This window comes from Phoca vitulina, unplaced genomic scaffold (assembly GCF_004348235.1).
Source record: "Phoca vitulina isolate PV1807 unplaced genomic scaffold, GSC_HSeal_1.0 scaffold38, whole genome shotgun sequence".
Classification (NCBI taxonomy): domain Eukaryota; kingdom Metazoa; phylum Chordata; class Mammalia; order Carnivora; family Phocidae; genus Phoca; species Phoca vitulina.
The window spans coordinates 7639578-8216293 of record NW_022589741.1 but is presented as its reverse complement, the minus strand read 5'-3'; the positions used below and the strand labels follow the sequence as shown (position 1 = coordinate 8216293).

The 576716-nt window shown below is 42.7% G+C and overlaps 3 protein-coding genes across 6 annotated transcripts; 1 reads left to right on the top strand and 2 right to left on the bottom strand.

Annotated features, from left to right (window-relative positions):
* The first annotated feature begins 43866 nt into the window (after positions 1-43866).
* Positions 43867-66600, top strand: POU2AF1 (POU class 2 homeobox associating factor 1). Its single transcript, XM_032427755.1, has 5 exons — positions 43867-43952; positions 62306-62436; positions 62935-62977; positions 63059-63324; positions 66286-66600. Exons 1-5 carry the CDS (start codon positions 43937-43939, stop codon positions 66598-66600), a joined length of 771 nt encoding a protein of 256 aa, XP_032283646.1. The 5' UTR covers positions 43867-43936.
* Positions 66601-102763: 36163 nt separating this feature from the next.
* On the bottom strand, positions 102764-112562 carry COLCA2 (colorectal cancer associated 2). 2 transcript variants are annotated; one of them, XM_032427994.1, is made up of 5 exons: positions 112535-112562; positions 110569-110663; positions 106430-106484; positions 104808-105037; positions 102764-103392 (listed from the first exon to the last, which is right to left on the bottom strand). In XM_032427994.1, exons 1-5 carry the CDS (start codon positions 112539-112541, stop codon positions 103021-103023), a joined length of 759 nt encoding a protein of 252 aa, XP_032283885.1. In that variant the 5' UTR covers positions 112542-112562; the 3' UTR covers positions 102764-103020. The 2 variants fall into 2 exon arrangements, with proteins under 2 accessions (XP_032283885.1, XP_032283886.1); XM_032427995.1 differs by having other exon boundaries at positions 102775-103392; positions 104808-104986.
* Positions 112563-121786: 9224 nt separating this feature from the next.
* On the bottom strand, positions 121787-518454 carry CUNH11orf53 (chromosome unknown C11orf53 homolog). Of its 3 annotated transcripts, XM_032428142.1 has the most exons (14): positions 517518-518454; positions 476994-477080; positions 471036-471227; positions 429286-429541; positions 363511-363589; positions 358621-358690; positions 348191-348326; positions 249659-249738; positions 233392-233453; positions 222006-222125; positions 147064-147173; positions 126658-126700; positions 123805-124109; positions 121787-122570 (listed from the first exon to the last, which is right to left on the bottom strand). In XM_032428142.1, the coding sequence occupies exons 9-14, from the start codon at positions 233429-233431 to the stop codon at positions 122169-122171; spliced, it is 1020 nt and encodes a 339-aa protein (XP_032284033.1). In that variant the 5' UTR covers positions 233432-233453; positions 249659-249738; positions 348191-348326; positions 358621-358690; positions 363511-363589; positions 429286-429541; positions 471036-471227; positions 476994-477080; positions 517518-518454; the 3' UTR covers positions 121787-122168. The 3 variants fall into 3 exon arrangements, 1 of the variants encoding a protein (XP_032284033.1); XR_004302249.1 differs by lacking the exons at positions 121787-122570; positions 123805-124109; positions 126658-126700; ... (3 more) ...; positions 249659-249738; positions 471036-471227 and adding an exon at positions 313699-315363 and having other exon boundaries at positions 517518-518443; XR_004302250.1 differs by lacking the exons at positions 121787-122570; positions 123805-124109; positions 126658-126700; ... (3 more) ...; positions 249659-249738; positions 471036-471227 and adding an exon at positions 343943-345480 and having other exon boundaries at positions 517518-518443.
* Positions 518455-576716: the final 58262 nt, after the last annotated feature.

Sequence of the window (576716 nt, the reverse complement as noted above, 5' to 3'; positions counted from 1 at the left end):
GAATGAGATAGCTCTGTTGTTCAGGAGTTTACAGATAAGATGTGTACCCAGATAACTAAAATACCTGGAGGAATTTGTTAAGTGCTGGAAAAAAGGCCCCGAGAGAATGCTTGACTTCAGTTAGGAAGGGATCAGGGAAGGCTTCCGAGAGCCAAGCCCTTGGAGGTCTGGAGGCCAGGGCGGGCAAGGGGCGAGCGGCTGCACAAGCCAAGGGATTCACGCTGGAAAGCATAAGGCACAGACTGGCAATGTGCACGGAGATAACATCGTGTCCCTGGGGACTGGCCAAAGCAGCTTCTGCATACTGGGACCCATCCCTTTTTGTGCTAGAGTTCGGCCTAAACAAATTGGAGCCCTCAGTCTAACCCACAAACGTATGCAGGGAGTCCGGGATCCTGAGTCAGCATCTGTGGAACTGCAGAACTGCCTGGAGGGGGGGCCCCAGAGACTTCTATGTCCCACCTGCTGATGGCTCTGTGGATGCCCCGGCATCCTCCTCCTTTGCCTTTCCCCCCAAGTAGCATCTTCAGCTGCTTCTAGGTCCTCGATAGCACAGTGAGCGTGGACATGTCCGAGGCTCTCTTCCAGGTGGGCATAAAATGCTGCCCAGCTGGGGTCGGGGGTGATAGTCATCAGTTCCCTCCCCCTGAGAGGCTATGGGCCTGGTGGAGGTCCTGCAGGTCTGAGCTGAGCCTGAGGGTAGAGTGAGCTATGCCCTGGGCTCATGGTATAAGATGTGTTGCCAATGGAGATCGCCTAAGAACATGATCAAGGCTGAAAAGAAAACCCAGGAAGGCTGGGTGGCCAAGCCATCAATCGAAAACCTGGACAGCATGGTCAAAGCAGGTAAGAGACCACAGGATGAAAACTGGGCTGCCCAGCCTGCCTTTCTGCATTGCTGAGTGGTGGTAGGGATGCCAAGCATGGCTGCAGGAGCACGCCATCGGCGCTTTAACCTCATCGTGGGCAATGAGGACCCTCGGCCCCTTGCTAGCCTCTATGTGGTATTTCCAAAGAGAACGGCACCAGTCCTTGGTCGAGCACAGCTCCTGGGGTCAGATGGGAGCATGGAGATATGAGAATGAGAAATATTAGCTTTGCAAACAAAGATACCCATTCCTTTCCAGCACACTCCACTCTAGTCCCCATCAGAGGACCTGCTCCCAAGAGGCCTCTCAGGGGCAGTAAGAAGCTGAGGGTCACTGGGCCCTCCTGCTGAGGGGGGCTCTGAGCTCCGGAGGATGAGAGTTATCGTCTACCGTCCACAAAGTACAGTCCTTTCCTTTTGCCGGAAGTTTCTGTGAGCATGGGGTCCCTGGGTTCTGAGGGGGTGTAAAGGATGGGAGAATCCCTCTACCTCCCCCCGTAAAAAAGGAACCCAAACTCAAACCAAATTGCTCTTTGGAACTATGTGTCCTTTGCCCAATCAGAGGAGCAGATGTTTCTGTGAGGGTGGGGGAGATATTGGGGGGCTCTTGTCAGGAGCCAGGCAGGAAGCCTCCAGCCAGGCCCCAGATGATGGGGGAGTTGAAAGGAATTTTGTAAAGATATTGTCTGGACTTGGGTTGGATAAAAGACAGCGGCAGATGGGGCTGTTCACCTGCCGGGCTTTTGTTCTGCTCTGCTGCGACTGTTCTCCACACACAGTCCATGGGGTGGGGTGACGGTGGGGGGGCACGCTGCCTGCCATCTGCAGGAGGAATACAACAAACACCCACATGCCAGCCAACGGAAGCCCTCAGCAAAACAAACAGCACGAAGAGGGCGCCAGCCTGGAGTGTGGTGGGGCGGGCGGGCGAGCTGAGAGGGCACCTGCCAGGGGTGGGGTGGCCCCGGGGACTCTGCCGCGCTCTGTGCCCTGGGCCGGCTGCCTGGCAGTGCAGGGCTCGGGCAGCCAGGTGACAGCCTCTCCGTCATTCAGCGGCCAGGTTCGAAGAGCCAGGGGTTGCAAAGCCGGGGGTTGGATGCAGCCCATTCTACAGATTGCCAGTATGCATGGTCCGCCCTGGGGTTTGCAGCAGGAGATGCTGCTTTAAGCAGCTTGGGTTCAGGGCCTGGCTTTGCCACTCTGCCGAACACTTCTGAGCCTCTTGCTTTCCTATCTGTAAAATGGGGCGATGATAATGCCTAACTCAGAAAGTTGTTTGGAGGATGGAAATAATATCTGTGAAAAGAAACTTTGCAAACCGCAGAATATTGCACGGGTGCTGATTGTTATTAACAAGTTACTTGTGTGGCTGACCAACTGGATCAGAGGGGTTTGCTCCTGGCTTGGGACATGCAGAGCACATATACATCACGGGGGGAGACCTCCAGCCTGGGCAGGCGGCATCTGGGACGTCCCTCAGCTTACGGGGAAGAAGCCTGGACTTACACCTGGGTTCAGGGGCCTGGGCCAGTGAGGAAAGTGGGAACCAAGGTGGCATGAGGTGAGGGGTGGGGTGCAGAGTTAAATCTGATGGCTTGGTGACACCAAGTGTTGGGGTCTGGCCTTGGCAGGGGTTGAGACTGGATTATAGATCTTCCCCAACATCCCTGCTGTCCTGGGCATCGGCGTCCCTCCCCTTCCCCCATATCCACGCCTGAGCACAGTGAGTGGCAGCTGGGGCCAGTGTCCACAAACCTGTCGGGACAGGGCAGGCAGCTTGTTTGCTCTTCCCAGGGCCAAGCCTGGTGGGCTGGACCCAGAAGTATTATGTTACTTAGTCAAAGAATTCCTTTCCTTGCCTGCCTCCATTATAAAGGGGAAATAAACCCTGAGCTGTCTGCCCTTGTGGCCCCAAGCCAGGTCCTCAAGTGTCATTTCTGGGGAGCTGCTCTCCCCAGGGCAGGGTGCAGCCTCCAGGGAAATATGAGCCCTTCTTCCCCTTCCCACCGGGGTGGTGGTGGTGGTGGTGGGCCTTCTCCACCACCCTCGAGGAGGTCCTGTGTTCTCCAACATGACCCTTGAATGTTTTTCTCATTCTAGGTCTGAGCTCTTGAGAGCAGAGTAGGGCTTGGAGCTTTTCTTGTCCCAGTGGAGGCCGGGGCTGGGTGGCTGGGTTTCCGGCCCAGCACTGGGTTGGTGCTGGCGTCGGCGCTGGAACGTTCCAGCAACGAGAACAACCAAAGAGGTCTTTTGCCATCGCCTGTGGCCGGGTGCCCTCGTCTGTGCTGTGAGAACCTGAGATGGGTTTTGGAAACTCCAAGGCTTGTGCTGCTCTACTTCAGAGTTCTGGTCAGAACCAGGCAGGCCTGGAGGAACCCGCACCAGACTTTCTGAATTGCATCTCACTGGAGAGTCCCAGGACCAGGTGAGGTCTGAACTTTAGAGATCCGCCGGGTGAGGTCCTCTTATTCTGCCCCCAGAGTTGGAATGCCTGATGGAATGCTTTCCAGGGAATTCTCTGGAATAGTGTGATGTGCATCTTAGGACCATGTTATATCTGTGGCCCACTGCCAACAATAAATGTTGGTTTATGAATGAAGTCGAGGCACCCTCTCCTTCTTGTCTCCCCTCCTGGGCAGAGTCTTCCTGGCTTGGCCCAGCTGTGATGACAAGGGCTTCTAGAACTACTTCTTGGAGAGACAGTTACCTTGCTTGAGAAGCAGGGGCAATCAGATTCCATTTCTGAAGATTATGAAAGTTTAAGTTTCTAAATAGCGTGAAGCAGTATATCATTAAATTTGGCTAAGATATCTCCCTGCTTGCAAACATGTTCACATCTCTTCTACCTGGCGGAACAAAACTGTATTTGACTTGCTAGTTTCTCTCCTGTCTGTTATTTTCTTTGCATCTTACTTAAGTATTGGATTGCAGTGTGGATTGCCATGTGTTTGCTTAGCTTCCATAGCCCAGCTATGAGTGATCCTGACAGAGGAGCCATGATCTACATTCTTTCATGTCCCCCCACAACGAAATGTCTTACTCAAGCATTCTCCAAGACTGCCAGCACCTGGGGAGCCAGGATTTACCTGGGTGTTCACTGCCCTCCCTCTCCCTGCAGGAATAGTGCTTGGCACCAGTAATACTCAACGAATATTTGTTGAATGAATAGAACATCAGAGGAATGAATAGTAGGTGCTCATCAGTGCTCACTGGTTTGCTCTGAGCCACTTTGTCTTGCTGCGTCCCTCTGACTGATGCGGTGTTACATTTTCCTTCTTACCTCTCTGACAGAGTCTCCTTGAATCTAGCTCTGTGTTCCTTTTTGCTCAGTTCTCTGGCTTCTGCTCTGATCCCTCTATGTGTCCTCCACTGGGAATCCCAGCCACTCTTTGTGCTGATGGCTATGAAGTATGTGTCCTCAGCTCTAAGCTTTGCTAAGGTTTGCTCTTCCGTCTCCAGCTGACTGTGGGCTAATGAATGGAATCATGGAGTATTAGTGTTAGAAGGAAACTTGGCAGTCACCTGACCTAACCTTGGCACTCACCCTCACCTAACTCCCCATGATTCTTCTCTACTCCTGTCAAGAGGCAGCCCGTTTCATTGTTGGCCAGCCCTGGCGGCTGTCCTTCATCCCACTTCTTTCCCTTCATCTGTCATCTTGTCTAAATTGTTAGCTTCTGGATAGCAGGGGCCATATCGTGTGCAAATCAATTAACATTTGTTTATAAATCGTGTATATTTGATAATATGAAAAGTTTGAATATGTAACTTAGGTGAGAGGTGCTCTTTCCTAAATAGGTTTTGGGGGTTCTCCCCTCCCCTCTGTTTTTGGAATCAGAAAGCCGTGGGTTCAGATTCCAACTCTATCATTTAGCATCTGTGAACCTTTAGGAAAGTTATTTCTCGGAGTCTTGATTCCCTCCTCGATAAAGCAGTGATAGTAGCAGTCCCGACCTTGTAGGCTCAGTCCGTGGACTCATGAGATACTGTAAATTCAGTGCTTAGTGCAGGGACTGACGTGCATCAAGGGCTCTAAAAATGGGAGTTTTTGTTATTATGAGCAGGCTGACATTAATACTGAACTTGGGGCTCCATGCCAGCCACTAAGCAATATGTATGCAATTCTTGCCCCGTACTTCTCCATCCCCAGCTCACCTCTGAAGACTATACTGAAACTGTAGTCCTTTGCTCCCCGGGTGAAGGTACAAGGATCAGTTCTCCCTTCAGATAAGTCCATTGATTTCTGCTTCTGGATATGGAACGATTTCATGGCTGACATAGACGCTGTGGGAGCCCAGAGGAGAAGGAAGCTGGTCTGTAGGTGGGAGGCACTGGGCTGAGCTCCTTCTACTTCATGGTGCCCGCCCTCAGGGTTCTGGTGGGAAGGAAAGGCCAGTCTGTGTGCAATAAGTAGGAAACAATATCTGCTTCATAGGATGAAGGGCTACATCATGAGGGGCAGACTCAGCTGAGAGGTCCATTAATAAATATGGCGGTTAAGAGATTGGGTTCTGGAATCACAAAGACCAGGACTCTAATCTCGGTTCTGTGGGACCTGGAGTGAGTTACTTGACCTCTCTGGACCTCCTCCTCGTCTGGGTTTTCTGGGGAGGACTGAATGAGGGCGTGCACTGACCAGGGTTCAGCACCACACAGCACAGCTCCCTCAGTGGGATATTGTTACTATGTATTCTGCATTTGGGAGAAAAAGAGCGCACTTACGCTCAGAAGGGGTGAGATTTAGACAATTAGGGGGAGGGGAGAGTGCTCTGTAGATGGAAAACAAACAACAACAACACACAGTGATAAACAACACGTAACAAAAACTCACAAAACAACAATGGCCCAGAGCCAGGAAAGACTCATGTTTAAGGACAGTGGGATGTCCATCGGGACTGGAACAGAGAGTAATCGGGGAAGATCTGAGACAGTAAGTGGAACCAGCTGAAGGACACTTGAAGTTGGACAGTCGCTTGTTTGCATCCTCCATTGTGCCTCTCACGGCACTTGGTTCAGCAAATGCTTATCGTTTGCTACTGAAATCCTTGGTCTAAGCAGGTGGGCCTGTCTCTCACAGTAAACGCACTTTGTCGGCTTACTGCCTTCTGGAGTGCTTCCATTAAATTTCCTGGTTCAAAGCCCCATAAATGTCCCTTTTTCCTAATATCTTCACATTTGGTCAGTAAATTCAGGGGAACCTTATCTGTACTATTTATCATCGAAAAGCTATGAAGTATCTTTCTTCTCAGGCTTTATCTTCCAGACAGAGGTGTCTGCCTCATTTTGGAGTCAGAGAGCTGGACTCCACCAGTTACTGCCTGACCTGGAGCAAGTTACTCAGTCTCCGTGCTCTACTTCCTCACGTATAAACTTTCAGGAATGTGCCTGTTAGCAACCAGTATGCCTCTCGGTACCTGCTCGGCAGGGCTGGCTGGGCTGTGGGCATGTCTCCCTCCCGATGGAGGGCAGCTACCTCAAAAGTCTGCTCTTGTGAGTAATGGCTTAAAGGGTATGGAGTTTCTTTCTGGGTGATAAAAATGTTCTGGATTAAATGGGGCGATGACTGCACAACTTTGTGAACGTACTGGAAGTCATGTAATGGTACACTCTAACGTGGTTAAAATGGTGGATTTTATGTTATGTGACTTGTACCTCAATAAAAAGAAGTGGGTTGCCGTGAAGATGGGACGAATATGTGATGGGAAAAGTTGAGAACAGTGCTTGGGACATAGTGAGTGGTCTGATGCAGTGACTCTAATTTTGCTTAGTGATGCAGTGGTCTGTCACTGGACCTCCTCTTCCTTAGTCCCTTGCACTGTCCTCCTGGTTATCAGAGCCTGGCTGCCCCAGAGCTGCTTCTGTCTCTCAGGCTGGTGTCTCTCATATTGGCTCCTCGGGGAGCGGAGGGAATGTCTGCACTCTCCCTTCTCCCGGATCTCTCCAGACAGCTGATGGCTGGGGGCTAGGTGTAGCTGCATGGGCCAGAGTAGCCAGATCGCTGAGGGGAGTCAAAAGAAAAGCTATAATGTTAGATTTTGTGTTCAAGGGCTCTGGGCCCTTGAATTTAATTTTGCCTGACTATCCTCCCCAGGCCCCCCCTCTTGTCTGCTGCTCTCCCCCGTGTGGTGACTGTGGAGCCCAAGCGTGTGGTCCCCAGCTCCTTCTCCTTTGATTGGAGGTTCTGGAAAGTTCTGTAGATCAGCAGAGGCTGCGGAGGCTCACAGGACAGGCCTGCAGAGAAAAGCAGCAGGAAGCACATGGTAAGGTTTGAAGAAATCCTGAGGGCTGGTTTGGGGGAGAGATCTCTTTTTAGAATATACTCATAGGTGATGATGCAGGGATACTGGAGAAAGGTGGGGAGGTGTCCTTCACCTCCTTCCTCTTCCGTCTGCGTAATAGTCCTCGCCGGATGGCTGAGCCTGGAACACCAGTGTTTCCATTGTACACGGTGTCATTCATCCAAACCCAGGGTTTTCAGAACTGCCTAACCAGAACCTCTTCTCTTCTGATATCCCTGTCTTACCCACACACTCGTGGGGCCACTCATCCTGTGAGACCCCTCTCCCCACGGCGTCATCTGCACATGGGGCTGCCTGCCAGGGACCTGTCACAGAGCAGGAGGGGAGCACGTGGTGGACATGGGCTGCCTCCCTGCAGAGCTCGTGTGTCCTCAGCCTAATGCTGGGGGTGGGGGACACTAAAAGCACGTGCCTTGTGATGTGACATCTCTGTCACTGTCGCCAGTTTCCACTGAGCTGACTCGGGGAGGCTCAGGAAAGCGGGCTCAGCTGCCTGCTCTCAGGGCTCACATGTCTGACCCCATCCTCATGGGGTAGTCATAGCTTCTGGGTGGCATTGGTTTTGGGGTCCCCGAGCTGCCAGGGTCTCCCTTTGAGGGCTCCCCTCAGACACGGTTATCAAACATGTTTTTCATCTTTATTAATCTGCTTCTCTTCTCACGTTTCTCAGGGCACAGCTGCATTTCTTATCTGATGGGCTGGCTGCCAGCCCCATGGAACCTGACAGTTATAAAGGGTGGATTAGCTGCAAAAGAATATTTATTAGGAAAAAAATCCTTTTTATTCTTCTGTACTTTTCGTGGAATTAGCCATATATTGCCTGGGTGAGATAAGAGCAGCCCTTTGTGAGCCAGGAGCAGAGGTTGGGCACCTGGGGTATTGGCAATGCCAAGGTGAGTGGTGATGATCCTCCTTGCCCGCCATGGACCATCTTTCTATCTCAGCCTCTCTTGGAGGATCCTGCTCAATTTCACAGCTCAGAGAGGTCTATGATGTGGCTGGCTTTCTCCAGAAAGCGGATCATCTTTTTGTACATGGATCTCACTTTTCTTCTAAACTCCAGGGCTAGAGATGAGTAGAGGACTGACCATTTGGTAATTTTCTTTTTCAATTTTGTAGCTCCACTTGCTGGGGTTTGTTTAATGGCATTACGAGAGAATAGGGATGTTCCAATGGAAAAATGGAAGCAGCGGTGATTTTCCTTAGGCCTTGATGTAGAAACTCTGCCACTGAGGGAATTCTAGGTTTCCAAGGAAATCAACTCCTTTGCAGGAAATTGATTTTCATTCTGCTTTTGAGACTTTGGTGGCAGGATTGCAAATTGAAGATGTTTGCCTTTGGCTGCTGCAAGCCCAAGAAATGTCCTGATTGTGCCAGTTGGAGTCCTTGTGAGGTCCCAGGGGACATGCTCTGTTTGGGCACATGCATTCTGAGTAAACTCTGAGAGGATGTCAACTTTACCACCCCCACCTGGGAGCTGCTGGGCCAGACCTGCCTGGGTCTGCCTGCATCTGATGTAGTGTGAAACAGGGGAGGTAGGTAAGAAGCCCTGGGTGCTGGACAACAGGGTGACTTCTGATCTGGTCCTTCTGATGCCAGTAGTGGTCATCATCTGGAATTTGGGCCAGCCTGGGCTCCTGGGGTCATGGGAAAACCAGTGAATCAGGATCTCTAGACCAGGAGCTGGGGTCTCTGAGCATGGAGGAGAATCCCTGTCAGAAGAGAAACCACGATAAAGTATTAAGGCCCACAAGGGACATTGAAGATGGAGACCATTGTTCACCCATCACCACTAGAATTCAAATCTCCTTTGATATCACCACCACATATGTCACACATATTTCTAGTATATTCTCTATTGTGTGGTCTCCCAGAGGAGAGAAAGTGTTTTTCCAAAGAGCTTTGGTGACCTCGAGGGAGAAGAGGAGGTGCTAAGATCTTGAGGAGACATGACTGCTTGTGAGCCAGCCCTACCCCCTTCTTTTTTTACTATTTTTCATTTACCTGTCCTTCCCATTGGTCCTTCCCTTCATGGTTTCTTGGTTACTCTCATCTCTTTTTGCCTCGAACACCCCTTGCCTCATTGGTGGGCAGAACACAGGGCATAACTCACATCCACTCATCATTTCTTTCCCATCCCAACATTCTCTTGTTGACTCCCTGGTTTTGGATGATGGCACCACCATTCTCTACATCACCCGGGCTGTGCAGCCCAGGTGAGCTTGGTGCTTTTCCTGCCCCACCTTCTGTATCCAGTCAGTTCCCAAACTGAGTACGGTCTACCTGGGTAGTATCTCTTCCACTCATGCCTTTATTCTCCTTCCTACCTGTTGCCCTGGTGTTGATCATTATATCTTATCTAGGCTGGACTTTCAATTTTTTCCTCTTTCTTCTTAAATTTGCTTTATACTCTGGGGCTAGATTCATCTTCCAAAAGCCTCTGATCATAGACTTGTGGTGTTACAAACTGTCACTAACTCCCTAGTGCCCACCTGAAAATCTTCAAACTTTAGAAGGGCAACACTGGGGGTTATCTAGTCTCCTTTGCAGCCTTATCCTTGGAGGGACTGTAAGCTGTGAGGTCAGAGGCCTAGTGTGCTTTGTCTACTGGTGTATCCCTGTGCTCTGCACAGAGCCTCCAGATAGCACACAGGTCCTGGCCTGCAGCAAGACCTCAGCAACGCTTGTAAACTTCTTCCCTGCACACAAATGCTGCTGCTTACCAGGAATCCTTAGTGCTTGCAAGAATACCCTTCATTTTTCTCACCTTCATCATTACACATATGCTCCCTAGAATGAATGCCGTACAATCTCTGTTTGTTCTACTCCTACCCACTTTCCAAAGCCCAGCCCAAATCTTACCTCCTTCACGAAGCCCTCTATGATTCCCCAGAGACACGACCAACCCCTCTCTGAAATGCCATGGTGGTTCTTACTCTTCCGGGGCATGTGGCATAGTTTGCCTTTATTTGAGGACTTCTTATGTCTTTCTTGAGCTACTTGAGGACAAGGATCTTTTTTATTCGTCTTCTCAAGTACCTAATACAGTGTCTTCTGTATATACTTCTGGATATACTAAGTAAAATGTATTGAATTAACACAAGAATACGTATATCTTATCTGCAAGCCCATTTGATTAGTAACCACACAGTCTTACAGCTTTAATGATGATGAATGACTTTGAGGCCAATTAGCATTCATTTATGCTACCACCGCTGGGGGTTGATTAACTCGAATAAAGGTGAACAAATTAGCATTTGTTGTTTTACAGCAAAAATTACATCAAGGTGAATCCCATGCCAAGTTGTGAGGCACTGGGTTCCAGAAACTGGGGCTGTGGATGGGCGATGCTCTGAAGTTGCACCCATGAGGACCTCCAGTATTCCCTCAGCTGGCTGCGCTCCTGGATCCTTTCGAAGATGCACTTCCTAGTGGCAGTCAGGCAGCAAATGCCCATCAAGTCCGTGAGCCTGTGCTCATTCCCTCCACCTGCTTTGCTTCTCCAGTAAGCCTTTGTCTCACTAGTGTTGGTGGTTCTAGGTTGTGAAGATCTGGGGAGGGTCGCTCTGGTGAACTCAGTGCCCAGGGAGGGAGAGGAGCCCCTGCCTCAGAGGCTTGCTGGATCCCAATTTCCCTCCTCCTTAGGGTTCCCAGCTCACAGCCCCTCAGGAAAGTGACATCATGGGGGAGGAGCTGAGCTTTTATCCTGGTGCGTCACCTCAACTCTCCACGCCTCCAACTCTCCTGTCCAGGTGGCATCTGCTTTATGGGGAGGGGGTTGTGGAGGCATTGTGGAGGATTAAATGACATAATGAGTGTCCAGGTTCTCTAAGAACCAAGTGTGTTATACTCTCACTCATTTCATGGACATTGACAGTCCCTTAGAAGGGGTAGGCTTGGGTGGCAGTCAGCGTGGGCACTGAATGGAGTCTCCTGGCACACATAACTCTTTGAGGTTGGCACAGTTGAGGACCCTGGAACACATCCCATCAGTCTGGACCTGTGCTGGGTTAAGGGCCTGTCCTGGGTGTCATTTCAAGTTCTGCTTGAAGTTCTGTGTTGTCTGCGGAGCCTGGGAAGTGATACAAAGGGCTCTGCTTCTGCAGATCTACCAGATGAAGCCGCCATAATTTGGGAGTGGTGGATTGAGGGGGAGCTGGAAGATATTCCTGGAACCTAATTTCACAAAATGGTGACTGGGGGAGAGACATCCCACGAGCCTTCCTGGGCCGGTCCCCATGGTGAGCTGTCCGTAGGGGGAGCTCTGTCACTGTGGTGCTTTCTCCTCCTGCAACTGGGGGGAGGAGGGTCTGTCTAGGGGTCCGAGGAGGGGCTTGGGGAGTGGCCATGTGTACTACTCTTCTGTAGACATGTGCTGAAGAGTAACTAGGTCAAGAACTGTGGGCTGCAAGAGCCCCAGCTGGGAAAGAAGTGGAAATCTACTGTGTCTAGTGCCCAGGGGTTGGAAGGGTGCTTTGGGTTAAACACACAAAGAAAATGCACAAACATCCCAACTTAGAGTGTCCGAGTTAGTGAGGAAGAGATGGAGGGGTGGAGCTTCACTAAGACTGGGGCTGCCCCACATCTGCCTGCTAGAGGTGCCCTCGCTCCCTTGCACAGGGCTGCCCGTCGGACAGGCTGCAGGGGGCCCGACACAGTGTCTTGAGTTCCTGAGTGTGCGCCCTGTGTGGGTGCCTGTGTCTGTGCTTCCTGAGCAGCCCTCGCAGAGCTCCCGGGGCCTGGCCCTGGCCGCTCTGCTGCACCCAAAGGCAGGAAGGTTCTTTTTTTTTTTTTTAAGATTTTATTTATTTATTTGAGAGAGAGAGAATGAGAGACAGAGAGCACGAGAGGGAAGAGGGTCAGAGGGAGAAGCAGACGCCCCGCTGAGCAGGGAGCCCGATGTGGGACTCGATCCCGGGACTCCAGGATCATGACCTGGGCCGAAGGCTTAACCAACTGAGCCACCCAGGCGCCCTGGCAGGAAGGTTCTAAATGAGAATGTTTCCAAGTGGCAACAAGCCCTTGACTCAGGTTGGCTGTCTTCCTGTGCACCCAGCCCCCAGCCCCAGCCTCAGACTAGGAAGAGGTGAAGATAAGATAAGGTAGACATCCTTCCTTCCAGTGCCCGCCCCCCCCGCAGTGGCCGTGAGCATTTAGGGGGACAGATGTGTGTGTGCACGTGTGTGCCTAGGACGCGCCAAGTGGTGGGGGTGGGCAGTGTGGACGTCCAGCTCCTGCAGAAGGTCTGAAGCTCAGATGGGACTTACCTTTTCCCTCTTGCAGGATGCTACAGCCATTTCTCCATCTCTGTTCCACACTAGATGAAGTCCTGGGAAGCCCGAGGGTGGGATGGTAGGTCTGTCATCAGTCCTGCATGTGTGTGAGATGAGACTGTGTGGTGTGAATCCAGGCTTTGGGGCAGGAGGGGGCCTGGGCGGTGTCAGGGGCTGCCCTCGGGAACCGTTTCTCACAGGCAAATGGGGAGGAAGCCCAGCAGGAGTGAGGCAGTGTGGACTCGTCCAGAACCGCTCTACCCTTACTGGTGACTTCTGAGACAGTCTTTGAGCCTTGGACATTAAAATCGAGATTGAGATTGGGGTGCCAGGGATGATAGTGGCCTCAGAGGTGGGAGAGGGATTTGCTGGACTTTTTTCTGAAGGTCTCTGGGCTTGGAAGTATCTTCCCTGTATCCCTCCTCCATGCTTGGGGACAGTTTAGGGGGAGTCCTACCAGATGGAGGGATTAGAGATTCCCTTTGGGTGAGTGGACAAGGGGCCATGTTTGTGATGAAATTTACAGTGAACCACTGAGTTTCAGAGATGGAAAGAGGCCGACCCCCAGCAGCTTCTGCACTCTTTAAGTCCTGTGAGCTTGGCCTCAGTGGTACCATAAAAGAAAGTGGCCGTGACCTGCCACACCTCCCCACCTTTTGCAAGCCTCAGTGTGTAGCACCGCTGGAGAAGTCAGCCTCACTTTCTCTTTCCTGCAAGCCGAGTGGTCTGGAGCCATCTAATGTATGGCCCACGTGGGAGCCCACAGGAACGTCTTGCCCTTCTGCACACGCAAATGCAAACCTAAACTTTATCTTTGCAGATCAGTTGGCTAGCTCTACTCACTAGAAGCAGAGTAACCTCTTGAATTGTCCAGATTAGAGTTTTCGGATTGCGAGGGACCTAACACACTTCCAAGTCATTAGATGAGAGAGGAGGCCTAAGTGCTCTTTCCAACCTCAAGGCCTTTACATATGGTACTTTTTAAAATTTTCTTGGCATATTCTCCCCTACCCATATCCCATCCTTTTATCTAGGCAATTCCCATGCACTCTTCAAAGCCCAGCTGAGCTGTCACTTCTAAGGAAGCCTTCCCAGGCTGCCCAGCCTGGGTTCTGGCATCATCCTCAAAGCTCTTGGTGGCATTTGCCACAATTATAAATACTTTGAATTGTGTGACTGATTGTTTTCTTTTCCCTCTTGTAGAATGTAAGCTTCACGAGGCTAGTGCCTGAGAGTTTGTTTACCACCCATCACAGTGGCTGGCAGAAGTTGGATACTCAACAAAGAAGAGCTGAATGAGTGAATAAATGGGGTCACAGGTCGCCAGTGGAATCTCTCCCACCTCCTGGCAGACAGACTCCTATCTCAGATTGTGTGGACGCTGTTTTCTGTTCTTATCTATTGAAGGGGAGAACCGAAGGTGGGCTAAGTACTCCTACCTGCAGCTCCTGTGAGCTTTGAGGCTTAGTTCTTGTGAGATGATCTCTAGTCACATCCCCTCTTGTTTTATCTCCCCCAAAGTCTCTGCTAAGTTAGGGTCCACTCCCTACCATGCTCACTGCCTTCTTTCTCCCCATTCTTAGCTTCTGCGTGAAAAATGTGGCTTTCTCCAGGTGAACCCCAGAGTGCTACATGGCCCTGGGAAGGTTGTTGGCTGTTATCTCCTGATACAGCTCCAGAGCTAGAGCTTCTTAGCTTGGTCTACCCTGCCCTTGATGCAATTTCAGGATGAGATGGAGGAGCATGTCGTCTGGACCAGTCGATGGTTTTGGAAGACGTTTTAATACCTACTGAAGAAGTCCACATCTGGTTTTTGCAAGTCCTCTAGAACTTTGTACCTTGAGACCTGGCTCAGGGGTGGCTGGGAAGCCTGCCTGTAGACTTCCCTTCCTCCAGAGGACTGACTTTGGCTTACAGGCTGAGCTCTGAGAACCTCGAGGCCACGCTCGCTGTGTGTAGTGGGCATGCTCCAGCTCCAGTCCCGCCCTCACCCGCCTGTGCTGAATCAGCAACCCCCCCCCCCCAACCCCGGTATCTTGGCATTGTGCAGCCCAGCTAAGCCAAATCTGGTTACAATGAGTCCGTTCACCTGGAAGCTTGCATCCCGTACTCCTTTCCAATGTGACGTTTAGCCAACTGGCACCCAACAGTAAAGAACATCCCTGGGAACCGAGGCTGCTAAGGACTTAGGATCTGGCACAAGCCAACAGCAAGGGCCATGTTGAGGGGAAGGTCGTCCTGCTGCCAGGACTTTCTTTTTGCTCCATCTTGGTTCCTGTCCAGCAGCACATGGCTCTGGCTGGCAGTTAGCAATCCACTGCTGGTGCTTGTTGCTGGCTTGGCTCTCCTCCATCTAGCTGGAGTGTTTGGACCTTTTTTCCAGTTTTGCTTATGAGCTCGGGAAGTGAGCCAGTAGGTTTCTTTGCAAATTGTCTCTGTTGCTGTCATTTTCCATCCTAGTCACTAGGGGTGTCTGTCTCTTTATTTCCTCTACATTGACACTGCTCTTGCCCTTGACTCGAATACAGAAACTTGGGTAGCACCAATGGGGAGGGGAACGGCTGAGGGGGCACATATAAGAGGTGGGGGTGGCCAAATGTTTACATTTGGTCATCAGTGATAGACGAAGCCTTGAATGTCCAGGGTTGTAAGTCATCCAAGGAGGGAGGTAGTCACAGGCCTATTTCTTGGCCCCTGGATCGATTGGCTGTGGCCTTTGTCAGGAACTCTCTGGGACATCTGTGAGCATCAGTGTTGATGTCTGTTATGGGCTGAATTATCTTTCCCCCCCCCCCCAACTCATATGGTGAAGTCCTAATCACCAGGACCTCAGAATATGTCTGTATTAGGAAATCAAGACTTTAAAAAAGTAATTAAGGTAAACTGAGGTCATCTAGGTGAGTGCTAATCCATTAGGACTGGTGTCTGTATCAGAAGAGGAGATTAGGACACAGACAGGCGTGGAGAAAAGACCACGTGAAGACAAGGAGGAAAAGGTGGTCATCTGTAAGCCAAGAGAGTAGCCGTGAGAAGAAATCTTACCCATATCCTGGTCTGAGACTCCCAGCCTCCAATATTGTGGGAAAATGAACTTCTATTGTTTAAACCATCCAGTCTGTGGTACTTTGTTATGGCAGCCTGAGCAAACTAGTACAGCCTCCTCCAGCAATAACGGAGAAGGTTTGCAGAAGGGCTAAGGGAGCAGTAGATTGAGTAGACGATCCCATTTTGATGATTTCTCCTTGGACTCTCAAGATTGCTGGTCCCTCAGCCTTCTCCAGTTCCTTCTTCTTCAGGCAGCCACCCACCTCATCTTGTTTTGGTGGTTAGTCAAATGACTATCATCATTAGTGGCTAATAATTGAAGCATTTCTCTTCTTCTGTTATTTCTCCTTGTGATACGAACTGCAGAATCTGAGTGCCACCCAGCATGGCTGGTCCTGCCCTCTGGAAGCTCACGTTCTATGGGGAAGAAAGTCATGAAGACCATTTCAGTGCTGTGTGGCAGGTGCCACGAGAGTGGTCAGCAGAGGGATATGGGACCACAATGGAAGACAACCTGAGGTTGCCACGGGACGTAGCGGAAGGCTTGCTGGAGGTGATGGCAGAGCAGAAAGCCTGTTGCCCTCGGAAGGCAGAGACTTGGTCTCGCTCACCTTCCTTCACTCATGGAGTCCAGCCCAGTGCTTTGCACACAGTAAGTGCTCATCTAGTTCGTTGGGTGAATGACACTCTCAAAATCCTTCCAGCTTTACGACTCCATGATTCTGTGACCTCAGAGGCCCATGGCTGTCAGGTAGTGGAAGGTGCTACTGGCAAATAGCACGAAGATGAGCAGATATGGGGGTTTGTAGTATGCAAAATCATTTATGAGCAATTAAACTGGAAGTGGGGGAGGAGAGCATAATGAGCTTCCCTCCTTAGCATTTCTGGGCGCATCCTCAGGCGTAACAACAGGAACTCAGCCAGTGCACCTGCGCCACGTGTATGATCAGAGGCGACGTCTCACTCTCCACAAAGCAAAGGTTGGTCAAGCTCCTCACAGCTGTTTCCCGGAGAGAGGAAAGCCCCTAAGTTCCCAGGCAGTGTAAACTGACCGTGTGTTTATAAAATATGTGCCGCGGCCCAAGCACACGAAAACGCCTCCGACGCATGCACCGAGCAGGGAGTCAGGATGCTTGGGTGCAGGGCGGAGAGCGTGGGAAAGAGAAGGGAGGAATGCCAAATCCGCGTGGCTCTCCTTTGGAGAACACCCAAACGGATCTAAAACCGAAGTTGAAAAAATAACAAACATACAAGCCTTTTGAAAATAAATTGTGCCCAGACATCTTTTAAGGCTGAGTGGTTGACCCCTAGACAGCGCAGACCACCCAGCGACCCAAATGAGGGGCAGCTCCCACTCCCTTCCCGAGGGTTCCAAGAGCTTAGATTAAAACCCTTCCTGCCCCGCTTTGCAATATGGAACCCAAAGAGCCCACGGGTAAGAGGACCGGAGAGCGAGGAGGGCTGTCCCCCTACTCTCTGCAGACAGTGTGGTGCCTTCGGATGAGCTGTTTTGTTTCACGCCGAGCTGAGCTCACCTGGGAGATGACCTTGTGACAAGAATACCAGGCTGAGTCTAGATCAGCGAAGAGAGGACAGGAAGAGAAACAGAGGCAGCCATGCGAAGCAGTGACTGGCAGAAACCGAGGCAGAACGGCTGGTGAGCCTCATTTTTAACCCTCAGTCAGAGTCAGTAAAGCTCTGACGAGGGCAAGTCCTTGTCGTTTATCTCTCGGTCTGTAAAAAAGACTGGTTCACTCCCAGGGACCTAAGGCGGAGGAGTTGGAGTCGCCAAACTCTGTCCAAAATGTAGGCCCACCCTCCGGCTGCACGGCACCTGGGTCCCCTCAAGTTAAACCGCCGGACGGCAAACCGCGTGCACTCTGACCCCCTCAAGGGCTCATGGGAACTTGGGAAAGGCTGGGTCACTGGCTTCCCCAAAAGCCTACTCTGAGAGAGGTCCCTGCGGGCCCAGTGAGGCTGCTGATCTGGGGAAAAACAATCATAACGACGATAAAAATAATAAGGATGACTACTATTTCTTGAGCACTTTGTAGGCTCAGATAGATGTTGTGCGACGCATAGACGGTGTCTCATTTAGTCCTGTTAAGGATCATTATTAATCCCTTTCTACATTTGAGAAAATGAGACCCAGAGAAGTCAAATGGCTTTCTCAAGGTCACAAAGTACATGGTGGAGCCAGAATGCAAATCCAGGAGCTCTGAGCCCAAAGCCCTTAAGGGTCTTAAGGGTCACCCTGTCTTGCCCTGGGCAAATATGTTCTATGCCTTCTGGGGTTCCGGGCTGTGCCTGGAAGAGGGCGTGAATATTGAATTAGATCCAAGGCATGCTCTGGACTTACCTGAGGACCTGAAGGGTTCCTAATTATTCCATCCCATTGGCATGGTTGATGGCTTCTCAAATCTGCTCTTCTGACCTGACCTTGGGAAGCCATAGTCCTCTGAGGCCTGGGGTGTGTATGTATGGGAACCCCAAGTGAGGTGCACATGTTATCTGGGATTAAATGTAATAATATATCTAAGAAGAGTTCACAGGTCTTTCCATCCAGGATCCAGGAAAGGAACCAACGAAGACTCTGTAGACTCAGACTATACAACCCCATCCCCGCAACCAGGACCCACAATCAGTAATGCCCCAACTATCTCTCCCCACACGCTCTAAGCCCGTCTCTCTTAACACCTGGACATGCTACGTTGCCCAGAATGAAAAATATCCTGAAACTTAGCAACAAAGGAGCTGCCACTTTCCACTGCATTTTGAACCTTTGGGCCTCTGGCTCTTCTATATATCCTCCACCCCCACCCCTACCCTCAGCCCCCAGGACTGCCATATGCATCCCTTCCAGCTCTGCCATCAGGTGGACCTCATCCTGGAGGCCAAATTTTCTTCCTTGTTTAATGTGGATGTGTCTTGGGAGGCTGTTGGGCTGGCCATTCAGGCCATTTCTAAATCACATGGGACCTCAAGCCATACTCCCTTCCTTTTTGAACACCTGCTATTTTGAACACCAGGAGATACAAGGGAATCCCGGCTTCCCTCTCTCTCTCTCTCCCTCTCTCCCGACCTCTCACTCTCCCTCCTTCTTTCTCTCCCTCTCTGTCTTCCTCTCCCTTCCTTCCTCCACCTCCCACCTCTCTGTACCTTCCCTGGCCTGATCTCTGGGACCTAAAGTCAGGAGGGCATGATTCTTTTTAAAATAACGGAGAAATTTCTAATTCTTTTACCCTGGGCCTTTCAAGCTGTCTGTGCAGTGCTATCTTTTATGTTCACGTTCTCTGATTTCTCAGTAAACTTTAGCATCCTAGGGACTGGTGTTACCAGCTGCCAGCTTACAAAGTAAAGGGAGCCTGTAGAGGAATGGAGGTAGGGGAGAAGCCTGGAGGCAAGGAGTGATCAGAATGAGGCTTCTTTCCTCTCGGGCTGGTGGAACTTGCTGGTCGTCAGCAAACTAGTCACAAGGTTTTACTGAGGGGGGCTAATTCTGCATTGTGCTCTGGGCAACGCAGGGTGATACCACCTCTACGTCCAGAGGAGTCTGAGAGGAGTTAGTCCATATCTGGGGGCGTCTTGCAACTGGAATCCCATTTCGGAGCCAGCTGGCTCACGGGTTCATGCTCATGGCCCCGTATGCTTTTTAGCTGTTTCTCTGAGGCTACGTGAGTTTCCATTCTCCTGTCTTTCCAGAGCCGTCTGCTCCCCTCTTCCCATGCCCCCGGAAGAGTTGCTCACTGAGCTCTCCTTTAAGCACTCATATCCGCCCCCAACCCGTGGGGCTGGGGAACGTGGCAGCTTCTCTAGCAACCTCCAGTTTGAGTCTCCCCCCTGTGAGGTACTGAGTTGGCAGCCCATGCAAATCACTTTTGCCTGGAGACCTTCTGAGAAGAAAGGGAAGCTCAGAAGCACTGATCTTGCTCTGTGTTTTTCTTTGCTCCTGCTTTCAAGTGGCCCGGATCTCATTACAGATACAGAAATGGGGTGTGATTCTGGGGAGGCGTCTGAGAAATGGGAACTTGGCTTGTGTGTTGCTTTTGAGGGTCGCTGGGAGAGAACCACAAGCCTGCCCAGATCTTATCTCCTCAGGAAGGGGCAGGAAAACAACACAGCAGAGCAGTTGCCCAGATGAGAACCTCACCTAGCGTCTTCATACCACACGCCCACGTGTGGTGGGGCTGCCATTTCTCATGAAGGCAGAAGGGGATGGTGAAGTATAGCAGGGATTCCCTCGGCCCTGGGGGGGGGGGGCACAACTGGGCGAGGAAAGGACTGTCAGGGCTACTGTGGGGGCCAGTCCACGTAGTGATCAGGACTGGCCACCTCCACCCCATCTGCGGTCTCCACGGACCTGGGAGAGGCCGGGCTGCTTTCCTTCTCCAGAACAGGTCCCCTCCACCACCAGATGCTTATGAAATGCACAGTGTGCCTGCCTCGGGCTCTGGGGAATCCAATTAAATAGAAGACAGTCCTGGCCCATGTGGAACTTGATAAAACTTGAGTGGGGACGCCAACTACAAATAGAGGAAAAGTTAAATAATGCATAGCACACACACACACACACACACACACACGAGAACAGTTACAAGTGGTACGTGACTAATTGGCAAATGAAAGACACGTTTGCTCTCGGTTTGCTCCCACACTGACATTTCACTGAACGCAGAACAGAAGGATAGCACGGTGCGGCTGCTAGCCGAGCTGGGGGAGGGCGGGGGAGGGGCGCCCCGAGCGGGGCAGCTCGTCGCGGCTGGGGCCACCTCAGCACGTGCCCCGCTATAATGTCAGAAGGACTCATGTTCTGAAGTGGGTTCGGAGCCACCTGTGCTGTGCTCTCAGAAGGCCCTGGTTGGATCTTCCTACCAGACAGCGATCAGACCTGCTCACATCTGCTCGGCTTCTTTCCATCCCTGCCGCGGGAGCCTTACTTCACTGCTCCCTGGGACACCCTTTGGTTCGGGGTCTCGGGGTCTCTTCCTCTGGCTTTCAGGACGGTGCCCGCAGCGTTGCTGGCCATTGTCTCCGCCAGGCCACCCCCCTCCCAGGCTCTTCGGATGGACCCCCACAGAAGCACCTGTGCTCTGGAGGCAGGATGCCCCGGGCACAAACCCTGGTCCCACTGTGGGCTGCTGTCCCAGTCGCCTGCCCTCTCTGAGGATTGGTTTTCTCATCCAAAGTGCGGCAACTACTCTCCACTCGCGGGGTTTTAGGAGGATGATGGTAATAATGCTTGTGAAGGGGTTAGCATATTTTGAGCCCTCAAAAAGAGAGACTATTATGTTGTTTTATAACCACAGCTTTCTCTAACTTACCTTGTCAGATAGAATCACTTCCTCCTTGGTGTCACTACAGAATATTATCATAATAATATGTAGTTATTTTAATAACAGTATATATAATAATATGCTATATGTAGGCCATATGCTATATATATATATTATATACTTAAGGAGTATAACTATATAGTGTATGTTCTCTATTCTACATGTAGTATATACTATGTATATACTATAAGTTTCATAGTATATAGATATATAATATGATCATAATTATAGTAATATGATACCTAACTTTTATTAAATGCTTACTGTGTGCACACATTGTTCTATGAGCTTTGTGTGTATTAATTCACTGAATCCTGACAAAGTAGATGAGAAATTTTTGTAGGGGAGAAACTGAGGCACAGAGAAGTTAAGCAACTTGTCTAATGATATGAAGTTAGGAAGAGGAAGAGCAGGATTTGAAACGAGAGAGGCTGGCGTGGGTCGTAGAGTTTGCTATACATGCACTTTGCGTCCACCCCTGGGCTGTGGGTCTCATGGGGCACTGCCCGTGTCTGGGGCATTTTGTAACCTTCTTGCTCCAGGCTTGCAGTGGCCTTGGAATGCCCATTCAGGCAGATGCCATCAGCAAACAGGCCTTCGGTAGCTAATAGCTGGGAAGGGAAGACACTGGTTTCTTCGTGCCCAGGTGCCCACAGCCCTGGTCTCCTGCTCATTTCTAGCCCAACTAAACAGGCTCTCTCCAAGCCTGGCAGCAGATGGCAGATTTTTTTATCCCCCCAGGGAAAATGACTTAGAGTATACAAGGCACTCTGTGATGAGACAAAATGACCACCAAGCTCATTAGAATAAGAAAGCTGGGGGTTCATTTTGCAGTTAGGGACTGTATTAGAAAAGTCAGCAGAGGTGAGGTGCTGGGCACACGCATGGCTTTAATCATGGGGTGGTCCAACAGTAAAGAGCGATGATCCTTGGGACACTAGCCAAGGAGACAGCCTGTCGGGGAGACAGCCTATCCTGAGCCATCTGCCCAGGCTCTGCTCGGGGCACGACGGAGCCGTACTGTCATCCTAAGGTCATTATCTGTACCGTCATCAAGAGACAAGAATGGTGCAATGTAATGAGTTCAGATGGTTAACAAGCCACTGATGTCTTCTGATCTTAAATTTCCTCTTATCTACAGTGAGGATAGTAATAAAATCTGTCTCAGGGGTTTGTTGGGAGAAAGGGAAACATCGTGTATTGTGAAAAGTGGTGAAGATACCTTATATCTTCCAATGCTTTAATAATAATGATTATAAATGAAGATAATAGCAGTAATAACATCTAACCTACCTACAGCACTTGCTATGAAGCTCTCCTAAGTGCTTTATATATATTATATATATTTAATATATTAATATATTGTATATAAAATATAATATTTAATATATAATATATACTCTTTAATATATTATATATATTTAATCTATAATATATATTATGATATATTATATATATTTAATCTATAATATATATATTATGATATATTATATATATTTAATCCTCACAATAGTCTTATGAGACCACTAGGAGTATTATATCCATTTTACAGATGAAAAACTGAGGCACAGAGAAGTTAAGCAGTTGTCCCAAATCACACAGCTGGTAAGCAGCACAGCCAGCATCCGAACGCAGGTGATCTGGCTCCCAATCTGTGCTCTTAATGGCCATGTGGTTAATAGGACTGTGAGCATGCGCATCGGTAGAGCGCGCCTCCATCCATCACCTCAGGTATCGTCCTTGCTCCCTGAGTAGGGGAACTCTTCCGCACGGAAGAAATCGATCTATTCCTCACACTGAGCTGAGTCTACTTCTCGGAGAAGGGTCTTGAGTCTCCTCACAGCCCTGACCTGGGAAAGCTTGCCTGATGCTTGTGGGAAAATATCAAGAGGGTCATCTTGGTTCTTGTAGGAAGGCCAGATAATCTCTCTGAACTGTCTGGGTCCTCACTGTTCTGACACCTTGGTGTCTATCCGAGTCCCCGGGAGCCGCCCCTGGCAGCAGTGGAGATGCCTCAGCAAAGCAGGTCACAAAAATTCCTTAGACGCTGACATCACGCCCGCTCGACGCAGGGGCCAGGGGGCAGGACGCATACAAGAAATAGGATTAGTTAGAGTCTCCATTCACGAAAAGTTAGAAGTCAAGTTGGAAAGATCAGACAGACGAAAGAACAGATGAAGATGACAAGACAACACCGTTGGGTAACAGTGTGATAACACACAAAATTGTTCAGTCTTGCCAGCATAACTGTGGGAGGTGAATGGAACATGTCGCTAATTGTGTCCTCCTTCATGTCTTGTTTTGTTTTTTCTCTCAAAGTTCTAAGTTTTCTTAGGGACACTGTCCTCAGCATGGGTGACCTGTCTTCCTTTCCCAGAGAAGAAAAGGAAATTCCTTGCAAAGCACATTTTTCATGCAGCAACTCCCTCCATGTTCATCCAGATGTGTCTCTGTCCCTTCCTATGTGTTTCTTCGATAGAGCTGGAAGAGAAGGCAATTTGACTGTTGCCCCTGAGGAGTGACAGTTCTAGTGCTGTGAGCAGAGGAGACTCGAGGTCAAGGGGTCAATCCTGTCGATGGCTGCCCCCTACTCCTTTCTTTTTGTGCTCTTACCTCCAGGGACCTTGGAAGGCTTCCTACCCTGGAAACCTAGGGTGCTCCTGCCAGGCACCATCTTAAGTCTTTGGTGGGCTTCAGCCCACCATCACCAACAATATCATCACTATCACTGCCATCTTCATTGTCACCATCATCATCTTCATCTAACCAGTACCTCCCATGCCCCATTTCCTTAGGACCTTTCTCATCTACCGCCTGGCTAATCTGATAAATATCGTGTTCTCCCAGTGTGGCAATGGTTTAATTTGTTACCCCACTCAGATTATATCTCTGTGCAAGTTTTCAGAGGAAAGGGAGTAACTTGCTGGAAATCCGTGCTGACCATTTTAGTCCCTGCGGTGGGACAGCAAGGGCATTTGTTTTGGTTGGATGGTCTTTTGGATGTCCCTCAGATCACCTTCTCTGCAGCTGTTAGGTCTTTCTCAGAGATAAATTCTTCCACTGGGAAAGAGCCAAGATGTCCATCGACAGATGAATGGATAAAGAAGATGTGGTATATATATACAATGGAATATTATGCAGCCATCAAAAGGAATGAGATCTTGCCATTTGCAACGACATGGATGGAACTGGAGGGTGTTATGCTGAGCGAAATAAGTCAATCAGAGAGACATGTATCATATGACCTCACTGATATGAGGAATTCTTAATCTCAGGAAACAAACTGAGGGTTGCTGGAGTGGGGGGTGGGGTGGGAGGGATGCGGTGGCTGGGTGATAGACACTGAGGAGGGTATGTGCTGTGGTGAGCGCTGTGAATTTTGCAAGACTGTTGAATCACAGATCTGTACCTCTGAAACAAGTAATGCAATATATGTTAAGAAAAAAAAAAAGAAGAAGATAGCAGGAGGGGAAGAATGAAGGGGGGGAAGTCGGAGGGAGAGATGAACCGTGAGAGACGATGGACTCTGAAAAACAAACTGAGGGTTCTAGAGGGGAGGGGGGTGGGAGGATGGGTTAGCCTGGTGATGGGTATTAAAGAGGGCACGTTCATGGAGCACTGGGTGTTATGCACAAACAATGAATCATGGAACACTACATCTAAAAGTAATGATGTAATGTATGGTGATTAACATAACAATAAAAAAATAAAAAAAAGAATTGGGGGTAACAGGATGGGAACAAAGACTGACTGCAAATGGTCATGAGAGTTCTTTTGGGGGTGGTGAAAATGTTTGATTCTGGTGATGGTTTCACAACTCAAAGTTTATTAACAATCATTGAAGTATACCTTTAAAATGAGTAAAATTTATGGTAAAAAAAAATTTTTTTCCACTGAGTTCTTCCTGTTTTCCCACGAATAACAATGGCAACAGAGCAGGTAAAGGAGACCTTAGCCCACAAAAATCATTTTCCTTTTCCCCATTAATTATAGTGTCATGATAAAGAGAAGATCATTTCAATTTTAGTCTCTAATAATGGGAGTGCCTGGAGGAGAACAACAGAAATGTTTGAGGTTGGGATTCTGAAGCCTAAAAAGCAGAGTTAATTACCTTTGGCATCCCAGACAGATTTCTGTGTACACAACTGTGTTTCATCTTTGTAACCCGCGGCTCTACTTTGAGCGTTTCTGAGGTAGAGAAATTGCCTGTGTTGTGTCCAGAGTCATGCCCTGGTTAAGAGCTTGTACGGAGATGGACAGAAATACCACTCGGGGCCTCCAGCAGAGAAGCCCTCCTCTGGAGAGATGTTTCTGTGGCGATTCACAAGGGCAAAGGGACTCTTTTGGACATTTTTGCTTGGGGGGCTTTCCTGAGAAGTTCCACTCTGCAAAGGGGGGGTTCAGTTCCGTTGAATTTCTTCACTGAGTCAACACAGATTGCAATGTGGAAATGAGTGTGTAGAGACATTTCCGATGTGGGATTTCTTTTTTTCCCTTTGGATGAAAACACACTCAGACCTTTGTTCACAATGCAGATTCTGAAAAGCCATGGAAGGCAGAGCAGGAGGACATCCCATGTATGGCAGGGGAACACTTAGCACAAACACAGCACATGCCAACTTGCCTCAAGGCTGGGAGACCGAGGGCTTCTCTGCAGCAGCCCCTCTTCCTACACACTCACCCAAAAGGAACTGGAAGGTATCCCCTTGGCTTGCACATGAGGCTTGATTCATTCATCCACTGAACAAATATTTATTGAGCGTCAGCTAATGCCAAACCTATTCTAGGTGCGGGAATATAGCGGCAAACAAAAATAGGCAAAAATCCCTACTGATACAAATTTCACTTTTCCTCTGATTGGCTTAATATTGTTATTTTGCTCTCTTTGATTATATATATAAGCACCTGTATTTTTCATATACATATATGTATATCCTTAGATTTTATATGTGACTCTTAAATTTTTCAGATTTATATGAAATCCATAATAAAAATATAAATATATTTATATGTAAGTGAAAAATATTATAAATGCATCTTCTTAGATTGTATGCTCCAAAAGTCAAGGTTGGGCTTATCAAACTATCTTTGTACAGTCTAGAATATCATCATTCACTTACTTTTTCATTCATTCACTCAACACATACTTCGAGTGTCTGTTTTGAGTTAGGTGATGGTGATACTGTGATGAACAAGACAGAAAATCTCTCACACAAATTATAGTGTAATTTAGCAAATATGGAGGCAAAGATAGTGATGCCGTGGTTTTCTGATGTACAAATCTCAAATCTTACATCTGAAAAGATATACCTTATGTCCAAAGAATAATGCCATATTTATTGCCACTTGACACATTTTCAGCATTAATGACTTTGCCCACACCATGTATAGCCTTCTTTTTTTTTAGCTTTTTATTTTAAGACAATTTTAGTTTTATAGAAGGGTTGCAAAAATAAAATACAGAGAATTCCTGGATACCCTTCACTCAGCTTACCCTAATGTTAAGATCTTATATAACTGTGGTACATTTATCAAAATGAAGAAATGAACATTGGTATAATACTATTAACTAGATTACAGACTTTATTTAAGTTTCTCCAGTTTTTCCATTTTTTTTTTCTTTTTCAGGATCATTCCAGGATATCCCATTGCATTTAGTCATCAAATCTCAGGAAAGCTTGGGGACTCATTCATACTAGCATGTAAATGACTGATTCCACTACAAAGTATTAGTACTTTAGAAGGACCACTACTTTTCAATGGAGATAAATACATACATGGTTCTCAGCTTTGCTCATGCAACAGCATCACTGTGGCACATTTGCAATACAGAAGCCCAGGCCTCACTCAAACTCTGTAAAGTTAAAAAGTTCTGCAGATGATGCTCATGCACAACAGGGCTGAAACCATTCCTAGTTTAAGCAGAGGTTTTTCGTATCTGGTCCCTGGACCAGCATCATCAGCATCACTTAGGGACTTAGGAATGCAAATTTTGGGGCCTGAATCAGACCTCCTGAATCAGAAAATCTGGGGATGGGGCTCCCACACTCTTTGTTTTATTAAGTCTTCCAGGTGATTCTGACCCATGGTAAAGTTTGAGAACCACTGCTTTGAGCAAAAGGACTAAGGTCTAACTGGGATATTTGGATCAGGAGTGGGGAAAGATGGTTGGAGGGCACGGGTTCCCCCTGAGACCACGTTCCATAAATTGTTGTCTTGTCTGTGTACACATAAAACCATCTCATGTTCCCTGTCCATTGACTGAGGCTGTCTCAGATTTGCAGACCATCAGCAGTGTTGGAAGCTTTTCTCCAGGAGAAAGGACAGCTTTACTTAAAGTGGCAACAATATACTGGGTAAAGGTATTAACAGGTGGTATTTATGTCGGTGGTCATGACTCCCCCCTTCCTTCCTCTTGTGTCCTACAAGCGACAGACCACAAGTGAGGCTGGTGGACAGGGCAGAGGTAGAGAATAAGTTGTATTAGGGAAGGAAGTAATTTGATTTAGTAAGCTGAATTGGACTGAATTTGAGGTCCTGGAACTCTTTTGCACCCTAAGTTATTATTTCTTTAATTATAAATTTAATCTCAAAAACAGTGATCCCAAAGCCCTCACTTTGAAGGGTAATGTCTTCATGGCCTGCAGCATTGTATGTGGGGAAGATGTCCTAAACATTTGGCTGCAATGTGGGGACACTTTGATTATTCTGTTCAACTAGCACTATTCTTGGAGCTGGGGTGATGAACGATGAGCAGGAGGGTCACTGTCCCTAACCTCAAGATCTAGGTGGGGAAACAAGCAGGTGACCCCAATGAAGGGGAGACACAAGAAGGAGCTGAACATCTGGTACTTTCTCTGATCTGCTATCTGGGGCTCAGGTAAGTCCTCTCTGGGTCAATGAGGGTTGAACAGGAATCAGCCAGGTGAAGGGATGCAGGAGAGGGAAGAAAAGAGTGGGGAGAAGAACATTCTAGAAGGAGGAAGAACTTGTGTGAAGGCCTGGGGTTCAAAGGAGAGCCTGGTGTGGAAGTTTTAAGTAAACTGAATATGCAGGGCCCTGGAGAGCTTCGGGCATGGGATGGAAGATGAGGTTGGAGAGGCAGCAAGTCCGGATTCCCAAGGGCCTAGGAAGTCAGAGGAAGGATTTGGACTAAGGCCTAAAGGCAACTGGAAACCACGGAGGGGTTTAAAGCAGTGGAAGAAGATGATAGATTTGCATGAGAAATAAATCTCTTGGCTGCACTTTGGAAAGTGGATTTGCTGGGGGGAGCAGTGGTATTGGGAGACAGTTAGGAGCTATTTATTATATGGACTAAACTTGTGATTGTTTGCTTAGGAAAAATATGAAATGAACTAAGAAATACGAGATTAAAATGTATTTCCTCTTGTTTTCTTTCTCAGCCTGGGTTTTGTTCTTTGGATGAAACATCTATGGCAGCTACTTTCAGACTCCAGATGCATTTGACATAACGGAGGTCCTAGTCAGTGGCATGAGTAAGTCAACGGGTACTAATTGAACCCTAGCCTCTTGTGAATCACAATATAAAACACAGGGCTGGACACCATGTGGGCTCCCAGGAAGCCTTGGTCCTTGCCCACAAGAAACTAACAGTTGAATTATGGAAATAAAACCATTTAAATGTTCAATGAAAATTCAAGCTGTGTGTTATTAATTATCAAAAAGTGAGGATAGAATCATAAACACTCTAAAAGGAGTAATAGTAGAAGTAGTTTCATGGAAGATGTAGGTCTAGGGCTTTGAATAAGGCTTAGAAGGCTCTTGGGAGTGGGCAGATAGACAAGCTGAGGGAGGTGAGGGAATGGGGTGAGCAGTGGGCATTGTGGTTGGATGCACATTTGGGATTTCAATTTGTCTTGATTTTCAGGGAAAGTCGACTGGGCCTCAGACATAAAAGCACACCAGCTTTTGGCAGAGTATAAGGGAGTAGTAAATGTTCCCATCTCAAGTAGTGGTTACTTCTGGGCCACCCCTGTTGGAACTGCAGCAGGATCTGTAAAGGCATGTGGGGTTGACCAGGAACAGGCGTGGGGAGGGCGGAGTTGGGGGCCCGGCCCTGCTGTGGGGGAGTGCAGTGTGCCTTCCATATCTCAAACTGGCCACCCCAGAGACCAGTGCGCTCTGCTTTCCCGATCCTTACCTAGCGCCAAGATAGTTCAGAAGTTACCTGTCACAGAAGGAGACATTTCTAAAGTCACACCCACCGGGAACCCCAGCTCTTTGCCCCTTAGTGCTGAGACAATCTGCTCTCGTACTGAGTTCCGTTGTACCAAAGGGTCGATTTGGCTCTGAGTTGCCCTCAAGCCCCAGGTACGAGTTGCCACTTGAGGGCCACCCACCACCACCCTGGGCAGGAGGTAGGGAAGAGATGGAAAGGCAGAGGGCCTGGAACTGGCCCTGTAGCAGCAGAGGACCCAGCAGGCCAGACTGAGAGAGGACAGGGGGCCACTGGGAGACACCTGGGTGAAATGGGGGGCGGTGTAGGGAATGCGTCTCAAGGTCTGGCCAGAAGACATCAGTCTGCGAGGTGAGTCCCAGGGGGAGGGTCACGGGGCAGAACATTCCCAATCATGTGTGCTCTTTGGAGATGCTTTTGGGCTCCCTGACTGAGGGCCAGGGGAGCCAAAGGAGTGGGAGACCCCAAAGACAGCCTCTGGACCTCACTATGCTTAGAGTTAGTCCTCCTCTACCTGTTTCAATTTTGGAGATCTGCTTAATAATTGAGTTGAAAAAGAAAAGGATTCTGATGACAGAGATCAGTTGAAAATCTTTGTCCATTGACTGGCCTTTCCACAACATTCTATTTTGGTCCCTACTTCAAGGAATGTCCTCAAAATAGGGAAGGTACTTTGTTGAGCACCCTGACTCTGTGAGGTGCACGAGGGTGGAAGCGCTGAGCCCCAGAATCTACTCGGCGTGTACGGACCAGCCAAGGCTCTGCTGGGGTCGCCGGGGGGCAGGGATGGGAAACAAGAGCCAGAGAGCTGCCAGCCCGAAGAACAATGGGCCAGTGTGAGTGCTGCCCGGAGGGGCTCGGCAGAGGGGACAGTCCGCCGGGGCTGCGGAGGAGGCGTGTTTGTCCAGGCAGGAAGCCACGGGGGACCCTGAGCCAGCCTCCCCTGGCACATCTCCTGACCGCACCTTGAGCAAGCCTGCCCCAGCCCATCTGGCTGGGCAGATTCCTTACTTCCTGGTCCTGCTTGAGGACTGCCGCCGTGCCCGTCCCTGCCACTGCTCCAGGAAGGATTCCCCATTGTGTTCAGGTCGCTCGGCCTTCTCCTGCAGCCACCTCCTGGCCTCGCCATCTGGGAGGCGTTCCCTGAGCGGGGAAACTGAGATCTAAATGCAACAGCTTCTAAGAGGGAAGGGTGTTACGGGGACAGGACACCTCCTAGGCTCTCATCAACATCTGTGGAACGAATGATTTTATGAGTGTGCTGGGTGTCTCCCTCTGCATTAAGACTATTGGGCCAACACAGGTATAACTCTTCTTGGTGAGTGGGAGTAATTGTATCACAAGGAGACACCGTTCCTGGTGTCAGTCACGTGGGGAGGAGGCCTGCTTCTCGGACCAGGCCTGGGCTGGGCACGAGCATCTGAGGAGGGAGTCAGGGTGGGCCCACGTGGGGATAAATAGAAATGAGGCGGCCGTAGAGATGAGCCACACAATGGCATCCATTTGAACATCACGTATGGAAAAGGCAGGACCCGCGAGCCGTTGGAATGAGCTGGTTGTGGCGAATTCTGGAAGGTGGGCTTGGTTGGCTTGGCTCCTTTGCCAAGCCTGGTGTTCTCTGGGCTCCTTCCCACAGTAGTCTCTCTCTCGGGCGGTGCTTAGTAATATAAGGGCCGGCCTTCACTGGGCATCGACTATGGCCAGCACCGTGGTGCTCCTTTTCACGCGGTCTTTGATTTGATCCTCACAGTAGCCTGGTAAGGAATTATTATCTGTGTTTTACAGACAAGGAAATTGAGGCATAGAGTGTTAAGTGACCTGCTTAAGATTACAGTTTTAAGTGGCAGAACCAGAATTTGAACCGGGACCTATCTAATTCCAGGGATCAAATTCTTAACTGCTGTTTGTTGTGGAGTCCTCTGGACAGTATCAGCCTATCTTGACTGTGCTGAGTCAAGGGGGAGGGGGTGTTTGATTTAAGCTCCGGGGGAGGTTTTGAGGGATGGCAGAGCTCCTGGGAGGACAGAGTTGCAGTGTGAGGCAGGTCTTGGGGTGTGGGCCATGTCACTTGGTCCCTCACTCTCCCTCCCTCCGAGAGCATTTCCTTCCCATGCTGTACCTTAGACACTCTGTTCTTACGTTAGTATGGGAACCAACCCCCACAGATTCTTTCTGCAACCTCTGCCCAGTGGTTCCCCCAAAGATGGGCGTGACTCATGAGGAAATTCTCTTGGGGCTCAGGTGGTGCATCTGAAATTTAGAACTAAAGTAGATCTCCAAATACACAGTTCTCCGGATGGCCAGCATCCCGGGGACCCGCACTCCGCTAACGTCTGGTTTCAGCATGTACTTCTCACGGGGACTGAGAGCCAATGCTGCCTGGGGGCATTTGGAGGGCTGGACAGGGGCAGGTGTTCAAATGTTTGATGCCAGCTCTTTGCTCTGGCTGATCTAATCAGGCCACACTGGCATCCCATTCTCTGACAGGTGAGAGCAGAGGGCTATCTAGATTACATTATGTGACTCACCATCATTTATAAACTGATTCAGTAGCCTGGCTCCTCAACCCAGAGGAATAACAGGGAGCCCCCTGACCATGGCGGGCTTGGAGGAGGCTTCGGGGAGATCTATGTAGTATCAGCCCACAGTGATCTCTCTGTGCTTCTAGCGATCTTTGCACTCGTTAGTATGGATGTTTATGACTCCACGTGGCTGTATCGTGTCACCTGCCGTCACTCTGTTCCATGTCCTCATGCCCCCTGTGGTTCAGGCAGTACCGGTGGACCCCCTTGGGGCCTGGGCACAGCCCAGCCACAGTATTGGAATAGTCGCAGCCAACCCTTTTAGACGCTTACTATTTGCCAGGCACTTGCACTGTTTTGCACATATTAACTAATCTAATCCTTACAAAAATTTTAAAATCCGTGTGCCCAGAGAAGATAACTTGCCCAAGGTTGATGGATGTGTTGGCTCAAAACTCAAGACTCAACATCTTCAGGAGCACCAGTTTGAGTCTTTTGTGAGCCATTGTACCCCACAGGGAGCAGCCTGAATAAAGTTCCTGGTGCTTGGTGACTGCAGTTGGCCTTGATGGGCTGGGGAGGTTGCTCTTCAATGTCAGCGGCCACTGCTGTTGTCTACATGGTTGTCACACGCTCTGAAAAAGGATAAATGGCCAGGGATCAGCTCATCCATGAAACTCTGCGGAGCACATACTCTACAACTGGCATTGTGTCAAATCTTCTGGATACAAAAGAAACCCAAGATGATGCTTCCTTAAGGATCCTACTCTTCGTGTACCAGAAGAGGTGGTTTGCCATAGTTTTTGCATTCCAGAGCTTGGGGCCATCAATGTGTTGGGCCATCCACACTCAAGCTGAGGTGGCTCTGGGACTGCTTAGCAATCTGTCTGTAACTTGTTCTAGTGTCTGTGCACCTGCCTATGAAGGCCACCTCCCTGGTGCAAAATGGTCACCTTGTTGCAGAGATATAAGTGGTCTGAGTGGCATCTTCGGCTGAGCAAGTGGGACTGGCAGCCTTTGAAGAAAGAGGGAAGGCAAGGATACTTGGGTCTGATTAGACTTCTGGCTTCTAGGCTCAGCACCCATCCCCCGGTAAAACTCCTCTGGGCATCTGTGGCAGAGTGGAAAGCCCACTGGAGCCCTTGCCCCACCTCCTGCTAATTGGCTGAGTTTGGGTCTCCTTGAACTCAGTCTCTCCTTTGCCATTGGGAGGGCAGTGGTTGGTGCTCTGTTGACATTTGTTGAATTTGTTGAGTGTAGAATATCTGGATTTAATGTCATTGATGGTTTTTATCTGTATCCTTTAGCTGGGTTTTTTTAAAAAATGCTTTTCTGATGTGCATATTTCTGTGGAAATATGTTTATTTGGGGAGATGCTTTCTGACCCACTGTTTTCCTTGTTCTGGTGTGAGGATATTTGTGCTGGTTGTCTCTTCTGCACCCCACCTCCAACCCCCACCAGAATGCAAGTTCTGTGAAGTCAGGGACTTTCTTTGTTCACTACTATATCCTCAGTGCTAAATACAGCCTGGATAACAGTAGAATGACAGTCAACAAGTATTTGCTGAATGAATAGATAGGTGAATGATTGGTTGTTTGAAACTTAACTCTTTTGTGGGGAAGTGGTGTTACATGGTTGATAAGAGCTGCTCTCATCACAAGAAAAAATGTATAACTCTATGTGGGGGTGGATGTTCACGAGACAATGTACTGATCATTTTTGCAGTATATACTTATATCAAATCATTGTGTTGTACACCGGAAATTGATATGTCAATTATATCTCAAGTAAAAAAAATAAAGAAAAAAAAAAGAGCTGTGGAATCCAAGTGCCCAGGTGGGATCTCAGGCTCTTCTTAGGAGTTGTGTGTTTTAGCCAAGTTTCTTAACCTCATTCTGTCTGTCTTCTCATCTGTAAAATGAGGCTGATACTTCAAAGCATTGTTATAAGGATTAAATGAAATAATATGTGCGGAGTATTTAGAACAGTTCTTGGCATATAGTAAATGTCCAGAAATCTTGGCTATCATTGGTTCTACAACTGGGAAGTACATTTGATCTCTACCCTTCTCCCCTCACTTTGATTTTATTTATTGTTTCATGGTGTGACTGTGTTTATTTGTGGAATATATTAACTAAGGGAGATTTGTTTTTTTTTTAAATATACTCATGCCAATCAATTTATATTTATTGTGTGCCTGTTACATTTCTAACTCTGTTTGTATTTTTGTTTTCTGTATTTGCTCTCACAGGTAATGGCAGAGATATTGGGCTTGAGTCAAAGGCGTTCATATTAATTAAAATATTTCATATTAAAAATAATAACAATAATGGCCACCATTTAAAGACTTTTACTATGTGCTGGGCATTGTGCACTTTGGTGGCTAAATGATGGCCTGGACCAGGGGCAATGACGTGTAGGTGTTGACTGTCAGTGTCTGATTTTGTCTCTGGGTTCACTGAGCACACGCTTAGCTTACTTGGTTCACTAATCTCTCCCTGGTGGTACTGTGGCCACATGTACCTCGTACAGTTACTGCTTGATTGAATTAACAGCTCTGTCTTTGAAGGCAGATCTTTTTTTTTCCCCCTTGGACCTTTAAGATGTCTAAAATTTTGAGTTGTCTTTCTCTCTTTCTTATCCTTTTCCTCTTTCTCTTCTTTCTCCCCTTACATTTCTATCTCCTTTTCAACTTCATTCTTCATTCATTCATTCATTCATTCATTCAGGTTTCTCTCCCACCAGACTACAGCTGCCCGCCCGACAGCTCCCCCCATGACCGACAGTTGCCCAGGAGCATGGCATACATGCAAATAGACTTGTTGTGGCATGCTGCAGCCTCTTCCTTTTTGTAGTAACTAAACCTTTGATTCACAAGGAAACAGACCTTAGCTTTATTGTAGTTCCGATTTCCATAGTGTTTGGGCACAAATCATGAACTATACCTGGTAAAAATCCTGAGTCACCAGAGGGCTTGGTGTTGCAGGAAGAGGAACTGGAGGAGATTTTTTGGTTGTACTTTACAAGGAAAGATGATTGACAAGCATCATTGGACAAACTCCCTTCCCTTTACTCCTTTGAGCCATTAGCTCAGACATCCCTGATGTCTGTTGTCTGGGAGGGCTCTGGTCACTTGGGAGCCTTTCAACACTGCATAGAAAAACAGTAAGACTGGTCTGAGTCTTGGGCATACCGAGTGGGGGCTGGGTCACAGGGCCACCTGATCACTATTCCTTGGTGGGGGCCTAAAGGAAAGGGATTGTCTCCAGTTCCACAGCATTCATGGTGCCAAGCTCCTCTTTGTGCGTGGGAAACAATGGTTATGGGCTTCCCTAGACAAAGGATCTTCCACGCTACACTTGAGCTGGAGATTTTTGTTTTTCTTCTTAATCGGGGCTTTCTAGGGGCATTCCAATGAATAAGAGTTTGGAAGAGGACAGATAGGAAAAGAGATCCTGAGAAAAAAAGGAAGGACTTGTTTTTTTAAATTCTAATGATGAATGTGATTCATATTAACAGATTAAGAAAAACAGTGTGACTGTCTCAGTAGATGCAGGAAAAGGATAGGACAGAACACAACATCCTATCATCATGTACATCCTCACTATACCAGCACAGAAGGGAACTTCCATAATCTGGTAAATTGCATCTTTAATAAAGCCTACAGCTAAGAGCACACTTGATGGTAAAAGAGATCTAGAAGTTGACAAGGCTGTTTTCTCTCATCACACCCAAGTGGGAGATGCTTGGGTTTGGGCCCAGGAGGGTGAGGGGAGAAGGTGACTCATGAGATACTCTTGGAGTGCCTTGAGGTGCAGATGATCAAGGAGGTCACCAACCAGAAGAAACAGCCGCCCCAGGCAGGCACATGTGTGAAATCCAGCCAATGAAAAGCCTCCCTGGAATGGGGTCAGTCATGTGAGGTTGTGCCTGGACAGGGGAGTGAGGGCAGAGGCTCCTGGCGGGGGATCCTGAACCTCAGGAAGGACTAGTTTTTGATTGCCTAAGTTAGTGTTTCCTAAATCCCAAAGTAATGTCACTTGAATTCCTGATTTTTTTTTTTTTAATAAAAAAAATAGCCAATAGAATCATGGACCACTCCCTGACCTACTGAGTCAAGTTTTCTGAGGGCGGGGCCCAAGGATATTTCTCTATAATGATTATTCTGCATAATTTGGATGGAAACCACTCTTTAGGAATTCTTATTAGGACTTTTCATTAAACAAATCTGTTTTTTCATATCAGTGATAATTACTTGGGCACAGGGGCCGTGTCTTCCTCATATGGAATCCTTAATGTCTCGCATAATTCCCAGTATAGAGTTAGTGCTCAAAAAGCATTTGTAGAAGGATAATTGAAGCTGTTTCTCAAGGGTGGCCATCAACTGTGCAGGCTGTGGGGGAAGGTACTGTTGACAAGGAGGTGAAACTCTCAAATTAAACCTATTACTCAGTGTGTGGTGCCAAGTAATGGTAAAGCACGAAAAAAAAAAGGCCCTTTGCCTTGAAAGGACCACATGTGGGTAGAATAGCCTAGAGACTTTCTCTTTTGCAAAGACTGTTTTTTAAAGCTCCAGGGTAACAAGCAAATCAAAGATAATAACCACTAAGTTTTGTTGACTACCTTCTAGGATTATTTATGGCAATCTTGAGCCATAGCTAATAATTAAAGCCACCTGGTCCTTGGTTTTCTCATCTGCAAAATGGGGGCATGGACACTTGCCAGCTTCTTGTGTTGAAGAGACGTTGTCAGTATGACTGGGGGCCATCTGTTTAGTATCAGGGAGCATTCAGGAGAGCCATAAAAAGAGCCGGCCACCCTCTAGTTTGTCATGAACACCAGGCTGCTACCTACAATAAAGCCCTAGCTTCTGAATACTGGCGCCCATCCAGGCCACTTTGCCTTGGGTCTGTGCAGTCTCTATTTGATCAGAATGAATGTGATTTCCTTTTTAATTGTACCCAATCATAACATCTAATTATTTAAGGCATAATAAAGCTGGAAATCCCAACCATTAATGCTACTCCCAGATAAGAACCTGCCATGCACCTGTCAGCTCTATTTGTCAGCTGGGGTTCAGACAGATGCGGTCTGAATCCCACTGCTTCTTTGGCAGAGGTAGCAGAAACTGCTCTTATCTTGGAAAAGTACAAACTGTTGAAGCTTGAAGGGTCCCTAGTGTGCCTGAACGTTGAGAACAAAACCATGAAAGGGAATTCAGTTATGTAGTCTCTTGGTCAGAACAAAACAGTGAAAATTAGAGAACATAGAGGACTTTACGCTAGGCTATTGCATTTGATCATTGCAATAACAACAATTGTTATCCTTATTATGACTGTTACTATTATCTTGATTTGGAAGAGGAGGACACTGGAGCTAGGAGAGTTGAAACAACTTACCCAAGGCCACCCCGGTGACAGTGCAGCTAGATTCCACGCCAGGCTTTCTGACTCTAATTACATGATCTCTTCACCATGCTCTGCTGTCTTGCCCAGAGGCAAACTCTATGGAAGAATGAAATGATACTTGTTTGCAGGAGAAATGAGAAATGGGCTTAGCTGACTCGGTGTGTAAAGGAATTGCCCGTCGGCAGAAATGAAGTTTGATACTATACCCATGGATTACCCATTTCACTTGGGGGCTCATTCTTGTTTTAGCCGGACTTAGGCAATGTATCTTTCATGTATTTAAAATTTTGATATCATAGTATTTCTCTGAAATATGGTGATTCTTAACCTTGGAATTCTCATGAGCTCTACAGATTGTCTCCCAAGGAAAATGTATATATGCACATAGGACCCCTCCCCACTTTAAAATCATTGGGTTGCCCCTTCCTCTCCAACTCCACCCCTAAGGTCAGGAAATCTTTCTCTAGGTATGACCTTTCAAATTGGGCCACAGAAAATCTTCATAGTCTAGGGGTTGGTTAACCTGTAGGCCATCAATTTTTTCTATGCTCTAGTCTGTCCATATCTGCATTGATGATAAATCTTTCACTGGAAGGTCATATGGATTTTTCTGTCTACCCAACACCAAGTATCTGGCTATATGATGCTGACAATTTCTCTGTTTCGTTCATTGTTGTATCCCTGAAGCCTAGAACAGTTCTTGGTATAGTTACATGATGTAATCTGTATGTTTTATTTTTTGTGTTGAACATATGTTTTTTAAAAAAATTGGGTGCATAAATGTTTGGAAATTAACCATACATGTAATAGGAAAATTTTTTTGGGGGGGGTTGGGGAGGGGAAGAGGGAGAAAGAGAGAGAATCTTAAGGAGGCTCCATGCTCAGCATGGAGCCTGTCAGGGGCTCCACATGGGGCTCAATCTCAGGACCCTGAGATCATGAGCTGAGCAAAAATCAAGAGTCAGACAGTTAACTGACTGAGCCACCCAGGCGCCCCAGAGAGCTTGTTCTTAAAGAGAATTTATCTATAATTGCTCCATTATGTACATCATCCTAGATTATTTGGTATATAAATTTTACCAAGCTAAGAAAGTTCTCTTCTAGTCCTAATTCTGTAAGAGTTACTACTATTTTTTAAAAATTACAGTTAGATGCTGGACTTTATCAAGTGTTTAGACATTGAGTGGGGTAATTCCATAATTTTTCTCCTAGAGTTCATTAATGTGGTGAATTACATTGATAAAATTTCTAAGAATAAATCATCCTTGTATTCCTGGGATAAATCCTACTTTAACATGATGTGTTGTTGTATTATTATTACTATATCACCGTCATGTATCAGCAAACCAAAATTTTATTTGGGATTTTTGAATCTTTGTTGACAAATTAAATGGGTCTGTAGTCTTTTCTTGTGTTGACCTTATCTAGGTTCAAAATCAAGAATTACATGAGCCTTTTATTTTCGAACCACTTGCGACTTTTTATTTTTATTCTATCTGAGAGACAACATAGTGTTTTGTTTTTTTTTAGAATTTAAATTCAATCCAGGAATCTGTATCTTTTAATTGGTGAGTTTAATGTTTTTTATATATATTATAATTACTGTGCTATTAGAACTTATCCTGTTACCCTATTTCTACTTTCCATTCACTGTATTTTTTTTTAATACCCCCTTCCTGTTTTCCATAGAAAGATCCAGTTTTCTTCAGCTGGTTTAAAAACGTAACATTCTATATCTGTTCTTATAGTAAGAACAAAAGTGGCCATCACCCCTTACTTCTGATCCATACTTAGGTTTATATTTTCCCCTGTCGATTTCTTAACTTTGTCAATACCTATATTTTCCCTTTTGTAAAACAAAAACATTAGCACATTTTAATTTCTCTTTGATCTCCTCCAGGGCCACACATTACATGCCTCTGCAAAGTAAACAGAATATAAAGTGAATGGTGTCCCTTGCACTTGAGCAATCATGCTGATATTTTCTAGATATTTTGTTTTGGGTGGTTTGGGATGTATTTTCTCTTTCTTTTCAGCTTAAAGAAAATTCCTATCATAAACTTTACCCATGGGTCTGATCATCTTTTGCTCCTGTATTTCTTTGAATTCTCCCAGTTGCCCTTTTCATTTGCGTGCTTCCTCAAAGAGCAATTTTAATGTGAGGCCTTGTCTATCTGAGGATGTTTTTGTTATGCTACCATATTTAAATGACAGTTTGGCTGGATTTAAAATTATAGGTTCAATGCTCTTTTCGTTAATACTTTAAAAATATTTCTTCGTTGTTCGTTTGCATCTAGTTTTGCTGTTGAGAAGAATACTATTAATATGATTCCTGTTCCTCATCTGTTAATATACTTTTTTTTCTCCATAGGGTTTTAGATTTTCCTCTTTGTATGAGTTGTTTTTAAACTTCATTATAATGTGTCTAGGTGTTAGTTTTTCATCACCCCTAGAGTTTGACTGTCCGTTACTCTTTCCATCTTAGATCTTTCATAATTTCTTTTTAAATTTTAGGAATTTATCTTCATCATACTCAAGACAAGGACAAGACAAGAATAACCACAATCACCATTGCTGTTTATCATGGTACTCGCTAAACCTATAAGGAAAGGAATAAGAGATGTAAGGATTGGGGGCACCTGGGTGGCTCAGTTGGTTGAGTGTCTGCCTTTGGCTCAGGTCATGATCCCGGGGTCCTGGGATTGAGCCCGCATTGGGCTCCGCACTCGGCAGGAAGTCTGCTTCTCCCTCTCCCTCTGCTATTCCTCCTGCTTGTGCTCTCTCTCTCTCTCAAATAAATAAATAAATAAATAAAATATTTAATTAAAAAAAAAGAGATGTAAGGATTGGAAGGGAAAAGAGAAAACCGCTATTGTCAGCTGAAGAGATGATCATCTATCTAGAAAGATCATCATATTCAAGAGACAAACTGTTAGAACCAGTAAAAGAGTTTAGCCAGGTTGTTAGAAGTAAGATAAACTCACAAATTTTATTAGAATGTTTCAACAACATCAATAACCAACTCAAAAATACAATAGAAAGTAAGATGCCATTCACAATGTCAACAGGAACTATAAAGCAAATAAGAATAAACTTATCTAGGAATACACCAGACTTCCATGGAGAAAACTTTAAAATTATAATAATAAAGAATATGGAATATGATCTCAATAGATGGAGAGCTACCCCCCACTCAGCTGGGCCAAATTAATCTTATAATGATATCAGTCCTCCTTAAAGCAATCTATAAATTCAATGAAAAAACAATAAAAATTCCAGTTGAATTTTTTTGGAGGAACTTGATAAACTTGTTCTAAAATTTTAAGATGTGCTATAATAAATAATAGTGAAAACTTTCAAGTGTTGGTACAAGAACAGACAATGAGACCAATGAAATACAATGGAGTTTAAAGACAGGTCCATGTATATAAATTGGGTATTTCTATTTAAAAAAAAAGGACACCACAAATAAAGTTAACAGATGCCAGATTAGGAGAAGAAATTTATATTGAGTAAAACTGATAATATCTAGAATTTTACATGTAGAATATACAAAGAACTCCTAGTCCACAAGAAAATGACAGCAACCCCACTGCAGAAGTTGGCAAAAGAATAAAGAGTCATTTTAGAGAGGAGGAAATCCAGAAGGTTAACAAGCATATGAAGAGTATGTATTACTATGTATTAGTATTAGTAATGTAGAACAAAACCACAATGAGCTATCACTACATGTATTTGGTCAGCAAAAATTGGGAAGCTGGATGGTGCCAAGTTTGGTGGTGAAATGGAAATCTGTGAAGCTGGTGGGAGTCCTGGAGAGCAATTTGGTTGTATTTTGTCAGCTTAAATATATGCATACATAGTAATTCTACCTCTGGGCATATAACCCACAAAAGCATGCATAGCTGTGAAAGGATGCATCAAAATATTCATCGATGCTTTGATTGTGGAGGGAGAAGTTGGAGACAATCTGGTTAAGTAAAACACCGTGTTTGCATTCCAGGGGCTCCTTTGAAGACATCAGAAGAGACAGATGGAATGTCTACACAGCAGTGTGGATGGACCTTAAACATAGCGCTGAATGACAAACTCAGGAACAGTGTGAGCGCTTACAGTACAACACCACAGACATGAATAAAAAAAATCTGTGCATGCAAAACAGTACACATTTTGTAAGAACAGGTACAAATGTCTACAAATAAAAGGATTGACATCAACCAGATGAAAATACCTGCTTTGACTGGTATATGGTGGAGGTGAGTGGCGACAAGAGAAAGACTAGGCATGGAAGATGCAGGTAGGGAATGAATGAATGAATGGATGGATGAGTGAATGAGTGAATGAGTGAATAAGAGAGAGACCTGTTGGGGACCCATGATGATAAAGTGCCATGGCTGAAAAGGACGATGAAGGCCCAAATGGAAAGGGGAAAATAAGGCCTAGTCTGGATGATTGCACATAGTGAGTACAAGTAGATATACGTTGAATGAAGGAAGGAATGAAGTCTGTGGTAAATCCTTTTTGCAAAGCTAAGGATTCTTTTTTTTTTTTTTTTTAAAGATTTTATTTATTTGACAGAGAGAGAGAGAGACAGTGAGAGAGGGAACACAAGCAGGGGGAGTGGGAGAGGGAGAAGCAGGCTTCCCGCCGAGCAGGGAGCCCGATGCGGGGCTCAATCCCAGAACCCTGGGATCATGACCTGAGCTGAAGGCAGACGCTTAACGACTGAGCCACCCAGGTGCCCTGCAAAGCTAAGGATTCTTTTGCAATATGAATCAGTGCTCTTTACTGAATTATTTTAGGAGTTTTGATTTTGATATATGAAACTTAAAAAAAAAATGTGGGCACACCCAAATTTGAGACCTCTGGAGGCATTAAAAGAATTTTTTCTTTTCTTCGACTTCTTGAAGTATTGCATACACATGGACGCCTCCTCCCCTTTGGAACTATGCCATGCGGTTTGACTTTGGCTTCTCAGCCACAGAAAACGTCTTCCCAACAAATATTGGATATTTTGACCAAGTCTTGGTTCCCAAATCCCTGCTTATGTGTGGTCATTGATATCCAGAGTCTTTGCTGGAAGCACTGAGCTGGAATCTGGCTCCTGAGCTTTAAGGCTGTCAGAGGCCACAGGGCTTAGAGCTGGGCATGACGGGGGGCTTACCTACTGGCACATTTTTACCTGCTGTTGTGTAAGATCTGATTTGTCAGCACACCTCTAGATTTGTCATCTTCCTCCCTCCTTTCCAGAGGACAGAGAATTAGCCCAGATCTTCCATTGCTCTGTTCTAGGTTTTAAATATGACATTTGGCTTTCATTGACTTCAACGGAACAAATATCTGTCAGTGTGATTATTTAAAGCTCTGGCTCTAGTATGAGGAACTTGGGTCCCACAGCCAGCCTATCACCTCATAGCCCCGTGACACTGGGCCAATTAAATTTCCTGAGCATTTGTTTCTCCAGACCATATGGATAGAAGTCCCCTCACAGAGTTGTGGTAACTCAATCAGATAAGGTAGTGAAGGCTTAACATAGAGCTTGGTGCCTAGTAAGTTGTTGTTATTTTGATTGCTTCATGGAAATTATTACACTAGGCCTTGAGGAGAGCCCAAGATAAATAAGAAAATGTTCTTAATTTCATGGAACTTGGAGAAATAGGACAAAACTCAGAACAATGTGAGGCAGGACCAGTGAGGTCACATATCCTCCCAAGAACCCCGTGAGACATCCAGAGAACTGCTTCTTCATTTTATAAACAAGGAAACAGAGACCCAGAATTACGTGACTTGGTGAAGAGGACACAGCCAGTGAGAGGCACAGCCTCACTGGGGACCCACCCCTATGACTGAGCCAGGTTGGATGGATGTGCCTTGGTTTCCAGTGGACAGAGTTGTGTCAGATGGCTCTGAAGCTGGGGGGGGGGGTAGAGCCGCAAGGGGGCCTGCACTAGGGGGCTGTAGTCGGGGTCAAATGATTGGGTCACTGGGGCCTAAGCATGTGGATTCAGAAACACAGTGGCAGAAAGCTTCCAAATTGGGAGGGAGTCCACGGCCTAACCCCCATATGCTATGAGGTGGTGAACCTCAGTACTTTTCTTTTGAGAAGCTTTATGCTAGCAGGTGGGTGGGTACTAGGAAGGAGGCCCTGTTCATACTGTATCATTAAAGAGCATGGGTGTCTACTCCTCTCTTCCCTGAGTGAGTTGGCCTCTTTCTCCATGGGCATATGGACCATTGGAACCAGCGTCCTCCATATTTAAGCATGATTAAGCCTCGCCATTTTGGTAGTGGCTGGGGGGGCAAGGGAGGGGCTATTGTGTTTCAAAATGGAATAAACAGAAAAGCAGTATTAAAAGAATGAAGAGGTTGTTTAGTGAGGCTTGAAGAGACTACAGGTGTTTCCTCCTGTGTTGAGAACCGGTGACCCCCTGGGAATTGCATTTCCCGTTGAGCAGGGCCCATGGCGGACTGAGTCCTGCTGACATGCCCGTGGTTTAGAAGCCTCAATGGGCACCACAGCAGACCCAGAGGCGTCCAGGGGTCTTTTGGGCTCATCATGGGTGTGGAGGGGTCCGAGACTTGACACGCGTGCTCACACAGCTCACACCCACAGACGTGTTCACCCTCATCACACGCATCAGTCCGCGCTCCGGGGCCGCGTCTGGACGACCACGGCCTTCTGTGCTGTGCTGTCGTTCAGATCCAGCTGGCTGGCTCCGTGAGTCGAGCGGTCTGGAGCCGGGGGGCCTCCGAGGGCGCACACAGTGGGGTGACAGGCAGCCTTGCTGAAGAAAAAGTGCACCCGTGCCTGAGGTGGGAGGATGTGATGACGCGGTGGCCCCGCGCAGCGGGAACTCGGGCCTTTAAAAAGCTGAGGAAACATCCTCTGAGCAAGCGGTGGCTACACTGGAGGAAAGCACACCCAGGTCTCACATTCAAGAAGCCAAACTGTCTGCTTCAAAGAGAAAAGGCGACATCCTGTCACAGGCCATGCTCTGGCAAAAACGTAAGTGGTGCGACCGTGGCTGTCAGAGCCCTGTCGGCCCAGGTAGGCACCGGGAGCTCGCCTGGGAGCCCGGGACGGGTCGGAGAGGATGTGGTCGTGCTGGAGGCAACGGGCTCTGGGTGCCCAGCCGGGAGGGGAGCGCAGGGGTGAGGTGGGCGACGGAGCCCGCTGGAGAAACCAACCTGTCAGAGGTGATGCTAAGTTTCCAGGCTGGAGGGGAACGAACTAGTGTTCCAAGGTGGGACAGCTCATCGTGTCCCCGCTGTGCGGCATGAATCACCGGGGCGAGGAAAGGCCAGTTCATGATTCACACAATGAAAAGCCAAATGTGACATTGGTTTGGGGCCGAGAGGGGAAAGCCGTGGAGTCCTTTACATGACTGCCTTTAGTTTTCATAAACAGCTGCTCTTGAGCTTGTGGTTCCATTCCTCGGGCCTGTTTGTCTCTGCGTTGCTTAGGTTTCTGCCGAAGGCGTGATTTGTCTCTGTGAGTGCCCGGGACCCTGGGGCTTGGCTTTGTCAGGCAAGTCTTCGCTTGCTCCGCTGCCCTGCCCCTTGTCACGCTTCCCCGCGCGCCGTGGCGAGGCTCGTGTGCCGCGTGTCCCCGTGCAAGGGGGCAGCGCGTTTCTCTTTAACCTTCGTGTTTATCCCTGGGGTTGGATGGAACAACTGTGAACTTTATTTTCCATTATGTGGGATCAAACAGAGACTCATGTTATTAATAATTGAAATCATACAGAGAGTGTCTACAACATTCCTTTCTTGAAATAACAAAGTCAACTCAACTGCCTCATGGGAGTTGAACCTTTTTGGGGGCTCGGTTCTGGACTTCCTCAAGAAAGAAATATTACCAAAAAATTGGTCTGCCTTTTCAAAGGTGCCCAGGTCTTTAAAATGCCTTTTAATGAATTTATGTACACCCTGCCTCAAGCAAACTTAATATAAGAGGATCTAGATTTACAGAAAAAGATAAATTGGGGAGTGTTTGTTTATTTTACAAAAAGATATACTCTTGGAGGCCTTAAAGTTCAGAAAATATACTTCCACTGATTAAAACATAACTTATAGCCACTTTATCACCAACTCATTGTTTCCTTTATTTCTTGTGTAAATTCTCTGGAATTAAGCTTGTTAATATATAATTCGGAGGAGCGATTTCAAAATTTCTCCGATTGTGAAGTCTCATTGTTCGATACTGGCAAGATGCAATTTTTTTTTTTTTTTTAATAAAAAGAGATGAACTTTAATTTGGGCTTGAGAGCTATGGAATCCTTCCAAGATAACTAGAGATATGCTAATATGGCTGGTGCACATGGCTACCTGAAGGATAGAGGAATAGAACCCAGCCCCAGGGAGAGCTGTGTGGCTGAAGGCAGGTGGGCACTCCTGTCTTTTACTGGACGCTGCTGGGTGTCCATAAGCCCTCACACTTAGATTTGAATTGGTGGATTTTATGTGAGCTCTTGAGGAACTTTTGCCTTGGTTCCTACCTATTCAGAGCAAGTCATTTTCCTTTTTATTTTTAATTTTTAAAAAATCTTTAGGTTTCTCACGTGTAAAATGGGGTAAAAATAATACCCATTCCTCAGAGCTACCCTTACCTTGGTAAGCTGAGATGCCACCAAAAGGATGTTTGTTGCTTTGGTTTTGCTTCAAAGTCTGAGATACGGGTTGCTTTCTTGCCTTCATGAGCTACCATATTCCCCACTCTTGGTTATGCACTACATTCTTCCTTCCTTAATTCCTCTTAAGAGATGAGCAGTTTTTTTCAAAGGAGATGCTGCAGGCATGTTTCCTGCTCACACGCTGGACGTCAGTCGGGTCCAACGAACTCCATCCTTAGGGAGACCCCATTGTAAGCTTGTCTGTGGAATAACTGGGGTGAATGGTTCTACATGATCAGATGCACACAGTCAAAATTCTTTTTAATTGTCCTTTGGCACCTTAAAGGAAATTAGGAAAGGCCCTGGGCACTAGACCCATCCCCTTACCCAGGATCCAAATAAAACCCTTGTCCAGGGGCACTGAGGGGACCTAGGTGCCTATACATTGTGGGGAACTAGTAAAAACAGGGCAGCATTGTCAGCCCACTTAGAATCACCTGATGGGAGGGCAGAGTTTGAAATCAGACACCAAGAGTGCTGAAAAGGCACTTTCTTTTTTCAGAAAACACCCTCGGGCCATGATTTGAAATGACTGTACTCTCGCGTTCTGGAAAGGGTTAAGAAAACATCCACTTTGTAAATGCTGCCTCCTCCCTACCTGGCCCAGGATCCCTGTTTGTGGACCAAATGTGAACACTGACTTTGGTTCAGATCAGCTCAGACCTGCTAGCACACAGAAGTGGAAATCTGCGAGCCCCATGCATGGTTCTGAGCTTTGCTTGACTGGCCGGTTAGATAAAGAAATTACTCCACGGGCAGATTCTCCTTCTGGGTTCTGGGCTTGGTCCTGCAGGCCCCGCGTGGATGTGAATTCACAGCCACTCCAATGAGAGGCCCTTCCTTGTTCAGGCCAGCTGGTCACAGTGCAGTAGAAACAGCAGGAGTGATGGAGTGAGACAGGTCTGGGTTGGAAAGCTGGCTCTGCAGCTTAATAATTCAACCTTTGCAGATTCTGAAAAATCTGCGAAATGGGGGTTTTAATGCCTGCCTTCTGAGGTTTTAGTCGGAGTGAAAGTAGGGAATGTGGGTAGTGTCATCAAGTCTCTGGATAGTGGTGAGGGAGCACCTTCCATCCTGAGGCACGTCCCCTGGGCCCATCTGGAGGGATCAGGGTTCTGCTAAATTCCTTCCTGTTTATCCTTTTCCAAAGACTTTGATCAGAATAGTTAAAAAGGCATGATCAAAATATTCTTGAGTGGTAGGATCTTTCAAATGGTTTTCCAAGGGTCTAAATCAGCGGTCTGCAGACCGCGGTCTGAGTGCCAAATTGGCCCCATCACCAGTTTTTGCAAATAAAATTTTTTTGGAACATGGCCGGATCTCTTTGTTCACATATTGCCCGGGGCTGTTTTTGCTACAACGGAAGTGTTGAGTAGGGGCCATAGAGACTATATATATGGCCTACAAAGCCTAAAATATTTACTGTCTGGTCCGTTATAGAAAAAGCTCGCCGACCTCTGGGCTAAATGATTTGGGTCATACTTTACATGCTCATTTCCTTAGGTTTCTCTGCATCCTGGGGTCACACAATGCCAACACCAGTGGGAGATAAAATTTGCAGTCAATTGATTAAATGATTTGCATAAAGCCAAATTTGATTTGACTGACTTCTTCCTTAACAGCTATGGAACTATGTACAATAAACTCAACACCATTTGTTAGAAAATGAATGAATCACACAACTGCTTTTTATTGTTGTTATTTGTGTAAGGGAAAACAGGCTGACTGATTTTCTTTGAATTGGCTGCTTATCTTGATGTCCCGTAGACATGGCCCTGGAGTGCAGCGAGGCCCAATAGCAACAAGAAATAGTTACTGTTAAACTATTATGGCATGGATGTACCTTTGCTTCCAGACAGCTTCAATGAAGCAGAGGTTCCCAGACAAATAAATTAGGGTCTCAAAATTCTCATTAATGTAGAACTCTGGATTTACTCCAGGGTTCCACTAAATAGCCAATTTTTTGTAGGGAAGCCAAAAATTTGTTTAAACATAAGGAAAACCTGTAATAACCCTATACTGTTTAAAACCCCATCTCTTGCAGAAACTCAGGCAAATTTACACCAAGAAGTAATTTAGGTCTGTGGAGCACCTCTAACATTTCTATTGTGTGTTACAACCTTTGTCCACTTAATAAGCACCTTTACTTCTCACCAAGTTTATGTATTGATTCAGTGGTTCTTGTTGATAAGGACAAGTCGGATCTAAAGGACGACACAAATTCACAAGCACAGAAGGAAGTGAAATAAGGGACAAACATCACCAAGCACACAGATTAGTTGGTGAAAGAACAATAATTTTCAAGGTGAACACTTTACTTCCTTCTCCCTGTATTTACTAAAGAAAAATGCCAACTTTGTTTTTTCTCCATACCCAGAAAGTTCCCAAGTCAGAGGTTTGGAAATCTCTCTTCCAGTTCACATCTGCGAATCCATTCTGTTGTGAAGAATAAAAAAGAACCAAGGTTGTCTACACTTATTAGCTAAAAATCTGGACATTTAATTCACTTAGAAGTTCCATAAATTTTTGCTTTTAAACCTTCCCATTACAAAATAAAGGTAGTAGTTCTTTCCCCCCTCTGACTTCTTTCTAAAGAAGTTTATTTTCCTACCAACACAGATGTCCACCAATTTCTGACTTTGATCCAACCAAACCAAAGTTGGCTGATTGATTATCAACAGAAGTTTCACGGTTATGAAATACTTACCGATGTTCTAGTTTTCTCATTTTTGTAGAACAATTGCTTGATTAGAGTGGGCCTGCTGGGGGTGGAGAGGCCTTTTCTGGAATCTTCTTGTCCCAGTTGTGTGATGCTATGGACAAAGCATTGTTCTTGCAGGCGGGAAACATGGAGTTTACTTTCCAATGTACAGGTTATTAGGTGCAGGGCCTTAGGCAAGCCACCTAACCACTCTGGGTCTCAGCGTTCCAGCTGTAAAACCACGTAAAGGAATTGCCTTTACGTGGCTAAGAGGCAGGGAGATTGAACTTGACCCAAGTTCTTTTTCAGCTATAATTGCTGAGCTTTCACGAGGGCCCATACAAAATAAATCCATGTTTCAAACACAAGTGTTTAATCTAACAGAAGGCATTCCTCCATTTGCACAGAGCAATGCTTTCCAACCTGGGCGACAGGTTGGAATGCTCTGGGAAATTTAAAAAATACTGATGTCCAGGTCCCAACCCAGAGGTTCTCGTTAAAGTGCCCCGGGCATTAGATTTTCAAATCTTCCCAGGCAATTCGAATGTGCAGCCAAGTTGAGAACTACTGACCTAGAAGTTGCAGGGAAGGGCTTCTAATATACCCTTGGACATTTTCACCTGTGTGCCCAACCCATCCACGTCCCACCTCTGGGGCATGAGTACTTACCTGGCTCCCTGCAGCATACCAACTGATCTGTTGCATCAGTTTAATTGCATTCGGTTGCTTCTGAAGAGACCTGAAACAAGATGGATTTAAGTAAGACAGTGGTGTACATTCTCTCACACCAAAGTCGGCAGTAAGCCGAGCAGGACTGTCCACAGAGTCTGCAGGGCCAGCAACGGCTCCCGCTACTTTTGTCTTTCTGGTCGGCTGTCCATGGCATGTGGCTTCTGTCCTCCAAATTGTCTCATAGCTGCCACATTAGCTCCAGCCACCACATCTGTGTTTTGGACAAGGAAGAAGAAGAGAAAAGAAAGGCAACAAGATCATGCCTCCCTGCTGCCCTCACCACTATTGCTGACGTCTAACAGCCACTCCGATCTGCAAGGGAGGATTGTGTCATTGTTTAGCAGGCATATTGACGCCCCCCCATAACGTGGGGCTTGTGAGTAAGAAAGGAGAGGGCTAATGGGGGCTGCGGCAGCTGCCAGTCTTTGCCACACTTTGGATGGGTTCTCTCATTTAATCCTCATAGAAACTCCAGGAGGCAGGTTCTGTGTTTAGCTGCATTTCATAGATGGGAAGACTGAAGTTGAAGATTAGGCTAGTAAGTCAGCCTGAATATTGTCTTACAAAGCTGTCCCGTGTCTCCGCCGCGGGCCTTGGCTCACCCCCAGGGCGTGGGAGGGTGCTCTGGGTGAACGCACAGGCCTTCCACGTCAGGTAAAGGAGTGGAAACTCAATGGCAAAAATGAAGTGGCCAGCTGGCGGATTCCTGTGCCTACTTCACAAACTCAGTTTGATGCATGTTTCATCTTACTTACTGCAAGGAATAAGGTCTTTGCGTCTATACCTCCTCCACGGGGCTCTTTGCAGATTTTTCAGCTGTAGTGGGAGGGCTCGAAGGGGAGAGTGCGACCTAGAATCTTCCCCCCAAAACCAGCCCATCTGTTTTCAGGGCAGCACGAATAAAGAGCCCTGTGTGGCCGCCTGAGGTGGGACCCAAGGCTTCTGCCCCCCTGGCACTTCCTTCATTTTGAACTGTCTAGACTTTGGAAGAGTCAGGCTACCCCTTCGTGCACGTGTGCATGTGTGTGCACTTGGGTGGTGTGGTGTGGAAAGCAACATACAGAGAGTAGGGGTTTATTTGGAATTAGAGAGTGACGTCTCTGTTCTTTCTATGCCATTAGCGGCTTAAAGCTTCGCCTCTGGGGCAGGCAGATCTGAGTTTGAATCCTAGATTTATGCCTCCCTGGTCGCACGGTCCCCACAAGCCCTTCTGCCTCACTCTGCTGCCACCTCCTAAAGTGTATAACGGGACCAGAGTTCTGACTTCTTTGCTTCATGGGGCTGTGGTAGGTGTTTACTACTGTGCTTCGCATTAAGTCAACGCTCAATAATAAATATTAGTTACTATTCTTATTTTCCCGCTCTCTCTTACTCTACCTCTGAGAATAAAACTTATGCGGCTAATTATAGATGGTGATTTGTGTGGCCTCTGAGTTCTGCATTTCTCGTGAAACAGCAGGGCGCACATTTCCAGTCTTGTAACTTGTGGTGGGGTTAGTGATCAGGGCTAAGGCTGATGGCTAAGATGGCCATTCTGTGGCCAAACTTGGAACTTGAGCCACCATTTTCTACCACGCGTCATAAGGCAGCAGGCTCATAGTGACTGAAAAACTGTGTTTGTTTTCTTTTAATTCACAAGATTGAACTGAGGTGTTTATAATCTAGCTGTCAGGAGACTGACCCTTGAATTTTGCAAGAAATAGCACAAATGATACTGAAAACTGAAACAGCAATGTGCTGCCTTTCTTGGTTTTAATGGTTTCATTAGTGTCACTTTCTGGAAAGAGCAGGCAGCCAAAGAATTATAAACCAGAGTCATTCTCAGACCAGGTGTTGGGGCCAAAAAGGACTTGACCACACTTAAGAAAAGCTGAATTACTTTTTTAACCCTCTAGAAAGACTCATAAATTTAACTGGAAGATAGGAAGTGTATAGAGATTGTTATCACTTCCCAGGACTGCGAAATGCTGGGGACATAGAAAAGAGAGAAAAAAAAAAAAAAAGAGAGAGGAAAGAGAGTTGAAAGCAGGAGGAAGTTTTAATGCTGGATGAAGGCAACACTGATTCAGGAAAGGCATAGAAGGAAAATGAATCATCCCTTTGTTGTCCCATGCATGCGTGCATCCACCCAATAATGGAATTATTCTTAGTAGAGAAATCAAGCAGTGACATACATTATGTTCAGCAGGAGGGAGGGGAAGATGGAATCGGGGAAGGTATCCTGAAGCATACGGCACTGGATATAGATCCTCAAGAATAAATGTAATTAGACTTCTTGCTTAGATCTTGGGAGATGAAGAGGCATATTAGGACATAACATATGACCATTGGGAAGAAAATCCAGGCACGTCTAGGCTGGTGTTTACAACATTTTTTGACACAAATGTCTTTATTCAAACCAAACCTACTGTAGAACTCCAATAAAAAAATAAAAATGGAGCAGTTCTGGGTGGATATTGAAGTTCTGATTGCTCATTCACACCCAGACTCCCCTGCTTCCTTCCCTTTATTGGCAACTACAGTTGCCTCCACTCTATTCCAGGGTTTCTAGATTATAGCTTGGCAACTGTGACCTGGACCAATCCTCTACTCCTTCAGCCAGATCCCTGATACCTGGTCACAGGTCCTTGGTTTAAATGCTTCTAGGGTAAAGACCACACTCCTAGAGCCAAGTGAGTCACTGTGAAGCATGTTGTATTGGGCTCCATGAAGCTTTGAAGCTGTGAAGGTCATGTTTTCAGTCTATATCGGTATCTTGTGAACAAAGAAGGAGGTATGTTCTTCTAAGATTGACCTGGTGACTCCTTTCCCAGGCTTGCTATTCTAACAAATTCTTCAGGGTCCTTCACAAGGAAATGCCCCCACATCCTGAGACCATTGGTTAGTACACCAGAGACTTGGCAAAAAAAGCTCATCTTGATTGGCATTTATCTCTCACATCATGAATCAATTATGAGGGCTGACTTCACTCACATAGCCTATGTCCCAGGTCACCACAAGCCTTGGGGCTGGAGCACTTAGATCTGACCCCAAATGTATAGCTGGCGCTGGGTCTGAAGAGTCCTTCCTCCAAGGAATTGGTCTCAGGAAAAGTTGATTTCTTTAACAAGAATCTCTTTGGTATGGAAAATCCCAAACTAGATATTGCTTAAATCAAGGAACAAACAATTGTATTTCTTCTCCTCCAGCTGCCTAACCATAGGTTTTTCCTGTTCTTGATCAGACTGGCAATTCTAGATTCAGGCTCTGAGTCTTAATCTAATAAGAAAAGATATTCTGACTCCTCTGCTCAGTCTCCTCACTCTGGTGCTAACTTGCTACAGAATTTGGGTGGGCAACTTGGGGTGGCTCACCCCTAATATGGTCTTGTGCTCTTAGTGTAGTCCCTCTCTTTCCCCATTCTGATCCCGGCTGCTCTTGATAAAGCAAAGGCAATGCCCAATATGTCTGCTAGAATTCCGCCTTGCTCTAATAGACAATAAAACTTCCCTCCCTGACCGTCAAAGAGTCTTCCCATGTATATTGCCATGTTTCCATCCCATATGGGAAATGTGCTCCTAGGTTTCTAGGCCTTTGGAGAAGTACCATGACTATGGCCTCAGTTATGGCTCTGTCCCTGTCCTTTGGGAGATACATAAAAGTTCCTTTAGGGGCTACATCTGAGGTCAGGGACAAAGGCATGCCATCTTACTCTGTCTGCCCCTCAAAAATCTCTAAGGTGCTCCTTCCTGGAGTTGTCCTTTAAAAATTTAAATCTGCCACAAACCTACTCCTCTGCTGGCTTCTGAAGAAAGAAGTCCTTCTGCTCAGCTCATGATATCTTTATAAGAGATCAGTGCTAGGATTTTGAAGTCTCCTGTTCAAGCTTGTTCTGTTTGCAAGTGAGGTCTTTGACTAGTCTCTCTGCAGCATCATGGGCCCCCTCTCTCCTAAACATGGCTGTCCTACTGCTTGGGGACACCTGCCCAGGTACCTGAGGGATGACTTCTAAGACCACAATGAAGGCAGGTTGAGACAGGCCTTGCTGGCAGCAGAAGGCTCTGGGTGTGTTGAGGATAGAGACATTCAGTATCAGGATGTAGCAGGACAAGGGCAAGTTAGAATCACAACACCAGGGCTACCTACTTCTCTGATGAGTGATAGGCTGAGATCATAGGAGAAACAGCAGTTTGTTGAACACTTGTTATGTACTAGGTGCTTAACTGTGTTAATTTCATACAATCCTCATGATAATCCCATGAGCTGGATATCATTACTCTCATTTAGCAAATAGGGAAACTGAGGCCCATATATGTTAAGTGATTTGCCAACGGTCACATAGTGATAAGCTATGTAGTAGGCTTTCCAGACTAGATCTGCTTGAGTCCCAAACAACATCATACCACTTTTCAATGCCAAGGATTTTAGGGTTCCATTAGATGCTTCTTCCTTTCCCCGTTAAAATAAGTCCACCCTTAGATGGAGGTGGGTTCTTATTTCACTGAGAGCAGTTGTAGCCTGACTCAAAAGCTCCTACAAATATGAATCTCAGGAAGTTAGATATGAGACAGTATAGAACCTCTGGAGCCAGCCGATTTCCATCTTGGAATTGGAGTTCCTAGGGCTGGTCTTCCTCTAGTGGGCTAATCGGCCAAGATAGGATAGGACCAGCTGGTGAAACATCTTTGGGTCTCATCTAGGGTCCCTAGGCTGGGGATGAACCCTGAACATCCGGGACTACTTTGTATGTGTTGGGCAAGACTTACATTCATGGTGTGGGCTAGCCTCACCCCAGACCAGACTCCCTGCATCAGAGACAGGACAACAAAGCCTCTTGCACTCTCCTCTTTATGTAGCCCCTACAGACTGGGGACCCCTGCTTGCTGCTCATGGAAGTCCTACTGAATCAAGTGGAGGTGGAAACCAGCCCAACCAGCCAGGACACTTCATCCCTGAGGCAGATGCAGCTCTGTCACAGTTTGTGATTCTAGGTCTGCTGATACATTTATTTAATTAATGTCTACCCCATTTGATGAGATGGTGAGCTCCCTGATGGCAGGGACCTGGTTTACTCTGCTTAGCATGTATTTATTCAGGGCATGCTCTGTCAGGGCTGTCCTAGTCTTGTCCCCTACTCTGGGACTCATTGTATCTCAGATGGGAGCCCTTTCTGCTCTGGTGACCCCAGTTTCTGTAAGAGACAGGCAGATGCAGCTGGTTTCTCAGGTGGACCTATCCACTGTCATTTCAGTCGAAAATACCAAAAATAAAACTTTGCGGGGAATTGTTTAGGTCTCTCAGTTCTCGTCACTCATGTGAGCAGACTGCTGGTAACCTTCTCATGGACTTCTTTTTCCTCTCTTGGATGGGAAATTCTATTTCTTGGGGAAACTGGCCATCAAGGGAGACTGGATCAGGGTGGTCCAAGCCCAGACTCTGACATGAGGAATGAGGGTCAGAATGGGGCAAGGGACATTTAGTGACTGACCTCTGGGGTTACCCAGAGAAATAGTGGACTTGCCCAGGCAGGGGGCAGGCAGACGGTGAGGCAGAAATGGACTGAGCTTGGAATCAGAGGTCTTGGCTTTAGCTAATGACATATCTATTTACAAGTGTGGACTTGGGCAAGCCACTTATCATCTCTGGGCGTCATGTTCCTCATCAGTGGAAAGGAGGGTGAAGACCTCCCCTGCCTATTTCAGAAGCTGTGGTGAGGCCTCAGGGCTGTGTGAGTCACAGAAATTGTGCAAAGGTGAGCGTGGTGATTTCTGAGTTCCTGGGGGTTAAGGTCGTGACCAGGAAACAGAGGGACATTTGGCATGCATGCGTTCACCATGCCTGAGTCTTCACGAAGAAGTAGCAGAACACTGACACTGTCTCTGAGAGTAAAGAGAGGAATCCGAGAGCCTTGTGCACTCTGCTTGCTCTGCAGGAGCTTTGGAGGGAGGACGACACATGGTGTGGAATGCACTGAGAGCCCCCGGGGGAAGGTTGTCTCGGCAGCAGAGCCCATGAAGACCATCTGAAAGCTCTTGCACTAGTGGCCTTTTGGCTGACCTCACTCAGAGTCATGGAGTGGGACATCCAGAACTTTGGGGATAATCCCGGTAATCCTGAGGCTGTGAAGTGGGAACACCTCAGGCAGGAACTTGGTGGATGAGAGTGGGCTACAAGTAAACTGGCTCTCTACTTAAGCCTAACATAATCTGAGAGGAGTGTGTCATCACCCTGGGTGTCCATTCCAGACTGGCTGGGGCTTCCCTTAAACAGGGATCACTTGGCTCCTGGACCCCTTTGCTCTGGGGCTCTGTGGTTCTAAGATTGAACAAGTCTCTGTGGTCACCCCAGATGTACTTTAGGATCCTCCCCTGGCTCTTCTTTCTCAGGTTGTTCTCTCTAGGTCCTTTTGGCCCACCCAGGGCTGTGGCTATTCTCTATCCTTTCCCAGTGACCCCCTGGGATCATGGTAGATGACTTGATGGTCTTAATCAAATGATGATTGATCAAATGATGTTTGATCACCGAGTTCTGTGGGGCTGACGGGAATATGCTTCTTAGAATGGGGACAAAGAAGGGAAATGTCACTACTTTTCCCTTCCCTTCTGTGATCAGACCAGAGAGTCTGGGATCACCTGCCATCTTGGAGCTCTCCCAATGGAGATATCCCAGTCTACATACCAAGACGCCATGGCTGACTCCTTTTCGGCTGCCCCAGCAGCCTTACAAGCAACATCAGATTGTAATTCAGTTGAGGTTCCACTTTCTCATATCTTCTGAACACCTTTATTTTTTTTTTAAGATTTATTTATTTGAGAGAGAGAGAGCGAGCGAGAGCGAGCGAGCGTGTGCAGTTGTGCGCACACAAGTGGGGGGAGTGGCAGAGGGAGAGAATCTTCAAGCAGACTTCCCGCTGAGCACAGAGATGTCCAGGGCCTTGATCTCAGGACCCATGAAATCATGACCTGAGCCCAAACCAAGAGTCAGATGCTTAACTGACTGAGTCACGCAGGCCCCATTCTTCTGAACACATTTAAAGGCACTTTTTTGTCGATCTATCTTTTTCCACTCTGCCCTGGGTGTTATCCAGATTGCTAGAATATATGAGTGACGTGGTGATACTCGCTGGCTGCAGAGCCCTTTCAGTTCAAACACCAGTGAATGGAAAGCCCGCATTTACATGCATAAGAAATCTCTTTGTTGGCCTCCATTAAAAAAAAAAAAAAAAAAAGTAAACTGCAATCTAGTGTAAATTGGGCGGGAGAGCCTTTCTCTAGCGTGTCAAGTCCAATCTTTGGCCAAAGCCCAAGTTCTTTCTTCCTGTTTGGAAAAAAATCAGCCATTGTCCATGAATGGAAAGAACAAATTTGAAAACTTTGACTCAGATCTTTAGCAGAAGACGAACATTCACATTAGTGTTTCAATTAAGGATGTGGATAATCCTTTAGCCGATCTGAGCTAAACTTTCCCAGGCGCCCTCAACTACCTTGGGCTGAGAGCACAAACAAACTTCTTTACATTAAAGTCAAGCAGAGAAAGTCAATTATCATATGGTTTCACTTATTTGTGGAACATAAGGAATAGCATGGAGGACATTAGGAGAAGGAAGGGAAAAATGAAGGGGGGGAAATCAGAGGGGGAGACGAACCATGAGAGACTATGGGCTCCGAGAAACAAACTGAGGGTTTTAGAGGGGAGGGGGTGGGAGGAGGGGTTAGCCTGGTGATGGGTATTAAGGAGGGCACGTACTGCATGGAGCACTGGGTGTTATACGAAAACAATGAATCATGGATCACCACATCAAAAACTAATGATGTATGGTGACTAACATAACATAATAAAATAAAATTAAATTAAAAAAAATAAAGTGAAAAGTGTCAGCAACTTTTATGACTTTGTTTTCAGTTAGAAGCTAGGAAAGTTTGTTAGCCCTAGGCTTGAATTCCTATTGTTCAATTATTTGTTTTTGGTTTTGCTACAAGTAAAGAGAAAATTATTTGTTTTTCTCCTTAGAGTGGATTTTTTTTTTTAAAATAATACTGAAGTTTCAGCAGCAAAAGAGAATAATATTTACTGTGGTTACTTGGAGGGATCAATAGTGTGTCATGTATCCTTCTGGGCTAGGAAGGTTTTGTCTTTCAAAATGGCCTTGTGTGGCGGCAGGCTGGAGCTCAACCAGTCAATTATAAACAGAAAGCACTGTCAGTGAGCTAGATTGTCAAGATGGGTGGGATGGGTGCCTCTTCCTGGTTCCCTGATGAGAGAAATGTAGGCGTACCCTGAATCCCAACTAGCCTTTAGAGCAGCAATCCTAACCGGTGTTCAATTTACTGCTGAGCCCTGGTGGCTCATGGGAAATCTGCAACAGGACAGTGGCTGGGAGAAGAGTCTTCTTTCAAGAGGATCTTGGAGGCTGTTCTAGGTAACACCCATCTGAAGAGCTCTCTGAAAGCTGCCTGGAGAAGTTAAATGTGATAAATGCTTGGATGTTGCCTCCACGAGGAGCCATTAGGAGGGACCTACCTCCTTAGCCAAGTAGCTTCCTCACTGTGGTGTGAATGTGGTTTGCATGGGGTCATTAAATAAACAAGTGCTGACAATTTTGCATATGTGCTCGGTGATATTTATTATACCTTCTTCAAGGAACTGGAGGGCCATGTTTATTTAAATCAGTAGAATCCATACGTTCCCTCAGCTCGGTGCAAACACGCCCAAGCAGCTGGAGCACTGCCTGAAGTGACCAGTTGGCTTGGTCTGTCATGGTCTGTGCTCTCCAGAAGAACAACAGCTGTCGGACTCTTATTTTTGTGATGTGGAGCATGTCTGGGTGTGTGGCAGGGGGAACTGAAATGTCTTCTGCTGACTTTTTATACTTTCAGATTTTTTCGTCGCTCATTTTGGAAAAGGGAAGCCCTCACTGGGGCAAAATTTATAGGTTTTTCTGTAAATGAGTTTTTTGTGTTTTTTTTTCCCCCAAACTCCACTGGTGACTGACTTCCAGTGGTGGGAAGGTAACGGGGCTGAACTTCTCACCCTGCAAAAGGAGATTCCTAGTGAGGCTCATGTTTAGGTGAGAAGACTTTTCTCAGTGGCGGACACTTGGATGCTCCCAGGAGACTTAATGGGCCTTCAAACCTCGGGATACATGGTGAGGAAGCTTCAGGCTTTGAGGACATGCTACCCGGAGCTGCAGTTTGATGAGGGGGGCTGTTAAAATCTCTGGTCAACTCTACTCTGGGACACTGCACTTTCATCCTCTCTGCTTATGTATTATCATTTTGACCTTCTGTTTTATTTTCTTTGTCTCTTACTATTATTTTAAGAAATTATTTTAAGACTCAAAATTTTTCTTCTAAATATTCTAGTTTAGTTGTCTTAAAGCTAGCTCAGTTCGGGGATCCAGAAGCCCCAAGGCAAAGCAATCATGATTTCAGACCAAGTTCTTTTCTTATTCCAAATTTGTATCTGTGGGCTCGTTTCTCATGCTGGTGGCACTAGGGAGCAGTGTTTACTGTAGAATTAGAAACGTTTATTGTTGCTTCCCAAAGGTTGGGGTGAAAGGCGCCGACTGCAAGTTTTGGCTTTGCACACACACTTGGCCATCGGGCTCCTTTGGGAATTGTCCCGAGGCTTCTGATTCCAATGGGTCATGGCCACTTTGCAAAGACACTGTGGGAAGCACCCCCGCTCATGCCTGCACGCTTGTAGTCAGTTGCAGGATTCCCTGGCAGCTGGTTTGGACTCATAGCTGGGTAGGCAGGAGATCCTTGAGAGCTGGGGGAGTTTTGTGACTGCAAGAGGAAGAGGTGGGGACTTAGAAACTGCTCTCCTTATGGTCGTTGTGCTGGGCACACCTGTTGACACTGTGGGTTCGAAGGAAGTCCAGACTTCAGAGGCTGATACCCTCTGCTCACAGCACCTCCCCCAAGCCCGCTTTGTTCATTGATTTGAAAACAACAGGAGGCAGGAAGCCACCACTTGACAAGATCCTGGAAATGCCCAGCTGGCCCCTTTGCAGCCAAGTGTTCGATGTGTCCACTTCCTGGGAGGGAGTGGGCTCGGGAGTCCTGTGGGGCCTTCCCCAGAAGTGCACATGCAAACAGAGGGGGTTAGTCTCCTACCTATCTGAGCGGCTTGAGATGCCTACCTGTAGGAATGAGTCTTTCTTGTCCCCCGGCTGAATGAGGAGTGTGACCACAGTGCTCAGACCCCCAAATAACCCTGTCCCCTGAGTTTCTCCCCAGGGCATAATGCCTCAGGCTATACTCCGTGCCTCAGAATAGCTGGAAACCCATTTGCAGACACGCATAGCTTGAGTGATATGGGTGCGAACAAAGCCGATGTGGCTGTGGGTGACTGAGAATGAGTGAGCAGAGTGTGGGAGGGCAGGTGGCCTGTTCTCTGCCCCGGCAGGCCCCACCTGGGCTCTGGGGCCAATGCTGGGCATCGGTGATCATGAGGGGAAGTGGCACATGGAATCTGTGCAGGGGTGAGACACCCAGAAGGAGGGTTACAAGGAGGGATTAAGAAATAGCTGGAAGGATGGGATGTTTGTTCAGACTCTACAGGGGACCTGGTATCCGTCTTCAGAGGCTGGAAAGGGATACGGCTACTAACAAGAATAATAATATTAGCTCGCATTTATTTAATGCTTGCTCAGTGCAATCTCTGCGTTAAGCATGTACCCTTCCCGGCACGTACCTTTAGGATCCTCACTGGATAGATGAGAAGGCCGTAGATGGATTATGAATGGTGAGTTTCATCAGAAGGCAAATGCAAGGGAAAATGGTGCTTGTTACCATGTGGCCGGTCAAGTTGGAGGAAGAGCCTCCTGGCGTCGTAGCTCCCCAGAGGAAGGTGGAAGTGGGTGGGGGACGGGAAGGCAAAGACCACGTAGGTGGACGTGGCTTTGGGAGCATCCTGGGTGTTACTGCAGTGAATCCTCACAACCACTGTGGGAGACAAGAATCAGTGAGACCCAAGGCGTTAAAAAATCATCTGAGATCTTTCTACCAGTAAGCGACAGCCCCGATTTGAATACGGGTATTTTTGGCTCTCAAGTCCATTGTTAATGCTGCTTATAGGAATACCTGCTCACAGGCAGTCCTGGGCCACTGGCACCGGGCTGGATCTCTCTCTGCTCCACACTCGGGTTTTGGCCTCAATTTTACATGTTTTAACTGTTGCATTGCTGTCTCTCCCGCTACATGCAAGATGCATGGGGGCAGGGCCCACAGCTATGTTGTTCAGTAATGTGTTCTTAGTGCCCCGGGATATTTGAAAGAATGAATGAATATCAGTAGAGATCCCTTGTTATGACGGGGGAAATTAAAAAGAAGATAATAAACCTATTAGGACGTTAGAGGGAGATTCTTATATTAGATCAGGGATGAATTATCAGTGGTTCTAACCCCAGCAGAGCTTCAGAATCTGAAGGACTTTTAAAATATAGATTCCTAGGCCCACATCAACCCCCCAGAATCAGAACTCTGAAAGCCTGGGTATCTGCATTGTGCATCTCTTCCTGGTCAGTTCTGCTACATGGCCAGGTTAGGAAACCCCCTTGGATGCATCTGAGTCTGGGGTTCTCTGCATCATGTGTCCCTAGGATTCTGTACGCCCCCTTTCCCTCTTCCTATTGCCTCTGTCTGCCTGCTAGGCTTCCAGGCCAGGCTGTGCGTGTGCCTGGGGCATGGCTGGAGGTCTGGTGCTGGGTCAGGCATGGGTTCTTATCAGCTGGGTATTTACTGAGCAAAGTTCAGCCAGGGCAGCACTATGGTTCCGGGTTTAATAGATACCCAGGCTTTCAGGCTTTTGATTCAGAGCCCAGGTCCCTGGGGCCCTTTTTGGTGGATGATAATGGACTCACTGTGTGAGTCTCCAGGGCCAGTGGTACTCACTCTTCTTGGCTGACCCAGGCCTGCCCTCCAAAGACCCAGGGCCCTAGGCTGTGGGCCGTCTGGGTGGGCAGACTGTCACTGCCCAGCCATGACTGCTGCTGGCTTGCTCTCCCTGGTCAGGAAGTGCCCCGTTCCAGCTCAGTGCTTTGGTTTCCCAGCTTTGATGACAAAAGGCACAGGGAACCTTCTCTCCTGGGGGCCACAGAGAACCTGGGAATCATTCACTGCAGCCCATTCTAAAGGTCCGGGCACATTCTAAAGGGCAGCACGTTTCATATTATCATCCAACCACTTAATCAACAAAGACCTTCCTGAGCTTGCTATGGACATGCTACCTGGGAAAGTGTAGAGAAAGAAGGTATAATATCTCACCTTGACAAGTTCATGATCTAGTTAGGGGCATAAGAAATTTACAATCCTACCAAAGGATTACTAATTATTATATAGCAGATTGCAATTTTTTTTTTTTTAAAGATTTTATTTATTTATTTGAGAGAGAGAGAGAGCACAAGAGGGGGGAGCGGGAGAGGGAGAAGCAGACTCCCTGCCGAGCAGGGAGCCCGATGTGGGACTCGATCCAGGGACTCCAGGATCATGACCTGAGCCGAAGGCAGTCGCTTAACAAACTGAGCCACCCAGGCGCCCCAGCAGATTGCAATTTTATTAAATGTTTACTCTGTACCTGATTTTATACTAAGCACCTACTGTGCTTCTCATTTACTAGGCCAGCAACTCCTTATGACATTCTTTTGATAAGAAATTGCACAGAGAGGGTTAGTAACTTGCGCAGGATCACACAGCTAGAACGTGGCAGGGGCAGATGTCGAGGCCTGTGCCATCCGGACTCAGAGTGCTCTTATGACGGCCTCTACCGCCCCCTATGCTGAGCACTACACCCCTCAGCCTCCGAGGCTGGAGGAGGAAGCCGCTTCTGTGGGCAGCCGGGGGCGGCCAGGAGGGTTGCGCTAAGTCTTGAGCCAGGACAAGTCAGGAGGCTGAGAACTGTGAGCAGGCATCCTGACCATGGGAAATCTCAAGTAAAGAGGAGGACATGAGACATGCAAGGAACACGAAGAGAAGTCGGGGTTTATGTCCGGCCAGAGTTGGGGTGTAGGTAGCACTTAGTGTGCAAAGTGGTTGGAAAATGGGTTGAGCTAACACAGCCCAGGACTTCCCATTGTACATGAAGTTTGCAGGCCTTAATCGATGGGATGGAAGGGAGCCTTAGAAGGTTTGGGGCAGGAGGAGGGGCGATACCGGGGGAAACTGCCCAGGAAGTCTCGTGGGTCCTCCGTGTTCAGGCACAGCCGAGGGGAGCGGGCACCTGGGGTGGGGGCTTGGCCGGGAGGGAGATGAGCACCAGTGACATTGCTTTCCACAGCCACGGCTCCGGAACAAGCCCCGGCCCCACCGCGGCCGTACCAGGGTGTCCGCGTGAAGGAGCCAGTGAAGGAACTGCTCCGGAGGAAACGTGGCCACGCCAGCAGCGGGGCGGCTGTCACACCTACGGCGGTGAGGGGCCACCGCGGCCGGTGTGCGTGGATGCGTGCGCGTGCGGCGGGGCGTCCCACGGGCCGGGGGTGGGGGGTGCTTCCTTGCTCTACGGGATGCTCTCCGAGGCCATGAGGCCGGCACATCGCCGAGGCGTGGCTGCTGAAGAACGGACCCCGGGGGCAACGAGTCAGTGATGCCCGAGGTAGGATGAGGGGGATGGGCTGGCTGGCTCGGCCCGAGGGAGCAGATGACCCCCCCGTCCCGGCGTGAGCTGGGGGCCCCCCACCGGAAGAGGACCGTGCCGCTTCCCTAAGTGCGCAAGGTTCTTGCGGAGTGGAAATGCGAATCCCCCCATCGGGTGGGTGGTGAGGGTTGGGACCTGGCGTGGGTGTTTTGCTCTCATAAGGAAGACCCTCCCCTCTACTCTCCTGCCCTGGGGCCCTCGGGGCAAGTTCTCTGCAGAGGGCCCGTTGGAGATAGCTGAACGCTGATCCTGGTCTCCCCTTCTCCCTCTAGGTGGTGCTGCCCCATCAGCCCCTGGCGACCTACACCGCAGTGGGTAAGAGCTCCCACAGTCCCGGGGACACCCCTCGGGTCCCCCGTCGGGGTGGCACCTGCAGCAATTGCCTTCTTCCCACAGGTCCCTCCTGCCTTGACATGGAGGTCTCTGCTTCCACGGTGACAGAGGAGGGGGCCCTGTGTGCCGGCTGGCTCTCCCAGCCTGCCCCGGCCACCCTCCAACCCCTGGCCCCGTGGACACCCTACACGGAGTACGTGTCCCACGAAGCCGTCAGCTGCCCCTACTCAGCGGACATGTACGTGCAGCCAATGTGCCCGAGCTACACGGTGGTGGGGCCCTCCTCCGTGCTGACCTATGCCTCCCAGCCGCTCATCACTAACGTCGCGGTATGTCCAGCAGACGCGTGGCTGCACCAGCCCACGCCCAGGGCACCCTTTGGAATGCGGGCTGACTTCCTGACCCCTGATCGTTCCTGCTACCGGCTTGCAGGACAATGGAGTCGTCAAGCCCACCCTGTCCTGCAGGGAGGCCTGCTCTTATTCCCAGCGACCTAAAATAGCTTCCACAGAGAAGGCTTAGGGCCTCCCTCGTCATACCTCAGGCTCCTCAGGGTTGGGATGTTCTCCAGCCTCTCTGCCCTAAATCTCCCCTGCTGCCCCCAAAGAGGCAAGTCTTGGTTGCAAGTTTAAGTTTTCAGTGAATGGGGTGTCAGGTGAGGTCTGTGTGGGGTCTTGTACCAGAGTCAGTGTTTTCTTTCTATTCAGATACCTTGGGGGGTGATTGTTCACGTAACAATGGGATTTTCCAGATGATCTTAAGGCTAAGCAAGGGTGACACAACTTTCCAGAAAACTACCTTTCTTTTTTTAAAGATGTACTTATTTATTTTTAGAGAGAGAGAGAGAGAGAGCAAGCATGTGACTGGGGGAAGGGGAGAGGGAGAGAGTCCTCAAGCAGACTCCCCACTGAGCACGGAGCCCGATGTGGGGCTCGATCTCACGACCCTGAGATCATGACCTGAGCTGAAACCAAGAGTCAGACGCTCAACCGACTGAGCCACCCAGGTGCCCCACAGAAAACTACTGTTGATGAAGTCAGACCCACCTGGAGGGTGATGTTTTCAGTGCTGCCTCTAGCATCAGATTGCCTCGGTTCAAATCATTGTCCCTTCACTTAGGAGCTAGAAGACCTTGGCCTGAGTGACTTAATTTCTCTGAGCCCTGGTGTCCTCATCTGTGAACTGGGAATACTAACAAGAGGGCTGATGTCAGGATCAATTGGGATGATACATGTGGAGGACTTAGCATCGTCCTTGGCATGCAGAAAACACTCCATAAATGTTATTATGACTGATTAAAGTTGGCCAGCAACATTCGCCAGTGGCTGCCTCCAAGTGCCAGGCGGGAAAGGAAGGAAGAAAGCAAGAGAAATAGTTTTATGTGAGTGGTACCTGTTTGAGCAAAGGAATGGGAATCCCCCAGGTGTTCAGAGGAGAAGAGGTCTATGGGTATAGCCGTGTCCAGCTTCAGCTCAGGGAAGACTGTGGGAAGGGGAGCTGGGGCCTCATGAGTAGCTGCAGGGCCCACATTGATGCCGGAGCTTGCTTTGGTTCCCTGCCTCCCAACCATTTCTCTCAAGGGCTCAGCGTCATCCTGATGCACCTGCCTTTTCATCACCATCCAGGCAAGGGCCCCCAGAAGCCCTCCTACCCCATGCCCCTCCCCTGGCTACCCAGCGAACCAGTTGGGGGGCCTACATGATTGTGGATAGGAAGGAGTGAATTCAACACCTTTCCCAAGCAACTCATTTCCCTATCGGGGGCCTTGGGTGGGGGTGGGAGGTGGTAGATATAACTGTTCCCAGTCATTTCAATCCCAAGGATTTCTTTCATTATCTTTCATTAGCCCCACCTCCTACTTTGAAAGGCTCTGTGTATCAAACAAACTCTATTTATTAAGAAATAATTTATTTGTTTTGCCGCTTTGTAAATGAACTCATCAAAGCTGGTTTGAGCTACCAGTCGGCACTCCTGATGAGCAGGAGATAAGACATTTTGTAGCACTGGGTTGATGGAATTCCATCTCTGAGCCAACAAACCTGCCGTTGCAGGTGACCTGCACGGGTTTATGACTCAAAAAAGGAGGAGTTCCATGTGCATTTTTGAGGTACTGGAAATAGTAAGGCTTTGTTGGGAGGCTGGAAGGCCTCAGAGACCATTTCCAGCTCTAGCATTCTATAGGAAAACACCCTAGAGCCTTGCCCTTCAAACTACAGTCCCTGGACCAGCCACACTGGCATCACCAAGGACCTGAGTGGACATGCAGAGTCCCAGGCCCTCCCCCAGGCCTCCTGGACCAAAATCTGCATTGTCACAAGATTCCCAGGAAAGTGAAATAAGCTCGTCCCGAAATGATTCTAATGGTTTACTCTCAAAACAGTGGCAACCGGACAGGGATAGGATGGGGGAAGTCGGGGCAGTAGGGGAAGGTTTGGGTCTCGCTCATATAATTTCATGCAGAGTCCTTCCTCCTCCTCCCCTTGCTTCCTCAGCTGTAGAAGATAGTGAGGATCCAGGCCCTGCCTCTCGTGCAGGCTTGACCTCAGCTTTGTAGTGTGGTTGCTGCCCAGAGGAGAGGCATTGTGTGCAGGGCACCTGAGAAAATGGCCCTGGGATAGCCATGGGGGGCGCAGCTCAGAGGCGGAGGATGAGGACATGGAAGGTGCTGGAAGCCCTAAGGAAAGCCTTGTTTACTAATAGAGCGGTGCTTCCCAGTGCCCAGGTCTGGCCCAGAGCAGGAGGGAGGTGAGTGGAGCTATGTTGGCCCAGGTGGACCCCAGGATGTTAGAGCTGCTGTATGGAGCCAGGACAGTCTTTGTGTCTAGGCATGACAGTGGCCAGCTCGGGGATACAGCTGCTATGCCACGGGACAGGATTGTTTAGCATGCTGTATTTTCACTGATTTTTAATATGTACATTTCCCCCCACCCACATTTTAATATACCTGAAATTGGGATGGAATGTATATTCAATAAAATCTGGAAAAGCATCTCTAATAGGCTCAGCCCTATGGCATCTGTCCTATTTGTGACTCTCTACAGAAGAGAAAACGGATGCTTGGGGAGGTAGTGTGAGCAAGGACATGTAGCTAGTGAGGGATAAAGTCAGGGACCCAGCTGAAGTCCGTGTGGCTTCTCCCTTGGGGGAGACTCTGAGCAGGTGGAGACAGAGCCCCTGAGGGAGACAGCAGGAAAGGGGGATGGAGAGATCCCCACAAGGACAAGGACAGGCAAGGACAAGTGGGTCCCCCAAGGCTGCTAACCCTTGGTCCTGTGTCTTCCCCATCACAGACGAGAAGTGCGGCTGCGCCCACAGTGGGGCCCCAGCTGGAGGCCCCGGAGCACCAGGCGCCCCTCACCTACTTCCCATGGCCTCAGCCCCTGTCCACACTGCCCACTTCCACCCTGCAGTACCAGCCTCCGGCCCCAGCCCTGCCCGGGCCCCAGTTTGTCCAGCTGCCCATCTCCATCCCCGAGCCAGTCCTCCAGGACATGGAAGACCCCAGGAGAGCCATGAATTCCCTGACCATCGACAAGCTACTTTTGGAGGAAGAGGATGGTGACGCCTACGCACTCAACCACACGCTCTCCGTGGAAGGCTTTTAGGGTGTGCTCCCGCCTGAGAATCCTGTTCCCTGAAACTGGGATTTAAAACAGGATTTAAAACAGGGAACAGGATTCACATCTGTTTGGAGTAGCCATGTTACGACTACACTTTGCACCCCAAACTAGAGTGATAGACTTTCCCTCCTCCCTCCTACCCTCCCTCCCCTCCTTCCTTCCTTTTCCCTTCCTGCCTCCCTCCTTCCCTCCTTTCTATCCTTTCTCATTTCTTTTTCCATTTCTCTTCCTTTTGGAAAAGGAATTGTAGGGATCTTAGTGATGATATTGAAGCCAGTGTTGCAAGCCTAGGACCCCGGGGCTTTGATTTCTGCCTCGACCATTCACCGGAGTAGCAGTGTGGCTGAGCCATCTTCAGGCCTGTGATGCCGTGCCCCACCCTCTGTCATTTAGAGATGGATGCCATGTCCTGCCACACCTCCAAGGGCAGACCCAATGCCAGAGTCCTTGAGCTGTCAGTTCCCACAGTTGCTCCTTTGTTTGCTGTTCTCAGTGCTGGCCAGATTTAGTCTCAGGCAGCAGAGTCTCAAGGCCTGGGGCTCAGTGAGGCGGTGGGTGGTGGTGGGTGGTCCCGGGAGAAAAGAACATCAGAGTGGGTAGGGGCTGGGTCAAGGGACAGAGGAGGGAGGGGAACGAAGTGTGGGTATATGAGGGGGTGGGTAGGTTTGGGTTGGAAGAAGGTCGGGTTGAGAGAAGGAGGGGCTGAGGACCCATTTAGCTCCAGATTACTGGGTTATTAAGAAGGAGAATAAACTTAAGAAAAATATTGGTTTAATGGGTGGTTTTGCACTCTCCTTGAGGATACTTGCAAGGAAAGCTGGGCTCTTGTAATCAGGAGGATTAATCTGCCTGACTGCCTCCTCCCGTGGGCAGACCCTCGGCCGTGCTTGCTGGGTGAGGGGCCCAGACCCACCGAAGCCCAGGGGTGACGGTGTCCTCGCTGAGTGCTGCCTCACGTGCTTCTTGCGTGTCTTAAAAACCTCTGTAAGCCACCGTTATGTAGAGCCAAGGCCTCCTTCCTAAACACTGTCCTTCCTGGGGGCTTCTAGAGCCTCAGCCAGAAGAACCACTAGGTTTCATTTCGATTTTTATTGTTTTGCTGGGGAAACTTCAGATTTGCAGGTGCTTGGGCACAGCTGTTGCTGGGCTGCAGAGCTGCTGACGCGGCCGTGTGCTTTGAGAACGGGCTCGCCGGGCCGCTAGTACCGTGGTCAGCGTCAGGCAGGCACTTAGCTGGCGGAACCCATGTCCAAGGAATAAACTTTTCTCAGAAATCACAGCTTCATGGACACATTTTGTTTCCCATCTTAAATAAAAACTCTAGAAAGTTGCCTTTTATTGGATTTTTTTTCTGCTGCGGGATTATTTTAACCCACATTTCTCAGCATCTGCCTAAAATCCCAATACAAATACCTTGAATTGTTTTTATTCAGACTTAATATTTAGATTTCAAAGGTTAAAATTTTCAATACCAAATTTACATCTTTGTTGGTAGTGACGGTGAGTAGGCAAAGGAGAGGAGGTCTCAGGCCCGTTTGGTTTCCTAGAGAAAACACTATGCAAGATTTTTCAGCTTATTATTTGAGGGTTTGAGACAATGCAGAAGCAATCTCCATAAGGGGGTTTAAATTGGCAAAAACTAGCTTAGAAATAAAGTACTTGCTAATAAGTATTTGCTAAGATTTATACAGTCTTTTTTTTTCTCCTTATCTTGAGGTAAAAGGTCTTGGTTGTAATAGTCTCTCTAGATTTCTTCCTGGGTTTTCCTGCTAAGACGGAAACATTTTAATAAAGATTTACTCAGACTTTTCTTTGCTGGAGTGTTTTATTTCTTATCAAATTAATCCCCCTTAGCTTGCAGTCCCATGTCAGGCAGGGTGAGTGCAGGCAGGAGCTTGCAGGAGTCTTGTTGACTTTGCAACTTGATCTACTGCAAGGGAAGATGGAACGGGCCCCCCATGCCGGCTGTCCAGTTCCCAGGGCAGAACATGGGAGGCCAGGAGGCTGGGTCTCCAGGAGAGCAGGGATCTGAGGCAATGAAGGAAAACTTTTAACCCTATTGCCCTTGCTGTTATTCATGTTACACGGGTAAAGTCTCATGATGTTGGGTGTCCAGAGGTAAATTCAACCACTGGTGTTTCCATCTGTCAGAACCTATGGGCCTGGGACACGGTCCAGAGTGCTATGCCCAAAGGAAGCTGTCTCTCAGGGCCAGTCATCACAGTGAAACGGGAATTCAAGAAGCCCGCCGCAGGTCCCCTCCGACGTGAGTCCTTGGAGTGAGTAACAGTTTGGAAAGATCTCCTTTTCCTGTGATTTTCTGAGTTACTAACAACTTCTGAGTTCACTGCCTTCACTGTTCATCTCTACTGGGGTAACTTTTTTTTTAATAGTTCATTTTTTAAAATAAAAAAGATTTTATTTATTTGAGAGAGAGAGCGCACGTACAAGCTGGGGGTAGGGGCAGAGGGAGAAGCAGACTCCCGCTGAGTGAGGAGGCTGATGCGGGTCTCGATCCCAGGACCCTGGGATCATGACCTGAGCTGAAGGCAGATGCTTAACTGACTGAGCCACCCAGGTGCCCCAATAGTCTCATTTATTCTGCCATGTATCTTGTTTCCAGATTTAGGGGGACAATAGTACATCCAGCTATTTAGCTCACTTTAGATTATCACTATGGTTATCTTTTTTCTTATTCTATATGTAGATCATAATCCAGAAGAAAGATGTGAAAGAAAAGGTACTTGAGTTTTACCAAGGGGGAAGATCTTTTAAAAATGCATTTTGCATTTCTTACCAGCTTTCATGATAGAACTGTGAGCCACTTGATCTGCGATGTGGAAGATGTGGTTAGCTTGGTCTTGGTGGGTGCTCTGCCAGACTGTGATCCATGAAGCTGCCCATTTCTAGCCTGAAAGAGGCAACAAGGAGAAGATGAGTATGTGGTAAGACAAAGAAGCTGGGCATCTACCAAATAATAACATTGCCCAGAGGCTCAAATTCTGTGATTCTTCCTCTAAGTGGAAGTTGGAGACTTATTCTAAAGCTAAACACGAATTTCCTTCCTTTTTTTTTTTAACACGAATTTCTCGAAATCAGAAATCATAGATAACTTATTTTGTAGTAACTTCCTTTGTGAGTCAGATAGGAGGCACTCAATAGTTCCTCACTGAATTGAATTAATGACATTCTGGTAAAGGAATACGGATATGGATGATGCATAGTGAAGCCTCCTTTCTTAGACTCATAGACACATGATGCTTCTCAGATGCTTTTTTTCTCCTGAATGCTTGTATAGAAACTTCCAGAAGCTGGTGTTCTTAATCTATTTGTTAGTTCTTCCATGTACAACTATGGCTTCTGTGGAAGGGCTTTAAAATTTTTAAGTAAATTAATTTTATCAAGAGCACTCAACATACTTCTAAGTGTACCATACAGTATTGTTATCTGTAGGCACAATGTTATACATCAGATCTCTAGAACTTAGTCATCTTGCATAACTGAAATGTTACACCCACTGATTAACAACTTCCTTTGCCCCATCTGCCTAGCCCTTGGCAACCACCCTTCTATTCTTTGCTTCTAGGAATTTGACTATTTTAGGAAAAAAAACTCATATAAGTGGAATTGTGCAGTATTTATCCTTCTGTGACTGGTTCATTTCACTTAGCATAACGTCCTCAATGGAGAAAGAGAACGTGGCATATACATCGAGTGGATATTATTCAGCCTTAAAAAAGGCACTCCTACAATACATGAGAACATTGATGAAGGGGTTCATTCACTCATTCATTGAATCTGTGTTATTGAGTGGCAACTCTGGGCTAGGTAGGCATCATGAATTGTTATAGATTTCTACTTTGAAGTAGTTTTCGAGATCAGTGATCTCTTTTTGGTATGCGTGTCCATTCCACACATGTATATTTAGTTATTTATAAATTATATCTGAGTTACTCTATGAATATTCATTATAAAGTGGTCACAATAATAGAAATTTAAAAGATGAAGTAAGCATAAAATAGATAATACTTTAACTAATTATTTTCATTTATTAATGGTATAAAAGTTCTTTTAGCCTCATTAACTATATTTAGAAGGAGAAATATTATTGAATATGTCTAAATTGATTTTTTAAATCTTAGTGATACTCCAATTTGAATATCTGGGTCTAAGTCCAACTGACTTAAGTACTTTGTTTGAATGGACGTCGTAGCTGAAAAAGATACCATACAAAGATCCTGAGAGCTAAATAAAAATAGTGTATTGTTGGCTGTGCTAAATGAATTACAAAAATCATTTTGTAACTCCTTCCATTGGTTTAGCAGAGGTTTTATTTTTAAATCTGGCTAGTAAATTGCCATCTTAGCTGACATTAACTAGACTGACAAACTCATTGAAGATGTTGCCTTTTCATATTTTTAACACACTGAGTTAAAACCACTCAAAATCTGTATCTGGAAAATTCTTAAGCTCAAACATTCTGCTTCTACTTAAAAAAAAATATGAAGGTAAGAGAGTTTTCATAGGTGACACACATCTGTATTGTAATTGTTACCAACAATATCACATAATGATGGATATATTCCTAAATATCTAGTAAACTTCCACTTCCTAAATGTTTTCCCCATTGCACGAGCTTCCAAAAGCATCATTAAGATGTCATCTTTGCCTTGATGGGCCGATTAAATGCAAATTGTGTTTGTTACTTAAAAAAAATCTGCAGGTAGCATATTTTGGACAGTCAACTCATCAACCAAAAAAGAATAGCAAATTTAGTATGATTATATTTTTTAAAATATACATAATTCATTTTTCAGTTTGACAGTTCTTCAGAGTCTTTTGCCATGAGGTAATCAGTGACTCTCTTTGTGGTGCAAGCGTCTCATACCATTATGAAGATTGTATCATCGAGAGGTGCTGTGTCTATAAAGTTAATCACACAGATAATTATCCTGTACACCTTTACTATGTTGCAATAGGATGGAAGTGAATGAACTGAGCAAGGGCACCATCGTCACCCTTTCTCCCATACAGAGCTCCCTCTTGTCTCTGGGGATGCTCTCAGACCCATGGGTCACATAACCAAGTTTGGGTCCCGGCATTAGTCCATGCTGGGGTGACCATTCTCCATGATTGAGCACTGAAAATCAAGAGTTCCAGGAAATCTTCGGTCCAGGGCAAACTGGGCCATCTGGACCCCTACTCCACATTTTTAATACAAGTAGATTGTTTCTTTTTTCTTATAAATTAGTCATTTCTTTCTCTGCCCCGAAATAGATTGTCTCATATGATCCCTAAGATACATACACCCCACTTTGGAGCTTGGATGAAGGAATCTTGCTTGCTGGAGTTGTCCCTGAAAGTTCCCATGGGGACCGCTGGAGGGAAGCTGGCTCTGGCCCGAAGAAGCTTGCCACTCCTGTTCTAAGTCAGTACTTGTCTGGGAACATCAAAATGATGTTTCCCATTTGAGAGAAGGAGTGATAGTAGCATGGGACACATGGTCATTACACACTCCCTTCAAACTAAAATCAGATCCTCACAAAAGGTTTTCTTTATCCAACCTGGTCCTCCAGTGACACCTGTATTAACATGACTCTGTCAATTCATCTGGGAAAATCCTAAAAGGAAACACATTTTTCTTAAGGTCAGGGTACCAGCTTCTTTCACCCAATTCAGTTAGGCAAGAAACTACACCACAGTTCTCAGCCGAGTCTGCACTGTTAGAATCACCTGAGGGGGTTTAAAAATCCCTGCATCAGACCGAGACTCCAACCGAGACAGAATTGCTAGAAGTGGGAACCAGACATCAGGAGTTTTTAAAGCTCACCAGGTGATTCCAACATGCAGCCAAAGCTGAGACCCACTGCTCATCTACCTTTCCCCCTCCAGTGGTTTTGGGATTACTCTTGTGTCTGAATGCTGAAAAACAGATCTCAGATGATGCAACGTGTGTGTGACACATAGAATCAATGCTGTCCCATTTAATCGGAGTTGGGTTCCTACCAAACCAGGCAGTGTTATGGGTCGTACTGCAGAAGTTCTCCATTAGAGAGGGAAAGCCCAGAGGTCTTAGCAATCACTACAGCAGGACTCTCGAGTGGATAGAGTCCGTTGAGAGATACAGCTAAAGCCATTTTAAATGTCCATTATCTGACAGCCCGAGACTTTCTTTGACTATGTGTAGACCCCTAAGCAAATGCAAGAATGAAACATAAAGGAAAGAGCAGGGTGTTTGGAGCCTTCTCCGTCTCACCCATGTACTTTTAAACCTCAGGCATGGATTGATGTATTCAAATACGGAGCAGGGATCCTGGAGACAGGAGCTATGGTAGAATCCCACAGGTAAGCCACTGCTGGGCAGTGTGCGATGACGAACTTCAAGCCAAACCAAGCTGTGAAGAATGAACCATGCAGAACTGAAAAATCTGCTTATCTCAATGACGGTATAATTCAGCCATGACCAATGTCCTTATTTGCTGTCTTAGAATTCTCCCTACTTCAGTGAAGATGTTGGTGTCTGCAGTGACTCAGGAGGGCTCCAGAGAGGTTGTCCCTAACTTCTGATAAACGGGACTGGAGACCCTTGCTTCATCTGCCACGTGCAATAAATAACTTATGTGCTGGGTACTGTGCTACTTGTTGGGGAATTCAAAAAGTCAGGGCATAGCCCTTATTACAAGAAACTCAGGGTTATGGAGCAAATGGAAGGTTCTAATATAGTGAAATGAGTAGAGCGGTAAATATAAACCGAGGTGTGTTCTGTACCTCACATTTACTAATAAAGCTGTTACTACAATCTCATTTAATCTTCACAAAAAGCAAATAAGGAATGTACCATTTTAATTCCTGTTTACAGGGGGGAGAAACCCTTAAAGAGGTTAAGTAATTGGTCCAAGTTCACATGGTGACCTCAATTCATCAAGCAAGTATTTACTGTTTACCCTGTGCGTAAAGGTGGATGCAGATGAAGATATGGATGAAGATAACTGGGGGGTTGGAATGTCCCCACCTGGAGTGCCTCAGATTACAGTAACCCAGGGGTCTCTGTATTGGGAGAATCCATTCCAAAGGGAGCAGGGAGGGGTGGACACAAAAGTTTCAGACGTGTGCTTCAGTCAGCACTGAATCCAGAATGGATGTGCAGAGAGGTGGGTGGCATTTTAGGCCAGCCTGCTGGTTGCCTTGAGATCTCGAATCTCCATGGTTAGTGGTATTCCCCCTCAAAGTCATCTATGCTCTCTAGTAGCTTCACGGTGCTAATTATCTATGTGCTAATATCCAAACTCCGTGGCTTTTGCTACTAAATGAGGTAATACCATTTTGGACATGCGGTATATACACAATGTAAATAGATAAATGAATGGATGTATATTTACATAACTAAATATATTTCACGGATTACACAGATTGTAGCCAGAATTCTTACCTGTTTGTACTTCTGTGGTCTCTATGAGGCTTTGTCCTTCAACTGACCTATATCCAATGGGTGTGTCCACAGAGGCAGCAACATGGCGCGTGCAGAGGCTGTTTCTCAGGTGTCTTGATTTTCAAAGTTGCCGTTAAGATTCTGAGCCTCCCATGCCACCTGTGGGCCCGGATTTTGTTTTCTCTGTCAGTCAAGGGGAGTATCATTTGCCCATTTCTTAGGGTGAGGAATTCTGAGCATCAGTAGGTTGTGGCTGCAAAGCAGTCTACGCAAGCTTATGCTTAGGTGCTTTCCAAAATTGAAGGATGCGATGATGGTTGCTTTATGTTCATTATGCTTTTTTTTTTTTTTTTTTTTGGCATTCCTTTTGATATAGTATTCACCCATTCAACAAGTGCCTTAGTGAGTTCAGTTGTTACTCAAGTCTGACACAATCCGCCTGGAGATAGCTTGGATCCCACAGGTTAAGGGCTCACTCCCACAAGACTGCCCCCCACCACTTCAGATGCCAATAGAAAGTTCTGACCCACAGGCTCTAGATTGGAACTATTTTACTTAACAGCCAGTTGGAAGAGATGCAAAAGGCAAAGGGAGGGGTGCACCCCTCTTCCCAAACCTGCAAATGTTTACCAATCCAGAAGCTCTCTGAACCCCACCCTTTTTTAAAAAAAAAATTATTTATGGGGAGGGGAGGGAGAAGCAGGCTCCCACTGAGCAGGGAGACTGTTGTGGGGCTCAATCCCAGGACCCCAAGATCATGACCTGAGCCAAAGGCAAGTGCTTACCCAACCGAGTCACCCAGACACCCCCCAACCCTTTTGGCTTTTTATGGAGGCTCCTTACATAATCACTGATTGACTAAGTCATTGGTCCTGGTGATCAATTCAACTTCCAGCCTCTGTGCCCTCTCAGGAGGTTCCAGGCGCCAATCACAGGTTGGTTCCTCTGGCAACAAGCCCCTCCTCAGGTTACTAGGGGCTTTCCTAAATCATTTCATTAACGACACAAAAAACACCTTTATCCCTCTGTCACTTAGGAAATTCCAAGGGTCTGTGCTGGGAATGGGATGAAGACTAAATTTCTATTTCTTAAAATCACAGTATCGTATCGTAGTGAGTAACTACTATGTCCAGCCGTGGTACTGGGACCCTTTATAAATCAAGAATTCCTTGTCTTTCTTTTTTGTTTCCTGACATAGTTAACATAAATCAGAATATCTAAGGGGCTGAAATTAAATGTATTAAACACCTTGGGCAATTTCAACATAGAATTCAGTTCTTGCAAATTATTCATTAGAGTACCCTATCCTGTAGATTTGATTTAAAACTGCCTTTCAGAGGAAGGAAAGATGTGGTATGAAGTTTTTATGAAATAATTCGAAATACATATTTCCCTTTATTCTGAAGGGGATTCTCTTTTGTTTTTCCAAATATCTTGGACTTACATATCCACGTTTCCCCTTTTTAAACAGAAATCTACATGCCATCTTACTAAACGGAAAAGCATAATCCTTTCTGCACAAGCGGATAAAGAGTCCAAGGGCTTTGGGGTAAAGACGCATTAACGATGCCCAACTGCCACTGTAGACCTGTATTTCTGTCTTTCTGCCTAGGGAAGCAAGTCAGGATAAAGATTTTTTGAAGTTGCAGCATTTGGCCCTCTTGGCCCCGGGAACACTGACACTGGTCTGTGAACCTGAAGACAAGGAGGCAGACAGGAGATTCTCACGATGCTCAAGGGGCTTTTGAGCTTGCCTGCCAGCTCACTGTAGCGACTCAGCAACAACTCACAAGGACGAGTTCCGAGGCTCTGCATTGGCGCCTGTGTTCCACCGGCAAGTTCTGATTAGATGCACTTTTGAAACGGAGTAAGACACTCTTCCACACATCAAAAGCCATTGTTACCTCCTCTGAGGTAGTGATACATAGTGAAAAGAAGAACAGTTTAGAGCAGACAAAACTAGGTTTCAATGGGTATAATATATATAATAATATAATTAAAGTGCCCATTGTAACGTCTGACATTTCTATCATAAGCCTTCCATGAACGTTAGCTCCTCCTAAGTAGAAGGTGAGGAGATCTTGCATCTTACACTTAGCATTTAAAAACAGCTCACAGGTATCCTAGGAACGCTTCATAAACAAAATTTAAAGGCAAATTAGCTTTCTTGTAGCTGACATTAAAACAGAATCTCCTGGCTGCAAAGTAATTTACCTTGCTGTTTACAGCAGTCGCTTGTCACCAGTTTTAGGTCTGACATAAGAGTATCTTTCATATACTTAAATAATGTAGTTGTCATAACCCTTATCATCCTGGTGACCCCGGTTATTAAAATTAGAATGTACGCACAGACTTACCAAAAACGCAGTATATTCTTCTGGGAAAGTTCAATGCCATGACGCGGATTCATCAGAAGCCTGTGGGGCGAATAACCCACAAAGGGCTGGAAAACAGCAGTGACAGGCACGCCTATCCCTGAATTCCTCGGGGTTTGCCCTGAGGTTACCAGGGAGACTTCTGATATTTCACATCACTGTTACTTTTTTTTTTTTCCCTACACATCATTTTATCATGAATATTTTCAAACATGCACAAAATTTCAAAAAACTGTACAGCGAACACCCATACACTCACCACCTAGAGCTACCATGAACATCTGTCTCTAGTTTATCTTAAATGGATCTAATCCATCTATTTCTCCATTAATCTATTTTGTATTTAGATGCATTTCAAAGCGAGTTGTGGATATCAGTACACTCACCTCTAAGTACTTTAGGATGCATGTATTAAACTGATATTAGATTAGGGTTCTTGTTTTATCGCGAGGTCAAATTTACATGCAATGAAACATAAATTCAATGAGCGCCCCTGTATAACTTGAATCTCTATCAAGATACAAAACGTTACTATCGCTCCCAGATTCCCTCATGCCCCTCCTCCGTCTCTGCTGCCACCTCCGGGGAGGCAACCACCAATTATTTTTCGGCATAGATTAATGTTGCCTGTTGTAGAATTAACACGAATGGGATCATACAGTATACACTCCCTTGTGTAACTCTGTCACTCAGCAAGATGCTTTTATACTCATCCACATTGTTGCACATATGGATAGTTTGTTTCTTTGAATTGCTGAGTAGTATTCCATTGCAAGAACATACCACAATTTGTTCATCCATTTTCCTATTGATTGACACCTGGGCTGTTACCAGTTTCTGGTTATTATGAATACAGTTGCTAAAAACATTCTTGTACAAGTTGGTTTACTTTGTATATGTCTGTGTGTGTACACATATGCTTTTATTGATTTTGGGTAAGTACTTAGAATGAAATTACTGTATCATACAGTATATATATGTTTAGTTTCATAAGAAAGCTGCCAGATCTTTTTCCAAAGTGGTGTGCCATTTTATTCCACAACCTTGCTAATACTTGGTTTATTTCACTTTGGCCTTAATTTGCATTTCTTTAATGACTAATGATGTTAGACGCTGTCCGACACATGTTTATTGTTCATTTATCTTCCTTCGTGAAATGTCTGTTCAAATCTTTTGCCCAGTTTTAAAAAGGTAATTTGTCTTCTTATTGAGTTATAGGATGTTTATGTATTCTGAATACAATTCCTTTGCTTGATATATGTTTTGTGAATTATTTTCTCCAGGCTGCAGCTTCTGTATTCATTTTTCTAATACTCTCTTTTGATGAGAATAAGCTCTTAAATTTGATGCAGTATTTTCTTTTATGGGTATTTATTTTTGTGTCTTACCTAAGAAATCTTTGCCTTCCCCACCCAAGTTGTGAAGATATCCTATTTTCTTCTAGAAGCTTGGTAATTTTATGTTTTATATTGAAATCTAAGATCCATTTTTTTGGTGGGGTATGAGATAGGAGTCAAGGGTTCCCCCCCATGTACATTCCACTTCTAATACCATTTGTTGAAAAGCCTTTCCTTTCTCCATTGGATTTATCTGACGTTTTTGTTGAAATTAAATGAATACATAATTATGATTCTATTTCTGGACTTTCTTTTCTGATATATTGATACATTCATCTATTCTTAATTCATGTAGCTTTGTAGTGAAACTTGAAATCAAATATGTAAGTCCTCCAACTTTGTTCTCCTTTTTTCAAAATTGCTTTGAATATTTTTAGGTCCTTTACATTTCCATGTACATTTTAGAATCAGTTTGTCAATTCCTACAAAAAAACAAAAAAAGAAAGAAAGAAGACTGGTGAGATTATGATTGGGATTGCACTAAATTTGTAGATCAATTTGCAGATAATTGGCATCTTAAAACATTGCATATTCTAATCCATGCACATGGTATATCTCTCCATATATTTAAATCTCTTAAAATTTTTCTAAGTAAGGTTCTGTAGTTTTCAGTGTACAAGTCCTATATATGTTCTTAAAATTTATTCCTAAGTATTTCATGTTTTTTATGTTATCATAAAATAAATTATATTTTAAAATTTCATTCTGTAATTACTACTAGTATATACAAATACAATTAATATTTGTAGATCAACCTTATATCCTACAGTTTTGCTAAACTTATTTATTGGTTATAGTAGCTATTTTTTTTTATAGGTTTCTTAGGATCTTCTATATAGATATTCATGTCTGAACAGAGTTTTTACTTCTTTCTCTCTTTATTTTGCATTGGTTAGGACCTCAGTAAATGTTGAATAGAAGTGGTGAGAGGCAACATACTTACCTTATTCCCAATCTTAGAAACCATTCAGTATTTACCATTATGTATGATACTAGTTGTAGGTTTTTAATGGATGCCCTTTGATTGAGGAAAGATTGAGGAAAGATTGAAGAAATACCTTTTCATTTCTAATTTTCTGAGTTTAAAAAAATCACAACGGTGCTGAATTTGTCATATGACTTTTTTTGATCCATTGAAATAATCATCCAGTGTTTCTCCTTCATTCTGTCAATATGGTGAATTACATGGATAGGTTTCTTTGAAATTTAAATTAACCTTGTATCCTTGGAACAAATCTCACTAGACCACAATGTAACTTTTTTTTAGTAAAAGTTTTCATCTATATATATATTTTTAAAGATTTTATTTATTCATTTGACAGAGAGAGAGATAGTGAGAGCAGGGACACAAGCAGGGGGAGTGGGAGAGGGAGAAGCAGACTCCCCGCTGAGCAGGGATTCCGATGCGGGGCTCGATCCCAGGACCACGGGATCATAACCTAAGCAGAAGGCAGATGCCCAATGACTGAGCCATCCAGGCGCCCCAAGTTTTCATCTGTATTTATGAGGGCTATTGGCCTGTTATTTTCATGCACTGTGTTTATCAGGTTTTGATATCAAGTTATGCTAGCCTCACAACATGAATTGGGAAGTGTTTCCTTTCCATAATCTATTACAGTTTGTGTAAGATTGTTGTTCATTGTTTCCTGACATGTTTGATACAACTTACCAGTGAAATTACCTGGGCCTATAGCTTTCTTTGTGGGAATGTTTTTGATGACATATTTAATTATGGTTTCTCAACCCTGGCACTATTGACATTCTTGACTAGATAATTCTTCATTGTGGGAGGCTGTTTGATGCTTTGCAGGATGGTTAGGGCCAAACCTGCCATCTATCCATTAGATGCTAATAGCTCTCCCTCACCTAGTTGTGACACCAAAAATGTCTCTAGACATTGCCAAATATCCCCTAGGGAATAAAATCACTCCTTGGTTGAGGATTATATTTGATCTATATTTTAAAGATATATCCTAAGGTCATTGAGTTTTCTTTTAATCCTTTTTAAATATGTGTATTTAAATCTATAAATTTCCCTTTAACACTACCTTAGCTGTGTTTTGCAAATTTTTATATATTGCCTTTTCATTACAATTAAATTAGGGATATTTTCTAATTTTCCTTGTGATTACTTCTTTGACCCATCGGTATGTGGATATGTTTTGTTTGCTTTCCATGTATTTTGGCATTTTCCAGATATCATAATATTACTGGTTTGCAATTTAATCCTATTGTGAGAGAATATATTCTGTAAGACTGCAATCTTTTCAAATGTATTAAGACTTATTTTATGGACCACCATTTGGTCTTTCTTGGTGAACATACCATGTTCTCTTGGGAAAAAAAAATCAAATTCTGTAATTGTTGGATGTAGTATTCAATACATGTTAATTCAGTTAAGGTGGTTGATAGTATTGTTTAGGTCTTCTATGTATTTACTGGTTATTTTTGTCTAGTTATTCTATCAGTTGCTGAAAGAGGGGGTGTTGAAATCTCTATGACTGTGAGTTTATTTCTCTATTTAGTCCTGTTGGCTTTTGCTTTGTGTATTTTGAATTTCTGTTATTAGGCATGTACACATTTATGGTTGTCATGCCTTCTTTATAAATAGATTCTTTTATCATTATAAAATATCCCTCTTTGTCTCTGGTCATACTGTTTGTTTTGAAGTCTGCTTTATTTGATGTTAATATAGCCACTTCAGCCTCCTTGTGCTTACTGTTTGCTCAGTATTGCGGTTCCTTTGTAAGTAGAAATAATACTATAATATTTTATTTTTATACTGCATTATTTATGAACGGATTCAGCTTCTACGTTCTCCTTTGATCTCCATAGCAATCTTATGGGAAAATGATGCTGTTTTCTGCATTTTACCGAAATGAAACTGAGTCCACAGGAATTAAGTGACTTTCCCAAGAGCACAGTGTTTAGTGAGTAGAAACACAGCCTGGCTCCTGTCTTGCTCCAATGCCTGGCTCTTGACCACTATGATATGCTTTTCTTCATAGATGAAGTGGAAGGAGGATTGGAGGAATCCAGTGTGGCACGCCAAGCGATAGGTGAGGGCAAATGCAGGAAGCCTATATGGAGAAAGTCGTCCATTTTCTAACATCTAAAGATGTGGATGCTCACGGTACCTCTCCAAGGCTCCAGGTTGACTCTAAAGAAAAAGCTTTTGGTTATAAAGGCTGTGAGACGTTGTTACCATAGGGTGAATGGAATCATTAAGATCTCTGAGCCTCAGAGGGGGGTGGGCTTGTGAGCATCGCTGTCACATGATGCATTTGAGGAGCATCAGCTATGTGTTTCCATTTTGTTGTATGTAGTACAGTTTGGCCTGGAGATAGAGGGATGGATCAGATGCTCTCTGCTCGGCCACCTGCCCTAAGATTCCATGACTCCTTCTTACGGAAGCCATAAGAAAAGCTGAGGTCTCAAGCTGCCACTCACATGGGGGAGACTGACCTTCTCTGAAGGAGCCTTTCCTTGCTTCTCACCTGGCAGTCTAAGCCACAGGTGGCCAAGCTGTTGGTCCTCCTGGGGCTTGTCTGCTCCAGCTGGACTCAGGAGCTCAGCTATGCAAATACCAATTACGAGCTTGAATTTGTGCCAACCTCACTTTTTGCTTTGAAATCTCCAATGCCCACATGCCTGCCCGAAGGAAGTCTGTCTAGGAAATTTGGACAATTGTTTGGTTGTTGTTTGTCTTTTGGGGCAAGTGGTAAATTTTATAACTCATAGACATAAGCTTGTGATTTTATTAAATATTCCTAGCTTTACAGTGATTTCTGTAACAAAAAATGCACTTTGCCTTTGTTTGCCTCCCAGTCCACTTCACTTTGATCATTTGCTATTTTAAAATAAACTGTAGACCTTTCTGCTTCTGTGTCCTTGACATGCCCTTTCTCTCCTCTTAACTCGCCTCCAATGCCCAGTTCAAATACCCCCTTCTCTGAGAACCCCCCACCACCTCGTCAGTCAGAGTAAATGACTCTGAGCCCCAAGGGCCCATTGTAGGAATCCTCCCACCTTCGGTGAGCCCCAAGGATCCCCTGGAGGAAAAGCATTCCCCTTCAAGAGGTACGGGAAGGCAGAGTTTGGGCTTCAAAGCGGCAGCAGGGCAAACCCGCAAACCCACTGGATGAGTTGTGTGCCGGTCGCACCCGTCCTGAGTGGTTCCCCCTCTGCTTATCAGCTTGTCAAGTCCTGGGAAACTCTGCATTGATCAGTGGTGTCTGTTTTCAACCTGGAGCTGGATGGAAAGGGTTAAGCAGTTAGGCAAGTCCCCTGTGGCTGGGTCATTTCTGGAGAATCCTGGCACAAGTCATTTGCATAATGCAGACTTACCTCCTGGGTGATGCGGTGTGCTGCAATCCCAATGCAAACGATCTCCAGCTGTATTAACTTAGGGGGCTGATTGGACCACTGCTGAGAGCCCTTGTAGGAGATCGTTCTCGCCCTTTCCAGCCCCGGGGACGGTAAAGTACAGATGGAACTTCCTATGTCCGGGGTGGGAATGGTGCTGGTGGCGACTCTCACCTCCTCCTCACCACGTGGGGTTAGGGGTTGGTCAGGAGTTTGGGGCAGAGAGAGCTGGGAGGTTCTTCGGTCTAGCCCCATGACTCCTCCATTTGTGGGCTTCATCCTGGCCACACAGATGCTCAAGGTCATCTTCTCCCCTGGTCCCACAAGGCTTGTTGTTCATTAATAAACACTCACACAGTGCTTACTATGTTCTAGGCTCTGCTCTAAGTACTTCACGGGTATTAACTCATTTCATATGACAGTGACCGCCGCAGTCCTGCTCTGGAGTCTGTGGCTGGCTGAAGGCATGGCTATGAGGTCGGATGGATCTAGTTTCAAATCCTGATTCTATCACTTAGTAGCCATGTGACCAAGGGCAAGTTGCTTGGTGCCTCTCTGCCCTAGCTTCTCCATCTATAAAATGGGTTCTCAAAGGATTGCCGTGAAGATTAGATGAGATAATATAATGCACAGCACTTAGCCTAGGGCCTGGTGTCTTGAGTGATTGGTGGCACTGAGGAAGAATGAGAAAGGAAACCTGATCTCTCAGAGATCCCTCTCTATGGCCCATGGGATCGCCCAAACATTCTCCTCTGAACAGAAGACCATCTTCAGTGTTCTAGAGACATGCGTCCCCTCTCTCTCGCTGAACTCTGAACTCCGTCCTTAGGCGACCTGCTGCCTGTGGAGGGTGGAATGGAGTGTGGGACGGCAGTGAATCAGAGCTCCTACCAGAAGAGTCTCAGGATGCTGAGCGAACTGAAAACTCAGCCCTGTGCATTTGTGCTTCTGATCAGATTCACTTCTGGGCTGGGGCGTGGGGGTGCTTGAGGGGGAGAGAGAACCCTCCGGCTCACCCCTGCAGAGCAGAGCCCCTGCTTGGGGGAGTTACAAGAGCCCACCCTCCTTATCTGTAGGGAGCTCTGCCATCAGAAGCCTCCTTGTGAGGGAGAGCCTAATGATTTCTGTCAACAAGGAGACCTAGGGTGTGGGATCACCCCCTCCTCATCTCCTGGGGGAATCATCGTATTCTAATCTTGCCCCTTCAGCGGGCTGGGTAGGGGAGAGACAGGGGTCCTAAGCAGGGGCCTGGGATGTTCCCAGGGAAGACACGGCAAAGAGGCCCGGGTCCTGGATGGCACAGAATAGTCTGAAGGCCCTGACTTGGCAAGCTCAGACCAAGGATAACCTTTGCCCCCTCAAAACTTCACTTCACACCAGTCCTTTCCTTTGGGTCTGGCGCTCTTAGACTCCCTCAGACCCAGCAGGCCCCTGGCCCCTGGGTGGGGAGGGCCTGGATGGTCAGCAGCCTGAGGCACAGGGGACAGGGATCCTGCATGCCAGGCCCTTCACACCGCCCCCCCACCAAGGTCACCTGCCAGGAGAAAGTTAATGAGTGATTTATTAAGTCCCGCAGGTGACATTCCTGCTATTCACCTCCCAAACCCAGATGGCTGAAGGAGACTTTTATTTAGGGTTTAACAGTCAGAAAACTGATTTTGCCAAGGAGTATGCATTTGGATTTTATGTATTTTAGAGCAGTTTCTTTGCAGAGGTGGCTCATGAAAGCCTTCTTGGTATGTAGCATGGGAGGTAAATTCCACCCTGCGCAGCTCCTTGGGGACCAGGTCTCCACCGAATCAAGATAAGGCAGGTAGCACTATTACCAATATTTAATCAGGGCACACAGGATTCAGCTCTGTAAAGCAACACTAAGGACCTGTGTTTGTAAACTCTGGCTAAGTGCCAAGGAGAGTCCCTCCCTCACTTTAAGGGCAAGATTACGGAGTTGTTTTACCCAAAGTCAGTCATTGCAATTCAGATGGAGATGTGCTGTGTAGCAACCCCCTTCGCCGGAGGACTCCATCCTTAACAGTCTGTGTCTGTGCTGGGCTGGGCTGGACAGAGCTTGGGGCTCTAGCCCTTCCTTTCTGTGAAAGGTCCCTCCCATCCTCCTAATTGGACCTCCCCCCCCACCCCACCCCCTGCCCCCACCATTATTATCCTGGTCTGCTCTGTCCACCTTCCCTGCTCAGCCAGCCTCTGGGCAGGGTCAACTGAGTGGCCTTACAGGAAGCATTTCTCCTCCTTTCTATCTCCAAATGACTTATTCTAGGGATTTGGGTCTCCCTGGGGGGACCTCCTGCCCTGAGAGCTGAGGGGCTCAGCCATGCCAGGGATGGGACTGTTGATGAGTCCTGGGTCCCAGGACCTGCTTCCATAAACATCCTCTGATCTCAGCAGATGAAAGCTATCAGTCCCGTTCTCCATCCAACTCCCCTATTGGCTATCACTTGCCCTTCTGTGTCTTCACTCCTGGGGCGTGTGTGTGTGTATGTGTGTGTGTGTGTGTGTGTGTGTGTATTGGGGAGGGGGGTTGCGGCATGAGCTCTCCAGAGCTCCCTGATAGAAATCCTGCAATTGTGTTGGGATATCCTCGACTCCCCAACAGATCTCTGCCAGCTCCGTGGCATAAGTCACAATTCCTCACAGTCTTTAGGAACAACACGAGCTGCCGATACTGATTGATCACGTATGTTCTAGGCACAAAGTGCTCTTTCCTCACTACATCTTCTGAGCTAAGTGCTATTATCAACTTCATTTTATAGATGAGGCTAACGAGACACAGAGAGGTTAAGTCAACTTATTTAAGGTCACACAGCTATTTAGTGGCCAAGTCAGCATGGAGGCCAAGATCTGTCTGAGTCTACACTGCATCCTTTAACACCAAATGCTACTGTTCCTCTAATGTAAATAAATAAAACAACTGTATTTGCAATTTACTATAATTACATAAGTAGCTCACGAATACATAATTCTTGTGAACAAATGAAAACTGCTCAGATGAGGCTGGAATCCCATTCGATCAACATCCCCTACATTTTGTCACTTTCCCCCACTCAAGTGGTAATTATTCTCAGTTTGGCTCATAAAATTTCAGGACTTTTCCTATCTCACATTCACATAAGTATGTGCACAGAAATCACCAGCATTGCTGAGTACTTGTCAATACATGGAATTGTGCTCATAACCATCATTTTGGAAACTCCTTCACTTCACAATGTCTTGACCCTCTGTCCAGGTAAGAATAGCGGATTCATTCATTCCTGTCTGCCACTGCCTAGAATTTCCTATTATGGGTACACAGCTTTGTTGTCTGGTTTCTGTGTTGTTTGCTTGTCATTCCACAGTTGGTGAACGTTTAAGTCGTTATCGAATTTCCATCATTGTGATGTTTTTACCAACGTCATTGGACATGGCTCCTTGTGTGCTTTTGTCGAGTATTTTTCTACAGCAGACGAAGTAGAACTGCTGGGTGCCAGAGCATGCAAATTTAAAACTTTAGATACTGACAAATGATTCTCCAAAGTGGTTGCACCAATAAATAACTTTTTAACAATCATTATGCATCTGCTGGGGTCAAGTACCCTCTCTCCAGGAGGACAGTGCAAGAGAAAATGGGCTTTAGTGGCAAGAGAGCACCCACGGGCAGCAGGCGGTGAGTGGTCTGTGCTGTGGCTTCGCAGCCTGATAGCTGGGCAGAGAACAGCCCCTCTGAGTCTCAGTGTTCACATCTGCAAAATGGAGACAACAATCTCACTAGCTCAGAGGGCTGTTGTGAGGATTAATTGAGATGATATATGAAAAGCGCATAGCATATGGCCATGTACATATGAAGAACCAATGACAATGATCATTAGCTACATGGGAAGGAAATGATGACCAGAGGCACTCAGAGCTCTCTTTCCTGGAAAATCTTAAAGCATAGCGAGCTCACACCCGGACTGGACCCAGACGCCATCTCCTGGAAGCAGAAGACTGGATGATAGGGTATGAACGACCAGCCAATTCCAGAGCAGAGCTATAAGTCGCAAGCCATGACCTCAACCTTGACAGGCCAGCCGAGGAGAGGTGGAAGGCCATATAGCATGGACATTCATCATCTTTTTACGCAAACTACACATTTACAAGAAATGCTCTTGTGCTTTCGAGCTGTCAACTTTTTGCCTTTGAAATATCTTGACTTTTTAACCCTAACTTCTTTCACATTTTGTATGGCAAATGTGCAGGATTCTAGGCCATCGAGGGAATGCCAATAAAGTAGTAATGTTTTCATTTGACGGGTTTCATTTTCCTATCAGCACGGCACAGTCTTGGCTCTGATCTTCACTTGATATGAATAACTTTGAGAGAACAGTGGGAACGCTTTAAGTCCTTTGTAAAAATTGGATGACAAAAATGTCTATAAGAAAAGCTAGTGCTTATGGAGCACTTAAAATGTGCCAGACGTGGTGCTTATTACTCACCTTATGTGTTATTGGCTTATTACCTAATTTAATGCTCACAATAAGTAGAAGTAGGTGGTGGTCCCTGGAAGCAAATCTGGGTTGAAATCCACTAGCAGTGTAGCCTTGGGAAAGTGACCTAGTGTCTCTGACTCAGGAGGTTTTGTTGAGAAGGGTAATGGACTGATATACAAGACTCCAGAAACAGCCCATGGGATCTCGGTGTGAGAGCCTGTCCCCCGCAACCATGATGCCCCCACCAGGTACCACCCTGGTGGTTGGGCTGAAAGCCAGGGAGATAAAGGCCTTTGTGACAACCTAGGTGAATATAACCATGAGAGCAATAACTGACCCCAAGTGTTAGGGCCAGGCCAGCTCTCCTGAGGAGTGGCCTCTTGAGCTTGGTAGCTGGTACCGTGTTGGTGGTCCTCAGCTTGAGAGGAAGCAGAAGGGCTCATACATTCCAGAGGGAGGCGGGGTGGGCGCAGGATTTATTTTAAGGAATTGACTCACGTGATGAAGGGAGCTGGCAAATCCAAAATCTGCAGCATGGGCCAGCAGGCTGAAGACCAGGGAAGGGCTGATGAGAGTGGAAACTGAGGCACAGAGGGGGGAAGTAACTTGCACAAGGGCAAGTGGCAATGAGAAGAGGAGCCAAAATTTGGACCCAAGCAAACTTTTCTTCAGAACCTATGCCCCTAACTGCTATCGTCTGTGGCCTTGGAACGACGAGGCTATTACTGTATCTGTTCCCCTGTTGAATTTTTGAGAGTTTAAGAAAAGGTCTGTAATGTGCACAGTGCCTGGCAAAGAAGAGATACTCAATAGTTGCTAATTCTGTTCTCTTTGTTCTCTTCTGTCATTAAAAATGAGGCACGTGGCCACAGACAGCCTGGTTGCTATTACCATTTGACCCCGATCCCTGTGTACCCAGGATTGGATTTTGAGCCAGAGGGGCACATGCTGTGTGTGTGTTCGTGAAGTCGGGTGGCTGGTGGCCGTGGGGGTGCTGGGCTGGCCCCCTGCATGCCTCTGTGTTGCCAAGCCAGACTGGGACCAAGCCCTGGACAGGCCAGGAGCCTGGAGAGAGATAACAGGGCTTGGGGGCTGACCTGGAAAGCCCAGGACCCGGCAGCCAGCGGGCAGATAGGGGCCGGGTGGCTCTGGGGGCCTTTCTGGGCCTGCCCTTTGTCCTGGACTATGGCCTTGGCATGCCCCCAGCCCCTGTCTCTGCTGCCAGATCCCAAGCGCTGTCGTGAGGATGAGGAACCAGTCAGACAATGATCCCTGAGGCCACCTCACCTGACCTTCTGCCCCAGTTGTCGTTCCAACTGACTTGCAACCCAGGAGGACGCAATCGAGCTGCCAGGCTGGGGTATGTGCAGATGATGCTCCCACTCCCGTCTGCAGGCTGCTCGCGCCGGCCCCTGTGCGGTAAGTGACCAAGGGCGAGGGGGTGAGCTCTGGGGCCAGCAGCCCTGAGTGCAAATCCTGACTCCATTTACTAACTTCGTGACGCTGGTCAAATCACTTCTTTAAGACTCAGTTTCTTCATCTATAAAACAGGGGTAATATTACAGGCCTCTGAGCTGCTGATTGGTTCAGTTAAATGTGCTCCTATATGTCAAAGGTCTTGATCTAGAATAGGAGCTCTTTTCCTCTTGTCTCTCCTTGGAATCACTCCTTGTTTAATGAAGACGTTGGTCCTGCGGCTACCTTCTCTGACAATCTGCCATCTTCCTTGAGCCCACAGGCATTGAGGAAGGTGCAGAGCCCCTTCGGCTGGCCCCGTCCTTGGAGCTTGGGCAGAGAGTGACTGACAAAGCCAGGCCAGGGTCGCCGTCCAGCACTCTGGAGAGGGGAGGCCAGACTTGGCTGAGACCCAGACAGTGGTGACAGTCCCCCTGCAAGGAAAGCACCCCAAACCCGTTGGGGTGGTTGAATTCTTGTGTATTTCAGTTCTATCTCCTGGGAACATGTCCTGGCTGGCTTTGATTGATTTATTTTGGCTTTCAAGTTAGAGCACACGAATTTCTGAATTTCAAAGCCCTCTAGCCAATATGCAAATGGTTTTAACTTGAGGTGTAACCAGCAGGTGGAATTAAACCCCAAAGCCAGCAGTTCCTTGGCAGTTCCCGCCATAAAGCTGATCACTAAAATGCAAGATTATTTTTTCCCGTAGAAATCGTTTGGGTCTCTTCCATCCTCTGGTCCTTTTAGGCTGTTAGGTCCTTTTAGGTGTTAAAGAGGAAAACAAAGAGAAAATTCTAAGTAGAAGGATATTTCCCCCCCTGCTTTTGGATATGACACATTGTTTTCTGTGCGTGGGTTTAGCACGAGTGGGGTTGGGGGCTGTTGTTTGGATGACAGTTGGGTCAATCTTGGATCTGAGAAGATGCCAGGCAACTCTGGGGCTCCCCCCAGAACTCATTTTGGTCTTTCCTTTGGTCTATTTTTCCTTTCATTCCTAGTGGGCTTTTTTGTGGGACACTCTGGCCCAACAGAATAGGCCCTAAGTAATTTTAATTAAGATAATGGTTAAGAGCATGAGCTTTAGAGTTGGACAGATGTAGATTCACATCCTGATTCTTCCCTCTTCCTGTCCTTGTGACCCTGGGCACTTCATTTAAACATCCCTAACCTACAGGTAACTCGGTTACCTGTAGAATGGAAATACGAAGAGCACCTGTTTCCTTTTGCCTGGATGAAATTCCCATCCCACAGTACAGCACACCGTACTTACAGACTCTCTCACAGAGTGGTTAATCCCCTGTTCGATGTGTTACCGACAAACAGCAGTGCCAACCCACCAGCAACCTTGGTGGGTCAGAGGGTGGGCGCAGACATAAGAGAAAGGTTGGTCTTGGTGGTCTTTTGTTTTGTTTTTTGTTTTTTGTTTTTGGCTCTCAGGCGATCTGGGAGAGACGAGACTACCCGTGATTAGAGAAAGATGACAGATCCCAGCCAGTGTGTGGAGGAATGGTAAGGTGATGAGAGGAATGGAAAGGCAGGGAAGAAAGGTCCCCGGGAGGAGTAGAAAGTGCCTCTCGTTTACTGAGAACTTACTACGTGCCAGAGCCCTGGGAAGTGAACGTGTTTACTCCTGTTTTATTCACGGAAGGGCACGGAGGCTCAGAGGCAAGAAATGACCCGTCCAAGGGCATACGGCCAGCAGTGGCTGGTTGGCATTGGGGTCTGTACCGTGGGGAGCGGGCTTGAGCTGACCTCAAAGGAGGCATAGGCTTCAGAGAGGCGGAGGCTTGGTTCGCTGCCTCCTGGGCTGTGGAATGGTGCCTCACTAGCAAGCCTTAAGAGTGCTGCCTAGGGCCCCGGGAGGCCCCCTTGGGACCCACCGCTGGGCTTGTCATGCCTGGCAGGCTGTGGGCCTCAGCGCCGACCAGTCCTGGCAGGTGGAGATCACAGATGACTTTTGCCTTGCCACAGCCCAGCGGTGAAACCTGACACGTGCCCTGGGCGCACAAGGTGCCAGGCATTTGCCTTCTTATCAGGCTGGGCACATTCCACGGCCAAGTGGCCACCTGGGTTGCCTCGATCAGGGTAGATCCACTTGGAGCTGTGTACACATTTGCATCGCTGCCCATCCTTTGAGTTTTGCATTTTTGAGAATTTGGCCTGGCTGCAGGGGGGTGTGGGGCATGCTTGGGCTGATGCCCTGGTGGCTGCTTGCTCTTTAGCACTGACCAGGCTTAGGGCATCCTGGGACAAGCCTGGTCGTGGTGTAAGGGGATCTGGATTTGAATCCTGCCCATCTTTCTTGGTTGTATGTCTTTGGGCAGCTCACATCAACTCTCTAGGACTCCTCTTCCTTACCATAAAATGGGAATGATAAAAGTTATTCACCTTTAGTTTCACTTTGAGAATCAAATATTATGGAGCCTGACCTAGCTTGCAGGGCATTCCATAAAATTAATAATCACCATTTTCAATGGTCTCAGCTGCTTCTGGAATAGTGGGAGTTCTGAGCTCTAGAATAGGGCTCAAAGAGGAGTGCGCAGGGATGAGTACAAGAGTGTGTTGGGGGGCTTGATGTTACCCGTCTTGTTCACACTTGGAGGAACCCCAGCTCCAAATCCACAGCTGCCTGAGGGGATGTGTGCCGAGTTTGGACAATCGCGTGGAAATCCTGTGCTTCACCAGATTGCTCAGACAGGCTGTGTGATTGTGACTCAGCTTTGCTCCTGAGAGATCACCGCTGGGCTGACATGGGGCTTGAGTGGGGGGGGGGGGGGACGCTTAGCTCACACCTAAGACCCAGCTGGGAACCGTAGCAACCATCAAGTGCGGGTGCCAGCAGGTGAGTCTTGCCCGTCCCATCCAGGGCTTAGTGGAGAGAGAACACGGTATGTGTCGGACACCGTGCATTTAACTGCAGCTTGCCACCGTGTGATCTTGGGCAAGTTCCTTCCCCTCTCTCTGACCCTTGCTCACGCTACGAGGCCTGTGTCCCTTGACCCCTCCTTTCCCCTTGGCATTTACAAGAGCCCTGTTAGGTTGGCATTATTACAATTACTATTATGGTGAGCAAACAAGCTCAGACCTCTTAAGGGACTCGCCCGAGATCACTTCTACGAAACCCAGAGTGAGAACGAGGTGTCACACTGGGATCGAGCCTCCCGTGTTGCAAACCTCAGCCAGGACCCCTGGGACCCTCGCGAAGACGTTCTGGGCCAGTGGAGACCCTGAGCCCGTCCTTTGGCTTCCTAATCACTGTGTTTTTCCAAACTGAATTCCTGTTCTCTGGTGATACCAGCTAGATATTTGCATAATATATCTCTGAGAACAATCTCAGGCCAAAACTCTGACATTTTATGAGAAGTTGACTAATTACATGAGGCACCATTGGTCTGCTGCCATGGAGCAGAGAGGGTAGATTGATGATTTCAGATGGTTGTAAAAATTCTCTGGACAGTTATTGCCAAAAAAGCTCTCAATGGACTGCATGGTGTTTTTATGGAGACATTTTTTGGGAGGGTGGGTCTGGCTTGAGGGAGAGTCTCTAAAGAATAGTCTTCATTGGCCTGGGGTTTTGATTTTGATCAGTTCAGCCTGAAATCAACTTTATTCTCCAACACCCCGGTTGACCAGCTGGTAGCCCCAAAGCCCTAATCAGGTGCACACAGCACAGGGTGGGTGGGAGAGGGGAGGGTAGTGCTGGTGCATTGGTGGTTCTCCTCTGAGTTTCAGAAAGTGGACTGACCCCTTCAACATGGTAGTCCAGTGGATCATACAAGAATTTTTATTTTTCTCCAGCAACTGTAGGAAAAATTGTGGCTTCCATAGATGCAACCTTAGCACTGTTTTCTCCCCTTGGCCTTGCACTTGTCCTCAGAAGCACGTGGAAGCTGATGCGATGAGGTAAGTCAGAGAGCAAGAAGGGCTGCCTAGTGGACTGCACTGGGCCAAGAGGGGCAGATTTCTGCAGTTAGGCCTCATGGAGGTCCAAGACCTCAGCTTAATCTTCCCTTGCCCAGCTGCCAGCCCGGAGAGCCACGTGCAGTCCCCGCACCCCTCTGCAAAAGGACGTCGGGGAGAGAGAGAGAGAGAGGCAGGGAACGGTGACATGAGTCAGGCCCAGAGCTGGAGTCACAGTGGTTTGACATGAGTCAGGCCCAGAGCTGGAGACACAGTGGAGACATCCAACAGGGGCTCGGGAGCTGGCTGACTCTACGTCCCAACCCTCCACCCCCGAGAGGGGGTGCCATCCCCCTGAGCTTCACAGGCTGAAGTAGAAGGAATAGAGGACAAAAAGAATTTCTCAAAGCCTTCCTTTAAGGAAAGGTAGCCCATCAGAAGGTACAAAGTTCCAGTTATAAAAGAAATAAGTCCTGGGGCTGCCATGCACAGCATGGCGACTCTGGTTAATAATGCGCCAGCGCATATTGGGAAAGTTGCCAAGAGAGTAAGTAGCTCTTAAAAGTTCTCACCCCAAGAAAAAAATTTTTTGGTAACTCTGTGTGCTGTGGATATTAACTAGACTTAGTGTGGTGATCGTTTTGCAATGTATACAAACATTGAATCATTGCCTTGTACACCTGAAACGAATATGTTATACATCACTTGTACCTCAATAAAAAAAGAAATGCAGCAGCTCAGTCCCCACCTCAAACCTATTTAATCAACAATCAGTTTTAACAAGATTCCCCCTCAGGTGATTCATATGCTCATTAAAATTTAAGAAAAACAAAAAAAAAGAAAAAGAAAGAAAAATGTAAAGGTAACCCAGTCTGCCCTTCCCAGTGCAAGCTGCCAAAACACATCAAATCCGTTTGAGTGCACCGCGGTCTCCCCAACCCACGGTGTCAGGGTCCCCTACTGCACGGCCCCTCTTCCTTGCTCAGGCGGTGGCCAGCTGGTTCCTTTCCCTGGAGGAGTCAGGGTGCACCCTGCAGTGGACGCTCCAGCATCCCCATGTCCGTTCTTTCTGTTCAGTCCGTATTTGGGACCCGTTCTTGGAATAGACTCCTTACTTTTTTTCTTCTTTCCCACCCTTCCCTCATCCTCTTTCTCTTTCTCTCTCTCCTTTCCTTCCTTCAACTTTCTCTGCCTCCTCGATTTCCTTTTTTTCTAGCTTCTCTGTCCCCAACTTTCCCCCTTTCTAGACATTGATTGTGGCCCCATCCCTGACAGTCTTGCCTCCTTAACAAAACTGTGAGCGCCCCAAGGCTAGGGACCATGTCCCAGACTTGCACCCCACCTGGCATATGCAGAGACTTTCTAGAAGTATGTGTCAGCCTCCTTCTCAGTGAGGCCGTGTCCTTTCTGGCCTGTGAGGGTGCTGCAGAGACCAAGGCAGGGGCACCCCTTCCCACCACCCCCCTTCCTGGGCTGCCCTCCGAGGCGGTGGCTCTAGCTGCCACTGGGACACTTTCCATAGCTGATGGTTGCTTGTCTCTGCCCTGGATGGCTTGTCCTGTCTTCTACAGCCCGGTGCTCTATCCACAGCTGCTTCTCTCCACTGCATCCTCTTCCAGAAGCAAACGAGCGAGTCTAGAGCTCCCCTTGACTGCATTTCTTTATTTCCAGGATGGCAGCAAGAATTCTTCGTGGCTGCCGGAAAAACTAAACGAGTTGAGCCTTAAGTTTCTGACTCAGCCTGTCTGAAAAAATAACACAAACAAACAACATAAAAAATGAATTTGCTGAGCTCTATCCATAAGATATTATTCCACACAAACATCTATCATTAGCAACATGTTCAGGGCAAAATCTTGGCTTTTCGTCAGTATGGACTGTGACCACAATGCAAGAGATGCATGAGGGCGAGGGCTCAAGAAGTCTCCACAAAAGAGCTTCATTGAAGCCTCAAGGCTAAAGAGCTCATGCCAGTGGTGCCCTTGGCACGAGCCAGGCACCGGGCTAGCTGTTCTGTGCGCATCCTCCCTGAGTCCTCAAACAACTGTAGGAGGCAGGCAAGCGTTCTTGTTATGCCCATTTCACACAGGAGAAGACTGAGGCTTAAGAAAGGGTAAGTAGTTTGGCGAAGCTTACGTGCCTCGGGGTTCAAGCCTGAGATGACTCTGGTGGGTGATCCCATGCTCTTAGCCCCTTTATTATACTACCTCTGAAAGGAAAAACATAGCGTCAAAGTTTAGAAAGTTTTCCGGAAATTGGGCCCCGCAGTGAGGCAATCCAGCTTGGAATGCACTCTCAGACACATAAATCATCACAAGAGGACTATGAGGTCTGCCTTCATTTTGTGTGTGTGCGTCCCTTAGCCCGGCCCTGTTCCCTTCTGCACATTATTACGGCAGTTTGTGTAGCGGCCACCGGGCAAACGAGCACCTGGGTCCCTTGCCATTCAGAGTGTGGTCAAGAATCCAGAAGGACCAGCATCACCCGGGAGCTCGTTAGAGATGTGGGCGCCCACGCCCCACCCCAGACCTGCCCGATCAGAGCCGCCACTCTAATGACAGCCCTGGGCGACTCTTGCGCACGTGGCGGGGGGACAAGTGCCCAGTCTTGGCTGGTGTGGCCTGAGTAGCTGGATTTTTCTCAAGAGCAGAGAGCAAAAATAACTGACTCACAATTCAGTCCATCCCCTTTTCTATAGGAACGTAACTTTTTATTATTAAAAAATATTTAATCAGTAATGATAGAACTGATAACGAGGACTCACTGGTAAGAACCGGCCAGTTAAAAACACCTCCTTCAAATAGTGAAGTTTAGCTGAAACCAAATACCTGGGCACACTCCAAGTACCTCATCCACTGGGCATCCCCTGTTTCCAGTCTTAGATTTCAGTCACTTCCCTGGAAAGGTCCTTGAGAAGAGCTCAAGAAGCACTTAGCCACCTGCAGGCACTCATTACGGGAAAGAACAAAGACAGCTAGCTCTTATTAAATACTTCTCCTTGAGTCTGTGGCATTTGTATTTCTATTATTTTTTTTGTTTGTTTGGCACTTCCATTATTGCATCTCTTCTGATTTATTTTATAGAAGAGAATTTCACACAGCATCGTGAGGTTTTGTTGACAGGGCCCGTGTCTTAATCGCCTTTCCGCCCGTAGAGAGCCTGGGGCAGCGTCTTACACACAGTAGCGGCACAATAAATGTCTTTGGAATGTGGAAGAGCAACTCCAGGCTCTTCCCAAGAATGCTTCCTAAAGGATTTTTCTTTAGGACATTGAAAATAACAGCTCCATGGCACCATTTGAAACACAGCTATACCGGAGCAGTTTCCCCGTAGAGGCCACGGTAATCTGATCAAAGTCTCTGAGTTGCTCTTCCGTGCTGCACGTTTCCCATTCAGCATTTTGTTGTCAGAGTCAATGATATCCTCATCCTACTGATGGACAATGCTGAACATTGATGAAGAGGGGTCAGCAGTGTGAACTCCCCACTCGGGAGAATCCTGCTCTAGAAGCATCTAGGACCTTCCCTAAGGGGACGAGGACATAAGTTATGGGATTAGACAGATTATGTTTGAATTATGGTCTTCTCACTTACTGACTTGGGCATTTGACTCAAACTCTGGATTTCAGTTTTCTTGTCTATAAATGGAATAACAATACCCAACGGACTGTTGGTTGATGATGGGGGCCAAATGTCAGGTAGGTGGTCTGGCAGACACAAAATAACTGGGGAGCTCCATCCATAGTGGTGACCCACTGATGTCAGAAGAAACATGATTTGTTCCTAAAGTGCAGAGAAAACATAAAAACCAGATGGGCAAGGAAGTCTTTCCCAAAGGATTGAATATGACCCTTCTTAGACATCCGTGCCCTTGATGATGCTCTCAGAATCCCCATTCCCTCCAAGACAGGATGGCCCTGTGTCAGTGTCTTGGAGGATTTGGAAAGGTCTTGGAGGATCCGGTCATGCCATGTCACCAGACTTCCTGGGATGATGCCTGGTGTGACCTCCTTGTGATCAAGAAAAATAACATTCCACCAGTTGTCCCCAGGACAAAAACCAGTTTTGAAGAGGTTTTCTGAATGAATAGGTTTTACTCCAGTGATTTGTGTGCTTTGGTCACTAAACTGTAGCCCAGAGAGGTTAAGGTCCTTGTCCAACATTACAGAGCAAATAAGGGGTGGTACCAGGAATCAAACCCAGGTCAGTCTGGCTCCAGGGCTCTGAAGTCTGGGCTGTACTGCTTTGTGCGGAGACATTGGGGTCAATGTCTGGGAAGCTGGACTCCTACTCCTCTCCTTTGGGCTGCAGGAAGGGGATGCACCTTTCCCCCCACGGTGGAATGGGAGGGAAGACTGAGGCTCAGGCTCCACGTGGCTGACCAGATCGGAAGGTTCAGTTACGTCCTCCGCAGATGGCCTCCTCCAGCACATCATGGACTGGCCGAGAGACAGGCTACTCATGGATAGTCTGGCTCTTCAAACCCAGCTCCGAGGGGCAGTTTCTGGGACCGAGAAGCAGTCCCAGGGGCTCTCAGAGGAGAGCCGGGGTCCAGAGCTCCAGGGTTGACATCTGCCACGCCCATTGCTGGAGACCCTCCAACCCTCCGACCCCTGCGGCTGCCCTGGGCCCGGACTCCAGTTCAAGTGCAAATGGAGTCCTGGCTGTGTTTGTCTGTTTCAGGGAAAGGGTGGTGTGCGGAAAGATTTACTGAGATGAGAAGGTGCTCAGGCTGAGAGGGCCCCACACCAGGGGCACGGGGGCTGTCTTCCATGCCCCCCCTGAATGTGCTGCACTGGACATGGAGAGCAGTTTGAGGCTCACCGAGTGGGAGCGGGCTGTGGGTGAAGGAGGAAACATCTCTGTGCCTTACTCAGGCCAAAAAGCATGTAAAATGAAGACACCAAGCGCCGCAGAAAGTAGGCAAGCTGTCTTACCCGCCCGGCTCAGCGCCTCAAGTGGAGATGAGAAGAGAGGGAGAGCAGGCGGGAGGTGATTTTAAGTCTGGCTGTGTGTTCCCAAACATGCAAAGTCCCTTTGCAGCATGAAGAAAGCAGAAGGAACCACACAGAGAGAAAGTCAAAGAATTTCCACGTGATGCCAGTCCTGTGATCCCTCCAGGTCAGAATCCGTAAATAATAATAATGAACATGGGGAGATGTTTACTATTGTCCAAGACCCACGCTTTTGAGGAATTTTAAAACAATTGTCTTTCAATAAGCTGATGAGGTTGGAAGAGCTACCAAAGGTTGTGTGTTGTGTTTGTCCCTTAAAGTGACCTCAAAAATGAGGCACATGCCCCTTTATCCCTTGCTCCAACCCTTAAACGATCAGCTCTTTTTCAGTAGCACATTGTTGACTTGTAACAAGCATATGTACAGTAAAGATCTTTGGACTGAGAAAGTTCACTGCCTTCCCTGCTGAAAGATGGCGGTGTCCTTGGACAAGACACTTTGCTACTCTGGGCTCAATTTCCTCGTCTGTAGGAATGTGGGTTTGATTGGACAAAACCACTGGTTTTCAACCCTGGCTATGCATTAAGATCTTCTGGGGTGGGGGAGTTTAAAAATATACTAATGCTTATTCATAGACACCTCCACACACTAACAATACATAAATGCATGCCTGTAAAAAAAAATGAGATCCATCATCTGGTTAGCTTTGTACTAATGTCACCTTCCTGATTTTGATATTATACCATAGTTATTTGAGATGTCAGTCACCACTGAGGGAAGCTGGATAAAGGCTAGGCACTATTTTTGTAATTTCCTGTAATTTCAAAATAAAGAGTTAAAAAAAATCCTAATGCCCAGATCACCCCAGAGATTGTGATTCATTGGTGTGGGACTTGGACGTCAGCATTTTTCCAGCCTCCTCAGGTGACTGTAATGTGCCGCCAGGGTTGAGAATGACGGAACTAGGTGATCTCCGGGTCCCTTTCCAGCCCTAGAATATTATCAGCCAAAATAATCTCGACCCCTATTGAAACTATTTAAATGTTCAACTTGTAGGAGTGATTTTTTTTTAAGTGTATTACTTGCTATGTAAAAAGTATCTTTTATTTGTCCTAAAGTTACCCCTTATTTGAGGGACCCGAGATCTTGCCTTTTTTACTTTCAAGCATCGCTCTCCTCTGGCTGTGTCTTGGAGTGGCTGCGTCGCTCCTGATGCCCTTCCCGGGATCCCTGCCCTGGGTGGGGCCCACCATCACTGGCTGAAGACCACTTCGGTTTGCCCTGGACCACACGTCCCTTCAAACGGGTGCCACCAGCACTGCTCAGTTCTTGGCAGAGAAGGGCAAATGCTTCCCTCTAAAGTGCCTTCACTTTATTCTCCGTACTTCCGCCCAAAGCTCTATGGGGAACCAGATGTTTCCGAACAGCTGGGGTTACCCATAGAATTATAATGTGGTAGGGGGAATATTCAACAATGCAGAATGGGACTGTGCTCTCACAGTCTGAAAGAAAAGGGCCCCCAAATTGGACCTCTCACAGGGAGCCCAGTTGAGGATGCTCCCCAATTCTTAGTCCTCCAATGGGTCCTCCTTTCAGAGAATGCCTCCTTCTTTGTACAACCATGGTGAAATTCTAGCTCCCCTTTAGGGTGACTATCACATTCCCACAAACTGATCTCTCCTTTGGATTCATCGCTCCCCCTCATCAGGGCAATGTGAGGACTTGGGTAACCACAGGAATGCTCTGCTTGAAATCTGCCTTATTCAACCTAGAATTGCACAGTAGGGGGGGGGAGGTGGTGGCTTCAGAGCGGGGACACTCCAGGTCCCGTCCTGACAGGTTAAGGGCAGATGTCTCCTCTTTCCTCCCGATTATCCAGATGACAATGAATGGTGCTTTCTCTCTCTCTCTCTCTCTCACACACACACACGTTTCCACATTTCCCAAGAACCAACAGCATGTTCTCTAGCCATGATAAGCAAGAAAAACTATTTTCTGAGTGGATGCTGATTCCCGCCCTCAACGAGTTTGATGCTTTATTATTACGCAGAGCTGTGCCCTCAGATTTTTTCATCCTCCAGCCCTTACATCTTGCCCAGAGACAAGAAATGGGGCCATTTAAGCTACCTTTTAAAGCACAAATTCACATGGCTCTGAATGGCCCACTCTCTGGCCACAGTACAGTCCAGCTCCCAAGACCTAGAGCCACCACGCAGACCAATCTCACGTAGGCAGGTCATCTCCACACCTTCATCTGTAAGAGGCAGGGAGACAGTCTAAAAGTTAATTACTTTTCTGAGCAGCCCTGCCAGGGGTTGTGCTGTGGGTTACTTAGGGTTTGAGGATTTGGAAATGATGGTTAGTCCACATTTATTTTAAACTATATTATTCACAATTTTCATTGGCTTTGATTCTAGACTGAATAATGATTTTTTAAAAGATTTTATTTATTTATTTGAGAGAGAGAGAGCACAAGCCAGGGGAGAGGCAGAGGGAGAAGCAGGCTCCCTGCTGAGCAGGGAGCCCGACATGGGACTCGATCCCAGGACCCTGAGATCATGACGCTTAACCAACTGATCCACCCAGGCGTTCCTGAATAATGATTTTTAACAAACGTTTTCTATCAAAAGGTAGCACCCCCTTCCCTCCCTCTTTACCCCCCACCCAGGTCCATCGCAGGTCCTTGCTCCCTGATGTCCACTGCGGCTCAGGCCAGCAGCCAGGCTGTCACCACTCTGGGCCACTGCCTGAGGTCATCATTTCCAGATGTTTACTACCTTCAACTTTGTCTCATTTCTCAGGCTCTAAGGGTTGACCTCCTAATTTAAATTTCCCAAGAATTTGAAAAATTAGTCCATGTCCATCGTAACTGAAGTTCTTCCAGTTTTAAATTTTGAAATCACATCTCCTTTTACCCTTTGACTGCATTTCGAAGGTACTGAATCAGTCGTGCACATAGTAAGTGCTTAATTAATATTTTGTTTTTTGGGGATGCCTGGGTGGCTCAGTTGGTTGAGTGTCTGCCTTGGACTTGGGTCATGATCCCAGGGTCCTGGGACTGAGCCCCGCATCAGGCTCCCTGCTCAGCGGGGAGCCTGCTTCTCCCTCTGCCTCTGCCTGTCGCTCCCCCTGCTTGTGCTCTCTCTCTGACAAATAAATACATAAAATTTAAAAAAATATTTTGTTTTATTAATCCAGTGGTTCTGAATAACAAAATTATTCATTCATTGAAACTCCCATTTATAATTTTATTAAATGCCTCTGAGGTATGAGGAGATGAGTACAGATGTGCATGCACAAGATCCAATTCCAAATAGATAATTCCTCCGGTATAATGCATGGGAAGTATACTAACGGCCGTGGGACGTTCAAACCACCTGAGCTGGAGAACTCAACCTGGTCACAGGGTGTGTGACCTTGGGTAGGTTATTCCAGCTCTCCAAGCTGCACTTTCATTGTTGATAAAAAAAAAAAAACCAACAAGGACAGTAATAGCATCTCTCTTGTGTTGTTGTTTGAGGATTAAATGAGATAAATGCCCGCAGCCCTGGGCCATGGGAAGAGCTTAGTCCATATAAGCTGTTATTGCACTGCTAGATCCTAGAGTGGAACGATTCAGACGTGGAATATGTGAGTGCTTTTCCCGTGCAGACAGAGGAACTTCTCTCTCAGAATCAACTTAGGTCCAATTAAAAAATGCAGGTGCCTGGCTCCTAGGGCAGACTTACTGAATCATGCTTTCTGACAGAGAGGCACGGGCGTCTGGATTTCCTGCAGCTTCCCGGCTGTATGCTGATGAGAGGCCCTCCGGCTTGTCCCAGTGCTGCGGGCAGATGTTCTCTCCGGGGCTGTAGGGCTCCCGAGCTGCTCTGTGTGAGCTGCAGCACTTGAGACACCAGGTGCGCAGTGTTCATTCACTTCCTCATGTGCCGGGCCACCTGTCGGCCCCAATATCTGGAAAGCTCTTAAAACATCGTGAGCTCTGTTAGCCCATGTGTCACATTCTTTTTTTGAATCTTTTTCCAAACCAGATTTAGGCAAACACTAAGGGACATACGAAGCAAGAACAAAAGGCAAGGAGCAAGCGCTCTGTTAGAATGCAAGAGATCTGATTAGGAAGGCAGAGGATAGAAATGGAGAATGAAAAAAAGAAAGAAAGAAAGAAGAATGGCAACAGGAAAAGGATATTTTTGTGTCAACCCCTGGTCATCTCTGGGTTATCTGCTCTTTGCCCCGTGGGGACAGCCGGGGTGGGGTCGGGCGCATGGCATGCAGGGGCTTCCGTCTGGCCGAACAGGTATTTGTCGGCGACAGGTCAGTTTCAATTCAGTTGGAAACTATTAAAAATTTAGTTTTATTGGCATCTCAGAAAGGCAGTGATTGTTCTATTTCCCTGGCACCGCTATCCCATGAGGCAGGTTGCAACTTGTTCTGTTTGCCCAGCCTTAGTGGAGTCCCCAGGGAGGTGACAATTAGGCATGTCATTTTGAAAGCCTATCTGCTTCCTGATAGAACAAGGCCCACTGAGGTGGGTGGTTTGTCAGCTTCTCTCCCTCGGTCCCCAGAGTGGGGACCTCAGCTCTTGTGCTTGGCACCTTCATATCTGTGGGCAGTCGGCCCTTCTGGGGAGCTCTGACTAGCTGTGTGGGGGACACACCCGTATTTGTAGGAGGAAGTTGGAGTTTAATGGGGGATGATTTCACAGGTTCCAGAGCAGTCTTCCACAGATGATGGCCCAAACTTTTCACCACCAGGGAGTGAGTACAAAGCACAGCTCTGGTGTTCTTCAGACCCAAGCCCGGGTACTTACTGATTGGGTAACATCAGGCAGGTGACTTGACTTCTCTGAGTCTCAGACTCCTGATTTTGTCATCAACATTGTTGTGGAGATTGAGTGAGAGGAGAGAGGAGTGAGAAAACCTGAAGGCAATTCTGGCGCACGGGGAGGGCTCGGAAAATGGTAGCCGTGGCCAGGAACAATGGTACCAGTATTACCATTGTGCAGAACCTTGGGACATGGAAAATGCCCCCCGGGCTGCGGGACTCAGTGCAGGGATTAGGTCCTGTGTTTTAATGCCCTCGGCAAACAGGGTTGAACAGTATAGTCTGGCATAGGTAGCTTAAGTTAACTCCTCTTCCCCTGAAGGATGGTTGGGCTTGTTCAAATAGATTAATCAGAGGCAGTAAACTCTGAAATTCAGTCATAAACAACATGGTCAATTGTCTCAACCAATCTGTAAAAAACGAGTGATGCAAATGCATGTTTAAGGACTGACCGCAGAAATTCGGAAATCTAAGGTAACAACGAATTCCAAACCTTGTGGTCCATCAACAGCATGGCGGCTCTCAAGAGAAAAAAAGATCAAGTATTTGCCCAGAAGGTTTACAAAGCAACACTTTGGACATGAAAAAGAACGATCTATGGGTTAATATTGCTGTAGGCAAGATGTGCCTTTTGGTCATACTAACATTTCGTTGACTAATGTTAGATATGAGAAGCTAATGATTCATAAATGTCTTTCTCTGAGGTGGCTCCAAGATGTACATCCTCATTTGGAGGTGAGGCTGCCCCTCCTTTTCAGCCATCAGCGCTGTGTCTACCCTCCATCCCTATGGGAGCCAAGGCATCTTGCCAAATTAAAATAATTTAAAATTCATGGATAAATGAGATTAAACTATTGAAAAGTAATTGGTGATCTCCAGAATTAATTGGTGTTATTCAAAGCAACTGGAAACTATCATCAGAAAATTAAAAAAAAAATAAGCCAACGTTTAATAATACAAAATTTATTAGTTAAAAAAATTAGAATTTGTTCGTTACATAGAAAAGTAAAACAACTGAACATTCCCTACGACAATTTTAACTGTGACCATACAAAGTAGGAGTGGCACAATGACCAGGTCTGAGGACTTCATATCAATGCCTAAGCGAGCATCAGAACATCGGAAATGTGACACGGGAACCGGGCTTTGTGATGTTTTAACAGCCTGCATATTTCGAGTTGTCATTTGGTGTGGCCGAAAGACAGAGATATTCACGCCGTGTTCCAAATTAATGTAATTGCCATTAACTATAGCAGATGTCCCAGTGTGTTCCCCTCTTAGAGAACTCGCCGGCCGCGGCGGCTGAGGGGGCAAAGTTCACGTAGTCTGGGCCGGGGTAGGAGAAATACTCCGCTGCTCGGAGGGTGTCCAAGTGTTCTTCCTCACACGACGCACAGTAGCAGACTGAGGTGCTGGCTGAGGAGAAGCAGTCGTACTGGGGGTACGAGGGCAAGTGCGAGTAGGAGTAGTCTTCTGAGGGGTAGCCACAGTTTCTGGTGTCCAGAGAAGGGGGAGAATTGTAATTCTCCGGAGCACATGAAGGTAGCTGAGCCAGCGAGTAACTGTAGTCTAAGGAACCCGACAGAGTGGAGGAATCCGAAGGCGATCCTGGGGTCTAGAGAAAACCGAGGAACAAAGAGCTTGATCATTTAGACAGGATTAAAAAAGCTGAGTAGAGAGGATTTATTAACTCAGAGTAAGAACATTGGGGGGGAGGGAAATACAACACAACAGAACACCCAGCCCAACCCAGGTCTGCAGAAGTAATTTTATTAGCTGATTGCATGATTTCAGGACACCTTATTCTATATTTGCCTTTTTCTTCCCCAACAATAAATCGCCTTGCTTCACTGGCTTCCTTTGTTATAACCATATTTTAGAGGATGCTTTGTTCTTAAACCACAAAATCCCATTGTTCTTCAAGTCACCTGCACGTCAGATCTTGCTGCGGCCACAACATGAGCCGCAGGTGGCACGGTGGATGTTCCTCCACACCTTGACCGTGGAGAACAAAGTGAACCATACGCAGGTACAACTGGGGTCTTCAGTGACCGGTGTCTGGGAGACTCCAAGACGTGCAACTGCTCTTACAGTCACTGAAGTCTTGTCCCCAGAGGAGAAAGGTACCTTCTGCTTTCTTTAAGCAGGCCTACAATTATTACTGAGAAAGCCTTCTTTGGAAGCCAGAAGGGAGCTTGATAACTGGGGTCCGGTGTGCATATTCTGTGGAGTGAATTTCCTATACTCTGAAAATTTAGTCTGATACCTACACGGACTTTTTGACAAACCAAAAGAAAAAAGTATGTACATTAAAAAAAAACCACACACACACAACTTACTTTTTACAGTTTAAAAAACTATATGAGTATCTAAAAAACATCGCAAACAACTGGTGTCTACTAATGGAAATCTTACTCCATTTTAAATGATACCATATTTGCAAACATGTGAGGGTCATGTGAGGGTCATCAAGAATAGAGAATCCAAATTCTCTGAAGTACGAGGGCTTCTTCTTTACCAGCCTCCTCAGACCCAAATGAGTTCTTGTGCCTACACCAGACCCAAACAACCGGTTAGTGGGGCCAGTTCAGGGCCAAAATGAAACAAAAACCCCTTATCGGAATGACAGTTTGGTACTGTGTAGACGCAGCCTAATGCCATTTTCCAGAACTCAAAAATCCAAGGACCACTGTTTAAATCAATCATTTTCAATTCATAACTGTCTTCATTCCAGTTTAAAAACATTAAATGAATATTGCCGGGAAACCTCTTTTTATTGCCACACAGCGCTTTACTTGGGCGTAGCTGCCTTGGGAAATCATAATCACGTGTGTACCCAAAGGTTTGCCCCCCACATGTGGTTACTCTGACCCCCACTGAGTTTTAAATGGCTCTCTGCTGTTTCCTGGATGACTTCCTGGTTGATAGTGTGTGTGTGATTTCTCAGGAGATGATGCAAACCCTCTTACAAAGCATTACTACCCCAGAGTAGGCAACAATCAGGTTTTGTAAAGAACTGAGATAAATTACCAGGCTCTGGTTAAAGCAGAAAGGGGCAGCTTGGAAGCTGTCAGGGAAATAGTGTGGAGTGCTCTGCATGGAATTGAGCGAAGGGTCCAGGTGTGTCTCTGTCTGAAGGTAGGAATCAAAGATCTGGTCGAGGCAGCTTGTATTTTCTTCACAAGAAACACAACTGGAAAATTCTCGGCCTTGAAAATAATTGGACATGGAAGAAACCTGTTCAGACTCAAAATACAGCCCTAGAAGAGAAAGGGAAAAAGACAGACTTCTTGTTTGTTTGTTTAAAAATTGCACTTATGACTTTGAATAGAATTCTGTATTCTGAATATTTTACCATGTCTAGGGGAAAAGGGGGGGTTTAAGAAGTTCTAGAAAAGTAAACAGGCAGGCAATTTGGGTGTTTTTCGTTGCCCTAGTGAATTCGAGTCCCAGTGGATCGAATCTGGTTAATAATGTGGAAAGTGGCTGTAAATATGGCCAGGGCACAAATAAAAGAATGACAATTCAAACCTGTGTCCAACTATCACACTCAAATAATGGCTCAAGGCTCTACTTTCTTGGACTATAAGGCATCAACATCCCATCTGCGGTTCAAGTAAACCTCGCCTCTCAGAAGTAACGTACAACACTATGTGAAGCTTTAGGAAAACTTCTAAGGCCGTGGGAAACAAGTCTCTTGATTTAGGCTTATTGCTTTCCTAAACTTTTCATGCTCACTCAGTAACTTAAATTTTGAGGAGCAATACAAAGAGCAACACAAATGATAAAAATAGAAACCAAGAATGTAAAGTGCATCAGTGGTACTTGCTATAAATTACAAAAAGCAAAAATGTTTCCTTAGGAAACATGTTCACATGCTAACGGAATTAAAATAAGTTGTTAGCTACCAACCAAGCATAATTCTGAAAACACGACTCCTCTTCTGTTTTATTATTAATAGGCTCAATTTCTGACTGCTAGCCTTAAATGCTCAAAGAAGACAGGTTTAGAGTGTATCTATCAGAGGACAATAGAACACTGGATTTTTTGAAGTCTCAAGGCTCCTTAAGGTTAAATGAAAGAGCTACCATAAGCACAGGTTCCCTTGTATGTGAGCTCCGGAAACACCTAGCTGCTGGCTGGCACAGGTAGTAAGTTATTCGAACTGGGCTGAGAAAACTTGCAGTTGCTTGAGTGGCTCCCCGGGGAGAGAGAGAGGAAGGGGAGGGAAGCCCCTGTCGGTGGCTAGACATTAAATCAACAATAGCAAAGGCATTATTCGAGAACCCGAGGGTGTCCTGTAGTCCATCTAACAGTACATTAAAAAGGAGAGCAAGTTTCTGAAAGCAATTCTGATCTGTTAGCCAAGTTTGGTGACTTGGCGATGAGGAATCGGAACAAATGTGAAGAACCAACTCTCGGGACAGAATAGGAAGCAGCAAACAGACGTCTCAGAAAAGAAGGACAAAAATGTGCCCTTGTTACCTTGCTGGGCTTGCATCTGGAGTCACTATGCCTGGTTCACTTTCTGATTGGTTGGATTCCAATGAAATGGTGGTGTCTATCTTAACCCCCGAATCAAGCACTGAGAGACTTTCGAGGTGGCCCTTTGAAAGAGGTTTTGAGGGAACGGTGACGCTGGTTGTACTAACCTGTGGAAGATGGTGGGACTGGGTCTGAAAGGTGGACGCCGTTGTCCCCAGGCAGCTGCCAAAGCAAGAACACGACCACAGAGCTCATGAACTCAAAGTGCTTCCCGGGGAAAGCGAAGCCATTTTCACATGAACTTTGGTGCCTTCTGCTCTAAGGTAAGCCAGATTCTTTCTTCTAAAAACAGGTGGCTGTCGTTACATACACCCAATGTTCTATTTTATTTAGATTCAGTTTTTATGTTTGCTTGGGTTTTTTTTTCCCCCAATATCAGATTTTCCCACTTAAATTTTAAATTTAAATTTAGATAAAAAATGAATGTAAACGATTTGTATATTACAGAGAAATGGAATAGTTTGAGAATACCCAGTAAACAGCTTTTCTATTAAACAATTTAATTGAAAATTAATAAGAGCTAAATTTATTTAATCCCAACCCTCTGTGACTTAGTCTATCATTTTCTTCAAAATTTTGATATTCTCTCTGGATGCTTAGCCTTAGGAATTTGTTCTCCCAAAAGGACACAGTTCCTAACTTTGCTAATCCTGGGTGGCTGAAAATAGTTACATGAATAGTTACATGAAATAGTTACGTGAAATATTACAACAGAAAATATCTTCTTAAAACTGCAGTCAGTGAGCTGAAGCCTCTCTACATTCTAGGTAATACTCGGAAGTAGTTCGACTCTGTGTGAGTTGCTTTTTTCACTACTGTGTCTGAATACCTGAGATTTAGGGAAATTTATGAGATTATCCCTTTGAACTATTTAAAGTAAAGCAGCCTGTATCTTCCAATTGAACTGATAATTGTACTGAGTAATTTCGGATTTTTTTTTAAGGTTTCAGATGGTGCCTTTAAAGTTTAAAGGGACCAGCACTGCTCTGTGATCCATGCCAGGAAGCCAAGCTCGCCACACCTCTCTCTTGGATCACAGCCTATACTTCACTCCCATACAGCACACTGTTGCGGGGGGGGGGGGGGGGGGGAGGGGGGGGGGGGGGGGGGGGGCTTCCCTGTCAACCGCTGCTGAAATAGGCCATGGTGCTAAGTCTGAAAATGATCCATGCCGTAATGTCATGAACCAGGAAGCTAGAATCCTTCACCAGCTCTTTATGCAAATATTTGGCTGCAGCTTGAGCTGAAGGACTTGGAAGGAGTGGGTTTTTAAAAAATCTGCTTCATGGCAGAGCTCCCATTAACCCCACTGCTCCCCGGGGAATGGTCTATTTGTCTGCCTACCCACATTATCTCCCTCAGGTATGTTTACAGTCTCCTGCTCAATATTATCTCTCTAGTCATGGGTTCACTTTCTACTTCGCTCCAAGAATACAAAGAAAGGCACCTTTCTCTTAGGTTTCAAAAGGGCACAAAAATCCACAATCTACAATTTATAAAAGCACATCAAGGCTGTTTAAAAAAAAATTAATGGTTAAAAAGGGTAAAGTATATCTTTTCATAAATATGAACTCAAGTTTCCCTTTCTCCTAAAGGTAAAAGAATTGTGTGTGTGTGTGTGTGTGTGTGTGTGTGTGTGTGTAGGGTTGTTTGCAAACTGATCTGGCTGAAATAAGTTTTTTTGATCAAATTTAAAAATCTGGCATGCACACATTCCTCCTGGTGCTGTCACCTGCCATTTGCCTCCATCTAACTTCCACTCATGATTGCCTTCTTAAGATTTCAAATGGGGGGTACTACTCTATATAACAAATTAAGATAAATACCTTCCTGCTTTGTATATTTGATAGAATTAACTCTCTCCTTGCCTTGAGGCTTCCCAGAGGCGTCCTTTGACCATTCAGCGAATTGGAGATCATCTCCGCTAAACCAAAGGGTCTCTACCAAGAAGCAGGCATACACTGTCCCCTGACAGCCGCCATCCTTGCCTGCTAAGTACACCCTCACGGCTTTCCAAGAATTCCAGATCCTTCCGATGGTTCTGAGTGAGGGGCTTTACATCTGGCTCTCATGATTAAATCATCTGTGTGTTACTTCTCTGTGCCTGTGAAGGCTCGGGCTGATATAATCTTCCAGGAAGCCAAGAAGAGCAGGCTTTGTTTGCTCTTGCATGTCCCTGCAAGGTGTTGGTTCAGAAGTACTGCTTTACTATTTCTTGGGGGTGTTGGTGGTGGGGGGGTTAGAATTCAGAAAAATTTAGATAAATCACATAGCTCCAGCAAACGGATACTGGTCAGATACACAAGTGAAATGTTTTACCCTTTGCTTTCATCCCCGCAGTTAGCTAACTGGAACAGTGGCCAAATCAACCTGTAAGAGGCCAACAGCCATAAAATCATCATGCCCAAATGGGACTTCTCCAGGTGCACTGAAGCAGAATTCTACCATGTACCAAAGCTCCTTAATGAAAGATTATACTTTGTTGGGAACATCCTGCTGATTTTTTTTTTTCCATCAGAGGCATTTCCCAGTTCCCTTGTTCCTGGTTTTATTAATTTTGTAACCATCTCTGAACTGAAAGAATTGACAGTTGAGATTACCAGACTTCTGCTCAGCACAGCTGGATCTGCAGAAGGATGAATTTAGGGAGCCAATAGGTGGGAATGTTCTTGTTGTTGTTGTTGTTGTTTTTTACATGAAGAGTAAGAAGACCTTGGCCCTGTTTTTAGCTCTGCCTTTAGTAACTGTAAGACTTTGAACTTCTGCTGGAATAGAAGCATGCAGATCCTGATCTATTTACCTCACTTGGTTGTTATAAGAACTAAATGAAATAATGAGTGTGTAAAAGTGCTGTCTTTTAACCACTGTACAAACCCTCTGCAAATGGAAGGAAGCTTTACGTGTTAGCTAACATTCTGTACATGGAGGTACGAACTTCTCCCATGAATGTAAAATTTGTGCTGTACGGGCTGAATCACAGCAAGCTTACACCTGAACTTGAAACTCTGAGCAAAGGGAGCCAGTGGATGTTACTGGGTAGCTGGCTTTCAGTTCTTGGTTGTAATTTTATTTCAGTTGTTTTTCACAAATAATGATAATGACAGCTATCATTTATTGAGCACTTGCTAAATGGAAAGCACTCTTCTAAGTGCTTTATATGCCATAACTCATTTAACCCCCATAAAATCCTACTGTCTCCAGCTTAAAGATGCGGACACAGGGGATGAGCCCGAGTAGTTGCTCCAGGATCTGCACGTACCACAGAGGAGCTCAGATCTGAACCCAGTCCACTGGTTCTAGAACCTGTGCTCATCTCTCCTACAACATTTGCCTCTTCCCACAAAGGCCCATTTCAGGAAGTCGTGCATTGCACACCAACAGCACCAAGCTCAAAAACCATGTGGGGAGGATGCCAATAAGCTGGAGACAGGACCAATCCTAACACTGGCAATATGGGCTCATCTGTCATAGCCCACATCCGCACAAGCAACCCACAAGCAATTGTACGATCAAGGGCTTTCAGCAATGAAATTACCCTCTGTGGGAGGAGAACCCCACCTAGTTTATTTGGTTCTGCTGCTGCCCTGAACACTCTTGGCAGTCCTATCTGCTTTAGAAAGTACAGAAAGTGGCAGGGTACCCTTATGACTGCCCACATCACCTCCTGATAACTGGGAACTGCTTAAGGCTTCATATGAAGGAGGTGGTTCTACACCCTGAGCTCTCTCTTCTGCAGTCACATGGCCCATTTCTGCTGGGAACTTTCTATGCCTGGTGATTGGCAGATAAATGACCTCAGAGGCTGGGTTTCATAAGAATGAGAAGCAGGGGGCATTTCCACAGAGATTCTCTCCTTGAAGGGCTCGCTAAAATGAAATGAGTTTCTGGGAGAGATTTTCTTTGCTCATGTGAGGACACATACACTGTCTTCTTACAGGAATAACAACCTGCTTACCTGCTGGTTGCTCCTCTCCCTGCACCAGGCCAACAAGCCCTTTATACTCAACTATGATCAGTGAGGGACGAGCTCCCCCTAAATCCTGAGCCCCACCCAAGCTCTAGCTGTCCTTTGTGGCTTCCTGTGGTGAGCTGGGAAGACGCGGGGCACAAAAGTTATAAAGACAGCTGAGGATGGCCAGGTCTGGGGACGGTGACTGAGCTTGGCGTGGCCTCCTACACCTTTCCAGGCGCAGGGTTAAATGAGGCTGAAGGCAAGGCGGGGAGTAAGGGAAGGGGTGATGCTTACGGTTCCCCGTGAGGCTGCCTGGTGTGCTCTTCTCTGCTGAAGCAGCTCCTTCACTGTTATCTTCACCCGGACACCTTGATACACCTTCGGTTTCTCTGGGGAAAGGCAATCGAGTCAGTGGTCAAGTGGGAAGTTTGGATGTCAGACTGGGATGTGGGGGGTCCTCATTATAGGCTATGAGGCTGGAGGCCAGGTTTCTAAGTTTGAAGAATGCAAAGAGGAACCCCAAATTTCTCCAACTTGAAAGGATGAGGAGAAGCTGGGCAGGTTTCAGGGCCCTAGTGGGAACAGAACCTATGGAAATCCGTGGGGCCACCCATCCCAGGCTGGGCCCTATCCCTAGACCAATAGCACGCAGGTTTTTCCGCTCAGGAATGTGGAGAGCAGCCTAAGGAAACTCACCACCTTGGCTAAATTAGGGGAACCTCGGGCTCTGGGCCCAGCCTTCCGCCTGGGAGAGGGTATTATGGGCCTGGGAGGGGCCCAGGGCCAAAGCAGGGGTGCCTTCTCTGATCTGGAGCAGCTGACTTAGGCCACCCCACCGTGATGCTCCCACCCGTGTGGAAGCTCTGAGTCCTTATCTTCTCCAGCAGGCCAAGCTCAGCTTCTGGGGAGGCTCTAACCTCTACGTGCCCTTGGTCTGGACTTCAGCCCCGGGACAAGCGGCGGGCAGGGGTGGGGGTGGGGGTTGGAGAGCTCTGTCCTCCGGCCGCTGAGGGACTTGCTAGACCGACCACAGGAAAGGGACCAGGCCCAGGGCACCCCCTCCCTCCCGAATTTTTCTTCTGCCCTGTCTCCCTCGCCCCCTTTCTCCGCCTTTCCCGCTCTCCATCTTTCCCTCCTCCCTCCTTCGGGCCCCGCTCCTGCTCTCCCTTCTTCTCGTCGCTCCCCACCCCTTCCCTTTCTGGTGCAGGCGTCTCTCGGCGGCTCACGGAGCCTCGGGCCACGCCGAGCGGGGCTCCCGGGGACCGTGCAGCCGGCGGGGAAGCCGCCCTCGGGGCTGGCGGGGCCCGGCCGGACTGCCCGGCTCGCGGGGAGGCCGAGCGGCGCCCAGGGTCGGCGGGGAGGGAGTCCGGGCGCGCCGGGAGCGGGGCGGCCGCGGCCCCGGGCCGGCCGGGCGGAGCCGCAGCGAGTAGGTGAGACTTTGCGGGCTGTTGGGCCACGCGGGGCCCGGCCGGGCGGGCGAGCTTTCGCGATCGGGGGTGGCCCTGACCTCGACCCCGGAGTGAGCGGCGCGGCGATCGCGTGGGGAGGGGCCGGGCCCCGGGGCTCGGGGCGGCCGCGCGGACGGCCGGGCGCCTGGCGACAGTGCGGGGCCGCCAGCGCCGCGCCTGGTCACTGCGGAGACCGCAGCCGGACCGCAGGGAGCCCGCGCGCCGGGTCCGGGGAGCTAGGGGTCTCCCCGGAACGGAGGCTGCGCGGTGCGCCGCCCAGACCCAGGGAAGCCCGCGCCTGGCCCGCAAGGCCTGGGCTCGGCGCTCTCGCGGCGGGCCGGTCTCGCCCACCCGCGCTCCCCGAGCGGCTCGCAGCTCCGTGGGCCGCGGGTGCAGCCCCGGGGCCGCAGAGGGGCTGCCGCCGCCCAGCCCTGTGCGGCCGGCGGCGCGCGCGGCTCGGGTCCCGCTCACCGCGAGCCTCTAGCTCCCCCCGCCGCCGCTTCTGGGCGCGCAGAGTCCGCGCCGCCAAGTCCCAGGGTGACCGCCGTGGCCGAGCGGAAGCGCGGGTGGGGGATCGGGGTACGCGGACGTCCACAGCGGCCAAGCCGGCCTCTGGGCCTCTGCCCTGGGGAGCAGGCGCCGAGTGGGGAGCGGCCACAGGGTGGCCCGTGCCCTCGCGGGATCCCCGGCTCAGACTTGCATGCCCTGACTTTGTGCCTCTCTGTTCTCTGCAGGCAAAGCCGTGGAAAAACGCCCGGATCGCAAGGCCCCTGGCTCGCGTGACCCGACCCCAGGAGAAGCCGCCCAGTTACCCGACATGGTGGTCAGCAGCCGCTGGGGCGCTGGCTGGATGCTGCAGCTCCAGGGACTCGGCGCCTCACAGGCCTCCTGTGCAGGAGAGAAGCAGAGATGCAACATTTTTAAAGTTTCACAAAGCATCCAGCTGCACCCAGCTTCCTGGAGTAGGAGACAAACAGAATTAATGTTTTATACCTTCGGGTATAGGTTTGAGTTTTTTCCCCCTCATGCCAAGTATTTAAAACCTCTAGAAACCCATGATTTGACAATCAATGATTGCGCGATACTTTCAATTTGAATATTCAAAGGCTTAACAAAATGGACTATCTTCTGCAGAAATCCTGCACACAGGTACCCCACAGACAGTCCAGAGAAACAGGGAGTGAGACCCCTCTGGGTGCTGGGCCTTGCTTTTATTGTATTTTTAAACATTTTGCCCACCTGTCCACAGACAGAGCAGGAGTCCTCGAAGATGCTCTGTATTTCTGCCTCAAAAGCAGCTCGGGGAGCCCCGAGGGACTTAGGGGACCCTTCATGACCACCTGAGCCAGGCTGGCCCACCAGACTGATTCCTGTATCCCTAGTCTCCATTCTGAGGGAAAATCTCAGGTTTTGGGGAGTGAGCATGGCAGCCAGCGGGTATGACCTAGCAGGGAGTCCCTCTGGCCGCAGGTTGCAGGCCGCAGGCCCGGCGGAGGCCTCAGCTCTTTGCCTCATCTCCTTCTGGCCCCGCCTGGCCACCAGCGGCTTCCTCGCCTTTGGTCGGCTCTCCGTCTGGGCCCCAGACGCTGTGGTTTCAAGACAGAATGCCTGCCCATTAAGACCCTTTGCTCCTCCACCAGGAGCCGGGGGTGTGTGTGGGGCCTCACCCCCAAGATTTTCTGAGGCTGGAGTCTCTTGTGCTGTGAAGTCCCTCTCCTCTCCTCTTTCTCTGTCTTGAGCCATCCCTGCCCCTTTTACTGCAGGAGTATGTGTTGAGAAATGATGATTAGCTTGGTTCCTGCTTATTTTAGCTTAAAGGACACGGATTTGTGTTCAGGCCTTCACACTTTGCGGGAGAGGTGGGGAATTCTTGACGCCAGGCTGCTAGGCTGCTGCAAGCTGAGCCCCTCCCAGACGATAGAACTGTGCTGGGTTATGTTCTCCACGCACTTGCCGGGCCTCTTCCGTGTGATTTGGAAGCTCAGGGAAACAGGAGTGCTCCCGAGAGGAAGTGAGAGCCGGGCCAGATCCCCTTCTAGCCCCTGAGGGAAGAGGGTGGCCCCAGAAGACAGAGAAGCGGGATGGGGTTCCCTTTGCGAATAAGCCAAGACATTCCCAGGATGCCAGGCCAGGCAATGGTTACGGGCCTCTGTTCCCTGAGTTCTCTGAAATGCCAAGAGTGGAGCTGAGCCCCATAGGCCACCAGAAAAATAATCTGAATTCCCTTGAGTGGGTCCACTGCAGGGTAGGACATACCCAGATGGGGGCATGGGGGTCTCCGAGGTGACAAGACACCAGAGTCTGGGATGGGGAGGAGCTGCTTGGCAGGGCATCTGGGCTGGGAGCAGTTGAGATGGCACCTGGCCCTGGAGGGCAGGGCGGGGTGTGTTTGTCTCTAGCCTAGCTGGAATCTGTCAGCCTCTGCAGTCTCCTTCCACAGAGGCCTCTGAGCCTGTGTCCTGAGTTTCCCCGATGGGCATCAGGCCTGAGGACCAGGCTCGTGAGGAGGGGAAGGGCAGTGGGACTTCACAGAGCCCCTGTTCCCTCTCTCCCTGCCCTGCCCCATCTGGGCACTGCTCCTTCTGACGGAATGGTGAACAAAACTGTGGATGTAGGGAGGGTCTCTTGTCCTCAAAGCTTCGTCCGGTACTTCTTTTCTCTTTTGTCTTCCTCCTTTTGGTTTTCCACTTCTTTTTTGTTTGCTTTTAAAATCTTTCTTTTGGACTTTCTATTTACTTTTTTCCAAGTTCGTTCCTTCCTTCCCTTCTTTCTTTCTTCTTTCTTTCTTTCTTTCTTTCTTTCTTTCTTTCTTTCTTTCTTTCTTCTTTCTTTCTTTTTCTTTCTCTCACTTCCTGTCACTGCCTTCTTCCATTTCTTGCCTGCATTGCTGTCTTTCTCCTTGGCCCCCTGAGTGTGTCAGTTTCCCTCTCTTCTGGGGTGCTTTCTCATTTTTTCAGGCTTCCTCTCCTTGCTAATCTCTTCTTTTGCTGGGAGATGGACAGCGGTGCTAGGAGGCCACTGAGTTCCCTTGGCAACATCACTGAAGCTGAGGCTGATGTTTGGCTACACGGTATTTGCAGAAGGCAGGCGGAGGTTGGGGACTGTGAGAGATGAGGTCCTTGGAAGTCCCACGGTCTGTAGAGACAGCAAAGAACTCTGTCCCTTCCTTGAGAAGCCTCTGCCTGAACCATGGCAGCAGTTCTGGGGGCTTCTGTGTTGCCCCTGTTGTTGAGATGGATGTTCCAGTGCTGTCACTGGCCCGAACTTCAGAAAACTGGATTTCCTCAGGCCTCAGACCCATTTTGGGAAACTGAGAGAAGTCTCCCAGTTTTTACCCCAATATGAAGAAGTTTGGGTTCCTATAATTTGTTTCTATAATTGCAAAACCCCAGCACAGATATTTAAGGTACAATAATCATGCTTGTGGGTGCAAAGGAGAGTCCTTTCTAAAAAGTCCCGTGAATCTTTCCTACATATCTGCACATGTCGTGAGGCCTAGAGCATCCAGGTCTACCCCGAGACCCCATAGAGTTGGATGGTCCTCATGGGAGACTTTTTTCTAAAAGGTGTCATTTATTGAGTGTTTATTGGATATCAGGCACTGTATTGTATGGCCTCCCCGTTTCACAGATGAGGCTCAGAGAGGTAAGCAACATGCCCAACATTCTTAAGCACATAAATGGCAGGATTGGGTCTCAAACTTTGGTAAATCTGATGCAAAAGCTCTTGCTCTTAACTATCAATGTTGTCTTCCTGATCCTTTATAACAGAGGCTTTCAAACTTCTCTGACTTCAACCCACAATAATAAATCCATTTTACATGTTCACAGACTATGTAACAACATTTACATGTTTATTTAACAAATTTCTCATGAAGCAAAATACACCTATGTATATGAGGCATTCTGACATTTCCTCTCCTATCTTTTCCATCTCATTCTATTTGAAAAATGTATGCTGGTTGGGAGTCATGAAGACAATTTGCTGACCCACGAATGAGTTGTGACCAGCACTGGAAAAATTCTGTCTGTGAGACAGGCGAACACACGTGTCAACGCTGTGCATGTGAAAGTATTTTGATGTGCTGTTTGTATTCCTGTCAGGGTGTGTGAGGAGACCAAGGCAGGGCAGCATACTGACTTGAAAGTATTCTGTAAAGACTGGGGACACCAGAACCCCAAAGGGGAGACCGGCTGGAGGAGAAGGTGGGCTGCTCACTAAGTTAATTACAGTTTGTGCTTCTCAGACTAGGGACTCTTCCCTCTCGCTGGGGGCATTGTCCCCTCCAGGGTGTCTGCCCTGAAATCCTGATAATCATTCTGGAGGTTTAATAAAAGACTGGAAAAAAAAAAATGTTGTGAGCTTTCAACAGGCTTTAACAGGCTCACTTGCTTAAAAATACAGCACAGGATCCTGATGTTTGGACGTTGAAAGGGACCTTTGAGGTGTTGAGAGAGACTTAGAGTCTTTTCCCAACATTCCTGCTGGTGGTCAGCCAGCCTCTGTCTCCCTCCACCACTTGGCTGAGCTCCTGGCCCATGGGAACATGCGTGGAGGAAATGGGAGCTCTGTCTTTATAAGGGAGCCCGTTCCACCGTTTAAATATAATGATCATCGATTGAGCCAAAATCCAATGAGATGTTAATTGTGCACCAACTATGTATCGGCATGATATCAAGCACCAGGAACACAAAGATAAATAAATCCTGGTTTTTGCCATCAGCTGCATGTTAAATTACAGAGGGAGTGGGATACCTGTTCTCCCACTTCTATTCCACTGTTTCTCCACTATGGGTTTGTCTGGTTCATTCGCTGATTCATTCTTTTAACAGCATATACTGATCACCTACTCTGGCCAGGCCCAGTGCTGAGCCCAAAGAAGCCATGCCCAGCCCTGCCCCCTGCCCCAAGCCTTTTCTTTTTGAAGCTTATTATCTGTAGTTCCTCTAATTTTTCACATATTACAGTTTTTCAGGTCTCTGAGCCACTGAGCTCAGAAACCCTCTAGTTCGTCACTGACCTTCTTTGAGTCCCTGAGCACTCAGAATAATGGGAATAGAATACATTTATTTTGAAAGTTTTAAATGGAATATTTAACTGAATTTTTTTGGCAGGCTTTCATATGCAAACGACACTGAAGAGCATTATATTTTTCCCCCAAAGTAGGAGATTTCATGAATATGAAAAGAGTTTCGGTATAAGGAAAAAAGGGGAGTTTATTCCCTCCAAATTTGACTACAGCTCTAAAATTCTCTTTATTAATGCAAAGTTCCTTTGTCATTTTGACTTTGGGACACTGTTACCAAACCTTGTGGGAAATATCAAGTTCCAAAAACCTGGCAGAAACCAGTCCTTCCTGGGCCCAGAGTGAATGTTTGGTCCATATGAAAATGATCAGGAAAACTCACAGATGGAGATTGTTTAATGATTTGTGGTAACTCAGTCTCTTCCCATTAAACATACCCAAAGTTTTAACTTTTTCTCAAGAGGCTTCTGTAGGGAATAAGCATTTTATAATTTATCATTTAAGTAAGGAAAATATTGTCAGATGCTGCTTGAGAAGTTTACCTTTTACTTAAAACATTTTTATTATGCAATATTTGAGATGTACAAAAACATATAAAGATGACTGTGATAAAAGCCTATGAATATATTACCAAGGTTAAGAAAGAAAAAAAATTGAGTGATCTTTCATTTATGACTAAATTCATTTACTAAGCATTAAACTTTTGGATTATTCCACTCAAGATATTTCGTTAGGTAGAAGGTCCGTAGGGGTATTTATCAGTTTTCCTAATGCAAAAGAGCTAATTCTTAAATATTATTTGTTTTGTCCACATTTTCTTCCCTTTCGAACTTGTAAAGATTTTTTACTGTCCTCCTCTTTTGGCCTATAATATACTAACAATGAGAGTGCATATTGCAAACCCACACATCTTATTTATCAGAGGCTAAGAGTAGAGGACATTTCTATATCAAAGATCAAAGATAACATGGTGTCACAATATTAGAAGATTTTCTTATTATTTATTTAGCCTGATCTTTAGGGATTCTAGTTCCATATCTATTTATCATATTTGTTTTAATCACACCAGAGATAACACCCAGCTTTGAATAACTTTTATTTATGAGATTTCCTAGCAACATATTATAGTACATGTAGATACTAAACGAATATATGAACATTTTTCTGTGCTACATCAAAGTTCGGTAGCATTCCTTCTTAGAGACATTTAAAAATACTAAGCCAATCATCTTAAATATATTACCACTACTACTATCAAAATTTGCAGAGACTATGGCTAATGTGAAATACTAAACATGGTAGGGTTTTCTTACACATCAGTCTCAGAGAGATGTTGGCCCTAGAGTCAGGGTCTAAAGAGTTAATCATTTTTTGTGGCATAGTTTTAGTTCAATTTAACAAAGATTTTACTGAGCACCTATAACATGCTGGGCACTAAGCCAGATGCTGGAGACACATGTCTGAGCCATTCGTGAGTCCTCGCTTGATGAGTTTGGTCAGAGACTCACTCTTTAGCTAGAGTGGATGATTTCGCATTTAGGCTCTCTAGGGTCAGTCCTTATTGAATATGGTCTGTAAAGGAACAGTGTAATGTTTTGAAAAGAAAGGAAACTTGAGACAGAACCCAAAGATAGAACCTAAAGAAAGTATGATTTTGGCATGTGGTTGGTAGAATCACTATAATGTTAAGGTGATTTAAACCTTGGATCTATCAATAGTCATTTCAGCTTTTTATGTGTTACTGATGTTTTATTTCTTGTGAATGTATTATTGAGATTTACATATTTAAAAAAGGAGCACAAAGATACGAGTAATACTTATTTTTTAAAGATTTTATTTATTTTTACTAGAGAGAGAGAGAGAGAGAAGTCGGGATGGGAGAGATTGTGAGAGCACAAGGACAAGTGGGGGGAGGGGCAGAGGGAGAAGCAAACTCCCCTCTGAGCACGGAGCCTGACGCGGGGCTCGATCCCAGCACCCTGGAATCATGACCTGAGCTGAAGGCAGACGCTTAACTGAGCCACCCAGGTGCTCAACTAGTAATACATATATATATGTCTATGTGTGTGGGTACATCTCTATGTATGTACATGTATATTTTCTATTGGGATTTGGAATTCTTTTCCCTTTGTGGAATTTCTTGTAGAGAATTCTAGTACTTTAGAGTACTAGAGTATTTCCTCCCCTACCACAACAGTACCATTATATTCTATTATTAACCGAGGTGTAGCAAGTCACACTGCTCATTTAAGAGCATTTATAAAACAAACGAGGTAAAGATGTGGTTTTCTTTCATTCTTTGGGATTTGCATAACATTACAAGAGAGCACAAACACTCTCAACTACATGCTGTTAATGTCTGTTTCCAGTGATTTCAGGGAGGATTGTGTATACTGCAGTTTTCGCAGGGGCAAATTCACTTTCTGGTTCTTCTTGACATTATTATCTAGCCAGCCCTCTTGGGTAACTTGAACTTGCCATCATCGTCTCTGCTTACCTTCAACCTTAAAGGACCTAAAGGAGATAGTGTTTTGAACCTGAGTTCTCTAATTTTTCCTGCTTTCCCCAGGAAAGTTATGAGCTTGGGTACAGCAGGTTTAAGGAAGGAAAGGGAGAGGAGGATGCACATTTTTTTTTTCGGATGCTGGCATTATGCATTATTATGACCAGATGCATTAAGTCCCCAGCATGCAGAGGGACAGAGAGCATACTTGAGTGGGAGAGAAATAGATATTTTTCCATGTCATAATTTTGTAGCTTGGTTTCACTTTGTGACAAAGTATTGGCAATTCCCAGAACAATAAACCTGAACCAAATTGAAATATATGTAATAATATAGAAACACATTATCAAGCTAACTAGAATTCCTAAAAATCATCCCTAGCACTTGGAATTACTAACACCACTCCCCATGCCTCTGTCCCCTTTAGACCAGGTAGCTGAAATGGATACTAGATGCAGTGCGGGCCCGTGTACGTCTCCTTTCTTGTAAATCACTTTTGTGAAGCACAGTGAAAGGGCTTGGATGCTTTAAGAAGAATGTGGATTGCACTGCAATCCCTGCATTTACCTCTGTTCTGAGGTCTGGTTGTTGAGCTCTCCTTACCTAAGAGCCAGTGTGTCCTTAGGTTGTGAGAAGATGAACATAACCCGTGAGAAGATAAGCGCAAACTAAGGGAAATGAGCATGTCTAACATTTAGCATTATAACCAAACAGAAGTTAAAGCTATGTGGACACATATTGATGGTCTACACACCAGTATTGTGCTATATGCTACTTTGTAACAATGGTCAACAGCAGATGGCTGGAATTATTATGAAATGTATACAACCAATTTAGAAAAATGGCTTTTGGGACCCAGATCTCTTCTTTCGGATGCAGGGACCGGGATGCCGGATGGCTCTGCCGAAGATCCCAGGACCGGGACTGAGGTCTCACGTCTCACTGGACTTAAGAAAGAGCTGTTTTCTTGCCCACAGTGGAAGTTGCTCCTTTCTAGTGAAGAGCTAATATGGAGCGAAGTAAAGATCAGGCTGTGACAAGGTGTGGTGAGAGGGAGGAAGTAGGGGCAGGGGACCCGGGAGAGGGCAGCCTAGCATCTGGGGACCATCAGTTTATCTCCACTGGAGAATGCTCTCCCAGGAGGCTCCATATCCAAGCATTTCTGTGGGCATTCCATAAATTGGGAGTGTATTTGCTTCACCAGAAAATATCCATGAAAGCACACTCAAGGAGAAGTATCCATTAGTCACTTCTAAGTACGAATTAATGTCCTTATTTGATCTTTCTAGACTCCTACCTAGCTGAGGTAGAGCATGGGACACTGTAACAGAGGATGTGATGGAAACTGTATTGAGTGGCTTTAGACAACCAGGTGGAAAATGAGAGCAATGGGCCCCCAGGAGATGGAAGGAAAAGGCATTGGGTCAAAAGGGAACAGAGGAGTCAGGAAAATGTAATATGGGAACATAGAAAGGAAAGTGGCAGGAAAATAGTAGAAGGAGTGGGGTGGGACCTGTGGGCCTCGACTCGTGCTCTGCAAAGCCAAGGTGTGTGTGAGGCTTTTATGACGGGCTTGGCCTGGAGCCAGGCCCACTTCTTGGTGGGAGTTACTTTGTGAACTCAACTGGCAAAGGAAATCTACGCGGGATCAAACTTACATGAGACAGAGAGAGGCTTCAGATGTCAGTTTCTTTATACATGGTAAGAGCTGTATGTTTCAGACCAATGAGCCACCAGCAAGGTCTTCCTTCAAATGGGATGTGTTGTGTGTCATGGTGGTTGCATGACACCTGGCCATGTGTCCTTCTCCAAACCCCTGTACTTCTTGGTGTTTTGTGGTCTGTTGTTTCTTGCCAACAGCCCAGTTCTGCTCTCCGCATTTTCCTTATTTATTCTTATTTGATTATAGAACACCCATTTTACTAATCCACTCTGATGACTGTAGGTTTTTCCATCAGAGAAACAATGTCTGGTTTGATTAAGGCTACCATGGATCAAAGAAAGTTTTGGGCCCATATCGGTTTTTGGATTAGACTCATTTCTGGACATCCGAGACTTTAGGGCAGAGTCAAAGCTATGTATTTATGAAGCCACAGTCTCCTGACCTCATCCTATTTTAAAGACATAGAGCATTTATATGTGGTGCTACATTTGTTACGGGGCTATATTTGAAATGGTTTACAAGTCACTAAGGAGAGAAACGTATATAATACTTTCCCCCTTTAAAAAAAATTTTTAAAAAAGATTATTTATTTATTTAGAAAGGGGGGAGGGGCTGAGGAAGAGGGAGAGAGAGAATCCCAAGCAGATTCCGCGCTGAGCATGGAGCCTGACGTGGGGCTTGATTCCACAACCCCAGATCATGACCTGAGCCAAAATCAAGTTGGATGCTCAAATGACTGAGCCACCCCGGCGCCCCAATACTTTCCTCTTTAAAAATCACATGGTATAAAATGAGTTTTGCTTTATGTGCCCTAATCTATATTATATCCTATGCTTTTTCTCTTATTACAGAACACAGTTCATAACTAAGAAAAACTGAACAGGAAAATCAGTATATTTCATGATCTGCACAAACTTTTTTAATGTAATTTAAGAAAAATATGAGCACTAAAAATATTTCAAAGATAACAGAAATTCAGAAATGTAATGCGTTACTAAAGTTCCAACAACACATGAGTCTCTAGTGTCTCACTAGAATATAGTCCCTGATATCCTGAATTAACATCCCGTGTATTTCAGTGGGGTTGTGGGAGGGAGGATTACAAGTAAATGCCATGGTCCATTTACAAAGGGTGGCGCGATGGCATATTCTGAAAATCCAGGTCCGAATGAGCTGGAAACACCCTGAAAACAATCTGTCAAATACCGAACCCAGCTCCAAGAAAAGCACGGCAGGAGTCCTGTGGTGCGCCCCTCAGTAAGCTCTGCGGCATTCATATGACCCCCACGCCATGCTCCCGTCTTCTTTGGTCCATGAAGAAGGGTCCTGAAGGCCAGCGGTGTCTGCCCCCTCATCTGGGGAGAGGGGCACCACCTTGTGTGGTAGGTCGTTGGACATCGTCATGAAAGGGGTGAAGGGATAGGGGGGTGGCGTGGGGTACCCCGGCACATGGTACAGATCCTCCAGCGCATGCAGTGAGTAGGACTGAGCCCCAGCCAGGGGGCCCCCCCAGCTCGAGCTCCTGTGCGGGGCGGTGCTCCCTGACTCCGGCTGGGAGAGGCAACCTGCGCTGGGTGGCGGGGTCTGCAGGGTGTCGGTGGGCACGGGGTCGGCCTGGCTGAGACCGTCGGGCGCCGTCTGCTCCCACGAGTCCCTCTGAGGAGAATGGAAAGGTGACCGGGGTTAGTCATCAGGGGATACTCTAATGCGGACAGATGTCCTCAGCAGCGCTGGCTGCCAGCGGACACGGCTTCCAGAGTGGGCTCGGGGCCCTCCCTCTGCTGTGGCTCCTCACCAGGCACCTGTCCCCTCTGGTGTGTGACACCGGCAGTGAGAGTTAAGTTCCTTTCTAACTCTAGCGTTCCATTCCCTAGATAGATTACAATCCCTTTCTCTAGAAAACAACACTAAATGAGTAAAATGAGGGAACAACAGAATGAACATTTGTATAGCATTTTACCACTTCCAACGTACCATGTCTTGCATTCCTTCTGAGCTTCACAATACACGGGGTCCTAAAATGCCCTGTCCACACTGGGGACGTCCGCTCCGGCTACTCCTGAGAGAAGCAGGTCTCTAAACTACATGATGGGCTTCTCCCCTCCGTGAGCCAAGAGGTAGGAGCTCTCAGAGGCTTGGAGCTGGAAAGATTTGGGTTCAGTCCCTGGCTGCGCCACTTACTACCTTCCTGACGCTGAGTACCTCACTTTGTTCATCTGTAAAATGGGGCTTTAACAAGTATATCCCGAGTTGTTGCAAGTGTTAAATGACCAAAGGCACACAGAAGTTCCTGGCTGGAGTAGTTTCTCCATAATGTTAATTCCCACCCCCCTCTACCCCCCCATAGTCGAAAGTCCCATCTTTAGAGATTCATTCCTTTGTATTTGAAGGCTTTACAGTTTTCTCTAAGATGGGTGTTGTATTCTTCAGATCCTTATGAACTCACCTCTTTGTTAGGATCGAGGGAGAGCAAGATTCTATAGGGTAGAAATATTGTGGGGAGGGGCGTTGTGGGGACTGGGAGGGAAGAAGGCCTGATGTGCCTGCTCTGGCAGATGACAGCCTAGTCTGTGGGTGTGGGACCTCAGTGCTCTTTCCTTGGGTGCGGGAGGCACGATCTGGCAGAATCAGCAGAGTACTAGCAAAATGGACACAGACCCTGCCGTATAGTCGTCCCCTCACAAGCCCCTGGACAGACCCTCTCGCGGTCGGAGTCGGCGCGGATCTTTGAGGGAGGCCGCTCGGAGCGTGTCCTGGCGCAGCAGCCGCAGGGGTGCGCAGGGCGAGCCCGATCTGGCTTCCACCCGGTTGCCGGGTGCACGCACTGGCCAGATGCGCGCGCGCCCAGACTTCACCTTGCTCCCTAACCGTGAACCACCTGCATACTCACAAGCACGAAGTGCGTCGTGGGGTCCCCAGGGAAAGGTGGCGGCAGGAGCGGCGGCAGGGGTGAGGCGCTGAACAGAGAGCCGGTGCTGGGGGTCAGGCCCGGGGGCCGGTGGTCTCCGTAGGGCTCCGGGAAGTAGGAATCCAGGAGGCCCGGGTGGCTCTGCCCTGCGGGGGCCTCGCAGGCAAAGGGCTTGGCCGCGGGGCCCGAGGCGCAGACGTCGCTTGCGACCTGTTTAGTGTTGTGGAAGTCTGCGTCTGAGAGGAGCGATCTTCTGACCCCATAGTAACCTGTCATTACTGGTGAACCTGTTGCCGAAGGGAAAAGAAATGGGCAAAACTGTCCCCATGTATCTGTGGCAGCCGAGACTCTCCACGTGGGGAACGGTCTTTCTAACGCAGGCCGGATACCAAGGCAAATATTTAAATAGAGATAGGTCTTGAAAAGCGTTAAATATTGCTGCATTGCCTCTTTTAACTGGTCCAGCCCAAATAACTAATATGTTTAACCTCCACTCTGCCTTTGGAGATGAGTTCATTTGAGATGGTGCAGTAACTCTTCTCATTCACTCACTCAACATACGTTATGCACTTTCTGTGTTCCAGTTACTGCCCTAGGAAAAGTTTGGGCGCAAAGAGAAAAGAAAAGAAATCCCTCGCCCATTTACATTCTATCAAATGAAGTGTCTTTTTCCCAGTGTCTGAGCTCTGTCTCCATGTACATAGGACGGCGAACAGCAGGCCGTTTCTGGGCATGGTATCTGAGGTTCAGTATCTCTAGCCCCAGGGATACTATAATCCCACCCCAGATCAGAGGCAGGTTGCATGCTTCTCCTACTTCTTTGTATACGGACCTTCTAACGTATGTCTCATACCTAGTAGGCATCAAGAAGTGGCTCGCTTGCTCTGGGATCATAGAGCTACTGTGCCACCAAGTCAGAGGACTACCCAAAAAAAAAAAAAGAAAAAAAAAAAATGTTTTCTGGCTTTCTCATGTTATTTGCTGCCCTCTTGTGTCCATGTGGAGTCCCTGACTCAGTTCACCCGGGCCCTGGGAGAGTTTGGGAAGAGAATACCTCGTACAGAAAGGTTCCTTGGTGAAAACAGGGGAAAAAGGTGAAGCTAAGAAGAGTCTCATTTATGGCAAGGCCAGTGAAATTGTCCCATAAGGAAAGAGAGGTGTTTGCTGCAGCCTTTCAGATCCAGTAGCTCAGCTGTAGCAGGAAACACATTATCATTTAGAACATGTTGAGGGACATAGACTCAAGCTCCGTAAAATGGATGGTTTCATTATTCCAGCTGGTGGTGGATGTGGTCTAATTAGCTAAGACCTACACCCTGAGGTCACAAAAAGGCTGAGCTGGGAGGAGGATGCAGGTGCTTGTCGTTCTTACCTTCCCCCAACCAGAGTGGACCACTTGCGGACTCTGTCCCAATCCACTCTGCTTACTTGTCCACAGGGACAGAAGACCATTCTCTTTTGTTATTATGACACAGTCACACATTACTCCACCTACACGGCACTTTGGCCCTTGCCACATGGTGGGGCACTTTATATTAAGCTCACTACTCCCTCACCTGAGTTAAAATCCTGTTTCTAATCCACCTGCCAAGTCCATGGGGCAGAGCTTATGTCTTATACATTTGCTGTAAATCCAGTAGTATAATACTGTGTTCAACAATTACATGTAAATTTATTCATTCATTCAGAGGAAATCAGAACTCCCTGTAGAAACTTACAGCAAATTCTACTCACTCTACTTTCATCTTAAATTCTATAGCCCCAAACTTCTAATCTGCTCATGAATTTGAAAGCTGCGGTTAGGGGTTTCATCATAAGCATACTTCCATAGAAGAAAAAAATGTGTGCAAGTGAAAATTAATATCAATAGATACAATTCTGTTTCATGCCATGAGTTTATATCCACGGGAGTCATTAAGGCTGAGAAGAGAATGAGGAATAGGGAAACGAGGCTTCCAGGATCTCACATCTTTGCTTCCCATTTCCAAGTAAAAACAACCACCAAGGAAAAAAACCTGTGCTCTTATGCATATATTTTTCTCCTTAAAAAGGGGAAGAATAACTTGAGATAGTAAGAAAAGCTGCAAAAATGTCCTTCTATAGAAGGGAGCAGATGTAACCAGATTCCAGTGATGGTAAACATGATGGGAAAACACAATGAGATGTTCAGATATGTGAAATTTCTTATTGCTCTCATTCCTCTTCTTACCTAGCTCTGAAGCTTACTAAAATTATTGAGAAAGCCTAAGCCACTTCTGAGTTTGGGATCTGAAAGGAGTGTCTGTGTGTGTGTGTGTGCGCACACGTGCGTGAGCATGTGCATGCTGATGGGAGTCCGAAACCCTATTACTAAGAATGAGAATGCCTCTTTCCCATCTCCGCAGGAGGATTTAATGAGACATATGTATTGAAATGAAGACCAGATGCTTATCAAAGTGCCTGACCTATAGAGAGCACCCAGTAAATGGTAGTTCCTCCATCTGCCCACCGGTCTCTCTCCTTCTGTTTTAAAGCAGGTGCATAATCTAACAGATAACGGTGCCAGAATTTTAGACATTTTAAAATTGTATCAAAGGCCTGATTGCTATTGTTTCTGCTCAGTGAGCTTCTCCTTGGCAAGGGATGGAAAGGCTGCCTTCAAGACAGAATGAACTCTGAGGTCAGGAATGACTGAATTAGGTGTGCCTTCACTGATTTTATATTTTAAAAATACCTAGATTGAAAAAGTAAAATTTCCAAAGTGCTGTAAGGCAGTTATAAAAGAATGGAAGCCCCAGTGTCTGACGTGAATGCAAAAGGGAATTCATCAACTGCTCGTTGAACTCAAGTACTCACCTGGCATCTGAGCAAATGGAGACTGGGGGTTGCTGACACCGCTCTGGAAGGCAAAGATAGTGCAATGTTTTCTTTAGTTGCAAGTTTGAATTAAAAAAAAAAAGATTAGGGATACATTTTACAAGCTTTATTTTCTGATACTAAGAAACATTATTTGGGGGTTAAACTAGGAGGGCAACCAAGATTAAGAATTCAAATATCAGGGGGTGCCTGATACTCAGTCGGTTGAGCATCCAACTCTTGATTTCCACTCAGGTCATGATCTCAGGCACTCAGCAGGGGCGGGTGGGGGGGCGGCCTGCTGGAGATTCTCCCTCTCTGTCTGCCCCTCCCCCTGCTCGCATACTCGATCTCTCTCTCTTTCAAATAAAGAAATCTTAAAAAAAAAAAAAAATCAAGTATCAGAGAACCAAGTTTTATGAGAGATGAGAGAAACCAAAGTTAGATTCTGGTAAACATGCCAAAAAGCACAGGCTAGATGAAATGGAATAATCTGTCTTCTGTTTTTTATTGCTTGCGGTAATATCAAATATAGATCCAAGTGATTTATATACATACAGGACCTTTGAAGATATTACTGGTTACATTAAGATGAGGTCATACTGAATTGGGGTGGACTCTAAATCCAACATGACTAGTGTCCTTCTAAGAAGAGGAGAGAGACACACAGAGACACAGACACAGAGGGGAGAAGGCTATGTGAAGACAGAGGCAGAAGTTTGAGTGATAGGACCTCAGGTTAAGAACCAGCAACCACCGGCAGCTGGAAGAGGCAGGGAGGTATGCTCCCCTAGAGGCTTCGGAGGGAGCCGGCCCTGCTGACACCTTGATTTTGGACTTCTAGTCTCCAGACCGTGAGACAATGCATTTCCGTCACTTTAAGCGCCCCGCCCCCCATTTGTGGCACTTTGTTACTGTAGCCCTAGGAAACTAATATATTACTGATGATGAAGCAGACGATGCAGTGTAGTGTGAGAAGTGACGTGGTTGGGGAAAGACCGAGTGAGGGGGGCACCTAAGCTGGTATTAGGGATGGGGTGGGGAACACATCCTTGTTGCCGAAGCTGACCTCTGGAGGAAGGGTATCCAGGTGTGCTGAGTCCTAAAATGTACAATTGCAAATTCTGGCTCCACGCTGCCCAGGAACAAAGTTATTTAGGAAAAAATAGCTGTTGCAAAAGTTAAGAGTCCTGAACATCTAGTTCTTTGGATCTGAGCTCCTGTCCTTCGCAGCGCTATAGATTCTCAAAAGTTGGAAGAGATCTTATAGAGAGCCTCGCACAACCACCCACTCAGTGCCAAAATCCTGCCCACATTATTAACACTGGGTGCAGTTAGCCTTGGGGCTGCAGAACCCAATGCCCTCTCAGAAAGCCCATTTCTTCTCTGGGCACTTCTGACTGTCACAAAGCAGGCAGAAAAGCATCACTTTCTTCTTTCTCATCTTTTTGGTCCATACACAATAGGGTTTAATCCTTTTTCCATATATGGCCCTTCAAATATTTCAAGAGAACCCATTATTTCCCCAGCTGTCTTCATCAGTTTGGGCTGCTATGCCAGATACCATAGACTGGGTGGTTTAAACAAGAAACATTTCTCCCGGTGCTGGAGGCAGAAGGGTGCCCGTGACGTTGGGGTCTTGGGGACCCTCTGCCTGCTTTGCTGGCTTCTCTCTTTGTCTTCATGTAGCAGAAAGAGAGATCATCTCTCTCATGTGTCTCTCCTACGAGGGCACTAATCTCATTCACAAAGGCTCTACCCTCACAACCTAATTAGCTCCCAAACACCAAATACCAAATACCATCCTGCTGGGGCTAAGGGCTTTAACGTATGAGTTCTGAGGGGACACAAACATGCAGTTCATAGCACCAGACTGGCACTTAATCTTCTCCAGGCAAAATGTCCTACAACCATGGGGCACCTGGGTGGCGCAGTCGGTTAAGCATCCAACTCTTGATCTCAGCTCAGGTATTGATCTCAAGGTTGTGAGTTTAAGCTCCACGCTGGGCTCCATGCTGGATGTGGAACCTACTTTAAAAAAAAATCGGGGCGCCTGGGAGGCTCAGTGGGTTAAGCGTCTGTCTTCGGCTCAGGTCATGATCCCAGGGTCCTGGGATCGAGCCCTGCATCGGGCTCCCTGCTCAGTGGGGAGTCTGCCTCTCCCTATCCTGCTCCCCCTGCTTGTGTTCCCTCTCTCGCTGTCTCTCTCTGTCAAATAAATAAATAAAATCTTAAAAAAAAATAAATAAATAAATAAAAATCCTCCAACCACTCAGAACGAGCACAAATGCTTTGAGTGAAGACTCTGGAACTAGAGCATATGTGTTTGAATCCCAGCTCTGCCTCTTGGGCACATGAGATTAAATGATCTCCTGTATGCCGAGCGCTCTGAATAGTTCCTGCCATAGAGCAAGCAGGACATAAGTGTTAGCTCTAATCACTCAGATGCATCTTTATGCCCCTTCAAATCTATGGCATATTCCTCTAACCCTGTTCTGATTTATGTGTCTTGTTGTTTAAGAAGTTAACACTTGTAAGTGGCAGAAGGGAAGGCTGGGCAGGCAGGCTCAGAAGTGGGTGTAGATCAGGGTGCCCTACATCTTATATGGGAAGGAAAGGAGGCGATGGTTAAATACAAAGCACCTGGGTTGGGTCACATTTCCCCATGTTGCCAGGGCCCATCTTCCCCAGCTCTGTCTGGCTGGGTGCCTACACCCTCTGGCTTCTGCCTGGGCGACCTTCCGTGTGTAGGCACGGTGTGTGAATGCTGCCGGGGGGGGGGGGGGCGTCCTGTTGTTCTTCTCCCCCCTGCTCTCCCTGCTGTGGCTGAGGCTGGGCCGGCCGGAGGCTTCCGTGAGATGCTGGCACACGCCCCACCCCGTGGACAGAAGTATCAGCACCCTAGGCTCCCCTCGGCGCCCGCCAGCCGCACCTCTGTCGGCTGGAATGGCTCTGCTTCCGCTGCTCCCCCAGGCCGGGAGAAAGCTCAGTCCAGGCTGACCCGGTCCCTACAGCTTCCGGCATCTCTGCCGTGAAGGCTCTCCTCTCGTTCTCCTCTACCACCAGCAGTCCCTGGATGGAATCTTCTTATGAATCCTGCTTCTTCTGCCCAGGCTTCCTTATCACTGCGGGACAGCCAGCGCTTACACCTGCCCCCACCCAGCTCTACCGCCCGAAGACCCCACAGTGGTTTCACGATTGCAAGTCTAGTTGATTTTATCCACTGTTTGATGAAAAGAAGCCTCTCGTGTTCATTTCTCCTACACAGTGTTGCCTTCTACCTGCCGTGGAAATTGCAACTCTGGTTTCATTGTTTATGGTTACCCATAACATTTTACCTTGCATATTTAACAAAGACTACAAACAGTATCTGAAAACTCCCACTGACAAAATCCTTAGAACTCTCACTACACCTCTCCTAATCTACATGAGTATGCTATTCTCTTGTATTTTAGCTTGTTCCTTTCTATTACATCTTCCCAAATTAGACATCATAATTGTCATCATCTTATTAAGTAAATCTGTATTAGATTTACTTATATGTTCACCATTTTCTTTGCTTACTCTGCTTCGAGACTTTTTTTTTTAGATTCATTTTCCATCTTCTTAAAGTAATCCTTCAGAAAATTCCTTTCCTGTAGGTGATGTTGGCGGTAAAAATGTTTGTTTTCATTTATCTGAAAATATCATGTCTTTTTCTCTTGTACTTGAAAGATAATATTTTTAGGTTCACAATTGTAACCTTATAGTTATTCCTCTCTCAGCACTTCAAAGATACCACCTCACTGTCTTTCGGCTTCCCTGATTGCTGTTGACCTTGCAGTTATACTTTGGACAATTTTTCTTTCCTTTCTGACCGCTTTTTAAAAAATTTATTATGGAAGTATAGTTGACACACAATGTTATTATTAGTTTCAGATGTACAACATGGTGATTTGTCAATTCTATACATTACTCAGTGCTCAACCGTGGTTAAGTGTAGTCACCATCTGTCACCATACAACGTTACTACAATATTATTGACTATGTTTCCTGCACTGTACTTTTTCATCCCTATGACATTTATTTTGTAACTGGAAGTTTGTACCTCTTAATCCCCTTCACCCATTTTACCCATCCTCCCCATGGCAACCACCAGTTTGTTCTCTGTATTTAAGAGTCTATTTGTTACTCACTTAGCATTATACCCTCTAGGTCCCTCCATGTTGTTGCAAACGGCAAGATTTTAGTCTCTTTTATGGCTGAGTAATAGTCCACTGTGTGTGTATATGCATATATATATATACACACTACATCTTCTTTATCCATTCCTCTATTGAAGGACACTTGGGCTGCTTTCATGAGTTGGCTATTGCAAATAATGCTGCCATAAACAGAGGAGTGCATATATGTCTTTGACCTAGTGTTTTTGTATTCTTTGGGTAAATACCCAGTCATGGAATTACTGGATCATAGCGTAGGTCTATTTTTAATTCTTTGAGGAACCTCCATACTGTCTTCCACAGTGGCTGCACCAGGTTGCATTCTTCCCACCAATGGTGCATGAGGGTTCCTTTCTCTCCACATCCTTGCCAACACTTGTTGTTTCTTGTGTTTTTCATTGTAGCCATTCTGACAGGTGTGAGGTGGTATCTCATTGTGGTTTTGATTTACATTTCTCTGATGATGAATGATGTTGAGCATCTTTTCATGTATCTATTGGGCATCGGTATATCTTCTTTGGAAAAAAGTATTCAGTTCTTCTGCCCATTTTTTAAATCTCTGCTTTTTATTTTTTTAAAAGATTTTATTTATTTATTTGACAGAGAGAGAGCACAAGCAAGGGAAGCAGCAGGCAGAGGGAGAGGGAGAAGCAGGCTCCCTGCTCAGCAGGTAGCCAGATGCAGGGCTCGATCCCAGGACCCTGGGACCATGACTTGAGCTGAAGGCAGACGCCTAACTGACTGAGCCACCTAGGTGCCCCTAAATCTCTGCTTTTTAATATACTCCCTTTGTCTTCAAGTTTCTTCAAATTAACCTCATTCTACCTCTGGAAAAGTTTCAACTGTCCTCTCTTTAAAATATTGCCTTGTCTGTATCATCCCTATTCTCTCCTTCTGGGACTCTGTTTAGATGTATGTTAAACCTTTCATTCTCTATACCCCAAACCTCCCATTATTTTTCTCTATATCCATGATTCTCTGTTCTGTATTTTGCTATAAATTGCTATAGACTTCTTCAGATCTACATCCAGTCCACTAATTCTTTCTTCAACTGTAGTTAATTTGTTGTTTTACTAATACACTGCATTTTATAAGTTATCAATGAATACATATTTTTTTATTTCTATAAATTCCATATGATTTTTAAAAAATCTGCTTGGGGGGCGCCTGGGTGGCTCAGTCGTTAAGCATCTGCCTTCGGCTCAGGTCATGATCCCAGGGTCCTGGGATTGAGCCCCGCATCGGGCTCCCTGCTCGGCGGGAAGCTTGCTTTTCCCTCTCCCACTCCCCCTGCTTGTGTTCCCTCTCTCACTGTCTCTCTCTCTGTCAAATAAATAAAATCTTTAAAAAAAAAATCTGCTTGGTAATTTTTGATAGTCTCTAGTTGACTGTTTTCTATTTATTGAGTTACCGTATATTTTGTATTTGGTAATTCTAATATCTAAAAGTTCTAGGAATTTAAATTTATTGTTTATTGTTTATGCAGACTCTCACTCATAGTGGTTTGCTTCCTTATGCATTTGGTGATCTTCAGTTAAAGCTTATATCTGGTTAACCTTAATCTGTAAAATCTGGGGTCCTAATTTGAGACTGCTTTCCTCCAGAAGATTTATGTTTATATTTCTAGGGAGCCAGCTCCCTTCCAGGTTCCCCAGGTTAATCCTGGAGTCCCAAGGTCAGCTTCCCAAACTTGGCAACCATTCAAGGACCAGTTCATGCATAAAGCTGATTTGGACACCTGTTCTCAGGAGAACTTGCCTTTTGGTGTGATCGCCTCATCATTCAATGGCTTAATTTCTGATCAAACTTTTCCCCAGCCTCCCAAGCCAACACTCCTCCTCCCACGTCCCCCCACTTTGGAGATTTCCCTTACTTCCTGCCAGGTCAACATCTTATTAAAAGGTGTTTTATGCAGGACCCCAGTTTTGTTGTGGGTGAGATCACCCCACCTCCAGACCATCTAGTCTGACCAAAACAATTGAATAGCTAAATATTGCAACTAGATGTAGATACCTTTCTATTTTTGCACAGCATAAAAGATTTTATTTTCCCATAATTTTAAAATTCTCTCAGAGATTTAAATTATAATAGAAGTAATTCATAAACCCATACCTGTCATTTCATAAGCAAAGTGTTAACCACACACCCAAATGTGTTATACGTATTATCTCATTTAACCACAATCCCCAAAGATAGGTGATATTATTCTCATCTTAATGATGAGGGACTGAAGAAGAGAGAAATAACCCACGTTACTTAGTAGGTGGAACCAGTAGTGATGGTGGTGGGTGGGATCTAAAAAGGACCTGTGGAATTTCAGAGCCCATTTCTTAACTAAAGCACCATGCTGCCTCCCCAGCATTCTAATAGCTCAAAAATAAAAAGAGGAAAATATCATACGAAGTTTAAAATTTTTTTTAGTATCCAAGAGACGTAGGGACATCCAGAGAGGGCATGTAATTATCCAAAGGTCACAAAGAAGACTTAGTGAGATTGATACTTTCCTGTCTGACGCATATATATATATATATATATATATATATATATATATATATATATACTTAGTCCTTCAGTGGATATACTATTTTGGGGGGGAGTCAGCTTTATTAAGGTACAATTTTCATATAATAAAATTCCCACATTTTAAACATACAATTTGATAACTTTTGACAAATTTTGACAAACTCCTGTGACCCACTACTATAGTCATGACATAACACATTTCCATCAAATTAATTATTTTATAGCTCTAATGAGTGCTGCCCTCTCTATGGTGGCCTGGGAAATATTTAGGGGGGTAAACATAAAAGGCAGTGATAAGCGCCATGTCAGTTTGCCTCTCACAGAACATAGAATTGAGTTCTGAAGGACTGGGGAGGACTTCACTGGACAGATTTCAGAGCTGGTGCTTATTCTTCCATCTCACTCTCAAATTTTATAGGTTAAGAAAGAACAGCCTAAAATATGAGTCTTCAGCATGTCACTAGTTGTCGTTGCACATACGAAGGGAAAACTCACATTCCTTTCTTCCTTGTTCAAAATATTGTGTTCCCACAGTTGCCTCTTATCATATGAACCCTCCAGGAATAGTACTGAAATTGATATTGAAGAGCCCATAACTTTTGACCAAGCAAGATGGTATATAATTTTTATTTTGCATACTGCAAACAACAGGATCTTGCAATGCCAGGTAGCCAAATTCAGAGGTTTATATTTGAATGAAATTTGCCGGTCTGCAACTTCCTGTAGCTAACATCGCAGCCTCACAGCTGCCCCAAAAGCCCCTCCATGAAAATGAGTTAATTTGAACTAATGGGTCACCGAGGTAGTAAAGTGATAAGATTAGGAGTTTCACCTTGAGTACATTTATCATCATTTTTATGACCCTATAATATTTTAGGTGCCAACCTAGTTAAGGAAATATATTGAAATGTACTAAGGAACAGATCTCCGACTAGCGTAAGATTTTTCACACTGGTATATAATTTATTTTTAAATTCTAATGACATAGTTTAGAAAGCATCTGTTTAATTTTTGCTACTAATGCTAAAATAATAATAATCATAGCCCCTTATGAATAGCTGGGCTCCCTTTTAAAGGAATTCATAGCACTTTATATATTTAATATCTCATTGTCGTCACACCTATGGTTGAGACGGGTCAAGCTGGTGATACTATACGGAACATTCTAAAACCATGCTTGTTGGTTTGTTTTAGATTTATATATTTATTTATTTATTTGAGAGAGAGAGAGAGAGAGAGAGAATGAGCAGGAGGGAGAGAAAGAAAGAATCTGAAGCAGACTCCACGCTGAGTGCAGAGCCTGATGCAGGGCTGGATCCCATGAATGCGAGATCATGACCTGAGCCAAAACCAAGAGGCAGATGCTTAACCAACTGAGCCACCCAGGCACTCCTAAACCCATGTTTTAAGATCTGAATTTAGACCCACCATAAGTCATATGATTTTCTTCCAACTTTGAAATGAATGTAAAGTTAATGCTGGATGTAACACAGTGAGTCTTTAAATGGTTATCCATGTCAGGCTGGAATACCTTCTTCTTCCAGAAGAAAATGGGCATAGAGAATCAGATGCCTTTGTTAATGTTAAAGCATGTAGCAGAAACAGGGGCATTCTGAGGGGTGTGAAATCTTATACGTGAATGAACTATGCCAAACCCATTCTAATTTTATTCGTTTTGTAGTTTAAGGCAGGTTTTGATTTATGGGCCACTTATCTGAGCTACATAGCAATTTAACCATAAATAAGAAAAATAGTCCATGATGAATAGGAACTATAGTTGGAAGCATCTATCTACCTTGTGTCAGGTGCTTTATATGAGGTTATCTTATTATAAACTAGATACTATCATCTCAGGTTTACCTGAGGAAACCCAGCATCAGAGAAGTTAAGTAATGTGCCCAAGATTGCCCATCTAGTAAATTCCAGAACTAGATTTAAACCCAGAGTCTCTGATTCCCAAATTTCTGCTCCATCAAGCTCTCAATGACGTAACAAGCAAGTTCTCTGCACCTACCCTTCCATCAAACCAGACATTTCCTGGGCACCTCTGATGCACGAGGCACGGTGCTGAGTATTGCAAGTGTGAGACAAAATGCCACTCCAGAGCTCAGATTGGGATCCACTTAGGGAGACAAGCCATTTGTGGTAGATTAACTATGACCATAGTTGCTTTGCAGCCTCTCTCACCAAGAAGTGGAGTCTGTCCCTCTACCCCTTGTGTCTAGGATTGTTTTGTAACTTGCTCTAACAGAATGTAACACAAATGATTCATGTGTACTTCAGAGTCTAGGCCTCAGAAGATTTGCAGCATTCACCTTCCTCTGCTTGAAATACTGCCTTATGATCTTTTAGGGAAGTCAGTCTCAACTCCTGGAGGATGAGTGTGGAAGTGAATTCCAATGCTCCTGATGGCCAGTACCAACTGCCAGACATGTGAAGGAGGCCATCTTGGACTCCCAGCATGGATGAACTCCAGCTAAGGGCAACTGCATGACTGAGCCCCAGGGAAACCAGCAGAGGAACATCTAGCCGGCCCACAGAATTGTGGGGTCCGATGGGCTTAGAAGTTATCACCTTCTAAGGTCAGGGTGGGTTCCGTTGCAACAAGTAACCGATGCAGACATACCCAGGAGAAAGTCACTCATGATGCAGAGCTCATGGATTCCAGTGCAGGCTAGATCATATAATGTGGAGGTGGGGTGGAGGTGAGCTGTTGCCTGGGGGTAAGGCGACTGAACACGTTATATAGTGGGAGATGTTGGAGTCCATGCACCTAGTTTCCAAGTGCATGGCCCATGCTCTACACACTCTGGAAGTCAGACAAGGGGGAATCTGAGGTACAGAGGATTTGAAATGGACACTGAAGGATGAGGGATGCAGACAGGAGAAAGGAGGCTCCCAGGTGCCAGGAATTTTGCGAGCCAAGCACAGAAGTGGGAAAGCACAGCTCGTCTTCAAGAAATAATAAGCAAGTTTGTCAGGAGCAAGAGTTTCACTTAGTTGATTACATAAAAATGTACTGCGTGCCTACTATGCATCAGGACTGTGGTGGTTTCCAGAAATAAAAAGAGGAATAAGCATGGGTTCTGTTCTTGGGGAGCACACAGATTTATAGGGAAGACAGCTGCATAACTGTATAAACAGGGGTAAGAGGGCTGGCATTTCATGAATACTTACTTCATGTCAGATTTCATGTCAGGCACTTTGCGTATATCAGTGTGTGTTTCATGATTTTTATTAAGGATGCATATTTATGTGCTTTATTTACTCTGCACTGTGCTAAATGACTGACGTGCATTATCATCACATCCTCACTATTAACTAATGAAATAGATTGTTGTAAGTTATTATCTCCAGACTATAGATTGGGAAACTAATGAGACAGTATAAAGGACTTGTCCAAGTTCGCAAAGCTAGTAATTGACAGAGCCTGATTTAGAGCAGGTAGGGGGTGGGGGTGAGTTGCTGCCTTCTTGGGGGAAGGTGGCTGAACACACTATATTGTGGGAGAGATCTGAGTCTGGTTTTGAAGGATGAGAGGAAATCAGGAAGCAGATAGGAGACTGGGCCATCATATTTGAGGAGAAAAGCAAAAGCTCGAATGTGCAGCCGACATGTCCCCGACATGGAAATGTGTGCAGGAAGAGTGCAGACAGAAGGCTGAAGAGAAGCTGGAGGAGGGTGTAGGAGCCAAGTTATAAAGGGTTTTTATGAGCCATGCTGAGGAGCTTGGACTTTGCCCGGTACCAGGCAATGGGCTTTTAGAAGCTCCTTAGCCACGTGGACATAGTGGTATTGGCATTCCAGCAAATTTAACCTGGTGCTGAAAATGGTGGGTCAGGAATGGATGATGGGTGAGTCTATGGGCTATTGCAACTGAACAGAAATCCAGCGATGAGGGGGTCCGATGGGCTCTCATAGGGGCGGAATGTCAGGAGGGCAGCAGGTAACATTTATATCAAACTGGATGTGGCTTTTAGAGCCTGCCAAGGGCTGATACTCGCCATGTGAGTGCTGCTGAGGGCTGCTGACCACCTGTCCAGTTGTACTAATTCCCGGGTCTCTTTCTGTCTTTTCTTCTTTATCACCAACTTCCCCGCTGATGCCTGCGTGTAAAGAGGGGGCTAGCACGTCTCCCTCAGACTGCATTATTTACAAAGAAAAACCCCCTACATTCTTAAATGATTTAATAGTATAATGTACAGGTCAATAAACATTTGTGAGGAAGGAATATTGACACATATGTCCTTAAAAACATTTGCCTTTTGTCTACAAAGCCCTAGATCACAGAGGATTTATCTCACAAAGAAATTGCTCATCTGGTTCTGTGCACTTTGTTGTTGTTATCCCCAGCCTCCGGCAAAGTAGGTACTATGCAATTGATATAAAACGGAGACATAAAAGGGTTAACAGTTTGCTTACAGCCTTCAAATGTATAGAGGTAAAACTGAAGACTTAAAGTCTTGTTTAGATTCTCTCTTGGGGGAAGGGGATTTACCACGAGAACATTAATTTATGCATGTTTGTAATAGTGCGTGTAAATATTGAACATAGATTTTGATGTTCATTGACTTGTTAGTACAACAACGTAATTTCTTTTTAATAAAATGTCATAGCAAAATTCTGGAAGATTGTATATGGAACTCAGTGTCCTGACCCTGGGGACGTAGGACAAGGGGATGAGTAAGCAGGAGAGGTCAGCAGACTTCTACTTTTTACTCTATACCTTTTATTCTGTTTGAAATGTTACCATGCATTCTTTTGTAATTAAAACAGCTCCTTAATAAAAGTTACAAAAACAGAATTTAGGTCATATCTTTATGGTAAATCTCAAAAAAAACCAAAAACAAACTATGATTCCAAGTGTCTTACATTTCTGGTGTACGAACTATTTTATGTCCTTTGGAAAGCTAACAGTTACAGAATTCCACCTTGCTGACAGTTTCTTGACATTCTACCTTTACAACTCTCCTGCTTGGCACAAAATGATGTCCAGGCTGTCTCTGCGAGAAAGTGATTTCTGTTGCCTAAGCTACAAAATGAAACACATTTCTTTTTACCCCTGGTGTGCCTTTGGAATGCTGTTTGTATTTATGTAGCTAAGTAAGAACAACAGGAGCCACCAGGCTGCTCGGTGATAAGTGGTCCTGTACACTGGGGCCCGGACAGAATATGCAGAAGTTCGGCCCGGCCACATGCACTCGCCATGGCTGTTTCGCTGCAGAGCCTGATGATTTTTGCAAGCTGCGGGAAAAATTCACCACCAGGAAATATTTTAGATTTTATGATATTAAAAAAAAATACAGAACCACTAGAACAGCTGAAAAAATAAGTTGCTTGCCAAAGGTTCGCCTTTATTATTATTATTATTAAAAAATTTCTGCAATTGTGAAAGAGCAGGTGGTTGGGTGGGGAATGTGGAAAGCCCTGGAAATGTGGTTCAGTTCTATAAACAAGGCAGGAGAGGGGGCTAATTAAAGTCAGACAATGGGCTATTTTGAAAGGCATAGATAAAGCGCTCATTCAAATGAATGCCAAGGACATAATACGTACCTCTGTATTCAAACATGGGCATCTTGAGTGGACAAGGCATTGCCTGCTCAGAAATTTTTTTTTTTAATTCTTTCTGGGCTCATAAAGGGGGCTAGCTGGCATCCTTAACAAGGAATATACAAAGCGCTGCAATATAAGAAGGAGCAAAAGGTGTGGGGGAGACATTCCTGGGTAGACACTGATTACCTTGAAAACATTACAAATAAGTAGGATCCTTCTGCTGGCAATTCAGAAAAAAGGTAACAAGGGCAAGTGAGATGTACTTATTAAAGAAAAATAATAGTTTTCCTAAGAGGTTTAGCAATCAAACACAAGAGGAACAGGTACTTCTAAAAAATAAGAAAAAATAAAACACTAGCAAAGCAGGAAGACACACACTGGGTCATCCGATGACCATTTGCTATGTCCAGGCAACCAGGAAAATCTTACTAAAGCCAAATCACATTGTAGGATGGGTTCAGTTTAGGAGAGTTGACATAAAAAGTAATTTTTATAGTAAATTTTAAGAAATCAGAGAAGAGCATGGGTATTTCTTGTAATAGTTGTACAGATATTTTTGCACTCGTATGTCTTCAGAGTTTGGGACCACTGCCCAAATCTTATCCTTCTTCTAACCATGGATTCAGTTTAACCTACAAGTGCTCTGTTCTTCGATTTGACAAGATAGTCACGGCTGCAATGGCTGGGATTTCTTCCCTGAAAAAGGAAGGTATGGCCGACTCCCTAAATTTAAAGCATGGATAATCAGTTCGCTCAAGAGCCTTCCTTCTTTTAGCCTCTTCATTATTGTAGCACCACCATTAGAATACCAAAGAGAAGTAACACAACCTATAAACTGTCCAACTTTCAGCAGGTTTTGGGGGGTATATCTTGATTAAATTTGGATCTTGGTATCAGTAAAGGCTTCCATCTGTCTTTAGCATGGAACGCTAAAAATTGGCTTAGTGTCTAGGAAATGAGATCATTGATGGTCCACCTCTCTTCATCTTTTCCCAACCTTTCATAAGAAGTTAAGAGCATAAGGAAGTTACTCTCCCTTTCCTTAGTGGCTGTTATATTTATCAGGAATATGCATATGAGTCTTTAGTGTGTGAAATTATGAGAGAATGCTGGACACTGTGGAGACTGGGAGAGCATCTAAGAGGTGGATCACCAGAGATAGCAGATCAACTGAGCTGGTAAACTCTGCTTTTTCCTGGGCTCAGGGATCTGTCTCTTCCAGCCCTCAAAAGGGAGCCAATATCATCTCTGCCTTCTCAAGTAGAAGAAGTGACATTCTACATCCATTCCCAGGAATGAGCCATGGGATACCAGTTTCTCAGGCAGTTAGATAATATTAAAAAAAGAAACCACACTTCATCAAAAGGCATAGCAGGAGAGTAAGTTATGGGCAAGAGGAAATGGTCAGCGAGAAGTGGGTTGGGTGAGGTAGGCCCCAGAGATCTCCGGGAGAGCAGCAGGTAGGTGACTTCACCTAACTGCAAGGTCAGTGTGGTATGCTATGACTCTGGTTCAGGAAATGTTTTCCTCTTTTTATAGAGAGGCCAGGTGCCATGGTGATCCCAAGAGATCAGGGGTCCAGGAGTGGTGGGGAATGACAGAGAGGAATGACTGTCTGGAAGCAAGTTCTAGGACAGAGCTAGAGATAGGTTCTAGAAGGACATCAAGAACTTTTCGTGTCTAGTTCTTTTGAGGATGTCTGGGTATCATAGAAACAGAGGGTGCTGGTTCTAATTGAGACAGGGTGTGGCATCATCTAAACAATCTATGGAATCACTGCAGGGATAGGTGGGTTGAGAGGGAGCAAAAGTCATGACCGGGACCCAACATCATGCCTGGAATCTGAAGGGTGACAAGAGGCCTGAGTGGAGGCCCTGAGACAAAGTGGTTATTCCAAAGCTAGTCCTTCCTTGGACCAGAGATGTAAATTAAGAAGGCAAAACAAAGGCGATCCAACAAACCCGGGTCAAATCTACACTCCAATGCTTTCTACCTGGTATTTATTTTCCTCATTGGAAAAATAGATATGAGTGCCACCCTATCAAGTCTGTTGTGCTTCTTGTTGATATATGGCATATATTGTAAAGTATATAAGTGAAAATATTTGTAAGTCCCTATTTCAGAGCCTAGCAGTAAACAGGGTTACTTAATTATTAATTAAGTTATTAATTAATTAATAATATCATTATTATTACTTAATAATAACGATAACTGTTATTATTAAGAATTCTTATCTACCCCAGAGAGAACTGAGGTGACAGGAGGAGACCCAGGCTTCACAGTCACCTCCACGGTACCACCCGTACCAATCTTTGACTAGACATTAAAGTTAGTGTCAGAATATTTGCACTCCACATAATTGGTCTTGTGCTTTATGTGATTTTTTTGTTCCCCATTCCCCTCACAACTGCAATCTGCAAAGTTCTACTTGAACGAGAAGAAAGGCGATTTATCTTTATCAGAACAGAGAGGGGTTCAGCTTGGCCTTGGAACTTGGGGATAGTGTTGTCAGTGGGTGGGACATGTTCTGAGGTCAGGAAAACCTATCAAGCCAAATTGAATATTGAGATGGGAAGAACCTGACCCTCTACTTCTCGTCACAAGGACACTGAGGCCCAGTGAGAAAAAAGGAGTTGCCTGTGATCTCTGAGAGCCAGAAGGAGGGGTTGAAACAGACTGAGGAAGGAGCCTTTTTCTTTTGGTGTAGAAGAGATGTCTTGGATGTGTTTTTCAAAGCTTCAGAGAAATCAAAGAAATCTTGAGATGCTGTAATATACAGTTGCCAATTGCCTACTTTCTTAAACACTTCACGAGAAATCCAAATGCAAATCGCAGATATGGACACCACCACGTTTACACTCGGTGGTAACTGAAGTGTGCATGTGATTGGTACTGCAAAACAGCAGCTGGATATGTAACTAAACAAACCTCTAACTAGCAGTCTTGATAGAAAGGCAGACAGTTATTAAGGATGGAGCTAGGTAATACACATCTGTCTCACAGAGTTTCGCCATCTCTCAATAAAGATCAAACACTTTCAATTACTCTAAGCCATAAATGCGCTATATGGCACCCATTTACCTTCTGTTGCTCCAAATTTTTCCATCAATATATACTATTGTCATACTTCTTTCTGTGTTTACAATGTTTTCCTTCCAGAAATAATTAGGAAATACTATTAACCAAGACACCCAGCTGACAATATGGCTTTATCTTATGTGTTCTTGGCATGGAGATTTCAGCAGCTAATTTAAATGTAAGGATTTAGGAAAATACAGAAAGAGAAAATAATTGTAAGTCATTATGACTTGGAAAGCAAACAATCGAGGTTGATGTAAAAGAATCATGACAACGGAAACAGCTAACTTTTGTTCTGTACGTGTATATAATATTTATAATTCAAGACTGATATAATCTAAATATATTTCCCACTTGGGCTGTCTCGCCTTAACATTTTCTTCAGTTCAGGCCTTCCAAAACAACCTAGAAATCTTCATGTATTTTCCTTCATGCTTATGTAGAATATTAATCTAAATTAAGTTTCCTGTCTATTTCCTTATTGTTCCTCACTTACAGCATTTTGATGAATGGGCAACATAATAAACCAATAAAAGAAACCGAACAGCAGACCCCGATCCCAGGCTCATTGTTATCTCCTCCACACTGCCCTGTAAGCCCCCATTCTGCTGATAATTTTTACTCCAGACTGATCTCCGTTTCCTACTTTGTAAGTTAAATTTTTTCCCCTCAGGGCAGCTGTTGTGTACTCAGTGATTTTAAACGAATCTTTATGATAGCTTAAGAAAAACTTGATTAGAAAGCTCAAGAGCCTGCAAATCGTTCACTCAGTTTCAAAGCAAAATGAAAAATTGTGGCTATTAGCCTTACTGCTTCCTCTTGTTATCCTTTTTTGTTCTATACTATAGATAACTGAGAGTTCACTGAATTTTGTTGTTATTAGACTTTTTCAATGATTTGCTTCTATGAAACTCAACTGAAATCGTGTAATTGAAAAAAACACAAAAACCTACATCAAAAGTCTAATTATATATATTTTTTGGTACTAGATGTGGGTGAATGGCTCATAGTTTAAATATTCTGATAGAAGATTGAGTAGTGTAGTAAAGAATAACACAGAAAAAACTGAGAAAGAAAGAGAAAAACCATTATTTAAAACCAGATGTCCACAGTAATAGTGGGAAACCACAGGCTCGTGGCTAGGATGTATAGAAGTGGTTTTAAGTCCAGTATTTGGTGAAAATCTCTTTGGTGAAAATCTCTTTCAATTCCTACTGCAAAGATGTGAAAAACATCTCATGGTATCAAAAACAGATGTTCTTGAAGGAAACTGTGGTAAAGATGGATTAACACAGCCTGTGTAAACTTATCAAAGTGCTGTCACAAAGAGTAGAGCACCAATTTGGGCATCAGTGGATACTTCCTAAAGGCTACTTATCCAGAGGGACGTATTTTCATCATGTATGTGTATTAGCTTCCTAGGTCTGCTGTAACAAATTGCCACAACCTGGGTGGCTAAAAAAACTGAAATATCTATCTGTATGGTTCTGGGAGCCAGAAGCCCAAATCCACGTGCTGGCAGGGCTGTGCTCCCTGTGGGACTCTAGGGGAGCATCTACCCTTTGCGTCTCTCAGCCTTCAGTGGCTGCCCACATTCCTTGGCTTGTGTCTGTGTGACTCCAACCTCTGCCTCCTGACCGCCCTGCCTCTTACTGTTTCGTGTGTCTTCTCCTCTGTGTGTGTGTGTGTGTGTGTCTTTCTCAAATCCTCTCTCATGAGGATGCGTGTAATTGCATTCAGGGTAATGCAGGGCAGTATCTACTTGGATAATCTAGAGTAGGTGCCTCTTCTGAAGATCCTTAGCTGAATCACCTATTTTGCCACAGAAAGGAACATTCACAGGTTCCGAGGTGTTGATGTGGGATCTTTGGGGGGGTCCCTCTCTTGGCCTAGCACACTCTATATGACAGAACTGTATGGTAGTGTCTCCAATCTCCTCGAGCTGGCCTCTCATTGGTTATTAGCCACGCTGTCTGTAGGAAAGTTTGAACATGCCTAAGGATGGGTTCCCCATCTGAACTTATTCGAGACATTCAACTCACTGCTGCCTGGAGCACCGGCATGAGAAAGAGAAGGTAGGTTCAGTATTATCCCTGCAATTAGAACCCCAGGTGCCCACCAGCAACGTGATTCTCCATGATTCCTGCTCATCAGGTTGGCCTTGCAACAGGGACAGAAATAGGATTATAGTGTCTTTCTTGAGATATACGGATCTTCTAGAATAGTGGTTAACAGGTGGACAGTAAAATCAATTTATGGAGATACCTTAAGCCCAAATAACCATATTTTGGGAAAATATGCATTTAATGACCTAAATTTAACAGGGCATTGGAGTAGGATGAGAGTAAGACACTAGTGTTGAGATACTAGATAATATATGTGAACCCGTAGACAAGGCTAAGTTCATGCTGCCCATGCGCTTGATGCCTGAGAAGAACAACCATAGTCAGGGCGGGTTTGTACCTTTCTTATCCTAGAAGTTCTTTCCATGTGATATATTTTCCTGTGTTTTGATTTTCTTTGTTTGCATGTGCTATGGTCTGAATGTCTGAATCCTTCCAAAATCCATGTTGAAATCCTAATGTCCAATATGATGTTATTAAGACGTGGGGCCTTTGGGAGGTGAGTAGGTCATGAGGGTGGAGCCCTCACGAGTGCTATTAGTGCCCTTATAAAAGAGCCCCCCAGAGAGCTCCTTAGGCCCTTCCTCCAAGTGAGGGTACAATCAGAAGTCAGCAGTCTGCAACCCAGAAGAGGGTCCTCACCAGCATCTGGCCATGCTGGCCCCCAGAACTTGGACTTCCAGCTTCCAGAGCTGTGAGAGATAAATGCTTGCTGCTTATAAGCCACCCAGTCTGTGGTATTTCGTTATAGCAGCCCAAATGGACTAAGACAGCATGAATCAGAGATCATTCTACCCCAATCCACATAGGTCTGTCTCCTTTAAAGGAATATTGAATTGGGAGCCAGAAGACCTACCACCTGCTAACTGTGCAACCTGAAAACCATCACTTCCTGCCTCTTCTTCTTCTCAACCTTTCCATCTGTAAAATGGGAAACCATGTAAATATCAGTTTCACAGGATTAGTGTGTCCATCCAATGAGACTACACAGGAAATGCACTTTAAACTGTCTTTATGTAAATAGGATTGTGGTCTTCATATCACACGGCTGTGCGGCCTGCTCCTTTGTCTTTAGTCTAGAGCTTGGTTATGCAGCCTTGTATTTTTTAAATGTAGAAATCTTTTTCTTTTCCACCAGGTTATTTGGTGTTTAATGGCACAGATTATATATTTTGTGTTTCTTGTCTCCACTTTCACTCTAACACTGTCAATGTCACTGGGCCAACAGTAATAGCTCAACTGTGATCTGGGTAGAGATGAGAACATTGGCCGTGTGAGCCTTGAACCCCTGCTCTTTGCTCTACGGTCAAGTTCTCAAACTCTGATGTGCAAAGGAATCACCCAAGGAGCAGGTTAAAAATGACCATTCCCTGGCTCCAGTTCAAAATCTCTACGTTAATAGATACGGGACAGAGACCAGGAAACTGCACTTTAAAATAAAATCAAACAATATGGCTTATTATGAATTACGTTTATATTGTTACATCTCTGAAAGAGTGAAACATCAAAAAATAATGAAAACAGATTATGTGATAGTCACAGATCTTAAGCAAAAAATGTTAGGTAATTTTTTGAAGAAGAATACAGTTACATCCACCATTTGGAAATACTATGCTTTCTTGTCTTTTTCTGTAATTCTGTGTGGCATTGTGCCTTCTCATTGTATGTAGGTATTGATGACGATGCCAAGGGGTGAGTTAGAGCCTCACTCACACTGGGCAGATATAGTCGCTGTTCCTTGACTATGTCTTTACTCTGTGATTCCTGCCTTCCCCATTGACAGTATGACTGGAACGTCCATTAGCTCTCACAATTCTGGCTGTAGCTGTGGCCAATCCACATTACTTCCACAAAGCCGTGGTTCATTTGGAATAGACTCTGAATTCCCTCTCTCAGGCGCCTGGGTGGCTCAGTCGGTTAAGCATATGCCTTGGGCTCAGGTCATGATCTCAAGGTCCTGGGATCGAGTCCCGCGTGGGGCTCCCTGCTCAGCGGGGAGTCTGCTTCTCCTTCTCCCTCTGCCCCTCCCCCTCCCTGCTCCTTCTCGCTCTCAAATAAATAAATAAAATCTTAAAAAAATAAAATTGAATCCCCCTTCTCCCCATCTCTCCTCCTTTCTCTCCCTCAAGAGACTAAATTGGTATGGATATTTGTAACACACACCCCCATGACTCTGAGCGGACACTGAGAAACACTGCACTAGGAACAGATAAGGAGCCAATTACTCTGATTTTATTTTTATCATCTAAGCTCCATTTGTTGAACTAGAAGAGAAGAGGTGCTTTAAAATAAAGGAAGACAGAAGATGTGCAATAAAAGTTCTTGGATGGGAGGAAATAGAATCTGGAGTTGGTTCACTTGAAACATGTCCCAGCAGTTTGATTGAGGAGCGGTGTTGAACGCTGAGCCCACGTTCTGAACAGCGCACCCCCACCCCCTGGCCAAGAACAATTGCCCGGGGTGCGCCAGCCCCGGTAAAGTGCTGTACACGCTTCCCACATTTGCTCTTGTGTCCTGCACCCAGCAATGCACGAGGGACGCCTGACATTCATGTCGCTACATGTTACCAATAGACTAAGCGATCACAAACCCATCTTGGTAGCCAACTGCTACTCTCACTCTAGACTCGCTTTTGGAGATCTGGGTGCAAGGACTGAAACATTTTAAGCACAGGGTGGAGCTATTTATGAAGACACGGAGGGCAGACAGAAGACATCGCCAACTGGGGTGTTTCAGTACGATTTCGCTTGCTACAGAGAGGCGTTTTCTAAGCCATCTCTACGAGATTTAGAATAACATGTCGATGACCATTAACATCAGACCCGAGAAGTGAGACCTGGTGTCTAGAGAAGGGAGAGAGGAATAACTAACCTTAAAAGGGGATTTAGGCTCGCAAAGGCTTCAGAATGAATTAAATCGAGACTTACATTAAATCTTGAGTTACTTGTCTGCCTGGACCGTTTTTCTGCCAGTAGGTCTTTGACCGTGTGCTTGACTCGCACGCCTTGATACACGCGTCTGCCGTGGTCTCCTGGGACTTAAGCAAATGGAAGCAAGGATCAAAGGTGGATGGAGTGACAGGTTAACCTCCCTGGGGGATGGATTCAAGGGCTGGTCATTGTGATGCTGTTTGCTCAATAGAATGACAGGCTTCTTGAATTTGAAGTGGCTTCAATAGAAGTCACTTAGTCTCTTTCTTTGATAGAAATTCATCCAAGCTCTGCTTACGTGGAAAAAAAAAACACCCCACTATCCCACCTTCGACACAACAGCTCTTCAGAATGTTGTCTTTTTTGTACCCTCAAGGTTTATTCCAGGAAGCTTACAATTTATGCTTCAGTCGCAAGATCAGGAATCGGATGCACCTTGGAATAATGCTTCTTACTACCTGATGCAAAAGTTAGATTTGCATGATTCAGTTTGCAGAGTGACAGCATTACTGCCATATCATATTCCTACCTGATGTGGGTGAGCTGGTCAACCGGACTGCTTTAAGATTATGTTCCTAAGAAGAAAGCCATCTGTTTCTGTTTACTGCACAATTATATTAAGCAGTTTTTATTATTGAAAATACAGTCTTTCAACATGGAGAGTTGCTGCTTTGAAACTAGGCCAAGGATAAGGGAAGAGTCTAATGAATGTTTCCCATTCATTTAACAAATATTTATTGAGCACTTACCAAACCTATTGGTATGCTTGATAATTTACCTGTATTATTTCATTTGATCCATTTTACGAATGAAGAGACTGAGGTCCGGGGCTAACTAAATTATTTGCCAAAGTCTCGTAGCTGCCAATAAGCAATGGAACTGGGATCCAGACTTAGGTTAGATCGTAGCTCTAACAACAGGGAACATTTGCTATTTTGACCGTGAGGAAATTAGAGATAACAGACTATAGAGAAAAATGTTTCCCCAAGGTTCTGAAATTGGCAACACTGCTCCTCGGGATAGTGAGCTCCTTGTCACAGAGGATGGTCAAGCAACGACAGGAGAAACTTCTGTTTGGACAATTACAGAAGCATTCGAGCACTGAATCGTAGCTGAACTGCAGGAACTAGAAGATATTTTCTACCTCTGAAATCACTGTTCTGTAATAGGTTGGGATGGTTTCAATTCATTTTAACTGAGCTGTTGCTGGCTTGCTTACTAGCGATTTCAGCTGGTACAGAATTCAGCATCGGTGTGCATGGCAGAAGGTACTCACACATTTATGTGTGGGCATATCACTAAAAAAGTTCTCTGATCTGGTGAAATTTGTGGATAGTCTGGGATATATTTGACTTCTGAGTCAAATCTCATTACAAAGAGAATAAAAGGCAGGAAGAAAGGAAAGAAGCACAACCCAAACTGGAGGCCGAGGGGCACATCTGATGGAGGAGGCTGCTGGCCCAGTGGGCAGTGCCCACGTGACCATGTGTCCTCTGCTCACGGATGGGGGACTATCACAACCTCCTAGCCCCAGCTTCTTTGTCCCTAAAATCTCGCTGCAGCGTTTTCTTTTTATTTAAAAATTTTTTTTATTGTTATGTTAATCCCCATACATCACATCATTAGTTTTAGATATAGTGTTCCATGATTCATTGTTTGTGCATAACACCCAGTGCTCCATGCAGAACGTGCCCTCCTCAATACCCATCACCAGGCTAACCCATCCTCCCAACCCCCTCCCCTCTAGAACCCTCAGTTTGTTTTTCAGAGTCCATTGTCTCTCATGGTTCTTCTCCCCCTCCGATTTCCCCCCCTTCATTCTTCCCCTCCTGCTACATTCTTCTTCTTCTTTTTTTCTTTCTTAACATATATTCGCTGCAGCGTTTTCTAAGACGGGCATGTGAAAATACGCCAAACCAGCAAGTTTATACAAAATGCCTAGACAAAATGAAGGAGGGGAAAAAAAAAAATCTAGGTTCCAAGGCAATGTATTATTTAGTTCAAATAAAACCACACAGAAACCTGATTTCAGCAAAATAAGATTATTTGAATGGTCCTTTGGGTCTAAGTTGGACAGGATCTAATTTTGGTCTATATATTTTCTAACTAAAGAGGCTTGAAGTACTTCTTTCAAATTAGCCTCCAGTTTAAAGCTTGAGGACTTTAACCTTGAGGACTTTCCAAAGGAATCTAGGTGCTGCTTCTAGAATATATGTGATACTTTCATTTTTGGAAAAGCCTAAGGCCACATTTACTCATCAATGATATATCGAAGTATTTTCTATGTGCCAGGCACCGTGTCAGAACTGGGGATACGAAAGAATTTGCTATCTAGTGGGAGGAGAGAGAAACTTAGAAGATAATTTTAATGCAAAGGTGCTAAGTGCAACAACAAAATTATGCCTAGGATATTCTGAAAAACACAGTGTCAATTCCTTGTGAGGGTGGGGAGGGACTGGGGAGGGTAGAGGGGAACCCAAGCTGGAGGCAGGGTAAAGTGGGCAAGAACATTCCAGGCGTCGAACACCTCAGGGGCAAAGTCCTGGAGGCAGGAACAGATCCAGGTGTGTGAGGGAGGAAGTAAAGCTGGAAGAGGAAACGAATAAGCTCAGTCATGAAGTTTCTGGTGGGCAACAGAGTTTGGACTTCATCCTGTGGGCAATGAGTCATTGGAAGCTTTTAAGCAAGGCAGCAGTATGGTTAGATTTGCATTTTAGACTTTTCTGGCAGCTGTGTAGGGGTGGATTTAAGAATCACAAAGCCACAGGGAGATCAGTCAGGAGGGTTCTAGAAGAAGTCAAGCAAGAGATAATAGGCTCGTTTTTGTTTTTGTTTTGTTTGTTTTTTAGAGAGGGAGGGAAGGGAGATGAGGGAGAAGGAGAGAGAGAATCTTAAGCAGACTCCACGCTGAGCGCAGAGCCCAACTTGGGACTCAATCTCATGACCCTGAGATCATGACCTGAGCTGAAATCAAGAGTCAGACGCTTAATCGACTGACCAACTGAACCCCCCCGCCAAGAGATAATGGGTTCTGAGTAGTGGCAGATAGGTGGGCAAGGAGCAGACATTTGAAAATTATTTCCGGGTGGGAGGGAAAGAAGAGGGAAGATTCAAGGGTGATTCGCGAGTTTTCCCCATGGGATCGGTCTGGGTACTTAAGTTCTGGAGCCATCATGATGTGGCGGTAATGAAACCAGGAAAGAGGATGGAATTCCCTGGGGGAGTGTTCGAAAGGTAGAGTCACGTGATGGCACACTTAAGAACAATACTGTGTGTCCGGCACACTGGGATAAGCAGGCCAGGTTGCTACCACAGCCCCAGAGGATCGATATCTTGGGAACTCCTATAATGCCGACTCCTGACACACTGGTTGGGGAAGCTCTGGAGTAAAGATGGAAGTTACAGATGAAAGCCTGGGGGAACATCCAGATTTGAAGTGTTGTCAGAGGAGGAAGAGAGAAATGAAGAAGATAACATAGAAGAAATAGTTGGAGAAGAACCAGGAAAAACCAGCGGAATAAGGCATCTACAGAATTCAGGGGAAGAGATTTCAAGAAAGAAGGGAAAAGTATGAAAGGCAGGAGAGAATGGTCCAGGAAGATAAGGACAGGAGAGCATTCATTCACTGCTTTCCATCCAGTGGGTGATGTCAACCTTAGCAAGAGAAGCTCTGGAAGTGTAGCTAGAAGCCAGATCATAATGTCAAGGGCCAAGACAGGGATGGACATTTCTTCTTGATGTTTGAATGAGAAAAGGAAGCAGGTGTTGGATGATAATTGGAGAGAGCTACAGGGTCAAGGAGAGGTTTGCTTATATTTTTATATCTCTATATTTATGGATCGCAGAGATTTGAGGGTATTTGAACAGGTCAGAGGAAGGGATTAAAGATTTAGGAAAAGGGAGAGATTGATGGAAGGAGGCTGAAGAGGAAGCAAGAAATTGCGGGCAAGGGCATAAGTTGGCTCTCAATCCCTGAGACTGGGATAAAGAAGGACTGGAGAGTGGTGGTGGCCAGGTGGCCTGGTCCATGGCTGAGATAGCTGTTGTGTGCCGGGAAGCAGCCTGGAGGAGGAGAGTGACTCAAGCACTAACAGAACAAGACAGGGGGCAAAGCCAGAGAGACAGGTCAAAGTGAGAAGGCACCCCAGTGATCCTCACTGTGTGATCCCTGGACCAGCAGCATCGGCATTGCTAGGAACTTGCTAGACGTGCAGAGTCTCACGCCCTACTCCAGATGTACTGAATCAGAATCTTTAGGGCTGGGGCTAGCAAGCCATGGTTTAATAAGCCCTCCAGGTGATTCTAATGTTTTCTAAAGTTCGAGAACTTCAGGTATACATAACAGGGAGGACTTTATAGGGTTCCTGTTCAGGTGGGGGCCAACTCTAACCTGGGTATTCCTGGCTGAGAGAAAAGGGGAACATCTGGTGATTGATGGTGGGCATGGATGCAGGTCTGAGAAAGAGAAAGGGCTGGGAACTGAAGAGGTCCAGGCTGGATCCCTTGTCTGTCTGCAGTCAGTCTTGGCTTCACTTTTTCCTGCAGGGCTTTTGGGTTGATGATTTCAATCTGATTCATCAATTTGTGCTTTATGTGTATGCCAAAAAGCCTAGAAGAAATATACCTATTTTAAATAAGTTTAACAAATAACCACATGGTAATTAATAGAGGGATAAAGTTCATGAGATGGCAAATAACCAGATCAAAACTTCTGAAGTTTTGTCATAAACAATCAGTTTTATGTACCAGTTGGCACCGACTTGGTACAAAGTATGGGCCAAATGCCATAGGGGATGCAAAATAAGTTGAGAACATATAGCAGATGTCCTCAAAGAGATCCTATTTTAGGGAAAGAAATGAGATATTCGCATGTGAAAGGGGAGGGGAGGCGAAGAGCACACTTTGGGTGGTCGGTGACAGTTTTGTGGGAAGGGACGGGATTCAGGTTGGACTCAGAGGATGTGGATGGGTTGGGAGCAGGAACAAAGGTCTTGCAGGCATCAGGCATGGTGTGAACAAACACAGGTGGGGGGAGCAAGGCACATGCTGAAAGGGAAGGAACTAGCGTAATGGGAGTTAATGGGCTTAAATGTCATCTCCATGTACATGAATTTCAAATAGATATCCTATAGCCCGGACTTTAGACTTGGATATTCATCTTCACTCTGATGTCCAGGAGACATCGCAAACTCCACAGGTCCAAACCCGAACTCCATTCTCCCTCTGCATTTGCTTTATCTGGAAACGTCCCTTTTCTCAGTTGGTGGCATCTCTACCTTTCTAGGTGCTCAGTCCCAAAGCTTTAGGCATCATCCTGCGTTCTTCTCTTTTTGTCCTGCTTCGCAAACTGTCCTTTAGGAATTCGTGATGGGGCTACCTACAAAATAGATCCAGAAGCTGCTGACTTTCCTCCCCCTCCGCTGCTAGAATTTGGGCTCAATCTCGGGTCATCTGTCATGTAGATTACTGCAACAGCCTTCAGTACCCTTCACCCTAGACCTGGTCTGTTATCAGCCCAGGAGTCAGACAAGAAAGCACAATTGTGTCACTTCTCCTCTCAGAACAATACAATGGCTCCCCATTTCACTCAGAGTAAAACCAAAGTCCCTAGAATGGCTCTATGGAACCTTGTTCCATGATCCCGTTGATCTCATCTCCTAATACTCTCCCCTTGCTCACTGTACTCCCGCCAGTCTCTGAATGCACCAAGCACACTGCTTCTGCCTTAGGACCTTTGCATTGGCTGTCCACTCCATCTGGATTATTCTTCTCCCAGTTATCCACATGGCTAGATGCCCTTGTCCCCTTCATGTCTTGGCTCAAATGTCATCTTTTCAATGAGAACATATTTAAAGTCGCATCTTTCCCATAAAACATTCCTAGTCCCCTTCACCCCATTTTACTTTTTCTTTCTACGTAGTATGTGTCACTTTATAATGACCTATATAATTTCCTTATTTATTAAGTTTATTGCTTGCTGTCTGTCTGCTCCTTGCTAAAACATAGGCTCTATGAGTGTAGGGATATTTGCTTGTTTTTACTCATTGAAACATCTCATGTGTCCATGCCTGGAATGGTACCTGGCAGATAGTAGGTTTTCGTAATTATTTGTCGAAAGCATCCTTTTGCGGGGGCAGTTGAGAATAGTGGACATGCTGAAGGTCTTGAAAACCAGAGTGTAAAAAATTATGATTTATGTTGTACGTGATGGAAACCACTAAACCTTTTGAACAGGAGAGTATTGTGACTTTGTCATTTTGAGGGAAGATTTAGAATACCGTTTTGGAAGATTAATCTGAGGATGGAGCCCTAGAATGGGTTGGGGATGAGGAAGCGGGGAGAATGGGATAAGGTAAAACAGAGGCTAACCAGAAAGAGTGGAAATGAGGAGGAAAGCACAGATTTAAGAGAACTTCCAAAAGAAAACACACACACACACACACACGTTCACATACATACACACAATAAAAATGACCACCACGATTAAGGAAAAAAAAAAAAAACAAGAAGACAGGGAAGAGAGTCAGTTTTCATGGGGAGATAAGAATTCAGTTTTGAACATGTGGACTTTGAGGTTGTAGGGACATTATCAGACTCAAATAGCCTGCAGACAAGATGGGGGCTCTGACCAGCACTTCTAAGAAACACCTTTAAAACTATGGTAATTAGAACTACAAAAATAAAGTTCTCTAAGGAAGACTTTGTAGCAATAGAAGAGTAGACATCCAAGCATGGAGCCTTGGAAGCCACTACAGTTCTGATGCCCAGGGGAAGGCAGGGGACAGGGAAGGTGGGAGCGGGAACGAGAGGTCAGAAATGTAAAGTACCAGAGTGTTAGCATCAAGGACATGCAAACAAGACAGAGCAGAGCAAAAGGAATAATCAGTGTTGTCAAGAATCTGGCACCCGTGGGACGCCTAAGTGACTCAGTTGGTTTAGCGTCTGCCTTCAGCTTAGGTCATGATCCCAGGGTCCTGGGATTGAGCCCCGCATCGGGCTCCCTGCTCAGCAGAGAGCCCGCTTCTCCCTCTGCCCCTCCCCCACTCTGCTCATTCTCTCTCTCTCTCTCTCTCTCTCTCTCTCTCTCTCTCGCTGTTGCTCTATCTCAAATAAATAAATAAAATCTTAGGGAAAAAAAAAGACATGCTTGATAAATACTTGTGGAGTAAATAAAATGTCTTACAGGAAAATGAAGGCACAGAAAGACCATAGGGTTTGGAAAGGTAGAGATACTCAGAATGTGGGAGACAGCATTTTCCTAAGAGGGGTGGATGAAATCTTTGCTCTAGGGCTTCATGGGGGTGTGGGTGGTAGGTAGAGGGGGACACAGGGGCACGAACCCTGCTCTGAAGCAGTGCTACAAAAAAGCAAATACTTACATTTGACACAGCACAAAAAACGAATTCAAATACGTTTTAATTAAGCAATGGAACCCGGTACAATTTCTTTAAACTATCACCTGGAGTATTCTTTGTGTTTCGAGAATTCTGAAAGTTCTTTAATCTGTCCTTTTTAGAGAGGAGTTAAAAATTCTACCAGTATTCCTTTTCCCAAACATTTCTTTCCCCATGTGCGCTGTGTCTATTTAAAGAATCCACACCTGCATAAAACCAGGAGATGCTTAAGAGTTCTTATTCAAATACTCTAGATATGAACTTGCATTCAGATCAGTTGTTGAGAAAACAAAGACCTGTGTTTCTGGAGAGAAAGCACAAGCAAATTTATTAAGAAGAATCAACTTATCCTTTAGAATTTGGAAAAAAATTTTGTACGGCTGTATTATGATTATGTACACTCAGCAAACTGTCTCAGTCATGTCCTCTCCTTACTGCTGTTTATTTTGATAAATAATCTGGACTATAGTATGCTTAATAGTGCTGTTGCTTTATTGTTTTTGAAAATTAAACATTTTTCTCCACCAAAACAAACGCATACATTCTGAAATAGAATATTTAAAATGCAGGCGATTCGTAAAATGTTTTTAGCTATTAAATATCAATACATTTATGGTGTTTATTTAAAGCACTTTCTTATTTTACTATTTTTGATGACACTCTCTGGAATACATTTCCTTGTGTTCTCTAAGCAGGCACTTGCTATCTAAGGTAAGGGAATGGAGAGAGCTTGAAATAAAAAAAGAATAGAACGGAAAACCATCCCATAACTTTAGGAAAGAGCAATTCATATCTTGAGTCACATCATTTGACAGTGGAAAAATTAAGATAATAGATGATGTCTCTCTGAATTGTAGTCCCTCCTGGTATGGATTGGCACATTCCCACTCAAGACAGATTAGAAGAAAAATCCTGAACGATGGATTATTGATGGACAGTGTCCATGTCTGTTCCATGTCTCCGCCTATCAGGGAAGGGCCAAGAATGAGGTCCCGGACGGTCCGGTATCAATACGGTGTGCTGGCTCACCCTCTGGCTCACATGCCCCTCTCTGGCCCACTAACAAGCTCAGCCTGCCTTGCTGAGGATGAGAAGGGGAGGCAGATACCCACGTAGGAATACAAAGTCCTAGCTCTACACCCACTAGAGGCTTGGTGTTTGTGGTTCCATTGCTGATCTGCGGGGCAGATGTCATATTAGTTTCACTATGGGAAACCTCCAGGAGAATACAAGGAAAGGCAAGTTCCATGATTAATAATAAAACGTGCAAATATTAATTACTCAGCAGAAAATAACATATACTATTTATGAAAGTTTCAACTGGAAAGAGAGACTGAACTTTTTTTAAGTGAGGCCAACTTAGTTAAGGTGTTAGGATTCTGCAGGAGTCTAGTTTGCCCACATTGCAGGCACCCACGGCCCCCTCCCCAGGGCTACCCTCCTCCTGCCTGAAGTCTCACAGCTAGATGCAAACCTCAGCACTTCTGTCAATTACCCGTTCCAGGCTGCAGTTCACAGATGCTCTTATGTGATGGCTCTATCATCTTATTTTTTGAGATCAGACTTAGAAGAGTTGGAACATTTTAAAAAATATTAATTTTTCTTTCAAGGTACTTTACAAGGCATTTTTGAAATATTCGGTCATTATTTATTAACACTGAAAATTCTAATTTTTTTCATCTCAGATTTTTTCCTGAATGGGTGGGTTTTACTCTAGGTTGACACTAAAATCTGTATCCTCCGAGCGAACAAATTGGGAAAGATCTGTAGACAGTTTGAATTCATGAAATGACAGCTCAGGCTCTTCCCTATCACATGCACGTGGCATGTCCTTTATTCTTAGACTTAGAACCTAAAACAAGATGCATGAATAAAAGATACTTCAAGTTCTATATAAAAGTGGATTCTTCTGCACATTCCTTATAATTGAGAGCTTACCAGAAGTTGTTCCATTTAACACAACATTTCGCTATCATGGGAAAGAATGCTGCAATACCTAAGTCTCCGTTTTATAAAAATAACGTTCAGTAGAGTTGATCTTTCAAAATAAGTACCTGCCTAAACTCTAGGCAGCAAAGGTAAACCTAACAATTAGTGCAATTCAATGCAACTAGAATTATGAAAATGTTACCAAGAGTTCTAAATTGTTGGTCTCTGGTCTGTGTTTTTATAGTTTTATATGTTCTAGCCAGAGTTTAGGAGTATTTCTTCTTGTCCTTTGCTTCACGTTATGACTTTGCGACGTCAAAAGTAAGCGTTAGGACTATTAAAGTTTTTTTTTTAAAGATTGTAATAATTGACATTGACTCACCACTTTCCATTCTGGATGGTTCTGGTGAATTTCCTTCTTAGCAGCGATGCTGGATATCTGGTGAATATTTCCTTGATAAGGGATCCCAGTCTCTGGCAAGCTAAGCCTGATCCTGATGGGAAAGGCTTCTGTATATGGTAGTGATGCTTCTGAGATGACTTGCTTTAGATTTGATTACATGCAAATCCTTTGGTGTCTGTTTCTCTACAATTTGCATCCCCAATGTAGATTATATATAAGGTACTTTTTTCCTCCCCAAGAAGATTTTTATTTAATAACAATGAGTTTCCTTTAGGAACAGACTCCCTTAAAAGTTTATTATGGAAACAAGGAACCCATTATTTGTTTTGTGAATAGCAGTGGCATTTTCTATTTCTTTAATTTAGAGCTAGGTTTTAAAAAATAGTGCATATGAAAAAGCTCCTATGTCCTGGTAGGAAATATAGGTTCTGTGCCTGTAATACGCAGACCGTGGGTAGATAATTTTTAAAAACAAGGCATCTTTCAGATATAGATAGAATTCTAGGAAGAAAAAATCAAAATGAATACAAATGAATACATTTTAATACAATTGGATAGCCTTCTTAGTATATATAAAACATAAATATATGATCTAAACCAGAGGCTGCTCAACCTGGGGGTACCTCAGAATTAGCAGTGGACCTGGTCAAAATACCTATGCCCGGCCCCATCCAATTCTAATTCAGAAGCTTCTGAAATACTGGGGGGCCTGGGTGTCTCAGTCAGTTGAGCATCTGACTCTTGGTTTCAGCTCAGGGCATGATCTCAGGATCGTGAGATTGAGCCCCACGTCAGGCTCTGCGCTGGGCAAGGAGCCTACTTACGATTCTCCCTCTCATAAGATGAAATCAGAGAGGAAGACAAACCATAGCAGACTTTTAACCATAGGAAAGAAACTAAGGGTTGATGGAGGGGAGGAGGTGGGGTGATGGGGTAATTGGGTGATGGACATTAAGGAGGACACTTGATGGAATGAGCACTGGATGTTATATGCAACTGATGAATCACTGAATTCTACCTCAGAAACTAATACACTATATATTAGTTAAATTGATTTCAAATAAAAGATTCTCCCTTTCCTTCTCCCTCTGCCCCTCCCCCCTCTAAAAATAATAAAAAAATAAAACAAACTTACTATTTTTTTTTAAACAGTCTTTTTTGAGGAATATTCAGTGTCAGGAACTCCTTTAGAGAAAAAAACAAAAACAAAAACCAAAAACCCTAAACAGCCAAATTTTAGGTACTTTCTGACATTTCCCTTATTCATCTTCAAGGACCCACAATTGCCGCTTAACCTAATTTTGGTTCCGTCTCCTAGTCCTGAATAGAGTTAGTTTGGTCTGGATTGGTACGGGACTTGGAATTTCAGGGCTCGAAATAGGTATGGTCTGGTAGTCCTCCACCCTGGCTCTGTGTCACATGCTCTTACCGCATTTCAGATCAGTGGGATCTGGACGTCCCCAGGGGTCCAGAATACTGACTCAGGAGGTCTGCAAAGTCTAAACCAATTTCAGAAACTATTAACTTTTTTTGCCTTTTACTCTCTCATCCTCTCGTAAATGTACGGAAGAGTTTTCTAGAGGCTACGTGACATGTGATACACGAATGGAAGAGCAGATGCAAGAGAGTCTAGCTGTTTTCTGAGAAGCCAGACATTCAGGAGAGATTTGCCAAATCATAAAATAGTGCCACTCTTCTCAATAAATTGTTTGTTTGGGAAGCATAGTTATTTTTAATTAAAAGGTTTTTTTTTTTTTTACATCAATATGTAATGGTCCATTATTGTTATTTTAAATGAATAGTAAATATCTTTTCTTAATTCTTAGTTTTAATTTCCAATGTAAAATATATATATGTGGATATAAGTCATATTTTAAAAAAGCAGGGTCCTCAATATTAGGGTCCTCAATAATTTATAAGAGAGTAAAAGGGTTCCGAGACCACATGGTTTGAGACCTGATCCTCTGGAAGAACATCTGTGGTATAAATGAGTTTCTAGAGTGTTCTAATGCACAGATTTGAAAACTTTGTATCTGCACTTCTCTTATGGAGAGAATACACCTCTTATGGTCTCCACATTTCTAAAAGAAAACCAAAAAGGCAAAATTTGTCTCAATTTCCCAGTTTCCAGCACCTGTTTCCTTCACCCCTTTCAGTGAATGAGACAAAAAGCCATAGCTACACTGATCCTATAACCCTGTGATTTGTATTCTTTTTCAAGCAGGGGTCATCCCAATTATTCTTTCTTACTCCTCTAACTGAATAGCTCTATTGTAAAATAAAATAAACATTCTTAAGTGAAGTTTACTATTTCTGCAATAAATTCCCCAAGCATGTTGATTCTTGTCCACATTGCACTGGAAGATTTTAGACCTTTCGAGTAGGATGGAACCATTTTAAAACATGGATACGACACGCATTGCTGATAGAACCCAACCTGCTTAGCACAGCGTTGGAGGCTCCCTATGATCTGCGCCCGTCCTACCTTTCATTATGTCTATCACTTCTTCCCTCCACACAGTCTCTATCCCAGCGTACTGTGGGGTTCTGGGCCACCTGCCTCAGAATCACCTGCAATGCTTAGGAAATGTAGTCTCTCCTAGATTTGCTGAGTTGGAATATCTGATGATCGTGCTGGGCAATTTGCATGTTAAGCGAGCTCCACGCCCCCAAGGGTACCTTTACCAAGATGGATTTAACGGCCCCTTTCATGGTGCTTCTCGCTTGAATCTCTCTAATGGCATTGATTTCATGCTGCTTTCCATGCCGGTCAGTGGTTTGCATATTCGTCCTTGATCCCCGACCAGGTTGTCTTTCTCTTCTTCTCAATATCCCCACGGCACTCGGCTGTGTATACGGTGAGTGGTCGCTACAGTAGGGCACTGCTCTAGGGGGTCGCCGGCCACGCAGAACCCGGTTGTAGAATCCATCAGAAACAAGTTTCTGGGTACAAGCAGCAAGACAGAAGAGATAAAGCGTATCAGAGGAGATCCCGTTACTCTGGTAAAGAAATGCCACCACGAGTATACCTTTCTCTCTCCACGAGTTGAACTCACCACTGGAGTTTGTAACCATTTCCCTGTAGGCTGGTCCTGTACCCAAAACTCAAAGACATATGATTTTCTATCACTAGAAAATCTTATTATCTTTTCTATCATTAGAAAATCTTATATCTATCTAAGTGAAGTTAATGTAGAAATGTCCAGAATCCTGCAGAGGCATTTCGGATATTAGATGTCACTGGAAAAGCTGGAATGCATTCATTTGCAACAGATACTTGCTTCTGCTTTAAAATACCCTTTATTTGGTAGGCTTGCTGTATTTGCATACAACTCCAGAATTGTTTACATAGAATTAAATACACTTTTAAAAAAGATCCCAGAAAGGTTGTTTTCTTATCCCAAGGAAAAGAGTGTTTGCAGATTTGAGTGGATGGTTGTTGCTCGAAGGGTGTGGCGGTAAGTTTTGTCTGTGTTTGCTTCAGTTGCTGGTGGGTTCAGAAACATGGCACGACAGAGACAGGTTGTTGGGTCAAAGGGAGGTCTGATGATGGTCTGGGGCAGCCTGTTAAGAGGGTGAAACAAGGGTATGTTTTGGTAGAATAAACACAAATCCACATAGCACAGGCACCATTAGTATTTGTCTCCTTTATCTTGTATCAGGAACACCCCTCCGATATTCCAACCACAATGTTTCTGTATCAGCTTTTTGATTCACTCCAGGGCTGGGCACCTGCTGTGTGGTTGGGTAGCTCCTGACAACTTGGCAGGGACTTCACTGATAAACTTGCTATAAGGTAGTTATGGTGGGTAAGGGTGTACATGGCAGGTGCGAGGGACCCTGGAGCAGGCATGCCAAAATGGGGACCAAGGCACCCTCTGTTTCCCCCCACCTTGCCTTTATTCCAGGACTTTCCTATTTTTCTGGCCTATCCTTGAGGGATGGTTGAAGGGAGCAGGTGATTCAGTGGCTGAGCTCCCTTGGAATAAGGCATAGGGGCCCAGGGGCTCCTTTATTACAGGGGTGCATGAGCAGAGGGGGAGGCTTCTACTGGAGACTGAGGAGATACATGCAGCAACACACGCCTCTTACATGGAGAAACGAATGGGCACCGTGACACAACACGGAATACATGTTTGGTCTCCGCGCTGGGTTCTTGGCACAGAGCTCCTCAAACCTTTGTAATTTCCTGAAGGACAGGGGTGCTAGGAGCATTTTGCTTTTTCTGATATTGGTGTTTGACTCCGGTTCCTGGCCCAGAGCTCCTAAATCCCTTGGAATTTCCTGGATGACAGGAACATCTTTTGCTCTATCAAGGTGACGCTTCGTCACCTGCGTGGCCTCAGGATGGGGGCTGGTCACCAGGAAGACCAAGCCATGTTGAGAAGCTTGCAACTTCCAGCTCCGCACTCCATCCTCTGGGGAGGGGAGAGGGACCAGAGGCTGAGTTAATATCGATCTTGCCTACGTAATGAAGTCTCCATGAAAACCCCTAAATTATGTGGTCCAGAAAGCTGAAGGGTTGGTGAACACATTGAGATGCCTGGAAGGCAACCTCAGTTGCCTCATTTGTAATAAATCAAGAATAGCAAGTAAACTGTTTCCCTGGGTTCTATGAACCTTCTAGCAAATTATCGAATCCAAGGAGGGGTCATGGGAATTCCTGATGGATAGCCTGCCAGTCAGAAGTACAGGTGAGAGGGCGCCTGGGTGGCTCAGTTGGTTAAGCGACTGCCTTCGGCTCAGGTCATGATCCTGGAGTCCTGGGATCGAGTCCCACATTGGGCTCCCTGCTCAGCAGGGAGTCTGCTTCTCCCTCTGACCCTCCTCCCTCTCATGCTCTCTGTCTCTCATTCTCTCTCTCGCAAATAAATAAAAAAATCTTAAAAAAAAAATTAAAAAAAAAAGTACAGGTGAGAGCCTATGGCTTGTAATTGGCATCTGAAGTGGGGAGGCAGTCTGATGGGACTGAGCCCTCAGCCTGCGGGCTCTGCGCTAACTCCGGATAGTCAGTGTCAGCACGGAGTTAAATTGTAGGACGCCCAGTGGCATCTGCTGCGAATTGGAGAATTGCTTGGTGGGTGAAAACCCACACATTTGGTGTCACGAGTGTTGTGAGTAGAGAAAGGAGAAGCATTTCTTTCTTTTAGGCATGAACAAGCACCTGCCCAGTGGGACCAGGGGGCTTCTCACATGCAGACAGACGTTCCTTTTCTGCCCACACCTGGCCAGGTGTCTGCTGCTGTGGCCTGAACACCCCTTTCTGGGTTCTGCTTCGTGAGGGGGTCGTAGTGCTCCTGATGAAGACTGAGCAGAGAGGAGGGGCCTTGGCCATCGTAGTTTACTGAGTAAGGGTGCAGATGGCTCGAAGTAGACCTGACGTACAGAGGAGGACAGGGAAGGTGCCAGATACGGCCACTCTAAGCCAGCTGGATTGTCTTTTAGGGAGATCAGCCTGGGGTGTGTAACGAGGGGACCTGGCCACTCATCATCCAATCCTTCTACACATGGCCAGTTTCATGGCCGTAGCTTTTCCTTCAAATCTGAAAATAACTGTTTTGCAAATACTCTGGCCGTGGGCATATGGAAGCTCGGTGGTGGATGATAGACCGTTTCCACTGGAGGGACACGGAACAGGCAGCTTGTATTCCTCAGTTCGCATGGAAGAAAATGCAGGCCTGGGCCTGCTGGGTCAGAGAAAAGTGATTCAGTCGATCCTGGCGTTTTGCTGGAGGCACGCTGGAGCATGAGGGGTCTGGAGGCCGCACCCCAGGGGGGCTACTTTGGCAGCAGGACAGGCTTCCGGGGGAGGCTGAGCCACAGTCACAGGAGAGGGTGAATGAGATGGTCTGAGAGGCCTTCGGGCATGCAGTTATGTTGTTTCTCAGGCTGTGCCATCCTGTGCCATCCACTGGACCGTCGGGAAGCATGAGGTTGCTGGAAGTATCTCTTCGGGGCGGGGGAGGGGGATGGGTTTATTTGCTGAGCAGTGCACGGGGTCGGAAGAGGGTTCGTGGACTCTGAGCCTTACAGTGAAAGAAATCAGTCAGTTCCCTGAGCCATTCCAGAATCCATTAGAGGGGGTTTTAGGGATGGGGGAAAAAGCTGAGCGAGCTGGTATATTGGTGCTGAAGGTGAATTCCTACCCGTGGGAAGGTAGGTGAGCCCACTTGGGGATTCTTGCTTCCTTGTGCCTGAGCACACTCGCAGGACGAGCTGGGGGACCTGATAAACCGCCGTAACAAACAGCTTCTCATCAGGTACAGCCTGGTCTGCAATGATGAGAAGGTCTTTGCATTTATTTGGACCAAGTGTCAATCTTCCTGAAGCTGAGCACCAGTGACTGTAAGACACACCATGATTTTGTGTGTCACTGACACTGCGTTCAACCAGTGGTCAAATCTTGTCAGTCCCGCCTCCTTTGTGGGTTCCCTTCACGATCCTTCTCTGTACCTTTAGCCTGCTCCAGCCCGTGTTTTCTCCTCCCTGGCTGTTTTGCCTCCCCCCTCACTCCACCTATCTCAACCAACCTCAGAGCTATGATCATTCATCCCCCAACCTCAAGTCCCAAAAGATACCGGATAGCCCACCAAATGCAGGACAGGTTCCTCATCTGGTCCTCTGCAGGGGGCTCTGCCCTCCCCCTTGGAATCTTGTTGGGCTCAGACATTAAACTCTTTTTTTTTTTTTTTTAATGGTAGTTCTCAAGTTTTTTTTTTTTTTTTAAAGATTTTATTTATTTATTTGACAGAGAGAGACACAGTGAGAGAGGGAACACAAGCAGGGGCAGAGGGAGAGGGAGAAGCAGGCTTCCCGCTGAGCAGGGAGCCCGATGCGGGGCTTGATCCCAGGACCCCTGGGCCATGACCTGAGCCGAAGGCAGATGCTTAACGGCTGAGCCATCCAGGCATCCCTCAGACCCTAAACTCTTATGCTCACTGCTTCCTGGTTTTCCCACATTTCATTACTTTCAAGCTTTGTCTCCCCCTGTTCTCTCCCCTGGTAACATTTTGTTCTCCTCTTATCTCTTGAAATTTTGTGTCTTTCAAATCTCATCTCCTGTATGACTTCTTCAGTGAAGGCTTTCCCGTTGCCCTGATTGGAAGGTGATTCCTCCCTCCTTTTATCCCTACAGACTCTATTGTGCTTGTTTCTCTTTTCTGAACATACTTCTTCATTGACTTGCTTCATCTCCTCATTAGATCACGAGTTCCGAGAAGGCTCAGATGGTGACTCCTACAGAATGTAACCCAGCACCTTTTAAATAGCAAGTGCTCAAATATTTATTGAATATATGAGAATCCTCGAAAATGTGGGGAAGAAATAAATTAGAAGAGTCCTCAAATGACTGTGTGCGGCGAACGGCTTGCTATCTTTCTGAACTGTAGCATAAAGGAGAAGGGAACTTGATTTTTAAGCCACTGGAATTCAAGGTCTTTTCTACAGCAGTTTAGCCTCTCACACAAATCCAGGGGGGAACATACACAAGTCGGTGACGCCACTGACCTCTACAGAGCAAGGTTCTTCCATTCGCTGATCTCAGGGCATGCAAACCAGCTCTGTATGACAGACAGATGACAGTCTCGGGGTGACTCCTCTGGTTGGAACGAGTTCAGGGAGCTCTTCAGCGGTCTCAGCCTTTGCAGTAGGGAGAGACGGCGGTCTGGCAGCCATGGGAAGGATCAGATGGAGATTGGAGAGGCTCTCGACGGGACAACCCTGACCAGTAAGGCCACATGACCACTGTTGAGACTAAGCCCTGAGCTCAGTGCGGAACAAGAGGTGAAGAAGCCACACTTCACCCAAAGATAGAACCAACATGGAAAAACGAAAATAAAGGTGAGCCAAAATAGACGAGAGAGAACGGAGTCCGGGGAGCCTGGAGCTTCAGGAACTCGAGCAGAGAGACTAACAGGAAGGTGAAGGGGTGGACGGATGCCAGTCCAGCTGTGCCGAAGGGCAAGAACTCTTGAGGCTCAAATAGGGGAAATATCCTCTGCCTTGGTCTGAGTCCTGGGCTTGCAGGGGCTGGGGTGCCTGAGAGTAGGTATATATAATAAAGCCCAGGGACTGAAAAGAACATTTGGTGGCTCATTCTGAGAAAATGTACCAGAACCTTGGTTCCTGCAGAGTCAAGAGTCTATTACACCAAGCACAATGCTAACCTAAACGGACTCGGGACCAATCTGCGTAGATGGACCATCGCTGAACCTGGCATTGACGGACACTGCATTCGGCTGCTTCCTGAAGCTACTTTGGTCTGTGCAGACCTCTCCTGTCTGATCCTTTGCTTGCTTGGAATTTCTCCATGCCCCTGGGTTTCTAGAGGTAGGGTTGGGGAGCCCAGTCAGCAGCCTGGTTTCCTGGGCCTGGGCCCTACCACTCTGCATCGATTTCACCAGTGAACAGCCTCGTCTGTACCAGGCACCAAAGCACGAACCTTGCCCAGCGTTCTAGAAGCTGTACTTACACCCCGTTCCCTCAGACTGGACCTCCTAGCTGTCCCTTCTTTCCTGCAGCTCTCCGTCATCACGTGCCTGATCTAGACTACAGCTCTGCGTTGTCTGACCTGCCAAGCCCTCTCCTGCAGGAGCGTCGGGGCCGCCACGCTCCCGCTTGATCTGGTCTCCTTGGACTGCTCCTTAACCTGTGCGAAATAAGGGACAAGGGATGGACACCCACTAACAACTCCTGAAACAGCAAGGAAGGAGGGATCCCCCCTGCAATAGTGCCCTCTGCTCCCCCGCCCTTGACTCAGAGGTTTCTGCATAAACTCAGCAGAAACTGTTCTTTGAGAAGAAAGAACTTTCTCTTGCCCATTTCCCCTTCTTTGCCGGCTCCTTCATCGTCACTAACTTCTCTATTGAGTCTCCCCCAGATGCTGAATACAGCCCACAGTTATCCAGGGGGGCCCACAGTCCTGGGGAGAGATCTTAGGAGACACAGTTTTCCAGTTTGTTGGACAGTAAGTGGCTGGAGTCTGGGGTCCAGGTCTCCTGGATTCTAGCTCTTGCTTTGTTCCCAATATGCTGGGTAAACCCTTACACAGGCTGGCATAAAAAAACGCCTTTTAATGATGTGTGGCTATGGGCTACAGGGAAGGCAGAAAGTCTTTGAGTGGGGGCAGTTTTTGCTTTCCAGTTCCCTTTTCCTGCCTCAGACAGATCACCATTGCCCTCTTTGCCTGGGGTTCTCCAGGGACAGCCTTTGGGGGTATTTTCAGTTTACGCCACTAGGTGGTGCCTCAACCCTATCAGTCACTTACCAAAGGGCTGGCCGTGACAGCTAGGTTTGTAAGCGAGGATTTTTGGGGGTGGATGGGTGGGGAACTGCAGTGAGATGGAAGGAATGTTACTCTTTTCTTCCTGAAAACCCTGGAAGTCAACCTAAATATTCCTTCCATGACTGCCTGTGAAGAAGGAGGCCATTTCCCCAACTTCTCGGTCTTTTCCTCTGACTCATTCCACCTGCCCTTTGTTGCTAATTGGAGTAGGAAATAGCACGTTCAGGAGGAGCCTTTTTCTTTGGGTGGTCCTGGGGTGGGAACTCTTTTCTTGTTCATGAGAAACTGCAAAGCCAAGTGGTTAAGAGCACTTACTGGATTATTGGATCAGATTTAAACCTGACTCCACTTATAAACTGTGTAAACATGGGCAAGTCACATAACTTCTCCCCGCCTCAGTTTGCTCATCTATAAAATGGGGATAAAGAAAGTGACCTGCCTAAGGATTGTTACACTGTGGCAGGTAGCTTTTACTTATTAACACTGTCCAGGTTAGATACTAGATCAAACCAAGCAAACTTTAGTTTTTGGTAGGTTCAATCTGCCATCTTGCTGGCTCTGGTGAGAGAATATCTTTTCTAGTCTTCTCTCTGAGCGGGAGCTTTGGTATGCCCTCCTGCCCGCAGGACAGGGAGAGCCCTACGTCCGACCACGGGGTTTATAGAAGACAGTGAGCCTCTCCTCTGGTCTTGAGCTTCTTCTGCTTGTCCATACTCTTGGAGGCAGAGCATCCAGACCATACGCCCCTGCTCCAACTTAAGGCTGGTCCCCCTACCCGTCAGCCAGCCCTGGGCACTTCTCTCTGTAACTGTCATGTATCTAGGTTGATATTTTTTCTTTACATTTTTGGGTCCTTTGCTAGATATAAAGCTTTTGAAGTCAGTTTGGTTTGAAAACATTTATTCAGTGGCTCTTTCGGCCAGATACTGGTTAGTATGCTTCGTATCTGTGGGGGCACTGCTCCTGGAGTGTGTATCTTCCAGCAGCCTGGGCGGAGGAACCAGCGCTCTGCTCCTGGGGAACAGTAGGGAATGCAAAGTTCATCCTCAGTGCATTGGGTGACTGTGGGGCTGCGGAGCTGGGAAGGGAGAGAGCAGCCCTCCCACACGCTAGCCCTTTCTTTTCTATATCGGGCTGGAAAATAAAACCCACATCTCTTCAGGGGTCTACTCTGAAAATCACAGAGGCAATATCCTCTGTTGATAACAATTCTCCTTCCCTCAGACTTAGCTGAATTGTCTGTGTTCTATGTTCTTCAGATTTGTCCTCCAATTGGTGGCTTATCAACTGAATGTGGGGGTGAAGTGGGGACTGGAGGATGAGGGGAGACCGAACTCTTCATGGGCTCAGGAATTTCGAGCATGGCCTCCCTCAGTTATCAAGGAGGCACCAGAGGGTCCTGAAGCCTTAAGGGTCTCTTCCCTGTCACCAAGCAGCTGTTTGGCCTCTTCAGCTGGGCAAACAGTCCTTCCTTACTGACTGGCTCACAAGACAATGAACTTTTTGGATAGGAGAGGATTTCTGTGCCCACACGAAAAAGACACACTGTCCCTCTCATCCCTGACAGACAGATTTGTGCCTTGGATTCTGTGGTGAAAATATTGTCTTTATTTTTTATTTTTTAAAAGCTTGTGCATTTTTCTGTGGAAGCCTGCTGAAGGCTGTTGAGTGATCTTTTTGCTGATACTCCCAAATGGGAGCTGGAGCCCACAGCTGAAAACCACAGGTGAGAATCATCTGCCATTGTGGAGAGAGCCACCTACTCGTGGAGGCTGGAAGCCACTTCCTCTAGGCTTATTAGCAAGTAATGAATAGTCCCTCTACCACCAGCCACTTGCCCCCCACCCCCCGCACCCCCACATCTATACAAAATAACTAAGGAGTGAAGAAGGAGGAGAGAAAAGAAGCCATAGCTGTGCAGTATTTGTGTTGAGAAGTCATTTCCTCTCTGTCCCCTGGGCAAGGGAGGAATGAGTTAGATGCCACTCCCCTCCTCAAGCCAGTGACAGGGAAGCTCCAAGGAAATTACCTGTAGCAGCTGGAGAAGGGGAGGTGGGCATCCTGGTCTCCAAGGGGGTGACTTGCTGATGTGCACTGGCCGGTCCCATCTGATCTCACCCGAACAGAGGAAAGAGGACTGGGAGATGGAGGGGTTGAGACGTATGGCCATGGTGAGGACACGAGTGTCTCCCGTGGGCCTGGAGAACACCCTGGAAGGTAGGTGGGCTTGCATCACTTAAAAGAGCTGCCCCTGAGAGGGGTCCATGGTGCCGTGGCAGTCTTTGGTCCTCTGCAGGTGCAAGCTGTGGGTGGCAGGGGTGGGGTGGGGGAAAGAAGGGGAGGGGTGCGAGAGGCGGAGCCAGGGTTGGGTCTGCTGAGTCAGAGAAGCCAGAGATCCCACAGGCTGTTTGAAGAGCAGGTGTTTGAACACCAACCACATGGGGGGTGTCTACAGCTGGTTAATATCACCCTGAGAAAAGGAGCAGCCCTTGAGGAGAGGAACCACAGAGAGCAGTTAAAGGAGAGACCCCTCTCTCTGCCTCCTTCCTGCCAGCATGCTGGAGAGACCAAGCCTTGAAGGCGGCTCAGCGCTTCCCAGGCCCTCGCCCTCTCTCAGCTCCTCGGGTCTCAGGTTAAAACCATGCTGATGGGAGGAGACATCATATGCAAATCCAGTTTGAGGTTAGAGTTTCAACTGGACTGAGTTTTAATAATAGAAAAATAACCAGAAAAGTTTTGAAATCTGCCTAGCATGTCACTAAGGAATGCAAAGGGCAGATTTGACTGAGGTTGCTTGAAGGTAGTAATTAGAGAAAAATAAAACTATGTCATGCTCATACACCACTGAGATGAGACAAAGTAATTTACTAATTACAAGCTGTTTACAAATGATTTGTCCTAAAAGAGATATAGGCATCTCTAAAAGAACTATAAACTATAAAGTATAAATTGGAGAAGGCTTTATTAGTGGGAAATGACAGAAGTTCCTGTTGTAAGACACAAATGTTTCCTAACAACAATATCTTAATCGAAAGCAAATTATAAAAGGCCACTTGGTTGGGGAGGGGAAGACAGCCCCCAGGTCTTAATAGATTTCCACACACCTTGAGGTAAGTGTTGAGGGTTAAGATTAAGGATTATTGATTGTGTGTCAACTGTACTACAATTTTTAAAAAAGGATTATTGGCCTAAACTTCTCTTGCTAGCCTTCTTAGAGTAGGCTCAGAGTCCACCCAGCATTCTAAAACTCATGTCAATTAAACATTCCTCAGAGCAGGCTTACATTATCAGAACATCTCGAGCTATTCTAGAATCTACATCCATTTGTATTGATTCAGTCCAAATACTCAGTGTCTAGGAGCTTCAATTCATTCTTTTAGGATGAAAAATGCACCTACCTGGTGTTGGTCACCACTTTTGCCTGGACACTAGGCACACCTTCTCTCAGCCTATGAGACTTTCCTTGCCTGGTCACTGGCCATCGATTGTGACCTAAGTTCTGCTCGACTAAGATTCCCCTTCTCATCGCCCCTGACCATGACCTCAACTGAGCCTAACTTATTAAAATCTCTTGTTTGGCCAAGATCTTTGCTCTGCCTATTAAGCTCTGCTGTCCGCGTTGGTGAAACATTTTCAAACTGTGTCACTTTTTGTTTTAAAACAATTTTGCTGTTGAAGAACACAACATGGGAGGTAAATAAGGACAGCACACTTTGCAAAGAGGAAAGGATACTAGTCAGAAAACATTTATGGCAGGGCTATCTCTCACAGTATTAAATCTGTGTTTTCTGACCTAAGTTCAGTGTATCTTTCTCCCTCTGCTCTTCACTGGTGCCCTGGGGGCTGTCTTCCCCTCCCCAGCCCACAAAGAAGCAGAAACAAAGACTTAAAGGAGCCTCTGGCCTAATTCAGCAAGAGGAGACTCCCCTGCATGCTTATATTTAGCTAGAGTTTCCACCCCCAAAGGCGAAGTAAGCCTGGAAGCAGGGGAAAGGGAAGGGGAGGTGGAGGGACTAAGCAGAGTAGAGTGTTAGAAGTGTCTGAAGTGGGGAGGGGAAGAAACCCAGACTCGGTGAGCATTAGGGATGGAGCGAGTGATTGGTCCTTGTCACCCATGAATCCACCCACTGCTTATTCACAACCTGTGGTCCTACAGTCCTGGATCCTTGCAAGCCTTCCAACAGAAGGTGAAGAATTTGGGACACCTTGTGAGAGAAGGGGCTATAAAGGGAAAACTTCATCCTCCACAGAGGAGGAACTATTTAGAACCCGCTGGATCTCCCTTTAACCCAAGGAAACCATGGCCATGGTCCCATTGTTACATACTTCAGGATGAGCTGAGCTGGTTTGCTAGCTCGTGGGTAAAAATGATGTGTTTTAGCTGAGTTTTAAGTTCTGCGTCTGCTAACTCTAGAGGAGCTAAACTCTCAATTAAAAATGTTAATTTTACAGATAATATTTTACCTGGGTCTTATGATAGTTATTTGGATGCTCACTTTGCCCTGAATGAGACATTGGTCATCCCACTGACCTTCAGCGTTGCCTGCCCGAACGGGGTCTTTCTGTATTAGCTGTATTAGCTAATGCCGGCTTTCAAGTCATCAACCTGTGACTTGGCTGGAAACTCAGAAATTCAAGTTCTGGCTTCAAATTATGTGTTCCAGTGACAGACTCAGGCTTGACTGCTTTTGCAGAATTAAGTATACACAGATACATCACCGACAAGTCAGCTACCAGTATTTATCGGGTCAATTTTGGGATAGAAAGGACATTTCTTCATGCGAGAATGTGTTTATATATGTATATACGTTACAAAGTAGTAGAAGACATGATTACAGCCCTTGAGGAGCTTTTACAGTTGACCCTTGAACAACACAGGGTTAGAGGCATTGATCCCTGCTCAGTAGAGAATTTGGTGTAACTTCTGACTCCCCCCAAATTTAACCACTAATCACCTACTGTGGACCGGAAGCCTTACCTATAACATAAACATTTAATTAACACATATTTTGTTATATGTATTACATACATTTTTACAATAAGTGAAGCTACAGAAAAGAAAATGTTAAGAAAATCATAAGGAAAATAGATTTATAATACCGTACCGTAAAAAATCTGCGTGTTAAGTGGATACTTGTAGTTCAAACTTGGGTTGCTCAAGGGTCAGCTGTAATCTGGCTAACGTAACATATAAAGTTAGTAGGTCTATGTTTAGAATTATCTTATGGATAAATATTTCTTGGCCCCTGAATAAGTGCATATATAAATTTATAGCAGGACATTAACACCGAAGTTTCAACTAAGGCATTAAGATACAAAATATGCTGTTTACCAAAATGAGATGTGAGAAAAAAATATATAACTGGAGTCATGCAGAATGTAGCCTTTTCAGACCGGCTTCTTTCACTTAGCAATATGCATTTAAGATTCATCCATGTCTTTTTGTGTCTTGATAGCTCATTTCTTCTTATCATTGAATAATATTCCATTGTATGGATGTTGCAAAGTTTGTTTGGTTACTTGGTTACTTCCAGTTTGTGACAATTATAAATAAAGCTGCTACAGACATTTGTGTGCAGATCTTTGTGTACACGTAAATTTCTCAAATCAGTTGGGTAAATACCTGAGTGTATGAAAAAAACTATATTTAACTTTCTAAGAAACTGCCAAACTGTCTTCCCATGTGACTGTACAATTTTGCATTCTCACCAATAATGAATGAATGTTGTTATTGTTCTGCATCCTTGCCAGCAATTGGTATTGTCAGTTTTTGGGATTTTAGCCATTTTAATAGATGTATGGTTTTATCTCATCATTTTAATTTGCAATTTCCTAATAACAAAGAGTGTTGAACATCTTCTTATATGCCTATTTGCTCTCCATATGCCTTCTTTGGTGAGGTGTCTGCTCAGATATTTTGCCCATTTTTTACTTGGATTGTTTGTTTTCTTATTGTTGAGTTTTAAGAATTTTTTTTCCTATTTTGAACACAAGTTCTTTATTGCATAGTGTTTTGCAGAGATTGTTTTCCACAATCTGTGGCTTCTCTTTTCATTCTCTTAAAAGCATCTTTTGCAGAGCAAAAGTTTTTAGGTTTAGTAAATTCCAACTTATCATCAATTTCTTCCTTTGTGGATTTTTGCTTTGGATGTAGTATTTAAAAATTCGTTGCCAAACTCAGGGTCATCTAGATTTTCTACTATGTTTTCTTCCAGAAATCCCCTGTTTTGCATTTTACATTTAGGTCTATTCTTGAGTCAATTTTTGTAAAAGATATAAGGTCTGTGTGTGTGTGCGCACATGTGAGTTGGTGTGTGTGAGCATGAGTGTGTGTGAGTGTTTGTACATCTAATTGTACCAGTGCCATTTGTTGAAAAAACTCTTCTTTTTCCATTGAACTGCTGCTTGTATTTCAAAGATCAGTTGACTGCATTTGTTTGGGTCTATTTCTGGATTTGCTGTTCTGTTCTGCTCTGTATGTTCCTGTTCTTTCACTAGCCCCATGCTGTTTTGATTATTGTAACTTTTTGTTTTTTAGGTAGAATCCACAGTACCTGTTCTTAGTAGGGACTACATGAGTATAAGGTACATGTGTAAGAGTGGAGATTGAAATATTGGTTAATGTCCTGACCTGGACTCTTAATTTTTGAAATTTGACTGTATTTTCTGCAGTGTCTATTACCTTAGAATGAACAGAAAACTCAGGAGACCTGCTGAGTTTTTATTTAGTGCGGGGGCAAAGCTTCATTCACTGAATAGTTTCAAAGGGCATTGGGGAGACAAAAATAAAGCTGAGTTTCAGTGAAATCCCACTCAATGGGCCTATTCAACCCGTGTGTTTAACACATAACTACGTTAGAACTCATACAGCATTTGGTTATTTCATGCACTCAGGTTAGCATGGGTCAAATCATGCACCCTCAAACTTGTAACTATATCCAACAAGTAAATACTTGAAATGTATCATCAAGTGTAAAAAAAATTATAAATGTTAATTCTATTTTCTGGTGCCACATTTAGGAAGGAATTACGTTGTATTTCCGTTTCTTAATATTTTATAGATATAAGCCAAATACAATGTGAGTAATTCCAAATAACGTCTCTGTTTTGTTTTCTTTAAAAGTATACACTTTAGGTTTCCTTATTAACATTACAGTCTATTAATTACCAGCCATTCCTCAGGGCTTACAATTTTCCCAAACTGTGGGTCTAACACCACATCCATTATGTCAAGTACTTTTTAAGGTGTTTTCTATCTCTTATCTCACTTTAATATCAGAGACAAAATGATAATGTGCACCCTCTGGGGCACTGCACTTCGAGGGTCTCATCGTTGGTACTCTTGGGAGATGCTTACGCAGTCTCCGTGGCTGCCTCGAATCCCCTTGTCCAGGGCCAACAGTGTCAGCCGAGAAGAATTGACCGACAACATGAAATAGTTCAGCAATTATTAAGCACTTGCTTAGTAACCTGATTATTTTACATTTTTTCCATGTTTGCATTTCAAAAAAGAAAGATATTGTTGGAATTCACCTCTTTGTGGAATAAACCAGTTTATCTGAGAATGACTAGTTAACCTGGATCAGGGGTTGGTTAACTTTTTCTCTAACTATTTCAGGCTTTCTGGGCCAGACAGTCTGTCTCAACTACTCAACTGTGTCACTATGGCATGAAAGCAGTCATAGGATCTATAAACTAGTGAAGGGAGTTCTAATAAAACTTTATTTATAAAACTGCCAGCATTTGGCCGGCAAGCTGTCCTTCGCTGACCTCTGGCTTGGAGAGTAGCATGTCTACTTCAAACTTTGTTTGTAGGTAAGTGGAATTAAGTAAATGCTAGTAGGCAACTTATAACATCTAGCATGGAGTAGTAATTACAACGGATGCTTTCGCTATGGGTCTGTCAGGAGTCCTTTTAGAAAACATCCCAGGTTACCAGAATTTTATCTGAAAATTTTTAAGAATAAGAAAGAACTAGTATCAAATGCCATCTTGTGTGTTCAGGGACGGAATCAAAACAAAGGCAAATTCCAGAATGGTGCTAATGAGCCACTGGCTTGGGTTCGTCTGTCTGGGAAAGTGGCCCCGTGCTTAGCAATGCCTCGCCGTCCCAGGAGCCTCCAGTGACCTGCTTATCTGGGGCGTCGCAGAGGAGCGAGAAACAGACACACATGCACCCAGCCTTACACGCTTCCCTCAGAGGAAAGACTCTACCCCATCAGGAATGGCATCTTTGTTCTTATTTTAGAACAAATTACCTAATTTCTTAGTCCCAGATGGATGACAATCAGCAAATTAGGAAGGGGGGATAAGAAGCCATTGCTGGAGGCTGACAATCTTCGAGTAAAGGAGGGCATGAGCTTAAAACAGACACGACAACTCAAACCCGCAGCCTAGTAGTCTTTTACCACTGGGATAAACCGTCCTTACACACAGATTACTGCTATTGATTTTGGCAACGATAATTATGAAATATGGATAAGATCAGTCAGGAGCATTGTGGGAATAAAGGGGTATTGATACCTGTGTGTTTGTGAATAGCTGTGACTCAAGCTCAGGGAAGCTGACTGAAGTAATGGTTTCGATGCATATGAAGAAGAGCAATTTTCTGGAGAAAACAGTAACCAATTGTTGAACATCCCCAAGGACCGCTACCACATATATTTCTGGGTGACAAAGGTGGACAAGGGGCCTCTGGGATTATACGACAAAATGGGATTAGGAGCCTAACTGATTTTGACCCCAGGTCAACATGAAAACCTTAAGCATATTCTGTCCACTGTCTTAAGAAAGGGGAGAAAAAACATCCACATGTGTAACAGCTTTCTAAAAGTGATTTCAATCCAAGTGGTTAAAATTATTAATAAAAAAAAGTCTTGGCACTTAAAGGCGTAAAATTATTTGAAACACTTCATTTCACAATGATGTTGAATAAATAAAGCATTGCTCTCCTTAAGTAAGGCCAGGTGTAGAAACAAATTACTTTTTTTTTTTTTTTTTGCTGAACCCTTTTGGAGATTTGTACTTGCATAAGATTGTTTCCATATAGTAAGTACAAAGTGTGGTGGGGGTCTGACTGCTATTTGGTAATTGTGATCAATATTAAATACCCAAGAATAAGTGATTCCTCACGTGAATTAATTTCATGCAAATTTTAAGCTTAGATGTCTAGCACCAATACAATTAACTGAATAACGGCCAAACATCTTTCTTTCTTCCTCTGTGGAAAGCATTTATATTGCTGAGAGATTATTTGAAACTCTTAAGTCATCTAAGGTTTCCAACCTTGTTGCCAAGAGGAATTGACTGAACATTTCTTTTCGTTTTAAACAATTTGCTTGTTACTCAGGTTAAACTGTTTCATGTTTCTCTCCTCCTTTTTAATATAACAAATAAAATATAATAGATATAGATGAAGATCCACTTGTATGCTTCTCCAGCCAAACTATCCTGTTTCTTACCCCAGAGATAACCTCCATCCAAATTTGTGTGTTGATTGTTTTGTATGTGTATTTTAATTGCTATGTACTATTCCAGTGTATGAATACGCCAAGTTAATCCTCCATCCATCTGTTGATGGCATTTGGGTTGTCATACTGGTATAAACAATAATGAAGTCAACTTTGCAATGTTTGTTTCCATGCACATGTATCTAGAAGCACTATTTCTGGGTTTGTTTCTCTCCAACCTGGCTTTTATTACAAAATGACTCTCTACTACACCAATGTACTGTCTCCTCAGTCTGTGAGGATTCTCATGTATCCACATCTTCAACACACCCCATAGTATCAGGCTCATAATGTCATAAACGTTGCCAATCCCACAGTGTTGAAACTGATGGGTTTTGTTTGCATTTGCTTGACTATTAGTCACATTGAACAGCTTGCCATATATTCTTGCCTCCTTCATGTGTTAAAGCCCATATGAGGCAACAGAGAATGATAATGAGTTGGGGGGCGGGGTGGCAAAGGTTTCCATGGCTAGGAGTCGAAGTTTTCAAAAAATGAGGGAAGTGATTACAAGTTGAGGAGATGTCAGCAGTGAGGAGAGGGAAAAGGTGTCAAGAACCTCTCAGGATCAAGATTATGGGAACAGTGGTTTGAGAGGGGGCACTGGGGACCCAAAGACTCCTACCAGAAGAATGTGGGGCTACTTTCAGAGGGCTAAGAGGGCAGGGGGCCAGAGAGCTTCAATAGGACACAGCCAGGTTTTCTTTTAAGGCAAGAAAAGAAGTAGAAGACACAGGGGAGTTTGCTGATTGATGACTGAAGGACCTGGCTGAAGGATTTGGGTAGAATTAGTCATAGAGGGAACAGGATGGAGATGAGATTTGGGGGATAATGGGTGTGAGGCATGGCAGGATTAGCCCTGACATTCTTTTAGCGGAGGGTAGAAGCCTGTATGGTGGGATGGTCCTCCCCTGATGGTAGGACAGCTCCTGGGGAGGGTGACTAGGCTTGTTGCTCTTACTCACGTGTGGGCCCCGAGAACTTACCATGGTGCCTTTGAGCCAACACTTCCTATGCTTCCTGTCTGCTGAGAGACCCAGTGATCCGCACCCAGAGCCTACAGCCAGAGCACTTGATAATCTCTGCTTCTACAGTAGGGTTCACAAAAGGAGTTCGGAATTTAGAAATAAAATTCACTAAGGAGCTCCCCCAAAAGGGATTTTAAAAATATTTCTGTTTTAGCTGTATAAATATGAGTTATTTTGTTTTCAGTTCAGCCTTTATCAGAAACTTCACAAGAAAATATTTTTATTATTTAAACATGGCTTTCCACTGGGATTACATTCTATGCAAACATCGGTTCTGAGTGACTCAGAGATTGTTTGTCTTCGAATACTGCATAAAAGGGAGTGTGTTTACTTTATGCACATTTATCTACAATTGAAGGGCTATATTTGGGGAACATTTGTTATTAGGAGTACTCGATGTTTATAAAAAAATCAAATTTTATACATTTTACCAAAATTTGGTGCTAGTGAAAAAAAGTAAGGTTTCTGCTGTTGTATTGTGTCAAATTTGTAACAGCAAAGCAATTACAGGCATTTCAAAAATAGCCAAATCATAAACCTTCTAAATCAATATAGTACTCGTAATTTCTTGGTAATTAGTGGAGACTTCCAATTTGCCAAGAGTCAGCAGTGACTTTAGACAAGGAGTTAAGGCTGGAACCCATTTGGCCCAGTGCCCCACATCACATCAGGTGATGGGAAGGCACATCCCGCACCCACATTTTGCCTGTCACCACGTGGCCTCTCGTCTTGAGTGTCTGCTGCCTTTGCCCAGACTGAGTAACACATTTCTTGTAACTGCATCTATTTAAATACTTAAATGTGTATTTAAATATTTATTTAAATATTCAAAGGTTTGGTTTAATAAAAACTATTGTAAGAAATTAGAGAACCATCCTTTGAGAACAGTAGGGTCTTGGTCTAATTAATCTTCAGTTCTACCCTTTAATTTTCCTAAATTTCTACCATGAAATTGTTTTTTCATTTACAATGTTTCAAAGAAATGACATTTTTCCACTGGAGTAAGCATGCATCTAGCTCACACTTTTGGGTCAAGTTGGTCAGTATGCAAGGCCTAGAGACTGAGCCAGAGACAAAGTGGCATGCTTTCTGAAGGCTCTAATTGCTAACACTCATTCATTCAACAAACATTCAGTAGATGCCAACTCTATGCCAGCACTGGAGAAATGCTGGGTACACAGCAGGGAATACAACTCTCACGAATGCCTGCTTTCAAGCATAAGTTCTGTACCGAAATGCATCTGTGCAGAGAACCTGCTTCCTGGTCTTCCCCCTGTGCCCTAGTGCTTCCAGCTGTCTTCTCTGGTCAAAGTCTGAGACCAACGAGCAAGAAATACTTCCACTTTATTTACCTTGAGAGGCCTGGCACCAACAGAATGTCAATCCTTGAAGCACCCTTGTGAGCACCTCAAGAGGAAATCCCAGTTTCAGTTAGAGAGAGGAGTAATGGTTTCTTAGGGCTGCCACAACAAAATACAGTTGACCTTGAACAACATGGGGGGAGGGGCACTGACCCCCCCCATGCAGTCGAAAATATGTGGGTAACTCTTGACCTTCCCCATAACTTAACTACTAATAGCCTACTGTTGACCAGAAGACTTACTGATAACACAAACAGTAGATTAACACATACTTTACTGTTATATGTATTATATACTGTATTCTTACAATAAAGTAAGCTAAAGAAAATGTTATTAAGAAAACCATAAAGAAGAGAAAATACATTTATAGTACTATCTTTTAGTTACTGAAAATTATCCATGTATAAGTGGGTCCACGCAGATGAAACATGTGTTGCTCAAGGGTCAAGTGTACTATGAACACAGTGGCTTAAAACAACAGAAATTTACTCCCTCTAGGTTCTGGAGGCAAGAAGTCTGAAATGAAGGTGTCAGCAAGATCATGATCCCCCTGAAGGCTCCAGAAGAATCCTCCTGGCCTCTTTTAGCTTCTGGTGGTTGTGGGCAATCCTTGGCATTCCCAGGCTCATGGCACCATAACTCTAGTCTCTGCCTCCAACTTCATATGGCTTTCTCTGTGTATCCTCTGTGTCTTCAAACCTCTCTCTCCTTATAAGGGCCACCCTAATCCAGTATGACCTCATCTTAATATAATTATATTTGCAGAGACCCTATTTCCAAATAAGGTCAGACTACAACATATCTTTTGGGAGAACACAGTTCAACCCACAAAGAAGGGAATGGAAGAGACATTGTAAAATGGTGCTGACGGAAGAGATGAGCTTGTTTATAGTAGGGTGAGGGCTTCACAGAATTAAGCAGAAAGGATTAAGCACAGGATCTGTGAGGGATGACTAGTCAGAAGGCAGGAAGTGAGGAGGGACTGTTGTAGCGGCGAGATGCCCATAAAGCAGGGCTTGCAAACTTGGATAGTTGGAGGAAAGGTCAGCTACTGTCAGGGAGGAAGGCAGCCTAGATGGGCAGTAAAATGAATGGACTGGACAGCATGCGCTCATTTTGAAGGAGCCTCACTGTGCTGCTCCAGCTGGCTGTCATCACAAGAGACTGGGAAGCAGTGTTGCCAAATTGTCCCATTTTCTAAAAAAAACAAAAAACAAAACAGTATACCAAGATTATGTGGCATCTCCTGAATTTTAAATGATGGCAGCTACTTGACAAATGTTAATGCATTGTATAGACTACAAGTCCCTATGCAGTCTGGATTGATACCACGATGGTCAAGGATCATGTGACAGGGGTGGGGTGGGGGCAGGACTTAGGGGACAGGCAGGCAGGACAAAAATGTAACAGGCAGCTCTGGGTTCTCGTGGGCATGCTGCCTCTCTCCCTGATTCCATGGTAAACTGATTGCAGAGGCTCAGCCCTGGGCAGTAAGGATCACGTGCTGGCTTCTGCTGAGTAGGCTGCTGGAATTAGCTGCCTTCTCTGCTGGAGACAGTTATGGCCCCGGCCTTCCAAAACCTTACCGGTCATTTGAGTGGACATCACTATTGTCCCCAAGATGGAAGGTTTACTGTGTAAACTACCTGTGTAGCCAGAGCCTTTAAGATTGAGAGGATGGAGATCCACAGAAGAGGTGGCAACAGGGTACTCCCGCATAGAGACAAGGTGGGATGGCGCGTGCCCGGGACTGAGGAGGACACAGTGACTACCAGATGTCCAGACATAACAGCAAGGTCTCTGGCTGCTCCAGGTTCACCCACTTCCTCGCGCTGTGTCCCAAGAGGCTAACCTCCTTGGATTGCATCAGCTAAGCTCCCTTGTCCTTTGGCATCTGGTCAAGTTCAGTCAGCGAGAGTACCAGTAATGCGTAACAGAAAATGGAGATTGAAGGAAAAGAAGATAAAAGTATTTATTCCCAGGGGCGCCTGCGTGGCTCAGTCCATTAAGCGTCTGCCTTCGGCTCAGGTCATGATCCCAGGGTCCTGGGATCGAGTCCCTGTATTGGGCTCCCCGCTCAGCAGGGATCCTGCTTCTCCCTCTATCTGCTGCTCTCCCTGCTTGTGCTCTCTTTCTCTGACAAATAAATGAATAAAATCTTTTTAAAAAAGGTATTTATTCCCCTAAGAGCCCTCATTGCTGGGCTGTGGGTTGGCAGTGGCTCGACCAGAGGTCAAGACTGCTGTTGCCCTGGGCAGCCCTCGTCTTCAGCTGTAGGTCTCACTGAATTTCTGGAAAAGCTTGTTCTCCTTGCCTGGTCAGGCCTAGGGGTGGTGGCAGCTCTCTGCTATTGCTGGTTCCAAGGTGCTTGGCCAATCCTGGTGTCCTTGACCCTGTGACCTCCTCTGGGATAGTTCCTTCATTAAAGTCTCCTCAATTATCCTGTCTGAGTGTGCCATCTGCTTCCTGCTGGGAAAGCAGATAAATAAAAAAGCAGCACACACAGAGACATGTATATATATTACATATATGTCATATATCTCTATCTCTCTCTCTCTATCACATTCTTTGACCTTAAGATGTCTTTCATTAGGTTTAATGGTTAGCATTGTAAGAATAACAAAAACCTCTAAAGAGCTCCAAAGTAGAAGGTTCCCCAACTGATTCTTTTTGCCATCAACCGAAGTAACAGGGGATCCTCCTAGAATTCTACTCCCTTGATCTGTGCCTTTACATTTCACTTCTCCAGCAGTGTGCTGGCCCCCGGGGGTCTTCAGTGCTATAGCTCATTCACACTCAACCACTTAGAATGCAAAAACTAACTCTTAAGATGATCCAGGATAAAAGGATATAAAGGTACGAAGTGTAAAGATCTGTAATCAGATCTTTAACGGTGCCTGTGGTTTTAAATCTGATTCACCTTTAGTATGTTCACCAGATGAAAACTGGATTATTGTCTTCACTGTTTTCATGTCTGAATAATCAAAGCCTTGGCCCCAAGTTTACCCTGGTTCCAAATCAAAGCTGTGGTCGCCGCCGCCCTCTGAGCAGTCAGAGACCTCTGCTTCCATGAAATCCTTCCTGGTCACAGAGCACTGGATGAGCTGCTCTTACCTTGGTAGCAGGACAGCTCTGAGAGCCTTCTTGGTTCTCCCTGTCTGCCCCTCTCCATCTTTCTCTCACTCTCTTTTGATTTTTTATTTCTCGGCTTTCTGATTTCTATTTCTCTAGAGCTCAAAATTTTCTCTTCAAATCACAATTTCTTTTCTCCCCTCTTTCTTGCAGCTTCTAAAAATGGTTTTCCTTCCATTTTCTTTTTTAAAATCTTATTTTAATTCCAATATAGCTAACATACAGTGTTAAATTAGTTCCAGGTGTACAATATGGTGATTCAACAATTCTGTGCATTACTCAGCGCTCAGTGTACTCTTCATCCTCATCACCTATTTCACCCCTCCCTCACCCACCTCCTTTGGTCACCATCAGTTTGTTCTCTATAGTTAAGAGTCTGTTTCTTTGTTTGTCTCTCTTTTTTCTTTTGTTTGTTTGTTTCTTAAATTCCATATATGGGTGAAATCATATGGCATTGGTCTTTCTCTGACTGACTTATTTCGCTTAGCATTATACTCTAGCTCCATCCATGTTGTTGCAAATGGGAAGATTTCATTCTTTTTTATGGCTGAATAATATTCCACTATATATACACACACCCCCCCCCTACATCTTCTTTATCCATTCATCTGTCAATGAACACTTGGGCTGCTTCCATAATTTGGCTATTGTAAATAATGCTGCAATAAACATAGCGGTGGCATATCTTTTCCAAGTAGTGTTTTCATATTCTTTGTCTATACCACCCAAAGCAATCTACAGATTTAATGCAATCCCTATCAAAATATCAATAGCACTTTTCACAGAACAAGAACAATCCTAAAACTTGTATGGATTCACAAAAGACCCTGAATAGCCAAAGCAATCTTGAAAAAGAAAAACAAAACTTGAGATATCACAATTCCAGATTTCAAGTTATACCACAAAGCTGTAGTAATCAAAACAGTGTGTTACTGGAAAAAAATAGACACATAGATAATGGAACAGAAAAGAAAGCCTGGAAATAAACCCATCCTTATATGGTCAATTAATCTTCGACAATGGAGGCAAGAATATACCATGGGGAAAAGATAGTCTCTTCAACAAATGGTGGAAAAACTGGATAGCTACCTGCAAAAGAATGAAACTGGACCACTTTCTTACACCATACACAAAAATAAACTCAAAATGGATTAAGGGCCTAAATGTGAGACATGAAACCATAAAGATCCTAGAAGAGAGCACAGGCATTAATTTCTTTGACATTGGCTGTAATAACATTTTTTTTCTAGATATGTCTCTGGAGGCACAGGAAACAAAAGCAAAAATAAACTATCAGGACCACATCAAAATAAAAAGCTTCTGCACAGCAAAGGAAACTATTAACAAAACTAAAAGGCAACCTACTAAATGGGAGAAGATATTTGCAAAGGACATATCTGATAAAGGGTTAGTATCCAAAATGTATAAAGAATTTATACAACTCAACACCAAAACCCTCCCAATAATTCAACTAAAAAATGGGCAGAATACTTGAATAGACATTTTTCCAAAGAAGACCACCAGATGGCCAACAGACACATGAAAAAGATGCTCAACATCACTCATCATCAGGAAAATGCAAATCAAAACCACAATGAGATACCACCTCACACCTGTCAGAATGACTAATATCAAAAACACAAGAAACAAGTGTTGGTGAGGATGTGGAGAAAAAGGAACCCTCTTGCACTGTTGGTGGGAATGCAAACTGGTATAGCCACTGTGGAAATCAGTATGAAGATTCCTTAAAAAATTAAAAATAGAACTATGATATGGTCCAGTAATCACACTACTGGTATTTACCCAAAGAATATGAAAACACTAATTCAAAAGAATAGATGCATCCTTATGTTTTCCTTCCACTTTCAACACAGCCCTTGTTGGGACCAACCTCCAAACTAGTGGACTGTACCCAGCATGACCAGGGACTATGTCGGCATTCCTTAGTGCAAACACTGGCATATAAATGGGCAGACATGCAATCCAGATTGCATTCCCATTGCTTTGGCCTCAGCTGGATTGGTCTCTATTAAATTATACAAGGAAACTGGATGCTGTGAAAGGGAATTGTGCTGGCCTGTAACTAAAGTGTGATGTGATTTCCATAAAGTCAATTGTCTCCTCTGGGTCTCAGTTTCCTTATCTGTATAATGGAAGGAACCAGAGAAGTATTTTTAGCAGTGTGCACTCTTGTCAAACAAAATGTTATATGTAAAATAGGTCTATATATTTTTACGTTCACATTTATAATATTTACACATTATAAAGTCAGTCAATGTCAATGACATTAAAAGACAATTTAAATCGGTGGAGAATGGATGAGGGATGCAAGCTCAGATGAGCCTCATTTCTAGCAAATGTAAATCCAGGATTGCAGAACCTGCCCAGCACTCTCCACAGAGTCCTAGTGTTCTGAGAACACAGTTTGATGGCCCCTGGGCTGGGAGATCTCCGAGACCTCACTGCCCAGAGTGTGACATGGATAGGAACATCAGCTTCACCTGGGAACTTGTTAGAAATGCAGAATTTTGGCCTCACTCCAGACCTACTGAGTTAGAATCTGCACCTCAACAAGATCCTCAAGTGATTTATTTGCCCATTAAAATTTGAGAACTAATTTGGAACACTTTCTCAAACTTGGCTGCATGTTGGAATCAACCATGCTTCTCAAGCCTTTAGTCTTCTAAAAACTTATGAGGTCTTTTCCAGCTCTGAAGTCCCATGATTTTAACATCTAGCCTCATGAATTGGGGGTGGAATATGATATTTTTTGTTAAATACACAACTAGTTTGATCATTTAGTCCTGAACAGTTTGGGTTTTTAATTTTTTTTTTTAAGTCAGAGGTTGACAAGTAAACTAGATAGTCAAGGAAGTCTATGTTTTAGAAATGTGTGAACCACCTTTATTAGCTTTATTCTTAATCTAGGTAATTTCTAGGACACGTTAAAAAATGACATCTTGAGGCCATGAAAAGATGCTCAACATCACTCATCGTCAGGGGAGTGCAAACCAAAACTACAATGAGATATATCACATCACACCTGTCAGAATGGCTAGCATACAAAAGGCAAGAAACAACAAATGTTGGTGAGGATGTGGAGGAAAGGGAACCCCCATATAGGCTGTTGGTGGGAATGTAAATCAGTGCAGCCACTGTGGAAAACAGCCATAAAAAAGAATGAAATCTTGCCATTTGCAACAAGGATGGACCTAGAGGGTATTATGCTACGTAAAATAAGTCAGAAGGAGAAAGATAAATACCATATGATTTCACTTATATGTGGAATCTAAAAAAGAAAATAAATGAAGGAACAAAACAGAAACAGATTCATAGATACAGGGAACAAACTGGTTGGGGTGGGGGGGGATGGGCAAAATAGGGGAAGGGGATTAAGAGTTACAAAGTTCCAGGTATAAAATAAATAAGTCACAGAGAGGTAAAGTACAGCATAGGGAATTTAGTCAATAACTTCTGCAATAACTTTGTATGGTGACATATGGTAACCACACTTATGGTGGTGAGCATTTCATAATACACATTAATATCGAATCACCACATTGTACACCTGAAACTAATAGAATACTGTATGTATTCAAATAAAACAACAAAACTCATTCAACTGTACACTTGATTCATGCATTGCACTATATGTAAATCATATGTCAGTAAAAAGGTTATCTAAAAATAATGACATCTTGGTAACTTTACAGAATGTACCAAGGAGAAACATCCTCAGTATAAAAGTGTTTTTCCAAAAGTGTTTTCCCTGGTGGGGTGAGGGGATAACCCTGAGTAAGCACATCTTAGACTTCTTGCTTTTGTTTTTATTCTCATTAGGTATCTCAAAGCAGCTATCAGAACTCAACGTACTTTATTTCCACATATACTTCCCCTAACAGTGATGCCTCTTGGAGGAGGTCACAAGGTGGTGATGAGCTGGGATGTGTACATATTTCATTGCACCTGTGAGAGCTGGTCTCTTCTGTCAATCAGGGGAAGCATCTGCAATGGGCAGTCTTTTTGACATCTGAAAAGTTCTTGCTCTTTTTTATGTCCTTATAATTTCTGCCATAAACTCTACTGCAATACAGAGGCAGCCTATGAATTTCATAACATTGAAAGCCCCACTTCCCCACATTCTTTCCATTTGTAGAGATTGTATGTATAAAAAAGCTGAGCAGGAAGTGTGATGACTGATGAAAACAGCTATTTTTGCCTAAGCCAGAAAGCTCTTGCCAGTAGGATGGCTGTTGGCAAGAAAAATGCACTTTTCTCTAGGGATGTCGCTGACACAGTTGGTATAAGCTGTGGGACATCTTAGGAGGCAGCGCAGAGACTCCACCCGAATAAAAGGAACCAAGGTCTACCTATCAGGTTCAAGGCTACTGGACAGTAGACTTTCCAATCGTGAATCTTTCGATCTTGAATATCAAATGGGTGAATAAAATATAAGGATCCAACTACAAAATGGAGGCTACCACATTCGATAGAATGAGAAATGCAGCGACTGGCCTTTCATTTGAAAGAAACTTTGTCTTGCTGTTTGTGACATCAGATCTGTCTTTATTATGATGTTCCAAACACACTGTCCTTCACTGAGGAGGGAGTCAATTCCCAACTGCTTGTTGGATTACAAGCTGGTCATGATCTTGTATAAACCAAGGCCAGAAGGTTAAAAAAAAAAAGTATAACTACCTTAAGAAACCCAAAACACTGTGTGTGAAAGCAAATCAAATGAAATTGACATTAATGTTTTGGTGATACCATGGAATGTTTGTCAGTATGAATTTAGAAAAAGCCCCAACTATCAGTAAACTTTCTTCTACTCACCTGAGAACATTTGCATATTCAAGAACTAGTGTGTTAAAATTTCTGATTTTTTTTCTTCTCAGAATTGTACTCAGTACCCAAATCCTGGGTGTTTCCTTTTGCTGGGTGAACGAGATCCACAGAGCTACAGTCTAAGGGGCTGTATTTATATTTACAAAAATAATTAGGCTAAGATCAGAGGGAAAACGTGGGTCCTTTCTACTCCTCAGGGGCTGAATGCAGAGCCCCTTGTCTCCATAGGAAGAGTGGGATACAAAGCTTGCCCAGGAAGGCTTGAGGCACTCCAAGGGTTGAAACAGCTGGAGCCGTTTGTCCATCAAAGGAAAGTGTAACCAAAACATAAGGGAAGAGGTATTTTTCAAGATGGGGGATGACTCTAGCTGAGAATGACCACTCATCTTCAGTTTAAACTTCTATGGATTCCTGTTGAGGGGCAGACTTTTGAATAATAAGATAACTGATCTAAACCATCTGTCTTAAAAACACTGCTCGTCTGAAGAGACTACATTATGCTCTATTAGGGAGGTTGAAGCTGTACCCAAAGCCAGATTCATGGCTGGTTACAAATCTATCTGAAAGCTTTAGGATTCCCCCAAGACACCCTATTTTCAGAGGAGTTGCCTAAAATGAGCACACTATATAATATTAGGAATAACAATCATTTATTGAGTGTTTACTATGTGCCAGGTACAACATTTATGATGTTCTCTCTCTTTTTATTTGATGTTCTCTCTTTTTATGCATTGTCCAATTCTTTCTTCCTTTTTATTAGAGAGAGGGAGGAGGAGCGGGAGAGGGAGAGAGTCTTAAGCAGGCTCCACGCTCCACGCAGAGCCCGACGCAGGCTCCATCTCACAACTCTGAGATCATGACCTGAGCCTAAGTCAAGAGTCTGACGCTTAACCCACTGAGCCACCCAGGCGCCCCAGCATTGTCCATTTCTTTATCTCTCTAATGAAAACCTGAGCTACCAATTACACTTCCCTCTACCTCTCTCTTGGCATCCACACGGACTTTACTTCTGATCAAATCTTAGCTCCTTGACATCAGAGCCTATATCCAGGGCACTGCCCTTGGAATACTAAGGCAGGTAATACAGATAAATCCTTTGTGCCTCACAGAACTTAGAGTCTGTCCCGCAGCACTCAGCTCCTCATGTGGCTCAAGTTTGCTGAGTGGAGGAGTATATATTTATACAGATGACACACATTTGCTCAGATAACAGCAACCTGATGCTGAGTTGATGAAGACAGTTATATTCATAGTATATTTGAACCACAGTCCTCACCACAAAAATCACTTGCTCCTCACGTCACAGTCCATGAGGGGAGACTCACAGTTTTATCGGAGATGTTTTTGAGTTCATGGTGTATCATTGCCACTCCACTGACTGACTTTCTAGTCCCCGTGGTCAACACTGCCTGTCTCACGTGATTTTACTCTCACTGATTTTGGTGTTCTAGATGTTGTCTCCTCCAGTTATTGCCATCATGATGTAAAGAATAAGTCCCCTGTCTGTTGATGTTCGGAGCACTGTTCCTGGAGCCATGCACACAAATTCATTATTCGTCCCTAGGCTGTTGAGCTCTTGTATTTGACTTGCTCGTGGTGTATTCCACCCCACTTCTCGCTGTTAGATGTGTACCTTTGTTTCATACTAAAAATGGACAATCTTCTTGCTGTGGTGTTCCAATTCCCCTCCTTTCAGCGTGAGTTCATCTAGTATACCACCCACATTTTTTTTTTTTTTTTGTTAGAGGTAGTCATTATTCCTCCTATTTAGAATTTTTGACTCTGAGGACCTGATGTTAGCACCAATCCATCTAATTATCCTGAGCTCACTGGACTCCTTCCTGGGCTGAGATCTGCCTGGCATCACAGTGGAGCTTTTGCTCTGTGACATTCTCTACACATACACACACACACACACACACAAATTCTAAGTCTCTAATTATCAAATGTCATCTGTAATAAGCTAATGTTGAAATCAACTCAAACGAGTCCAAACACCCCCCACCCCCCCCCCTTCAAGAAACAAAAACTTTTGAAAATCACTATCTGAGGTACCAATTTTCTCATGTAATTTCCAAATCCAATGGGCATTTTTTTTCCCCCAGTCCTTGTTCTACTTGTTTTACTTGACTGGTAGCATTTCACACTTCCGACCAGTTCCTTCCTGAACTCGTTCATCTTTTAGCTTTTGAGCTACTACTCTCTCCTGGTTGTCTTCCAACCATTCCGGTATTCCCTCCCAGTATCCACATTTTTTGTGCATTTCTTAAATGCTGGTCTTCCTTAGGGTTCCATATTTGACTATCTTTTTTTCTTATGCTATATACCCTATTTGATTAGTGTATTGGGTTAATCTCATTACTCCCAGGGCTTCAAACTTCCATCTTTATGCCAGTATCTATATTGGTATATTAATTTGTATCTCCAGATCTTTCTCTTGAGTGCCAGACCTGAACTTCAAAGTTCCTAGTAGACATGTTCACTTAGATGCCTGTGAGCATCTAAAACTGAACTTGTTTTCATGTCATTTATCTTTCTCCTATATTGCTTACTTTAGTTAAAGGATGTCATCTCTATTCTAGTTGCTCAAGCCAGAAGCCAGAAGTTTTAGAGTCATCTTAGACTTACTCCTCCCTCTCATCACCTTCAAAATCTCAAAATTCAAATACTGTTGAGTGTATCCAACTTCTCACGACTGGTCCCTCTTCTCTATCCTCGAAGCCGCTTCTTGCCATTTCTCAAAGGTGGTTCCGAAAATTGCCTTTCATCTGTCCTCTATATATGTGGTCACTTTTGTTCTTATCCCTCTTCTCTGCTCCAATCAGAGTTCTATTTCTCAGATGCGGATCTGATGATGACTCCATCCTGCTTAACATTCTTCCATGCCTCCTTACTGACAATCAGACAAAGGTTGAACCTCTTGACCTGATCCACTAAGACCCTTCCCCATCTCCAGCTCTTCATGCCATCCCTCCCACACAGGCTATGCCCCAGTCATGCCAAAACTGCTTCTGCTTCCTGAATAGTCCCTTCTTGCACATGAGATCATGTCTTCAAATTTCCCTAAAAACTGTGTGGACTGAAGTGTAACCCAAGATGATAGGTGTGGTCATTAGCAGAGTGGAACCTTGTGAGTATGCCAGCCTAGCAAAAGGGAGGATAAGCTAGAGCAGGTTGTGTAGCTTGGGCGTGAACCTTGAACATGCTTACTCCTTGTAGAAGCAGAGATAGTCTTTTCTAGGAGAGAGGGGAGTCCCTAGGATGATGAAGATGTGAAGTAGTTTTTGGGGAGTCAGAAGCAGAGAAGACCAAGTTCTTGAGAAAAAAGGCAGATAATCTGTGACTCTGGGGCTTACATGAGGCAGGGGCCAGCTTATAAAATCTTGAAAGTGAGAGCAGCCCTGAGATGATGCCCCCCTAGGGGCTAAGAGATCCTTACAGCAGAGCTTAATACCAGAAAATCTTATGTTCAATTCTGGGTTTACTGAGCCAGGATTTTGCCAATAAACAGAACAGTTTCAACCTGAAATTGAGGGGTGGATCTGGGATTCAGTCAAAGAAGAAACTATTTTCTGACAAATAAGGGGTATGACTAATAATAATAACACTTAGAATTTTTGAGTATTTATTCAGTACTAAGCATGGTTCTAAGGGTTTTATTATCTACTCATTTTATCTTTACAAAACATGAAATAGGAACTATTGGTAGCCCCTCTTTATGGATGAGAAAATTGAGGCACAGAAAAGTTAAAACAATTGCCTAAAGTCACAGCCCTATGTGGTAGAGTCAGGATTAGAACCTAGAACTCTGCCCCTGAGCCTCTTCTCTTAAGCATCTTGGACCAGGATGCATGAATGAAACCAGGAGGAAGCACTGGGAGCAATGAAAGAACCCATGACACAGAGAGGATTTGTGACTGCTCACTTATAATTTTCACACACACACATGCACGCATGTATGCTTTTGCACACACATACGCATATACACATGCTCATGCACACACCTGTATGCACACATGCATGCTCATGCACACACATGCACACACACCTAGGCACATACCGTTCATGCACACACATGCATGCACACACATGCGCATGTACACATGTATGCACAATTCACACACACGTGTGCACATATACACGCTCATATACACACCTATGCACATACATGCTCATGTGCCAACATGTATGCATACACACACTCGTGTGCAAACATGCAGGTACACACATGCGCATGTACATACATGTGCACACACATGCCCATGCACACACATGTATGCACACATGCATGCTCATGCACACACACGCACACACACCTAGGCACATACCCGTTCATGCGCACACATGTATGCACACACATGCTCATGTACACATGTACGCACAATTCATACACACGTGCGCACATATACATACCTATGCACATACATGCTCATGTGCCAACATGTATGCATACACACACTCGTGTGCAAACATGCAGGTACACACATGCGCATGTACATACATATGCACACACATGCTCATGCACAAACATGTATGCACACATGCGTGCTCCTGTACACACACTCATGGGCACACATGTGTGCACACATGCATGTTCCTGTACACACACACACACACACACACACAGATGGTAAAGGGCACACCAGGATATTGCCTTTGAAGAAACCCTCTCATTTCCAGCAACAACATCCTGATGTTACCCTGGCAAGCCAAAATAGGAACAATGTGTCATCACAGTTGTTTTTATATTTTTTCTCATCTATAGATTTTTTTTAGCTTAAAGCTAAATATAGATTAAAAATGAGATTTCTGAAACGTAATTTTAGCCATAGCTATTTATGATACACTTTCAGATCATTAAAAGCTATCTTTAAAATACAAAACGAATGGAAGAATCTGGTAGATAATTTGGTCTGATGATGTACAGGGTCACATTAAAGACAGTCCAGAGGCTCTTCAGTCTGAACTAGAGAATAATACGACTTTTATTTATTGCCCCCTGAGGTGATCTGGAGCTCCCGATCTCATACTATTTCAATAGCAACAGTGTGAGAAGTTGGGACATCTGGGGTCTGGCTTCTGGTCTTGTCTGTGGTCACAACTTGTTTAAGGATGACACTTGGAGAGGTACTAACCCATGTACACCCATGTGGGGATTGTTCGGTACTATGACTTCTGTGTCCTTCCAAAATTCATATGTTGAAAGCTACCCTCCAGTGTGATTGTATTAGGGGATGGGGCCTTTGGGAGGTGATTAGGTGATTAGAGTGGAGTGCTCCTGAATGGGATTAGTGAGCTTAGAAAAGAGACCCCAGAGAGGTCCGTCAACTCCATGTGAGGATACAGGGGGCAGATGGCCATCTATGAACCAGGCAGTGGGCCCTCACCAGACACTGAATCTGCCGGCGCCTTGGTCTTGGATTTCTCAGCTTCCAGAACTGTGAGAAATAATTGTGTATTGTTTAAGCTGCCCAGTCTATAATATTCCTGTTACTGCAGGCTGAACAGACTAAGACAACTGCCAAAAATCAGAGTGCCATGTGGGTCAGCTTAAGCATGTGTGAACATCACTGAAAAGATACAGGAGTAGCTCCCTGAACCGAGGGTAACAAGTACAGCCAGCCTCCCCCCACCCCTGCTTATGGGCGGTGGGCTCTCACGTCTCAGCCTACATCACTGTTCTCTGTTTTTGCAAAATGGCTCTGTCTTCTTTGCATATATGTAACCTGACTCTAGCTTTTATATCACTTGAGGTTCGTGTTGGGGTCTGACCTGACTCTGAATCCCAGAATCGTGGAAGAGAATCTGATGCTTGGGTTGGATGTCCGCTCACGGTCAGTTGGCTGTGGCTGAGCATGGGGCCGACGGGCCTGGCCGCCCACTCAGTGGGGCTGTTGGTGTGGACGCCGAGAAAGGGATGGGAGGAATTAATTTAAGATGACTCATAGAGTTCTAAAATTTTAAAATTCTAAAATAATTTAGAAATGACTAGAAAATGCTTTAGACACCTATCATACAGCAGAGAGGTCTTTTTTGCATCTCTTACTTGAATGCCCCAAGTCTTCAGAGTAGGTGTGTATGGATGGGATCACACTAACATTCAGGCCCGAATACTGAAGCACAGAAAGTTCAAACCAGGGCCGCAAGTCACAGCACCGCAGGGGAGAGTCAGGATTAGAACCCGGAACCCTGCTGCTGAGCCTGTGCTCTCAAGCGTCTTGGACCAGGAGCCTGGCAAGAATGGAACCAGGAGGAAGAGTCTGGACCAAAGAAAGAACCAAGGAAGCAGAGAGGATTTGGGATTACTCACTTACAGCTTTCACACACACACACACACGCACACACACACACACACACACACACACACACACACACACACTCAGTCTGAGTCCTTGCTGATGTTAAAACCCTTCTCTCAGGTATTTCTGGGGATCCCCAGGGGGTGTCTTACCAGCACCCACGTGTCCAGGTCACTCTTACTTAACTCTGCCACACCTATCAGAGCCACTGTGACTCCAGCTGGTTTTGTTCATTCTGCATAGGCTTCTGTCCCAGTCAGGCCCAGATCCTGCGGGTTCATCCTGGCCCCACGGCATGGGGCAGGAACTGTCTCGTATTTCCTCGGGGCAGGATGGGCTCCCATGTTGCAGGGTTTGGGGTCGCGGGTCTTCCCATTCCCCTGTTAGGTACCCTTCTCTCCAGGGCCAGGGCCACCATGCTGCTAGGACGGCGGGTTCAGAAGGGGTCAAGACTCAGCCACCACCTGACTGTGACCTGCCAGACCTTGTTGCTGATCTGCTCTGCCTGTCAATTTTTTTTCGATTCCTTCCTCTATCATGCTCTCCACTGCATCTTAGATGTTGGTCCTTCATGAACAGCTGAGATGTGAACAGCTGAACTCCAGTCCTGGAGTTTACTACGGTTTACTACTACTACCATTTATGGTGAGGCTGCTAGTTTCCATGTGAACTAGTGACTGCAAATAGATTTATGGGGTGTGTATGTGTGCGCCGTTTGTCACTAACTCCACAAGACGGACTCGTACCTGTCTCTCAGTGGAGACTCCAGATATCCATAGCTTGCCGGATGTTGTCTCGGGGACGTGTGAGACCTCTAGCTTCCCTGTGGGCTGTGCACAGATCTTCCAAGCAGACCACAGTCCTTAACTGATGCTTGAGAGTGTGCCAGTATCCTGTAGGCGTGGGGTTCTTTATTTGGATTTGTGGACCCCCTAGGAGTCCGTGAGTGAGTACCAGGAATCTGTGATTGGTAGTCTCTAAACACTCATGCACTGAGAATATATTTGATCGTAACATTGCTCACAAAACAAAGTTTTGATCAGAGGTCCATGATATTCCCAAGTTTTTGAACACAAATGTTCATTGTTGTCTCTCATTCATTATAGTGATAGCTGTTATTAATGACTACAAGATGCTGTTTATTTTTAACTCATTTTATCTTAAGATACAAATGGGATTGTGTATAGTGGCAATCAGGATTTCCTCCCTTTTGCTAATAGGCAAGGTGGTGCAGTAGACTAAAATTCTTACTCCTGATTAACTGATTGTGTAATCATGGGTCATTTAATTTGTCTGGGCCCCATTTTCCTTCATTAGAAAATGAGATTAGACTAGATTATCTTTAAATTTTGAGGTACTAATATAATGTGACTTTTGACATTTTTGGGGGGAGGGAATAAAACAGTACATAAATAATACCAGGGAAAATTTTTAAAAGATATATTAATTCTAATCTAGTCCTCAAAGTAGCTTTGAATTCATGGTCTATTTTCTAGAGCCTTCTTCAATATAGTGTAATCTATTCAACTAATGTGGTAATAGCATCTATTAAAAATACATTGGATATTGGTGGCTTCTTAACCATAGGTAATATCTACTAATAGAAAATTTTCATTCTTTCTTTTTGTTCTTTTAGTGTTCCATTTAATTGGTTAAGTCAAGGATCATGAAATAGATCTTCACAATTTATTAGTAGACTCCAAATCATTTCAAACAGATTTTTACTTTCTTCATACCTGTTTACTTAAGTGTAAACATAGAAAATACTTTATATTCCTGCTTTCGAATTAGCAGTTGGAGTTCATACTATTCATAGATTTATACAAACCAGATTTTAAAAAGAATTACAAATTAAGGAGTTTGTCCTTAGAGTTTAGAAAGTACAAAACTTATTTCAAATTAATATAGTCAGTTGTCCCTGTTTTTTAATAAAATTCCTCTCTGAGGCGGACTTACTCATGAAACCATTTGCACGCCCTCACTCCTAAGCCCCAGGTGGTGGGCTCCGCGGTAGTTAGTTATGCTTCTTTCTTTAGGAAGTAGAGAGATTTGCTTGACCAAACCAGCCAGCAGTGGTGATGGCTGGAGCTGGGCATTCAGTCTCTGTCTCAAGTATGTCTTTGTGGATGACATCTAGGGTTGGAAGGGGGGGTCTTGACCATACCTAGAGCAGACCGAGCAGCTGTTCTCAGTTCCCACAGCTTGGAGACAATGTTTTCCAAACTTGCTGATGGAAGAATAACTGGAGATGCTTGGAAGACAGATGGCTTCCCCAGGCCACCATCTTGGAGGTTCTGATTCCATAGAGATGGGTTGGGTCCCAGGAATTTGTGTTATTAATGAGAACCTCAAGTAATTTTTTTTCCTCAGGAAGTTCAGGCAAACAAGTCATTTTGAAGCAGCTCCCTTCTTCCTTTTTTAAAATTTCTATTAAATTTCTCTAAAATCACAACATTATCACTTGATTATTGCCATCAGCGATGCTCTCGCTTTCTGAATGGTTGCCTGGGTTGCTGCTCTCACATCCACCATTCATTTTATACACATCACCAGCTTATTCTTCTGGAAATTCAGCTCTCGTCACTATTTTCCTGCTCAAAGAATACCACTCTGCTGCCTGTAGAATTACAGCCAGATTACATTAAGGAACTCTATCAATTGGTCCTGACCTGTCTTTTCACATTCTCTCTTGCCAAGTTCCTGACTTTTTAATGTCCTGTTCTCTCTGCTCATCTATGTTTGTCCATACCTTATCTATCCTTCAGGGGCCAGCTCAAAAGTTACCTGCTTTCTGAAGTGGGACCTCATCTTATCAGTCAGAGAATAAGAATATATTGACTGCTAATAACTGTACGTAGGGCATTGTGCTGAACTGCTTATATGGATTGTTTCATTTATTTTTTATATTTTTTAAAAAAGATTGTATTTATTTGAGAGAGAGAGCATGAGCGGGGTGGGGGGCGGCAGGCAAAGGGAGAAGCATCCCCCCTCTCCACCGAGCAGGGAGCCCAATGCGGGAATCGATCCCAGGACCCTGGGATCATGACCTGAGCCGAAGGCAGACGCTTCACCAACTGAGCCACCCAGGTGCCCTGGATTGTCTTTTTTAACTCTTGAAATGATTTAGGAGAGAAATTCCCCTCCTCTGGACCTCATCCCCATAGTACAGTAGCTCTTCATGTTTTGGATTTCATGTTTGCAAATTTGCCCGCTCACTTTTATTTCTAATCCCATAACCAATACTCGTAGCTCTTTCCGGGTCTTTCTTGGACATGTTCAGAGTGGTGAAAAATTCAAGCCACTGGACACACACACCTCGCAGCTGAGGTCAAGCAAGGCAAAGTCTGCCTTCCTGTTTCAGCTTTCATACTATAAACAAGTGTCCTTTTCTCAGCCTATTCAGTGCCATGCAATTTTTTGCACTTTTGTGCTTTTTTCGTTAATAACTTCGTTGTTTGAAAATGGCCCTAAGAAGAGTGCTGAAGTGCTGCCCGGGGTTCCTAGGTGCTCAGGGCTGTGATGTACCTGACAGAGACGATACAGGCGTTAGCCAAGCTTCGTTCAGGCGAGAGCGGTAGCGTGTCACCCGTGAGTTCAATGTTAATGAATCAACAATACAGTCCATCCAGAAAAAAATGGGGACATTCACTGATCTGTACATGAGGCTGCCCCAGAAAGTGCTACAGGAACATTCTTAGTGTGTGATGAAGTTATGGAAAAGAAGGAAAAGCAGATCAATTTGTGGATTCATGAGGTGAAGACCTTACGAAAAGCATGGTGGGCTGCACTGGGGGAGCGCTGAAAGCCAGAGACGGTATGGTCACATTGCCCAGGGTCAGGCCTTTATACCCTTCTTGTTGGGGTCCTCTCGGCTGCTCCACATGTCCCCAAAGGCAATATGTCAAGGACAATGTTAAGCTTGCAGGCAAGGCAGGTTCTGCAGATCCGGAGGCTATAGAACAATTAAGGAAATACATGCTAAGCATTATACAGGAAAAGGGAAATGTGGAAGAGCAGGTTTCCAGTGCTGCTGAGCCCCGCTTGCCTCACAAGAAAGTCGGCAAACAAACCTATGTAATGCAAATGTGTTTCAGGTGATGAACACGTGACCTGCACCTGCAGGAAGCTGATCCTTGTTTCCCCTGGGAGCCATAGACGGTCCAGTATTTGCTAAGTTGGTGTCCACAGTGACTTTAGAGAACATCACTGCTGCAAATAGTGAGAATTGGCTGTCCTTTATTTTTAACTTTCTTGATAAAATGTATTACTTTCTCCCTTGTACTATAGATATTACACTGTGTACCGCCTCCCTCCCCTCACCCCCCACCCCCAGTACTATTTCAGAAACTCCTCGGGGGGAGGATCCAGTCCTCATTCTTCCAGCAACAGTTGTGGAGGGTCTGGTATGAGACAATCAGAGGCAGCAGATGAGACTGCATCCCTGCCCTTGGGCAGCTTGTGGTCCAGGGGGAGAGAGAGACAATCAGACCTGTGGTTGCCCCAGGGATTCAGAAAGGTACAGAGGCCAGATGGGATTCATTAAGGGATTGTACCTAATTCACAGTCTCAGCCTCAAATAAAGGGATCTGCCATTTAAATTTCTTTTAATGTATGCTCCACCACTGAGTAAGTCTTTGCCTCTTGAAAATGATTCTCTATCTCCGTCTCTGTTTCTATGTCTAATGTCTATTTCTTTATCTTCTTGAGGACCCATAATCGTTACTGCGTGGTTTTGGTAACTCACAAGACATGGGTTTACGTTTTCTACGACCACTGACAAGAGAATCACAGTCCTTAGGTCTCGAGGAGAAGTGTACAGGTTCTGTCTTGCAAAGCTGCCAGCTCACGAAAGGAGCAGGCAGTCCTGACGGGCAGAGCCCGCGAGGCTGTGGCTACGCAGCCAGAGAGCCGGCCGTGCCCTGTATCTCAGATAGCAAGGCCCGGAGGCGAAAGCCACACGCAGGGGCTGCGCACAGCAGAACAAGCAGGGTCCCAACATGCCTGGGTGAGCGGCCGCAGGGCTCCTCGTTCCAGCAGGCCTCGGCTTTCCTACACCAGCCCTAACTAATAACTGTGGTTTGGATCACGACTTTATGGTCAAATAACAAATGAATCACTTTCTTCCCTTTCCCTCTTTTGGCAAGAATTGAAAATAATTAGTGATCTATTCAACAATTCCAAATACTTCTGCTAGTCTCTTTGGAAGAAGACTTTAATATATTTGCTAGAAGAATCTGGCTGATGTCCAAGAAGGCTGCACTTCTAAGCCATTTTTTTTATCTTTTCAAGGAGGCAATTGTGCAGAAACATCAATTTTAGGGGACAAAAGGGAATGAAAATGAAATGGAACCTGGGTTTGCCTTTAGGATCTTTCTTCTCGGCTTCTCTTGTATCGATTTTAGACTTATCCACCCAGCCCTCCGACCTGATTCCTAGACCTACCAGATTCTTCATTTCTGTGAGCCTTCCATTCTCCTTATCTCCAGGCTGCTAGACAGTTCCTCTGTGGCTGCATCAGTGAAAAAAACCCATCAGTTAGGTGCCCACTCTTCTCCACTGTTGTGGTGTATGCTTCAAAGTTGAATATGACCTGGCCCCTGACCTGGAGGAATTTATTGTCTAGCAGGGAAAAGACACACAAAGTGATTGCAATGCTTTGTGATGAGTAGAGACATCTCTAAAATAGCAGAGTGGGTGAATGCTTCATCCCACTTGGAGGAGAATCTCAGGCTGCCCACAAATGCTCCTTCCCCTTGGCTTTGGATCGTCTCTCAGTAATCTCTTTCCCTCTCTTCCTGGTTCTCTTCAGCTTTGGCTCTTGGAAAGGGCCCTTCACTTCTGCTCCATTTCTCTCTGTCCCCCATTGGCCTCTCTGAAGTACATTCCAAAGCCATATGTCAAACTGACTCTTGCCTTTTGTGAAGCTGGCCCTTTTCTCCCATTGCTCTAGGCTAGGATCAAGGCTTACTCCTACTTGGGACCTCATTTGTTACAAATCTATTTGTTGCCCACATATAATCTCATCTCCCCAAGAGGATTTATCATCTCTTGAGGCAAGACTATGCCAGTTACTTCCATAATATATCTCTCATAAAAACCAACATAATTTTGAGGGCATAGAATCTGCTCCACAATAATTTTTGAAATTTGGTTTTGTCAGTATGGCCTCAGTATTCACACACACATTTGGACATACAGAATTCAGTGAAAGTCAGTAATACAGAGAGGGGGTGTCTAGGGAGATTTTCCAACCAGAAATGATTTTGTTTGTGTATTTCAAACCTTATTATTTTTCATTTGATCCTATAAAAATATCTCTTGAGTTTTAGAAAATAAACTGTCTAATTTCACATCCCTAGTGGTTTGCATACCTCATCCATTTTCAGCAGACCTTCAAAACTGATGTGGACTTCATCATACATGGACACGGAAGACAGGGATGGGAACTTTCCCCAACCTTCGATATTCTAAGTCAGGATCTTCAAAGATGGAGGATGGCTCTCTGAGTTCAAAATGTTGATCCATTTTGTCTGACTTTGGCCTCTGGGGAAGAGGTAGGATTCATATAATCTCTCAAAAATACTTCCCTACGTTTGGTGCCTTCTGTGCTCAGGCCCCTCATTATTCTCTTCAAGCGTTCCTGTGACCTGCCAATTATCTAAAGGCTTTTTTCTTTACTCTATAGAGTTATCCAACTTTCCTTATGTTTCTTCCATCCCTCTGCGTGTGTGAGCTGTGCTCTGATTTTTCACCTATTCATCAGCACCCTATAAGGGTATGGACAAGTCGTATTAAAATTAGAGCTATTTGATTTTTTTTTCATGGTTGTAATGAAAGTTTTGGTGAAGAAAGGGATTAAAATTACTGCTTTCAATGCTGTGTTCCCTGCTGGTAATTCCAAAAGCATATGGATCATACATTTTGTTCTCCCAGTAAGAGAGAAAAAGTTTCTTTTGTAGATAATCCTTAATCTTTTCTTCTGTGAATAAGGTCCCTTAATAGAATATGAGATGGTTCATTACCCATGTTTTATATATTTCTCTATTGTTGGATTCCCTTCTCAACTCAACCATGATGTTCTTTTTTATTTTTTTCCTTAACTTAATTCTCTGCTGTGAAAACTGCCCAGGATCTCCTAAAACAGTGTCGTATGCATGGCCTCACCCTCCCCTCTTTTTACCTGGAAAGCAAGGAGTGTTCTTTATGGAGCCAAACCCAATGTGTCACTGCTGCTCTAGGGCCCACGTCCTTCACTTTCTCTGGCAGTTATTTTAAGAGTAAAATCAACTTTGTTACAGAATAAGGAAGCATTTTCTAAAGTGTTCCTGGGTATCCTAGTTCTGTAAAAATGCTTCACAAAAAAAGGTTCTGTGGTCCTATAAGTTTGGACACATGGCACACATACTCATTCCATCCCCTTCTGGGAGATTTCCAATGCACATATTGGCATATATTAAATATATTAAAACCTTGGAGAAATCCTGCCTCTGACAAACGTGTTTACTCTTGTCTCCTTGTCATTTCCCAAATGTATTTGATCAGCAAGCCCCTTGCATTCTTGAAGCACAAAGTTGGTAAAATCTACTTTGGGAGATACTGTAAAAGGAATTAGGAAATACAGCTTGATAAGCCTGGATAAATCACAGGTACGCAGCGGCGGATTCCTGTATCTGTCCTACTAGGTCCTATTTGTTGTATCAGGAAAATGCAAGCTTCATGGGGGCAAGGACTTTTATCAGTGTTTAGCAGTTCACTGCTGAATCTCCATGCTCCGGCATGTATTTGCACTCAGTAACCATTTGCTAACTGGGAGAACACCTGCACCTCTGGACCACAACGGGTACCAGGACCTTCTTAGCTTAGTCTCAGGGGGGTGGGGTGGCCTTTGTTTCAGCCTGAAACTGCACTTTTACCAACTGCCTGAATTCTATAGAATTCAATTCTATAATTTTTCTTCTCCTCATTTTAACATTCAGAATTTCCTGAATTCTTTGTCTTTAGCAGTCGTGTGCCCCACATTTATCCTATTCATAGCTCCCCATATATTTTGACAAGTCTTTCTGTGTATTTGGGGGAAATGCCTTTGTTATGAGTCTTGCCTCCTAATGTAGAAGTCAATACTAAAATCTCCAGGTTTTTTTTTGCAGGAAGATGCATGACAACCATGAGGAGAATGTTGTGGGGAATAGGCTTTGTTTCAGACCAAGTGGTGCTGCTGAGGTCAGCTTCAATGTAGAAACAGGAGCACTGGTGGGGCCTTCAATCAAGTGGCGTGGATTGCTCTGGGGTGGCCGGGAAAGATCAGCAACTGCCTCACCAGGCCAATTCTGCAGGGTCGTCTGAGCCTTGTTCCTGGAAGCTTAGCCATGACCTGGTTTTCCAGGACCCAGAATTTAACTCCTTCCGATTTGTTTAAATGCCCCTACTAAACATGATATCCATCCTATAATTCTGCAAGTCTCAAATTCCCATTTCAGAAGACTTTTTCTTTTTTTTAATTTAAAATTTATTTAAAATTTTTTTAAATTTAAAAATATTTTTTAAAAATTTAAAAATTTAAAAATATTTTAAATATTTAAAAAAATTTTAATTCCAGTGTAGTTAACATACAGTGTTCTATTAGTTGCAGGTGTATAATATAATTATTCAACAATTCTGTGCATTACTCAGTGCTCATTATGATAAGTAACTCTTAATCCCCATCACCTATTTCACCCATCCCCTCACCGACCTCCCCTGGTGAGCATCAGTTTGTTCTCTACAGTTAAGAGTGTTTCTCGGTTTCTCTCTCTCTTTCCTTTATTCATTTGTTTCTTAAATTCCACATATGAGTGAAATCATATGGTATTTGTCTTTCTCTGACTTATTCTGCTTAGCATTATACTCTTTAGATCCATCCATGTTGTTGCAAATGGCAAGATTTAATTCTTTTTTATGGCTGAATAAAAAAAAAATATATATATATATATATATCACTTCTTCCTTGTCCATTCATCTATCAATGGATACTTGGGCTGCTTCCATATTTTGGCAATTGTAAATAATGCTGCCATAAACATAGGGATGCATCTATCCTTTTGCGTTAGTGTTTTTGTATTCTTTGGGTAAATATCCAGTAGTTTGATTATTGGATTGTAGGGTAGTTCTATTTTTAATTTTTTGAGGAATCTCCACACTGTTTCCCATAGTGGCTGCACCAATTCACATTCCCACCAACAGTGCATGAGGGTTCCCTTTTCTCCACATCCTTGCCAACACTTGTTTTTTCTTGAGTTTTTGATTTTAGCCATCCTGACAAGTGTGAGGTGATACCTCATTGTGGTTTTGATTTGCATTTCCCTGATGGTAAGTGATGATGAGCATCTTTTCATGTGTCTGTTGGCCATCTGTATGTCTTCTTAGAAGACTTTTTTCCTTATTGCTAAAGATTTCTATACTTTATAGCTGCCTACACCATTTTTAAAAAAATTTCACTTACCTCCTTTAATTAATTAAACACACACAAACATTCCTCCTTTGCCTCTTTGTCCTGCCTGTTTTTTGGGTTTTGATCACACTGTATGTATGACTCTCCCCTTCTGAAGGCCAATGTCTACAATGATTTACTTTTTATACTGGGTCTTTTTGTTTTTAATTTGGATAACTGAGACGTTGAAGGATTCTTAATCCCTCGTAAATGATTTCTTTCTATGCCTCTCTTACACTCCGGAGATTCTTTTTCACTGAAGTGGTCATGCTTAGGAACTATAGATTTTATTTCCCCTTAGTTGGAATCATCTAATTTAAATTTTAAATAATTTAGTTTAATATTCCAATCATTATATCTGCCAAGCACATTTGGGAAGGGAATAGGGAGACAAGATTAGGTTTGGCTGCTAGTAAGAAAGATCCAAAGTAAAAGTAATTAAAATAAATCAGAGATGTATTTTTTCTCTAACAAGAGAAGTCTAGAAGTAGGCTAAGAAGGTACTAAGTATGGTGACTCTATGGTCACTGAGGGCCCAGTCTCCTCCTTCTTTCTGTTCTACTGCCCTTAGTATGGCTTTCATTTTCAGGGCAACCTGCTGCTCACAAGATGGTTGAATAGCTATAGCTTTTCCATCCTGCCTCCCATTTGAATCAATCCCCTTTCCAAGAAACCACATGCAATGACTTACACCCATATCTTATCATCTACTTCCATCTATAAGGGATGCTTAGAAATGTAGTTTTATAGTTGGGCAAATTGCCATACCCAATGATGGAGGGCTCTGCTTTTATTCAAAGGAAAAGGAAGGGAATACATACTAGGAAAACAACTAACAGTCTCTGCTTTGAAGATTTTTTAAAAAAAATTTACTGTTTTTTTTGTTATTTTTTGTTTTTTTGTTTTTAAAATTTTTATTGCTGTTTTACAAAAGATGCTGTTGACTATAAATCCGATGTAAAAATATTGTGAAGATTTCTCACAAAACATCTTTTATAGGAAATAATCATGGCTCAATTCTTTGCATTTGGAGGAATGTTCAGAAATTTGTGTGGTCTCATGGGTCAGAAAGTGGGCACAAATTATGGGCATTTACAGCCACTGTGAGAAATGTCCTCCAGGATATAAGCCAAGCTTACTTTGTTAGCATAACTTCTGATATGCATTTAAAAGAAAGCACAAGATGCAAGACATGTTCCAAATGAAGCATTTTAATAATGCTCCATCATAATTAATTCTTGAGAGCCAGATTCACAATTCAAGGCATTTTGAGTTTTTATAAAAGATTTACAACTTTGAACACAAAACAGAGTCAGCTCCCTCTAGGCTCATTTAAAAACCAAATCATAACCACCATCACAGAAAATAGTTTTGTTATTTCTTCTTGTTCCTGGGTAGATAATGGGAGGTTGGGTCAGGGCGATCCAAGTCAGAGAAGGGTCTGCTCAGGATAAAGACACATGATGCAGAGAAGAAATTGTCTATGCTGATGTCGTTTTGGATAAGGTATGTTGGCATGAGCTTTCTTTTGTCATTTTTAAAGTGACAGGTTTAAAGCTCAAGACCAAAATCCAGTGCTTCCTAACACTTCTGTAATGTGATTACCTTTTTTTTTTTTTTTAAATTCTGCTTACTTGCAATCCACCAAAAGTCAGCTTCAAATCATTCATAGTCCCAGATATCCAAGGGTCAGAAGACTGAGTCATTTCTTCAGGGTTATTTATTTGGACAAATAACAAAGAATCCAGACTTTGCAAAATACTGTACAAATCTTGCCTTTTCTCCTCCTTCCTCCCACATAGCTCATCCTTGTAACAAACAACTGGTTCTGCTCAGCCAGTGTGATGTATTCATAACCACCCTTCCCTTCCCTTCCTCCTGTGGCTTGCTGCTGTGTAAAAGGAGGATGCCATGATGCCAGATGCTTTATAAGCAGCTGAGGAGAACTCATCGGGGCATGACTCTGTGCCCCATCTTAGAGAAATGGACACACAGTAGCCCTGTACTGTGGGAGGATGCAAGCTTCCAATGAGACCAGTGATGATCAGATGGATTAGTGCTGGGGGCACCAATGTGTGCCTGAAGCTGAGTTAGCACAGGGGAGGCCGGGTTCAGCCATGACCTCCTGTCTTCCCAAAATGGTCCTGCGACGGGGACCACGGGAGACTTTTCTCTGGTTTGACGGTCAGATGCTTCATCAGCCCAGGCTTTCCCGCCACTCTTGCAGGTATTCAAAGAACATCCTGGGTGCTGGAGAAGCAAAACATTCTTTCAGCACTGGCAACTTTTCCATTCAAACCCAGCCAAGGCTCCGTTGAAGGGGAGAACTACCCACTTCTCCAAGTTGTCAGCCTTAGTGCTGTGAAGCCGCTCCTCCGTGTGGTTTGGAGGCTTCCCAGCGGGAGGAGAGCTGCAGCAGTGGCGGGGATGGGAAGGCAGTGTGGACAAGGGGCAGGAGACACACCGGTGTATCCTGTGCTCCTGCCCAAAAAGGAAAGGATGGAGTAGGAGATGCGGCTCCAACTCTGGGTGGGCATGAAGCAGGCTTATGACCGCGGCTGCCACCCCTCCCCGGTCTGACAGATCAGACTCCGTGTGCTTCATGGATCAGCTTTGCCGAAGTCTATTCAAGTTACTTCATTGTTTTATCATTTTCCTAATTTGCAAAGAAACAGATACAATAAAAATATAAACAAGAGGTGCTATCAAGCACTTTAAAAGGAAAAAAACCATTCCCCAGACAGTTTAATGAGGAACATAAAAGAGCAACCAAAGGTTTATAGTATGTATTTTTTTTCCCAAAATTTTACTTGAAGTCATGTAATGAATATGTGAAGCTAAAGCAGTGATTATTTTGTTTTGAATTAAAATTAATTTGTCTATTTATTCAAACTCTGAATTATACAGGAGGAAAACTGTGGCTCTTAAATCATCCTCCAATTTTGGAGAGAAGTTTTTACTGTTTATTCATGAAGCACTTTCAGCAGGGCACCCATGGTCTTTTCAACTGAAATAAAGTAAAGTGCAAGATGAAGCCGACTAGCAACTCCGAGCTTAAGTTCTGGTTCTGGCCTTTTGTTTTTGTCTTCTTGAGCTTAGATGCTGACTTAGTACCATGTAGGGATGGAGAAACTTGACATGAGGAGCAGGATCAAACATCTGGAGGCCCAAGACCCTTAAAATGGCAAGTATTTCCGAATGTGGAAGATCAGGAAGAAATTTACAGTGTGGGATGACAGATCACAAGGGCTTGAAAGCTCTGATAAAATGACAATGACAAAGGTTAAAACTCTGTTTTTCCTTTTCAGAGCACAGATTATGAAGTTCCTAGGAACAATGATCTGCTTCTTTTCCAAAAATCCTTTAGTGTAACATTTTTCTGAGTAAGTTACTGTTATTCTTACATTTTCATTTTTCTCTTGGCTTGCTTGGCACCTGCCTTTGTCAGTAATGTTGACATGATCTGTTTTTCTCTCTGCGTGTGTGTTTTATGTATACACAGCTTCTCTAGAAGTTTATATATATAGAAGTTACAGGGAAGAGGTAGAAGCAATAAAATCCTCATTTAAGCCGGAATCTGGAAAACTAAAAAGACAACTGTCAAGGAGGAAGAGGAATGTCTGGTACACAGTAGGCGCTCAGTAAATGGTTCTTGAATGGGTGAATAAGGGAAACTCCTCCTTCAGTAAAAGACTGTTGCTGGGCGCCTGGGTGGCTCAGTTGGTTAAGCGGCTGCCTTCGCCTCAGGTCATGATCCTGGAGTCCCGGGATCGAGGTCCGCATCGGGCTCCCTGCTCTGCAGGGAGTCTGCTTCTCCCTCTGACCCTCCTCCCTCTCATGCTCTCTGTCTCTCATTCTCTCTCTCACAAATAAATAAAAATCTTAAAAAAAAAAAAAAAGACTTGCTATTTCAGAGAATTACATAGGTGAAAAAAATTATGTCATACAGTAGCTACATAATGTTATTCTTTTTTAAAAAGATTTCATGTATTTATTTGAGAGAGAGAGAGCAGCAAGGAGGGGCAGAGGGAGAAGCAGACTCCCTGTTGAGCAGGGAGCCCCACGTGGGGCTCCATCCCAGGACCCTGGGATCATGACCTGAGCCGAAGGCAGACGCTTAACTGACTGAGCCACCCAGGCGCCCCTATAATGTCACTCTTACAATATCCTCGGGAAATGAGTAGGTCAGGTGTTGTTGTTACCCCCATGTGCTGATGCAACTTGGAGTTTGAAGAGACTTGCTCAGAACTGGTAAGCGGCGAGCCTGAGCCATGGCCCCAGTCAGGCGATTCTAAATTCTGTGCGTTTTGTCACTTTTGATTTCTGTTCTCTGTAGCGCATGCATGTGTGTGTGTGTGTGTGTGTGTGTGTGCCCGCGCGTGTACGGGGAAGTACCCCAGTCTTCAGCAACGGCTATGTCCATGGTCTGAATGTTTATGCTTTCCCAGAATTCATATGCTGAAAATCTAATGCCTAAGCGGAGGACAGTGGGAGCTGGGCCTTTGGGAGGTGACTAGCTCATGAGGGCAGAACCCTCCCGGATAAGAGAAGATGGGTGTCCGAATAAAAGAGGCTGCAGAGAGCTCCCTTGCCCTTCTGCCCTGTGAGGATACAAGAAGTCTGTGACCCAGAACGGGGCCCCCCCGCCAGCCATGCTGGCTCCCCGATCTGGACTTCCAGCCTCCAGAAGTACGAGAACAAAGTTGTTGCTGTTCATAAGCCACCCCGTCGGGGGTACGTCGTTCCGGCGACTGCAGCACCGACCGGTGCGCTCGTCCGTGTAGGCCGGGAGATTATTCAAGTTACCTCTGTTCCCGTTTTTCAGCTTCATCTTCGCCCCTCACTTTGTAATGTCCATTCTGTGTCACATTACTTGTTCTAGAATAGTGACTGAAAAACAAACTCTTTGAAAGGAGAAAGGGGGATAAAAAAAGAAAGATGATAAAGCTTTATTGCAAAGCTGCGGGTCCACTGTCTTTGTGTTGGAGAATTTCTTCGGCTAGAACATCCATCTCCTATGTCTGTCCTTTTACACATGTGCAACACATTTCAGAAGGACATGAGTGAGTTGAATGAAAACAAACATTCCGCTGCCACATCTCCCTCCCGCTCAGCGATGGGCTCTCAATTCTTCACGTGGAAATGACCAGTGGAACCAAGAGCAGGCAGGACAAAGAGGCAGCAAGGAGTTTCTTGGCAGAAGCAGTGATTCAAAGAACTAAAACAAACTCACACACCAGGGTGATGTTGTTCCTGGACCTTGGAGAAAACAGCTGAGACGAAGAGGTCTGGGTTTGACCAGGGAGAGCCTCTTTCTGAGTGTGACCTTTTCCTTCAGCATGCAGCCTTTGGAGACAATAGAGCAGAATCCCCGTTTTCAAACAATGACTCCCCTTCCCCCTTCGTTGTCACATGTTTGTGTAAGACTTCAGATCTGCAGATATATTATACTCAACATTTTCTGCCATCCAGGAGTTGACCGCAGGGAGAATAGAGGAACATTTTTTGTTTATGTAATGTATTGTGCCTGAGAACCATTGTGCTTTGGAGATAGCTCAGCAGTGTATCCGTTTCTGCCTGCGGTTCTTGCCCAACGAAGTGCTCACTGCCTTGGGAGCTCCTGAGTCTGAGGAGAAGGACTACAGAGAGCTGCTAAGCCCATTTCTGGGACCTAGTATGTAGAAGGGTTGCCTGAACTCCCGGGGGCCCATATGAACAGGCTTGATCTGGAGATCTGGCCTTACTTGTGCCAGGAGGAAGAATTAAGCTTGAGAAACCCCCTCAGCCACAGCCCTCTCTCAGGGAGGCAGCCAAAGGCACTTCCTCTCAGCAGGTTACTTTGCTTTCCTTCATGGCGCCCTGATGACAACAGATTGAACAAGACACTGCACACACTAATCTAACAAGGGCAACCCATACACCAGATAAACAAGGTCTCATGACCTCTGAGGTAGCCAGGCTCCTTCATGAGTATCGATAGGGATCTTCTCTTAAGGAGTTTCAATACCACACACACACACACACACACACACACACACACACAGAGGACAGTGAAACAGAGGGGGTAGGAGAGGAGCAAGAAGACACAGACACTGAGTCAGGCTGCAAAACCCCTGAAGTAGGGAAAGAGGGAGACTCTGACAAGATAATCTAGTCACCAGAGCTGCCACAGTATTTTTTCTGGATTGCATTTTTCTTTAGGGGCTGTGTTGAGGTATAGTTCACATGCAATAAATGACATACATTTAATGTGTAAAATTTGATAGGCTTTGACACATGTATGCACCTGTGAAATCATCATCACAGTCAACATAATAAACATGTCCATTTCTCCCAGAAGTTTCCTCTTGCCCCTTGGGAATCCTTCCCTCTTGCCCTTCCCTGTCCTTTCTCACTTTCCCTAGCCAAGTCATCTGCTTTGTGCCAGGCATTTTCCAGAATTTTATATTAGTGCAACCGTACGGTGCATGCTCTTCTTATCTCTCATCTGTCATGCAGCATAATTTTGAGGTTCATTCATGTTGTTGCATGTATCAATAGTTATTCCCTTTTACTATTGAGAAGTGTACCATTATATGAACACTTTTGGTTTTTTCAAAAAATCCATTCACTTGTTGATGTACATTTAGATCACTCCCAATTCTCTGCTATTACAAATAAAACTGCTATGAACATTTGTATACAAGTCTGTGTATGAATATGTGCAACTTTTCATATGCTTATTTGCCATTTATATATCTTAATATCCCACGGGTCAAAGCAGAAATAAAAGGAAAAGAGAGTATTTTGAACTGAATAAAAATGAAACTACAACATATTACAATTTGTGGGATGCTGCTAAACTGTTACTTTGAGGGAAATTCATAGCACTAAACACCTATAAGAGAAAAGAAGATGTTATATAGATTTGTGGCCTCAGCCTACACATTACAAAACTTGGGGGAAGAAAAGCAAATGAAATCTAAAATATGGAAAAGAAAGGAAGTAATAAAGAGCAGAGCAGAAATCAGTGAAGTTGAAAACAGAAAAGCAATAGAGAAAATCAAGGAAAGCAAAAGTTAGTTCTTTGAAAAAGTTCAAATATAACCGATGAAGCTCAAACCACATTGATCAGGAATGAAAAGGAGAAAGCATTAATTATCAATATCGGGAATGAGAGAGGTGTCATCAGTAAGAATTCTACAGATATTAAAAAGATAATGAAGGAATATTATGAATACGTTATGCCAATAAATTTGACAACTTAAATGAAAAGGACCAACTTCATGAAAGATACAAACTATCAGAACTTATTCAAGAACAAAGAGGTAACCCAAACAAATTGTATCTACTAGAGAAATGAAATTTGAGGTTAAAAATTGTCCTGCACACATATCCAAAATCCGGGCCCAAATGGCTTCACTGATGATTTATACCAAATATTTACAGAATCAATAACTGCAATTCTCTATAAAATCTTCAAGAAATTGAAAGGAAGGAAATATTTCCCAATTCATTCTATGAGGCTAGCCTTACTCTGGTGTAAGCTAAAACATTTTCAGACAAAGCATGAACATCACAAGAAAAGAAAAATGCATAGTTGAAAAATTCCTTAACAAAATTTATAAAATCGAATCCAACAATATACATAAAAAATAGTACATCATGACCAAGTGAGCTTATCACAAGAATGCCAGGTTAATAATTCCTCTGAAAATCAATCAATATAATTCACCATGATATAGACTGGGGAAAAAAAGAGAAAAGAAAAAGAAAAACTGTCTATCTTAATAGATGCAAAAAAAAAAGTATCTGACAAAATTTAACATTCATTTCTTCATAAAAACTCTCAGCCACTTAGGACTAGAGGACAACTTTCTCAATTTGATCAAGGGCATCTGGAGCTAACATCATATTTAATGGTGAAATGTTGAATACTTTTCCTCTAAAATAAGGAACAAAACAAGGATGTCTGCTCTCACCACTTCTATTCAACACTGCACTGAAGGTTCTAGACATGTAATACAGCAAAGAAAAGATATAAAAGGCATGCAGCCTGTAAAGGGAGAAATAAAACTGTCTGTATTCATAGCTACTTGATCATCTATATGGAAAAATCTTAGGAATCTACAAAAAGGCACTAGAACTTATAAGCGAATGCCTGATATAAGATCAATATACAAAAATCAACTGCATTTCTTTACACTAACAATGAGCAATCAGAAACAGAAAAAAACCCTACCATTTACAATCATATCAAAATAGGAAATATTTAGAGATAAAGACATAAATCTAGTAGGTAACATGCAAGACCTGTAACTGAAAACCAAGTAACATTTCTTAGAGAAATGAAAAACTTAAATAAATGATATATGAATGCGACATATATGTGTGTGTGTGTATATATATATATGTATATATATATCACATTCATAAACTGGTAGACTCAATGTTGTTAAGATGTCAATTCTACCCAAATTGATTTATAGATTCAAAGTTATCCCAATCAAAATCCCAGCAGAATTTTTGTAGAATTTGATTTTAAAATTCATTTTGAAATGCAACGAACCTAGAATAGCCAAATGACTTTGAAAGGACAAAAGGAAAGTTGGAAGACTTACAGTACTGACTTCAAGATTTACTATAAAGCTATAGTATCTAAGATATTGTGGTAATAGCGTAAAGATAACAATCTTCAATGTGTGTGCACCTAATAACAAGCTACAAAACAAAATGATAGTAATGCTGATAAAACTTAAAGGAAAAATAGACAAATCTACAACTGTATTTGGAGATTTGAACATTCTTTCAGTACCTGATAAGAAATGTAGTAGACAAAAAATCAGAAAGGATATAAAAGAGAACAGAAGAATATAAATGAACAACTTGACCTTATTAACTTTTATAGAACACTATCTGCAAAAACTACAGAATACTCATTCTTAAATACATATGGAACATTCACCAATATAGACTGTATGCTGGACCATACAATGAGCCTCAGTAAATTTTAAAAAGAAAGAAAGAGAGAAATCCTACAGACTATAATAGAATTAAATTAGAAATTAGCAACAGAGCTATCTAATTTATTAAAAGAACTCTAATTTATTTGGAAATTAATCAACACACTTCTAGATAACCTGTGGACAAAAGAAGAAACCAGAAAGAAAATTAGAAGATATTTTGAACTAAATATGAATGAAAACAGAACATATAAAAAACTTGTGGGATGCCTCTAAAGCAGGGCTTAAGGGAAGTTTATAGCTTTAATATTTATACCAGAAAAGAAGAAATGATGAGTTTTTCATTTTAAGAAGCTAGGAAAAGAAGAGCAAATTAAACCAAAGCAAAAGAAATAATAAAGACATGAGACATAATCAATTAAGACTGAAAATTTATGATAGAGAAAGCCAATGAAGCTAAAAATTGGTTCTTTGACAAGTTCAGTGAATGAGAAACACCAAGACTTATCAAGTAAAAAAGAGAGAAAGTGCAAATTACCAAAATAAGGAATTAAGAAATGAAACTACTCCAGACTTTCAAAATTCAAATGCCTATAGACATTCAAAGGATAAAAAGGGAATATAATGTACAAATTTATGCTAGTAAATTCAACAACTTCAGTAAAACAAATTCCTTGAAAGATATAAATTAACAAAACTGACACAAGAAGAAATAATAAATCTGAATAGACTTATATTTATGAAAAATATTGAATTCATAATTTAAAATCCATTCTCTATGGAAAGCCCAGCTGGTTATGCAGGTGAGTTCTACTAAACATTTAAGGAAAAATAATACCAATCCTAAACAATTATTTTTCAAGAAATAGAAGAGGAGATAATACTTCCCAATTTATTTTATGAGACCAGAATTACCTTGGCACCAAAACTAATGACATCACAGGCAAACTATAAACCAACCTCCCTCATGAATATATATATGCACAAACCTTATCAAGTAACTAGCAAATTTAGTTCAGTGACATAAAAAAAGTTAATACCTCACCGTCAACTGATATTTATTTCATAAATATAAGATTGGTTCAAGATTTGAAAATCAGTATCAGTTACTGTAACTTATCAGATTAGAAAAATAAAGGACAAAAATCACACAATTGCCATAGAGAAAAAAATATTTGTCAAAATGTAACACCCATTTATTTAAGAAAAAAACCTCAGCAGCCTGCAAGTAAAAAGAAACTTTTTTTTCAGTCTGATAAAGGGCATCTACAAAAAACCTACAGCTAACTTCTTCTTTAGTGGTAAAATCTGAAAAATTTCCCCCTAAGATTAGAAATAAAGCAGAGATGCTCACTCTCACTATTTCTACTTGACATTGATTGAAAAAGGATGAAAAAAGTGTCTTTGTTCATAGACAACATGTTATATATACAGACAGCCCTAGAGAATCTATATAAAACCACTAGAACAAATAAGTGAGTTTAGTAAGGTTGTAGGATTCAAAATCAATATACAAAAAGTAATTGCATTTCTATATACTGGCAATAAACTTCTTTAAAATAAATTCAATATAATTTAGAATAGCATGTAAAAGTAACAAAATATGTGTAAAATCTGTATACTGACAAAACACAAAGATACAAAAATATTTCTGAGAGACATTAATGGGGACCTAAATTAAATGAAGAGTTATACCATGATCATGGATTGGAAGACTCAATATTGCTGAGATGATGACTCTCCTCAAATTAATCTACACATTCAACATGATTCCAGTCAAGAGCCAGTAGGCTTTGTGTGTGTGTGTGTGTGTGTGTGTGTCAAAATTGGCATGTCATTTCTAAAATTTATCTAGAGATTCAAAGAATGTATGATAGCTAATATAATCTTTAAAAAGAAGAGCTGTACTATAAAGCTGCATTATACACACACCGTGTGCTATTGGTGTAAAGACACACAGCTCAATAAGAGTTCAGAAATAAAACTACACCTTCAGAGTATGGTACCAAAGCAATTCAATGACAAAATGAAAGACTTTTAACTAACAATGCAGGAACCACTGGATATCCATATGAGAGGTGACCTCCAACCTATATCTCACACTATACACAAAAATGAATTAGAGATGGCTAATATATCTGAATATGAAAGGGGGTGAAAATCAGCCCTTGGAGGGTAAAAAAATCTTGGATATTACAACAGTTTGTGGCCCTCCAAAGGGTCATAGTACAAGGACAGATATACATTATATCTGTGGATATTAACACATTTCATGTTAGGGGACTAGGCTGATTAGAAAGAGAATATCTAAAAAGACTCCTGTGGAAATACTGTTGGTATGAATTGTGTCTCTCAAAAACTTAGGCTGAAGTCATAACCCCTGGTACCTTCAAAGTGATCTTGTATGGAAATAGGGTCTTTGCAGATATAATTAAGAAGCAAAGATGAGGTCACACTGGAGTAGGGTAGGTCCCTAACACAATAACACAATATGACTAGTGTCCTTATAAGAAGAGGGGAAGAGACATAGAGACAGACACACAGGGGAGAAGGCCATGTGAAGACAGAGAAGAGATTGCAGTAAAGTGTTACAAGCCAAGGAATGCCAAGGATTCCTGGCAAACCATCAGAAGCTAGCAGAGGCAAGGAAGGATCCTCCCCGAGGGCTGTCAAAGACAGCAAGGCTCGGCCAACACCTTGATTTTGGACTTCAAGCCTCCAGAACTGTGAAACACTAAATTTCTTTCTTTCTTTCTTTCTTTTTTTTTTTTTTAAAGATTTTATTTCTTCATTTGAGACACAGAGATACAGAGAGAGAGAGAGCATGAGCAGTGGGAAAGGCAGAGGGAGAGGGAGAAGCAGTCTCCCCGCTGAGCCAGGAGCCCGACGTGGGGCTCGATCCCAGGACCCTGGGATCATGACCTGAGCTGAAGGCAGACGCTTAACCATCTGAGCCACCCAGGTGCCCCAAAACACTAAATTTCTGTTGTGTTAAGCCCCTAGTTTGTTACTTTGTTATGGTGGCCTTAGGAAACTCACATGGGGGATGACATGGTAAAAAAGGTCAGGAAACTTTGTTCTAGAAGAAAGCATAGGAGAATATTTTTGTAACTTTTTGTAACTTTTGGTTAGGCAAAGATTTCTAGATGGATCCAGAGAGCACTAGTCATAAAGGAAAAAAACAATGAAAATAGGTTTTCATCAAATTACACACTTCTGATTACCAAAAGGTCAGACCTCTTAAGATCATAGTTAAGAAAATGAACAGAGAACCCACAGACCAGGAAAAAATATTTGTCATAGATAGCTAACAAAGGACTTATAAGCAGAATATATGAAGAACTACAATTCAATAATAAAGAGGCAACTCAATTTACTAGTGAGCAAAAGACAAATAGTTCACAAAGGAAGAGATCTGAAAAGTCAATAAGCATGTGAAAATAATGCTCAATATCATTAGTCATCAGAGAAATGCAAATTAAAACACAATGAGGTACCACAACACAGCCACTTGCATGGTACAATGAAGAAGACTGATGACTCCGAATGTTGGTCAGGATTTCTCATTAAGTTAAACATGTATCTATCCTCTGTCCTTGCAATTCCATTTCTAGGTGTTGACCGAAGGGATATGAGTAAGTATACAGCAAAAACTGTAGACAAATATTAACAGCCAAAACCTGGAAAACAACTCAAGTGTCCATTATCAAGAGAATGGATCAGTAAACCATAGGGCGTTTATACAATGCCTACGACTCAGCAATGAAAGGGAAGAAATGACGGATGGGGTCAACAACATAGATGGAGCTTGAAAATATTTTGCTGAGTGAAAGAAGCCACACCCAAAGTGTACCTCCTATACTCTTCCATTTATATGAACCTCTGGAACAGACACAAATCCACTCTATAGTGATAGAAATCAGACCAGTGGATTCCTGCCCGGAGGGACAGTTGAGGGGTTTACGTCAAAGGGGGCACAAGGGAACTTTCTAGTGATGGAATAATTCCACAGCCTGAGGGAGGTAGAGGGTACATGTGCGTGCACAGGTTAAAACTCATCAAGCTAATAAAGTAGTTAATGTCTGTGCATTTTACTGTTCCACTTGATGGAGGTCAGGGAAATGGCCATTCTCCCTGATGTGGCTAGGTCAGCATGGAGAACCCCAGTGGGCTCCTAAGTGGAGGAAGCACTGAAACTTCTCAGAGTGGAACGCTTTTTGCTTTTTGATAGCTGTGTGGACGCAAGGGCAAGCGCCATGCGAGCACATGGGCAGCTCAGTGCCAACATGTAAAGCCTATGTTCTCCTGTGTCTAGAACCATCTATCTCCCCCGAAGCCTAAACTCTCTTACACACCCGGTTGTTGTGTAGGTAAATCAAAGGAAGTGCATCACGAGCCTGTGTAAAGAAAGTCAATTCATACACTGGGAAGTCTTACTAAAAGAAGTAGTGGAAGGGTCTAAAACTCCCATACATTTACAAGAATGTTGACAGCATTGAAACAAACCCTTTCCATAATGGGCCCCAAAGTCTCTCTTAAAAAGCCCGCATTTGGGGTGATCATTACACTTGTTTTCTTCCCATTTCTCGTTCAGAATGATTTTCCTAAGGGAAGGGACCATCTACTCTACCACTTGTTTCCCCTTATCTTATATGAAAAGGGTCCTTTACTTTCTAATTCCTTTTATATAGCCGATTTTAATTAACGGTTTAATTAACCGCCATCCTCCTCTCTAGCACAAAGACCCGGCTGGAGAAAAGCCACAGCTAGTAACTAACGGGCACACATCATTACGGTTCAGAGTTAACATTGCCGGGAACAAACTGAGCTGTGAGCTTACAATAAAGTCCCACTTATTCTTTTCACCCTATTTCAGCAGCATCTCAAAAGCAATTTATTTCATTGGTAGGTGGTATGATTGGTGGATTCTTTAATATTTCTTTGTTAGCTTGTAAAGACTTTCTTTATTGTTGCTCAGTGGTTAGAATGGCATTTCATCCAGAACCTAGCACTTGATACAATATTATCCATTATCCATGTATGTGTGTGTGTGTATATACACACACATACTATATATATGTGTGTGTTTATATACATATGTATGTGTTTATATGTATATATACATATATACTCAAATCACATTCCAAACTGCTTTTCAAGCCCATGACAGCATGTATCTGTAAATTGCTCTTACAGTGAGGTGACACATATTCAGCTGAAAGCAAATTCTCCCTCCTCTGAGTCCTGTAGCATGTGGTGTCCTTCCTGGCCTGGGGTTAGAGCTGGTAAGCTTTCAGAAGTACAAGGCCACATCGCCCAAACCTGTTGTAGTTAGGCAGTCAGCAATCCCTCCATCGCTCAAAGTGCCTGTTTCCTAACTTGTAACTCTCACCTCTCTCCTGGGTAAGACGATCGATCAGTTAGGTGGGGACCCCGTGGAAGAGGAGATCTACTCCTATGGGAGTTTACCCCATGGCCTATCTTGTGGCTACCTTTGACTGAGCTCTACCGTGGGGTCTCTTGAATCTTCTGTTGCTGCAACCTCTTTCTCTGTCCCTGTTTCTTAACAGGATGTCACTCGGTGTAGGCACAATGTAGACACTCAGTTTGTGTTTGATGAATAAACTGAATGCCTGCTTGTTTTGACAGTTTCCCTTCTTCCACGGGACTTACAGAGCTCTCTCTCAGGAGGCACTGAGTTCCATACAATGCTCTATTCTTTTTGCTGGGCCTCTTCCAGTCACCCAAACACTCAGCTTATATTCCAGTCTTTAGTATTGAGGCTTTACAAATTTGTTCTTTACCCATTGGCTGCTATAATTATAAATATCATCTTTACAAATGTACCCTGAGGCATCTTCTAAAATCTTTTCTCCGGGAAGCCAACATTTACTGAGCCAGGCAGTGTGCCCTACGTACATCATGTAGGTGTTCAACACTCCTTAGGTAATTGAATCCAAACTAAATTATCCCCATTTTATAGGTTAGGAAACTGCGGACCGAGAAGCTTAAGGAATGGATCCAAATATTCGGGACAGACAGCGTGCTACCAATGCTCTTTTCCACTACTTCTTATACCACAGGTTTCTCTGACAAGGGTTATTTGAGGATGGTGGGAAGCTTGTTAAATATTACAAACACAGTGCTAATGGAATTGAGTGATTCCACTCTGCTCTCTGGGCTCCACAGGGGAGCTGTGTTAGGGTGGGCAGGTCTGGGTGTCCTGACATCTTGTGAGGACAGTATGACCCATCACTCCCCAGGCCTCCTCACTACCCTCAAAGTCACATTCTGTTCATCACTTTCCTTTAGAACCACTCATAAGCATTTCTTCTTTAAGTGTTTGCAACCCGTGTTTGGTTTCCAGATTAAGCAGCAGGCTACACATTTCCTATGGACTCCATTAGAGCCCGCTGTGTGATGCTCTTACCTGCTTGCTGAGAACTGTCCCCAGATTTCTGTGATCTCTTGAGTTTTGTTCTTTGGCTTAAGGCAGAGATGCAGGACCATCCCAATAATGCCACTGGAGAGATATATTTTTAAATAGTTGCCTGTACCAACTCTGAGGAAGCCACAGGATTCACTCTGATAAGCCAAGTTCTTTGAGAACAGAAACTGTGTCATATTTATCCATGTATCGCTGGCACCTGGCACAGCTCCTGGCACAGAGTAATCAAGAAGTGTTGGCTTCCTAAGGTGATTAGATGTCATTGTTCGGTGCATTAGAAAGCAGTGTCAAACTCTAGTACCCGAGTGAGAGGAACATCTGTTTCTGGAAAGCTGAATTTATTCCCTAGTTCCCACTTCCGTTTATTTAAGATAGAGCTGAGATAACATAATTGGCATTAAAAAGGCCATTTTCCCCTACTGCTATTTCACTTTCTTATAGATTTCAAAGATGTGAGCTGATGTTTTTCTGGGTGCTTCTATGTTTTCATTTCATACAAGAGAGTTCCATTTGGGAAGCTATAGAAATGTAAAACTATAAAAATTCATGTGAATTCTGGAAACCTAAACCTGGACAGAGCTAGAGACCTAGAGTATGCAGCTATAGAAGGAAGTTAAATAAACAATTCTGCTTAGAAGGGTAGGACTGTTATGAAATACTTGGTGAACAGACATGTCTTTCTGCCTGAGCTCACCCAGGAACTGGTTCATGAACAGTGCTTCTCCAGGCCAGAGCCTCCCAGATTTCTCTTTCCCCAACTCTCCACTAGCAATGTGAACACAATAGGTGCTTGACAAGTGTTGACTGAAAGGATTTATGAGGGGATTAATGAAGAAATCAATTTTTTTAAGAGAGAGAGAGCAGGGGGAGGGGCAGAGGGAGAGAATTTTAAGCAGAGCCTGATGCAGGGCTCGATCTCAGGACACAGATCATGACCCGAGCTGAAATCAAGAGTCGGACGCTTGACTGACTGAGCCACCCAGGTGCCCCCAAATGAAGTTTCTCTTAATTTAAAAAATGATCAGGATCAAGAAGCCTGAGGATATAAGAGATCTATTTCTTGGATGTGTATTTTTCTTAGGTGTTAGAGGGTGAAGAGGATTGTGGGTGTATTTGGGTCAAGGTTTCTGCCCTGTGAAGGCCATGCAGGAACACCCCTCAGAGGTGAGTGTTCTGTGCTTACCCCAGCTCTGCCATCTGTTTGTCTACGTGCACCCTCACCCCACGTGCATAAGGAATATGGTGTGTGCTAAGGGATAATGGATCCCATTTGGCTGCTTATAAAATACTCAATTTCACTTATTAAGACCAATGGTCAGAAGGTCAGTCTGAACTCATGGCAAAGCTTAAGCAGAGAACACCAAAAACAAACAGAAAACAAGTAGCAGCTGTGGCATCCATGGCTATTGATGCTGCTGGCCCATCCGAGCTTGGGCAGAGGCTGCCTCCTGCTTAGAACTGCATGGAATAGGAAAGAACGCCGAGGCAGGAACGTAAGCGAGGCTCCCTGAGGGCTAACACAGGAGTGGCTAAGCGTCTTAGATCATCACACTCTCAGACAAAGTAGAAATGGTTTCTGCGAATACTTTGAAAGCAAAATTTAGGGAATTTCAGGAGGAATGTGGTCCAAAGTTAGGATTCTTGCTTTTTCTGTCTGAGTTATGGGTTTTCTTTCTACACCCCCATCCCCAATCATCTATCATGGATTCACCTGTCACCGTCCATCTGTCTACCATCTATGTTTGTATCTATGCATGGGTGTATCTGTCATCTATCTACCTACCCATCTATCTATCTACTCAATGAAGTAGGATGAAATCATTTACAAAATTATGCATATAATAAGATTATATTAGGAACCAGGCCAATCCTGACTTTCTATACTCTTGTTTCAAACACTCACATTTGTTTAGCTTCTATTGCTTAAGACACTTTCTTACAGTATATAGTGCTCATCTGAACAAACCCCCTTCAAGTCTTATTTGCCCAAATACATTAATTTTTTTTACATCGTATTAGGTCTTCTTCATTAAGACTGTATGTTTATGAGGACAATGATTTCTTTGTGTTCCTTGCTGTTTCTCTGGACCTAGCATAATGCCTTTATTGTTAGGTGCTCATAAAGATTTATTAAATGTAAGATTACAGGAACAAAAGAATGAAATGAATAAATGAATTTAGTAAATGTATTTGAATCCAGCAAAATACCTACTACACTATTACCTATTAGTGTGGGTCTTGGAATAGGACAGACACGAGTTATGTGCATCCTACTTTTTATTAGCTGTGGGAATGTGGACGGATGACATCTTCTCAAAGCTGGTGTCTTCATCTGTGAAACATTTTAAATAAAAATGCATTTTGATCATCAAAGCTGGTTCCTTGGCCTCTGATTATCTTCCTTTATTGCCTGCTAATTCTATTCCCTTTTAGCATTATGAATATGCAAATTTGGCATGGTCCCAGGGAAGTTTCATTATAGGTTCAAATTTTATGTTTAAGAAAGTATTTTGATTAGGAAGCTACCCCTCAGTAATCATTACACTTAGTTTTTTTGGGAATTCTCTGATCTTAGACAAAGGATTTAACATTTTAAGAAAAAGATGTGGATCTTAATCTGAGCAAGATATGATCCCAGTACACTTAATTCCCAAGACTAATGCATTAGGTCTGTGGAATTTAAATCAAAGTAGTTTGTACATGTGTCCTGGGGCCTCTTGTGGGGCTTGGTTCTGGGGAGGGGAGTAGTCCCTCCCCAGAGGTGAGGAGTCGTGACAGGGGCATCCAGCCTGGACCTCATATTTGCCAAGATCCACTACTTTACAGTTCGAGATATTGTCTTATGTACAATCATCATAATCATGTGTTAAAAGTGCTGATTTGTTAAATATAATATTGAAAGTAATATTCCACAAATTTTCTTTTTTTTTTGCCATTCATGTTTAAAAAAATATTAAATCCTCAAGAAATAGAAATGACTTGCTTTCTCTCAACTTTTGAAAGCTCTGTTGGTCTGTGAGGCCACCTTTGTGTTTCTGTGACAGACATTTCCATAAGAAGCTATGCTTTTGCACAGGCCATACAACTGCTTGGATTCGTCTCAGAAAAGTGAGGCAGAGATCTCTTTGCCACATTGCTTTTTAATCACCCAGTCACTAGATGATATCCAGTAGTAGGATTAGGGATAATTACTCTGGATGGAAAACTAAGTGCTCTTGACATGTTGCAAGCTATACCTCGTCCCTCTGTGCCAGAGACAGGACTTCCTTGGCATTATCTACCAACCGCAGAAACCTAAGCTCTTAAGAAATCTCATGGGAAATGTTTGCTTCTGGCAGTGGTGATCTAGGTAATTTGGACAGAACTGATATATTTCAGGAAGATATTTTTAAATATGTAGACTTGTCCACTTTTCCATGTGTCACTTTTGCTTTATATATTTTCATGTCAAATTAGTAGCTATATATGTATTAAGAATCTTTATTTCTTCTATTAAAGAAAACTTTCTGCCATTGTGAAATGACCCTCTAGCTGCAGCAATGCTTTTTGCTTTAAAGTAATTTGTTATTTGTTATCTTTCTATACAGCTTTTCTAGATCTACTGGGTTTTTCTTGAGTTGAACTAAAATATTTTGTGATATTCAATAAGGTTCATAGAAAGCCAGATTACCCTTATTTTATCCTAATACATTTAATATTGATGCTCTGTGAAGTGAACAACTGTAATATTTTCTGCTCTGTATCCCTATTTATATGGCTGTTGTAAGAGCTTCTTTGTTCTCACATGACCTCACCCCTGTGACTGAGCATCTGACCCAAACTGAGCCAGTATCATTTTTTTTTTTTTTGCAGATTTTGACTAGAACTGAGAGCGTCAGTCCTTATTTTGTGCTAGAAGTTATAAAGAATACTTAGGAGATTTTGGTACCCATGTTTTCCCGTTATGTAAAAGAGAGCCGTCTTTAGTGAGAGAGAAGAAAACTTAGCTGAGAGATGAGGGGTACAAAAAGGGGTAGGTGGGGTGCATTTGGGTTGCTAGTTTCAATCGTCCCTGAAACCAGCTGGGTATCTGCTATTTCAAAGGTCTTCTCTTGTCTTAATCTTTCCTGGATTCTGAGAAAATAACCTCAATCTTTTTTTTTTTTTTTTAAGATTTTTTATTTATTTGCGAGAGAGAGAATGAGAGACAGAGAGCATGAGAGGGAGGAGGGTCAGAGGGAGAAGCAGACTCCCTGCCGAGCAGGGAGCCCGATGTGGGACTCGATCCCGGGACTCCAGGATCATGACCTGAGGCGAAGGCAGTCGCTTAACCAACTCAGCCACGCAGGCGCCCAACCCCAATCTCTTGCTCAAGCTAGTTGAAGTTGGATTTCTATCATTTACAACTAAAAGAGTTTTTATAAATGTGTTCGGCAATGAACCATCCATTTTGGCTATAGGAAGATACTAAGCCATGGTTTTTAGAAAATGAATTTCAACTAGAGTCTCAGTGGTGCCAGCTACAGTTCTGCTCTGTAATTTTAAGACACAAGATGGTAGGCAGGGCCATCTAGGAATTAGCAAAGTCAGTGTAACTTCTTCTAAGCAACATTGTCTGGAAAAGTGTTTTATCCCATAGGGTGTACACACAAAGCCTTACCTTTGGCTTATGACGAAAGCCACTATGTGCAGAACCTGAAATCAGTGAGCACCAGTTGTGAAACATTACTCTACAGGCATGATGCCAACCTCTTTAGGCAAACAAAACAGTTAAGAGTATGAAAACCAAAAAGAATGTGCATGACTGGGGGTGAGGAAATGAGTCTGAAGTAGGTTCACTCTGAGGCTTTATATAACTGTAGCAATATTTGTAGAGTATTTATCAAATCCTATTTTTTCCTCTTTAGAGAACAGAAATTACCTTCAGTCGTTGAAATCAGCTTTGCTCTTTGAAGGCTTGATTTGTTACCCCTGTTTCTCTTTCTGGATTCACAGAGAGCTGCCCGGTTCCTACAGTCTGCCAACAGCTTGGTTCCAAACCCTGTGGCAGCAGAAAAATAACACAGCCAATAAATCAGAAGGATTCCAAACAGACTCTAGGTCCAATATTTGTTTGTGTCTATTTAACTGTAAGAATATTATGCTTTTCTTCTTGTCAAGAGTAAGACAGGGCTGTTTCAAGGAGGGGTAAAATCATAGGAAATGAAGCTAAGACATAAGTCAGTCATGAATTACTCTTCTCACCTCTGCCTCTTCGTCTGGCCTGTCAAAGCAGCAGAAATTAGGAATTCAGATTATATAATATAATTGGGCTTCAGAGAAATATTTACTCAATAATGTCTTATGAAACTTAGTTTGCAAACTTCAACTCACGTTGAGTACGACTCTAAATCACATGATTAAACTGACACTGAAAACTGACCCAAGTGCCACAAACAATAAGTAAAAATAAGAATGAAGTAGTTCCTTATTTAGCTACCATAATTAGAAATGAAGTATTTTGCATAAATACATTTTCTAAATAACCAAATATTTTTTAAATTACTGAAACTTAAAATTTTTAGGATTTCTAAAGAACTATTTCTAAGTCATATTACATATTTCCTTGTCTTACTATGTAGAATAGGAAATAAAACTTGTTTATTCAGTAAATATTTATTAAGAACCTACTATGTGCCAGGCACCGTGAGAGGTCCCCAAGCTATGAAGAGCAAGACACATATGATCCCAAACCCCATGAAGACACATCTTAGCCATTTTCTAAGGACTCATGAGTTATTATGAATATGCATTACAGACATGAGGTTTCCAAGCGCCTCTGACTTACTCAGGGCTCAACATCTTGTTAGTTTTGTTGTGGGCAAATCCAACAACTTTTTATTTTTTTTGCTTCATGACTTCTAATTTTGGAGTCTTATTTAATAAGACTTTCTACACTACTGGGTCACAAAAGAGTTTTCCTATATTTTCCTCTTTTGCTTATCATTTGATTCAGAGTCTAGCTCTGTGTATTGTACGAAAGGATACGGCTTTGTCTTCATATCATCACATCTTTTTTTTTTCCTATAGAGGTCCTGTGTATTCTTTGTTAGGTAAAATCCTAAATATCGTATAGGTTTTGTTGCACTCGTAAGAGGTATAATATTTCCTAATTGACTATTATTGGTATAGAGGAATTCTACTGAATTTTGTAAGTTGATCTATCTGGTGATAAAGCTAACCTCTTACATCACTTCTTTTTGTTTACCTGTTGATTCTGTTGGCTTTTCTGGTTAGATGATTATATTTTCTGCATATGATGAAAGTTTTAAGTAATTTTTTTTTATAATCTTTATATCTTAGCTTTTTTTTTTTTTTTTTTTTTTTGCTGTCTTATAGGTAACTGACTAACCAGGACTTTGTAAAACATAATGGTAAGCATCTTTGGTTTGTTTCCAATCTTAACGGAAAGTTTTAAAACTTTTCTGCTAAGAATGATGTTTGCTTTAGGTTTTTGGTACTTGATCTTTATTAAGTTAAGGAAATTTCCTTTTGTTATTCCCAGTTTTTTTGAGAAGTGTTTTAAAATTACATATAGTTATTCAATTTTATTGAATTATTTTTTCTGTATCAGTTGAGATAATCCAATGATTTATGTCCTTTAGTTTATTCATATGGTGAATTACACTGACATATTTCTGATGTTGAACCAACCTTGGGTTTCTGGAATAAAATCCACTTAAGCATAGTGTGTATTTTTAATACACTTTTGGGTTTGCTTAGCAAATATTTTTATTTAGGATCTTTTACTAGTGTTCCTGCGTAGCCCTGTAATTTTCCTTCAGTGACCTGTTCTTACCTACTTTGGGAATCAAGGTTAAACTAGTCTCATAAAATGAGTTGAACAGTGTTTCTTATTTTTTCTACATTCCATAATGACATATAAAATAAGGATATGTTCTTTGAATATGTGATAGCATCTTATCTCTAAAATTATCTTGAGGTTTGAGACTTTTGCTGTGTGGAAACCTCACTACAATTTCACTTTTTAAATTGCTACTTGTTTATTTGGGCTTTCAATTTATTTTTGAACCAATTTTGACCATTTTATATTTTTCTTTTTGTTTATGTAGTTACTGTGTAACTGTTATTCCCTTAGTTTCTGTTGCAGCTGTTCTTGAGAGCTTGTTTTGAGGTTCCAGCGGGGGAGCGCGGCTACTCGTAGACCCTTGACTGAAGAATGGTCCTCCTCTGTCCGGGAAGGGCATCCTCTTGGAACTTCTGGTTCAGCAGGAGGGAGGGGACAGCCGCCTAGCCAGCCAGATCAGCGTAATCAACCCTGGCTGTCGATCAGTGGGGTGACAGATGTTGCAGCCAGATCGCCCCCACATACAGCTGTTCTTCTCTTTTCCATAATGTAATAATTTGTTTGGGTACTTATACAGGATATAATATATAAATTTATGAATTAGAGAATACTATGTGACATATATACACAACACTATATGAGATACTACATATAACATATACATAATATATGATATATATTACATACAAGGTAAAAATACACTGTATCACATGATTCTATATGCTTCTATATACACGTTCAATTACAATAACATAAGTACAATATATAATAGAAAGATATGTGTAATAATATACTACATCAAGTATAACTGAAAGTTAAAAGCTATTATATATATTACAGTTACTACTCCCTTTCATTCTGTAGTTATCTATCTCTGCCCTGAGCGCCGCCTCTCCCTCGCTGGGCTCCTCACCCCTGCACAGTCGCACCCTCTCTACCAATGGTTTGTTTCTGTTATACATTTCTTCATAGAACCAGTTTCAGACAGTTAGTCTTCTCTACTTCTCTTTTGTTCTTTCACTGATTTCTCCCTCCTATCTTTACTGTTTCCTTTTTTGGTCCTTTGGGGGTGTGTGCTTGTTGCTCCTTTTTCCAGATTCTTGAGTTGAATGCTTAGTATTTTTTTTCAGTCTTCCTTGTTTGCCAGCAAACGTATTCCAAATGAGAAATTTCCCACTAAGTACTTGTTTAACTGTGTTCCAAAAATTTTGGCATGTAGTATTTCCTTGTTTCTCAGTTATGAGTATTTTGTAATTTTCCTTACGGTATTCTTTTTAACCCAACGGTTATTTAATAGTATGTTACTTAGTTTCCAGGTATAGAAGATTAAAAAAAAAAGGTCTTTTGTCACTGGATTCTAATTTTATTGCATGATGAGCAGAGAATATAGTCTGTGTGATGCTGATTATTTGTAATTTAACACAGAGTTTTGTAAATATTCCATGTTTGCTCAAAAACAATGCATATTCTCTGTTGGGTATAAAATTCTATACGTCTGTTGGTTTGATCTTATCAATCATGTTATTCAAATCTATAATCTTTTGCTTGTTTGGTTTTTTGTTTTTGCTTGATTTAAAAGTTTCTGAAAGGGTTGTGTTAAAATCTTCAATTAGTTGATTTGTACTCTGCAGGACAATGCTTATATATTTATAGGATATATTCTTAGGCACACATATGCTCATTATCCTTATACATTTGATTTATCATTCTTTTTACTAATATATAACATCTCACATAACTCAACTAGGGAAATACCAGGGAAGTGAGAAAATTCTAGATGGTACAAATATGAGGGGATTTAGTAATCAATCATTTGTAAATGAGAAGGTGGCTTCCATGGATAACTCTCCCATTTTTAGCCTGGAAATCTGGGTGGATGACAATATTAATTACTATAAGATATACTGGAGGGCAAGAAGGGGCAGAAAAGATTAAATGAGCAAACATTTATTCTTTCATTTATTTCTTCATTAAGTAAATATTTACAGAGTGCTTATTATATGTCAGGTAGTGTACCAGGCATATTTTCCCAGAAAGTTTTCAGGTTAAGTTTAAGATAAATTAGTCCCATAACCCCATCAAAGTTTTGCTCACAAAGTACCAAAGTATAAAGACAAATCATAATGTAGCTATTCATATGCAAGCAATTGAATGTGGTGGGCTTTCTATAGTGCATAGTGGAAGCTCAGCTTAATAAAATCTCCAGTCATCCGTAGGGAATTCCCAGGCTATAAGTAGGCTTAAGATAATAGATTAGCATGATTTACAAACTACAACTTGATTCCAAACTAAAAAATATTCAGCTTATTCTTGTGAATGTAATGATCTGATCTCTTAGCACCAAACTGGACCTACAGTATATCTTCTTTGAAGGTTTCAAACTTCAACAATCACATGAATCACCTGGAGGCTTGATAAAAACGCAGATTCCTAGACTCCAACGCCAGAGATTCAAGAGGTCTGCAGGGAACCCAAGGCTCTACATTTAACAATCCCCTCTGCTTATTATGATACTAAAACTATATTTTGAAAAATGCTTCTGTACACTCTACTAGTTCAAATTATAGGATTTTAATAAACAAAGAAACAAAATCAAAAACTTACTGCCTCCCAGGTTGGGAATGGACAATTGGTATACCTGTAGACTTATTTGGATGTGATCTTGTTTTTCAGGGATTGAAAATTTACTTCTTAAATACATTTAGAATGTTAAAAAATGTATTAATGTAATCCAAGGGAAATAATCTTCATAGAAGGTACGAAAAACATAATTTTCTTACATTTCTAGCTATACAGTCTCCAAACTAGCCTTGATTTCGTGCCCACATAAAGGCTTTATTTATTTATATTTATTTATTTAGGCTTAATTTTTTAATATTTATTTAATTTTTTATTTAAATTCAATTTAGTTAACATATAGCATATAATTAATTTCAGGAGTAGAATTTAGTGATTCATCAGTTGCATATAACACTCAGTGCTCATTACATTACGTGCCCTCCTTGATGTCCTTCACACAGTTACCCCATCCCCCCACCCATCTCCCCTCCAGCAACCCTCATTTTGTTCTCTATAGTTAAGAGTCTCTTATGGTTTGCATCCCTCTCTGTTTTTATCTTATTTTATTTTTCCTTCCCTTCTCCTATGTTCATCTGTTTTTGAAATTCCACATAGGAGTGAAATCATATGGTATTGGTCTTTCTCTGACTGACTTACTTCGCTTAGCATACTACCCTCTAGTTCCATCCATGTCGTTGCAAAAGGCAAGATTTCATTCTTTTTGAAGGCTGAGTAATATTCCATCGTGTATATGTGTGTGTGTGTGTGTGTGTGTGTGTATACACACCACATCTTCTTTATCTATTCATCTGTCGATGGACATCTGGGCTCTCTCCACATTTTGGCTATTGTTGGTAATGCTGTTATAACATTGGGGTGCGTGTGCCGTTCGAATCACCATTTTTGTATCCTTTGGATAAATAAGGCTTTATTTTTTTACTGCTAGGGATTCCTCTTTTATTTTTATTTTTTTTTTAAATTTTTTTATTGTTATGTTAATCCCCATACATTACATCATTAGCTTTAGATATAGTGTTCCATGATTCATTGTTTGTGCATAACACCCAGTGCTCCATGCAGAACGTGCCCTCCTCAATACCCATCACCAGGCTAACCCATCCTCCCACCCCTCTCCCCTCTAGAACCCTCAGTTTGTTTTTCAGAGTCCATCGTCTCTCATGGTTCTTCTCCCCCTCTGATTTCCCCCCCTTCATTCTTCCCCTCCTGCTACATTCTTCTTCTTCTTTTTTTCTTTCTTAACATATATTGCATTATTTGTTTCAGTAGGGATTCCTCTTTTAATAACATCAGGCTCAGTGACCTCACAGAGTCTTCTTACTGGTCCCTTCCATTGTGGAAGGGGGCTGTCTTGTTTCTTGTTGTTAGTTTCTTGGTTTAGGAAAAAGAGAGTAATAAGCAATTTTTCTAGTTTTCTCTGTTGGCTGAGAAGATAAAAATTTACTCATTTTGACCCTGCTTAAATATTATTTTCTCCTCTAGAAACATGCAGCAAGGCACAGTATCCTGTGATTTCTGGAAGCATCTTGGGAACATTCTGGGGTAAAAAAAATCCCATGATCGCCCATTATCTATAAGGATATTTTTTTTTCCTCCCCCCCACTTAGGAAAACTCTCTAATTTGCTTCCTGCTGACAACTAAAGCAGGTTTGGGAAGCTATTCAACTTTAATAATAAGAGACTCTATGTAGATTATGATCTGCTTAAATTCAGAACTGCTTTAGGATTAAGATGCAGAAGTAAAATTGAAAATAAGGCTAAAATTGAATCAAGTTTAATATCCATGGCATTAAAGGGATAAAGACAACCATTATCTATTAGCAGATATGGACCTTTGGACCAGGATAACCAGATTGCCCCCAAACTGAACATTCCGTACATAGGGTAGTGAATAAGCATATATGATAAGCCATGCTGTTTAGGCCATCCAGTTAGAAAATTATAACAATTTATGGGGAAGAAATGTATAAGTGACTTTTCATAAAATATTCTGAGCTGACAACTAGATTAAATGGAAAAACATGTAGGAGATTGGAAGAGGGCCATCGCGAATGGAAAAGTACACACTGAACAGAAATGAGCGCCATCAAACACGGGGCTGTGGGGGGACCTGGATATAATCCAACAACAAATGAAGAGACCCTGCAGCAGAATGAAAGTGAAGGCACACACGAGGCTGGGAGACAGAGGAGGACACAGAAGTGCCCGTGATTTGAAAACCTAGGAACACATAAGTATTTCCCATAATGAAAAGCAACTGTTACATTTTATTGAGTGCATCTGGTGATTAGCACCTACAGTATCTCTCTTATCTGCTGATCTAATAATGTCTTATCAAAATATTAATGATCTTCACTAAGTAGGAATTGTTAATATTATGCCCAGGTGGGCAGCTAGTGATACTTTCAGTCTTCTAAATATTTATTAACCACTTGGTTGATTAGTTGTTCTGGAATTTTGACAGGGACTGGTATTGGCTCCACTGGCTTCTATTTCTATCCCTTTCTTTCCTTCTCTTTGAAAACCAGAGTCACATTTTCCAGTCTTAAGTTCTGTTTATTCGAAGATACACGTTGAAGACTGAAGCCACAGTGAGATCATCGCGAACACGCACCGGACTGGCTACAGTGAGAAAGCCTGACTGTGTTCAGTGTCCTTGAGGATGTAGAGTAACTGATGCTCATAACACCTGCCAGCGGAAATTGAAAAAGGATGAAAATCATTTTGAAAAACAGTTTGGCACTTTCTTAAAAAATTAAGCATATACTAACCAAATGACCCAGCCATTCTACTCCTAGGTGTTTACCTAACATAGCTGAAAACATGTTCAGACAAAACTTGTGTGTAAATGGCCACAGCTGCTTTATTTATGGCAGCCGGATATGGCAGGCAATGCTGCTGGCCATCAATACGTAAATGGCTACATAGATGATGGTAGATCCATGCAGTGGAATTCTACTTAGCAATAAAAAGAAAAGAACTATTTGTACACACGACGACGTGAATGAATCTCAAAATTGCTATCATTTAGCAATTCTTTCATTAAGAACCAGGAAAAAAAAAAGAGTCCATATTACTCCATATATTTAAAACTAGAAATATAAACAAATCTATTGTGACAGAAAACAGTTCAATGGTTTCTGGTGACGGGGGGGACAGGCAGGGGAAGATGGAATTACAGAGGGCGCCAGGAAACTTGTGGTGATAAATTCTCAATTATGATATAGTCATATGTCACCAGTAATCAAGTTGCATACTTTAAATATGTGCAGTTTATCATATGTCAATTATGTTTCAATAAAGCTGAATGAAAAATAAAATAAAGGGCTTGCTCTTCACTGTTAGTGTCAGGAAAAGACAGAATGCATTTCAGAAGACAAGTATGGGAGGTCCCAAAACTTGTGCAGAAAGAACCCTAAGGGTTTCATAGTCTCTGCTCAAACTGGTTTCACCTATATTTTTAGGTAACAAATACATAATTTGTAGCTGGCAAACAAGTTAAATTGTATGATAACCATAAAGGCTTTGGTATGGTGACAGCCACACACACACAAAATGATCAAGTACATAAATGTCCCATTAAATGTGGTAAAAATAGCACTGACTCAAGAGAAGGATGACCTGACTTCTGGTTGGAGTTTCCGCTGACACATTAGAGACAAGCTGCTGGTGTGGGACTGGGTGAGCCTCTGTTTTCTGCTCTGAAATATGATTATGTATACTGTGAGTAGAAATAGAATTATGGGAAAAAACCCCCATGTTGTGAAGCTTCTTTGCTCTAATTTTTAGCATAGATTTCCTTTGCTTGAACCCAAAGTATACTCCCTCTGGGCAGCCCTTAAACCTGTGGTCCTTTTTTAAAATGCAGATTCTGAGGCCACAGGATATCGAGAAAGTCTGAGGCGAGGCCCAGAAAAGTACAATTTATCAATAGGTGGTCTGAACACCATGCTTGATTCTCTAGTCTGATAACAAAAAAAGGATATCTCGTCTGTACCATTTCTCCAAATTACATACTATTAAATCGACTAAACAGCTCCTCAACAGGATACCAGCTTTTTAAATCACAGGGTCTTTCAACATCTTATCTCTTCATGAGGAACACATTTTAAACCGTTTGTGTTGCTCCATCTACCAGAAAAGTCCGTCAAAAATAGAAACTTTTCACAGCATTTCTTGCTATAAATCTATAAACTCCTTTGAGTTTATAGATTGCTGAGATAATTACAGTATCAGAGGATGGGCCCCCTGCTCTGCATCTGCTATAAATTATTCTGCAGGCATAATAACCTTGATAAGCTGGTGCACAAGCAATTCAATTTCAAATGTGGGTTGGTTAAGGCACGGAGTACCCTAAGTACAGATTCCAGAACCCGTTAGAAATAACCACTACAAGATGTTCTGGAATTGAGCTATAATGTTAGCCTAAGAGATATTGGCAGGCATTCTTTTATTTGATAAAACAAGGCAGGGGAATTTATTGTACTATTTAGTACAGAAAACAAAGCAAAAACTTGTACAGTGAAAACAAAGAAGCTCTTTTGCTTTTAACAAAGAAACTAACATAAATGACTTAAAAGAGGTGCTGCTCATCCACATCTGGACCTCCGCGTCTGGTGGACTTCCTCCTCTCCTGGGCCCGCCCCCCAGCCCTCTCTCCAGCCAATCGATTGCAACGTCCTTATTGAACTGACCTGCACAATACCCCTCAGCCTGTTCTCTTCTCTCCATGGCCTCTCACCTGGGTCAGGCCTTCCTCACCTCTCACCTGACCGTTTGCTACACACAAGGCTAATGCGGTGTGGTTCTAAGCTCTGGTCTTCAGACCAGCCGCATCAGCACTGCCTGGGACCTTGTTAGGAATGAAAATTCTCAGGCCCCCTCTCCAGACCTCCTCCAGAGGTTGTGGGGGCGGGGCCCAGCAATGGCTGATTTAACAAGTCCTACCGGTGATTCTGATGCTCGTTAAAGACTGAGGACCCTCGCTCTAAGCGTTCTCCCCTTTGCCGGGTCCTCTTCCCAGCCACAGTTATTGTACCCACTGCTGTCAGATAAACTTTCCAAACCATTGATATGATCATGTCACCCCCTAGGGTAAGGACCTTCGACCTCCCCCTTGTTAATAATGTAACATCCCCTGAGCACTTCCTATGTGCTAGGCAGAGCGGCTCCCAGCTGGGCATAATAAATATTTAAGAAATGTACGAAGTGTGTGTCAGCCTGCAATGGTCCCCATCCGTGGTTCTCAGCCCTGGGTGCACGTTAGACTCACCTGGGAGGCTTAATAAAAACACACCACCCAGGAATAAGTAAGTGGGTCTTGCATCACCTTTTCAGAAGCTCCCTGAGGCGATGTGTGTGAACCTGAGGTTGAGAGCCACCAATCTCTGTGACCCCTATCTTCTCGGCCTGGTTCTCCCACAGCTGAGGTGGCTTTGTCCCCATCTGCCGCAGCCACTGCCTTGCCTCTGGCTCTGTCATCCATCTCGTTCTTAGACAAAGGAACGTACCGGGGGCACCGACCTACCTGATGTGTCCCGCGTAGAAAGTGCCCTGGCTTCTCTGCCGTCTACTTTCTACACAGCAGTCAGAGCGAGCTTGTTTCCACCTAAGACCACAGTGGTCCTCTGCTCAGAACCCTCCAGCGGGCGTCCCATGTCATTGACAGGAAAAGCAGAAGTTCTCTCCATGACTTCTGTATCTCCTCCTTTTCCTTCTACTCTGCACACCATCCACCTGTTGCCTCTCTGGCCTCAACAACTTCTATTCTCCCTCCAGCTTCCTCCACTCCAGCCACCTGATCTTCCCACCGTTTCTGAGGCACACGCCTGCCTCAGGGTCTTTGCACGTGCTGCTTCCTCCACCTGCAATCATCCTATCCTCCCTGTTTAGCCACCTCCGTTCCCCTTTTACCTCTTTCCCGTCACAGCTGTCATCTCGGTAAGGCCTACCCTGACCACTTTATTTATAATTGCTAACATCTTCTCAGAGTTCCCTACCTTCCTTCCTTGCCTCATTTATCTATGGTGTTTATTATCTACCTCTAAGTGCAAACTTCACAAGGAAGGGAGTTTTGTCTGCTGCCATCCCAGGACTTAGAACAGTGTATGCACATAGTGAGTGCCTAATAAATATTTCTAAAATGAATGAATGCCTGGCCCCAGGGTCAGGCTGTCTCTCTCATAGTCTACGGTAGGACCTGGGCCTCTGTCTTGACCCCTAGGTGACCTTTCCTCTCACGCAGGCCATCTAAGACAGTGTCTCTCCTCTGGCCTGGCTTGTGGGGGGGGGGGGTAGAACTGCTCTGCACACCACCTAGGGTTGAGATGCTCATCCCTACTGCCACATCTAGTCCTGCCTCTGGTCTGCCTGCATTCCTCTGGTAGCCCGACCGGCTCAGCCCAATCCTGCTGCCTATTTTGACAGTTGCCTACTTGTATGTGGTCTAAAGATGAAGTATATGTAGTCTATACCATTCTGGTGGAGGACAGCTGTGGGCAGGCCTATGCCCATGTTCCTACCCTGTTCCATTTATCTCTGGAGTTCTAAGCTCCTTTGCTGACAGAGGATCTGTCATGTATTACAAACATTTAACCAAGATCAAATGTTAGTATGTATTTATCAGTCTTTCTTGTCCATCCCCCTTGACTGTAAGCTCAAAAAGAATAGAGATTTCTATTCTTTTGTTGTTTATTACGTTTCTCCAGTGCCTAGCACAGTGACTGACCCCCTGGAGTCACATGCTATAAAAATACTTGCTGAACGAGCAAATGAATCCCACTGTTATTGCTGAAAAACTTCGCCGACACTGCTGAGTTCTCAAGGTATGACGATTAACTAAGAAAAACAACACAAGGCACTGATTCCATTTGAGAGAAGTTACCGAATGAGCTGCCAGGATCCCTGGTTTGAACCTTCATCATTCAAACCCTTTGTTGCTTGGTCCTGAAAGGGGAGTAAGCAAGAAATCAATCAAATGTGTGGAAAGTCACTTTAGGAATGCTAGTAAGGGTATAAAGTAACCCAAATGGAGTTTTGCAGCCGTATATTACAAAATCAACGAGCGTCTGTATTCAGGTTGGAAAAACTGACATTTAGACGTGTCCAAACATCCAGATGTGATATGAGATGTGGTACAAGCAGATAGAGAATTGACATTTTTACTTTTGGTGGTGAGACTCAGCCTTCAGGAAATGAGAGCCACTGTAAAACAAGCTACTTTCTCTTAGGTCGAAAAAAATGGCAATTGATGATGCCTTTCTATGGTGACATTTCCTGGGCCACAACAGCCTTGGGAATGAAAATGAAACGAAACATCAGATGGTCACAGAAGTGCTGGTTCTTTCTCCTGCCTCAGGCAGGAATAATATGAGTAATAACTACGGCTTATTTTAGGGCACCAGGAAGGAGACTTACATACATTACCTCAGTTGGTTATCCTAATTGTCTACAGGGAAGAAGCAATTATCCCCAAGGAAAAGATAAAGGAAACGAAGTTCAGCAAAATCCAAGTGACTTTCAGGTAGGAATTAGGGGAGCCAGACAGGAAAGACCTCCCCTCCTCTTGTCCTTCCCCGACTCCCACGCGTCACCCACCTCCCAGACTCATCCCCTTCTCAGCTGTTAGCCTGTCTTGCTCATGGCAGTGGACACACTTACACTAACATATAAGCATAAAGTATTTAGTGTAAACACAGGAGATACTTACGCTAAAAAATCATTTATTATTTATCTGAAATTCAAATGTAACTCTCTGTCCTGTATTATTATTTGCTGAATCTGGCAATCCTATTTCCGGTATTCCCTTTGAAAGAATTTTTTTTTAAAGATTGTATTCATTTATTTGAGAGAGAGAGAGAGAGCGAGTGAAAGAGAGATGGAGAGAACACAAGTGGGGGAGGGGCAGAGGGAGAGGGAGAAGCAGGCTCCCTGCTGAGCAGGGAGCCCAATATGGGGCTCAATCCCAGGTCTCTGGGATCATGAGCTGAACCGAAAGCAGATGCTTAATCGACTGAGCCACGCAGGCCCCCCCCTTTGAAAGAATTATTATTTTTGTGCTGTGATATAAGAGGATTTAATTAAGAATAAAGAATATGAAGGAAAACTGTAGGAAGTACTTGTCCACCTTCTTAATCTACTATCTCTCTTGCCTCATTAGCCTGGAACACCACTTACCAAACTAGGTCTTAAACCATCATTACTTGTGAGCTTGTTCTTCCCCCAGCAGATAAGCAGCTGTGGGGAGAGAGGGTTATTTGCACAACCTGGTCCACACCTCTCCTCAGCGCCTTGTTCAGTGCCTTCACAAAGGGGCGCCATCTGTGGGAGTCATCCAAGCCAAACTGGGCCAACCCAGAGGAGTTAGGGAGGACAAGGGGGCGGATGCCCGTTGGGGAGGTCTGATCTGCTGATCTGGCTTGAGTGGGAAATACACTCGATCCTGTGTACGGAACACACAGGTTCCATGTTTGCAAATTCATCTGCTGGCAAACATTTCTGTCTAACCCCAAATCAATACTTCTGGCACTTTAGTCATCCCTCGCAAACACACACAGTGCAGCAAAACATGTGCGTCAACTGACACACACCTACCCAGCTGAGGGAGAGCACGGCGATGCTCGGGCCCGCTTGCTTTAGCTCTCCTACGGGAGACAAGTGTCCTTCTCATGGCGTATTAAGTGCCAAATGTTTTCACATTTTTGTACTCTTTGTTGGTAATTTCGTTGTTTGAAATGGCCCCAAAGTACAATGCTAAGTGCAGCCTCATGTTGCTAAGCACAGGAAGGCTGTGATGGGCCCCGTGGAGCAAAGATGTGTGACAAGCTTTGTTCAGTCATGAATTAGTCATGCCGTCGGCCATGAATCCAATGTCAATGAGCAACCATATTCATATACAGCAATTATCTATCCAACATACATACGGCCACTATAACATAATATATAATCAATTCTATACAGAATAAGGCATCTTTAAACAGAAACACACATCCAACATGCTTATGTATTGATCTGTTGATAAAAATGAGATCATGGCTCACAGGAACCTAACGTGCATTTCCCCTGGGAGCCGTGACTCAGTATTCTTGAATTTAAGGTTCATGGCGCCTTTAACTACTGTGCATAATAAGAATCAACTTCTATCTCCTAGACCTTCTCATTTCTAGGATTGTGACAGTCAATTCATCAGGCTGGTATGGACCACTTTGGGTCATGTAGATAGATTTACTTTTCTCAAAAGAGGGAAAAAGTTGGCAACCATGATACTAGAAACAGGACAAGAGATGCCAATGGACCTACTAGTTTTTCCAAAAATTGAAGGTGATCCTTTTGAGAACATTCCAGCGGCAAGTCTTCCTGTTTCTGGCATTTGTTTTTCCTTTACAAGCTTAATTTTTATTCCTACTTTTCAAGGAGAAAGTTTCTTGGCAGCAGGTGATGGTACTTGTGGGATTTTATCTTGGGATCAGATAGCTTTTTGTTCCACTCAGAGAAAAATCCAAGCTGAGAAATAGCAATGGATTGCTTCAGAGCTTGACAAGCATAGGGTTAAGATGTTCCATGAGATTTTTATTAATGTAGCTAGGGAAGCCAGAAAAAGCCAATTTATCGATGTCAGTCCCCTTAACCCCATTTTGCCTGAATGACTCAATCATCTATTGCACTGGATCTTGTTTCTTCTGGGAATTCTAAAAGACTGTTAGAATTAAATTTCCACCATTTATTTTGTACTTGTTGCTTTTGAAAGAAAGCCTTGTCCGAAAGGCTTCTCATCTCCTAGAGTGAGGTACGGAGATCCTTGTACAAAACCAGACAGGTAGATGAGAAGATGTTCTCAGAGTCTTTCTTTCTTTCTTTCTTTTTTGAAGTTAGCTGTAATGGAGAGAAACCGGCTCCTCAAGTCCTGACATGGTGGGAGGTGTTAGTCATCAGCTCCTTGGGGGGCGCGGCAGGCTCAGCAGACTCAGCCAGAGACACAGTGGTGAAGGGACTTGCCCTGGATCTTGCTGTTTCTTCACCTCCCTCATCAAGGTTCCTGGCATTCATTCTCCATCTTTTCCACCCTCATTTTTAGGAAAAAATACCAAGTAAAGGAGTTTCTGAGAGAAGAAGTTGGTATAACCATTTAGTGGGGCAACTGGCAATATCAATCCAAATTTGGAATGTGCCTACCTTCTAACCCAGCAATTCCACTACTGGGAATGTATCCTACAAATAAACACACAAAGATGTATGTACACAAGTGATCATGACGTAGTTTTTAACGGTAAAAAAAAAAAAAAAATCTCCCAAACAACAACAACAAACAACTAGAATCAACCTACAATGCCGTATGTGAAATCCATTAGAGAAAAAGGCATATCTCTCCATACTGACTTGAAATGATGTCTGTTAACCAAACACGGCACACGTTGCAGGGAATGTATAGTATAGTCTAGTTGTATAAAAAGAAGGTGTGTGCATAGAAAAATGAATAAAAGGATAATCACAATCTGTTGATCATGGTAATCTCAGTGGTCATTTGAATTGGGAATGGCCGATTAGGGGGAGGGTAGGAGCTGAAGGGTGACTTTTAGTGTGTATTTTATATATATTTTATTGCTTACTTGATTACAATAAGCATTTCTCACTTTTATGCTGCCATAAAAACACATTCTATGAAAGGCTCCCAAATGTTTTATTTTTCATTCTGGTAACTTCCATGGAGAGGCAATGAATGCTACAACCTCTTGAATAATCACATGTCAACGTGTTGGGCTGCCACATCCATGTTGTGCTGCCTCAACTGTCCACTTTACTGGTGCTGGAGGGATTTAGATGTGTTACACCTCATTTCTGCGCTTCCTGTTGTATGGGTATCTGTGACACCTCAACAAATAGGTAGGGAGAATATTTAGCCATGAAAAAAAGTAGCTGCCAAGAAGTGGGGTCCAATTAGATGGGGCCTCATTGGTGTGCTAGAGTTGGGGGCTCCCAAAGTGAACGCACAGTGGCTACAACTTAATGACCTTGACCAAGGTGATTGGTGCTGAAGTAACACTACTTGTCCTTGACAGATAGCAGAAGCAAGAAAGAGGGCAACTTACATGCTGCCCTGACCTGGATCCAGAAGGAGAATTCCAGAAACTCTGCTTTCAACGATTTTATCCATAATCAGTTCAAAAGATGCTTGTGGCCTAGTCACTGTATCTGTTGACATGTGCTGTGTAAAAAGTATTCTTTGAGCTTTGATCAATTGATTGATTCCTTCAGTTATTCAGACAGCATTTACAGAGCTCCTACTAGGTGCTAAGCACTGGGCATGATTTAAATACTGAATGATCACTCTTTCGTGCTTAGCAAAGCCCACAAAAAAAATACTAAAGCATTCGAGCGCCGAGGGGTAGAGCCAGTGAGGTGTGAAGCACTGACTTCCATAACTATAAAGCAACATTACCATCTGTTGTAACAAGAGAAAACTCTTTATTGCTTACTTGAAAATGTTAATAAAGAAACTTCCCTGAAGATGATATGCAAAATCTCCCCATTCAATTTTCAGCTGTCATGTTTCAAAACAAGTAGGAATTAGATGAGTCAATAATAGCAAAAAATCTCTTTTGGCCAAACTCTGGAGACAGAAACTGGGAACTGTGTTCATTTCAGATCTCAAGGAAAATATCAAAGGAGAATAATTAGATAAGCTTATTGGGGGGAAAGAATCCATATGATCTATAAGGATCCCTCAGGGAGAAGACAGGAGACCAGCAGTGAGGGGAACAACATAAAGACTCCCCTCTGAGCAATTGAAAAACATGAAATAGGTCAACATAGGGATCTCATATGTGGACCCGCGAGAGCGACTTCCGGCGCTTCCCGTCAAGCACAGAGCTTATCCCAGCAACCTCTATGGTTCTCTTCTGGATCAAAACAACAAAAATCCAAATTCACCATTTCTTATGTCAGCCTAAGAACCTTCCTCCTCCCCTCTCAAATCTTACCTAGTCCCTTGCCCCCTCAAACTCCCTCTGTTAACCAACAGTTTGTTTGCTGTATCTATGTGTCTGTTTCTGTCTTGGTTGGTTGTCTGTTTTGTCCTTTACATTCCACATATAAGAGAAATCATACAGTATTTGTCTTTCTCCATCTGACTTATTTCACTTAGCATAATTTCCTCTAGGTCCACCCATGTTGTTGCAAATGGCAAGATTTCATTCTTTTCTTATGGCTGAATAATATTCCACTGCATATGTATACCACACCTTCTGATCCAGTCATGTATTGATGGGCATTTGGGCTGCTTCCATAGCTTGGCTATTGTAAATAATGCTGCAATAAACATAGGAGTGCACATATTTCTTTGAATTGATGTTTGAATCTCAGTTTGACATGGGTTCCGAGTGCTCTGGAGAGAAGAGAAACAAAGACATGGGAATACAAATGTTCTTCATCCTGCTCCCACCCACCTGGAGGTGAACTCTAGAATATTCCTTAATGTGCAGCAAGCAGTGTGCTAAGCATTTGAGTAAAAATAGCCAACATGTACTGAGCTCTTATGAACTGTTGGGTAACTTTAAGTTGTACATCGATTAAGTCACTTGATCAGCATAGTGCATCTGTATGGTTAGTGTTCTCATTGTTCTGTTTCATAGAGGAGACACGTGGGGCAATGAGAGGTGAACTCGGCTCAGAGAACATGGCGAGGGCTTGAACCTGGGCAGGCTGACTCCCAAGTCTGCTCTTGTAGCTGCTGTGACAATGTCTCTCTACTTTCTTTCCTTTATCTCACTTACCCATTACCCTGGACGTCTGCCCTAGGGATGATTACTCTCCTAGTTTCACTGATGAGGAAGCTAAGCCTTGGAAAGGCTGAGTGAACTTGCTCAAGGTCACAAAGTGTTCCAGTAGTAGACCCTGGATTCAAACTCAGAGTTATTCAGTTCTATCATTCTCTTTTATAGCATTCCGTAATTTCCCTTCGCTTATTTTTTTAAAATTTTTTAAAGATTTTATTTATTTATTTGACAGAGAGAGAGACAGCGAGAGAGGGAACACAGCAGGGGGAGTGGGAGAGGGAGAAGCAGGCTTCCCACTGAGCAGGGAGCCCGATGTGGGGCTCGATCCCAGGACTCCGGGATCACGACCTGAGCCGAAGGCAGTCGCTTACCGACTGAGCCACCCAGGCGCCCCTCCCTTTGCTTATTTACTTAAAAGACTGCACGAATATCTTCCAGGTGCTGGAGACGACTTGCTGTTGGACAAACGAGTTGAGTGAGGTCCGAGGTTTCCCACTGAGGTGCTGAGTGACTTGGTTATTCTCCATGGCATCCCTGTACCTGCCATCCATTCTTTACCCTCCTCTGCTCTTCCCTGTGCCCAGGGAGGCTGATCGCTATGGACCACCACATCCCGTTTACTTGTCCTCTGGCTTCCTATTGGGTTCAGCTAATAGGGTATTTAACCCAATGCTTACTCCTGTCCTTCCTTGCCTCCTTGCTGTGGCCACTGGTCCTGTTGTGTGGCTGCTCTTCTATGGCTCTGACTCTCCCAGGAGTACGATAACATCATTCCTCCTTGCTACCCACCACCCAGCCCCTTTAAGCCTAGAGATGATAACAGCTTTCCACTTCTGTTAGTTTCTGGGTGCTTCACCATGTCTTATAGACGGGTGTACTGTTTCCTGTCAGGGCTCTGACTGATAAGACCCTTAAACAAAGCTTGCAAATTTTCAGAGTCTCAGTTTCCTTTAGTGTCAAGTGGGGATATAATACCAACCAAAATGGTAGTATTATATTTCAATTGTTCAGTACAGTACCTGGCCCAAGGTAAGTGGGCAATAGAGAGGGATGGGGTGGCTGGATGATAGACACTGGGGAGGGTATGTGTTATGATGAGCACTGTGAATTGTGTAAGACTGTTGAATCACAGACCCATACCTCTGAAACAAATTTATTTAACATTATATGTTAAAAAAAAAGAAGAAGATAGCAGGAAGGAAAATGAGGGGGGGGGAATCGGAGGGGGAGATGAACCATGAGAGACTATGGACTCTGAGAAACAAACTGAGGGTTCTAGAAGGGAGGGGGTGGGGGGATGGGTTAGCCCAGTAATGGGTATTAAAGAGGGCACGTATTGCATGGAGCACTGGGTGTTATACGCGAACAATGAATCATGGACCACTACATCAAAAACTAATGATGTAATAATGTATGCTGATTAACATAACATAATTAAAAAAATAAATGGTCATTTTTATTATGACTGTTCTCTGCTCTGAGGCCCTCAAGCACTCATCACCAATGGTATGTGACTAGGCAGGATCATCATAAACAGCATGAAGTCATGCCTCCTTAACAACCTCAGTGGGAGTACAGAAGTGGGTCTCCATGAACTGGCCAGTTAACCCTTCACCTTTCACTGAGGTTGACCATTGGAAATAATAATAGTTTGCTTTTTTGAGATCACATTTTTTTATTTACCACATACTGTGCTACGTACTTTAGTTAATTCTGACAGTGACCTTAAGGGGTGGTTACTGTCCAAGGTCAACCACAGCCAGTGAAGCTGAGATCAGACTCATGCTGAACTCACATCTCTCTGTCCCCAAAGCCTGGCTCTGTGGTCTCTGTGGGAGCTGGAGGAGGAATGGCCATCAGCAGCAGCTGTCCCCACTTCCTTCCAAGGGGAAGCTCTGCTTTCTTAGTGGTGCATGTCCAACAATACAACACTCACTTCCCTTCTTTCCCCCCAAACCTACTTATTATTCTGTCATACAGGAGACAAACGGGGTCCCCCAGGGTGCCTAATGAGTTTGGTAAGCCAGTTAAAGGGGCAATGCTGAGTCTTGAGGTGGGTGTGTTTGATTAAGCTGTGGAGACTTCAAAGTGAGGTCAGGGGTCTGTGGGATCCATCAAAGGACGCTTCTTGCCAGGAGCCCCACAGAAGGATGACAGAGTGAGAGGGAGTCCTGCAGAGAGGGAGTACTGGCTGGGGCGCGAGAGGGGACGAGAGGCTGGCAAGGCGAGCACGATAAAAGTGTCAGCAGGGGTGAGGCCTCTGCATCCCACGTGAGTGATGGAGTTCCTACTAATGAGAAACTTGGAGAGAGAGTGGGCCCCATGGGGCCTTGGAGGCAGAAGGAGGAGATCGGGGGTGCCCATGCCAAGAGCACTGCCAGAGAGTTTGGCTGCAAAGCCCCCCAGGACAGGGAGCTCAAATTTGCTTTCTCATTAGCTGAAATATTTGGGATAAATAAACGGATGTCTCTGGAGCCCATTTTATTGCATTTGGAATCATCTTTCCTCAGGGTTGGGAGGGGGAAAGACTCGTGCCTCAGAAGTGTAACCACTTTGAAAATACTTGAATAGACTATTTGATCACTTACGGGAAAGAAAAGATGATGTACTTAAAGGTTTTCCCCTTTCCCCCCACCCTCAAACAAAGAAAACACTCCATGTGTATGTTAACCTTAAAAAAAGAAAAGAAAAAAACCCCTCAGCCTTTCTTGCTGACTAAGAGAGAAGGAGCAGACAGCTGCCTCACTAGGGAGTGCTCAGCAGGGAGCTGGGAGCCTTGACATAACCTTAATATATCCAGTGAGGGGATTCTTTCTCCACATAACAGCTTCTAAGGATGGGCTCTGATCATCTCTAAATAAACCTCACATTGAGTAAATACCTGCAATATTTTTTTTTACCTGTTTAGCCCATGTTAGCTGGGGTCTCTCTGCTTCTTGAGAACCAGACAAAATTGGTTTTACTCTTCTGTAGATCTATGAGGGGTAGTAGTTTCCTGGTCATCTTTGGGTCTTCTTCAGTTTACAAATCATTTTGTCATATCCATCTCTGGTTTACAGAAGGCTAAGATATAAAACCAGGCCTCTTCCCTGATTTCCACCAAAAGACTCACTTCACAGGGCATATTGTGTGTGTAGTCAAATCAGCCTGGGATGTTGAGGATGAGAGGAGGAGTTATTTCCAAAGCAAATGTAAACAAACTTAAAATTGAATGATAGGTGTCCTGTACCTGAAAGTCCTCTGGACACCTCATCCTGGGGGTTTTCCCTGATCATTTCATACCACAAGGTGCCTCAGCCTCAAATCAGCTTGGTGGCCCCCTTTCTTGCCTTCCCTGTTTTTTCTTACTCTCTTCCCACATACCACCACGTCCACCACCATCACCACCATCACCACTATCATCATCATAAACCACCACCATCACCACCATCACCACCACCCCATCACCACCACACGACCATCACCACCACCATCATCACAACCACCACCATCACCACCACCCCATCACAACCACCACCATCACCACCATCACCACCACCCCATCACCACCATCATCATCACAACCACCACCACCACACAACCATCACCACCACCATCATCACTACCACCACCATCGTCATCCTCACCATATCACCACCACTACCACCACCACCAACACCACATCACCACCTCCACAACCACCACCACCTCATCATCACCATCATCACCACATCACCACCTCCACAACCATGCTGGCACCCTGATCTCAGATTCTACCTTCCAGAACAGTGAGAAAATACATTTCTGTTGTTTAAACCACCCAGTCTATGGTGTTTTATTATAGCAGCCTGAGATAACACAGGTATTTTCCCAAATAAAGTCAGTTTCTCTTCCACCAGCCACCAAAAGTAATTTTGGTATCACTATGAGGGCAATTGATCTTTTTCACCCATCTCTTTCCCAATATACAAGTGTCAACAAAGAAAAAATCTAGTTTCTCCTTTCAAAGTCCCGGGTCTGGACTTTGCCCCTAACTAGCTGGTTGGGCCTGGGTGTGTCTGATTTATCATTCTAAGTGTAAATTTATCTGCTGATTAAGTGTAGTAGTTGGGATGGATGATCTATGTTGAAATGCACGATTTGATGATTTACAGAGATGGCAACCTATAGATAATCCCTGAACAAGAGCAAAACCTTACTGATAAAGGTAGAATGAAGGCTGAGAATGTGAGCTGCTGACATCTTCTCTTGGAGTTTATGTGTGAATCTAGAAAGGTGACTCCGGGAATGCGCTTCACACTCCACCTGACTTGTATTTCACTTGACATTAAAATCAGGATTGAATATAAAAGAGGTCAATAATGTGTTTTCCTTTTCATACCCCCATCTTAGGGCCCATCTGTGTATTTTTGTGAAGCACTGGGATGAAATAGTTGAGATATCTTTTGTTCCATTAATCTGAACTTTCATTTTTTAGGAGAAGAAATTTTTCTATCCCGCATCATTTAAATTCTTTGTCACTCTCCAAGTATTTATGCAACCCTTAATAATATCTCCTATTACTCTTGGTAACATGATCATTTATCTCAAAAAAATGTGTTCTCTGAATCATCTGAGGATCTTGATAAAAATAAATTCTCGAAATCCCTTTTTAATTACAGAAGATTCAGAAGTCCATTGTATGCTGTGCTAAGCATACTTCCTTCTCGGCATTTGCTCCTTCTCCACGAATCCAGAGGAATGCAAGAATCCAGATAAAGACCATTTAGTTTTATCTGGGTCAGGTCTAAGACTCCTCATGGGAAGCATGAATTTCCTGCCTTGACAAAGATAAAATGATTACCAACTCCTCTGAATTTGTAAAATAGAAAAAGTTTTGGGACAGCAACAATAGGATCAAAAGCCAGCTGGACAATCCCTTTTAGGAAAGAACATGGGATCTTGAGTTAGGAAATGAGAGTTCTGGCCTTGGATCTGTCACTTGGGCTCTATTTCTTGCTGTTTATAGGGACATTGATAATATTCTCCCCCCCACTAGGTTGTCCTATAAGTTAACTGTGGTAGTATAGGTGGTTGGGGTCTTTGAGAAAGCCTAATAAATAGCTCCAACTTCCCTGATTAAACTCTGAACCAATTGAGAAATAACATAAAAAGAGTCAGTAAGCTTTTACTGAAAAAAGCTAGGTTGGTAAATGTAGCTTAGTGTAAGAGCCAACAATAGTGTGTAACTTCTGACACCCCAGTTTCAACCCTGGAACAATATGGAGCTGGGGAGAGACATTTCCTTCTAACCTTGGTGATTCATATTGGGATACTTTATATGTTAGATTTCTTTGTCTCAAGCATCCTGTTTAAGAAACCATCCTGTTTAACTTAAGCAAAATAAGTATGTCAGAGAATAATGAGGACTCTCAGAATGGACAGGAAGAAGGATAAGAGCCAAACTACCCTAGGGGCTTGGGTTGGGTTGAGATTGGGTTAAAGAGGCCATAAGACAGTCTCATGGCAGGAGCGTTATAGTGAAGACCCTAGCCTGTTGATGACTGAAGCGACAACCATGTGTGGTCTCTTTTCTTGCTGCTTAAGATTCAGGGTACAAGGCAGGCGTGTCTAAGTGGCTTAGCTTGGGTTGCATGGCTCTGCATGGACAAGGGTGAGTGGAACTTTGGGTGGGTCCCATCAGTCTATAGGTATTGTCAAAGAGTCAATCCCAATAAAAGAAATCTGGCTTCTATTGGGAAGAAAAAATAAATTTTAAAAATCCAGTGCAGTAATTATCATAGTATGAACTTTCCCTGCCTATGGATCTAGTCCAGTGTTTGTATACAAGGACCTAAATAGTGTTTATCTGCCTAGTATACCTCTCTTACTCCTCTCTTATTCTTACACACGGAACACTCCTACTCATCTGTCAAGGCACAACTGCTATGTTACTTCTTATCTTCCTGATAATGTAAGGCAGAATTAAATCACCCCCTTTCTTCATTTTTCTGCATATGCACATCTCTATTATTATACTACTTACCACATTGTATCATAATTATTTATTTATGCATTTGTCATACAGACAAGAGCAAGGACTATGCATGCTTCATACTTCTGTGCCTCACACACAGTAATGATTCAGTATGTTTAGTTTCTGTTTTTCCTGAAATATTCACATTAAGACTGTTGATGTGATGACTACTAGACAGAGATCAGAGAACTGACTCTAACCTGGCCTTCCATATTTACGGTCACATATTCATAATGTCTTAGTTTCCTTATCTGCATAATAAGGAGGTTGTATTAAATTGCCATTTATAAAATTATAGTACCTTAAAAAAGATAGAAGTTCATTTTTCTCTCTCATGCAAGAAACCCTGAGATAAGCAGCCCAGGTCCACTATGGTGGCACCACAAAGTTACCAGGGACATAGGTTTATTCTGGTTCATGCTCCATCCACTTAGAGTGCTGCCTCATAGCCCAAGATGGTTGCCTGAATCTATCCAAGCTTCAACATAAAGGAATTAGAAGGGAGGAAGGGGCAAAGGAAGGCCCACCCATTTCCTCAGGGAAATTCTCCAAAAGTTTTACAAAACTCTTCCTTTGTCTTAGTGGCCCAAACTTAGTCACATGACCAGACTGGTGCAAAGTATAGTGGAAAATATAGTTTTTTATCCTGGTGACAACAGCCTCGCCTAAACGTAAGGGTTCTCTCCAAGGTGAAGTGGAGATAGGAGAATGAGAGGTAACCAGCAGTCTCTGCCAGAGTGGACTACTTTGGTGAAAGTTATTGGAGAAGGTTTCTCAGAGATTAAAACTAAGCTTAAACTTGAAAGATGAGGAGGATTCAGTTATGTGAAAAACTACATAAAGAGTATCTTATGAAAAGGTAACAGCAAATGCCCTGAGGTGGTATGGTAGAAGTCTAGTAACGCATTCATCATCTGTGCATCAACTCCTTTGTCATCTTCCTTTTCTAAGGCATTCTGGAAGACTACATCCCCTGGCCTTTCTTATAATTAGGTTGAGGTCTTGTGACTGAATCGTCCAGGGGTGACTGGGTGGCTCAGTTGGCTAAGTGTCTGCCTTTGGCTCAGGTCACGATCCCAGAGTCCTGGGATTGAGACCCGCATCAGGCTCCCTGCTCAGTGGAGATTCTGCTTCTCCTTCTCCCTCTGCCTGCCCACCCCCCACTTGTTTTCTCTCTCTCTCTCAAATGAATAAACAAAATCTTAAAAAAAAAAAGGTGGAAGATCTGGATCCTTACCAATTAGTCTCCCCCCTTGCCTTCTACTGTAGCCCCAAGACTTATCTATAGAACGCCAAGATTCATGGAGATACAGTTTGAAAAAATCACCGGAGTAGCTAGATGCTGAGGATCTTTCCAGCTCTAATATTCTGCAATTTTACTGACTTATTACTTATAAGATATATAGCCTGGCCTATTTTCAGTTTGGATCTTTTGTAAATTAAATGTTAATTTGAGGAGCCAGATTAAAAAAATAATTACTGAATTAAATTTTCAGAGACTATTGAGTAGAGTGCCAAAAAATTCGATGCTTGATAAGAACATATCTTTAAAAATATATGAGATTTTTTATGATTAAATAACTAACACATGTTCCGTATGTGAAATCTAAAAAAATTATGAAGCAAGAGAGAGAGATTATAAAAAGTCACTTACAGTCCCACAACTTGGAAATAACAGGGATTCATGTACATTTTGGTTTCATCAAGGTGAAGATTGGAGTTTCCTAGGGAATGGGGATAGGGTGGAGTGGGTGCTAGATCAGACTTTGTAATCAGAAAGCAAAACATACAGGGTGTGGATGTCCACTTGTATCTCTAGGGACTCTGGGCTAAAAGGCATACATTTACAAGGACAGAAAGGCACATATTTTTTTTTTTTTTTAAGATTTTATTTATTTATTTGACAGAGAGAGACACAGCAAGAGAGGGAACACAAGCAGGGGGAGTGGGAGAGGGAGAAGCAGGCTCCCCACCCAGTGGGGAGCCCGATGCGGGGCTCGATCCCAGGACCCTGGGATCATGACCTGAGCCGAAGCCAGACGTTTAATGACTGAGCCACCCCAGGCGCCCCGAAAGGCACATATTTATATCTGACAACTCATTGCAAAAAATTTGGAAGCAGGAATTTGGAGGAACTCGAAATAACTGATTTAACTGACTTGAAAAATCTGAAACATGAGCCTGTGGTGTGGAAAGCCAGTAAGAAGCCAAATGACTCATCCGGCAGAATTTGATAGAGGCTCATGTGGATTTGGGACAGCAGGTATTTGGTAAAGTAGGAAGTGCAGGGCAGGGCTAAAAACAGGTGGATTGCTGAAAATCCTTATTTATATTAGCAGGTAGACCACCCCCCCCTTCCTCAGGGCAACTGCCCCTCCCCAACTCTGGCCAATGGTCTGAGGTTTACTACCTAGAGAGGATGAATCACACAGGTTCTCAAGTTGGAGAGGTTATAAACAGCTGAGGGTTGACAGAGACACTTCACTGAAAACAGAGGATATTAGGTGGAGATCTGCACCTGGAAGTGACACCTCCCACATCCAGCCCCACTCGGCCTCCTGAGTACTAACGACAAAGCTTGCAACCATCTCCCTAAGTCTAAACTATGAGACTGGAAGATCTGTATTTGGGAAACATAATGTGCCCAAGACTGAAGTGCTACAGAGACTACTTTTTGTGAGTCTTTAAAAAGACAATTGTGGGGCGCCTGGGTGGCTCAGTTGGTTGAGCGACTGCCTTCGGCTCAGGTCATGATCCTGGAGTCCCTGGATCGAGTCCCACATCGGGCTCCCTGCTCGGCGGGGAGTCTGCTTCTCCCTCTGACCCTCCTCCCTCTCATGTGCTGTCTCTCTCATTCTCTCTCTCTCAAATAAATAAATAAAATCTTTAAAAATAAAATAAAATAAAATAAATAAATAAATAAAAAGACAATTGTGTCCCTAGACCCTCTTGCAACAAAGCCTAAATCACCAGATATTTGAAGAAAGACTTAACAATGAACTGAACAAATGGGAAAAAAAGTGATTGAGCCTTTTTAATATTCTCAGAAAAATGAGAGAAGAAAATGTGCCCATGAAAAATAATAGATTGCTTTAAAAAGGAAAGATCTTGGATATTAAAATGCGATGGCAGAAATTAAAAATTCAGTGGAAGACTTGGAAAACAAAGTTGAGAAACTACTTCAAAATAGGCCTCCTAAAAGTAGTGAGAAAAGGCAAGAAAATTAAAGAATCAGTTGAGGAGTTCCAAAAGATAGAAGTGATACAGGTTTCACAAAGAGAGACCGAGGAAATAAAGAGTTATTAAAGACCTATTCTGAAAATATTGCCCAGACCATAGAAATTAAGTTTCAAAGAATAGGCAGCATGACTGGCTTCAAACTGAGTGACGAAAAACAAAAACAGGAAGCAAAATAAGGGGCTCCTGGGTGGCTCAGTCGGTTAACTGGCTGCCTTCAGATCAGGTCATGATCCCTAGGGTCCTGGGATCAAGCCCCACGTCGGGCTCCCTGCTTGGCGGGGAATCTGCTTCTCCCTCTCCCTCTGCCTGCTGCTCTCCCTGCTTGTGCTCTCTATCTCTCTGTCAAATAAATAAATAAAATCTTAAAAAAAAGCAAACAAGGCAGATTATCATAAAAGTGTTAGGACGCTAGCAATAGAGAAAATTGTAAAAGTCTCCAGAGGGGGAGATAGGTTACATATAAATAGTTGGGAATCAGAATAGGATCAGACTCCTGAAGACAGTATGGGAAGCTAGAGACAACTGAGTTACAAAACAGAGCTTGAGATACAGTCAAACCGATAACCGAGCATAAAGGTCGAAGAAAGACATTTTGGGACCTGCAAGTTCTTAACATGTTACTGTCCCAAGTATGCTTTTTTTGGGAAGCTCCTGAAGGATGTGCTTCCCTAAGGACTGGCCATCATCCAAGAGAGTAGGCCAGGTGCCGTGGAAACAGGGATGAAAACACAGGAACAAGGTGAAGGCCATTCCCAGGGGTGACCCAGGACAAAAGTCAGGACAAGTGATGAGTGGCAGCTCTCTGGAGGAACTGATCCAGTTCAGAGCAGTGGGGGAGAGAACTCCATCCAGCAGGGATGTCTGCAAGGGATAGACTGCACAGCTGATGAGTATCCTGCTGTGCTGGAATTCTGCTCTGTCATAGAGTTGGGCAATGAATTTGTGAAGTCGTACACTGAACTGAACAATTGGACTAAATTGAGGAAATGGCTAATTCCAGGGAGCAAACTATTACAGAGGAAAGGAAATGAAACTATAGTCCAGTACCTGGAGCTACTCTGCATTGTTTTTACATAGTCATAAAATGTAAACAATAAACATTGGCTCAACTGAACTTTCAGAAGGACAGGAAAAGATGAACTTACCTGTTTGTGTGTGAGAGGATGAGGGGTGTGGCTGAGAGGTGGAATCTCATCACCTCATCATGTAGCAATCAGTCGGTGGGCTGCACATGTAGAAATTCATAAAAAAGCGATATATAAATTCATAAAAGAACAATATATATACCACCTACTTAGAAATGTGGAAGCAAACACCAGAACAAATAGCCAAAAACATTGAAAGCATTTGTTTCTGGGCATTTGGAATTGGCAAAGAAGGTGGCGGGGTGGGTATCTGATTTTTTTTGTACATTATTTTGATTAATAAGAATGAAATGAAACTTTAAAAAGTAGTATCTTAAAATCTAACATTTCGACCAACATCTTGTTATATAATTCTTATGGAATTATAAATATTCTGAGTTTTTTAGCCAAACATCTAAATGATCTGAAAAAAAAAAAAAATCCAAAGCGGTAAAGTAGAAAAGCTACAAAGTTTCCTGTTCCTCTCTCACGAATTATTTGAAAAACCATGCAGTCTATTTGAAAGTATTCCATGATATAAATATATTCAGAAGGACATTCAAGAAATATTTTTGAATAAAAAGTTGAGCATGAGTAGTAAATGTTCCAAGTTTTTAAAACAATGAGCCTGTATTTTTTTCAACTATAAAAGTTATGGATTATGTGCTGTCTGTATTTAAGTTCAATGCTACTTAACACAGGGTCTGGCCATACATATGGGAGATGCTCGCTAAGTGTTTGGATGGAATTGAAATTTTTGAGTGCCCTGGAGACCTGATTGAGCCAAGAATTAAGGGAGGGGGTGCTCTCTGTTGACTTGCTACAATTTGATTTCTCACTTTTCTGTTGGAATGAAAACGAAATTCACAAATTCCTAGAGGCTTTTACTAGGAGTGAAATTCCAAGCTTTTATGATCCTTGTCTGTAAAAGGAACTTACTGGACTCCATGCCTTAGATTACTGACCTACATCTGGATTCTAGATGGATTCATGGTTTTCCTCATAGTCTATAAATCACCCATCCAAAATGAAACCTCTTTAATCTGCTCCAGCCCCAGCTGCTTGTCAGTATTTTGTTAGGAAGAGAAGAACATATAATATAAAAAGTCTTTTTAATTTAGGAAAGCTTTTTTTTTTTTTCTGTTCCCCTAGTACTATTTTATATTTGAATTAGTTGTGTTCTTCTGCAATTAAAAATTTCCTTTCCATGTATTACTAATGTTGCTGATACCTCCTTTTAAGTAGTTTTCCCACATATTTTTAAGATAATATTTAGCCAATACATGCTTATTGTTTATGGAAAAGTGTAGGAGAAAACACCACCCAAAATATTATAACAGCTTCTAGAATGCTCACCACGTGCCAGATATTGTTCTAAATATTTTACTTATAGAAACTCACGTAATCCTTTTGTATTAGTTTTCTATGGTTGCTGTAACAAATTATCACAAGCTTAGTGAATTAAAACAACACAAATTTATTATCTTACAGTTCTGTAGTTTAAAAGTTCCACGTGGTCCCATTGGGCTAAAGTTCAGGTGTCAGTAAGGCTGAATTTTGTTTCTAGAAGCTCTAGGAAAGAATGCTCCCTTTCCTTTTCCACCTTCAGGAACTGTCCATGTTCCTAGGCTCATGGCCTCTTCCTTGAAAGTCAGCCACATGGCATCTCTCTAACACTGTTTCTGTTGTCACATCTCTTCCCCTGACTCCCTTCTTCTACCTCCATCTTCCACTTTTAAGGATCCTCTTGATTGTACTGGGCCCAGCTCATAACCCCACATAACCTCCCTATTTGAAGGCCAGCTGATTAGCAACCTTAATTCCATCTGCAACTTAATTTTCCTCTGCTATGTAAGGTAACACACTTGGTTTCCAGGGATTAGAATGTGGACACATTATAGGCATATTATTCTGCCCACTACACCTCTCAACAACACTAAAGTACCTGGAAGCAATACTATTATTATTATTACCCCCACTTTCACAGATAAGGCACGGAAAAGCTATGTAAATTTCCGGAGAGCACAAAGCTAAGATTTGAACCCAGGCAGTCTGGATCTAGAGCTCAAAAGCCACATTTATACCAAGATAATTCCCCATCACTTTTTACTTTAATGTCTTTCTTTTTTGTGTGCTTTTTTACATAATCGTTAGGTAATGGTTATAATTTTGTAGCCTTTTCACTTATTCTATTTCTACTTAACATTACTACATGAACTTTGCCCTGTATCTTTTAAATAATGTCTGTATGGCATTCTAGTTCAGCCTCAGGGCCTTTGTACATGCCTATCATGCTCTTCCATATTTCCATGTGGTTTACTCCCTTGCACTCACTGTGCAAAGGCCATCTCATCAAGGAGGACTTCCTTGGCCACTATTGCTAAAAAGAGTAACCTAGCACTCTCAGTCCTAACACCCTGCTTTATTTTCTTTACAGTATTTATCAATAATTGATTTCATGTAATGTATGTATATATTTATCCATTATTTCTCTCCCCTACTAGAATGTAATCTCCACAAGGACATGAATTTTATTTTGCTCATTGATGTAGGCATTCAGTAAGTATTCTTGAATAAATGAATGAATAGGGAAAATTTTAAAACCACAGAAAGGCAGTCATGATGCCACTACTCTACCAAATATCAGCAGTCTGCATCTTCTATTCAATGCCCATTTGTAAATATAATTTTATGTATTTCATTATACCATAGAGGCAATTATGTATGTGTGTATCTTAATTAAATATTAAATCCTCTGCGTGTGTCTAATCTTTCACAGATAACTTAACCTCTTTGATATCATTTCCTAGTTAGGAAAAGCATACTTAGATTATTATGTTAAATATAATGACCTAAGTAAAGTACCCAGATAACGTGTGACAAATAATGGTTACTGAGCAAATTATTAGTTTCCTTTGTTTTGATTCCATTTTCAGTATATTGCTATTACTAAATAATGCTTCACTGAACATTTGTTGTTACTGATATTTTTGTATTTATTTACTTTAGGATAAATACCCGGGAGTGGTATCACTGTGTTGGAATGGTTCAAAATATTAGCTAAATTGATAAAATTGAATCAATTTAGGATAAATTTTTATCTCCATTTTAAGTATGAATTTCCTTAAGGACCGATAAGTGATATTATTCTTTATATTGTTTTTTATTTACAGTATACACTTTTTATTATTTCAGAAATACTTTCTTCTATTCCCAGTAATATTTTAAGTCTTCCAAGGTATAAAGTCTCCTTAATGCCTTAAAACTAATCGGTATTTTGCTAAACACGGGGAAATGATTTCAGCCCTTTCTGGGCCGAGTGGATTGCTCACTTACTCAAGCTCTGGATCTCCTTTGAATTTCTTAGAATTGATGCCTAAATTATTTCCTTCTAAGTTTTTTAATTTGACCAATCTTTCTAATTTAACAGTTGCTCTTAAAAATAGATTCATCATTGGTCTGTTGCTGTAGTTGTTTATATCTTTCCTGATCTTAATTTAGTTACAGCATCTGTGCAAAATGGTATGAAAGTTATTTATTACTCCATCATCCAGAGGGGATGCTTGATTCCTGACATTTATATTCCCCTGAACATAAAAACCAGATAAAAAGAAAATCAAACTTCTTGCTTTGGGAACTGAACAGATTGCTTACCATGGTTAGGAGAGAATGCCCTCCCCTGCCTCCTCTTCCTGAATTATAAATACATTTTCAAGGATTGTGTCCCTGAGTAACCGGATAGTTTTCTTTTACATTGCATTTGTTGGGATAATTTGAACTGGGGGAAGGGGGGGGAAGCCCTACTGGGCTGGCAGACGAGCTGAATGGTTAAGAAAAGAGTCTTAGGAGGCCTGCAGACCTGGGTGGGTCATCGACCCCTCTGGACCAGCATCGGTCACTTTGTCTCTACCAGTGAATTCCTGAGCCATCGGTGGGGTTAATAGTCACTAGCTCACAGTTTGTGTAAGGAATAAATGAATACCTGTATGCAAAGTATATGCAAAATGCCACACATTTCATAAGTGCCCCAAATGTTACCTAAGGTAGGAATGAAATGAGCGGCACATGCAACCTTGTGTCCCTCCAAGTCACCCCTGCAAGCTTTCACAGCTTTGCCAGCCTTCTCCTCACAGCTCTTCCTCTTCTACTAAGGGTCCAAAGGCTTTATTGAACTCAAAGGCATCACTCAGGGGTTGTCTTAACTTCTGCATTGAATTATACTTTTTAAAAAGGCTCGTTCTTCCTATTTTGGCCGAATAAAGAGGATCTAGTACAGTTACGTTGATAGTTACATAGAAAGAAACATAGACTTCCCTTGACCAATAGGATTTAATCCCTGCAGCTTTGGAATTCAAGCTGAGGAGAGATTGTTGCCTTCTCCTTAGAGGGAGTTAGCTGAGGCATAAAGAAGTGCTTCCCATATGTGGCAGACCACATTACCCAGGCCACATAGGATAATCTCAGAGCACCAATCAAGGGGCAGGAAAAAAAATCTGAGTTTGTAGAACAGAAAGAAATTCCTATGGTGAACCTCCATGCCACTGAGACCGTGGTACTTAGTTTCATTTGATTTGAGCCGCCTCTGTCCCTTGCCCTGGATTTGTGCCTGAGTTCTGGGCTAGGGGTGGATGATGCTGTGCCTTGTCCTTATTCGTATTGTGTTTGTCCGTGATCGGTCTCTGTAGATTGCTGACTAGCTGTTGCATGTTCCTACCAGCAAGACTGTTTAGGTTCCTAGAATCTCCTTGCTCCCTCTCAAGTGCCAGGAATTTAATCTGAAGCTCTAGTTCCATGCCAGGGCACCAGACCCCCTGTGGAACTGCCTGGGACCCCGACAACCTTCTGCCGCTCTTGGCCGTCCAGGATTTCTCAACTGCTTTCAGGCCCCAGTAGGACAAGGACATTCTGTAAGGCAGCTCGGGCCAGGCTTTGCTGACACAGCACCCAGACTTTCTCCTCTGGATCTGTGTCTCCCAGGGTCTGGGTTCCCCTCTTAGATTCCTGAATCGTGTTTGGAGGTGCTATCATTTGCTTGTCAAGCTTCTTTTTTTCAGACACCCACAAGTTCTACACAAATCTTGCTACCTCTCAGACTCTCTCTTCCTAACCTAACCCAGGGAATCTCAATGAGATCCCAGAATGGGAATGCTTTTCCCGACTCATCACATATTCTTCCAAATCCACTGATTTATGCTTTTGATTTCTCTTACAGTCTTTTGAAACCTGACAAATTATAAGATGGCAGAAAATGTGAAATACCAATTTGTCAGAGATTAGGAAGGAAATGGAAATTAAAAGGGAAAACTTTAAAAGACAAAAGTCACATCAGATGCAATAAAAATTATCAGAAAAATCATAACCAAGTTCAACATTAAGGAACATGTATACACTTTAGAGGAGCTCACCCACAATGAAAAGGAGAAGGTGTAAGAATGATTACTTCTGGTTCCTTCTCTGAACTCAATCTTAGAGATGCCATGGAAGTAGCAAGGAAGTATATGAATCTGAAAATTTAACATTAAACACTGGGCCGTCCCTAGGGAGATAGGGAGTGGTTGCTTCCCCAGGGGGGAGAGAGCAGCAGGTGAGCTGGAGGAGGCGCCAGCAGATGGGGGTGGAGCTGGGGAGCTTCCCAGTTGTGTTCTCTTTCTCCTCCCACCTTACATTTGAGGACCTTTGTCTGTGTCTTCACTGGTGGATTAAAAAACAAAGCCCAAGCCAAAAACAAACATAAAAACAAAAATTCCCCTCGGTGCCGGCCCAGTGCTGCCTGGGTCCACAGGCAACATCGGGGCCAATGTGGGTGCTCACGGTGCTGAGAGGAACACGACAGTCGGACAGCAGGGTGGTGGGTGGTGCTGGGCCTTTACTTCACCCACCCCTTCACGTTTGTTTAGGGCTAGGGAATGAAAGTCAGGATAGAAAATTTCTCATTGGGGGCAGGGGAGAGGAGCGGTACAGAAAAGAAAATGATGGGGACAGTCAGGTTGTGGAACCAGGGTCTTCCACTTTGGCCGCATGCCCATTTCTTCTCCAAGCACACAAGGAGAGGCACACCAACTAGGAACAAGAGTTTGGCTCCTCCTCTCATTTCATATTACTAACCAGGGAAATACAGCTATTAGGAGATACTACCAAAAAAAAAAAAAAGACTACAAAATGAATAAACTATACCACACACAACTGGATTCATGGTCCTAACATGCCAAACATTTAATAATAATTTATATCTTCAAAGTACTTGTTTTATTTATGTAGTGGATGTTGACATTAATAATTTAAGAAATTGAAAGATAAATGTAAATACAACCTTTGATCTTAAATTGGGCATAATCATTAAATAATAAAAATAGAATGTGCAACTTTCAAATCAGGAGAAGAGAACCCTATCTATTTTTTGAAGGGCAGGAAAAGAGAAAAGGGAAGTAGAAAGAAAGCATGGTAAATAGAAAATATGAAAAGTGTGGGGGGAATACATTCTAATATACAAATAATAATAAATGCAAATGAGTTTAACTTACCGAACAAAAGACAGAGTTTAAAAGGTTCATTTAAAAAGCATGTTCTAAGTATGGAGGTTCCTCAAAAAGTTGAAAACAGAGCTACCATACGACCCAGCAATTGCACTACTGGGTATTTACCCCAAAGACACAAATGTAGTGATCCGAAGGGGTACGTGCACCCTGATGTTTATAGCAGCAATGTCCACAACAGCCAAACTATGGAAAGAGCCAAGATGTCCATCGACAGATGAATGGATAAAGAAGATGTGGTATATATATACAATGGAATATTATGCAGCCATCAAAAGGAATGAGATCTTGCCATTTGCAACGACATGGATGGAACTGGAGGGTGTTATGCTGAGCTAAATAAGTCAATCAGAGAAAGACATGTATCATATGATCTCACTGATATGAGGAATTCTTAATCTCAGGAAACAAACTGAGGGTTGCTGGAGTGGGGGGCGGTAGGAGGGATGGAGTGGCTGGGTGATAGACATTGGGGAGGGTATGTGCTATGGTGAGCGCTGTGAATTGTGCAAGACTGTTGAATCTCAGATCTGTACCTCTGAAACAAATAATACATTATATGTTAAAAAAGAAAAAAAAAAGAAAGTAGGAAGGGAAAAGTGAAGGGGGGGAAATTGGAGGGGGAGATGAACCATGAGAGATGATGGACTCTGAAAAACAAACTGAAGGTTCTAGAGGGGAGGGTGGTGGGAGGATGGGTTAGCCTGGTGATGGGTAGTAAAGAGGGCACGTATTGCATGGAGCACTGGGTGTTATACGCAAACAATGAATCATGGAACACTACATCAAAAACTAATGATGTAATGTGTGCTGATTAACACAATAAAATAAAAAAAAAGAAAGAAAAAAAATAAAAAGCATGTTCTATGAATATACCTTTTTAGAAGAAACACATTTAAAACTGAAGGATACAGAAAACTCGAAAATAAATGTATGGAGAAATACAAACTAGACAAAATTCTGATAGCAATTTTGATATTAAAGGTGGAATTCAAGGGGAAAATATTATAAGGGTAAAAGTGGAACGTAAAAAAAACAATAGATCAAGAAGCTAATTAGAAACATATATGCACCTTACAATATAGGCTAAAGTAAAAGCCACAAACAGAACTATGGGGGAAAATAAACAAAACCGTACTTAACATCAACACATTTAAACATATCCCTTTCAGAAACTGCTAAATTAAGCAAAATGTAAATGCATTACAAAATAACTCTGGTGAAAGAGGAAAACCACAAGAAAAATCACAAGGTACTTAAAACCGAACAAATGAAAACACATGTGAAATGTGTGGAACCAGCTAAAGCAGTACTGAGTGAGATTTATAGCTCTAAAAATTATTTATGAGAAAACAACACAGATGAAAACAAACAAGCTAGAGATCGACAGTTTCAGAAATTGGAGCAAAGAGTAACAGAGCAAAATGAAACAACCAAAGGGGAAAGATGTGATGGGTCTAAGGGCCGAAATCAATGAATCAGAGCATAACAGTAGCTAGTGACTAAGGGACGAATCAAAAGTCAGAATTCAGAAACGGAGAAGTGAAGATAAAGGCCTGGCAGTGGACATCCGATCTATTTAAATGCGGAACTAAGAAAATGTGTGGATTGCAAAGACAGAAGAGAATGTGACTATTACAAACCATCACTTGTTGGAACAGGAATAATTGAACGGTGTTAAGCTGAATCATGCCTCGGAAAGGTTAGTCATGTCTTAATTCTGCAACCTGGGACTGCTGCCTTAAATGGCCAATAGGACTTTTTAGATGTGATTACATGCAGGCTGTTAGGGTGGAGAGATCATGTCCATTATCTGGGTAGGGCCTGCACTCAGTCACATATATTCTTATAGGACAGAGAGAGACTTGGCACACAGGGCAGATGAGGAGAAGCCATGGGACCACAGAGGTGGAGACTGGAATGACGTGGCCATGTCCCTAGGAACGCTGCAGCCTCCAGAAGCTGGGAGAAGCAAGGCAAGGAATCCCTCCCAGAGCCTCCAGAGAGGGTGGCCCTGCAGACACCTTGATGTTGGACTTGATTTTGAAACTGATTTTGGACTTCTGGCTTCCAGAACAGTAAATGAATACATTTCTGTTGTTTAAACCACCAAGTCTGGGGTAATTTGTTACATAACGGAAGAAAACTGAGGTGGGAAGAGGGGAGGAAGAGGAAGGAAGTGCGACGCAGTAATTTCCTTGTCTTCTCCAACAGAGTTAATAAATATTGTTTAAAGTTAAATAAAAAAAACCTCTCATGACCCCACCCCGTAACATTTTCATAGTATTTTAGAAATGGTTATCTTTTATATAATACCTCTGATGTTTAGAAATTCATATGTTGAAATCCTAACGTCCAGTGCGAGGGCATTAGGAGGTGCGGCCTTGGGGAGGTGATTAGGTCATGAGGCTGGAGCATCATGAATGGAATTTGTGCCTCTGGTAGACAGAGACTTGCTCGCCTCCCACCATGCGAGAACACAGCAAGAAGGTGCTGTCTATGAGCCAGAAAGTGGGCCCTTTACCAAACAGCAAATCTGCTGGGGCCATGTTCCTGGACTTCCCAGCCTCCAGAACTGTGAGAAATAAATTTCTGTTGTTTATAAGCGACTCAGTCTGTAATATTTTATTGTAGCAGCAGACACGGACTAAGACAGGGCGTTTGCAGAGGATGGAAATCAGATGACTAAAGAGCCCACTAGCATCCCTTCACCAGTCTGCATCCCTGTCCGCGAAGATGAGGGCGGATGGCGTGCTGGCTGTCTCGTAGCTAAGCACTGAGTGACCTCATAAAGGTTCCAAAGTGAGGCAAATGACACTTTGTGCTCCCTCACACCGGCCACATTCACTCAAGTTTTTAGCTGGGATGCCTACTGCTCGCCAGAAAGCCTCTTTGAGCCGCAGACTCCCTGCTTCTGTTGGTCCTCCAGAGGGCCCGGCGTTGACCCCGCACCTAGCACAGCAGACGTGTGCTGGTCGGCTGCCAGGGGGCGGGCTGCTGCCCGCGGCCCCCTCTGATGGTGTGGACAGAGCATGGCACTGTGCCCAGCTAGTCCTCCGGCGCCTGTCTTTTCTTTCTCTGTCCTGGCAACCCGCAGCGCTTGCGTGGCAAGACTGCCAAGCACCGGTTAGGAACCAGCTGGTGCCCCAGAATGCCCCCGGAGTGGGGGAAGAAAAGGACATTTGAAATTCATTTCTGTTGTGCCTCTAATTTGCTGTGTGCCCTCTGAAAAAGAATTCATTTCATTTCCTCATGTCTTTTGTCTCATCTATAAATGAGATGGTTGGACCAGAGGAAGGTTCTTTACAGTTTTCTTATTCTGTGACACTAACACTTACTAGTTAAAAAGCAGCAACAATGTAGATGTTTCTATCTATATACGTGTGTTTATCATAAATAATAGTGGTCGGCAGGGATCCTTTTGGAATACTGCAGCCGAAACTCTTTTAAGGGCTTTTGCAAAAATATTATGTCAAGGTAAATGACATGTATCTCTCAATTAGGTAGTAAAGGACAGGAATGGAGTTTAAATTCTACTGCTTTATGCTCATATTTTATTGGCTTCATTAAACTTTGCATTTAAACACAGTATATGTCTATAATTTATTAGAAAATCAAATGGCAGTGACATTTGGTGCGGGCAGATGAGACACAAAGGTTACATTTGCATGAATCCATGCTTTAGTTTTTAGTTTTGGGTTCTGACTTATAACAGAGCCCTTTCCCTAGTCATTAAGTCATTCTATAGATGTATTGATTAGATGATAATCTGTTTGGAACTAGGAACTGTTTCTCGTGGCCTTTAGAAAGCACTCCAGAAACGGTTGAAGGGAGGAGTGCTAGAGGAAATTATCCAACCATGAGTGTGGATACTGCTTCGATTCGTGGTCTCATCTCAGTGCAGCCGGCCCTCTGTTGGTGGTCAATTCTCTAGGTGATTTTGGTCACTTCCCCCCTTTTCCCTTAGACAGGATTCCAAACCTTCATCATTTACCAGAAGCCACCTTTCCAACCCTTGCTGCCTTCACTCTCAGCAAATGACTCCAACACCCACTTCAGTGTGGAAAACGAGGTCACACCAGTGGAATGATGCTTGCACTCATGGACTTTGTGCTGAGTACAGGTTGGTGCCCTATAGACTATAATACCCTCCCACAATGCTGTGAAGTGGTGTAGCCAGCTGGGAGTTCTGGGACCTGGGAGCCCATCACCAATCACCTTACACTTGATGGTGTTATTGTTGGCTCATTATGGGACAGCATGCAGTGAAGTGTTGTACTTTACATCACAGACCTGATCTCTTCCAACTCTTATTTTTCCTTCCTTAAAACCTAGGAATATGTCTATACACCTACTCAATCTCTCCTCCCTTCTGGCAGGATCCTTCCTTTCCAAGGCCCACCTTCCATTGACACATTTGGTTGTATCATCCCCTGTCTTCTCCAAGACCTTGCTTTTTCGCCTGCATCTTCAGTTTCTCTCTCTACTGGCTCCTTTTTGTCAGTCCAATTCATTCTTGTATTCGTTCATGCAGATCAGATTGAATAATTTATCTTAATCCTCCCCTCCCCTTTCCTAGGATTAAAGGTCCACCCCTTTGCCATAGAACTCAAGCTGTTCTCTTGCTCTCCCTTCTCTGGGTCTATTTTCTCTTCTGCAAAATGAAGTGGTTGGACAAGACCAAATTCTTTATAGCTTTACTATTCTGTGACACATTAATATTTAATCAGCAGCAATAATACAGACATTCCTATCTGTATATTTGTTTTTAATTCAGTGTCATAATCCCAAATAATAGTGGGCAGAGTCTACTTTCCAACCTCATTGCTGTTGGGTTGCTCATGGGACTGGCTGTGACCAGTGCAATGTGCCCAGAAGTAATAGTGTGCCAATTGCAGCCAAAGCTTCAAGAAGCATGGCATCATTTTGCTCGCCTTCTTGTTTTCCAGTGGTGTACTGAGAGAAGAATATGACCTAGGTAGTCTCTAGTCTAAGAAGAATGAGGAAGCACATGGTGCACAACCCCCAGCTTGGAGCCAAGCCCAGCCAAGCTCATCCAAGATCAGCTGAACTCAAGCAAACCCATAGATCCATGAGCAAGAAAGAAATGCTCATTGTTTTAAGACATTGAATTTTAGGATGATTTGTTATGCCGCATTATTGCAGAAAATACTAATGAATATACTACACAATCCATTTTTCCAGTCAACAATTATCTATTGGGTAACTGATAGATACCAGATACTTGTTGTGGGCTTCAGGGATGCCATGGGAAATAAAACAAAGAGGCAAAAGTAAGCGAACAAGGTCATTTCACATTCTGACAAATGCTATGAATAAAACGAGATGGGGAGAGGTGAACAACATGGATGGGAGCTGTGGCAGGGTGCACCTCCAGCGTGGGTCCACTCTGCTGCAGGGAAAGCCTCTGAGAAGGAAACATTTGGATGAGACATGAACCCCAAGGAGGGGGCAGCCAGAAGATGATGTGGTCAGAGTACATTTCTGCAGAAGAGCAAGGTCTTACAGTGGCAATGGACTTGGCTCAGGAACAGACTTAAGTGTCTCTCCAATAACCCAAAGCTGTAAAATTAACATAAAAATAATTCCAAAGGTCGAAAGTGGGGCTGATATCTAGAAATAAAACCAAGCCTCAGGCAGCAGCTAAGCCAGACCAGAAAACAAGGGTGGTTGCAAACAGAGGCAGGTTCTGGGCTGGCATTTTTGGCCACTTGTCATAGGCCTCAAGGGTGGGGCAGGCTGGCTTCAATGTGCGGTTGGACAGATCTCTGGTACTCCACCGGGCTGGACAGCGTGTCTTTTCATTCTCTGCATCCTGTATAGTGTTGCTTGGGCCCAAGATTTTCCATCTTGGCTAGTGATGCATTACATTGTTTTCACTGGATGCAAATAATTTCATAATTTTCTGTGAGAAAGCTCTGTGTGCTCATTTTTTGTCATCCCCCGCCCCCCAGTTCCCCGTTCTTTCAATCAAAGTGATATGCACACGTGGTGTGGAGTCAAGGAGGCCCATAAGGCTTCTCCGTGAGCAGCCCCTCATGCTCACATTCACCATCCCAGAAGCACTTTCACTTCTTTCACCTGGTTATTTGGCATTTCACCTTCTTATCTTTAAATAACAGACTTAGTGCTTTGTCTTGATCTGCCATTTAAACCTATTTTATATTGACTCCTCATGATTGACTATGAGGATTTAGCTTTCTTTTGTCCCTCCGCTCTCACCAAACACATTTATCTACTGTATAACCTTTTCCTCTCAGTATGATGTTGATAATTTTATTTACATCATCCAGTATGTTCGGTATTTACATTATTATGATTATACAAGTGCTCTTAACAGCCGTGTCACAATAAAGTGTAATTACTTTCCCCTTCTGTGGTAGGCAGCCTCTAAGACAGTCCCCAATGATCCCTGCCTACTAGTACTCAAGGCCTGTGTGTCCCTTCCCCTTGAGCAGGAGCTGGGCTCATTGACTTGCTTCTAACAAACAGAAAATGACAGAAGAAACGAGAAGTTGCTTCTGAGATGAGGTTACATACAGACTGGCTTCTGTCTGTGGCATTTTCTTTTTTTTTTTTCTTTTAAGTAATCTCTACGTCCAACATGGGGCTCGAACTCATATCCCTGAGATCAAAGAGTCACACGTTCTAATGACTGAGCCAGCCAGGCAGCCCTGCATTTTCTTTGTTTGCTCACTCCCAGTGTCATAGAGTTCTAAAGAAGTCCTCCCGAATTCCCATTACACAGTTATTCAAACACTAATCTCAGTACTGTTGTGAAGGGATTTTGCAGATGGAATTAAGGTTCCTAATCATTAAGGTTCCTGACCTTAAAATGGGGAGTGTTATGAACTGAATGTTTGTGCTCCCCAAAATTCACATTTTGAAATCCTACTGCTCAGAGGGATGGTGTTAGAGGGAGGCCTTTGGAAGGTGATGAGGTCACAAGAATGGAGCCTCATGATGGTATCTGAGCCCTAATGAAAGAGACCCCTTTCTGCTCTGTGGGGACACAGCAAGAAGACTGTTGTCTGTGAACTAGGAAGCAAGTCCACCTAGACATGGCATCTCCCGGGGCCTTGATCTTGAGTTTTCCAGCATCCAAAAATGTAAGAAATGAATATTTGTTGTTTGGGCCTCTCAGTCTAGGGTGATTTTACTATAGCAGCCCACGTGAACTAAGACAGGCAATTATGAGAGGCCCACTGTAACCACATGAACCCTTAGAAGCAGAAGAGTAAGGCAAAGATGTGACAAAAGAAGAAGGCAGGAGATGTGAGGCAGATGGGGAGCCCAAAGAAATTCGAGGTGTGAGAAGGACTCGTCATTGTTGACTCTGAAGATGAAAGGGTTTATGAGCCAGGGAATGTGGGTGGCTTTAGAAGCTGAGTGTGATCCTCGGTCAACAACCAGCAAGGAAATGAGGACGCAGTCTTACTACCACTTGGGACTGGATTCTGCCAACAACCTGAATGAGCCTGAAGTAGATTCTCCCCCAGAGCCTCCAGCCTGGCTGACACAGTGATTTCAGCAGAGGCTCTGAGCCCACCTGGACATGGGACCCACGGAGCCATGTGATAATGAAGAGTGTTCTTCTATGTTGTGCAATTTGCAGTCATCGTTACAGCATCTATAGATAGTGAATCGAGTGCAGGAAGCCAGCAGGCAAATTCTGAGCAAACAAAGTGAATTGGGGGAGTGATAATGTCAAGGATTCATCATGATAAAACTATGTTACGGAGTGGAATTTCCTCAAAGGATTACGAGTGAGGCCATGCATTTACTCAACAAATGCCTATGGGGTGCATGTTGGGGTTACTGCCATGAGTAAGACCAGCTTCCTGTTTTTGTGGAATTGACATTCTAGTCAGAAGAGAGGGTGTGTGGCTATTGATTATTTTTGTGCTCTGTTCTTGCAAGTCTACTCTTAACCACGGGAGAGTTTATCACAATTGGCTTAATGCTTTTAGGAAAAGCCAAGATTATTTGATAAACATTTACTAAAGCCTCAGCTGGCACCAGGTCCCTGGGATCAAATGTGTGGTAAACAATGACTCCTGTCCTCACAAATCTTCCGGAAGGAGAAGGAGACACGGGAGTTCAGGAGGATACAGGCGGACAGGGGCAGGAGGCCCAAAGAGGAGGGGGTTTAGATTTCTACAGCACTGACGGACACCATAATTAGACCCTTTTTACTTAGCAAGCACTGCCTTTTTCTCTTTGTCTCTCAAAATAACAAGGGACACACCATATTTCTTCTCATTCTCTTATTTCTGTTCCCAGCACAGATCCCAGAGAAAGGTAGGAAGGCATTGCCCTTAAGCATTGTCTAAATTTTTACTTCTGTTCATAAAAATCAGGGATCTATTAGATATTTGGCCTTGAGCTGAATAGATGTGCTCGTGCAATAGCAGAGTAAGATTTCCTAAAAGGCTTGGTTGCTGGTTTCGTGTTCGTGAGCAGTACAGCTTTCTGACATGTGCTATTCTCAGAGTAATCTCATTACCATTACTCATTTACTAATTTAGCGGGAGACCATTTGCTTGGGGGAGCCTTGAGTGTATTTTAAAAATAGCTACACATTCAGGTTTCCTTGATCGTGTAAAAAGAACAACAACAAAAAAGAGGCTGTTGGTTTTATACACAGAAATAACTGATTTGAAATCAACCTGTTTTCTTCTGTATACAAACATACACATAGACGGGTGTAATCTGCACTGATATAGTTTTATATAGGTTTGCAGACATAGCTCTCTGTGTTCTTTTTGTTAGATAATTCTCTGTTTCGTTTTCTCATGAAGAACCAGAGATCACAGGCATAGCTTCACATCTGTGATGCTCCTCTACTGTTTGATTATTGATTTAATCGACAATTACTTGCCACATGCCTAGCATTGTGATAGGGCTTAAGGATATGCACATGAACATGAAAGAGTCCCAGGGTTCAAGCCACTCGGTTTGGTTGAGGAGCAGACGTCTGAGTTAATTTCTGGAGGAGAAGAATAAGTAAAAACTTCCCTCTTCTTGAGAGAATCTGGAGCAGTGACAAGATGATACACCAAGCTCTGCGACAAAAAGAATTCAAGGCCGGGGCAAAGCTCTCTCCCTGCAAGAGTGCTTCCCTAGGGGACACAGAACTGCCATAAATAGAATTCCATTAGAACGAATCAGGCAGGAATTGGGAGTGAAAATTGGATGCGAATTCTATTTAAAGAAACTGTATTAGTTAAGGTAATGTGAGCTAGTATTAGAAAAAATAAATAAAAGCAAAATGCCTAATGGTCAAGTAGGCTAAGAGTGCATTTCTTAATCACGTCAGGTTGGAAATAAACATGCCTAATCGGGGGAAGCTTTGCTGCATGCAGTTACTCGGGGACCACGGCTCCTCCCATACTGTGGCTTTCCGACCTTGAACATTGGTGTCCGAGGCCCCCGTGTTCTGCACCTCGTCCACAGACAGTGAGAGAGGGCACAGGCAGGCGCGAGGCTTTTCCGGTCCAGGCTTAGAAGCAGCGCCGGTGCTCCTAGTTCCAGGCCACTGGCTAGAGCTTGGTAACGTGACCTCACCAACCCGCAGGAAAGGCTGGGACTGGAGTTCAGCTGTGGAACTGGAGGAAAGAAAGCGGTAAATGGTTCATTTCTGCCACGGAAGCCTTAAACTGAATCACACTTTGGGGTTGGAACGTCGTGGAAGGTTTTGCACCTATGTACGCTCTTCTTCCTGGCTAAGAACGCTTCAACTTTTTCTTAGATGATGTATGTTCTAGGCTGCTCAATATTTTTGTCTCCTGAGTCTGGACTCTCTGTAATTTATCACATCCAGCTTTAAACTGCGGGGTACAGAAAGGAGCACATTGTTGCAGATCTGGTTAACCAGTAAAAAAGGAGAGAGGGACAAATGCTTCCTCATTAGCTTGCCAGAACCCCAGACCACATGACCAGATAGCTTTTCTTGCTATTTATCATTTACTTTCTTCACTTTATTTTGTAAGGGTCATAGATTAGAAAAGTGTAGAGCATGTTTTGGTGACACCAACATAAATCTCCTGAGTCACTCTGACTCTTTCTGGTTCACTATGGTATTCCCCATGTCCAGCACAACACCTGGCACAGACTAGTTATTTAATAACTGAACAGAGTAGACAGTTGCATATTTTTCCATTTCTTATCCTTCTGGGCTGCATTCCAGGTGATCTGTACATATCAGTTTTCCAATTTAATCCTTTTTCTCTTTAACGGTGTGGTGAGTGGGTCATCAGTTGAACTTTAAAAAAAAAACTCAATGTCCGTACTCACAATTTCTAGAATTTCTATTTGTTATTTTCTCCAGTTGATCTGCTTTTTGGATTTTGTTGGTTTTTTTTTTTTTTTTTTTTTAAGCATATGTATCTTGAAGTCTCTTTCAGAATGCTCTAAGTTTGTAGATCCTGGCATTTGAAGGTTTTTACCTGTATGGCCTTCATTGTGCATGCGAGCTCATCCTCTGGCTGGTGCTGTTTACCACTGGATCCTCAGGTATGCTGAGGGTGGGGACATCCACGGGATGTTTTTAATTTATGCACAGACCATTTTTAGATTAATTTTTACATTAATATATCCTTTTAGGGTTCTTTCACCTTGAGGATAGTACAGATTTGGACCACACACACAAGAGATGAGTTGGCAGTTCTCCTTTCTGGTAGATGACTGGGAATAGAGACTAACGCTCTCATTTCCTCCTTGGTGAGCTTAAAACCATGTCCCCCTAAGGCATGTATCTGGTTCTTAGGATTTGCCTGTCAGTTCCTTCTTCACTTTTGGCACCCTTTCTTGCTTTTTTATGTTTCACCATGTATTAAAAGCATTAAAAAAAAATACATTCTCCCCAGTATTTCTTACGGGCTTGGAGCAGGCCCTGGGGCTTCCCACTGTGGTGGACACTGTGATTCATGGCCCAGAAACCCCTTCCCCGAAGGATTTGTTGACCCAGCTGCTGGCAGCGCTGTGTGTAGATAGTCTTCAGCTGTCAGCCCCTTCAGGGTTTGCCTCAGCTGCAGAGAGCCGCCTCGTCCAAGGTCGGGCCCCTTCCCCCCGGCGGCCCACATCCAAGGGTTGATTAATGTGGGAGTACAGAGGCTGGGCCATCTTGCGCCAACTTGGGACACTTCTGCAGAGCCGTTCTGGTTCTGACACTCCTCAGGAGCTTGGCCAAGGCAGTTACTGGGCCTTCATCAGTTCGGCTTTTCCCTTTGCCTGCTCCTGCTTCCTTCCCTGACCTTCCACAGGTGTTGATTCCAAGGGCACTCCTGATACCCATCCTGGTGTCTAAACTCCACCGTTTGCTTCCTGGGAGCCAGCCCAGGACCACATCCAGCCACTCCATGTTGACCAGAAGCCTCACACTTGAAGGCACTCAGAAACGTTTGCTGTTGAGGGACCTGTGTGCCGCAGTGGGTCCAGCGTCCGACTCTTGGTTTCGGCTCAGGTCCTGATCTCAGGGTCCCGCGATCCCACCCCTCGTCGGGTTCCCTGCTCAGCAGAGTCTGCTGGTGAGATTCTCTCTCTCCCTCTCCCTCTGTCTGCCTCATGCTCTCTCTCTCAAATAAACAAATAACTCTTTAAAAAAAAAATGTTTGCTGCTGATGCTGTTGGCGTAAACAAGCAAGTCAGTCGTTTCAACCTCTAGTACACGTATGAGACTCATCTGCTGGTCACTTGCGCATACTCATTTTCCTAAGATTTGTTTTTTCTTTAGATTTCCACCTTATGTTTCAAGTTATTAAGATCATGTAAGTTATTCATTTATTTATTTGTTTTTGGCCATTTGATTTCTTCTCTTCTGCAGCTTTGTGACATTTTGGAGTTTGGCATGCTTCAACGCTTCACCTCCTATACCTTCATCCCAATAACTGACAAAAATATTGAAAGGGAAGGATTAAGAGAATCTCCTGATAATTCCTCTTAGGAGCACAGAACCACTATTTAGACTCCAATTTCAAATAGCTGCAAAGCTATACTACAATCCATATTTTTCCATTTTACCAAGAAGAACATCAAGAGAGGCTTTACTAAGTAAATGAATTTATGAAAACCAGATTTCACTCTGTCTACCAAGTATTTCTCATTTTAGAACTTTATAAAAAAGTAAGTTGGCTAATTTGATATGTGTTATTCTCAGTGAACATCCATGGGCTCCTCTTGGTACCGTATTCTTTCATAAATGCCCACAAGTGCTGAAAATGTTAGCCGCTATTAATATGACTATGGAATTTTAAAAAATCTATCATTTCTCCTATTCTGAAAAGTGAATGTATATACAACTCCAGTGATTAGGAGTCCTGTTGGTCAATTTATTAGTTCTACATGGGCCTTAAAAATCTATAAAAGCTGACAATGTTTTGTATCTTTATTTCAGACAAAACAGAAGCATATAGACTGAATTTATAATATAAAGTTTAAATTATGCATAAACCAGAGTGTTTAAACGCTGGCAAGAGTTGCTATTTTGGGTGTTAAAAGGTCTTTCACTGGAGGCCTTTAAATAACTTTAACTGAAGGCCTTTGACAAAAAAGGTTAGATAGCCATTCTTGACCTAATTTTTATAAAACTAGGAATAACATTTTACTTCCTTAACACACAAAGGAAGTCTTTCTAAAGACAATAGCCGACATCATTCTCAAGGTTAAAACACTAGAAAAAATTCCAGTTAAAATAAAGAACAAGACCTATCTGATCCATATCACCATTGATAATGTTTTTCTATTTTTTTGACAATGCAGTAAAATGCAAAGCAGAAACAAAAGCTATAATGTGGGAAGACATATCTACCATTATTTGCAGACAGTTTAACTACACACCCATGAAGTACAAAATAATCAACTAAAGAGTTCCTAAAATTAATGAAAATTTAGTAAAGTGGTTGGTCACAATTTAAATGTACAAATTGCTATATTTAATTTAAAACTCAATTGCCAGTTTTAAGATATGAGAGAAAAACACTGCATCCGTAGTAGCAACAACAGAAACGTCAATAAAAACAAACCATAAAATTCACAGGATTAAAGCCAATAATAATTGTGTAGGACGTAATGAGGATGACTAATATTAGATTTTACTGGGTTCCAAAAATAATTGAATAAAAGGCGAGGTACAATATTCCAGATGGCAACATGTATATTGTGGAGAAGTAAATTCTCTAAATTAAAAGTCCTGGCCTACTCTAATAAAAACCCTAATTAGGAATTTTCTAAGAAATTTAGTCTAGAAAAAGAAACAGATTAGAATAGCTACAGACTTGTTTTTTAAAGGGGAGAGAAATGCCTGGGGTCCTCCTTTTGCTACATATTTGACCAAGTTCAACTTGATAGAGCACAGGCCGAAAATAACCTTATTCTTCCCCACTGTTGACCTTTGACCCCTGGCCTTGAGGACTGTTTCTTTTCCATCCCTTGGATGAAAACATGGGAAGGTTTTAGAAGTTTCTAGTTACCTTTGGATTTTTAAAAATGCATTTTGGTTACTTTAATGGTAAGAGCACTCTCATTTAGTGATTACACTGTCCAAACATTCCTTGGATGTTCACTTAAAACTGTATCCTCTCTTCTCTCTCAACCAGGCCCAGAGAGTTACAGTAATAGAACAGAGGAAAGCCATAGGCTTCCTGGCTGTTTAGGGATCTTGCTCCTCTACTCCTTGATTTACCCCGTGCTCTGGCTCTGCTGGGGTTAAAGAGGGCGATGGAGGAGAGATCAAGTCAGGACTAGTCTTGCTGGCTGGCAGGGATGATTACCAGCCAGCTATGCTGATTCTCCGTCTCCAATGCTGATTGTCTCTTTCATGGGGAGCTCTCAGATGGGAGGTTCTTAGCACGCACCATGGTTTTCCTCTGCAAGCCACTTCTAATTCTTTCTCAGCCCCTGGGTATCTGGTGGCCACCCTTTCGACCCCTTCCATCGCCTCTCCAAGCGGTTGTCTCAGGCAGGAGCCAGGACACCTCCCTGTGGCCCCCATATGATTGGTGGGATTCATTTCTCAGAACCTGTGCTCCCCAAAAGCCAGGGGACACGTGTCAAGTTCTTGGAGTGCTGTGCCTGGAGCTCTCACTCTCACTTGGTGGAAGGTGAAAAATCCCTTTCTGTCTCTGCTCCGTCCGTAAGGGTGGTGGAATGAGGAGCACCAAGCACGTGACAAGGCTCTAAAAAGAAATCCTTCCTCTTGGCTTTTTAGATGTCAGTACATTTATCCCTTGAGCTAGACTACTCAAGGACTCCTAAAGCCTCAAGTAAATCTCAAGCTGACTTTGAGCTGATTGTGACAGACAGGCTTGAAGATGGCCCTGTAACCCCTGCCTCCTGGTGTCCATGCCTCTCCGTGGTCCCCTTCCTAGGAGGGAAAGAGTCCACGAAGGCTATTAATTCACCATTCACAAAGAAATCAATGTAAATGGCCATAAAATGTAAAAAAATATTTAATATCAAGTCAAAATAAGGTATCGATTTCCAACCGCAAATTATATCTTTATAAAATAAAATATCAACGAAATTGACAGATAAAAAATGGCAATATACTAATTAATATGCTAATTAAAGTGCAGTGAGACAGGAATGATCATAACCTGTGATGGAAATATAAGTTATTACCAGTGTCTTTGAAAGCATCTTGATGACTAACTATTAAGAAATTAAATAGAATCCATACCTTTTGGTCAAATAACTCTACTTTTAGGAATCTGTTCTAAAGAAATTTAAAAAATGGGCAAAGAATTATGTAAAGGCTTTTCATAACAGCACTGTTTAAACTAGCTAAAATTTAGGAAAAAATTAAATGCCTAATAAGAGTAGACAAGATGAAAGTAGATTATTTATAATACATATATATGACAAAATATTAACCAAACATTAAAGATCTTTAATACTATGAAAATACTCCTATATATAATATTCATTGAAAAAACTGACATAAAATCACTCATTAAAATCATTTGTTGGGTATAAGTGCCAACTATTTTTTTTAGGCATTGTGTTAAATCCTGAGTATTTAGTGATGCCAGTTTTGTTATATATCTTTATAGAAGGAAACATCACCATAATTACCATTGATTTTTCTGAGTTGTGGGATTATCATATTTTTCTTTTTTTATTAATTGCTTCATGCTTCTCTGCATTTTCCAAAATTTCCCATGTTCATGTAAGGCAAGAAGCGAAACGCTTTAAAAGGTCATTTCTTCCCATACTTTGACCAGAGTCCTGCCCAAAGATTGGGCTGCATCAAGCCCCTCAGTGGTGCAGGAGAGCTGGTAACACAAATCATCTTCTGGTTTATCTCTGGTTAACGGGGTGTGGGAATGGTGGGTAGTTAAAAACAAGAGGAGCTTACATTTTTGGATGTGGTGGAAGCTTGCGAGTGTTGCATAAGGAGAGCTTTTTGAAGAGGACACTGTGCGTTCCTGCTGAGATTCTGCAAAGCTGCATGTACGGCTGAGCTCCCCGAGCACCTGGCTGCCTAGCAACTCCACATAAAGTCATCTTTCTCTCCTTTAAAAAAAAGAATTCCAGGCTATGCATGATTTAAATGAAGATGTTCTAGTTCACTGGAGCTTGGAGAGCAATTACTTGTAGCTGTCTTTGGCATTTGTGCCAGGCACATCAGAAAATACGATGAAGATGCTGTGCACGCCCCGCGACTTCATCTCCAACATGTGGAAAGCAGTGCAGCGGAAGGAGCAGCTCTTCTCCCGGGGCCCTACTTCGCTCTTGCAGCCTGACACTCTCTTGGAGAGAAAGTGGGGAACAGCAGGGTTTGGGCTTGGTTGGCCTGGTGAACCTACTTAGAAGGCCAAGGGTGGGGGAAGGGTAGGAGCAGAGTAGAGGGCACTCCAGTTTCCTGAGACCCTCTCCCTCCACGGTCACTCTTCTGCCCTGAGAAGCCCTGGAGAATAAAAGCTAGATTAAGTAAGGTCCTCCTGGTGCTGCAGTCATTCCATCCCCGTTGCCCTCGTCCCACAGGAATTGAACGCGAGCCTGGAGCCTTCCTCATTACTTAAAGTCTGTCCCACTGTCTGCACACCCTCGCGTGGTGTGTCCGAGAGCTCTTCCCTGCCGCTCCCCACCCCCCCACCATCCTCGATTCACTGCTTTCCTCCACCAACCATGGGCTTCCTCCAGGGCCGCTCAGAACTCCCATCCCGCTCATCTGGTGACTCCACTCCTGCTTCCGAGTCATCTCCAGAATAGCGCCTCGGCCACAAAGCCGTCTTCTCTAGCTCTTGCCAAAGGATTGTGTGAGCAGGGGAGGTGCAATCGCAATAGCGATGCGAGGAAGGGCAAGGGAGACAAAAAGACCTGTGTGACAGAATGGCCCTCCTCTTTTCTTTGTGAAGGTCACAGATAGTAATGATTTTATAGGCCTGCACTAATTCTATAGGTAAGATTAAAACTCATTTTCATTAGTGACTATTATTTGTAAAAGCACTAGGCTGTAAGGGGTATGTATAAAGGAGTGTGACATCCTGCTCTCCAAACGCTTATGGGCCAGTGGGAAAGACATATTAGTCAGCAAATAATACAAAGGACAAAGAAAGTAAGGGACCATGTTTATTGCAAGCTGTAGCCTGGGGAGAATAGCCTCTGCGTCGTAGGCAGGAACGCTCACCCCTTTGGCGGCACCGAGGGCCTCTGGTGGCATGGCTAACTGAAATGTTCCTCCTGGATCTGGGGCAGATGGAGGAGGGCCACATGGAGGGCAGAGAAGCTGGAAAGCAGAGGAGAGACCAGATATGGTTGGTACTACACATAATGATAGGACTTCCAACAGGCGAAGCCTGAGAGGCCTGTAGGAGGGCAAGAGATCCCGCGCGGTGGACAAAACTTGAGGGATCAAAGCAGATGTCTTCCTTAACTAAAAAGATGCAAAGGACCAGCCTGCAGGGCAGGGAGGAGAGGAAAGAACCACACTGGGAGGCTGACTGGGAAGCAGACCCCAGAAATACCAGCCCCACCAGGACATGCAGGAGGGCAGCTGACGCGAGGAGGCCACCATTTATTCAGCAGCTTCTGCGTCCCAGCCGCCAGGCTATTGCCAAGAACTGTGAAAGGTCTGAGATTTTACCCTTTCGAGTCAGCCTGCCAGTTTTCTGGATGCTGGGAGGAGGTAGAAAGGGCGGCCCAGCAAGGGCCCAACGAGCAGTGCGGGGTGAGGGGTGAGGGATGGCTCAGCAAGAGGCATGAGCACTTACGCATGTGCGTCCGTTCCCCTGGCTCAAGTCGCAAGGGGGTCACGCAGATGGGGCCAAACAGATGCCTGTGCACATAGGTTTCCTTATGGGGAGGGACCTGGAGCTCAGGGAGCCCATGTCTTGTTGTTTTTTTAATAATACAAGTGTTTTAAAGATATCACACATGAGTAATTAAAATCTGCAAAATGCAGGCTCAGAGAAAAGCCCCTAACCTTGTGTTCCCTCCCAGGGTCCCATGACTGCACTTCACTAGGGTCCTGTGGAACTATGGAGGGTCTTCTCAACTAATCTTCTCAATGATTTAGTTTTTTTCACACTTAAAAAAATTGACATATAATTGACATACAACATATTAGTTCCAGGAATACAACGTGATGAGTTGATATTTGTATATATTGGGAAATGATCACTACAACTAGTTAACATCGGTCACCACACCTAGTTACAATCTTTTTCTTCATGAGCAGTATTTTATTTTATTTTATTTTATTTTATTTTTTTAAAGTGGTATCTATTTTAATGAGCAGTAAGCATGCCTGCCCTTTGCTCTGGAGGGAGACATTTTTCCAAGGCTGTTTGCTGGACACATACCCTTTAAAAGGTGGCCCAGAAAGAACAAAGGATAGTCAATGCCTCTCCTTGCAAGATGTGCAGACATGCAAGAGACCCATGGAGAATTGCCTCCCAGCAGTTATGGACCTAATGTCTAATGACTAGTCTATGAAATGATCTGAAAGAGGTTACTGAGCATGCTTTGAAAATGGACGTTGAGAAATTAAAACTACAGAACTGTATAAAATTCTAGAATGTGTGTCATTTTCCCCATGTTCCTTAATTTTGTACATCTTGCCTTTTTATCTAGAGGATGAACAGTAACAGTTCAATAAAGGGATTTCAGAGAGGAAGGAGGGAAATGGAAAGATGGCTGAGGTCTTCCACCAGCATGCATTTGCAAGGGGCTGGGGTTGTCAATCCCCCAGCAGGGCCTCTGTTGGCCTGTCTCTCCTGACTCGTGACCCCGGGCCCTGCATGGCTGGGCAGCCTCTGTCTCGGTCCAGGTCCTAACCCCCTCCAGCGCTGGAAAGAGGGCAAGTAACTACCCAGGGATCCAGGCACAGGCTGCAGCCGCATGTGGATACTGTCCAGGCAGGCAGTTTCCTGGATCTTACACAACAATGCGTTTAAGAAAGAATTAATCCAGGCAGAAATGACAGTGCTAATTTTATGCTACTTTAACATTAATTATAATTCTCTCTTATACTCAAGCATTTCTAGAAAAATTCATTTGATCTGTGAGATTCAATCTTAGCACTCTCGGAAGAGCTGGGGTTTCTGTGCATTTTTGAAACATCGTACTCCAATATTCAATTCCCCTTGTTTCGTGGCAGTCAATTCTCAGTGATCACAAACAAATTGTTCTGCTTTGCTGACATTCCAGTTCCTTTTTTTTTTTTAAGATTTTATTTATTTATTTATTTGAGAGAGAGAAAGACAGAGAGAGAGCAAGAGTGGGGGGACGGAGAGGGAGAGGCAGACTCCCCACTGAGCAGGGACCCCGATTCAGGGCTCGATCCCAGGACCCTGAGATCATGACCTGAGCCCAAGGCAGACACTTAACTGACTGAGCCACCCAGGCGCCCCTCCAGTTCCTTTTTTTTTTTTTTTAAGTCTGTTCTTTTTTTTTTTAATGTCCTTTTTAAAAAATGTCCTGTTTAGGACATTTTATTATCCATCAACTTCTAGACCAGGAATTAATTTCATTTGGGAAAGTGACAGGATATGTAGACTCCTCGACTGGTAGTAGTTGGCTCTTAACAAAGAAAAATTGGCTGGAGAAAACGGAAAACAACGGATGTCATCTATGATTTGTCACTGCTCTCTTCAAAATTAATAGTTCTCTAAATTCTAGAACTTAGCACTTTCAGAGAAATGATAATTAGTGATGAAAACAATGCTATACAGTAACAATGAAGCTTAACAACATTGTCTGCTGTATGTGAAGGCACCTCACGCCGAGGGAAAAGTTAAAAACAACAACAACAACAACAAACACCAGAAAGTTTCTGTAATGCTTTCTTTCCATGACACCTGGAAGCTTATCTGGAACTTCTTACTTGGTGTGGGATCAAGTAAGAATGTAATAATGAAACTCACCACATTATAATGGATGATGCCCATAAGAGACACAACATCAATTCATTTCTTTCCTACAAAGTCTTGGTTTAAATTTCTTGAATATTTTCCAAAATGAATGAATAATGGCTTTAGACCAGAAGATATCCTTGGTAATGGGGTTTGGCAATTCTTTTTCAAAGATAGAGTTCTTAGGATTAGACAAGCTGGTGATCCATATTGAAGAACTCAAGGGTGTAAGTTAAGGTATCACTGAGGTTTATAGGGCGGGATTACATTCATCCTAATAAATGAGCATGGACTATGCATCAGAATGGCGTGTAGGCAAAGAAGTGTAAGTGGCTTGGCCAAAGGCCATAAGTGCTATTAAATAATTACACAGAAAGTGTAGGGCTTTTGAAGGTGGATCTATATAGCATATACTTCATAGGCCTAGGACATTATGTTCTGTGAACCTATATTTTGCCGTTACTGAGATGGGTATAGCACAATGAACAAGAGCTTAAACTCTAGAATCAAAGAGAGAGAGAGAACACAAGATCTCTGAGTTCAAGGGAGGGCTTATTCACTTGCTAGCCAGTAATTTAACATCTTTGTCCTTAAGATTAAGAAGGAGAAAATAAGAGAACCTACCTTCTAGAGCTTATGGAAAATTAAGTAAAATACTAGATGTAAAATGGCTAGCATAGTGTCTGGCACACAGCATCTGAGACTATTCATGCTAACTCTTATCATTATTATCACTGCAGTAATACCTAGCAGTCTTTTTTTTTTTTTTTAAGATTTATTTATTTGAGAGAGAGAGAGACAGAGTGCGCAAGTTGGGGGAGGGGCAGAGGGAAAGAATCGCAAGCAGAGGGTGCCTGGGTGGCTCAGATGGTTAAGCGCCTGCCTTCGGCTCAGGTGATGATCCCAGGGTCCTGGGATCGAGTCCCGCATCGGGCTCCCTGCTCCTTGGAAGCCTGCTTCTCCCTCTGCCTCTCTCTCTCTCTGTCTCTCATGAATAAATAAATGAAATCTTAAAAAAAAAAAAAAAGAATCCCAAGCAGACTCCCCACTGAGCATGGAGCCCCACATGGGGGCTCAATCTCAGGACCCTGAGATCATGACCTGAGCTGAAACCAAGAGTCTGACGCTTAACCGACTGAGCCACACAGGTGCCCCTAAACCCAGCAGTCTTAAAACAGATTAGTAGTGTCGACCATCAAACACACTCAGAAATAAAGCTAAAGACTGGGAAAATCAGAATGAGTAGACTGGTATTGCTCATGGATCCACCAGGGAAATGCTAAGTGCTGCACTGCAGAACAGTTGATCTAGCAACTTAGGAAATTGTTTTATGATGAATATGAAATTAGATAAAGAGAGATGATAGAAGCAAGAACAACTTAACAAAATTCATTGATCAATTCATTTCCTTTTTTTTTTTTGTCCAACAGATGGTTTTTGAGGGCCAAATGCCCACTGTAAAGTATGTGTATGCTAAAGGTATGAAGGAAACATCAGTAATCATCCCTGTCCTCCACTCAAGATATTAAGGGGAGAATGAGAGAATTAATATTTGTTTATTTAAAAGCAATGACAATTTATCTAGGTAAACTTCAAGCTACTTTCACATTTATTTCTGGCTATACTAAATACAGTTCTTGGAAAACAAATATATCTAGTTGTTGAACTGCCCCTGCAAAATTCTTATTGCTTATGTTATGGTGGACTGATTAATCATACTTTCTTTCTCTGAACATAGATTTTTATAAGAAATCTTGCCTGAAGATGGAATTGGTCCTGCAAGTTCTCACTCCTTCTTTCAGAAAGTGGTGGGCAAAGATCATAAGGATGCCTCACCTCCCCTGCCAAGGGCAGTGTTGTTCAGTGTTCCTGGAGGATGGGGTGATCCAGAAAGTCTCCTGGGTAGGAGATATGTTGTGGTTTTGTTGGTGGAGTGGGAAAAACAGGAGATTGCCCACTTGAACTGCCCCCATGAATGAATTCCCAATACGGGACACCTGCCTAGAGGCATGGAGGAGAGAAGCCTGGGCTAGCTGCTCCACTTTTAAGTGGAGAGATGGACCTGAAGGGCATAAATTTCCGGGAGCACTTAAGTATTCTTTCCAATGCACTCTACTTTTGAGAATGTTGGACCTTGTGCTCCATCAGAAGGAGGCATATTAAAACCTGTATTTACCCATCTGGAGGAAGAACTAGTTCAGGATTAGGTTGACAGAATGGAGAGATCATCATCCCAGAAATCTCTTTTCATGGAAGTCTGTACCTCAGTTGATTCTGGGTCAGTATGCAAGTGTGTGTGTGTGTGTGTGTGTGTGTGTGTGTGTGTGTGTGTGTGTGTGTGTTGGAGGATAAGAACCTGGGATTTTGATCTAAGTCTTCTGGACTTTAGAACTTGTTCTGAAAAGAGACCTACGGAACTTGAGGGAGCAAGATCTAGAGCCAACATAGGTCTGACTAATGGTAACTTCAGAGCAGGGGGGCATTAGCATAGAGTGGAGCAATCAGAAAGAGCTCCACGAAGGAGCTGAGATCTGATCTAGGCCTGAAACAACGATGAGAATCTGGATAAGTGGGAGAGCACTGGGTCAGGAGTCAGAGTATCTGTGTTCTAGTTCTGCATCTCCCACTTGCCTGGCTATGGGACTTTGGATAAATTTCTTCAACTAAATTTTCTCCTTTACAAATGAAGATGCTTGATCCAGGATCTAAGGTCACTTTCAGTACCTGCCATATATATTTGATAACAGTAAAAGTGTCTGGTAGGTAGTTACATGCTGTATCAGTGTAATTTCCAGTGAAAAGATCCACGTTCATGTTCCAACTTCAGAGTTTGCTGCACATAAAATGCTTGTAAAAATGTGAATTTATTTGATGACAACCTATCCAATTACTTGTTTGATTCGATAAGCATCTATGAAGAGTGTGATGTGTCCCAGGTTCTGTGCTAGGTCCTGGGCCTACGGAGATGAGTCAGACACAGTCCATAGAAGAGCTCAGCATTTGGGAAAGTAAAGCACCACCGTAAGTGCAGTAAGTAGTTGTGTTCAGAATACAGCAGAGGGAGTTGTTAAATATTGGGCAGAAGAGGCCAGGGAAGAAGCCTACTCAGAGGTCATGATTCTGAGCTGAGTTTTGAAGGATTAAAGGGAACTCCCCAAATAAACAAGAGAGCACGAGGACATTCCAGGCAAAGAAGATAAATACAAAGGCATCAGGTAATGAACCTTGTGAGTGCAGGACTCTCCAGGGGGCTGGGTGCTGTGAGTGAGTGTGTGAAGTGTGAAAGTTGGGAGAGCTGCTGGTGGGGTGGAAAGCAGGAATGGATTGTGAAAGATGCAGCCAGAGAGGTGCTTGGTGTAAAACGCCAGTGGTTTTGGCATAAGGATATGTAGTCAAAAATGCGTTATAAGCCTAAGATCAGTCAGCTGTAAAATAGGGAATGTGTTAGTCTCCTCGGGCCACCGTAACAAAGTGTCACAGGCTGGGGGGTTTCAACCACAGAGACTTGTTTCACAGTCCTGGAGGCTAGAAGCCCAAGATCAAGGTGTGAGCAGGGCTGGTTTCTTCTGAAGCCTCTCCCCTTGGTTTGTAGATGAATGTTTTGTCCCCATGTTCTCCCGTGTCTTCCCTCTGTGTCTGTCATAAAGACACCGATCACCTTGGACTAGGGCCCAGCCGTACGACCTGATTTTACCTTAAATTACCTCTTGAAAGACCCTGTCTCCAAATATAGTCACACTCTGAAGTATGGAGGGTTAGGACTTCAGCATATGAATTTGAAGGGGCACAACTGAGGCCCTAACAGGAAAGTCATGCATTCAGATTTACTGGAACTTGAATCTCTGTGACTAGCCCATACAATCTGGAAGCTTATTAATTACTTTGGCTGGTAAAAGGGGTATGACTTTTATCTCCTTTCAAAGATTCCTTCCCCATCCTCTCCTGAAAAGTCTTTCCTGATTAAGTGAAAGATAAGTGACTATTTCCCCAAAACTCTAATTTCTGGACTCAAGCCACAAAATATTTAAAGAATTTAAATTTTAAATTTAAAGAATTAAAATTTAAGATTTAAAGAACTGTCCAGGGGGCACCTGGGTGGCTCAACTGGTAAAGTGTCTGCCTTCAGCTCAGGTCATGATCTTGGGGTTCTGGGATCGAGCCCCATGTCAGGCTCCCTGCTTCTCCCTCTCCCTCTTCCCCTCCCCACCTGCCCTGCTTGTGCTCTCTCCCTCTTTAATGAATAAATAAAATCTTAAAAAAAAAAAGAATTGGGGGTGCCTGGGTGGCTCAGTCGTTAAGCGTCTGCCTTCGGCTCAGGTCATGATCCCAGGGTCCTGGGATCGAGCCCCGCATCCGGCTCCTGCTTCGCGGGAGGCCTGCTTCTCCCTCTCCCACCCCCCCTGCTTCTCCCTCTCCCACTCCCCCTGCTTGTGTTCCCTCTCTTGCTGTGTCTCTCTCTGTCAAATAAATAAATAAAATCTTAAAAAAAAAAAAAGAATTGTCCAGTTTCTTCATATTTCAAGGCCCAACTCAAACACTGCTTCCTTTGTAAACCTGCTCAGACCCCCCCCCCAACCCTGCGAGGAGGGCCATCTCCCATTCTCTGAACTCCAGTGACACTTCATCTGTGGCTCCCAGGGAGTCTTTCTCACTTAGGTCTCTGTGCCTCCACAGCTCAAAACACCTCCAACCTCTTGTGTCGCACACCCTCGAGGCCAGAGTTTTTATTTTTGCCTCACTTATCTGACACACAATGCACATCAATACATGATAAAATAATGAATGTCAGTTTTTGCTACATTCTTTATGGAATTCTGGGACATTAATGACCTGGGTTGCCCTTTCCAGCCTCATTACTGTGTCTCTACTTGAGTTAAATCCAGATAGCCGTGGTTCTTCTTGGAGGATTAGCTCCTGGGGGGGAAATACGGTACTCATGTAGGTACTAAACATGGAGGTGCAGACTTGCCAAGATTATCCCCTGGTGGAGTAAATGATAGAAGAGACCTTCAAAGGGCCTATCCTTCGAGGAGACATGGGTAATTCAAACAGAAGGGAGGCACACGGAGAGCACAGTGTATAGGACCTCCACCAAACACCAGATATCACAATGAATTCTGTTCTTTGGCAAAATAAAAAACAAACCTAAAAGAAACACAAAACACTGAACCCTTGCTGTTTAATCTGAGTCTCCGTGATTTTCAATCGGCCGTGGACAACTCCCATTGGGGATGGAGTGCGGGAAAGAATGCTTGCAAAGGCCTCCGTAGTCGATGTGCTTTCCAGGGAACTGCGGCCGATACTTGAGATGGAACAGAAGAGCGATACCTCTCGGCTATGCGTGTTGCTGTCTTTCAGTGGGCAGGTAAAAGCATGGATAGGATCAATAAAATTAAAATTCCTCTAAGAACTCTTACTGGATTAGTAGTGGATTTTTGTTGTATTTTTTCCTCAACTGCTTGATACTGACAGTATTCTGAGGAGTTCTTGAAATTATTCGACGTTGAAAAGGGGACCTTCTTAAAACGAAAAGTTTGGGAGTCAACTCATCTTGATATAAAGGTTTGTCCTTCATGGAAAAAAAATCGAAATTTTTGCTCCAAGAATTGAAATCAACAGCTAGTGAGAACTTTCGGTTAAGATTTTGTTTCCATCTTTTGGTTTGGTTTTGATGACACTTTGTTTTCAGTGTAATTCCTTAGAACAGCTCTAGGGTAGGGCTGGGAGCCAGTGGTTTGTTTATCTTTCAACCAACGGGGAGAAACTCCAGGATTCCACTACAGGACACACGAGGACTAGTGCAGAGTGCAGACAAAACAGGATATTACTTTCTGATTTAGTTCCATGTGAGAATTTCCCAAAGGACTCTCGTGTTGCTCCTTCTAAATAATCTGCATGGCAGAGTGGCCCCAGACCTGCCCTGTGACCCCTCTGCATATTAGTGTAAATGGGTGTTGCCAAAAAAGAAATGATTCACAAAGGAAGGAAGATTTAACGAAAAATAAAGATGCTGGACGGAGCAACAATGAAAGCACATGTTCGTGAAAGGTATTTGTGCCTGGCTTTGAGAGGAAAGATGTCTGTTCATAGGTGTTAAGGAAGACTCAGATCTCTCTTCTGGGGGAGAGGGGGATGACCAACAGAATCACACTTGGGTTTCAAAAGCATTGTCAGTATGCTTGGCACCAGCTTTACCTTCCTCATTATCTTGGACTTGGACTAATCTATATGCCACTTTGAATTCCCTGAACATATCCTACAGGAGGGTTGGGTGGAGGGTAGCGGGGACCACCCTAGGCTAATGCACCCCAGCATCCCCCTGCCCAAAGGTCCAGAAAGAGTGGTGACTCCATCCCTTGTCCCTCCTTTTCAGGACTCTTGACCCTATACGTTTCTCTAAGCTGGCACTCAGGAAAGACTGTGGAGGAGCCCGTTAAAATTCAGATGCTTTCCCATTGGCTGCAGGATAGAATTCGGGTCCCCTCGAACCCCAGATGAAGTTTATGGCCCTTCCCGCACCCCGGCCCCTTGTACAGCTCAGGCTGCAGGCACGTAAGAATTTTCACTTGTTCACTGAACTCTCCTGGCTAGTTCACAAGCCTTTGGATAATGCATTTCTGTCTGAAATGTTTTTCTCCAGCTGACAATTTTCTTATTCTTGAAGGGAAAACTTTCTGAGAAGCATCCCTGACTCCTCGGGGAGGCCAAGTGCTGGGCATACGGTAAGCACGCAATAAATCATAGGTGTTATTATTGTTAGGCCATTAGCCCTCCCCACCTCTGGATTTCCATAGCCCTTTGTCTGTAAATGTCAGAGCGCCTAGTTGCTATTACTGCTGTTTGCATATCTTTCTCCCTCATTAGTCTGTTTTGTACCTCTAGCATTTAGCACAGTACCTGGTACAGCCTTTGTTAAATGAATTGGGCTCAAACTCTGGTACCTGGAAAAGCCACTGAGGCACACATTCAGAAGATAAGGTATAATGGGAGGGAAGGGTGAAGGTGGGAGAACAGATTTCCTGGCCATCTCTTAAGGGGCTGCATCTACCCTGGGCAATTGCTGTTATGTAGGAATACTTAGATTAAAAACAAAAACAAAAACAAACAAACAAACAAAAAACCAAACACCGTAGACCTGAATTTTTATATGTATTCTCTAAGCTTTAAACTCCTGGCAACTAACATGAATTTTCAAAACCACTGAGGAAGCCAAGTAAAACAAGTTTGAGGACTGCCAGTTTTCGTCTCATTTAAAGACTGGAGGGGGTGAATGAGTGTTGACTGGTCCCTAGAGGACACCCCATCTCTCCCGGAGCCAGGATGGCCGCTGCAGCTCTGTCTGCCAACATCAGGAATGGGAGCACTTCCTTTCTACTTTCTAGAGCACACCCGCCATCTTCCACTTCCAGAGTCTCTACGGGCTGTGGGTCTACTGACAAGCTGCCCAGCCACAGAATTTCCTGCCTGTGTTAAGGACTGGCCATCAATGCCATCCAAAGTCAGGCTTTGCATCCCTCAAATGGGCCTGTCTGGCTGGTCTGGACACCACCTCTGTGTAGGAAGTGAGGACGGGAGGGACTCTGATGAGAAGGGCGGAGTCAACCCCATCTTCAAATGGGGAAAGGAGACCTGGTTGGTCATTAGGGGGCTTAGATTTCAGTTCTGATCGTATTGGAGTTGTCTGAGTGATCATAGGTTCTTTATTTCTGTTTTTTTCTCAGTTATTCTTCACCACAACCCTGCGAGGCAAGTATTTTTAGCTTTAGTCCATTGATAAGGTTACAGAACGTGGAGGGAGAATTCACCTAATATCACACAAAGAGAAAGTGCAAGGCTGGGAATTGATTTACCTCCAAAGTCTTTGATTGTGTCCACTCCTCCATGATGTCCCTTGCATGAGATGGGGTTTGGCCCAGGGGGGAGATGGAGAAAATGTCTTTCACTTTCCTCTCTTATGTGTAAGGTGAGGTAACTATGCAGGGACAGGCAGTTCTCCTGTCCCTGGTTTCCTGATCTTACAGCTTGAACAGGCAAAGAAGGGGATCTCAGCTTCTTAGGCTAGAGATGCTTCTTTTATTCTATTCAGCCCAGCACTTCCAAAATGTATCTTACCATGGAGCTCTTTCTCAGAGCACTTACTTCTTCATATTCATGGTCACTGGTGTTCCAAGGAACACTCTTTGAGAAATGTTCCATTTACCTCAGCACAGGGCAGCCTCTTAAGAGAAACAAGTCTTAAGTATCTTCTGGATGCATGAGCAAGTAATGAAGCTGACTCCAGGCTAGGAGAAAGCTGAAGTGGGGAGAGCTGGAGGAAAAGAAAACCCAGAAGGACAGGTTGATGATAATAAATAGGCTCAGACTTTATGAAAACCACAGATAATGCAGTGGAAAGGGTGTTAACAAGAGAATGTTTAAGAAAGAACCTTGATTATGAGAAAGCCTGTCAACTCCAGGAATGTCTTAACTGTGAAAGGCCAGGGAGGGAGGGGCTGGGGAATATTTCTCTCTGCAGGATTTTAAACAGAATAGCCTCCCCTTGGCAAGTCTCAGGTGTGGATGTTTCTAGAGCCACAGGATAGATTAGATTATCTCAACATCTTTAGAAATCATCCATTTTAGCCATCACCTCAAAACCACATCCGAAAGATCTGGGGAAGTACAAGGACCACACAAGTTCGCAAGCAGGTCGAGAGCAGAGCTCACTGTTTCTGCCATGACGCCCATGGCCTCCGAACCTTCCAAACAGATACAGACAACCAGAGATCGCACCCGGCCGCCTCTTGCGGGAGCCAAGCAAACAAGACATGTGTGATGACCACAAATGGTCAGCTCCGCTGGGGAGCATGCCTAGTGAGAAGACTCACCCAAAATAAACAGAACACAAGGGGATTTGGGATTCCTAAATGTCACAGCAAGGCAAATTCCAACTTCTTGTAACTTTATGAGATGTTATAATTAAAAATAAACATGCAAGCCTGGGCGCTCACCCCTAGGTAAAAATTTCACGGTCTCTTGTGCTGTGACAGGCCATTAGTTAGGGTAATTAGGCTGTGTGTGCATCTCTCTTGCGTTGCCTTCTTGGGGCCAAGCAGGGTGGTGGCTGGAAGTGGTGGGGGACTTATCTAAGCCGCAAGACACATTCATGCGGGGAGGGGAAGTGGGTGTCCCCCTGGCACTAAGGAGAGAGGGTCCTTGGACCATCTCCGGGAGCCTCAGGCTGCAGTCAGCAAGCCTCACCAGTTAGCATTGACAGGCGATGAGTCATCCTTCCAGCTTGAATGAGGCTCATTATTCAAAAGGAGGTGCTAGAGTGCCAGTTGGAGTGGTTGGAAATAAATATATCTGAGTGTGTTTCAGCAATGTCATCTCAACTCCTACTCTGAAAAATGTCAGATGCTTCCCACCTCACTGTCACTGGTGAGCACATTGCATTGTCAAGGAGAAGGCTCAGTTTAGCCCTCTGAGAAGTAGAGATGGTAATGCCCACCCTGCAGGGCTGTGGGGGTAGAGGCGCTGGAAAGAGACAAGTGTCCTGCAGAGTGCCTGGCCCTGCACAGGCCTACAGAGAAGACAGCAGATTTGAGCAATGACCCTGGCTCTTTGGAGCTTCAATGGATGTGGGTGTGAAACTGTTGCTTACCATGCGAGTTTGGATGACTTATTCTAACTTCACTTTCCTTGTCTGCAAAATGATCAGAGTAATAATTGTCTTACTATCTACCCTGCAGTATTGCGAGAACATCAAAGATAATGCACAAGAGTGCCCAGCACAGTGTCTGTGTGTCGTAGGGCATCAAATCCTGATTTTTGCTAAACCAAATATTTAGATATAACTGAAATTCACTTTTATAGTCCAGATACCACTATGCTGCCTGGGCCTTCTTTCTGCCGCCATCTTGAATATGTTCCCGCAGGTTAAGAGTATCTGTGTACACCTGCATCAGTGAGAAAGAAGAGTGATAACAGCTCATACTTGCTAAGTACTTACTTTGCGCCATGCTCTGTTCTAACACTGTATGTGTGAACTCTTTTGGTCTTTATAACAACCCTGTGAGGCTTTACAGGTGCGAAACCTGAGGCAGAGGAGAGTAAGTGATCTCTCTGACCACGTCACATGTCCAGAGAGTGGCTGCGCTGCCATCATACCCAGGCAGTCCTCCTATGAGCTATTCCCCTACTACGCCACTGCCTCTTACAAGATCCGGATACCTCCCCCATTCTCTCCCTCGGTTCAGTCAGGGAATTTCATGGAATCATAATTGTAACCTTTTGAAGAAACCTTATGAAACAGTTGATTGATTCCCGTGCTTTTTCATCTCCATGGTAGTCCCATTTTGCAGATGGGACAACTGACGCACAGAGAGAAAGGCTCCTGAACCTTGGTACAGTCCCAGTTGCTTAATCTCAGGCTGTTTCTGTGATGCTCAGTACTTGAAATTCCCTTTTCTGAGCAGTTCAGTTAATTGCTTCCAGCTCATGTACGTTGGGCCTGCATCAGCTCCCTGAATACCTGCGAGATCAAACTACCTCTCATTTATTTTTACTTGGAGGTATTTTATAAATGACTGCAGTCTGGGCAGCTAAAACTTTAAAAAAGGGGTTTCCCACATAGATTCATAGAATTCCCTTCCTCTAATTGGAATTAAATTAGATACAAAAAATTGATTTCTTTTCTGATAAAACACAGAAGCACAATTATGGTAAGATAGCTACAAGCTCTGTTGCTTCGGCTAAGGAGTCCTGGTTGTCACTCGCCTGACAATCAGTAAAAGCTCCAGGCTGAATAGGCTAGTAGCAATAGTCCTGATGCCTGCCTTACACATCACATGAATGCGTCCTCTGACAAAATAATTTATTAGGGACACATCAGGGAGGCGGGCGGTCTCATCCCACACTGGTGATGCCATCCTCCATTCCTTCCCTCACTCTCAGGTGAGGTCACTTACTTGTTCCTCACTGCTCCAGCCAGGAAGGAGATTGCTGTAAGTAGTCACAAGACTCTGGGGCCATGAAATTCAGGGAAAATATTTTATAACATGTGATAAATCACAAACTAATCAAAACTTGTGTCCAACCCAACTTGGAGCACTCCCTATCTGGAGCTTTTTGCTTACTGCTTCTCCCTTATTAGACCAATATTTTCTGAGACTTATCTCCAGTCTCAGAAACAAGCTAGGACACTAGACATGACAAATGTATTCCTAGAAAACCATATATCTAAGAGACTCTGCAATATACAGTTCCAAATATATATGTGATTACCTAGTGGAACTTCTTGATTTGAATGATAGGTTTTATTAGCAGGAGTATTCAGCCTGCTCTTTTGGAATTTGCCCTCTGAAAATCTACTCCATCTCAACTTGTTGGTAAGAAGAAACTAAAACTGTGTGGGCCTCCTATGCAGGCAGCCTAGAGTGTCCTTTCCCGGAGAGAGGGCAGGAGTTCAAGTTCTCCTGTGCTATGAACCAGCTGCGTAACTTTATTTTTTATTTATTTTCGGTTGTGTAACTTTAAATAAGAATTAAGTCTTCTGAGTTTCAATATGCTACTTCTTAGAAAAAAATTGGGATAATAACACAGACTCAGTGGGGTCACTGTGAGTATAAAATGAAAAAAAAAAAAGAAGAAAGCACTTTGTAAACTCAAAATGCCAACCAAGTGTTCAAAATTATGGGCTTTGACTTGAGGAAAGATGAAAAGACTAGATCTTCTCTTGCGTCCAAATGATCTCCCTTCCCTGCTGCCATGACTTCCTGGTATTCTCATAACATGAGTGCCTTGGAGTTAAGGTGAGTAAACCCGAGAATACCTTGCAGATGTGTCATACGTGTTTCTGGAAGTGGAGACTCATTAACGCAAAGATTCCCTTCTAGATTTATTTGTCTCATTGCTTAATAATAATGATGGTCATGTAACAGGCTATTAAGATGGCCTTCTTTCTGGCTTCAAAGGCTCAGAGCAAAAGGTCAAGTGCCCCAGATTCCAAAACGGTGTTTAGACCGCTTATGCAAGACTTTCAAAGACAGTGGCACATAACTCATCTGGGTACCCTTTGTCCATCATCCATTTAGAGGGGTCAAGTCCAAGGCCAACACAACAGAAGATGTCTGTGTAGAGATGTCAGAGAACCATGCATTCCACCCGTCCGAACCCATCCCACCTCTGGGAGTGGAGAACAAGAGGGATTCTGCTTCTGTCTCTTCAAGCCAGAGAGAGGGTGCCCTGAAAGAACGCAAGCGCCTTGAAATATGCCTGTTACATTTAGGGCATGAGAACTAGCGGGAGGGCGGTGGCTGGATCAGACTGAGGCAGCCACACTGAGAGCAACAGTGGCACTAGGAGTCCTTCCTCTCTCAGTGGAGTGAGGATGAGTAAGCACTTCTCAGGGACCAGATCTGGTTCATGACAGAGAGGGAAGACCATGGGCCCTTTTGAATCCCACCCAAGAGGACTGTGGAGGAGCCATGTGACCTCAGGATGGGGGGCACTGTTGCCCAGGAAAGAGGAATTATAATATCTGACTGAGAAGAGTTAGTGATTTTCTTGCTGAGAGCTTCAGATTCCTTGTCGGGGACTCTGCATTCCAAGGACCCCACTGGGACCATATCTGAGGAGACTACAAAATGCCCTAAGGGGGAAGTAATTAGCTGGGCATCTGCCATAACCATCTTCAGGTTAGGTCTGTGTAGACAAGAGGAGGTGTCCTGACTCTTACCTCTCTACTCTTCACTCTTTCCTTCCCACCTCCAACTCTGCACGCCCAGAGGCAAGCTGGAGGGAAGCAGAGACAGAGGAGAGCAAGGTGTGGAAGGAGAGAGAAGTCAGCACTTCCCTGCTTCTTTGGCAATTTCCTGACTTAAGCTAGAGAAGAAAAGTTTTAAAATGGATAAGAATATGGAGTTAAATGGTTATGACTCAGGAATGGATAGTTAGATTGTTAAAAGGACTATTCTTGTGGATCAAAGTGACTTAAAGACTTACTTCCTGAGAATGGTGAGAAGAACTGTGATTTGTGTTGTTTTTTTATGAAATGTTATAGCTTAAAAACATACTTAATATTCCCTACTTAATTGCATTATCAGAGAACATGTTTTAAATTATACTAATTCTTCAGAAAAGGTTGATAATTCTTTTGGAGGTTTCATTTCTGAGTCTGTGTTCCCTTCAGACAACATATATGAGCAGCCTTGGATGCTTAAATTTGATTAACTTCATTTGTACTCCTGCAATGATACTACCTGTTCCTATTTAAGAGCAGATATTGTGGAATCATGGAACCAGCATTTTAGAGTCTAATATTCTCTGAACAGAAAAACAAGTACTCGTGCATGGTCATTTTTTGTAACTGATTCATGTCTTTTTGAAAAATAGAAACATGCTCTTTATTTGTAAGCACAGGGATATATATATCCATCCTTGAGATTAAATCTGTTAATTATATTGTTCAAATTTATATATTCTTACAACTTTCATATCTGCTTGCTCCTTCTAGAAGAGTGTATTAAAATCTTCCCCTATGCTTGTAGATTTATTAATTTCTCCTTGTAATCAGGTCAATTTTTATGTTAGGTATTTTATGGTTAAGTTGGTAGGTGCATAAATATTTATGCTTGCTATATCTTTTGGTGGAGTATCATATTTATTATTATGTAGTATCCTTCTTTATTTAGACTAAATTACATTTTGTTAATTAAAGTTGTTAATTTTGTTAATTTTACTGAATTATACTTTAAATTCTATTTTATCTGATATTTAATATCACTATACCAGATCTTTTTGGTTGGTTTTGCCTTTTTACCATTTGTCTTTTCAGTCTTTCTGTGTAAAATTTTCTTTAGTTGATTCTTTAGTAAATAGCAAAGAACTTTATCTTGATTTTGTCTCTAATATAAAGACCTCTGTCTTAAAGCAGACTTTAGAACAAGGAAAATCATCAGTGAGAAAGAGGGGCACTACATAATGACAAAGGGGTAAATTCTCCAAGAACACATTATAGTCCTTAGTGTATATGCACTTAACAACAGGACATCAAAATATGTGAGGTAAAAACTGATAAACCTACAAGGAGAAATAGACAAATGTATAGTTAGACACCAATCCCACTCTATCAGTAATTGACAGATACAGCAGTCAAAAGTCAGTAAGGATATAGCTGAACAGTGGTACCAATCGACTGAATCTAATGAACATTTATAGATTATTTCATTCAACAGCAGAATTCGAATTCTTAAGGTTACATGAAACATTCACCAAGATAGACCAAATTTCAAGCTATAAAAACACACCTTAACAAATTTAAAAGAATAGAATAACAGAAAGAGAGCTGGTAAGCCCTCAAATATGGACATTAAGCAACATACAGTTAAATAATACATGGGTCAAAGAAAGAAGTTTTGGAGAAATTAGAAAATATTTTTAATTCAATGAAAATATAACTTATCAAAATTTGTAGGATTCAGCAAAGGCAGTACTTAGAGGGAAATTTATAGCACTGAATACATATGTTAGAAAAGAAGAAAGATCTAAAATCAATAATCTAAGATTCCATTTTAGGAAACTAGAAAAAAGAATTAATTAAATAAAAAGTAGGCAAAAAGAAAAGAAAGAAAAGAAAAAGAAATAATAAAAATCAGAGCAGAAATCAATAAAACAGAGAACAGAAAAACAATAAAATCAATGAAACCAAAGACTACTTCTTTGAAAAGATCAATGAAATTGATAAGCTTCTAGCCAGGCTAAGAAAAGACAAGATGCAAATTACTAATATCAGAAATGGAAGAGGGGCCATCACTCTTGATCCCATGGACATTAAAAGGATAATAATGGAATATAATGAACAATTCTTTGCCTGCAAATTGCATAATTTAGATGAAATGGACCAATTATTTGATAGAATCTCTGCATTTTAGTGAATTTATTTATTCATAGTACTGTGATTATTTATATATTTGAATTGTTTCTGCACTCTTTGTGTTTCCTATCTATCAAAATTTTTCCTTTTCTTTTTCTTTCCCATCTTCTATTGAATTAGTCTAGTTTTTTTTTTCTTTTAAATATGCTTCTCCCTCCAACTCCCCCCACCAAATTTGGAGGCTATACATTCTGTTTCTAGGGTTTAAATGGTTTACCCTTAAAAAGACTAGCAGAGACTGCTAGTTTTCTTTTATTGTCCATTCCCCCCTTCCGTTTGCTAACAGGCTGATTTTACTGGAGATGTAGCTGCCTAGAATAAAGAGCACACTTTCCAACTTCCCTTGTAGCCACACATAGCTACAAGTGACCATGGGATCTAGCATCGTGGAGGTCACAATGACATTAACAACAGCAATTCAGGTGGAATAGTGGAGGTGAAAACCTGGTCTGCATGAGGTCCAGAGAAAGTGAGAGACAAACAATTAGAGCAGAACATCAGAGACATCTTCCCAGGGAGTTGTTTTGTTTTTTAATTTATTGAGGTGAAATTCACATAACATAAAATTAACCATTTTAGAGTGAACAATCCAGTGGTACTTGGTACATTCACAATATTGTGCAAACACCTCTAGCTAGTTCTAAAATATTTCTAACACCTCAGAATACAATCATGTACCATTAAACACTTCTCCCCATTCCCCACTCTCTCCTGCCCTGCGGCAACCACAAATCTGCCTCTAGCTCTATGGAGTTATTTCTTCCAGATATTTCATATAAATGGAATTGAGGAGTTTACTTTCTGTAAAGGGTACACAGAAATGAGACAATAGCACAGAAGGACAGAGGGACCGCATAACTAAGAGTCAAGCCTCTGCTCTTTCCATTCTCTGGTTTAAAGCTGAAGTCTCTGCACTTCTCAGACTGGTTTGCAGGAATCTCTCTCCTCTGGCCACATGAAATGTCACCTACACAGCATTCCCAGACCTCTCCTCATGGCTGCTTCCAAGGTGGATGGGGTGGCAGTAAGGGAAGTGGTCTCTGTTTTCTCTGGATCCCAGCAGTCCTCATCTAGGCTGTTAGACTTGCAGTGTCTTTAAAGACTCTTTTAACTGCCGTTTATCATCCAGAAATAGATGGGGACATATCAGTGGAAGGTAAATGCTGCTAAGCCTAGTGCACTCCTCTTGTCTCAATGACACAATAAGAGAGCCATCAAGGTGGGTTCATAGGGGATACTGGGAATCCTCACCTGGAGGAACTGAGATCCTCTAAGACCATGCCTTGGTTTAGTTTCTTCATGGACAAGCAATGCTGCCAAATTAATTATAGCCACTCCTTACTGGGTATATTTTTCTAGCTGGTACTACGCTGAGTACTCTCTATGCTTATTCTCACATATCTTCACAACCACTTTGTTGTGCTATTACTTAGGTGCTATTCTTAATTTTTGCTAGTACTCTCATTTTACAGATGAGGAAACTGAGGCTCACAGCGGGTAAGTAACTAGTTCAAGACAGTGCAGCTGGAATAGGTGGGGCACACGTTCGTTTGACTTGAAAGCCTGGTTTAGCAATGCGTTGGGTTGTCTGAGTTTTAGCTGAACTTTAAAGGCTTCTATAAGATGATGGCAGTGGCCTCAGGAAAGCTTGGCAAGAGAACCCTGCAAATTCCCTTGGAGGAAGCCGCTCATAGTTTGTATTCTCCTATTCAAAGCAACTTGAGTGACTCAAAATTTCCTTGCATTTTATGCATGTTGCTTTGCAGTTAGAATTGGTTGGCTGTTACTCTTGACACAGAGCCAGTGATTTTCTTATTTTTCTCATGCTTGCATTCAGCCATTTGAAGGTTGCATTCTGTCCCTGCTTGCTCCCAAGATCTGGTTTGGCGGCCATGGCCCATCCATTGCTTTGACTTACTATTTCTTTACTTGACATTTCATCGGCCTCATTTCTCACTTCCCACCTTTGGGATATATGTGCAAGTGCAGCTTTTCACACCCTTATTCACACTTGCTCTCTCTCCCCCTTATTTCTTAAGGCTCCCAGCTCAGATGTCAGTGGTGGGCCCAGGAGACCCTCTCTGGCTTGGGCCCCTCAGCCTGAGACTGTGCTCTGCAGCCTGTGGTGCATCTGGCCACAGGCCTCTGTCTTCCTGAAGGCCCTTTCCAAGGAGGCTGGGGATATCGTGGCACAACTGACCTTTTATGGGCATCAGGGACAAACTCAGGAATTTCAAGCAGTGTTGTTTGTGGTATTGGTAGTGAGGGAGGTACTGTCCTGTTTTGGCAAACTTAAAGGTAGGAACGAAACAGATGGTAGATTCTCAATCACAAAAAAACGTGTTATAAAGAACAGGGGAAGAGCACTAGGATTTAAAACGTGTGCCTTTAACATACCATAGTTATATAAGATACTACCACTGGAGGAAGCTGGGAGAGAAGGGTATATGTGAGATCACTGTACTATTTTTGCAATGTTTTTTGAGTCAAACTATTTCAATATAGATGACAGTAATAATAGTAATAATAACAATGATTTTGAAACCCATGTCTATGTCTGTATCTCAATTCCTATTTATATCTATACCAATTCTACTACAGATCTTACTAGTTATTTACAAACAGGAATTGGGAGTAGTCAATCTGGTTATGCCACTAAGTACTCTGTGGCTTTGAGTTGTGCACATGTCACATTCTCTATTTTTAAAAAAATACATTTTAAGCAGCATTTTCAGATATAATTCACATGTCATACAACTCCCCCATTTTAAGTGTACTATTCAGTGACTTGTAGCATATTCACAGGATTGTACAACCATCACCCCCAAAAGAAACCCCATATCCATTAGCAATCACACTCTCTTCTTCCTCTTCTACATATGTCATATTACTGGAATCATAAAATATGTGATCTTTTGTGAGTGGCTACTTTCACTTCGCACACTGTTTCCAAGGTTCATCCACGGAACACGCACATCCATAGTGTCAGTATTTCAGTCCTTTTTATTACTGAATAATATTTCATTGTATGGATAGAACTCATTTTCTATATCCATTCATTAGTTGATAGACATTTAGGTTGTTTCCACTTTTGGCTATTATGAAAAATGCTTCTATGAATCTTCATGCCCAAGTTCTTATGTGGCGTAGGTTTTCATTTCTCTTGGGTGAAATGCCTAGGAGTGGAATTGTTGGTCATATGGTAACTCTGTGTTTAGCATTTTGAAGAATGGACAAACTGTTTTGGAAATAGACTGTAGCAGTTGACATTTCCAGCAGCAGTGTGTAAGAGGACTGAGTTCTCCACATCCTCACTGATACGTGTTACTGTCTTTCTCACTGTAGCCATCCTAAGGGGAATGAAGTGGTACCTTACTATGCATTTTATTTGCACTTCCCTGATGACTAATGGCGGGGAGCATCTTGTGCTTACTGGCCATTTGAATACTTTGCTTGAAAAATGTCTATTCTGATCCTTTGCCCACTTTTAAATTAGGTCATTTATCTTTTTATCACTGAGTTGCAAGAGTTCCTTATGTATTCTGAATACAGGTCCCTTATCAGATATATCATTTACAAATGTTTTCTTCCGTTCTGTGAGTTTTCTTTGCCGTCTCTTGAATTCTCAAAATCCTCATGGATATATACCAAAATATGGTGACAGAAACTCGGCCCCAAGATTTTTGCAGGTACTATGGGTAGAGGCTGAAACATTTCAGTTGAAAGCTGCAAGAAGTCGAGTGTCTTGCTAAAGGTTAGACTCCGTACTTCTCAGGGAAGCCTATTCCTTTGCTCAGGCAGAATCAACGGAACAGGCCCTTTAGCTGCACAAATATAAACCAAGTCCTGACTCACTGCACTGACTTGACAGTTTTCTTAATGCTGAGGCTTTAAACAGAGAAGATGGGTTCTTTTAGTTAATGTAAACTCCTCTGTATGTTTTAGTCAGAGCAATGCCTTTGCAGATTTCCTTTTGTTTATTTGGCGGTGGGGTGGGTGGGGAAAAATGTTTTTTGGCACTGTGTGCATGGTGCTGTGCCCCGGTTCTTTCTGACAGAGATGGATGGTGTTTGTGTGTTTATCCTCGAGCTGTGCCTGAGAGATGAGCGCAGAGAAAGGAAGCCATAGGGGCTGTTTTCACAAGAGGCCTTCTGCTCTTCGGGGCTCACCCACAGTGGCTTGGGGGTTCGGGTGCCAAAGGGCAGCCCCGCAATGGACGGGGGTGAGTCTCCCTTCTCTGCAGCCCGGGCAGCCGCGGCACTGAGAGCACAGCTGAGACACCTTTGGAACGGACCCTGGTGTCCCCTTCCATACAGGCACCGTCAGTGCTCGTTGCAGGTGGTCTCTTCCCAGCAGTCAGATCAGCAGTGCAGGAGAGGACAGAGCAGGAGAGGAAGGGAAAGGGCAGAGCAGACGGCACGTAGTGACTGAAGACACAAAGTTGTGATGTGTCCCGGGAACCAGCAGGGCTCACTTGGCAGGGGAGGAGTTGCAACTTTTAACAGTCAGGCTGGGCCGCTGTAACTCATGCCTTCTAAGCTCACGTGACTGTAACTGTATCCACAGTTCACTTTTTGACAAGCGGGTTGGGTCAGAAGTCACAGACCGGCAGCCTGGGGGCCAACTATGGTCACTCTGTAGACATGTTTGGTTGGATCAACACAACTTTTGATTAGATTTGAATTTAAATGGCAATGGAGCACCCACGTTCTCTCCTCAGTTTGCCACAGACCCCACCACTCTCTATTACTCATACCAGCCTGATTCACATAGTCATGTTACCTATCTAGCCTCTATGGATATTTGAATTACCAAGCCCTTGATTAGAGACTCTCAAATCACCTGTTTCTGAAATCCTGTGATTCAAAGTGATCTTAGAAGAGGGCTTTGAATATCCCAGTCCACAGACTCAAACAGCAGTTCCCTATACAGGCTAGGGACACTCACTGTGGTCAGTGGTCAGCTGTGATCACGGCAGGTCAATGCTGCTTTACCACATTTTTCTGCCATTTTTATAATGAACTGATGGACTGACAGGTGAGAAACTGCTAGGAGAAAGCCAAGAAATATATCCCTTTTTTTAAAAAATATATATATATTTTTCTTTATTTGACAGAGAGAGACACAGCGAGAGAGGGAACACAAGCAGGGGGAGTGGGAGAGGGAGAAGCAGGCTTCCTGCCGAGCAGGGAGCCCGATGCCTTTAGAAGACTGGTATACCAAGCAAGGGTCAGCCCACTCCCTAACATCCAAACCACCCCACTGCCAAATTAAAATTAAAATTAAATAATATTAAATAAAATTTAAATTAAAAAAACAGTTTTCAATTTACACCATAGATTTGAACCCATGTCAGCTTGCTCCTCCTTCAGAAGCTTCTCTTTGCCAGCCTCATCTCTAACAAATGTGTCCTTGGTGATTGATTGTATTTCAAATATCAGGAATAGGCGGCAAAGGCATTTTTGGGGTTAAAGATGTTTTCCAAATCTCTTGGAATTTCACCGCACAGAAACTGTCTATTCTGTTTATCGGAAGGCCAACCCTGAGAGTTAAGGGGACATCATTTAAAGAGCAAATTACTTATTTTTCTAGAAATGTTATTTCTGCTCTTCTAAAGACCATATTAAATTACAGGTGAGTTCTATTCTATATATTTTGAAATAATCTCATGTAGTCATCTCATAAGATTATACCTCCTATGAGATCATAGGACAGACAATACTATTCTGATTTTGCACAGAACAGAGATGAAGCACACAGAAATTAAGAGCCTGCTCAAAGACACGGCTAGTTAAGTGACTGAAACATAAAACTTCCTGAGTTCTCACACATAATACATTCAAATGGAATTTTTTAGGAAAACTGAATTTACCCTAAATTCTTCCTCATAAACAATATTTATACAAGACTCCTAATTCCTAGTTTTATGCTTTTCCCCCTACTTATTTGTCTTTGTGATTTGGAATCTGCAGACTGGGGCAGCAACTGTGATAAAGAGAAAGCGGGACTGACTATACCCAAGCTCAGTTCAGTGTGTAATTTATGACAAATTACTGAAGGGATGTTCTCAGAGGAAAGGTTAAGTGTGGTGGTGTTGAGAACCACTGGCATATAAAAAACGTAATAAAATCAGTGTAGCATAGAAAGAGAAGACAGTCTACCGTGAACTTGATCTAATAGAATCAAATCAAATAATATCCAAGCAGGATATAAGAACTGCAATCTCTGATCAAGATATTCCCATGCAGATAAAATGTGGCTCAGGGGGCTGACCATGGTTTGCATTAGCAATGCTACATGCCCAGGGAAAAAAAGGGATTTAAGGAGTGCTTCGGCTGAAAGCGTGTGAAGTTCAAAGCCAAGAGTAAGAAAGCAATTAGAAACAGACATCTCTTGTTTTACCACAGCTTGACCAAAGAAAAGTGAATGGTTTACATAAGCAACAGGGCTCTTCGAAAGAAAGACATACAGCTTATGAAAGAATGTTTAGGGGAAATTCAATTTTCCTAGGAAAAAGAGAATGCAGTATTCGAATGAGCCTGGTAGGTGAGCATCATGGAGGAATTACAGAACTCAAAGATTTGTACATCCCATGGGGGTTTGTCCCTCCTGCAAATGTCTACCTGAGAGAATGGGCATGAAGAAGTAGGTCTGTGGACTTGAGCTTGTGGTGCTGTTGTGAAGGTCAGTCATTAATTTTAAATAATCCCCTGCGTAGGATCAACAACTTAGATTCTGTGGAAATATTGACTGTTTACAATCATGAGAGAGTGAATTCTAAGAAATTGTGCAACAGTAAATTGTCAGTCATGGACAATTACTAAGAGCTGTAATTAAGGGATAAAGCTCTCATTCAGAAGAAACAAATGGCTGGGAGAATAAACAGAATTCTCGTTAGTGACTTTTCTAATTTCTTTTCTTCTGCAGCAGCTCATCAGTTGAGAATCACAGTGTGAGGTCTTCTGCATGTGGAAGGTGGTGTTGGGGAGCTTCTTCTGGACCAATACTCTGATCGTTGGTCACTCATTCAGTCCTCGGTTTTCTCCTGCACTTTTTAATGGACTTTTCCCTTTAGACATGTTGGTAGGACTGGCAGGACGAGCCTGCTGAAGGTCTGTCCACATGAGAGGGGGAACTCACTCTAAGGAAGGGAGCACTGAGCAGCAAGGGTATAGCTAAGGGACATGCTGGGTAGGTGCAGAAGGGAAAGTGCGATTCTAAATTCAAGTGCTTATCAACCATTCGTCCAGTGATCCACCAACTATGGGAATCATATCTGAGTGTTAGGTTTAGGGGGCAACAATCACAAATAAATAAAAATGAAAAGGATTGGTTTTCTAGAATTTCCATGAGCTACTGAGAGCCCGAGGCGTCAGCAGAACAGTGCTGGCAGAAATAGGAAATGGCACTCTTGTTGGTGTGAGTTGGGGAATGTTGGAGAGTGGACGGTTAGCAGATGCGGGGCGGACATTGATGAGAATCAGCTCCCTCCGCTGGCATCAGCAGGAGCATCTTCCATGGTCAAGGACGGAGCGCCAGGGCCTTTGGCACAGAGGCCCTCCCGCACAGTTGGTGGCCATGGCCGAGGCCCTGACTGGGCTCGCTGAAGCCATAAGCACAGCTGCCCCTTTCCCACTGGCAGCAACCGAAGTCATTGCTACTGTGGCCCAGAACAGGAGAGAAAAGTGGGGAAGGTCAGGGGCAGGCATGTGCCCGCCAAAGCACTGGCTGTGTCTTCCCAGAGCTATGTGGGAAGAATTTCGAGGGTCTTGGCTTTCTTGAAGACTGGGTGTGAGCACATCCTAAGAAATTCTGTTCTGCTGCTGCAATTGTAGCCAGTGGTAGGTGCGGGCTGGGGGAATACAGAGATGATACAATAGAGAGAAGGATAGCCTGTGTCCTGTGAGTTACATGCCTGATTTTAGGGACAGGACTGATGAATAGGTGCTACCCCTTGGCTGGATCCTGCCCTTAAAATGGTTTGGTTTTGCTTTTTTGGTTTTGGTTTTTGCAAATACCTTTGAAAAGGTATTTACTTTTCAAATCAATTGGTAAGGGGAAGGGCCGGATGGAGAGAGAAGTCTCTCTCAGATTCAGGTGATGAATAATTCCTCTCCCCCCTTTTTCTTTTTCAGAGAGGGAAAGAGAGAGAGGGAGGGGAGGGGCAGAGGGAGAGAGAATCTTAAGCAGGTTCCATGCCCAGTATGGAGCCCGATGTGGTGCTCAATCTCACAACCCTGAGATCGTGATGTGAGCTGAAATCAAGAGTCGGGAGCTTAACAAACTGAGCCACCCAGGTGCCCCAGTAAATTCTTCCTTCTTGACTGCAGGGAGGAGGCTCTGAAGCAGAGAAAAGAAGTCTACAAGATGCGGGATATGCAGTAATTCCAAACTTTGGTAGTGCACAAGGAAAGAGCTGGTGTTGCAAATGGAATAAGAAAACAAAGTCACATAGGAGCACATTTGTTTTAGGTTCATAGAGATGGTGGAAAGGAGAAGAGGAGGGTGCAATCAGACGGGGGTGGGGCGCATTTGGATTTAGGAATAAGTAGTCATGATGAGAGGCAGATCAAGTGGAGAGTCAGAGAAAGGTTTGGGGAGTGAACACAGTGGCACAGGTAATACACAGTTTTTGTAAATTCAAATCAAGAGGAAAGAGCACCTTAGTCCAGCTGACCAAATAAGAAATAATTGAGGTATAAATGGAAATATATAAGGATATAAGAGGGGATAGAGGAAGAAGTAGCTATTGGCTTCAATGAGATGTAGGAGTAGGGGGAAGGGGTGGAGTCACTGCAGGATCGTGCTGAGAGCAGAGGTCCTGTCTCAATCATCTTGGAGTCTAGCTCAATCTCTACCCGGTCAACTACCAAGTAGTTGGCACTTGATGAGTACTGTTAAGCTGAATGTTGTTTCTAAGGTTATATGCTTGGAAATAGCATCACCAAATGGTGTTTGCATATTTCTTGTTCTTCCTCCTTTCTCTGAGTCAGTATTTTAAAAACTTGTTTTTGCTTCCAAAGCATATTTTTCTCATTATAACAAGATCAGATAAACATTTTGATTCCCCATGCTTCTCTGGTTTTTAAAAAGTATAGGCCAAGGCAGTTCAGCTTCCTAGTTAAACAGGTATTCCAGACTATGTGGACCTTAATGCATAAATTGGGCCATTGACTAAAGCAAACTTCTCTTTTTGATTTTTTACTTAAAGTTGGGAGTTGGTGGTGCTTGTGAAAATGGGCTGATGCATCAGGAGAAATGAACTCCATGAATCAACTAAGTTCTTCAGCATTGGCCCTTCTGATTGTTACCTGATTTCAAACTTACATAGACTAATAATTGTAAACAGCTGTGCTGAACTGGCTTAAGCACAGTGAAGGACTACTATGCACAGGGTCATGGCAAACTTTCTGAGTTCTCTGTGTCCTGACATGGGGCCTGTGTAAGAAAATGACTAGTTTTCAGGGGTTAGCAAACCATCCATGTCCATAAGAGCCACACGGGATATCAGGCCATCACACAGGAAGGAGTAATACCACGAGAAAGCCTTTGGAGCAGAACTTGAGTTCAAGTTCCGGCTGTGCCAGGAGAACTTGAGAACGTCACTTAACTTTCCTAAGTGTCAATTTCCTCATCTGCCAAGAATTTCTTGAGTTCCCTGTACCCATTGTGTAGAATCCCAGCTTCTCAAGATCATCAGGGTCCATGTTCTTCTCACTGATACTCTTTTCTTTGCTCATTGACCCACCAGTGTGAAGAATCCAAAGAGAGCAGATAGGAATCTTAACTTGGGACCTTTAAAAGTCTTTTAGCGGAAGTGTTCCTTCCCACCGCCCATGCCAACAACCAGGACATCTATTCTGGCAGAATCTAAGTGTGTGGGAATAGAAAGCCAAAATGCCCTAAGTGGGTCCCTGGGAGTGATGGTGAGAGGAACCAATCTTATATTCACCCCTTGATCCCAGGATGTGTGCATTGTGCATTCCACAGTCAGGTACCCAAGCACCATGTATCAGCTGGTGGTTCAATACGTATACTTCATCTTGGAGGACAGCATTCAAACACTGTGGACAGTTGTCCTAGAGCCAGTGCCTTAGCTAACTCTTTAATAGGCCATTCCATCATTCTAGGTCAGCTGAGTCCAGGTGAGGGGGGTCTGCAATAAAACCAGATCATGGGATCATGTGCCCACTGTTAGACCTTCTTGGCTAAAAATTTGGTCCCATGGTCTGAAGCGATATTGTGCAAGATCCCATGCTGGTAAATCAGGCCTTAAGCCATTGAGTGTGGTGCTGGCAGAGGTACTGAGGGCAGGCAGTGTGAACCCATAGCCAGAGCAGCATGATCAGTTCCATAAGGATGAATGACCGCTCCCTGCAGGTTAAAATGCTATGATATAATCCACCTGTCTCCAGTGGCTGGTTTCATCATGGGATGATGCCGTGTTGAGGGTTTAGTATAATCTCTACTACTGGCAGTTTGGGCACTCAGCTGTGACAGTAGCTAGATCAGCCTGGGTAAGAAGGAGTCTGTGCTGTCAGGCAGAGCCTCCAACCATCACTGCACCTTTTGCAAGCACTGCGGTGGCTGACATCCATGGGACAAGCTGTCTTGGCCGACCGTCCAATTGGTTGTTGAGTGTCTCCTCTCTGGTGGGCATTAATTTGAGACAACAAAGGTCTACATGCTTTGTACTCACTTCTAGTGATCCAGTCACAGGTTTCTTCCCCAGAATTCCTTATCTCCCATCTTTCAAGCTTGCTCCTACCAGATGCTAATCAACCAAAGTCATTTACCATGTATATCCCAACCTCAGGCCACTTCTCCCTCCACACAAAGTGAATGAGCAACTGTATTGCTTGTATCTCTACCCATTGATAGGATTTCCCTTTGCTACTTGTCTGTTAGAGTCACCTCTGAGTGTAGCTAAAATGCAACAGTAGTCCTCTTTCGGCTAACACCAACATAATAAGCCTACTTATGTGCAAATCAGCCCCAATATTTTTCCTCCTTGAACAGTTGGTCATAGGGAACCCTTGTGAGGACATAGTTACAAGTTACACAGAGGTAGGTGTATGGGAATATGGGCCTACTTGCTCGAGATACTTCTTGTGCTCTTTAAACCTGCCCAGGCCCAATCCTGAGTTTACCATTTCCATTGTGTGATATATTACTGGTGTGTTCACTCAACCTTATGGTAGATCTGATAATCCGAGATCATGATGAGTCGTTCCAGATACACTAGGGCTCTGTGGCCTGACAGAATTAGCTAACTCTCTGACACAAAAGGATGATTCTGCTCCACAACGGTAGGGTTCTGTGATTCTCCTGCTGGAGTGTGTCAGAGGCTCCAAAGGCATCCTTACGCACCATGGTATCTTTAGCCTTGTCAGATCTGCTGGCTCATAGGCTCAGGTCATAAGTATGCAACTCAACAAATTTACACAAGAAAATATTTCCTGAAGCCACCACCCAGATCAAGGAATAAGATGTCATTAGCTAGCCCTAAATTTTAAGAGAATTTGTCAGGTAGTTTTTATAGTAAGAAATATAATACAAAAGAAATTGTATGCTAAAGAAAGCATAGAAACTATCTTTGTATGGCTGTTTTTTACATTGACTCTGAATAAACCCCAAGAGTGTCATATTGCATTCTGCAGCGATTTTATGGTAAGTAAATAAATATAGCACAGTCCCTGACTTTATGGAGCTGTTGTCTAATAGGGAAGATAAGCATTGATCATTAGTCATTATGCAAATGAATACTAAATTATTTCTTCTCCCTCAGGTTCCTAGCTTTCTGTCCATTTGTCTCATCTTCTCAGCGCAATTACTCAGGGTTATGACCCCAGACTTGTTCCATACCTCTGGTTCCTATGGTCTTTGCATCCAGCCTTGATCATGGTATTTGGACTCCTGCTTTCTTATACGGGCTCTGGCTGACCTTCCACCTCTGGTCCCTAGGACCTTCTAAATTCTTGGGAAGAAACCATCTGCTCCAACTCAGCCTGTGGTGGAGACCAATCCCTACTTGAAGCCACTAGGCTCCTGGTGGTGGAAAGGAAGCAGCAGGGATGGCATGGTCCCTGCTCTGATGCAGGAGTGACCTCACTGTTAGTGGCTGAAGATAAGCTGAGGTTCCAGCATTTATAGCTCAGCAGAACAGCTTCTACAGTGTCCTTTTCCAGTTGGCCCTGTCTGGTGCTTTGGGGCAGTCCTCCCGGAAGCCCAGTCTTATGGCTGTTTCTCCAGCCTCTTCCTTAATTCTGTGGATTACCTAAAATCTCAAATTAATCCCTCTTCTGCTTAAAATGGAGCCTGTCATTTGCAAGTAGGAACACAGAACCATATGCACAGTGGGGCCTGTTGGTAAGGCAGAATCACAGAATGTCAGAGTTGGAAGGAAGCCTCAGACATTAGACTAACTGCCCCACACCCAACTAGTGTTCCTGATCCATTCCAGCTCCTACAATTCAGAGGGATTTCTGAAACACTGAAATCAAATTATGTAACTCACTTGTTTTATATGCTGTTTAAAATCCTAGAATAAAATCCAAACTCCTTAACACATCCACAAGACCTCGTATGCCATAGGCCCTGCCCTACTTCTTTTGACTTTATTTCCTATCAGTCTTGCCACTGTGCCCATGGGGGTCATCCTTCTTGGCCTTTGGACATGCCAAACACAGACCTGCCTTATAGCCTTTGTCCTTGCTGTTCCTCATATCATTAACACTCATCCCCAAATCATTGCATGGCTGACTTCTCTTCACTCAAATTTCGGCTCTTTGGAGTGACTTTCCTAACCATCCCATCTTAAGAAGTGCCTCTATGGCTTGCTAGCCAATCACTCTTTTATTTTCTTGCCATTTCTATACTTATCGGTTTTCACCTGGGTATAGTCTGTCTCTATGAGAGCAGTGCCCTTGGCCATCTTGTTTACCACTGTATTCCTGGTGCCGAGGATAGAGCCTGGCATGTAGTAAGTGCCCAGATAACAATTATGGGATGTATGCATAAGTGGTTCTGGAAATAGCCGTGGAGGGCTTGAGATGTGAGTCAGGTAGAGTGTATAGAAGGGACGAGAAAGGGAACCACTTGGGTGGGAGGACAACAGCACCACTGCACACAGTCACACGCGCATGAAGACAACCAAGCTAAAGAGGCACGTTCACATTGCAGAGAGCACAGTTTGTATATAGGTGTGTTGTTCTAACAAAATTAGTATGTTCTGAACAATCTTCTATCTGACGGAGGGAAAGTCTCTTCAGGAACAGATACTTGTTTCTAATTTGCACAGAGACACCATATGGGCTTGCAGTGACCCTGACAGGAAAGGAGGTATGGAAGGCTAAGAGGTGCTTGGCATACTTGAGCCACAAGGGCAGGGCTGGTCTGGTGCAGCTGAGGGATGCCTGTCTTGAAGGCCACGCAAAGGAGGCCTACCTTTGTGTGTTAGTAGATGAGGAGCCATTGCAGATCTTGCTCCCAGTGGGTTCAAGCGTTCTGCTACCCTCCACAGGTGCCTGAGAAAGAGTCCAGGAGGTTCTAAAGGAGCAAAAGGCCTTTGGAGGCATCCCCATAGCCATAAACTTGTGCTTTTTTCCATGGTCCTGCTGGGCAGAAAGGGATGGGCAATAACATTGCCCAGTGCCTGACACATGGTAGACAATCAAGAAATACTTGCAAAATGAAAGTATGAGGCAAAAGCCTGCAGAAGTCATGGCATGGAAAACCCCTCCCAAGATCTGGTTGGCTACGGATGACTGCGTCAGCGTAGTTGTGAGGGCAGACTGGTAGAAGAAGGTACAGAGAGGATACGTGTGTCCCTGGGCGAACTGTGACTTCTACCATCTCCTTAGTGAACACATGGGCCCAGAAGACAGAGTTCAATTTGCAATCAGTCTCCACAAGGCCTGGTAGGCGTCTCTTTTCTTCGTATCTCTAGTTTGTCCAGATGAAATCTCCTGAGGTGGGCATAGCTCACAGGGAGAGAGCAAGCCAAGAATCACTGGTGAAAATGCCTCTGGGTAGAATCAACTCCCTGTCTTCATTTTTTCTCTGTTTCTTGGCAGTTTTTTACGAACACAAACCATGTATTTTTATAACTGTTCTTCATTAAAATCATTGAGGGCTGAAAACAAGAGAGCAGGCTAGAGCTGACATTACTGCTGAGGGATCGCACGTCTTTGCCAGAAGGTCCAGGACAGAGACTGAGGCTTGGTCAGGCCAGCGGGGCAAGTGATGCGGGTTTCCCTCCCAACTCCCTCTCCTTTCCTCCTCTCCCTCCTTCCTCTTCTCTGTCCTTTCACCCTCTCTCCTTCCTTTCCTCCTTCCTTTTATCTGTCCCCTTTCCTCTCCTTCAGCCACTTCAAGGTCTTCCTAAACACCACCAATGTTACAGATATCACACCAATGCTGAAGACAAAGAAATTCATGAGAAATCCCATCCTTTAGGAGTATACACTTTAGCCTTTCCATGCATTTTGAGGGATTTGGCTCAAACTCAGATTTAGCAGTGAAACCACGTGTGTTGAGTTTCAAGGCTGTCGGAGCTCAAACATTGCCGGGCTCCTGTTTGGCCTCCTCAGAGGTGAGAAATAAGGTGAATCAGGAGAGATGGAGCATGACCTGCTGCTCTGCATCTTGCTAGAATTCACAAGGACAGGCTGACAAATATGACTCATGGAGTCTCTGCCATGGGTGTATGTTTTAGTCAGAATCACTGGCTGTTCACCAGAGATTATGAGTATCTATGAAAAGGAGGTGCAGCTTACAATCACCAGGAATGTTATCTTGCCCCTTTAGCTACCTTCAAGAAGAAGGTGGTAACAGACAATTCAACACGTGTGTGAAATGAACAGGATTTTTAGACACAAGTTATCAGGTAGAGGCTTCTCTAATTTTCAAAGCTATTTTAATATTATTCTGAGATGTTAATAAAAACCACTAAGGTCAACTGTGATCATTTCTTTGTGAAAAATAGCTCAGAATTTCTATGTCTTTGCTGATAAAGACAATAGAAAAGCAAACAGTTAAATTCAGAAGTTGAGGACAGCAGAGCAAGGTTCTACTGACAGACTAGTCACTGCTAAGTTGAGTGACTTTTTTTTTTAAAAGATTTTATTCATTTATTTGAGAGAGCGAGAGCACAAGTGGGAGGGGGAGAGGGAAAAGCAGGCTCCCTGCTTGATCCCAGGACCGGGGGATCATGACCCAAGCCGAAGGCAGAGCCTTAACCAACTGAGCCACCAGGCGCCCCAAAGTTGAGTGACTTTGAGCAATTAGTAAACTAATCTATCTGAGTCTTGGCCTTCTTACTATTAAGTGGGTTCCATAACATTACCTACCTCACCCACTTCACAAGAGGGTTATGAGGATTCACTGAAACAGGAACGTAAACATCACTTGAACAATGAAAATTCCTGCTCAACTAGGTGTGGGCATGAAAACCTGAGTGTCTCAGAATCGTGATGCAGGAAGATGCTGTGACACTTAGCTCAGGGACCAATGACTCTCCTGAGATTAGCCTCAGATTCTTCCTCATTTTCTTTGTGTTTTCTGCCATTATGTTGAATTTTCTTCCTCTTTCATGGCTTTCACCCAAGCTTGGCCCTTTAAATGAGAGTTCCCAATGTTTCTTTCCATAGCAATCTGACCTATACTAACCAAGGAGGCAGGAGCCCTGTGGCTGTTGGCATCAGCCTCTCCAGGCTTCCAAGACGCCTAATTCAAATGCTCTCTGGCCACACTGGGCCATCTTCCAATGCCTGGCACGTGAGCCCTCCTGGTCTCTCTCCTTCACCGTCCCTCCAAGTCCTCATTCCTGCCACAAGCACAGTCCCTCCTTCCCAAGTGACTACCTTCTTTTCAGTGGCTTTCTAAGCAAATTCCTCTGAAGTGTCTCCTGGTTAGGACTTGACAAAGTTTTCACAGCCAATTCATAAGCCCCATGAGAAAGCTAATCAGTCTCGTGTTTTAGTCATCTGGCTTTGAATCACTCATCTTACTCAATAGTTTTAGCTCTCTTATGTTTCCAAAAATTAAACCCCTAAACCTCAACATGAATTTGCCATCATTTTTAAGGATGAAAAAATTATGCCACAGATATTAAAGGTCATTCCCAAAGAGGAGTCATTGGAGTGTTTTGAATTATTTATCACTGAATTGTGCCTTAGCCTCTGGAAGTTTCCCTCTTAAAGGGCAACCCTTCTTTGGATTCAGGCATTTTAATGTATTTGAATTAAAAAAAATAACCTATGTAATAATCAGGACTGTGGTCATCCTACAGCTAGTTGCCCATCTAAGGACCCTGGATTTATAGCCTATCTGTTTCCAAAAGAATGTAGTATGGCTTACAGTAAGCATGTCTATCATAAAGCTTTTAAAATAGGAAATTCAAAACCATGAACAAGTTGGGGGGATAAAATATTCATGAAACAGTTACTGGTTTTGAACATTAAATTGAATTTCTCATGGGCCAAGGAGGAAAACCATTTCAAAAGACTAGCACTCAGTCTTTCTATCATTAAAAAGGGAATATTTCCCTGAGAGAAGCATGACAAGGCAGCTAACATCTGTTATGCACCCACTCCATAAATGCCAAGAACTTTCGTGTACATCACCTTTGTCCCCCCCACCAGGCTGCAGGACATCGGACGGTTTACCTCCTATCTAGGGCAGGTCGTCCCTTATCTGTGAACAAGGGTGATGATAACCCCCGATTCATCAGTTTGCTGTGAGAATTCAGGGAGATGCTTGTCAGGCTCTCGCAGAGTGTCTTGCACATGGAAAACATCTAATAAATAGCACCTGTAATTCCTATAACACCCTCCAGGCAGGTGAGACTAACCTCCACTTAAGAAATAAAGCTGCATCATTGGTCAGAGTGTCACTAGCATACGCAAAAGCCAGTGTTCGGGTCCAGGTCTCTTTACTCAAAAAATCTATGGCCTTTCTACTGTGCCTGTCAAAAAGGAATTTGTTAAATGAAGCATTTTTTTTTAAAGAATACTGAAGGACATAATGAACAGTATAGGAAGCAGACTTTCTAGGGCAATTTCTTAGACTCTCAATAAGAGCCTTGAGATTAACATTAGACCATAACTCAGAGAAATCGTTTCTGTAAGGGGCCAGGCTACAAAGCCCAGGTCTCCATGGAGCTAAATTATTGTAGAGAATGAGCCCCTCTATCTACTCCTACACTCCTAACCCTGGCTGGTCACAGAGGTGTTTTATAATATCAGTGATCACTTAATAGGCCTGATCATGGCAGCGTTTCTTAGTGGAAACAGCTCTGGCCCTCAGTCACCTCCTCCCCTCGGACTGCTCCTGGATGAGGTTCAGAGTTTCCTCCACTCTACAGCAGCCCATCCCCAGGCTGCCTCTCTGTTTTGCTTCTAGTTTTCACATCCTTGGCAACAGGCTCCTGCTAGGCATTCTGGGCCCCCAGCCTGCCAGTGTTCTAGGACATGTTTCTGGCAGGCCCCAGGAGAGAAACGGTATTATCATCTGGCCTGTCTCCTTGACCAGTTTCCTCTGCTGGAGCTGGCACGTGGCCAGCTATGAATCAGAGACCACCCCCCCCCAGCTCCACCCCTGCCCTGGCTCCCCAGGCCTTACCTTCTCAAGCTCATAGAAGGAGAACACTAATGAACCTAGGTGCCAATCTAACTCCTGCTCACTTCTGACCTTCATCAGCTTCTGTGTTTCTGATCAGAACATCTCTTGGTTGGACAACTGGATCTATTTGCCCTAATCAAGATCTCTCATTTCCTATTGAATTATGATGGTTGATTAAAGTAACTATAATTGATTGAGCACAGAAGTTTAAGCCACTATTGATTACACAGGCTATTTTGTTTGATCCTCACTATAAAACCTAGAAAGTATGTAAATCAGAGCTCAGGGAAGAGAAATAACTTGCCAAAGGTCACAACACTTGTGAATGAAAAGAGGGAGGGCCAGAAACCCACGTCTGACTGACCCGAAAACTTTACTGCCTCCCTCTAATTAGGTCTGTGGCTCTCTGGGCAGAAGCTTAGAAGATCTCATTGTCTTCCTGGCCCTTAGATTTAGAAAAGACTATGTCCCAGGAAACAACTAATAAAGAGTCTCCCAGTCTCTGGGTGTCTTACCGCAACAACTAGTCTTATCCACTGTCCGCATGTGAGCACAAATCTATTTCTTCTTCAATAACAATACATGATGGAAATGGGCCCCGAAACCTGGTGCAGTCTCCTGTCCCATCCGCCAACACAAGCCAAGTCCACTGGCCATTTTCAGCACAGAGGCACAGGGACTTCTAACTCACTGTGTATTGAGCAGTGGTGCTGGAATCTTTTTTTTTTTTTTTTTAATCAAGGCAACTGTGGGGAGTTGAAGTCTGAACTTCAGGGGATGAAAAGATAAAATGCAATTTCCAGCTCAAAATTATATTTCCTCAGCAGGATGGATTTTCACTGCTGGCAGGTTTTGTCTCGTCAGACATGGGGGCTGGCAGCTCTACTCAGAGCCCGTCCTAGGGCAACGCTGCAGAGAAGCTGCCTTTGCCACTTTTGTTTCTTGGTTTCTCACCCACTCTTGCCTCTCTCGGCTCTCCTCCGGGGACCCTCAGCTCTCACGCCCGGCAGCACCCCGTGGGGCAGAGAGCATGACTCTGGAGTGGCAGAACCGGGTTTGGATCCCAGCCCCGCTGATTACTACCTGCCAATTACTAGCTACCAATTAGACCTTCGTTTTCTCCTTTCTAAAGCGGGCGCCGTCAGCACCTAGGATGGCAGCGCTCAGAGCCTCAGAGGAAAGAACGCAAAGGAAGTGCTTTGCCAACTGTAAGAATGGCACAAACGTTGACTGCGTTTTTTTAAATTTTTGATTATCTCAAGCTTCCCTCCCTCCCCCCGCCCCCCCCATCTACCAAGGCTTGCTCTGCTTTCATATAGCATTCAAAATATTCCCCCCATTCCACCCCTTAGTAAAGTTTACAGTCCTTCAGGTCACTGGAACTGGCGACAGACTCGAGGAAGAACGAGACATCCCGCCACCCCCTGTCCCTCCACACAGGGCCGGAGGGGTCAGAACCACTGACGGCAGCGCCCGGGAAGCAGCGCAGCCGTTGGGCAGTTGAGCGAGAAATGCTGCCGTGGTCGGAACACCACACGTCACAGGTGGAGGAGCCGTGCCAGCTCTCTATATGGCCGCTGCGAACCGCAAGCCTGCCCTCTGGAGCTGTCGGACTTCAGCTTCGGGATCACCAATGGCCAAAGGCCAGCCAAGGCCTCAGGACATGGCCACGTCCCAGTGAACCTGCCCTGGTGGACGCCCCTCACCTTTCAAAGGCCGAGGACACTTATAAATCCTCCATCTTCAAACAGTCTTAGCAGCCAGAGGGGCAAAAAGAGGGAGGAAGGACACGCTCCAGCACCGCTGTTTGGGTGGGGAAACCCTGTGAAGAGATTTCTAGTCGATGTAACTATTTTAAATGCTCTGGAGAGTACTGCAGAGAAGAGAGCTGTTCATCTTTAGCACAGTGGTTTCCGAACGTATCTGACAATAAGACCCTTCCCTTGATGACTTTCCCCACGTAAAATCTAATAGCATTCCACAAACACACTCTAGGAAACAACAGTACAGTGAAAAGAGCTCTAGATCAACAACACGGATCTCGTGATTGGGAGTAAGACCTCATAATTTAACGATTCCCATGCACCAGGCACTGTCTCAAGTGCTTCATACGTTAACTCACTTAACCCATACAACAACCTCAGGAAGTACTATCCTCTCATTTTTATAGATGCAGACGCTCAGGTACATAAATGTTATACGATTTGCCCAAGGGAAGATGGTCACTAAGTAGCAAAACTAGGAACCGAATTCAAGCAGTTTGGCTCCAATCTTGTCCTTAACCAACACTTAGCCAATATCCTTGTCTATGAAAGAAAATAACTAACAACACTACCTTATAGAGTTTTTCGTGGTTCAAATGAAATAACACAGGTACTTCAATCCTTCACTTACTTGAATTACCTGTAAGACGGAGAACGCAGGTAACACCCAACTTAAAGGTTTTGTGTGGATCAAATGGTAGCTCATACATGTGAGCTCTGTAAACCTAAACTCTCATTATTTAGGGGGAAAAGGGGATCTCTTGGCCCGTCAATCAATGATAGATGAAAAAACACACATCGGTCCCTACGTTTTCTGGTTAGCTGTATGTTGGGCGTAGCATGCTTGGATTTAAAAGCTCTGGGACAGGCAGAACCTTATTCTAAAATTTCTTGTGAAGGATATAGAGGAGATTCTCCTCCTGGAAAAAAAAAGAAACTGCTAAACAAGGGGTATTACTTTTTATTTTTTCTTCATGGAAGATACTGTGCTTGGAAAGAAATTCTAAGGACAGGGATCACGGGTTAGTCAGTAAAATAAACCGTGGGCCTGTTTGTCCCTTTCTTTCAGCTTCCGTTGAGGAGCAGCGGCAGGGGAGAGAGGACAGCTCGCCCCCATACCCGTATGGGGATCTAAGGAGACCTTATTCCACTCAGCACGCTATTTCATGCTTTGAGCAGCGTTCACCCACCATCACACTTACTGAATCATTTGTGAATTATTTGTTCGCTTTCCTGCCTTTCCTGCCAGCCTTAGAATGGCTTGCAGAGAGGGAATATGATTTATTCTCCTCTCTGCCCCGGAGCCTAGCACAGTTTGGTTCAGGATGAAGGTACATTCAGATTGGTCTCTTGCTCTTTTAATGGCAACCTTGAGCATTTAATCCTGATGCTATATATGAATTTATTTCCCATGTTATTTCACAAAGAAAAAAAATCAAGGTGCTAATTTTTATAACTTCGTTAAGTGTAAAACATCTTCCTCACTCCTTCCCTTTGTCTGTGTGGCCTCCTCTGACCTTCCCCAGTCAGTGTCTCGAAAAATCCCTGTTGCTCTCAAATGAATCTGTTGAGATGAAAATGAATGTTGTCAATGTCCCCCTGGAGCAAAAAAGATGCTAGCATGACCTACTAGTAGAAACATACATAAAAACACTGTTTTTCGGGGCGCCTGGGTGGCTCAGTCATTAGGCGTCTGCCTTCAGCTCAGGTCATGATCCCAGAGTCCTGGGATCGAGCCCCGCATCGGGCTCCCTGCTCTGCGGGAAGCCTGCTTCTCCCCCTCCCACTCCCCCTGCTGGTGTTCCCTCTCTTGCTGTGTCTCTCTCTGTCAAATAAATAAATAAAATCTTTAAAAAAAAAAACAAAAACACTGTTTTTCACGGAACAATAAACTTCCTCCCACTCTATTCCTTTTTTTTAGTAGTTATTTAAATTATAAAAATGACACTTGCACATACTTGGTATTTTTTAAGTGCAAAGCGCTATCCACTGAAAAGCGAGTCTTTCTCCCGTCCTGTGTCCCCAGCCCACCCGCCATGGATCAACACTAGCAACAGCTTCTTGTGTAATCTCCCAGAGACTTCTGTGCATGTGCAAGCATTTAAATATAAAAGTGGTATCTTAGACATCCCTTTTCATTGTACACAACTGCTTTCATGTTATACATGCTGTTCTGCATCTCCTTTTCTTAAATGTAACAATCAATCTAGGTAGGAGATACTTGCTTATCAGCACCTTATTCTTTTAACAGCCATATGAAACATTTCTGTCTGTGTTTATCAGACTTTAGCCAATGTCCTTTTAATGCACATCTAGGCTGTTTGCAAAGGTATGCTATTAAAAAGAGCACTGCAAAGAGCATGCTCGTGCTTGTAATTTTCTACCATCGATATTGCCAGACTGCCCTCTCCCATTCCCACCTAGCATACCAGGGCGTGCTGTGCATTTACAACTTTGCTAACAGTACGTACCATCTGATGCTTTGATATTGTCCAATCCCATAGGTGAAAATGGTGTCTCATTGTAATTAAAAATTAATTCCTTCAACTCTGAGCAGTATGATCAAACTTTTGTGTTTTTTTTTTTTTAATTTTTTTATTGTTACGTTAAAACTTTTGTGTTTTAAGGGGTATTTTTTTAAAGTTTTATTTAAGTAATCTCTACCCCCAATGTGGGACTCGAACTCAGGACCCTGAGATCAAGAGTCACATGCTCTTCCCACTGAGCCAGCCAGGTGCCCCAAGGGGGCTGTTGTTCTACTTTTTATATGTATACACTGCTTCTTCCTAACCTTAAATCAATTTTCTTGTCAAACTCTGGATATTAAGAAAATCCATCCTTTGTCAGAGATATGCGTTGTAAATATTCCCCTAATTTGTCATTTGTCTTCTGAGTTTGTTGGTGGCAGGTTTTGTTATATAAAGTGTAAAATTTGTATCAAGTGACATTTATAGATTCTGTTTTTTATGTCAGAATGTTATTACTCAGGATTATTTTTAAAATACTCTTTATATTTTTCCCAGTTATTTCCCAGTTTTGTTTTCTAAGCTTAAATCTTTGACCAATCAGAAACTTATTTTTGGTGAAAGAAGTGAGGTAGGAATTCAGCTTTAGGTTTTCCAAATAGCCAGCCAATCATCTCAACACCATTAGTGTGTTTCCTTTACAAATGCGTTTGTGTCTATTTCTAGACTATTCCACCCATTGATCTGTTTACCTACACTTGTGGCAGTGTCATATTTTCTAGATTACAGTAATTTAGGGCCATCCTCCAAAATTTATTGTGCTTTTTAATGAATTTTCTGGCTATTTCCCCATGCTAAGTTTTTCTTTATGAAAGTTAGCATCAGTTTGCAGGTTTCAAAAAACCCCCTCCTGTTAGTATTCTGATTGTGATTAAACTATAGCTATACGTTACTTTAGGAAGGCATTATGTCCTTAAAATATTAAGCATTCCTATAGAAAATATGACTTATTTATTTAAAGCTTCTTTTGATTTTCAACAAAGGTCTTCTTATAGGTTTTCTTTGCATGTCTAGCGTATTTGTTTATTTCTAGATATTTTGTCTTTTTTCTTTTTGAGAGAGAGCACAAGCGGGGGGAGAGGGAGAAGGAGAGGGAGAGACAATCTTAAGCAGGCTCTATGCTCAGTGCAGAGCCTGACATGGGGCGCAATCTCACGACTCTTGAGATCATGAACTGAACTGAAATCAAGAGTGGGGGGCTTAACCGAATGAGCCACCCAGGTGCGCTGGTAATTTTTCTCTTTAATAGAAATTATGAGTGAGATATTTTCTTCTATATTTTTTGTCATTTTATACTTTGACTCTTCTATATTATTTTTGGAGTCATCACATTGTTACACCTCGTTTACAAAGAAGGATGCATGAGTGCTTATTCTAAAAAATCTGGCATATTTGAAAAAGTCTATCTGCTGTTTTTCCATTTGAAAGAAAGTTGGATCACTCATTACTTTCTAATACTGGATATTGAGGACCCACTGCTTTTCCCATGTAGGTGAATTTTCTTGGAGGAGGTAAGGGGTGCTAGATTTTACTAAATGTCTTCTTTATTCTTGAAATCTGATAACTTCATTGGAATATATCTTAGACTTGGTTGTTCTGTATAAAAATTTTTTCTGAGATGCAATATACCATTTTAATCTGTATGGATTCCAGATTTCTTTTACTTCAGGAAAACTTCATTCTTAGGTATGTTTGAATATTTTTTTCTTCTAATGTTATTGTCTCATTTTTCTCTAACACCAATTCAAGAATTCGATCTCTTTATTTAGTCCGTCTTCCGCTGACATGCCAGTAATTTACTTTCTAATTGCTTTCAACTCATGATTTGTTAATATTTTGGACTTGAATGTTTTTGTTTCAAGTCTGTTTTCTGTGTCTTTATGTTTTTCAGTTGGTGTCTATTGCAGGATTTTGCTATTTTGAACCTGAACTTCATTTCTTTGATAGCTTCATTTCCTTCAACTTCTCTTCTGAACTCTTATCAGCTGGTTCTCTTGTCCTATCAGCCACCAGCTGGTTCTCTTGTCCTATCAGCCACCAGCTGGTTCTCTTGTCCTATCAGCCACCAGCTGGTTCTCTTGTCCTATAATCTCTTATTCTCTTTTACCTCTTTCTTCAGCATTTTTTTTCCCAAGAGCTTATATTTATTTAGTTGATGCCAATGGAAACGTACTTCTCTGAAATTTTCCCATTTGATGGGATAATTCGATGTGGAAGACTTGGATAATTCTATTTCTTCATCTCTATTTGTATTTGATCAGCTGCTTCTTCTCCTCCTTTTTCTTCTTCCCGTCGTTGTCTAAGTATCGATCTCACACTGGTTTGTTTCTGATGATCACTCACCACGGAATGGGGGCCAGTCCACCTGGGAGAACCACTGACCAGAGAACAGTGTGGGGTGGGCTGACTGGCAGCTTGAATTCAGGTGCCTTGCCTCACAAAGCCTTCTCAGTATGCTGCCTCCCCTGCCTACAAATACAGCTATTCAGCTTTTGGTGGTGTTCCTTTAAGGTAAGAATAAGATAAGAAAACTGTACAACGAAGCCTTTTGTGTAACAGGTGTTCTGTGTAGCGATTTATCTTGTTCGAGCCGACTTTGATCAAGAGCTGCAAACCCGCTGTCACTCGCTGTCTTCTCTGCCTGCCGTACGTCTAGTCTTCACAGGTGACTCATCTCTGCAGTGCGTCCTTCCCTGTTCCGGCTGCCAGCCTGGAACGCGGAATGGATTTGGTGATGCTCCTGGGGCCCTCTCACACCCACTGGCATTGAAAATCTATGTCCTCAGTCATTGGATGGGCCTTTGTGTACCAACTACTGTTTGCGAATTCTGTATCCTACACATGACTTGTAAAGGTATGTGGTTTTCCTGGGAAGGTGTCATTTTTCTTAAGAGTTTTTGTTTGGGAACTTATGGATGATTTTTCCCCCTGGAGTTTTGTTGAAGATGACGTTTTCTTCTCTGCTTCTCACTCTTCTTGTAGTTTTTAATTGACTTCAGAGAGGAAAAGAGAGTAAACACTTTAACATTTTAAGGCAGAAATCCCTTAAAATCTAGCACTGATTTTTAAAGTATAAAAGAAAAAACATCAACTTTTGCATTTTATATTGTCTTACAGTTAGAAGAGTTGCTCACATTTGACATAATCTTCAAAATAGTGATCTTTTTACATGGCACCTGAGTCTTGGAGTAGAGGACAATGGTTGCTCATGCTTGTCCAGATTCCCTTCCTTTTTACACTGGTAGGAATGTTCTGCTTTTCTTTGGGGAAAATGTTCCTTCCTCATGCCGTGTGGTTTTGGTGTGATGTCAGTCATACGGACATCAAGGGACATGGGCATATGACACAAGGCAAGAAAACCCATGGAAATTAGGATCCAGATGGCCACCACAAAACAGAAAAGGGGGATACTGGCCAGCCTTGGAGAGATGGTCTGTAAGTCACCACGCTACTGATATACCCAGAGGGGTCTTGCTTCATGTCCCTCCTAAGGCAGCTTGTTTGACTATTTGATTCTGCAAGCTATCTGTGTCCTTTCAATGGATTCTCCTCTTTTGTTTATGTAGAGTAGGTTTCTGTTGCTTGCTCTCAGGTATTCTAATTAGTACACTCATGGGGGTTTCTGGAATCTTCCCACGGTAAGCTACTGGGAAGTGGCAGAACTGGGGTTTGCACTCAGATATTTTAACTCTTAGTTTTGTGACCTTTCTTCTATGCAACACTTGAGGTGAACTAAATACACAATAATCGTATCTTTGGACTGGAATGGGTAAAGCCTGAGTATTATTTCAGGATAGTCAGACAGGGAGAGTAGAGGAACAAGCATCTGGGTCTCCAGAGAGGGGACAGTCTAAACTGTGGACACTGAGAAAAGACTCAGCAAAAGCACAGTACCCAAGAAGTGAGGCAGGACTGGGATGTAGTTTAAGTAAAAAGAGCCTTTGGGGTCAAAATATGGTATGGGAAGGGGCAGGGGGTGGGCAGAGAGTGAGGGGACAATGCCATTCTAGGTGGGTAGGTTCCCCTAGCCAAAAATGCGTGTGAGAAATAGGCAAACAGGCAGTTGTCACTAGAGCTCTGAAAAGGGCAGCAGAGGCCCCAGCACTGGCCCCGGGTTCCAGTAGGGCTCCTTTTCCCACTCGGTCATTGACCAGGAGCAGCAAGATGGCACAGGTTTGGGAGTGAGACACACACCTGGGCTCAAATCACAGCTGCAGATATCATTATCCATGTGACCTGGCAAGGTCCTTAACCTCTATACCTCAGCTTTCTCAACTGCAAATTGGGGATAATTAAATCTTTATTTTATAGACTTGTTGGAGGTCTGGAATAATACATGAAAGCTCTTTAAATGCTCTGTCTGACAGATTACAGGAGCTCCATAAAAGGTAGTTGTGTTGTTGGGGTGCCTAGTGGCTCACTTGGTTAAGCATCTGACTCTTGGTTTCAGTTTAGGTCATGATCTCAGGGTCTTGGGATCAAGCCCCGCATCGGGCTCCACGCTCAACGGGGAGTCTGCTTGAGATTCTCTCCCTCTGCACTTCCCCCTGCCTACTCTCTCTCACTCTCTCCCTCTCTCTCTGTCTCTCTAAAATAAATAAATAAATATTATTAAAAAGGTAGTTGTATTGCTATTAGTGATGAAATCAAATAACTATAATAAATCTCCCAGCCTCTCCCCACTCCAGTCCCTCCTCAGCAATCTGCCAGTTTTCCCTCTAGTCATGGATCTGGCTGGCTCATAATCTGTCCACATATCCCAGGATGTCCCTGCCTCCCTTCCCAACCTCACCACCCACCACCACCTTTTTTTTCTCAGCCATATGAAACTTCCCTCTATTCCTGTAAGGTACTTTCAAGTTGCCTGGCTCTCCTGTGTGATGCTCCCTCTGCCCAAATGCCCTTTGCCTTTTCCCACTTGACACCCTCTGCTCCCGTATCAGTCCTCTGCTCACTTGTCACCTCCTATCTGAGGCCCTTCTTGTCCCCTAAGGCAGACTTAGGTGTGCTCTCTTGTGTCTGTAGCACAAGTAGACTTACTGCAGCAACTCGAAAGACTGAAATGCAGTAATTAATTTCTTTATTACTTGTTCAGCAGAGTAACTACTGCTTATCAGGAACCCCTCTTGTGACCGGAGCTCTGCTTAGGTACTTTCATACACCTCGTATTTATCACTACAATAATTCTATAAGCTGGGTAGCATTCTCTCTACTTTTGAGCTCAAGACATGGAGGCTGAGAGGGATCAAATACCCAGTTCAAGATCACCCTATTAGTGGTGAATTCAGATTCTCTCTCATTTGAATGCTCAGAATCTGAGAAAAATGGAATGAACAATGTTGCCAAACAGAGATGTTTCATTCCAAGCTGAAGAAAAAACACCCAACATTTTAGTTATCTTCTGGATTCAGGTACATATATGATATTCATCATGCTTTTTGAAAATCAATCCCAGCTCAATGCCATTGGTCTGAGCCACTGGAGAGAAATTGAGAGTGCACTTGTTCATGTCTGTGCCTGTCCAGATACATTTCTTTCCGAGGAAGTGTTAAAGCCAAATGTGTCTAATGTCCCATCCATCCTGGCACCGTCCTGCGTGGTCCCATCTCTACCTGGGCTGTAGGAAATAGTCATTTCCTTTATGCTTTCCTACTGGAGCCCATATATCATCAAAACATCCTGCTGAGGCTGAACTTACTCAGTGAGCAGGGCCAAGCATTTCTTCATTCTCCATTCATTTTCTCATATTTATTGAGCACATACTGTGTGCTGAGCATCACAGGCTGTCCGGAGCCTCGGCTGAATGGGCATGAGAACTTAGCACAGCACTCCTCGGACTTTTACACTGTAAGGCACATAAACAAATGAGCAAGCAAATGTCACTCTCCTCTGAGGCTGGCTTCTCTGGATGTCTGATGCTGTGATTTCCTTCACTTGAGGGCCCTGATGACATATTTACTTTGACAACGGTAACATTTGCCAAATTATCTTTACCTCCCAGAACCTCTCACCTGTGGAGTTACCTTCTTTGTATTCAGGACTATGTGTAATGAACTCACACAAAGAGGAAGGGCTTCTTGGGTTCACAAACCACAGATGAATGGACCTACCAAATGCCCTGCAACATAGCCTGACACCGAATCTTTCTTTCCCACCATAACAGAGGTAAACTATTGCTATTAACTGATGCAGCAGTAATCAGAGGAAGAGGGGTCTTGTCAATGAAAGACCCTCTCATTCTGATGTACACATTAACGGACTTAGATCTGCAAAGTTGGGCCTGGAGTTTGTGAGTAGGAGCTGGAGAGATATGAACTGTTCCACATAGTAAAGTGAAGAACATTTTGAGTTCCCACGGTCTAAAAGCCATTTTATTCTTCCTGAAAAGTGCTGCTGGAGTTTCCCAGGTGCACTGGTATCATGTAAGTGTATGCAGTGGTATTACTCTGTAGGCCACCCCAGACAGAGGGTACGTCCCAGAACCAGGGCATTGCAGGAAACCTCACAACCACAGCACAACCCCAGAAAGGACAGGAAACCTTGAGAAGGCTGAGTTCAAGTTTCCTACCAGCCCAGGGGGACAAAGACTTGCAATTCAACTTGATTTGGAAGAAATGGAATTTGCCTTGCACGTCTGCATCTATATCCTGACCCTTCACATTCATTCCTAAATTTCCTTCTGTCATTCACTTCATTCAGGGGCCAGCATGGACTTTCTTGGGTTTGAACTCCTCCTCTGCTATTTGCTTGCCTTTTGGTCTTAGGAAGATCAATGTCTCCAACCCTTAGTTTCCTCATCTATAAAGTGAAGATCATAGCGCTCACCTCATAGTATGAAGGACAGGGTCAGGTGAGGTAATGCACGGGCAGTGCATAGCAACTGCCCAGCTCTGTAGTTGAGTTGTAATCATAAAAGAATATTTTGCAGGACCAACACCCCCAAGAAGTCTGCAATACCAAAGGGTATTCTGGTTTAAATTTGGTTCATCTATTCTCTTGAGTTCCTACTGTGCTTCCAAGGGGGCCTGCCAGAGTTTTCACTGCACACTCTGGGACTCGTGCTGAAATCCCACACGCTCTCTGCCTAGAGACACACCTGTCTCTCACACCTACCTGTGTGTTCTCAACGCTCTGGTTTCCTCTCACTGCCTCAGATGGACTCTGTTTTATTGTGCACTCTGCGCCTTCACTCATGCTGGTCTCTCACTGAGGGCTTGCTTTGTTCCTTCCCTCTGCCTTAAATTCTCTTCCTCTGGGGCACCTGGGTGGCTCAGTCGGTTAAGCGTCTGCCTTCGGCTCAGGTCATGATCCCAGGGTCCTGGAATCAAGCCCCACATGAGGCTCCCTGCTCAGCGAGGAGTCTGCTTCTCCCTCTCCCTCTGCTGTTCCCCTGCTTATGCTCTCTCTCTCAAATAAATAAATAAAATCTTTAAAAAAAATTCTCTTCCTCCCTCTATGTGTGGCCAACTTTTATTCATCCTTCTGGTCTTAGCTTAAACATCACTCACCCAGAGAAGCATTTTACACCTCTCAGTCTGGGTTATATCCTTTTATGTGCTCCTACAACACCTGAATTTTTCTTCTGTAACAATGTTCATACTTATATAATTACTTGCATAATATCTGATTTCCTCATTAGATGAAAAATTACATGAAAGCATGGGCCACACTGTCTCATTCTTGGCTGGGCACTTATACAGTGCCCAGAACATGGTTCACACTTATAAATATGTGGTGAATGAATGGATGGACATTCTTCTAAAATATCTCTGATCACTCCCCTCCTGCTGTATGCTTATTAATTTATATATACTTCCTTATTCATGTCTTATTTGCATATGGCCATTAGGGGCCATGAGAAAGAGAAAAAGGGATGATGAATCCTATACTAACTGATGAGATACCTTTGCTTTGTGGATTTAACTATTATTATGTAAATAATGCACACTTGTAGAAAAGTTATAAAATATGAGTAAGTAAAAACAAGAAAATGGAAATCACTAGTAATCCCACAACTATTAATATTTTATTTGTTTTTTCAATTTTTTTTATTTGTTTTTTCAATTTTTGTCCCTATAAATTTACAAAAATGTAATTCCTCCTCTACATACTGTTTTCGAAGTTACTGGTGGTCTTAATAAGAGTGCTTTCACTGGAGGGAATACCTGATTGGAGTGGGTTCAAGAAGGAATAGGAATAAATTATTTGGAGATAGTGACCATGGTAGAGACTACTATTTCACAGAGCTTTGCTGCAAAGGGAAAGAGGAGAAGTGGGGGCTTGTGGCTCCAGAGGAAAATGGGAGGTCAAAGGGGGCTTGTAGTAAAATGAGGTTGCAGCATGCTGGGATGGGAATGGTTCAGAGGGAGAGGGAAATGATGATGCCGGAGAGAAAAAGTGGCAAGCTTGGCTTAGCTGAGAGCAGAGAGCTTGTCTGCAGTAACAGAAATGAGGTAACAGGAAGATGGGTGTGGTATAAAGGTGGGAGTCTGTGGCAGTTCTCTCTTTTGATGCCTCTGTTTTTCTCAGGAGAGTAGGAAGCAAGGCCAGTAACTGCGAGGGAAGATGGGAAAGGAGGTGTGCAGAGAGTAGGAAAAGCATGGCACAGGCAGGGAAGTGGACAGGGAATGTGGCAGGGCAGAACGGGACGGCTACCACGTGGCAGCGAGGACCTGGCTGAAGATGGTAATCACACATTTAATGAGGCCAGTCTGTAAGATTATGTGTTTTTCTCCAACCATATCCAACTGTGTAGGTACGGGTGAGGAGCAGGTGGAGAGGTGGATAGAACTGGGTCTCTGGCTTCACCAAACAAGGATGCCCAGAGCGAGGGAGGACACAGAAATTAAAGATATATGCAAGGGAGCAATTACTGAATGACCATGGAATTTTGACTTGGGTATGAGTGACCGAAGGCTTTGAATGTGGTGAGGGACTTACGCTTGTGGATCAGTGGACCAATGGTCCTGATGGGGGTCAGAGTGTTGACGGAGTTGGTCAAGGCAGGGAATCCGAAGGACAGAAGATGATGGTCAGAGTGGATGGTTGAAGTTGGAACATGCAAGTAAACTGTCTCGCAAGGTCATGCAGTACTGTGTTGCAGAGCTGGGGTTCAAATCCACATCTCTCTGCTCCCAGAGCCCACCCCAGCACCCAAGCATCACACAGAAGGCACAGTGAGAGGCGCCTGCGCGCAGAGAGGCGCTGCCGTCCTTACGGGACCATTCCTGCCAACGAGGGCCCGCAGCTTGCCATGGACGTTTACAGCCCCGCACAGGACTGCAATGCAAAAATCTTCCTGCCTTTCCCCACCCCCTCCGCCTTCTTACAGAAATAGCAACCAGTTCGGGCAGGCTTGGCTGCTTCCACGGAGGACATATGTTCGCTGATGAGGGGAAACAGACTAGGCCAGCTAATGGGAAAACGTAGGGTCCCTTATGGGTCTGGGTTTAAATATCAGTTTCTGGGGTTTGTGCCTGCGTGGTTTTCTCCACAAAACTGATCATTATCTTTGCAGGTCCACACCTCTCCTGGGGGTGCTTGGGAAGGGTACCCGCCCTCTTCAGATATTAACCATCCTCTACTAGCAAAACCGCGACAGGTCTCATGTGGTGCTGTATGTGGGGCAGAGTTAAATACGAAACAGACACCAAGGCACACTGAAATCGTGAGGCAGACTGACGACAGCCCAGGAATGCTGCGACTGAGGCCCCGGCTCCTATGTGACTGCTGACAGTAGGAATGTTAACCCTAAATTTCCTGCCTGGAGTCTGATCACAGCAGGGGGCCATGTTCTCTCTCTCTCTCTCTCTTTCACCCCCCCACACACTCTCTCTCTCATACACACTCTCACACACAGTCTCTCACACACACTGTCTCTCTGACACACACACACAATCACACACACTCACACACCCTATTTCTCTCATTCACAGTCTCTCTCTCACACACACACTGTCTCTCATACACACTGTCTCTCTCATACACACACAGTCTCTCATACACACACTGCATCTCTCTCTCTCTCTCATACACACACACACACACACACACACACACACACATCATAAAGCCCAGAGGACTGTGTTTAGGTGTTTTGATAGCTGTGTGCCTGGAGGTAAAGGTGAGCTGTGAATTTTGAAAGTCGTGAGAAAAATATACTCTCTAGTCCTCGGAGATTATAATGACCATTTAGATAAGAATGATCAAAGAAGCCATAGCATTTGCTCCTACTGTGAAGTTTGGATATTTTGGAGTTGTCAAATGATCTCACAGTTTGGGTGCCTTGGGCAACCTAAATGAAGGGCCAGGTGTCTGTACCAGTGTCCCCAGCAGCCTTCACTGAGGGCTGCAGCTTCTCCCTCAGGAAGATAGATAAGCTGGGCTTCTGTCCAAGAGGGACTTTATGCCTCATGCATTTCAGAGAAAAACATGACTCACCCAGAGACACATAATTTAATACTGGGTTTATCTAGAGAGAGAGGCAGAAGGAACAGTGACGGCGTGTGTATGGATGCCCGTGTGTGCAGGTGTGTGTGTGTCCTGGTGATTCTGATACGTTCTCTCACCACAACCACACATATATACACACACACCTACATACATACACAGTGGCACCTCATCTTCCATACCCACTTGAGAACTGCTGTTCTAGGTGTTTCACATGGTCTTTTTCTAAATGTGTGCACTCTTCCTGAGTAATTATCCAAGATAATAATCAACAATGTCATCAACGTGGATTGACTTTTTAGGGTTCCTGTTGAGTAACTGAATCTGAATGTAATTACATGTATTTAATAATTTTCTGTACTTTCTAGTTTAAATCCACTAAAATCACATTAGGGAAAATTCCCCAATGAGAAAATCAATTTGACAAAAATTTTCATAAGCCGAGAGGCAATACCCAACACTATGGCTTCTCTGGGCTTGAAGTAGAATTATGTTCAACCTGGTTTGTCACCATTAAAAGTCTGCTCCTGGCTCAGGAAAACATACTGGACCTAAATAAAATATCTTCCTAATGTTTAAGGAATTAGCTCTATCCTACCCCATTTTATCTTTCTATACATCTATCTTATAATTTCTAGAATATTCTTTTATCAGCCCCATCCCACTTCTAACTGATGAACTGAGGCTAAGAGGGAGGGGGAAAAAAGGAAGGAAAGAAGAGAGGGAGGGAGGAATAAAAAGGTGGAGAGAACATACAGTTGGTGAGCACTTAGTATAACCCAGCAAACACCTACTATGTAGGGACAGATTCTGCTCAAGTGCTATTGATGTGCCCCTTTCATTTAGGAGATTATAGTCAGTTTCCATTGGGTAACTGATTGCCACCAGCTGTCATACCAGCAGGACTGGATCAATTAGTGGTTGGAACTCAATGTAAATAATTACATAATTTATAATTTTGTGCCATGCTAGCTCAAAGTCACCATAAACAAATCATGATGCTTGGACATTACGAGGATTCTCACTAAAGAAAACAGTGATATTACTAAAGCATTCACGTGCTCCAGGCTCGTGCTTGAGTCACATCCAATTCTTCTATGACTCACCACTGTGAACAGTAAAAACATGAATCTGGCCTACTCACATCTGGATTCTAATCATGAGCTAACTACAGAAAGTGCTTCAACGCCCTTGCTTTGGAAGAAATATACACTGAGAGGACCAAAGCCCATGTCAACTTCAAAAGATACTCTAGCCTGATGTCCTCACAACTCTCTTGCTTTGGGTGGTTCAGTTTATCCCACCTTTACCCAGCAGCTCAGAATGTGCAGCAGGAAGTGGAGGCCAATTTGGGGAACTTCTGAAGTTGGTTCAAAGGATGAGTAGCTTTCATGAGGGAGAGAAACTTTGTGTGGCTGGTTAGCAAATACCAAGTGCCTCCTCTATTCTGTGAGACAGAATCCTGGCTGTCCCCATCTCTTTGAGTTAGTCACAGAAGCATGGTGTGGCTGAGGATATTGGTGTCCTGCACATATCCTCTCAGGCCTTACATTTCAGTGTCTGAGGCACTAATTTCCAACTTTTGGCCTCTGCCTCTCTTTGCCTGGGGGTTTTCTCTGACCTCCAGGAATGATCTGCCCATAGGAATGGCATTCTGGAAATGTTGAGGATACGCTGCTTCTGGGAGCAATCATCCGTAAATAACTGATGGGAAGAACTGCTCTCTTGTGTCTCAGTTGGGGTAACTCTGAGGCTCATACTTCATGCTGCCTTCTAGAATTCCCCAGTAGTGTTAAGCTCCAGTTGACCATGAGAGTCACTTAACTGATAATGCATTATTTATTGGATACCTTCTTTTCTCCAACGCACTTCCCCACTAACCTGCCAGTGTTTCCTGGGATCACCTCCCAAATAAATTACACTTGAATCCTAATCTCAAGATCTACTTCTGAAGGAACCCAGACTAACACTCAGGCCATCTTTTCTCAACGTAGTTTTTCTCACCTTGCTAGAACCAGAAGCTTAAATAACTGAAGCTCTCTTGATCTTTGATTATAAACTAGTGTTGAAAATCCAAACAGCCACAGAGACAAGGCAAGTTACATAAATAGGAGAAGTGAGCTGGATAGAGATTATGCTAACCAGATGGGACATACGCTGTCTCAAAGAGCAGCTGCAGCTCAGCCCCAGCCAATTGTTGCCATGTGGAAAAGTAGGCCCAGTGCATCCACATCAAGTTTTTCATGAGAATCCAGAAATCCAGATTTTTGGGTAGAATCTCTTAATATGTAAATGTTGGCCACAAATTTCAGATGCTTTTACAACATTCAACTGGCCAAATAAAACACATCTGTGAGCCATATTTGGCCCAGGGGCCACCAGTCTGCAATCCCTGTTACAGAAATTCAGCCCTTAGCTAGAAATTCATAGCTGACGCTTAAAGTAGCAAGAGTTGCTGCTCTTAAAATGAATTTTCACAGCTATTGTCACATTTCTTGAACGGGTCTTGTTCTCACCCCATCCCTAAGTGGTTGTAGCCAACACTGCATATCTGCTCAAAAAACAAAAGAGACCCAAGTGGAAAGAGAATGCTAATCATGGACTTGGCATCAAACTGTGGTCTGGCTTCATATGACGTTCTTAGAGCCAACTGGAAAGGAAATCACCACCCAAATCTGTCACGACGTGTGCTATCACAGTGGGTTTAAATTGGGTGGAAATGTTGTGAGTTTAATAAAATGGAACTGCTGAGATGTACATATATATCTGGGTTTAGCTGATAGCTCTTTCAAGGGCATTGTGATGTCAAATATGTTTGGCAGTTTCAATTCTCTTAGCACCCACATTTGCACTGTTCTTAAGACGGGGTGATTGGAAGCATGTGTGCTAACAGTAACCACGCATAATGTGTGGAATTAAGGAGAGTGTGGAGGTTTTACTCTGACTTTCATGGTTCTAAGCTAAGCTAACCCTTTCCAGTTGTGTGGGAGGAGAGGAACAAAGGGCTACAACATTTTCCTTCTTTTCCTACTTGTTCTTCTTTTTTTTTAATTTTAGGAAACAACTTGAGGCTTTTAGTCTACCTTTTTATTTTGGCATTTAGGAACCAAAATGCACAAATAACAGGAGTTGGGACTCTGGCATAATCATCTCCTCCAGTAAGAAAAATCACTATCAAAGGGTGCTTTTAGTTCTGTGTATGGACCATTCACACACTGGTTTTGATAACTGCACTATGGTTGTATAAGATGCTAATGTAAGAAGAAGCTGAGTGAAGGATATGTGGGAATTCTGTAAACTATGTTTGCACGTCTTCTATAAATTTAAAACCATCTCAAAATAAAAAAGCTTATTTTTTTAAGACTGTTATAAACAAGATTCTGGGGCACAAAAGGGCTAAACTAGGTAAGCAGAACTTAGAGAATCCTGCATTAGTAGGCTTTTGAAGGGAGAGGATCTTGACGTGCTAATATAATACAGAGAGGTGTATTCTAGTTCTATTTTACAGATAGAAACCGAAGTTCAAAGAACTTTACTTGCCAAAGGTTACCCAGCAGTAAGTGCATGATAACAAAGATAGATGACTATGAACATCTTCTGGAGCTTAAATGATTTATGACAGTGATTCGCAGGCAAAGGGAAAAATAAAACAATAAAAGGGACAGATATAAAAGGCTAGATATAGGTATTACAAGTAAATGTAAGAATGTTTGAATAATCAAAATGATATCCCAAATCAGTAGGTGAAGGATTGCTTCTTCAATAGTGTTAAGACAACTGAGTCTGCATTTTGAAAAAGAAAAAATTAATATGGGGCACACTATCTCCTGGCCCCTCCCAATTTACAGAGAAATTGAGCTGAGAGTAAAAAATGAAACTGTAAAAGGGCTAGAAGAAAATAAAGTGACTTTTACTATGTAATTTTGGTGTGTGCAATATTATCTAAGAAAGGTAAAAACCATAAAAGAAAAGACTGATGGATTTCCTTAAATTAGAAGCAAATACACTTTTATGCCCCAGAAACTACCCACAGTGTACAAAAACCCACAGGTTGCCTCTCTGTAGCTACAGCCACTTCCCTTCTGCCCCCATCCCCTCCTTCACACCTGGCAAGCACTAATTTGTTCTGCTTACTATAATTTCACCATTTCATGAATATTATATACATGGAATCATACAGTATTTTTTTCTACACTTTGGCTTTCAACTTGCCTAGATCATTGTATTTTAAGTGAATTGCTTATAGACAACATATAAATGGGTCATGTGCTTTTAATCCACTCTACCAATCTCTGTTTTTTAATTGGTGTATTTGGACCATTTACACTCAATATAAATATTGATACATGAGGGCTTAAATCTGATATGATATTTTTTTGTTTTCTGACTGTTCTGTTTTTGTTTCTCTATTTTCTTTTTCCTGCCTTCCTGAGGGTTATTTGGACATTTTTTTGGAATTTGATTTTCATTTATATATAGTATTTTTTTTTTTTTGTTATTTCTTGTAGATCTTTTTTTTAGGAGCTACACAACTTACCTGAATCTACTAGTGTCATCATTTTACCAGTTTTAGTGTAGAATAGGAGCCCTTCCTTCCTTTATGTCCCTTTATCCTTCCTTATTTATAATATAATTCCCTTGTACATTTAGAACCACAACAGTTGGTGTTATAATTTTGTTTCCACATTAAACATAATTTAGAAACTCAAGAGGAGAGGTAAAGTCTGTTGTATTTACTCATGTCTTTCTTTACCATGATTTTTGTTTCTTCCTGATATTTCAGAGTTCCTTCTTTTGTTTCCTTTCTGTTTAGAGAATTTTCCTTAACTATTCTTTTAGAGTAGATCTGCCGGCAACAAATTCTTTGTTTTACCTTCATCTGAGAATCTCTAGATTTTCTCTTCATTCTTTCTTTTAAATTCCAGTATAATAAACATACAGTGTTATATTAGCTTGAGGTGCACAATATACTGATTCAACAATTCTATACATTACTCAGTGCTCATCACAATAAGTGTACTCTTAATCCCCTTCACCTGTTTCACCCATCCCCCCACTCTGGCAACCACCAGTTTGTTGTCTATTTTTAAGAGTCTATTTTTTTCTTTGTTCATTAAGTTTGTTTCTTAAATTCTACGTATAAGTGAAATTATATTGTATTTATCTTTCTTTGACTTATTTCACTTAGCATTATACCCTGTAGATCTATCCATGTTGTTGCAAATGGCAAGATTTCATTCTTTTTTATGGCTGAGTAGTATTCTAGTGTGTGTGTGTGTGTGTGTGTGTGTGTGTGTATGTATACACATACCACATCTTCTTTATCCATTTATCTATCAATGAACACTCGGCTGCTTCCATAATTTGGCAATTGTAAATAATGCTGCAATAAACATAGGGTGCATATTTCTTTTCAAATTAGTGTTTTTGTATTCTTTGGGTAAATACCCAGTAGTGGAATTACTGGATCATATGGTAATTCTATTTTAAAATTATTGAGCAACCTTCATACTGTCTTCTACAGTTACAGCACCAGCTTGCATTCCCACCAACAGTGCAAGAGGGTTCCTTTCTTTCCACATCCTCGCCAACATTTGTTGTTTCTTGTGTTTTGATTTTAGCCATTCTGACAGGTGTGAGGTGGTATCTCATTGTGGTTTTGATTTGCATTTCTCTGATGATGAGTGATGTTGAGCATCTTTTCAAGTGTGTGTTGGCCATCTGCATGTCTTCTTTGAAAAAATGTCTGTTCACGTCTTCTGCCCATTTTTAATTGGATTATTTGGGGGGTTTTGGTGTTGAGTTGTATAGGTTCTTTATATATTTTGGATACTGACCCCTTATTGGATATATCATTTGCAAATATCTCCTCCCATTCAGAAGGTTGTCTTTTTTTATTGTTTCCTTTTTTGTGCAAAAGCTTTTTATTTTGATGTAGTCCCAATAGTTAATTTTTGCTTTTGTTTCCCTTTTCTCAGGAGACATAACTAGAAAAATGTTGCTATGAACAACATCAGAGAAATTACTGCCTGTGCTCTTTTCTAGGATTTATATGCTTTCAGGTCTCACATTTGGGTCTTTAATATATTTTGAGGTTTTTTAAAAAAAATTTTAATTTAAATTCAACTTAATTGACATATACTGTATTATTAGTTTCAGAGGTAGAATTCAGTGATTCATCAGTTGCTTACAACACTCAGTGCTCATTAGTTCCAGCCCCATCCCTCCCATTTACCTCCCCTCCAGCAACCCTCAGTTTGTTCCTTAAGAGTCTCTTATGGTTTGCCTCCTTCTATGTATTCCTCTTATTTTATTTTTCCTTCCCTTCCCCTATGTTCATCTATTTTGTTTCTTAAATTCCACATATGAGTTTATTTTTATGTATGGTGTTAGAAAGTGGTTCAGTTTCATTCTTTTGCATGTAGTTGTCCAGTTTTCTCAACACCATTTGTTGAAAAGATGTCTTTTTCCCATTGCATGGCTTTGGGCTTTGTTTGATCTTCTTTTTCTAGCTTCTTGAGGTGTAAGGTTAGGTTGTTTATCTGAGATTTTTCTTACTTATTGAGGTAATCCTGTATTGCTATAATCTTGCTTCTTAGAACAAATTTTGTTGCATCCCAAAGATTTGGGGCTATTGTGCTTTCATTTTCATTTATCTCCATGTATTTTATTATTTCCTTTTGGATGTCTTGGTTGATCTACTCGTTGTTTAGTAACACGTTATTTAACCTCCATGTATTTGTGTTCTTTGCAGATTTTTTCTTCTAGTTGATTTCTAGTTTCATAGCATTGTGGTCAAACTGCATGATGTAACTTTAATCTTCAATCTTTTTTATCTTTGTGATATGTTCTGGAGATTGTTCTATGGGCATTTGAAAAGACTGTGTATTCTGCTGTTTTTGGATGGAATGTTCTGAATATATCTGTTTAGATTCATCTGGTTCAATGTGTCATTCAAAACCACTGTTTCCTTGTTGATTTTCTGTTTGGATGATTTGTCCATTGAAGTAAGTGGGGTGTTAAAGTCCCTTACTAATTATTGTATACTATCAATCTCTTCCTTTAAGTTTGTTAATAGCTGCTTTATATATCTGGGTGCTTTCATGTTGGTTGTATTATTACTTACAATTGCTATATCTTCTTATTGAATTGTTTCCCTTTATGGTTATGTAGTGTCCTTCTTTGTCTTGTTACAGTCTCTGTTTTAAAGTCTATTTTGTCTGATATAAGTATTGCTACCCCAGCTTTCTTTTCAGTTCTATTTGCTTGGTAAATATTTTTTCATCCCTTCAGTTTTAATCTGCATGTGTCTTTAGGTCTGAAATGAGTCTCTTGTAGGCAGCATATAGATGGGTCTTGTTTTTATCCATTCAGTCATCCTATGTCTTTTGATTAGACTGTTTAGTCCATTTACATTCAAAGTAATTATCGATAGGTATGTACTTATTGCCAGTTTGTTAATTGTTTTATGGTGGTTTTGTTCGTCCATGTTCCTTTCTTTTCTTGCTGTCTTTTCTTGTAGTTTGATGGCTTTCTTTACTGATATGCTTGGATTCCTTTGTCTTTATTTTTTGTATATCTATTACTGGTTTTTGCTTTGTGGCTACCATTAGTTTTATATATAATATCTAATGCATATAGCAGTCTATATTAAGTTGATGGTCACTTCAATTTGAACCCATTCTAAAAGTACTAAATTTTTACCCCTCCCTCCACACACACATTTTAGGTATATGGTGTTATTATTTACATCCTTTATTTTGTGAATCCCTTGACTGATTTTTATAGATATACCTGACTTACTGCCTTTGTGCTTTAACCTCCATACTGGTTTTATAAGTGATTAATTTACTACTTTTATTATGTTTATATGTGCCTGTGAGATTTTTTCCTTTCCTACTTTTCTTACCCCTACTTATGGTCTTTCCTTTCCACTCAAAGAATCCCCTTTAACATTTCTTATAAGGCTGATTTAGTGATGATGAACTCCTTTAACTTTTGTTTGTCTGAGAAACTCTTTATCTCTCCTTCTATTCTGAATGATAGCCCTGCTGGATAGAGCATTCTTGGTTGCAAGTTTTTTCATTTCAGCACTTTGAATACATCCTGCCACTTTCTTCTGGCCTGCCAAGTTTCTGCTGAAAAAATCCACTGATATCCTTATGGGGTTTCCCTTGTATGTAAATGTTTTCCTTTCTCTTGCTGCTTTTAAAATTCTCTCTTTATCACTACTTTTTGCCATTTCAATTGTATGCCCTGGTGTGGACCTCCTTGGGTTGATTTTGTTGCAGGCTCTCTGTGCCTCCTGGATCTGGATTTCTGTTTTCTTCCCCTGATTCAGGAAGTTTTCAGCTATTATTTCTTCAAATAAATTTTCTTCCCCCTTTTATTTCATCTCTCTTCTCCTTTTAGGGTCCCTATAATGCAAATGTTATTATGCTTGATGGTGTTGCTGAGTTCTCTGAATCTAGTCTCACTTTTTATTATTCTTTTTTCTTTTTCCTCTTTGGCTTGGTTGCTTTCCATTACTCCATTTTCCACCTCACTGATTCATTTTTCTGCTTCCTTTAGTCTACTGTTTATTCCTTTTAGTGTATGTATGTATGTGTGTGTGTGTGTATGTGTGTGTGTGTGTGTGTGTGTGTATAAATATATATGTATTTAAGATTTTATTTATTTGACAGAGAGAGAACACAAACGGGGGAGCAGTAGGCAGAGGGAGAGGGAAAAGCAGGCTCCCTGCTGAACAAGGAGCCTGACGGGGGGTTTGGTCCCAGGACCTGGGATCACAACCTTAGCCGAAGGCAGATGCTTAAACGACTGAGCCAGCCAGGTGCCCCTAAAGATTTTATTTATTTATTTGACAGAGAGAGAGAGAGAGTACGAGTGGGGGTAGGGCCAGAGGGACAGGCATAATCCCCACTGAGCAAGGAGCCCAATGCAGGGCTCAATCCCAGGACCCTGAGATCATGATCTGAGCTGAAATCAGACACTTAACCAACTAAGCCACCCAGGCGCCCTGCCTCAAGTATATTTTTCATTTCAGTTATTGAGTTCTTCTTCTCTGATTAGTTCTTTTTTTTTGTATTTTCTATTCCTCTGTTTAGGGTCTCACTGAGTTCCTCCACCCTTTTCTCAAGTCCAGTGAGTATCTTTACAACTATTACTTGAAATTCTCTGTCAGGTATATAGCTTATCACCACTTTGTTTAGCTCTCCTGCAGCGATTTTGTCCTGTTCTTTCATCTGGGACATATTCCTCTGTCTCCTCATTTTGTCTGGCTTTCTGTTTGTGTTAGGAAAGTCAACTACATCTCCTGCTCTTTAAATAGTGGCCTTATGAAGAAGTCCTGTAGTGCCCTGAAGTGCAATGTCCCCTGTTCACGAGAACGTGGCGCTTTAGGGGTTTCTCCTACGTGTTGCATGCACCTTACTGCTGTGGTTGAGATGTGTTTGCCTTCAATCCAGTCATCTGCAGTGGCTCTTTTTGCCTGTTGTGGCCAGGGTTTGATCCCTGTGCTGTTAAGAGGCCAGTCTGGGGTCACCATGAGTTTAAGTTGGGTTAGACCAGATGTTTACCAGAACTGCAATTGCACAGACCTGCAGGATGCTTTCCCCGTGTTGTCCCTGAGAAGCTTTCATTGGTGGGTGGGGCCTGCAGTCAGACCCAAGGACTGTCCCCAGTCCTCCACTGGGGCTGCCATCAGACTGGTGTGGGTGCTTGTCTTCCCCTCTCCCCAGGGCAGGAGTCACTTTGGAGTGGTGCTGGCCCCTGACAGCTCCTTGCACACTGCCATGCTTTAGTGGGCTCTGGGGGGGTGGGGTGTGTTGGATGGGATGGATCTGCAGGAGAATGCAGAGAGGACACACTGTTAGTAAAACTAGCTGGCAAATGTTTGTGCTGGTCTCTATTGTTTCCTGCAGGTGTTTGTGTATTTAGGCTGGAGGGCAAGGGAGAAAAATGGCACTAGCCAGCTCTTTTCTTTTGGAGAAGTCTTGTAAATATCCCTACCCATCCTGCCCAAGTTCTGAGATTAGTAAATATATCTCCTTCCCACATACTCCAGACATTTTTCAAACCGCTGCTTCTATGCTGGTTCTCAGCAGGGGCTGTTTGTTGTGCTGTCTCTTTAAGGGTGGGGACTCAGTTTCTTATTGCCCTCCAGCTCTCCCAGACTTGAGCCTACTGATTTTTAAAGTTCCAGGTGTTAAGCCCCACTAACTGTAAAAACTCATGAAGTTAAGCCCCTCTGGTTTTCGAAGCCAAATATTAAGGGGATACATCTTCCCAGTGGGTGCCCTGTGCTAGGGGTGCGTGGTATGGGCTCTGCTCCTCTCCCTTCTCCATGTTTTCAGTGTCCCTCCCCCTTGTGGTTAGTCTCTCCCAGGTTAATTTGTTTCCTGACCATGTATCCAACCTTCCTAGGGTTTTTGATGTGGCCTTCCTTTCTACAATTAGCTGTGGAGAGTCTCTTTTGCTAGACTTTGGGTCATTTTCTGGGTTATTTACAGTGGGTGTTATCTATGTGTATCCTTGGGACGAGGTGAACTCCTATAAGATCCTCCTCCTCTGCCCTCTTCCCCAGAAGCTCAGAGATACCTTCATTCTCAAAGGATATTTTTGGCAGCATGAAATTTAGGATTGATGGGGTTTTGTTGTTGTTGTTCAGTACTTAACAAAATATTATGCTACTTCCTTCTGGCCTCCATAGCTTCTGATGAGAAATCCATTGACATTAGAATTGTCTTTCTTGTATAGGTAAGGTTTTTGTTTTGTTTTGTTTTGTTTTCTGGCTGCTTTTGAGGGTTTTTTTCTCTCTGTCTTTAGTTTTCAGAAGTTTAATTATAATGTGTCTTGGCATAATCTTCTTTAGTTTTTTTTCTGGTTGGGGTTTGCTTGGCTTCTTGAATTTGCATATTTCTATCTCTGGTCAAATTTGGAAAGATTTCAGCCACTATTTCTTTGAGGACTTTTTCAGCCATCCCCTTTTTCTCCTCCTTTTCTGGAGCCCTGGTAACATTAATGTTAGATCTTTTATTATAGTCCCACAGGTCTCTGAAACTATGTTCACTTTTTCTTTCAGTCTCCTTTCTGTTATTCGGACGTAACTTCTACTACTCCATGTTCTAGATCACTGGTTTCTTTCCTCTGTCTCCTCCATTCTAGTTTTGAGCCCATTGTTTTAGTACAGTTATTGTTTTTTTTCAATTCTAAAATTTCCATTTGATTCTATTTTGTGTCTTCTATTGTCTTGATGAGATTTTCAACTTAATTGCTGAGGCTTTCTACATTTTTTTTTTCAAGAGTGTTCATAATTACTCATAGAACCATCTTTATAATAGATTCATTAAAATCTTTGTCAAATAGAATGGAATATTATGCAGCCATCAAAAGGAATGAGAGCTTGCCATTTGCAACAACGTGGATGGAACTGGAGGGTATTATGCTGAGCGAAATAAGTCAATCAGAGAAAGACATGTATCATATGACCTCACTGATATGAGGAATTCTTAATCTCAGGAAACAAACTGAGGGTTGCTGGAGTGGGGGGTGGGGTGGGAGGGATGGGGTGACTGGGTGATAGATACTGGGGAGGGTATGTGCTCTGGTAACCGCTGTGAATTGTGCAAGACTGTTGAATCTCAGATCTGTACCTATGAAACAAATAATGCAATATATGTTAAGAAAAAAAAAAGAAGAGGATAGCAGGAGGGGAAGAATGAAGGGGGGGAAATCGGAGGGGTAGACGAACCATGAGAGACGATGGACTCTGAAAAACAAACTGAGGGTTCTAGAGGGGAGGGGGGGAGGATGGGTTAGCCTGGTGATGGGTATTAAAGAGGGCACGTTCTGCATGGAGCACTGGGTGTTATGCACAAACAATGAATCATGGAACACTACATCTAAAACTAATGATGTAATGTATGGTGATTAACATAACAATAAAAAATAAAAAAAAATCTTTGTCAGATAGTTTTGGCATCTCCATCATCTCAGCATTGACATTTATAGTCTTTTCTCATTAGTCTGCAATATTCTTAGTTCTTGGTATGATATTTGATTGAAACCTGGACATTTTCATATTATGTCATGAGATATTGAATCTTATTTAAACCTTCCAGTTTAGCTTTTTTTTTTTTTCCCTGACACTGCTCCAGCAAAGGAAAAGGGCATACCACCTCATTACTGATAGATGAGAGTGCTGGTTCCAACTCCCCATGTGGTCTCCACTAACACTATGATGCAAGTGACCTCATTATTGTGGGTTAAGGATGAAAGTCCTGGCTTCCCATTTGACCTTTTCTGATATCACCCTGAAGGGGTATTAGGGCACCTCATTACAGCCTCGCAAAGGTGGAAGTCTAGCTTTCTCATTCTTCTTTTGCTGGTATGTGTGGAGGTGGTGTTTAGCTGGAGTAGAGAAATTATTGTCTAAAGGTTTTCTGTCTTGCTCAGCTGCCTTTTTCCTACTCCTATGGCTATGGGGACCAAGCTTTTGTTGGGGCTCTTATTGTCTTTGCCTGTTGCGATTTCCCAGTTGCTGGTTTCTTCAGCTCCAAATCTGGAATATACAAGGCAGGAAGAAAATCCAGGGAACTTACCACTGTGTCTTCCCTTATATCCTAAGATTCCTGGCTGCTCAGCCTTCCTCCCTTTACCTCTTAGAGTCTTCTTATGCTTGTTTTAAATATAATGCCCAGGGTTTTTATTTGTACATAGTGGGAGGAATACTAAATCTACTCCATATTCCCAGATGTGGAAATCTCAGTATTGCTTTTATTTATATCTGTTTTTAGAGGGTGGCCTTGGAAGGTTGGAAGTCTTTCAGAAACTTGAGTTGAGTATGCATTATCTCATTTATTCTGATGGCAATCTTATAATGCAGATAATGCTTTTAAGTGACTTTTGAGACTCAGAGAGATTAAGTTATAATTGCCCAGGATTATACAACTAATAAGTGATAGACCAGAATTATAACCCATGACTCTTTAAGACAGGAACCAAAAAAATGTCTAATCTCTGACTCTGACCTGTCCCTGGCACCTTCATTAATATTTACTAACTTTTACTAAGCACTCAAATATATAATAGGGAGTTAGGCTTGAGGTGTATGTAAAGCAAAGATCCCCATCAGTTGTATTTTTAGGGGACAGTACCAGCATGTAAGGGAACAAAAACCCTAAGAGGTAGAAGTGACAAGAGAACCTGAATCCCCCAAGAAATCACACAGGCCTTGAAACTGGAAGCAGGTGGGGTATGTTCAAGGCATTTTTATTTAGCTAGAGCTTTAGGACAATCTACCTTACTCAGGTGAACTCTGTCTTTATGATGCATGAGAATGAGACTGTAAAGGTATAATATCTATGAATTAAGGGAGCTGAACTATCTGGTGATCATTTCACACTCTAAAAGACAGAGAAACTTGCCCCATGTCACACTCAGCAATGTTTAAAGTCAAGAGGGAACCCATGTCCCCTGTGTCCTGATTCAAAGATATTTCCACTATGAAAGGACAGACTCAGGACTTTTTTCATTGCTAAAGGGTAAAAGATATAGAAAATATTATTTGGTCTAAATGAATAGAAGAAAATGTACTGCTTCCAATTAGTCATCAACATTATCTCGTTTTAACTCAGAACAAAATGATTAGGTCTGATGACTGGGGCCTCTCTAGAATAGATAAAATCTGTATGCTCAGGATGAAATTTGGGTCAGGATGAATTTAGATTAGATTATCCATTCACCATTTCACTTGTATATGATTTCTTCAAGAATCCTTCCAATGTTTCAAGTAAGCATGACCTTGGAATCTGTCCAATTCTAACCCACTGGAAACAAGTTACCTTTTTGCATTTCTCAACCTATTTTTCCAGTGTTTTGATGAGTCACATTAATAGTGAGTTGCCAAAAGCTGAAGACTAAAAATTTCTCAAGAAAGCCACCTTCTGAGGTCTTTGTTCTCTTTGAATGGAGAGTGACCTCTGGTCTCTTGCTATCCTCAGCCCTTTCACAACATCATCAGATTTATCACTGGCTCTAACAAGCCCACTGTTACTTGATAAAGTATATATTGCAAATAACAAATTAATAAGAAGGCAAAAAGAAATTTTATTAATCGGATTAGAAAATTAAAAACTGTAATGTAGTTCTTTTCAATATTTTAATTGGGAACATTAGAGCATTAGAGGCAATCTTCTGGAATTTACTCAAAAGTTTTAATGATCTTGCTTCAGGATGTAGTATGCGTTCTGATTCCCAACTCCTATCCCTTTCAGAGTGACCACATTTAAAGAAAAGTAACAGATGGCAAAGGCCGGGCAGGAGTGCTCTGTAGGTAACACCTGTCTTTCTGATCTTAATCCTGTCCTAAAGAGACAGGGCATGTCCTCTCAGGAAGAAACTCAAGGAAGAGCAGGGGGAAAGGCCCATGCTATGCCCAGTGTTGTGGGAAGAAATTTCTCTTTACTTATGATTGTACCTTCAAAATATGTTTTTATTGATGGTGGGCTCCCTAGCTTCTGGCCCTTGTATCTACTGAACACCATCAGCAGTGGGGTAGTGTCATTGTGCCCCTCATTGCCAGGAACACACTTAGAGTAACAACAAAATGCCAGTTTGACTTAAGGATAACCTTGATGAAACAGTAAAAAACAGTAATTTTTAGATAACTAAAAAATTATTAACAAATACTCAACTATTTTATAATAATAAATTTATAATCTATAAAGGAAAAATGCACTAGAAAATAATTTTAACAAATTAATACACTGTTTTAAAATAATTTAACCTTTGATTACTCATCTTATGCTTTTGTGTTGTGAAATGAGAAGTACACATAAAGGAATTCCATTGCACACCAGCGTACAATAGTTGTTTCTAGGTAAAGCATTCTTTTGCACAGTGAGCAAAATGGTCTCTTTTTAATGAAATATCAAATCCACTTGGGAGAATAACTGGTTATTCAGACTTGGGTATTTTCTCAAAACGAACCAAGTGAGCCTGTCATTTCAAGGAAAATGACAGCATGCATTGCCAACGATAAAAGTTTGAACTTTTGAGCAAAAATTAGAAACCCCTATCTTACAAATGTAGGGATCCGAAGGGGTACATGCACCCTGATGTTTATAGCAGCAATGTCCACGATAGCCAAACTATGGAAAGAGCCAAGATGTCCATTGACAGATGAATGGATAAAGAAGATGTGGCATATATATACAGGAATATTATGCAGCCATCAAAAGGAATGAAATCTTGCCTTTTGCAACGACGTGGATAGAACTGGAGGGTATTATGCTGAGCAAAATAAGTCAATCAGAGAAAGACATGTATCATATGATTTCACTGATATGAGGAATTCTTAATCTCAGGAAACAAACTGAGGGTTGCTGGAATGGTGGGGGGTGGGAGGGATGGGTTGGCTGGGTGATAGTCATTGGGGAGGGTATGTGCTATGGTGAGCGCTGTGAATTGTGCAAGACTGTTGAATCACAGACCTGTACCTCTGAAACAAATAATACATTATATGTTTAAAAAAAAAGAAGACAGTAGGAAGGGAAAAGTGAAGGGGGGGAAATCAGAGGGGGAGATGAACCATGATAGACTATGGACTCTGAGAAACAAACTGAGGGTTCTAGAGGGGAGGCGGTGGGGGGATGGGTTAGCCTGGTGGTGGGTATTAAAGAGGGCATGTATTGAATGGAGCACTGGGTGTTATACGCAAACAATGAATCATGGAACACTACATCAAAAACTAATGATGTAATGTATGGTGATTAAGATAACATAAAAAAAAAGAAAAGAAACCCCTATCTTCCACCATGAACTTGGCAGCTTCCCAATATTTAAAGACTTTTCTGATGAGGTTGGAAGTGATATTAACAAATGGGAGTTTTATACAATGTACAATGAAATGAATTAAAATTTTGAAGGTCTGCATAACTCGTGAACCAGTATTTTCCAAATGATGAATGCATGATGTTAAAGAATCATGCATGCTGAAAGATCCATTTAAAATGCAAAACTGACCAATGGATTTTAATATAACAGGTAAGGAAGTTTCATTGATATGACTGAGATTCCACACAGCAACAACCTTTAAGAAGCTACCCTTTGTTGAGCCCTCTCCTTTCCTACTACTTATCTGTAAGGCCAATTTTCTTCAAATTAACGTCTCACTACCAGTTGAATACAGAGCCAGATATGGGAATCCAGCCGTTTTCTACAAAACCAGATATTAAAGATATTTGCAAAAATGTAAAAAAATAAAAGAAATTCACCCCTCTTACTGTTTTGTTGATCTATTTTAGAAATGCGGTTATTTTCCTGATATATATTATTTATGTTAGCACGTTGTATGTTTATTATTTTTAAATAAATTAATAAATACTTTAAATTTTTCTGTTTTAATTTCTAATACAATGAAATATAGCTACATATAACCTACATAAACAAAAGTGTTTAAAGGTCCTCAATCATTTCAAGAATAGAGATCCCGAGACTAAAAGTTTGAGAACAACAGTTGTAGGTCATCTCTTGACAATTTTTTTCCTATTTGGCTTTTAAAGGAAAAAAATAATATAATTATCTTTAGGGGGACTATTTGGATTTGTCCCATTTTGTTTGTTTGTTTGTTTGTTTTGGTTATGACAGTAAGCAAATAGGTGGAGGCCTCCAGCAGTGGGCTCGGGTGGGCTATGCACAGAGACAAAACACATTTGCATTGTTTGGTGTGATTTTTCTGGCTTCATACTATGAATCTGCTCAGTAAATAAGAGCTGTTTAGCACCTACCAGGTCACATCAACTGTGGCCCTAATAGCACAGTCAATTGAAAGAAACAAAAATAGCAAAATTGTATGCGGTGCCAGGAACTATTCTGACTGCTTTCCTCCTGATATTTTCTGATTTAATCCTCACAACTACCATATTTTAGAATAATTCCCATTTATCAGAGGAGAAAATTGAGGTTTAGGCAAGATTTGTATCTTGCTTAACATCACAGTAAACTGCAGAGCTGGCAGAAGAATGTAGATGTATTTGATGTCAAAGTCTGAACTTTTAATTGTCCCTGGAAATACTATTAGAAATGCTATAACAGAGTTCAAACAGAGTGAGTGGAAGAGGTTGATTATAAGAGGGGAAACCCTGGCATTGAGCTGCATCTTGAAGGAAATGTAGATCTTCCACTGGAGGGAGGAACAAGCCATCCAGGTAGAGGAAACTGCTTGAGCAAAAACCCGTAGCTACTAGGATATCTGCATATTTGGAGTATTGTGACTTGACATTGGAAAATTACATAGAACAAAACTGGGGAAAGCTTTAAAAGGGTGGTTGAAGATTTTAGACTTAGTTCAAGAAGGGTGGCAGCCTTAAAGAATTTTGCAAAGGAAGTGACATGCTCTAAGCTGTGCCTTAGGGAGATAACAAGGGGCACAATTAGACATCTGCATTTGCTTAGCCACAGAGAGCTCAAGGGCCATAACTCTTGCTCCAAAGGAATTCCTAATGATTTCATGTGCAACAGGCCAGAGCTTCTGCCCGGTTGGCATTTGGGTGTTCTGTGTGGCTTTGTTTTGACAAACCTTGGCCATGACCCCCTCACAAGAAGAAGAGCCGGGGTCACAACTCCCTCTGTGGCAGGAAGCCCCCTGCCTACTGTCAAACTGCATTCTCAAAGGCAAGCCTTCTTTCTGCCCTGATCTCCTTCTCTCCTGCCTTTTCCCTTCAAGTGGTGGGTGTTAACTTATTGAAATCTCTTTTGAATGTTTGCAGGAAGCTGGTTTTTAACCAGGGGAGGTCTCAAGCAAGCCTACTAAGACCAGAAACCTAGAAGCAGGAAATCTTGTGGAATCCCCCTGCAAACCACTCAGGTTGTCACCTACTCCCCCACCCCGTCCTCCCTACTGAGAGCTGAGAACTCCACTTGGAAATCTTTTAGGACATTCCTGGGTGAGATGCCACTATTTCTCAACATCCCGATGCATGTATGGCTTACTGAAAATGTCCGGGTGGCTTGTGATGATAAAAGTCACATGAAATTATAACATTTAAAAATAAAAACAAAGTGCAAATTAAATTCTTCAAAAATCAATCAGTAAATGCAGGCATACCTGCTGATCTTTGTGGGAGCTGGGGAGGAAAATGGTGAGGTGCTGTTTAAGTGGTAAACAAACATTTTTACTAAATCAGTCTCAGGAAGTCTCTCTCCTGCAGGGTCCACACACACAAAGCAGTTCATGAAAACCCCAAGTAGATTCAACTGAATCACCCCTTATTTGGGGGAGGTGGCATAGGGAAGTCAGTAACTGTATAACTGTTAGACTAAATTTAAGCATTATTTTTTATTTTTTCTTAACTTTTTAAAAAGTTGTGTTTAACTGCCCAAGGGAACTAACAAAAAAGTAAAATAATTTCTTCCCCAAGTGGGGGTAATGAAAGGAAAGGGCCAGGAAGAAAGTTTTTAACTTCTGTATGAGAAGACAAGCATCTTTTCCTTGAGGTCAGACAGCGCTGATGTGTGAAAGGAGAAGACAAGGGATGGGAAACTCTGAATTTCATTGCAAACCACATGGCATGAGCAAAATACATCCATTTAGGTTGAATTCACTGTGGGGACACTTATTTGAACTCCAAAGCAACTTGGATGTCTTGAAAGCAGTTCTCTTAATTGAAAAGTTTTTTTTTTCTTTTACAATGCATAAGATCTTTTCACATCCACTTAAAACACAGGTACCCATTTCATGTCCTGTTCTTTAATATATGATTTCCGATTATGTTTTCAGTTGGAAATTCCTGGCTTCCGTTTCTCAGTGTCAATGACGGCAAGCACGAGGGATTTTAAGTTTAAGCTGAACTTTTTCAAGGCATTTTATTTTTGTTCTTCCACTCTATTTTGCCATTTACAGAAACTCTAAGAAGATGGAGACAAATTAGAAAGATCCCTTGCTTTTTGAAAATCGCTGTGGCATTGAGTAAACAAACATGCCTTTGTTCTCATCTTCATTTTCGGCATGAAACTCATTAGCAGATGGCTGATGGGGAAATCCTGACAGATGTCATGAATGTGGCAGCCTGAAATCAAAGCTGATACAAGAAGAGCCTGATGATGTAAGGGACACGTCTATTTGTTTCCCTGGATTGGTGTGTCCAATAGAAGTTTACAGGTGGTGAGCAGAACACCATGGTAAGAGCAAAACGTCATATTGGACTAGGAGGAAAGAATGGGAATATCTGCAATCCATCTCCAGGAAACTTAGAAGTCATGGTTTTTCCTTCTAATTGGCTATATACTATATGAACTTCAACACTGTCTGGTCTCTAGGACTGTTGGCTTGTTCTAATTTGTTCACGGAACACAATTTTGTGTGCACCATCCACCTACTCAGAATTCTTCAGTCTCACTCCCTTGGGGCCAAGTTCAACTGCCTTGGTCTGATATTTAGAACCCTGGGCAATCAGGTCCCCATTAGTTATTCAAGCATTACAGATACTAGAATGCTGGGCATTGAAGGATGGATAAAATTGCCTTGGCAAAGATGGTTAAGGAAAAGGGAATCCAGGTGCAAGGCAGAGATAGGCAAAACTATGGAAGCTTGAAGGGCAAGGTGCATTTGGAGAATGGGAAGTCATACAGTGTGACCAGAAAATAGGATACATGGAGGGACCCGGGAAAGATGAACTCTCAAAGAGGTAGGATGGTCCAATATAGGGTCTTGTGTGCCACGCAGATTGAGACTGAGTTTTGTTTCTGTAGCCATTGGGGTAATCAGCAAAGGCTTTTGCAAAGAAAGGTGTTATTATGGATGCTGGCTTTTAGAAAGGTGACTGGCAACACATGAATGTCCTGATTGAAAATGCCAGAAAAGGCCAAATAACTGCCAGAAGTCTTCTCAAACATCGTAATTCCACAAAAACATTTTACATTTGTTAGAAATTACAGAGATTACCAAGTGGCCCAAGACATCATGGTGAAAATATTTAGACAATTGGCAAACTCTTCTTTCTCTATATGCTATTTCCAAAGGAGATAATCTTTAATCCTCTCTTCCACCCAAATTATTCCCTGTCTTGGAAAAAAAATGCCAAAAATGTTTGGGAACATGCACTCCACCCGTGTTTTTTGGAAGGGCTGGTTATTTAGTTTCTACATGAGTCAAATGTTAATCCACAGGAATTTTCTTAGAAAAGATGCATTGCCAAAATGCTCCTCCAATATAATTCTGGTGGGAACCCATGGTAGGTGAATGTAAATTATAGTCATAGAATGTAAAAGAGGAAGGAGACTATTAACCACACTAAATACTAAATACCACCAATGTATTATGAAGTATTTGACATTTTGTAAGTCCATGTTGAAAATTCATAGTCAAAGAAGCATGATGATTTCAGAGCTTATATAATCTAGATTTCCAGGGGCACCTGGGTGGCTCAGCCAGTTAAGAGTCTGACTCTTGATCCTGGCTCAGGTCTTGATCTCAGGGTTGTGAGATGGAGCCCTGTGTTGGGCTCCATCCTGGGCATGGAGCCTACTTAAGATTGTCTCTCTCCCTCTCCCTCTGCCCACCACTCTCTTAAAAAAAAAAAAAAAAAAAAAAGCATAATCTAGATTTCCATCAGATGCTTATTTGGTCATGGAGATTCTTTAAGAACATTCCACAAATATTTTTGAACATTATGTGGAGCTCTACAAAGATATTGATGAACAACACAGTTCCCTGCCCTCATGGAGCTTACATCTAAAATAAAGATACAAAAAGATAAAGAAGCAATGATCATAATATGGTATCATATAATAATAACTATGATGTGAAAGGGCTTTGGTGAAGGAAGTACACGGTGTTACGAGACCATACAGAGTAAATCGGGGGCGGGGGGCGGGGAGGGAGGGTTGCATGGCAAGGAACACATCCTTTAAGAAATTACAACTAAACTGACATCTAAAGCATAAGCAGGACCTAACCCAGCAAGACAAGTGGCCAGGGAAGAAAAGAGTGGGAACGAGTGTGAGCAGTGTTCTAAGACAGACTCATAGTCAAGAGAAAGAAGTGCATTCAGGAAACCAAGTAGTTCACCCCAGCTGGAATTTATATATACACCATGTGTGCGGAGGGGGAAGGCTGGAATGTCTACAGATGAAGCTGGAGAGGTAGGAAGGGGCCAGATCCCACCGAGTCTTGTAATACTCGTAACAGAATTTGGGATTTATCCCAAGGGCATTAGAGATCCACTGACTGCCTTTAAGCAGAGGAATCAGGATCATATTTGAATCTCAGAAAGGTCACTCTGACCATGGAGTAAAGAATGGATCTATGGATGTGGGCAAGTCGGAGGTAGGATGCCCAGGGCAGGAGGATGTTATAATCCTCAGGAGAGGCAATGGAAGCCTAAGCAAGAAGAATGGAAATGAAGACAGAAAGAAGGAAATGGATCTGAGAGGTATTTCCAAGAGAACATACATAAGACTCTATAATTGTTGCTCAGGGTGAGGGAGAAAGGGGGGGTGAGGGTAACCCCCAGATCTCTGGCTGGACTAGTGGAAGTGGCTAGTGAGGGAAGGAGGAGAAACAGATGAAGGGGTGAAAACAAGGGGTTCAGTTTCATTCCTGTTAAGATTAGTATGTTTGGTGGACACCTAACATGCCTCTGGGTATATGGAGCTGGACTGAGGTTTGAGTCATTAGCACACAGATGGCCATGGGAGACAATGCATGTATGGAAGGCTCAAGTCTTCTTGGTAGCAGAACTCCCAAGCATCTGTTAGTACTGCTTTAAATGGGGACGCTCCATATCTCAGTCCTTTTTATCACAGCCCTGTAATCCACAAAGTCTATTCTGTTCCATATCTAGGTTCCTGACAGCATCCGTATCTTTCAGCATACATAGAATCATCTGTCTCCTCCCCAAAAAATCGCAGTTTTGAATCAATTACATTACCCATAGAGCTTACCTTGAGTCCATCATTCTTCACCTTTATTTCTGATCTGGAGAAAGCTATACAAATTTTGTGACATTATCTACCCACATAACAGCATAAATGGAGAATCCAAAAAAAAAAAAAAAAAAAAATCAGGACCTTTGGTTTCAGGCAAAATAGCTGAGTTATGTTTTAAGGGGATTTATTTGGGTCATCTGATATTTAATTTAAACTGCATGCTTCCTACTCGCCTTTTAATTAATTCATCTTTTATCTTGCCCTGACATGGTCAGAACTTATTTAGGATCCCTTGTTCCCGAAGATCAAATTGCTTTTCTAAAGTACATTTGGTTTCTAAAACTTGGCATCTCTGAGCTTCTGGTGCCAATACAAAGAGCACATACATATTCCAACAATCCATGGATTGTTGCTAGTGAGCGGCATCGGTCCTGGCCTTTGGGAGGAAGGACACAGCGCATTTCTTCATGGGGGAAGTGATGGAGCTATTATTACTTTCAAGACACCCCTGGTTTGTCCATTCAGAAAGGCACAAGTCAGGCTCTGTGGCCCATTCAAAGGATGAGGCTGTGAAAATGGGTCCCCTGGTGACACTTGGACTGCCAGCCCTTCCCTTGCATCCACTCCGCAGCAGACGGTTCCCAGCCCCCGAGTTTGTTAACCTTGACCTCGCCTGTCACCATGGAAACACAATACTGCCAAGGGAACTTCCTCTGTGATTATCATTCAAACTGTGAAAGAATAGAACAGAAAATAGAATAGGAAAAACACCCGGAAAATTTCATTGCCCATTTCATGTTGCCATTCAGCCTTTTTCTTTAGAACAGAGAAGCTTCCAGCAATTTCTTTGAAAGTTTGGTGTTGGAGTGAATGGGGTGAGGGTGGGGTGGGAAGGAGGAGTCTGGCCAAGAACTGCTGTGGCAGCCTAATATTTTACCAGCCTCTACTCTGTGTGAGGAGTTAAGGCTGACCTGCAGCATATTACCATACCTGGAATAATTTACAATTGCCCCCCAAAGAATAAAATACCTAGGAAAAAACTTTGCCAAGGAGGTGAATGACCTGTACTCTGAAAACTATAAAACACTGATGAAGGAAATTGAAGATGACACAAACAAATGGAAAGATATCCCATGTGCATGGATTGGAAGAATTAATATTATTAAAATATTCACATTACTTAAAGCAATCTACAGATTCAGTGCAACCCCTATCAAAATACCAATAGTATTTTTCACAGAACTAGAACAAATAATACTCAAATTTGTACGGAACCACAAAAGACCCCAAACAGTCAAAGCAATCTTGAAAAAGAACAAAGCTGGAGGTATCATAATCTCAGGTTTCAAGATATACTGAAAAGCTGTAGTCATCAAAACAGTAATCAAACAGGCATAAAAATAGACACACAGATCAATGGAACAGAATAGAGAGCCCAGAAATAAACCCATGCTTTTGTGGTAAATTAATCCATGACAAAGGAAACAAGATAATAACAGGGAAAAGATAGTATTTTCAATAAATGGTGCTGGAAAAACTGGACAGCTACATGCAAAAGAATGAATTTGGACCACTTTCTTATAACACACACAAGAATAAACTCAAAATGGATTGAAGACCTACATATAAGACCTGAAACTATAAAAATCCTAGAAGAGAGCACAGGTAGTAATGTCTCTGACATTGGTCATAACAACATTTTTCTAAATATGTCTCTTGAGGCAAGGGAAACGAAAGCAAAAATAAAGTATTAGGATATGTCAAAATAAAAAGCTTTCACACTGGGGCACCTGGGTAGCTTAGTTAGTTAGGCATCTGACTCTTGATTTCAGCTCAGGTCATGATCTCATGAGTCCTGAGACTGAGCCCTGCACTGGGCTCTCCACTCAGCGGGGAGTCTGCTTGAGATTCTCTCCCTCTGCCTCTCCCCCTACTCACACTCTCTCTCTCTAAAATAAATAGATACATCTTTTTTTAAAAAAAAGCTTTCTCAGTGAGGGAATCCATCAACAAAACAAAAAGGCAACCTATTGAACGGGAGGAGATATTTGCAAATGATACATCCAATAAGGGGATTAATACCCAAAATACATAAAGAACTTATATAACTCAACACCAAAAAATAATCTGATTAAAAAATGGGGAGAGGACTTGAATAGACATTTTTCAAAAGAAGACAGATGGCCAACACACACATGAAAGGATTCTCAACATTGCTAATCATCAGGAAAATGCAAATCAAAACCACAAGATATCACCTCACACCTGTCAGAATGGTTAAAATCAAAAGGACAAGATATAACAAGTAACTACAGAGGATGCAGAGAAAAAGGAACCCTTCTTCACTGTTGGTGGGAATGTAAATTGGCACAGCCACTATGGAAAACAGTATTAAAAACAGAAATATCATATAATCCAATAACTCCACTACTGGGTACTTATCCAAAGAAAACAAAAACACCAATTGGAAAAGATATATGCACCCCTATGTTTATTGCAGCATTATTTACAACAGCCAAGATGGGGAAGCAGCCTGTGTCCATTGATAGGTGAATGGATAAGGAAGATGTGATGTGTGTGTTTCTGTGTGCATATAATATATATAATATTATGCAGCCATAAAAAACGATGAGACTGTGCCATTTGGAACAACATGGATGGACCTAGAGGGTATTATGCTAAGTGAAATAAGTCAGACTGAGAAAGACAAAGGCCAATGTTTTCACTCATATGTAGGATGAAAAAAATGAATAAACAAACAAAAAGCAGAATCAGACCCATAAATACAGAGAACAAACGGATGGATGCCAGAAGGGAGAGGTATGGGAGGATTGGCAAAATGGGTGAAGAGGGTTGGGAGACACAGGCTTCCCATTATGGAGGGAAGAAGTCATGGGGATGAAAGGCACAGCTCAGGGAATATAGTCAGTGATATTGTAACAACATTGCACGGTGACAGACCACAGCCACACTTGTGAGCACAGCATAACATAGAAGTGGAATTACTATGTGGTATACCTGAAACCAACGTAACATTGTGTGTCAGCCATACTCCAAAAAACCAAACCAAAACATAACAAAAACCCAGAAGCCAAATACGTAAATAAATGAAGTACCTAGAATAATGGTGCTATCCTTAATACCATTTGAAATGATTTGGATCTTCACCTGTAGGTTGCTAAGCAAACAACTATCATTATTATTTCCCCACTACCCCCTTGAATTAGGACCAGAACTTGGTAGCAGTAAAAGAGGCCTGATTTCAATTTACAGTAGGATTGCTCACATAGAATTGGAAGGAACCACAGAGATCTAGTTCCAAGTCCATACCTGGAACTGTGGGCAAGATATACTGTGTGTGTGTGTGTGTGCATGCCCCTTAACTGGGCCCACAGCTTTCCTCATAAATTCTACATCCAGAAAAATTTAATAAGAACTTACTTGGTCCCGCATCTTCCTTTAACAGACCAGCAATATGAAGTCCAAAGAGATCATGCCCTTCTCTTGCTTACTCTCTTCCTTCTGTTGCTCCTCTTACTCCTTTCTCTGTCTCTTCCACCTTTCTCTTTTTCTCTTCCTAAAGTGACAAAGTTGCATAGTTTGGATTTTGCATTGGCTTGAGTGAATGTTAAACAAGAGTGTTGAGTTCCACAGGCGAGGCCCAGTGCAGACAGAGTGGGAATGAAGTTGGAAGTGCACCTGGACTCACAGGGAAGCTGGAGGATCAAGAAGTAGGCAAATGATTTCAGAAACACACTGGGGTTTTGGTCTCAATGAATGCAGAGGCCCTGGCAATCCAGCAGTCAGGACCTGGCGTGTTCTTAATATGTGTTTCCTTGGCTGCTCGTTGCCTTGCTGAGTGAGTCTTCCCTTCTACCTCCGGGAGTGGAGGAGATCAGCAGCTGCTGAGGCCGGGTGCCCCCAGATTCACCAGGGACAGAATGAGATGGAAACATCTACAAGTTCTAGGAGCTCCTGCTTGAGTTTGACTCTGCCCTCCGAAGAGGAGGAAAGATGTACTTTACTCACCTTGACGAGGTGAACACAGTGTGCTTTCATTTGTGATGTTTTATCATGTGCTGCTGTTTGTTCTAAACCTTGAAGTCTCTCAGCGTGCTGACACAAGGAACATACGCCTTGAGCTTTGGAGTCAGACACATGTATGTTTTAGTAACTCCAACACTGCTGGCTGGGGCAAGACTCACAACCTCTTTAGCCCTTGGTTTCCGCATGTGCAGAATGGCAGCCACAGTAATGCCCATCTCAAGGGATGGGCACAAAAATTAGAGAAACAAAGGCATATAATGTGTCTGATGTGGAGTCCTAGGTAGTAATGGCTTCCGACTACCTCTCATCCAGCATCGGGCTCTGTTTCAACAACACAGACTGGCTCAGAACGTAGAGAATGCTGGAGGAAATTTTTTGTGCTATTCGCCCTGGACTTCAGAATACAAAACGATATTAAAAAATATTAAAGACTCGTTTACTCTTTGCTTTTTGTTGAGCTTCTTAGGTGAATATGAACGAGAGGGACAGCCAGGAAATTTGGTGTCACAACATCCACAGTTAAAAAGCACCTTATGACTTAAGTGAATGGGTAAAGAAGCATTTCCTAATGTTTTCTGACTTGCCATCTCCTTTTATAGTAAAATCTTGCAAACCGTCTTAAGAAGTTTAGCAATTATTTTATCATCTTTACATGATATCTATTAAAATGTTATTTTAAATTGAAAATAGACATATTTTAGATCTATGTTCTAAATTCTTAAGCTAGGTGCTGAGAATATGGGTATTTACTATATTATTATCTACTTTTTTGTATTCTCTAGATATTCCATCATAAGAAAATATTATACCAGTATTTCATTTTTAATAGTTTAGTAATTATTTGAAGAGGAAATTTTTACAATATTTTCATTTATCAAGTGATATACACTCTTTATTTTAACTTAATTCTATATGAAAAGGAATAATTTATGGACAAATAAATTTTAATATGACTTTATACCATATTTGACTTTGGGACCAAAAATATATTAAAATGAAATGAAGCCTAACTATATGTTCTAGAACCAACAGTTGCTTTCATAACTTGAGGGTTGAAATGTCTCTTTGGAGATTACAAAAAAATCAACTGGTATCCTTTTTTTAGATATATATAATTTTCAGGTTTTGTTTCTAAAGTATAAGATGAGGGAGACTGTTTCAGGCTTTCACTTGCAAGCATTTCTCCACAAACAACTCATTGCAGTTGTGGACAGGCTTTATTCTCAATAGATGGAAAGTCGAACTGCATATAATCACAGCTATGTTTTATATTTTAAACACTGTTAATCTACAGTGACTTCCTGATGTCTGATATGAGAACTCTGAAAGCTATCTGTGGGTCTAGTGGGAGCATCTTGGGACATATTTAAAAAATTATTATCATTTTTGTATTTCCCTTTGACTTTCTGTATTTCAACAATGGAATTCCTCACAAATTAAACAATGGATGACTAAGAGGAGAAGCAATGTAAAACGGTATATGGGTCAAAAATATTGTGGCAGCTACAGGGGTTCAGTGTGGGATAAATATCTGAGTGAGTCGTGAAAGCCTTCATCGGATGTCCCCATGTCCTGTGTGCTCAGGGACATAGGGCCCAACAATGACATGAGCCCCCTTTAAATTCTTTTCCATGTACTGGACTTATGTCCCTTCTATTCTAGGCTCTGGGCATTGGGAGAGATTTTACTCCTCTTCTTATCTCCAATGGCATCTAGGTCGAGTGTGGCATGGGGTGGACATTCCAGAAGTGTTAGAGATTTAATGGACTTGAATGACTTCCACTGAGTGGCGGATCAGACAATAGATGTAGGGGAGGCGAGAGTTACGCATCAGAGTCAGTGATGATCTGGAACTAGAATAACAGAAGGCTGGTGTTGCCACTATCAGGCATGGGAATCAGAAGGGACACTCAGGTATCTGGCAGGCACCTGACACTAGACCCACCCCCACAGGAGGAGGACAGAAGCCAGGGCACCTGATCCGGCTGCAATGCCGAAAGAGATAGCTCTGTCTGTCCAACAAGTATCGTTCCTAAGGGACATGATGGTAACTGTTCACGTTGAGGAAAGAGTGAAGCTGAAGGAATGGGCTGTGCCTCACCCGACAGGTGGACCACACTGACCAGAGGTCAGGGATTGCTCCTGAGTCTAGCAGTTGACTAGTAAAAAAGTACGATTCAGGGACCAATATTCAGGCCTTGGGAGGGAGGTTGGCAAAAGCAAGACAAGGGTTTGAATTGAAGAGTGGAGAAGCCCAGTTTACTAGTAGCAAGACTAACAATGCTGAGCTACCGGGAGCCGGTTGACCGGAGAGGCTCACCAATTCCTGGAAGTGTGGGTGGGGCTGGACCTACAGGGAGCCTCAGCAGGGACAAGAGAGGAGGGAGACAGAGGCTGGGAACAAGGCGGGCTCAAATGAGAGTTCTCTGTGGTGGTTCTTGCCTTGTTTTTCCTGAGGCCAATTGTTTTACCTGATGCATGAATAACTTTTCGAACTTATCCTGTATTTTAAAACAAATTATTTAGTGAGTGTGTTATAGACTGAAGGCCAACTGGTATTGCAATAAAAGTTTATACTGAGGATAAAAGATTTCTAAGACGTAGGTAAATGATACATGTACATCAATTTATATCCTAAGCAGTTAAGCTTCATAAACTACTTTTTGTTTTGCATATTGTGAAGCTATTCTGTTAGGTGCATACAAGTTTATAATTACTGTATCTGCATGACAAATTGTTCCATTTATCATGAGGTCATGACCTTTCTTCATCCCTTACAATTATTTTCACCTTAGAATCTATTTTCTTCTGATGGAAATGGAGCTATAACACTTGCTTTTAATTCATGGTTCTTTGGGGTAACTTACTCTGCTGTTGGAGTTTGAACGTGTCTGTATCCTCATATTTTAAGTGTGTTTCTTGTAAACATCACATAGCTGACAAACTGACATTCTTTGTTTTTTCAACAAAATTTTATTTCATTTACACTGACTGTGATTATGGAGGTATATGAATTCATCTCCATCATCTTACTTTGTGCTTATATTAGTTATTCATCCTGCTTTGTGTATTTTTATCCCCTTCTAATTTCATCTGGATTGATGAACATTTTTTAGTTAATGTTTTCTTCCAGAGATTTGTAAGCCATCTATTTTACTTCCTTAAAAATAACCCTTACCTAAGTTTTTACCCTCTTGCCATAAAAATACAAAGACCTTAGAAATTGTAATTCCATTCGCTCTTCTTTGCTTACATCATTTTTATACCCTCAAATTAGGCACTGTCATCGTATTGTTTTATTCAGTATCTGAACAGACTTTTTCACGTTGGTACTGGTTCCGTTGTTTACTATTCTTCCTGGTGTTTCACTTCCATTCTTATCATTGAAATTTCTTCTTCCTGAGGTTCAGTCTTTAGTAGAAGTTCCTCCAGTGAGACTCTCCTTCAGTGATAAACTGTTTTTCTGATTGCACAAAAATGTCTTTGCTCTTCTTCTTAAGTAATAGTTTAGCAAAGGGTGAGGTTATATGTGAATAGTTACTTGCTGTCAGCACACTGAAGATATCATCTCTTGCATTTATTATAATGGGTTTACATGCATTGAATTGGATCCCCATGTTCACTAATTGACTACAATTCAAAATAAGGATTTTTAAAAAATCAATCTACTATTGCCTACACTGTAATGGAATCCAAATTTATGTTTAATATAACAAATCTATTAAAATTATAACTTATAACCCTCATCCTTTAAAAAAAAAAGGCTTTGAATCACCTATTCAAATCTGGGAGATTCTTCATGGACATATTTCAAGAATTTAGTGAGGAAGATACAGACTTACACACCTCTAAGAGAAGGGAAGCTCTTTCGTGAACATTCTCCTTGAAACTTCCAATCTTGGAAAAGTAGAAGCAGCATAGGAGAAGGACACTGTCAAATATCAGCTTGCACTAATAAATAAATTTGGTATAGATTTTCAACAAGTGCTTAGAATTAGCAAAAAAAGTAATTATTTAAGACAAGTTTAAAACTGTAGTAACAATTCTGTACAGTCTTAATATACTTTCCATTTTTCATATATATATTTTTCTTTTTTTGTTATGCCAGAGGGGAAGAATTCACCCTTTTTCTCTTTACAAATACCGTTTGTTAACTGACTGTAACTGCCAAATAACAAATGTAACAGAGTCAAATATGTATTTGATTTATTAACCCAGGTGGTTCCTTCTTAAAGAGAAATAGACTTGTTGCCCGTGGTTTGTGGCATGAAGCCCACTTCAAAGGGTAAAGTTCACTTTCTTCCTTTTACTATTTTTCCCTCCTTCTGTCTTTCTTTCCTTATTTCTTTGCTGCTGTTGTTGTTTTAGAGACAGTAGATGTGATTCACCTTTTGTTTAAAAACACAAACTGAAAAAAACCTCTGTGCGTGTTGGGCTTTTTAGCTTTCAATTCTACTTCACTTAATGTAATGAAACTTTTTCATATCTGCTAAAATATGAAGTCCAATAGCTGATGCAAAGGAAGAACAAAGCAGTGGATGTTCAGGTAAAAGCTAGGGTAGATGGAGGTTTCACAAAGTATGTTAATCACATGGCAAGTGAATTGTACATTAACTAAGAGAGGAGACTCCTGCTCTCTCATTCCTTGTATTCAATTCAGGACTGGGACTCCATCCTGAAACCTCATGAGTCCACTTTTTATTCATTTTTCCCTTTTTATGTCCACAGTCATTATTGTGGTTAACACCCTCTCTGTAACTTGCTTAAACCTAAGTTTGCTGCTTTTTGACTGGCTCTCCCCATTGACCTAAAATACACCTGACCAAATCACACTCCTGCTTAAAATCCTTGGTTATATTATTATTTTTCTACCCTTCAAGTGTCTGACACATAGTGTTTAGTAAATAAATGCGTGTTTTTTTTTTAACAAGATAAATAAGAAAAAGGAAACAAGAAGTAATGGAGAGATTAGTACATTAACTCACTTAGTGAATATTTGAACTATGTGTCCAGCACTGTGCTTGGTGTTCACAAGGGTGAACACAATATATGTAGGGCTCCTGTTGTGGGTAGGCTTCAGTCTCACTCATTCCATCTAAATAAGTAAACAGCTAAAATGTCTAGGCACTGACTATGGATCGGGTGTTGTACCAAGTGTTCTCCTTTGGTCTTCACAACCACCCACAATGAGCCAGGCTAAAAGTGCCCATTTTGTTCAGGGTACAACTGGGGTATGACAGGGTTAAGTAACAAGAGATGGAGCTAGGATTAGAAACTTGACAGACAGACCAGAACTCTATTCCTAACTCAAACCCATAGTGTACAGTCATCGTCTGGTTCATTAGAATACACCTATGATTCCTGCAGTGATAAGGGAAGGCTACCTGGCAGAGGAAATCACCCAGGGTCTGACTGCAGAGAACTGACTTCCAGAGTCAGACCTGGCTACAGCCAGCACTGGATTTTCGGAAGCCTCCAGAATTCCTGGTACATCATAAGAAGGGGATTCATTTCTGTACCCCTTAGCCCTCTGCCTAAAGCATGTTGACCAAGTTTGTTCTTAGTCCAGGAATTTCAGCTAAGAATTTATCCAACTACCTATTTTCCATTTTTTTAATCGTTAAGATTCTGGTTTTAATAACTTATTGTACTTGTACCCTTAAAATTTTTATTAATCATTTTCGTATTTTTAAAATGTCTTAATAGTCATTATCCTTAATACTTTTTATTATTCACTTAATTTTTTACTATCTTTTAATTAAACTTTTAAAGATATTTTTACTTTCCACTTCATTTTTCAAGTTTGCTTCCTTTTTACTCTTCTCTACCATGTCCCCAACTTCATTTAATTTTATTCTTTTAGTAAAGGTGATTAATTAAACGTGGTTAAATGTTATGCCTTTTTAAGACTTTAAAATCGACTCTTGCATAAATCAGGGAAAAAGACCTTGTGGAGAATGAGTCCCAGGACATGCTTCTGGAGATGGCTTATGATGAGCCAGTTCAGAAAGCGAAGATCGAGGATCGCGTGGGCTGAGCTGGGCAGGGCTCTGTGTGTGAGGTAGGGTGTGAGTCCTGAGCGGGTGTGTCAGGAAGCCAGGCTCTTGTCTCAATTCTTTCACTAGCTGCCCTTGTGACCCTTGGCAGACCCCTTCCCTGCTCTTCTCAGCAGTAGCAGGAAAGGGCTGAAATAAATCATTTCCAAATGGGCCTTTCCAGCTTTGGTATTGTGTGTGTCCTATGATTCGGATGGCCGTGGATTAGCAGAACAAAGCCGAGCATTTTGATGGAGCCCTATTAAAGTGGCATATCAAATTATCAAAACACTGCTTTTTATTACTTAATAATGTTCTCAGAAGAAATCCTTGGTGTATCCCTGACCCTGTGCCTAAGCTTTGCCCTGTTCCTCAGCCTGTGAACCCCACCAAAGTATCCCTGTGATCAAAATGGCAATGTCAAAATAGCATGAGCACTTTGCAGAAGGGCTTTAGATTCTGGGCACAACTGCTCACTTATCCCTTAGCTGTGTGGTCTTCGGAATGAGACTTCTCAGCCTTGGTTTCCTCATCTGTAAAGTAAATTATAGTCTTGACGCTGAAGACATTAAGCTTCGAAATAAAATGTGTAAAGAGCCCATGCATGCTTCATCACATATAGAAAGGAAATAAAGCTTGAGGTAGTTTAATGGTCCCAAAAGAACTTCCGAAAAGAAAATCATCTGTGTTTCACTAAAAAGTTTTTAAATCATTTCTAGGTTTCTAGGTTAGGAGCGTCTTGGGTTTCAGAAGGGCTGATGGCCCCGTAGACTGGGAAGAGATCAAGGGCTCAAGTGGGAAGGAAAAGCAGAGATCAGACAGTCAGACAGTCTGAACACGTACTGAACAACTTATCAGATGTACAAAGAGAAGGGAATGTTTATGAAAAACAAGCCCCCACATCTCCCTCACTCCTATGCCCAGATCAGAGCCCTTGTGTCTGAGTCAGAGCTGAAAATCAGCTTTTAGAAGTGTTATTGCTCACAGGGGGCAAGTACTGGTATGATACAGCAACATTACTCTTGAGCTCTGTGGCGTCTTGACCTTGTCTGGCTTAGAGGAATCTCAGCGAGACTCATCTGTGGCTTTATGTAGTGACCAAATTGGCTAAAAGGCCCAAAGATGAAACATATGTTGCTCTGGCAGGAAGTTTTGGAACACTTGGTGAACTTCTTGAGAAATAAGATAATCTTGTAAAATTGGGTTGTCTAGTTGCTGAATTCCTGAGGCAAAGTAAACAACGAGAGTACTGAGGCATGCATGTTGGGGGAGGGTGGGTTGAAGCTGGCTGGATGATGATGATGATGATGATGGTGATGATGATGTCTTGAGAATCACAAAGAGAAAGAATGCATTCAGGTTCTAGAAAATTGTCCATATTCTCAATTTTGGTATGGCCCTCTACCCCCAAGAGAAAGCTTTACCTGGAAAACTATCTCACTTTGAATTTTCATTCTTTTGAAAAAGATAAATGGGTACCAAGGAGATATTATAAGCTATTATAAATGTTCAGGATACCAAATTGAGTAAGACACAACCATTCCTGGATTGAGTTGACAGTTTTATGGGGATAAAAACCTGTGGGCAGCCCATGGTACAATCCAATGTGGTGCGTGCCATTACAGAAAATTGAGCAAAGTACTGCAGATCACAGAGGTCAGATCAGCCAACTCTGCCTGTGATAGTCGCAAAAAGTCTTCATAGAAGAGGTAATATACTTCAGCTGGTTTCTTACAAAAATGGTAATTCAGGAAGTGAGAAGGGGAGAGATTTTAGATGCAAAGCTTGTACAAAGAAGGCACAGAGTCAGAAATGGATATGGCATAGAGGTGTGGGCCTGATATGGACTGGAATTTGACAAGAAGGCCATGATGGCAGGACAGGAACTTAAGCTACAGGATAGAAGGATAGGATGATAGGGAGTGAGTCTAGGAAGGCACTTGGATGACAGCCTTCATGCTAAGCTAGAGAGTTTGGATTTTATCTATGAATTCCAGGAAGGCCAAAAAGAGTTTTTGTTGTTTTGTTTGTTTTTCTTTATTAACCTGGGATGGAACATAGAGGTTTTGTTTTTAGTACTACACCTTCAGTGGAAGAAAGATGTTTAAGCAGTTGCATTCAGGAGACTCTGGTGCAAGACCATTTCACTAGCCATTGCATCTCTTAAAGTTAATGGTCCAGTCTTGGAAGAAGGGATAAAAACAGAGAGAGAAGAAGCAGGAAGTAAGTCTTAATGCTGAGGTGGAATAGGATATTCAATGACAGATCAGATGTAAGGATGTTAGATGAGCTGGAGGGAGGTCTTGGTGATGGCAGCAAGAGTCAATCGTGAAGACAGGCTAAGTGGCCACACCATAAACTGATATGAAAAATAACTTCATTCCTTGTTATACACACGTTCTCTTGACATGACATGTTTTTGCTCATACAAATGCAAGAGAGAGTGTACACCTAATTTTTTTTTATGTGGGCAAAGATATTTTGCTTTATGGGGTCTGGTTCCAGCCTGCTCAAAGGTATAGGACATCGCGTGCCAGAGATGATTACCAAAATTCATGATCTCCTCTTCTTTCTGGGCACATGGCTGGACTTCACGTCCCAGCTTCCATTACAGTAACGTGTGGCCCTGTGATTGAGTTCTAGCCACTGGTATGTGAGCAAAAGTGACGTACACTGATTTCAAGCTTGACCCATAAACTTCATGAGGTATTCCTCCATGCTCTGGCTCCTCCTCTGGCTGGCTGGAATGGAGACAACTTCTGTGGCATTAATCAAAGCTACAAGGTGAAGGTGACAGAGCCTCCAATAGTCTGGGTCCCCAGGGTGACACTGCAGAGGCATTTCACCTACTTGGTATTGTTACAGGAGTTAAAAATAAGCATCCGTTGGGGTCTATTTGTTACAGAGGTTACTCTACCCTAACTATTACATCAAGTTCTCACATTGATTTGTTAATTTAATGAATATTTATTGAATATTGATTATGCACCTGGCACTATATTAGGTGCTAGGGATGGAGTGTAGAGACTCTAACTGTCTTGTTCTCACAGAGCCACAGAGCTTACAGCCCAGGAAGTAAACACCAGTTTTATATGTTTCTGCTTAGAATGGCCTCAGTGTACTATTTTATTACATCAAAGTACTTTTTTATATTGAAAAGTTTCCCTTCATATAATATTGATTTTTTAAAAACATGAATTTTACTACCAGTTTGAGATAATTTTCAAAATAACCAAGAACCAGCATCCAGCATTGAGAGAGCTGATGTGTGAGCTCTTTCTAAGTTTCTAGTCACTTTAGAAATTTTATATTTTATTAGTGTAATTGCAGAGTTTACAGTTACCTACATAATACAATTTATGTTGTCAATATCACCAGCATTAATGCTTGAGCTTACTTTTCCATTACTAGAAAAAGTGTTATTGTGACATTAATAATAGTGAGAATTAATAGTCATTTATATGAACTTCTGCTTATGAGGAAAGGTTTTTAAATTGAGTGTGCTTACATATTAGTAGATAAGTGTACAGGAGCAGAACAGGTCTGGGGAGGTGGATGTAGGTGGGGGAGTAGCACTTGATGGATTCCATTTTGAACGGGTTACACTGGAGTTGCCCACCAGACATTCAGGAGAATCTGGGCCTGGTAGCCAGCTGAGTTCTTGATTTGGGGGTCTATTTGTAGGTTGAAGTAAAATAACTAGTGGTGAGGAGCAGATTAAAGACACAAAGGAAAATAAAAAAAGACACAACGAGAGGGCACTGCGACCCTGGGATGCAGGTTTCTTACCTGGGAGCAAAGTCTCATGAGTCACTTGGTTCCTCTTGACCCTCTTTTCAACACTCGGTGAATTCGAATGCTACATAACAAATTACAAATTGAGCACTTAACACAGCATTACACTTCTCATAATGAACACTAAGTAAGCATTGTCATATCATTATATTGTATACCTGAAATTAATATAATTAACAATCACATTAATATTAATTAATATTATTAAGAATAATTAAGAATATGTTAATAAATTAATATAACCCTGTATGTTAATTATGCTTCAATTAAAAAAATAAAGCAATTATTGGGGCACCTGGGTGGCTCAGTTGGTTAAGCGACTGCCTTCGGCTCAGGTCATGATCCTGGAGTCCCGGGATCGAGTCCTGCATCGGGCTCCCTGCTCGGCAGGGAGTCTGCTTCTCCCTCTGACCTTCCCCCTTCTCATGTGCTCTCTCTCTCTCACTCTCTCAAATAAATGAATAAATAAAATCTTAAAAAAAAAAATAAAGCAATTACTGATAGGTTAAAAAAAAGCCATAAACTTATTATCTAAGAGTTCCTGTGGGTCAGGCATCCAGGCACAGCCTAGGTGGGTCCCCTACTCAGGGTGTCACAAGGCTGAAATCAAGATGTCACTCAGACCACAATCTTATCTGAGACTTGGCTTCTCTTATGAGCTCACTAGCTGTTGGCACTGCTGGCAGAGTGTAGTTTCTGATTAGGTCAGGCCCACCCAGGATAATCTCTTCTGATTAGTTTAGGGGCCTTCATCACATCTGTGAAAACCCTTCACCTTTGCCATATAGCATAACCTAATAATGAGAGTAGGGAGTGATATTGTATCATATTCACAGGCCTGCCTACACTCAAGCGGAGGTGATTACGCAGAGTATGCATATCAGGAGTTGAGAAACTTGGAGGTTATCTTAGAATTCTGTCCACCACAAAGGCCATGGATATATTCATTTACAGAACAACTATTTTTGGAGCACCTACAATTTGTCAAGTGTTATTATGGTATCTTTGAAGACGATAAATACTTTTTAAAAACTAGAGCAGAATAAGCAGAATTTGGACTGCTAGAAGTTAGCATGGCAAGCGGCTGTTTTAAGTGAGGTGGTAAGCCCTGGCTTCATGAAGAAAGTAACACATAAGCCAAGGACTCCTTATAAGAACCACAGCTTTCCCTATGCCCAGAGGTCTTCAGATGTTCCTCCCAATTTATTTTCCTTTAATCCTTAATCTTTTTTTGTAGAACTAATGAAATAAATTAAAAAATTCTACATTGCATTTTATTACATTTAAATTAAGACTCTACAAAACAAAGTGAGCCAGAAGGCAAAATCTTATAAGCCAAAAGAAACCAGGGAAACCCCTGATGTTTCAAAGGGGCTCGAAAGGCAGAAATCTGTTGTTCAAAAAAGAATCCAACATGCTCACATTTGGGCCCATCAGTGAATCCATATGACACTGGGCCTGCGATTTATTCATTCATCCCATATAATATACTATGAATTTGTTATATGCAAGGCTTCATGCTAAGCATGGAGATCTTAAAGATAAGTAAGGTATAATCCCTGACTTTGAAGAATTTACAGTAGAATGAGACACAGAATCTTGTGTAGATAATTTCAATTATGGCATCCTGTCAGGAATACCAACAGCTAGTAATTATACAGAGAAAACACCCTCCCTGGGGTATCTCAGTGGGGACCATGAAATCAAAACCCATAACAAGTTCTAGATGAGCTTTCTAAAATGTGGCCTAAGATGATTTTGACAGGTGTATAGTATTCTACAGACCCAGGCTGGGGGTGATAAGTAGTCATGTTTACCCACAAATGGCTCCCTTGGGCTGAGCCTGGGGAGACGAAATGGTAAGTCAGTGTTGTGACTTGACCAGAGAACACAGGTGGGAAGAGCAACCGGATTATTCAGCACTGATAGGGCAGTGTTTATCTAACAGCTGTACAACAACCGTTCTACCAGAAAACTAGGGCAACGGTAGCCTCGTAATCGGTCTCCAGCGTGTTCTGTCACAGGAACTACATGAGAACCGCCATTGTCGAAGCTCTTGTCTGCTCTGGATCTTAACGCACCAATCCTGGCATGGCTGATGGTGCTGCATCCATGCAGGGATGAGGCTGCTCAAGTGCCCTTGTATTTGCTGGCGACTGCTGGGGGACAAACGATCCTAAAATTGAGTGGCTTGAAACAATAGCCATTTGTTTACCTCAAATTCTGTAGATTGAGCTCACTTGGACAGTCTTCTTGTCTAGGCCAAGCCTGGCCTGGTCTCAGCTGGGTTTACTCATGGGCTAGTGGTCAGCTGGTGGGTCAGCTGGGGCTATTGGTTTATGATGGCTTTGTCTCGAACAGCTGGGTTGACTGAGACCTCTCCCCACACCGTCTCCCCACTCCCAGGCTCCATTTGCAAGATGGCCAAAGGTTGCATGAGCAACAAGCAGATAGGAACTTAATATTTTTGCTATATTAATGGCATTGATGATTTGGGTGCCAGTTAGTCAATTTTCTATATAACAGCTCATTCGCCTGGGTTAATGCAGAAGTGACATTTCACCGCACTATTTCTTAAAAGCTAAGCACAATCCAGTGACACGCTTGTTTTGTTTTTCCAAAGGTAGGAGACATAGGAAAGATTAAAACTCCAGGCCAAAGAGTGATTCATTTGGCATTCTTTTTGAGCAGCCTGATGGCAGAAAAGTTTACAGAGCACGTTGCACTGGGCACAGGAATAGAGCTACATAGTGCTAGCCCCACACAGATGTCAGTCTGAAGGTAGAGGGGGCCTGGAGTCTGTCCAGCTGGGAACGGCTTTTCCTCATACAGGGTGTATGACCACCGACCTGCCCAGAGAGCTTCAAAAGTCCCTCTCTTTAGCCTTCCCTTTGCCTGACTCTCCCCTGCCTCCCCCATTAGCCCCTGCAAGACATAGTAATGGAGGTTAAGTGATCATCTCACATAACCGCCATAAAGGTCACAGGTCATCTTCCAATGCTCTGGATTATCCTGAGATAAATGAGAATTCGCTGGATATAAAAAAATTTCCAGTAGAGGGGTACCTGGGTGGCTCAGTCGTTAAGCGTCTGCCTTCAGCTCAGGACCGTGAGATCGAGCCCCATGTCGGGCTCCCTGCTTGGCAGGAAGCCTGTTCTCCCTCTCCCACTCCCCCTGCTTGTGTTCCCTCTCTCACTGTGTCTCTATCTGTCAAATAAATAAATAAAATATTTTAAAAAAAATTTCCGGTAGTTTCAGGGAGCTACTAAATTAGCCCCTATTCCATATGAAGTGAACATATTTTATTCACCAGAAAATCCCATCCAGATGTTATTTTGTTTGATAGTAATTGGCTCAACAGTATTTACCGAATACCCTCACGCCTGGCACTGTGCTGGGAGCTGGGAATGCAGACATAGCCCTGGCCTCACGGAATTGAGGGTCTCACAGAAGATGCATTGAACAAGCATTAAAATTACCACGATGGCTATGAAAAACTATCAGCTGTCGTGAGAACATAAGGAGGGGTCTCAATTCCTCTCCGGGAATCAGGGCAAGTTTCCCCAAGGAATAGTAGTTTCATCTGAGAGCCAAAGGGGAAGTAAGAATTTGTCAGGTGCACAGGGTGGTGGGAATAGAGCACCACGTTCCCCGCAGAAGGAGGAACATGTGCGAACACCCAGAGTCTGGGCCCTCCGAGGACTGGAGGAAAGCTGGCTGGAACAAAGAGAAGGCTAGGCAAGCAGCACAGAGGGATGGGCGGGTGCCCGCAAGCCACACGAAAGGTTTCACTTCTGGTTACTGTTGTGGTCACTGTTGTTATTATTAAGTCCTTCCTTCATTTACAAGTCAATTGCTTTTCAAAGGATATTTTCATGCTATTTCTAATACCTTTGGGTCTGTCTGTCTGGCCTCAGATACACCCACTTCTCCGTCCCTGGGCCAGCCCACGTCACCTCAGTGTCACCTGTGCAGCTGACAGCCAGCGCTGCCTCCTCCCTGCCCCGGCGAGCATCTTGAGGCCTGGATCCTGGGAAACCTCCCGCTACACTCAGTTTGTCATCTCTGGGCAGATTTCAATCCCTATGACTACTTTTTCCCTTAGGGCATTCGAATTAATTGTGAAAGTAAAATTTCATGAGACACTATATGATTGTTTTACTTATACACAAACATCTAGAATTTACAGCATTCTATTAAAAAGCAAAGAGAAACTGAACTCAGCTAAACAGACCCCTCTGGTTGGCTTGCACTGTTTATTCCCGTTAAACACAAAATGTGTGTTACTCCAGTTGGCCACCACTCTGGTGAGGTATCTGTAAGTGAAACAAATCAGGTGACTGGCTTCCATGATGGTTTTCATCTTCTGAGGCATTGGGCTGGTTTCTTGTTATTACTTCGATGCTGCTGGTTTCAAGAAATAGTCTCTGGTATTTACTAATGAGTGTTATGGGGTGGGAACCGCCTGGGCTCAGAGGCCTTGGGTTCAAGTTCTGATGCTCTCGGTTGCTGGCTGGTGTTGTCTCTGTGCTGCGGTGTCCCCATCTACAAGATGGGTCCTTACAGCCCTAAAACCATAGCTATTCATGGGTTCATGCAGATTTATCACCTTCTGTGTTGAAGATTCTGTGCTGGGTGTTGAGTATTCTAGTTTGCTTTGTTGACAAATAATGGTGGCCAGTTTAACGTCCATACTTGGAGTTGCTTCACAGCATGAAGTGTTCACTCTGTCAGGATTGATTAAAAGTTCTATGTCTAAAGAATGTGCGCTTCGGTGCTACGGAATAAGAGAGAGTAGGGACTTCGCTTTTCTCTCTGACTTGAATCAACTTTGGCCTGTTTTTTATTAAGGTGTGAAAGATGGATGCCAGTCACTTAATTTACCTCAGATGGTGCAATCCGGCTTGTACCAGCGGATGACCTCCACTTGGAAGATACAGGACTTTTTAGAAAATAATACCAACTGGAAGAAAACAGAGAAGGCAAGAATTTTCTCTTTTGTATTTATTACATCCGAGTGAATGCTCAACCAAACTATAAACATATTTACCACAGAGCTATTGTGGCTTTTTTCCTCCAAAATGTTACTTGATTATCTTGACACAAGGCAATGTTACTTTATTGTCTGCCACAAGGCAAGGTTCCTCCTCTGGTCACCAACAAACCAAATTTATTTAGAGAAACATACTTGATCAGCCTCTTTTTAAAGCTGATTTTCCTGGAAAGTAGCTACCAAGTTAACTGAAACTGACATTTAACCAACAGCCAATAATGCAATAATGCATTAAAAAATATTTCCTGAAAATAAAAGGTCATTGTTGGCTAGATATTTGGACATTTTATAGACAGTGGCAACATGAGGCTTGGGTGCATTCTCTAATGCATATACGGTGGGTGGGATAAGAAGAGGGGTCAAATCTTGAAATACAATCGATTGCTATCAACTATTTTGAGTTACTAGCAAAAACAAATGAGATGCTTTCTGTGATCCTTGCAACATCTTGTAAATTGACCCTCATCAGCATGAAGACCTGATGTAGTACTGGGTATCATTTATTTAGCAAACATTTATGGGAAGTCTCTAATGTGGCAGGAACAGCAGCTGCTACTCAGTGCTGGGGAGGCAAACGTGACTAAGAACTCATGAGCTCCACAGAGAGCCTGGAAGATATCTTAGCACAGAGTGAGATAAGTGATAAGACATTATGCGCAGATGCATTTGGCCTGGGGGTCAGGGAGCAGTGAGAGGTCATCTCGCAGAGTGCTAGAAGTAGAGGTAATAATAAGCATCATACCTAACTAGAAGGGTACACCCGAAATTGCAAGAATGGCTTTCTCTCATATCCTATTGGCCTGAACTTACTCTGGCGTCACCCCTAACTACAAACGGGGCCGGCACACGCAGTCTCTAAGCTGAATAGCCACTGCACCCGGAAACACTGGAGTTTCTATTACTGAGAGGAGCAAAGAGAGAAGGACTATTCTGAAGGGGGAACAGGAAGTAGTTTCTGCTCCTGTCATGTTTTCTCCCAGTTCTCCTGAGATATAATTGATGTATGACATTGTAGTAGTTTAAGATGTACAACATAAGCATCTGGTATGTTAGAAATATTCAGTAGATATTGCATATATTCAATATGATCAACATAGGAAGTCTAGCTGGCATCCATCACCACACATAGTTACAATTTTTTTTTCTTGTGGATGAGAACTTTAAAGATCTCCTCTGTTAGCAACTTCAAAATAGACATGTAATACAGTCTTTAAAAAAAAAAAAGATTTATTTACTTATTTTTAGAGAGAGAGAGTGTGCATGGGGGGTACGAGCAGAGGGAGAGAATCTTTCAAGCAGACTCCCCACTGAGCGAGGAACCTGATGCCGGGCTCAGTTCCACAACCCATGAGATCGTGACCTGAGCTGAAACCAAGAGTCCGATGCTTAACTGACTGAGCCACCCAGGCGCCCCCGTATTGTTAACTCTAGTCACCATGCTGTATGTTAACCCCCAGGACTTCTTCATCTTGAAACTGGAAGTTTATACTTTTTGGTCATCTTCACCCATTTCACCTGCCCCTACCCGCCTCTGGCGACGACCAATCTGTTAAGTACTTGAAAGAATGACAGAGGATCACTTAGAGCCTCAGGATTGGAAGCACATCCAGAGGTCGTCTGATAATCTCTCTGGGGATATTTGGACCTCCTCTTCAATATTCTCCCCCTTCCATCTCCCCCAGCACTCTTGGGTGGGTACCCACCTTTCTGAGAACTTGCAAGGGTGGGGTTTGTTTGCAATACTTCTGTTCCAGGCACATTAACTGAAAAGAGATGAGCCCTGCCATTAGAAGCTAACATCACCCTGTTTATATCATCAGTTCTCAGAATCTGGATCTTACAAATGAGAAGTGACACAGTAATGGGATTAATGCATCAGCTAATGTAATGGACTGCTTTAGTCAAAACTAAAAACCATTCAGGGGAGGAGTTCTTACTAGAACCATCCATCTAGTAAGGAAAATGTTTCTTCTGAATCCTCAGCAAAACTGGGATTAGAAGGGGACCACCGAGCTTTAGGGTACACCCCTTGGAGGTTTCATTCCAGACAAGAACTGTGGAATGAGCTTCCCCATGGCCCTGGTTAACTGAACTCCAGGATGAGCACCACAGATAGAAGCTAAATGACTGCTGAGCCCCCATTCCCTGGCCTTGCCCATCCTCAAAGGAAACAAATGGACTAAGTGGCTAAGTTCCTTACATCTTTTGCAGATCTTCCCTCTGCAGAAAAATAGGAGCAAGAAGCTTAAAGGCAAGATATGCTCCTTTTTAAAAAAAACCTTTGCTAGTCTGCATATATATTGATGTATCTATCATTTAATTAAAGCAATTTGACATTCTTAGGTGTTTTCTTTAATGGCACACACACACTTCAGTTTCTCATAGGCTGGAAAGTAGGGTATTATCAGAAAATCTGGCACAACTTTGGGTGGATTGTGTGCATAGTTTTAATTGAATTCTCATTTTATTTTTAACTTCTAGAACAGATGGAGTCTGGGGACCAAAATCATCCCACTCTTCCATAAGCATGTGAAAATGAGTGGCTGTGATCCCATCCATCACTTGACCAGCATTATGTAGATCGCCTCCTCTCTGCCACATGTCCGGGCTGGGAGTAAGAGCTATTTTTGTTAAAAGATACCTGTTGTGGGACTAGCCCTTTAAAGGTTTCAGGGGACCTCGATGATGGTCACTGCTAGATTCTAAACAGGTAAACCACAAGTAGGTACAGGACATGACGATCAGGTGGAGAAGGAGAGAAAAGTACTGAAGGAGAGCAGGACAGTGAACAACCGGCAGGCTGCGGCTGGATGAGACCACCGAGGCCACTAGCCGAGCGCAGGGAGGCAGAGCACCAGTGTGCGTTAGCGATGTTGCTGGGGAGGCCGGAAGGAGGGGCTGTTGCAAGAGCACCTTGTATTGGCCCTCCTTGCTCAAGGAATGGAGAAGGCTGCCGGCAGAAGACAGGGCTCTGAAGAATAGCTGGAAAGAGGAAGTAAGACGCTGGACCCGTAGTTATTTTATCTGAGCAACAGCTTCTATGCCAGAGTGATATAACAAAGCAAGGCATGAGGAGCCTTCTAGCGGGAACCAGTTACTCCGCAGGTCTTCACTGGCACCTATCTGGGTGGCAAGGAGAGCGGCTGTAAAACCAGAGGAATATTTATGGGGCTGAAAGACAAGAAACCTCTCTCCTCTGGAAGGAGAAACGGTGGCTCAAGCTCACTCTAGGAAGACTCCTGGGCCAGGAAATGATCTGGGAATGGGAGGAATGTCCCAGCCTGGGGCTGTTTCCCATCTTCCAACCTCAGTCTTGCAAAATGGGTGACAAGCCTCCCACTCCTCGCCCTCCTTCCCTGAATCACGCTCTGCAGCAAGAGCACGCGGACCGTTGACGCTAACATGACCGTCCTCCTCCCAGGCACAAGCCCCCTGAGGGTCTGGCCACAGGCAGGTCTGGGGGTGCTGGACACCCACTCAGCTGACCCTCTCCGGCAGCACGGGCTTTGCTTGGGAGGGACTGCAGCCCGTTGTCGAACAAACGCTCCCTTAGCACTGTGGTGCCAGGCACTGTTGATTTTAAGCACTTTACAACGTTAACTCATTTCAAGGGCACATTTATCTCCGTGAGAACAGAGAAATGTATGGGGTTTTGAACCATTATATTATTCACCTGAAACTAATATAACACTATGTTAATTATACTTGAATAAAAAAAACATACAAAACATCCCTCTCTGCAATAGGTAATTTTATTCTTCCCATTTGACAAGTGGGACAACTGAGGCACAGTGAGGTTGAATAGTTTGCCTAAGGTCACACGGCTGGGCGCTAGCTTCTCGAGTGGGTGCTCTGTCTCAGAGATCCCGGCAGCCCCCCAAGGCAGCACAGCCCCACCCAGCCTTCCAGGGGGAAGCAGCAAGTTCCCAGGCACGTGTCCATATACGTTAGCTCAGCACTGTCTCTAAAATTCCTACATTCCTGCATTGGAAGTGTCCCCCCCATCTTTCTCTTTGATTAGGACCAAATTTCCCTTTTGCTCCTCCTCCCTTACTTCCCCTTAAAATGAGATTTTTGTTGGTGATAATTATTTGGGGTGGAGGATCCTCTGGAGCAGAAAATTGTCACCCGAACAGCAAGTGGTTTGCCCTGCGTTTCAGGAGGGCAAAGAAGTGAGTGCTGCTTTGTCTTAGAAGACACTTCAGATGTGGCTCTCCGGGGTGCTGACAGATGTGTCCAAGAAGCTTGCCTGATGCCACACTGTTTCTTTTTTCCCTGAAAGTATTCAGTTAAGCTCTGCTTGGAAAGGAGAATCTGCCCTTTCCCTTACCCCTGGGGCAATCCACAGGACAAAATCATCGTCAGCAATGTGTCTCATGGTCTGAGCTATTCCTCCGGGAGAGCCCAGGCACACTGGGGTGGGGGGATGGAGCTGGGGAATGTGAGCTTCAGCAGAGGGTCCTCCATGGGAAGACCCCTCAGAGGCCTCTCCACTACCTCTCCCTGCAGTATTCTGGGTTTCCGTGGGTTTCTCCAGAGAGAATATGTACACAGAGCACCAGCCACACACGCACACATACTGACATGCTCAGTAACTTTGAGAGCATAGTCTAGGAAAGAGAAGAACAGCACCTGGAAACACTCCTCCCCTCCCAGCCCACCTTGGAGAGAGCATTCTAAGGGGAAGTCACAGAGGTCCACTCCTTTTGTAAACCATCTACTTCAAACCTCGACCTCAAATGGGCCTACCAGCCCAGCAATGGTACTCCCTACCCCAATCAACCACATTTGGCTACAGAAACACTGAGAAGAAATAGAAAATCCAAAACTGAGGTTTGTTTTTAAATCCTGGGTCAGATTAAATTCTCAGGCCCAGCACCTTTCTTGCTGAATCTATACACAAGGAAGGCACTTGGTATGCGATTTATCAGATCCTGTTTAGAGCAAACCCAGAAAAGGCAGAGAAAGGGGAGGAGAATTTATTCTTCTAAATCAGCCTGTTTGTCTCTTATTCCTACTAATTGGTGAGATTACAGGAGGCAGGAGCTATGCTTGTGTCACCCAGGGCTGAATTCTCAGTTCCTGCTGCCCAGTAGGCACTTGATCGATGTTTACTGAAAAGACAATGGCATGACTTTCATGGGAATAACCAAGGAAGCCCACATTTCCCAGCACAACAGCCTGAACCATTCTCTTCTTTCCTGAATTCCCCTTTCAAGAAGCAGCTTAGAAACTACCTGGGCATCCTCTTGGGACTGACACCTCTCAGTCTGTGCACATGGATTTCCACCTGGGCCCAAAGAGAACCTTAAAGCAAGGAAGAGGTCATTGCAACAAATCACCAATCCCGGGAAAGACATATTCACAAACTGCAGCCACCAAACTGATTCCCTAAAGAAAGAAATATTCCGAGTGGAGAGGCCAGACCCAAGTCACAAGCAGGAGACGTAAAGCAGTTCTTCCATCCCTGGGCACAGAATTCAAACTGAGGTGTGGAGCCTGAGCAAAATCCAGAGGTGTGCAAGGTCAACTGAACGTGCCCCAATTTACCTCTCATGATGTCAGACACATCCAGAACATAACCCACCCATTCCCTTCTCGAAGCTCTCCCCTCACTCTCAGAACTCCCCATTTCTGGGACACCTCGTGTGTTCAGTTCAGTTCCTTGCAGAAGTGAGGGAACGATCTTGACTCCTCACCAAATCCACTGAGTTTACCTAATTCAGTGTTTCTGGCACCTGCCCTTTCTTCTGCCCCTGCTAAGGTTTCTGGATCCTGTCCCTCTTCGGTCCTTCCTTGTGTATTCATGCCCTAGTTAAAGACAGTTTCTCTTGTCTGGGTTATAGCACCACCTGACCCCGAGGCCAGGCCCTCCCAGCGCGGCCCTCTCTAGACAGAATGATCTGAGACACACACCTTCTTCGGTCCCTTAAGTAGAACCCAGTCAGCCAGAGACTCAGATTCAGTGAGCGTACCCTACAACAACGTGCCCTCCAGCTCCGTCTCTCCTCCTCGTACTGGAGGCTCCAATAATGCCGGATGGTTTGTAGTGACCACGTGTGCTCGGCTGGTGATGCTCCCATGACTTGCTGTCTCTCTGCCAAACTTCTCACCTTCTTCCTTTAAATACTTTTGTGGCTTTAATTCTTTTTTTATTTACTAAAGTATTAAATGGACAGAGCTTAAAAAAAATCAAATAGCAAACTTCTGTTTCTGGTAAAATGTTACACTTTGTATACCCAAAACCTGGATGACGCAAAACAATTAGAAACACCAAGTGAAAACTCTTTTTCTTTCTTTCTTTCCTTTTTTTTTTTTTTTTTTTGCCTTAAGCGAAAGTTAGTTCTTGACTGCAAAAAATTACACTTTGTATCCCCAAAACCTGGATGACGCAAAACAACTAGAAACACTGAGTGAAAACTTTCTTTTTCTTTCTTTCCTTTTTTTTTTTTTGCCATAAGGGAAGATTAGTTCTTGACTGCAAAAAATTTAGAAATGTTTAAACACAAAGAATATCCTGAAATGAAATAACGTGAGAAAGAGATCACTAAACGAGAAACAAATGGTTGCAAAATGTCAACTCCCCTAAAGTGATCCATGAAGTTAAGGCTAACCTCATAAAACTTTACTGAGTTTAACTTGGGAAATTTTGTTTAGTTTTTTTTTGGTGTATATGTGTGTTATTTTAAAAACTAATAAAAATTTATTGAGGTAAATATTACATTACTTTGACAGATTTCTAATAGCAGCTCCTCACATATGGAAGTGGTCTTCACTGTTTTAAGTCTCCACGCAGTCATGTCAAACTTCCAGGGTGGTTTGAGCAACAGTGGATCTCTTTTTTCAATCAAAATATAACACTTCTACTATCTAATTCTGTAGAGTCCACTGATGTGGAAATACTATGTTCATAAGAAGTATATCAATATTCTTATAAATATATTATGAATGTATTCTATATTCTAGAACACCATCTTAGGAATTAAAATTCTATCTCACTTCAACAAGAGCAAATGCGGTATAAAGTTAAGTAACAGCAGTCAAACTAAAAAGAGGTAAGTCAAAATCACTTACAGAGAGAAAAAGCAGGAAAAGGTTCTGCTGAACCCCACCTGTGTGTGAGCCTGGATCACTGTGCCCTCACGGCTTATGTCCCTCCTGAGCACAGGTGATGCCCTGACCCTCTCCACCTCTGCCCTCTCTTGTTGACCAGCAGAGGCTAAAGGACCACTTGGAAGAAGGTGGCATAGGGTACAGGGGAGGTCCCATGAGATGGGCCAGGAGGAAATGGCAGGCCATGTACTTCAACCCAGTGGCCACACAGGTGACCCCATTGTAAGGAGACCCCCTACCGAGACAACCCCTAGACATGGGGCTCCCCCTTGGGGCAGCGAAATGACCGGTGGTCTCAGAAATGTTCATGAGACTGAGGTGGTTTGGTCTTTGCCCATCCGTTTCACTTGTAAACTTTCACGATGACCTTCCTGTCAGCACTCATATTCTATCCAACTGAGATGTTGTTTTCTGGGCCCTGCTCATGCCCCAGAGTCTGTTCTAACCACCACCCCACAAGGGTGGCTTGGCTCGGGCCCCACAACCCCAGGACCTTTTCATCTGCAAGTGAAGCTCCCATTTTCCGACTGCACTTGCAGTGAGAATTGGGCACAGTTTTCTAGGTTAAACGGTTGAGTTTGTTCAGTGACCCTGCACTTTTCCAAATTCTTCCAAACCCCGGAGATTTATCTAAATTATCTAACTTGTGAGAACAAGATTGCACATGAGAGAAAAGTGCTTTCTCTTTTCAGAATGGGTGTTCAAGTCAAGGATTCACTTTCTTGGGGCAAGTTTGTGCGTTGACTTTTGGCTACAGACTCAGCCAAAGAATGAGAAATATTAAATGAAAAGAGAGATATAAAAATGTTTCAGTGTTGGAAACTCAATAAACGTTTCCAGTTGGGTTTCATTCAATGGTTAAATGAGTCTGTTAGAGATCGCGTCTCTCAGTGGATGCAGAGACAGGTTTCTTTTCTCACATTGGGCAGGATTTTCAGGGTACTGCTTCCCAAGGTCTACTCTACATTGTGGGCAGCTGGGTTGGGTTTGGGGTCTTGGGGTTGGGGCAGAGCTGTATGGGATCTTAGGTTTGGAAACTGCCCTTCTGTCAACCCCTCTCCTGCACCACGACACTGGGAATCTGAGCTCTGAAGTCTAGATCAATGGCAGGAACTCTCCCCGGAAGCCTGCAGCTGCTTGGCTCTCTCCCTGCACCACAGGGAGTGCAAATTTGGCAGAAGCTCCCCAGCGCATTGATCTCAGAATCTAATGGGGCCAATTATGACTTGTCAGGCTCTGTTCTTTCTCCTTCCCTAGGATCTTCAGGCATTTAAAATACCCGTGAGCCAAATAAAGGGGTGTGCAATTGAAACCACCTTCCTGAAAAGCTAATGGTGCCGCAGCCTCTCTCTACCCCGGGGCTTCCAACAACCTTGCTGTCAGCCCCACCCTCTCTGTTCATTCAGTGAGCATTTACAGAGAGCATGGTAGGTACGAGGCCCAGTGGTAGGTTCTGTGGGAGACACCTCTCTCTGGGCCTTCCTGTTGTCTGCAGAATCTTCTTTACCACTAATTTTTCCCTCTTTGGTTAATCTCAAAGCTTCTGCTGAGAGTTGTGCCTTCCCACAAAGATCGAGCACCCCTGGAGGATGGCAGAACTGTGTGAAATGTTCCAAGCTGTGCTCAGTAGAAACATCCCATTAAATCTCTCAGTCTTTATCACAAGAACATTACAAGCTGTTCCCATCATATGTGGTCCAGCCAGAGTGAATGGCGCCAGCAGCATGGGGCTTATCAGACACCCCCTGCCTACTTCCTCCATTTAGACTTAGACCTTGAGGGGATAAACAATGCCACTCTAGCCTCACAGTGGTCTTGGCCATGGCAGCATGGGAGGGGTATTTCTGTGTTCCTACAAGGTAAAATCTGCCTTACAGTCCTGTTCATCCATTTTCTCCCAGGGAGGATAAGAGTTTTGTGAAGAGCTGCAGAATGCAAAAATATGAGAGCTGGTGTTCTTTAAACTTATTTGGGTTAAGTCTTGCAATGCTATCTCTGACTATGTCATTTAGATGCCTGTGACCTCTGTTTCTCATGTAAACCGATGCTGGAAGTATGATAATACCTGACTTCAAGACCAGGTGTTATACGCAAACAATGAATCATGGAACACTACATCAAAAACTAATGATGTGATGTATGGTGATCAATATAACATAATAAAATAAAAAGAGACATTAAAAAAAAGATATACTACAAAGCTGTAGTAATCAGAACAGTATGGTACTGGCACAAAAATAGATACATGGGTCACTAGAACAGAATAGATACCCCAGAAATAAGCCCATGATTATATGGTCAATTAATCTATGACAAAGGGGGCAAGAAAATGCAATGGTGAAAAGACAATCTCTTCAACAAATCGTGCTGGGAAAATGGGACAGCTACACGCAAAAAGAGTGAAACTGGACCACTTTCTAACACCATACACAAAAATAAACTCAAAATGGATTGAAGACCTAAGTATGAGATCTGAAACCAAAACTGCTAGAAGAGAACACAGGCAGTAATTTCTCCGACATCAGCCATAGCAACATTTTTCTAGACGTGTCTCCCGAGGCAAGGGAGACAAAAGCAAAATTAAACTACTGGGACTACACCAAAATAAAAAGCTTCTGCACAACAGTGAAAATATTAACATGCTTTAGCAAGTCTCCCAGCGTCAGGCCTGACACGGTATCTGGCCCTTTATGTGCACTCGAAGAATATATTTATGGAATAAATACATTGGTTAGGACATGAAACATTGTGCATAAGAAGAGGATTATACGTTGGAGGTCAGAGTATGAGTTCGAATGTCAAAAATATCTGAGGGACAACCAGCATAGATGACCAGTTGATAGCTGGAAATGTGAACCTACAGGTCAAGAGAAAGATTGGGGAGGCTGCCCCTCTTCTGGGAAGCCCACCTGTGGTTCGCCCTCCCCAAGCTCAGTGTGATATGCTTGTGTCTATCTCTCAAAGTTATTATCTGTGATGATTCCCATTTATCTCCATCTTGACAGTGTGGGCTCCTTTAAATCAGGGGCTATGTCTTGTGGACCAATTTTATCCCCAGGACCTAGAATGGTCCATGGTATAAGGCAGAGACTCAAGAATGTTTGTTGACTGAATTATCAAATGATGGTTATTTTTGAAAAAGTAAATTATTTTTCAAATCCTAAGCATTGGTTCTTAACCTACCCTCTCCCCTTACATCCAAATTTTGACAAGATCTGTCTATTTTGCTCCTTTCTCTTGGGCCTCATGAAGCTTACCTGGGCTATGGCAACAGCCCCTGTGTGGATCCATCTGCTTCTAGTCTTGCCCCTGCTCCCAAATTCATCTTTGACTCTTCTCCAAAAGTGACTATACTAAATGAAGATCTGCTTCAGGTAACTTTTCAGATTAGAAGCCTGGAACAGCTCCTCATTTCTCTTGAGATAAAACCCAAACCACTTCCTGAGGCATGCAGAGCCCTTTAGAATCTTGCTTCTGCACACTGGCCCCCCTGCAACACCCCATTTACCAGGCTCTTGAGTCAGAGAAGCTTAGGTTTCCAGCCCAACTACTTCTTCACAAAAGTTCAAGGACAAGTTTGTTCATCTGGACAGCAATTTCATCAACTACAAAATGGGCAAGCTACCACAACTTATTTCTGAGATTATAATGAGGATCACATAAAACAACAACAACAACAACAAAAACATGCAAGGTGCTTAGGAGGGTAACTGGTACATAGTGAGGGTTTAATAAATGTTTGCTATTACTTTTACTATTATGGACACCCTTTTCAAAATATTTCTTGCTCACTCTCCTTTGTGTTCTATCATATACTATTTCTCCTGTCTTCTCCTCTTTGTCTAATTAATTTCTCAAGATTTAAGATTTAAGACTCAACTCATATTTCATTTAATCAAAGAGGCCTTTCTTGAGCTTACCATCCTGGGTAAAGTTTTACAGATTCCTCAAGAACTATTTGCCTACCTCTATTTATTCCAATGTTTTATAAGTAGTTTTTGTTTTGTTTTGTTTTTAAGTAGTCTCTACACTGGACATACAGCCCAACATTGGGATTGAACTCATGACCATGAGATCAAGATCTGAGCTGAGGTCAAGAGTCAGACACTCAACTGACTGAGCCACCCAGACGTCCCATAAGTAGTTTTCTATAGTTAAGTGAATGAAAACGAGTTATTGGACTCATCTACCTGTTTCACTATACCATGACCCTCACAAGCAAGAGGACATTTCATATGGTATCTAGCATATCACAAGTATTCAATTAATGCTTTATATAGGGAATAAGGAAGGGAGATAGGAAGGAAGGGAAGGAGGGGCCTTTAAGAGAGGTAAGGAATATGGGAGAAAAGGAGGTCTTGGCAGGAAGTCCTCCTTTTAACAAATTAAATAATGTTCAATTCTAGAGATGCTGAGATGATTAGCAAACAGACAGGTTTAGGGGCTGGAGCCCAGGAGAAAGACCATGGGCAGGTAGAGACTTGGGAGATGCAGTATATGGGTGGTTGAAGGCAGGAGAGTAAAGGCAACTGCCTTGGGAGGATGTTCAGAAACAGGAGAAGTCAAGGAAGGATTGATTCCTGGGGGACACCAATATTTAAGGGACAGGCAAAAGCATGCCCAGCAAAGGAGAATGTGCTTCCTTCCCTGAACCTAAGTATGGTTTCAAAATCTCTCACTTGTGACCTGAATAACTAAGAACATTCCATCTCTCCTTCAAGGGGCAACAAACTAGGTTAAGTAAATGTTATTGAGTCATATGCCAAACAGCTGTGTCCTTTCCCCATCTGATTTCTCACCACTGTTCCACAGGAGACTTGGCCAAGTCTCCCCTCTCTCCCTAATTACAAGCTCTGTTCCTCTCCTCCTCTTCCACCCCACTCTTCAATCTTGGAGTCTTTCCCTATGCCAATCTTCCCATCTGAACTGTCCTCACTCTTCTTTATTTATCCAAAATCCTCAGCCTCCAATGCTTTTCCTGAGATCTGCCCCCTCCATGAAACCTCCCTCAGTCATTCCAGTTCACAGTGACATCCCTGTTCTCTCATGTCTATGCATTTGTGGTACCCACACTTACACTGTCTTGTTTGTTGGCTTGGTTGTTCTTAAACTGACCCAACAGCTAGGTTGGTGCTCCTCCAGAAAAGAAGCTATGTCCTAAGACACAGTCTCATGTCTTAACTGCTCAAACTCATAACTGGACAGTGTGTGCACAGTCTTGTCTCCCTTACTCTGAGAGCTCCCACTCTGAGAGCGTGGGTGGCCTGGCATCATCTGGATGAACAGGATAGCTACTGAACGGTAAAAGCTCTCCTGTGGCCTCAAAGAGTTGAAACACCTCCTAGAGGGTTCAATTTCCAGAGAGGTAGCTCTTTCAAAGTCAAAGTTAGCAGAGATAATTCATTCCTAAATCAGATAATTCAGTTAAGATCAGTCAAGTGCAGGGCAGAGAAGGGATGTTGGCAAACAATGTTTTCTCTTTTAAATGGGTTAAGTTGGTGACTTAGGGACCCAAACAGGACTCTTAATCCTGATAACTTTGGAATGTGACATACAAAGTCTGGCTATTGGGGACAAACCATGCCTGTGGGCTGGGGAAGAGCAGGCTGGGTGAGCTCCAGGTAGGCTGCTCCATCTGGTCATGGAGGAGGTGGGAGACGTGGCCTCTTGGCTGTAGCTCTCTCCTGGGCCCATATGCACACTCACACTATGTGCTAAACCAACAACAGGCAAGTCCCTGAAACCCAGACCTAGGATCAGGCCTCACAGTTGGCTTGAACTCTAATAAGTTCATAAAACAGTTTTCATTTCTTATGAAAATTCCTTTCGGAATGACCTATTTAAGGCCGACTCAGTCAGGGCCAGTCTTGCTTTGCCTCGAGTCTGCACTGCCAAGTGGAGCACATGTCCAAGGAAGAGGGACAATCACATTAGCCTCCACTGGACGGTGATGTCAGTGTGGCAGGCAAGGCACTGGGGCATTTATGAACACTACCAGTGCCAGGAAAAGTGGGTGTCGTTACCTCCCTTTTGCAGAGAAGCAAACTGGTTAAGGCAACCTAGACTTGTTTTCAAATACCAACTCCACCATTTTCATTTAAATCTGTCCTGAGCACTGGGGCACCTGGGTGGCTTAGTCGTTAAGCGTCTGGCTTCGGCTCAGGTCATGATTCCAGGGTGTTGGGATCGAGCCTGCATCAGGCTCCCTGCTCCGCGGGAAGCCTACTTCTCCCTCTCCCACTCCCCCTGCTTGTGTTCCCTCTCTCACTGTGTCTCTCTCTGTCAAATAAATAAATAAAATATTTTTTAAAATAATAAATAAATAAATAAATCTGTCCTGAGCACCTACCGTGAGCCGAGCATTGATCTAGGAACATCAGTGAATACGACAGAGCAGATCCCTGCCATCACTAAGTTTATGTTTTGTAGAGGAGTGAGAGGGAAGGGAGGGAGGGACCGATCAAGCAAATGATAAGGTAATTCTAAATAGAGCAATTATAAATAATAACAGAGGGGTGGGGTTGGGAGAGGGGCCAGTAGCCACATACACTTTTTTTTTTAAAGATTTTATTTATTCATTTGACAGAGAGAGAGACAGTGAGAGCAGCAACACAAGCAGGGGGAGTGGGAGAGGGAGAAGCAGGCTTCCCGCCGAGCAGGGAGCCCGATGTGGGACTCGATCCCAGGACCCTGGGATCATGACCTGAGCCGAAGGCAGACGCTTAACGACTGAGCCACCCAGGCGCCCTAGCCACATACACTTTAGATACTAATGTGTCCTGGGTCACAAACCATTTATTTGCTGGAAAAAGTTATTTAACTTCTCTGGACCTCGGTGTTCCCATCTGAACAGTGGGTATACTAATTGTGCCTGCTTCATGGTCACTGAGGGATTAGGTGAGCTGTGAAGTCCCAAGCACACTGTAGGTACTTGACAAGTACCGGCTCATTGTTACTATTAGATTGAATGACTCACCCCAGTTCATCCCACTTATGGGTCACCTCCTGCCTTCAAGGACAGGGGGCTGGCAGCAAGGGCTGCCTTCTTTTTCTTTAGGCTTAGAGGAAGCACATAGGCTTTAGGGCCAGAAAGATCTGAGTTCAAATCCAGCTCTATCCCTTACTATCTTATTTGTGGATGTTTGTCATCTGTAAAATGATATTACTACCACCTATCTCTCCAAACTGGTGCATAGATTATTCACTCATGAGATGAACATTTACTGAGATCTCACCAGGAATTGTCCACATTTAGTGCACTCAATAGGTAAGTTTCCCCCTTCCTGATGATATGAAGGCCATAAAACTAGTATAGCCCAGGTTTTTATGATCTGGTCTCCCATGAGTTCAGAATATGGTTATAGTACCTGTTGCCTATGAGGCACTGAAAGAGAACGATGGCAAGTCTGGATAATGCCATCATATCTGGTGGGCACGATATTCATTCATTTGACACACATTTCTCAAGTGTCCTTTGTCTGCTATGTCTGAGGGTGTCAAGATGACCAGAGCTCAGTCCCTGTCCTCCAAGTCTCGTGGTCTAGTGGATAAGGCACACTTAAGAACAAAGGATGGCAACAACTTAGTTAGGGCTGTGTTAGAGGTGTCAGCAAGATAGTCTGGATGCACAGAGAAGAAACATGCTTAATTTTGTCTAGAGAGGGCAGGGAAGGCTTTGTGGAGGAAGTGACCTTTGAGCTAAAGGATGAATCATTTTCCAGGCTCACTGAAATGCTGTAGAAAGGAGATGCTGTGGGCAGAAGTTAACAGTCTATACAAAGGCCAGGAAGGGAGACAGCACAGGAGTTCAGCGTGGCTGGAGCCCCGAGCAAGGTAGAGAAGTGAAAATGAAGGGAAACAGGGCTGAAAATGTGGGTGTCATCCAAGGAGCGGGGACCTCAGACAAGCGATGGTGAAGCTAATGTGTGACCTGCAGGGCTCCCGACACTGTCAGGAGAACCCATGAATTGTGAGAGACAAATGAATGAATGATCGATCTGACACTTGACATTTCATGAAGTGCTCTTGTCTATAGATTGTTTCACTTAAAAGATGGGGGAAATTATTGTGCTTTACCAAGGAGTTTTAAAAAATCTTTATCCCTGGCATCATCCATGAGACCTGACATCATTCACCCGGAATCACTTTGTAAATAGTGGTATGCCAGGGAGAAGGTTTGAGGAGCTGGCCTCACGTGGCATCCTCCCAAACCAGCTGACAATCCTAGGGCCAACTGCCCTTCCAACAATGGGCCAATGTGATAAAGGTGCAGCGTTAGGGAGTATCTCTGTGGTGATGAACAGTTCTGAACATGTGCGGGACTAGATCCATTGATCTCTACATGTGGAGATCACACACACACACACACACACACACACACACACAAGTACATGTAAAAACTGGCAAAATCTGAATAAGGTCTATAGATTGTACCAATGTCAGCTTCCCGGCTTTGATATTGTACCAAAGTTACATAAAATGCTACCTTTGGGAGAAGCTGGGTGAAGGGTACATGGGACCTCTCTGTACTGTTTTTGCAATTTTCTCTGAGTCTATAATTATTTCAAAATTAAATTTTTTTTTTAAATGGATCAGGCTCAAAATGGGGTAGTTACCCTATGTATTTCACTGTTTACATTTGGGTAGGTAATAGGAAAATTAAATTAGTTAATACATACAAGAGCACCTAGAATAGTGTCTATTTATGTTTACTACCTTCAAATTCACTTAACCTACTTTCTTAGATGTTTATTTTTTTTTTTTTTACAACCTCCAAGGTCCTTCTGTTAAAGTCTTTGGAGATGGGCCCTAACTCATAATGACTTACCCAGTCCTGCTATGCCTAAGAGCAGAATTTCTCAGTCTTTAATTGCAGGAAAATCACCTAAGGATCTTATTTTGAAATACAGGTTCTGATGCAGTTGGTCAGTTTGTCAATAGATAAAGTTTCTGGGAACTTTCATTGACAAGAGATGACATGAGCCTTCTTATGCAAGCTTCTGCCATAAATGTTTCTATAGCCCAGAAAGAGAGGATGTATTTGGGGAGCCCTGTGGAAAGATGGTGAATCCCCAGGTTACTGACGTAATCCCTGCCTTCCCAAGCCAGAAAAGGCACTGGGAAGGTAGGTTCCATTGCTTTGCACATACTATCTCATTAATTCTCATTTGTGCATTCCATTACTGTGGCCTTCACCCCAATGCTATGCTGGACTCTGAGAAAAGAAAGAGGAGTAAGGTGTGCCCCCTGCCCTCAAGAAGCCTCCATGGAAGGTATATAATCACAAGGCAGTGTCCTGGGTGCTAGCAGAGGGATCCGTGTGCTCTGAGAGCCCAGAAAAGAGGGTTTCGGTCAGATCAGGGATCAGGGAGGACTTCCCAGAGAGGGTGACCCTCCCACTGAATCTGAAAGACATTGTAAGAATTAGCCAGGCAGGTGACAGGAGAGGGAGGGAGGAAGCATCCTGCCAGGCAGGGGAGATAGTATGAGCAATGGCTCAGAAGTCTGAGAGATGAGAGTACCTGCTCGGAACTCGCCAGAGGTAGGTGTGCCTGGGACAGGCCTGCTTGTGGCACAGTGCTGAGAGATTCCTCGAGAAGCATGGCCAATTTGCTTTCAGAAGTTCTGGATGAAATAAAACTGGACATTTCTGCGCAGGGCATCTCAGAGCCGTTGGTATGTTCTTCACATCACAAGTGTCCCAGAGGGATTATCAGATACAGCATTTCCCACCTCGTGGTATAGAAACCCTTTGCTTCAAGACATCGTGTGGGGCACAGATTCTCTCCAACACACTTGGGAAACACTGTGCCACGCAGACAGGGTCTGACCACGACAACATAAAGATATTTTCCAGGGGATCCAGAGTGCTAGGTAACCCTTACTTTTTCTAGGGTTTCAGGGCCAGCTACTGAATCATGCTGCGTTCAACGAAAGTAGTCTCCCCCATCAGTGTCTACAGCAGGGCGGCAAGGGCTCAGCAACCTCTCCTTCTCTTAGCACCCAGGCATCTGCCTGAGCCATGGGGCCAGCTAAGCGGCCCACCTCCTCTTGCTCCACCAACTCACCTTCCCAGCTTTCTGCCAAAATTAGAGACAGACATGGCATCTCACTGTGAAATGTTTTGAGTAATGTGGTGATTACTCAAAAGGAGAAAATGAAAAATCAAAAATTAATCAAATCTTCAAATATAACCAGGGCTGGGGAATTGGTGAAATTGTATTTTGTTTTCATAAGAAGAGTAGGACTGATGATTTTATTTTATATATATATATATATATATATTATATATATAATATAATGTTACATATTTTAGAATGCTGGAGGGGGCAGAAAACACTCTGGAGTCAATTTGAGCCCTGAAAGAAGATCATAACAAATCACAAGCTTAATCCCCACCCCTCACCCCCTCTACTCCTGCATGCCCCACCCCCACAGTCCTCATAAATTCTTCCAACCAAGAAAAAGATTTCTCATATGCCTTAGAGTAGAATTTACTGCCTCAGTTCTCCACCAGCCCTTCCTTGATTATCAGCTCACTAAATATTTATGAGGGCTTTTCCAAGGTACAAGCGCTCTGAATTCAGTCCCCACGGCCACCACACCAATGAAATGTACGACATCCGGGCTCACTCTTGCTTCACTAGTCCTGTCTACACACCATCTTAGCCTACACAGACATCAGGTTTTATACTTCAGGGTTTTTATTCTTTCAAACAAATGGTAAATACTGGTGGATCCCAGCTAAGGAGAAGACAGTGTCTACCTGGAATATAGAAAAAGACAGGAGATTTGTCAAAGAATACGGCACCTCCCACATTTTGAGGTATAATCTTAAGTGGCAGATTTAAAGGATTGTTAGGTTATAGTTACAAAAGCATGGATGACCACAAGACAGGTAAAGGATGGAAGAGCCACCTCGGTAACCGACCTGGCTGGGAGTGGATTGCACCTCACTCATTTCTTAGCTTGACAATTAAAATAATGTTTGCTCTCTACTCTCTCATAAATTCAGCACTCTGCTGAAAAGCTGTGTCCCCGACGAGCATCTTTGAGGAACTTGGGGTATGGGAAGTAACGGGACACCAGAATGTGATCCTAAAGTTCAGGTCTGAAAACCTTTTCCCCGGTGGGGGCAGAGGAAGGACCCAGAGCCCTAACACCAAGCATCCTCTCTTTGCCTCTGCCTTCCAGAGGAGTCTCTACCACTCAGTCCCATGGCCTTCATCCTCTTCACTCGGTACCACTAAATACACACAATCTGAATTATCTTCAGGGTCACTAGACAACCAGGAAAGGTCGTCTTTCCGTACTTGGAAAGCCCAGCCCTTCCTTTCATAATTTCGGGGAGTTTCATGGCTGTGACAAGAGAATGAGGACGGACACACACACGCACGCACACACACACACACACACACACACAGCCTCTGTGCCTGTTCTTTTTATAGGCTACAGCACATCTGTTCATTGTAAGGCTGCAGAAACCTAAAACCCAAAATGTTGATAGAAACAGATATGTTTTATTCCATGTGCTAAAAGAAAAATTAATGAGGCAAATACTGTTTCTATGGCCAACTTGGGATGGAGAAAGTGACAACCTCCATCTATATCGTTGCAATCTTGAGGCAAGAAATGAGACTAGAGAACAAAGTCGTCTAATTTTAATCCCTTTGAGAGAAAAACTGCAGTTCTATTTAGGAAGCAGCTCTTCTGGGGGCTGTGGAAAAGCATTCCAGAAATAAATACGATTGCTCCACGAATGAGTGAGTGTAGGCGCTCCCCTGAGGTCCAGCCCCTTACCAGGGCCTGTCCCTAAGTCGCGGATGAGTCAGAGGTGGCATAAGGCACCAGGGAGAGGGTTGGGCCAGAAGCCCTGCAGCAGAGTTGTCAGGTTTGTTGGGTTTGAGCCAGGATGGAAAGAAGTTGGGCAGACAGCCAGGGAGGGGCTTTGTAGGATTAAAGCTCCTCTCGGTGCCTGGAATTGCACGAACTCCAGCCTGGGAGTCTGAAGGCTACACAGCAGTGTGAGGGTTTGGAGTCTCCTCACACCACAGACACTGAGCCTTTGACTTTCAACAAATGGACTAAGCCTGTGGATTCATGAAAGGAGAGAGGAACAAACTGAATGGTCTGAAAACCGTGGGGTCCCAGAAGAAAAGGGTCAGCCCAGGTCTTGATGGACGAAGCATGGAGCAAGACTGTAATATAACTGAGCTCCCAGGACAGGGCTTCTGTTCCTGCCTTTCTAAGTCCACTGTGGTGTTTGCATGATGTTAGGGAGAATGACTGGAACTGGAAGGGAATGGGTGGGCGGGGGCAGCAGGGACATGGACGTAAGTTACAGCAGGCAGGGGTGGGAGGGCTGCGCTTGGGTCATCCCATAGTGGGAGTGGGCCACTGAGGGGATGCTGGAAAGGGGATGATGGGGTGCTGGAGACAAATTTAACAGGCTTAAACATTTGGCATGAGAATGCCATGGGGTAGGAAGGGGCATCATTCGAGTGGAGTTGTCCATTCATTGATCATGCATGTGCTGGATCACGGACAGCGCACACACAGACCCCAGACCGGACTGTGCTGGCCTGCCTCCCCCAGCAAGGACTGCCCCCTGTGAGCCCCTCCCCCAACACTTTCAGACAACAGAGGGGGCTGTGGGTCTCTGAGAGCTGGAGTACTCCCCTTCCCAAGTCCCCCCACGCACCAAGCCACAGGCTCTCCCCCTGCAGAGGGAGATCATCTGTGTCCTGAGACAAGGCCAGAACTGAACTGATAGTTTACTAATCCTTTAAAATCAGCTCCAGCTCCCAGAGTGAAAAACCAAAAACAACAAATTGCCTCCCTCTTTTTCTTTTTTTAATGGAAACCCAAAGAGGAAAAACAAATTCCCTGAGAACGACTAAATTTGTCCTCATCTTACTGGGGACTCTTACCTTCTTGTACCAAACTTTCCTAAAAGCCCATGTGCCCTTTCGAATTCCATCTGCTATACACCTAGGAATGGTCTAAGCAGCTCCTCATTCCTCTGAACATCCACTGGGAGACAACCCAGCGACTTTAAAAATCCTCCCAGGACCCGAGGCAAAGCCTGCATCTGCTTAGAGTCTTGATGATGACAGTGGGAGCCCCGGGACATCCGCGTTACCCACCACGCTAATGGCTACAGCGCCAGGCTCTGCAGGCAGGGCTGAGCTATTTCGGCATTTTCCCCAAGAAATGGCTCAATTAAATAAGAAAGAACCAAATCTATAAAATGCAAAAATAGTTCAATGCAAAAATGCTCCCGCCACTGGGAACTGGAAAGAGTTGCAGCTCCAGAGACAATTTTATAGGGTCTCCTGGCATTGTGGAGCTTATTAAAATCATAGATCACAGAGCTGAGGGCTGGAGGGAATTTCAGCCCTACTTCCATTATTCTCCCTACTCCCCTAAGTAAGAGAGTCACTTTAATCTCTCAGTAAAAGACAAGATGGTAGAAGAGGCTGCACCGTTACCATGACCCTGAACTGACCCCCACCGTGCCCGCACGCTTCCTCACATTTCCGATCTGATGGCCCCCAGGCCTCCATGGGAATCCATTTGATGGTTTCTCTGTCCTCAGTGAGGGTTCCTGTGCTTTATCAAAACCCGCCCTGTGTCGGGAAAGCTGCCTTTCCTCCTGTCTCCTTCTTCCCTTTTCCACCAGCTCTCACCTCTCGGAGAGGAGAAACCATCCGTTCTCTCTGTGATTTCCCATTCCTCCCGTTCTGTGAGTCTTCAGTACTTCTATACCAGGCTCTGAGCCAGACAGCTGAGACTGACACCCGGCCCAACTTTTGTACTAGTTATTTCGCCTCGAGCAAATTCTCCTTGACCCACCATCGGTGTGCCCCCAGGTCTGGGGAAAAGTCTCATACTCGTTACAGACGGAGAGCTGTCCTGGTAATCTTGAAGTCTGGGTTCTGGTCTCAATTCTAGGGTAACAGGATGTATAGGCTTGGGATGATCTCTAAATTGCTCTGATTCTCACCATATTCCCTTTTAAGTGGAAATAAATCATACTCATTTCACAGGGTGGTCGGAAAGATTAACAATGATGATGGAAAGGCTTTGCTTCTGTAAAGTACGGAAGCCATGCAAGGTATTAGCTTCATTATTATTCTACCATATTGTCGAGGTCCCTAACATGGAACCTGGGTAAGTTGTCCCTGTGTTAGGCAACACCCAACATAATACCTCCTTCTCTAAGGACTGATCTCCTTTATAGACTGGCCTGGGGAATGACATTTCTCTTCCACAATCCTTCCCTCCTAGTCAAAAGTCACTGACCTAACCAGATGAATCATATTCTCTCACCAGGGAGTTTAGAGTTAGGATTCGAAACCCCTCGTCAATATCTGATGCTCACTTCAACTGAAGACATATAAATGTGGGAGACGAGGAATCGTTATATTTGGCCCATACACAAAGAAGCAGAAAAAGAGAGAAGTATGAAGCAAGCACCTGCATTCACCTACTTTTGCATCCAAGGTCCAGGCTCTGGAACTATGAATGCTGCAGCAGAAGATGAACCAATGAGTCCTGCATGGCCTACGATGGGTCCAGGGTGAGCTGGCGCTTGGCCAAGGGACAGCATGCAAGCCCTGCCATCCAGACTCGCCTGACACTCACAGTGAGGCCTTGGTGTTCTCTTGTTGAACATAAGTCATTTCACAGAGTGTCAACATCAGATGAAGCCACTCTGTGACCAGGCTGGACCAAGACAAAAACAAGCCACTTCATAACTACGTCTGAACATAGACAAAACATGAACACTGTCCAACTAGGGAAATGATCAAACATCCCCCCCCCCCCCCACCTTCCTGGCTAACAGGAGTGACTGCTGACTCTTTCCTGATCACAGTCTTAGCCTGGTCTAGTCTCTTCTTCTAGACAAGCCCATGTATTTCAAGCCACTTTTAAAACAATGACCAGCTCTCCCTATAGATGACTGGGCATTTTTTAGAACGTCACTGCAAAGGATTTCAACAGTGCAAAGGAAACCATTTCTATACTGTTTGTACTCCCCTGCCTTTCTCTTTCTCCATCATAGCCTCACAGCTTAATTGTTGCTAATAAAAAGTCCATTCATATGTCTTAGTGCTTCTGAGTAAAGCAATAATGGGAGTCCTGGTGCCCTGCTTCTCATCACAAGAGAACAGGGTATAATTTCTTATATTTAAGGAGACCTAATTATGAGGAAAAGAATAACATTCTTCTCATTGTTACAATATATTCCATTTTGTATCTTGATGAAAAAAATAATTAGTGCATAAAAATCAATATGGAGCTCTTTTTCTGCATACAAACACCAATACCTCCCTTAACCAAAGAAAGAAAAAAAATCAATATTAAAACAAAGGAAAAACTGGATGGTTGATGTCTATGACTTTTTCAAATTCAGAAGAATTTTCCACATACAGAAACCTCTTAATTGAAATCTCTCTTCTGTTCAAGTTGGCATTCATCAATTATGATGACAATAAATGCTTTCTATTCTGGATGAAAGCAAACGTTCTCTGATCCCTGGAGCGCAATAATGGAACATTCATTTTTAGGTTGTGGGACATTGATCTCTCCTGAAAAAAAGTGTACGGTTTAAGAAGCAGAAACTGTTCCTTTCTGGTCACCCCTTCTCTGCTGGACTTCTGGGATAGACCTCCCATTTCCAAATCAAAAGCCTCACTTCTTTATGTTTTTTCTTTGGGTTTTTTAATAAGATTTCAGTTTTTAAAAGGTGATTTCTTGTGGATTCTAGATATCATTTCCCACTAAAAAGATTCAGACTTTACGTAACAATAACCACAACAAAATACAATACAACAAAACAAAAACAAAAATACTGATTCCAGGACTGGGGAAGTAAAAGCCCAGAGGGACCTACAAGCCTATGAAATCTCATTGTACCAGAGAGCAAGGAAGTGCTCGGAGACTATGGGGCTCATGCCGAAAATATTAAAAAAACAGCTTACGGGGCCCACACTGGCCAAATCAACTTAAAAAAAAAAAAAAAAAAAGATGCATGTCCATAGTAGTAGTCAACACAAAGAAAGAGAGAAGGAGTGTCATGGGACAGGGAGGAAAGCCCTCCTTTACAGAAGAATGCCAGGTAAATAAAAGTGGGATGAATCCCAGAAATAGAAAATTGCTGTTTTACATCCTTAATAGGATAATGGTTTCAGGTAAAGACCATGGACCCCAAGGGGTCAAAGAGTGCAAGGAAGCAGACCGTTTGGCCAGTACTAAGTATCAATCCTTGTTTTAATTACTAATTACCAAAAGGACAGTAGATCTTTATGATGGAATGATTGGGTGGCCGATACCTTATGCACGGGACCCAGGAGGGCATCATTTATGGTAGGGCAGCCTGAGGGCATGCAACACAAAACACAAAACAGGACCTGGGAAGGTGCTTCAATGATGGGAAAGATGGGGGATATAAGATGAGATGAAGTGACACATAGGACGCAATCAGGAAAATCCAGAGTATGGGACATTCTATAAGAAAACTGGCCTGCCTTCAAAAATTCAACATCATGTCAAAAAAGAAAAACATCTAGATTAAAAGAGACTAAAACCTCGCAACAACCAAACATAGCTTATGAGCCTTGATTGAATCCTGGTTGGAAAATAAATAGCTATTATACATATTTTTGGATAATGGGAAAATATGAGCATGATTGGATATCAGAGCATTACTGTGAATTTCCTTAGGGATGATAATGGCCTGTGATTTTGAGGAAAATGTCCTTATTCTCTGGAAATACATGCCCAAATATTTGGGAGTTAAGTGTCATGCTCTTTGCAACTTAACTTTGAAAATGGTTCAAGGGAAAAGGAGGGGAAGGAAGGGGATTGGGAGAGAGGAAGTAACAACTCCGGCAAAATGTTATGAATTATTAAATCTAAGTGGACGATCTGTGAGGTTTTATTGTTCTTTCAACTCTTCTATTGCTACCAGTTGAGTTCTCCAGGAGGCTGATTCTGGGATGGAGGTTAGCATGGGGGGTTTATTAGGGCATGCTGTCAGGATCATCACTGTTAGAGGAAGGAAGGAAGCAGGATTGGGCAGAGGAAGGAGTCGGACTGGGTTGCAAACACAAGGACTCAGCTGAGCTGATCCTTCTGGGACTTTGGAGCTGGGATGGCTGTTCCTGGTTGGTCCCTATTAGGGTGAGGGGGCAGGGCTGTTACTCCCTCTGCCCCCAACCCAGGATGTCAAATGACTGACTTCAGTTCTGAATGGGGGATCTGGGTGACACAGCAGAACACTCATAAATTTGAAATGTTTTGTATTAAAAGCTTGGGGTTGGGGATGTAAAAAAATTGCTTTGCCCTGAAAACATTTGATAACCACCTGCCTACATTCATTTCATCCTTATAAAACACTTCAAGTATAACGATTGGCATCCCCATTTTAGAGATGAGGGAACTGAGGCAGCGCTAAGTCAAGTCACCAGCCCAAGGTAAATGTTAGGGCTGGAATTCAGATCCAGGGGGTCTGACATCAGAAGTGTGGGGTTAACCCACTGCACTATTATACTCCATTATTTCATTTAGTCCCCTGGAAAACATCATCTCCTCAGAGTCCCCCCATTCCTGCCTGGTCCATCTGTCTTACTGTCCCAGTTGCATGAGGAGTGGTTCTCATCTGGTGGCCCAGTCCATTTACAACGATTCCAGATCTTCCTCCACAGAAATCATTTCTTCCCCATTCCAAGCCTGTTCCCATCTCATTGCATGAGCAAGGAACCCACCTGTGCTATTTTAGCCTCCATATGTCCCTTATTTCAGAAGGGCCCTTTGCTTCCACCAAGGAAAGGGGCCAACAGATGTGTTTTTAAAAACTGAGTATCACTGGCACATAACAGGAACTTGAGACATGCTTATCAGATGGTTGAATAAAGGGAGCTTTACTGGATGTAGCAGGGAATCTTGCATTTTAAAGGAGACATTCGGGGAAACTTTTTGCTGATCTTTCATGAACATCAGTGTTCTTACTTCATGGTTCCATGACAGCTCATGTGTGTGTGTGTGTGTGTGTGTGTGTGTGGTGTGAAGTAAGAAGTAGAAAGCTCTATCCCTCTGTCACAAAAACTTAAGGGGGCCCCAAAGCATGGTCACTTGAGCCTCGAAGTGTTAAAAATTCAGTAAGGCAGCTTGTTCTGTCCACACACGTCTTTTTTCTCCCCAGCGTGCCCACATATCTCCGGAATACCCAGACTGGGACACATTTCCAAGAAGCCACCTGGAACCACTGCTTGCTCCCTCTGACCCTCAGGGTTATCGTGGAGTCTGGCTGCTCACGTCTTGCTCTTTTCCTTCTGGTGACTCCTCTCTCCAGAATCCTATCATTGCTCTTAGATTTAGCCTCTAGGAGAATCCACTCACACATGTATGTGGTCTCCCACACAATCTGTGTCTGAACCTCAATTATAGATGTACTTTTATTTCCACTTCTCCCCCTCAAAGGACTCTGTTTCTCACCTCTATCAGTACATGCACTAAGGGGCTCGGAAGAGGTCATCATCATTATATGTGCTGTGTATGCATATAGGTATATGCACACATATACATAGCCATTTGCACATACACACTCGTATATGTAATTCCACAACTATCAAAATGAATGATAGTTAGCTCTCAAGTCTTCCAATCCCCCTACACAGATGGAACAGCTCGGCCTTATAGGCTCACTCTGAGCACAGCTACATTTCTATAGTAACTCAAAATTTTAGCATAATTTATCTGTCCGTATGTTTGTCTTCCCCATGAGTCTGAGAGCTCCTATGGGTAAGAAGCCTTACAGCTTCTTATTCTTTGTATTTCCAGGGCCTGGTAAATAGGTACAATGCTGTTGTGTGCATTAATAAAAGAAGCAATATCAGTCGGTCAACCATATTATTAAAGGGTGACTCAGTCCAGTAGGACATGTGAGTGTAGCAAAGGGTTCTTATGTTTTCCTACTTCCTACCTACACAAACCTGGACGGTATTAGTCCTTCCAGAAAGATTTTTGTTCTTTTTAGAATGGAAATTCTTGAAATAAAAAAAACATCCTTCATTTGTTCTACACAGAGACCAGTGATGCTAAGAACTTCCTAATTGTTTGATATTAATCAGAAATTTTATTCATGGCCTAATTTTCAAAAATTGCTTTCCTGTACCATCCCTCAGGTGTATGTGTATATATGTTTTTATACACACATTCTAGTTTGTAAGCTCTTCAGAGAGAGGACTGGTCAATCTTTATATTTTATGATTCCAGCATATGGCCATATTAATCAACATTAAATTATAAGTAACTATAGCTGTCACTTTAGGACACTGCTTTGGGAACAACTATTAACTAATGAACAAAGAGCTCAGATATCAACCATAGGACGTTATCTATGGCTGTCTTGAAACACCTGGCACTATGATTATTTGCTGGAGCAGGTCTTTGTAGTAGTAAAAGTATGCGATGGTTGGTTCTAACTTGTTTTGTGTGATAGCTTCTAAAGGATTTCTAGTACACACGCAGCCCTTTTCCTCTCCCCACACCCCTCCAGGACCCTGTTGCTTTCCACTGGTATCTCTCAATCTGGCTAGAGCTCCGTGGCCTCTTGTGCGCTTCTCTCCATACCTCGCTCTGTGGCACCAGGAGGAGGGCGGAGCAGCTTCAACCTTAGAGATGATGGGGATCAAAGGAACTTGGATTCCTAAATAGGAATTTCTAGCTCTTCCTAAAGAACTTGGATTCCTAAATAGGAATTCCTAGCTCTTCCTAAAGGGAAGAGCTAGGAATATGAGGGGAGAGACAGATGGATGGAACTAAGGCTGTTGAGGGCTTATCATTGTGCCAGGTATGATGTCAGACATTACACCTGTTATTTAGTCCCCTGAAAAATGTTACATATTGTCTTCAGTTTACAGAAGAGAAAATGAGGTTTCAGTTTCCCACGTCACACAACAAGGATGTGGCGGAACCCAAGCCAGCCATCCCTGATCCTCTTCAAGATACCCAGCTGGGAGCCCTGATTCTTACGACTCACTTCCCACTGGAGGTGCAACCTTGAATAACTTCACTGAATGAAGCATTTTGAGTGTTTTTCCCCTGAGTATTTTATTTATTGTCATGTAACATCCTGTATTAATAAATCACACAATCTATATCTCTTTCTGCACTGGTAGAGAGTAGGCTATCACATCTCCCAGGGAGATCGCTATGCTCTCTCTCTCTCTAGCTTCGATTGGTGGAAAAGAATATCTTTCCCTTAACCCCACTCTTGCTCAAAGTCTTAGTTAAAAATCACTTGATTGCAAATTAAAAAACAAATCACCCTCACTCCATCTTGTCCAGACAAAAGGAACTTAGAAGGAGACACAGGTGTCTAATGGAACCCAAGGTCAGAAAGTACAATCAGTCCTCAAAAGGGCCTAGAACCAGAAACTGAAGAATCAGTAGCAAGTAAATCAGGTTTTCTCTCATTCTCTCCTCTCATTCTCTCTCTCTCCCTTCCCCTTACTCGCTCTACACATCTGTGTCATCCTTTGCCCTCTCCACGCATTTGACCTCTATTTGGGCAAGTACTTGACTCATGTACAATCTCTCATCTCAGCTGTCCATCACTTCTCAGTTCAAGCATCTCACCCAGCCCTTAACCATGTCTCTAGGTCCCACCTGTAAATTCTCAGAAAACAGAATCTGATGGGCCTATCCTGAATCACACGGTCACCACAATTCTATCAGTGGTGACCACAGAGGCAGGTGACTTGCCTCACAGATCTCTGCTCTCTGAGAAGGAGGTGTGGGCAGTTTCTGAACAGGGTATGGGAACAGGGAAGGCATGATTAGAGGAAGAAATGACTGGAAGTTGGTCATAGCATGAAATACGGTAAGGTGCGAGTATTGTCAGTTATAACTGAAGAGCCCAGAACCAGAGGAGACTAAGCAGAGGATCCCTACTAGCACAGCTGCTAACAATGTAATGACCACGGTGAGAAATTGTTGGGCCATGAATGCTTTAACCCAAAGTTATATTTCTGGCCTTTTTGACTCTTTGATTCCATTTCTTCCTGTCAATATTTGACCCATTGTGAAATAACAAAATCCTGGAAACAACCTGAAGGTCTTTCGCTACGGAAATGGTGAATCAAATTCTGGAATAGTCATTGTACAGAATACTGTGCATCTCTTAAAAGGAATGAGTTGGATCGATATGTATTAGCTGAGAAAATATTCAGGATTTTATTAAATTAAAAAACACTGCAGAATAATGTATATAATATCCTAATTTATAAAACAACAACGACAACAAGAACAACTACAAAGCAAAGTTCTAGCCAGCTACATATGTGTAGATATGTGTAGGTGAGTAAGGATATACCAAACTGTGAACACTGGTTACTTTGGGGGCTGGGGAAGGGGGATTAAGGAGTGAAAATGGTAGACAATTAATGTTTTCTTTATATACTTCTGAATCATTTGTTAGAAAACCCACATGCCATCCTTGTAATTTTTTAAGTTTATAAATGAAGAAGAAAGGTTTTTTTAATTTCTATATTCAAGAGCCCATCTTAAATACTACCATTTCTGGCCTTTTTAGATCCTCTACCTACACATGGGTGCTCTGTGCAAACTCCCACAGAACATGAACTTCTCTTATGATTCTGATATTCTGCCTGGAATGATAGATGGTGCCTATTTCTCTTCACCTTACTTACACTGTAACTCCATCAGGGAGCCATTTTTGGACACCCCCCCAAAAAAAACCCATCTAAAATGGTATATTATACAGAAGAGATACCTGGTAAATCTTTACTGAATAGGATTAACTCAATACTTAGAATTCTTCCAGCATGTCCTGTATGTTGTCTTCAAAAAGGTAGATTCTTTCTAAGAATTTGCCTTGACCTGTAAATGCAGCAATCTCCAATTCTATAGTACAATGCCATATTATTTTCTAGCCATTTCAAGGTAATTTATATTTTGGATCATAATTTGAGGGGAAATCAAATGAGTCATTTTTTTTAATATTGTGAGCTGATAACTCAGTGAACTCCAAGCCACCGTATGTCTTTAAAATTAATTTGGGGCACCTCAGCTGACCTTGGCAGGCACAGTCCAGCAGGCCCAGGGCTTGAAAAACCAAAGCAGTGATTCACACTGACAGAGATGAAATGGCTCATGTCAAACTCTTCCAAATTACACTCATGCTTGACATGCTATTCTCCTTCTGAATGCACCTCTTTACTGGGAAACCATCATTCAAGGGACATATAGTTAAACATTTAATAAATCCATGATCAAAATCCAGGAGTATAATTAAACCTTTGATGAAAGTGAGAGAGGGTGGGAGCAGAACCCAGGTAGAACACAGAGAACAAAGGCGAGGGGTAGGGAAGACGTTTGTGTTGAGACTGTGGTAGAAACTCTGAGACTTTCAGTTGTCCTTTGGACCATGCTTTCACTTAGCTCTGGTGGCAGCAAGTTTATAGGGAACTAGAGACTAATCTCAGTGGACATTAAGAAGCTCCTGAGGAGTTAGACCAAGGCGCTGTCATGTCAACAATGCAGGCACTTGAAGCTGACCTTGAACTCACCCATTGCCATACAGCAAGAATAATCTGTCTTAGTGCAATATAGACTTAATAATAAAACCCTATACCCATAAAGATTACTAGAATAAGAAAAGACCTGGGGAGGAGGGATTAGATAATGTATACCAAATAGGGTGCACTGAGGGAGAACGTAGTGAGGGCAGCAAGGTACGATGAGGAAACAATGGAACAGGGGTCCAGAGACCTGTTTCTGCCTCTGCCACGAAAATCCCCATTTGTGACCTTGAACGTATCGTTCCAGCTCTTAAAAGTCTCATGGGGATGTCATTTGTTCCTCACACTACAATGTGCAAAAGAATCACCTGGGAACCTTGTTAAAATGCAGAACCTGATTTAGTAGATCTGCGGAAGTTTTGCATCTCACAAGTTCTGGAGAGATCCACAAACCACACTGAGAAGCAAGAAATTTGACGATCACCAGATTCCCTTCCAGCTCTAAAATTCTAATTCCTAAAACAGCATCTCCACCTTCTCATGTAGACCCCTCTGAGTACCCCCTGTCCCAGCAGAGAGTGGCCTCTGTCTTCAGAGACTCAGTCTGTTTTCGTTCCCAATTTAACAGTGCCACAATTCTCATGATCACTTGGGATTCTCCTCTTCCACCAAATAAAGGGGAATGGAAATTGAACAACCCATCCTTTATCTTCTAAGCTTAGAGGCAAGCACATAGGCCCCCCCTTTTTTTAAATTTTATTTTATTATGTTATGTTAGTCATTAGTTTATGATGTAGTGATCCACGATTCATTGTTTTCATATAACACCCAGTGCTCCATGCAGTAGGTGCCCTCCTTAATACCTATCACCAGGCTAACGCATCCCCCCACAACCCTCCCCTCTAAAACCCTCAGTTTGTTTCTCAGAGTCCACAGTCTCTCATGGTTCATCTCTCCCTCCGATTTCCCTCCCTTCATTTTTCCCTTCCTTCTCCTAATGTCCTCCATGCTATTCCTTATGTTCCACAAATAAGTGAAACCATATGATAATTGACTTTTTCTGCTTGACTTATTTCACTTAGCATAATCTCCTCCAGTCCCATCCATGTTGATGTAAAAGTTGGGTATTCATCCTTTCTGATGGCGGAGTAATATTTCATTGTATATACGGACCACATCTTCTTTATCCATTCATCTGTTGAAGGGCATCTTTCAATAATCTCGGCTCTTTCCACAGTTTGGCTACTGCGGACATTGCTGCTATGAACGTTGGGGTGTGTCTGGCCCTTCTTATCACTACATCTGTGTCTTTGGGGTAAATACCCAGGAGTGCAATTGCTGGGTCATAGGGTAGCTCTATTTTTAATTTTTTGAGGCACCTCCACACTGTTTTCCAAAGTGGCTGTACCAACTTGCATTCCCACCAACAGTGTAAGAGGGTTCCCCTTTCTTCACAACCTCTCCAACATTTGTTGTTTCTTGCCTTGTCAATTTTTGCCATTCTAACTGATCTAAGGTGGTATCTCAGTGTGGTTTTGATTTGAATTTCCCTGATGCCTAATGATGATGAACATTTTCACATGAGGAGATTTTTCTGCTTGTCATTTGGAAAATTGACAAGGGCAAGTGACAAACGCTTCAACCAACTTGTTGATATTCTAGACATTTCTTTCCAGTGCTTTTTCATATATATATATATATACACACACACACACACACACAAGATACATGTTTTTTCAAAATGGGAATTATAGTGAATATATAGGTTCATGCTCACTACCAAATTGTATTTTCTCATTTCATGAAAAATCTTCAAAATTGTGATTTTAATGACTTCACAATATTTCATCATAAGAATGTCCATTATTCATATGGCAATTGTTGGACAGTTAAGTTTTTTGTGGCAATATAAAAATGCTTACTGTTTTTATAGGTACCACTTGTTAAATATCTACTATGTGCCAAACACTGTATTAAATGCTTTACATACATCATTTAATCCTCGCAATGACCTTTCAAGATGAGTATTATTATAATATCCGTTCTATTGAGAAGAAGACTGAGACACAGAAAAGTCACATGACTTACTCAGGATCACAGCACTAGTCAGTGGCAGAGGTGGAAACACGCTCGGGTCTATCCAACTCTAAAGCCAAGCTCATAACCACTGTGTGGCACCTCCTTGTACATAAACCCACAGGTGCCTCTCTGATTATTTCATTAGGATATTTTTTTTTGTTTTTGTGGGCATAAATTCTTTTCGTTTAATTGCAAAAGTGATACAGGCTCAGAGAAATAACTGAGGCAATGCATAGATGTAAATAAAAAATCTACATCCTCCTTTCTCTCCCTTCTCTGATTTCTTAGGTTCATTTCCTTTCTATGTGTTTTCTATGCTAAAATAGCACATGGAAAGGCAGAAATCATGTGGTTTTCACCATTTCATCCCTGGCACATAGCTAGCAAAACATGTGTTGAAAGGATAAATAAATCACTGAATACTGTAAAAAAAAAAAAAAATGGAGCCTTACCATACATTGTTTCTCTGAAATTGTTATTTTCACTTAGTAAATCTCAAAGAACTTTCCAAGGCACAACATATAGATATAACTATTTTAAAAATAACCGTATAATAATCCATGATATGGATACACCGTAATTTATTAAGCCATTTCCCATAAATCGACGTGTATGTTTACAGATTTGGGGAGTTACTCCTGATGCTGTATTAAATACCACACATACTTTTTTTAAAGATTTATTTACTTATTTTGGGGGGCGGGGGAGGGCTGGCAGAGGGAGAGGGAGAGAGAATCTCAAGCAGACTCCGTGCTGAGTCCAGAGTCCGATGCGGGGCTCGATCTCATGACCCTGGGACCATGACCTGAGCTGAAATCAAGTCGGATGCCCAAACGACTGAGCCACCCAGCTGCCCCTCCACATGTACTTCCATATGCTGATGCTTTTATCCCTTTAGGACAGTTTCTATAATTAGGATTACTGGTTCATAAGGGATGTATATTTTAAATTTTAATACATAATGCCAGGGAATTTTTCTAAAATGCTTGGCCAATTCACATTCAAGCAAGGAGTATGTAAGAGTATCCATCTTGGTGTTTTGACTTGCATTTTATTACTGGTGAGGTTGAATGCCTTTTTAAATTTCTTGCTTGCTCGCTTTTTTCTGTGAATTGCAGGAAACTTGCTCTAAGTAAAATTGCTGGATTAAAAGATGTGAACATTTTAAATGTGCTTGACATCTAGCCAAATTGTCTTCCAGAAGTTCTGGAATAACTTACCCTCCCACAAGCAGAGCATGTCACCTCCAAACTAGGTATTTTAATTTAAAAAGTTAAGGCGTTTGCCAATTTGAGAGTCTCTGATGATCTACTTGGGCATTTCTCACCTTTCCTTCAGAAAGCCAGGTGGCTTTTTTTTTTTCTTTTCCCTTCAGAAAGCTCCTGGGGAGAAATTTCATCCCTAAAGGGAAAGCTGGGGTGGAGGGAAGAACTTTCAGCACAGGGACTTGGAAGGGTAGCCAGGAGCTATACTGGGAGGTTTAAGTCACTTCCAAGAAGATAATGGAACAGGAAAATGAGTGCTAGTCTTGTGTCCAGAAGGATTGAGAGAGCCCGTCCAGAATTTGAGGTCAAGTTTATACTGGTAGTTGCTGTGGGGCATGGCCAGGGTGCTGTGGGGGAAGCTTAATTTCTCCTGTCACATTCTAGGAAGTGTTGGCCACCAATGGGCCTAATCCCATTAAACAGAATTTAATTCAAACAAGCAAATACTGTTCAGTGTTTGCCATAGACAAAGCCCTGACAAGGGGAAGAGATTCCCGTCTATAAACTGCATTATTCGAGACTATAAAAACCTTAAACCAGAGTAAGTTATGAACTGTTTGGAAGGTTCATCAAGCTATGGTGAGTTGAAATAGAGAGGTTACATCTACTTAGTAGGATCAGGAAAGGCTTTCTAGACAGAGGTCAGGAGGTTTGAGTGGTGCCTCAGTTCTGAAAAAGGTTGTTATGTTCCCCCACCCCAGCCACTATCAGAGCTTCGGGCAGCCACCAATCCATGTGCTACCCTCACAGGTCCATCCAAGCATTGCCCTCACACCCTAGACCTCCAGGCTGATCAGCGTCAAGTAGGGGATTTAACCACCCCTCTTCTGAAGACCAGAGTTCAGAGACTCAGTTTAAATTAAGAGCATCTGGTGTGTCCCCAGTGAGGTCAAGCTGGGATTCAAGGTGGCTGTTTAAGAAAACAGCTGGTAGTGACCTCTCTGGATGTAGATTCAGCTGGGGGTTTGTATTTCACTGAAAAAAGGGGGAGGGAGATTTTATGCAGGAGAGGATGAATGAAAGAGAAAAAGAGTAAGGAGTGGGTTGTTTGGTGTGACATGGTTCCTGTTCCCTTTGGACCTCTGGGACTGGTCATGAGCCCCACAGGAGAGAGGCATTCCAGAATATAAGTTCTCAGAGGCTGTGGGTCTTAGGACCAAGGCAGGATGGCTTCAGGGGAGGTCAGTGCTTCAAGGCAGAGAAGTCCAGCTCTCCTCCTGGCTCCCAGGCTCGCTGAGTCTTTAGCCTGAGGGCAGCTTTGCCCAGGACAGTGAGCACCAAGGGAGGCTATCTGCGAGAGAGCGAGTCCTCGTGAAGGGTATCAGCTACAGGGCTGGACGACTCCCTGGAAAGCTCAAGAGTAACAACAGGAAGACTGGGGAAGGGAGGGAGCTGAGGTCCTGCGTGCTGCTGCCAGGGCTGAAAACCATCAGGATCTGGGCATTAGTGTCAACACAAACTTATTTGCGCCTATACTTTCCTGAGACCTGGAAACAATTAGTTACGCGGGGAATGGTATAAGGTATCTTACCTAGAGTGGAGAAAATGGACTTAAAACTTCCTCAATTAAGACACTCCGCTTCACTAGATGAAGCCTTCCAGCTCAAGCTCAGGGAACATCCCATATCCTATCCTGATGTGTGTCACTAGGTTCTGTTCAAATCCTAAAATTAGAATCTGGATTCATTGGTGAGAACTTCTAGGGAGGCCAGAGTCACTTTAACTCAATTAAATTCCCATCACACAGTGTTTATTAGCAGTTATATATTGAACCCTGAATACGGAAGATGTTTAACACCTATTAATTTGCTTTGATTTAATGTGTGAATCTATTGCATATAATTTTTTTTTTTAATATATTAAGCCCTATAGTTTGCATTTACTATACCCATGAGGACAAGTGACATCCTCCTTCCCTAAGCACTTTCCTTTCTACCTCTCCAGTTATTGAGCCATTAAGGGGACCCCTTGCCTGTTTACCCACAGGGAGGCCCCATGCCACTCCCACGAAGGCCCGTTCCAGTGTCACGGGAAGGAGATGTGAAGGGCACGGAGCTTCCTCTGGGTGCCAGGCCTCCTTGTTACAAGTGCCCTTACTCCTTTCTTCCTGTCTCTCTTCCTCTAGGCTCCCTTCTCACCAGAGAACCACAAACAATGGAAACCCTTTACCTCCCTAGGGTCTCTCCTCAAAATTTTGTTTGGAAAATGCCATATTTTTTTGGTATGACTTCCAATCTGCAAAGACAAACAAAATCCAAGATGAAATTGACACAGGCTGTTTATTCCTGAACATGCAGCAAGGGAACCCCATCTGTCCTCATGTTCATTTCAGCAGGGTCTCCAATGTGTTAGAAAAGGGAGCAGGTATTACAGAGTAAAATGAAATACTGAGACGAGATTCTGAGTGCTGGACTTTCTGTTGAGGTAGGGTGTGGAAGCCGGGGACATGTTCTAAGTGGCCTTCCATACATTCGGCAGTCTGTGGTCAGCTGCAAAGGGACAAGTGAGCAGCTGGGGGACATTTCAAGAGAGGAAGGGTTTTCTGTGGCTGGCCATCTCCCAGGGGTGGAGGGGTTGCTGGGAAAAACTGACACCATGGCGTGAAGTTTCTCACATCAAAAGCCAGTCGTGTAGAATATATAGATCTTTAATCTTTTGCTGGAAGATAACTAACATCTTAATTCTAAACTGGAGCTAGCAATAATTCAGAAACGTATTCATTAGAAAGAGTTTATACTTCCTTTTGAACGCCCCACCTCACTTGGCTGTGTAAAGTCCCGCCTTAACCCGAGCGTCCTCCCCACATGTCGGGTGTTCTAGAGCAGGCAAGCATGTCGTCTGCGGGCCTCTCTGCCTCTCATTTACAGCTCAGGCTCCGGGATGTGGCACCTCCCCTCCTGTGAGCATCTATCTGTTCTCCTGCATCTGGAGATGGGTGGCTCTCTGGCCTTAGTTACTCTCATCAGTACCCCTTCATCCTCCATTTAAGCCCATTTCCTGATGGGATGGCAGAAGGAAATGATAAAACAGACAGTTGTGGTGATGTTCAGGGCTGCTAGGCATACGGAGGCCCTAAGGAGGATCTTCTCGATGTGCTCCCAAGGGCCACAGTCTTGAAGGGATGATCTTTCTTCTCTCTGGGGAGAATACCCTATGGCCCTATGGCATGTGTCCTGAAGAAAACCAAGGCCAACCATCATAAGCCTGCCCACCTCCAGAGAGGAAGAACTGCCCCTTTGCAGTCCCTACCCACCTCCACTGGCTTGATTCACTGTCCCAGGATTGACCTTGACCTCATCCAAGAAAAGATGTCAGTGGTGATGCTCATTCTCCTCAGGGAAAGCTCCACCCCCACTCACAGGGGTGTGGTCTTACCCTCTGGCTTTCATCAAGGTAATTAAATTACATAAGAACACAGCAGTTCGGCCTCAGAACATTCCAGGCTAATGAGTCTTAAGGAAGACCAAACATTTGTTTTTGACCAGGACACCCTAGTTAGAGGAGCTATAATGTGCAAGAATCTTCATACACTTTATTTTGAATCCCTCTGACAGCACTGTAAGTAGGTGGCGTTAACCTCATTTTACAGATGAGGAAACGGAGTTCCACGGAGGTTAAGTAACAAGCCCAGCACACTCAGCTGGAAGGCAGTCAGTCAGAATTTGCACTCAACTGTTTGTGCTTCTAAAGACTGTTCTGTTCACAAGGCTAAGGCCAATGCCAGATGTGCTTTGAAAAAGCAATGGTCTTTCCTTTCTAGTTATCTGCCTGATGTTCCACTCTTTGAGCCCTTTGGCTGTGGATTCTGCATGAACATTCCTCTCCTTTCAGCAATATTTATCTTTCTCCCTCAGTGAATTTTCAGTCAGAAACCGCCTTCTTCTGTCCCTCCTCTCCCTCCCCTCCCCCACACTCCCCTTTCCCTCTCCTCCCTCTTGCCCTCCTTCATCTCCTAAATGTAGAACAAGGTTGTGTTTTCCTACTCATTTGCAAATCTTACTTAGAAGTGACTGGTGGTATGATTAAGGGGTGAATCCCTTGTCTTTCCTGAGAGCACTTTTGCTTTCCAAGGAGACCAACGTGGCTGTCACAGATCCCAGATTTCTGATGCAGCTTAATTTCTTTTAAAAATGTCAGAGTTCAAGGGCTGTGTCCATATAAATACTGAAACTGCGAGCACAAGTTACAGGTCCTTGGAGAAGAAAAGTTGCCTAATTGGGTGGCCAGCTTCCAAAAGTTCTCTTGGTAATCCTTCCTCATGACTATTTCTCTTTTACAAAATCGTTTCCAGAAGAGTTTGGAGGGGGTATAGCTCAGTGGTAGAGCATCTGACTGCAGAAGAGTTTGGAATTTGCCTTCTGAGGTGTCACAGCACCCATCTCAAAACACACTCCACTAGCAAAATTATCTGAAACAATTACTGCAAGCAGTGAGTGCAGGGCTTGTATCCAAACGTTGGGAATGCGCTTACCAGGGGTGGCCATTGAAGGCACTGTAGGAGAAAAACAGCTTTATACAGCTATCAGAGCTTTTGTTCTCATTTTTAAATCACGTTGAGGACTACTTGTACAAGCAAATAAAGCAAAGACCTGAAAAAAATTGTCTAGATGCCTCAGGTTAAAAAACCCACTGTGGAAATAGAAAAGGAATACCACAGCCTTGCTGGACTGTCTTCACATGGGTCAGATTCCAAGGTGATAGCTCAGATTTCCCCTATCCTGTGAGACTGGGCAAACCACTTAACTCTTCTGTGTCCTCCATAACTCTTCCCTTCACTCTGCTTATATAGACATCATTCATAACTCAGTGGTACAAAGAATGCTTGGTAAATTTCCCAAAGGAAGAGCCCCCTCCTGCTGCCAGGTTTGCAAGCCCTGTTCTAGTACTTCTTTCTTTGACATCCTGGGAAGAGACAGAAGAGAGAGGGTTTCCATCTTGATTTCCAGAGTATTTGTGGCTGATCTGGGCCCACTGTTGAGTTGGCTCTTTTTACTTCAGGTTGTGGCCCCAAAACTTTTAGAAATGAGGAAGTGAGGAAGGACACAGTTGAAGAAACTTAAGGAATTAGGTGGTTTGTAGGAATTATTATCATTGACTCTCTGAGTATTAGCTCTGGACCAGTGGGTGACTTGGTTTGTTAAAAAACAAAATTTAACTGAGTAAATTTGAAGATCTAATTGGCATGATTATGCGATTCAAGAATTGGTCAGGATCTCATCTAGCAAATAGAAAGGAGCCCCAAGGAGCTATACAAAATGGAAGGGTTTTATAGGCAGAAATGGGGCAGGACAATTAGCCAAAGAAAAGAAAGGATTGTTTCAGGCAAGATCACCTCCCCTTAGAGGTAAGGAGAGGGGTTCTGATTAGGCAGATTACCTCATCTTCCTTTGGGGGATAGAGAGGGTCTGTGCATGTGACAGATTACCTCACTGGTGCTGACCAGAAAATGCCTGACTGACCAGTTAAGAGTACATTTCTGGGGAAGGTTGCAACTGCAATTAGGTTAGGTATTATGCCCTTGTTTGGTGACTTTACCTAAGCGACTCCATTTTGGGCCCATGGTTTTCTTTTTAATAGTTTTTATGCTCAAGTATGTGCATATTCCTTGGCCATAAAGAAACTGTTATCCATTTGCCCAGCTACACTCCAGTCTTCCTTCTGGATTTTTACATTTGCACAGACAAGTCCTAATTGCAACAATATATGCTTTAGGAAAAAATAATGCATGGACTATAAGACATTCCCACCATAAAGGCAAGTAGAACTAAATCTAGCTAGAGCAGGCAGAAATGAAATTCCACCTCTAATAATTGAGACCTAACTAATTAGAGATCAACAGGGTGCTAGATATAAGGTCAACTCACACAAATCAATAGCGTATCTCAACAGCAGCAAAATCCAACTACAAAATATCAAATTAGCATCCACCATAGTAGCAAAAGTTATAAAGTACACAGTAATTAATGAAGAATGTCTAAAACCTCCATATTCTGTTAAGGAATAGAAGAGAATCCTGATTAAATGGAGAGATAGCTCATTCTCTTGGATGGGATGATTTAGTTCTATAAAAATGGTCCATCCTTGCTGAAATTAATCTATAAATTTAATACAATACCAATCAAAATTCCAGTTAGATTATTTTGAGGAATGTGATCAAGTTATTTTAAAATGCATGTGAAGTGACCTCAGAAGATGACAGATTAGGGAGTCTCAGCCTTTGTCCCCCCTTACAAAAACAATAATTTAACAACCAGACACCAGTGAAAATCCCCGTAAGAGAACTCCAGAGTACAATTAAGAAGCTGCGGCAACCCAAAGGAGCACAAACACTGAGGACGGACACATAGAAAAGCACGCAAAGTGTTTTACCTATTTTACTTCATCTCCCAACCTAGCATGGCTTGGTGCCAAGAGGAATCCCCTTGGCCGTGACCTACCACCTCCAGGGACAAGGAGAGAAGGAAGACCTCAGCAGCCCTGCTGCCACCAGGGACCACTGTAGATTTTGACAGTAAGGACCTCTGTTGTCTTTGCGGATGCTGACTCCAGCTGATGGAGCTGCTCAGCACACAGGCTGCAGCACTCCATACAGCGGGAGCACGCCCCTCCCCACACACACTCACACACACACACTCACACACACACTCACACACACTCACACACACACTCACAAACTTACTCTCACACACTCACACCCACACACTCACACACACACTCACAAACTCACTCACACATACTCACACACACACACTCAACAACGATGCCTGCTCTTACCACTTCTGTCCAACACAGTACTGCAATTCCTAGCCAGAGAAATTAGATAAGAAAAAGAAATGAGGAAAAATTGGAAAGGAAGAGGTAGAATTATCTCTGTTTGCAGATGACATGATATTATATGGAGAAAACTCCACCAAAAAACAGTTAAAACCAATAAACAAATTCAGTAAAGCTGCAGGATACAAAATCAACATAAAATAACAGCAGCATTGCTGTATATGAACAGTGAGCTATCCGAAAAGGAAATTAAGAAAACAATTCACAATAGCAACAAAAATAAAATATTGAGTAATAAATTTATCCAAAGAGGGGAAAGACTTGTAAAACTGATAGCGACATGCAGAAAACTGAATGTCTACATGCAGAAGAATGAAATTAGATCCTTATCTCACACCATATGCAAAATTCAACTCAAATGGATCAAAGATGTGAATGTAAAAGCTGAAACCGTAAAAAAAGAAGTACACTGAAAACTATAAAACATTAATGAAGGAAGTTAAAGAAGACACACACAAATGGAAAAACATCTTGTGTCCATGGACTAGAAGAATTAATATTGTGAAAATGTCCATACTACCCAAAGTGATCTACAGATACAATGCAATCCCTATCCAACTTCCAATGGCATTTTTCTCGTAAACTAAAAATCTATCCTAAAATTCATATGAAACCACAAAAGATGCCGAATAGCCAAAGCAATCTTGATTAAGAAGAACAAAGCTGGAGGCATCACACTTTAAATATATATAATTTTTATTTACCAATTATACCTCAATAAAGATGGGAAAAATGTGCGTGGAAGACCATATTCTTCCATAAATACCTAAGTCAACTTGGATAAAAAGAGGATCAGAGAGAAGGAAGAGAACTTGCCTCATCTGCTATGATCATGCTACAAGCCCTAATAATAAAAACAGGATGGTACGAGTGCAAAAACAAACAAGGAGACTCATAAAATACATTAATGTGCTCAGAGTGGACTCATGGACCCATGCATTTATGGGAACTTAATAAAATGATAAAGGTAGCAACCACAAAACAACAGAACTAACAAAAAGCCATTAGTAGATGATGATGGAAGAGAATTGTTGGCGGAAGGGAGGTGAGGGGAGGAGAGGGGAGATGGTCAGCAGGTAAAGACCAAATGGCAAAGGACAAATACTACATTAGTGGATTTTGCCCCGCCTATGTCAAATGAGACAATTTTATTATTTTTTTTTATGTATGTGACAATTCTTTGAAGACGATTAGATGGTGAACTGTCCTTGTTATGTTTGTAATATAAAGGAACCACGGTAGAGGTACTAGCACTTGAGTTGGGAGCGTGGCTGCGTGGGAGCATGGCTATAGAAGAAAAACACGTATAAACCTCATGCACTGCTGTCCCAGGCGTCTGGCTGGGATACAAGTTAACTGAGCCTGTGTGGTTTCCCCTCTCGGAGCTGGGCACTGCCCAGAACATAAAGAGTGAATTCAAAGGGTGGGAGAAGGCTGAAAGTTGGTGAGAAAGCAGGACCCCGAGTTTATTGGTGTATGCTGGGTGAGTGGATGCAGCTGGCCTGAAGGTACTGGGTCTTATGGATCCTCTAGGCTCCAATTCTGTGTTAGGCATTGTTTTTAAATAGGACTTCCTGGATCAGCCATTTTAGCAGAACTGATTGGTCAGTGTGTTCTAATACACAAGTGTGGGTGATCTTTCGTCCTCGAGGTCACTAAAGTCCTAGATGTTTTGGCCGAGTCTCTGATGCCTTAAATCACATTGCACAGGCTCAGTTCATTCTGGCAGAAAGGAAGGGGCGCTGGATCCATGTGCCAGCAGAAGGCCTTCTTTTCTCCCCAGCAGCCCCTGGAACCCTGCGGCACGGTCAGGAGGAGGGCTCAGACTCGGCACTACGGCTTCAGACGTTGCATTGATGTGTGGTTAGAGTAACGATTCCTTGAAATCAGTGGCAACTATTTCCAGGAGGAGACGCTTGTTATTTATTTTTTAAAGGTATGTTTTAGAACAGGATTTTCCCTCATTAGGAGGGGAGGGGAGTTTTGTTTTGTTTTTTTCAACTTAAATTGTCTAATTTACTCCACTTTCTTTATCAGTTTGCCAGCAGAAGCCAAGGTTAAGTCTTCCCAAAGTGACTGCTCCTAAAGTACAATGTTTCATGTGACCCCAGCCTATCTTTGGCCCCTTCTGGAGGCAATGTGACCTCATGACAAGCAGAGGGCTTTGCAGTCAGATGGGCTCTGTGTCTGGCCTGCCTGTGACTCCCTCCAGCTGTGATCGAGGGTAAATCATTTGACCTCTCTATTCCTCAGCTTCCTCTTCTGTAGAAGGGGGAAAGAGTATCTACCCCACGGTGTTATTGTGGAGATTAAATGACAGTGAAGATAAAAGTGCTTAGTGGCCTGGCGTATATTAAGTGCTCAAAAACATTTCTTCAGTTTTGTTTGTTCGTTTATTCTGTGTCATAGAGCACTGGGCAAGACGTCAACATGAAATCAAGTTCCACTAAGAGCCAATCAGGGGAAATGGGGCCAACTGGCCAATCAGGAAAATCTCCTCTTATATAAAAGAGCAAATATTTTCAATACAAGCATGTTTGGGTTTGTGCTGTAGGTTTGTTTGGTTTGGTTTGTGTTTGTAAGTGCAAGATAAAACGTGAGAGGGTCCCTCGAGATGCCCAGGCTGCTAGTTATGTCCTCGCCCTAGTTATGTATGTGCTGGCAGGTAAATGATGTGCAGTCCTAATTCTGTGAGCCACTCCATCAGATGGTGGCAGGCAAATGCACACGCTTCTTCCTGTTAGCAGTTCCTGCAAAGCTGCCATTGGAAGGACTCAGCACCTTACTCCAGAGCCCTCATTTTGGACAAAGTGATTTCATGCCCAAAATAAAGGTCTGAGAAACATGTTTCCTCCCCATGCCCCAAATACATTCCTTCCAGAAAATCAAGAGAGCTAAAGTGTTTCTTTTCTATTTCTTCAGATATGGAAGGTTCAGACTACCTCTGCTGGGTCGACGGAAAGGCACTTTTAAGTGCCCCTCTCTGCTGCGGTCTAGTAAATTTGTCCTCAGGAAGCTTGAGAAGACTCTAATTAGTTGTAGCAGGTGCTGGTCAGGATGGCCGGGGTTTCGTTGGGCTGCAGAGATCCGACACAAGCAGAGAGAGCCTTTGGGCCTCAGCACCAGTCTTGTGGCTGATTCTGCCAGGCCCTTGGAGTGGGTTTTAGCCAGCCAGACCCAGCTCACCATGGGCGTTTTTTAAGCTCAGTTCTTGATTCCATGGCCTAGACGTTGGGCCCTTGCCCTCTACATTAAATATTCTTGCTTTGTCTCCACAAGTCACTTCGCTCTCTCTCATCTCTGGGTTTTTATGCATATTCTATCCTCTTCCTGAAATAACTTTTCCCCAAAATCTCTCCTTCACAAAATTCTCTTCTTTACTGAACAAAATCGCATTATCCTTTAAGTCTTGGCTTAGATGTCACATCCTCTCCCTTCCCCCAAAGCAGATCAGGGATATGTGATCTTCCTCTGGGTCCTGGAACACCCTGAACTTCCTCTATCAGGGCACCCAGCGTGGGGTGCAGGGACTGCACGCACCTGTGCCCACTTGGCCCACGAGCCACGAATATGGGCCGTCAGCGCTATGTCTGCGTTATTCCCATCAGATTCGCAGCGCTCGTTCCGCGCCCAACTTATCCAAGTGCTCACTGACACAGGCCAACTTTTATTCACTCTGAGAGCAGATGTGCCAACTTGTTTTTAGTCTTCAACCCAAAAGCTGGGCCCTTGAAAACAGAGTGACAACATAAGGAAATGTCCAAAGAAAAGGGTTTTACATTAAGAGTTCACGTCTACTCCACCTCTTCGAGGCTTTAGGCATATTCATCCCCAGGCCCAAGGGACCTTATTTGTCAAAGGGTATTAATAATGCCTTTAAAAAGTGAAGATATGAAGCTCTTTTCAGTTCCTATTAAGATAAAGGATTTTATTCCATGAACATGTGTTACTATCAGTCGGAAGGAGAAGGCATAGCTGGGAAGAAGTGTAAGAAGGATCAACCCCAAACTGGTTCTTTTGTGTCCTAGTGTTTCTGACTCTGTGCAAGCGGGTGAAGGATTGCAAGTGACTTACAAATTTTACAGTCTGCTGTTCTCTAAGCAGGTCACAAACTTAAATCAAGTTCCCATCTTTTAGACTCGGACATCACTCCTTATTGGCAAGTTGTTTGGGACTAGGGGAAAACCTTATCCTTGTTAGCACCTGTCTTTGAGATATGCAGGGTGCCTGGATGTTCTGATGCTCAGACACTGGAATGGTTTCCAAGGAGATGTGATAACAAATTCTGTCAAAGTCGCATGGGAGTCAGCCTGCTTGGTAAGCAATGCTGAATTACCTCTTCTGTAAGCTGGGCTGGTGCCTTAGTTGGGGGGGGGGGGTGCTTGTTTTAAAAACTGAATGTATATGAAATTGAACAGGCTCTGTGTCTGGACCATATCTGGTTGAAGCCTTGCACAGCAAAGGACAGTCAGCATGACAGAGGCTAGGCCCCTCCATACCATCAGCGTCCTTCCTACCCACTGGCAGTATTAGTGCCAAAGAGAACATTCCTGCATAGAGCTGTCCTTGTGCAGGGCTCCAGATCTTCTTAGCCCCTCTTCTTCCACTAGCCCTCATGTGGGAACCACTTCCAACAAGGCTTCAACCAACGTAGTGCAGGCTCCACCTGCCAACACCTACATTGGGCTCCACCCCTACCCGACCTTGCTAGCATCTCTGGAAATGTGGGAGACACAGGGGACAGAGGCTAATGAACAACTGCCACCCTCTCAGAATGTCCCAGAGGGTTAAGCTTCATAGTGGCCAACTCAATATCTATTCTTTTGATTTTCCTCCTTCTCTGTTTTGCTCCCTTGTCCCTCCTTCCTGCCCCCTGGGATCACTTTCTAAGTCAACTACCTGCACACAAGCCTCTCTTAGGCTCTCTTAGGCTCTGCTTTGGGGGAGAACCCAGGGTAAGACAACCCCCCCAAAAACTGTCATCTAAAATAAGCCTACTCCTCTTGATCAGGTCCCTAAGTAGCATAAGATTTTCTCTTGTAAGACTTACATTTGAAGGATTAGAATAATTAGAATAATTCTGTTTCATCACAGATATTCAAACTTTTGCATTCACACACAAAAAAATAACTTCCCTATAAAATGACACTTCATGTGTTCAGAGCTTAACTATAAAGCACTTGAAGCTGAGTTCTCATTGTTTTGTAACTTCAGTGCAATCTTCCACTGGAATCTGGAGCCCCCCTTCCCCTGGAATCTGGAGCCCCCCTTCCCCTGGAATCTGGAGCCCCCCAGGCAGACATCCTGGACAGAACTGGCTCACCAACGTTGTGAATGAGGTGATAGAGCCCAGTGTCAACAACAACTTCGTTCTCATTACTAAAACATCAGGGCCTCATGATTTAAAAGATTAAGCAGGAAGAAAGCAGTGATTTCTGGCCTAGGATGAGAGAGGGAATCTAGTTGAAGAAATTATGGACCCATTTATTACCAGACTTCACCAGATTTGTCTGAAGACTTGCTGTCATTAACATTCCAAGTTACTCATTATTTATGATATGCCTATACCATGCTAGGCCTATAAGGGTAGAAAAATAATAAATGCTTTCAGTCTTCAGAGAATTTCCAGTTGAGTTGGGAGAAAGTAATTGGAAGACAATGTTTGACAGTGAAGAGAATGAAGGCCTAAAGTACTTTAAGAGACTGAGTTCTCCATGAATTAATAAGGATACAGGGGCGCCTGGGTGGCTCAGTCAGTAAAGCATCTGCCTTCGGCTCAGGTCATGATCCCAGGGTTCTGGGATCAAGCCCCGCATAGGGCTCCGTGCTCAGCGGAGAGCCTGCTGCTTCTCCCTCTCCCTCTGCTGCTCACCCCTACATGTACTCACTCGCATGCTCTCTAATAAATAAATAAAATCTTTAAAAAAAATAATAAGGATACAATAAGTAGGGGTAGAATTTTGCCTAGAATCTGCAGAAGAATCTTCATTAAATTAGGAAATGATTGAATTTTGCTGGTAGAGAGGGGAAGGGGGTTATATGAACAAGCATGGAAAATCATTCATTCAGCCATTGCACCCACTTTGGGCTAAGCCTCTGACTTGGTGCTGGGAATCTAATGATGAATAAGACACACTCGGTCCCCAGCCCCTGGAGCTGGAGCCTTGGGGGATTGATGAATGAGCTAGGTCTGCCATGGGACAAGTGTTGCTCTGAGGAGCCCCTTGAAAGAGAAAATAAAAGAAATGTTGATAATTTTATGAGAAAAAAAAATCTTTTATAGATTTTTTATTTTTGAGGGATAAAACATGTCAATTGAGGATAGAAGTCACCTTTTATCATTATCTTACATTTCAAATTCTATGATACACATTTCTTTCTCTAGAGAACTAAGAAGTTCAACCAGCAGACAGCTATCTCTTTGATCAGTAAGTCCTTACATGATTTTTTTCCTTCCAGAAAAAATAAATAAGGACCACATTCCATATGGATATTCAGGACTTCTCATTTATTGCTCTTCTGATCAGAGTCTCAACAGATGCGTAGTTCTACCTACTAACAAAAGCCCTTTTCAATAAAAGCCTGGCTTTAGGCTGTAGATAAATAGCAGTTTAGGAGATTCTCAAGCAAGATTTATGCCCAAATTCTCTCTGATTACCGCAATTTTTCAACCTGTCCTTTCAAACTGGAGATAAAATGAAGCAATCAGATATAAAGTGATGAAGACTACTTAGAGTTATAATAGGACGTAAGTAAGTCTTTCTCTTCTCATATATTGAACCAGATTCTGAACAAGTACTTGAGACCTAATGGGGTGTCACTGGAAATAGCATCTAAATGCCACCTTAACTCCGCTAAGGATTCAGTGGGACATCTACTCTGCTTCCTCAAATGCTGCATTGCTAGTGCCCCATTTTATGTATTCCAAAGATGGGGGAAGGCACAGAACTGACCTGGTAGTTGTTTTATTGCAATGCATGTTGTTTCTTTTTGAAGAGCAGAGAGAAGTGATTTGTGTGGATTATGGCTTCCTGACTTCTGATTACATAACACAGAGAGCCGTCTGCGTGAAAATAGAAATTGATTTAAAAGCAGTTGGTGGCTCTGACATAAATTTGATGAGTAAAATGAAAAGAGACTCTGATGATGTCAAAGTAGATTTTTAAGAATTGACACTGTGAAGGCTTGGAGAAACTTCATTTTGATCTGCTCAGTCCAGTGACTGGCACCTCAGCCCTTGTCCTTTCCCTAATTAGCCTTATTCTCTGGTTCACAAACTGGAGACAGGTCACGCAAAGGAGTGAGAACTGTCTCCAGGTTCAGTTAACCTTTACCGAGAGTCTACTGAATCCCGGGCACTGTGCTATTCCAGAAGACATAAATGCATCAATTTGTTCATTTAAAAAAAATCCTGACCATAGCTATGTGCCTGGCTCTGGGGATGCAGTTATGACTAAGACAAGGCCCATTTGGAGTGGAGATTCTAGTGAGAGGCCCAACTTCAAAAGTTTACAGATACATTCATGATAACACTTTCAGGCATGGCCCTTATCCTTGAGAATCTGATGGCCAAATGGAAAAAGTCAATGCATACAGGAAGAAGGAGACCAGCTGGAAACAGAAGGAGCCAGAGGGACAAGAGTCTGTGGTCAGGTGCTATTTCAAATTCACCTTGGCTTATAATTCTTGCTCCTTTGGTTTCTGGACTATCGACTTGCCATCTGGTGATATTCTACATATCCTTTCATCATAGAGGTTTTTACAGTCTCCTTTTTTGATTTGAGCATAATTGTATAGTCCAGGTCAAGAATCTTACAACTTTTATCCTTTTCTGTTGAGCATTGAGTAAATATAGGGAACCAAGCAAAGTCTTGGTATGAGGATGTGCAGAGAGCCCGAATCCCTCTAGAGACTTTTCCAGGGCTAACAGGTTGATGCTACTTATTCCAAGATGCTAGAAACCCACAAGCAAAGGTAAAATCACCTGTTAAGACCTTTGAGTCCAAATAGCTCAGGACCAGGGTCACATTTGCAAATTTGCTCTTTCCATCTCCCCAGTTAAAGCTACCCTTGCCTACAGCCAACCCACTCTGCCTATATCCCCTCCCCTTCTTTTCTGGGAGGGACTGGAGACAGATGTGTTGTGAAACAGGCAAGAGAGTTCATTTTTTTGAGCCTTTGTCAAAGGTGAGCCCTTTGAGCTGAGCCAGAGACCTCCCACTGCCTCCTCCCAGGAGTCCATGTCCATCCTACATTCAGTCAGGCTTCCCCTCGGTCTGCAGATCAGCCTGGTCTCCAGCCTCTGACTTGCCCTGGAAGGTCAGTGGGGCAGGAGATCCCAGCACACCAGTCCCCAACTTTGCCCCTTACTTCACTAAAAAAAAGTTGGGAGGAGAGAAGAAGCTAAGTTTAAGACGAAGTCGGCAAAAAACCTACTAACACAATCCTAAAAGCATGTTTTCTCTAATAAGTCAATAAAAGAGATAGCTTGGCTTCTCTGTCTGTTGTTCTTTCTCTTGTACTCTCTCTCCATGATTCTTCTGAGTAAATGCTCAAATTATTAATTGTGGCCCCAGCCATGTTTTTATTATTTTTAAGCCAAATTTCATGAGAGAAATGCACACTCACATTTCGCTTTGCGTGGCCTAATAAAGGGAGAAGTGTAAGCACATGAACGAGCCTAACTTCAGGGAGCAGAAGGCTGGTCCAGGCTGGTAGCTCAGCACCAGCACACACTCGCACCCTATCCCTGGCCCGGCAAGGTGTTCAGGTGGAATGTGGCAGCGTGGATCCAAAGAGAGGTTTGGTTTTTCTTTTGTTATTGTGAAAATTGTGAAAATCAATATTTTGCAAGGTGCTATTCTGAAAAAGAAAGCAGCTATTTTTAAGTGAGCAATTATAGCCTGCTAACAAAATTAAGCATAGGGTTTCAATCCAGATCATAAGGGGCTATGACAGAAATGTACCGGGAGCAGGTCATAGCTCCTCTATGGGTTGATGGACAAAGCCAGAGCGTGAGTTTGGGATATTGAGGATGAGTATGGGAGAAAGAAGTAGCCTATTTAAGGAAAGAAGTATGAAGCTGGTCTGCTGTAGTGATTAATGGCAATCTGATACACCGTAAAGAAGTTTTTGAATTTCTTTTATTTACTCACTTAGACTTCTTTTATTTATTCATTTGGCATGTATGTTTTTGACATCTCTTCTGTGCTAGGGACGATGCTGCAAATAGAGTGATGGACAAAACATGCTCCGTCCCTCTTAGCTTTCAATATACAAACTGATTTTAATGAAGGCATCGTAGGCCTAGTTACAGACTAAGAAAACATGTCAACTGGCCATCTGCAAAGAGTAGTGCTGAGCATGGCAGGCAGTGCAGAGCCTTTCTCCCTCCCAAACTACCACTACTTGTACCTTATACATTCTGGGTCCCCCTCTGTTTGTACTCCTCTTAAGGTAGGTAGGTCCAGGCAGGTGCAGAGATGGTCAAGGAGAGGGATGGGCTGCTGGGTTGATCCCTGCCGTAAATAATCATGACTGAACTGTAAAGGTGGAAAAGTCCCTGGAATATATGGATTCACCAAGAAATTCATTATAGATCCTAACTAGCAACAGTGTTGAAGAATCATGCACTATTGATGACTATCACTATGGCCCATACCATAAAAATTAACAGAGCTTTACAATCTGTAACTTCCTTTCTTAGATGTTACCTGTGATACTAAAAAGTCACAAATAGCCGCAGAGTTGATATTGCAATCCATTTTATGAATGAGAAAAAGGGAGCTTGTTCTGATCAGGCCACATGTTGATGGAAGAGCCAAGCCAGGACTTCTATTATACCCTTGGGTTCTGTCCACCATGGCATGACAACCCCCTGAGTAGTAGTAAATTACATAGAAATGCAACTGTTTACCTTCCTTAGGTATCTCCACAGCGTCTGAACACTGAGATATTTTTACTGGTAGCCTGAGGATCTCTTGAGAAATTTTGTAAATGAAGGTGTGAGAACAATTCTGCCAAGGTGGAAATTAGATTTCAGTGGTGGTGTATGAGATTATCATTTCATTCACTCCTGCGAAGTGATAAAGCATGAAACAAAGTGACAGGGAAAATATTTCCAAACCTTGCCATTTGAAAGGCTACAGGAATACTTGCTTATTATAAATTTAGCATAGCGGGATTCATTTTTTTGAAATGAAAACTTCTTTGGAGGACAAACGCTGAGACTTTTGACTGGGAGTAAACTGATTTCCCCATAGTTTTAGCTTTTGGTTATATCAGTTAAGAGCTGGTGAGCTCCCCAACCGACAGAATGGGAGAAGATATTTGCAAATGACATATCAGATAAAGGGCTAGTATCCAAAATCTATAAAGAACTTATCAAACTCAACACCCAAAGAACAAATAATCCAATCAAGAAATGGGCAGAAGACATGAACAGACATTTTTTCCAAAGAAGACATCCAAATGGCCAACAGACACATGAAAAAGTGCTCAACATTGCTCAGCATCAGGGAAATCTAAATCAAAACCTCCATGAGATACCACCTCACACCAGTCAGAATGGCTAAAATTAACAAGTCAGGAAATGACAGATGTTGGTGGGGATGCAGAGAAAGGGGAACCCTCCTACACTGTTGGTGGGAATGCAAGCTGGTGCAACCACTCTGGAAAACAGTGTGGAGGTTCCTCAAAAAGTTGAAAATAGAGCTACCATACGATCCAGCAATTGCACTACTGGGTATTTACCCCAAAGATACAAATGTAGGGATCCGAAGGGGTACGTGCACCCCGATGTTTATAGCAGCAATTCCACAATAGCCAAACTGTAGAAAGAGCCAAGATGTCCATTGACAGATGAATGGATAAAGAAGATGTGGTATATATATACAATGGAATATTATGCAGCCATCAAAAGGAATGAGATCTTGCCATTTGCAACAATGTGGATGGAACTGGAGGGTGTTATGCTGAGCGAAATAAGTCAATCAGAGAAAGACATGTATCATATGACCTCACTGATATGAGGAATTCTTAATCTCAGGAAACAAACTGTGGGTTGCTGGAGTGGGGGGTGGTGGGAGGGATGGGGTGGCTGGGTGATAGACATTGGGGAGGGTATGTGCTATGGTGAGTGCTGTGAATTGTGCAAGACTGTTGAATCACAGATCTGTACCTCTGAAACAAATAATGCAATATATGTTAAGGAAAAAAAAAAAAAGAAGAAGATAGTAGGTGGGGAAGAATGAAGGGGCGGAATCGGAGGGGGAGATGAACCATGAGAGACGATGGACTCTGATAAACAAACTGAGAGTTCTAGAGGGGAGGGGGGTGGGAGGATGGGTTAGCCTGGTGATGGGTATTAAAGAGGGCATGTTCTGCATGGAGCACTGGGTGTTATGCACAAACAATGAATCATGGAACACTACATCAAAAACTAATGATGTAATGTATGGTGACTAACATAACAATAAAAAAAAGAGCTGGTGAGCTCCCAAGGTGAACAAATACAATTTTCGGAAGCACAAACCATGGAATTTCCCATCATTCCCGATGTGGTTCTGTCATCCCCTTGCTTAGGTAGCACCCCTGTGTGTAGAGCCTCCTGCTTGTGCTTTAAATACATTCATTCTCTCATATAAGCCACATAATCATCCTGCCAGAGAGCCTAGGTAACATGTCTGTGGCCACAGGGCTAGTAAGTAGGGGAGCTAGGACTGACACCAGGGGCCACATGGCTACAGACCCTTAATACCAATGGTTTCACACTTTGTCCTTCAGAGGTGCCTTGGGACACTGGAGGGTCTGAGAGAAACAGGGCTCAGGCTATTCATCACTCTTTCTGGCAGAGCATCCCCTGTGTTTACCTCTTTTATATACAGTGGTGTTCCTCAAGTTTAGAGCTCATGAAATTGAGAGCACAATTTAGATGCATAAGGAAAAGGCAGTTTCTTTATTTGGCCTACAGCTACTTGGGTCCCCATTCAAAGCCTCATCTGATGGCAAGCAGGGAAGAGAAAATTAGATAAGTGTCCAGAAGGGTTTAATCTTAGTTCAATCTAAACATTTAAGAGTGTTTTTGTTTTGTTTTTTTTAAAAAGGTGCAGTGTTTCAGAGAACGACGTTGCCCCCTCTTTCCATCTTTGGAAAGCTTCTGGGTGTGTTGGGGGAGGGGTCTGTGCCTTTCCTGTCCACATCTGGTGCCATGCTCCTTGATGGCCTGGGTACCAAGCACCCAGATGTTCTCCAATGCTGAAACAACTGGAGTCTATTCTTTCAGGTCCAGCACGCTCCTGGCAAAGCTCCCTGGCTGAAATGGCCTCCTTCTCATGTAACAACTCTTTTAAGGTCTGGCTGTGATTCTCATTTGTTACTGGTCCAAGCAGCCAGCTCTGCAGTCTTTATTAACGAAGAGACACCTCAGCCCCAGGAAGAGGACCCCCCTCTGGCTAAACTGGCTGCTTAAACCAAGTCAGACAATAAGAATTTCCCTGCTGGTCTTCACAAATCTATGCTCAGAAAAGTTGTGAGCAAAAGATCCAGTTACACATCAACTAAGAATGATTGTTTTTCCTCACTCGGTGAATCAGCGATTTGACTATGTTCATAATTGAGGTGAACCAAAAATTGCAGAATGCTAGTACCAGAAAGTGCCTTGAAGGCCATCCACGCCCTTCCTCCCCACCATGCAGGATGAAGAATGTGAGGCCCAGAGATACAGCGGTTGGCCGTGGTCGCATCCCATTACAGCAAAGGTAGAGCCTGACCGAGGCCTCCGGAAATCAGGTCCGGTCCTGCACTCCCCCCTCCCCCACACTCATCAGTGATAAGCCTGCATCAGTGAGAATGGCTAAGCGCCATCCCCAGCGCCTGGGCATCAAAGTTAGACATGCATTACACTTTCATGAAGTTAACCCATCTGAGAAAATACCTGCGATTGTTTGGACACATCCCATTTCTCTAAGAAATCCCTTTATACCAAAGGGATCAGCTACATTTCTCCTTAGGTGATCTGTCCCTAAGTCTCTGAGGTTTCTGGAAGGCGTCTGAGCGACCAAGCTTGAGAAGAAAATGGAAGTGTGCAAACCAGCTCAAAAATATTTTTTTTCAGTTCTTTATCTCTACTCACTGCAGCTTTAAGATAATGCCACCTTTGGGGAGCATGACAGAAGATTTTCAGCAGAAAACATATCCTACTGGATATGAGAAACATAGAAAAGCACTTCCATGAATACAAATGTGTTGCCTAAATATTGCATCTTCAATTTTCCTCCCAATGAATTATCCAAAATAAAATGTAAAAGTGATTATTTTGGGAATGCGAGATCATGCTTTGGGGGCAGTGGGCGGGGGGGGGGCTTTCACAAAGATATTAAATGGCTATTAAAAAACAGAAAAATGTTCTAGATTAGAAGTGCCTTTTCTCCTGCAGTGTGGACTTCTGATCCTGGGTTCCTGCAGGAAACAGAGCCCGAGGCAAAGTTTATGAGCTGTGGCCTTGTGCAGGAGGGTAACCCTGGGGGAGCAAAGGAGGGAGAGCAAGAGAGGGAGGTGCAGCCCGGTGGGGTAGGATGGGAGGACTCTGGGGAAGCTTGTTATGCATATTTGTTTTATTCTCCAGATGCACACACTTGCCTAACTTTCAGGAACCACATGATTCTTTGATGCCTTGTGCTGCTTCCAAGACCATGGAGTCAGAGGCCTCCAATTCCATGCCTCCTACTGGTCAGAATCTACCTCACCAAGCACCAGCAACCCCTCATTTCTCCTGGGTTGGTTACCTGCCTTCCCAGGCAGCCTGTGGGGAATCCCTAGCAGCAGTGACCTATTCTAGTAATAAAAAGGTATGAGTGTCCCTCACTGGAGATTGTTATGGTTTGAACTGTGTTCCCTTAAGGTGATGACGTCCTAACAACCTACCCCCCAACCCTGGCATACCTCAGAACCTGACCTTATTTGGAAATGCAGTTGCTGTGGATGTGATCAGTTTAGTGAGATCATACTACGAGTAGGGTGGGTCCCTAATCCAATATGACTAGTGTCTTAATAAAAAGGGGAAATCTGGACACATTCACACACAGAGGGAAGACAATATGAAGAGACACAGTGAGAACACCATCTACAAGCCAAGGAATGAATGCCTGAGGCTACTAGCAGTTAGGGAGGAGGCTTGGGACAGATTCCTCCTCACAGACTTCAGAAGGAACCAACCCTACAGACACTTGATCTTGGACTTCTGGTCTCCAGAACTGTGAAACAAGAAATGTCTGTTGTTTAAGCCCCCCAGTTTGTAGTACTTTGTTACTCTGTTAGGAAATTAATACGGAGAACTTCCCATTTCCTACCCCCATCCAATGGCATGCCTCCTCTAGCCTTCCTCTAATTTTGCCTAAACCTTCTCCTTTTAAAACTGGACTGTCCTCAAAGGAGCTTTATTTGTACTATACCAAGGCACTGTCCCCCTGCTAAAGGTGTCTGCATTGAAATTTTATGTCATTGTGGCACATAAAGTACTGTTCCCTGTCGAGGAAGGAATGAAGCATGGGAGGTCAAAAGCATAGATTTGGCAATCAGAAAAAACATTGTTTATCGCTCACTCGCTGTACAACTGGGGTAAAGTTCAAGGACTGTGAACTTGTCTCATAAGTGGGACACTGATGTTCCTCACTTTGTAGGATTAAGTGAGATTGTAAAAGTAAAGCACTTAGCACAATTCCTGACACATAAGCACCTCAATTAAGGAGAGTTATTAATAGTAGTAGCTATTAGCGGAGCTTCAGCCATTGAGGAGCAGGGGTTGACGAGTATTTATGGAGTCTTTTCGGCTCTCTGAAATTAGACCAGATGGCTGCCTACTCAGTTACATAACTCTGGAGCCACTTGTCTAGTCATCATGAAGCAAGATATCCGCATGACCCCTATGTGACCTGAGAGGTTAAGAAAATATAAGATTTTAACATTGAAATGAAAAGGTTTGATAATCTACAAGATGTAAGTGATACTCAAGAAATAAGTAATGTCTCCTGTATCTTCCAGAAGGCAAGGGGAATGTCTGCAAATAGAGGTCAAGTACTTAGGGTCAGTGATACCCAACACGGAGGTCAGAAGACAGAAGCTCCCCTTCTAATCACCCAGGTGACCCTGTGCCAGTGTCCTAGTCTCTCGGAGATTAGGCTTCTCACCTGTAAGGTATCATGGAGGATGGTGTGGTTATTCACAAATATTTTGTGCCCCTCTCTGCAAAGTATTTATAATTCCCCACCCTAATAATATCAAATTTGTCCCTATGATTCGCTTTGACCAATTAGAGGTTAGTAGACACAATGGCTATGCCCTCAGATCTTTCCCTGCCTCTGCTGTCATGAAAGCATGTGATAAGATGGAGTTTCTGGGGCGCCTGGGTGGCTCAGTCATTAAGCGTCTTCCTACAGCTCAGGTCATGGTCCTGGGGTCCTGGGATCGAGTCCCACATTGGGCTCCCTGCTCAGCGGGAGGCCTGCTTCTCCGTCTCCCAACCCCCTGCTTGTGTTCCCTCTCTCACTGTGTCTCTCTCTGTCAAATAAATAAAATCTTCAAAAAAAAAAAAGATGGAGTTTCTGTTGGCCTGCTCTGAGTACCTATGATAAGAAGTTCACCTTGCTAGTCTAAGATGGATATGGACCATAAGCAATAAACTGTGACAGTGAGAATTGGGGTTGTTTGTTTCCAGAGCACAACCCAGCTCATCAGGGCTGATGCAGGTGGAAATCATACATCTGCATCATGGGTCTCTGATGAACAGCTTTGCAAATACAAAGTGTGCTGCAATCACAAAGCAAGAGTTGAGAGAAAAAAGGGAACTTTAATTTCCATGACATTCCCTATTCTCACCAAAGAAATTGTGTGATAAATAACTGAGTGTTAGTGGAAGGGGGGAAAAACCCCCACTGATTGGCCAAGTTTCTTTCTCTCAAAGTAGACAGAGGAAAGAAGGAAATATGAAGAAGAATTGCTCACAACTGATTGAAAACAAAGCACCTTGGAAGCTTGCTTAAATCAGGCTGTCCTCCCACCTGCTGCCTCAAGTCTCTACGCTTTGATTTTTGTCTTTTCTGTATGTCTCAAATGTCTACAAAGGCTACCACCTAAAAATCACACTTCTCATATATTTGAAAGGAAACCCATTAAATACGCACATGAAGTCCTAATATTGTGGGGAAAAAAGAAAAAGAAGGGAAGAAAGAAGGAAGGGAGGGAAAGAGAGAGGGAGGGAAGGAGGGAGGGAGGGAGGGAGGAAAGACAGACCAAAGCAAAAAAGGAAGAAACAGAAATCTGAATGGATAAAGAAGATGTAGTGTATATATACAATGGAATATTATGCAGCCATAAAAAAACCCCGAAATCTTGCCATTTGCAACAACGTGGATGGAACTAGAGGGTCTTATGCTGAGCGAAATAAGTCAATCAGAGAAAGACATGTATCATATGATCTCGCTGATATGAGGAATTCTTAATTTTAGGAAACAAACTGAGGGTTGCTGGAGTGGTGGGGGGTGGGAGGGATGGGGTGGCTGGGTGATAGACATGGGGGAGGGTATATGCTATGGTGAGCGCTGGGAATTGTGTAAGGCTGATGAATCACAGACCTGTACCTCTGAAACAAATAATACATTATATGTTAAAAAAAAAAAAAAAGAAGATAGTAGGAAGGGAAAAATGAAGGGAGGGGAATCGGAGGGGGAGATGAACCATGAGAGACTATGGACTCTGAGAAACAAACTGAGGGTTCTAGAGGGGAGGGGGGTGGGGGGATGGGTTTGCCTGGTGATGGGTATTAAAGAGGGCACGTATTGAATGGAGCACTGGGTGTTATACGCAAACAACGAATCATGGAACACTACATCAAAAACTAATGATGTAATGTATGGTGATTAACATAATAAAATAAAATTTTTTTTAAAAGGCTATAAAATAACTCTGGAAAGAGTTGTTAAAAAAAATCTATTATTTAGAAGGCACTCATTTGTTCCCTTGCCAAGCTAATAAATGCATTATTTATTGTATAAAGAGGGTAACATGGGCCTTTTTATCCATGTGATCTATTCACCATGTGGTCCATTCACCAGTGATCCTAGAGGAAACTTCCATTTGTTGTCTTCAATGTAGAAAGTGTTAGCATGGGACATTAAAGGAAAAAAAAAAAAGATAAACCCAAAACACAGCTGACCTAGTATTTTGCTTTCATATTTACATTTGAATAGGTGAACGCCCAAAATCCTGGTAATTCATTTCAACCAGACTAATGAAATCACACAGAAGACTTCACCCAGAAGTACCTAATTTCCTCACTGTCTACCTTGTTTAGTTCCTCCCTGCCTCACTCCAGGGGAAGGATATTAACTCACAGATCTTTTTTCCCTGAAAGTCCCCAAGAGGATGGAACTGCCTTTTCTCTTTTGAAAAATGCCTCCCATTTGACTTGTACCTTGCTGGGAACAAGATATCATTTGTTTTAAAAGAGAGGCAGCCTCAAGTCTCCTTTCCTTCCAATTCTTGCTGAGTTATAGGTTGAAATTAAAAGAAAATAAATGATAATAATGTTAACTAAGAAGGCTGCTATTACAGGAAAACTGAGCAGAGAGGCCTGGGGTAAAAAAGCTCGAAGAATCATAGCTCAGAGATGGGCTGTTTTAGAACATCAGTCAGTCCTGGCCAGTGCACTTGGAAATGTGCTGCTTCTGGAATGAATAGGCAAGGACTCTCAGGGAGGTGTGGGACTCGACTGAGTTCCTGGGCCACTCTCATTTGTATTAAATTACTTCCTTTGAGGGGTTGCTCTTCTTGACCCAGACATGAAAGATGTCTCCTCCTTATTTAAGTCAGAATGCAAAATTGAGAGTTGACCTACATCTTGCAAGTGGGAAAAGAACACTTGGACACAAGTAGACAACTCACAGGGGCGTTTCTTCTCCTTTTGGAGACACTGAACAAAAAGCAAGGCTGATGCTTCTCTCAAGCGGCCTCCAGAAAGTACACCTGAAGAACTTGCACAAGGAGGCCAAAAATGTGCCATCTCAAGAGAATGAGAAGACAAGCCACAGACTGGGAGAAAATATTTGCAAAATTCATATCTGATAAAGACGTGTTATCCAAAATAGACAAAGAACTCAAGCAAAAACAAAAATCAAACATATGAACAACCCAATTAAAAACTGAGCAATAGATCTGGACACCTCACCAAAGAAGATACACAAATAACAAATAAGCATATGAAAACATATTCCACATCATACGTTCTTAGGGAATTGCAAATTAAAACAACAATGAGATACCACTATACACCCATTAGAATGGCCAAATCCAAAACACTGACACCACCAAATTCTGCTGAAGATGTGGAGCGACAGGACTCTCATTCATTGTTAGTAGGAATGGTTTAGCCACTTTGGAAGACAGATGGACAATTTCTTTCTTTCTTTTTTTTTTTTTAAAGATTTTATTTATTTATTTGACAGAGAAAGACAGCGAGAGCAGGAACACAAGCAGGGGGAGTGGGAGAGGGAGAAGCGGGCTTCCTGCTGAGCAGGGAGCCTGATGTGGGACTCGATCCCAGGACCCTGGGATCATGACCTGAGCCGAAGGCAGACGCTTAACGACTGAGCCACCCAGGCGCCCAAAAATAAAATCTATTAAACAACAAGTGCCATCTTGGATTATGCTACCTTTGAGCTCTCTTTGTTCCAAGAACCAGGTTTTCCCAACTTTCAAATATTCTTTCCCCTAACTCCATAAAACTTTGGAACATACTAGAAGCTCCACCCCCATAAATTCTTCATTTACTTTTTAAAGAAATACTTAAGTGTCTATTAGGACTAATCATCGTGTGATGCTCCAGTAATATGGTGTTTCACTGATACATTTCTTTTTTTATTTTGTAAAATATAAAACCTGTATTTCTCCTAAAATAGATGGCCATCTTATACTTGTCAGTGTTTTTTCTTTATTATACTAATATTAACTATAATATATAATATTTTGTTATTCAAAATATATATTTATTATATAAAATAATAATGCATCTTACAGTCAGCATCTTAGATTTCACAAAACATGGTAAAATGGTAAATAAAAAAATGGGCAGCTTCAGCCCAGTAATGGAGACAGATTTAAATAAATAATCATGCAAACAAAGTTACAATAATAACTGTGATTGGTGCTTTGAATGGATGGTACATGGAGTTGTGAGAGATACCTGGGGAACCAGGAAAGGCTTCCCAGAGGATGTGGCAATGGTCTGAGGACTAAGAGCTGCAGAAATAGTGAGCGTGAGCTAGATGAAGGAGAAGACGATGAGGAGGTGGAGGTAACTACGGGTACAAAGGCTCTAGCGCAGAAGAGAGTCTGGGGCATGGAAAGGTCAGTGTGAAAGGAGGGCAATGATGAAGGACAGTGTGATGTGCGGTGAGCCTGGGAAGGCTCCTTTGAAGCACTGAAGTGAAAATGTCAAATCAACAGTGGATTCTACAGGTCAGGAACTCAAGGGGGATTTCTGGGATAGAGATGAAAATTGTTGAGTCATCTGAATCAAGGTTGTCATAAAAGCCCTGGGCGGGGATGATATAACCAAGAGATGTGATTCTTGGGCTGCACTTTAGAATCTTCTGGGAGGCTTTTAAAAATACCAATGGCCAGGCTGTCCACAAAGCTAATGAAATAAAGATCTCTGGTAGATCCCGGAATCACTATTTTTTAAGGCTACCCATGTGATTCCCCAGGGGCAGTCACATTTGAGCATCATCAGCCTGAACAGAAAACACAGAGCAGAAAATGAGGAGGTGCTAGAATGAAGAGTTGAGAATTCTGATACTTAATGACCTGGTGGAGGAGGAAGAAGCTGCAAAGGAGCCAAACAAGGAATGGCCAGGAGATCCATGGGAAATCAGGAGAATGTTGAGTCACAAAAGTCATGAGGAAAAGGAAAAGTCACAGAAGTCATGAAGAAAAGTTTTCAGCAGTGCTGAATGAATCTGCATGAAATAGGTAAGGACTGAAAGCATCCTTTGGGGCCAATCACGGAGAGGTCAACATCGACCTTTGTGGGAGCTGTCTGTTGGTGTGATGGAGTCAGAAGCCAGATGATGCTGAGGACAGAGGTGGGGGTAAGAACACCTAGTGTGGAGGACTGCTTTTAGAAATCTAGCTGCAAAGTGGAAGGACATTGAGGAGATCATGGGGTAGAGAAACTTTTGTTTTGTTTTTGTAAATGAGAACTATCCGAGCATGTTTGAAAAATAAAGGACAACAGTAGCTCTAATATACAAGTGTCAAGAACATGCATTTCCTGAGGAGCTGGGGAAATGAAAACCCAGACATAGGTGAAGGGGCCGGATTTTGATACGAAGAAGGGATGGCTGTTCTACTATAACGGGAGGGAACAAAGGTGGTGTAAGAGACATAGAAGTCAATTTTCACGTGCAGGAATAGGGAGAGAAAAGAGTTCTTGTGCAAATTTCATCTTGTCTTTGAAAGCAGCTCAAAAATTCCTTATTAACCCATGTCCTTAGTTTGGCTTCAGAAGTTACATTTCTCATAAGGACAGTCTTCTCCTTGGGCTGCTTTCCATGTATGCTAATTATGTTATTGGCTGGCATTTCCTACAACAGTCCCTGCTCATATAACCACCACTGATTCATTAAGTCATGTAAGCAGGGGTTCTTCCTTAGCTGACTAATGAGAGATTGTATCCCTGAAGTTAAAACACATACACTGATCCAGCAAAGGGTTGTGTGGTGCCCACCTGGTGCCAAATATTGCACTGACTATTGAGAACAGAAAAGAGAAAAACAGACAAGATGGAGAATTTGAAATTCCCTCTCACCATGCCCTTATCCCAAGAGACTCATCATCTAGCTGGAAAGCTAATAACTAGTAAGTAACTTATAATGATTAGAGTCAAATCACTGCACAGGTATTCTAAACCCTTTAGCATTGTTGTTTCAAAGGCCCTATCCCAAGGTGAACGTGGCTTCATATGTGGTAGCTCTTTCAGCAGACACAGCAGCTTTTGAAAACAAGATACTTCTTTTTTTTTTTTTAAGAGACAGAGAGAGGGAGAGAGGGCTGGGGGAGGGGCAGAAGGAGAAGAAGAGAGAGAATCTTAAGCAGGCTCCATGCCTAGTGCTGAGCCCGACACGGGGCTGGATCTCACAACCCTGAGATCATGACCTGGGCCGAAATCAAGAGTTGGATACTTAACCGAGTGAGCCACCCAGGTGCCCCAAGAACAAGGTACTTCTAAGGAAAGTGTTACCCAAGCACCAAAAGCCTTTATTACCAATGTCTGTTGAAAAGGAGGGCAGTAGTTTTAGGCTGCTCTAGAAAATCAGACAAAAATTACTTACTCATGGAATTAGAAAATCTCCTGGTTGGGAAGATACTTAAAGGTGATCTTCTCCAGTCTCCCATCTAAAGGTTGAGTTTCCTCTGGCTTGAGGAAAAGATGGCTGAAGGCTGATAGTAGAGGACTGGGGGTTGGGGGACTAGGGACAGGAGCTGGGGGGAGGGGAGGGATTCTCAAGGAGGAATGCTAGACAGGGAGAGCACACTCCTAGCCCACAGACCACCCCTCTCCCCCACCAACACACATATATACAGGAGTTTCCTTCATTCTTCTTTCTTCTTCAGCCCAGTTGGGATTGGAGTCAATAGAAAAATGATTATTCACTTCCACAAGACAAAAAAAAGTATTTTCCTGTATTGTACATGTTTTGTATTTCCTGTATTGTAATACCTTGCACATTATAAGCACATAATATTAATAACTGAATGAAATAACAACCCAAATGACCTTCTCTGCCAACTGGTAAGTGAACTACTAGAGTGTAAATATAATATAAACGAACTACTTCATGCCCTCTTCCCGAAGTGGCCAGGACTGTTTACAAAATGAGCTTGGTCCTCTGTGCCACGAATTGTGGTAGAAGAATCAAAGATAAATATGATAATGCCTGCCCTTGGAAGCGCATGGTCTATTAAAGCTACAAAACAGTATAAATATTAAAACAGTGATAAGTGCTACCCTAGATGTTGGTTGATCACGCTCCCCCGATGGGTAGGTGAGTGTGGCCTGGCTGATATGGGTCACCACAGGGCCCAGACCGGCCACAGGAGCACAGAGCAAGTGTCAAGACCAGGAGGAAGTGCAAAAATTAGTTGAATGGGAGGCCATGGGTTGGTAAGCCGGGGAAGTGAGTCTATACCAGTAATGATAAGAAGGAGGGCCTGAGGTAGATGCCAGGAACGAGAGCACAGCCCAAAAACTCAAACCCTTAGGGAAATGAGACCTGGGAACTACAGTTCAATAGGGGTGCAGGGAAATATGTGGATGAATATGGAACTAGGGGCTTTTGCCTAGTCTTGCCTTCCTGACTCTTCCCAATGTTTGGCACAGGCAGAATTGGCTCCATTTGAAAAAGTGGGGTAGACAGATGAGGAAAGAGTATTCAGAAGTAGAAGAAACTAAGGATTCAGAGAACAGTTCCTGGTGGTCCTAGATGAAGCAGATGTCTTAGAACTGCAGAAGGCCTAGGGCCATGCTCTTTCGGGAGGTGACTTTAGGTGTGGCTATCGCTGCAAAAGCCTGAGATACCATGCAGTGAGTGCTCCTATGGAGAGATGTTTCAATAGCCTTTAACTCTGTAAGACTCAGTTATGGACTAAGCTGCATGTATTCATCACACTACTGTCTGTTAATACTCCTATTTATTGATATGCATAATAAAGTTACACCAGCCTACAACTTTGAGACTGATAGAGAGAAGGGGAATTCATTTGACAGATCAGTTAATTCTTAATGGGATAAAAGGAAGATGCTCTGGTTCCCCCTTCTTTTTAATGTGCCCATTAATAACTTGATCTTTTTTGGGGATGAGCTAGATGCACATATATTTCAACAAGAAACAAAAAGTCAAGAGTTCTCTTACATGCCAATGACAGGACTTTATCATTCTGAACTACCAGTGGTTTTAATAGACATCTGACCCCAATTTTTAATTATCACCATTAAGACAGCCTTTGGATCCACTGTGCTAAAACTAAGTTATTTTAGGAAGATGCCTAACAGAGCCAATAACCCCAGAGCAATTAGCTGCATTGATGTATCTCAATGGACGTTTCATACCTATTTTGTCTTGAAGAGTATCCCAAGAAGCTAAATTTATTAAATCTAGACCATGTATGGGTGTTTTTGTCTAGGCTCAAATAACCATAGCCATGCTTTACTGCAAAAAACTGGAGAGTCTCAACTTTTCATTTTTCTATGAATTGCAGTAGACTCAAAATCACTTTCCAAATGAAATGTTGGCCCCGGTTGCAGGGACTTTCTAGCTCTCTTCAATCAAAACTGGAAATGGCCTTCCGTTCAGGCAGATTTTTTTTTTAAATGATGTTTCAATTTTCAGAGGAGAGGGCTGATCCTCTCATGCCTAGCAGTTGAGAGCAGGCCCATCCCAGCGACCTGTCAGGAAAGCCCATCTTAAACTCACTGTCAGAAAACCTTTGAAAAGCTCAAGTAAAAGAAATAATTCCTAAAGAGAATTAATCTGGCAACCCCCTTCATCTAGGTTCTGTGGAATTTAATCTTAGCTTAAACCAAACAAGCCACCAGAGTATGCTTTGGTGTGGTGCCAGCAGAACCAGTATAAAAAGTAGTCCTGAAAAAGAACATGCTATGTTTAATACGAAGGTGATATTGATGAGTATTTGATATTCATTACAGTGCACAGCATCTTTTGTAGGGAAATCCACCAAAGATTTCTCTCCTTAGCAATAGTGGTGTATGTGTGTGTGTGTGTGTGTGTGTGTGTGTACGTGTGCGCTCACGCATGCACATGCTGTTCAAAAAATTTTAATTGGAGAGCATAATTTCTGAAAAGTGCATAAAAATAGCGCAGTTTGGCAGATGAACAATCTTGTGAAGCCCCATCGAGGCCAAGCGACTCTCCCTTCCTTCCTTCTTAATACTCTCTCTGCCCCTGGAAGGTAACTATCATCTTAATTCTCACTATAATCACTTTCTTACTTTCCTTTATAGTCTTAAACCTATGTATACTTCCTCAGCAATACAGTTTCTAAACACACACACTCTCTAATATATTGTATATATATCAATATTATGTAAGAATCATTCATATTCCTGTAGTTTCTTCACTTTCACAGTTCTATATTATTCCCACGTCTCGAAGCACCACAATGTATTTATCCATTCTACATTTGGTAGGTATGTACGTAATCTCCTTTTAGGAGTTATTGGGAACAACAGTCTTATAATGTATAGAGAATAGTTTCTTTGGGATATACACTTTAGACTATTGTTTTGGGTTAAAAATAAATAAATATTCTATATATACATTATATATGTATATTTACTTATTTATATAAAGTTTTCAGGATATATATATATATATTTCTAGAGGACTAATAATCAGAATATTTGGAATAGACTTCTACAGTGTTTCTCTTAATCAATGGATCGGTTTTACCGCATTGATTCCATTACTCTTGTAAATAGTCATGCTTCCCTCTTTGTATTGCTCACTAGAGAACTAAAAGCCACACTTACTGTCAAATGTGTTCTGCTGAGGGAGGTTTCGAAGGGGGGAGGTATGTCTGGGGACTGCTGTAGGAAGAAGGGGGCATCTGTCCCATCCTCGCTCATCCAAGCAGAGCAGTTTTTACTATTAGGAAATCTTATCGGCATGCAAACAAGTATAGAGGATAATACATAATTGTTTCTATCCATTGTATATACTGGTTTTCCAAACACATTTTTATTTTGAGAAAAACTTCCATAGCTTTAAAAAAGAATGGAAACCTCTAATCTAACTCACAAAGAGAAAAAGTACAGGGCTGGGATCAGAGGACCTGATTTGGTCGACCTGGGCTTGGTATAAGTCACATTCTCTCTCTGACCCTCTAGAGAGGCTCAAATGACTAGATGATGTGGTCATTCGAAGAAATTCAATGAAGAGTCGTTAGTAAAATACTGAAGAGACTTGATGATAGCATGAACGCAGCTATCAGAGAGGACAATGGACTAGACTCTAGGGTCTGCACCAATGTCGTTATTATTGCAGATAAATTAATCTATGCACCTTGTTTAGGAATCTTGACATTAATATTTGAGATTTTTGCTCTAATATTTTGAAAGCTTTTGGTCTATGACATAGATGGATTTTTTTTCTGTTTAAATCCATATTGTTCAGGAAAACTTTAATTTAATACTTAAGTATGCAGATTTGAAGCTGAATAGACTGAATTCCAGTTCAATCCCTCTAAGGCTTAGGTGCCCTATTTATGAAAGAGGCTAATGGTAATGCCTACCACATCTGGTGGTTGTAAGGATTAAAGACAAAATGCTCAGCACCCAATCAGTACTAGCTGATATCAGATTATTCTGAGTCATAGTCTACTCTTCTCCCTTGAGCCTGTCATCATCTTGGACAACATTCATATCTCCGCTGACAGCCAACACTCTAACTTCCTATACTTGTAACCTCTTCCCTTGGCATCCACCTCCTCTCTACATCAGGCACACAACTACTCCCCAGACCTTGTTATCAACAGGAACTGTGTCACCTCTGGAATATCCTAATTGAGAATAAAAAATTTCCCTCCTGCTTTTTTTTCTTGTTTAAACAGCTATATTAGTTAGGGAACACCGGCTGCTGTAGCAGATACCGCACACAATTTCAGCCTCTTACCACGATATAAATTTATTTCTTACCTCATTAAAGTCCCAAGCCGGTGCCCCTGATTTGTAGGCAGTTCTCATCCAAGCAGCAATTCAAGGATGCAGGTTCCTTCCATCTGGTGCCTCCAGCATCTTCAACTCGTGGCTTCCGAGGCTGATGAAGAAAGGGAAGGGCATGGTGGGTCACACACGGAAGGTTCTGTGGACCAGGACTAAAATGGGTGCACGATAGTCCACTGGACAGAACTCAGACACACGTTCATAAGAAAGACAGAGGAAAATAATCTATCTGTGGGAAGGAAGGAAAAAGAAACAGGTTAGTCAATCTCGCCCATTCTCTTATCTCACCTAATCTTCAATTTTCAGCCTCATGGAGATCTATAATCCTTGAATCCTTCTACTTCCTCCTGACAGCTCTCTCCCTAGTCCTCCTTGCCTAGTCCAGCCTACTCCCCATGGCCTAACACTTGAATGCTTTCGATGCCATTAACTCCTTTACCCTCTTGTCATTTCCTGGTACATATTTGCAAAAGTACCAGCCACAGATAAATCTAAGCACTCTCATTCTCCACTCCTGTAACTAGCTTGCTGGCTTCTCCTAGGAGTGCACACACACACACACACGCATGCACACAAAACCAAGTGGACTGGGGCCACTAACATTCATATTTTCCAACATCAACCAGGCCCCCAGTATTGCTATATTATTTCATATAATTCTCATGATCTACATACTTCTGATCATTTCTCCTCCTCTTTTCCCACAGTAACTATAATCTGTCTGTAATCTCTCTAAACTGATTGCTATATATTCCCAGTTAAGTTTCAGTATATAACTTCACTTCCAACATTATGGGGAAAATAGAAGGTAGCATCCTAGGCCTACAGAGATCACTCACTACATTGCTTTTAAAAGATGCAAGTGTTTTCTGAAGCAATGTATTCCTAAAGCTTTGGTGAAGGGAGTGTCTTCTGGGACCCCTCAGGGGACATGTAGTTAAGGTATGGTTTTGTGAAACTTACTGGACAAATCCATCCTAACACTGTCATCTCGCTAAGCCTTTGAATTCCTTCTTCTTCATTATAACAATGAAGTTCTGGCAACTTATTTTCATTTAGCAATGCCCACTATTATATCTAGGTTTTATGCAACTAAGCAAATAGGTAGAATATACTGAACCAGGGCGCCTGGGTGGCTCAGTTGGTTAAGCGACTGCCTTCGGCTCAGGTCATGATCCTGGAGTCCCAGGATCGAGTCCCACATCAGGCTCCCTGCTCTGCAGGGAGTCTGCTTCTCCCTCTGACCCTCCTCCCTCTCATGTGCTCTGTCTCTCATTCTCTCTCTCGCAAATAAATAAAATCTTAAAAAAAAAAAAAAAAAAAAAAAAAGAATATACTGAACCAGCAGACCAAATTCAGAATCTCTGGTTGGTTCACACATATTAACAAATTCAGTTGCATTCAGAATTATGTTCCTCATTCCTTGATTTTGTATGTTCAGAATTCCTTTCTGCTGATCTTTACTAGAATTTTGCTGAAATAATTAGCAAATTCTTATAATACTATTTGGTGTGAAAATAATCTCCTGGGTTTAATTGTATAATTGGTCCCCTGATACACTCTGGGATATGACTCTAGATAAAGATGCTGGCAGGGGTTGGGGACATGGGTGCAACTGAGAAAGAGGACAGCTGTCTCCTTAGTCAGTCATTGCAAAGCTTTTAGTAGGGAAAAACAGCTTCATCAGATGAGGGAAACAGCTGCTTTGCAGAGCAGGGAAGGTTCGGGAAAAGTGAGGGCTTAGAAGACTCTAAACCATCTATGATGGTTAATTTTATGTGTCAACTTGACTGGGCCATAGGATGCCCAGATATCTAGTCAGACATTAGTCCGCAGTGTGTCTGCGAGAGTGTTTCTGGACATTAGCATTTGAGTCAGTAGACTGAGTAAAGCAGATTGCCCTCCCTAATGTGGGTAAGCATCATCAAACCCACTGAAGGCCGCATTTGAACGAAAAGGCTTTTTTGGTAAGAGAATTAAGGGAGAATTCACTCTCTCTACCTGTCTTTGAAATAGGAAATTGATCTTCTCCTTTCTCATCCAGACTATAACTTACACCATTGGTTCTCCTGGGCCTCCAACTTGCTGACTGCAGAGCTTAGGACTTCTCACCCTCCAAATCATGTGAACCAATTCCTTACAATAAATCAATCTCTTTCTTTCTCTGTCTCTGTCTGTCTTTGCTGAGAGAGAGAGAGAGAGAGATTTATATATATATATATATATATTTTATATATATATATCCTCTCTCAACCCAGACTAATACATCATCCAGCTCTTCACATAGATATCTGTTTTTGCTGGGGGCTCACCTCTTCTCTGAGGCATATCCTCACTTTCACATAGGACACTCAGTAAAGTAGTGATATTAACAACTTTGTAATTCAGCAATTTGCAGGAGCAAACTTGGTGTTTGGTTTTAATCTTTCAACCTTACATAATCAGACTTAGGTAACTCCTGATTTTCAGCCTGTACCTGAATTAGAAATTTGAACTTGACACTCTCCCTGTTAAGTTGTCCAGCTCAAACAGAAGCAATCTTCCTGTCTACAGAATACGATTTTTTCAAACTTTCTATAAAACTATATGGTAGCTGCCACTTCGTCCCCCCAAACCTCATCTTCACAAGGCACTCCATTTCAGGTGACCACAGCTAATAATTAATTCATAATTAACTCTATGCCATGATCTACTCAAGTCCCACCACCTCATATACCTGGTACACTGTGTTTGGCCAGGTAACTAACTGATCCCACATCACTGTATTTCCCTGTTGTTGTGAGCAACCTCTCTTTCAGTGTCAATTTCTGTATAAGTCATATTTCTATGGCTACAAATAAAAGAGTATACTCACTTGCCTAACTTTAAAAATCAGAAATCCCAAGGTAGTGTGGTTTCATGGTTGATTACTTCAGGGGCTTGAATACAACCCTAAGGACGAAGTTCTTTCTAGCTTTCCACTCTGCCATCCTTAGCATATCAGCTTTGCCCTTGGGGCAATTCTCTTGCTGGTCACACAATGGCTGCTGCAGTTCCAGAGAGTAAATGCAGGTATTACAAAGTCCAAGAGAAGAACAAGAAAAACCTTTCCCAGGAATACCCCTGCCCCATATCTTATTGGCCAGGATTGAGTCACAATCTGTGCATAAACCAATCACTGACAGGAAGAATGGAATACCATAACTACTCAGGAGTCATCTTTGAGTGAGAGATAGGACCACCTTCTCTGGGTGTATGGCTATACAGAGGAGAGGTATCAGAACAAAATCAGGGCTCTGACATCCAAGAAGAATCAGGGAATTCAGGCTGAGTAGGTAACCAATAGTGTCTGCGTCAATGATGATGATGATTATGGAAAAAGGATAGGAAATGGTGAACACCTGATTTTTTATTCTTGCCACCCAGTCTCCTCCGTGATGGCAGATGAGACCCGATTCAGGAAAGTGTCAATGGTGGGGCAGAAAGATGGATCAAAAAGGGCAAGGAACTCTTCACTTCCACAGCAAATACCCCTATATCCAGAGTGAGCAGAGAAAGATAATTTCCCTGCGAGGAAGGACACTTTGGTCTCAGTGCTGCCCTGGGGGAAGCTCTCAAGCTAGCCTCGAATCCCAGTGATCTGGACCCAAGAAAATAAGATTGATCACCCCTACAGTGGAGCCTCCTACTCCTGGTTACAAGAATATATGTCTAATCTTGGAGGAGGAGCAAGATGGCTGAGGAGTAGGAGACCTAAATTTCGTCTGGTCCTAGGAATTCAGCTAGATAGGTATAAACCATTCTGAACACCTATGAACTCAACAGGAGATTGAAGAAAAGAATAACAACACCTCTCTGAACAGAAAAGCGACCACTTTCTGGAAGGTAGGACGTGCGGAGAAGTGAATCCGAGGTGATATACGGGATGATAGACAGCGGGGGAGGGAGCCTCCGTCAGCCGCTACCGGCAAGTGAAAGAGCCTCGGAGCACAAAATCAGATCTTTTAGAAGTCTGCTCCGCTGAGGGACGTTGCTCCAGTGGCTAAGTGGGGGGTGGAACCCTCGTGGGACAGTGTGGTCCCAGGACCCTCAGGGTCACAGAAAGACCGGGGATGCCTGAGTGTGGCAGAGCTCCCAGGTTTCGGAGCCGAGGAGCGGGCTCTCAGCTCAGGGTTGCCACAAACCATGATCCGTGGCACAGTCGGGCCACTGCTCTTTCAACAGGGACCCAACAAGCGGCAGATCGGGAGAGACTCCCCTACCTCCCCCAGGAGGAGCAGCGCGGGAGCGCACCACAGGAATCTGCTGGGTTTGGAGACTCATGGGGTCATGAACCAGAGACAGAAACACTTGGTCACTGACCAGGTGAGCACAGAGTGCGGCCAGAGACCAGGGAGACGGGAGTGATTGACTGCTTTTCTCTGGGGGCGCACTGAGGAGTGGGGCCTGAAGTTCTCGGATCCTCTGGGGCGGAGATTGGGAGGCCGCCATTTTCACTCTTGGCCTCCAAAGCTGTACGGAAAGCTTGCAGGGAACAAAAGCTCCCAAGAGCAAACCCGAGCAGATTACTTAGCCTGGACCGGGCAAGGGCGGGGCAATTCCGCCTCCGGCAAAGACATCTGGGAACCATGGCAACAGGCCCCGCCCCCAGAAGATCAGCAAGAACAGCCAGCCAAGACCAAGTTTACCCATCACTGAGAACGGCAGAACTCCAGCACTAGGAATATACTGTACATAGAATTCATGGCTTTTTTCTCCCTGATTCTTTAGTCTTTCAAAGTTAATTTTTTTAATTTTCTTTTTTTTCTTTTTCTATTCTTTTTAAGTTTTCTTTTTCCCTTTTTCAACCAACATCTTATCAATCCCTTTTTTAAAAAAAATCTTTATTTTTCATTTTTAGAGTCATATTCTATCCCTTCATTGTAGTTAACCTTATTTTTGGTATATATATAAGTTGTTCTCTCTTTAAAATTTTGGGATACAGTTTCTTCTAATAAAATATACCCTAAATCTCTAGTGTATGGCTTTGTTCTAGTGTCCTGCCTTATCACATTCTCTCCCACCCTTTTTTTTTTAATTCCTTTTCTTTCTTTTTTCAACCAACTTCTTATCAACTCCTTTTATAAAATCTTTTATAATTTTCATCTTTACAGTCATATTCCATCCCTTCATTGTATTTACCCTTATTTTTGTACATATATAAGCTTTTCTTTCTTTAAAATTTTGGGAGGCACTTTCTTCTAACAGACCAAAATACGCCCAAAATCTAGTGTGTGGCACTGATCTATTCACCAGCCTGATCATATATGATCATATTCTTTTTTCTTTTTCTTTTTTCCTTCTTTCCCTTTCTTTTCCCCCGGTTTCAGGTCTCTTCTGATTTGTTTAGTGTGTATTTTTCTGGGGTCATTGTTACCCTCTTAGCATTTTGTTTTCTCATTCATCTGTTCTCCTCTGGACAAAATGACAAGACGGAAAAACTCACCTCAAAAAATAGAACAAGAGGCAGTACCGACTGCCAGGGACCTAATACTAGTAAGATGTCGGAACTAGAGTTCAGAATGACGATTATAAAGATACTCGCTGGGCGAGAAAAAAGCATGGAAGACACTAGAGAAACTCTTCTGGAGAAATAAAAGAACTAAAATCTAACCAAGTTGAAATCAAAAAGGCTATTAATTAGGTGTAATAAAAAATGGAGGCTCTAACTGCTAGGATAAATGAGGCAGAAGAGAGAATTAGTGATATAGAAGACCAGATGATGAAGAATATAGAAGCTGAGAAAAAGAAAGATAAACAACTACTGGATCATGAGGACAGAATTTGAGAGATAAGTGATACCATAAGATGACACAATATTAGAATAATTGGGATCCCAAAAGAAGAAAGGGAGAGAGGAGCAGAATGTAGATTGGAGCAAATTATAGCAGAGAACTTCCCTAATTTGGGGAAGGAAACAGGCATCAAAACCCAGGAGGCATAGAGAAACCCCCTCAAAATCAATAAAAATAGGTCAATACCCCAACATCTAATAGCAAAACTTAAAATTTGTCTCAGAGACAATGAGAAAATCCTGAAAGCAGCTCGGGACAAGAGGTCTGTAACCTACAATGGTAGAAACATTAGATTGGCAACAGACCTATCCACAGAGAACTGGCAGGCCAGAAAGGACTGGCATGATATATTCAGAGCACTAAATGAGAAAAATATACAGCCAAGAATACTACATCCAGTCAGGTTGTCATTGAAAATAGAAGGAGAGATAAAAAGCTTCCAGGACAAACAAAAACTAAAAGATTTTGCAAACATGAAACCAGCCCTACAAGAAATATTGAAAGGGGTCCTCTAGGCAAAGAGAGAGCCTAAAAGTAACACAGACCAGAAAGGAACACAGACAATATACAGTAACAGTCACCTTACAGGCAATACAATGGCACTAAATTCATATCTTTCAATACTTACCTTGAATGTAAATGGGCTAAATGCCCCAATCAAAAGACAGAGGCTATCAGATTGGATAAAAAAACAAGACCCATTGATATGCTGTCTGCAAGAGACTCATTTTAGACCCAAAGACACCTCCAGATTGAAAGTAAGGGGGTGGAAAACCATTTACCATGCCAATGGACACCAAAAGAAAGCTGGGGTGGCAATCCTTATATCAGACAAATTAGATTTTAAACCAAAGACTATAATAAGAGATGAGGAAGGACACTATATCCTACTTAAAGGGTCTATCCAACAAGAAGATCTAACAATTGTAAATATCTATGCCCCTATCATGGGAGCAGCCAATTATATAAGCCAATTAATAACAAAAGCAAAGAAACACATCGACAACAATACAATAATAGTAGGGGACTTTAACACCCCCCTCACTGAAATGGACAGATCATCTAAGCAAAAGATCAACAATGAAATAAAGGCTTTAAATGACACACTGGACCAAATGGACTTCACAGATATATTCAGAACATTCCATCCCAAAGCAACAGAATACACATTCTTCTCTAGTGCCCATGGAACATTCTCCAGAATAGATCACATCCTAGGTCACAAATCAGGTCTCAACCGGTACCAAAAGATTGGGATCATTCCCTGCGTATTTTCGGACCACAATGCTTTGAAATTAGAACTCAATCACAAGAAGAAAGTTGGAAAGAACTCAAGTACATGGAGGCTAAAGAGCATCCTACTAAAGAATGAATGGGTCAACCAGGAAATTAAAGAAGAATTAAAAAAATTCATGGAAACAAATGAAAATGAAAACACAACTCTTCAAAATCTTTGGGATGCAGCAAAGGCGGTCCTAAGAGGAAAGTATATAGCAATACAAGCCCTTCTCAAGAAACAAGAAAGGTTTCAAGTACACAACCTAACCCTACACCTAAAGGAGCTGGAGAAAGAACAGCAAATAAAGCCTAAACCCAGCAGGAGAAGAGAAATAATAAAGATCAGAGCAGAAATCAATGAAATAGAAACCAAAAGAACAGTAGAACAGATCAACGAAACTAGGAGCTGGTTCTTTGAAAGAATTAACAAGATTGATAAACCCCTGGCCAGACTTATCAAAAAGAAAAGAGAAAGGACCCAAAAAATTAAATAATGAATGAAAGAGGAGAGATCACAAGCAACACCAAAGAAATACAAACAATTATAAGAACATATTATGAGCAACTATATGCCAGCAAATTAGATAATCTGGAAGAAATGGATACTTTCCTAGAGATGTATCAACTACCAAAACTGAACCAGGAAAAAATAGAAAACCTGAACAGACCTATCACCACTCAGGAGATTGAAGCAGTCATCAAAAATCTCCCAACAAACAGGAGCCCAGGGCCAGATGCCTTCCCAGGGGAATTCTACCAAACATTTAAAGAAGAATTAATACCTATTCTTTTGAAACTGTTCCAAAAAATAGAAATGGAAGGAAAACTTCCAAACTTGTTTTATGAGGCCACCATTACCTTGATCCCCAAACCAGACAAAGACCCCATCAAAAAGGAGAATTACAGACCAATATCCCTGATGAACATGGATGCAAAAATTCTCACCAAAATACTAGCCAATAGGATCCAACAGAATATTAAAAGGATTATTCACCACGACCAAGTCGGATTTATCCCTGGGCTGCAAGGTTGGTTCAACATCTGCAAATCAATCAACGTGATACACTACATTAATAAAAGAAAGAACAAGAACCATATGATCCTCTCAATAGATGCAGAAAAAGCATTTGACAAAGTACAACATCGTTTCTTGATTAAAACTCTTCAAAGTGTAGGGATAGAGGATACATACCTCAATATAAAAGCCATCTATGAAAAACCCACAGCGAATATCATTCTCAATGGGGAAAAACTGAGTGCTTTCCCCCTAAGGTCAGGAACATGGCAGGGATGTCCAGTATCACCACTGCTATTCAAAATGGTACTAGAAGTCCTAGCCACAGCAATCAGGCAACAAAAAGAAATAAAAGGCATCCGAATTGGCAAAGAAGAAGTCAAACTCTGACTTTGCAGATGAAATGATACTTTATGTGGAAAACCCAAAAGACTCCACCCCAAAACTGCTAGAACTCATACAGGAATTCAGTTAAGTGGCAGGATATAAAATCAATGCACAGAAATCAGTGGCATTTATATACACCAACGACAAGACAGAAGAAAGAGAAATTAAGGAGTCGATCCCATTTACAATTGCACCCAAAACCATAAGATACCTAGGAATAAATCTAACCAAAGAGGCAAAGAATCTGTACTCAGAAAACTATAAAACACTCATGAAAGAAATTGAGGAAGACACAAAGAAATGGAAAAACGTTCCATGCTCATGGATTGGAAGAACAAATATTGTGAAGATGTCAATGCTACCTAGAGCAATCTACACATTTAATGCAAACCCTATCAAGATACCATCCACTTTTTCAAAGAAATGGAACAAATAATCCTAAAATTTGTATGGAACCAGAAAAGACCGCAAATAGCCAGAGGAATGTTGAAAAAGAAAAGCAAAGCTGGCGGCATCACAATTCCGGACTTCAAGCGCTATTACAAAGCTGTAATCATCAAGACAGTATGGTACTGGCACAAAAACAGACACATAGATCAATGGAACAGAATAGAGAGCCCAGAAATGGACCCTCAACTCTATGGTCAACTAATCTTCAACAAAGCAGGAAAGAATGTCCAATGGAAATAAGACAGTCAACAAATGGTGTTGGGAAAATTGGACAGCCACATGCAGAAGAATGAAACTGGACCCTTTCCTTACACCATAAACAAAAATAGACTCAAAATGGATGAAAGACCTAAATGTGAGACAGGAGTCCATCAGAATCCTAGAGGAGAACACAGACAGCAACCTCTTCGACCTCAGCCACAGCAACTTCTTCCTAGAAACATTGCCAAAGGCAAGGGAAGCAAGGGCAAAAATGAACTATTGAGACTTCATCAAGATAAAAAGCTTTTGCACAGCAAAAGAAATAGTCAACAAAACCAAAAGACAACGGACAGAATGAGAGAAGATATTTGCAAATGACAAATCAGATAAAGGGCTAATATCCAAAATCTATAAAGAACTTATCAAACTCAACACCCAAAGAACAAATGATCCAATCAAGAAATGGGCAGAAGACATGAACAGACATTTTTCCAAAGAAGATGTCCAAATGGCCAACAGACACATGAAAAATTGCTCAACATCGCTTGGCATAAGGGAAATCCAAATCAAAACCTCAATGAGAGACCACCTCACACCAGTCAGAATGGCTAAAATTAACAAGTCAGGAAACGACAGATGTTGGCGGGGATGCGGAGAAAGGGGAACCCTCCTACACTGTTGGTGGGAATGCAAGCTGGTGCAGCCACTCTGGAAAACAGTACAGAGGTTCCTCAAAAAGTTGAAAATAGAGCTACCGTATGACCCAGCAATTGCACTACTGGGTATTTACCCCAAGGATACAAATGTAGTGATCTGAAGGGGTACGTGCACCCCGATGTTTATAGCAGCAATGTCCATAATAGCCAAACTATGGAAAGAGCCAAGATGTCCATCGACAGATGAATGGATAAAGAAGATGTGGTATAGCGGCGCCTGGGTGGCTAAGTTGGTTAAGCGTCTGCCTTCGGCTCAGGTCATGATTCCAGGGTCCTGGGATCGAGCCTGGCATCGGGCTCCCTGCTCAGTGGGAAGCCTCCTTCTCTCTCTCCCACTCCCCCTGCTTGTGTTCCTTCTCTAGCTGTGTCTCTCTCTGTCAAATAAATAAAATAAAATAAAATAAAATAAAATAAAATAAAATAAAATAAAATAAAATAAAAAAGAAGATGCTACACACATACACACAATGGAATATTATGCAGCCATCAAAAGGAATGAACTCTTGCCATTTGCAATGACGTGGATGGAACCAGAAGGTATTAAGCTAAGTGAAATAAGTCAGTCAGAGAAAGACATGTATCACATGATTTCACTGATATGAGGAATTCTTAATCTCGGGAAACAAACTGAGGGTTGCTGGAATGGTGGGGGGTGGGAGGGATGGGGTGGCTGGGTGATGGACATTGGGGAGGGTATGTGCTATGGTGAGCACTGTGAATTGTGTAAGACTGATGAATCACAGACCTGTACCTCTGAAACAAATAATACATTATATGTTAAAAAAAAAAAGAAGATAGTAGGAAGAGAAAAATGAAGAGGGGGAAATCGGAGGGGGAGATGAACCACGAGAGACTATGGACTCTGAGAAACAAACTGAGGGTTCTAGAGGGGAGGGGTGTGGGGGGATGGGTTAGCCTGGTGATGGGTATAAAGGAGGGCACGTATTGAAAGGAGCACTAGGTGTTATACGCAAACAATCATGGAACACTACATCAAAAACTAATGATGTAATGTATGGTCATTAACATAATAAAATAAAATTTTAAAAAAAGAATATGTCTAATCTTATGGTTCATCCAAAGGAAACACAGTATCCCCACATTACAACATGAAATATTAATATACATAGCAGGGAACTCAGGCCTTGGGACAGAGCCCAGTTATGTGCCCACTGGGTCTCTTGACTTCTCTCGCACCCTTAGTTTATTCCCAGATGGCACCAGTCACCATCCAAAAATGGACAAATTATCATACCTTCAAAGCAAATGAGAAGAAAAGGTGGGGAATAGTTGAAAGAAGTGAGAACCTGTTCCTCTTTGCAAACACCCATTACATTTCTCCTTGATCTTTTGAGATGTTTTCCCCCAGGATGTTCATTAAACTCCTGTCACCTATATACACCTGGGGGAAGGGGGGATGATTATGAAGTGGAGGGAGAAATCTAACAAACAGAATGACTGGCCCCTGAGGACAGACTGCAGGTGTCGACCACATGGACAACTCCCAACTTCATGTGGAAGCTGCTCAGAATCTTCTGTTCTGTGTGGCTGTCAGGGTGGCAAGGACGATTTGTCCATGCCGCCTTCCCTAGGCCCACACGTGCGCCACCTTCAGTGTGCACAGCGATTCGGGGCCAAGTGTCCTCTGCTCTGGGCTGAGCAGATGCTCACACTGGGCAATGCTGGGAACAACGGTGAGTCTCTAGAGGCCGGCTCCCACCGAGCCCTTGCAGCCTCCAGCTGAAGAAGAACAGCACTTGCCATTTTGTCTCACAACCTTATGAACTCACCAGTTACCCTCACCACCTCCACCCCCAGCCCTAATTTCACACTCCCATCCAGAGACTCTCACTATCCCAACCTCTTTGGAGTGCTCCTAGCTTAGCTGTTTTGCATTCATCACCTTATTTTGATTTTCGGTCCTTACAAAGGTTCTGACCGGTGGCCAGGGAGGTGGGGGTTGGGGGTGTACAATGATTCCTGCCGTGCAGGTGGGTAGCTGCCGCTCAGGGAGGAGGTGCCTTCTGTTCCCTGAGATCACAGTAAGTGGTGAACACATCAAGCCACCTTCTCCTCCTGGCACTCCAGAACTCTGCAGGATTTATGGTCCTGGGCGAGAGCGACAATCTCCACATATCATTGCCACGGTGGTAGAACATAAACTTACAGTGCTAGAGAAGGCTTTAGAGATTGTTGGCTCTGTTTTTGGTAATGACAAGCACCCAGGAGGAGCTGAGCGGGTTGGGGGAACCCGGGGCCCCGGATGCTCCGTCCAGTGCCCTTTGCTCTCTCTCTCCTCACACTGCCACCACGTTTGGGGCCCTTTTATTTCCAACCTCTTTCTCTTTTACCAGGGGAAAGTCATTAACTTTATGAGCAGTAACTCCTGATTTTGAAGCCCTTCAATTTAAAGCCATAGGGAGGAAATTAAATTGAATCCAAGTCACAGCATTTAAAATGCTGATAGACACCAGGGCCTTTTTTTTTCTTCTTTCCAGTGTGTTTATGAACAGAATTAATCACAAATGCTTTCACCTTAGCAACCCACTGAGCTGGAGTTGGAATGAAACATTTTGTGCAGCAAAAATCCACTCAAATATTCAAATAGAGACTAACAGACTAAAAAATATTCCATCTAAATGCATAGAATATTTCCTGCATGAAGATCACAGGTCCTATCAGTCTGTAAGTTCTTGGGGGCACTCGGCATGGCTATGCAGGCAGGAGAAACTAACTGCATCTGCAGACTCTGAAGCAGAGTCGGTGAAAATGAGCCAATGCTACACTTGGGGTTTTAAAAATGTTTGTGACAGGTCAGTATTTACTGTCCAATTTGAGCTTTTTGACCTTGTTTTCTATTTTAAAATGTCTGATCCTCTCCCTTCTGTTGATGCAAGCATCTGCTGTTGCCTTGGAGATTAAACACGTTGCTTTTGGATATCTGACCTCGCAGGAAGGAAACTGGACTGAGGGCTTATTTTGCTGGCCAGGTTTAACCCAGACGAAACCTGCTCTTCAGATGCCTTCTCTGGCATTGCTGCTTTGACTGACAATCACAGGATATCCAAAAAGCTTCGGAATCTACTTCCAGACTGTCGATGGCCACAGAGGGGTGGAGGAGGCAGGGGGAATGGAAATAGAGCTTTTTATACATTATGTCACTGAATGCTTCCAACAGTGCTGGGGAGTAGGTAATGCCTCCATTTTACAAACGAGGAAACTGTGACTTAGAGAAATTAAGTGGTTTGCAAAAGGTCAAAAAAATAAAGGGGCAGAATTAGGTTCAAATTCCAGAGCTCTTTCCATTATATGACACTAGTTAATATCCTCACTGACTTTGAAAGTATGATGATTTGTCCTTTTCTGGATGGTGACTGGTGCCTTCTGGGAATCAACTGAGGGTGCGAGAGAAGTCACGAGACCCAGTGGGCATGTAACTGGGCTCTGTCCCATAGCCTAGGATCTTGGCCAAACCTGGGGGCCGCTCCTGCGGTGGAAGATGTGGTGAGGGTGTGGCTCTCACACTCAGCCCTGCAGACGTGCTCCCTGGATCTGAGAACCAAATCCAAGCACCTGCCCTCAGTGCTAATGTCTGGATTATTTCTCTTTCTGTTCCTCAAAAGCTTTCTCTGCATTCCCTCCTCTGTGTCCAAGTGCTCCCCCCCTCCTGCTGAGAACTCCCTGCCTCCAGCTTTCTAGGTCATCTAGGTCATCTTCTCTGGTTCAAGGCCTGGCTGCAGTGCCCCCTTCTCAGGAAGCAGTTCCCCTGTTGTCTCAGCCCTTGGGGTGGCCCTCTTCTCAGAACAATGCTCCATGCCTTCTCTGTGCCACCTTAAGCCTCACACCCACCTTGACAGGGTCTAAGCAAAATGAAGAAACAGATTCAGATCACAACATGCCTTTACTTACCACCTTACAACTGCAACTCCTGCCCACCTCTCCAGCCTCATCCCCTACCAGGCTCCAAACACTCCGGCCCTCTTCCTACAGCCTTGAATACACCAAGCTTTCTCCTGTGTTAGGGACTTTGTACTTCTGTTCCCTCAGCCTAGATCCTTCCAATACCTGGCCCCACAATCTTCCCATGCCAAAATATTTCTATTCATTCACATCTCAGCTCAAATTCCCCCTCCAGGCAGACTTTCCTGACCACACTAAGTAGTTCCCTTACCCAAATGCCCACTCTTACTCCCTCACCTAGTTGCCTGTTCTGTTTTCTCGAAGGCACCTGCCCCCACTTGACATCACCTTGCTCACTGATTTGGTTGTTTGCTTATCACCTACATGCCCCCTTGGATGTGTGTTTGGGGATTGCAAGGACCTTCTTGACTGGCTCCTCCATGCCCAGGACAGTGTCTGGCTCCATAATTATTTGCTCAATGGATATGAAAGAAAGAAGGAACGAGAGAGGATAGAAGAAGGAAAGTGGAAGCCTGTGGCCTTGGTGTTGTTATGTGGTGCTCTATAACCTTTGAGGGCCTTCCCTACACATTATCTTGTTTAATTCTCCCAATAGCACTAAGAAATAGGTAAGATAGTTCCCATCTACAGACAGAAACTACTAAAACTTATTGAGTACTCTTCAAGCACTTTGTTCTTAAATGGAATTGAATGACAAGTGAAGAAAAAGAGAGTCAGAGAGAGAGAGAGAATTACAGGATAAGTTGCAGAGGCAAGATCTGCTCTCAGTCTGACTGCAGAGCCCACGCTCTTAACCAGCACACAAAGGCCACAGATTCAGAGAAGTTAAGTGTCATACATCATAAGGGACTCAGAGATTTTGAGTCCTTGAATATTGGACTCCAGACTTTTGCTGCCCTTGCTTTTCCTTCTATACCATACCAAATACCTAGTTTAGGAACTGGGGAGCAGTGGAGGAAGGGGAGTTTGTGAAGGGAGAGGCCCCATTTCCCCCATGCACTGGATGTCTTCCCTTTGCCCCCTCCAAATCCACTCTCCACCCTCTCCACCCTGCTGTGTCCTGGAAGATTGACCTGCAAGGATCACACCAAAGAGCACCCTTGCTCTCTTGCTTCCAGCTGAGTTCAGTCATCAGAGAACACTGGGAAAAGAATGCAAAGGGGCGGAGGGGCAAGGAAGTTATCTAATCCCTCCCTCCTGGGGAGGGCAAAGGTCACATCTCCTGTAGGGCAGCCCTGTCCTCAAGGCTCCTGGTTCTTCAGCCTGGGGGTAATACCAGCACCCCTCTGTGACTAGCCCCAGGCCCCTTCACTGTCCACTACCTCTGGTGGTTTCCCCTCCCCTGCCTTTAAAAACAGTGTGTCAAGGCTCCTCAAATGACCCATGTGTGTGTCATCTATTCGAGTCCCATTAGAACTTGACTTACACGTTGCACTCAGAGTTCTCCCAGGGACCCCAGTGAGAGACTTTAGCTGGCAAGTCTTTTGTCCTATGGACCCAGAGGGACTGAATAGCCCATACATGTTCCCCAACAGACAGTTGTATTCGGTGCACAGACAGCTTCTCCACTTGCATGTCTTCGTTTGAGGGAGGGAATAGAGCCCTTGAGAGCTTCATTTCCGACCCAGGCGATTTCTCCATTAGGAGGCCCATCTTTCATAAAGTCCCATTTTTGAGGATCAAGCAATTGGCCCTTTGCCTCCTACAAACTTCTTTTCAACAGATATTTCTGTAACTCCGGTAACTGTTATGGTGACTATATATAGTCTTATCTCTATCCAAAACTGTATAGATTGAATCGTTGTTTCCCGATTCTCCTCCAACAGTGGCCACAACAGCTATCTTATTCACCCCTGAATCTCTAGAGCCTTGAATGTCCAGAACCTGGTACATGGTAGCTTCAAGGAGAATTTGTTCATGAATTGAGAGACTTAAGTGTGCTTTGATGAATAAGGAATGGGGGAAGGTCCCTGTGGTACCAAGAGTCCATTTCTTTAGGCTACTGAAATAGTCATGTAATTTCTACCACCCTGGGAAAACACAGTGACTAAGCATTTAGTGGACTCATGAAAAGGTGTATAGGCATTTCCCAAAGCTTTCATCCATACTAAGCAAACCAATGTCATTCTAAGTACTAGCTGTACTTCTGAATGAGGAAACACAATTTAGGAAAGGGGATAACAATTGAAAGAGGGTTCTGAGCTCTGGATCTTAGTCTGTCACCCCAGCAGGTACCGACTCCTGGCTGAGCTCTCGCTCAAGTCCACTTAAGAACAAGGGTTGAAAATATTCTAAACTTAGACTGTGGTGATGTACAATTCTGTAAATAAGCCAACAACCACGGGATGGTACCCTTTCTGTGGATCAATTTTATGGTATGTGAATTATATTTCAATAAAGATATTAAAAGAAAAAAAGAACAAAAGGAACCCAATCTACCTGGATATTGAACTCTTTTTCAGTGTGGCACATCCATTATTAACAAGGGGAAGCAATTCACTCTAAGACTATACACTGAAATCAGAAGAATATAGGTAATTTCTTATCAAAAGGGTAAATAGGGGCGCTGGGGTGGCTCAGCGTCTGCCTTTGGCTCAGGTCATGATCCCAGGGTTCTGGGATCCAGTTCCGCATTAGGCTCCCTGCTCGGCAGGGAGTCTTCTTCTCCCTCTGCATCCCCCTCTGCCCTGCTCATGCTCTCTCTTTCTCTCTCAAATAAATAAAAAAATCTTTTTTAGAAAGGAGGTAAATATGTTAAAGACACCAAGCAAGAGGCACTCTGAGTGGCTACAGTCCACACCTTTAATTTTCAGAAATGAGTCGAGCAAGTTGCTCAACGTCACACAGCCAGCCAGGAGCAGAGCTGGTCTAAACCCGCGGTCCCATGGCTGCCAGGGTGCGGCCCTTCCTTCTGCACCAGTGGTAATGCTGCATTGGTGAAACTTGGAAAACATTTATTTCCGAACTCAAACAGGGAGGATAAATAAATTCCAGAAACTATAGATCATTAAATATGACATCAATCTGAATCTAATTCTAGGATGGATTTTAAAATATGTGGTATGTGAGCCTTTAGAAAAGCAAGGATTGTTATATGAAGTCAGCATGGATTATTAAGAATGAAACTCCCAAAACTGTTCTATCTGCTTTATGAAAACGATTCCAGTAGATTGGGGGAATGACATAAATGTACTGTTTCTTGATTTAACTGAAACATTTGATAAATTCTTTCATACTTTTTGCAAACAAGATGCAAATGTGACCTGGATAATAGCGATCTTTGGAATATGCATTCAGGTACTGTAGCTGTCCATGTGAAAATTATACACTGGCGTTAATCAAAACATTAATATAATCTTGGGCTGCATTAATAGCAATAGGATCACTGTATTTTGTGCTGTCTGATCACATCTGGGATTTTTTTTAAAGATTTTATTTATTCATTTGGCAGAGAGAGAGAGACCACAAGCAGAGGCAGAGGCAGAGGGAAAGAGAGAAGCAGGCTCTCCGCTGAGCGGGGAGCCTGATATGGGACTCAATCCCAGGACCCTGAGATCATGACCTGAGCTGAAGGCAGACGCTTCACCGACTGAGCCACCCGGGCGCCCCACACATCTGGGATTTAAGGCAGACACTGACACAGTGGAATATCTTTGCAAAAAGGTAGCGTGAGGGTGATGGGGTTGTCTCTGAAAAATATGCCATGGCTCATATGAAAATTAGTTAGAACTAGTGCCTTTTACACACAGCAGAAGAGACTCGGGGAATTATGGTAACTGTCTTCAAATACTTAAAAGTTGCTGGGTGAAGATGGACCATACTTAGTCCACGAGACTTCCGAGAGAGGATTAGGTAGGGAGTGGAGTGACGGAGGAGCGCTGGGTGGAATGGGGTAAATCAAAGCGATGTTAACTGGCATACCTGAAATTGCTCTGTAATCCTGGCCTCAAGCCTAAGCACTCAAAAACGTATCCCTAGATCAGGAGATGTAGCTGAAAGCTAATTATGTGAATGACATGGTCTTGAATCCGTACAGAATTACTTTCACAGATATTAGTTTCTATTATGTTCTCAGGTTACACAAGGGATAATCCGTAAAAAAAAAAAAAACAAAAAAACCCCATATGCATTGATTGGAAAAATATGGCTGAAGATGTCCCACAGATAGCTTCTTGTTCCTTATGTTAAGAACACCAAGAGTAATTTCCTTTTGACCTAAGTTCCAGGATAAACTTCACTTCCCTAGACAACTGAAGACCTCGTTATCTGTCCCCTCAAATCTGATGTCTCCCCCCATCGCCTGTCTCGCTGAAAGGGAGCAACACGTACTGCTCACCTGCCATGAACTCCACACTGTCCCTGTTCCTGTGGCACGGAGTCCTGCAGGTTCGACTGCTCTAACAGACTCACACAGCTCCCCCCAGGGCTACCGCCTCGGTTTCAGTCAAGTAAATGATATCTAAGAGAGGCAGGAGTCCTCTCTCCACCCAAATCTCCTTGCAATTTCCTCAAAAACGCCTCCTCAGTGAACACTACACAGGCCACCCTAGTCCAGAACCTCAGCCTCTTCCCTACCTGCAGCCCTCCTGGTACCCCTTACCCTGCTCTACTTGTCCGCTTTTTTTCCATATAACTTACCATCTTCCAAAACACTATATAATTTATTTATGATTCTTATTATTGACTTCTTTTTAGGTCTCATTTAAAAAGCCATTTAGCATTCTCGTTTTATTTATTTATTTATTTTCCTTCCAAGATTTTATTGAAATTCAAGTTAGTGAGCATATAGTGTATTATTAGTTTCAGGAGTAGAATTTAGTGGTTCATCACTTACATATAACACCCAGCGCTCATCACAACTAGTGCCCTCCTTCATGCCCATCACCCAGGTAGCCCATTCCCCACCTCCCCTCCAGCAACCCTCAGTTTGTTCTCTATAGTTAAGAGTCTCTTGACTGGTTTGCCTCCCTCTCTGTTTTTATCTTATTTTATTTTTCCTTCCTTTCCCCTATGTTCATCTGTTTTGTTTCTTAAATTCCACATACGAGTGAAATCATATGGTATTTGTCTTCTTCTGACTGACTTATTTTGCTTAGCCTAATATACTCTAGTTCTATCCACGTCGCTGCAAATGGTAAATTTCATTCTTTTTGGTGGCTGAGTAATATTCCATTGTATATATATATACACACACCACATCTTCTTTATCCATTCATCTGTCGAAGGACATCTCGGCTCCTTCCACAGTTCGGCTATTGTGAACATTGAAGCTATGAACATTGGGGTGCAGGTGCCCCTTCTTTTCACTACATCCATATCTTTGGGGTAAATACCCAGTAGTATAAATGCTGGGTTGTAAGGTAGCTCTATTTTTAACTTTTTAAGGAACCTCCATACTGTTTTCCAGAGCGGCTGCACCAGCTTGCATTCCCACCAACAGTGTAAGAGGGTTCCCCTTTTTCCACATCTTCGCCAACATTTGTTGTTTCCTGACTTGTTAATTTTAGCCATTCTGACTGGTGTGAGGTGGTCTCTCATTGAGGCTTTGATTTGTATTTCCCTGATGACGAGTGATGCTGAGCAATTTTTTCATGTGTCTGTTACCATTTGTATGTTTTGTTTTGTTTTTTTTGGTATATGTCTGTTCATGTCTTCTACCCATTTCTTAACTGGATTATTTAGTTTCGGGGTGTTGGGTTTGATAAGTTCTTTATAGATTTTGAATACTAACCCCTTATCTGATACGCCATTTGCAAATACCTTATTCCATTCTGTAGGTGGCTTTTTAGTTTTGTTGATCGTTTCCTTCACTGTGTGGAAGCTTTTTATCTTGATGAAGTCCTAGTACTCCATTTTTGCTTTTGTTTCCCTAGCTTCCAGAGACATGTCTACTAAGAAGTTGCTATGGCCAAGGTCAAAGAGGTTGCTGCCTGTGTTCTCGTCTAGCATTCTTCTTTTATTATGAACTATTTCAGTCATACAGAAAATGCAGAGCATATTATAATAACCATATGTGGAACCACAACCCAGTTTTGTTAAATCTTAACATTCTGTTACTTTTACTTCACATACATAATAAAAAAAAAAAAATATTTAAAAGATTAGAGGGGCACCTGGCTGTCTCATTTGGTAGAGATTGAGACTCTGATCTTGAGGTGGTAAGTTCGAGCCCCATGTTGGGTGTAGAGATTACTTACAAATAAAATCTTAAAAAAAAAAAAAATTAAGGAAGCAGATGATGCTTCCTGCATAGTCCTTGCTGGGTCCAGTCTTCTCTCTCCCTTCCTTCCAGAGGTAACCACCTAAATATGGTCAGTCTCCTTCCTTTGCATACTTTGAGTTTACTGGCTATGATGCACTCAGAAATATTACACATACTTAATATTATAAAATGGATATTGTACTGTACATATTATTTTGAAGCTTACTTTTTATACAGTTGTTTTTGATATTCGTTCATATTCATCCATGACGCACTAATTCATCACATTTCTGTTTCTTCCTGTCTGGAGGTAAGCTTCATGAGCTCTGGAATCTTTTTTCTAATTTTTTTCAATGCTATATTCCAAGCACCTAGAACAGTGCCTGGCACAAAGTAAACATCCAAAAAATATTTGTGGGGTGAATGAATGAACAGTGCAAGTAGCATATTAGGAAAAATAGTGAGCCTCTTTTACCTGGTTAAAGAGGTAGAATATAGTAAGAAAAGTACTTACATGAGAGGACTCTCCTCTAGCCACAAATAAATGGAAATATTAGTTAAATATACAAAATCCAGGAAAATTTTTTCAAAGAAACAACTATGCTAAGAATAAGGAGGAGGAGGAAGGAGAAGAAAAAGAAATCAAGGGAATTCCATATGTTAGAAAAAAAGAAGGAACTCAGAGCTGGAGAATTAAAAAGCTCTAATGTTGCTATAGCCCTGGGGGTGTCAGATGGGTATACTGGCTCTGGTCCCTGAGGTTCAAGGCTTTAATGCCTAAGAAGGAACAGGAAACATGGTCTGGGCCCACCCACGTGTGGGGGTAGGGGGAAGATTGAACAGAAATCCCTGCATAAAACCAGAGCCTCAAAGGACTGCCTAAGGGTGAAAGACAAACTAATACTACCCCCACCCCACAAGCCAAAGGAAGCAAAAAGGAAATTTTCTGCCCATCCAAGACAGTACATGGGCAGAAAAGAATCATTTTCAAGAGAAAAAACCCCAACTTTGTGCTTCATGAATAGATGCAGTCCAAACTTATAATTGTCTCCATTGCACAAGAACCCTAAGCAAAGAGGTTAACATAAAAGCTGGTCCTAGGCTGATGGATTCCACAAGACACTGGAAGAAGCTAACATACAACCATTCTGAAGAAGTGTCTACAACCTAACATTTATGGGACTCCCAGAGAAAAAGTTTCCTGCTGCAATCAAGTCACTCTGCAAAATTACGAACTAGAGGCTAATACAAACTGCTAACACACAAGATCATAACAGCATGATAAAACAGATGAGTTTGGAGAAGAACCAACTAGAACGTTTCAAAATGAAAGAGTTCAGTCATTTAAACGGTAATTTAAGAGAGGTGGAAAGAAGTGGCAAGAGACCAGTCATCTGAAACCAGACAACATATTTTGTATAATACCCAAGGAAGTCTGGACTTTCTCCAGTAGTTGCTGAGAAGCCCACAGAGGGGTATAAGCAAGGTGGTGATATTGTTACATGTATAGTTTAGAAAGAAAACACCAGGAACCTTGTAGTAGAAGGTAGGCCAGAGAATTAAAATCAGAAAGATCAAGTAAAAAGCCATATCAGTTAGGTGTCATTCAATTACAAATGACAGAAATGACAATTCAAACTGCACTTACAAATAATAATATATTATTGGCTCCCTTAAATGAGAAATTTCGGGTATGTTGTGCTTCGTGAACTGAAGGCTTAATCAACATGCTCAGTGATGCCATCAGAAAGATGTCTGATGTCAATGATCCTGCTATGTGATCATCTTCCTTGTCCTGCCTGTGAGCTGTGACTCTTTTCAACAAGGCATTCCTAACTGCTGTGTTGCCGGCATGTGGACCATCATCCCATCATGCCCTGTGGACACGGGTGTGACCTGGTGGCACTGCATGGTGATCTGTCAGGCTCACTTGGTTTGTGACCTGCACTGGGTTCATGTAGAGACATCTAAGGTCACAAGAGTTCCAGAGCTTCTGTCATGCTGTTGTTCTTTCATGTGGATTTTTAAAATACCTTCTTTGTTCTTCTGCTTAAGTCACCACAAAATGTCCATGTTTACAGGTGATCTGCATGTTCTGAAATTCTCCTCTTCCCTGTCTTTAGTGAACTGGTGCCACCCTGGCTCATCCCCAGCCTCTCCAATCTTCTCTCATTCCCCCTGGGCTGCTACTCCAAGCTGTACTTGACTCTCTTCTCTCAGTGGTTCCTCTCCATGATGCCCAAATCCAACAGCATCCACCACCATGTCTGTGCAGATGAACCCCAAATCTGTATTTCTGATCTCTCCCTAAACCTCAGACCTGCAGTCTTATTGGCCCACATTTCAAACTCATCACATCCCAAACATAACACATCACAGGTATTCATTTCATAAACCAGCTCTTCTTCCTCTTACATGTGTCTGTTATGTCTGCCCTTTGTGTTTATGCATGGAAACATCATTTCCAGGCCATCTGGGATCTAAGTCTAGGAGCCACCTCTGACTCCTCCCTCCCCTTAAGTTCCACATTCAAACCACCACCAAGGCCTGACCAGCCCTAGGATGTGACCTGCATTTGCCCAGCTTTATTGCAACTGTGAACTGGCTTTAGCACAGCCCAGAACAGGGAGAGGGAGAGACAGTTCAGAGAGAGATTTAACCTGAACAGTGACTCAGAAGGAAAGACTAACTGGTCTTTGGGAACCTAAATAGGGACCAAGGGAATGGTAGCCTAATTAGACTGGATAAATGCACTCAACTGGACTGAAGATACCCAATATCATGAAATAAATTCTTTGCTGGAGGGAGACCTGAGGGCTCAGAGTCAAGGAAAGTACTTGTGGTTATAAAATAAAACTCTGTGGAATTTGTGAGCAGAGGCTGGGACCTCTAACAAGTGACTAAGTCAGACAGCAAGTCCGAGTGGCTTGTGGGTTTCCAGAGAGAGGGGTCAGGACCTCAGAAAGTCAAGGCATACCTCAGTGACAGATAGAGAGCAGAAGGGCTTTCCAGATCTGCCAGCATCCTGAGAAGGTGCTAAATACTCACAGAGCTGGGAAGTCATATGTAACATCTGCCAGACTATTGTTGTGTGTTTATCAAACAGGTTAATGCAAGCCTGTGAAGAGAATACTCATCCTATTTCAGATCTTCCCAGAAGTGCTAGGAGAGCGAGTCGGGTGTATATAAGGGAGCTCGCCCCCTGCCCTGACACGACAGGAGGTGCTCATGACTTTTCTCCTCTACAGGATTGTCAGTTTCGAGCTGTCTCCTTGTCTGTGAGGCCTACAGCTTCCCAGAGTGGCAGCCTCCTTACTTCTTCGTCTCCTATGTCCTTGTTTTCACAGGGTGCCCACCATGCCGGTTACTCGTCCACTTGAGCATGGGAAATACGGTAAGAGGGAAAACACAGCCAACACTGGATTGGGGCCGGGCACTCCACCGCTGTGCGCTCAGCAGTGACAGGAGCAGGTGGAGAAACACGCGCTAAGTGGGGGAATCCCAGCCCCGCAATGCCAGGCCCTGCCCTCCAGGGTAAGACCTCTCTGAGAATAGAAAAGAAAAGCAACCCAAATTGTGCTGGCTTGCGCACATTCTAAAACATTCAAGAGATAGAAAAAAGAAAGAGAAAAGTAACATATGTCAATTTAAAAATAACTGCTATTGGGGAAAACAGAATCATCTTTTCTGAACTTCCAAGAAAATTTTTCAAACTTACTGAATGCATATGGATTAAATCACTGGCTAGTGAATAACTTTTTGTCTTCTGCTTACTCAAACCTTGATAACCAAAAATAAAGTATCTAAAGAGACTTTTAATCTACATTAGGAACGCAGCATTTCACACTGTCCATGATAATCAGAAGGTATTCATTACATACTTGTTGGAAGGGAGAAGGGAGGAGGAAGGAAGGGAAGGGTGTGTTATCACAATGATGTGCAGTTTCACCCCTGTCAGTCAGGAGCCTGATAAAGAAGCATGGGCTTTAAAGTCAGACAGACCTGAGTTCAAGTCCCACTCTGGCCAATCACCGGCCATATGAGCTCCACCCTCCTCATCTGGAGCATATTCTTATGCTAGAGGCAGAAAAGGACAAGGTCATGAGCATGAGCTCTGACATCAGACCCCTCGGGTTAGGTTAGAAGAGCACTTCTGCCACTGACTAGTTATGGACGGGGGCAAATGAATTCTCCTGTCTGTGCCTCAGTCTCCTCAGTGACAAACTGGGGACTGATCATACTCCCTCCCTTGTGAGGTTTTGAAATAATTAAATAAAATAGTGTGTGTGAAGCACATAAAATAGAACTGGCACTCAGTTATTCAATAAACATTAGCATTATTATCATATCCTTAACAAGGTAAGCTTTTGGAGAGCAGGGTCTTTGTGGGTTTTACTTACAACTGTGTCCTCAGTAGAACCGAACACAAAGTTTGTGCCCATTAATCCTTTGATGAGTAAAGAACATCACATCCTCACAGGGTTGTTATGGGGGGTTATGTTGTCTGACCCTGTAAAATTCCTGACATTGAGTAGCCGCTCAATAAAAATTGGTTACCTTCTCTTTTCCCTGATCTCACAGGGCAATCCTTGTGTCCCTACCTTCCAAAAGTTCTCTTTCCTTTGGGAAAACCAAAGATCTTTCTCCTTAAGTACATGACTGGGTGGCCTTTTCACTGTTGTACACTGGACAAGTTCTCTTTAGACTGAGGGAAACTAGTTACGTGGTTTTTCACTGGCTACAGGGGTCATCCATTTCAGGACTCATAACTGAAGCACTTCTCTGCTGGGGTTTCCACCAGAGCTGCCCTGGGAAACAGCGCTGCCCACGTGGGGCTCTGGACAGCATGGGAAAGGAAGAGGCACCATGCTGATTTCAGCACCAAGTTGTCAAGCATGCATGAATATGAGACAGACGCTTCAGATTACCCCTTCATCAGACACCCAAGTACGATGTCTCCTTGGTTTTGTGGAGATCATAGACATTACATTCTCCTCCACAGAGTCCAAACCAAACAAAACTAAAGTCCTTTCACTCAACAATCCCCTTCCATAAATGCAAACAAAACTAAACAAAAACCACTTCCTGTCTATCTTCTTTGGTCTAGGCTGCTCTAAGAAAATATCATAGGTTGGGTGGCTTCAACAACAAACATTTATCACTCACAATTCTGGAGGCTGGTAAGTCCAAGATCCAAGTGCTGGCAGATTCGGTGTCTAGTGAAAGCCTACTTCCTGGTTTGCGGGCAGCGCCTTCCTTCTGTGTTCCTTACAAAGCAGAGAGAGCTAGAGCAAGAAAGGTCTCCTCTCTTCTTCTTGTAAGGACACTAATCCTACTATGGGGACTCCACCCTAATGACCTCGTCTAAACCTAATTACCCTCTGAAGGCCCCATCTCCTAATGCCATCACATTGGGGGACAGGGCTTCAACATATAAATTTTGGAGAAACACAAATGTTCAGTCTATAACACTGTCACCCGCTTTCTGAATCTTCAACAGAAGTCATCTTATACCCCAAGAGTATTAGAATATCAAAATCTTAGAATGGAAGAAACTCAACTGTCAGAGGATGCAGGATATGTTGAGGGTGTTGGAATAAGGTCAGGATGACTTTGGACTGGGGGTTCAGGAGTATCTGAATCCTGCTGTTGACAAGCTGTCTCTCCTGTGAGATCCCTAAAGGAAATCGACCCAGTGCTGGCACTGTTGGGCAGGATGGGTGGATGCCAACCCAGGGCATTGTCTTGTGGAAACAACAATGAGAAAGGATTAGAGGAAGACATAGTGTTAAAGAAATGAAGAGAGCTTCTCTCAGAAAGAGCTATCCCAGAACTCTCTCCATCCATCTTCATAGAAGAAACAGAAAGGCTCTTCCCACTGCATCTAGCCTTGGGCACCCACCAGCAAGAGCCAGGGATGTTCCTGCATTTGAGCACCTCATATCCTTGGTGATGGAGAAGAATGAATTGCTGTGGACTAACCCTGAAGAGGACTGAGAAAGAGGCCATGGTTTAGGAATCTCCTGGGCATGCCTGAGCCCAGTATGATAAAGAACAAAGAATTTAGAGTCAGAGAGACCTGGATGCATTCCTGGCTCTTCCACTTACTAATTGTATGCCCTTGTAAAAATCATTTCACTTCTTTAAGCCTGAGGTTCTTCACCTAAAAAAAAAAAAAAGATAATTCCTACCACAGAGTTGTTATGAAAATTAAATGAGATAACATTTGTAAAGCTCTTGGCAGAGTGTCTGGAGCAGGGTAAAGTGCTAAATAAAGGGTAGCTATTGTTGTCATTATATAAATCCAGTAGTCATTTCTGCAGCATCCTTGACAAATGAGTATCTAATTTCTGTTTGAATATCTCTGGAGACAATGTGCTCATTACCTCACAAGAGGACCCATTCTATTACTGGGTAGCTGTAGAAAATTGTCTTTCTTTATTTGAGACAGGTATCCTGCGCTCCTGCCTCTTTCCCTCAAGCAATATAAAATAAGTACACTCCCTCTTCCATGTAACAATTCCTTACATATTTGAAGGCAGTTGCCACATTTCCCTAAATTTTCTCCAGCATCAACACCCCTAGTATTCTTAGTCATTTTATATGAATTAGTTTCTGGGCTTTTCACCATCCTGAACGCTGTCCATCATCCCAAAGAGATAACACAAAACTCTCTAATCACTAGTTTCCATTTTGTGGTCCCAGAAAGGCGTCTTACTAAGACACTCACAGTGGATAGTCCATCACAAATACTGACCAATCATGGGAAGAAAGGTATGCTATTCAGGGTAAGGTGATTTAGTAATAAAACTGTCTAGCCTTGCTAATTCACCCAACCAACACACGTTCATTGAGCATCTACCGTAGTGTCAGACACCTGGTTAGATGTTTGAGACATAGAGATCAACAAGAAAGACACTGGCTCAGCCCCAGGGATCTCACAGTTCAGCATGAGAGACCAAGGACAAATACACAGGCAACTAGACTGATCCCAAGAACAAATATGCTGAGAAGAGAGACTGAGCCCTGTGAGGCCTGGGTCCTACCTCACTCACTCTCTATTATCCATACCCCATACAAACCCTTTATCATACTGCAATGGACTGAATGATTATGTCCCCCAAATTCACACACTGAAACCTAATCCCTGATGTGATGGCATTTGGAGATGGGGTCCTTGGGAGATGAGACAGGGACCTCACGTGTAGGGTTAGTGTCTGCCTAAAAGGGACCTCAGAGAGAGCTCCCTTGTCCTGTCCACCATATGAGGACACAGCAAGAAGAACCATCTATGAACCAGGAAGCAGGTTCTCACCAGGCACCAAATTTAAAGCACCTTGATTTTGGACTTCCCAGTTTCCAGAAATGTGCGAAAGAAATGTTTGGGTTTTTTTTAAAAACATCCAGTTTATTGTGTTTTGTTATAGCAGCTGAAACAAAGACACATATCATGCATTTCCCCCCTAGCTTTAAATCTAAATCATATCATGTCATTTCCCTGCTTAAAAATCCCCAGTGGCTTAGATTTTCAAGACATATTGTTAAGTGAAAAAGGCAAGGTGTAGAATGATATCTACAGCAACATGTCATGTATACGATAGCAAACAAAGCAATATATTTTCTATGGAGATAGACATACAGATAGATAAAGATAGATCAGACAATTTTGAAAAAAAAAATTCCAGTGGCTTTCCAACGCATTTAGAAAATCAACTGTGTCACCCTCACCTAGGAGGTCCCAAATATCTTTCTCCACCTCTCCAGGCTTTCTTGTAGTGCTCTCTCTCTCTCTCTCTCACTAAGCTTCAACTACAGGAACTTGCATTTTCCTCCAACTGCAAAACTCATTCCTGATGTAGAGACTTTATACCAGCTGTTCCTCTGTATGGAATTCTCTTCTCCCTGATCTTCACAGGACTACTCTTCTTACCATTCAGATCTCAGCACATAGGTCACCTCCCCCAGGAAGGCTTCCCCACCATCCAAACTAAAGTAACCACTGTGTTATAATTACCTATCTGATTTTAAATTCTCTGTTTAGCACTTTTCTACATTTCTACATCTCAAATATCCATTGAATGCAAAAACCCTGGGAACGCAGAATCGCTGTCTTGTTTACCAGTGATCAGAACACTGCCTGGCATGTAACTGACAGTCAATAAATTAGTCTTGAATGATTTAATAAACTGCTGTTGGTCCAATACTTAGTAGAGAGCCTGGCGCCTAGTAGGGGCTCATTGGATACCTTCTGAGAGAAAGAGTGAATTGGGATGGAAGAGAGAGCAGCAGAAGTTGACTCATCCCTGGGAGGAAGAAGCAGACTTCCCCTCCAGCCTGCTTTGTTGTGTGTTGATCTGCCACCACTCAACTGACACTCATCTCATTCTTACATGTGTGGAAGTGAAGTTATTATGGACCTTAAAGTTTTCTAACCCTCTCTAGTGTCCTTTTCATACTGATGAGAGCCAGGTAATCAAAGAAATAGCCTCAAGGGTACATCAGTTATAGGTCAAGGCCCCCCACCCCCCACCCACGGCCCAAAGATTCTTCAGGCTTTGCAGATGCTGATGGCCACCTAGCTACTGCCTGGTGTGGGGTGGCGCACTCTCCTCATACTTCATATCCCCTGTCTGCAGTCTCCTTCCGGCTGTCCCACTGCCTCCAGCTGAGACCACCTCCACCATATCCCCAGTCATCAGCACTTGCCCCACCGCCAGAATATCCTAAAACTCAAAACTTTGGGGAAAGAGAAACATTGTAATAAATTGTTATGAAATAATCCACCTTTCATGAATAATATAGGAAATCTTGGGGCAAATATGAAAGACAAAAATTTAACTAACATGGAAATATCTATTCTCTATAATTGAACAATTCTTGATTTTTGGAATACTGAAAAAACATTTTTAAAAGATGATAATTTTCTGTCATTTCTCTAATATTCATTGAACATTAAAAATAGACTTTTACAAAGAGTGCATCTTTGTCATCTCTTACCTCTGCATTACAGAGGGACAATATATATAATAATAAAAAAAAAAGATCTCTTAATTGCATGTATGGTCCAGTAGCATCTCCTTCTCTTTACTAACAGGAATCTGTTAACTTACAGGTCGTTTTTCACTATTTCAGCATGTGTTTCCACCTGGCTTAGCAGCAACTGCAAATGACCACACTGAATAGAATGGAGGATTTCATTCTTAAATCAACCTATCAACCTACAAGTCTGCAAATGACCTCCCACACCCATCCTTGCAGCTCATTTTTGTCCACTGTCCTCCCTACCCCACGTTCCAACCACTCTGCTCCTCATTCACTAGCGCAAATGTACCTTCTTTCCTCCCCTTTCCAGGACTTTGGCTCTGCAGCCCCTTTCTGAAGAGAACACCCATCCCTTCATCCTTTGCCTTGTTAACCTCTACACATCTTTCAGGTTTCAGCTTAGATGAATTTCCTCCCGGGAGGTGTGTGCTCACCCTTCTGCTGTTACTCCCATAGTACCATTCCTCCCTTATGCCAAACCACTTTACACAGTGATTTAATGTTTGTCCTCATGTTTCAGCTATTAGTACCATGAGGGCAGGGACAACGCATGTTTATGTAGCACTGTCTTCCTGGCACATAATGGACGCTCAACAAATAATTGCCCAACAGATGAGGATGTTAAGAAGTAAGTGAATGAATGAATGAATGAATGACTGAATGGCCTGGAGCATTTTGATAACAGTAAAACTTTCTGAGGTCCATTTACAGAAGGAACAAGTACTTTTGTTTTATTCCATCTCAAGTCAAACTTAGTTTTTACTAATGTAAATAACTACTTTCCCATGAAAAACTGAAGCAGTATAATTTGCCACCTTTGGAAAACGCCCAGTGCAATAAGTCAAAGTATGGACCTGTCCACGTACAACAGACTGAAAGCCAGGATAATCGTTTTCATAAGTTGTGAGATCCTAGAAGATTCCTCCCACATTTGAGTAGTTTGATGGGAGAGGAGAAAAATGATGGTGGAACCAATAATTGTAATTAGGTGGCACAGTCAAGGAACGATGTTCGTTGATAAGGAAGCCCTGGTCATGCTTATAAACTAGCCTTTCCACTCCTCTTTGACCACAGATGCTTTTTTGGGCAGGCCAAAGAGTGGCGGGCTTGAGAACGTGGGCTTACATCTGCGCTCAGTGCTAGCTTGTCTGTTTCCAGTCACGTGACTGGTTTTTCTGGTCAGAGCCAGTTCCATTTCCTCATCAGTGAATGGGGTCAGAGCCATCCTGGTGTGCCTGTCTGTATTACTGAGGCCAAAAAGCTAAAAACTGTGTGTCCATGGCTCCCTCTCAGCAAGGATTTCTACTGTAATTTAGGTTCTGCCAATCAGATGCATCTGGTTGGATGGTCGGGTCTGTGCTGTTTTCTGGGAGTCATTCCTGAAGGACTAGCTTAGAGTCCGCTTCTCTGACGCTCTCGAAGATCTCCTAAGCACCAAATGCCCTGATTTAAATCTCTTCTTACTTAGAATAGTGAGGGTGGTTTATGTTACCTGCAACTAAACCTTAACTGATGCCCCAGCCATGCAATTTTCTGTGGAAAGTGTACATTAGATAATGTGACTGACACTCATGGCCTGGGATTTGCAAATCATAAGCATTTAGCAAGTGGTACCAGTGTTTTTCCACTGAACATCTCCTGGAGATTTTTTCTCCAGAACACTTGAGGTTTTAGCTTTGGTGAGAAAGAGACCTGTCTTTTTCTCTGATCCAACAGGGACAAAAAGGATCATGCAGAGATGGAGTCCTTTTGAGGAAAGGAGAAGGTCGTCAAGAGTACTTGTTTTAAATGGTTTTGATTTGCCCTCAGATACTGAGCACGAGAATTTTCAAATTATAATAGTGTTGTGTGTGAGAAAATTATTGCAGTAAGAATGGCAGCTCCATCAACGGGGACAAAACCTATGACCATTTTAAGGCTCCAGATGGAGAAGATGCTCCACTATGTTCCCCGGCATCGTCCAAGAACATAGTCCTGTTAAACAACAGACAGTGAGCGAACATTTTCAGTGCAGCCGATCTGGCCCCAAGCACAGGAGCAAATAGGAGGTGGTGTGGACTCAGCCTGGGTGGCTGCCTGTCAGGGCACTTGCTTCCTCAGCCCTTCCAAAGCAACTGTGTGCTCTGCCTGTGGACTCCTTGGCCTGTACCTTGGCTCACAGATGGTATCCCTCTGCCTTCATCCAATTCCAACTTTTCTGACTTAGCCTGACATCCTGACTTTGAATGCATGGCCCATATCCCCTAAGGTCTGCCGGGTAAAGACCCATACCAGGCTCAGAAGACTCCAGCCCCTGTGCCCCCAGCCCAGACACAGTGGTGAGCGAGGCAGGAGGAAGCAGCCAGAAACTAACGGTGTCCCCCTTGCCATTTTGCCCAAAGCACTCATGGCAGCTGCAGCCACTTGGGCCTGGTATGGGAAGCTCGTTCCTGATTCAGGTTGAAGTTTTCCCCAAGTGGCATGGGCTTGACTCCTATGAGGTCCTGTCTTATTTTCTATGCTCCCAAACTTAACCGTGTCAGGTCAGTTTTTTAAAAGTGACCTCAAATTTCCAGGCAGAACAAAGTAATTATGGCAGCGTGCTATTTAAATATCTCTAAATCTTCTCATAAAACAAAACAGATAGGTAAACCAGAATAGCAAGATTTAAAAATAAAACGGACAGCATCTTCAGCACAATGAGAAGACAAGGAGTTCCCTGGAGCCCCAGAGCATAAAGTGGTTAATGCCAAACCACCGTCAACAACAGAGCCTGCTCCAGAGACATGTGGGGCTGGCACTCGTGGACAGAAAAGAGAGTTCCAATGGTCTCAAGAGACTTAGAACCCAGGAACTGCATCACATGCTCATTCCCGAAGTGAGATGAGCTCCCTCTCAGTGGAATCCTCGGCAAACAAGCCTGGAAACAACCAATTGGTAATACTGGGGAAGAGCTCCACGGGCTGTTGTGAGCAGATGGGTGCACCCGTGAGGAAATCACAGGGGCTTGGGCAGCCTAATCTCTCGAGGGCCTCAGAAATATCCTTCTGGGAAGATAGGGACCGACTCAGAGACAAATTGCTATGCATATAGGAAAAAAAATAAAAATAAAAACAACAGTGTAGAAACAATGGTGAAAAACAGAGAGAAGATTCAATTCCTATGAGGAAAAGGGGGTCTAGAGGAAGCAGGACCGTTGAACTGAAAGGCTGTATTTTTTAATACTTCAAGACAACAACAGAGTGGGGAGCCTTAGAACCACTTCCCTAGGAAACTACCCTGACCTGACAGGAATCTCCTTCTCAAAGAATAAGAAAAAAAAGGAGGGTCATCTCAAATAAACAAGAGAAAATGAAAAGGATCATGATTAAACCCCATATAAAGGGGAAAATTAACCATTGATGAAGGCATACCAGAAAAATATGACCACAAGGCTGATGAAAACCATAGCTTAATATTACAAAAGGGCTAAGATACAGATAAGAACGGTACGGGAACTATGAAAACTTAGCATAACTTACAAGTAGAAAATATCAGAAATGATGGTGTGAAAGCCTGCAGGATATGTAAAAGTTCTGTTAGGGTTCAGGAAAATACTGTGAAAATAAAGAAAAAAAGAACCCACTTCAGAATGAAGTCTAAAACTAAAGGAAACATGAAAGACTCAGTAACAGAGAGAGTGGATAGTAAGAAAAATGGGAGGCAGAAAGAAAATGAAAAAAATCAAAGCAAACTAAGAATATACAAAAGAAACCAATAGATACAGAATATGGATAAGGAAAATTCAGTAGGTATGATTAGAACCTTCCAAGAAAAATCCAAAGCCATGGCACAGAACTATCCCTATAAATTACAAAACAAGATAGCTTTCTTAAAATAAAAGAAGACTCCATCAAGCCCACATATTGAAAGAGTACACCATGTATTTACTTGAGAAAATTGACCCAGAGCCACACCAAGACATATCCTCGTGAAACTACAGATTTTTAAAGATAAAGGAAACATCTTTTGGGCAGCCAATAAAAACAGATCATAGCTGTTTGTTTGTTTTCTAAAGATTTTATTTTTAAGTAATCTCTACACCCAATGTGGGGCTCCAACTCACAACCCCGAGATCAAGAGTCACACGTTCCACCAGCTTACCCAGCCAGGCACAGAGATTAAGTCACTTGTGAGTAGGGTGGTCATATATCTTATCCTAACTGGGATACTTTTAAGTGGTATCCTTGACTGTGCCAGGTGAATAGATGTAAACCCAGACTGTCTCTGGCCAACTGAGATGTAAATTTACCCAACTATATGGAAAATAAACAACAGATATTGTTAAGGGAAATAAACCTGGAAAACAATGACAACCCAGCAAGGGAATGATCTCTAGTTCCCAGATAGTAGGCTCGTAATATTATTTCCTACTAAAAAAACAAAAAACAAAAAAACAAACAACAACAAAAAAACAGGATTTGCTGGGAGAATGAGATGATGATTCCAGACGTAGGGCAGGAAATGTAGAAGATGAGCCTGAGATATTTTGCCCTGCAAGGAAGGAAGAAAGCTCCCAAAAGGACACAGGAGACCACACTGCAGTCACTATGGTGATACTGAGAGAGAAAATGCAGATTTTTGACAACATAAGGTGCCTCTGTCTGAATGCATGCAATGCAACCAAGAGTTCTCTCTTAGAAACAGTGGTTCTGGGGCACCTGGGTGGCTCAGTCGTTAGGCGTCTGCCTTCTGCTCAGGTCATGATCCCAGGGTCCTGGGATCGAGCCCCGCATCGGGCTCCCTGCTCAGTGGGAGGCCTGCTTCTCCCTCTCCCACTCCCCCTGCTTGTGTTCCCTCTCTCGCTGTCTCTCTCTCTGTCAAATAAATAAATAAAATCTTAAAAAAAAAAAAAAAAAGAAACAGTGGTTCTTTGAAACAAAGGCACATAAATTTCAAACAAAAAAAAATTAACTTTTTCTCTACTTTTCTCTTTTCCAAAAGGTATAGAGAAAATGCAACTTCCAACTCTTCTGTGCTATTGCAGAATGGATAAACCACTCTACTACTATAAAAAAGCGTTAGGAATGCCATTGGGATAGGAAATTTACAATGGTGAGTCAAAGAGAATCCTCAAAAATATGACAAGCCTATTCAAGTGTCTGTGATCAAATGGGAGTAAACCCCTATAAAATACATTCTTTTATTTTTTAACCTCTGACTCTACTTCCTTCTTCCATACCACAAAAATACACATATAGAACCAAAGGGTGGCAGAAAACCAAACAATTGTACTAGCAAAAGTAATGTATATTTTTCTTAGTTTTGCTGTTTTATTACCACTGATTTGATAATTTTCTATTTCATAGGTCACTAGTAAACTTTTACTATGTATCATGTTGATACAAAACACAATGTCAATCAGTGACTCTATATTTGCAACATTACAGCTTATAATACATTAGTACCCTCAAAAAACACAGATCATCACAAAATCACAAAGACACTGGTAGTGGACTGAATGGTAGCCCTCAAAAACATATGTCCACATTCTAATCCTCCGAAATTTTGAATGTGATATTAATTGGAAAAAAGAGAGTTTGTGGATGTAATTAAGTTAAAAAAATCTCATGATGGTCCAGGTGGGCCCTAAATCCAATGACGAATAGCCGTATGATAATAGATACACAGAGACACATAGAGAAGGCCTTATCAAGACAGACGGAAAGATTAATGTATCCACAAGCCCAAGAATGCCAACAGCTACCAGAAACTGGACAAGACAAGGAGTGCAATCTCCCCTAGAGCCTCTAGATGTAATACAGCAGTGCCCACATGTTGACTTCTGGACTTAAGAACTATGAGGAAATTAATTTTTGTTCTTTTAAGACACACACACACACACACACACAAACACACACACACAAAGCACAGTGCCCATTTGCCTAAAATATGATAACGTAAGGAACACAAAGAATGATTTTTGCAATAGATTGATACACTCTATGTGTGTGTTCTTATTTTAAATTTATGAATTTGTCTATATATCATATACATATACAATACAAATATTTTAAAATTTCAAAATAGTACTTTTTTAAAAAGCCCATTGATCACTGCTAGAGATCACTAGGGCACTAAGTTAAAATTGGTAAAGAAAAGAATGTTTATCTTGCATTCCCAATATGAACTATATTTCAGGGTAATCAAATAGTTAATAATGTAAAGAAAATCATTACAGGAGAATTCTATCTAATAAATGCAGAAAGAATTATGGAATTAAAACTAAAATACCATTTCCCAAAGTCAGGAAATGATGGCTCGAGGAAACAATCATCAATGGATGTTGTAAAGCAATAGGGCATACACTTAATGGCATCACGAAAAGGGGGCAGCCAGAAACATCATACTCCTCCTGATAGAACGTAACTGGAAGTATAATAGTACCAACTCTGAATCATTGTTTCTTAAACATTTGAACCTGCATCTAATCAAGCCTCACAGTCTAACAGTTGATGGAAATACAGGGAAACATGCTGAAGGATGCTCCAGGAGAGCAACTGGCCAGATCTTCTGTCTACGGGACAAAAGAACTTGTTTCCCCCCAAAATCAGTATCATTTATCCAAAAGGGGAGGGAAGAGTTTATAGAATAAAGAGACATAGCTACTAAATACCCCTAAATGTGTAGATCTTGTTAGGATCTTCATTTGAACAAACCCTCTTTGAATGACTGTGTCTAGATATTTTCCATTTGCTTTTCCAGAATGCAAATACCCTACTTGACTCTCTCTGTGCCCCAGGTTACTAGTCTTTATGAACTAAAAGGGATCAGCAAACTATGACCTGTGGGCCAAATCTGGCCATTGTCCTGTTTATGTACAGCCAGTGAGCTAAAAATAAAAATGTATTTATATAGTGTGTGTGTGTATAATGTACATATAATGGAAAATTATTCAATCTTAAAGAAGAAGGAAATCATGTCCTTTGTGAAAACATGGATGAATCTGGAGGGCATCATGCTATGTGAAATAAACCAGACAAATACTGCATGGTATCACATATATGTGGAATCTGAAAATAAAATGAACTCACAGAAACATAGAGTAGAAAAGTGGCTAGGAGCTGAGGGTTGGGGGAAATAGGGAAAGGCTGGTAAAAGTGTATAAACTTCAGTTATAAAATGAGTAAGATCTGAGGATCTACTATATAACATGGTGACTGTAGTTAACACTGTATTATATAATTGAAGCTTGCAAAGAAAGTAGAATTTAAATGTTCTCACCAAAACAAGAAAAAAACAAAAACAAGTCAATATGTGCAGTGATGGATATGTTAACTCAGTGGGGGACAATCCTTTCCCCATATTTTTGTATATCAGATCATCATGTTGTATACTTTAAATACCTTATAACTTTACTTGTAAACTATACCTCAGTAAAGCTGGGGGCGGGGCACAGAAAAAAACAAAGAATATGGGAGAGAGACTGCCTGTGGCCCACCCAGCCAAAAATATTAACTGTCTGGCCCTTTACAGAAAAAATACTTGCCGACCCCTGTATTAATTACTTGGGATCCTTTGTTCTCTGAATTCAGATTGGATGTGGCCAATGGGCGTCCCAAGAGGAGCTCGGAGGGCAAAAGGAAGGGAATTAAAGTATTTATTCCTCCATCTCTGTCCTTTCTGGCAGGCTATTCTCTCCAACTTCCAGGAACCTTCCCCACCTTACTTCTTCGGGCTGACAGGTGGTAACAGCTTCTCATGATTGCCAGCCTTCAGGCCCTGCACCATCCCTTGATTTTCTTGAACTCTGGCCACAGCGTGGTAAATAGTCCCTTTATTAACATCTCTTGAATTACCTCTTTTGAATAAGCCATCTGTTTTCCTACCAGGACCCTGACTCACACAGACTACGGGTTTAGATAATAACTTTGTTTGGCATGATAATGGCATGGTGACTGTGTTGGAAAATGTCTCCAGACAGAGATGCATCCTAAAATATTAATGGCTGGAGTGTGCCCTTAAATATTCCTGAAAAAGAAGTGGAGAGAGAAATTCAACCAGAAAGATTTACATATATATACAGGGATCCATTATATGATTCTCTCTAGTTTTATGTATATATTTTAAAAATCATAAAGAAAGAACAACTGTTCTTTAAACCTACATTAGCTGTTCAATTAAAGAAAAGAATAATTACACTGAATGAATTGTTTTTTAAAGGCCAACAAAGATTAGGAGAGGCCCTATGATTAAAAATAAAAACTTTGGTAATAAAGACCTGGGTTTAAATCTCACTTTGGACACTCATTAAGTGGGAAAGCTTTCTAATTACCTCTCCATCTCATTTTCTTATCTGTAGGATGCATATGGTAACTGCATCACCGGACTATTGTTAAAATAACTAAATATAATAACGTATGCCTAGTAGATGCTTAATAAATTATAGTTGACACTGATATTAATATTGATTATAGTAGCTCATATTCAGAGAATAGAATGGAATTGAGTTTGGGATCATAAAGAAAAAAAAAAAAAAGAAAAAGTGGCATCTACCAAGAATATTTTAATAGATATCTGTGTCCTCTGCTATAGATTGGATTTTTTTGTGAGATTTCTTTTCACTGGAGACCTAAATTTTTTTGCAGGCTAATTGAACTGTATCATTTGAGATAAGTGCAGTCAAAGCTATTTAAATAGCATGTAGCAATTAGGAAACTAGTTTAATGGAGAAAATCTCAAAGGGAACCAATTTTTTCCCCCTATTTGACAAAATGAATGTTTTAACACCTTAATAGGAATACCACATTGGTTCAAACCTTTTAATTGGGATGGTTCTCATTCTAATTGCATGGAAAGTTAAAATCACATTATTACAAGAACATGAAGAAGCACAGATGTTTTGTGATTTAACTTTATGCCTGTCCCTCTGAATGGTTCAAAAGAAAGATATAGTGATGTGTTATGGTGCACATTTGTTTTAATATTTGGCTAGAGGTTCTTGATAAATTATTAACTGATCAACATGATGTCATGTGAAAAGACTATAAAACAAAATTCTGTCTCCACTGAGATGAGTGAGAAGCAAAGATGTGCTTATTAGCGGTGTCTACACATGAACGAAGAATGACAAATTGAAACAATTCTGCTAGTAACCTCAAGTCCAAAAATCATTCTAACCTGATATATTCACTTGATTGAGGAAGAATTGCCTGAGGCTTTAAAATTTCCAAGTAATTGCTCTTATTTTCTCCCTTGCATTAGTTTAGCTGCGTCTGCAAGCACAGATGGTCTGCCCTTTGTTTTACCTCCAGTGATTTGGCTGTTTCAGCTTTGCCATTTAACTGGGGCAAAACGGGCTCCCTCCGGAGTCCCTTGGGTCTCTATCAAGAGACGCCCTCCTAGGTGGCTCCAGCGGGCTGTCCCCAGTACCCTAATGCTCTCCACTTTCTACACACAACTCAGTCTCACCAATCCCATTTTCCATGTCACTCTAAGGTTGTCAAAGACTAATGCATTTAAACTTTTACCTTTTCCAGGGAGCTCAGAATTTCAACAGGAGTCCAAATCTTAAGTGTAAAGAGTGTGAAGCTCTAATAGGTACAATTTGGGGTTCAGCTTGTGTGTGTGGGGGTGGTGAGAGAAAGTGATCATCACAGGGGAGTTCAGGCTGGGGGACACTTGGTGAAGCCATCAGAAGGCAGTGTCCAGCCAGTCCACATCTACCCAGGACACACAGGGTCTAATGGAGCCAGGCCTCTCCACCGTGTCACTGACGTGGGCATTATGAGCCACACAAAATAAATAAAACCTGTATTCAGTCAGTCAAAGACAAAAATTCCACATATGGTTTTCTTTTTTTTCCTTAAGATTTAATTATTTATTTTAGAGAGAGAGAAGGAGAGCAGGGGGAGGGACAGAAGGAGAGGGAGACTTTCTAGCAGGCTCCATGCTCAGCATAGAGCCCAACTCGGGGCTCGATCTCAGAACCCTGAGACCATGACCTGAGCTGAAACTAAGAGGCGGATGCTCAACCAACTGTGCCACCCAGGCGCCCCTATGACTTTCTGTTTTAACATCCAGAGAACATTTATCTCTGTGGTACCAAAATGTTTTCGTGCATTGTACTATGTGATTTTCCAACAGACTCTCAGCCATTTGCTCCCATGGCCTCTGCGATTTTTATAAGAGAGGGAGGAAGCTAATGAGATACTAAGTATAGCTATAAATGTCACTTGAAACAAGAAGCTATGCTGTTCACATGTTTCAGGCTCCTTAGAGGAGAGATGTCTGAGAAGCTATTCCTTTGAGACCTTTCCCTTGGCAACTCAACTTCTTTTAGGAGCTAATCTTGGTAATATCCTAGTGGAGACAAAAGGCTTACTGGTTTCCCTCTTCCAGGTTATATGTTTACATTCAACAGAGATCTTCTGGAAATAATGTTTTAACCCAAAGTGGTGTTCTTCAAAACACTTTTGCCAGATATGTCAATAGGTATGCCTGGAAAAAGGATCCATGGGTCAAGAAGTTTAGTAAATTCCAGCAGAGAAAGGGGAACCCTCCTACACTGTTGGTGGGAATGCAAGCTGGTGCAGCCACTCTGGAAAACAGTGTGGAGGTTCCTCAAAAAGTTGAAAATAGAGCTACCCTACGACCCAGCAATTGTACTACTGGGTATTTACCCCAAAGATACAAATGTAGTGACCCGAAGGGGCACATGCACCCCAATGTTTATAGCAGCAATGTCCACAATAGCCAAACTATGGGAAGAGCCCAGATGTCCATCGACAGATGAATGGATAAAGAAGATGTGGTATATATACACAATGGAATATTATGCAGCCATCAAAAATTGAAATCTCACCATTTGCAACAACATGGATGGAAGTAGAGGGTGTTATGCTAAGCAAAATAAGTCAATCAGAGAAAGAAAATTATCATATGATCTCACTGGTATGAGGAATTTGAGAAACAAGACAGAGGATCATAGGTGAAGGGAAGGAAAAATGAAACAAGACGAAACGAGAGAGGGAGACAAACCATAAGAGACTCTTAATCTCAGGAAACAAACTGAAGGTTCCTGGAGTGGAGGGGGGTGGGAGGGATGGGGTGGCTGGGTGATGGACACTGGGGAGGGTATGTACTATGGTGAATGCTGTGAACTGTGTAAGACTGATGAATCACAGACCTGTAGCCCTGAAACAAATAATACATTATATGTTAATAATAATAATAATAAAGAAATAGATGAAGAAGTGATTTGGAGGGTACTAAATGGTAAAAAAAAAAAAAAGAAGTTTAATGAATTCTAAAATCTGTTCCTCCTTCGTAGTGATTCAAAGTGCATGTCAACAGTTAAGGTTCTAAGAAGTCCTGCAGTCAAGAAAACTTCTTGACTTTGTATAACCCAGGTTTTACCAAATTTTTTTTGTTTGCATATTTATTTTGAACCCTATGAAACAATAGGGTTATATTGTTTGCACAATATATAAGATTGTGCAAACTTATAAGATGCTGGTTAACTCACTGGCCCCATTCAATGGGCCATAAATCTTGGCAATAAAGCATGGGGTGTGTGCAGGGAAAGGAGGGAGTAAAAATGCAGACCTAGAGATCCATGAATCCACAGGTTTGCAAAGCATTATACCTAAACTTAATAAATAGGGCTCTCAGATACATGGGTGCCTATTTGTCAAATATATTAAGGTGTTATTGCAATCTATTAAATATGAATCTGTGTAAAAGCACCACTGAGATTTTAGTGGTTTGCTTGGCACCTTTGTTTCACTCATCAGAAACTGAAAATATAGCTATTAATAATGTGGGGTATCTGTAAAATTTTTTGATGTTAAAAGGGGTTCTTTTAACATTTAACATTTAACACTAAAGAAAAAGAAGAGGTAGGGAACTGCTGCTGTCCCCCAGTGGAGGGACTCTAATGGTTGGGAATTCAGGCAAAGTGCCAGCAGATGGGGAGACTCTGAGGGCACACGTGCTAGTTCCTCCCAAATCATAACACACAGCATCATTTGGTCCACCCATGAGCAGCCTGGGTGTGTAGAATCCAGCGCTGTGGACATATCTCTTGGAGGCCAGGGTTCTGTGGGGTGCTTGGCACAGCATGCACAGTGAAACTGATGTTTCTGGATCCCAGCTGTATAAATTGCTGCAATTGCCAGATGTGACCGAATTGACCCTGTTTGTGTGCAGCGTGCACATGCAACCTCAGGGACCCTCAGGGACCTTGTTGGCTCTGGGAATCTACGACAGCAGACTTCTGCAAGTTGTGCATCAAAAAAGTCAGACAGACTCCCATGGAAAAGGAAAGTGTATTCACAGATGCCACCCTCTCCAAAGAGAGGGCAAATGCAGGTCTACCCAATGAAAGCAAGTTCTACAATGCCCTTCATCACAAGGACGATCTCTCTGATCAGCCCAGAGTATGGCCAGCATGGTACAACCTCATCATTACTCCATAATCATTGCAACCCTGGTGCTGAGATGATCATGGTGATTATCATAGCATGTGCTTATGCTAACAGCATATTATGTGGCTTGGATCACTTTTTTTCCCTTAGTCCAGCTGATAGACAACATTTAATTTTGTTCTGGGTATAAGAAAACCCTCACTGTTCTGCAGCATTTGGGCTTCTACACACACTCTGGATGAACTGAACTTTAAGAAAATGTCCACATTTAAATCATAGACCCTCACTCTGAGGTTGAAAATGCAAACTGACCAGGAACACAACCGGATGCAGCCAGATTCTGCTTTTGCTCTTCAGAGCTGGTGTGCACGCCCTGCGGAGGTGGGTGAGTCAGTGCTCTTGGCAAGCGCTATGCGCTAACTCTGTCTGGGGAGTGGAGGCCTGTCACAGGCAATCAGGAACTCTTGGACTCTAGTTTTTCTTAACGACTCAGTAGTTGTTGACCTGGAAAGAATCCAATTCAGAGGAGCAACTTTTTATTTAATTCCTTACTTTATCCTTAGCTGCAAGCTTCTGACATTTTCATCTGTGACTCGAGATCCAAATTCTTTGATATCTTACTTTGCCAGGTTATTTCTCCCCTCGATGGTTTTAAATTGCTCTTGTCACGTGGGGCCTACAGTTTCTGCTGATTTTTCTATGCTGTATACTCCAAACTGTGGTTCTAAAGTTTTCATTCTTGAATCTTGCTTTAGGGTCTCTTGAAAAAACACATTATAGCTTTAGATGGCTAACAGCGAAAAGACCAAGGAGACAGAAATTTGCATCCTTCTATGAATTTTAGCTTCAGATTTTTTTCAGGAGGAACATGATTTCTTCCTGGGGTTGCCTAGTTCTCATCTTATTCATTTGCAAATAAAAAGATAATTAACATTTATAGCTAAAGGTCCCAGCCTAGAGCCAACTAACAATAATCAGACTGTCAACATAATAGAAAGCACCAGATTAGTACAACATGAAGTGAAGGAGTTATAGAGCAGAAAGGAATAAATGAGTCAATGATTCAACATTCCTGACTATATCTACACAATGCCAGGCATTTAGAAGAAAACTGAACATTCCAATCAGAACTTAAGGGGTTTTTGAATATTTAGATTAATTGTAAGCAAGGTTTTTGGGGTTTTGTTGTTGTTGTTGTTGTTTAGTTTTAAGTGTTGGAAATTTAGTGGACAATAGTCTCTCATGAAAAAAGTTTTTATTCACAATCTTGGGAATTACTAATTCTTTACTCATTGGGCCATTTACCCAGCAGTGACATCATTTTAGATTTTGACCATGTGTACATGCTACCAAATGCTTTCTGAAGGAACTGATCAATTCACTTGGCTTTGTCATTATGTGGGGTCTCATGGACATGTTTGCTCAAGCACAGAGTTCTGCTGGGCTGAGTAAAGGTTTTCAAATGAAAATATGATGTTTGACTCTCTGGGGATCTGAATAAACCAGTTGAGCTTTGTTTAATCCAGGCCTTATTTTGTTATTTGTTTCAAAGGATGTGGAAAAATTATCCCTTTTAGGGAGTTGGATTAAAGTATTACCAAGAGGGCGAGGCCCTGAGTGAATGAGTAAGGAATGGCTGAGGGGAGACACAGTACAGTTTTATATATGTCCTTTTTAAAAGACACGTCAGAGGTATTTGGAAACTAAAAAACGAGGATAGGGGAGCTGGCCCCTGGGTATTCAATGTTTACTGTGAAGCAGGCTGGCGGAATGCAGTGTCTCTCACACTGAGTTCCTTCCACAGACCATGTTCCTCTGAGTGTTAAGAGATATGCCCAGGAAAAAATGCATCATGCTCAAGCAAGTTTGGAAACTGCTAGGTTGCATAGAACTAAGCAGGTTTCCTTATTGCAGAACTTGTCAGAGCCTTAAGTGTACTTGTACATTGTGCATTTCCAAAAAGAAGATTATAGTATCAAGTTTCCAAAGGTACCTTAACCACATGACAGTCTTTTAGAGACATGCCTCTTAATATCTCCTCGTGAGATGTTTCTAGAAACCCATTTTAGAAAGTTTTCATGTAGTGCAAAGTCTAGGCTTTAGAGCAAACAGATCAGAGTGTAAATCCCAGCTCCATCTCCCACTAGCCATATGATCTTAGGCAGACTGCTTCCTAGTATGAGTCTCAGGTCTGTCGGTGTGAATGTAGATTTTGATCAATACAGTATAGAATTTTCATAAGAAGAGTAATAAATAGAAATTGAAATTATAACAGTAAAATACAAAATAAATGTCAATCCATATTATCATTAATTCAGGTGATGCATTATAAAAATCATCAATAAATATTTATATTAACAAATTTTTCATTTAGAAGGTTAAGTTCTTGTTTTAAGGACATTGCCAATAAGGCAGATATTTAACTGAAAAGATGCACTCTTACATTTGACAATGTTCTGCAGAACAGTTCATTTCTGAGTACCCAAAACAGTTAGCAAAGTAGCCCCAAAGAGGACCTTACTTTTTATTAAAAATAGTTGGGAAAAATCTGCCCAATTCTACCCACAAAAATGTTGCAACCAACTCCCTGAGTGTTTGGAAGGGACACAGCTAGTTTAGGATTTATGTCTGCTCTTTAAAGTCTGAAATAAGCTGAATTGTGTAAACATTTTGGCACAGTATGCAGGGAGTTAAATACATTACTCTTGGCATTATTAACAGGTGGTGTGGGAATAAGTTGCTATGGAGAGTTCATGCTGCAGTGTCAGCAGAAGAAAATGTATTTTATAGGCTTATAGGGAGAGGGGAAGGGGGCAACGAAGGTTCCATGAGGTCTGATGCATGAAGATGACTGAAAAATACTTTCCAGCTGTCACAACTGCACATGGGGTTGGATGATTTCTTATAGTGTTATGAATGTAAACGCTATTCAATTAACTGTTTCAAAAGCATAAAGGTCGTTTCTAAAAGAGAGCAATTTTTAGGCACCTGAAATGCTTGAAAGCCCATTATTTTCCAAGTCGTTCAGTCTCTGGAGAGAGATCGCCTCCCTTTCAGCAAAGGCTTCCTAGTGCTCCGAGGATATAAAAATAGACATACAAGGAATATATTCTCTTTAATAAGCAGAGCGGCTATCAACTTCTACAAAGCTGAGCTCGGGTCAGGATTCAGTGTACTCACAAAACACCTCCATCTCTTCCAGCCACCCCAGTTTCCAAATAATAATGCAAGAAGGACAAGAAGGAAAGAGCTTAAGCCACAGGAAAACTGAGGTTGGGATTCAGAAAGAATGTTGACCACAGCATGGAAGACAAGGAAAATGACAGAATTTCCTTTTCTGAAGCATGGAAGGCAAAAGGACTCAATCTAGGATGATTAAAGGGTCCTGTAAGATCTCTTTATATTTTCTTGAGAATGAGCAAAAGGAAGCCATTAGTTGTCAGAAGGGAAGAACCCAAATATTCTCCATTGTGGTCTAGGTAGGAACAGAATCCAACATGGAGCCTAACAAGAGGAAAAACAAGAGCTGGGAAGGAAAATGCATTGGGTCCTGAGTATGAGCAGGACTGGGAGCTAGCCTGAACTGAATACAGGCTCAGGATGGTTCCCTGTGTCTCGTTCAAGTCCAAACCACCTAAGGTTTCCTCTGGCTAACTCTGTAGGGATTTTTGCCAAGCAGGTGATGAGTTTTCATAGTCCATATTATTTCGTTATCCCCGTGTGAGGGATGAAAGGCAATCGTTTTATGAAGCTAACCTCATGACTACAGCTCTCTCACTCGGGAAGCCACATGGCCCTGTTCCAAATATCTGTCTACCAGCACTGTGGAATTCCCAACGGCCTCAGAGTTACTGGCCATCCATGATTTTACAACATTGCACACTCACTGGCAGTAGGCTTAGGACAGTTTAGTCCAGGGTTAAGAATGTTGGCTTTGGAACCTAAGAAAAACCTGAGTTCAGGTTCAATTCTCCATTCTGCCACTTAACTGGCCATGTCCTGCTGGGCCAGCGACTTCACGTCTCTTCACCTTTCCTTCCTCATCTGTGACATGGTGACAGCCATTCCCTCCTCCCAGGGTTTTTTCAGGATTAGACGAGATAAAGCACAGTGACTGGTACTTAGCAAACACTCAATAAATGGTACCTACAGTTCCTATCGGAAGTGGGAGGTTTCTTGGTTTCTGCAAAGAAAGGATTGCTTTGGGGGCTTGCACGGTTTTGTGAAGACACTAGGCCCTATTCCAAGGTGGAAGCTACCCAACCTCTCTTTTTATTACTACAGAAATAAAGAGAGAGGAGACGCGAAGAAGTGCTGACACTTATGCCCAGCTTCCCGGATCGTTAACTCCTATAACTCTCCTCTCACCTCCATCTATAATTGCAATCCAAGACCCGAGCCAAGCACTCTGGTCTTGTAAGCATTTACAACAGCTGAGCTGGGTGAGGACTCGTGCTTTCATCCGGTAATTTAAATAACTATATTTGAGTTTCTCACAGTATGTTTGGGATAGCACAGGACCTGCCAACATACATCTGTGTTTTTCCAATGAGAATTATTCAGTTGGCAGAAAAACCACCCAAGTCCTTGTAACCAGGAAATATGATTACAGCATTTGAAATTGTCATTTAATTTGTTTTAGTATTCAATCTGTCCTTCTACATCCAGACATTCTACACCCAAGCAATGAGCAAATGAGTTCAATTTATATTTATTGCAGTGGCAATGGATGTATAATATATGTACTGTGGCCCCTCCGGGCATTGAGACGGGCCATGAAAAGCCTGAACACAAGGGCTTTAACCACAAACACAAATTCAAGTCCTCCCCAGGTCCCTGCTTCCTGCCACATGGAAAGCCTCTCTCCTGCGCCCCAGATCTTGGCCTGCCACGTGTCATCCAGAGCTGCGACTGAGCTTCTGCCGCACAAGGGTGACCAAGGTTGGTTCTGTGTGATGCCGAAGCCGTCCATCCAACTGAACAAGGACGTTAAATTTTTTTCTTACGTGATGTTAAACAATTAAATGAGTTTGCTTTTCATTACCTTGGCAGATTTAGAGGCTATTAGACAGAACTCAAATCCCAAGTCTCTTAATCCCTTATTGTACCAGCTAAAAAATGCTAAGGTTTAGCACTCTCATGGCTCCCTCCTGTATGCCTCCCAATGCCACCTAAAACTGAAACTAATATTAAAACCACTCAAATACGGTGCTGTCGTAACAGAAAAAACAAAACAAAACAGGTTGGTTGACTCCACTTTGGCCTTTTGAAACTGCTTGCTTATTATCCATCATTTGATATTTACCATCCTGTTAAACTAATCATTTGCAAAACTATGCTCGGCACTACTCCTAGCCTAGCCCATGAATCCCCTCCCCCCTAAAACCATGAACTTCATCCTTCTCTGCTCCCTAACCTCTGGTTCATTTCAGTTCAGTCAGTCCTCATTGATCACTTATTTTTTGTGAGCATTGTGTAAGGGGGCTGGGGTCCATGACAACTGGCTGGTAGATTTGGTTGAGGAAGAAACTACTCTTCTGGAACCACATGGCAGATGTGGAATTGGGGAAGTAGGAAACCAAAATTTACTGAGTGCCTACTGGTGACAGGCATTCATATGCATTATGTCACTGTCTTCACAATAGCCCTGTGAGGACATGCATAATTATTATATTTCCGGAAAAGAGAAAACATGCTAAGAGGAGTTAGGCTGTTTCTCCAAAATCGCAGATAAAAGCAGAAGAACAGCAATTTGTGCCTGGATCTCACAGAATCTAGTCCAAGAACTGTCCACCACAAGATGAAGGAATGACCATTCTCCTAGTCTCCAGGGGGGAAACCTTATCCTCCCTTTGAACTTCTCATCTCTCTTACTACATCAGGATGGCTTCAGCTGCCAACCACAGAAAATTCTGACTCTAGGGAACTTAAACAATAAGGAAATGTATTATTACACATAACAAGAAATTCAAAGATTCATCTTTAAGGCTCCATCTTCACTTCTCTGAATTCCCTTGGCTCAGCCATCCTCCGTGCTTTGTCTGATAACAAGATGGCGACTCACAGATTCAGACACCACATCCAGACACAACAACATCCAGAGAAAGAAAGTGGGACACATCTAACAGTGTTTTCTTCTTACAAATAAATGCAACATTTCCCAAAGCCCGAGGACAGCTTCCTTCACACTTCCCTGGTTAGACCTGGACACATGCCCACCTCTAAACCAACCCCTGGCAAATAATTATAGGTTAACCAGGATCTACTCACTGGTGCTTGGGATGGATGGAGTCAGCTTCCTACCCCCTGAAGTCCAGGATTAGGTGGAGGAGAACTACATTCCAAACCAGGAATTCACTGGGAAGAAATAAAACAGAAAGTAAATATTGTGTCCACTACACTCCCCACCTCTCCAAGTTCTGCCTCTTCTCTTTCTTAGTATTTCCCATGTTTATTCTCTTATTCCCAGTGCTCTAATTAAAGCCCTTTTAATCTCCTCCCTAGGTTATTCTAATAGCATCCTAACTAGGCTCTCCATCTCCAATTTCCCCTTGTGCCTATGCCACATTAAGCTTCCTAAGGTGCACTATGACCAGTTGCCCCTTTTCTTCAGAACCTACAATGACTCTCAAGCAGGCACTGAAGACCTTTTAAGATTCAGACCCAATTTCTCTTTCCAGCTTTACCTCATGCAAATTCTCATTCACTAATCAAAAGGATGTACAACTCAACTACTTTGAACAGGTAAGAGGATAACTTTCAAAAGGACAAGTTGAGGGCCAAGGCAGCTCAGAGGTACATTACCTTTAATGTTGATTATAAGCCATGTGTTAGGACATTGGCCCAGCATGGAGAGATGAGGATGAGTCCCACCCAGTATAATTGTTTCTAATGATATGCTATTTGTCCTAGACTGGGACACCTTCAGGAACAATTTCCACCGTGAAATTACAAAAAGAAGATCCTGACATCCTTTCAGAACTCTGTGGGTCTGGATCCACCCAGATCCATGCTGCCACCCATAGGAGACACCTACTTTTTACCAATGCAAGTTCACCAATTACTCTTCTGAGGAGCAGAACTTGGAGAGATACATTTCATTAGAGAAGTCTTGGCCTTTGTTCTTTAGTTATCTCTAACATTGGCATTAAAATAATGATCTATTACAGAAGTAGATTAAGATATCCTGATTGGTTGAAATTCTCTTCAAATCCATTCACGTGCTATCATAGGAACATGTGTTCTCTGTGTCTCTCCTCCCTACACACACACACATGCATGCACACAATGACAGCTTTGACTTGGGATTATGGAATAATGTACCGAATACAGACACCAACCTGGTAAAAAGAATCTTCAGAAACTTTACTCATCTCATGATTCCCACCAATAATTCAGACAACATACAATGTGGTATCTCTAGCCCAGGTGTTTAAGACTTAGGCTCTTATTTACTTTCTGCAGCCCCTCCTGGGTTAGCCCCACCACTGCCCTATCTCACAGTCTCTACAATGACACTTCTCATGGAAAGCAGCTGAGGGATGAGAGGGGAGATAAGATGCTTGAGTTTCTATATGTGACTCTCACCACAGATTCAAAGAGCTCATCCTGGGGCAGGAGGAAGAAAGGGCTATCTTCAGAGACCTCTTTTGAGGGGATAATAAATCATCTACTAGGGTCAAGGCACTCCAACTTCTTAAAATGAGAGGACAACATTCAGAATCATAGTCCCCTCCCTGATGTCCAGAATCATTAGATAAAACCCACATAGCAAGTATGGGAAAAGCAGAGAACTCCAGTATTCTCACTATAAATGTTCTAAGAAAAAACGGCACAGGTTTGCCAATCCCAACTACTTCTTTCTTTTTAAAAGATCTCTTCACACCCAGACAAAATTTATGACTAATGACCGAACTGATTTTCAAATTGACTAAAACCTAGGACACCTACCAACCCCCATAAGCTCCACCTACCCACATCTATCACAGGCAAATATCTACAGGAGAATGTCCACTCCAGGTAAAAGAAGAAAAAGGCATTAAGCGTGAAATTACTTGCAGCATAAAAGAAGCTTAGTAACAGGGAATTAAATCCAAACACAAACCTGAAAGGTTCAGACTGTGTGCTCACTGTTGTGGCTACTTCTTTAGCATCTGCCAGATAGAAGGGTATGGCTCTTGAGAGGTCTGGCTCTCGAACTAACCAGTCCTGTCTACCTCTGGCCGTTCCATTTTTAAGTTCTGGTCAAAAATGAGTCTAGAGTTAAGGCTCAAAGAAACAAAAAACCATTACCTATAAACTGGGAGCTTCTGTCCAAATCTGAAGATTTGGAGTTGGAATCGAGCCATCCACGGAATGGGACCCTCTACTGTGGGTTGTGTGTGAGCTGAGGTGTGACAGACAGTATAATGCAGATGTTAAGTTCAAGGTTTGGAGCAGCCAAACAGGCCTGGGTTGATTCCTGGCTTTGGCACTTAGCAGTTGTGTGACCTTGGACAAATCATTTATCCTTAGTCCCTCCATCCATAAATTGGTCTATGCTAGTGGATACAGAGAACAGATTGGTGGTTGCCAGAAGCAGGGGACAGGGGGCAGGAGAAATGGATGAAGGGGATCAAAAGGTACAAATTTCCAGTTATAAAATAAATAAGTCATGTGGATGTAAAAAACAACAACAACAGAAAAAAATAGGTATAGTAGGAAATCTATTAAAAGAGTTTCTACCAAAAACAAATAAACAAAATTTCAAGAAGCATCATACTTAATGATGAAAAATGAAAAGTTTTGTCTTTGATATTTGGAAGAAGACAATGATGTCTGCTATAATTATTTTCATTCAACATGGTATTAGAGATTCTAGCCAAAACAGTTAGACAAGAAAAGAAAATAACAGGTATAGAAATAGAAAGAAAGAAAGAGAGTGTTATTACTCACAAATTATTTGATCCAGTACATGGAAGATCCTAAATAAACTACAGATAAATTATTAAAATTAATAAGACAGTTTAGCAAAGTTGCTGAATAAAAATCAGCATACTGAAATGAATTGCATTTCATATGCCAGGAGCAAATAGAAAATTAAATGTTGTAACCATTTACAATGTCGTCAAACATATGAAGCATCTAGGAATAAATATAACAAGATAGTTATAGAGAAAATTATAAAAGTACCTTGATTGAAAGATGCTTTGTTGTTCACAATTATGTTTGGTTTTCTTCCATCCTATATACTTTCCTGCTCCTGGTGTGACTAACATGACTTGCTTTGAATGAAGAAAGATGAGTGGAAGCCTTAAGAACCCACATGCTATTCAGAGATCTTTCTTTCCCACCACCCCTACAACCAGATGTTGATGCTTCATCAGCCCAGGTTCCTGAGTGAGGATGACACAGAGTGGATCCCCAGCTGACCTAATGGACATGTAGCACAGGCAAGAAATAAACCTTGTGTTAAGCCACTGAGCTTTCAAGGTTGGCAGTAACTACAACATAACCTGGCCTATTCTGTCCATTACAGAAACTAAAGAATCCTCAAATAAATAGATGACCAAACTCAAGGACTGGATTACAAAACTCAATCAAAAACACATCAATTCTTCTAAAATAGTTTAAATGGAACTTGATAATCTGATTCTAATAATTCAAAAGACCAAGAAAGGCAAATCACTCAAAGATGAACAAAGGTGAGGAAACTGTCATTCAAGATGTATTATAAAGTTACAGTAATTAAGACAGTGTTGAACTGGCACAGGAATCAAAAAAATTGATGGGACACAGTCAAGAGCCCATAATCAGACCCACACGTAGATGTGTACTTAACCTATGACAGAAGTCAAAGCAATGAGGACAGGATAGACTTTTCAACTTTTCTAAGAGAGGTACTGGGCCAACTGTTTATCCACAGAGGAAAAAATGAAACTTAACCTCTACTTTCTATCATCCACAAAATTAAATTCTATGTGGATTGAAGATATACTCATGAAAAACAAAACTATAGACTTTTCAGAAGATAATATAGGAAAATATTTTCACAACCTCATGTTAGAAGGATTTCTTAAGATATAAAAGCACAAACAGGGTAAGAAGAGAAAATTTAACATGAAAATTAATATCATCTATTCTTGAAAGGATACCATAAAGAGGATGAAACATAAGCCATAAGCAGAGAAAATTTTTGCAACACAAATAATCAATAATCTACTAATATTCAAGCTGTACAAAAAGAAATCTTTCAAATCAATAAGGGGCAAAAACCCAGTAGAAAAAATGGGCAAAAGACTTGAATGAGCACTCAATAAAGGAGAAACTCAAATAGCCAATAAATTCTTGAAAAGATGTTCAACTTTGTTAATAACCAGATGAATATATATTAGAACAAAAATAAGACATCATTACACATGCATCAGACAGAGAAAAAAATCAGTGTGACAATATCAAGTGTTGGTGAGGCTGTAGAACAATGGAAACTCTCATCCAGTACTGGTGGGAGACTAAATGGGTAAAACTCTTTGATTTTTTGTTTGGTATCACTTGGTAAAGTAGAATATGTGCTTATGTTACGATCCACTAATTCTACTCCTAGTTAAATATGCTAGAGAAAATTCTCTCTGTGTGCATTCAAAAATGTGTACAAGAATATTTAAAGCACCATTGTAAACAATGGGAACAACCCAAATGTCAATCATAAATAGACTGGATGAACCAGGGAATAATCAAACAATTGGAATAGTATATAGCACTGAAAAGAAAGAAATGACTGTTAGTTCACAAACTGGCCCCTGTTCATGGAGGGCAAGGAGTGACCAAAGAAAGAAGCCAAACACTCCAGGTCAGTAGGCAGAAAGTTTAACAAGCAAAGGAACTTATAAATAAGACTTGTCTTGAGGAGCCGCAAGACAAGTAACTCTCCACACCTTCCCACCAGAATCTTAAAAGTTTATGTAGAGGCCTTAATGGGATTCAGTTCATGTACCATACAGATGGGCCCAACAACACCTTAATCTCTCAAGAACAGGTCCTTGAAAACAGCTCTTGCTGTGGGAATGGTGAAACATGTCCCCCTGATAACCTCCCCAGTTACATCAACAAGATGGATAAATCTCAGGAATAAAAAAACCCTAGAAAAGTTCATACAATGCGTAATAATTCCATTGATATAAGCTAATAAACATGCAATTATCTAGAGATATGAACATTTTTGGTAAGTCAGTAAAAAAAAAAAAATATGGTAAACATAGAAGTCAGGAAGGTGGTACCTCCTGGGGAAGAAATAAGGGAATACAACTGGAAAAGGGAACATGGCACTGTGGGAGGTGGGATTCCCATGCACTGGGGATGTTATATTTTTTTTTAAAGATTTTATTTATTTATTTGACAGAGAGAGACACACAGCGAGAGAGGGAACACAAGCAGGGGGAGTGGGAGAAGGAGAAGCAGGCTTCCCGCGGAGCAGGGAGCCCGATGCGGGGCTCGATCCCAGGACCCTGGGATCATGACCTGAGCCAAAGGCAGACGCTTAATGACTGAGCCACCCAGGCACCCCGGGATATTATATTTTTTTAACCAGGTGGCAGGCACATGGCACATATTAAGCCATACATACTCCTTTATTATGTGTGCATTTCACAAGTTTTTAAAAAATCATTTTGAAATGATTATAGATTCAAAGGAAGTTGCAAAAATAGTACAGAGAGGTCCCTGTATTTCACAGTTTTGAAAAATGCCTCTCCCTCTCCCCCCTAAAATAAAAAACCAAACATTAAAAACAAAACAAAACAAAAAAAACTAGTGAGGAAATGAGATTTGTAGAATGCAAATTTTGCTGAGCAAAAAGCTCGGGGGAAAGCTGGTAAACTACAGAGTGATTTTTTTGACTTGTCTTATTTTTCACCTTGGAGACGAAAGTGTCAGGGAGCTATGGCCAACATTACCTAGATAAGAAGAAATGAAACAGGACTGAAGAGATGGTATTGGAATGTCACATTTGAGTAGTGGAGAAGTGATGTGATTCTAAGGTGACCTAACTCCAATTGAAATGTTCTCACTAGAAAGGCAAGAGAACTTTAATTTTGAAGCTATTTGGGAATTATTTCTTCTGAAACTGACATTAAGTTAGATAGAAACACTCAAGAGTACATTCATGATATCCTTATGTGGTCTTGGATACATCAAGCCCTTTGGATTTTAGATGTAGAAAACTGGGTTAGCCTTGAGATAAAGCCCCCCATTTCCTCTGTCAGTTCTCCAGAAATTAAAGACGTTACTAATACTAGGCTTACTCTTAACCAGAAACATTTACTTGAATGAAGAGCAACAAGCACTTGAGCACTTCTGGTCCAGCCTGGGAGGAAGTATTATTGGTATCTTCCACAAGAGAAAGCCAAATGACCTGGATTGAAACCCTGGCATGGCCACTTATTAGCTGTATGAGTTTGGTTAACTTCTCTGAGCCTTTTTTTTTTTTTTTTGGTCATAGGAAAATGTAAATAAGAAGACCTACCTCAAAAAAATTGTTGTGACTATTTGACTACTAGAGTGCCTAGTACTTAGTGTTCAAAGTGTTAGCTGTCATTGTAATTCTTATTGAGAACAACTTTGTCAATAGAGAAACACAAATAAGCCTGCCTATTAAGATCTATCTTCTCACTAGCATGTCATAATCAATGGAATCCCTGTCCTTGGTGTCTCATCCGTGAGCCTTCCAAAGGCTTGAGCATTCTTTGTATGTGTGAGGGAGAGGGGTAACAGTCTGAATTATTTTATGTTTGGTAGATTTTTTGATAATCCAGTAGCATGTGTTGCCTTCTAGCAACAACGAGGTCTCTGAGGGAATGTGACTCAAGGCAGTTACATTTCAATGGAGAAGAGAGATTCAAGAACAATTCAAAGCTCAGGATATCACAGAGGTTACTGACATCTCTTCACAAACCATGGGGACCAAGACGAAAGACAGCAGAGCTAGGATTACAGCAGAAATCACTTGCCTGACAGTTCTCTCCCATTTGGCCAGGCTGACATGCCTCCATGCTACCCCTTCTCCACCTGGCCTATTCTCCTGTGGATTCCACTTAAAAAGGAGGCCACAGGTGAATTCTTCCCTAAGCATCTCTCCTTTCTGGTCCCAGATAATGCCCAGGTGTTCCATCCCCAGTGTTGCCATTGAACTTGTGTGTGTTTATTTGCTTTTATCTTGTTCCATTATCATCCGTAGGTGACTTTATGTGTCAGTTCCACGTGCCCTGCTAAATCATGATCCTAATGGATGCAGGAAGGTCTAAGCCCAGGTCATCCTTGGAGGTTGCCATTTGGTAGTACTGACCTCACCTGTAATTGAAAGTAGAGTATGGGTATGCCTTGGTGGCTCAGTTGGTTAAGCGACTGCCTTCAGCTCAGGTCATGATCCCGGGGTCCTGGGATCGAGTCCCACATTGGGCTCCCCCTGCTCTGCGGGGAACCTGCTTCTCTCTTTGCCTCTGCCTGCCACTCCCCCTGCTTGTAATTAGGATAATGCAAGGTGAGGTAGGAGGAGAGAAGCCTTTGCCCTCTGAGGTCCTGATCAGAAATAATAATGTCTGATGTTAAATCTACATCCTCTTTACTGATAGTGATCAGAAGGAGCACAAGAAATGAGTTTAATTATTAAGAGTAGTGAGATGAATTTGTCATCAAAAATTAAGAGCCAACAAATGCTGGTGAGGATGTGCACTGTTGGTGAGAATATAAATTGGTACAAGCACTATGGGACACAGTACAAAGGTTGCTCAAAAACTGAAAAATAAAAATACCATAGGATCCAGAAATCCCACTTATGGGTATATATTTGAATGAAACAATCACTATCCCAAAGAGATGTCTGCAACTCCACGATAATGGCAGCATTATTTACAATAGTCAAAGCATGGAAACCAGCTAAGTGTCCATCACAGATGAATGGATAAAGAAAATGTGATGTATATAAATATATATTTTGATGTAAATATAAATATATGTGCCTGTATGTGTGTGTGTGTGTGTGTGTGTGTGTATATATATATATATATATATTCAGCCATAAAAAAAGGAAGGAAATCCTGACATTTGCAACAACATGGATGGACCTTGAAATCATTATGCTAATTGAAATAAGTCAGACAGAGAAAGAAAAATACATGTAATCTCACTTATATGTGAAATCTAAACAAAACAAAATGAAGTCATAAATACAGAGAACAGATTAGTGGTTGCCAGAGGTGGAGGATGATGGGTGGGCAAAATGGGTGAAGGTAGTCAAAGGGTACAAACTTCCAGTTATAAAAGATAAAGAAGTTCTGGGATGTAACGTACAACATGATGACTATAGTCATCATACTGTAGTGCATATTTGAAAGTTGGTAAGAGAGTAAATCTTAAAAGTTCTCATCACACACACACACACACACACACACACAAACTTGTAACTATGTGTGGTGGTGGATGTCAACTAGATGTATTGAGGCAATCATTTTGTAATATATACATATATCAAATCATCATGCTATACCTTAAACTTAGTGTTATATGTCAATTATATCTCAATAAACCTGGGCTTGGGGGGAATGTGTCCAACTTGAAGGTGTGGAAGAGGCCACCCTCCTGCGAACACGGCAACTCCTTGCTGCCCACCTCGGGATTCCGGCGTTGCCGGCCTTTGCCCTGGGATGAGCAGTTCTTTCCTGCCTTTACTAACTACTTTCTCAGACCCGCTTTAAGCAGGAAGACTTTAGGCTTGAGCAAGGACCTGCAATTGGATCACCAAAGCACTGGACCGTAGTTCAAAAGCTCTTGTATTCTGTGAATGTGCTATTTTGGCTCTCCTCCTTTGAATTCTTATTTTCCTGACAAGTTTCATGGCTGATCTGGTGATGGAGCCTCAGGGTCTAACATGGCCTGAAGCAGATGCTTGAAGCTTCTTCTAGCCAAAGTCAAAAGTACCTGGTAACTGAGAGCCCCAGATGGCAATACCCAGCATTCCCTGTCCTACGTCTAACTCCCTGGTGCAGAATTGGGGATGAGGCAGTGTTTGAGCACAGTTCAGACTCCAGATGCTGGCAGTACTCACATTACTCCCATTGACCCCCGTGGCCCTGGCTCTGCCCATCAGACTTCTTCAGGCTACTTTCTTCTATCTTCTGGCCCAGCATTTCCCACTCTCCACCCTGTGCTCGTCTACCCAGTTCCAGGGACATAGAAAAAGCCTAAAATTTGACTGTGCTAGCCCCAAGGAAATCCCATGGCAACAAGTTGCTACCCTCTGTGATTTCACATCAAATGAGTAGGTGTGCTAGTATTGTTACTAATAAAAATATCTATCATTTGAGAAGTGTTCCTGTGTGTCAGAAGCTGCTCTGGTAAAATAAGGGCTTTGTTCACAAGGATCTTGTATTTTGGTAAGACATACAGATAATTTAAGCTTAATCCATTTTCTTTTAAAAGCAAGGTAATTACATGAAAAGGCAATTTGACAGTATCTCTTCAAATTTAAAAATTCGCCTCGACCCAAAAATCCTGTTATTCTCTCTCCTCTAGACGGTTTTGTGGCCCAGGCACAGATATATGTGTACATGGATGTTCACTGCGGCATTGTTCGTAAAAGCATAAAAGGAACAAACAGCCCAGTATCCATCAGTGAGGGAATGGTTTAATTAAATCATGATATTGCGAAACAATATGATTAAAATATTTTTAAAAATTACATAGACCTACATGTACAGACAAGCTACCCAGTAAACAAACTAACAAACAAACAAACAAAAACAAAGTGGAAACAGTATGTACAGTATAGTTATATTTTGGTTAAATAAAAAACTCTGTGGGCATGTGTGTGTGTGTGTGTGTGAATGTTTTTATGTGTGTAGTTAGTCTTGACATATAGACATGAAACTCTTAACCGTGGTTACTGCTGGGCAGTAAAGAGGACTGGCATGTTTCATTTCTTGTACTTTTGTACTATTTTCATGTTTACAAATGTATCAACACTTGTAGTTTTCAACAAAACACTGAAAATAAATGCAGCTTTGACAAAGTGTAACAAACAATAAAATAGAATCATAAATATAAATAAATAAATGCCAGATAATTGTAGATAATGATAAATGCTGTGGGAAAAAATGTGAAAGGGTTTATAAGATATACAAAGGCCAACATGTGGGCCTTTTTGTAGAGAGCGACCACGGTGGGGGGTTAATGGAGCAATCCAGGGAAGAACCAGCACGCGGGCAGCACCCCAGACGCCGGAACAGCTAATGCAGAGACTCTCAAGCCAGAAAGAGCTCTGCATGTTCCAGAAGAGAACGGAAGTCTGTGTGGCTGGAGGGGAGCCACGAAGAGAAGCGAAGCCCAGAAAGGCAGGGGGCAGCTCATGCTAGGCTTTGTGGGATTTTATCCTGGAACTAGTGAAAAGGAAGGCTGATCTGATTTACGTTTTAGGAAAGTCCGCTTTGGCTGCTGAGTGGAGAACAGATTACAAGGAGTAAAAACCAGGAGGCTCTTCAGAAACCACGCAAGGGATTATGGGGATTTAGATGAGAGAGACTGATGGCAGTGGCGGTGACTGAACGTAACAATCCTCGCTGTTTTATAGAAAACTGAGGCTCAGAAGGCTTCAGGGGAATTGACAAGGCCGCACAGCCGGCCGCTTGCACACAGAGCCAGGATTCAAACTTCTATCTGTCTGATGCCAAAGTATGTGTTCCTTTGAGTGTGTGTTTTCTTGTCTGTAAAATAATGGTTTTTGGATTAGATTATCTATGAGATGTCTTCTGAAGAGTTCTAAAATATCAAACCTTTCCCACAAATGCATCAAAATGTCAATCAAAAGCAAATTCCCTCTGCTTAGGTATGTTTGGTCCTTGGATACAGTCTTATCATACGAGCCGCTCTGCTCGGTTTTTGTCTCTACGTGGGGAGGAAACATCCACGGTGTAGAGGACACCCATGTGGACCTTCAAGATAAGGGTGAGAAAGAGACCACGTCTAGTTAGTGCATTAGCAGGGAATCTCAGGTGTCTGCAGAAAACAGTCCAGCCAGGGAGGAACAGTGATGGAGGGCAGGGGGGAGGAACAGCTGAAGCGGAACAAGGTCATCAGAGAACCACTGGGAATAAATAACAAGACATAGATAAAATGAGCAATCAAATCCATCACCTCTAAAATCCTTTAAAAATCAGGCCGTGGCTCTTGTTTTTTTGTTCTTAACATAGCTTCATTATTTGATAAGCATACACACTTGTATAAAAGTGTATTACTTTTGTAGGATAAGAGATGTTTCAACAAAAGAACAGCCAGTTTATGGTAATAGTTATTTTAAAGTGAGGATTTCAGTAGCACGGCAGTACACTCCAGATATTCTAGGAGAGGCGTGGGGTCAAATATATTGGTGGTAGAGCAGACAGAGAACGGATGACGTTGAAAAGCCACTTACCATAGTGACAAATTCCCCACTCTACCACTTACTGGCTGTGAGACCTTGGGAGAATTATGGAATCCACCCGGCCTCTGTGTCCTCATCCATAAAATGGGTTCAAGAACCTCATGCCATAGAGTAGCTATGAAAACTAAATGACTTAGTTTATATAATTTATGTAAATATAAATATGTGTCCAGTTTTGCAGTTTCAGAAAGCACATCACTCTGGCATTAGGACTCATTTTTAGCTTTCCCTTTCTTTTGAGAATTTCCCATTACATTTGAGACATTCTGGGGGAAATGAGTAAAATGTGCTGCATAAATAGGAAAAAGTCATTTTAAATCAATGTTTGAAGGCAGAAAATACTTTCTAGGTAAATTAGTTTACTCATGTAAGAAAATATATTTATCTTGAATTAAAATAAAATTTTTAATTTGCTCTAGAATCAGACTATCAATCTCATATATGTTGTTTGAAGGAGTTTAAGTTTTCATTTCTGTTTTTTAATGTTCCTGTAGCTCTGGTAAGTTATGCGAAGAGGACCTCTAATTAAAACATGCTTGATTAGTGATTACAAATGTAAGACGAGCAGAAGCACATCCTATGGCATTTCCTCCTGATAAAATTCTTGCACATAGCTCTTTGAAGTTCACTTTCCCCTTTGTTGTGGCAAAAGCACTACAGGAAAAAGGGCCACCAGCAGAATGCCTTTATCCTAAGTCAAGGGCAGAGTTTGACCAGCCTTTCGGTTACCTGAAATCCTTTCCTTTCATCAGAGGTTTAATATGAATGAGTAATTATTGAGCTTTATCAAGGCACCTTCTTGCTGTTTTCTTGCTCCAGGACCCTCCAGAGCTCTCCAGATCCTTCTACTATGAGGTTAGGCCCTGGTGCACAGTCCACACGCTCTAGGAGACCAGAGTGTGGTCTTTTCTTGTAAGTGAAACTCTCTTTAAGTAAAAGGAAACCTTGGGGTTGAGGAGGGCTGGGGCTCCCAAGATAAGGTCCCACATCATCTAAAAAACTGGATGAATAAATGACACACAGAAGAATCAGCTCTTTCAACGATCAGATGGGAGTTCTTTGCCATCACACCACGACTTTTAGTGAAGTGACATTAATTTCACTATGCAGGATCATATATAGAGAATTTTATATTTTCTCTGAGCATACGTTCCTAGTTGAATGAAGAGTCTCAGAGTTGATGTCGCCGTAGCCGTTCCTACGGGAGTTCAGAGATGGTAAAACAATGTTGTGTGGGAAGCTGCGAGTGCCATTAAGTCAAACATCAGGAAGTGTTACCCATCCTGACTCACTCTCATGATTCAAGACTAAGAGGATTAGCTTAAGGGAAAGTCCTTCTGAGAGAAGAAAAGAACCTCCAGAAACTCAGAATAAAAGGGCAAGCAGGACTCTTACTATCTATTTCTATGATTCTCAATAGCTCCTTCATGGTTTTACCATTTTTGCCCCCTAAATTCTACTTCTTATTTTGTTACTGTAAGTCTTTGGAGACCCTTTCGTTCTTTCCATCGACAAGGAAAAGGCACACCGAAAAATCAGTTTGCTTGTTTTTCCTCTTCTAAAAGGGCCAGAGGGAAAATGAAAACAATCAGACCTCCAGGGATGTTCACTTGTGCATCCAGGCTCCTCTGGATGTTAGGGAGCCAGCACCTCTCAAAAGCAAAGTATGACACAGCACCTAAGAGTCTGCGTTCTGGAAGGGACACACACGGACTTGACCCCGCCACTTGACAGCTATGTGACTTTGGGCCAACTACGTAGCTCTGTTAACCTTCAGTTTCCTCATCTACAAAAGGAGGACATAAAAGCACTTACTTTGTAGAGCTGTTGTGACAAATACGATAATGCACTTAAAAAAATCAGATGTAGCAATGTTAGCTAGTTTTATTATGCTCTATGTCCTAACAATAAAAATCACATCAAACTGCTCTTCCTCTTCTTTGCTCTGCTCCAGCCCCAAGAGCCCTCTTTTCTGCCTTCCAATGGGGTGGCCATTCTTGTCTCAGACCTTTTGCTCTGATACCTCTATTGAAACGAGGAGGCATCAGAATGCGATGTGCATGATGCGATCTGAGCTGTGCCACACAGAGGCCCTAGGTCGTCTGGAAATGGCCGAGCTATCCACTTCTTTTTTTCCTTCCTTCCTTCCTTCCTTTTCTTCTCCATCTTTTTTTTTTTTTTTTTTTTTGTAGTGTGACTTACGAGTCTTGCAGGAATGGGGAAACCATAGAGCTGGCCCTTGATCTGTCACCAACTTATGCCAGGAATGTTCTCCTCCTGCCCAGGTCTTCATATGTTCTCCTCAACATTCTACCTCAACTAAAATATCATTTCCACAGAGAGGCTCCCCTGACCTCCCAAGCCTAATCATTCTCTATATTATTCCCCTGTGTGCCTGAGAGCAGTTGCCATTATCTGGGATTATCTTGTTTATCTCCATATTTGTTTATTGTCTGTCTCTCCCCATGATAATGTAAACTCCATGAGGACAGAGCCTTTATCTATCCTGTACATGCTGTATCGTCAATGTCTGGCACAGAGTGCACACTCAGTAAATCCTTGTTGAGTAAATACATGAATCAGTAATTCTTGTGTATTCCATGGAGGTCGGCGCATTCTTCAAGGCCATGGCTATGGCAGGTCTGAGGCATCCTCCACGTGTGCAATGACAACGTGACCTCCCTGTCTCCAAGCCTCCCCTTCAAAGACCTTAGAGGGTCTTTTCCTGTCCTGATTCAGGGCATGTGAAATAAGTCAACAAGCCAAATACGTGTCTTGCTCCCGTTTCACAAGATCTGGTATTTATGATGTGGAAATGGCCTTTGAAATTATGCATTAGGGATGACTCTGCACTTCAGATGATCTCTCAGGGAACCGTGTAAAGATGCTGAGTGGTTCTAAGTGAGGAGAAAAATGTCCTTTGTCTAGCAGTGCTATGCATGTTGAAACTCCCAAACTTCAGCCTCAAGAAGAGGGAGGAAAGAGAAGGACCAAGAAGACAAATGCCCACCAATGAGTTGTCCATGGACTTCTTGCACAGGCCCTTGGAAAATGCATAGATGGAAATTAATTGAGATAATCTAAGAAATGCTGAGGGATGGGGCACCTGGGTGGCTCAGTCAGTTAAGCATCTGCTTTTGGCTCAGGTCATGATCCCAGGGTCCTGGGATTAAGCCCCACATCGGGCTCCCTGCTCCGCAGGAAGCCTGCTTCTTCCTCTCCCATGCCCCCTGCTTGTGTTCCCTCTCTCGCTGTGTGTCTCCCTGTCAAATAAATAAATAAAATCTTTAAAAAAAAAAAAAAGAAATGCTGAGGGAATGATTCCAAATTTGATGTCAAAGTTAGCAAGAGGTTTCAGTGTGGGGTTTACTTTGCATTGTAGCTGTATAGTGAGAATTTCCTCATGTATGGCAAGCTCCTCAGGATTTTGATATCTGTGGATATTAAGTATATTTTGTTCATTGTTTTTCTTTCATAATGATTACCTCATTGCAGCAAAAAATTAGCTGCTTAATTTTGGAGGGAAAAATTGTGCCCACACGTTTGCACCTGTAATAATTCTTTATCTGAAAAGGATAGAACATTTGGAAGGGGAAAAACTAAGACTGGGCTCTGAGGAAGGGCTACAAGATGAGAAAAAGAGGCACTTCAGAGTGAGTCCCTGCTCTGTCCCAAGCTACATTGCTTGTTTAGTACGCCTTCTCTGAGCACCTCTTATAAACCAGATCTTGCTCTAGATGTTAGGAACACCAGGATAGAGAAGAAAGAAGTAGATCCTGGCGTCCTGGAGATGACAGCCTGACTGGGGAGACAGATAAGTAAACAAGTACAGTGTCATGTGACTGGTGTCACTAAGGGATATGGAAACAGCAAGGAGAGCAGCTAACCAAATCTATCAGGGACAATTCACAGAAGAGGTGTTGGAGAAATGATAATCTGTCATCTGGTGAAGGCAGCAAACTTGTGAACCTGTGTTTCTTGCCAAATGAATCAGGCAACATGAGAACATTAAATTATTTGAAGGGATGTGTGCCAACATCACTCCTGTCGCCATCTTTACACATGTCCCCCTCTTTCCCCAGGCTCCAAACATCCCGCCCACCCACTAGCCCCTCCTCCCTTTTGCTCTCAACTGAGATGTCACTCTTTGGGAGGAAGCCCTCCCTGACACCCACATGACAAAGTGCTCTGCTCCTCGTATGTATTTCCATCACACCCGTTTGTCTCTCCATCGGACTATCACTTACATGCTCACTACATCCCAGGCCGTGTTCTGAGTGCTTTATATATATTAACTCATCCATTGTCTTCACCAGCTTATGAAGTATGATTACTATACCCACTTCACAGATGAGGCAACGAAGGTCCAAAGAGGTTAAGTAATTCACCTTAAAACATGACAGAGCCCCAGACGTGAACCCAAGAATATAGCTTAGATGTCTGCTTTTTTATTATCCACTCTGTACCTCCTCTTAAGATAAGTAAATCTCCCTGTAATATCCTGTTCTCTTTCTCCTGCTCCAGACTGCAAGCTTCTCAAATGCCTTACAGTTACATTCCCAATGATGTCTAGCCCAGGGCCTGGGGCATAGCAGGCATTCAATGATGTATACTGAATATTTTTTTAAGATACCACATTGTCTACACTACTCACAAAGGAGCCACCACCTCTGGTAGTATTGTAATGGGTGCTATGAGAGCCTGTCCTCCCAAGTTATGGGTCCTCTATTAAACAGATTTCTTTTTTTTTATTATTTCAGAGGTAGAATTCAGTGATTCATCAGTTGCATATAACACCCAGTGCTCATTACATCATGTGCCCTCCTTAGTGTCCATCACCCAGTTACCCCATCCCCCAGCCACCTCCGCACCAGCAACCCTGTTTTTTTCCTAGAATTCAGTGTCTCTTATGGTTTGCCTCCCTCTCAATTTTCATCTTATTTATGTTTCCTTCCCTTCTCCTATGTTCATCTGTTTTGTTTCTTAAATGCCACATATGAGTGAAAACATATGGCATTTGTCTTTCTTTGACTGACTTATTTCACTTAGCATAATAATACCCTCTAGTTCCATCCATGTTGTTGCAAATGGCAAGATTTCATTCTTTTTGATGGCTGAGTAATATTCCATTGTGTGTGTGCATGTGTGTATGACACACACCCCACATCTTCTTTATCCATTCATCTGTCAATGGACATCTGGGCTCTTCCCATATTTTGGCTATTGTAGACATTACTGCTATAAACATCGGGGTACATGTGCCCCTCTGAATCACTGCTTGTATCCTTTGGATAAATACCTAGTACTGGATGTGGAGAAAGGGAAACCTTCTTACACTGTTGGTGGGAATGCAAGCTGGTGCAGCCACTCTGGAAAACAGTATGGCGGTTCCTCAAAAAGTTAAAAATAGAGCTACCTTACGACCCAGCAATCGCACTACTAGGTATTAAACAGATTTCTTAAGACTCAGGACCCAACTCAAATGAAAGGCATCTGGACCTCTAGAATACAAAATCTGGAGAAATATCTGGGAGCTTTTCGCTGCAGGTGTCTCTGTGTGAAATCCTCCCAAGTATAACTAAGCTCCAGAAGGTTTCTTTTTCATTAAATTTCTTTTGCTAAGATAGTTCTGTAACTCAGAGTGTTACCCACCCACCTCCACCCTGGAACAAGGTTTTGTTTTCATCTTTTGTTTGTGCTTGTGGTACAATTCAGGGTATAGAAGTAAATCTGATCCAACACTTGCTGTGTATTATTAACTGCCGTCTGCATGACCACTTCCAACAGTAAGGGTGAGTGTTTGACTGCCCTCCAGCTGAGGCCTTTTCTCCACGATATGTCATGCATCATTTTGCTTAGCTGCCTTCTCTTTGCTGCTGGATCTATTAATTCCTAGCCTTACTGGCAGCTCAGATCATATATCCTCATCTGGATCTAGGCATGCTCAGTGTCTCCAGGGAAGCTTTTGGGAATCAGCTGCATAGATGAGATGTCTCCAGATTTTTTATTTTTCTGATATGTCAGAGGTGATCACATTTCAAAGGTATTCAGAAAACCATGGCCAGAACATCTGGCAAAGGTAACAATAGCAATAGTAAAGGGGCCCTTTGGAGCGACACAAAGCATTTTTGGCTTGGGGGTTTGAGAGAGACTTTGCACTTAAAAAAAAATCAGCTAAGAGTCATTGACCATTACTAGAAGTCAAAAAGGATCAATGCAAAAAGTGAAATGAGAAGAATTTTAAAGGGTACTATTGTAGAAGTAACAATCAATAGGCACCTATGATCCAGTCTGGAAAGTAAATGATGTCACTCAGGTAGTTCTGATGAACTCTGTGTCCTTAGTTGAATGATACCATGCAGATTATTAATTCTCAAAAAATTAAAATGAATTATATTATCTTAGTCCCCAAACCAGGCATCATTTATTGCTTAATGTTTAAAAGTCAATTAATTAATGTTATTTAACCAATCTTTGATACAGTAAGTGCTCTAGTGAATTAAAAAAAAAAAAAAAAAAGGAACATCATTTCTCACTGGGTGAAGCTTGAAAACAGACAGGATAGAACACTGCCCAAATCTGTTCTTATTTGCTCTGACTTTGCTCATAGTACCACACGGTTAGCACCCAATACAAATGAGTCCTAGGTGCCGTTCTTGCTTCAAGCTCCTACCTTTCCAGGCGCTTAAATGGACCCCGCACCCTTGCTCTGCTCTCAGTTTTCAGAATGAATGCCTGGAATGGCTTTTCTGACTATAAATCTTCCATTCTTCTCTTAAGCAGAGTTTCATATCAGCTTCCACTTGGATCTACATCTGGGTGACCAGTGTCCTTAAAACCAATCTTGGTCTTGGGGACCTTGCCTGATCCAGTCCCCTACAAGGGGGAAATCAGATTTCCTGGCCCCACTCCCGATACACCTTAAAAGCTGCCGTATTTCCAGTGTGTTTAATAGTAAGAACACAACAGAAATTATGTTTTGATTATGAATTCAGAAGACCAGGAATTTTAAAGAAAAGGTAAGGAAGAAAGAAGAAAGGCTTCCGTTCATGACTCGGTCAATACTGAGAAGTCTTAAGAGAAGAGATTTGGACAGACACAGATTTGTTATGGAGTGTGGCTGTTCAATCAAAGGAATATTTGAGGCTCTCGAAAGATAAATTATTGTAGGGGGAAATGGATGCAATCCCCTTAGGCATTACCATTGGCTTGTGAGCAGGAGACCGAGGAGGTGTAAATGATGGACAGACCCCTAGCTCTCCACTGGAAGTCAGACAGAGTGCGCAGAAACTGCAGTGCTTCCAAACCACAAAACACTTTCATAAAGACGTTCAATGGAATGGGCCCAGGATTTTTTTTTTTTCACACAAATGATAAATTGCCAAGTCCCTGGCTCCAGCTCTTACTAGGCACTATTCTAACACTTCCTGTCCCTGAACAGAGCTACCCTGAGTTTTGCATGGCATTCTTCATTCTTCCCCACACGCCTCAGAGACCACTTCATTTTTGACCCTTGCCTCGGGCATTCCTCACAGGCTTCAGCTCTTCTCAGTGGGGCCATTTAGTTCCCAAGCCTATTTATTTTACAATGAATCGTGTTCAAATAAGCAGCTCGTAAAGCCACCTTTACCAAATGACAGAACTGTCACTTCTCCAAAGGCCTCTAGCAGCGGGGTTTGCAAGACTCTCTATCCCCTGGGTCCTTTACTGTTTTGATAGTCTTCTGCTCTGAGAGAACTGGGTGGACTTCTTCCTGTTTGCCCAAGGGACTGAAGGAAGCAGTTACCCTCTGGAGTTTCTGGAGTCCTTGAGGAGGTCATAAAACAGCACCCTTCATGGTAAATTGTTCCAATATACTTAGCCTCACTGAGGACAATGGCTACTGGTGGGTTTTCTTCTGGGATTTTTGCAAACATTATATACTCTGTGTATTAGTTTCCTACAGCTACAAACAAAGCACCATACACTTGGTGGCTCAGAACAACAGAAATTTATTGTCTCACGGTTGTGAAGGCCAGAAAAGTACAAAATCAAGGTGCTGGCAGGGCCGCACTCCCTCTGAGGGCTCTGGGGAGAATCCTTCCTTGCTTCTTCCAGCTTTTGGTGGCTGTTGGCATCCTTTAGCTACCAATCTTTGCCTACGTGCCTCCTCTTCTTCATGTGATTCTTCTCCTCTTCTGTCTCTTATAAGGACACTTGTCATTGGACTTAGTCCTATTCAGGTAGTGTATGATGATCTCATCTCAAGATCCTTAACATAATTATACCTGAAAATATCCTTTTTCCAAATAAGGCAACAGGTACAGTATCTGGGTATTAGGACATGGACATATCTCTTTTGGGGGCCACCATTCAACTCCCTACATGCCACATTCTAATGAAAATTCTCTACACACAACTGACACTCACCCTCTCATGTTCACAATTGATGTCAAATGTCCATTTTAAACACAATGCGGATCTGGTACCAGATTGCCATAGTTTGCTCTGCACTTTCATGGAGAAAGGTGCATGCGATCTTGGCAGATAAAAGCAGCTACAGATGCTGGTGGCTCTAAAACTGGGACAGGGTAGCTGAGAGCTATCTGTGGGGAGCAACAGAGCTTCCTTAATGGATCTGGCTTTTGTCAAAGTTTGGATGAAGGCTAAGACTTCTCCACAGCCATGTTTAGTTTCATCCCAGGCCCAAGTCAACATTCAGAGGCCTCTTCCTTCCTATCACTTCCTCCATTATTGAAGTTCAAAACAGATCTCTGCCATACTTTTTCTTGGTAATCGTTAAAACAAAGAGATTAAAAATCAGTACGGCTACAGAACATTTGGACAAAATGGATTTTGGACAGAAAACTCCCCATTAGGGCCTCTGCTGACTGTGTGATACAGGCTGGTCTTCAGTTACTCTGAATCCTTACTAAGGGGATCCTCTTTTTCCTACACTTTTGAAGAGCTGACTCTGAGAAATACATGGAAAATGATCTTTTCCATCTATTCATCCAGCAGATCTATATGAAATAGCTCATTTATTGAGCACTTATACATCATGGAGGATTAAAAGATGAATCATAATAGCACTGAATACTGTACAAAGACATACAAAGTGCATTCTGGCATATGATCTCATTTGATCTCCAAAACAACCTCATTTGAGCCCCATAATTTCACAAATTATGAAATTGGAGAGGGGAAGGGACTGCCCAATATTCTACAGGTAGCGAGAGGCAGGGCTGGACCGCAACTCAATACACCTCACCCCCAACCCCTCCCTGTGCCATACAAACAATGCCTTCAAGATGGATATCAGGTAAGGGTCTTATCAGTAAGCTTATCAGTCAGGGTCTCAGGAGGAAACACAACTCACTTTAGATGGTACATATGAAAAGACTTTAATGAAAGGACCATGTACAGAGGCCTGAGTATGTTACAGGAATTAACAAGGGCTGTTGAAGCACCAGACAGCAGTAACAAATGGTGAGCCATTACTAGTTCTATGGCTGAAGGAACAAGGGGAGGAAGGAATGTAACTGGAGCCTGATGAGAGCTGAAGAGTAGAAGAAGGGCCGTGTGGCAGAGGCTGCAATCTTAGAGGGAGGAAGCAATGGCAGAGAAGGAGTGCTACAGCAGGGAAAGAGAGGGAAGGGCTCTCCTCCCCAACCTTGATCTTCCTACTGGTACCTCCTACGAACTAAAGTCAAATGGAAGCTGGCAGACAAAGGAGCCAGCTGACAACGTGTTTAAGGATCAGTATCCCAGAGCATGGAACAAGGTGCATCTAGGTGAAGGCTGGGGTGGTGCAAACAGAGAACCAGCCCAGAAAGATAAAACATGTATATAAATAATAGAATCCAGATGGGGGAGAGAATTTCCAAGTTACAGGTGGGTAGGTGGGTTAGTGTGAGCCCGGGAATCAGAGAAGCCTTCATTAAGAGGCACGGTGGCTGGTTCTTGAAGAAAAGGTAGAATCTAGAAATATAAAGATAGAAATATAGGGAAGATGGTATTTTCAGGCAGAATGAACAATACAACAAAGGCACACAGACACACGGTATGTGTGGGGTTGGGAGTGCATATGTGGGGAATAACTCACTCTTCCGCTTGGAATATGAATATAGGAGGGGAATAAGGTATAAGGTAGGGTGAGCCCTGGAAGTGAGGAGCCTGAAATGCTCTGTGAAAGAATTTGAACTTTTATTCTGGGGGCCGTGTAGCACCAGCGGCCGTTCTGTCGGGGGAAATATTTAGAGAGATGAATCCGCTAAAGCAGAGAGCATAGACCATATGGAGGCAGAAGAATGTTGTTTTATGGAAGAAGTGGTTGCTGAAAGGCTTTGTCTTTTGCTTAAACTGAAACAAAGTCAAGTCACCCCAGGAAGATCTTCACCAGTTCCATTCTCCCTTTGCTTTGTTCCCTTGTCTTGAAAAATCAAGTTCAGGCTCAGTTAAAAATTCAGTCAGCTGGCCAGTTAGTTTAGTCCACTGGTGCCAAAACTTAAGGGACAACACTGAAAATGCAATAAATTCAATGAGAAACCTAGACAGTAATAGGTATCATAATACCATAATCAAAACTCTTGAGAGCCATTTGGATCCACAGCTAGGGTGGAGTGAGGAGGTGCAGGGGCTAGCTTCTCTTCTCTTGGAGTAAGATATTTTTATTTGTCTGTTGTTTTCTCTTTTTTAGTAGCTCCTGGTCCAATATTTTTTGGTAGCCACTTATCTACTTAAAACCAGGAGAATCAACCCTCTATTCAGAGATTGTTGGTTTTGTTTTGTCCTAATAGAAGTTTTGAATGTGTAACTTTTATATAGCTATGTGGTCCAGATTCCAGGAAGCAAGTCTCTTCCAGATACTTCTAACCAGAGTCCAAACCTTTCTCAATTGGGTTCCAGTTGCTGCAAGTGTTAGCAGAATTCCGAATGGAGGGAAATGGGATAGAAAGTAGAGAGGTTGCAATGCGCCAAATCCTAGGATGTTGTCAGACAGATACTCATGAGTGAAGAATTATTGAAAGCCACAGATTCCCACACAAATGTCTATGCTCACAGAGTAGTTTATCAACTTCAGAAAAAGTGGTTGGTTTTCTGATGTCCAGACCTCTAGAAGGAAGCATTATATAGCTATCTTATGCACTTGGGACCATATAAGACACTGACCGAATTGTTTTTCCTTTTCTCATTTAGGTAGGGCATCATGCAGATAAGAGCATGTAGTCTGCAGATGATCCTGACTTAAGCACTCACAAGCTGTGTAATCTAAGACCAGACATGTAGTCTTTCTGAGCCTCAGATTCCTCATCTGTAAAATAAGCAAGATGATATTCACGCCACAGTAGAAAGATCAAATGACAAAGTCTGCTGTCCTGCTTTTTAAAAAACTGCACCAACTTGTATAAGTCATAGTTTGTTATCATTGCTATAATTTCTTGGGAATGTATTTTAATTTACCTGATCAGAAATGGTGATAATGGGGTTTAGGAGTCTACTAGCTATCTCTCTGTATCTTGGACTTTGGTCTTTAGACATGTGGAAAATGATGCTACGTAATTCAGTTCTTTGAATACTGTCTGAGTCCCTGATGAAGTGTTTGGGAGACGCATGGAGATGAGTAAACACTGTCCCTGTACTTCCAGGGCTTACAGTGGAGTGGATGGATGGATAGATACATGGATGGATGGATGGATGGATGGATGGATGGATGGAAAGCTGTGGAGATTGACAGAGATCGTAGGTGTGGATGTGGATGCGGACTCAGGTGCAGGTGTGGCTGTAGAGAGATACAGATGTAGATATAGAAAGGGAATGCCTTCTCTTAGATTGATTTTGCTAGAGTAGCCTTTGCAAATAAAGCTTTGCTCTCCACTGCTTCCATGACAATGGATGCGGCTGTGAGAATAGGAAATGAGAGGTTCACCCAGAAGAACAGGTTTATCAACAGCCATGCTTGACTAAGCACATGCGATGTCATTTCCCTCGTAGACATCTGGCAGAAGAGTTCTTAAAACTTTACTGCAAGTAGATAAAAGGTGGTTCCCTAGCTATGGATAAGGGACTCTGTCCCATTTTTGCCCTGGTTAGTGAGGGCAGTATCATAGAATCTTGGAGGTAAAAAGGAAAATCATTTAAAAGACTAGAGAACAAAGTCCAATATTTTTACCTTATGAGTTTTTCCTAGGGTAATTTAAAAAAACGAACAACAACAACAATAATAAAAAGGCTAATTCTTGAGGCCTGGGTGGCTCAGTTAAGCGTCTGCCTTCGGCTCTGATCATGATCCCAGGGTCCTGGAATCGAGCCCCACATCAGGCTGCCTGCTCAGCAGGAAGCCTGCTTCTCCTTCTCCCTCTGCTGCCCCCCCACCCCCGACTTGTGCTCTCTCTCTCTCTCTGACAAATAAATGAATAAAATATTTTTTTAAAAAAAGGTTAATTATTACTTTTTAGGTGATGGTGTCATTTGGCAGTACATATCTCAAGGCACCCTTTGGAAACACAGACCTGGCTTTATAGACCCTAAAAAAGATCCGTTTCTTTAACAGATGGTATTTAGATTAAAAGAAACAAACTCCAATAGAATTAAGATTGGTTGGGGCACCAAGGATAAAAGAATCTGGATCTGTTAAAACATATTAAGGTATTTTTATGGCAAAAAAAAGAGAGAGAAAGTCAGACAAGATTTAGATTTCTGCCCTTAAGACCCAGCACTTAGATCTAATTCCACCTGGAGAAGAGAAGGCTTATGATGATTCTGAGCTATCTCCAATGAGATATAATATACAAAATGTGATTTTAGGTCCTGTAGATAAAGTTTCAGTGAATTGTCTCCCATTTGTGCTAACTAGCATGCCAAACGGTGAAGAAAAAAATCCAAAACATTTACTTTTGACTTTGGGATCTTTGGGATGTTTTCTCTGAAAGAAATAATATCTAATCTGGGCATTTTGGATACTACAAAATAAAAGCAAACATTTAAGGAAGTATAAAAGGGATAAATATCATGAAGAAAAATGTATGATACATTTAAGCATTTGGTTCTTAGAGGAACTTTTTTTTTTTTGAAATAGGCTCCACGCCCAGAGTGGAGCCCAGTGCAGGATTCGAACTCATAACCATGAGACCAAAACCTCAGCTGAGATGAAGAGTCCGATATTTAACGGACTGAGCCACCCACACGCCCCCTTAAAGGAACTTTTAAAATTGCAATGGTAATTTCTAGAGAGGGAATAAAGCTGGGAATAGGGTCAGTGATGAACAAAGTGTGGTGAATGATTGGACACAAAAAAACAGCCATTTTAAGCATTTAGGTGTGTCTCTCCCATCCCCCTCCTGCCCCATGGACAAATCAGGGATTGCCCTCTTGGTAAAGATCACTGAAATAATTACACAAAATGTTATGACTGAGAGGACACTTAAAGATCATCTAGTCAAACATTTGTAAGTTTTTTTTTTTTTTTTTTAAGCTATGGACACTTTTCCTCCAGTGAAATCTTGTATGGAAGCCACAAATGTATATGAAATCAATCAAAATGGAGCTTGTCCAGCTGAAGCAGGGGCTCGGAGCCCCATTCAGGTTATTCCCACCCCTACAGATAGCAGGAAACTATGACATACAATTTGAAAACCATACATCTCCTCATTTTATTCATGTGATATCATGACAATTAGAGCCCAGAGGGGTGATGTGATGTGCCTGAGATCATACAATAAGCTTGCAGCAAAAATAAGATCACGGTCCTATCTTCCCAGTTCCTCATTGTGATTTATTCCCACTGCATCAGTCTGTACCAGTCTAATCATTATTATGAGCCTTATTTAAATTTTCTTGTGGAAATATTTCATATGTCCCACATAAATTTTAAGCAAGTGTTTGAGTGTCTGAGTCATATTTTTTTAACTGATACCTTTGAGGGCTCACCTAAGGCTCTCTCCTCAAGCTCTTCTTGGATACGCAAAATTACCAGCTGCCATTTTTAACAAACTTGCTGACATGCATACCTCCAAAACTGTGACAGCAGGGAATGGGAACTGATATTTTGAGATGGGGCATATTCCATTTTTTCCCCCCAGTAAAACACACCAAAAACCCCAGGTATAATTTCTAAACCTCAGTCCTACCCCCATCAAACCAGAAAGAAGGAAAGCAGTAACACGAACTGCTTCTACTTTCATTCTTTTCCATGTCCCATGACCATCTCCAAGTTGAGTTGTGCACTAGTACTAAAATAACCTGCAAGCAGGTGAACAGCTGGAGGTACCAGTATTAAAGAGCCTAAATAATTGGCAAACTAGACAATCAGACCCAGGATGGCCAAGAACCTATAACTACTTTGAGGAAATAGTTTTTGGTCATCTGCTCTATACTGTTCTCTTCTCTAAACAAGAAACTCCCTATAAATGAGCTTTCACACCAAATAACCCAAGAAAGATTGGAGGGGAGAGGGGAGACGATCATGTTAGCATGTGGTGGCCCCCACCATTTTAACCATCTGAGTGACAGGACTGAAGGCCCCACTCAGTGCAGTGAGAGAGGCCCCCACTGTGAGTGAGACACTGGGTCACAATGCACAGTTCCGGACCATGACTTTGTCAGGATATCCATCTTGTCTTTTGTCATGACCTGAACACTGGGACTGGGAAAAGCATGACAAGAGACCTGTATCAATGAGGGTTCTCCAGAGAAACAAAACCAATAGGAGATACTTATCTATCTATCTACTTACTTACTTATTTATTCTAAGGAATTGTTTTACATGATTATAGAGGCTGGGAATTCCTAGGATCTTCAGTCCAAAGGCCTGAGAACCAGGAGAGCTGATGGTGTAAGTCCCAATCTGAGTCTGAGTTCAGTCAGGAGATGACTAGTGTCCCAGCTTGAAGACCATCAAGCAGAGAAAGTGAATTCTCTCTTAGCCTTTTTGTTCTATTCACGCCTTCAGAGGGCCTCAACCCACATACAGCACAACAATCTGCTTTACTCAGTCTACTGATTCAAATGTTAATCTCATCCAGAAACACTTCTGCAGATACACCCCAGAATAATGTTTAACCATGTATCTAGGCACCCCATGGCTCAGTCAAGTTGACATATGCAAGTAACCATCACAAAGCCTGAGAAAGGAGGCAGGTCCTCAGCAGGTGTGCCCCTGAAAGTTTGTCACCACAGACACAGACTGGTGTCCATCTCAGCAGGTGTCCACCTTACAGAGCCCATTTTGAAGCCCAACATGTCTGTGGATGAGGCCACTGTGACCACACCTAGACTTGACTTTAATATTCCTCTTGAATGAAGCCATTGTCCATATGGGAAGAAATACAGAAAGGATGAAAAAAGAGACTTTTTTCTATTGGATATTCTTTCCTGCTTTGTCACAGAGTAGTTGACCATAGAGTTGAGGGAAATACAAATCAAAACCACAATGAGCTACCACTTTACACCAATTAGAATGGCTAAAATTCACAAGACAGGGAATAACATATGTTGGTAAGGATGTGGAGAAAGGGGAACCCTCTTACACTGTTGGTGGGAATGCAAGCTGGTGCAGCCACTCTGGAAAACAGTATGGAGTTTCCTCAAGAAGTTAAAAATAGAGCTATTCCTATGACCCAGCAATTGCACTACTGGGTATTTACCCCAAAGATACAGACATAGTGAAAAGAAGGGGCACCTGCACCCCAATGTTCATAGCAGCAATGTCCACAATAGCCAAACTGTGGAAAGAGCCGAGATGCCCTTCAACAGATGAATGGATAAAGAAGATGTGGTCCATATATACAATGGAATATTACTCAGTCATCAGAAAGGATGAATACCCACCATTTGCACTGACATGGATGGAACTGTAGGGGACTATGCTAAGTGAAATAAGTCAATCAGAGAAAGACAATTATCATATGGTTTCACTCATATGTGGAATAAAAGTAATGGTGCAGAGGACAATAGGGGAAGGCAGGGAAAACTGAATGGAAAGAAATCCTAGAGGGAGACAAACCAGGAGGGACTCTTGACTCTGGAAAACAAACTGAGGGTTGTGGAAAGGGATGTGGGTAGGGGGGATGGGGTAACTGGGTAATGGACATTAAGGAGGGCACGTGATGTAATGAGCACTGGATGTTATACACAACTAATGAATCATTGAACATTATATCAAAACTAATGATGGCTATGTTGGCTAATTGAATTTAAATTAAAAAACAGAAAAAAAATGAAAGGATAAAAAAAGTGTTCTGGAGCCTTTTTGCTCTTTGGTTCCTTTGCTGTTTTGTTCTTTGATTAATACATTTGGGGAGATGTGGAGAAGCAAATTTGGAAACATTTATGTCTCACAATGATTTGGCAGGAGAAACAGCATGCTCTTGACAGCTTCTTGACTTGGCTTCAATGGAATAACAGGAGGACACAAATTTTAGGCATTCATCTGTGAATAAGGTCCCAGAACATGGAGAAGACTCAAAGGCTGATTCTTCTTTAGAACAAGTTGATTATTTGATGTTAATGGAAATTCTAACCATTTCTCCTAAGAAGCTGCTTCAGAATTTAAGAACCCAAAGGAGTCTATCCCCCTGCAATATCTGGCAAGCTAATGTAAGGCAGGAGTACTTTAATGATCTATTTTGAAGAGGATTTTTGCTGTCCCGGTTAGTCTGAGTTGGCCTCTTAGGTGCATTATTTGGCAAAGATCCGTAATTCACTCATTTTCCTAACTTGCTTCAATAATTTTCCATTGACCTAGAATTTCTCCAGCTCAGGACAGACCTCAGCCGAACAGAGAACCAGGGAGCCTGGATGGCAGCTGAATTGAAATATAGCTGATGCTTGAACAACACGTATTTGAACTGTGCAGGTCCACTGACACATGGGTTTTTATTTTTTTGAAATAAATACAGTAGAGTACTGTGAATGCATTTTCTCTTCCTTATGATTTTCTTTATTTTTTTAAGATTTTATTTATTTTTTGACAAAGAGACACAGTGAGAGAGGGAACACAAGCAGGGGGAGTGGGAGAGGGAGAAGCGGGCGCCCCGCTGAGCAGGGAGCCTGACACGGGGCTCGATCCCAGGACCCTGGGATCATGACCTGAGCCAAAGGCAGACGCTTAATGACTGAGCCACCCAGGCGCCCCTCTTCCTTATGATTTTCTTAACATTTCTCTTCTCTAACTTACTTTATTATAGGAACACAGTATATAACACACATAACAAACAACATGTGTGTTAATCGACTCTTTATGTTGTCAGTAAGGCTTCTGGTCTCAGTAGGCTATTAGTAATTAAGTTTTGGGGGAGTCTTTAGAAGTTATATGCAAATTTTTGAGGGCACAGGGGGAGGTGGCACCCTAACCCCCATGTTGTTCAGGGGTCAAGTGTACTATCCCTCTAATGCTGCATTACAATGTATATTTAGACAAGGATTCTCCCCACTTAGTAAATAACAGATTTCTGGCATAACTCATCCCTAAACCACTTGTCAAGAACCTGTGGCAGGCAAATTTATCTCAAAACCAGCTTAAATCGACAACGTAAAACAGAAACTATAAAGTCAGTGAAAAGTCTTTCTACTGTGGAGAAATACCTAGGTCTTCTTTATCCATTCATCTGTCGATGGACATCTTGGCTCTTTCCACAGTTTGGCTATTGTGGACATTGCTGCTATAAACATATATACAATGGAATATTATGCAGCCATCAAAAGGAATGAAATCTTGCCATTTGCAACGACGTGGATGAAACTGGAGGGTATTATGCTGAGTGAAATAAGCCAATCAGAGAAAGACATGTATCATATGACCTCACTGATATGAGGAATTCTTAATCTCAGGAAACAAACTGAGGGTTGCTGGAGTGGTGGGGGATGGGAGGGATGGGGTGGCTGGGTGATAAGACATTGGGGAGGGTATGTGCTATGGTGAGCACTGTGAATTGAATCACAGATCTGTACCTCTGAAACAAATAATACAATATATGTTTAAAAAAAAAAAGAAGAAGAAGATAGCAGGAGGGGAAGAATGAAGGGGGGAAATCGGAGGGAGAGACAAACCATGAGAGACGATGGACTCTGAGAAACAAACTGAGGGTTCTAGAAGGGATGGGGGTGGGGGATGGGTTAGCCTGGTGATGGGTATTAAGGAGGGCACATTCTGCATGGAGCACTGGGTGTTATATGAAAAACAATGAATCATGGAACACTACATCAAAAACTAATGATGTAATGTATGGTGATTAACATAACATAATAAAAAAAAGAATTAAAAAAAATAAAAACATACTGTAAAAAAAAAAAAAGAAAGAAATACCTAGGTCTTTGGTTCTACACCTGGATGGAGGTGAAAAATCAGAATATTAATTGTCTGAAAGGATTACCCTGCCTCCCTCCTCCCTTTTCCTGACCCCTTCAGTAGATGCACAAAGGAAATGGCGTTGTTTCTGGGGGATTGGGTGATTTGGGGAACAAATCTGAATTATAAAGTGTTATGGGCTTTTGGAAGAAAGAAGGAGCTGTCAGAATAAAAGATGTTGTTCTTAACTTTTTCCATGGCACTGGTATATAAGTCCACAGTTTGTGACCTGTTTGACAGTTGGCTGACTGCTCTCTCCGTCCCCCAACCTCCGCCCTCTTATTAAACAAAAGACTTGCATGTTCTGGGAAGTGTTGGCAACAGGGCCATGCCACTGTCATCCAGGCCATGCTGCGATGTGGTGGAAAGAGCCCCCGGCTGGAGCTTGAGAGCAGCTCTGGCCACTGTGGGGTGTGTGCGATGGGCTCCGGACCAGGGTCACCCCAGCGGCTGGTGTGGGTCGAGGGCAGCAAGGGACAGCTGCTGGAAGAGCCGTGTGCTGCAGCTTCCATCACAAATGCTGGAGTATCGTCCCTTCCCCTCCCGCTCCCCAGGCTCGCTGGCTCTCCACGCACTGTCAGCTACTTCTCTCTTCTTCCAGCTGTAACCAACGTGTCTCTACTTCATTCTATTTCAGATTCATTCAACAAATATTTATTAAGCACCTACCATGCAAGCTACAGCTCTTCACTACACCTCAGTCCACCATTCATACTCACTTCTCGCTCAGAAATGGCTCTGGACAAGGACTCCCTGTGTATCGTTAAACTATCCAGGTCTCTCTCCACGGCAGCTGAGAGTGCTGATCCCTGCGTGTCTCATGAATTCTGCTCATCCTTTACCTTAAGAACCCTCTCTCATGGTGTTGCTCCTTCCTCTGATGCCTCCTTCTTGGACTCTTCCCTGTTCCTTGTCCTTTTTTGACATTTAATGTTGATATGTCCCAGAGTGACATTCCTAACCCTCTTCACTTTTAATTCTGCACACTGCCCTGGGTTAACCCATGTCTTCTTAGGGCTTCAGCCATCATCTACAACAGAAAACCCAGAGGGCTACATTTCTAGCCCAAGTATGTCTTCTGAACTGTGGACATATTTAGTCAGCTCCTTGCACAATACAACCACCTGTTCCAGTTAGTATAGCTGCATAACAAGTCATCCCAAAACTTAGTGGCACTGAACAACTGTTGGTTGGGTCAGGAACTTGAGGCATAGCAAAGACCATTGTTTCTGCTATATGATGTCTGGGGCTTCATCTGGGAGGACTTAAAGGCTGGAGTGATTTAACAGCTGAAGAATGGAATCATCTGCAAGCATCTCTACTCATATGCTAGTGGTTGATACCTGTCATGATGTCACATGTCTGTTGGCTGGGATCTCATCTTCTCTCTGGGCCCAGACTTCCTCACAGCATGGCAACCTCAGGGTCACTGGACTTCCTACAAGGCAGTTCAGGGCTCCAAAGGTGGATGTCCTTGCTAACAATGAAGAAGCTGCATCACCTTTTGAGACCTAGCCACAGAAAGTACTTAGCATCACTTCCCTCACTTGATACCAGTTACAAGGGAGTCACAAGCCCACCATATTCAGAGGGAGGGGATGAGACCCCACTGGTGATGGGGAGAGTGGAAAAGCAGTAAGAGAGCACCTAGGACAGGAGGTGCTCCATCTTTGGAAAGTACAGTCTGTCACATCACTCCTCTCCACCCCCAGCCTCACACATACTCCATCTGCACAGATGTTTCATACTGCCACGTACACTCTCTTCCCTCCAGGCCTTCACACATACTATTCCCTCTGACCAGAGTAGCTTTTCCTGTCTCCTAGCTCCCACCAGTATCTGATTTTTTATCTCACTTCTATTTGTCCTTCAAGCCTCATCTCAGATGCCACTTCATTCAGATCCAAGTTTGTCCTTACAAGAGAGGCAGTGTCCACCACCTCATCTTGCTTTCCTCCCTGTCGGCCCTTACTCATTCAACAACCGGATGTGGAGGGACATCCCATGCCTGAACTCTGAGTCACTAACCTGAATTCAAAGTCTGGTTCTGCCACTTGCTGATTGTGTGAACCTGAGCAAACTGCCTAACTTCATAAAACTCTCGTTCCCACATTTATAAAATAAGAAAATTATTATATTACCTTTTATAGCTGAGGATTAAATGGGATGGTGTAAAGATATTCGCCCATAGGTGCTAGCTATTAACATGATCCTCAGAGCAGCTGTATGGGTCAAAGATTAATTTTAAGAACTGGTATTGCAATGCAAACACTTCCCTTCTAGCTCTAAGAGCTAGATTGCTCAAAAAAGTGAACTTCTTAAGCTATATTTAATATACAGCCATCTATTGTCTCTTTCTATACTTTCTTATTTTAATGGTTATATTTAATGTACATTCAGTATTTAGACAGCCACTCCTAGGTACTAGCATTTGTATAGTATGTCCTATATTTGGTACAGCTAATTATTTCTCACCAAACATATACTTTTACTCCTACTGATGTTAAGAAGAATCCTCTGCTTTTAAAAAGACACTCACCCCAGATATCTCTCCTATGAAGGGTACCTCTCTGCTTGCACCACTGACCCCAGGAGGCAGCTAATTCAGCATAATTACTACCCACATATGACTTCTCTTTCTCCCTTTGGCTCCATTAACCAGTGTGCTTGGTGCTCACCATCCATGGCTTTAGTTTGCTCTGGGGATTACATATAGTGTTCCCCATCATTGTCCTTGGGTAGAAAACAGGCCCTGTTAAAATATTTACAGGGAAAAACCACATTCTTCTGGTGATTTTGAGGTGGTGTTTTTGGTTTTGGGTGTTTTCTGTTTATTTCTGTTTTTGTTTTGCTTCTTTTCATTGAATTTTTCTAACTTGCCAGGCAGTTACTATTTGCACAATTTGTGTGGACGGGTTGTTTGTTTTATGCATCATTATGCCAAGGAAGAAAAGCTTTCAGTGTTGTTTAAATACTACATGAAAATGACCCAATATTCCAGCTCTACATCGGTTTGAGCAGAATACAGAGAATAAAGAGGAGCAATGGAGAAGACAGGGGAGTGAAAAGCTATGCAAGAGTCAAAGTTCTCCTTTGAAATCAGTTTCCTATATATTACTCTTTCCTTTGACACAGGATAATTGTTTTATTCAGTAACAAGGATGCCCACTTTCACCTCTCCTATTCAACATAGTACTGGAAGTTCCAGACAGAGCAGTTAGGCAATAAACAAATAAAAAAATATGGTATGCAAATTGAAAAGGAAGAAATAAAATGATCTCTGTTTGCAAACACCATGATCTCATATGTAAAAAACACAAAAGATTGCACAGAACTACTGTTATAACTAATAAACTGAGCAAAGTTGCCAGACACAAAATCAACATAAAAAATAATTTGTATTGATCTTGCCATTTGCAACGACGTGGATGGAACTGGAGGGTATTATGCTGAGCGAAATAAGTCAAACAGAGAAAGACATGTATCACATGACCTCATTGATATGAGGAATTCTTAATCTCAGGAAACAAACTGTGGGTTGCTGGAGTGGGGGGTGGGGTGGGAGGGATGGGGTGACTGGGTGATGGACACTGGGGAGGGTATGTGCTCTGGTAAGCGCTGTGAATTGTGCAAGACTTTTGAATCTCAGATCTGTACCTCTGAAACAAATAATGCAATATATGTTAGAAAGAAAAAAAGAAGAAGAAGAATGTAGCAGGAGGGGAAGAATGAAGCGGGGGAAATCGGAGGGGGAGAAGAACCATGAGAGACGATGGACTCTGAAAAACAAACTGAGGGTTCTGGAGGGGAGGGGGGTGGGAGGATGGGTTAGCCTGGTGATGGGTATTGAGGAGGGCACGTTCTGCATGGAGCACTGGGTGTTATGCACAAACAATGAATCATGGAACACTATATCTAAAACTAATGATGTAATGTATGGGGATTAACATAACAATAAAAAAATTAAAAAAATAATAATAATTTGTATTTCTACACACTAATAAACAATACAAAAATAAAACAATTTCATTTATAGTACCACACACACATGCACATAAATATCTGGAAATAAATTTAACTCAGGAGGCAAACACTGAAAACTACCAAAAAAATGCTGAAAGAAATGAAATACAGATAAATAGAAAGCCCATTTTCATGGACTGGAAGACTTAATATTGTTAAGATGTCAATATTACCCAAAACAATATATAGATTTAATGTAATCTCTGCCAAAAATCCCAGCAGCATTTTTTGCAGAAATAGAAAAAATCCATCCTAAGATTTATGTTGAATCTCAAGGGACTTTGAAGAGATAGAAACAATCTTGAAAAAGAAGTGCGAAGTGGAGGCCTCACAATTCCTGATTTCAAAACTTATTACAAACTATCGTAATCAAAACAGTGTGGTGTTGGCCTAAGACAGACATATAGACCAACAGGATAGAATAGAGAGTCCAGAAATGAACGCTTGCATATATGGTCAAATAATTTTCCACAAGGGTGCCAAGACCATTCGATGGAGAAAGGGCAGTCTCTTCAACAAATGGCTTTAGAAAAACTGGAGATCCACATGCAAAAGAGTAAACGTAGATCCTTACCTTATGCCACTGACAAAAATTAACTCAAAATTGGTGAAAGACCTAAACCTAAGAGCTAAAACTCTAAAGCTCCTAGAAGAAAACAGAAGAAAATCTTCATGACATTGGATTTGGCAATGATTTCTTAGATATAACACCAAAAGCATAGGCAACAAAAGAAAACAGTAGGTAAAATGGACTACACACAAAAAAGAAAGCTTCTGTGCATCAAAGGACACAATCAGCAGAGTTAAAGGGCAACCTACAGGATGGGAAAAACATTTGCAAATCATGTCTGATAAGGGGTTAATATCCAGAGTACATAAAGAACTCCTACAAGTATGGGGTACCTGGGTGGGTCAGTCAGTTAAGCATCTGACTCTTGATTTCAGCTCAGGTTATTGTCTCAGGGTCATGGAATTGAGCCCTGTGTGAGGCTCCATGCTCAGCGGGGAATCTGCTTGGGGATCTCCTTCTCTCTCCCTCTCCTTCTGCCCTATACCCCCCCCAAAATATATAAATCTTAAAAAAAAAAGAACTCCTACAAGTCAATGTCAAATAAATAAATAAATACCCAGACTTAAAAATGAGCAGAAGACTCTAGTTGATGTTTCTCTAGTATGATATACAAATGGCCAACAAGCATATGAGAAGATGTTCAGCACCACTAATCATTAGGGAAATACAGTAAGAACCATGGTGAGATACCTCATAACTCATTAGGATGTTTACTTGCAAAAAAAAAAACAAAACAGAAAATAAGTGTTGTAGGGATGTGGAGAAATTGGAGCCATTGTGCACTGTTGGTGGGAATGTGAAGTGGTACAGTCACTGTGGAAAACAGTATAGCAGTTCCTCAAATAAATAAAATAGAGAGTTAACTAGGACCCAGCAATTCCACTTCTGAGTATATACCCAAAAGAATTGAAAGTGGGGTCTTGAAGAGATATTCATACATCCACATTCATAGAAGCCATTATTAACAATAGTCAAGAGGTGAAAGGAACCCAAGTATCCATCAGTAGATGAATGGATAAATAAAATGTGGTATATACAGACAATGGAATATTATTCAGTTTTAGGAAGGTAATTCTGTCAAGTGCTACAGCATATCGAATCTTAAAGACATGTTAAGTGAAATAAGCTAGTTCCAAAAAGACAAATACTGTATGATTCCAGTAAATGAGGTACCTAGAGTAGTCAAATTTGTGGAGACAGTAGAATAATCATTGCCAGGGGCTGGGGAGAGGGGGAAATGGGGAGTTGCTATTTAATGGGTATGGAGTTTCAGTTTTGCAATAGGAAAACATTCTGGAGATTGGTTGCACAACAATGTGAATATAATTAGCACTACTGAATTGTACACTTCAAATGGTTAATTTTATGTTATGTGTATTTTACTACAATCAAAATTTTTAATTGAAAAAATTTACTAGCTTGTTAATTCATGAGGGAGAAAAGAAAGAGTCTACATAGTAAATAATTTAGAAATTCTATTAATTCAAACTTATAAAAGATATGAAGTCAGTCTTTAAAATGTAATGTCCTCTTTCAGCTGAAAAGCTCTTCTAGGAAGAAACTTAGAATATTTCCCACTTACACTCCAAGCTCCCCAGCTCTTTAGCAGCTCCCAAAGACTTCTGGACATTTCCTCGAGCAAACCTCTCTATCTGTGATCATTTTGAGAAAGGGGATAACATGGAGGCTTATAAGACAGAGATCTAATACTTTTTAGCAAGTGTTAAACTGCAGAGTAGCATGTAACAAATGGGACAAATAAGGGAACAAGTCCAAAGCTCAAAAAGTAACTCTTTTCCAACATTTATTTTGTTGAATGTGTGTTGTGGCCAGAGCACTATTCTGAGAGTCAGAGGACTTGAGTTTTAGTCCCAACTCTGCCACAAAAGAGCTTCCTGAGCTGAGACAAGCACCTCATTGTGTCCTTTGTAATATGAGCAATTGGGTAAAATTACTAAGGACGCTGCCCACTCCTCCTCAACACAGAGGAAAACATGTTAGGCATCTATTTAAAGCGGAGATTAATCATCTTGCTTGTGTAGTCCCAAACTCGTAAAAGAGTAGCAAAGACAATTCAGTACACCGAAGTCTTCAAAGAATCGCTGGAGAAATCTGGCAAGATCCCATCCACCCTGTAACACCATTACTGCTATTACCAACTCACTTGAAGCTGTGTGGTGGGAAACTGGAAGCTGGTGTCACAAAATGCCATTGTCTACACTCCCCATCACATAGCCCTACTGAGGGTAAGTATGTCTGCACTCTGGGACACAGAGGCCTCTTCCAACTACAGAGTGAATTGCTGGTGGGGTCATGTTCTCGGGGAAAGTAATTTTCACTTGGGCACGTTTATCCCCCAGAAACTACTCCCAGTCTCTACTAACGTGAGCCCCATGACAGGCCTAGACTCAGGCCCCATCCTCGGTGTGCAGGCGGGGCATGGCATTGTCCCAGGCAGTCCAAACAGAGCTCAGGGCCTCACCTCCCACCTGCCCCTCCTCCCACCACTACTTCCTGCCACGTACAACACTCCACGGAAAGGACTGAGGAAGAAAACGTGTATTTCTTTTTCTTTCTGACAAAAATAAATGTTCATATCATGTTTTAGAGTCTCCAGTGAAGTTTTCACATGCTTATCTCATGTAATCCTCACAAGAATGAGATGAGGTAAGTGGTATTTTACCCCTTTTCATAGACAGAGAAACTCAGACCTGGAGGGTTGTGTAGACTGTCACAAATGACCAAGCCCACAAATGGGGCATCCTTACCAGAGGTCACTAATGAGAGCTGAGATCTATCAAGTTCTTGTCTTCAGTCTCTGAAAACATTGCTGCTGGGTCCAACCAACAGTGTGTACTCAATGCCTATGGACTTTATAGTAGACGATCACAAGCTGCTTTTGATATAAGGAAGAACGATTGGAATACCAGCTCCACCTCTTGCTAATTTATAACTGGGTTTGAGTTATTCTTTTCTTCATTCATTCAGCAATATTTACTAAGTGCCCTAAGTACCAGGGGATGAACATGCTAATTTAAATAGCATGGTCAGGGAAGGCCTCTTTCAAGAGATGGGATTTGACCCGCAACCTGATTAACAAAAACAATCTAGACATTTGAGAAATCCAGGGCCAAGGAATAGTAAGTCCAGAGGCTCTAAGGCAAGATGAATTTGGGGTTTCAAACAAAAAGACGCCCCCTGAGTCTGGAGAATAGAGAAGGAAGAGAAGAAATAAGAGAACTAAGCTGGGCCATATTATAGAAGATATGTAGGCCAAAGTAAGGAGGTTGGATTATTCTAATCACAATAGGAAGCCACTAAATTTTTAAACAAAAGAGTAACACTATCCGATTTATATTAACTGCACATAATGTAACTTTTCTAAGCCTGCATTTCCTCATCTACAAAATTCTTATAATAATAGTAGCTACTTGATAGTTTCATTGAGAAAACTCAATTTGGCCAATGACAACTCAATATATAACAGCTACTACTACTACTACTATTATTATTATTAAGAGATGGATGACATTTGCATATGATGTCATGATAAGCAGTATAATAATCAGAATATACTATATAATACTCATAGCTCACACTAAAGGTGTAAATTTGCATATAGACACAAAGATTTCCAGCTGACTTCAGTCTGTGAAAACTGAACTGGAAAATCTGGAGTTGTCTGCTGCTTTGTGACTCAGCCTTATTCCCTGGGAGAGGTGAAGGAGAACTTAACTGTTTCAGTAGAGATTATCTTGTTCTCTGCCCTCCAACTTTTTCTTCTTTCAGGTTGGGTCTCCAGAAGGCGTCTTTGGATTACTTGTCCCATCCCCATCCATGGTTGTGGCAAAAACTGTTGGCTATTCACCAAACCATTTCCTCTTCTTCCTGGAGTCACAGCTGGATTGCCTTTCCCAGGTGCCCTTGGCCACTTAGCAGTAGCCCAGAGACTAAATATTACCAGAGGGGATTTGTACCACTTCCTGGTCAGCCTACCCTGTAAAATCTTCTTACGTAATATCCTCTGTGCTCTTCCCCCTTACCCTGGCTAGATGTCTATGCCCGGAGCAATGATGGAAACCATATATTAAAGATGGTGGAACCTCCATGAACCTGGGTCCCTAACTGATTTGCAGAGCCGAGTCCTCAGGCCTACCTGGAACTATCCGGGACTTGTTACATGTTGTAGCAGACTGAATAACAAGTCCAAGGTAATGCAATCCTGCATTCCATTTCTACAGTCTGGTTATATTAAAAATCTCAGATGTTTGTGACCTAATTTCTGAAAATACATGGTTCTTAATAAGGAAGTCTTCAGTTGACACTCATAAGACCCTAAAAGTTCTCCGTCTTAATGGCATATTTTTCACTTTCCAGCTGCGTCTGTCCATCAGCTTCTCTCTTAGATAGCAGCCTAAAAATTGCTATGCTGGATTTGTATCTAGTTCAGTGATGAGTATCCAGAAAGGGAATGCAGAACCTTTATTTAGGGACCTTCAACCATTAACTTAACTCCTCCTTGAAATTATTTTAGGTTCAGCCTACTCTGTGTGCTCAGTGCACTGTGCTTCTCCCAGTAGAGCTGTATTTTTGGTGTGTCTGTCTCCTCCCCACAGCTCCCGAGGGCACACTCAATGTCTAGTACAGCTTTGCGTCCTCAATACCTAGCACTGTGACTGGCCCATAGGAGGTGCTTAGGGATTGAATTAATTGAGGGGGAGGGTGTTGTGGTTTTCTAAACTTACTGATTTGTCACAGCCATTAGACTCTTCTGCCCTAATAGGTGTCATTAACCAACATCCAACAACTAACTACAAGCAATGTCTTAGACTCACTTTAGGAATGTTCCCAAGGCAACAGTTCTCAGTCATCAGTGCCCCCAGCCAAGCTTCCCAACAGTGCTGTGATGTCTACATCATGTCCACAGTGCTTTCTTCTGCATGAATCATGAGCTCTAACTGGAGGCGGGGACAGTGGCAGCTTACCACCATACAGAGCCCGGTAAACACCTTTGCAATTCCTGGCCTGCCCTCAGTGAGAACAAGAATGTGAGTGGTGCTCATCTTCCCCTTGGTACGGGACTAGGCTTCCAACATGTTAGAGGATCACTTAAAATAAAAAATTGGACTTGTTCACATTTTTAAAGACTTTTTAGCTCTCCAGCAGTCTTGTTTGATTTTGGCAAGGGGAGAAGAAATCACCATGGTCCTGTTCACTATAATTTTGTTGTTGTTGTTTCAAACTTGAAAACTTCAGAAAGAAGTGATAGGGACCCTGAGAAACAGTGCTCCAGTGGGTAAGGGCAAAGGCTTGGGAGTTTGATGGATCTAGATTTGAATTCAGATGTACCACTTACTAGCTTTCGAACCGGGGCACCTTGCTTAAATTCTCTGAGCCTGTTTTCTTGTCTGTAAATTGGGAGTGAAAATACTACCCCCCTCAAAGGATTGCTGATAAGAAAGTGAGATAATGTATATGCTTAGCACCATACCTATCATCTAGTAAGTAATCAATACACATATTAACTATGATGATTATTATAAGCATCATTTTGGGTTTTTTGTGATTATCTTGCTCCTTAATTGAGTGAACTCAGGCTTGCAAAGATTAGTGATTTACACAACTAATGAGGGGAAGAGCAACTACAGTAAGTCAGATTATTCAGAGCCTCACTCTGGGGGTCTACTATCACAACACGAGCTTATCCTCATGCTCCAGGTTCTTAAGATCAATACAATGCTCCCCTCATTTGGAATACGATTCCATTTGTTCTCAAGACTTTCAAACAGATTGCCAGAAGAGACAGTTTTCCTGCCTTCAAGGCGGTCATAATCTCAACACAATCTAAAACCTTTAGATATAGATGGAAAAAGAAGATACTCCAATCACACACTGAGTTGGAAAAACAGATGTTCTAATATTATTTCCAAGACAATGTCTATAGGAAAAAGCTGGAGATAATTTGGAACCTTTCTAATAGGTTTTGAAGATGAAGAAAATAGACACTCAATCCAAGTAAATAAATAAATTCAAGGGACACTAGGATCAGAGATGTGTTCCACCTTCAGGGAGGAGTGTGGGGGAAAGCCTGGAGAAGGATAATATCCATTAACGGTGAGAAAACTCTAAGAAGTGAGGTACTCACATACCACAGAAGTCTCAGACTGAACTCATATTCAATGTATCTTTACCTGAATCCATTATATCCAGTTCCTCACTAGCTAGGCCTTCTGTCACTGACTCTGCAGATGGCCTTCCAATCTCCTGTCCCCAAGCTAGAAATCTTTGCTCACCCTCAACTGTTCCTTCTTCCTCCTACCAAGCCATCAACAAATTCTCTTTTTCCAACCAAAAAACTCAATCCAGACTTGGACACTGGCCCCACATCTCATGTCCACGGCCACTGCCTTGTTGGAGCGTGGGCTGTACCTGTTGGAGACAGTCCAGCAGCCTCCTGTCCCACTCCCTTCTCTTCTAGAAGTCATCAGAGCATGCAGCTGATACAGAAAATCAGCCATCCTTCAGTCGGGTAATGCCTGTGCTTCTGTTTCAAACAGAAAAAAACAGACATAAATAAGGCAATTAGCACCATAGAGTGTGAAGATCTGTCAGCCACTGAATCAGTGAGAAAGTTTTGTTTTGTTTTGTTTTGTTTTTAAGTAATAAACATCTATATCTGGTTGCAGAAGAGAAGCTTAGTTTTGTTTTAGCTGCAGGTATAACTAAACATTTTGATATTAAGAATTCTCCAGCTCCTTCTACAGTTGTAATATAGTAATGAAGACATTTTAGGGTTTTCATGTGAAATAAGAATGATTTAGTTGGACAATAAGTCTGAAAGAAAGATGAAACATTTCAATCTTTCAAGTGTTTACTTAGTGCTTCCTCCATATTGAACTCTGTCAGTCGGGTACCGTGATAATTGTTGCAAAAGAATTTTAAGACCTGGTCCTTGCTCTGAAGGACAACACAATCTCATCCTGGTGACAAAATGGAGACATGTGTTACCATCAGAGAATAATACAAGTTACCATTTTGTAGTATTAAGTGCAAAAAAAGAGAAAGAAATAGATAGACAAAGCCCCAGAACAGGACATGAAACTAATCTGTGAACAACTTGTTCCCGCTTCATAATGCTATGTATTTCCAGAACATTAAAATTTGGTTCAGTCCATTTTTAAATGCTTTGTCAAGTTTCCAGGTCGTTTTAGGTGAACACTGTTATCTGTTATTTCAAAACGTTGCAAATCATCATCCCAAGAATATGTAGAATTTCCTAGAATTTAGCTTGTACTGTTTTTAAACCATTTGTTCTACTGTAGTCAGATAATGGAAGAAATATGCATCTTCGGTCATGACTATTTGCTATAAGGCAACCATGAATGTTTTAGTAAATTGAATTTTTTTCAAAATCAATTTTCTTTTTCTTATTACTGAAGCAATCCATGCTAATTATGCAGAAAAGACAGAAAATGTAGACAAGCAAATGAACATAAAATAGTTAGAATCATCTTTTATTCATATGCATATACATTTTTTAAACAAGAATAGGGTAACACAGCACACCAATTTGTAACCTTTTGCCACTTAATATATTATGAATATTTTTCCTTATCAACAAATACATTTCTGTGATATTTTTGATGACTGCATAATATTCCATATTGCATGGACCATAATGTACCAAATCCAATGATTTTCACAGATTTTGGACTCAGGACTCCTTAAGATCTTAAAAATTACTGAGGACTCCAAAGAGTTTTTGATTATGTGGGTTATAACTATCAACATTTACCATATCAGAATTATGAGAAATTTTCAAATATTTTATTAATTCATTTTAAGATCCCAGTAATAAACCAATTACATGTTAACTCAAATAACACTCTAATGAAAAATAACTATATTTCCAAAACAAAAAAATTATAGGGAGAAGAATAACATTATTATATATTTTTGCAAATGTCTCTAAATGTCTAAAGAAGACAGCTGATTTCCTGTATCTGCTTCATTCAATCTCTTCGTGATATCACACATCGTGTAGCCTCTAAAACACTGGTGACAGAATGAGAGTAAAAAGGACAAATGATGTCAGAGTAGTATTAGGAAGAGAATGTAATCTTACAGATCCCATAAAAGTGTCTTGGGGACTTTGCTAAAAGAGTCTCTGGGACCCCCAAGAATCCCTGGACCATGTTTTGAGAAATGCTGATCTAACCAACGTCCAATTTGTGAACATCTGTAGTTTATAAACTGCATGATAACAGCAATACTTTCAAGATGTTTGAGTATTTTACTTGTTTGTTGATTTTTTAAAGATTTTATTTATTTATTTGAGAGAGAGCAAGCATGAGCAGGGGTGGGGCAGAGGGAGAGAGAGAAGCAGACTCCCCGCTGAGCAGGGAGTCCAACATGGGGCTCAATCCCAGAACTCTGGGATCAGGACCTGAGCCAAAGGCAGACACTTAACTGACTGAGCCACCCTGGCACCCCTGAGTACATTATTTACTAAGCCAATGGAAAAGCTAGGATGTTGTCAATCATCAGCATGTAGCAAGTATTTTCAATCATTGAAAAAATAACAACCACTTATTAACTACCTTGCACATAGTAGATCCTTCACTGAGAACTTGAGGTATTTTTATATAAATTCCTACAACACTGTGAGCTGAAGTATCCCATTTTTTAAAAAAAGACTTATTCCTTTGTTTTAGAGAGAGAGAGAGTGGAGAAGAGGGGCAGAGGAAGAGAGAATCTCACAATGAGATTCTCCCCAATGAGTGTGGAACTTGACACGGGGCTCAATCTCACCACCCTGAGATCATGACCTGAGCTGAAACCAAGAGTCGGACCCTTAACCGACTGGCCACCCAGGCACCCCTGGAGTATCCCATTTTTAATGAGGAAAAAATTCAGAAAGTTTAGCAATCGCCTATGGTCTTCCTAACTGGAAAGCCCATACTATCAATCCCAACATTATGTACCACCTCCCATGAGGCAGAGAGAAGAGGGGGCAGGCAGTGCATGGGGAGTGCAGGTGAGAAGTGGAGGGGTGAAGTATCAAAGCATGCTAAGTTAGCATACTGACATAACCATACCCGTATCATGGTGATCTTTCAGAGCTTAACTAAGGAATTGGGAGAATTTAATTTTTCAAATACTTTTCATTTTACCTACTAGATAGCTGAATCACTATAGATGTAGCAGTGACATAAAAATCGAAACATTTACATAGTCTACACGATGCAAATTGTTTTTGTGTAGATGTTCCTGCTACATGTTTTTTTTTACTGCAACCTCTTATTATTTCCGTATGTTTGCCTCTTCACACCATTGAATAATTTCACTGATGCTCTGATAATAGTAATAACACGTCATAGCTTCCCTTGTTGAGAGGCGTCTACGTACTAACCCCAGGCTAAATGCTTTGTATGGTATCTGCACTTTATCCTTACAACAATTCTGCAAAATAGGTTTTAATCACCACCATTTTACTGATGAAGAATCTGAGGCTTCAAGAGAAAAGAGGCTTAATTTGTTTTAAGATTTATGTATTTATTTGACAGAGAGAGGGAGAGAGAGAGAGCACAAGCAGGAGCGGCAGAGGGAGAGGGAGAAGCAGACTCTCCACTGATCAGGAAGCCTGATGCAGGGCTCGATCCCAGGACCCTGAGATCATGACCTGAGCCGAAGGCAGATGCTTAACCGACTGAGCCACCCAGGTGCCCCAAGAGGAAAGAGGCTTAACATAGAGGAAACTAGGGCTGAACCAGAGCCTGTGTCTTTAACTGCTCCCCACTGCCTCCATCTCTTTCTGCTCTATAGCACACAGTAAATGCCAAAGGACTGAACGATGAGGAGATGAGACCGCTACCACCTGCATCCCTAGGCGCTGCCAACCTCCAGCCCCGAGGGCTATGAGCCTCTCCGCACGGAGGACAGCAACTCTGTGCTCAGGTCCTGTTTGACTCAGTCCCAGGTACAAGATCCGGCCAGTGCCTGTCTTCTGATCCACAATGGTGACAAGCCACTGAGCACAGCATGCACTGTGATTACTTCTTGCTTTTAAAATAGCATCAGTCATTTCAGAAAGGCTGGATTATACAATATGTTGGAAATTCATAACATTTCTTTCTGGAGTTGACACTGACCACTGGCTCAGATATCTATAATCAGGTTCTGGCCCTGGGCCATGTTTTTAGAAGAAAAACAAATTCCTGTAAAACATTCAAAGTGGGATGATCATAGCAACCCCACGACAATTACAGAACATAAGGATGGAGCTTCTAAAATAGGTTGAAATGTATAAAATACACTGAAACTTCTAAAAGAGCCTAAAAGGCTTTGGAAGAAAAGTTCTGTGTAAGATTAAAAAAATTATATATAAAGCCAAAGACTATAAGATGCATATGTAAAGCTATTTATTCATGTTAGCACATGAATGAAATGTGATGTACTGAGAATATATTTAATAGAAGCAAAAAACATCTATACAGACCAAATATCATCTGAGGCCCCCTGCTCTTGGGAGATCTGCAGCAACATGAGTTGAGCCCAAATCCACAGCCTGGGAGAATCCAGTGCCTCCTCCCCACTTTCTAGACTTCAGGGACACCTTTCCCAGACCTTACCCTGCCTCTCCCTCTGTACTGCCGCAGTTCCATACCCTGTCCATCCAGGCACAGAATCCAGCCCCTGCACCACGTCTCCCCGACCTCCACACATACAGATCCACCTGCACCTAAGCACTGTGAAGGTTTGCAAACTTTCCTAATGATTTGGGGATTAGGAGGCTGAGTTAATGTTGGCATCTCATGCCCTCCTACCTCAGCTCTTCCTTCCTTTCTTCTTCCTCCTTCTTCTCCCATTGGATTAACAAGAGGATTCTTTCCTTTCACATGTAGAGAAATTTGACTTATACCCAGCTGTCTCAGTTCTCTCCATCTCAGATAAATTCTGTGGCTTTCCTAAGAGGAACTGGAAAATCAAATTGTCTCCATCTACTTACATATGTCCATGTCCATCCAGAATGCATGAAGAGTCCATGGCTCTTTGCAACTCTGTTGCATATTTATGGGTTAGGACTCTTTGGTTTGCAAAGGGCAGAGACCCAGATCAAACTGGCATAAACACACAAGACAACCTGTGGGCTCATGAAATTAAAAAATCTAAGAGTCCAGGGCACCTGGGTGGTTCAGTCGGTTAAGCGTCTGCCTTCGGCTCAGGTCATGATCCCAGGGTCCTGGGATCGAGCTCCACATCGGGCTCCCTGCTCAGCGGGGAGCCTGCTTCTCACTCTCCCTCTGCTGCTTCTCCTGCTTGTGCTCTCTCTCTCTCTCTGTCAGATAAACAAATAAAATCTTAAAAATAAAATAAAATAATAAAATAAATAAAAAATCTAAGAGTCCACTAACCATGAATAAAGCTTGATGCAGGGGCTCAACGGAGCCATTGGGGTCTCCCTACATCACTCAGGTCTGCTTTCCCTCTAAGGCAGGTCCTTGACAAGTGACAGTCCTTTAGATTCCAGTCTTGGGAAAGGCTATAGCCTACTACTAGATCATTAGGAAGTTGATCACATAATGTCTGTTTATGTTTAGTGCCTAGTACATTGCCTGGAACATAATGCGAACCCAATAAATATTAGTGAATTCAATTATTTTTTAACGAATATTTATTCAGCACCTATATGTGTCAACCTTGAGAATATAGTAGCACACCAAAGTTTCTGCTCTCATCCAGCTTAGATTCTGCTGAATGAAGTCATAAACAAATTAGACAATTTCACATAGTGATAGGGCTATGAATAAATTAAATGAGGCAATATGATAGATGGTGACCAAGGTGTGACAGAGGGCTCCCTAAGACAGGGTTAAGGAAGGATCTCTTTGAAGAGGAAATATTTGACCTTACATCTGGATGGTAAGAAGGAGCCAACTGTTTGAAAATAGAGAAGAATATTCCAAGCCAAGAGAAAAGCAGAGCGAAAGCCTTATGGCAGGAAAGAGTTTAGCAGGCCTAGTAGATGAGAAGATCAGTGACACTGGAACATTACAAATAAGGACAGTGCTATCATATGAGGTCAGGGAGGTAGGCAATTGACAAATCAGTGGGGCCTATAGCTCATAAAGGGTCATTTGGATTTTATTCTGGTGCAATGAGAAGCTACTAGAAGATTCTACATGAGAATAATGTGACCTGACTTACTTTTTTATGGTAAAATACACATAACACAAATGTTTACCATCTTAATTTTTAAGTGTACAATTGTTGTGCAAACAATCTCCAGAACTTTTTCATATCACAGAACTGAAACTATACCCACTAAACAACTCATTTCCCCCTCCCTCTGCCCCTGGGAACCACCATTCTACTTCCTGTCTCTATGAATTCGACTACATTAGATCTCTCAAATAAGTAAAATCATACCAAGTTTGTCCCTTTGGGACTGACTTATCACTTAGCATAATATCTCCAAGTTTCATCCATGTTGTAGCTTGAGTCTGTGTCAGAATTTCCCTCCTTTTTAAGGCTGAATAATATTCCATTGTGTATATACACCACATTTTGTTTATCTGTTCATCTGCTGATGAATACTTGAGTTGCTTCCACCCTTTAGCTATTGTGAATACTGCTGCTATGAACATGGGTGTACAAGTATCTCTTCAAGACCCTGCTTTCAACTCTTTGGGGTATATACTCAGAAGTGAAATTGCTAGATCATAGGTAATTATATTTCTAATTTTTGAGGACTCTCATGGTGGCTGCAGGATTTTACATTCCCACCAACAGTGCATACAGGGTCCAATCTCTCCACATCCTCATCACACTTGTCATTGGCTGTTTTTCACACTCATCCTAATGAATGTAAGGTGATAACACATCATGGTTTTCCTTTGCATTTCCCTAATGTTTAATGATGTTGAGCAGCTTTTTATGTGCTTGTTGGCCATTTGTATATCATCTTTGGAGATACATCTTTTCAAGTCCTTTGCCCATTTTTCAACTGGGTTTTTGGTTTGGGGTTGTTGACTTACAGGAGCTCTTTATATATTCTAGAAATTAACTCCTTATCAGATCTATCACTTGCAAATAGTTTCTCCCATTCTGTAATTGCCTTTTACTCGGTCATGCCCTTTGATGCACAAGTTTTTAATTTTAATGATAGTCCAACTTATCCGTCGTCTTTTTTCTTTTATTGTCTATGCTCTTATTGTCATGTCCAAGAAATCACTGCCAAGTCCAATGTCATGAGGCTTTAACCCTATGTTTTCTTCTAGGAATTTTATAGCTTTAGCTCTTACATTTAGGTCAACTTACATTTTTAAAAGATCACATTGTCCTCCAGTGGGAAATGGACTATAGAGAGGCAAGAATGGAGGTCAGGAGATCAGTTAGAAGGCTCTTCCCATAGCAAGAGATAATGGTAACCTGGACCAGAAAGGCAGTGTGATGGTTTAATCCAATTGAACAAACACTTATTGAGTGTCTTCTGCAAGCTAATGCCAACTGTGGAGGGTTTATTGTGTGCTGGATGTAGCAGAGACTGCTGGCTACTTCCATAATATCCATGTTCCCTCTCTTTACTATGAGAACCTCAGTCTTGCTTATGATGCCAAAATGGTCGCCTGAAATATCTGCCCTCTCAGATTCCCTTTCAGGCAGGGGAGGGCACGAGAGAAGTTCTGGCCTGTGACACACAAATAGAAGTCTCATAGAGATTTCTGGGCAAGTTCTGGCTTCCCTGATAAAGGCATTACCCTTTCCTTCTTCTTTCCTTCTTCCTCTTTCCTGAACAGGACATGAGGCTGGAGGTGGAGTGGCCATCCTGTTATCATGACTTAACAAGCATTAAGAAGAAAGCCATATGTAAGAAACCCAGAGCAGAAAGTTCACGGGAGCCCGGGACACTGGCACCATCCGAGTCTCTATACCAGCCCTGCATTGCTTCCCTCAGGACTCCCCAATATCCCAGGAAAACAAACCCCAACTTGGTGAAGCCATGATTGTTGGAGCTTTAGGACATGTGGCCAAACACAAGTCTAACTCATACACAGACACAGTGCTAAGCATTTAGACACCATATTTTTTGGATCCTCAAAACAACTTTATTAAGTAGGTTCTAGTAGTTCCCATTTTATGGATGGTAACACTGACACTTATACACAAAACTGTTTTCCGTATGTGAGATACTGGCTGGACAATAAGAAAACACAGAAAAATCTAAATTCATGAGCAATGGCATCAGAAGATCCAGACATCTCATGAATTATATACAAGTAGAAAAAAATAAATAATTCAAAAGGAAAATAGACAATAATGATCATCTCACTCATCTGGCACAGTCCTACTCATCTTTAAGACCCAGCAGAAATCAGAAGGAAAGCTCCCAGACTCATTCTATGAGGCCAGCATTACCTTAATCCCCAAACCAGGCAAAGACCCCATCAAAAAGGAGAATTTCAGACCGATAGCCCTGATGAATATGGATTCCAAAATCCTCAACAAAATCCTAGCTAATAGGATCCAACAATACATTAAAAGGATTATTCACCATGACCAAGTGGGATTTATCCCCAGGATGCAAGGTGGTTCAATATTCACAAATCAATCAGTATGATAGAACACATTAATAAGAGGAGAGAGAAGAACCATATGGTCCTCTCAATTGATGCAGAAAAAGCACTTGACAAAATACAGCATCATTTCCTGATTAAAACTCTTCAGAATATAGGGGTAGAGGGAACATTCCTCAAGTTCATAAAATCCATCTACGAAAAACTCACAGTGACTATCATCCTCAATGGGGAAAAGCTGAGAGCATTTCCCTTAAGATCAGGAACACGTCAAGGATGCCCACTCTCGCCACTATTGTTCAACATAGTACTAGAAGTCCTAGCAATAGCAATCAGACAACAAAAAGAAATAAAAGGTATTCAAATTGGCAAAGAAGTCAAACTCTCTTTTCGCAGATGACATGATACTTTATGTGGAAAACCCAAAAGACTCCACTCCCAAATTACTAGAACTCATACAGCAATTCAGTAATGTGGCAGGATACAAAATCAATGCACAGAAATCAGTTGCTTTATTATACACTAACAATGCAACTGTAGAAAGAGAAATTAGAGAAAGGATTCCATTTACAATAGCACCAAAAACCATAAGATACCTCAGAATAAACCTATCCAAAGAGGTAAAGGATCTATACTCTAGGAACTACAAAACACTCTTGAAAGAAATTGAAGAAGACACAAAAAGGTAGAAAAACATTCCATGCTCATGGATTGGAAGAATAAATATTGTTTAAATGTCTATGCTACCCAGAGCAATCTATACCTTCAATGCCATCCCGATCAAAATTCCAATGACATTTTTCAAAGTGCTGGAACAAACAATCCTAAAATTTGTATGGAATCAGAAAAGATCCTGAATCGCCAAGGAAATGTTGAAAAAGAAAAACAAAGCTGGGGGCATCACGTTGCCCGATTTCCAGCTATATTACAAAGCAGTGATCGCCGAGACAGCATGGTACTGGCACAAAAACAGACATACAGACCAATGGAACAGAATAGAGAGCCCAGATATGGACGCTCAACTCCATGGTCAAATAATCTTCAACAAAGCAGGAAAAAATATGCAATGGAAAAAAGACAGTCTCTTTAATAAATGGTGCTGGGAAAATTGGACAGCCACATGCAGAAGAATGAAACTTGACCATTCTCTAACACCATTCACAAAGATAAACTCAAAATGGATGAAAGACCTCAATGTGAGATGAATCCATCAAAATCCTAGAGGAGAACATAGGCAGTAACCTCTTTGACATCGGCCACAGCAACTTCTTTCAAGATACATCTCCAAAAGCTAGTGAAACAAAAGCAAAAATGAACTTTTGGGACTTCATCAAGATAAAAAGCTTCTGCACAGCAAAGGAAACAGTCAACAAAACAAAGAGGCAACCCACGGAATGGGAGAAGATATTTGCAAATGACACTATAGATAAAGGGCTGGTATCCAAGATCTATAAAGAACTTCTCAAACTCAACACCCAAAAAACAAATAATCAAGTCAAAAAGTGGGCAGAAGATATGAAAAGACACTTCTCTGAAGAGGACATACAAATGGTTAACAGACACATGAAAAAATGTTCATCATCATTAGCCATCAGGGAAATTCAAATCAAAACCACACTGAGATACCACCTTATACCAGTTAGAATGGCAAAAATTGGCAAGGCAAGAAACAACAAATGTTGGAGGGTTGTGGAGAAAGGGGAACCCTCTTACACTGTTGGTGGGAATGCAAGTTGGTACAGTCACTTTGGAAAACAGTGTGGAGGTGCCTCAAAAAATTAAAAATAAAGCTACCCTATGACCCAGCAATTGCACTACTGGGTATTTACCCCAAAGACACAGATGTAGTGAAAAGAAGGGCCCTATGCACCCCAATGTTCATAGCAGCAATGTCCACAATAGCCAAACTGTGGAAAGAGCCGAGATGCCCTTCAACAGATGAATGGATAAAGACGATGTGGTCCATATATACAATGGAATATTACTCAGCCATCAGAAAGGATGAATACCCAACTTTTACATCAACATGGAGGGGACTGGAGGAGATTATGCTAAGTGAAATAAGTGAAGCAGACAAAGTCAATTATCATATGGTTTCACTTATTTGTGGAACATAAGGAATAGCATGGAGGACATTAGGAGAAGGAAGGGAAAAATGAAGGGGGGGAATCGGAGGGGGAGACGAACCATGAGAGACGATGGACTCTGAGAAACAAACTGAGGGTTCTAGAGGGGAGGAGGTGGGAGGATGGGTTAGCCTGGTGATGGGTATTAAGGAGGGCACGTTCTGCATGGAGCACTGGGTGTTATATGAAAACAATGGATCGTGGAACACTACATCTAAAACTAATGATGTATTGTATGGTGACTAACATAATAAAATAAAATTAAAAAAAAAAAAAAAAGGCCCAGCAGAAATGCCCACTCCTCAGTGAGATCTCCTCAGACCCCCCAGGTCTGGGTGTCAATGCTGCAGCCCCCTCTCCTCGCAGAGCCCCCGCACTGACATTTGTTATTGTAACCATGTGCTTATACAGCTGTCTCAACCACCAGCCTGTGAGCTCTTAAAGGGGAGTAACCAGGTCCTTGTCATTCAGATCTTTCTAGGGGCAAACTCAGTACTTGGTACGACGGGTGGAGTGCATGGTTTTGAACTGAATTGAACTAACAAAGTCTTTATTCATAACATTTAAAAGGTGGTATTTTCTGATTTTCAGACCGAGAGCCCCTGCAAATGATGAGGTGCCGTGAAGCAACTCTGAGAACTGACAACAAATTACAAATGTAGGAAATTAATTATTAGGAGGAATCATGAGAGAAATAAATTGCAGTAAAGTAAAAATTGCAACAATGCAAATCAGGGGCTTCCCTGAATTTACGTGGAAAGACAATATCTGCAGAACTTACAGCAAAATGTGTAGCATCTGCCTCAGTTTGGTTTGATGTTAAATACCTGAGAACTTTTTAGCAGCTGTCCTCAGTAAGACCAGAGTCACGAGTGCCTTTTTGCTTTTCCTTTTTTCTTTCTTTCTTTTTTTTGACAAGGTCTACAAAAATAAATATTTGAAAACTAATTTATGACAGGTATCAAAAGTTAGATCAGGGTTCACACTAATCTTGTAGGAACACATATGTGCTGTTTACTGGAGAATTATAAAAGCACAAACAACAAGATTCCAATAGCGAAATAATACTCCCACACATAAGGCAAGCGGGGTCCTGTCTTTAGCTCCACACTTTAAAGGCTACATTCAGACCTCCTCTATCTGCTCCTCCCCACTAGGCAAAAAGTCCACAGAGCCTGTGTCCCTACTTCCAGGTTCTTGGAACTCTAGAATTTCCTACACAAATGACCTCAATCCCACCTCTGGGACCAACTGCAGCTCTTTCTTGGGCCAGTTCTCTTGAGAGCAGACTGGGCTAGGCCCAGAGGTTGGCCAAGAAGTGGCTACTGGTGGTGTGCGGGAGGTGAACAAAGCTGACACATGCAGGCAGGATGTCCCCAAGCATGCTCCCAAGGTCCCCTACTGGGCACCTGAGGCAGGGACAAGATGGGCCATAGACTGTTCCAACTGCCCTGTTCCACTGCAGAGCTCCAAGCTGAATAACAATGGTGAACTCAAACCTGGCCTCCCAAGTGCTTATAGGGTATTTTTGTCTAAGTAGGAAGGTTGAACATCTTTTATTTAAGTTTGCTATCCTGATTCTAACGTAAAAAATTAAGACATATGTAGTAACTAGACCTCTATTTATACTCTCACCCCAGGTACTAATGTGAGTAATCAGTAAAGACAGAGACAGCAAATAAAATTGAGAGAGGAGAAGGTAACACCTAAAGGACCAACAGATTTAAAGCCTTTTGCTCCAAATTCACAATGAACGTGTGCTCTGGGATGGGAAGGACCTCAGAGCCTGCCTAAGAGCCCATGACTGAAAATAAATGCTCACTAAACATTTGTGGAGTGAATTAATGAGGAACAAGCATGTTCGCTGCACGTTCAGCTCGAAGGCAACACTGCCTAGATGATGTACTTTGGAGTCCCTAGAGGGAAGCTCACCATGAGCAGCCCCACCTTCCACCTCCCGCCAGCTCCTCTGCACCCCTCATGCTGTTAGTGGGATGACCATTCTCTTCACTTCTGACCAGACACCTCAGCAGTTTCTTTGAGCTCTCCCCTCAGTCCACCTCACCCTTAGCCGATCGGCAGCTGACACCACAAACTCCCAGTTCCTGCTCATCCCCCAGGTTCCTATAGCAATCTCCATATACCTCTCCCCATTAGAGCAAAGCCAGTGGATTTTTCTTCCCTTACATGTGACAACAATGTACTATTTTTGCTTTCCCACAACACCTAGCACAGGGCTTCACCCCCAACTGACACTGAGGCAAGTTTGTTGACTAACAAAATGAGTGAATCTGGGATGCTGCAGAACCATTTTGAAACAGTTTTACGTTCTTGATGCCCTACATGAATAGTAGGTGTGAAGAGTGTAGGGTCTGGAGTCAGGCTGCCTGGATTCAAACGCCCGCTCTGCCACTTCTTACCTGCACCACCTTGCTCAACCTCAAGTCTCCTCTGGAAAAGGGAAATGACACACACCCCATAGGGCTGTGCTCAGAATTACATGAGTCCTTACGTGTAATGGAGAAAGTGCTCAGAACTGCGCCTGGCCCATAATTAGCATCTGATACATGTTAACACTTATTTTTATTTTCTTTAATCTTCTCAACAACCTTCCTTGGTGGGTACTATTGTCCCCATTTTACAGAGAGGGAAACTAGCGCTTGGAGCACTCAAGCGAAGGGTCTAGCGTCACAGAGCTAGCGTGACACAACTGAAGTACGAACTGAAACCCACCCACGCCAGCCTACACGGACTGACCCCTCCCTATCCTGCTGCGGCCCACAAGACCGTCGCCAAGGCCCCGTGACCCAGGGTGACTGTACCAATGATGCAGACACCAGGCAGGGCAAACACATCAGCCCAAACTGCCCTGTGGGTTTAGTCTCTGGGAATAGGGAAGCGCAGCTGGGTAATTCCTCAAATCATCCACCCTTTTGAGTCAGGCCTGGGAATAAATGTGGATTGAATGTTTGCTTCCCACAGTCCTTCAGATCTGCCCCACCGCTTCCTCTGGCACCAGAAACATGCTGTGCCTGGAGTGCCCAGATTTGGTTGCACAACACGCCACTTGAGCTATATAAAGAGCCACAAGGCAGCCACAGGAAAAGAAATTTGAGGTTTTGCAATGCGTACCATGACAGTTTAACATTTAATGGTTTTAGCAACACGGGGCTGGCTATGAATCTTGTCGGCACTCAATAAATACCTGGGAGCTTGCCTACTTGATAGAGCACTCCTGACCTTGACAACTAGCCACATCGTTGCTTGTAAAAACCACCTCTGCTCATCCTCTCCATCATTTTCATCCCCACCCATGACAAATGAAGCCTTTAATCAAAGAACCAAAGAAAGTAGAAGAAGCTGTTTTTATCCTAATACGAGGTTTTAAGTTATCCAAATCTTAAGGATCTGACATAACTAAGTTTCTTTGTGGTTAAAAAACAAAAAACGATTTTATTTATTTAGAGAGAGAGTGAATGAGCGAACTGATGGAGAGGGAGAGAGAATCTCAAGCAGACTCCACACTGAGCACGGAGCCCAACATGGGGCTCGATCCCACGACCCTGAGATCATGACCTGAGCCAAAATCAAGAGTTGAACGTTTAAGTGACTAAGCCACCCAGGCGCCCCTGTTAAAAAATCTATTTTGAAGAACATATACACTACATACCCCTTAACAGGGAAACATACCAGGATACTACAGTAGTGATTCCTGATGCCAATAAAAAGCACGAATGGGTAGGCCACAGAAGAAGGGACTCTAGAGCATGTTCAGCTAATTCACCGGCTTGATGACGTGTCCTTTCTTAGGTTATTTTTCAATCTGGATTTGTCAGGCACTTTAAGGATATTATTTTACTATAATCTTTTAGAATTTCTTATTTTCAAAGGTTTTCATTAATCATTTAATTCTCTCCTATTTGGATACTTCGACAAATCAGATTTAGCAATTTCTTTAAGGTCAAATCTTCAGGAATATGCTGTCACTTAAGTAACAGTAACCAAAAGCTAAATTAATCCAAATTTAAAGGGTAGTATTAAACAAGAAACAGGGTTCAATTTTTCTAAGTTAAAAGAAATAACTCCAAAAACTTTTTCCACCTGAGTTCTACACTTTGGTGAATTATGCAAATGACAACAAAACAGGCCAGTATAAGAGCTTTGTGTTTCAAAACAGAATTTTTCAAATTATACATCATAGTTCATTGACAGGTCATGAAATCAATTTGGTAGGTCACAGATAGCATTCTTTTTAAAAAGGAAAGAGAACAGACTAGAGGTTTGCAATATAAAATGTATTCTTTATTGTGGGTTGCTGTAACATGGTTTAAAAGCCCCTAGAGCATATCTTAGCGTTAACACATCTTCTGCCCAATCCTCTCTACTGTGTATCTCTATAGTTTAGTACACTCAACAAATGTTTCTTGAATACCTTGTATGAGAATTAACATTCCTGCCCCTGACCAGCACCCTGAATTATGTAAGAAAAATCCATTTATGTTCACCATCTTACAGTAAATTTCAACATGGATCAAATGAAACGAATATTAGAGTTAATTCCCAAGTAAGCAAAAAATTAAATTAACTAGAAAACACCATTGTTCAAACATAGTGGTTGTTATTTATAATAACCCTTTGGAAACTTGAAACTGAAAACTACTTCCTTAGCTTTTTTTTTTCCATCCTGTGCATACACTGATAAGTTATTGCAGGGCAAGGAGTGCTTTGGGAGGATATGAGTTAGCACAGAATTTTTCATTCAAGGAAAAAAATGTTTGTTTTGAGAAGAAATGTCATGTAAAAAATTATACAGATTCAGAACTTTTAAGCAATGTGTGCTTTCTGAAGCTTAACCGTGTCTCTTTTGGCATAATTTCCTAGTCTATTTAAATACTATGAACGTTAGTCATTATTTAAAAATTTACTTTCAAGAAAAATTCCACCTCAATTACATAGATTCAGTATCACGAACTTTTTAAAAAGAATTTCTTTAGTCTGTAGCTTAGGACAATGCCCAAACTCACTGATACTGTAAGATTGTGCATTTGTGGGGGCTGTGCTAAAAAAATTAGCAGTGTTAGTCAGATGGTTGTTAAAACTTTTAAATCACTTTAATGTTTAACATTTTAAATTATTTTGGGTGCCCTTAAGTGCTTTGGTGAACTATCTCACACAGGATAAGCTCTGAATAAATGTTGATTAAGTGGCATGTTTGGGCAGTTAATAAATGAAGTAATCAAGCAATCACAATAAAAAATAGCTAAAACATACTGAACCTCTGCCATGTGCCTGGAATGGGGTTAAGCCCTTCACATGTGTTATCTCATTTCATCCTCGCCAAACGTGGAGGCAGACGTAATGCAGCAATATGCCCATTATACAGATGAAATCATTTTCTCAAGGTCTCACAGCTGGTAACTGGCAGAATGGGATCTGGGATTTGAGATGGGAAATGAAATTCAACACTGGCCTCAAATTCCAACAATCATAAGAGAAATCTTTTGAGATGCTTTGCCCTTATGAGCCTTCCCACCTCCCCCAAGAGCAGAATTCTTTGCCTGCTCCTTTCTGGAGTCTTTATATATATATGAGAGAGAGAGACAATCTCGTTCATAGTAGAGGTGAAAGGATGAGCGCATTGTGCAACTATGAGATTTGAGGGGGTCTCTCAAGCTAAGACAGTGATCTGCTCAAAGCAATTTCCCTCCCTCATGCTCATACACCTGACATTTAGGAGTCCTGGATCTGTCAGTCATGTTTCTCTTCTACTGGAAACCTGTAGACCTGCCTCTGCCTCGGGAGGCAGAGCCAGGCTATTCTCTGCAAAGCACCAGCTGCCAGTTGAATCAAGGGTAGGCGAGGTGGACCAGAGACCCACTAGGTGAATTAACTCAGAGCCTCACCCAACAAGGGTAGTAACGGTGACCCAATCTAGCCAAGCTATGCTCCTTTGGGGTTTGACCCAGACAGGATGAGAAGGGAATGAAGAAGAATGTGGATAGAAGCAGAGACAAGAGAGCAACTATGTAATGGGCCATGAGAGAGAGACAAGGAGGTGAAAAAGCCTCTACTATATGGTTTTCCAATCCATGCATAGTTATATATTTAATTTTTTAAAAAACTGTAAATGATTCCTTTTTTCCTTAAGGTACTAAGTTTCTTCTCCTAACCAGCCCGTTTAAACTCTTGCTGTGGATATGAAACACAGAATTAAAACCATAGATACTAATCCATGAGCATTTATTAACAATGATCTCATATTAACTGTGTCACCCAGACCTTGTCAAAGGTTGAAAGAGGTCTGTGCTTTTTCCAGTGTGTTCCTGGTACATGTAAAACTGTCAAAACACCTTTAGGCAAGTCGTAGAAAAGTTAAAGCTTCCTAGTGGACCTTTAATCCCTCGCTCTTGTCAGTGGATCTCTGTGACCAAATAAACCTCATCCAGAGATCAGATCAAAACTCAGGACTTGAGGCTCTAGGTGAACGTAAAGCCAAATAATGGTTTTTTTCTGCCATTCTGCTAAATCTTGGAACTACTTTAGGAAGGAGAGGACAAAGCCCAAATGGAAGGAAGGGGACACGGGATGGATGTGTAGGGCGGAGGGCCATCTGGTTCCAGTTCTGTGTGCAGGAGATTCTCAGCAATGTCTGAGCACGAGTGCTGGGAACCCATGAGAAAGACAAGGTTAGGAAGGAAGAATGAACACCTCATAAACATTGGGGGATGAAGGAAGAGGGCAAAATTAGACTACTCCACATTTTTGCCTAGGTTCTAGTTCTCAATACACAAACATTTTTTGCCTTGGGTTCCAGTCTTATGACACTAAACCTCATAACTCAAATCTCATAACATCAACACCACATTTACAGGTTACAAAGGCTTTCACTCACTATGCTTAATTCTTACAACCACCAAAGTGGGACAATATTGCTATTAACTCCATTTTACAGATAAAACAGAGACCACTGTTATTAATTTTGGACAACACAGGGACAAACTAACTCCAAATCCGGGGATCTCTTCCAATATGATACTCTGGACCCAGGTGGATGAAAAGACTCCCCCAGGCATCACTTTTGTCTTTGCCTGTCCATGTGAGACCAAGATAGAAGAAAAAAAGGAAATATCATTTCTCCAGAATATGGAATCTTGATTCAATATAAATGGATGTTTCTGCTACAGCTATTTTATATCCAGGACTTTTTAGGGATTTACCTTCAGACAACTCCATCCCTTCTTAGTGCCCAACTATATATAGCACTTGTTATTTTGACACAAAAATGAATATTTCATTTAGGCAGGCTGATTGAAAAGGGTAACACACTATCTTGGTTGCCCTACTTAAAAAGATTCTTTATGCTTCCTTGAGGTTAAAAATAGCTTGATTTTGCAGTGAAAACTTGATAGCACACATCCACCACAGGAAGAGTACCTGCTGTGCCTCAGAACTGGTCTTCGTCGCTCTTTCTAGTCTGTTACTTGCTTATGAGCTCCCTATCCAACCTTACAAATTCTCGATATAAAACAAGTAATTTTATCTTTTACTCATTTTTGTTTCAATCTCCATAAAAGTACATGGAATTTTTACCAAAAGGAATGACAGCTAGCATATATTCATGAACTCATGGTTTATAAGATGTTTGTATAAGCCTCACATACTAATAACACCTGGAGATCATTACTATTCCCTTTGTATAAATGCTGATACTCAGAATCAGAAAGTTTGAGTAACTTGTCCAAAAGTTTCACAACTAGTTAGTGGCAGATCTGGAATCAGAATCCAGAATAGTGTGTTCAGTGTCTTCTCGATATTCCATGCTGATTTCTGCATCAACAGGAAATCCAGACAGGGCAATTTACTTAACAAAAAAACAACAAAACCCTATTCATTTATTCATTCACTCATTCATTCATTCAACAAATATTTTCTGAGCCCTTGCTATATGCACTTTTCTAGGTACTGAGGCTATGGCATGGAAAAAATAGAATCTTCTATTCCAGTCAAGGATCCAGGTAATCATTAAGACACATGAGTGCGCGTGTGTGTGTGCGTGTGTGTGCGTGTACGTGTGCGTGTGTGTGCGTGTACATGCACCCACATAATACAAGACAGTGATACATAAATACTAAGGAGAAAAATTAAGCATGGATGGAAGAGGGACAGCTTCTTATTCACATACACCAGGAGAATATAAGACTGATCATGGTTGATTTGATTTTGTGGTTTTAACAGCAAAACCACTGCAAACAACCAAAATGTTCATTTTCATGAAAATGGATAAATAATGCATGGCATATTCATAGAAGGTACTATTATATAATAGCAAAATCGAGTTATCTATATTTATAAGCTAATACATTAATACTATAATTAATGTATAACATTGTAGTTTATATGTAATTTATATATTAATTATAATAATATATCATTAGTTATAATTAATATAATTATGTGTTATAATATGTATTATTTACATATTTATAATAAATTTTCTTAATATATTTTATTAATATAATTATATGTAAATATAATGAATTATATAAATCTATAAGCTATTACATAAATTGCAGGTGATTTATATAGTAATATGTAAGCTATATGTAATTAATATTTAATATTATAATCTAATAATATTAATATTATAATGCTAATACATTAACATTATAATTTTAATAATAAAAACATAATGTTAAATGGGGAAAACCAGGAGTCTCAAAAGACTACATACAATATGATGTCATTTTTATAACATCAAAAACAAGCAAAACTGAACAATATACAGTTTAGGGATATATATAGATATATATATATATATATATTAAAAATATTTTTTTTTCTGGAGGTAAAACTATTTGTAAAAATTAAAAACACATGGAACACCTGGGTGCCATGGTCAGTTAAGCATCTGACTCTTGGTTTCAGCTCAGGTTGTGATCTCAGGGTCATGAGATGGAGCCCTGAGTCAAACTCCATGTTGAGCATGCAGTCTGCTTGAGATTCTCTCTCCCTCTGCCCCTCTGGCTCGTGCTCTCTCTCTCTTTCTAAAATAAGTAAATTAATATTTTTTAAAAATTAAAAACATAAACTCTAAGAGAAAACAGAGTTGAATCAGAGAAAAATCATACAGGGCTGTTTCGATGATGTCAAGAATGTTCTAGTACCTAGAATGGGTGGTGGGCTTGTAGGTGTTCATTTATTATTATGCTTCAAAATTTAAACATATGTTACATATATATGATTGCAAATTTATCAAAATTCATATGATAATAAATAATTTTAAAAACGAGTACAGGAAGAATAATGAGAATTGTCATCCTTGATAGCTTCCAATTGTTTATATCAGAAAGTAGCATTTTATGTTTGAGTAGCAGAGGTCCAAGGATATTTGTACAGTATTTTGGAGTTCACAAAGGTCTTTCTCATAAATTGTCTTTTTAAAATCTTGCACAGTAGTTATTATTATTATCCCTACCATACAAGTGAGTAAACCAAGGGAGAGCTAAAGTGATCTATTTAATTTCACATAGTTAGTCAATGGCAGGGGTGTCTAATTATATAAAATCAATCCTCCTATAACCATTGGGAAGCATAGGGCTTTCCTGTTGAACAAGAGACCAAATGAATCCTAGAATGTTGGAGCTGGAGGAAGCTTGAAATCAGATTTTTTCATCTCCCTATTTCACAGATGGAGAAACTGAGACCCACATATTAAGGATTTGCCCAGAATCACACAGCTAATTTAAATGAAAGAAAGGATAGTTGACTCACATCTTCTGACTCCAAGTCAGGCTGTTTTTCAATTTGCCAGACTACCTCTTAAGTAAATAGACATCATTATTTTGTAGACCATGAGGTCTTTGAGTGCCAGGATCTCACAGAGATCTCGCAGAACCAACAGTGCTGGGTCCACAATGGGGGTTCAGTAAGTGAGTTGCTGGCATATTTTTAAGGAAGGCTTGTGTATGCTTTCCAGATGAGAGGATGGGGAATAGAAGAATACCTGTACAGAAAATTGCTTTAAATTAACAAGACCATTGGTAAGTGGAAACTAGTATTTTTCCCACAAACTTTGCCATTCTTTCCACAAATCCTATGTTTTCTGCTTTGCAAAACAGTAGAGTCATTACTTTGCTTTGGAAAGAACACACACACACACACACACACACACACACACACACATACACCAAGACGGGAAGAGCAAGACTTGATCTTGAAAGCTGATGGGGTGACTTGTGTTCTGGATGCCAATAATGACAAAGAAAAAAAAAAAAGCTGGGAATAAGGTTTTTCTCAGGGTTTTAAGGATTCTTTCTTTCTCAGTGCGAAACTTTTAAACTGAATTCATAGACTCTCCAGGCAACAAGCCTAGTACCAATTTGATGGATGTTGAAGTCTATGGCAACATCTTTCTCTTGGTTTGGGTTCTTCTTTTCATAATTATATTACATTATTATTAGAGAGATCCTTGATCTGTTCCCTGTCCTTCAAGCAAGATAGTTGAGAGTGAATCCTAATATCAAATCCAGAACACTTGGTTTGAATTAGTTGTAGGAAGATTCATCCTCAATATAAAGTCATTTGTAAGAAAAATATTCCAAGACACTGTATGTGTAAATTACTAGCATATGCATTTTCAGTGAATCTTTTTTCTCACTCTTTTTGTCCTGTGAAACAGCAGGAATAAAATATATTGCCAATAGAAATATTTGTATAACTTTATTTTTATTCACTTTGGGATATATCTTAGAGTACAAGTTTTTGAAATGACCTCCAGCAAAAAGAGGCTATGTATATTATATATGCTAACAATTATTCTATGGTTTGATTTTGCACAAAATAAGATAAGAACCCATTTACTAGAGAGTTGGTGGTATTGGTATTTTTATAAAGAAATAAATGCCAAGCAATCATACAATATTACTCTAGGGAAGTTTTCTGGCCTAAGGGTTTAAAAAATATTTTTATTTGTATAAAAGTACAAAGCAAGATCAATTTTGTTTCCTTTTCATTAAATAGCAGTAGGCAATTTGTCTGCATTGCATTTGAGAGATAATTGTCTTCTTGCTTTTGGCAACATATGAAATTGTCTTGAAGACAGCAATGGATAGGAAAGGAGACATCTTTTCATATTTGCATCAATATTTTGGATTCTAGAAAGCATTGCTTTTAAAGAGGGCTCCAATTTGATTTTTTACTTTTTAAAAAGCACACCAGGACAGAGTGGAGAACTCAAAAATGTATCCAGTAATTTGAACTCTAAATAGTTTCCTCAGATAATTACTCCACCCATTCACCCAACAAATGTCCCCTGAACTCCCTGGTGCCAGCCTCGTGTTCAGCCCTGGAGATACAGTAGGTAACGAGAGGGGCAAAGCCCTGCCCTCTGGATAGTAAATGATCCTCTCAGGACTCTCACTCTTCCCAGAGTGAGAACAAGAAAATCATATTCTTTCAAGGATAGAGAGAATGCAAGCAAGAAAGCCTCTGGAAAAAATGTTAATAATAGGGCGCCTGGGTGGCTCAGTTGGTTAAGCAACTGCCTTCGGCTCAGGTCATGATCCTGGAGTCCCGGGATCGAGTCCCGCATCGGGCTCCCTGCTTGGCAGGGAGTCTGCTTCTCCCTCTGACCCTCCTCCCTCTCATGCTCTCTGTCTCTCATTCTCTCTCTCTCAAATAAATAAATAAAATCTTTAAAAAAAAAATGTTAATAATAATAATAATAATAATAATTCTGTAAGGAGTGCTTGTGCTTTACATTATAAACCATTTCTGTCATTACATTAGTCAAAAGATGTGCCTGAAAGCTTACCGCTTCTAAGTCAGGAGGCTTCAAGCTGATTATTGAATGATTGTACTATGTACAGTCGCTATTAGTGTTAAGTTCAAGTTTTCAAGGGTAGCCTTATAGAATATTTTCCCATATACAGAATCCTTCTTATTGGGGCAGCTGTTTGCAGGGCAAAGAGTAGGAAGCTGAACAGAGCATCTAACCCACTTTTTGCTAATGATAATATACATATAATTTAAGAAAGACTGTTACAGAGAGCAAGATTGAAGGAACCTATATAACATCAGGTTTCTTTTAATCACTAAACTTTAGTTTATGATAAACTGTAGTTACCTTGATTCAATTCAACCCTGATCTTCCCTACTTCACTTCAAAGAGAAAACACTGGCCTTAACTTTTCCTTATGAAGTCAGTAGATCCTGTTTTATAGCCCCCTCCCCAAAGACTAGAATCAAAGGGGCTGCTGGTCCAAATTTGCCCAAAGCAAGAAGACAAGTATCTCTCAAATGCAATGCAGACAAATTGCCTACTGCTATTTAATGAAAAGGAAACAAAATTGATCTTGCAGTCAAGGCTGGCTCTGACTGCCCAAACAAAAGCCACATAATACTGTCTGCTGATCCTGGAAAGGTCCTAATCATGCTGTCCTCCACCCTGATAACTAGCCTGTGTCTTTCTGCTTCCACCAGCAGAAATATAAAAATAAAATTTCCATATGACTTGGAGGCCTCATTTAGAAAATGGGATTAATGCTGATTCCTATTGCACCATGCAAGGCTCTCCTAAACATAGTGAGAACTGATGAACTAAGAAAACTCTAAGTGCTTAGAATAAATGATTTTCTAACATGAGGCTTACGCCTCCCCAATAACTTTTCTTTCAGGGATATTTGATGTGTAATGGCTGAAATATACTAAAGACATATCACTACATTTTAAATGATACTATCAACACTGGGTTTTCCTATATGGCATTAGTGCTAATAAGACAGCAAATATAATTATTACAAAGTATTACACAGATTTAGGAGCGGGAGAAAAAAAAATTTAGCTAACACCTGTCTCCTATTGATGTCATTGATATATTACCTGTATACACCTGTCCTAAGGTCAGATGCTGTTGTACAGCAGAGCTGATTCAAAAAAGGACAGGATGACATCAGTTCAAGCCAGACAAATCTATATAAAAAAAAGATTTACAGATCTTCGCTGTTGACTTCTGTTTTAAATAATAATGTTAGTAGTAATAATATAATACATTAATAACATTATATTAATTATATTAGCTAACGTTTGTGAGCAGAAAATGTGGAACTCACTCTTTACCACATGAGATCATTTAATCCCAACAGCAGCCCTACTGAGGAAAGTACTATCATTAACTTCCTTTTACATATAAGGAAACTGAGGCACAGATAGATTAATTTGCCCAAAGTTATGCTGCTAGTAAGTAATGGACTCAGGACTCAAACCCAGGCAGTCTACTTTCACCATGCAATAGAACTAACACCCAGAAGAAGAAAAAGTTCTGGTATTTGGCATTTATTATAATGGAGAGAGGCAAGGTAAAACCTAAAGAAAAAAAAGACTTACAGTCCCTGGAACAGGGGGAAAGAAACTAATGCAGCATCTTTCCAACATTCCTTTATAGGAGATTCTTCATAGGAGAAACTCAAAACAGTTCCATGATTAAATAGGTTTACGAAATACTGGATTAAGCCCAGTGAAACAGAGTTTCTCGCTGGAGTGTGTCTCCGAGTCTTAACACGCAGCTGTGCACCCCGAGTCTCTGAAATGGAGAGGTGGAAAGGAGAAGTTATGTAAGTGAGAACACTTGTCTTTTTATGGAGCATGTCTGAAGAGATGAACTGAAGTTTTCCAACACAAGTTTGAGAAAAATGGATCTAATGAACAAACTAGAGAAGCAGAGTCTGGGCAAGGAGAGCAGAGTCCAGGTGAGGAGAAGGGCAGTGGAGGCCAAGCGGATAGCTTATCTGGCGGGTCAGTGAGCAACCCTGCTCACAGTCAGTTTGTGGATAAACTAAGTCGCCTCATAATAGGTATTAGTGAAATAGATAACATTACAAAATATAATATACTTTTATTGCTGAAAGCTCTACAGGAATCCAGCAAGTCAAGGCATCACTCTTTTGTCAGTTTCTTCTTCCAGAAGGAGGGAGTGAGGCTCCTCCCTTGCTCCCTTGACCATGATGATGGCTGGAGTCCACCAACAGACAGCCTGAGAGGTAGCAGCCTGGCACAGCCCATGCTGGAGGGGACAAAGCGGCCACAGAGGCCGGGCCACTATCCAGTCAGCTAACACAGCTTGCCATTGTGGAGGTTCCGTGGGACCAATATCAGAGGAGGAGAGGAGGCCACGGAGGATACAAATGGCAGCTTTGGTGGCCATTTCTGATGGCTATGAGGCACCAACTGGAATGCCAAAGGGTTCTATAAGTGAATACATAGACAGTTATCCTTAGGGCTTCCTGACTAGGTGAAAGGAACTAGCTGAAGACTCCTCAATTATCCAGGTGGAAGCTGAGCCAGAAAAACAGTCACAGTTGCAGCTACCATTCGCTGAGCCCTTAGCCTGGTGCTGGGCACTACGTTAATCACTTAATACTATTCAATCCCCAAACAACCCTATGATGTTGATACTCTTCTTCTCATTTTACAGTTAAAGAAACCAAGGATGGTTCAGTTTACTTGTACAAGGCAAAGAACTAGGAACTGAGACAAATAGCAGTCGATGTAAGTTTTAAAATGTAGCTCCTACAAGCCTCCTACACACCTCTTGTGTATGTCCTCCCATGATACTTCATCCATCTCAAGCTGAGCTCTTTTTCCCTGTCAAAGTAACCTGACTCCAGCCTATCTTTTTATTCTGGATATTATTTGCTGAGACACAAACTACCCCAAAATTTAGTGGCTTAAAACTTATGAGAGGGGCGCCTGGGTGGTTAAGCCTTTGACTCTTGATTTCAGCTCAGGTCATGATCTCAGGGTCATGAGATCGAGCCCCATGTCTGGCTCCATGCTCAGCGGGGAGTCTGAGCTCTCTCTCCTTCTCCTGCTGCTCCCACCATGTGCACATGCTCACACTCAGCTCTCGCTCTCTCTCTCTCAAATAAATAAATACATCTTCTAAAAAATTTATGAGATAAAATTCTATCTCTTGATTTTGTGTGTCAGGACTTCAGGCAAGGCTTTGCTGGATGGTTATTTTGTTTCATGAGGCATTTATGGGAGTTGCTCAGCAGTATTCAGCTGACAGCTAAGCTGGTCCGAGGTCACTTGTCTGGTACTTTAGCATCTCAAGGAATGGGCGGCCATCTGTCTGACTGCCACACTCTCCAGCCTCACCTGGCCTACTCTTCCCTCACTCACAGTGCTCCAGCCACACAGGCTTTCTTTCTGTTCCTCAAATAGGCCAAGGTTATTCCTCTTTCAGGACTTTGTGGTGCCTATGCCAGGACTGATCTTATCCTCCTGGGCCCTTCTTTGTCATTCAGATCTCCACTTAAATGTCACTGCTTCATAGAAGCATCCTCCTCACCATCCTGTGGAGGTCTTCCCTGGTCACCCCATCTACCTCCCTAATTTATTTTCATGGCATTATTGCCATCACTCTGAAATCATCTATTTTCTTTGTTTGTTTGTTTTTCCCTATTTCCTCTAATTAGAATGGAAAGGGGAACAGAGCCCTTGTCTATCCTGCTGATTTCTACATTCTCAGCACTTAGAACCATGCTTGGTACAAAATAAGTCCTTAATAAATATTTGTCAAGTGGAAGTATGAAATACAGAATTGGGATTCAAAACTAGATCTGACTGACTTCAGAACTAAAACCAAACTGTCCTTGTATGTATTCCAGGCAGATACGGTCAGCCTAGGTCCCAGGGCAAAGAGACTGCATAAAGCAGACAGTTTGTGGACATAATTGAGAAGGGGTGCACCAGCGAGCAAGCTAGCTGTGGCCAGACCAAACTACACCGAACAGTCAAAGAAAAGACCCCATTCCAGCAAAGTCCAAACATCTCTTTGTCTGACTTCACTTCAGCCACTCTTGTGTTGACTCTTGGAGATGAGAAATCTCCAAGCTGTGGTGCTGAGTCAAGGCCTTGTGCAGCTCAGGCCTTGTTTCTGGCTGGGCCCCTCCGACACTCGGCTTTGCTGGGCCACTCTACCGAGTTTTGCCCTGGCCAGTCAGGAATTGGGCCACAGCCATGTTTGTGCTGAGGCTTTAGGGAAACATGGTTTATAAATGCTTGTTTCCTCTGAGTCACTGCACAGACTTGTCCCTTCAGTACAAACATTCCGTTTGGTTTTATAACTGGGGAAAGAGGGGGTGGGAGCCAAGGCTAACTGGATCAGGTTTGAAAGGAAAGGGGAAGTGAGAAAATTTAAATAGAATTTTCTATATTAGTGAGAGTCACAAAGGAACCCTTATCTGGGTTTCAGAGGCATGCACAAAGTTTCATCGTTATTTATTTATTTGCCTTAGTTAAAAAAAAAAGTTCACAGAGTAATTTTTTCCCTCCAAGCTTCCATAAAAATGCTGGAAATGTGGCAAAAGTTTTACAAAAACAATTTAAGAACAATTAGCACACATATAACCATGTTTTGAAGTTTATATTAAATGCCCTTTACTAAATAAAAAGGAGTTTTGCTTCTAATTTCCTGGCATTGTTGACTATATTATCCTTTAAATAACCACCTATTAACTTTTATCATTACTGTGAGTTTTCTGTGAATTATGCATTCCAGACCAAAAGAATTAATTCTTTATTTTCTGCCTTTTAAATAAATTTTCTACCTCATAACTTAGTGCCAGGCTTCTCATCTATAGAATTTGGCTAATGATAACAACGCTTGCTCATAAATAACTCATAAAGTTATTATGAAACTCAAATATAATTAAATAATGGATATAAAAAATATGATTCCTAATTCATTCATTAACCACTTGACTTTGTGTAAATTATCCTCATGATTATCGAGCTCAGACATTTAAGGATCATGAGTTAGGTGTGGAGTCCAAAGCCTGGCAGGGGGACTTATGAGAGAGTGATCATAATCCTTCACCTCAAGAGGATTACATTTCAGTACAAAACTAGATATGACCCTCTGAGCCATGGGTTCTTCATCAGTAATTTAGAGTGCTGTATGTGAAAATACTGAATTCTGTGCTTGACAGATAATTCAAGTACCACAAATAAATTTTATAGCAGATTCTGTCAGTATCCTGCCTGTGTACTCTCCACAAAATCTCCAATAAGAACACTGTTTCCAGTTACGATGTGTGTGTGGTGGGGGAGAATGTTCTCCACACCACCAAGCAATTCTCAGATTCCAGCTGGGTGTCCTACAGTCCAACTCAATTCTGACACTATCTTCCCAGAGATAGCACCAGATCCCACAGGTTGAAGGCTCTGTCCTGAAAGACTGTTCCCACCCTTCAACCCCCTGCACTTCGGATGCCAGTCACAATTTCAGGTTGTCAACTGTGCTTTTGATTGGCCAACTATAGATTGAAGGTTCCAACAGTCCCTTCCTTGGGTTCAATTATTTGCTAGAGCCACTCACAGAATTCAGAGCAACATTTTACTTACTACATCATTGGCTCATTATGAAAGGATATAACTCAGGAACAGCCCTCCAAACCTTATCCTTTTTTTAGGATACCCTTATCCAAACCCAATCCTTATCCTTTTTGGCACAGCACGGCTCCTGATTGCTCTGGTTTTTATGGAGGTTTCATTACACAGTCATGATGAATTAAATCATTGGCCATTGGTGATTGATTCAACCTCCAGCCTCTCCCCCCTTCCCAGAGAAGGTTAGAGGGTGGGACTAAAAATTCAAACTCTCTAATCATGAGGTTGGATCCACTGGTGACCAGTCCCCATACTTTGGTTACCTAGGTGCAGTCCAAAAGTCACCTCATTGACATAACAAAAGACACCTTTATCACTCTCAGTACTTAGGAAATTCCTATGGAATTAGGAATTCCAATTTCCAATGGAAACAAGAAAAAAGACCAAATACATATTTCTTATTATAAATTACAATATCACTGCTACTTAGGGATCTGTAGGTTTTTCCAGAAGGCTGCACTTATCGCCACACACAATACCTCCCCACCCTGCGCACAGCGGGCTGGAAGTACACCCCCACTCCTAGCAGCCTTCAAGCAATGAATAATGGGAATGAATGCATAAATACCTCCAGCTCCCTCAACCCTCAGGTGGGATCATTCTGAGGCATGTGTTTTATACTTTTCCTAGAGTTTTCCCGTGAGAATAATTCAGTCACCCCCTTTGGTAGCTGGCTTAATAACACACCGTTCTTCACTGCCTTCCCTTTCCTGTACCACTTCCTCTTTCCCCTATTGGTGTTTCATGGGATCGTCTCCATAATACAGCATTTGGACTTGAATCCTTGTCTTAGGAATTAGTTCTGGAAAAAAAACCCACACAGAGAGTTGTCCTCTGTACAAAGTTATGGTTGAATGCCCAGACAAGCCAGTGGCTTTGCACAAAATTCAAATTCCGCTTCTTGACCACATCTTGCTATCTTATTAATCTTGGTTATTGTTATTCCCTTATAAATATCTAGAAATATAGTAAGCAAATTTATATTTAAGTTCTTTAACATACACAGCATCATTTAGTCTGTACAAACAGCCCCAAAAGATAGAGACTGGAAGAGAAGTGCAATGACTTGCCAAAAGTTATAGGGTCAGTGAGTAAGAGAACTGGACCTCAAGCCAAAGTCTTGTAACAACAGATCCGTTTCTCGCTAACCCCAGACTGCAGGGTGAGACAATGTAGTTGAGAGCAGACCTCTCTCCATTCCTGGAGAAGGAACTCTAAGTATGTGTTCTCCTGTTAAGGTCAGAAGTACCATCTTTGTACATAAATGTGAACTTTTCAAGTATAAACGTGAACTTTTCAAATGTGTCCTTTTTATATGAGAGAATGGTCATCACTTAATACCTCTGCAAAGGACTTTAAATGGCAGTGTGTTCTGAGCAAAGACGCTAAGTGAACACAGAGTAAGTATACTAATCTGATCTTAATTGTTCCGTAACACTGTAGGCTATGAAGATCTAAAGTACCTTGATAGGTGAACTTAAGGGCCTTAAGTCAGAGGCATTGAAGGATGCGGAAGGTGGATGAACTTGACAGCAGTAGGATATCAGGAAGCACAGCACGGCTCCTGATTGCTCTGGCATTCTCCTGTCTTGCTAAGGAAAGCTTTAGTTTCTCTTCCATGGAGTGAAGCTCATATTATCAACCTCTATTGTCGATATTTCTTGTTATATGAAAAGATTTGAGAGACAAATGCATGTTCTTCATTCTTAGTACTATTAAGTATCTACTTCACTGCAATCATAATTGCCATGAGCTTGGCTGAAAGGTATACAAGGACCTCAGTCACACAGGTCAATGAGAAAAGTGGGAAACTGACACAAGGACTGAGGTAACCAGTCCCTGAGCCTCAGACTTTGCTGTCTAAATGCCAGTGTTCAAAACTACAAGATCCTCCAGAATCAAAGCAGTGGATGGATCCAGTGTCAGGGGAGTACAGGAAGAGGTTGTATTACACTCAACCGGGTAGGAGCAAAACAGCTCTATCAACTCAGAATTCCATTCAGAAGTTGGGTGACATGGAAAACAGAGTCCAGCCTGGCTGTGGGCTCCACATTTTGTCAAATTCCACCAGCCTTCAGGAAGGGGATGCAGCCTCAGTGGGAAAATGGGACTGTTGAGTAGGAAACCAAAGCATATGCCTGAGTGTTCTGATGGGACCTGTGTAGGAGGCCTTCAGAGAAGACTACAGCTAAATGGGCCAGTGCCCAGAGCTCCCTCAGGCATGCCATTTGTGGGTCAATGTAGCACCATAAATTCTAGACTCTGAGACCTGGTTGAGATGGGATATAGGAAAGTGGGGTAGGAAGCCTCCTAATATACTCTTTACCTGGGCCTGGACTCTTTCAGGAACCTCCACAGCGATGAGCTTCTTCACTGATTACAGGGACTAAGAGAGGGGAAGCAAAGGGCTCTATGAGGACAAGAGAGGGATGTGTGCTTGGCCCCTGCCCTCAAGGAGCTAACAATCCTGTTAGGGGACCAAGCCATGCACCATGAAAGAGTCATGAGCACTATCAAAGAACTTTATAAGTGAAGAACAAACTATAAAACCCAATGGGCCAGTGATGGATTGATTAGTTTGGGCCACAGTAACAAAAGGTAGTTTTGAGGAGAAAATAGCCCATGAGACTGAGTAGCCTCAGAGCTGTAGCTACACAGTAAATGACAGCTACACTAAATTTCCTTATTTGCAAGGCTTATTGACATGTAGACCTTTGGAAGAGAAACTGATTCGGCTCACTAATGCTTCCTATAAATAGGAAGAGCCACAGTAGCTCACACCCACAGTTTCCTAAGGATTCTTAAACAGGCACATATGGTATGCAGAGTGTTATACTCTACCATCTCCTCTCCTGAGACCTGAGGAGAACGACAACAGGATGTGGGCTCTGAAGCTTTCTAGACTTGGCCTCAGACCACTATTTGGGGGTGTTTTGTTGTTTGCCCAGGAAAAACTCACAAGATGTACTCTGGAACAGCTCTCTGAGGAGGGAAGTGGCAAGAATACTGTTGCCCTCACCTATGAGAAGACATGGTACTTGACATCTGCCAACAGTGTCTCCCTGGGTTACTGTGGAGACCTAGAGCCCATACACTTTGAGTTCCCCTAACCTTTCTCATATGAACACAACGCAAAGGTGACTTTCCATTATCATCTGAGCCATTCCAAGACCTCAGAGAGAGCATAAGGAAACGGAAACTCTAGGGGAAAGTGGAAACGACAGAAGCTCTAAAGTTGCAGAGACCAGGAATCACATTTCTGCTCAGCTGGGTGCCCTAAGGCCAATTACATAATATCTCTATAAAATGAGAAAATTATTTACATCTCAAGTTAGTTAGGAGAATTGAGATAATTCAGGTAGACATTATTAAGCAGCTCTTATGTTCCAGATATTTAATTAGATACTGAGGATACAAGGATGAATTCATTCATTCATTCATTCACTCACTCATTCATTCAGAAAATGTTTATTGAGTACCTACTATTAGCCTAATGAATAAAACAAAACTCCTGCTTATGTTCTTTTGAAGGATATAGGCAAAAAAAAACACCCTTAAGCCCATAAATATGCACTATGTGTTTATAGCACAATTAATCCGTGCTATAAACAAAGACAGAGCAGGATAAGGGGGCAGAGACTGAGGGGGGAGGTGTAGGCCTGCTCTAATTGGAGTGGCTTGGGAAGACCTCTCTGAGGAGGAGACATGTAAGTAGAAGCTGAATGAGGTAAAGGAGCAAACCAAGGAGCTATCTTGTGAAAGAGCATTCCAGCACAGAAAAGAGGAGATGTGAGCCTGATGGTGAGAGCATGCTTGGCATGTTCAAGTAAAAGCTTGGCTGCCCCTGTGGTTGAAGTAAAGCGGGCAAGGGTGAGTGTGGCAGGGCCAGACTGGGTCTTGGAAACGCTGGGAAGAAGTTGAGTGTTGTAAGATGCTGCCAGAGGATTTTGACCAGAGGAGTGACTAGATAGGGATTTATATTGCCAAGGGATCATTGTGAAGTTGCAGGGAGAACAGGCTGGAAGAGGACAGATGAGAACAGAAGCAGGAAAAGCTGGGACAGATTAGGAGAGGGGATAATGAGTAGGACTGGGAGGTAGTGACAGACGTGCTGAGAAATGATTGGGTCTGAGACAGATTTTGAAGATAAAATTAGTAGAATTTACTGATGCGTTGGATGTAAGTATGAGAGGACTTCAGAAAAGTCAGGAAGGACTCCAAGGTTTTTGGTCTGAGCAACCGGATAAGTATTTGCACAATTCACTGTGACTGGTAAGGGCAAGGAAACTAACAGGTCTGTTTTGTACAAGTTGGGCTTAAGACACCAAACAGAGATGTCCGTAGGCATTGGGTAGGAGCACATGGACTTGTGGGAAGAGATCAAGGCTGGTGATATAAATGTGGGAGCCTTCAGGATAGAGGTGACATTTAAAGTCATAACAGAATGAGATCATCCATGAGTCAATACACATGAAGAGAAGAAGTGCAAAAAACAAGCTCTATAGAACTCCACTGTTTAGAATTTAGGAGAAGAGAAGGAAGAGACAAAGGTAAATAAGTCTCACCCTCAAGGAGCTCACCAGTATGTAAAGTAACTAGCACCATACCTGGGATGTACCAGATGATCAATGAGCATTGCTTTTTCTTTCTCCACCCTTGGTAGAATCACTGGACTTTAAGGAGACGCAGGTGAACATGTGAATTAAAATGGTGGCAACATCTATTTCTCACCACGCATATCTGGGCATTGGGGGAAGGAAGGCTCTGTACCTTGTTAATTACCACACTCCTTGTTGTCTTCCTCTTTTTTTTTTTTTTTTTAAGATTTCATTTATTTTTTTGACAGAGAGAGACACAGAGAGAGAGGGAACACAAGCAGGGGGAGTGGGAGAGGGAGAAGCAGGCTTCCCGCCAAGCAGGGAGCCCAACACGGGGCTTGATCCCAGGACCCAGGGATCATGACCTGAGCCAAAGGCAGACACCTAACGACTGAGCCATGCAGGCGCCCCATACTCCTTGTCTTCGGACAGCCCTGAGCACCCCAGTAGTTGATAGCTGCAGCCTCTACATGACTGTCCCTCTGCAGCATCTGTTCACTGAAGGGCAGAACAAGAGGAGGTAAAAATGGGAAGTAGATTGAAGGTCAAAACGTATGTTGACCTGTTCATAGAAAATATTACATTTTAATATATGCTTCTTCTTAATGAGCTACAGAAGTATGTAGATAACAAGGGACATATTCTATATCCTTCTTGTGTTTGCTCCCTAAGGACCCACTGGTATTGGGAAACAAAAAGTCAAAGTGGAAGATAAAACAGAGCATTAGTTTTGAAGCCACAAAGATTAGATCTGGCAAGCTTCTTAAGGTCTCAAAATCTCACTTTTGTTCTCTATAAAATCGGGCTAATAATAATAATACCTGCTTTGCAAAGCATTTATGAGGTTAAATGAGATAGTGTATATAAAAATACATCATGAAATACAAAATGTCATATATATCTTTGTTGATAATTGCTCTAGCTATTACGCTTTTAAGGCATGATGCAGTGGTCTTAAAATATGTCCAAAAATTCTTTAACACTCTTCCTTTAAAAGGTGGAATCTAATCCTCCACCCCTTGAATGCAAGCCAGGCTTGGTGAAGCACTTCTAATAAATCAAATACAATGGAAGTCATGCTATGCAAATTCTGAGTCGACTACAAAAAGGAAGGCTTTTGCCTGTTGCCTCTCTCTTGGATTTCATGATCCAGGAGAAACCTGCCACCGTGTTACGAGGATACTCAAGCAGCCCTAAGGAGAGAACAAAGGCCTCACACCAACAGCCAGTACCTTGGAAGTGGGTAGTCCAGCCCCAGTTGGTGTTCAGATGACTGTGAACCCAGACAACACTTTGACTGCAACGTGGGAGACTATGAGCCAGACACAATCACCTCTGAGCTCTGACTGATGGGATTGTGAGAAATAATAAATGTGTTTTGAGTCACTAGGTTTTGGGGTAATGTGTTACACAGTAATAGATAACTAATGCATATGATCACATTAGCCCAAAATCCCGTTAAAGAATGGAAGGTAAAATTTTTCACTGATGGTTTGAATGTACGGGTAGCTTAGGTGAAGGAGAGAGGAAAGAAAGCTGAATGAGGACAGAAGCAATGTGAACTACGGCCCCCGATCATTCATGGGGGGCTGCATCAGAGCCCTAACCTCACACACTTTAGTCTCTGCTGTCTTCATCCCTAAAGTAAAGAATATTTTCTGGGAAGGCTCTAGCTCTCTGATTTATCATTCTCTGAAGGCTAATTTGACTCCTGGGGTTACAGTGAGTTGTTTCCTGATCTGAACATCACGTGTACATTTGAAACTTTCTGCCTTGGAGGCCTCACTAGTGCTTACTTGTCCTGGGGCCAAACAGTCTCATAATCTCTTGATGTATTGGCCAAAGCCTACCTCCTCCAACCAGCTTACAGATACTTGAAATTCCACAATTAAAAATTGATTCCTTGCTTTGTCTAATATTAAAATGTACATTCCAACAAAATCCCCTGTATTAATTTTCTATTGCTACCATAAGAAATTACCACAAAGTTAAAGGCTTAAAACCCCACAACTCTATTATCTTACAGTTCTTGAGTTCTGAAGTCCAAAATTAGTCTCAGTGTGTTAAAATCAAGGTGTCAGCCAACCTGTGTTCCTTCCGGAGGCTCTAGGGGAGAATCTGTCTTCTTGTCTTTTGCAGCTTCTGGAAGATCCCTGCAATCCTTGGCTCCTGGCTCCACATTACCCCAACTTTTGCTTCTGTCATCATATCTCCTTCTCTGATTCTGGACCTCCTCCTTCCCTCTTATAAGGACCCTTGTGATTATATTGGACACACGGATAACCCAGGGTAATCTCCCCATCTCAAGATCCTTAACACCACATTTGTAAAGTCTCTTTTGCCCATGTAAGATAATATGTTCTAGGGATTAGGATGTAAACATCTTTGCCGGGGGGGGGGGGGGGGGGGGGGTAGCTCACAATTCAGCCTACTCTACTTACAAACTTGGACTTTGAAGTTATTTCTCAGTCAATCTCAATTATGCAAGCTTTAGCAGAGAACTTTAAATTAGTCAAAAAAATCCTTTAAGGCACCAAAATAAAGTCCACACAATTTATTCATAAGAGAATTCCCTCAGGCTTTCCTCAATTAAGTTTGATGAATAAAGATAAAGCATTTACTATATATAATATTACTAGTGCTCTAAGGAATATCAAGAAGTCTAAAAATTAGTTCCTGCCTTTTAAAAGACTCCCTATCTAAGAAGTATAAGACAAGTACATAAATAAGTGTAGTACGAAGCAAAATGTGATCAAGCTTTCTCAACCATACAACTTTCAGTAGGAAGGAGACACAAGGAAGACTGCTATCAGATGAAAATGTTAAGAAAAATGTCAGGGGAAATGAGAGGAAGGAAACAAAGACAACTTTAACTATTCAAGCCCAGGTAACTAAGTAAAATGAAGGAGTTGCCATCAACATAATCATGGAAGTCAGAATGGCCATGAGGGGGTGAGGGGGGTCTCAGGAATGTAATGGGTGCAGTTTGAGACTTATTCTAGAATATCTAGGTCAGGATACCAGCAGATAATTGGAAATGAGATATGCATTCAGAGTCCAAAACAGAAGTTCAAGCTGGAGATAGAAATGAGAAAGTCATTTCTATAGAGAAGTAGGTGAAATCACTAAAAGTATGATTTAAGGGCCAAAGAAAGAACTTCTAAAAGACAGGAAGATAGAGAGGAACAAGCAAAGGAAAGAAAATAGGCAGAGAACCAGGGAAATTAGCACAATGAATATCACAAAAGCTAAGGAGGAGTTTCACAAGAGAAGAGGAGGTCGGCGCTGTGATCAATTTTCAGGCACCGCTATGAATGCAGAGTTGGAAGAAAAGCTCACCATTATAGAATATTTCCATTCAGAGGCAAGAGATGAAATAACCTTAAGACCATATATAACAGAATACTGCAAAATAATTAAGAAGTTATGAGTTTTGACAGTTTATGAACTTTTCTTTAATATAATGCATTTCGTTGTAAATTTATATGCTTTAATTTTTAATAATTATATATATATTTTAACAAGCTCAGATAATTCCTGAAACAAATGATTGGCAATTGCAAGCCAGAAAGGGCCTGTTATAGCATATCAGTGATGGAACTTAACAATTCCCAAATCCATTCAATCATTCATTCATTCATTCATTCATTCACATTGATTCCATCTCTGCACTTTGCTGGGCACTGAGCCGGTTATTGAGAAGACAAATATAAATAAGAGACAGGCTTTCCACTGGAGAGCCTCAGGTTAATATGGGATACATACTTGCAAACAAACACTACAAATAAGCATAAGAAGTGCTATGATAAAAGTATGTATAGGTCTGACATGAGCACAAAAGAGGGAATAATCAGTCCAGCTCCATTAAAAATAAAAAGCCATACTCTTTAGCATAAATTATAAAGACCTCTATGAGCTGGTCTCTCCTTATCTCAGCTCCCATAAGTAAAATACGATGTCAGCTGAGAGTAAAATACGATGATGAGGGGCACCGGCTATGCAGTCAGGAGGATCTGCATTCAAATACACATTCTACTGCTTATCAGTAATCAGTGAGTAAGTCATCTTTCCTCTGCAAAATGGGGCTAATAATACCTACCTCACAGGTTGTTGTGAAGATTGATGGAGAGGATGTCTAGAAAACATTTAGCAAGTACTTGATACCTAGCTTGCAATAAATTGTAGCAGGTGTTTTGATTTTATCGGTCCCCCACTATGTTCAAATGAAAATGAACTGCTTGCAGTTTTCTGAGCACAACATGCTTCTCTGGGATCTATGCCTTTGCCTGGTGAATTCCTGCTCTCTGTTCAAAATTTAATGCAAACATCTGGTCTCCTCTGCCAAGAGTTAGTCATTCTCTCCTCTGTGTCACCAGTACACCAAGTAAATACCTCACTGTGGCGCCAATCACAGGGTAACTCTGAACAGGCGAGGAACCATGTGTTATTCCTCTGGGTCTCCCGATGCCTGACACAAAGTATATACAAGGTAAATGCTTAATTAGTGAGCATAGTTAATAGGAAAAGATAACAATGTAAGTGAAGAAGGAAAGATTTAAGATTCTAGAGACTTCACGTTTTTTTAAATGCTCTCTCCATTTGATCAGTAATTCTAACTCTAGGAATTAATTATGAAATAATCTTAATGAGAGAAAATATGTAAATATAAAAGTTTTTTTGCAGTGTTACCTACAATATCACAAACCATAATAGAGAAAAGAAGCTAAATATCTAATAGCAGAATCATGACTAACATTGAAAATATTTGGGGTGCTGGGGTGACACAAACAGCTGACTTTTGGTTTCTGCTCAAGTTGTGATCTCAGGGTTGTGAGATCGAGCTCTGCATCGGGGTCTGCACTCAGCACAGAGTTTGCTTAAGATTTTCTCTCCCTCTGCCCCCCCCCCACACTCTCTCTCTCTCAAAAAATTAAATAAATCTTTAAAAAAAAAATTGAAAATATTTATGATATAATGACTTGACAAAATATTCCACATCATTAAATCTGATGGCTGTAAAAAGTATACAATGACAAGGGAATATGCCAATGATATAAACATAAGTGTATGAAGAAGAATGCGAAATTAAAAGTATGATCTAAATGCACACAAACCCACGTGCATTTGTGCATACACACACAGAGAAAAGGACTGGAGAGAAATAAACCAAACTGCCAAACAGAGCTTGTGTTAGAGAACAGGATCGTAGGTGGTTAGCGATTTATTTCCTTTATTGAGGAAAGAACTATTTCAAAATTCATCTTCCACATTTCTATAAATAATGCATTACTTTTACAAAGTTTTAAAATTATAATGTGCAGGGCACCTGGGTGGCTCAGTCAGTTGAGTGTCTGACTCCTGGTTTTGGCTCAGGTCATGATTTCAGGGTCCTGGGATCAAGCCCCAAGTCGGACTCTGTGCTCAGCGGGGAATCTGCTTGAAGATTCTCTCCCTCTCCCTCTGTCCCTCCCCGCCTCACCTCTCACTCTCACTCTCACTCTCTCTCTAAAATAAATAAATAAATATTTTTAAAAATTATAATGTGTTATCCAACGTGTTTTCCTGAATTTCTCTGGGAATATTTAGCAGCCTAAATATTTCTAAATATTTCTCTGGGAATATTTAGCAGCCTAAAGGGCAGGATGGGAAGAACCTGATCACTGGACTTCCTTGGAAGTGAAGAGATGTGGGGATCCTAAGGAAAGCATCATAGGCTTGGCCCACAGTGAGATCCAGTCTGAGTAAGGAAGGATATAAAAACCAGAGTAGGGTTGTGGTCTCAGAAAATGTGGTGAGAGAAGAGAATTTTATAGTTTTCTATCTGAGAAATAAAGTCATTCTGAAAGTGAAGCTAACATAAAAGGATGGACTGTTTGGTCTTACTTGAAGACACTATACTAATAGGCTAATCATCTGGTTTCCCAGCCCACAAGAGGTTAGAAGCAGTTAGGTAAAGGAGGAATAGGAAACCAAGCTGGATGGCTCAAACTGCTGGATACAGCTTCTCCAGCAATGAGAAATAGGAGCTGTGTCTGGAGAGGTGGGAGGTACAAAGACCCAGAAAGCACTGCAAACAAATGAGGACCTTAAGAAGGGGCAAATGATGTACACTCGTGAATGAGCGTGAAAGACATCACTGTATCACAATGTGGTACAGCAACTTGCACTTGAGACGATGATTCCCACACTACAAACATGAGCTCAATGTCTTCCTTTAAAAATTGTCAAAATCGATGAGAAAATGTATTTGAAGGCACTATGTAAGGTGTAAAATGCTGCACAATTAGTCAATTATTTGTAATGCCCTCAGCATATGAAGACAGGGATACACATAATGCATTTTTAAATGCTTCTATCTGAGGCAATTCATTTTTTTAATTGGCACTTAAAACATATAATTTTCATTTATCTGGAAATTTTATTTATGGACGTATTCTATTTATGCCTCATTTTCTAATATTTCTGATTTAAAAAGTCATTATTGTCCCACCAAGATCATTTCTCATAACTTAGAACAAATGAGTTATTCAGATCCTTTCCAGAGCAAATTTGGGGGGGGGGGGGGGGTGTGGAAGAACATAATAGCTCAGGGCGTCTGGGGGAGGGGATGCACGGATGGGGAAAGAAGGAGGAGAAAAAGGCAGTAGGGCTGTCTGAAACAAACTTTCGCTAAGTGCTGGGTAGTGACGGGCTGCCAGGCTGCATGCCAAATTCCAAAGGACAAGTAAACAAACAGTTAACGCAAGTTATTCTGCAAATTTGCACATGCCCACCCACACAAGCACTAAATTAAACTTTCCCCAACTGAAGTCAAGCTACAGGCAAATAAGAATTGATTAGGTATCTTTACTGTGACTCTGGCTATGGGGAACATTTTGGTTGTCAAGCCAGCATATAGTTAATTTGACCCCTTTTGCTTAAGTCAGATCCTTCCTGAACAGGCAACTTTACTTGTTGTCCTTGAGGAGAAGCTACAGACAGTGGTGTGGTCAGATTTATGCTTGTAGAAAAAACAAACCCAAATTCCCTGAAATGTCTTAACTTTGACCAGCTCAAACTGGATTTTATTGCTGTTTGATTTCCAGAGGGCCATGAGCCTGGCTGCCCAGGGGAATAGACAGTGCTCAGAATGAATATTGAAATACCGAGTCCTTATTTGCTCTGGGGGACTGCCAGAGCTGCCTGCTGCCTGGGTTTTAGGGGAGCCAAATAAAGGGTTCCTATTTTAAAGACCCAGAGTAAAAGAATTCTCTGTAATCCTTTCCAGAGAGAACAAAATGAAGCCACTGCAAACAGTGATGAATCAAAATAATATGTGTATGATGAGAAAGAGCATTTTTTTATTGTGGCCAAAAAGTTGGTGGTAAGGCCTAGCACCAACCATTCTAAGTGGCTCCTTCACCTGCCCTGCCCAACACTTGTGTGCAGAGGAAATTCGTGAAAAATTAATGCCAAGGGCAGACTTGAACGGGGGCAGGGAGTACATCAGTGGTTCTACCAACAACCTCCAACTTCCTGTCTGAGCAGCTTGAACGGGGGGGCGAAGGGGGTAGCTGATTGCAGATGCGTAAAGCGTATGCCTGCTGTAAAGCTCACAGCATCTTAGCTGGTGCCCTCTGAACGTCTAATTTATCACAGGCAGAGGCAGGCAACGGAGCAGTAGGATGGGCTAAGGCTTCCCCAGGCACTTTTCTGAAGACCCGCAGTTCCAAAGGTCATCCTGCTAACACGGGAAGTAATTTCACAGGCCGGTGATGATTCTGCCTTGGGTAATGATAGACAAAGTTGAGACCGATCATGATATTTGGGATCCCCCACTATGTAGTGATGAAGGAGAAGAATCCTCTTGAATTCTGATTACCCTGGAGGAGAAATGCAAAGAAAACTAATGTTTCCCTTGGAGGTAATGTGCTCATTTGAGGCAAATGGCCCTTACCTGAGCCAGGTCCCCAACTCCTATTAGGAGTAAATATCCTATTTTCCTTTTCAGGGAGTAGCATTTTATTTAATTACAAAAACACACCATAAAACATTTTTAAAAAAAATAAGGCTCCCTTACTCAAACCCCTGCTCTTGTACACTACAATGCACAGGGAAGTGGGCCCCTGGGTGGGTGAGACCAGATTGGAATGCTGGATCGGAGTGCAGCATTCACCATGGATAAAGGATGGGACCCCTGATTTGAGTGAAAGCCAACTCTGGAGTTTCCTGTAACCATGGTAACCAGATCAGAAGCACACATTAATGATAAGCAAAAACAACTGGCAGCCTGCCTAGGCATCACTTAGAAGCATTAGCTTCCCAAGGTGAGTGTTGCAAATAAAGAGCGTGCAGAATGATGGTTCTGGAACAGGCTCACAGTTCGGCGGCACTCCTTTGTTCTCGCTGAGAAAAGCACTTCTCAGGCTGCCGCAGTGCTGGGGGTCTCACCAGCACTTGCAGATACAGAAGCAGAGCCCACTCCTGGACTGATGTCTGGGATTCTGTGCCTCTTTCTTATCAAGTGTGTTCCAATTTGGATGTATAATTCCCTCATATGGCCTTACTGATCCAGCTGTACAAGTCCACTGAGATGTTACATTCCCACCATAAGTAACATCAGGGTAGGCCTGACCCCTCTAAGGACAGGGCATTGGCTTCCCATGGAATACATCGGCTTTCAGGACCTGCAACAGGAGTTTATAGGCCCCTAATCAGATCAGGATCATCAGCGAAATGTGCTGAACACAATACAAGTGTCAGCTCCTGAAGACATGGGTTCCAGTCTAAGTTTGCTCACTTATTTCCCATGTAACTTTGGGCATCTTGTCTCAGGCTCAGTTACTTACTCCATCTCTCAAATGAGGATAATCAGTTTCCACATTGATGACTTCACAGGATTAAATGAGATACTGTGTGTCGGGGCATTTGTCTTGCCCCATCAAAAATAACCACTTTCTTCTATGCCCTCATAGTCCACTTTTTTAATGTCTCTTATTAGACACCCCATAGCCAGCCCTTATTCATAGTTTTATGTAAGTCTATCTCATTAAATTGTGAGCTCTTTGAAGGCAGGAATACCTTAGATTAATGTCTTTGTATCTCCAATCCTGAACCTAGTTCATTCACATGGATTAGCATACACATGTAATTTGTATTATAAGGGGCTCAATAAGTAAATGTTGAACCGAATTTAACTGCCCTATTTGCCCATCAGCTACCACTTCCTACTGGGGGTATCTGGATTGAGCCAAGCTAGACAGCTTGGGCAAGCGGGAGTCTGGAGTGGATTCTAACTGGAGTTGGGATAGAGTTGAAGCAGTAAACCACAGGATTGGAGGAGTTGTGTCTGTCATGACCTTCTAGACAGGCTGAGGGCATATAGTCAAATTCAAACATTTGAGCCATATTCCTGGTGTCACTACTGCTCTTCTTACCTGGATGACCCCCAAGAAGATCCTGTCAATAATTCCATTTGCCCAAATTTGTTTCTCTACAAACAAATTTGTTTGTCTCTTTTTAAGAAAACTGTACTCCAATGGATAGGAGAAGAAAGATTAGAAGTAACTTTGGAAGTGATAAGTGAATTTGTATCTTCTCCTTAATACTTATTTTTATATTACACATTTTTAATGAAGATATCCACTCTTCATTTCTCACAGGTGAATTCATGAGATAATGTATTGAAAAGAGTATTTACAAACTTCAAAAGGCTATGCCAGTTAAGCTATTTTTATAAGAATAAAAATGTAGCCGGCTTCAGTTGCCTCTGTTCCATGTCTTTTAATTTAAGGAATTTGTAAACTTGGATTCATACCCTGGATCCAGCTCCTAAGTCCAGCTGTCATGAATGTCACAGCTGAGTCAGGGTGTTTGGTGGGACCATCCTCCCATCCCCAGGATCTCCTCTTCACAGCCGGGGCTACCCATCATACCAATTATGCTCTCGAGCATAGGACAAATCTAAACCAAGTTCATTCGGGTGTTTCTGGGGGTTACACATTTTTGGCTTTGCAATCATATGTACTTCATTATCTTCTATGAGCATTGCTTTTGTAGCCAGCATTGCTGTGGGAAATACAGAGTGCCCTGGCTAAAAGTGAGTCCTGGAGTGTTTTCAGTACTAAAAGGGCAATTGATGCTTTCCAAACTTTGCAATACCAGACAAGAAATACAATTTTTCAAAACAAGGATCATAGTAATAGCAAACACTTCTTTAGTACTATATATATGTGCCAGGTACCACTCTAAATTATTTCTAGCTATACAAATTTAGTTAATTCATACTACAACACTATGAGGTAGGTATTTTTTATTAAACCCATTTTATATATGAGGCTGGGGCACAGAGAAATAAAGTCCTTGCCCAAGGTCATAGAGCTATGCAGTAGTAGTGCTAGCATCTGAATCCAAATAGTAAGGTTTCAGATTCTTAATTACTAGGCTCTTTATTCATAGAGAGGAAGCATGGAAAAACAAAAGACAAATTCCAAAATCTCATTATAGCAAGTAATTTCAACAATTTTCTCCTCATCAAGACTCTTTCAAGACGCAGTTTTGTCACCTAAGTCTTTTCTCCTACTGTCTTTCTGGTAATGACCAGCAATCAAATAGACAAAAGGAAAAAAAAATCCTTCCTCTTTCCCTTTCTTCTTTCCTTCCTTCCCAAATTTATTTACTGAATCCTAATATTTACTAGGAATTGACTTCAGAGTGGAAAATGAGCATAAATAATGTCCAAAAATAGATCACAACCTACAGGTGGCAACATGTAAGTAGTAGGTCAAAGTTTTAGAGTAGAAATATAAAGAAAATTGCCTTTTGCAGGAACACTGGGAAAGAACAGTTAATTCCGCCTGGGGTTCCAGAAAGATAGAAAGAGAAAGAAAGGAAAAAAAGGATTTGGGAAAAGTCCAGAAGTAGATATTAACCCCAATAATTGAAAATTCTTTCAATTCAGTAGTTACTTATACAGAATCTACTATGAATCTAGCATTATATTAGGGGCCAAAAGAATATTAAAGATAATATGACTAGGTCCTTACCTCAAGACGTATACAATCTTACTGAGGGGTAAAAGTTATACCCATAAAATTATTAGAAGTCCATGATAAAGTGCCAAATGCATCACGCAGACAAGGAATGCAATAGAAGGCAAAAGAAGGGAGCTATAAAGATAGTCAGCCACAAAGAATTTCATGAAGATAGGAACACATCATATGTATTTTGTGTCCTAGCCTTACCATGGCTCCAACTTATTTACCTACCTTTCTTTTCTCTTAGCTGGAATTTCTCCTTTTTTTCTTATTTTGTTACATTTATTTTTACAAGCCAATTTAAATCTTTTTTTTAAATAAAAAGGTATGGAAAGGGAGGGAAGAAAAGAAGGAGGGAAGAAGGACGAGTATCTCCATTAACCCTTGGACCTTATTATGCTCTAAGCTATGCAGTCCAATAGCATATTATTATGTAGACCCTACATAACACTCAGCTCTACCATTCATAGACATGTGACCTTGGACAAGTTGTTTCTTGAAAAAACCTTGAAAAGAAAAGTTTGAAACTATTTTCTATACTGAGATTTTGAAAGGTTTTGTGTATTTTGCTTTTCTATGTCCCCTATTTCATAAACCACGTACTGAGGCCTCAGGTTCCTCATCTATAAAATGGAAATAATAAGAAAACTTTCTTCAATAGGTGTATTGGGAGGATAAAATGAGTTAATTATATTAAAATGCTCAGGGAAGCCTCTACACATAATTACTATTCATTAGTCATTCAACAGCTATTTCCTGAACATTCACTATATTCCAAGAATTGATCTAAATCCTGGAAATACATAAACAATTTACAATCCCTGTGTTCAAATATTTCACAATCTAGTGGGAAAAACACTAAACAAATCATTTTAATATAGCTTGGTATTTGCTAAATTAGCAGTATGCACAAGCATATCTTCATGGTATACTTTCCTAGCATAGCATATGAATGCATTCACTTTTTACTAGCCATATCAAACTACTGGCTAAAATTGAGCTTGTGGTCAACTAAAACTTCCAGATTTTGTCCTAGGAACTACTGCTTATTCAAGTCTTCTCCTTCCTAAAACATGCAAGCAAATTTCTATGTGGGTTTTTTTTTCTGTATAACATTTCATCTGCTTTAAGCACATCATTCCAGCTTTTTAGGATGGCTTTAAATCTAAGTGTCCTTGTCCACCCTAGCTCCCCCTGGCAAGGTTTGCATCTTCTGTAGATTCAATGAGCATGCCTTCCACATCTTCACTAGGTTCACTAAAGAGGACAGTCATGAACAGAACCCCATAGCACCATGAAAGACATCCTTTTATAGTTATTAATCTAGTTATTAATCACCCTTTTGAAATGCAAACAACTCTAAATTTTACCTCACTGTGCTATCAGTCACTCCATGTTTTTCAGTTTTGCTCACCAGAATATTTAACGGAGGAGCCATGTTAGGTAATAAGAAACTATGGTGTTTTGTTAAAATCAAGACATATTCTTTGTATAGTACTCCCTGGTCTAAAATGAAGCAAAATAAATCCTTTTTTATGGTTCACTCTGCCTCCTGACAATAACCACCTTCTTTTCTAATATTAACATGCCTAATGATTATCCCACCTCTCCAACTCCCCATCCCACCCCCTTCCCACCTCCTAAATTGTGAGCTCTTCTAGGTCAGGACCATATAACTTTTTGTCCAGAGTGCCTAGCATAATTCCTGACATATAACAGATAATCAATAAATAGTTGTTGAATAAATGAATGAAACCATCTGTCCTATTTGGTTTTGGTTCAAGTTTTATCCACGATTTTTCTTTGCTAAATTGCAATAACTATTCCATGCCAAGTATGGGATCACACTTTGGAATTTATTAAGTTATGGGTTATTAATAATAATTTCAGGCATTAACTTAAGAATGATGGTGTAATGTTAATGGATAACAAAGAAAAAATAGAGTGCAATTTCTGTTTTACCTCTGCCCTTTGAGGGAAAATTATCTCCATGTTGAAAAGGATAGAATAAAATGGGTGAGATAGATACAGAGATTGTAAGAAATCATCTGCCACTCCCGGTGAGTTCAAGTTCCCCAGTGGATTAACCCCAGGGAACTCAGAAATCTTATAGGCAAAATCAATGTATCCATACTAGTGAACTCTAAAGTAGAGAAGGAGTCTTAGCAGATATAAGAAGTAAAGGTAAATAGAATTCTAATTTTCTAAAGGGGAAAGAAAGTGGATTGGTATTTTATTTTATTTATTCAATTTACTTACTGGTATTTTATTTAATTTATTCTCTTTGTCCAGATTTGGTTATTACTATTCTAAAGGGTATTTAATATTATAAAATGAGTTGGGAAATTTTTTTCTATTGTTTTTTTTCCACTGTTTTGAAGATTTTGTGTAAGACTGAAATGATCTCTTCCTTAGAGTTTGGTGGAACTCACCTATAAAATCATTTCAAAATGTTTTTATTCTAGGAAGACTGCTGATTACTAATGGAGTTTTTTTTTTTTAATTATAGGACTTTTTAGGTTTTCTATTTCTCCTTGAGGAGTATGTTCATTTTGTATATGTTTAAATTTTATGGGCAAAATGTAAACATATTATTCTATAACCAACTATGCAGTACTGTATTATGACCACTTTTCATTCCTGAGATTCTCTTTTAACTTTTTTCATGACCAGTTTCACCGAGGTGTGTCTGTTAATTTTTGGCTATATTGATCTAAAGGATGGTATATTTATTTTCTGTTTTCTCCTTTCTGCTTTTATTATCTCATTACTTTTATTTTCTTTAGATTGGTTCTATTGTTCCTTTTCTAACTTAAATTTTACCATTAGCTCATTAAATTTCACTCTTTCTTCTTTTTTGATAAAAACATTTAAAGCTACAAAATTTTCTATACCCATTGTTTTAGCTATATCCCACACATTTTGAATCATATTATTTTTTATCACTATTTAGTTCTAAGTATTTTCTAAGTTTTTTGGAGGGAAAATTTAGTTTATACTTCAATTACGGTGTAGACATATGATATAATCTGTAGGATACCGATCCCTTGATAGTTGAGGATTGGTTTCTTCTGCCTAGAATGTGCTCAATATTTGTAAATTTTCTTGTGTGCTTAAGAAAAACCTAGTTGATCCTCATTATTTGTAGATTTCATATTTGTGAATTCACCTACTCACTAAAATTTATGTGAAATGCCAAAATCAATACTCATGGTGCTTTTGCAGTCATTTGTGGATACTCACATAGCAGTGAAAACTTTGAATTGCCCAATGTGCACGTTCTCAAATGAGGTCAAACAAGGTGATAGCCAGCCTTTTTGTTTCAGCTCTCATATACTAAATAGGTATCCTTTGGGGCGCCTGGGTGGCTCAGCCGGTTAAGCGGCTGCCTTCGGCTCAGGTCATGATCCCAGGGTCCTGGGATCGAGCCCCGCATCGGGCTCCCTGCTCAGCGGGGAGCCTGCTTCTCCCTCTCCCTCTGCCTGTCTCTCTGCCTACTTGTTCTCTCTCTCTCTCTGTCAGATAAATAAATAAAATCTTTAAAAAAATAAATAAATAAATAAATAAATAAAAAATAAATAGGTATCCTTTTTAGAATCTATTTAGTGTCACATTTTTGCATTTTTGTGCTTTCTTATGGTGATTTTTCTATCTGAAATGGCCTCCAACCATAGTGCCCAAATGCTCTCTGGTGTCCCAGAGTGTAACTCAAGTATGAGCTACAGTGCTTTTGGCATTAAGCTCAGTGTTAATAAATCAACAGTTTATATTAAATAAGGTGTCTTTAAACAGAATACACATAAAATGAGCTTACGTATTGTTGATCAGTTGATAAAAATGTCATGATCAGAAGCTTACAGGAACTTATCCTTGTATTTCTCCCTGGAGCAATGATTCGGTATTCACTACGTGTTGTTGAGGGGAGGTGGGTAGGGGTGGACAAAATAGATAAAGGGGATTAATAGATACAAACTTCCAGTTATAACATAAATAAATCATAGAGATGCAAATACAGCATAGGGAATATAATCAATAATACTGTAATAACATTTTATGGTGACAGATGATGACAACACTTATAGTGGTAATCACTGAATAACGTACAGAATTGTCAAATCAATATGTTGCATACCTGAAACTAATATAACACTGTATGTAAATTATATTTCAATAACTTTTTTTAAAAACGGTAAAAGAAAAAAAGTGCTGCTGCAACATTATAGACCATAACAACCACCAATAACAAGAATCGACCATTTATACTCACTAATTGTTGGGTAAAGATTTCTAAATATACCAATTAAAATTTTAAAATGGAATATGCGGACACATGTCAAAAACATGTCAAATCTGGACAATAGCAGGTTATTTCACAAGGTCTCATAACTTTAAGAATAAGGTTAAGGAGGCCCACTCGAAGAGGATTGATTAATGGATCAGCCTCTTACTTTGAGGGAGATTTCTAGTGGCTGGCTCTAGGGCTAAGGCCCTGCACCTTGAACATATTTACCATGGTATGAATAAGAACAGTTAGAGGATATGTTCTTAGCAACCTCTCTAATCTTACTAGTTTCCTATATTTTTTCATCTTCTTGACTTACCAATTTAAACTCTACCACCATTCACTTCTTCCTTGATATTCTTCTTCATTCAAGACTGTCTAAGAGTGAAATGCAGTTTCACTGTTCTCTTGCTATTTCTAGGTACTAGTATACAAATCCTCTTGTTTTAAGAGTTTTGAGTATTATTGCTATAAGGAAATACAAAATAAATCTGAGAAAGTTATCATGCTTTTCCAAAGAGCTAATAGTTACGGTTCCTAGTGTGTATTTAATTCATTTTGACTTAAAGAACATGCTTCTGAACATTGAGCGTAGGCCAGGCATGTGCAAAGTGCCTCCAGGGACATGAAGAGAATAAAATGATGACACTGCTTTCAAGCAAGCTAATGCTTCTTCCTTCATTAGAGTTTATGATACCTGCTAGGAGGCCAGCAATCCTTGAGGCATTCCTCCCAAAGCCAACTTATAAGTGTTGGCTTTCTAAGTACCTCAAGCTTGTGTGATTCTCATTACAAAGGATCTCAGCACAGTGAGGGAGCACTCCCTGGAGCATTTCTTCAGGCCTATTTACCAATGTATAGAAAACCAAAATATATGCACCAACCACCACCACTACTGCCACCAACAATAACAATTTGTAGGCAACTTGACTCTAGAAGAGAAAGCAAATTCATAAACTGAAAAGAGTCAGGATCTAAAAAAAAGAGGTAGGATCCAATCTCCAAATCCAAATATAACAAAATAACATAGCCAGATGTCCACAGGGCAAGGGTAAAAATGGACAATTTTTGTTTATTGGATTATGTAACCTTTGTACCAGTTCATCTTGTTTATTTTTAGGAATAATTACTTGAAAGCTACACTGGGGGCTGAAGAAGGAAGGAATGGGTATAGAGTCTCAGTTACGCAAGTTGTAAAGAGTTCTGGAGATGAATTGTGGTGATGTTTGCACAGTGATGTAAATGCACTTAATACCATTAAACTATACATTTAAAATGGTTAAAATGGTAAACTTTATGGTGTATGTATTTTACCACAATAAAAAAATTTAAAAGGAAGAAAACTATACCAAATGTTGAAGACAAGGCAAATACATAATTTTGAAATTTCATTTCCATAGCATAGGATTCTGTCCTCCACTCTCTAATCCTCTCTGTGTACATCTCTAGATGATCCCACCTAGTCCCAAATGTTTTAAGATAAAGACTTTGACATTTTTAGTTCTATTTCAGGGATTCTTAAACTTTGGTTCCTTGAACCTCTTTGGCAGTCTGTTAAAGCCATTCACAGGATAACATTTTTAAATGTATAAAATAAAATACAGAGTATTACAAAAAAAATAAATTGTATTGAAACTCAATGATCAAATATAAAAAATATTTATTATATTGCAATAAAAGGTACTTCTTTTTTAATTAAGTAATGTGATATAGCAGAGGGCCTAATAACCACCATCTATAATATCAAAGCAATAGTGAGTATAAATATCCAAGATATTTGCAACTGTAATAAGATATGAAAATATCTCATTTTTACTGGTGAATATACCACAAGTATTGCTAATATTATTATGGTTTATTGCCTACAATCATAATTGAGGGAAATACTAAATTTTAATTTAAAAATATCCAATAAGACATAAGAATAAATCATGATGAAGTGGGATTTATTCTGGGAAAATAAGACTAGATGACTGTTGGTAGAAACAATAACTATAATTTACCACATTAAAGATAAAGGAGGAAATCATGTAATCATCTCAAAAGATGAAAAACACCAGAAGCATTTCATGAAATTCAATATCCACTCATGATTTAAAAATAAAACTTTCTTCAAACTAGAAATAGAAAGAAATCTTCTCAATATGATTAGGGGCATCTATGAAACAATCTACAGAAAACACCACAATATCAAACCCTTTCCTCCTACAATCAGGGTGAAATAAAGGATGTTTGCTCTCACCACTTCCAGTCAACATTGTTTTAGAGATCCTAGCCAGTGAAACAGGCAATAAAATAAAGGCATAAATGTTAAAAATGAAGGCATATAACTTAATTCACAGATAATTAAGTATATAGACAATCCAAAGGAATCTTAAAAATAGCCACCAGAACTGATGACTTGTGCAGCAATGTCACAGTATACAAGGTCAAAACACAAAAACCAATTACATTTCTATATGCTAGCAACAATCAATTTAAAAGTAATAAAAAAATTTACCATTTACAATAGCACAAAAAATGTGAAATGCTTAGAGATAAATTTAACAGAATATTATAAGACCTGAAGAATAAAAACTATAATATAAAAACTACATGTTCTAGAGGGAGGCTGGGAAGATGGCAGAGTAAGAAGACTTGAAAGTCACCTCATCCCACACATACAACTAGATAACACATCAGCGTAAATAACCCAGAATACAACCTGAAGACTGACAGAACAAACTCCACAACTAAAGGTAGAGAAGAGGCCACATGGAACAGGGTAGGAAGGATGGAGACACAATGGGGAGCTAAAAGGGCCCCAGCTGTCTGCAGCCAGGAGAGAGCCAGGGGCACAGAGAGGAGAGATAAAAAGACCATTACACTGGGAGCCCGCACTGGGAAGACAAATTATCATAACATTTGGCTTTGGAAGCAAGAGGGGCCAAATTTAATCATTTCTTACAACCAGTAGATCCTAAAGCCTGGAATTTTAAAAATCAGAGGGCTGGGCTCTGGGAGGCATTAGGAAGGTGAGTCCCTGCCCTTAAAGAGACAACATGATAAACAGCCCCTGGTGACCCAGGATAAAAGCAGCAGCTTGAAAAATGCCTGAGGCATATGGGAGATAGAGATTTGTACTCATCTCAGAGCATGTCCCCAGGGCAGGGATACCCGGGAGACCCCTGCAGGAACACAGGAGCTATCGGATGCTACTTCCCTCCCCCGGCCCTCAGCATAAGCACCTATGGGAATGAACCCACCCAGTGCGGATACTTACTACCTAACTGGCTTATACCAAGCTCCATCCCCTCTTCGGCAGATCCACCCTTTCCAGTCACCCTTGCCTCAGTCCCAGAGCTGCAGGTCCCTCCCCTAGAAGACCTGCATAAACCTGGCCAAAAACTATGTCTCCCCACCCCTGCATTTTGTGGGACCCTGGCCCAGGGGTGACAGGGTGGAAGCAGGCCCCATAGAAGGCTGAGGTGCACCATGTTAAAACTCATGCCCAGCCCACACAGTTCCAGTCCTGGCTACAGCAGCAGCTCTCATTTCACAAGCAGCCCAGCAAACCCCTTGTTCAAACCACGCACACCACCCCAGCCAGGGACCAAACACTGCCCACAACAGGCAAAGACAGCCTCTGCAGATGACTGGACTGAAGGAAAAAGGGGCCAGGACACAACAGCAGGAGAAACACAACATACATAGAAGATACCCCCTAAAGTGCCAGGTCCTGGGGAACAGGGGACACAGCACTGCAGGGCACATAGCACCTCTTCTTCGTAAGGCCATTACCGTCAAGAGCAGGAGACATAGCTGACCTTCCTACACACAGAAAGAGACACGGACAGTTAGACAAAATGAGGAAACAGAGGAATATATCTGAGATGAAAGAATAGGACAAAACCACAGCAAGAGACCTAAACAAAACAGATATAAGTAATATGACTGATAAAGAATTTAAAGTAATGATCATAAAGATACTCACTGGACTTGAGAAAAGAGTGGAGAACATCAGTGAGACCCTTAAAGAAAAAAGAACCAATCTGAGATGAAGAACACCGTAAATGAAATTAAAAATACACTCAATAGAAATAGAGCTACCATACGATCCAGCAATTGCACTACTGGGTATTTACCACAAAGATACAAATGTAGGGATTTGAAGGGGTATGTGCACCCCGATGTTTATAGCAGCAATGTCCACAATAGACACTGTGGAAAGAGCCAAGATGTCCATCGACAGATGAATGGATAAAGAAGATGTGGTATACACATACAATGGAATATTATGCAGCCATCAAAAGGAATGAAATCTTCCCATTTGCAATGACGTGGATGGAACTGGAGGGTATTATGCTGAGCAAAATAAGTCAATCAGAGAAAGACATGTATCATATGACCTCACTGATATGAGGAAGTCTTAATCTCAGGAAATAGACTGAGGGTTGCTGGAGTGGTGGGAGTGGGAGGGATGGGGCGGCTGGGTGATAGACATTGGGGAGGGTATGTGCTATGGTGAGTGCTGTGAATTGTGTAAGACTGTTGAATCACAGACCTGTATCTCTGAAACAAATAATACATTATATGTTTAAAAAAGAAGAAGAAAAAGAAGATAGCAGGAGGGGAAGACTGAAGGGTGGGAAATCAGAGGTGGAGATGAACCATGAGAGACGATGGACTCTGATAAACAAACTGAGGGTTCTAGAGGTGGGAGGATGGGTTAGCCTGGTGATGGGTATCAAAGAGGGCATGTTCTGCATGGAGTACTGGGTGTTATACACAAACAATGAATCATGGAACACTACATCAAAAACTAATGATGTGATGTATGTTGATTAACAAAACATAATAATAAAAAAAAACAGAAACATAAAAAAAATACACTCAATAGAAAAATAGCAGGTTAGAGGAAGCAGAGGAACAAATTAATGACCTGGAAGACAGAGTAATAGAAAGTAATCAAGCTGAACAAAAGAAGGAAAAAAGAATTAGCAAAATGAGAATAACTTAGGGAATTCAGTGACTCCATCAAGTGTAATAACATTCACATTACAGGGACCCCAGAAGAAGAGAGAGAAAGGGGGCAGAAAATTTATTTGAAGAAATAATAGCTGAAAGCTTCCCTAATCTGGGAAAGGAAACAGATATCTACATCCAGGGAGGACAGAGATCCTCCAACAGAATCAACCCAAGAAGGTCCACACCAAGACACAGAGCAATTAAAACAGCAAAAAGTAATGATAAAGAAAAAAATTTTATGATAAAGAAAAAAATTTTAAAGTACAAAGAGAAAAGAAGACAGTTACATACAAGGGAAACCCCATAAGGCTATGACTGGATTTTTCATTAGAAAGTTTGAGGGCCAGAAGGGAGTGGCAGGATATATTCAAAGTGCTGAAAGGAAAAATCCATAGCCAAGAATACTCTATCCTGCAAGGCTATCATTCAGAATAGAAGGAGAGAAAAAGAGTTTCTCAAACAAACAAAAACCAAAGGAGTTCATGATGACTAAACCAGCTCTAAGAAATGTTAGAGGGAATTCCTTGAGTGGAAGGGAAAGATGATAAGTAATCATAAAAAAAGTAGGAAACACAAAAGCAGTAAAAATGAGTATATGTGTAAAAACCAGTCAAGAGATTCACAAAATAAAAAGATGTAAAATATAATACCATGTACCTGAAAAGTGGGGAGGAGAGGAGTAAATAAGGAGTTCAAACTTAAGCGACCATCAACTTCATGTACACTGCTATATACAGAAGATGTGATATACCAACCAAATAGTAACCACAAATCAAAAACCAATAATAAGCATGCAAAGAATAAAGAGAAAGGAATTCAAGTATATCACTAAAGAAAGACAGCAAACCATGAAATAGAGAAAGACAACAAAGGATCATAGAAAAACTACAAAAACAACCACAAAAAAGTAACAAGATGGCGATAAATACATACCTATCACTAATTACTTTGAATGTAAATGGACTAACTGCTCCAATCAAAAGACATAGGGTGACAAAGTAGATTAAAAACAAAACAAAACAAAAAACAAGATCCATCTATATGCTGCTTACAAGAGACTCATCTCAGACCAAAAGACACCAGGAGATTGAAAGTGAGGGGATGGAGAAACATTTGTCAGGCAAATGCATGTCAAAAGAAAGCAGGGATACCAATACATATATTGGACAAGGTAGACTTTAAAACAAAGACAGTAATAAGAGACAAGGCCACTATATGATAACAAAGGGGAGAATCCAAAAGGAATATATACGAATTGTAAATATTTATGCACTCAACACAGGAGTACCAAATACATAAAACAGTTCATGACAAACATAAAGGAACTAATAGAAATAGTAGGAGGCTTTAACACCCCACTTAATCTAGACAATAAATCAATAAGGAAAGAGTAACCTTGAATGACACATTGGACCAGATGGATTTAATATATTCAGAACATTCCATCCCAAAACACTGGAATATACATTCTTTTCAATTGTACATGGAACATTCTCCAGAATAGATCACATACTAGGCCACAAAACAAGTGTCAACATATTCAAAAAGACGGAAGTTATACCATGCATCTTTTCAGAGCATGATGCCATGAAACTAAAAATCAACCACCAGGAAAAGTCATGAAAAAGCATAAATACATGGAAGTTAAATAACATACTACTCAACAATGAATATGTCAACAAAGAATTCAAAAAAGAAGTTAAAAATTATATGGAAACACATGAAAATGAAAACAGCAGTCTAAAATCTTTGGGATGCAGCAAAAGTGATTCTAAGAAGGAAGTTTATAACAATAGAGTCCTAGCTCAAGAAGTAAGAAAAATCACAAATAAAAAACCTAACCTTACAACTAAAGGAGCTAGAAAAACAATAACAACAACAAACAATACAAACCCAGCAAAAGGAAGGAAATAATAAAGATTAGAGCAGAAATAAATGATACAGAAACTAAAAAAAGTAATAGAACAGATCAATGAAACCAGAAGCTGATTCTTTTTTTTTTTTAATTTTATTATGTTACGTTAATTACCATACATTACATCATTAGATTTTTAACATAGTGTTCCATGATTCATTGTTTGCATATAACACCCAGTGCTCCATTCAACACGTGCCCTCTTTAATACCCATCACCAGGCTAACCCATCCCCCCACACCCCTCCCCTCTAGAACCCTCAGTTTGTTTCTCAGAGTCCACAGTCTCTCATGGTTCATCTCCCCCTCCAATTTCCCCACCTTCATTTTTCCCGTCCTACTATCTTCTTCTTTTTTTTAACATATAATGTATTATTAGTTTCAGAGGTACAGGTCTGTGATTCAACAGTCTTACACAATTCACAGTGCTCACCATATCATATACCCTCCCCCATGTCCATGACCCAGCCACCCCATCCCTCCCACCCCCCACCACTCCAGCAACCCTCAGTCTGTTTCCTGAGATAAAGAATTCCTCATATCACTGAGGTCATACAATACATGTCTTTCTCTGACTTATTTCGCTCAGCATAACACCCTCCAGCTCCATCCACGTCATTGCAAATGGCAAGATTTCATTCCTTTTGATGGATGCATAATATTCCATTGTCTATATATACCACTTCTTCTTTATCCATTCATCTGTCGATGGACATCTTGGCTCTTTCCACAGTTTGGCTATTGTGGACATTGCTGCTATAAACATTGGGGTGCATGTACCCCTTCGAATCCCTACATTTCTATCTTTGGGGTATATACCCAGTAGTGCAATTGTATGGTAGCTCTATTTTCAATTTTTTGAGGAACCTCCATACTGTTTTCCAGAGTGGCGACACCAGCTTGCATTCCCACCAACACTGTAGGAGGGTTCCCCTTTCTCCGCATCCCCGCCAACATCTGTCGTTTCCTGACTTGTTAATTTTAGCCATTCTGACTGGTGTGAGGTGGTCTCTCATTGAGGTTTTGATTTGGATTTCCCTGATGCTGGGCGATGTTGAGCACTTTTTCATGTGTCTGTTGGCCATTTGGATGTCTTCTTTGGAAAAATGTCTGTTCATGTCTTCTGCCCATTTCTTGATTGGATTCTTTGTTCTTTAGGTGTTGAGTTTGATGAGTTCTTTATAGATTTTGGATACTAGCCCTTTATCTGATATGTCATTTGCAAATATCTTCTCCCATTCTGTCAGTTGTCTTTTGGTTTTGTTGACTGTTTCCTTTGCTTTGCAAAAGCTTTTTATCTTGATGAAGTCCCAATAGTTCATTTTTGCCCTTGCTTCCCTTGCCTTTGGCGATGTTTCTAGGAAGAAGTTGCTGCGGCTGAGGTCGAAGAGGTTGCTGCCTGTGTTCTCCTTTAGGATTTTGATGGACTCCTGTCTCACATTGAGGTCTTTCAACCATTTGGAGTCTATTTTTGTGTGTGGTGTAAGGAAATGGTCCAGTTCCATTCTTCCGCATGTGGCTGTCCAATTTTCCCAACACCATTTGTTGAAGAGACTGTCTATTTTCCATTGGACATTCTTTCCTACTTTGTCGAAGATTAGTTGACCAAAGAGTTGAGGGTCCGTTTCTGGGCTCTCTATTCTGTTCCATTGATCTGTGTGTCTGTCTCTGTGCCAGTACCATCCTGTCTTGATGATTATAGCTTTGTAATAGAGCTTGAAGTCCGGAATTGTGATGCCACCAGCTTTGCTTTTCTTTTTCAACATTCCTCTGGCTATTCGGGGTCTTTTCTGGTTCCATACAAATTTTAGGATTCTTTGTTTTGTGTGTATTATTTGACTTGTAATATTATTTTCTTTGAAAAAGTGGATGGTATTTTGATAGGGATTGCATTAAATGTGTAGATTGCTCTAGGTAGCATTGACATCTTCACAATATTTGTTCTTCCAATCCATGAGCATGGAACATTTTTCCATTTCTTTGTGTCTTCCTCAGTTTCTTTCATGAGTATTTTATGGTTTTCTGAGTACAGATTTTTTGCCTCTTTGGTTAGATTTATTCCTAGGTATCTTATGTTTTTGGGTGCAATTGTAAGTGGGATCGGCTCCTTAATTTCTCTTTCTTCTGTCTTGTTGTTGGTACATAGGAATGCCACTGATTTCTGTGCACTGATTTTATATCCTGCCACTTTACTGAATTCCTGTATGAGTTCCAGCAGTTTTGGGGTGGAGTCTTTTGGGTTTTCCACATAAAGTATATCATCTGCAAAGAGTGAAAGTTTAACTTCTTTGCCGACTCGGATGTCTTTTATTTCTTTTTGTTGTCTAATTGCTGTGGCTTGGACTTCTGGCACTATGTTGAATAGCAGTGGTGATAGTGGACATCCCTGCCACGTTCCTGACCTTAGGGGGAAAGCTCTCAGTTTTTCCCCATTGAGAATGATATTTGCTATGGGTTTTTCATAGATGGCTTTTATGATATTGAGGTATGGACCCTCTATCCCTATACTCTGAAGAGTTTTGAACAAGAAAGGATGCTGTACTTTGTCTAATGCTTTTTCTGCATCTATTGAGAGGATCATATGGTTCTTGCTCTTTCTTTTATTAATGTATTGTATCACATTGCCTGATTTGCGGATGTTGAACCAACCTTGCAGCCCAGGAATAAATCCCACTTGGTCATGGTGAATAATCCATTTAATGTACTGTTGGATCCTATTGGCTAGTATTTTGGTGAGAATTTTTGCATCCATGTTCATTAAGGATATTGGTCTGTAATTCTCCTTTTTGATGGGGTCTTTGTCTGGTTTGGGGATCAAGGTAATGGTGGCCTCATAAAACGAGTTTGGAAGTTTTCCTTCCATTTCTATTTTTTGGAACAGTTTCAGAAGAATAGGTATTAATTCTTCTTTAAATGTTTGGTAGAATTCCCCTGGGAAGCCATCTGGCCCTGGGCTTTTGTTTGTTGGGAGATTTTTGATGACTGCTTCAATTTCCTTAGTGATGATAGGTCTCTTCAGGTTTTCTATTTCTTCTTGGTTCGGTTTTGGTAGTTGATACATCTCTAGGAAAGCATCCATTTCTTCCAGATTATCTAATTTGCTGGCATATAGTTGCTCATAATATTTTCTTATAATTGTTTGTATTTCTTTAGTGTTGCTTGTGATCTCTCCTCTTTCATTCATGATTTTATTTATTTGGGTCCTTTCTCTTTTCTTTTTGAAAGTCTGGCCAGGGGTTTATCAATCTTATTAATCTCTCAAAGAACCAGCTCCTAGTTTCATTGATCTGTTCTACTGTTCTTTTAGTTTCTATTTCATTGATTTCTGCTCTGATCTTTATTATTTCTCTTCTCCTGCTGGGTTTAGGCTTTATTTGCTGTTCTTTCTCCAGCTCCTTTAGGTGTAGGGTTAGGTTGTGTACTTGAGACCTTTCTTGTTTCTTGACAAAGGCTTGTATTGCTATATACTTTCCTCTTAGGACTGCCTTTGCTGCATCCCAAAGATTTTGAACAGTTGTGTTTTAGTTTTCATTTGTTTCCATGAATTTTTTTAATTCTTCTTTAATTTCCTGGTTGACCCATTCATTCTTTAGAAGGATGCTCTTTAGCCTCCATGTATTTGAGTTCTTTCCAACTTTCCTCTTGTGACTGAGTTCTAGTTTCAAAGCACTGTGGTCTGAAAATACGCAGGGAATGATCCCAACCTTTTGGTACCAGTTGAGACCTGATTTGTGACCTAGGATGTGATCTACTCTGGAGAATGTTCCATGGGCACTAGAGACCAATGTGTATTCTGTTGCTTTGGGATGGAATGTTCTGAATATATCTGTGAAGTCCATTTGGTCCAATGTGTCATTTAAAGTCTTCATTTCCTTGTTGATCTTTTGCTTAGATGATCTGTCCATTTCAGTGACCGGGGGGTATTAAAGTCCCCTACTATTATTGTATTGTTTTCGATGTGTTTCTTTGCTTTTGATATTAATTGGCTTATATAATTGGCTGCTCCCATGATAGGGGCATAGATATTTACAATTGTTAGATCTTCTTGTTGGATAGACCCTTTAAGTAGGATATAGTGTCCTTCCTCATCTCTTATTATAGTCTTTGGTTTAAAATCTAATTTGTCTGATATAAGGATTGCCACCCCAGCTTTTTTTTGGTGTCCATTAGCATGGTAAATGGTTTTCCACCCCCTCACTTTCAATCTGGAGGTGTCTCTGGGTCTAAAATGAGTCTCTTGCAGACAGCATATCAATGGGTCTTGTTTTTTTATCCAATCTGATAGACTGTGTCTTTTGATTGGGGCATTTAGCCCATTTACATTCAAGGTAACTATTGAAAGATATGAATTTAGTGCCATTGTATTGCCTGTAAGGTGACTGTTACTGTATATTGTCTGTGTTCCTTTCTGGTCTATGTTACTTTTAGGCTCTCTCTGCTTAGAGGACCCCTTTCAATATTTCTTGTAGGGTTGGTTTCGTGTTTGCAAATTCCTTTAGTTTTTGTTTGTCCGGAAGCTTTTTTTCTCTCCTTCTATTTTCAATGATAGCCTAGCTGGATATAGTATTCTTGGCTGCATATTTTTCTCATTTAGTGCTCTGAATATATCCTGCCAGTCCCTTCTGGCCTGCCAGGTCTCTGTGGATAGGTCTGTTGCCA

Bases quoted from the DNA above. Each gene is read 5' to 3' on its own strand.
- POU2AF1 (XM_032427755.1), top strand. The intron at 62,437-62,934 runs GTGAGGGGCCAC...TTCTCCCTCTAG, and splicing joins CGGCTGTCACACCTACGGCG to GTGGTGCTGCCCCATCAGCC. The intron at 62,978-63,058 runs GTAAGAGCTCCC...TTCTTCCCACAG, and splicing joins GGCGACCTACACCGCAGTGG to GTCCCTCCTGCCTTGACATG.
- CUNH11orf53 (XM_032428142.1), bottom strand. From the start codon at position 233,431: ATGATGAAGGTTCAAACCAGGGATCCTGGCAGCTCATTCG. The intron at 222,126-233,391 runs GTAACTTCTCTC...CTGCTGCCACAG, and splicing joins GGATCCTGGCAGCTCATTCG to GGTTTGGAACCAAGCTGTTG. The intron at 126,701-147,063 runs GTAAGTCTCGAT...TTTGCCTTCCAG, and splicing joins CAAGTAACTCAAGATTTAAT to AGCGGTGTCAGCAACCCCCA.
- COLCA2 (XM_032427994.1), bottom strand. The intron at 106,485-110,568 runs GTAAGCATCACC...TTGCTTTGGCAG, and splicing joins AGGCAGCCTCACGGGGAACC to CTGCCTGGGGACAACGGCGT. The intron at 103,393-104,807 runs GTAATTTATCTC...GGTTTTCTCTAG, and splicing joins TCTGCTTTAACCAGAGCCTG to ACCCCAGGATCGCCTTCGGA.